Below are 468,976 nucleotides of genomic sequence, written 5' to 3' on the forward strand. Positions count from 1 at the left end.
TAAGGAAAGCCAAAGACAAAATAAATACATTTCTTCACAACAATGCATGTGTAAGGAAAAAGAAAATCAAAATATATGCATTTCTTGACGAAAATTTGTGTAACAACAAAGAAAAACAAAATATATATTTCTGCCTTTATTTTTAATTATGGCAGTTTTGGTCTTTCATAATTTACCCAGGTTTTATTTGTCTAAAATATATATGTTTTAATAATATGAAATTAAGAGTGAGAAAAGATATAAAAACACAAGAAATCTGTTAACGGTGCATTTTATTTTTCACAGAATTGTAATTGTTTGAGCATTTTTTCTCAACTTTTCACATTTTCTAAGCTCATGTTGCACATTGTGCAATCTTTGTTGAGACAAATTAACTTTGAAAACTCCTCTAATAAGCTGGAGGACTTTAGTTCGAGGCAATTTTAACAGGTTACAAGAAAGTTTGGCTCTGAAATAGCAGCATAAATTGGGTGCATTTTAAAACATTTCCACATTGCTCTATTATTAATGTTCAGCAGAACTGCAACTAATGAGATTTTGACCTCTTGTCTTAAAGTCAAATATAAAAATTAAGGAACCAATTTCCCTTCAAGCAAATTTTCAGCTTCTGATTTTCTGTAGAAGTCCTTTTAAACATGAATATGTATTTTTTTTCTCAAATGAAGAAGAAAATTACTTTTTTTTCGCAGCATCATTCTCAAAGTTTCTGTTGGTAAATTAATGTCTTTCAAGAGTTAAAATAAAGTGCATTTCCACTTTGCTGCTGCATTGAAAAATTAGAGAAATAAATCTATTTCAGCTCCGCGGACAGCACCAATTTGTAACGAACCGCAGAATCATTCAAGGAGAAACAAACCCGGTTGTCCCACTTTTAAGCTCAAAGTTAGAGCTTCAAGCGTGCATGTTCAGCTCACATAGACAAGTGTGGAAACCTTGATAGCCCACGAAAACACATTCCCTCTCTGAATCAATAATCCAATATGTTCAGTCAGAGATAACAGATGATCAGAAGATAGGTACCACGCAGTGCCAGGAGGCGCCTCCATCACGCCTGGCTCACACATTTCAAGCAAAGGGAGAAGGCGCGCCAAAAAAAGAAGGAAAAAAAGAAAAAAGGTTTCTCCAGGGACTGCCAATCTCCTCCAGTAATGGTAATACGGGAGACAAATGAAGGCAATAACTAGCAATGGGATTAGATCTCTTATAAAAATGTGAAAGGGGGGAGATTCGGGACATCTGTCTCCTCTACTACAGCGAAGATGAGGCAGAACAGAGAAGAGCAACGACAGAACACGTGAGACTAATTTTTATCGCTCAAGTCCAAAAAGGCAGGAGCAGGAAAATTTGTAGCTAGATATGTGGGTACATTATACTTTTATTATTTTTTATCAAAAACTCTTCACATCGTTAAAGTTAAACTTTTAGTAGTTTGCTCACCTGAAAGTGTTTGATTAACAAATGCAACTGTTGCTGCCATCAACCTGTTGCAGTAAACCTTATTTTTCTTTTCTTTTTATCATTTTCACTCTACATTTTTATAAATGTATACTTATGTCTAAGCAATAAGCAATTAATGAATTAAACTCATTATAAATTAAAATCAGCTCAATAATTCCATTTCGATTTTTAACATTTTTTGAAGAAAAAATTTGTTCATAATCATAATTCGTTTTATTTATGATTTTAGTTTTTGTCATTTTATTTGACGGAATTAGCTCAATATTTAGTTTGGAACTAGATATTTAGTTAGTAAAAATATTTAATTTGGAACTAAATATTTAGTTTGTGACCTAAATATATAGCTGAAGAACTACATATAGCTCAGACTTACACATTTAGTTTGAAACTAAATATTTAGTTGGCAAACTTAATATTTAGCTTCCAAGTAAAATATTCAAAATGAGAGCTAAATATTTAATAGCAAACTAAATAATTGGTTTGGATGCTAAATATTTAGTTTGCGAACTAGATATTATGAAAGCTAATATTTGATTTAGCTTTCAAATTTTTTATTTGAAATATTTAGTTTGCAAAGTTAGGAAGCTTCTAGTTTGGAAGCTAAATATTTAGTTGGTGAACTACATATTTAGTTGACAAAGTAAATATTTAGCTTACCAATTAAATATTTTGAAAGCTAATATTTGAATTAGCTTTCAAATGTTTAATTTGAAAGCTAAATATTTAGTCTGTAAGCTAAATATTTGGTTAGGAAGCTAAATATTTACTTTATAAAGTGAATATGTTGAAAGCTAATATTTGAATTAGCTTTCAAATGTTAAATTTGTAAACTAAATATTTAGTTCTAAACTAAATAGATAGCTTCCCAACCAGAAATTTAGTTTGCAAACTAAATATTTAGCTTTCAAATTAAATATTTAGTTGTTTGACATTTGAAAAATGAACTCCTCCATTTTGTTCTAAATAAACCTAAATATTGCCGTTCATTTTTAACTACACAAATGGCCGCCTATCGTAGGATCCTACTTTCTTTTCCTGTCTGTATCTTTTATGACTTGCATAATTTCTACTTCCATCTTTCTTTAGGATTTAAGTCAAAGTCTATATGAGCTTCAGAGATTTGTATATTTAAAGTCTGCTGAAACATCAGAATTTCTGAAACACTTGGGTTTTGGAAACTTTCTTCCCTGATACTCTTAATACCCATTTTCACCTTATGTAATTTGTCCTCCTTGTAAGAAGAAATCCGATCCTCCAGAACATCCGTGATAGTACTATGTGCTCACAGAGGTGTGTTATCACACCTTGAAATACAAATTTCCACCTCATTTAACTTCCTCAGACTTCACAATGTGGAAGTCAGTCATGTATTATTTATTGCTGTGTGGGTCATTATCCAGGATATTTAAAAAAAAAAAAAAAAACAGGAATATGATGTTTTGGAGCCGTTACAGATCCTATTTGTTGCATATATTACTCATCACACGCAGAGATAAGCTATTGTCCTTTCTGAAAAATCTGAATTTACATCACATAGCTGTAAATGTGCACTCTAACCTGCAATGAGAAGCCAAACGTAAAACACTTTCTGTGAGGACTGAATACTGATAAACACTTTCTGGTCTTTGTGAGTGGGCTCGCAGTCATCAGGGAAGAAAAGAAAACATTATTCCAGATAAATGTGTTTCATAAAAGAAGATATTAAGGCTTTGTCAAAAACAACTAGGGTCTTCAAGCGGGATCCAACTGCTCATCTATTAGGGCTAATCACAGTGAATAGAAGGACACCGGAGTCCCCAAAGAGCTGAGATTAACCCCAGCAGGAAACAGACACAAACAATTTGCAGCAATGGAGCTAATATCAAGGCACAAACAAATCAGAGGGACTAGCATTACTGTGTGGGCGGTGGTGTTTTTAAATTACGAATTCAGTCCTAATTCAGTCCTTTATGGACAACAAGTACGATTAACTCAGACTCAGGTGACAAAAAAACCTGGCAAGGCAGAAGAAATTAGGCTTTTTACGTGACTAAAAACGTGTATTGATTCGATTATTTAACATGCTAACTTACGGCTGCTACTAAAACATGAAGCTAGTGGTGGATGTTGTGGCTGAAAAGCGTTTCATATCAGTCGATATCAATATTATTCACGTTTTTTTTTCTTTTAAATATATGAAACACTGCCAAATACAGCCTGTATTTGGCATACTTATTTAGTTTCCACTCCATGCCGTGTGTTGTTTTTTCTAAGCAGTTAGGAAGCAAAGATTGAACAACTACTGAAACTGCGCAAGTTACTCAACGGGTGGTTGCGAGGTAACCAAAGAACGAATGAGTTGCTAGGTAACCAAAGAGCAGTTACTTTTTGCTACCCACCTTATTTATAGCTAGCTAGCCCTGAGAGGTGGTTAGCATAGACACTAATACTATATGATATCTATGGAGGTTAGCTTGTCCGTTAAACGGCCAAAGTCTTTCCTCTCATAGACATAATATAAGAGTAGACCCCGCATTGGCTGCTCCGGCGCAGAAAATACGGCGGCCATCTTGGAGCGGTACTCCCTCCTACTTTGTTCAATCAAAACAGCAGAAGATGCCTCAACACTGAGGGATATTGTTGTTCGGATCTATGGATTATTGATGTGAGGGCTCCACAGACAACATTTCACAAGTAAGATGGACATATTATTGTGTATATATTGTAATTAGAACATTACTTTACTGTATTTATGTCCATTGGCGAGGTACCAGCTAATATTAGCTACAGTGCTTGGTGTAATACTGGGTTCAGCCCCGCTATGAAGGCTTACTGAGATTCTGTAAATCTAAAAAAATGAATTATTCTCTAACATTGACTTAGATTATCTGACACAAGAGCCTATATTAGAAATGAAACAATGTAACACATATTATAAAACTTATATTATGTGTTATAACATTCACCAGCAAGGTTTACACAGGTGGTAAAGACTATTATTTATATGTAATTCTTTCACTAGTAAGATACATCCCAAATCTTCCGTTTTTGTTTTGAAAGTTTCCTAAAGACACGATGTGAGGAAGAAGGGAGAGATATATACAGTGGTGGGAAGTACAGTTTTCGTGTATCTGTACTTTACTTAAGTAGATTTAATAATGGGGACTTTCTACTTTTACTCCACTACATTTTACAGTAAGTATCTGTACTTTCTACTTCACTACATTTCTACAAAACTGTCGCGTTACTCGTTACATCCAAGTCGCGTTGCTCTTTTCTTCCATTAAAATGTGAAGTTCAGGGATTTAAGGTGGCGCCGTAAAATCCGAGCAATAACATGACTTAGTGTCTATTGTCACCCATCGCCTCCACCTTTACTCGCACTCGGAGCTCCAGACATGCGCAGTGGTTTCCTCTGAGCGGGAGGAGATGTTTGTCTATAATATAATAGCACTGCATAAATTGATATGGCGACATGTAAAATTAGCAGCGCTTCGCTTTCACAGATGGTGGGGACTTCGTCCAACTTTTAGCGTCACTTGGAAGGAAAGCTTAAAGAAAGGTAAGATCTGTGCTAGCAAAGCTAGCTGTACTGAGACACATGTTGCATCTGATGAAAAAAAAGTTGTCAGTCATGCGCTGAATTATTGTGTGGAGGTGTTGACTGAGGTGCCGCATTTATGGGACAACGCTGTGACCAAAGTCTGCAATATAGTGATATAACATTCAGGAACGATCCGATTCTTCTGGACGGATCTTTACTAAGTCCTAAGGACTGAAGCCTCACTTAGAGCCGTTCTTTGTTCTTGCGTACACTGCGGTAGCTATATATATATATATATATATATATATAGAGAGAGAGAGAGAGAGAGAGAGAGTGAGAGAGAGACATTCATTTAATCGCTGAATAAGTAAAAGTTGAACGTATGAACACAGAGCATGCTCATTGCTCATTGATTGATTTCGTCTCCTGTCATGGTGGCAAACATTGCAGTGGGAGGGAGGATGAAAACAGTCACGATGCTCCTTCTGCTTAGTTACTTGTTGCGCCGTTGGACAGTGTTCATAGTTGAACGATATTTACCGTTAATTGCGATGTTTCAGTTGTGGTTTCTGACATATGCAATATGGGCAACCGCCCAGGGCGTTATTTTTCTAGGGATAGCAGGAGACCTCTGCGGATTGTAGCACAGCGATGAAAGCAAAACAGAATGAAGGGAGTTTTAATTGATACTGGTTAAATATATTTCAGCTCTAAGTATTTAATATCTAGGTGTTTTTATGGGAATGTGGATCTTTCAGATCAATCTGAGAACCAATTTTGATAGGTAAACTTAATGTTATTGTGTCATTTAGCGCGGGGCGCTGGTCTTGGTCTTGGGTCCGGTGGTCTTGACTACAACTCTGCTACATGGCTCCTTGGTTGCATGTCCTCCACCCTGCCCACACCTTCTTTACATCCCCTTTCAGTTGGATTTCTTTCTAAACAAATGTGACTAATGAAGTTCATGCTATGTTAGGACAGGAGACAAAATGTTTCCATCCCTGAAATTAATTATGATTCATTGAATCACATATCTAAGTCTATAAACTGTTACAGAGAATAAACACAATAAGAACATGTTTAATCTGTGGTAGTGTTAATTAAAATGGCACATTTCTGATGTATTAAAATTAAATACGATCGGCACACTTAATGATATTAGCGATTAGGTAATGCATTCAGCGAGTACTTTTACTTTTAATACTTAAGTATTTTTAAAAGCCAGGACTTTTTTACTTTTACTTAAGTAAAATGATAATGTGGTACTTTGACTTTTACTTAAGTACATTTTTGACTGTGTATTTGTACTTTTACTTAAGTAAATTTTTTGAGTACTTTCTCCACCACTGGATATATATAATGAGACAGATTCACTGCAGCACGGATGAATCTCACATCGGATTTTGGACTCAATCTCAGTTGCTGAATCTCTCTGAAGCTAGAACTCGTCGGCTGAAAAACATAGATATATATCTATATATATGTATGAATATAGATATAAACATGTATCCAATATATATTATTTAGTATTAATCATTATTTATTTGTGCCATTATTAATCATTATTTGTTTGTATAGTTATATAAATATGTATTGATATTACTAAATAATTTATTAAATAAATTATGAACGGCTGTGTGCTTTGTAATCTGCTCATCATACATCAATATCAGAATATTCCATTCCTATTCTATTGTTATAGCCACTAAGCACATTTAAATATGCTGAACTATGTATTAAAAACATACTTAAATAATACAATTGTTTATAAATGTAGCTTTGATAGATGTTTGAATATGGTTTCCAGTAACAAAAAAGCGTGTTACGATCGATTAAATGCGCTGATACGTCATTGTGCTGCTAAACACATAACGCTGAGTGGAGTGGTGTACCGCTCCAAGATGGCCGCCCTAAATCTCGTCAGCGACAATAGGCGAGAGCGGTGCATGAGGCGTCTATCCTTATATTATGTCTATGGTAATACCTACTGATATTGATCATGTATCTACGTGATATTGATCACGTATTTACAGATTTATTGCACAGCTAAGACAAAGTATTAAGGCCATGCTAATTAAGAAAATAAATAAAATTACAAGAATAAAGTAAAAAAAATGAACAAGAACAGTCATAATATTATGACTTCACTCTTGTAATACTCCATTCTCATAATTTTATTTATTTATTATTTCTTCTTAGTATTGTCCTAATTATAAAGCTTAATGCTGCATCTTCTTTTTTAGCACATAGCTCTTACGTTTACTTGATAAGCAAGACAAACTTACTTTAGTTGATCTTCTGCGCATTGATCTTTACTGCCAGTTTTTTTTGTGTCAATCTATCTGCAGTTAAATAGTTGTTATCTATTGTGAGCCATAAAGCCAGGCCAGCTGTTATGACTGTGACTGAAATGTAGATCCATATGCTGCATGATGCCCTTTACTGCATGTCTGCACTTTAAAAGAAAGTTAAATCTCCCACAAATCAGATTAAATGGAACAGCAGGGGCATAATCATGTTATGGGATACACAAAAAAGCTCCTCAGTAGGCTAATGTGCTTGTCGTTGCTGTTCACTAGGCTTCAGCTGGGAGCCAGTAGGCCTAATTGGCTGCACAGTGCCTAATCAGACTTGTTGGATTGTCTTGTTCAACATTTTATCCCCATCCTTGTATCAATTTTCAGCTAAATTGCCTGGTTCACCAGAAACGCAGAAGTATTAGGGAGTCGGTGCTGCCATTATGGCGCTTTTTTTCACCCTTGCAGATTTTACAACCTCGGGTCTCATTTCTTTTAGACACAAGAAGAATAAAAAACACTTTGATTTGAGCATTATATATTTATTAGTTGTAAAATTTAGTACATAAATAAATGCAAATTCATAGTCCTTGGATAGTTTTAGATTTTCTCACACTGGAGCCACAAACCCAAAGACATTTTATTGGGATTTTATTAAACCCAACATTCAGGTGAGACTGAAATTACGTTTGTTGAACCTGAACATCACCTTGAATTCACTGTCCTAGCAATAAGGTAAGGTAGCGGCAGCATCATGCTCTGGAGACACTTTTCAGAAGACCAAATTAAACAAGGAGGCAAAGATTTCCGTCTCTATTTGTGTAATGCAAGTAGAGACACTCAAATCGACTCGGTGGTTTCTTTGAAATTCCATGCAAAAAGTTTGTATTTGCAGAAAATGAGAAATGGTTAAAGTAACAAAAAAGATGCAGTGCAACTTGAAAACAAGTTAATATTCATTTAGAAACAACAATGCTAATGTTTTAACTCAGGAAGAGTTCAGAAATCGATATTTGGTGTAAAAACCAGGTTTTCAGTGCAGTGGGCTCTTCATTTTTAAATATTAAAATGATATTGAATGATACAAACAAAACGTTGTTACACATGGAAAAACAATTCCTAATTTTTTTAGAGTTGGTACACAAATAAGTCATCAGTTGTAAGTTTAGATGAAATTTGTTAACCTGTTTACTTTAAATTTAGTAAATTCAGCTGATGTTACTTTCAAATTGTTAAAATAATGACATTTAAATTATGCTCTGCATTTCAAAATCCGGTTTTCTTTTTTTCTGTTTGCTACTCATGTAATGTTAAAATCAATAGCTGTAACAACACCAGCATGACGCTAAATATAGTTAGCATGGGGTGCCCCCAAATGAAAATCTGCTTAGGGCCCCAAAAAGGCTTGGACCGGCCCTGATAGTTAAATGTATTACAATGGAATGGATGTAATAATTAAATTAATCTACAGAAAAGATTAAGCAGCATATTTTTAATGAGAGGGAATAGAACATTTAATAAATGTAGATTAAATTAATTTTAAAAGCATTTTAGAAACAAACCAGATTTTATTGTCACTGCATTCATTTTTCTTCCATTTACAACCGCCTGCTTTGTTAACACCGTTTTTGATTTGGTACTGATCTGAGCAGCAGATCTCAGTGTAAAATCTTTCATCACATCTAAAGAGCAGAAAACGTTTAAAACGTCTTTTTTCCAGATTGAGCAGCTCCGTTAGATCACTTCTAGAGCTGAAGCGCAGAGAAACGTGAAGCTTTGAGTCGGCTGAGCCCGCCGGGATGACGAGGAGACGGGGAAGTTGCCTCGGCTGCAGCCAGATGCCGGTTGCAGCAGCAGCTGGTGGGGGGTGGACCCACCTGTCTCAGACTCCCCCAACCCCGCCCCGTCTCCCTCGCCTCTGCTGCGGCGAAAGCGACAGATGGAGTCCGAAGGCTTGGCTGCGGTCCTCCAGGTTTCCTCTTCAGGATGCAGGTTTCCTCTCCCAGCCGGGTCTGAAGGCGCCATGCCAGGGGAACACGCAGCCCAGGCCTGGTCTCGGCCCCTTCATCACTGCTGGGGTCAACTGCTTACAGACGGGGGTCACCTCATCGCCTCGACATCCAGCAAACACTCTGCTGCCTCCATGTGGCCGAAACACGAAACTGCATGCTTGGTTTCAATCTGAAGGCGTTTCTGGAAACCACGTGAATATTTTTTCACAGAGGAAAGCAGGAGGTATGGAGGACCAAACCTGACATAATTAGAAATAAAAGCAGAAATATAGATATCTTGTTTTTCCTTACACATGTTTTCATCAAGAAATTTCTATATTTTGTTTTTCATTTTGATTAAACATGCATTTTTCATCAAGGGATGTATATATTTTTCATTTTTTCTCTCTTTAAACATGTGGACAATGCAAAGAAAAATACATGTATAAGGAAAAGGAAAAGCAAAAAATATAAATTTTCTGATGAAAACCCATGTTTAAGAAAAAGGAAAGAAAAAATAGATATTTCTACTTTTATTTTTAGTTGTGTCAGTTTTGGACCTCCATAAAAAAGAAGCAATGCAAGAATACCAAGTTTTTTTTTTACAGCAAACACTATGGAAGTAAATACGTGTCGCCAGGATTTTAATAAAAAATGCCGCTAAAATTTTAATGTTGTATATTTATGCTTACTCTTTTGGTGTTCAAATATAAGCAGAATAAATTTTTAACCTAGAATAAATTTGTCAATTTTTTCACCTGGTTGAAATTTTAATTGTTATTTTCACTTCAAGCTAAAAAAAAAAAAATTATATCCCTATTTTGAAGTGATGACATTATCAATAGCTGTTTTTCAGTTTGTCGGTGATAAAAAAAATCTAGCTTGTACAAAATTCATCTTTTCAAAAATATCTTCAGTCTCTTCAGATTCAACTGGCTGAAATTCAGCGTCTAAAATTTCAGAGTAAAAATGGCAAGACTTTTGTACACTTAAAATGAGACACAATTATCTTACAGGTTAGCAGATAGAACAAAATGTGCAAATGTTTGCAAAAAAACTACAAAATGTTAAGATTGAGCTCAGAAAGTTGAACATTTCTGTTCTTAAAAAAGTGGAAAATTCTTGTTATTAAAGTGGAAAATTTGGGAGAAAGAAACTGAAATTTTTAGATCTATTTCAGGAATTTTCTAGAAAAAAAGCTTGGGGGAAAATGTCGATTTAGTGAAAAAAAAGCTCATAAAAATACCTCTTTTTATTAATATTAAAGCTGCAGAATGTAACTTCGAACCATTCAGACTAAAAACAACCAATCAGAGCCAAGAGGAGAGTCCTAGCGCTGTGAATCATCCTCATGTACTCGCTGCTAAATGTATTAAAGGCAGAGAAACAATTTACCTTTACAGGAAAACCGTTTATCCGCCATTATCTGTTGCTATGCCAACTAACCTTAGCATTCATGACATGCTCTGTTGTCAAACAGACAACAAAGAGCAAGAGGGTGATTGACAGCAATAAGACCCGCCTCCCGACTCTTGCTGGTTGTTCCCAGTTAGCACTGGGAGAAGAGATTATCTGTCTGATATTAAACTATCACAACAGTTTCAATAAATATGTACAAAATATTTTTTTATAGAAATTGTGTACTGTATGGAACTATTGACTCATACTTTGCTGAAAAGTTCCTTGCAAGTTAGTTTCACCTTATTTCAAGTGAACTAAGATATTTTTACTAGAAACTAAACCAAAAATATTCTGTAACATTTTGTGCCAAATCTATGTAGAACACGCTGACACAACGCTGCGCGTTCTCCAAGGAGCACGTGCGACAGAATGAGCAGGAGAGCATCGTAACACGAGGTGCAGGGGTCAAAAGGTCATGTCAAAACAACAGAGCACCGAACTCCATCATGCAGTCAGCTGGTGACCTTTTATGTCTCCAGTTTGGTGATAAATCAGCGGGTGAGGCTCCAGGCTCCAGCTCATTAGGGATTCTTTGAAGGAGCGAGTCGTCCAAACGACTTGTTCCACTCTGGACTTCTCATTAACCTCCTGCATCTTTGATTGTTACCCACACACACACACAAACACACACACGCACACACACACACACACACACACACACACATACACACGCACACACACACACACACACACACACACACACACAGTTTGAGTTCAGAGGAAATCATCCAGATGAAAAAGAAGATTCGACCCACATAGCTTTTTTGTTATTCAGATGAATACATTCTGCTCCCTTCTGACTTTAACCACAATGACTTTTGATGTTTTTTTGGGAGGTTTGTTAAGAGCAGAGCAAAATTAAAACTCATGCCTTCGAGTTATATTCTCTGAGTGTCTGATTTTAGTCCCAAAAACACATTTGGCGCACGTCAATAGATTCTGCGCTGTTGTAGTGATGGAAACGGATTTATTTAAGCTCTAAATTACAGAATTTCAATGCAAAAACACAAAATCTTAAAAAGTATTTCGGTCTACTCTCTAGTGCAAATATACTTCACTAATGTTCTTCTTTTGCTTGCTTTTGTTTTAAACTTCTTTTCTTTTCTATGTAACTTTGTTTACTCTCTCAAACACTTGAAATAAGACAAAATTGGCAGGAAGCCTTTTAACAAGAAACAGGCCAAGTATTAGCCTCACTGGCAAATAATTTCACTTATATCTAATACTTTTTAGGCAGTACTAAGGAATTATTCACTTAGAACAAGCTCCTATATCTTGCTGAAAAGTGACTTATAAGTTAGTTTTGTCTTATTTTATATAAACTGAGATATTTGCACTAGAAATTAGAACAAAAATACTTGGTAATATTTTGTTTTTGCAGTGGAAAAAATAACAAGTTCAACTATCAGATTATTTCACTTATGCCAAGACATTTTCCCAATGTAATAAAAGAAATAATCTCTTAAACTTGAACTTTTTCATTAATATTTAATCATTATTCACTTAGAACAAGCTCCTATATCTTGCTGAAAAGTTACTTGTAAGTCAGTTTTGTCTTATTTCAAATCTGCGGTAGAATCAAGACCAAAACATTTAGTAAACTTTATTTTTTTGCTGATTTTCCAACTCAAGCTTTATTTTACTCTAAAACACTTGCGGATGATCAAAACTGTTCTAAAATCTGCCGTGAGGCGAATAACTCAGGGGATAACAGGATTTCAGGTTTCCGTTAAGCTCTAATACTTTGATTTAATGGGTGATATCAGGAGATTTTCCACACCGTGTGAAAAGTGAAATTAGTTTTCCACTGGCCCACTGTGAAAATATAAAGACTGTGGGATGTGTGAAAGTTGTTTAAAAAAAAAAGGTTTGGTAATAGCAACGAAAGAAGCTTCTCAATTACTGCAGAACATGAAATGAATCCAAAGAGACCCATTTTCTTTTCTTTTCTTTTGCCAAATATGCGAGTCATTAACATTCATGACTCAAGCGCTATGGGAATTACCAGATCCCTGCTTGAAGGAGAGGAAAGGGACGGACACATAGGGATACAAACGGATAACAGCCGAGCTCAAACCGGAATGATTTCCTTTTGGGATTTCAGTTTCCCTGCATCGCTTCAGTTTGATAAAGATAACGACTCTCCGCCATAAACCTGAGCGGGAACGAGTGCAAATTAAATCCGATTTCATCAAAAACAAAAAGCAAACTGTTGCCAATAGTCTTGTGTAAATAAAATTAGATCCAAAATCAGAGATGTGCTGGTGAAAGCTTACTCATCAAGAGTATAAATGTCACAGTTAAGGGGTGATTTGAGCCTCCTTTTGGATAATTACCACATCGGTGAGCATCTTTCAGCAGGAAACAAATATTTAACCCCAACTGATACAGTCAGTATAGCTTCTTATTTCATAAAGGTGAATTTTTACGCTGTTTTAGGGCGTCTTGTCATTTTAAATCCAAATAAGCTGCTGCTGGCCACGCCCCCAAACTCAACATCTACACAGCTGTATTTGAATATTATACAAACATCTTCTCTGGATGGTAAGCTAACAACAAAACACTTAAATTTTCCATTTCCTGTTCTACTGTAAAGCGCATACGGCGGTAAAACCAGCTCACAAAAGCTGTGGAGTTCTACTTGGGTTGCTAGGTAACGGGGCTGGGCCCGCAGGTGTTGCTAGGTAACGGCGTAGGTCCCTTCAAATGCGACTCAACATTCGGGAGGTTTTTGAAAATGGCTCATATTCCAGTCCAGACACCAAAAAACATTAATTTATCGTCAAAAAACGACGAGTGGGTGTTTTTAAGTGCTTGTGCTGTTTTTAGAAGCAGTGAAGAACCAAATAGAAGTATAAAAACGTACAAAATGTGAATGTAGCATAACATGTTCCCTGTTGAGAGACGGATCCCGTGGTTCCGGAAAATATGTTTTTTATTTAAGACGGGTGAAATGGTTGGCCTCCATCGATGTGAATATTTCATACTGTACTAACTGTAAAGCACGGTGGTGGCAGAAGAAAAACTGTGGGTGTACGTCTGGTGAAGTTTTTGGTTAAAACATGTTTGTTTTTCATTCATTTGTCTTTATTTTTTATTTTCATCAGTTTATTCTACTATGTCATCATTTTTGTACAGCACTTTGGTGCAATTTTAACCCGTTTTTAAAAGTGTTATAAATGAATTTTGACTTTGACATTCAGTGGGTAGAGAATACAGAGTGTTTACTCAAGTCGGAGCAGCAATATTTCATATTAAAATTACTACAGTAAAAAGTAAATGCAAAGCGTCCTAAAAGTAAGTTTGTGTTTTTTCAATAAAGTTACTGTAATTGCGTAAATATAACTTGTTACTACCGAACTCTGATGTGCTTCTATCATGGCCGCCATGTTTTCCCGCCTCTGGCGGCAGTCCGGCCAGTTTGGGACGGCGCATCCCTGCAGAAGCTGGTGTTTGGGTTTAGTTGGTGGTGTGTAAATGCTGTGAGATTGTGGTTTCTAGTGTCAGCATGGCTCTAATCAGCTGTTGGAAGGCGGATGAGCCGGCGGTCTCTCCCCGTGGCGGCACCCTGGGTCGAAAGCCGGTTTGAAGTTTAATGATGCCAGCTGCCAGCTCCACCAGGCTTTGAGCGCTAATGAGCTGGCACTGGCGGCGGACGGGGGCCGCAGCGGCTGCACCTGGAAATGTAGCACACGTTTCAAAGGGGCGGGGCTCCGCCGGGGACGTCGAGGGCCTGCTGGAGACCCAGGACGGCACCGAGAGCCCCGCGTCTCTTTGAAGAGCGCCCCAATTTCCATATTTCATTACACACTGCTGACTGACAAGGCCCTGCCAGATGTTCTATTTTCAGCTATTTAAATTTTGACCTGCTTTCCTATCATGGATGCAGAAAGACAGAAATAAAGAAAGAAACACACAAAAAAAAAAACACACCAGTTTTCATCAAGATGCCAAGGATGATGCATATGGAGGACCAAAAGTGACATAATTAAAAATAAAAGCAGAAATATATATCTTGTTTCTTCTTTTCCTTACCCATGTGCTTTCATCAACAAATGCATATTTATTTTTCTTTTCATTACATGGGTTTTTGTCAAACAATTTATATATTTTGTTTTTCCCTTTTCCATAAGTTTTTGTCAAGGAATGTATATATTTAGTTTTTCCTTGTTCTTATACATGCATTTTTGTCAAGAAATTTATTTTATTCTGCATGTTTAAGGAAAAGGAAAAACAAAGTATATACATTTTTTGACGAAAATGCATGCTTAAGGAAAACGGAAAAAGAAAATATATGCATTTCTTAATGAAAACTTGTGTAAAGAAAAGGATAAACAAAATATATATATTTCTGCTTCTACTTTAAATTACGGCAGTTTTGGTCCTCCATAGGAGGGGCTAATGTGATTGTTCTACTCCGGTAGAACAATCACATTAATCACACTTTAACTTGCACATCTTGTCTTTCTATACAGACGTCTGCTGACAGTCTGTCCTTTGGGTTTCTCCGTCTTACTCAAGGACGAGACGCATTGTCTGTTTCAGGGATCAAACCCTGAAACCTTGTATTTATGAGACTATGAGTCTCCAACCACCATCCAGCAAGTCAGTCCAGAGCCGCGTTGGCCCCAAAGTGAGTGATGCATGATCCGGAACGCAACATAAACCACGTTCATGCCGCCTCTCCGTCCCTGAGACATCACAGATGATTCATTCTAGTGGTATTCCTGTTGAAATGGCTCTTAAATTGCAGCATCCATGCTCAATACCTCATGCAAAAATACATCGACAACCCTGACCTTTTTGTGCGTCTGTTGCCAATCCACTTTGTCATCCTCAGCTGAAAGATCAATAAGATCTGGTTGCTACAAAACGTCTGCATTATACTCCTCTTTGGATTTGGAAAACTCTTGATAGGGAAAGAAACAAGGAAGGATGAAATTAAAACACTTATACAACCAAAAAGGATGTAATTCTCTTACTTAGCAAAGCGTAGATGACGCACTTTTTAAAAGTTATTAGCAAAGGAAATTTAGATTCCTCTAAGCTAGGGTTAGCATTAGCAGCTTGCCCACTTACCCATTTCATCAAATTGCTTACGTTTAAAATGGGAAATATGACGTAGAATCAACTTTTCTGAGCTTTATATCATATTATAATGTTATTCCTTCATCATAAACTTTGTGCGTGGTGAATTTTACATCCCACCCCAGACTGTGTTTGGGCCGTTTCTCTTTCCCGTTCTTCGATACCTCCGCCATTTTAATTTTTTGTGTCAACTCCGTTTAAGGATGACCAGCGGCGCCCTCTGCTGGAAGGCGGCCAAACTACAACATTAAAAGACAGTCTAAGTTCGCTAGTTAAAAGCACCAAGAAATTATTATTAATAATAATTAGACAAATAAACAGGACATGTCACTTTCATTCAAAATGTTTGTTATATTTGACCAAGTATTAATAAATGAGATAAAAGCTGATTTAGGTAAAGTCGGCTTTTGTGCAAAAAGTCTCTAGATAAATATGGTTTTACTTATTATATTATTGTAAAGGGAATTACCCTGATTACAAATAAAAGTTTTTTCTAAGCAGACATTAATAGTTAATCGGGTTAGGGTAGGGTTAACCCTAACCCTAATTCTTAAAGGTCTTTCTGAATTTTTAAGATAAATAGACAGAAAAAGCTCCAAATACTGTGTGTCTATTTTTTGTGACATTTGGTAAATTATTTAGACAGCAGTGATTTTAAAAACAAACAAACTCACTAGCTTTTCCAAAATCAGATTTAATATCCAAGCAAGATTTGTGACAAACTGCAAGCAACAATGACATCACTTCATGGGATGTAGAAATGCATAATCAGGTTTTATCTCAGTCAAAGTCGGAGTGTCTATATATTTATGTCAGAAAATCATAAAACTTAAGTTTTGTAATGATTCCTGACAGAGTTCCAGGTTAGATAGTTGCTGAAAGTCCAGAATCTGAGCATTTTGTGTTTCTTCACTTTATTTTTTCCTCACGTTTCTTTTTGCAGAGTGGCTCCAAACGAGTCAGGGGTCAGCAGGACGGGGTTAAAGTTGCAGGCCAATTTGGCTCCACCGTTGCGATCAGGTAGATTCCTCTGAGGTTTTCCTGCGATGAAGCGGTTTGAACTCTCAACCCCTGAGCTGTCGGTCAAAAGCTGATGATTTGGGAAACTGCTCAGACAGTAAAAATGGGTCATGGTGCTAACAAAGCAATTATTATTTCAAATGGATTTAAAAAAAAGAAAAATCTGCACAAGCCAAATAGATTTAGGAGTTTAAAATAGTTTCTGGTAAACTGACACTGATTTTAATATACTGCTCAAAAAAATAAAGGGAACACTTCAGTGTTCACTTAAATGTTAAAGTGTTCCCTTTATTTTTTTGAGCAGTGTATTTATAGAATGTTTAGAATTATTTAAAATGAATAATAAAATTAATAAAGAATTTATTGCAGTAGCTTTTTCTCTTATAATTTATTAAAAACATAACTTATTATGGTTGCTAATTAACTTAATGAGATCAAATGCAAAGTTAAAAAACAATTATTTTCCGTTTTCAGGTTTATTATCACCAGGGCTGGTCCAAACCTTTTTGTGGCCTTAAGCAGTTTTTCATTTGGGGCCCCTCATACCAACATGTCAACACCACACGCTTCATAATTCCTAAGTTACTTTATGTGTCTAATGCACCTACTATCATTAGCATAGTTTATAATCAGCTTACATCATGCTGGTGTTATTATAGCTATTGATTTTAACCTTATAAACTAAGAATACATATATATTTGGATTTTGATATGCAGAGTGGTATTTAATGTGCCAAATTATTTTAATTATTTGAAAGTAACATCAGTTGATGAGCATTAAATTTACAGTAAACAAATTCGATATCTTGTCAAAAGCAAGAATAGATTATTTTTGTAACTATAAACAGATAAAGAATTCTTTTCCCACATGTAACAGCATTTAGTTTGCATGATTCAATGTTATTTTAAATATATATAAAACATATAACAAATCTATCAAAAAGTTAAATATGTAAACTTTGGTGCTCTTGGGAGCCCCCTGGTGGTTTGATTATCGGTCCTAATAATTCCAACAGGATCTATAACATTTATCATTATTAATTAATAACTTCTTGTTTCCCTGGGGTTTAAATACAATGCAACACATAAATAATCTGAGCTTAAAGTTTAAATGTTGTTCCACACATCTTGGAGAAGCAAACTCTCCATAAAAACCACTGGACCTCGTCCACATGCTGCGTTGTGTCAAGGTTAGAGAAAAATAAATTCACTTCAACCTTTTTCGAGGTTAAATTATTAAATATTGTCCAATCAGCAAAAATTAAATGTACAAATTTTAATTGCACAGGTGCCAATATTTGTGATTTTGTAAAAAATAAAAGAAATCCAATTAATTCCTTTAAAAAGTATGTTTAAAAAGCTGGTTAAGTTTTAATATAAGAAAAATATATAGTTATGCCCAAATTGTAGTATTTAAGGACTGAAATGATAATATTAATGCAAATCACAATTACAGATACTCTGTAGGTAGTGTATATTTGAACAGAGTAAAATGACAAACCGGTTCAGAATTTGCTGCTGTAACAGAAAAACATTGCATATGAAATACTCACATGCTTAAAGATGCATTTTCTTTTATTTTTTGCTGCAAATCACGTGAACTGTAAATACTTTACATATCCCCGTCAACCTGAGCAGTTGGTGGGTTAAAAATAAAAGTCACTGATGCATAAAAAGCAGGTGATTAAGAGACGCCACATGTTCACAAGAATTACCTACAAACATGACCAGAAATATTCAGTGTTATGAATTTATTAGCAAGTTAAAAAAAGGTTTAGGTACAAAAATGTAAACAGCTTTTTCCTCTTAAAACTCATCTCAATATTAAATTACTTGCAAGAATGAGTCACATTTACCTTCTTTGTTGTTTCCTTAAATAAATTAGGATATTTTAAGCATATTTCTTCCCTTCTCAAGAAACTGAGCTCATATCAGTTCCTGGAATGTAATTTCAATCAACAAAGTCTCAAAATAAACACATTTTGAGGCAGAAATGAATCCCTTACTTTTCCCAAAGTCAAAATGTTCGAGTGTGAAAGACTCCAGGCACAGAGAGGGTGGTTAGGATTCAGACGCAGGCCTCTATTCAAATATTAAGTTCTCCTTGACATTTTCTGCACAGCACTGGCTGCTCATCCCTGTCGCATCTCCACGCTGCAGATGGAACAGCACGACCCGGTGACATTTACAAACTCATCTGCCTCAAGGCGATAACGTTCTTTTATCAGAAACGTCTCCAAAAAGTCCTGAGATCTCCTGCAGCGTGCGTCAAATTCACTCAGGTTTGCAAAAGGAAGAACCGTTTCTGTTTTTACTTTAAAAAAATATACATCTGCTGAATTTTCTAACAGCAGAATAGAAAAAGTCTTCAAATGGACCGTTTTTGCCACCAGAGGGCGCCATCTGTTGAAACAAGGTCAGACATGCCTGGGGGTCCTGGGTGGCAGCCAAGGATGCTGTGAACAGCAGCGGGGTCAAAGGTGAATTGTAGTGAAAGCAGAGTGAATATAATAAAAGCAAATGTAAACAAACCATGTAGGGTGGTGTAGAAGTGATGCAGCAATGCAAACGCGTGAAACAATGTGCACAAAAAAAAAAAAAACAAAGAACAAGATGAAGTGCTCTGTATGAAGGAGGAAACGCTCCTTTACTTTATTGAAAATGAGAAATCAATTAGAAGCAGCCAGAAATGCAATGAAGAAACTGAAACGTGAGCTGTGCGGATTTAGCTTCTGCATTGTTCAGATTCCTGGATGTAGGAAGGTCAAGATGAGACCAAACTGTGCGGCTTCGCCGGTGGTTTTACTCCAGCAGACGGGAACTTTAGAAGTCTGGGCGATCCTTCTTCAGTTTGCTGTAGTCCATGTTCACTGTGAAGAACTGGGAAGAGAGACACATTTTAGCTCCAGCGCATTACTTTTGTTAATTTGAAATATTTCTACTTTTAGATCAAGCTTGAGGTCAAGTTCATCAGATTTGGTCAGCGTTAACTAGATTATGTGCTTTCATTAATTCATCTGAAAGACTTATCCACAGATCAACACACTAAGTCCTGATAAAACCATTAACACCGTTTTTCCAAAGTGTCAGCAGTGTCATGTGGTGGAAAAACCACTGGAGGAGTGTATTTTTATTTACATGACAGACACACACCTTGTACTGGTAGTTTGGACTCAGTTTGTTCCAAGGCTCTGGGTTGTTCTTGCGATCCCAGCTGAGGGGCAGAACAGGAATAGGTTTACAGAAAAGGCCACAGCAGGTCACAGACATGCATTTTTCATCAGCGGTGCTTACGAAACGTCGGGGTTTCTCAGGCCCAGACGGGCCAGGTACATCAAGGACATGGCCGCCCCGCCACCAATGAAGAAGAAAAGGGGAATCAGCTGCAAGAAAAACGGACTGAAAGTTAAACAGGAAGCATCATTTTCCTTAGATGCCATAACAGTAACCTGCACAAACAGGAAGGTCGTCAGTGTTTTGACAACACAGGCCAGAAACTCGGAGATTAAACTTTGTCTATTGCCAACAATGATCTGCATAAAGCAAAAATATTCTCAATCACAGTTCCCTACCAAACACAACGTTTCTTCTGGATACATTAAACAAATACAGCTTAAAAGAACCAACATCCTGCTTATCTCAGCTACATTTATTTAAATATTTTTGTGCTTTTTTTTACAATGACAATAAAGAAATTTAGATCCTATTAAGACATAAAACAGACAAAATATACAATAAATTAAAATCAATGGGTCATGAATGGGACTCTATTCTGGCAAACTGAGGTACTTAAATTATTTCTATTAGGTGTCTCTGTCAAACTGTAACTTTGGTAATTTACAGAAATTTCAAAGTCAACAAAATACAAAAATTTTTTATTTAAAGTTCAGAATTAACTGGCTTTAATTAAGCTAAAAAAATGGACATAAGAAAATACTGAAAAATGCCCAAGCCAACTGGAATATTTTCAAGCATCCTTCAATATTTTAATATTTTAAACCGATTTTAAAATAAAATAATAATAATAATAATAAAATATGGCCTCTGACAGGATGACCAAATAGGAAGGAATTCAAGCTAACAAAAGTAGCCGTCAGGAAAGTACATCGTCACATCTAGTTTTCGTTTTGGTTAACCATTAACTACCCTTCTTTGTGTCGTTTATCTTCTTTGTGTCTTAAAGTCTAAAAGCTTCATTTCTTACCAGTTTGTTTTAAACATTTACATCCCGAACTGCATACATTACGAGATACAAAACCAGTGTCGCCCGACATAAAGCCTGCTAAGCTAAGTTAGCTACAAAAATTCGGAAAAGATCCCGTTTTATCACAAATCCCCCCAAAATTATCCAATACTACAGATAAGCTCTCGGTACTTACAGCGGGGTGGTTTCTGAGTTGCTTGCGGATTGTAAGAAGCATTTTGACGTCTGAAAAGTCCGCCTTTTCTCGAAAAAACAACCGCTTATGTGAAGAAATGCTACAACTGTCCTCACTTTTATCGCTCGTCAGGCGGAAGAAGGTCGATGAGGAATCAGAAAGATGCACATTTCCTGACAAATCTTGACCTTAAAAATACGAATAAATACTCTGCGAATCGCTTCTAATTTTCATCCTACTTTCATAGAGTGAATCCTAAATTATTTCACATTATTACATTAACACGACCCAGAGCGTTTAAGCAGATTTTTAAACAGGCAAAAATTGTGGCCAACCGGCCGTTTTTAACCCAAAACGAAGAGACACAAGACCCCAGAATGCTATTCAGTGAGCAAAACATTGCAGTAACAAACTGATGTTTTGGAGGCTTTTTTCTGCTAATTACATCAACATCAACGAAAAACACGACATTTAACGTTAAAACATTACATCAGACTAATGAAAAGCATCTTTAATACAGAAATTTGAGCCTAATGGTTTATTTTCAAAAGGCAAACAAGCAGAATCATAACATGTATTTTAATTTACTGAATATGACTGTATAGAATACAGAACAGAATAGAAATAACCTTTATCTGACCTTATACCGGTTAATTTAATTCATTTTCTGCATCTTGTTCATAACAAATTTCATAAAAAATGACATAAAAATCCACATAATTCATTTGTTCTCAACCCAGAATGTTGACAACTCTGGGTCTAATGAATTGGATTAAACTGAAAAAACTTCCCCCGTCCTTGTAGATTTTTCATAATTTTCCACTTTTTCATCATTTGAGTAAAGCCAGATTACATAAAACAGCAGATTTGCGGCTGTGTTTCAGTAGCCAGGTCAAACCATCACACCTCCACTCCCACCGAAGGTTAGCATGAGTTATTTGTGCTGGTATGTTGTGTTTGGGTTTCTGTTTCTTACATTCACACACTTTGGTTTCATCGGCCCAACTGTCGTGATTCCAGGAAAAAATTAGTTTATGCATTTTTAGTTATATGTCTTAGAAAAACAGTGTCTTCAGTCAGAGGCTTCTTCATATATGCTGTAATACAGACTGCTACAGGAGGTTTTTCCTGCAATAACGCTGAAAAATTTTAATTAATACGAGTTAGAACATTTTAAAAAGTATTTTTGAATTTGACAAGTATTTTACACTTAAAATAAGACAAAACTGAGTTTCCAGTAGCACATTGTTTTAATTAAATAATTCCTTAACATTGATGGAATAAGTACTAATTATAAGTAAAATAATCTGCCACTGGAACAATACATTTTAATTTATAATAAGGGGGGGGGAAATGACACATTATTTCACTTATAACCAGTACTTTTTCTTCATCAATATTAATTAATTTACTTAAATTAACCTCTTGTATATTTCTGAAAAGTTACTTCTTAGTTAGTTTTGTCTTGTTGCATTTTTTTTTTCCACAAAAACTAGACTAAAAATCTCGGTAAGATTTTGTGTTTTTGCAGTGTTTAAATAGGCTGAAGAAAACCTGCACATTTCAGGGCATTCGTTAACATCCATTAAAACAAATGAGTTGATTGTTTTTCTTTTTTTACAGCAATAATTCGCTTTTCAACTGAATATTAAATACAGCTCAGCTTTATGAGACAGCAAAAAAAAAATAAAAATTAATGTTTATGTCATAGAAATTTCACAGATAGAAATAAAGACGGGATCAATGAAATTCAATTCCCTTTTTATGGCAAGTTATTTCATGTTGTATAAAATAAAATCACTTGAGTAGTAATACTGGACAACATCAAGCTACAGACGACCGTTTACATTTTTTTTTTTTTTTGCACACATATTCAAGCCTCAATCTGTAAAAACAAAAAAAGATTTAATGCTAGAGGCCTAGTTTAGTTCAGCGTTTTGGTTTTTACTTTAAAATTGTAGCTCGTAATTCAGTCCGGCTTCATACATGGTGAGATATGCGTCTTTAAGAGCTGTAAACTGTGATCCTGTTTTAAATCACAGGCACATGTAATGAGTTCTGTACAGTCATCTTCTGGTTACAGTCCGTTCCCATTGGTTCTGGTTCTTAGCGTTTCTTGGGGTTTTTTCCAAATTTAGCATCCAATCCAAGACCTAAAGCAAGAAAAGCAAAGATTAAAACCTTAAGTGGTGATTTTTTTTTCAACAAATAAAACTACAGCATTTAATTAAGTAGGACTTTTACCCAGGAAGACCAGGATGGTGCCGATCCACTGCATGTCGGTCATGACGTTTCCAAACAAAATGACGGAACCGAGGATGGTGAAGAACTTCCTGGTTGTGGTGACGATGGAGCAGGTCAGCGGCCCGAAGTAAACAACCGTCATGAAGATAAAAGTCTGCAGAAAACGACTATTATTACTTTTCATGCCATCGCCCCCAGATGGCAGGGGAACCTCTTCACAAACCCACAGGAAGAAACATTTGACATTTTCTCCTCTCTTTTATGAACTACTCAGTAATTATTGCATTCATTTAGCATAAACACGAACCTCATGCCTTCTGATTAAAAATGTTCTGCGGCAGAACATTTTTATCAGGGCATGTTGAAAATATGACCAGATAAAAATTGTTCCACCACAATCCCCTAGTTTGACAGGAGAATGTAATATTTCTACATTAAATGTAAAATATTTGCTTCCTTCTGTCTTGTGAAAAACTTTTACAGTTTTAGTTTGAGGAGCAATTTGATCAATTTGACTGAAAGATGAATGTAGAAAATAATTTTTTCCTGAATTCCCAGATTTGGGTAGTAATTATTACATTTACTTGAGTAACTTTTTTTTTTAAAATGTACTTTTAGGAGTATTTTTGCTACTTTGTACTTTTTGCTTTTACTTTCAGTAATTTTATTATAAATTATTTCTACTTTTACTTGAGTAAAATGTCTGGATTTTCTACCCACAGAATGAAAAACAAACAGGCTTTAACCAAAAAATTCACCAAACCTGCAGTTTTTATTAAAGTTTAATACGTTTTTTTATTGATAGAAACTGATTTGGAAAATTTCTCTTTTGCCTGATTTTGATTTTTTGGTTACTTATATGAATTATTGTCATTTCGGTTGTTAAAATAAAAAAATTCCACTTAACTTCATATTTTAGTCCATATGATTTCTTAAATGATTAGTAATTTGATCAGTTACTCAGTACTTTGGTTACTTTTTACCAAATACTTTTCAACTCTTCAGTAATTTCTTGGACTTTTTACTTTCACTTGAGTAAAAACAGTAGAACCACTTACACTTCAGTAATACTTTACCCTCCTATGCCTATTTTGATCTTCACCAAGTTAATTTAATATATTTACTGTTAATGGCAGAGAAACATAAAAAAATACTGAATAAAATTTACGATTTTAGATTTTTAAAACATCTTTTCCCTCCATCTTTCCTCCATGTTGAGGCTCAGAGTGTTAAAGCGACAGACCCACCTGGCCCAAAGCGCTCGTCAGTCCAAACAGAAGGATGTTGTAGAAAATGCTGGGATATTCCTCTACAAAACTCAGGAAGCGCCAAACCTCTCCGGTCCACAAAACGGCTGAGGGAAGAGACGGACATCAGGCAACAACCAGAATATTAATACACAGGATCAGATTTCACAGGTTGAATTGCATGTATTCAAAATAATACAAACAAATAAAAGCGACACAGAAAAAACAAATCAACGTTGCTAATCAAAGACAATTTTTATTTTTGATCAATTTTAGGAATTTTTCACATTTTCATCTAAAAACGCTCTCAGGTTAAACTGAGTGAACAGCGCCCCCTGGTGGCCTCACTCCACCACAACAAGGAGAAGTGAGATCAGTTTGGACAAGTGAATGAAATGTTGCATTTTTACAGCTGGACCAGAATAAATAAAAGCACATTTTATAATAAATAGTGTTTCCCACTCATTTCATGCCCTCATTTTTAATTTACAAGCACAATCCTTCATATAATCCAGTAGCTCAGCGGTATCCAAACTTTTAAGTTGAAAGCACCTGTAAATTTTTTAAAAACAAATTTTTGGTGCATTATTTTTTTTTACCTTTAGATGCTCAATAACAAATTAATCAGTGTAGAAAACATATGTGTATGTTACTGTAAATACAGAAAGGTCCTAAATCTTTGGGGTTGATCGCTTTCCTATGAGAAGTACGACTTGTTTCTCCGAAGTTTGTGGTTCAAGTTGCTCCAAAACTAAGATGAATGGAAAAACCTTGTTAATAAACGGAAATCTATTTTATTTTATCTGTAAAAAAGTTGAAAATGTCTTCATCTGCACCAAGCACCAACACTTGCAGGCCAGATCTAAACCCTTCAGACGGCCGCGCATGGCCCTCGGACCGCGCTTTGGACACCCCTCTGCTAGCGCTTTGGTAATCAGTTTGTTGTTCTGGTTGAACTGAATCATCTTCAAGATTTTTAATAACTGACTGTAAACAGACTGAACAGTTCTTAGCAGGCTGCTAGTAACAATGGAGGCAACATATTTTTCATTTTTTACATCTTTTCATACGTTTCTTTAATATTATGGCAGATTATTTCACTTATAACATGGGAAAATGTTTTATAAGTGAAATAATCTAACAATATTAAAGAATTATTGACTAAAAACAAGCTCTTACATCTTGCTGAAAGCTCACTTCTTACTTAGTTTTGTCTTATTTTAAGTGTATCAAGATATTTGCACTAAAAACTGAGCAGAACCAGGTGATTCTGCTCATTCATGCGTTTCTCCCCGACAGCAGGACGGATAATAAATCTGTGAAAAGCTCCAGGCTGAATATTCGTCTCGTTTGGCAGAGAGCGCCACCGACTCACCCAGGCCCAGAACGAGCGTGGACCACATGTTGATGTTCAGCATCATGTGGTTGGCGCCGGTCTGGAAGCGGGCCCTCATGTGATCCTGGGCCACGCCGGTGAGTCCATCCAACGTCAGGGACACCAGCTGGGACGGAAGCAGGCGTGATGAGCAGAACAGACAGGAGAAATCACACTCAGGCGACGGGATCGCTGAGTTTACGCACCAGCAGGATCTCTCCGAAGCCGAAGATGTGGTCGCCTGCCACGGCGGCGGCGGCGGCTTTGTTGGGTTTGTAGAGAAACAAAGCGACGCCGCCGACGATCAGCAGCACACACAGATACTTCGCCAGAGGATATTTCTTCCTCAGTATCGTTACGCCGAGGATCATGACTGCAACAAGCACAAAGGATTTCATTTTCACCAAAAACGTGTCATTCCTGAGAGCAAAACAAACGAACCAGCGTGATAAAAGATGAAGCTACAAAGACAGTTCTGCTAGAAATATACAAATGCTTTTTAATAATTTATCTAAAACGATCTTTCTGCACGTTGGAATAATTATACAACACTGGACTGAAATTACGTTTATACGGAACAAGATTAGGGCGACTGGAAAAATAAAAATAAGATGATTGGGAATTTTTCAGAGTCCTGAGATTAAAGCCAGATTTATGAATAAAAATCGGATTTATGAGGAAAAATAAAAGTCAAAATTTTAAGTAAAAAATATGCAGGAAAAAAACTCAAATTTCTGCTTTAAAACAAATTAAAAATTCTATATTTAAAAAAAAGTCAAATTTCTGAGGTAAAACACAAAAAGTCATTTTTTTTACTTTTTTCCCAGCGGCCTTAAACCTCTTCCATCCATCTGTACAGAAACGCCTCACAAGAAAAAAATATCTACCTTTAATCGTTCTGCCATGATTATAAAGGTCAATTTACAATTTTTTTCAAACAAATGTAAGACATTTTAAGGTCTTAATTTTAGGAGGGAAGTCCATCATGTGTGGATTCATTAAATATTTAAACATCTTAAAAATGTGCTACCAATCCTAATCAGGTTTATTTAAGTTTTAAAACATTTAGAGGTTTACATGCTGCTTAATAAACCTCAAAGTATTTCAAAACTTGAGTTTTACATAATCACTAAATGCCAGATGATGCACTTCCTCTGCAGTGACCAACAACATGCACACAGCAGCTCACTTCATAAGCACTGAAGTATTTGCAACCACAGTTTCTTTATTTATTTTCCGACCACAAGCTTTCAAGAATGTGTCACTGCAAACAGAAATCACTTCCCTAAATGCAACTAGGTGCTAAACGTAAAGCAGTAAGTTGAGAAGCACAAAATTATCTGTTATTTATTATGAATTTAATGCATTTCAAAATACCTGGTATGGGTTTGCAGGATTTCCCCAACACCTAAAACGATAGAAATCCCACTTTAAGATACAATAAAAACATGTTTTATACTCAAATCGGTTCCTGACTCCAGTCGGTTTTAATGGAGATTCACCTGTGTGGGATAGTTGACGTAGAGGAGGGCGGAGTTACTGGAAACCATCGCTCCCAGATAGGAGAGGGAACACAGGCCATAGAGCCAGCTCTTGGTGTGATCCACTTTGGAGCTCTCAAAACACTGGATCACTGTTTGAGAGGGAGAGAAAAAGAATGAGATTAAATGACTGATTTCTTGCGTTTCAGTGTGAAAAGTTGCAGTTCGTGCAGGTACTTACAGATCTTTGCAAAAACAGTGTTGATGACGCACTGGATAAAGACCAGCGTCCGTGCAAAAGTAAACTTCTCCCCGCCATAATTACCTCGAGTGCTGCAAGAGTCAAACAGACGGCAGATTACGCCTCCGTTTTTCATAAAAACACATTTTACCAGCTGCAGGTTTGAGGTTGTAATCATGGCAATTAAAAAAATAGTGATGTTAGCAATATCTAATTGCTAACACCAACATTTATTACAAAGATTGATTATTATGTGAACCCAGATATGATCTGATTAATCCTTGGATAAATACTTAAATGTTTAAACTCCCATTTACTTCTAGAAAGTAAAAATGACAACTGTGGTCTAAAATCTGTCTGAACCTACAATAATTTCTGCCTGTAATGTGATTTAATCAATACCAATTTTCCAACTCAAAGGTTGAATTTGGTCAGGACACATTTAACCTGCTAGAGCCAAACAAGGCATTCAGTTAAAAATATTTCATACCCAAGGAACACCTTCATACATTTCACATGAAATGGTTTAAAAATCGGGGAATTTAATAAAAATAAATATTCCTGAAGTTAATTAGTGGCACAAAATACATAAATGTCACAAATATTGCTACATTATGTTTAAATAGCATAAAATAAGCTTTCAGAAACACCTCAAATTACACAATCCAACAAATATGTGTGCTATTTAAGTAAAGCAGGCAAAGTTATGCAAAAATAAAATTCAATCAGTAAAAAAAAAATGTTTTTCTTGATTTAAAACTTTTTGAATTCAGTTTAAATCAGCTAATTAATAATTGTCCCAATCTTTAGCTAAATTTAAAACATTAGGTACAGTTTGTTGAACAATTACTTCAGATGAACTGTTAGTTACTTACATTGTCTCCTGCAGTATTCCGTAATAAAAATAACACACGAAGACTCCGAAGAAACAAACGATGAAGCGAATCCGCAAATTGTCCCACAGTGAGACGGGCTTCCCTGCGCCCTTTCCCGCAGCCATGCTGTCCTCCACTAGCCCGGGCAGGCTCACCGACACCGCTCCGCTCCCCACTCCCCTCACGCCGGCGTCCCGCTCCACTATACCCGCTGGGAAGAACCCCCCGGAACTGCCGGTGTTGAATTTCTGTTTTATCCCGAGGATAAAAGTTGTACTGGGATTTCTGCCGCACAGTGGCTGGTAATTACCAAAGCGTCAAACAGTCAGTTTTCACAGACTGTCAAGTGCAGCAGATCGGCTAAATATCACATTTTTTTTGTTTACACATTAATTAACCCGAATTATTTCCCTTTTACAATATTAAACCATCAATGCAGCAGCAGTTAGTGTTTTCATTGAGTAATAGCTTATATTTAGATGATTTTAAAAAAAAAATCCAAAAGGACCCCGCAGCGTTATAATTTTAGCCTGAGTTCTTAAATCTTCAAGAAATAAATATTTATTATAGTCAGAGCATGTAGATTTATTCAAGTATGACCCAATTGGCTACTTTAGCGTGAAAACAATTTCAAGTATTATTATTAATGATAACACTAAGCGGCGACTATGATTTCCATACAGGCAGCAAATGAGGACAGCTAAGATTGAAAAGGAGGGCTTCTTGAATTGGTAGCGTTCCTTTTTGTCGTGTCGTGATGTGGATTGATTTCATTGGTCCATGTAAGTATCAAAGCTCCACTCTGAGCCAATCACAACACAAACCTCAAATCCACGTGTCGAAAACAGCAGCAGAATAATAATGATAGTTGTCTGAATTTGAAGAAGATAAGTATTTGAATTGTTTATTTTGAAGGCATCTATCGTTTCTATATAGACTCTTTGAGTATCACAAATGTAGTTGATTTTTTGTGGTTTTATTTTATATTATTCATTATCTTCTTGTTTAATGTTACTTATTGTGTTGTATGCACAAACATTTTTTCTGCAATGTTCTTTGTTCGAAATAAAACTAGTTTTGAAAAAAATAATTATCATTCAATGGGTACCTTAGTGGTTAATTTAATATTTAACACATTCCACACACACATACTCTACTGATATTTACCAACTTTTTTAAAAAAAATCTAAAAATTAATACACATAGCACAGTACTGTTGCTTTTTATTCAACACTGCATTTAATAATCCAAACCAATTTACATAGTCTAGAATAAAATTTGATTTCAATTTTAATAGATGTGGAGAAAAACCCGTGTTTTCCACACTATTTACTGCTACACTTTGTAAAAGATGAAAAAAAAAAAAGCAATATTGACATAGTTTTAAAGGATGATCAGTAGTTAAGGTTTCCAGTTTTGGTTCTCCTACCACATCAATTGTTTTTGTTAATAAGGCTAAAGCCATCAAAACCTTATTTTTGAGTAACTGAGAATGTAAAAATCCTCCACAAATCAGCTGTATTATAATTATGTAAGTTTTAGGCAAGTAAATCAAAACTTCCAGTCCTACTTGTAAAATTGAAAACATAAATATAGCAGTAAATCCTTAAAAAAGTAAGAAAATAAATATAATCTATCCTAGCATCTGTAGAAAAGAAGGGGGTAGTATTAAAATATATTTTTAATCAACACATTTAGCATAGAAATTCACCACATACTTGTTTTCAAGTTATTGCCAATAACAGCTGTTTACATGTGGTGTAAGTGCCTAGCTTTCTGAAAGTAAATCCACTTACTTGACATGAAAAAGAACAAAATCCTGGGAAATTAAAAACACGAAACCAAAACCTGAAAATGACAATATAAAAACACGTTTTCCTAACTTAAATCATCTTTGTCAAGTTCAAAAATAGCAAACAAACAAAAAAGATCCTTCAGGTAGAAATATCCAACAAACAAACAGAACTTTAGGTCACATTATCCTGAAATATGGCAGCAACGAATGTACAGTCGCACAGAGTGAAATGGTAAAGATGCCCACAGCAATGAGACACGTAATCGTCAGTCTGCATCAAAACATTAGCAAGTGTTCCAGGTTCTGGCAGTGCATCGTTGTGTAGTCCTGAGAGACACCGTTAAGGTTTCCGCCTACTGCATGCCCAGGTGCCTGGTGGGGGAGGCCTGACCCGAGCAGCCAGTGACGGGCGACACGGACAGGCCGCGAAACAGGAGGTCCATGGAGGGCAGCAGGGGCTTCAGGAGGCTGACCGGGCAGAAAGCGGAGCCTCCATGGGGGGTAAAGTTGACTTTATTAGGGTCCGGGCAGGAGGGCTGGAGGAGCTGCTCATCTGGACAGGCAGACCTGGAAATAAAAAGATTCAAAGAGGATGCAGAATCAACGCTAAAATACATCAAGAATCATTTTAAACACTTTAAATTAAGTTATGAACATCTTCGGTTAAAGCTGCGGTGTCTCACTTAGATTAAAAAAAAAATGTTTTCGGCATATTTGTTGAAATTGTCACTATGTTGTGACAGTATGGTATGAGACAGATAATCTGTGAAAAACGCTTGCTAACTAGAAACAACCAATCAGAGCCAGAAGGCGGGTCTTAGCGTTGTCAATCACCTTCTTTGCTCTCTGGTATGCTTCTGCTAGCACAGCATGTTGTGAATGACAAATCTAGCTAACATGGCCACCGTTAATGGTGGATAAACATGAAGTTGTTCCTCTGCCATTACCACATTTAGTAGCAAGTACATGGGGTTGACTGACAGCGCTAAGACCCTCCTCCTGGCTCTGATTGTTTTTGGTCGGGAGCAGTGCATTTTTTCAGTCGGCCATAACTCAGAGAACAGGTGCAGGAGATTTATCTTTCCACAAATTATATATAGACAAGAATGTAAAGTTAAGTGTAAATTTTGCCATTTTGAAGACGAAAATGACAATAATTAATATAAGTAACAAAAAAACTAAATCAGTCAAAATAAAATTTTCCAAGTCAATTTCTTTCAACAAGAACTGCAGGTGTGTGTCTAGTAAATGTTTTGGTTAAAACATGTTTGTTTTTCACGCAGTGGATAGAAAATCAAGAAATTTTGATTAGAGTAGAAATACTTCATAATAAAATTATAAAATAATAAAAAGCACAGCATAAAAATACTCCTAAAAGTAAATATTTTTCAAAGAAGTTGAACTGAGTAAAAGTAACTAGTTACAACTCAACTCTGTTTACAACAGGCCTTTGTGGTCCTTCAATATATCAGTTACTAGACCAACTAAAACTCACATTGCTTCCTCACAAACTCGAACTCGCTCGCAGCCTTCTGGCGGGACGCGCTGGAAGGAGTAGGTTTTGTTCGGACGAGGCGAAGAGGAGCAGGGCTGCTGAAGAGGAGCTTCCAGTGCAAACGAAGGAAGCGACGCTGACGAAGAGGAGCACAACCCTTCGCACTCCGCAGGCCCTGCACAGACACACACACATCACTAAACACATGAACTGACAACTGATAATTCAGCGTTATGCTCTGAAAACAGTCCAGAGTCCAACCTGGGTCCAACATGGGGCTCGGCGGTGGGGAGGGGGACAATCGTGATGCGTTCAGGTGGCATGGGGAACCGGACGGGAGTGAGGAGTCGAGCGGACATGGAGACAAGGAGGGAGACGGGAGGGATGGAGACGGTTCGCTCTGAGAGCCGCTGCTGCATCTCTGAGCCGGGGCAGGAGCTCTGTGGCCGTCTGGGATATCCAAGATCTGGAATATTCAGCCGAATCAACTTAAACCGTTTCACATCATTATAAATAATACGCACAGGAATAAAGCTGTCACTGTAACAAATTTTACTGGACAATGAGCTGAAGTTACAATAATATTCTTGCTTTCAGACTAGGCCTGGACAATAAATCAGTAATTTATATCGCGATAGACATGTGATAAATATATGTCTGACAGAATATTCAATATACCGCACAGCATTCTGGGAGATTTAGGCAGAGGAAAGGCAATCAGCCGCTCAGTTTTCACTGCTGGCCAAGAAATTTTGGTGGAACTAACTAACTAAAAGGAAGAATCAGAGCCAGAGTTTTGCTAAATTTAATTGTAATATAAAAATTCTTCCTTAATACTAACTAACTAACTAACTAACTAACTAACTCACTCACTCACTCACTCACTCACTCACTCACTCACTCACTCACTCACTCACTCACTCACTCACTCACTCACTCACTCACTCACTCGCCCTTTGGTTACCTAGCAACGACCTGTTGAGTAACTTGCCCAGCAGCAGTTTACGATTTCTCTTTGTAACGGCTTAAATGTAAAAAAACCAAACAGCATTTTAGATATTTAAAACTCGAAGCGTAACTCGGTGGGCCGACCTCATGCTCATCGTCCGGTTTCTCAGACACAAACACTTCCTCCAGCTCCAAGCTGAGACCCTCAACGCTCCGTCTCAGCCGCGGTGCGAGCCTGTTCAGAGGCATCATGGGAACTGTCTGCAGAACAAAAGGTTAAATGTGACCTATTATATAATTTTTTTGGCCAGTTTTAGGGCGTCTTCTTACTTTTAATCTAAATAAACTGCTGCTGACCACGCCCCCAACTCAACGTTTACACTCACAGTGAAAATGGCTGCAAACACTTGTCTTTTCCAGCGGCCATTGCACAGCGCATACAGCGGTAAAACTAGCTCACCAAACATGCTGGAGTTCCGTTTGTGTTGCTAGGTAACAGGTGGAACTCCGCTGGGGTTGCTAGGTTACAGCGCAGTGCCCACAGAATGTGACTTAACAATCAGAAGGCTTTTGAAATGGTTCGTTTCCAGACACCAAAATAACGTTAACTTACTGCCACAAAATAGCTGGGTTTTTATTTTAAGCGTTTGGATTGTATTTAGAAGCAGTTGAGATCCAAATAGAAGCACAAAAACAGGAAAAATGTGAATTTTGCATAAACAATTGCAGCAAATAAATTTCAAAACTAACATAGATGACATTCATGCCAAAGCTAACTGACTGCAAACTTCTAACCAGAACTATATTTATCTACAGTTAAGCACAAAATTATTTGTACTCAAAGATCTAAGATCATTTTCATTCAGCCAAGAAGTTTGTTTCTGATAGATAATGACACCTGGATCTCTAACAATATAACAAAACATTGATAAATAATTTTTAAAATAAATGTTCATGTATAGTCAATGTTTTTTTGGCAATAAGTGTGTGGAAAATTACCAGTTTGAAAAACTTCTGAAGCCCAACCTGTTACCTAGCAACCCAAGTGGAGCTCCAGCATGTTTGGTCAGCTGGTTTTACCGCTGTATTTTGGTTATTGCTGACTTAACATCCAGAAACCACTTACTGCATTCCTGTTGGTTGTGCAGGAGGTGTCACTTCTACTTTTCAAAGATGTACTGTTCTATAAAAGGGCATCTGTTTGAAGTCATTTTCACATGCAAATGATAAATGTTGAGTTGGGGGCGTGGCCAGCTGCAGGTTACTTGGATTTAAAGGGACAGGAGGCTCTAAAACAGCTCATTCTGAATACATTTGTGCTTATACATAAACTAGCATGCATTTTGTAATAATAACGCACCTGAGTGACGCCTGCCGCCTGTCCTGCTGGCAGCGCGCCGTGGGGGGGCTCATATCCTGCAGAGGGAGGAGCGTTCCTGGAGCGTTTCTGCAGATGGTGCCTCAGTTTGGCCACCTGAGGGCAGAAAGGAGATAAAACTGATTTAGGATCCAGTGTGACTGACTCTGAAAGGGAAGGGCTACGACCTTCCCCTCGGGTGCTGTTAATATTTCAGGTTAAAAGCGTGAAAAAGGGCTGTTTTAAACTTTATTAGTTAAGTACTTGCCTCCTTCAAGTGCTCTGCACTTCCCCAAGACGCTGAGCGCTTGTGCCCACCCACACTCCTCCTTCCCCGGGTCTCCTCTGTCCAGGAACACGGAGTCTTTAAAAACACACACAGTCAGATGAACAAGGAGTCCAGTGTGCCGTCTCTCACACTCTTGAGGGGGGGATAACGCGGATCAAAGCAGGGGTCAGCAGGTTTGACCTCTGAGAGGAACTCTACGTTTTCTGCTGAGCCAGCAAACGGCCACCAGCTCTACGCCTTTGAGAGACGCTGAGGCCCACAGCTGCCTCACACACCTGTCACACAACAGCTGTACAGAGGAAGGTGACAAGAAACCACTGTGAGCTGCAAAAACAGCCCCGCTTTCACAAACACGCACTGCAAAAACACAAAACCTTACCCAGTGTTGTTGGGAAGACAAAACCAACTTACAAGTAACTTTTTAGGAAGCTGCAGGAGTTTGTTTTAAGTCAATAATTCCTTAATATTGAAGAAAAATATTTCGCTGGCCTTGTTACCTAGCAACCAGAGCCAAGCACAGGTCGTTACCTAGCAACCCAAGGGAAAATGTCTGCTATAAGTGAAATAATCTACCAATGGAACTACTACTGTTTAAAAACAATATGAAGGACTTACTGACTTAAAACGAGCGTCTTAATCTTCTTGAAAAGTTACTTTTAAAGTAGTTTTGTCTAAATTCAAGTTTACTCAGATATTTGCACTAGAAACTAAAAAAATGCTTGGTAAGATTTTGTGTTTATCCAATGAAATTGACAAAAAGCCATTGTGAGATGCAAAACCACAAAATCATGCCAAGCATTTTTTGTCCAGTTTCTGGTGTAATTATCTTATATAAAGTATATTTAAACAAAACAGACCTACAGGTAACTTTTAGCAAGATAAAGGAGACTTTCGATCGTAAATAATTCCTTAATATCCATGAAAAAGCACTACATCTAATGGAAGATTATTTCTCTCATTAAAATTTATTTGTTAGAAGTAAAGGTAGAACTTTTTAAAATCAATATTAAAGAATTGTTTACTTGGAAGAAAATCCTTTATCTTGCTAAAAAGTTACTTATAATTTAGTTTAAGTGTCCGATATATTTGCACTAGAAACTAGACCAAAAATACTTGGTCAGATTTAGCATCTTTGCACCTTCACTGCAAAAAACACAAAATTTTACCAAATATTTTTGGTCTAGTTTCTACTACAAATATTTTTGTACACTGGCAGATTATTTCACTTTTTAACATGGGAAAAATCTGCTGGAACTAGTAATTTTTTTAGTCAATATTATATAATTATTTACTTCAGACAAGTGCACTGAGACGTTCTGAGTAGAAACTAGACCAAAGATACTTGGTAAGACACAGATGAGAAACTCCAAACCTCACAATCAAACACAAACTCATCGCCTCGTTGCACTTAAACTCACATGCTAACCTTATTTTCCCCAAAAACAAGCAAACATTAAAGTTTCACTTCTTCTTTTTCAGTCACCCTCCATACCGATTTCTTCACATTCACTTTTGATCGTCTTCCAGCTGCAGCCTGGTCTATCCCTCTGAGCTGCTGGTTCTGGACGTCCATCCCCACCGGGTTCTGGGTTGGACCGGCTACGCTAAAGCTTTGGTTTCTCATCGATCCGCTTCTCAAACAACCCGCCCCACTCTGTGGGCTCCATTATACTCATCAGCTAACTTCCTTTCCCTCAGAAATACAACCTCATCTCAAAGTATCAGCTTCAAAACGCCACAGAAAAGTTTCCGCCTGCAGGAAAAAACGCACATCATGTCCAGCAGGCTAAATAGGTCAGAATACAGCAGGGGTGAGTCATTCAGTGACACTGGAATAAAGTTACAGCTTCCAAAACGCCCCCCGTCCTCCATGTAATCATCCAGATCCAACATCCCACCCTTCCCATAACATGAGCAGGGCATCATGGGACACCAACCTATAAAAAGACCGAAAACGTAGACGAGAATGTGACCTGCATGGCTAATGTTTCATCTAAACGGAGCAGAGCAGCGACTTACATCTGTAGCTCTGTGATCAAAAGGATTTTATTAGGTTCTCAAATGATTTAGATCTAAATAAAGAGGAGTTTATGACTACAAGGCCTTAAAATAGGCAACAAATAACCAGCTTTCCAACTTCAGGTTTGATAGAGCACTGCAAAAAAACAAAATGTTACCAAGTCTAATTTAGTGCAAATATATTGGTACACCTGAAATAAGACAAAACTAACTTATGAGTAACTTTTAAAACTTAAACTTTTAAAATATCAGAGCTTGTTTTAGGTCAATAATTCTAGTTCTATTGTCAGATTATTTCACTTATAACATGGGAAAATGTCTTGTTATAAGGTAAATAATTAGGGCTGCACCGATTTATTGGTGCCGATTTCCTTAATTTTGGGAGATCGGTGATCGGCCGATTTTTACATATGAAGCCGATCTTATCCACTGATCTTATCTAGCTTGGCAAATGTGTAATGTGTCCTCTTTTACTCTCCGGTGAGATACGTTTGACTGACAGACATCAAGTCATGTCTGCACATTTACAATAGTCACCCCACTGTTGCCAACTCCACAACTTTCTTGCTACATTTCAGACAAAATAAATTGGTATTGGCCAAAATCGGAATCGGTAGCTTAAGCTTTTTAAAATATTGGTAATCAGCGATCAGCCAGAAAACTGCAATCGGTGCAGCTCTATGAATAATCTTTACATTTTCAGCAATAGTAAGGAATTACTTACTTTCAACAAGCCTCTATAGCTTCTTAAAACATTATTCAGTTAGTTTTGTCTTATTTCAGGTGCACTAAAATATTTCTGCTAGAAGCTAAGCCAAAAATACTTAGTAAGATTTTGTGTTTTTACAGTGTTATGGATCAATTTGATGAAAAACTGCTGGACTTTTACATCAACATTAACAAAGTGTTGGCTTAAAACAAGATCCTATTTCTGGCTGGAGAGTTACATGTAAGTTAGTTTTGTCTTATTTCAAGTTTAATCAGATATTTGAACTAAATTAGACCATAATACTTTTTTTATGTTTTCGCAGTGAAACAATGCAAGTTGCAAAAACACAAAATCTTACCAAGTATTTTTTTCTTTTTCTCATTCAAACATCTTATTACACTTGAAATAAAACAAAACTAACTTATAAGGAACTTTTCAGCAAGATATACGAGCTTGTTTTAAGTCAGTATATCCTTAATCTAGATGAAAAAGTAAATGTTCCACTTGCAGATTATTTAACTTATAACAATTAATTTTTCCCATAATATAAGGGAAATAATCTGCCTATCCAGAACATTTTTATCAATACTAAGGAAGTATTTACTTAAAACACGGCTCTACTTCTTGCTGAAAAGTTAGTTCTAAGTTAGTTTTGTCTTACTTCAAGTCTACGAAGATATTTAAACAATTAGAATTAAATTAAACCAGAAAAAAAACTTTATATTTGCAATAACAAATGGGTGAAACGGACTTTTACTATAAACTCAAAGCAGCAAGATGCAATAATTAGCTAACATTATAACTTTGATGACAAACTTTTCGGTTGAAATTCCCTCCACATGTGGAAATCTGAACTCGTTTACGCTGCCTTCAGCGTGTATGTGTGTGCGTGTGCGTGTGTGTGTGTACGTGTGCGTGCGTGTGTGTGCGTGCGTGCGTGTGTGTGTGTGCGTGTGTGTGTGTGTGTGTGTGTGTGTGTGTGTGTGTGTGTGCGTGCGCGTGCGTGCGTGTGTGTGTGTGCGTGTGTGTGTGTGTGTGTGCGTGCGTGTGTGTGTGTGCGTGTGTGTGTGTGTGTGCGTGTGTGTGGGTGTGTGTGTGTGCGTGTGTGCGTGTGAATGAACAAATGGGAAACACATGTAAAGAGTTTTGCATTGTTCGTCTGAGGTTACAATGACCTAAATAGGCTGTTGGGCTTTCATCATCCATAAATAAAGTGTCTCTAAATAGGTAAAAAAAATGTGTTTATTTTGCACTTTTACAAAGATTTCGCTAATAATTAGCCAAATATTTTCAGAAATATTCAGAAGTTCCGACTCTTTTCTAGTGTTTGAACACGTACCAGTGTATGTTAGTGATATTTCTGGTTAGTTTAGTGTAATCACAGGGCTGTAAAGCCGTCTGACGTAAAGCAGAGGGCTGGTGGCGAGGCGGGGGGATGGGGCGAGGTCAGGAGGGGTCGTTCCCTCACAATGCAGGCAAAGCGGGTTCACGCGGGCCTTAAACTGTGTCAGCAGCCGGGGCGAAGATGATGCTACGTCTTTGTGCACCAGATACAGTGGAGGGGAAGCAGCAGTTTGAGGAAGAACAAAAACGACTATTTCCAGTTGGCTGCTTTCCAGCCGCGGCATCAAACTGGAGCCCAGACACCTGCAGATAGATCTCTGGGTTTCACCAACACAGCCTGGAGCCGAGGCGTTCTGGGCTGAACCCGCCTGCAGCAGCTTTCATCTGATCAGACACGGTCAGCTCCGGCCGGGAAACCAGCAAGATGGACAAAAACATTACATTTTTCATCACAGATCAGATTTTAATTGATTTATTTACTCTGATTTTGGTTGCTTTCTCATCTACCACATTAAGAAATTAGAAAATAAAATGATGGGAATAAAGTCAGAATGTTGTGAAAAAACAGCATGTTGAGACTTTATTCTTGCTATATTCTATTCTAGTAACATTATGACTTTATTCTAGTAATATTTTTACTTGATTTCAGTAATTTTTTGACTTTATTCTCATATTATTACAACTTTATTCTCTCTATATTACTGATTGTATTCTGGTAATATTCTGACAACTTTATTCTAGTAATATTTTGACATTATTCTTGTAGTTTTATGGCTTTATTCTCATCATTTTAATTTTTTTATTTATTATTTTTTCTAATACTGTGTCTTTCTATTCTAAAAAAATAAATGACAGAAAATATTTTCAAAAAGTGGCTTTTATTTCCATCATCCTTTCTGTAAGTCTGACTACAATGTTTTAGTCTTTAAGAAATGTTGTTTAATTATGATAATACATTCACAATATTAACAGAAATATTTGACCAAAAAAGTATTTAAATTCAGAGAAAAAACTTGATTTAATGAGAAAAAAGCTTTTGGAGTTATTAAGATCAGTTCATGTGATTCTTTCTTCAAAACAGATTAAAATCCAGCCACTGATAATAATTTGACACTAATTTGTCACAAGGAGTTCACATAAATTCACTACTTTATTCTAGTAATATTACGACTTTATTCCTCCAATATTATTACTTTAATTTATTTTTTTAAATCATAGCTTGGTCCTAATATTGCATTAAGGATTTGACCTGAAGCCCAAATAAAAAGAAACTGCAAAACAAGATGGCCGCCAACACTCTGAACTATGGAAACCCAAAGGAACATTAGTGAGAAAAATCCAGTTTTTCCACAGATTAAATCTTAAAATACCCCAAGTTTCAATTTGTCCTAAACCCTCAGGATTTCAGGAGGGTTTCAGGATAAAAAGGCGTTTACCTGAGTGGCTTTGTCATTGATGCAGGCGGCCGCGGTGGCGTCTGCCTCTCTGGGCCACTGGCCCTGCAGATACGGTCCGACGATCGTATCCAGAGAAAGAGTTCGGCGGATTGTGGGCCTCGGCGGGCGAGCGGCGGTTTTATCAACTGTGGAAGCAGAAAAAACATAAACAATAAATGAGTGATGAAGTTTAAGTTGATGACAGATGAACATAAAGTGGTGCATGACTGTGGAAAGAGGATTTTCATCTGATGCACGACTGTGGAAAGAGGATTTTCATTTCTATTCAGTCTGCTTTACTTTGATACAAAAAATAAAAATACTTGTTATTTGTTAGAATAACAATGTTTAATTTTCTTTTAAAGGCTTTTTTTAATAGGGTAGGATAAGTTTATGGTCTATGCAAAACATTCATTAAATTTTTTTTTATAAATCATTCTTAAATAATGAGATTCTAGTTTGTTCGGTTCTATTTTGAAAGTTGCCTGTTTTAGGGCATCTTGTCACTTTACATCCAAATTATCTGCTGCTGGCCACGCCCCCAAAATCAACATTTACATTCGCACATGAAAATGACTACAAACAGAAACGCAATTATACAACCATACATCTTTGACAAGTAAAAGTGGCGCCTCCTGCACAACCAACAAGAACATAGCAAATGGTTTCTGGGTGGTAAGGCAACAACAAAATACTTGTCTTTTCCAGCAGCCATTGTGCAGCACAATGGCTGCACAATGGCTGCTTTTTGGGTTTGGGATCCCCAAACCCAAAAAGTTGCTACCACTGGTTTTACTGTCAAATTGTCAACATAACGCGCTGAATCTTAAATGCATGAGTGATACATAAAAGAAAAAGGGATGGAGTGATTTGCTACTAATTATCAACTCTGCAACAACTAGATAACAAGGTCAAGAAAAGGTTTTAATTTATAAAAAACATGTAGATGTGCTGCAGAATTCGGTCCAATAAAAAAAAAAAGGCGACCCACACCAAATTAAATTAGACTGAATTTACCACTACTGTGTTCAGATGATTATCACAAAATAAATAAACATCAAGCATGAAAACATAAAACTGTAACGGACTGAATGTTCTGCTCTTCGTGTGGGAAATGTGTGAGGGATTTTTTAAGTGATAATATTACGAGAATAAATTCATAAAACTATAAGAATAAAACCATAACATTGCAAGGTAAAGGTTGTAATAGTATGGGAATAAAGTTGTGATATTACGAGAAATCCGATATGAAAAAGCAGTTTTACAGCTGCGATAAACAGAGGAACGTTGAGCTTTTTATGAAGTTATACTTTGGTATCAGTTTTACAAAAAAGGAAACACTTAATCTGCTAATATTAGTATCAGATTATTATCAGTAACACTCCTGCTACTGTTAATAATCTGATACTGCCGTGTTTACTACAACTTTATTCTGATATTTTAAGACTCTCACCACAAGCTGATCGGTTATTTCCCACCAACCTGTAAGCAAATCCACATTATGTTGTCTTTTACTGGGGGGACAGAAAGTATAAATAACATGCAGATGTGAGTTTCATGGACCTAGTTAAAGTAACAGGCACTCTGAGGGAAACAAAGAGGCCTTTAGAAGAGCTGCTACTGCTGCTGCTGCTGTGTTAGCGTTGAAAACTCCAGCAGGTCACAGTGCAAAGGGGCATTCGAGTGTCCAAATAACGTCATGAGAGGAAAGTTATGTTTCAGGGTTAGTAACATCCTTTTGTTGACATAGCTTTCTCAGAGAGTGTTGAAAATCTAATTTCAAGCCAACAAGCCAAGTGAAACTGAAGCTCCTCCTGTTAGGATTATGACAAGAATGGGACATTTTTCCCTTTCTGTCAATCAAAGCACTGCAAAAATACAAACTTTTACCAAGTAATTCTGGTCCATGTTTTAATGCAAATATCTTAGTACACTTGAAATAAGACAAAACTAACTTATAGGAAACTCTTCAGCAAAATATAGGAGCTTGGTTTGAGTCAATAATTTGTTAATATTGATTAAAAAAGTCTTAATTCGCCAATGGAGCTGGAACTTTTTCATCAATTTAAGATAAGCTGCTGTATCTTCCTGTAAAGTTACTCATAAGGTAGTTTTGTCTTATTTCAAGTGCACTAAGACATTTGCACTAAACTAAACCAAAATTTCTTGGTAAGATTTTGTGATTTTACAGTGTGGATAAAGCTTGCAAATAACAATTATTTCAGTGATTGATTATTTGATTGTTTACGCTGATCAATCATTTGGATTTAAAACAAAAACTAATTTGTAAACACTGATATCAAACCTATTTTGATGTGGAAAATTTGTTTTCTCTAATATGCATTTTCTTCTTGTTAATAATTCAGCATATATATATATCTGTGTGTGTGTGTGTGTGTGTGTGTGACGGGAAGTTTTCATTTTAATTTCGGCGTCTTTACTAAGTTATTATTAATTGATTATTTCAATAATCAATTAATCGGTTCAGCCCCACTTGTCTCATATAGAACATATCAGGGTCACCTTTCCTAATTGCTTTAATGTTTTTAAGTCATTGTTTATTTTATCTTCCTTCTATGCACACGTGCTTGATGACATCACCAATGATCGATGTTTCTTCGAGTACATCGATTCTTGCTTTTTGTCTAACTACTAACTCCTCAACTCTGCTTGTTGTCATTTATTGCTTTAGTTACATGAAAAGTAAACATATTTTCTAATCAAGCAAAAAAATATGAAGGTTTCGTTTTGCAACTGCGTAGCAGAAATGTCACATTTATAAAGAAACTGAAAACTAGCTGCAGTGTCTCTGCGGTGCGTGGAAGTGACCCCCGCCTGCTGCGCGTATTTACCCGCTGTGGGCTCTCTGCACAGGGGAGCGGAGCCTCTCTGGAGCTGGAACGGGACGGTGGCTCTGAGGGGCTGCAGGCTGGGGTTGCTGCATCCCCGGGGCGCTCCTCCACTCCGACACGACATGCCCACCCGGCCCTCCTCCCGCCCCGCACGCACCCACTGCGCTAATGAAAACACACTTTTACTGACTTCAAAGTTCCCGTCGTAGCGCCGTTTTTCAATCAGTCCCTCCGAGTCGCTGGACGCAGAAGCTGCAGGAGTTTCTGCTGTGTACTTAAAACAGAAATATAATCCGAGTGAAATCCGCAGTCTAATCCCGTGTGAATTATCTCATAAGTGATGCGATCGCCTCACATTTCGTGGTTCCCTTCTCTGCAGAGTGACAACCTGTGCGACTAACTCGTGTGGCGTTTTATTTCTAATTCAAGCGGATCTGGTTGGCTACTGCAGAATATTTCTGAACGCCTATTGGGCGTCACATCCATCCGTCTTCTTGAAGGAGAGCAAAACTCCTCCACCCCCCATCACCTCCAAAAAGAAAAAAAAAAAATCCCACCCACTTTGTTAAGATTTCTGTTCTGCTTTGCAGGGCATGGGGCCATCCATCCCCTCCTCCATTTAATCCCAGACCTTACAGGCGTTCACAGTGGCCTCACATCGTCCTTACTTATATTTTACATACCGTAATACTTTTAAGCAAAAAAATCTTGAGTTATTGCACATTTATACATCTATACATAACTTCTAGCAGACAGTCTGGACTTTCTCCCATTTACTTTGATTCCCTGCGGTAAAATTTCTTTTTCTTTTCTTTTAAGGTTTTGCCAGCTCCACTTGTATTTATTTAGCAGTTACCATACCAGAAAGTGGGTAGTGAGGAAGGGGGAAGAAAAGAAAGGTATGAAAGGTAATCGGGCCGGGACTCGAACCCGTAACTGCCAGTCGAGGACTTAAAGACCGCTTCCGGTAGAATTTCTACCCAGCCAATCAGCGAACAGATGTGGAAGTTGTGAACGATGACGTCAAATTCCTGCGCTGTTTTGGAATCGTAGTCAACGTGTCGGAGGACGTGGACGAAGCCTTTCAGTCCGTGTTAGCCACGCTTCCAAATATTTAATTAACATCAACAGCCATCGTGTTCGGCTCCGTACTTCTCTCTTTGCGATGAAGGAAGGTTGTTTACGTACGCTGCTTCCGGTAACCTTCATATCGTCGAAATGGCGCATTACACACGTCACGGACAAACGTTAGCCATTAGGTACAATGAAGTACCTAATGGACTCTTGAAGTTTTCTTCAAGAGTCCGCAAGAGTCAAAATAGTGAAAATATAACACACAATGTAAAGTGTAACGTAGTATTTAATTGGGGAAAAATAATTGGTGAATATAACTTGACTTTGGTAAAGGTTTGGCTAATATTCAATTAAACTCAAGTCCAGTGAATATTTGGATTTATATTGAATTACAATGTTGACTTTAATCAAATAATTTAAGTGGATTTATCTTATCTTTTAATGTAGTCATGCATATAATTTAAATAAGCTGAGGGGCTTTTGAGGTGAAAACATTTTATATTGATTATTTCACTCATAAAATTGGAAAAATGTCTTGTTATAAGTGTAATAATCTCCCAGTGGAAGAAACACTTTTTAAAACCAATAATAAGTAATTATTTACCTAAAACAAGTTTCTATATCTTGCTAAAAAAAATCACTTGTAAACTATTCAAGTGTACAAAGATATTCGTACTAGAAACTAAACAAATTTAGTGAGATTTTGTGTTTTTGCAGTGTGGTCGAAATGGTTTCAAACAACTTATACGTCTACCACTAGATGGAACCAGAGTAATGTTCAGCAGATGGTTTTGCTCAGACACAAATAATGGAAAAAGGCAGTTTATTGCAACAGAAACATTCAAACTGTAAACAAGTGGGAAGAAAACACTGCTGTACCAAAAACTAAATGGTCAAAATCAAAACAATTTAGGGTCAAAATCAAAATAAAACTTATGCAGCAGCTTATATCTGTATAAAACCGATGAATACTGGAGAGGTTTGTGGTGTTAAAGAATTAAAACCAGAATATAATGCACTGTCAGCAGATTTTCAGCCGGTTTCATTCAGTCATGCTATTTAAAAAATACTGCTGAGTGTATTCTGACATCCACGTGTCTTAATGTTACCCTTAAAATCACCTTCTTGTGCTGTTTTGGTTACACTTTTCACATGATAATTCAACAAAACAGGCAAACACAGACAAAGCCGTGGCAATAATACTGATATTTAAAAAAAAAAAAAGAGGTAAACAGATGTTTTGCATGGTTTTTGGATGCGTGGGTTGATCTGAAATAACAGAATATACGGGAAAAAACAGCTTCTTGCAGCGTAAAAATCCAGATGTGATGCCTTGACGCTCCTGTTTTAGTTTCATCAACGTGGGAATGTGGCAGGTTTTGGTCGATGCAGCATCGGTTAGGGGGCGGTTAAGTTGTTGCTCTGGGGGCTCCTAGCTGGGAGAGAGCGCAGGGCTGGGCTCGGTGCTGATGTTCACCAAACACTCGCTGGACTTCAGGCTCGCCAGAGACTTGGAGCTCGGTAAGGAGGCCAGCGAGCCGCACAGCCCCAGCATGGAGGGAGTGTCGTCTTTTTCTGCAGAAAACACCAGAAAATCCCAAGTTTGTGAATAGTTTACGCTGCCTACGCAAACCAGCGTAGTGGGATGAAGCCGGCCTTTGTGCAGATATAAGCATGGGTGGCTGCTACTATGAGGCTTTTATACAGCGATCCAAGGCGTGCAAAGGCAGCAGGGTTTTATTTTAACATTGTTACACATGTGGAGTTTGACAAAATTGGTTTATTTATTCTTCCAATTCATTTGTATCATCAAGTAGTTAGTTCATCACGATTTTTATTACTGTCCTATGTTTTGGTTTACAAAACAAATACACTAAATTAGTAAGTAGCTTTGGGCTAGTACACTTGAAATAAGACAAAAAGTAACTTACAAGTAACTTTTCAGCTAGAAATTGTAGTTGTTTTAGGTGAATAATTCCTTAATATTGATGAAAACGTTTTGGTTTGACAGTCAGAATTTTACACACATAACAAGGGAAAAAAAGTCAAGTTGTAAGTGAAATAATGTGCCAGTCCTTAATCAATATAAAGGAATTATTGACTTAAAACAAGCTGCTGTGTCTTGAGATTGAGCACTGCACCACTGACTGTAAAACATAATGTGTTGTAAATGTTCAGCATCAGCAGTTTTACCCGCTGAGGTCCAGTCAGCATCTCCGTTCTGCCTCCCATCCGTTTTCTGGGAGTCGGAGTTCAGACTGACCTGAGGAGAAAGTTGCTCCAGGCTATGGAAACTCCTCCTTGACGAAAAACACAAAAAATAAGCTATAATAACGCTGCAAAAACACAAACTCTTACCAAGTACTTTAGTCTGGTTTCTAGTAAAATACATTGGTGCATTTGAAATAAGACAAAACTAACTCACAAGTAACTTTTCTGCAAGATATAAGAGTTTTTTTGAGTCAATAATTTCTTAGAATATTGTTGAAACAAGCTCCTATATCTTGCTGAAAAGTTACTTATGAGCTAGTTTGGTCTTATTTCAAGTGCACTAAGATATTTTACTTGAAACTAGACTAAAGAGTTTGTGTTTTTTCTGTGAAGTCATAAATAATTTGAATGAATTCATCCAGAAACAGTATTTTACAGTGGAAAGAGGTTTTACCTGCGGAACAGCTTGACATCACCTTGGTTGTTTGTGATGGTGGACCACTGGTTGACGAGTGGGATGGCGAGATCTTTAGCCAGATGAGAGGAGTCACAAGGCATGAGGGCGGAGCTGCAGGGAGAAAAAGGTTTTACTGTGAGAAATAATATTTTTATCCCACAAGAACCTGAGTGATACAGAGTAATTATGAGCTGTATTTATGTTACGTATAACAGAAGCCAGTGAGAGAAATCACAGTTTGAAAATTATTATATAAATGAATGAAATTGTGAGTAAAATGGTTCACAAAATCAAACCACAGTTTTTAGTTGACTCCTTCAACTTTTCCCATAAACAATAAACCAGCAGATTATAATAAACCAGCTAATCTAAGGGAACCATGACGCATGACCTGCATACTTTTCAGAAATTATGAATTAGTTTTTAATGGGTAGTAAAGTGAAGTATCCAGCATGACAGCTCTAAGGACGGCATGCCAAAAGTGACAAAAATCTAAGAATACATTGACACAGCAGGAAAATGCAACCCAAATCCGCTTTTTTTTTTTTTTTTTTTTGACTCAAATGAAACTTTTTCAGTCTGAACAGCCCAATTCTGATATGTTCACCTCCAAAAACAAACCAGCTCTGTTCCACTTTTGTATGTGGTACTAAATCAGATACATGTTTGATTGTCGTGGTTAATCCATACTTAAATAATGGCTGAAAATAATAGTTATAAGATTATGAAAGAAGTCATGGTTCTGACTACACATGCAAACTGACTTCTCTATGGAAATTGCAGTCAGTACTGCGGGCTGAAAAACATACCACGATATAAGCTTTTCATAACAATCAATATCGATAATTATTGATTAGTTTTTATGTTTTAATTATCTGAACTTCAAACTGTCGGGAGGATCTTTCCTGTTTTATTCATAGTTTTCCATCCTTGTTGCTTTTTATTTTTTAGGCAGCTATGAAGCGGGACCTTAAACTGCTGCTGGGCCAGTTACTCAGCAGGTTGTTGCTAGGTAACCAAAGAGCGAGCGAGTTGCTAGGTAACCGAAGAGTGAGCGAGTCAGTTGATTCCACCAACCGTTAGCTAACCGGTGAGATTCTGAAGTATTTTAGCTTCCTCCATCTTGTTAAGATCTTGTAACGACACTGTCGGCTCTTGTTGCTGGAAAAATTTTAAAATCTATCCATGAACGGCGCAGAAGAAGAACGTTTGTGTGCTTCTTCTGCGAATTGCTTTGGGGAACATAAAAAGTTCATAGAAAAGTCTGACTGCAGTCAGGTTTAGTTAGTAGTATGAACGACCGTGCGGAAAAAAAAAAATCAGAATTGAGCATCAAGAGCTGTTGTGTGAACACAGCCTAACTGTAGAAGAAACACAGAAAGTAAACAAATGGCAGCCCAGCAGCACACTGCAAAAACAAAATATTACCAAGTATTTTTGGACTAGTTCATAGTGCAAATATCTCACACACACTTAAAATAAGACAAAAAATAACTTATCAGTAACTTCTGAAGAAGATATAGGAGCATGTTAAAAGTAAAAATTCCTAAAATATTGATAAAAAAGTACGACCGGTAGTTTTTTTTAGCACATTATTTCACTTATAACAACAGAAAAAAGTATTTTATAAGTTAAAACCAACTCCTATGTTTTGCTGGAAAGCTACTTGTAAATTGTTTCAAGTGTACTAGAAATTAGACCAAAATGACTTGGTAAGATTTTGCGTTTTTGCAGTTTAAGTCACACACTGTTATCTGATTGTGATCCCTCACAGTTGTGCCTGCAGCTCCAACACGATGGCCTCCAGCTCCTTCTTCTCCTGCTGACCCTGCAGTGTCAGCTCCTCCACCTTGGCTCGGAGACGCTTGTTCTCCGTCTCCACGTTCTTCAGCTGCGACTCCCGCAGGCGCACCAGCTCCTCCAGATACCCCTACGCAACGCAAACCCACAGCTACATGAGTGGAAACTGGAGGGAAGGAAGCTTAGCGAAGTCAGGGCTGCAGTTAATTATTATTTTAGTTATCAATTATTATGATGATTAACTGGATAAAAAACTGGTCTTTCATTTAACCAGGTATACAATACCAAAAATAGATAGTTTCTTTTTTAAGTAAGAAAAAAAACATTTTCTTGCCTAAAATGAAATAGCACAGCATTTTTTAGCGTACACTTATTTGTAGCAAAAGATACATCCAGAGCCAAAAACACTTGTAGCATCAACATGTGAAAAGATAAGCTCTGTTGATTGTTTTTCCAATAAGCGATTAATAATTGAATAGTAGACACTATTATAGACACTTTTTCTACAGAAAAAGTGTCTTTTTCTGTAGAAAAAGACACTTTTTTTCTTTTTCTACAGAATATCAGCCAGGTGAAGCTAAAATTATGCCACTAGTGCAGTTCCGTACAGAAGAAGATTAGTGCCACTGAAAAAAACAAAAGAATTTTGATTTTAATATCAAAAGAAAAGTTCTGAGTTTTCAGAAAAAAATTATTCGGAGGAAAAAAGTCACAATTTTAAAGAAAAAAATCAGAATTAAAATAAAAATAAAAAATTAGAATTTTGAGATAAAATTCTTTTATTTTTTTAAACAATTTCTAACAATGAATCTACTAAATTAGTTAACAGTTATTTCAATAATTGATTAATCACCATTAATGAGATTAATCGTACGAGCCCTGCTCACCTTCTGGGCGTAGACGATCTTAAACCTTTGCTCCATCTTGCGGCACTTGTTGCTCCAGCTTTCCTCGTCGGTCACCAGAGGGATGTACGGATGCTCGGGGACGCTCTCCTCGCTGTTGCTGCTGTCCACGCTGCGGCGGTCCTCCTCATCGCTCAGGTAGTCGTAGCTACATGGCAGGAAAGCAAACTGAAAACTAAAAACTAGAGGTGTGCCGATCGATCGGCCACCGATCATAATCAGCCGATTTCCATGTAAAAGTGCATGATCGGTGATCGGCGATCATTGTCTCTTGTTGCCAATACCGATCACCTGCATCTCATTTCGCAGCCTGCCTGTGCAGCTGGTCTCCTCTTTCCTTCACACTGCGCAAACGCGCAGCAACAAATCCTAAGCGATGTGTCATTATAACGCACTGAGTGAATGGGGACGTTTGCGTGTTGCGGCTGAAAATTGAAGCACGTAAAAATGCATCAACACAACAAAGCTAATACGACATAAAAACAATGCCATACTTGACGGAGTTTGGCTACATCGAGGCTCACTGCAGTAAAAAAGACATACGGAGGATCAGATAGCAGGTAAAGCAGCGCACAGCTACAAACACTCACCCGAATTAGCATGACGGTCAGAAAGCTAAACAAATAACCCGCAAAATTATTTAAGTCTTCGAGCTGCGATGTAAGACGCTGGTTCAGCTCTCGCTGTTTAACCGCTGCTACGCTACAGGTAGTAATATTTCACAGACGGAGCGCCGCTTCTGCTCCACCTGGTAGTGACTCTCACACCGAACCTCTGCTTAAAGCTGCAGCATCTAACCTAAAAAAATACATTTTATATACGTATTAAAACTTTCACTGTCCTAACATGAGACAATCTCTAAAATCTAAAAATCTAAAATCTCTTTTTTAATCTCTAAAAAAAAAAATCGATCTCCTCCCTGCTCTGCATAATTACTCCGCTCAGTCAGAAACAGCCACACAGAACTAGCAGTAATCAGCTAGCCGCCATGCTAACAGGAAGGTTTCATTCAGTAACTCAGGATTGTTTATTGTAATGGATCCTGTATTTGCCTTTGAATGTTAAGTTTTATACTTGAATTTTTTGGCAATGTTGAGAGGTTTTATTTTGACTCTTTGCATTATTTAGCCTCTTCAGAGCCTCCATATGTTTTCGGTCTGTTAAAGATAATATTACTATAGCAGTACAATTAGCAGAATGCCTGTTTAGTTTTCTTCTTGGAAAAAGTTATTAAAAACAAGTTTTTGTCTAAATTAAGGTGAATTTATGGTTCCTTTTTCCATGTAATGTAACCGGTAGTGCTTATGATTAATAAAAATAATTATGTGATCGGTATCGGCGATCGGCCCTCATGGGTGACCGGAATCGGAATCGTCAGGAAAAAACCTGATCGGCTCATCTCTACTAAAAACACATCCTATGTGAAGTGAATAGATCAGCTGGCTGAATCTCACCTCTGAGTGAACTTTAGGTACGGCGTGTAGTCAATCACAGCTGGGCATTTCCCATCCAGAGCTTCTCCTTTCAAGCAAAAACTGCACAAAAGTTGCTCTTTTACAACCAGATTGTTATAAATAAAAACCAGAGTTGGGTAGTTACATTTACTCAGTTACATTTACTTGAGTAACTTTTTGAAAAATGTACTATTAGGACTTTTATTCTTACAAAAACGTAATAGTTACTATTACGCGAGTAACTATTATGAAGTATTTGTACTTACCAAAAATCCACCAGACACACCTTCAGTTTTTGTTAAAGTTTCATAAGTTTAATATTCAAAGAAACTGATCTGCAAAAAAATATTTTGCCTGATTTTGTTATTTATAGAAATTATTTTAAGTTTGGTCTCTAAAATACCAAAATTTCTACTGTGTGAAGATGCAATTTTTAAATATTAAATGTTTGATGTTTTAATCAGTTACTCAGTACGTAGAGTAATATTTTTACCAAACACTTTTTCACTGTTACTCTTCCCACCTCTGCTAAAAACCTAATTTTCAGAGAAACCTCACCTGAAGTCGATGGCGCTCAGTCCAATCAGCATGCCAGTCAGGACGGTCGCTTCCTCCCTCAGCATAATGGCTCCATCATCATAGAACCTCCTGTTGACAAAATATTTTTTATTAATTTGGTTTTAACTTCAGTGCATACCAATACATACTCATACCTTTTCTTCTTTCAGATGCTCTCAAAAACAGACCAAGCAGCTGAAAAAAACACCCAGATGTTTTTTTTTTGTTTTTTTTAGAAGTAAATTTATGTTTTTTGGTGTCTGGAATATAGACCATTCCAAAAACTGCTGTTACCTAGCAACCCCAGCGAAGCCCAGTCCCGCTACCTAGCAACCTAATCTGAGTTCCAACAGTTTGATCAGATGGTTTTCAAGGATTTTTTTTTATTGTCATACCGGCTTTGCTTGTTTGTGGTACGAAATTCTGACTCAATTCCCAGATTAAGCAATCTAATAAATAAATAATTTATATATATTTCATGTGATTTTACCACTGTTGGGATTTTACCACTGTAATAGCTGCTAAAAAAAAGACAAGTGTTTTGGTGTCCAAAAACCACTTGCTTCATTCTTGTTGGTTGTGCAAAAGGCTCTACTTCTGCTTTTCAGAGCTCTATGGTTGTATAATTGGGCGTCTGTGTGCAGCCATTTTCAAACCGTGAGTGTAAACATTGAGTTTGGGGGCGTGGCCAGTGGATTTAAAGTGACAAGAGGCTAATTTTGATAGAACTCTGAACTGAACAGAATAACATCTTATTATCATCTTATTATCTAAGAATGATTTTGTGGGAAAATTGTTTTGTAAAGCCCATAGATCTATGCTGGCCAGTTCAAGGAAGCATAAAAGGTCGACTTTACTATGTTATCCAATTATCGCTGCAAAAACACAAAATCTTATCAAGTATTTTTGGTCTAGTTTCTAGTGCAAATATATTATTACACTTGAAATAAGACAAAACTAACTTACAGGAAGCGCTTGTTGTAATTGAATTATTCCTAAATATTGATCTAAAAGTTCCATTGGCAGATTGTTTCACTAATAACATGGGAAAATGTCTTGTTTTTCAGGGGAACTAGTACTTTTTTAAAATCAATATAGCTCCTACATATTGCTGAAAACTTGCTTGTAAGTTATTTTTCTATTTCAAGTGTACAAGAAACTAGACAAAAATACTTGGTAAGATTTTGTGTTTTTGCAGTGATGAGACGTGCGCTGTGTTTGATGTTTTTTTATATAAATAAAAATTAAAGTGGACCTGGTTGTTCTGGTGTCCCTCAGAGCAGTGGACACATATTCAGACAGACGCTTCTCCATCAGAGCCACTCTGATCCAGGCCCGGCCCTGTGGGACGACAGAAGAAGTCAGCGGGAACAGAAGGCCCTCTCTCTGACGGAAACCCTTCCCCCCCCGTGAACGCGTAAAGTCCTCGCCTTGGCTCGGGACGTGCTGATGTTCTCGATGTTCTCGATGCTGGCGATGCAGTTGTTCTGCACCTTGCTGCACGCCAGCCGGATGTACTCCCAGAAACTGCGCTGTCCATCGGAGCTGAACCAACTCCCTGAACCTGCGCGCAGATTGAAGCACAGCAGGGGATTATTTCTGCTCAGACTGCAGGATGTAGTCACGGCAACACTGTTTTTTTGCTTCATATGTTACCTGCTGTGTTACCTTTGAAGCGGTGGCTGAGGATGTGCTCTAAAATAGCAGCAAAGTTAATGAACTCCTCCGATGAATCATCTATAGGCTCTGCTGTGTACTTTTCTAGAAGAGTCTTCACAGAAAATCTGAAAAACAAAGAGACAAACAAAACTGAGTTGGAAAACTGAACAGCAACTTAAAGGGAAAACATTAACATTTTAAGCAATGAGTCGCGCATCAACATTTTTTATTAAATCTGTCTAAAATAAAGACCTTTAATGCCTTACATTTAAGTCTGACTTTAATCTCAGAATTTAGTTTTTTTTTCTCGGAATTTAAATTTTGATCTCAGAATTCTAACTTGTTTTTTGGAATTCAGACTTTATTTCCCTCAGAATTCAGATTTTAATCTCAGTCACTCTTTTTCTCAGATTTCAAATTTTAACGTTGTCAATCAGCCTATGTACTCGCTGCTACATGTGCTAATGGCGGAGAAACAACAAACTGTCACAGCATCAGCGGTGGCTATGCTAACTAGGCCTTAGCATTCCTAGCAGGCTAGGAAGCTGCAGCGTAGCAGAAAGGAAGGGGGAGGGAATAGCATGATTGGCAGCGCTAAAACCCGCCTCCTGGCTCTTACTGGTTGTCTCCCGTTAGTACAGGGAGATGGTAGAGGTTTAAAGAAACATGTAAAAAACGTTTTATAAACGTTACATTCCCCAATTTTAAGGGTTTTGTGCTGCACGCCCCCTGCAGCTGAGCGCCGTACTGTACTGAGGCAGACAAACGTAGTACTGTATCTAAACAGAGCAGGGAGGAGGGCTTTTCTCTTTCTTTCTTTTTTGGGAACCACGCCATCTTCTCATACTGAGGTCACCCCAATTGTCCTGTGTGCTTACACAAAGCGCCCCCTTCAATGCCCCGGCTTTGTTATCATGAAATCAACACAATTATCCCCCTGTCTGCTCGGTTCTGCCGCGCTTCCAGGTTCCTTTGGGTCTTGTCTCTCTGAGGGACCAGCCAGCATCAAAGCATGATCAAATAATTCCCTCCCCCTCATCTATACATGGTGCTGAGATCTATTTAGGGCAGCTGCAGCGGCTCCGGTGTGGCTTTTTGACTTGACATGCTTGCCCTTCTGCGCCGCAGAGGGTCTGCTATGCGGCGTGCGCGATAGCTGGCTGCCAGGCTGCCTCCGCTTCAATGGGCAACACGAGCATTACAGAGGGCAAGACTGCCCTGGCAGTGGGGAGTACCTCCATAGCCAGGGGAAAGACTACAGTGTCCTTAGGCAAGTCCTCCATCTTTAGGGGAGTGACCACCACCTCCATGGGAGATTCCACCATCCAAAGGCAAAAGACGACCGTGGCTCTGGGACGGGCCAGCTTCAGCCGGGGAACCACCACCACCTCCTTCCGCAAGGCGCTGACGTCCAAGCGCAGGAACACCTAGATGGAGAGAGACCCCGAGCCCAGGGCGAAGACACCCAAAGCGGCCAAGCAGTCCAAAAAAGACTCTAACAGCGAGTGGAAAACTACATTCTCGTCAAGCAAGACCTCCTTCACCAAAGGCAGGGTTTCGTTCCTGAGGACAAGGTTGTTCATCTCCTGGGGGAAATCCTCGTTTTCCTGGAGCAAAACCGTAGTAACTTTGGGCAGCAACAGCATAACGGTGGCTAAAACCTCGGTGACGCGGGGGGAGACCACCAGCTCTCTCATGACTCTGACCTTTACCTACGGGACCAAATCTGTGTCTGTTGTCAAGACGACCCTCATCAGGGGCAAGGAAAGGCACAGCAACATCTACTGGGATTTTCACACGTGAATCCAGCACACAAATAAAAGCTCGTGGATGTGTCTGTGTGGTCAGTGTTAGAAGGTCAGTAGTCACAACCAGCTGCTATGTTTGGGATTTTAACTCGTCTTTAATTCAGAAAAAAGGGGGGGAGTCCCGTGTTAGAAAGCGTGCAGAGGATGTTATGCAAATGCGACAGTGATGCGATGAGGCTTTATGGTGTGTTGAGCTCAGCAGGGAGGGGAAGCTTGAACAGATGTGATGTGATGTATATGTGGCGACACGAGAACAATTCATCCGTTCTGTGCAGCCGGGATCAGTAGGAGTCCAGTGGGTCTTTCATGCATTCCCATGGTTCGGCTGCAAGCTGTATCCACAACAAAACTGTAAAAGTGTATTAATGTCATAGTGCATATAAAGATAATACCTCTACACTCTGCTTCGCCTGGTTGTTCCTGATTGCTTTGTGTGTAGTTATTAAAAAATGGGATAGTGTTGGACTTTTCACTGTAGCTTATTTCATTGTGACTTTTTGTCTAATTCAGTTAGTTTTAAGAGTGGGCAATAGTTAAATATTGCTTAGTTTCAGTTTAGTTTCTACCAGTTGTAGTTGTAGTTTCTTTAAACTTTGATTCATTTTTAGGTGGTGAACTCAAAAAGCGATTATGTTTACATAGTTTAGGTAATTAATACGCAACAGAAAACACCATTTTCAAAACATTTATTCAATTATTGCTGGACAACCAACTGACACCGTAATTTGCTGACAGCTGACGTAAACTGCTTGTGTGGGGACAAAATAAATAAATTTCACGTCAGTTTGGAAGGCTAATAAATAGATTCAAAGAAAAGTGTTTTAACTCTTAATTTCAGTAGCTTTAGTTGCTGTTATATAGTTGCAGTTAGTTGTAGTTTCTCCCCTTTAACTACTGTTTTTATTTATTTCAGTTAATGAAAATGTTTTCTCAATTTCAGTTTTTGTTATTTTGTTTTAGTTAACTATTATAACCTTCAGAGACACGCAATCAAAACCTCAGCTCATACAATGGTGTGATAAATTTCTGCCAAAAAACTGAAAATTTTAGATTAACCTCAGAAAAAAATAAGGAATTTCTGAATTTGAAACTCAGAAATTTCCAAGTCTTTTTCTAGAAAACGTCAATTTTTCCCAGGTACATTTTTTACTTTTTATTTCCCATCCATATCGGCCTAATACATCGTTTTATTATTTAAAAATTTCCTGTTTGAAAAAATAAGAATCTGCCAGGAAAAAAAATCTGAGATTTTCTGGAAAATTTCCTTTTCAAACTGAACATTTGCAATTGTCAAAAATGTTTGACTTCTGAAACTCAGAAACTGCCACGTTTTGTTTTTTTTTTAAAGAAAATGTTCTAAATTGATCTTAAGATTTCTAAGTTGTTGTTTTGTTTTTTTGGCAAATTTTCTATTTTTCCAACTCAGAAATGTCCACATTGTTTACAGAAATTTTCTGAAATTTCTCTAGAAAATCTTCAGCTTTACACCTCAAATTTTCTTGTTTCATCTAGAAAATTCTGAGTTCAACTCAAAATTTCTGAAATTTTCTTTAGCAAATCTTCAAATTTATAAATTTACTTGTTTTTCTAGAAAATTCTGAGATTGATCTCAAACTTTGAGATTTTTCAAGTAAATTTTCAACTATTTGGACTAATAGTTTATTGTTTTTTGTACAAAATTTCTGAAATTTATCTCAAAATTCTTATATTTTTTCTAGCAAATTTACGACTTTTCAAACTAAGAAATTTCCTTGTCTTTTTCTAGAGAAAAGATTTGCTCCCTTTTTTCTATTTATTCCATTAATTACCGTTTTTATTTATTTCATTTAACTGAAATGATTTCTGAATTTCAGTGGAGGCCATTTTGCTCGCTTTAGTTGACCATAATAACAAGCGAGGCCATCAAAGCCTCAGATCCAGATCTATGGGGAAAGATAAACACATCCAGTCTTCATTCTGCAACAAAAGCAGCAGCTGATTTTACATACGGCGCTTTCAGCTGTGCACAGAGGGGACGTCTTACAATCAGAAGCTGTACGGGAACAATGGCGGAGAAGAAAGTGATGTCACCGCGGACTGTCCTGTTTTTCAACAATGTCTCCTTCAACCGTCCGGTGTCGTCGTGTCCGAGGGACAATCGCCCCACTGTCCGAGTTCCCCCCCGGATAGGCTGCGTCCACCTACGGCTGCCTCTGTCCATTCACGGGACGCCTGGGTGGTATGCGGCCTTCCAAAGCCCACGTAGGGCAGCTCAACGGAGGCTTTATGCCACACGGGGGTCGCGCCGTCCATGCTTAGCATTCTGGTCATGTTACGACCGACTCCGAGACGAGCTGCATGACTGTGCCATGCTCGGTGTGGAGTGAGTCCCGAACCCCAACGTCGAGTCCGGGTCAGGAAGACAATGGGGAACACCAGTTTCACGGAGGGGAAGACGGCCTTGACGCTGGGCAACACCACCATCAAGCGGGGGAAGACCAAGCTGGCCATGGGGAGCTCCTCCATCTCTCGGGGAAGGAGCACGACGTCTCTGGGTTCGTCCACCATCACCAGTGGGAAGACCAAGATCTCATTGGGCAGCGCCTCGTTCAGCAGGGGAACCACCACCACGTCTTTTCGGAAAGCCCTCTTCCCAAAACGCAAGACAAAGACGATCTAGAGGACGCGGAGCCCAGGGCGGGGAGGCGGGAAGCCGCGACCAAACAGCATCAAGGCAGGGAACGTTTGGATACCACAATGTCCATGAAAACTGGATTAAATTTGGTTTGGGGGTTTTGACTTGGAATGGTCAAGAAAACAGGTCAGTGGCGTTTACATCGTGTAAGGAGAGTCCGATGGCTCTGCGCATTTAAACTTTTTCATTTCCCATTTGTTATTTGCAGAGTTGGGTTACATTTACCTTAGTGACGTTTGTTGAAAATTTACTTTTTGGAGTATCTTTACTACACTGTACTTTGAGTAACTTTATTATAAAGTATTTCTGCTCTTACTTGAGTAAAATTTCTGGATTTCTACCCACTGAATGAAAAGCAAACATGTTTAAACCAGAAATTCACCAGACACAGACACACACCTGCAGTTTCTGCTAAAGTTTCATCAGTTTTATTTGGAAAAAAACTGATTTGGAAACACTTATTTTTGCCTGATTTAATTTTTGTTACTTAGATGAATTATTGCCATTTTGGTCCTTAAAATACCAAAATTTCCACTATTTTGGTCCGTCTGATGATGTAATTTATAAATATTAAATGATTGATAATTTGATCAGATACTCAGCACCTGAGTAAACTTTTTACCAAATACATTTTTACTCTTATTTGAGTAATTTATTGAATGGCTACTTTTTACTTTTATTTGAGTAAAATATGTTGAAGTAGTGCTACTTTTACTAGAATACAGTTTTTTTTACTCTACCACCTCTGGTTATTGGCATCTAGGTCTTTTCTGCTCGCTATATAGATAGGATTTGGGTTACTTTCTTTCAAAATGTTTGTTGATATTTAGCCAAGTTCAATAAACTTTTAAAAAGCTGATTTTGGTGCATCAACATTAGCAAAAATCCAACAGATGATTTAGGAAAAGGAAAATGACTTTTTTGTGAAAAAGATGATTATTTTGTGTCGTGTTTGATGTTTTTCATTGTTGAAAATCAAATCATGTTGCTAATAACTGCAAATAAAGTTTCCATGCAGTTTGGGGCCACAAAAAAACAGCAAATTGGCCACAAATGGCCCACGGGCCGCACTTTGGACACCCCTGTGTAGTAGAACGTCTCCTCAGTATTTCTGCAAAACTGATCCATTTTGGTCAGTCGTCACATTTGCACTTCTAAAAATAATCCTCTTCACTGCAAAAACTCTAAATCTTGCCAAATATTTTTGGTTTAGTTTATGGTACAAATATCTTGAAATAAGACAAAACTAACTTATAAGTAATTTCTGAGGAAGATACAGGAGTTTGATTTCAGTAAATAATTCCTTCATATCGATTTTTAAAAAGTGCTAGTTCCATTGAAAGAGGTTTTTTTTAATAATGAAATATCTTTCCATGTTAAGTGAATTAATTTAGAAACTAGACAAAAATATTTGGTAAGATTTTGTGTTTTTGCAGAGCATCAGACCAAAACAAGCAACCTGTCTGGTCAAAGAAAACTACAAAGCAGCTCTTCCGTACCTGATGATTTTGTGATTTTGCAGCAGATAGTTGTACGAACTCGCTTTGATCTGAAGGACGCCTTAAAAATGCAAATGTTTGAGCGGAGCAGCAACGTGCTCTTGGTACGATTTGACACTGAACAACAACCGCGCTGCTTTCTGACAGCCGTCTTTGTGCCCCCTCTCGCTCCGCCCTGGACCTCTTCCAGGCCCCACTCAGCGCCGACTGAAAGCCGCTCTTGTTCTCCCTTTCTCACCTTTCCACTGTACTTACAGGAATTAGTTTGAGCCACAAAGACGCCAAAAACTGCATTTATCCCGCAAAAACACTGAATATCGCTGAGTACTTTGCTCTAGTTTCCAGTGCAAACATTTTAGTACATTTGAAATAAGACAAAAATAACTTACAGGTACATTTACTTGAGTAACTTTTTTGAAAATGTACTTTTAGGAGTATCTTTACTACGCTGTACTTTGTATTTCTATTCTTACTTCAGTAAAATCTCTGGATTTTCTTCCCACTAAATGAAAAAACACGTTTTAACCAAAAATTAATCAGACAGAGACACACACCTGAAGTTTTTGTTAATTTTCTCAAGTTTTTTTATTGTAAGAAACTGATTTGGAAAAAATTATTGTGTCTGATTTTGTTATTTTGTTATACATGAATTAATGCCATTTTCATCCTTACAAACCAAAAATTCTCTTAACTTTAAATTTTAGTCCATCTCATTATGTAATTTTTAAATATTAAATGATAATGTGATCAGTTACTCTGTACTTAAGTAACTTTTTAGTGATATAAAATCTTGTTGCTTAATATCAATGGGAAATTACTGGCAGATTATTTAATTTATAATGAGATATTTTTCCATGTTTAAGTGAATCTGCCAGTGGAACTTGAACTTTTTCATGAATATTAAGGACTTATTGACTGAAATCAAGCTGATGTGACTTTATGTTGAAAGGGAAACAGTGAAAAAGAAAAATCAAACACTTTTTTGCAAATAAAACTCAGAAAATGTGGAGTGTGTTTGTGATTTACCCCTAAATCAAATCCAGGGTGACGGCAGTGAAAATTCACCTTAATTTTCTCTTAAAATAAAAGTTTCACCCAGAGCTTGTAATTTTTCATCAATATTAAATCAAGCTCCTGTGTCTTGGTGTTTTATTTTAAGTGCACTAAAATATTTGCAGGAGAAACAAGACAAAAATCCTTGGTAAGGTTTTGTGTTTTTGCAGTGTAACCCTCGGCTTTGCTTCGCCTCCTGCCTGTTTTCCTTCTCCTCACGTCTTTCTCCTTCTCTCCTCTCTTGTTTTCTTTCTCTCCCTTCAGTCCTGGCCTGAGCAGCAGGATCAGATGACACTGCAGTCGAACTCATCGCAAAGGAAACTCCCTTTTCCTGCGCTGCTGGACTGGCACAAAAAGTCAAGTTTTGCTCTCTTGTAGCCAAAACAAAACAAAACAAAAAAAAACCCAAAGCAGGTTCTGTTTCTCTTGATTTCCCTCTGAAGAGTCAAAGCAAAGTGTTTGGTGGTTGGCGGAGGTGCAGACGGATCGGGGCGTCAGACGGGCAGCGACGGCGTTTTGATTGGGAGATGATAATAAATCAGGGATATAAATGTGAGAGCAAGCTGATCGGTTCATGATTGATCCCCAAACCTACTGAACCTCTGCTGCAACCGCTAGCGAATCATGAAGAACGCAAAAGAGAGGTTGCAAAGAAAAATTCAAATACTTGTCGAAACATTTTGACGTCGAAATAACGCACAAAACGATGCAAAGCAAGCACGTCCGGCATGCAGAAACGTGGATCTTTTTTTTGTGTGTGTGTGTTTGCAGCAGCCGCGTCGTTCCCGTCAGCTTCCTTCCTTTCTTTCTTTCTTTCTTCCTTCCTTTCTTTCTTTCTCACTTATATCATTTATTCCTTCCCAGGTTCTCCGTGTCCACAGCAACAGCAGCACTCGTCCTGCAGTCCTCCCACCGACACGGACGTCTTAGCCAGACCAGAAAGCAACAAATCATTTCGTTTTCTCCGTTTATTACTGCCGCTTGAACAGCATTTGGTGAAATTCGGCTCAGATTTTCACTCTCCGCAGGAAGCCTCAGCCGAGTTAAAGTAGGAAACCTGTTGCTACTGGCAACTGGACACCATGTTTACCCTCCTGTTTCAAAAACTCTCCATTTTAAATAGAATCTCATCGTTATTCGTAGTTTCCATCTTGCTCATTTCACCCTCCTCGTACGGAAACTGTTCCCTGACATGATGCAAATGTTTGCTCAAGAAGTTCCCAGCGCCCCGTTCTCTGCACGCAGGTGTCCTCCTCTGTAAACGTGTCTCTAATTAAAGCAGACTCGGCTTTATGAAACACTGAGCTGAGATCAGTTCTGTGGGACAAGAAACACTAAAAAAAAAAGAACTTTTTCTTCCCAAAGCAGAACTGAAACCATGTTGTTGTTCCCCCTCCCAACAAAACATATTAAGAATGGAAAGGGTTAATCTGTGTCTTTGCTGACTGTATGTTAAAATAGACTTTTTACATTTATACACACGTATATGAGGATATAAGAAAAGCTTGGCACGCCGCACTAATGAGAAGCACTAACGTCATTTAGCTCATGCACTGCAAAAAAAAAAAAAATGTTACCAAGTATTTGTTGTCTAGTTTCTAGTGAAAATATCTTCCTACTAAAACTAACTTAGAAGTAACTTTTAGCAAGAAATAAGAGCTTTTTAAAGTAAATAATTAGTTATTCCACTTTTAACATGGTGAAATATTCTTTTATTTACTTAAAACAAGCTCTTATATCTTGCTGAAAAATTACTTGTAAGTTAGTTTGTTTTATTTCAAGACATTTGCGCTAGAAACTAAACCAAAATACTTGGTAGTATTTAGTGTTTTTGCAGCCAGGTATCTGTGTCTGGATAATTTATAAGAAGAACGTCACGCACGGCCAAGAGGCCGGCTGCACATTCAGCTTCCACATCCCATAACGACTCCGATCAGCTCAGAGTGGAACGAAAAGGAAAAGTGACGAAAGAGAAGATCGGACAGACGCACCTGGAGGAAAACATCTCCTTTAAAAGAAGTTAATCGCTAAAAGAAACGAGGAAAATGCAGAATTTGGAGTGAGCATTACTGACAGAAAGCATTTTGAGTTTTATTTCCGTCTCGTCTTGTTTGTCTTTAAATGCTTACATGATTAAAAGTGTCTGAGCACGGTCGGAGCAAACTGAAAACAAGCGTGTTCGTGGTTCCTCACTCATGTTCGTGTTAAAAGTCCGATGTGAAACCGTTTTGTTTCCTTTGCAGCCATGTCTGCTTTGTGTTGTGTGTTGTGGCTCCATGTATCTCACTTTAATGCAAAAAAGGACCATAAAGAGAATAAAAAATGCTTGAATGTGTGTCTACCTGGGAGTATTTTTTTCTTTCTTATGATGTAGAAGACGCAGTTAAAAATGTGCTGCTTTGCTTTCAGTTTGATTGAGATTGTAAAAAAAAAATCACATCAAAAAATAATTTAGTTGTGAAGTTATTACACTTAAAGATGTACAATTGTGAATTTCTAATGTTTTAAAAACATTTTAAGTTGCAAAAGCGTATTTTTATCTATTTTTCTGGTGCAAATATCTCAGTACACTTGAAATAAGACAAAACTAACTTATAAGTAACTTTTTATAAGAACTAAAAAAAATTTAAAATTCCTTAGTTTGGAAATTTGCTGGGAAAAAAATCTGAAATTTTGAGATTAATTTCAGAAATTTTTAGAAATGTTTTTTTTTATTTTGAGTTTGAAAAGATTTCTAGAGAACAGGAAATTTCTGATTCAAAAAGTCAAACATTTACTGGAAAGATATCAGAAACTGAGATTTCAGAAATTTCTAGAAAAAAATGTATTTTGTGAGTTTGAATAGTTTTAACAGTCATCAAATTATCTGCGTTTTTTCTTAAAAAAAAAAATATTTTTCTGGCAAATTTTGACTCAAGACTCAGAAATTTCCTGTTTTTTTCCAGAAAATGTCTAAGATTTACAAATTTAAAGTAAATTTTTGATAATTTTGGTGCTCAGAAGTTTGTTTCTTCTAGAACATTTCTGGGATCTCGAAATTTTCTCCCAAAATTTTCAACTTTTTAAACTCAGATTTTCACAATTTTTCTGGAAAATTTCTGAGATTTATCTCAAAATTTCTTGCATTTTTATTATTATTATTTTATTTTTTTTTACTTTTGGAGCTCAGAAATGTCCTTGTTTTTTGTACAAAAAAATCATCTGGCAATCTAAAAATTTCTGAGTTTTTTTTTTGTGTCAAAAATGTAGTCCTTTGTGGGTTGTGCAGTCAGATTTCTCCTGACTGAACCGTCTCTGGTCACTGTGGAGGTCAGCGGCCCCCAGGCGCCTTGCAGCCACTGCCTGCTCCCACCGGGTGGATGAACCCGGATGGAGGGCCTCTCATGTGGGGAGGAGTCCTTGCAAAGCTCCCGGTGCCCTTGTCCTGCTCAGCTGTCAGTGATGGGCTTTTAATGACATCACTGGCCATTTTAGACAGGTGGGCAACTAAAAATAGATCTCACTATGTCAACAACATGAAATATAAAAACATAAATCCATATAAGTGAACTCTTGACATATGAATGGTTACACTATTTTATATTCTCCTCATAATGGCAGTTTGTGAAGATGGAAACGCACCTACCTCCTCTTAAAAATAACTACTATTCTGAAGGTTATAATTATTTATAGTTTTTTACCAACTATGTTTAGTTGTTATTAAGTGACCGTCACTCAGAAGAAGTGCTAATAAATAAACACGGAGCCTCGACCAGGTCGTGATGTCTACCTGCAGACCGTGATGAGGTTCTTCCGCTCCACCGTGACGCTCCGAGCAGACGCCTTCTTCGATGTCAGACCCATAGCCATTGCTGTCTGAACGCAGCCGGACTCCATCCAGCGGCGGACCCGACCCGGGGCCTCTTCGGGATCCGCACCCAGGCCAGGACCTCTCCCTTCGCCGGGCCTGCGTCCTTCCAGTACCCGGTGTCCTCTGCGGGGGGAGCCGCGGATGCTGCTGCTGCTGATGCGGCTCTACGGAGAGGAACTAACGGAAAGCTAGAACGGGTGATGTAAACGACTTCCGGTTAGTTCATTCAAAATAAAACACTTCCGCATTGCGATACTATTGTACTGCGGGAACCAGACTGATTTATTATTAGTTCCGAGCAGCTAAGCGCTGCGAAGGCACTAAGTTTCTTCTTATTATGCCAAATGAATTGGCTTTTTGGGGGCTTTATCATATTCAAAAACGAACCAAACTTGGCGGACGCGTCAAGCCTGCGTGAAAATTACGAATTTTAAAGTCGTCGCAAAAATCGCACAAGAAACGGCTCTTGAGCGATACTCTGTCAGGAGTATTTTTACTGCACTGTATTTTATACTTGAGTAATTTTATTGTGAAGTACGTTGCTTGAATAAAAATTTCTGGTTTTCTACTAAATGGAAAACAAAAATGTTTTAACCCAAAATTCAGCAGACACAGAGTTTTATAAGTTTTATATTAAAATAAACTGATTTGAAAGTACTAACATTTCTTCTTAACCTTATGTTTTGGTCCATCTGACGATATAATTCTTAAATTTTAAATTATTGACAATTTGATCAGTTACTCAGTACTTGAGTTGACTTTTTGCCAAATACTTTTTTCCTCTTATTTGAGTAATGTTTTGTACAGCTACTTTTTTTTCTTTATTCTTTTACTTCAGCAAAAATATGTTAAAATAGTGCTGCTCTTACTTTAGTTAAATTTTGGGGTACTTCACCCTCCTCTCTTTAAGTCACACATGGAAACGGTTTTAAAAGCCTATTATAAATTTAATTATTACAGACAAACTTTAAACAATGGCCATCTTCACATATTTTGGGGAGATAATGTACAAAATGTATAATGGATATCAATAGTAGTAGCAATTTCCTGCAAGTTTGTACAAAACATAAAATAATTACTTTTTTATTAAATTAAAATATAAGCAAAAACTGTGCCCAATTACTGTGCTCAATAACATTTTATTTTCTCAGCACACAAACCTATAAAGTTGAGATCTTTCCGACTATACACGTTCAATCAAAAAGTCAAACAGTAATTTTAAAACAGCTTTTGGTTGGATTTTTTTTTTTTTTTTGAAACACCTAAAAATTTTTTGAACAAGAACATTTTTTTCATCTTTTTAATAAAAAGATTTGGCTAAACTGTGACGCTATGCAACCCTCCCTTTGGCCAGGAGACAAACCAGTCGTGTGCTCTCCAAACCAGTAGAGGGCGCTGTGACCACATAGGACAGTAACAGAGCTGGCAAGATGGCGGAGTCTGAGGAGGCCAAAGCGCCTTCTTGTAGGTTTCTGTTTAAAAAATCAACTAAGAAATTCTCCGGACGGAAAAGAAAAGCGAGTGGCAGTGATAAAGGTAATTAGTTCAAATCCGACAGCATTTAATTAGTTTTGAAATTGTGACTTTAGGGTATTTTGTTGCTTTTAACGCCGGTTTGAAAAATCTAAACAAAACAGACCTTGTGTATATTTATGTGCTTTCTGCAAATAGAAGTCATTACAATGTATAATATGAGCCTTTATATCTAATCCCTATATTTAAATGTTTTTGGTAAATTGTGTTTTAGCTAGGTGTTTGTGCTGCATTCCAGGTTGTTCGGAATTTTGACCTCTTGGTCACATTTTAGCTATTCAAGCTTCTCTTCGGTGATACACTTGCAAACCGGAAGCTTTTTTAATGACTATACTGCTTTTTGTTAGCTTTAAGTAAATATTTCGGCTCATATTTGTCTCTCTTTTAGACAGTAATAGTGATGAGGACCAGAGCGCCGTGGTCAGAAGAGAAAAGAAAGATGCTCGGGTCAACCCCATGATTCAGAAGGTACGGTAAAGATGCAAAAATGCATATTCTGTTGAGGATTTGAAGTAAATTGTGATTTTTATCTCATTTTTCCAGACGAAAAAGGTAGAGAGAGATGCTTTATCTTCCAGTGACAGCGACGAAGGCAAGGACGACAAGATCACAGTTTCTTACAAGTCTACACGGTCAGCGGTGAGATAAAACTTTGATACTACTAGTAAAAACATTTATCAAAGTGTTTTGAAGATGTAAAACCTCTTTCTATCTGCTATTTTTATGTTTAAATACAGAAACCGGAGGGACCAGAGGACATGGGTGCAACTGCTACATATGAGCTGGACACAGAGAGAGACAAAGATGCCCAGGCGATTTTTGAGAGGAGTCAGAAAATCCAAGAGGTAAAAAAAATAACTTGTTACATGCTTGAGAACTAATAATCAATATTTATAGGCATTTCTTATTCCAATTTAAACAGGAGCTTACAGGTAAAGAAGATGATAAAATATACCGTGGCATCAACAACTACCAGAAATTCATCAAGCCTAAAGACACCACCATGGGGAACGCCTCTTCTGGCATGGTCAGGTGAGGAGTCAAAACGTTTATTTGAATTATTTAATTTCCCTTTGGGTTAAAGTACTTTTTAAGGTTTAGAAATGTACGAGAATAACAGCTATTATTTTATTATTTAAGCACAGGAAATTAAATTGATCATAAACAGGATGAGGAAACTGAAGTTGTAATTAAATGTGATGTTTACAACAGGAAAGGGCCGATCCGCGCCCCTGAACACCTGAGAGCCACAGTCCGGTGGGACTACCAGCCAGATATCTGCAAGGACTACAAGGAGACTGGATTCTGTGGTTTTGGAGGTTTGTGTAACAATATAAACAATGTAAAACTTTGTAGTGTCATTTTAAGAATCCATTTGTTTTAATAATTTGCATGTTCTTTTAAAGACAGCTGCAAGTTCCTTCACGATAGATCAGACTACAAACATGGCTGGCAGATTGAGAGGGAGCTGGATGAGGGCACATACGGAGGAAATGGTGAGTAATTTATTTTCAGTCATTTCTGCACTTTTCAGCATCTTTTAACTCGTTTATTTCACTCTAGATGATGAGAATTATGAGGTGAGCAGCGACGATGAGGATTTGCCCTTTAAGTGCTTCATCTGCCGCGATTCTTTTAAGAGTCCCATCATCACAAAGTGAGTCGTACCTTCAAGCGTTTCCTGTGACTCAGTGATTTTGTGTTTTGCTAACCAATCAGCTGTGTTCCAGGTGTAAGCACTATTTCTGTGAAACCTGCGCCCTGCAGCACTACCGCAAATCCAAACGGTGCTACGTCTGCAACACTCAAACCAACGGAGTCTTTAACCCTGCAAAAGGTAAGAACGATCTGCCAGAAAGTCCAAGGAGGACAGGTTATTAATACATTTATGTACTTAAATATAATGTCTTTTTCCTCCAGAGCTTATTGCAAAGATGGAGAAGCGTGCTGCTGCTGCAGCAGATCAGCCTCCATCAGAAGAAGAAGATGATTAGTATATGATTTTTTTTAAACCTTTGCTTTGTGTTTCTCTGTGTAAATTTTCAATAAATATTTTTTAGAAGCTTTGCAGCCTCCATTTTGGTAAAATATGAAGCTCCACTGAATTTATTGTTCAGGTTTTAATTTTTGCCCTTACGTTCAAATATACATGCAAACAAAACAAGCATTTAAAAAAAAAAAAAAAACTTTCCCCATCAGTAACAGCCCAATCACTCAGTTTCAAATTGTGCAACAAAAAAACAGCTCGAAGCAAGTGAAAAAACCCATTTACATCCAGTTTGTTCAGTTAGTTAATCAAGAACATTTCCATCTGCTTTAAGGCAGTAACAGTCATCTGTGGGAAATGATAAAGTTACCATTTAAATGCAAAATAAGTGTTCCTGAAAAAATATCAAGCAGCTTCTGATCGACTCAGAAATGGCATTTTGTGTTTTAGTGAACCGTAATCAGGCCTTCAGTGCCGTGTGAGTTTGTGCACATCTAGAAAACAGAACATGAGCAAGACATCAAGATGCAGAGTATTGGGACCATTAGAAGAAAATAAATGGTCATGGTGGAGTAAATTTCCACCTAAAAACTAAAAGGTGAGATTAATATATTTACAAGAAAAAAAACCTGTTCTGATAAGATGTAAATTTGCAAGAAGGCATACATTTTATCTTCTTTTGACATTGTAAAGCCAAAAATTTGTAAAGAAGAAAACAAAAATAATTTCTCTGAGATCATAAAGTGGGACATTTGCAATAAAAATACTTAAGCAGTAAAATTTGGACCAGAGATGCTCTTGATTCAGAAGAAAAACTCAGGTACAACTCATTCTTAGAAGACTTCTTATATTTTTTTATCTGATTTTATCTGAGATATCACCTGGTAAGATTCAGATTTTTTTCCTACACATTTGACTTCATAATGTCACAATATTCAAGTTTTAACATAAATTATTGGCTGTCAGAGTGGAAAATGAAAATTTTTTTCCTAAATATTTACAACTTTCCACGTTTTTTTCTTGTAAATTGGTGAGTAATTAGGCAGATATTTACTCCTCCATGCCCACTTTTTCACAACAGCCCTGATACTGTTAGCTTTAAATTTGTCTGTGAATAAAAACTTCCTTTTAAATTACAGTGGAAACAATTTAAAAGGAGATCAATGACATAACAAATCCCATCCTCAGTGAAGAGTTTCTCCATCCAGTCCACTGCTTGTTGAGTACTTGGCTGTCAGAAGTCCCAGTCGTCCACCTCCAGGTGGCTCAGGCCAGACTCCAGACTCGCCAGTCCAGAAACGGAGTCCTGCGGCCCGGAGCTCTCGAAGCAAGTGATGGGCGACACCGGCTGCAGCAGCTCAGGCAGCGCCTCCGTCGGCCGACGTTTGATCTGAAAAGACAAACATGATGCCAGATAAAGGGGAAAGGAGAAGCTTTTTTTATTGTCATAAAAGAAATTAAGTCTCAAGTGCAGCTGGAAAGATGTTTTTCCAATACAAAAAGTAGGGTTGAAATGACTAATCGTGATTGATTACTGAAATAATCGTCAAATAATGTAGTAATTGATTAATCGTTAACTGGAGTTATCAGTTTTAAAAGGAAAAGTTAATTTGCTGAAAGAACATAGAGCAGAAATTAAGCCAAAACTGTACAAAACATTCATTTTGCATTTAATATAAAAAAAAAGGAAATATGTTGAACCCAGATCTCCCCAAGTAGCTTCGTTTGATTCACCAGGTTCAAATTCTATAAAATTCCTATTAAGCTCCTTATTATCCTTTAAATTAATCCAAAAAACACGACCAACAGGTTAGCCCTGACTGTATTCTTATCATTTGCTACACATAGTCAAGTTATTGCATTTTAGGTAAAATGTTCATTTTCTTACTTTAAAAAGAGGAATTGAATTATTTGTTTATTTGCTTTTAAAAAATGTTCTAAACTTGTGTAAAAATTGCTTAGGTGGTTAAATGAAAAATCTGCAGTATGTGCCAATTTATTTAACAGAAATTGTCCAGAATAATCAATTACTATAATAATCGTTAGTTGCAGCCCTTGTAAGAAAGTAAGAAAAAACTTATTTAAAAGAAAACATGCCTGATTTCATACATTTTAAGCTAAACTAAAAACCACACACCTGTTTGAAGAAAGGATGTCCAGTAAGAGTGGCAGCAGATGGTCTGCAACAAAAAGTAAAACTTTAGAAAAACGCCTTTCGTGTTTTTAGTAACATCATACGCAGCATGAATCAGATTTCACCAACCTGTTTTCCGGGTCTCGCTGCAGACACAGCTCTACAAAGTTATGAAACTGGGGGGAAAATGTGCGGTTGTACGGATGTCCTCCGGAGGATGAAGACGGCTCTCCGTTTGAGTGCCGGGGCCCTCCGGCTCTCGGGCCCTCGCAGATCCCCGAGTCGGCAGCGGAGCGGGACGGCTTGAGCGACAGCTCCTCCGGGGGAATCGTGGTGGTATCCAGCAAGCAAGGCACGGTTCCGTTCAGCTTCTCCAGAAGCATCTGCAAGAAAATAAGAAATGTAGGTCATTTTGTTAAAACCCAAAGTCAGTCCTTTCTGAAAGTATTTACACCCTTCGAATTTTTTACAACAACCACAAACCTCAATGGTAAATGGACTGAACTTTTTCCAGTCATTTTGACCTCTCAAAACGCTTTACACTGCGGGTCACGCCCCCAACTCAACTTTTATACTCTTAAGTGAAAATGGCTGTAAACGGATGTGCAGTTTTACAGCTGTACATCTTTGAAAAGCAGAAGTGGAGCCTCCCACACAACCTACAGGAATACAGAAAATGGTTTCTGGATGGTAAGTCAACAACCAAACACTTCTTTTCCAGCAGCCACTGTACAGTGACGGTGAAACCAGCTGACCAAATGTGCTGGAATTCTGCTTGGGTTGCTAGGTAACGGGGATGGGCTTGTTTGAGGTTGCTAGGTAATGGCACACTATTGGAAGTATAAAAATGTAAATTTTGTCCCATTTAATAGATAAATTCAGAACTACAGCCGAGTAACTGGGATTCTTTTCATGTTTCTTTACTTGAATTCAAGCATTTTTTATGTGTTTCTGAGGATTTGCTGCACCTCTAAGGCCCTTGAGTGGCTTTCTTTTGATTAACAGGATGTGACGCGTCAAAATGGCTGAAGTAGCTTTGAGTTTCTGCTCACCTGTGTAGCTGGCATGTCTTTGAACGGCACGTGTCCATTGGCTAATTCACAGGCCGTGATGCCAAGGCTATAGATGTCTGATCGAAAGTCGTATCCCTGCAGATTCTGGGGAAAACAATTAAAATATGTTTACTGATAGGACAGACACACAGGGTTACGGTACGGTTTGATGCTCCGTACCTGCTGTAGCACTTCAGGGCTCAGCCAAGGCAGCACCTTCACACTGTACTGAGGGAAGTCATGAACCATTTTGGCCCTTTGGCCGTTACGGATGAGGCTGAAAATACTCCGCAGACCAGACATGCAGACCTGTCCGTCTGCAGATATCAAAACATGGCTGGCCTTCACACTTCTATGGGCAAAACGATAAAAAAAACCCGCCATCAGTCAAATCCAAATGCATGGTTTAACTAATACCATCTTCTTCATCAGACTGTCTTGGGAAAACAGTGTCTTCAGTCAGAGGCTTCTTCTGATTCACTGTAATACAGACTGCTACAGGAGGTCTTAATCAGCCATCACTATCTACCAAAACTCTATGAAGAATCTGAAACAAAATGATAATTTACCTTTGGGATCCATGAAGTAATTTTGAATTTGAACTGAATTTAATTTCACTACTACAATCTGAATTATATTATGTGGTCAGATATCAAATAAAACTTTCCACATATGTAACTTGTCCAAAACGTTATAAAAACAAACAGGTAGGCCTGTCTTGATAATACATTTAGCTGGATGATAAATTATCACAATAATTATTGCAATAAAATGATCACATTGTTTTTGGACTAATTTACTGGGTCTGGCATAACAATGCAAGTGTGCCATCTCCAAGACCAATAAAACAATCCACACTGGAACTGGAAGATATTTAAATATTCAAAATAAAACACAACTAAAAATGATCAATAAAACAGAGAAATTTTTTTACCAAAATCATAAATAAAATGATTATAAAGTCTCTGTATACAAAATTGTCCTTTAAATAAAACAATCAGAGGGAAATTATTGAGCTCATTTTAATTCATCATGCAATAATTAACATATTATCACAACAGACTAACAAGACAAGCAGAGAGAAATATTGAGAATAAAATACAATCAAAACTAGCTAAGAATATTAATAACATAAAGAAAATAAAGTAAAAACAGTTTTTAGAACAGTTATGTAGGTTCACACAAAAAGTTCTTAAAGTGTTTAAAATAATATGTAAATAAATAAGGTTAACAATAACAACAATAACAAAATATAGTACAAGATGATAACAGAAAATGCAGTGCGGTTTCCAGAGATAGGCTCATCTTTTTCACATATATCAGTTAATCTTACCTGTGTACATATCCCATGTGATGGATGTATTCAAGAGCTTTTAGCATGCCGAGCAGAATGTACGCAATGGTGAGTTCACTCATCCCATCCGAAAAGTGAGTGCAGATGAGATCTCTAGCTGAACCTGCAACATAAAATAATAATAAAGATAAGAAAATCTCCTGTGTTAGATTTAACAGGGGAAGACGTTTCGAGTGTTTCTGTTTGGTACCATAAGCCATGAACGGTGTGATGACCCAAAGCTCGTTTTCTGCTATAAAGACGCTTCTGTACGGCAGAATGCTGGGGTGATGAAACAACTTTGACACATGTAGCTCACCCTTGTGTAAAGAGCAAAGAAAAGTCTTAGAAATGAGCAGGGAAAATTATATTAGACAGAAAAAAAAAAAAACTTCCCTGCAAAAATACCAAATCGTACCAAGTATTTTTTGTCTGGTTTCTAGTGCAAATATCTTATTATACTTGAGATAAAACAAAGCTAACATACAGAAAAGATAAAGGAGTTTGTTTTAAGTGTATCATTTCTTAATATTTATCAAAAAAGTTCTAGTTCCACTGGAAGATTATTTCACCTATAACATGGGAGAATTGTCTTGCTATATAAGTGAAATAATCTGCCAATGGAACTAGAACTGGGTTGCTAGGTAACGGCTTGGCCTTTGCTGGGGTTGCTAGGTAACGGCACCAGTGGAACTAGAACTTTTTCACCAATATTATCGAATTATTGCATTAAAACAAGCTCTAATGTCTTGTTTAAAATGCACTTAAAATAAGATATTTGTTCTAGAAACTGGACAAAAATGCTCAGTAAGATTTTTTAAGGGCTGACAAAACTGTAGAGCGCTGTGAAAGTCTAAATGCCACCTTTTGGGGTTTTTTCCCCCTCACACTTAAATGTTTTCAAATCATCCAACACATTTTTAAATCAGACAACTTGTAACATATGTAACATAGGTAGTTTTTAAATTGATAAACTGAAGTAATAACTGGAAAAAGTAGTCCAAACCAACATGATTCTGTGTGAAAATATAAATTAACCATTTCACTAGCTACCAAAATCCTGTAAAATTAAGATGTTATTTAAATTTAACTCGTCTAACAATATAAAGTAAGCTAAATAATTATGTTTTGGACAATTTTTTCAAATTAAACATAAAAATGTAATTAAAAAATATTTCTTTTGTGTTAAACTTTGATGATCTGCAACGTTTAAGTGAAGAAATCTGTAAGGAGGCATGCATTTTTTTATACCACAGTAGCTGAGATAATAATTCCCAATAAATCACAGCGTTAGAAATCATTCTTAAACAGAAGGAGACCTGCAGGTAGGTGACCATATCGTTGGTGCACGACTCCAAGTCGATTCGACGAATGGCCACATGCTCTCCAGTGGGTTTGTAACGAGCCAGATTCACAGTCATCAGGTCGTCCAAGCCTTTTCCTAACAACCAAAAATATGCTTCACTTTAAAAATAGGATACAAACTTATCTGAGTTCAACGTTTACCTACACAGCTCCATGTACAGGTATTAAAAACACAGAAAAAATCTACAGAACGGATAAAAACATTAACTTATACTCGTGAGGCACAAAGTAATTTGAAAATGTTTAAAACAAATGTTTTATCTGGTTATATCACAACTTTACTCTGGTAATCTTCTGACTTTATTCTTGTTGTGTTATAACTTTGTTCTTGTAATTAAAAACAAAAACAAAATCCTAGTTTGACCCTAATATTCTGTCGTACAGTTGACCTGAATTCAAAGTCCAAATAAACAGAAACTATGAAACATATTTGTCAAACAAAATGGCCGCCCTCAGTGTGCTGACATCAATTATTGCTATGGAAACAGAAGGAATTAATATATGGGGGGGGAATCAAAATTTCTCAAATAAATGTACAATAATGTTAATAATGACAAATAATTTTTTTTTGCCCAATATTATATATAAAACAGTTTGTTATTACAAATTAAACAAAACAAAAGCAGCAACAAGCTAGAATAGAATTAGAAAAGCAAACAAATGCATGACTCAATAGAAAATACTGCATGAATCAACAAAAAGTGATTTGGTTGTTTTTGTAGAGAAACTACCCATCAAAAATTTGTTGAAACTGTCCATGCTAAAACATAAAAAGTGCATAAATGTCAGCTTTTTTTGTTTTTTACCGATAACGGTGAGCAGCTCGTATGAGCCGCTGTCTGGCAGGAAGGAGCCCATCGTGTCTCGGCGTGGCAGCGAGCTCAAACTCTCCTCACTGTCCTCATGGGGCTGGAGCAGAAAAAACAAATCAACACGAAACTCTGATTTCAGCCTCATTCGTCTCAGATAAAACCCTTAAACCATCACAAAACAACAGAAAAGACCAATCTGTGGCACTACAGTGTTAGGCAGACAGACAGCACTAGTGGGTTTAAAACATTAGTAACAACATCCATCATATCCAGTGAGTACAAGCCTGACTTAAAGGTCAAATAATTAAAAATATAATAACAGTTCCACTTTAAGGTCTAGAGTGTTTCACTGTCAAAGCTTGGAAATAAACTCAGAAGCAGGATCTCCTTTTAACGAGATTTAAATGTCATTAAAACCAAAATATATTCTCTTTTAGATAAAAAAAAGGTTGTAAAAGTAAAACATATTCTGGGATATTTAGAAGAAAGAGGGTAAGAAGAAAGAGTCACGGCTAGTTACGTTAAGGATTTTTAACAAGCATATTTTTACTTCTTCATAAACGAGAAACCTTCTCGCTATAATGAGATGTAAAACTAATCTCAATTAAATGAGAACATTTCTCATTTTAGCAAATTCTAACCCTCATTTGAGTGAGATGAATTATCATTCTAACAAGAAATTTTATAATTTTAAAGAGAAATTTTTGTCTCGTTAAAACAATGAATCTCATTATAACGAGGTTTTCTCGTTTTCAACAAGAACTTCTCATTAAACTGAGAAAGCCTTCTCAGTTTGAATCAACCTAAACTTACCCATATTTTTATAAGTTTTCAATCTCGTTATAACTAAAATATTTTTTTGTTTCAACAAGAAACTCTCGTTAAATTGATAATTTTTTATTTTAAACGTTTTGCATCTCCTGTTAACGAGAAACGATCATTTTAATGAGAAACCTTCTCGTTATAACCTTCTCGTTATTTTAGAAAGCTAAAATGAGAAAACTCATTTTAGCTTTCTAATTAAAATGAGAATGGTTTTAATTCTTTAATGACAAACTTCATCGCATTGAACACGTTCTCGTTAGAACGAGGAGCAAAACTCATTAAAATGAAAAACTTTTGTTTTAAACAAGCCTTTCATCTCTTTTTAGTAACAAAACTCTCACTTTTTAACGTTGAACTTTCTCGTTAAAACAAAATGCGGCACCTGAATTTGTTTCCAAACTGTGGCAGTGAAATGCTTCCATAAGGATCTGTGGCCACAGTAAGTTAACGTATTTGTGAACCACCGCTAACAGAACAGCAGCATGTAAACATTTCCACATTCTTGGCAGTGAGGACTCCTGATTTCCATCAAGTTATCGCTTTTGAAAAATGATGGAAATTAACCGACTGCAGCAGTGAGCTGGTGAGGCGGATGAAGGCTAATGTATGACTTCATTTTAAAATAAAAATGCACATTTAGCCTCTGTAAATATCTACACAGATAAAACCAGAGACTGTTTCCATAAACAGAAAGTTAAATGGTAAAGCTTTACGCACCCAGGAAGCACAAATTAAAACCGTCTAAGCAGGAAAATCGAGCATGCTCTGGCAGCCATGGTTTAAAGAAACCTTTGTAAATATTTCATGTTCGGTTGAAACGATTAATCGGAGTAATCATGATTAATCGATTATTGAAATAAACTAATTTAGTAACTGATTAGTCAGTAATTAGAGTATGCAGACTCAAAAAAGGCCACTTCCTGACAAAACAACATGCTCAAAAATGCAACTAAGCCTAAGATGGACAAAAAAAATATTAAAGCTGAAACAAATAATCAGATTAATCATGATTAATTGATTATTAAAAGAATTGTCAACTAATTTAGTAATTGATTAATTGTTAACTGAAGAATTCAGACTCAAAATAAACTGCTGAAAGAACATCATACTCAAAACAGTAATTATGTCAAAAATGCACAAAAGAATTTAAGGGATGAAATGATTAATCATGATTAATCAGTTTTTGAAATAATTGTCATCTGATTTGGTAATAGATTAATCATTAACTAGAGAATACAAACTTAAAAAGGCCAACTGCCAGAAGAAAAATAAAGCCAGAACTTTATTTAAGCCAAAATTTCACAAAACATTAACATTTTGCATTTAAGGTAAAAGAAAAAAACAATCTATAAATCAGTTCTACTAAAAACTCCTCAAGTGTCCGTTTTAGCTTCACCTAGTTCAAATTCTGTAAAAAAATCTTTTAAACACTTTTTTCTATCCATTTATTAATCTGTTTTTCACATGTTGATGTTAGATGTGGTTTTTTTAGCTGCATCTTGTGCTGCAAATAATCAAGCGTTCGATGAAGGAATGCTATTATCACATTTTCTTATTTTAAATAGCAACTGAATTATTTGTTTATTTGCATATTTTAATGAATTTCTAATATTGTATTTAAAAACTGAAATATCTGCAGAATGTGGTAGTTTTTCCATCTGATTAATTGATTAATCGATTGAATAATCTATTACTAAAATAATCTTTGGTTGCAGCTTTAGTTTTCTGATCAAATGGAGAACCGAACAGTGATCAGACCCAAAGTGGACGGCAAAGAACTTCAACATCTGAACTCCATACAGACAGAGAAAACTTCACAGCACAGGTTCTTTACACAATGAGCTTGGACTTTCAGTCTGTAACACGTTAAAACACAAATTACTCAGGATTTTTCTATTTTAAAAGGCTTCACATGAAAAGTATTAAATCTGTGAGGAAAAACAATAAACTCTGCAACAAAAGCTCTCGTTTGTGAGGTGTAAAAAAAAACCATCTATAAAACAGGCATGTGCAGCATGAACTGGACACACGTGCATACAAACATGTCCAAAGCCTGGAGAGATCATGAATCCCTCGAAATGTAAATCTCTGTGCGCACATACGTACTGTATCAGTGCATGCACGCACATACACAAAGGCAGCATGGAGAATGAGGATGATGATGATGATGCAGTGACAGGAGTACCGCACTTACTTTCCTGTGTGAGAATCCCTGAGCTTGCTCTGGGGTAGAGAAACCATGTCAATGACACAAATACGTGAAACACAAAGAAAACAAGAGAAGGATCTCTGTTCACAGGAGGGTTTTGGTTTTTCAGCTGCCAAGCACAGCCGCTGCATGATGGAGATCTGACTGAAGGAGTTTCCTGCTTCACAAAATAAAAAAATCCACCCTAATTACAGATATTACAGTTTCAGTCAGAATTTTACATAAACTCATCATGAGCATAAATGTCATAGTAATTTGGGGATTTTATCCGTTTTTTTCCCCCCAGGACAGGATGATTTTACAACAACAGCAAAGAGTTGGGTGAACAAGATTTAATTTTTGGTGGATGTTCAAAAATAATCCCAACAGAGTCAAAATTAAACATATATTATGGCCGAACGATGAGGCTTAAAACTAAAATCAGATTTTTTCATAAAAGATGTTTTTAGCTTTCTTTTCTAAAAATGACAGAAAATATTTCAAAAAGTGGCTTTTATTTCAGTTATTATTTCTGTGAGTTGCATAATGGACCATTAGTTGTTTTCTTTAATTACAACAACATAGTCATAATATTTACAATAATTTTACCAGAAAAAACATTTTAAAAATACTCAGAAAAACTTGTTTTAATTAGTTCTTTCAAAATAAACAGTTATTTGCACAATTTCTAAGTCCTGCTGCTGATAACAATTTGATGCTGATGTGTTAAAAGTTAAATATTTCTATTAAGTATAATTTGTAAAATTTATACCAAAGTATAACTTCACAAGATGCTCAACATTCCTCATTTTACGTCTTTATTATTCTCAGAAATCTTTACTCTCGTAATTAGAAATAAAAAAATAAAAAAAATCAGTGTGTAAGGCTGACTGGAATTCAAGTCCAAAAATAAACAGAAGCTGTAAAACAAGATGGCCGCTTTGGAAATCCAAGGAGTAAAATAATGGAAAAAAATTATAGTTTTCTTATAAAAAATTAATACTTCAAAAACAGGAAACTTCAATTAAACGATGAATTTAATTTATTACCCATCTGTGTTTTTCTGGCCGATTATTTGATATTAACACAATCTCTTCTTTTAAGCTCAGTGCGTAATTTTTAAAAGGTTGGGCTTTTCTAGAGACGACCTGTTTTGAGACGTCAGACCTGCAGACAGCCGTCTGGCGTTTAACTTCCAACGTTAGTGCCTTTGCTGCATGTCTGCGTTTCTCCCCCACTTATCTCTTCACTTCTTTCCTGTCTGCACTGCTGTGAATTCAGGCCACAAGAGCCACAAAAATACTCAGAAAGTAAAAGTGCTGGTTTCACATCTTTTTTTAAACTCAACATCATTGAAAGTTTGTTTGAAAGTCTGATCTGCCGCAGGAAACGCAGCACTGAAAAATAACTTGACCGATTACACATAGAGTCGAGACATGTGGTTCAGGTGCAGCTTCCTGAGCAACATACAGCAAATCAATAACAAAATGTATGGATTTCAAAATGTATGGATTTCAAAATTCACTTTTACACGCTGCAAAATCATTTCATCCTGGGAGAAAAACAGCTCAAATGTATCAATAGAAGAATTAGGAAAACAATAATGTTGGTGAATGTTACACTAATTCAATATTTCCATTCCAACAACAAAGTTTATTTAAAAAACAGTTTTTTTCTGGCTTACATTTGCTATTTTAGCAGTGAAGTAACTTGTAGTTTCTACTTTTTAAATCTGCTTTTCGAACAACTTCTCAATTATCCAACATCTGAGCAAAATTAATGCTGCATACAATCAAACTGCGACGACGATTCATTTGAAATGCACTGTGTAGAGATAATCAGTAACAGCAGAAAATGACTGATATTCATGCTCATATCGATTAAATCTAAAATTCTGACAGGAACTTTATGTAAGGCAATGGGAATCGTGTGCAGCCAAAACAAATGACCAATTTGTACAAACATGCACAAATGCTGAAAGACGCAATCAAATGAAAATGAGGTAAAGTTGCAGTGAAATAAATCCAATCCAGCAATTTTGCATAACAAATATAGTTTTTTAAAAACTGAAAAAATATTCATATTTGCACAACGTTTGATCTACGTCGACCCTTTAAAAATTTACTGTCAATTTCCATCAAAACCACTAATGTCAGTGCCGTCAAGCAGAGCTTATATGTTTAAGGTACATGAAAACATTTTGAAAAAATAATGCAACTGTTTAGAGTATTTATACTTTTTAAAAATACAAAGATATTGGTTCTGATTTAGTGCTATTATTGAATAAAAATGTCTCTTCTTCCACTTTCATTGCGGTTTTCCTGTCCTGTCAGCTTTGTTTGAAAAGAAAATCAAATTCTTCTGAAAATTATTATTTTGTATATTTTATAGACTTGAATAGTGTCAATAAATAAATAAAAAAAAAACACAAAATGTTTTATTTTCTTCTATGATGACAGTTTCACTTAAACAAGTGAATACTGGCAGTTTCTATTTCTGAAACTTTTCTCGTTCTTAGATCAAATAAAAATGATTTAGATTTTTCAAACCAGTAAACCAATAAAAGCGTCCGCAGCACACATGAGAAGGTAATCAAAGGAATTTTTTTTGCATCATTTTCCTATAAAATGTTGACAAAAACTGAAAGAAATAAAAAAAGCTCAGACAAAACGATGAATAACAAATTCAGAATGATGTCTGGAAAGCAAAGCAAAGCAGGAACTGAGAGGAAACAACCTAAAGTAGTTTCTTAAAAAGTGTTTCTCTTGAACCTCACCTCCAAATAACTCCAGATCCCGCAGGCTCTCCACACTCAGTTTCTCAGTTACCCAGCGCTGACAGATAGAAAAGGTTAATTTCAAGCATGAAAAAAAAAGCAAAATGAAAGCAAGAAAAACGTCCACAGAAAGACAAAGAGAGAGTAATTAAGGCTGTTGACGGCAGTGGTTAATAATAAACAGCAAGCGTGCAAGAAAAATACAAATTTCCTGTAAAAACTCTACAAAAACTAAAGCAAAAAATACTCTAACAGACTTTATTTCACTTCAATTAGTTCAAAATGTCTATATGAGGTTTAATATTAACCTAGAAAAACAGGGTTGAAGACATGAATCAATCAATGGAAACACTTACAAGAAACGACATTGATCCTCCTGAGGTTGTTCTTACATGGGATGCTGAAATTAACTTCCTTTGTGAATATCTGTGAAAATAAAGGAACTGTAATGAAAATAATGTTTCCTCCATCCTGTCATTGCAGCTTACCACAAGAACTGATATTCTTTAAAATTTAACTGAAAAATTGAATGCATCCTAATGCATCCCACATTTTAGCCTTTTGATTTGTGTTCTTTGTCCAAAAGCTGACATAATTAATAATATTTTAACTACATGTCATTTATTACTTATAATGTTGTGAGAATCTCAAACAGGTAAGAAAAAAATATTCAGTAATCGTCTTTATGACAGAACGAGAGCACCAAAAAATAGCATGTAAACAAAGTTAAAAAATGTTTAACGTTATGGTTCAAGTACCAGACTGAACTGAATTTAAACACAAAATGCAACACAAAATAATCATCCTCTTAAAATGTTCTCGTACTTAGCTGTAAAAATTTTTTTATTGAAATAAAAATGAGTGCAAAGTCTTTTAAGGAAGACTTAAAGCATCAAGGACTATTGATTAGGTCCATTTTAAAAGACAAAAAGCAACCAGATAGGAAAATTGATTAAAAAATTTTTTTTGCACGTTGCAAAACCATCCAAATTCTCAATTTGCCCCGTCTGTTTTATTAAACCCTTCCAGCAAAACAAATTTAACTGGCAATACTGCTGAAATAACTATAAAATATAAGGGAAAATACGTACTCAGTGATAGCAAGCTAAGTGCAAATGCCACACTTAATGAAGAAAAACAGCTATTCTTTCAGAGAACAGCTTTGCTAATGTTGCTATTTAATGGTGAAGGGCGCATCAGCTAACAACAGTTAGCAAAAGCAGTTGTTTTAACTTACTGTAACCAATTTAAACGGCGTTATTTGACGCATAGCTACCTACCGCCGGCCAGTGAAGAGCAACACGACATCACTGTGGAAATAAAATATTTCTTAGTACCTTTATTTATCGGTCCATCCGCTCCTGCAGAATGTTTCCAGCAATCCCCCTCTCTACGCTTCTGGTCGACGTTACGCACCAACTACGACGAGACGCCGCTATTACGTATGACGTAACTAACGAAGACGCCCACTGCGTTCTAAAAGAAGCACAGAAACATTTACTAGCTTCCGAAATAGGTAAACAAATGCACAAATATCTGTTCTTAAAATTAGCACCGCTTTTATTGATGATTTATACGTTATAGCGCAACTAACTATCGAGGTTTTTCACCGTTTCGTTAAATGTAGAGCTTTTCTTCGCACACATTAGCCTTAGCCCTAATGCGGCCTTGAGCTAATGCTAGCATGTTGTGTTGTAAAACGAAAATCAAATCGTTGTTGCAAAGCGTCAATCTTTAAAGATGAAAATATTCGATAGTGTACAATTGTTCTTTTAGATGTACACATATTTACTCATTTGCATTTCGATTTGATTATTTTTTGTCTTCTTGCGAATGAAGCTCAATCATTGAATGATTCCTAAACTAATGGGGGGGTTATTTATTTTGATTATATATATATATATATATATATAAATTTAAGTTTACCAGCGATCAACAAGAGTATTTAACTGCAGCAGTTACATTCAGTAACTGTACTGCTAAACAGTACATAATATATGTATTTTTAAATAATCTTTTGAGACAAACAGCATTAATTCCTGATGCTAACTGTGGAAAAGTAGTTTAAGAAGTAATAATTACAGTTTGGGTATTACAATGAGAATATTTCATAATCACAATTTTTATTTCAGTTTTTAACGGACTAAAATCTTTAAGGTTCCCTGCAGTGATGATCAAATATGAATCTAACGGAGGGATTAAAGCAGTTCAAACATTTGTTTGTTTGTTTTTCACAGCGCAGCCATGAACTGGAACAAAGGCGGTCCAGGAGTGAAGCGTGGGTTTGGTTTTGGAGGTTTTTCCCTTGCAGGGAAGAAAGAGGAGCCTAATGTTCCCCCAAAATCTCACACAACAGTTGGCGCTTCTGGATCAAGTGGTGGTTATGGGAAAAGCCCACAGCTTCCGTCTTTCTACAAAATAGGGTCTAAAAGAGCTAATTTTGATGAAGAAAACGCGTAAGTGACAGCTGCCCTCATTGAATTTACTGTTTTACAACAATATTAGTCAAACTGCTAAGATCTGAATGGAATGTAAACATAATTGTGCAAATTAAAATCGTCTGTTTTTCCTTTGTTATAGGTATTTTGAAGACGATGAAGAAGAGTCCAGCAGCAACGCCGATCTGCCCTACATTCCTGCTGAGAACTCGCCCACGCGGCAGCAGATGAAGTCGGGCGGCGGCGGCGGCTCAGACAGCGAAGACGACCCGTTGGACGCCTTCATGGCAGAGGTCGAGGTGGGGAAAGTCATATAAAGTTATTGTTGAACTCTGAAGCATAAAAATCCACCACTCACAAAGACTGGAAGGGTGAAACTGAAGATTAGGCCTGTCAATAAGTTAAAATGAGCTCAATAATCTCCATTATGATCATTAATATTTTTTGAGGAGCAATTTTGTTTACAGTGACATTAAATGCATTTTAGTTGTAGTTTTGCTTGTAAATGGTTTTAATTTACGTTTTATTTACCGTTTTTGGTTGTTGTGTTTTATTCTGGGTATTTAAATATCTTCCAGTTCCAGTGTTTTTTTCAAAATAAAATATTTTTGGTCTTAAATATGGTGAACTTGCATTATTGTAGCATTATCAACATATTACTTGAAAATGGTCTCGAAACAACAATACTGTTGATCATTGCAATCATTCTTGATATAGTTGATCATCCAAAGCTCCACTGAAGATCTGGTGTTGTTTCATTTTGTTTCTCAGTAGTTCCCACAATGAACCTGAAGCTATCTTTAAACATTTACACAAATTAAAATGTTGTATTTTACTATTTTATCTCCTTTTTCTCAGAACCAAGCAGCTAAAGACATGAGGAAACTAGAAGAAAAGGAGAAAAAATCATCCAAGTAAGTATTTTCATTTAATCTATCCATTAAAGACAGAAATTCCTGAGAAAAAAACCGATAAAAGCTTAAACTTTACAGTAATTATTTTAGGTTTTTGTCTGATTTTTCCTATTTTCTCAAGTTTGGGTGATACTTTTGTGTCTTTAAGTTGCTCCATTAACTGTGGGTAAAAAAGTCACAAAACCAAAGTGATGCGTTTGGCAGAGTCATTGTGGGATGTGGGCTCCTTTTGGTGTATGAACGAGTTGCAGGGAAGTTTTTTTTTCTCCGCTTGTTTTTTTCAGGGGTATTCGTGATGACATTGAGGAAGAAGATGAACAGGTGAGTGAGCTTTCCAAAGTTTTTCAATCCAGAGACGTACTTCCTGTAACCTCTCTGATCTTTTATTCTGCATCACATTTCTCCGACTCCGCAGGTTGCAATTAGGATCATTGTTGTGGCCTGATTTTTGTGAATTTTCTTTTTTATTTAAATCCGACAAGTCATGTAATTTTATGTTTTTAGTTGCTCAACTATGAAGTGCTATGTTTGTTTTTAAAATAAAGTTCTGTATTCTCTACAGGAAGCGTATTTCCGCTACATGGCAGAGAATCCCACAGCGGGGCTGACCCAGGAGGAAGAGGAGGAAAACATCGACTATGACAGTGATGGAAACCCAATTCCTTCTACAACGAAGAAAATAATCCTGCCGCTGCCACCTATTGACCACTCAGAGGTACTCTCATTAGTAGAAATCACTTTAACTGTGTGATTTATTTAAAGAAAGATCAAGATAATAGTTTTTTCTTGTGAATCCTCTGTCTCGTAGATCGACTACCCCCCATTTGAGAAAAACTTTTACAATGAACACGAGGAGCTGAGCATTCTCAACGGCAGCCAAGTGCTGGAGTTGAGGCAGAAACTCAACTTGAGAGTAAGCCAGTTATTTATGTTTTTATTTCACATTCAAATGGCTATTTTATTCCAAATACTTCTACAAAGTTGCTTTAAATTAGCTGTTTTCAAGGTTTGGAAAGTGCTTGATGTCTGTATAAAGTCCTTAATTAGTGAATGATTTTCAAACTGCACGGTTTTGTAATAAAGTGCAACCTAATGTTATGTTGAAAGCCTAAATTTGGAAAACGTTATTTACAGTTAAAACCAGATATTTATGGAGGACCAAACCTGACATAATTAAAAATAAAAGCGCATATACAGTGGGGAAAATAAGTATTTAGTCAGTCACCAATTGTGCAAGTTCTCCCACTTAAAAAGATGAGAGAGGCCTGTAATTGACATCATAGGTAGACCTCAACTATGAGAGACAAAATGTGAAAAAAAATTTGAGAAAATCATTTTGTCTGAATTTTAAAGAATTTATTTGCAAATAATGGTGGAAAATAAGTATTTGGTCACCTACAAACAAGCAAGATTTCTGGCTGTCACAGACCTGTAACTTCTTATTTAAGAGGCTCCTCTTTCCCCCACTCATTACCTGTATTAATGGCACCAGTTTGAAGTCGTTAACAGTATAAAAGACACCTGCCCACAACCTCAAACAGTCACACTCCAAACTCCACTATGGTGAAGACGAAAGAGCTGTCGGAGGACACCAGAAACCGAATTGTAGACCTGCACCAGGCTGGGAAGACTGAATCTGCAATAGGCAAGCAGCTTGGTGTGAAGAAATCTACTGTGGGAGCAATAATCAGAAAATGGAAGACCTACAAGACCACTACTAATCTCCCTCGATCTGGGGCTCCACGCAAGATCTCAGCCCATGGGGTCAGAATGATCACAAGAACGGTGAGGAAAAATCCCAGAACCACAAGGGGGAATCTAGCGAATGACCTGCAGAAAGCTGGGACCAATGTTACAAAGGCTACCATCAGCAACACACTACGACGCCAGGGACTCAGATCTTGCAGTGCCAGACGTGTCCCCCTGCTTAAGCCAGTCCATATCCAGGCACGTCTGAAGTTTGCTAGAGAGCATTTGGATGTTCCAGAAGAGTATTGGGAGAATGTCATATGGTCAGATGAAACCAAAGTAGAACTATTTGGTAAAAACACAACTTGTCGTGTTTGGAGGAAAGTGAATGCGGAGTTGCATCCAAAGAACACCATGCCTACTGTGAAGCATGGGGGTGGAAACATCATGCTTTGGGGCTGTTTCTCTTCAAAGGGACCAGGACGACTGATCCGTGTACATGAAAGAATGAATGGGGCCATGTATTGTGAGATTTTGGGTGCAAACCTCCTTCCATCAGCAAGGGCAATGAAGATGAAACGTGGCTGGGTCTTTCAGCAGGACAATGATCCCAAGCACACTGCCAGGGCAACAAAGGAGTGGCTTCGTAAGAAACATTTCAAAGTCCTGGAGTGGCCTAGCCAGTCTCCCGATCTCAACCCCATCGAAAACCTTTGGAGGGAGTTGAAAGTCCGTGTTGCCCGCCGACAGCCCCAAAACATCACTGCTCTAGAGGAGATCTGCATGGAGGAATGGGCCAACATACCAGCAACAGTGTGTGCCAACCTTGTGAAGACTTACAGAAAACGTTTGATCTCTGTCATTGCCAACAAAGGATATACAACAAAGTATTGAGATAAACTTTTGTTATTGACCAAATACTTATTTTCCACCATTATTTGCAAATAAATTCTTTAAAATTCAGACAAAATGATTTTCTCAAAATTTTTTTTCACATTTTGTCTCTCATAGTTGAGGTCTACCTATGATGTCAATTACAGGCCTCTCTCATCTTTTTAAGTGGGAGAACTTGCACAATTGGTGACTGACTAAATACTTATTTTCCCCACTGTGTGTATATATATATATAATATATATATATATATATAAAAAATTTTTTTTTTTTTCTTGACAAAAATTAATGTTTAAGAAAAAGGAAAGACAAAATATATGTTTCTGGTTTTATTTCTAATTATGTCAGTTTTGATCCTCAATTCTTACACCGTATAAAAGACGGACATGTTTCCTTTTTTTTCTCACGGTCTAAAGTTAAATCAAACTCAACTTTTCTTGTTATTTTAGATCAGTTATAATTACAAAAACTATTTCTGTTTGCTAAAAGCCACAAAACTTGGCAAGAATTTTTTTAGAGACTTTTTAAGCATTAATTTGAGGAAGTTTGTTTACCTTAACATGATTTGGTTGAATTGTTTCAAATATAATATTTATTTTGTTTTATTTTTTTCTCTTTTCTTTGCTTCTCTTCTTATTTCTAATCTTTCTTTTTATTTCCTTTTCTCTCTTTTCACTTCTTTTGTATAATTTTTTTCTCTTTTCTATTCTTTTCTGTTTTTTCCTTTTCTTTTTTATCCTTTCTTTTTTCCTTTTTTTTCTCTTATTTAATTTATCCTTTCTTCTGTTTTTTCCATTCTCTTTCCTTTTGTTTTTCCTTTCTTTTCTTTCTTCCTTTTTCTTTTTTTATTTGTTTCTATTCTCTTTATTTTTTCTCTTTTTACCTTTTTACCTTTCTTTTCTTTACCTCTTTTTTCACTTTTTCTTTTCTATTCTTCTTTCCTTCTTGCTCTTCTCTTTTTTTCTCCTTTTCTTTCCTTTTTCTTATTTTTTCTCTGTTCTCTTTTCCTTTTACTCATTCTTTTCTTTTATTTTCTCTTCTTCTCAGGTTTCTGGTGCTGCTCCTCCTAAACTTTGCACCAGCTTTGCTCACTTTGGCTTCGATGAGCAGCTAATGCATCAGATTCGAAAGTCTGAGTACACTCAGCCCACGCCGATCCAGTGTCAGGTTCAGTAAAAATGTACTTCCATTTTTCAGGCTGCAGAGTTTAAGCCAGAATTTGGTCCAACAACATTATTTGTTCTTCCAGGGAGTCCCCATTGCTCTCTCTGGACGCGACATGATCGGCATTGCAAAAACAGGAAGTGGTAAAACGGCGGCGTTCATCTGGCCGATGCTGGTTCACATCATGGACCAGAAGGAGCTGGAGCCCGGAGAGGGACCCATCGCGGTCATCGTGTGTCCCACCAGGGAGCTCTGTCAGCAGGTAAACAACTGTAGTGTTGTAAATGTGATGTAAATAAGCTGAAGACGTTTATTTATTATACTTGCGTTGTGCAGATCCATGCAGAGTGTAAGCGTTTTGGGAAAGCGTACTCGCTGCGTTCTGTGGCTGTTTACGGAGGCGGCAGCATGTGGGAGCAGGCCAAGGCTCTGCAGGAGGGAGCAGAGATCGTCGTTTGCACGCCGGTGAGAAACTTCACCTGCTTTCTCTTGCTGCTGCTGACGTCGGAATGCATGAACGAGAACTTGAGCGAATTAAATGTGTTTACGCAGGGTCGCCTGATCGACCATGTTAAAAAAAAGGCCACATCCTTACAGAGAGTGACGTATCTGGTGTTTGATGAAGCTGATCGCATGTTTGATATGGGATTTGGTAAGCTGACATTATTATATTTTACATTGTTACATTTTTAAGTATGTAAATAAATAATTCTCCCTTCTTATTTAGAGTATCAGGTGAGATCAGTTGCAAGCCATGTTCGCCCAGACAGGCAGAGTAAGTCATGTTTGAGATTTGTAACTTTAATAAATAAGTTCTGGGATAATAAATTGTCCCATAAGTTATTGCAATAAACAATAATATTGTTGTTTTGGGACCATTTTCAAGTAATAAAATGGTGATGGCACAATAATAATGCAGGAACATTCTGAAAACTCAATAATCTTTAAATATAATTAATATTTACATTTTAAATAGCCATTTGTGCTCAGTTATGTCTTAATTATTGCTTTGACTCTGTTCTTTCATGTTAAAACCCTGGTTTAGAGTTGCTGTACTCCAGTTAACTATTTATCGGTGACTAAATTAGTTGACAATTATTTCAATAATCGATTTATCATGATTATTCAGCCCTAATTGCTACTATAATTTCTTTTGCAGCTCTTCTCTTCAGCGCCACTTTTCGTAAAAAGATCGAGAGGTTGGCGAGGGACATTTTAGTTGATCCTATTCGGGTTGTGCAAGGCGACATCGGAGAGGTAATTTAAGATGTTTTTCAGATTAAAACATTTACAAAATACATTTTAGGACAAGATTATGTGTCAAACATTTACCTGTGGGAGGATTCATCTGCAGATTTTGTTTCTTCCTTTCAATGGTTTCGGTTAAAAGGCCAACGAAGACGTGACTCAGGTGGTGGAGCTGCTGCTCAGCGGGTCAGACAAATGGAACTGGCTGACCCGAAGGCTGGTCGAGTTCACTTCCACCGGTTCTGTGCTCATTTTCGTCACCAAGAAGGCCAACTCTGAGGAGCTGGCTACTAACCTGACTCAGGAGGGCTACAGCCTCGGCCTCCTGCACGGAGACATGGACCAGAGCGAGAGGAACAAAGTCATCAGCGACTTCAAGAAGAAAAATTTACCCGTTCTGGTGGCCACTGACGTAGCCGGTGTTTACTTCCACTTCATCTTCAAATATTTTGATAAATATATTTGTTTACATGTTGTGAGCTGAGTAACTCTATTTAGATTCATTTTAAAATGTAAAAGATTGTAATGTTTGCCACCTCCCTGTCCTTCCCCCAGCCCGCGGTCTGGACATCCCGTCAATTCGCACCGTGGTGAACTACGATGTGGCGCGCGACATCGACACACACACTCACAGAATCGGCCGAACGGGTCGCGCCGGGGAGAAAGGTGTCGCTTACACCCTCCTGACCAGCAAAGACACTTCGTTTGCAGGCGACCTGGTGCGAAACCTGGAGGGAGCCAATCAGGCCGTTCCCAAAGAGCTCATGGATTTAGCCATGCAGGTGGGATTAACACGGAAACCACATCACATTTTAACTAGGGGGGCACGTTTGCTGTTTCATGGACGATTGTGCTAAATATAGCAACATTTCTAAAGCATTTTTGGTCAATTTTCTAGCACTTATACCTTAGTATACTTGAAATAATAAAAAACTAATTTACAAGTAACTTTTTAGCAACCTATGGAAACTTGTTTTAAGTAAAAATAAATTGTAAATATTGATAAAAAAGTTCTAGTTCCTCTGGCAGATTATTTCACTTATAGGAAGAGATTTTTCCCATGCTATAAATGAAATAATCGGCCAGAGAAACTGGCACTTTTTATCAATATTTAGGATTTTTTTCCAAAATTGCTTTTATTTATTTTTTTATTATTTATGACAAAAACATTTCAGAATCCATATTTGAATGTAATGTGATATACATTATAAACAAAAAGCCAACTTTAAAACGGTCTCTATAGATTTGAGCAGTTTAAAATCTGATCTTTTATCTCCATTTTTCTCACATACGAATTAAATGCCTCCAAACTGTTTTGAATTTGCCCAACTTACCCCTCCAAAATATAAATAATCATTTATAGTGAAAGAGTCGTTGTCATTCCAGTGTAATAATGTATTTATATTATTTAGCATTCAGTAGATCTATAACCAGGAGAATCCGTTTAAGGAATTATTTACTTAAAATAATCTCCTATTTCTTGCTAAAAAGTTACTTGTAAGTTAGTTTTGCCTTAACTCAAGTGAACTGAGATATTTGCCCTACATAAATACTTGGTAAGATTTTGTGTTTTTGTGTAATTTGTACTTTAATTGATCTCCCCCAGAATCCCTGGTTCAGGAAATCGCGGTTTAAGGGAGGAAAAGGAAAGAAGCTGAACATCGGTGGAGGCGGCCTTGGTTACAAAGAGAGACCGGGTCTGGGGGCCGAGAGCTCTGTAAGTTATTCAAATAATAGCACAAAAATACAACACCTCTGAATTAGGGCTGGGCAACATGACTTAAAATAAAATCTTTTTTTTTCACACCAGATTTTAATCATTTTTTAAAATTAATTACAAATGACAGAAAATATTTCCAAAAAGTCACTTTTTTTTCCAACCATCCCTTCTGTGAGTTGTATTTCAAATTATTAGGGCCAGGGTATGAACATTTTTGTTTAATTGTAAGAATATAGTCATAATATTAGTTTTAATGGGACAAAAGCTTGAATTTTTTTTGAGTTCTTTCTCCAAATATTACGACTTCATTCTGGTAATATTAAGACTTTTAAATGACTATGATTGTGTTCTTTTTAAAACATGACTTAATTTTTATTGAAAAACAAAATCTTAGCCTGGATCTTACATTTTATTGTAAAGTTAACCTGCGATTAAAGTCCAATTAATAATAGAAGCTATAAAAGAGAGAGAAAAAAAAACGCTTATCAAGCAAGATGACATCACTCGTAACTATGGAAACCCAAGGAGCGCATTGGTGAAAAAATAAATCCAGATTTTACAAGGAATTAAATCTTCAAACACCAAAGATTTGATACATTTGTTTTATCGCCCAGCCCTACTGTGAATTGTGATTTGAAGAAATAAATTTAACGTTTAAAATATTTGCAGGAACGAAGCAGCAGCTTGTCTTCCGCTAGTAGCTTTGAAGGCTACAGCAAACCGACAACTGGGGCGATGGGGGACCGCATGTCTGCTCTGAAACAAGCTTTCCAGGTGCTGTTTGTAATCATGTTTTCTCTTAATTAGTTTTGTTTTTTCACAATGAAAACTATTTATATTTATAAATGATGTGTAAAAATTGTGCGTGTTGCTGTAGCATACACTGAAAAATGTAGATTATTCAACCTTACATTTGAATGTTGATATTTGTTAAAGGAAGAAACCCACTTTAAAAAATAATTTAATAAAATTACATGTGTGACACTTACCATCTTCACCATTAGATGTAAAAAAGTACTTTAGGTGTTTGGTTTCTTTTTTACATTTTTGGATTGAATTAATTCTTTGCTGGAAAGTAAGTTCAACTAATTAAATATAATCATTTATTTTTGGCATTAAGTTAATGTTTTTGTTGTCTGGAAAGTGAGCCATTTAAAAAATCTTCCAAATGTAAAGTCACAAGTCAGCAGGTCCTGCCCATTACCTAGTAACCCCAGACTGTTACCTAGCAACCCCAGTGAAGCTAAGCCCCGTTACCTAGCAACCCAAGCTGAGCTCGGGCCCAGTTGATCTGCTGGTTTTACCGCTGTATGCACTGTACAATGTCTGCTGAAAAAGACATGTGTTTTGTTATTGACATGCCATCCACAAACCACCTGCCACATTTTTTGGTTGTGCAGGAGGCTCTACTTCTGCTTTTCAAAGATGTACAGTTGTACACAACTGTTTGCAGCCATTTTTACCTGAGAGTGTAAAGTTGAGTTTATTTGGATGTAAAGTAATGAGACCCTAAAACAGCTCATTCTGAAAGGAGATCCAAAATATTAAATCTCATTACCCAATAATTATATTGTGTTAAAAAAAAATCAGTGAGCGTGTTTTGTAAAGCCCATGGACTTATTCCAACCTGTTCAAGGAAGTATAATGGATCACCTTAAATCTTCTGTTGAAAATTACTAATAGTGGAAACAATTTTCTCAGCAGCCATTTTAATTAATTCATACAGCCAATCATTTATTTCAGTGTCTGGTTTTGTTTTAGGCTCAGTATAAGAGCCACTTTGTGGCGGCAACCAGCGGCCCTCCGAAGCTCAGCACCAAGTCCAGCAGCTCCTCCGGTTGGACCAGCGCCGGCAGCCTGAGCTCGGTGCCAACAGAGGCCGCCAACGGCTCTGAGCGACCCAACATGGCCGCCTTTTCAATGCCTGGTTTTACCAGCGCCGGCTCCCTGAGCTCCGTGCCCGCCTGTCCAACCGGCTCACAGCACAGCAGCCCTCCACCCGCACCCCCGACACACAGAGAGACCCCGCGGGAGCGACACGGGGAGTCCCAGGGTCGCCCCGGCGACGGCCATCACCGCCACAGCGACAGGAGCGAGCGGCATAGCGGCGAGGATCGCTACGGTGACCGGGACCGACACGGAGACCGAGATCGCGACCGCCATGGTGACAGGGATCGCCACAGCAGCCGCCACAGCGACACCCGAAATGGCGACGGAAGCAGAAGAGAGAGAGATGACCGGAGAGGGGACAGGGATGGCGGAGACAGGGGAAGCGGGGAGGGGAGAGATAGGGCAAGTGTGGAGGGGAGGGACAGGGGGAGCGTGGACGGGAGGGACAGGGGGAGCGTGGAGGGGAGGGACAGGGGGAGCGTGGAGGGGAGGGATAGGGGGAGCGGGGACGGGAGGGACAGGGGAGACGATAGCTTCGCTGTTCCCGACCCGCCGAAACGCAGGAAGAGCAGATGGGATAACTAAAGTTAGCACATCTTAGCTCCACATATTCAGCTCCATAACAAGAGTTGGTCCGTCTAGGCCGGTAGCAGATCAGAGCTTGAAAGAAGTAGCCTTTTTGGTTTAAGCGGTCAGAAAAGTTGGTTTGGACTCAAGGTTTGTTCAGCACAGACAATTCATAAACACCAACTGTACACATACCATCCAAGCTGATGTTACTGTTAGTCAAGTCGAGCATAAAAGCTGTGAATTCTAATGTCAGTAAAAAATAAAGAAATGCAGTTCAAGATGCATTCTCACACATCTTTATGCTTGCAAAGCTCATGCTTTGTGTATTTTCATTTTGTGTACTACAAAACTTCAGTTCACAGGTAAATGAACATGTCAAAGCAACTATGTGTGGCTCTTTGTGTATTGTATTCATGTTTTAGTGGAGTGCCTTTCCATGGCATACGTGTATATCGCAAATAAAAAAAACATGTTTGATTTAAAGCTTTGGTGTCCAGTTGCTTTGAGTAGTTTCTTCCTTAATATGGCCAACTGCTCTTCATCTCACGGCATGACTGTGCATCAATCAGTCATGTCTTAAATTAATTTTAAAATGCAAGTTGACTTTTAATATGTAAAATTTTGCTCGACTATTTAATGTCTCTTTTTTTTTCTTCTCCCTGGATTTTTCTATCAGGCATAATTGAGTCGCACTCTGAAGACGCATTAGGTAACCGCTAGCTTACTGCTAACATACCCTTGCTAGCTAGCTTTTACGTGTATTTATTTGAAAAAATTTAACTATTTGTTGTTAGCTATGTTATCTATATTAATCTTTTTTATTTTGGTTTATACAATACCAACATTTCTACGTAACTTTATATTTTGATCTGTCTGATAATGTAATTTGTATAACAATTTATGGTTTGATCAGTTTCGTGCTTGAGAAACCTTTTTACCAAATACTTTTGTATTCTTACTTGAGTAATTTTTTTTGGATGTATACTTTTTACTTTCATTTGAGTCGAAATGTGATGAAGTAGTCCTCTTATTTGAATACAATTTTTGGGTATTTTACCCACTTCTGCTCTTTGGACAAACCGCTTATTTAGGGCACCGTTATCAGAATTAGACATGACATGTTCAGGAGCGCCTTGCAAAGTCGGACATCATAACCATCAATAAAAGTACATTTGTTATGACTCAGATAAAAACACAATTTAATTTTAACAAAATGCCATCACGTTAAGCAAAAACTTAACTCTCATCGTAAATATGTCCTTTTAAAATTATTGAAATCTCGCGCGTGCCGACAAAGCGTCGTATTTCTCACGTAGTTTCATTTTGTCCGACAGAACGGGAACACGTCCGGAACAGATGCGAGCCAATAGCGTGCGACATCCTGTCGACGAAGAAAACGGTTGTATTGAAAACCGAGACGAGGAACAGAGCAGAGGGTTGAAACTCGCCGGCAAGCAGGCTAAGCTCCAACGGCAAAACCCTCCCAGACAACAAGAAGAAATTGGAGACAACATTTTGAATACAGTTTCTGAGCCAGTAGATTTTACTGTTAACCGGGACACCGCAGATAAGTAGCGCAGATGGTGAGTGTCCTGCTTTTTCTTCCTCTCTGTCCGTTGGTTTGCACCGTGTCTGCAGCCTCTTCTCTCTTTCTCTCTCCCTCTGAGGTGAGGTGATGATGCCTGTCCATTCTGAAATGATCTACCGTCCAGGATGCTGATTCTTATTAACATCTGTTTTTATTTAATTCTAATTTCAGCTAAGTGTTTATCCTTGTTTGGTTTAGATTTAAATACCCCCCACCGGGGGTCTTTAAAATGCTAACAGTGCAACGTCCAATTGTAACGTCTGGTTCGCTAGCTTAAAGGCTAATTAATACATTAAAACACTTTATTAAATAAGACATTTGTAACACTTTTTAAATGTGATTGCTGTTGTTTTTAATCTTATGAACAGTTAATCTAATCCCCTCCTTTCCATTTCCTGATTTGTGCACCGCTTTGTTGCCGAACATGATGTTATTGTTTTGTTCTGTCAAGCGTAGCAGCACAGGGTTGTAACAGTCTTACAAATTAGGTGTTAATAGCCGACATATTCACTCATATCAGCTGGATCTCTTATATATAATAAATACCTCAGAATATAGGCATATATGATGTTGGACAGCATGTCAGGGCCATTGTTTCTTGGATTATCTTTGGTATATTTTAATTTGGAAATAATTTCCATTCATACACGAGCAAGTATGAGTTTGAGTCAGGGTATCATAAAATACAGCGTTAAAAATGTCATTTATTTATTAAAAAGTGGCTAAAACTTACATTTGCAATATGATCCAATTGTAAGGAGCAGCACCTGTAAAATTGGGAAAACTCCAGTCACATTTTTTGACATCCCACTAAAAGCACTTGGATAGTTTTGTGTTTTGACACGTAACGTTTCAAACCATTGGTGTACCGTTAACAGTAAAGAGCCTCTGCATAAAGTACAATTATTAATGACATCTGATATCCCCTATTATTGCATGACTCCACTTTAATCCAGCTTCTTATTTCTGTATGAAGACAAAGTAAACATCCCACTAAGAGCCTCACTTCCTGTGTTATAAAGGAGTTTCCTTCAGATGTCTGATCTCTCAAAGACACTTTTCATCCATGCGAGGCGCTACAGCCTGATCGGTTGTTAATTATTTTGCCAGCATATGGCTCCTAGGCTTAACTACACCAACTTTCATTTCCTGCCACAGGAAGATACTGAAAATCAGACTGTCTGATTTTCAGTATCTCAGAGACACTGCTGCCGCTTGTTTTGCATAAATATCGGAATCTATGTCTCGGTTTTATTTGTTCACTCAAAAAGCAGATGACAGATGGAGCTGTAGGCAAATTATGTTGTACTAATTTTGGTTTGGTTTGACTTTATTTAATGTAGAGTAATAAAAGAATAGACAAAGTCATAGACAAACAATAAATTTAAAACAAAAGCAAACAAAATAAGAGTAGCACTACTTCAATATATTTTTACTTAAGTAAAAGTAAAAACTAACCACCCAAGAAAAAAAGTCGACTCAAGTACTGAGTAACTGATCAAATTATCAATCATTTAACATTTAAAAATTACATAATCAGATGGACCAAGATATAAAGTTAAGTGTAAATTTTGGTATTTTATAGATGAAAATGACAATAATTTACATTTGTAGTACAAGTTTTTGGTTAAAACATGTTTTTTTTTACTCAGTTGGTAAAGAATCGAGACATTTTACTCAAGTAAGAGTAGAAATACTTCATAACAGAATTACTCAAAAATAAAAGTACAGTGTAGTAAAATACTCCTGAAAGTACATTTTAAAAAAAAGTTACTCAAGTAAATGTAATTGAGTAAATGTCACTAGTTGTTGCCCAACTCTTGTCTTAATTGAAATTATTAAAAGCACTAAAACATTAAAAAAAAGACTTAGACAGAAGTTCAAACCAAACTTTGGATAGTTTGATTTAATGTTTGTATTTTCTTTAGAGTAAAACATATTTTAGTGAATTTCAGCTGTGAGTTTCCAGTTGACTCATGTCTGTCTGCACAGAAGAAGCCGTCGTTTCTATAAGGAGATGTTGTGGTTTGTTTCTTCCATCATGGCATCGGTAGGCCTGCATGAAAGTGTTATGCAGATAACCACATTCCTTCACTCTGATTTGTATCATTTGTTTCCATTTCCTGAGAAGGTTCACGTGTAAAACGAACCCTGGTGATAAATCTGAAGTTTTAAATCAAAGATAGATTTTTTTAGGCTTCATCTTCCATGTTATAATGTCATTTGAGCTCTTATTTTGTTGTTGCCTGAACCTGATACCGAGTCTCACATTTCTTTTGCTGTCAGGTACCGAACCCTTTGAACAGCTTGTTTAGAAACCTACACAGCATGTTTTACTTTCAATTATGACACGTTTTAAAATACAAATATTTACTGCAACATAGGGAATCACTTTAATAAATAAGTGAAAGATTGTTTCTTGGTTCATCGTCTTTGTACCTTGTGTGGTAGGAATGAAAATCTTGCTGCGATTGCAAAGCAGATATTTGCATGCTAGTTGTGTTTTAGTTTGTTTCCAGGGCTGGATGAGACATGCTCCACTGAAGAATTTGATTGTGAAATATTTAATTTTCTCCCCTCTGCGACAGCATCTGATCAGCTGTAGAAGTTTTGTTAGCCACCTTAAATAAAGTTGCAGAAGCAAAGCTGCAGGATGCTGCATGATTTTAAAGCATCCAGTCGGCCTTTGGTTATGCTTATTAAAATATCAAACAGAAAAAATATAAATCAGCATTTGTCTTTGATCTTTTTTCTTATTTCAAAGGCACCATATTTTGTGTTTCAGCCAAGAACAGATATTTATATTTATTTATTCATCAGAGCATCTTAAGTTGTTGGAAAGAAGCGTTTTTTTAAAAAAAAGGAAGTAAACTTTCTGCATTGTCAAATATCACAAGCTGCTTACTTTACTGCTGAAAAGCCAGCGTCACGTTCTCTGCAGGCGCGCATGCTATTTCTCAGAATTGCTACATGCAAATATTATGGAAATGAGAACTGTGCTTCATTTCGTTGTTTATTTTCTGCTTTTCCTCCATGGAGGTTTGGCCAAAATCATTTTTAAGAAGATTCTAATTAGCTTTTGTTGAGGAAAAATTGACATTTAAGACAAGCTTTTCTGAAAAAGTTTTAAAAAGTTAAGAGTTTAAGAAAAATGTAGGTATGGAAAAATATTACATCCAGTCTGGATTGTTTTTGAGGGCAAATATTGAACCTTTGCTCTTGTACTTTTAAAAACGAGTTAAAAAGTGTCGAGTGTGGAATTATGCGATGAAATTTAGATATTTTTTTTCCTTACTCAAAACCCAATGATTTGACTCCGATAAAACTTACTATTGTTACATTAAAGCTAACTCATGAAAGTAAAGAAGAAGGAAGATAAAATGGCTGCTTTATTCTTGAGCTCTGACCAAATAGTAACCAAATAGTCGATTTTTGTTGAATGGATGACCTACATCAACAATCCCTCCAGGATTTTACTATTGTTTTTGCTACTTTAGAAATATTTGTAAAGAATTTCATGATGTTTCTTTCTTTAAATCCCTTCCAGAAAGATGAGAAAAAAATAACAAGCAGACAGACTGGAGACGCAAACATTTTTATTAATTGAAGAACTGAAATTGCTCCCTTTGTGTTACTTGACATCAAATGAGGCTGAGGTAGCAGAAGTAAGAAATACTGCCACCTGCAGGTGGGAGTTAGCAGTCACTGAAAGGGGCAGTGTCATGTAAAATGTAATATTTTGAGCTTTACATCATGTTATAATGTTACTCCTTCATCAAAATCTGTATTCCTGTATTCCTATAATCTCCATGGCAACCATTCAGCTGTGCAAGACACCTGGGTGGACCTAGCTCTGCCTCCGAGGCGGAGCTCCTCCTCCAAGTGTCCCCCAATCAGCTCCTTCAGACTAGCCAGCAGCAATTAGCAAACATCAGCTGAGCTCGTTAGAGGAGCTTCTTCTCAGTGCAGCTCAGGTAGAAATGTTGTTAAAGGGTTAATAGAGGACTTCCTGATGATTTCCTGAAGGTGGAGTTTTTAAAGGGATAGAGGCCCAATTTCAAGGTGTTTAATGATGTATCATATTTTGTATATATAGCATTGTTATTACAAATAAAATGATGTATTTAATTATGCTATAAAATAGCTCAATGTGCCTGGAAAATACACAGTACTGCCCCTTTAAACCCAATGATTTTTGCCGATTTTTGAGCAGAATTTGCAATAAACTCACAATTATGAGAGTCCAAAAGAGAAACAGTCCAGAGTGTGGGTGGGATGAAAATTAACTTTATGTGGTTCTGTTTTGAAATGAAAACACTCGACAATTTCCTTAAGTTAAAATACATATGACTCAAGAAATTATTAGAATATATTAGTTTGCTTCTATTTTTAGATTCAACTGTCTTTTATTTTTTGAAAAGACAGTTGACCCTCTTAATACAAGAGAAATATTACATTTTATGAAAATGGATGCTTATCAATTAATCTTTGGTCGATCAATAATATCAATCAACTCTGGATTAACTCATTAATCGATAACTTTGGACATTTCCAGACAGTAAACAATCAGCATAACCTTTCTTTAGAAATTATTCTCGAGTTTTATCTGCGAGTTACTAAAAGCACAACGCTCTGTTATTTGGCAGCTTATTATCTCATAATTACGTGGCTCCTGAAGCGCTTCCTTGTCAGACAGGAAGTCAAAACGAGAGCTGTCCGCTGAGTCAGTGAGACATGCAGACATGGCGATGGATGCCACCCGGTGCAGAAAATGCCCCGTCACTTTCTGGTTCCACCAGGAAGTTCAGCTGGGGAAGTGAAATAGTGGCTGACCAGACGTTTCACCATGTTGCTAGATGCGATTGCTCTGCAGACTGGAGAGCTGAATCCTGAATTAAACCTCTATAAATGAGTCCAATTCATACAAGTTTAATCAGTTTTTGCAGCTGACTAATCAGCATCAAGTTTTACTTTCTGGAAACTTCATACCAGTTGGGAGTATTTTCCCAGGGTTCTTGTCTCGGTCTCCAAATGTTTAGTTATTGATTTATATTTGTCTTCTTTTCCAGAAAAGTGATTTAGGAGATCCAAAAAGAAAACACACAAAAGCAGAGATGAAATCTGCAGTAACTCTAGGCTCCATACAGGAAAATATTCTCCGCTGAGTTTAGGTTTAAGACAAACTTCTGGACAGCTGTTTCATTGAATTGAGCTGTTTGTGTTCAAGCTGCTGTCACAATGATTATACAATGATTGCGTTTCTAAAAATAAGGAACAGGAGAGTGAATGTTTGGATGGCTGACAGAGTACATTTTTAACATTCAAGCTTCCTTAAAAGGGTCCTGCAGCAGTGAGTCATCCTACGCTGTGCATTCGGAGATAATCTAACGTGAAATACCTGGTTTTTTTCCAGTCAGTCAGCAGTTTAAATGTAAAGATGGTTTGTCTTTGTAGTACTTGTATGACCTGGTTTGAAGGATTGTGTTTACACAAGAAGGACCTCTTGCTTTTCTCCATGCCATCTTTAGCTGTATCTTTAAATTCCTTCACTGGAAAAAAAAAGAAAAAAAAGTAGGATTTACGACTTTTCCAATCCAAACATGTCATTCAGTGGGAGCTGGAGGCTGCAGTCATCCATCATAGGCCCGTATTTAGAGCAGCTGCTGCTGCTTAGATGAGAAGATTTATACCTGTTAGCATTTATGCAGTTCATTTAACATTTAGGGTGCATTCACACCAGCTTTGTTTGGTGCATTTTAACTTGAATTAGTCCAAAAAAGCGAACTTTGGTCCACCTACAAACCTCAATCTCAGTTCAGTTGAAGTGAACTCTGGTGCGGTTTGAATGCATTTGTGAACGCCAAGCGGACTAAAGCGGGTTAAAACAACCAAGACAAACTACAGAGTCTAGGGCTAGAGTGAGAAATGGCTTGTGTTTGTTACCAAACAAGGAAGTTTCAGTCATGTCTTCTTCTGAAGGTTTTGTGTTGTTTCCTTCAGTGGTTCTTGGCCCAGCGCCCCCACAGGCGAGGAGGGGAACAGTTTTTTTTCTCTCCAGGGGTTTGGTTTGTTTGACTCAGTGCAGTGTGAAAGGGAACTGGAAATGTAACACATGTTGCAACTTCAGTCCTCAGCTTAACCGAGTCTGCTAAACTACCAAATGTAAAAATACCTTGGTTATTTTTCAGTAAAAAACACACAGGAGGCTATGTCGTACCTCGGCTTCACTGTAGCTTGGTTCCTCACATTTGTGATATTCCTGAAGTGCCTAATCTTTGTTTTGCAAACTTTGTACTGCTCATGTCAAGCCTGGACTCCCTGGGCATTCAATAAAAAACAAAATGAGTCCAAATGTTTTGCCTTCAACAAAGACGAGACGGTTGAATCGCTCTTTCTCTTTCCATTTCCATTTCCTTTTTGTTTTGGTGCCAGTACCGGCTGCTTGGCGACGTCAGGTCGTCCAGTGTCGTTACAAAATGGAGACCAAAAACCAGAAAATTTGTTTTATTTATTTAAACCGATTTTGGGACATTTTATATCGATTCTGAATCGCAACAAATTAGATTTGCGGTTCTTGGACAATGGATGTGTCCATTTTGAAGAGAAATGGCCTCTGTGTTCTGCCATATTTATTCCCCAGTGAAACATGGATATTAGTTAAATGTTAGTGGACTTGTTTAACTTAAGCTAAATAAATGCAGTAACATTAACTAAAGGTTGGTACCAAGCTACTGCAGAACAAGAACCACACACTGTATTTTACAGGTTTTTGCTCCTCCTTACTGAAGTTGCAATATATTCACTGCAAAAGTTAATAAAAAAGTGCCAATAGAACAAGCACTTTTTCATTAACTTTTTTATTTTATTTACTTAAAACGAGTCTCTATATCTTGCTGGAAAGTTACTTGTAAGTTACTTTGTCTTATTTCAAGTTCACCTAGATATTTGCACTAGAAATTAGACCAAAAATACTTGGCAAGATTTTGTGTTTTTGCAGTGTTTCACATCTACTTTCTTGAGCTGAAATGAAATACTTTTGCACATTTTCACAGTTTCTGGTTTCTTTACTTGATTATCAGTTGGGGAAACACTGTCAGTCATGTCTAGTTTGTTTAATGCACAGCAGTGACTAAGAAGTGAGGATAAGTGGCCTCCTAAATGTTGGACATAAATCTCAAAGCAGATACCCAGAAGCTCCGTTAAAGAGAACAGAGGAACCTGTTGTAATCAATCCCCTCGGCCCTGGGGTGTGTTTCGCACAAACACACGCAGGCTGGCATGTGGAGGTGAGATTACAGCCCAAGCGGAGGCTCAGAGAGAGGAATTGATGCAGTGAGCTAAGAGTTGAAGCTCTTTTGCAAGACGATTTGAGCTGAAAGTGCTCCTTGTTTGGTAAGATAACCAGACTCCAGCTGGCTGAAGTTTCTCACACACAGCTGAAACAGTGCTGGTTCAGAGAGGATTAGTTCCACTATAAAACCTCTTTCTGAACACTTTGTTTTTTGCTCACAGAGGTTTTTCATTTCCCCTTAAGTTATTGAGGCCACATTGATTGGTATCACGCGAACCATTAGTTTTCTTCAACCTTTCTTTGCGGTGAAACTTGGGAAGTAATTGTCAGCAGACAGTTACCAGAGAGAATAAGAATGCAACTGGGTTGCTTTTCTCGTTGTCTGCAGGACAGGAGAAACAGATGTGTCGTAACAACTTCCTGCCACATTTGAGCAGTTTGGGGAAACTGAGGCTTATGTACATATATGGCAAAGACAGACCAAGATGGCACATGCAAATCTAAATACTTGGTAGTTGTATGTGAAAAATATAAGTTTGATAACAGTCGATTTTTCTTTTATGGCTGCAATTACAAGATTTTACTGCAGCTCTCCTGTGAAGAAGCTATACTTCTCCTGCAAAAACTTTAAATTTAGGCTAAATTTTCAACAGTTTCTGGAGAAGATCAAAGTTTTTTTGGTTCAGCATGTGTACAACAACCACAGGAAGTGGTGCAGCATGCAGTGTGCTTGATAATCAGAACGCATGAGCTGTCTGAAAGCTAGCAGCAACATAATGACTGCTCTCAGGAGGAACCAAGGATGAGGAGGACATGCTTGACTGTTGGGATGTGATTGCATCTACAGGAAGATGCATGGCTTCACTGTTAATTAACTAATCGCTACAAAAACATGTCATCCGGTTGTCCTGAGTGCAGGCAACACCCTTTGTTTTCCTGCCTGTTTGTGAAGTGTTTCATCAATAAAGTTACGTCAAAATGTCATGCACATTGTTGAGTTAGGATAACAGCTGAGACTGGTGCAAAATATGATGCTAAAATGTTTCCGGTATAGATTCCTTTAACAAGAATGACTGATGTGTCTGGTTAGTTATACCCAAATGATTAATCGTGAATAATCAATTATTGAAATAATCATCAACTAATTTAGTAATCGATTAATTGTTTAAAGGATACAGAATTTAAAACGACCTTTAGCTAAAAAACAAAAACTATATATATAGTTAGAGCATTAAATAAGCTAAAACTCTACAAAAATAAACACATTTTGCATTTAAAATGAAAAACATTTTGTAGTAAATATGTTCAGATGGCATTTTTAGCTTTACCTGGTTCATTAAATCTATTAACAACCTTTTGCTATCCATTTATTAATGAAAAAATAACTACAAGATTAGTAGATGATATTTTTGTTGCTGTTGATGCGACCTTTGATACAGATAATCAAGCATTAAGGACAGTAATTAACTAGCACACTGGCTGCAAGTGACCTGCTGAACTCAGTATACTAAAGTATAAGCTAAAGTTAGCTGAAATGCTAAGGCTAGCTTAAATGCTGTCGGTAGAATGTGAGTTATCATTAGCATATTGACTTAAATTGACTTACTGCATTAAGTATGCTAAACCTAGCTAATAATTTAAAAATTAGATAAAATGCTCATTTTAGCAATTAGGCTATTGTTAGCATGGGTCTATTACCAGCATGTCGAGTGACTAGCATGTTGACACTACCATTTGGATGTGAAATATCACTAGCTCCATTACTGCATTAAGTAAGCTAATAAATTAAAAATTAGATAAAAATTAGACACTACCATTTAGATGGTGGCTATAACTAACATGTTGGCACTACCAGTTTGATACAGTTTACCACTAACATGTTGGCACTACCAGTTTGATACGGTTTACCACTAACATGTTGGCACTACCAGTTTGATACGGTTTACCACTAACATGTTGGCACTACCAGTTTGATACGGTTTACCACTAACATGTTGGCACTACCAGTTTGATACGGTTTACCACTAACATGTTGGCACTACCAGTTTGATACGGTTTACCACTAACATGTTGGTGAACATTGGCTCCATTTATTATGCAAATATTAATCTGTAAAATTATGCTGCAGGTCTTACCATATGCATCTGTTACTAGCCTCAAACTCCCATTTTTACACATTGATCTCCAGCCAAACTTACATAAGAAGCTTTTAGAAAGGTTTCCAGTGGACTTTCCCCTTCTTCCTCAACAGAAGCTGCCAGTTTTTGCTCCTACTGAGCTTTTTCTGCTGCAGCCGTTTAGTCCATTTCTGTTTATTTTCTGCTTTAGTTATGATCGTTGCTGCCATAACAGTCCTAAAGTTAAGTCTTTGTTATGTTTGTAAGTTAGCTTTTGGGTGTTGTGCTTCCTTTAGGATTGTTTATTCTTACATACCAAACTTCCCAAGACTTCTTTAAGGTTTTGCTGTTCAGCTAAAATTTCACCTGTTTGATGGAAACGTCATTAAAATACCAACTTACAGAAACAGTGTGGCAAATGCTTCTCTATATTAATCACTAACCTTTGAACTGTGGCTCAGTTTTATCAATAAATTAACTCTTTTGGTGTTTGAAGATTTAATTTTTGGAAAATCTCGATTGATTTTTTTTTTAGTTTCCATAGTTACGAGTGATGTCAGTCCACCCAAGTCCGCCATCTTGTATGACAAATGCGTTTGACAGCTTCCATTTATTTATTGGGACTCTTAGATAGTATCAGAGCTAGGCTACAATATAATTTTTGTTTTAAATAACAAGAATAAAGTCAGAAAATTACCAGAATAAAGCTGTAGGAGACTGAAGTAGTAATTTATCTGAATTTCAATGTGAAAAATAGTAAAAAAATTAAAATAAGGGAAGTTGAGCATCTTGTGAACTAATACACAAGAAGCTAATTGGTATAAGCTTTACAGATAAGGAAACACTTCAACATATCAGTATCAAATTACTATCAGTAGCACAACTATTTCCTCTTTTTTGTGTTTTTTTTCATTAAAACAACTCCCTTTTCTTAATTTTAATGTTTTTATGGTAAAAATGCATATTTTTTTGCTTATATTATCGCTATATTTTCATAGTTTTAACAATTCTTGTAGCCTGACGCTAATACTCCATCATATGATTCACAGAGGGGATTATTAAGACACTTTGAAAATATATTTTCTGTTATTTGTCATTTCCAGAGGTAGGGAGAGTAGCACTGCTTCAGCATATTTTTACTCAAGTAAAAGTAACAAGAAATTACTCAGGTAAGAGTAAAAGAAGTATCTGGTCAAAAGTAACGAGTAACTGATCAAATTATCAATAATTTAATATTTAAAAATTACATCACTAGATGGACCAAAATATAAAGTAAAGTGGAAACTTTGTTATTTTAAGGATCAAAATGATGATAATTCAAATTAGTAGCAAAAAAAATATCCCCCCCCCCAAAAAAATTGTTTTATTTATTTATTTTATATATATATTAAAAAAAACTGATTAAACTTGAACAAAAATTACAGGTCTGTGTCTGTGTCTGCTGAATGTTTGGTTAAAACATGTTTATTTTTCATTCAATGGGGAGAAAATCCAAAAATTTCACTCAAGTAAGAGTAGAAATACTTCAGTAAAAGTACAGCGTAGTAAAAATACTAATAAAAGTAAATTTTTCCAAAAAGTTCCTTAAGAAAATATGACTAGTTACTACCAAACTCTGGTCATTTCTTTAGAAACATAATTTAGAAAAGAAAGTGATTTTAAAAATTAAAAACATTGAATGTGGAATGAAAAAGATCAGACATTTAGTTTTCAGCTGTACATTAAGCTGATAAATTATGGAGAGCCATTTCAGCCAAAATTAAATAAATAAATAAATGGGTGAAATAAATAAAAAATGAGTAAAATAAATCAAAAAATGAAGAAAATGAGTGAAATAAATAAATAATTTGTTAAATAAATAATTTAGCTTTTTCATTAACCCATTTTTTCATTTATTTATTTTTCATATTATCAATTTCTCAATTTCCCTTTTTTCATTAATCTATTTTTCATTTACCCACTTTTCATTAATCTATTTTTCATTTAACCATTTTTAATTTAGCTTTTTCATTAACCCCATTTTTCATTTCTTTATTTTTCATATTATCAATTTCCCAATTTCTCTTTTTCATTAAACTATTTTTTATTTATCCCTTTATCCATTTACCCATTTTTCATTAATTTATTTTTCAATTAACCTCTTTTCAATTTCCCTTTTTTACTAACCCAATTTTTTCATTTATTTATTTTTCAGATTATCAATTTCTCTATTTCTTTTTTCATTAATCTATTTTTCGTTAATCTATTTTCATTTGTCCATTTTCATTTATCCCTTTATCTATTTACCCATTTTTCTTTAATCTATTTTTTAATTTAAAAATTTTTTGATTTCATTTTTCCTTTAACCCGATTTTCTATTTCCCAGTTTCATTAATCAATTTATCATATATCCCTTTTTTATTTACCCAATTTCTTTTATCTATTTTTCATTCAACATTTGTTTGAAAAATCTTTACTTTTCCCATTTTCCAATTCCCCTTATTTATTTAGTATTTCCTTATTTTCTTATTTGTCACATTCTATTTCCCCGCAAAACTTAGGGAAAAATAAATGCAAATGAGGAGAGGCACGTCATCAGGCTACAACTTCCCCAATTGGTTGGTTAGCGTCACACCCATACTTTGCTTCAAGAAAGATGGCGACCTACTAACGGGTTATCAATAAGCTGAAGCTCATTAACTTCATTAGAAAATAGTGTTATTACTCCTGACTTTAGTTCTCGTGTGGCCGCTCAGACAGAACGTGTTTCAGTTGGCGGCTCTCGTGGACTCAGAGCTTCACCGTTGGGAGTTTTTATAGTTTGAACGAAGCGGCCGCTGAAGTTGGCTTACGATTGAAGGTTCGGGACACCTTCGTAGCTACCAGCTATGATCCAACTATAAGGAGCAACTTTACTGTACATCGTAAGTGAACTGCAATATCCAGAGGCAGCTTTACGGAGCATCGGGCTGAAAGAATGAGAGTGGAGAGCCTTGGAGATCTGCATCGGAGGCCATCTTTCAGACATGCACCGCTGCTGTCCGTCCAGGATCCTCCGGTTGCCCAGACGTTACACGGTAAGCTACTAACGCTGATGTTTGTTTTCCAACTACAGTCATATTTAATCAATAGGGCTCAATTACGATCGTGGAAGGGTTTGAGTTGATCTCGGCAGTAGGTGACAAACTGAACGTCTCCAGGATGTTGAGACCAGCACGTCCTCTGATCCAATACATCTTATTAAGGATAAAATCAACAAAACGTGTTCAAATTAATGGCCCAACAGGTTGATTAAAGACAGTAAAAAGGTAGGAGTGGTTTCGAGTCGATCGCCTTGTTTTACCTTTGTAAACAGACAACCGGAATACAGTGACATTTAGTGAGGGTACAGAATGGAGAATGGATAAAAGCTGAACTCCTGCTACAATCTTTGCCTCTCTTGGTTACATCCCTGAGGTGTGCCAAGTGTGGCCCACATGCATATAAAGTAAATATGACTATTAATTTAAGTATTTCTTTGTATGTATAACTTGCCCACCTTAGTTTCCCTGTTTTTGGTCAACGTGTGCCTCAACATGTGGTTACTGTTCCTTAGAGGTGGACAGAGGACCCACAATTTATCCTCCAGGAATAACAGTAGCACTTCAACATGTTTTTACTCAAAGTAAATCATAGCTGAATAAGAAATTAAAAAAGAGTAAAGAAGCATTTGGTAAAAAGTTGATCAGTACTGAGTAACTGATCAAGTTATTATTTCATATCTTAAAAAAATTACACAATTAGAAGGCCCAAAATATTAAGTTCAGTGGAAATTTTGGTATTTTAAAGACAAAATGAAAAATTAGTTTAAATAATAGTGATGCCTCATAATAAAATGACTTGAGTAAAAGTAAAAAGTTCAGCATAGTAAGAGTATTCCTAAAAGTTCATTTGAGTTTCAAAAAGTTACTCAACTATATTTAAGTAAATGTAATTAGTCGCTCCTAAACTCTGCCGTTCTGAGGGAATAGGAGAAGGAACTGTTAAGGAAATAAATTAATCTTATTTTGATACTAAACATTGTTTCAATTAACAAATGAATCATAACACCCAGAACATATTCTGTTATGTTTATTCAAGGGTGAAGGAACAGAATGACTGGAGATCCTGGCTGAGAGGGACCAGGGCTGACAGTGAGGAGAACCGTCTGCACTGTGAGCAGCACCAGAACTCCTGATGGGTCTCCTTCAGGAAGAACCAGAGAGATGGCCGACCTCCACAGAGAAGAGTTCACCCAAACATCAGAGGAAAAATGAATGCTGGTGCTCAAACAGAGCAGCCTCTTTTCTTAAACCCAACACACACAGGGTGTTGTGGCCCTGATTAAAAACCTGCTAACTTCAATTTAACTGAAACACAGAACATCCAGAAATGTGATGAGCTTCAGCTATAGAGTGGAAATGACACAGTGAGATGAAAACATGTGTCTATATCACTCTGTTATACAGGACATTAACATTTTAAAGTGTTTGTTCCAGAGCCCCTGATACAAACGATAGCATTAACTCATCCATCAGACATTTACTGAGGCCTGAAACATGCAGGGCAGACGACCTGAGGACTGACTGGTTAAACTATTTCACTGACGCTTCAGATTGCAGATTTCCAATTGAAGGCGTCTGTAAATGAACAATCATTATTCAATAAATCAAGCTGTGTAAAATAACTGCTAGGGTTGCTATTAAGAACCCAATATGTCATGTTTGTTCATTTCTATGTTGTCGTACATATAAGGTACGACAATGTTTAGCTTCATGTTGAAGAATCTTCAGTGTAATGAAACCAAAAAATAAAACGGGTCCAAAACTTTCAATCTGTATTCTATTTTTGTAGCTTTGTTCTATTAAGATTGTTTCGTTTACTTTAAGCCACAAACAATCATTTTATTGTCTCTGGGACGTGAAAACATTAGATTTGATTAAATTAGAACTTGACAGATTAGAAGGAACACAGATTTCATAATAATCAAACAGTTTGTTTATTCAAAACGGTAAAATACAAATGGTTAATGCATATCAATGGTATAAGAACAGACACATTTTTTTAAATGAATGTGTCACCAGTGCATTTGGCCGAGTGTTCCTGCTCCAGAAAGGTGAAGGTCTCTGGTCATCCTGAAGCTGTGAGCCCACTGGGAGTCTGAAGGGAAACACTGAGACCAGAGGCCTGCAGGATGAACTGCATCTGAAAACATACATGATGGAAACATTAATGAATGTGCTGCGCCAAAAAGCTGCACTTTTGACCTGGTGGCGATGGAACCAGTTATGGTAGATCTGAACTTTGGTTTGATGACCTAAATATGAGAAGCTTCAGACTGACAGGAGTTAGGTTAAAGCCACATCTTGTGAATTTATTGATTAAATATGACTGTAGTTGGAAAACAAACATCAGCGTTAGTAGCTTACCGTGCAACGTCTGGGCAACCGGAGGATCCTGGACGGACAGCAGCGGTGCATGTCTGAAAGATGGCCTCCGATGCAGATCTCCAAGGCTCTCCACTCTCATTCTTTCAGCCCGATGCTCCGTAGAGCTGCCTCTGGATATTGCAGTTCACTTACGATGTACAGTAAAGTTGCTCCTTATAGTTGGATCATAGCTGGTAGCTACGAAGGTGTCCCGAACCTTCAATCGTAAGCCAACTTCAGCGGCCGCTTCGTTCAAACTATAAAAACTCCCAACGGTGAAGCTCTGAGTCCACGAGAGCCGCCAACTGAAACACGTTCTGTCTGAGCGGCCACACGAGAACTAAAGTCAGGAGTAATAACACTATTTTCTAATGAAGTTAATGAGCTTCAGCTTATTGATAACCCGTTAGTAGGTCGCCATCTTTCTTGAAGCAAAGTATGGGTGTGACGCTAACCAACCAATTGGGGAAGTTGTAGCCTGATGACGTGCCTCTCCTCATTTGCATTTATTTTTTCCCTAAGTTTTGCGGGGAAATAGAATGTGATAAATAAGAAAATAAGGAAATACTAAATAAATAAGGGGAATTGGAAAATGGGAAAAGTAAAGATTTTTCAAACAAATGTTGAATGAAAAATAGATAAAAGAAAATTGGGTAAATAAAAAAGGGATATATGATAAATTGATTAATGAAACTGGGAAATAGAAAATCGGGTTAAAGGAAAAAGGAAATCAAAAAATGTTTAAATTAAAAAATAGATTAATGAAAAATGGGTAAATAGATAAAGGGATAAATGAAAAATGGACAAATGAAAAATAGATTAATGAAAAATAGATTAATGAAAAAGAGAAATAGAGAAATTGATAATCTGAAAATAAATAAATGAAAAAATTGGGTTAGTAAAAAGGGAAATTGAAAAGAGGTTAATTGAAAAATAAATTAATGAAAAATGGGTAAATGGATAAAGATTAATGAAAAAGAGAAATTGGGAAATTGATAATATGAAAATAAAGAAATGAAAAATGGGGTTAATGAAAAAGCTAAATTAAAAATGGTTAAATGAAAAATAGATTAATGAAAAGTGGGTAAATGAAAAATAGATTAATGAAAAAAGGAAATTGAGAAATTGATAATATGAAAAATAAATAAATGAAAAAATGGGTTAATGAAAAAGCTAAATTATTTATTTAACAAATTATTTATTTATTTCACTCATTTTCTTCATTTTTTGATTTATTTTACTCATTTTTTATTTATTTCACCCATTTATTTATTTATTTAATTTTGGCTGAAATGGCTCTCCATAATAAATCTCCTAATGAGATGAGAAAAGCTGATTTTCAGGCCTCGGTCCAGACAGGAGGCACCTGATCTTCTCCATGGGGTGCAGAGAGACAGATGGAGCAAAAGCAAACTGGGGAGAGAGAAACAGATCAGACTCATGACACAAACACACTGGTAAAGGTAGAAAAACCGCTCATAGACCATTAATCCAACCATCTGTCAGTTATAATGAATAAGTAGATACATTGAAGCGTTGGGGTGTTTCAAAATATTAGCTGAAATAATAAATATGTTTTTTTGTTGTTTTTTTTTCAGGACACCAGAACCAACACTGAAGATAAATCTGTCCAGCGATCGAAGGTAATCAGCCGGTGATGCCTTCACTGCTCTCTGCTTCTTTTGTTTTTCTGGGTTGTGACATATTCCAAGCTCGTCACATGAACATGGAGATAAAACGCTAAACCCACAGAAACGGGCAAATCTGGCCAGAAAAGTCAACATAAGTTTATTTATATAGCACATTTAACAGTTTTAGTAAACAGTAATTCTGACGATTCATCGATTAACCGGATAAAAAAAATTGACACATTCTGCAGATTTTTCATTTACCCACTTAAGCTTATTTTATACAATTTTAGAAATAGAAATTTTAGAAATCAAAAAATGCAATTAAACAATTCAGTTCAGTTTTTAAATTGGAAAAAGGAAACATTTGCTTGCCTAAAATGAAATAAATGAGCATTTCTTTTTTTGTACAATTGATTATTTTTAGCAAAAGATGCATCTACAGCTAAAAAACACTAACAGCAACATATGAAATTATGATTATTTTTTGTATCAATAACTAAATAGAAAAAGATGCTAAACAGGATAATTTTTACCAGGTGAATTTTTACCAGGTGAAGCTGAAACTCTTGAGGAGTTCTGTTTAGAACATATTTACAGAAAAAGGGTTTTCTGTAAACCTTTTCTGAATCTGGATGCTCTAAATTTAGATTCGAGCATAACTAACCAGACATATGAGTCATTCCTCTTAAAGGGAGTTATTAATCGATTAATCCCGATTAATTTGATCAATTGTTTTAGCCCTAAGCTCATTTAAAACAACAGCTGTTGACCAAAGTGCTGCGCATTTAATCTCCCTATGTGTTGAAATACTGACCACACTGTGATGTCATTGTGCTTCCCAACATTTCTCCAAACAGACTCGATTTATCCCGTCTCTGCTGTCTCTGTATAAAAAAACCTATAAGAAACAAATAGACATTCCTCAGCCTGGTGGGGGCCCACGTAAAGCCTGGTGGCCCGCCAGGCTTCTGATACACTGAGGGAAACCCTGCAGTATTTATTCTTCCTCACTGCACTGCGTGTCGCTCCCAGTAAATTATATGTTGATGTGTTCAGTCTTTCAGCTTTAAGACCCAAAAGGAAGTGTGTGCAACATGTGAGAAGACAGTCTACCCAATGGAGAGATTGGTTGCCAACAACCTGGTTTTCCATTCAGCGTGCTTCTGCTGCAAGCACTGCAAAACCAAGCTGAGGTGAATAATGCGTTTGACTTTCTTTGTTTTCTCCGGTTATATGATTCCTTCCATCAGCTTCCTTTGTAACTCTGCGATCCCGTCCCTCCTCCTGCTCCGCAGCCTCGGCTCCTTCGCAGCTCTTCAGGGCGAGTTTTACTGCAAGCCCCACTTCCAGCAGCTTTTCAAAAGCAAAGGCAACTACGACGAGGGTTTCGGACGCAAGCAGCACAAAGAGCTCTGGGCTTCCAAGGAGTCGGACACCATCACAAAGTCGCCATGATCACACCTGCCTTTTTCTTTTATTTTTTTGTCCTGTTGAACACCTCCAGCATGTTTTGCGATGAACACATGCCTCATTATGCTGGGGCGCAGTTAATTCGACCACGCGCTTTTTTTTTTTTAAAAATGCCATCCGAACAGAAACATGCACAAACTGCTTAGAAAAGACCCATAGCATCAAAAGATCTGGAGATTTTAATCGACTATTATTTTACACCTTTATTTTCCTCTTTCCTCGGGAATTGATAGTTGATTGTGACCAAATTTGTTCCCTGCACTAAAAAAAAACCCCACACAAATTCTTACCAAGTATTTTTGGTCTAGTTTGTAATGCAAATATCTTAGTTCACATGAAGTAACGACAATTAACTTACAAGTAACATATCAGCAAGAAATGAGAGCCAATAATTCTTTAATATTGATGAAAATCTATTTCTATTGGCAGATTATTTCACTCTAAGTGTAATAATCTGCCAGTGGAACTCAAACTGGGTTGCTAGGTAACGGGACTGGGCTTGGCTAGGGTTGCTAGGTAACAGCACCAGTGGAACATGCACTCTTTAATCAATATTAAGGAATTATTGGCTTAAACCAAGCTCTTATTTCTTGCTGAAAAGTTGTTGGTAAGTTAGTTTTGTCTTATTTCAAGTTTTCTAAGATATTTGCACTACAACCTGAACCAACATCACTTGGTCAGGTTTGGGGTTTTTGCAGTCTAAAATGGGGGAGCGCATCAAAAACATTTCTTTTTCTACTCATAATAAAAAGAAATTATAATAATTTGCACCATTTTTTTGAGTGTTCTACCACATCCTCAGGCATTTCAGAAGAGTTTCAGAGCAACAATGTTTCGGACAGAGCATGCACTCAGGTCAGTTTTTACCCAATGAGATCGATGCATAGTTTCAATAATCCCTCGCTGTGGTACGCTGTTACAGGTTTATTCAGGAACAAACAGGGTACAGAGTACTGTATAACAACCGCGCACATCGGCAACAGCTCACCTCATGTTTTACTTTTTATTATTAATATTCAACTCACCCGCTTCTTGTTTTTGAATTCCCTCTCTCAGTCTTATCCTTGCATGTTAGCACGACTGGGTCTTAATAGCCTTACCTTTAAACTGTAATTACGTCTTGTGTTGTGAACGGTTTCGTTTCATCAGCGCACTGCACTGCAAAAACACAAAATCTCACAGAGTAATTTTGGTCGAGTTACTAGTGCTTGAAATAAGACAAAACTAACTTGCAAGTAACTTTTAAGGAACTCATAAGAGCTTGTTTTAAGTTAATAATTCCTTAACATTGATGAAAAAGTGCCAGTTTTCACCAGCAACTAGCTAATTGACAGATTATTTGTCTTATAATATGAGGAAAATGTTTTATTGTAGTTTAAATAATTTGTCAGTAGAACTAGTGCTTTTAAAATTAATATTAAGGAATTACTGACTTAAAATTAGCTCCCATATCTTGCTGAGAAGCTACCTGTAAGTTAGTTTTGTCTTATTTCCATTTTACCAAGATATTTGCGCTTAGAAACTCGCCCAAAATGACTTGGTAAGCTTTTGCGTTTTTGCAGTGTAGCAGCCCGTTTCTGTACTTTTATTATCGGAATATGAAATAATTTCTGAAACCTGTGTTTTGTATGCTATCTGTACATAGAGCCGTGGTTTGTGATTGTTGAGCGTTTCCCTCCTCCTCCATCTTGCTGTACTCTCACTTTGCACAAGCAAACACGATTACCAAACATGATGTTGAAAATCACGACGGAAACTGAGGCCTTGTCTGCTTATATGTGACAACAGACAAGAAAATGTTGCTCCTCTGTTGTTTGAGGCATGTTAGTCATTGATAAGTCTTGTGAAGATTGTGATTGTTAATCCGAAATTCTTAAAGAATTAGTCTACTCGATGTTTTTGATTCATAAAGATGTGGATGTAACCTTTTTGGGTAAGAGATGAAGCATCTTTGAGAAATTGTGTGGCATTCATACCACTAGATAGTCATCATTTCCATCCCAAAAAAAGGTGGATAATATTCACTTTTGTATTATTGCCTTTCTCTTCATACTTTCTGTTGCATACCAAGCAGTTACGCAAGTGGACCTAGTCTCAAAAGGCTCGTTTTGCAGTTTTCATGCTTGCAAACCCCATTGCAGAGCTCCCTCTGCTGGAGAAAGCTTGTCAGTGAAAGAGGGCCCTGTGAGTAATTTGCCTAAGAACCTAACAGCCTTTTTCAATACGTTGCCTCGGTTTGCAGTGCTTTTTATTCAAAACTCCCAAGAGAATCTAGTTAATCGACGTCGCTATGTTTATATTCCGCCAATTAAACATCTAATTTCCTAAAATGTGTGAATATTGCTGACACTTGAATGACACAAAGTTCGTTTTGTGACTGAAAGTTTACTGTGAAACTGAGCATGCTGTGTGGAAAAGAGAAAGAGAGTCAAGCCTTAGGAATAAGTAGTTGACCTGATAGTGTTTTAACCATTTCCCATAAGAAGTTCGTGTTTTTTTTATGTTTTTTTTTTGTTTAGAGCACGTGTCAAACTCGAGGCCCGGGGGCCAAATCCGACAAGAGAACAGTGTGCTTAAACATTATTTTACCAATTAAATCAAATCTGGTTTTATCTATTTTCTGCCAGATTATTGTGGAAATTCACTCAAAATTAGCAAATCGCTAAACTTTTTCACGCTAACACATAGTTATTGATGATTTTTCACAGAAACATTTGGGTTTCAGTGGCGCTTTCTTTCTTTCTTGTACTAAACAGCTGCCTCAGCCTTAATTGATGTCAGATTATAGAAATAAAAAAAATCACATTTATTGTCATAAATATCACAAATTAGTACCAATTAACTCTTTGATTGGAAAAAACAAATGTGAAATCCTGGAGGGACTGAAAAGATGTTCAATATTGTTTAATTTTAAGAATTAATTAATATTTCAGCTGGTTTTATCAATACCTTCTGGGACAGCCGGCCTTTAAGAGCACTGGGGATCTTGATTTGACCCAAAACGAAGATGAGTTTGACACCGCTGCTTTAATAAGATCCCTGCACCCAACCCGCAGCCGCCATTTTTATCCACATTTTCCACAACCAAACGTTTTTCCTCTTACGGTTTCTACGTTTTCAACGCTTTAAAATCAAGTGACTTGTTTTTAGAAATGCTGTTTCTGTCATCCTCTGCAGTTTGCCAAGGTACAACAGCAGAATCCCTGAACTGCACACCTTTAAGTTGAGTAAAGCAGAAACTGGTTTACGCTGGTGTAAACTGGTTTAAACCGGTTTACACTGGAGCCCAGAGGCTCAGGTGAATGATGAAGTTAAATCTGTGAATCTGCTCCTTTTTGTGCTGGACATACATGTTGTTATATTGCTGTTGTCACCGAGACGATAATAATGTATGCATCTCTGAAGGTGTATCGTTTTCCAGACTTGACCTGAGGGTTGAGACGGCCTTACAGCAAAAAATTAAAATAAAAAAAAGAAGAGGTTTGGACTGTTTACAGTCTTTCCCCCCGTTTTCCTTTAATACTTGTGTTTCAAATGTAAGCATCTCTTTTCTCTCCACCATTATACACAATCAAGTTTTTCTTTTTTTACATGCTTTTGGAAAAAAATAAATAAATGCTGGTGTTGATTTAATTCATGTTGGCTTGAGTCTAATTTGTATTTAAAAGCTTCGAGGTATTCGTGTTTAGAAAAAAGGAAAAAACAAAAACATTTATGCTGCATGTAGTGTTGATATATATTTTTTTTAATTCACACTTTATTCTCTACTCTGGTTTTTGACCCTATGTTTCTAAACACTTGCAACCTTCAAAAATAAATGTTTTATGGGATGCAACACTTATTTTAATTAATAATAACCTAAACAGCCCCATCAGTTTTTTGCATAAAAACAATTAGTTATCTTTTTCATAGGTCATTGATTATATGCGGCACTCAACCAGTTTTATTTGGCTGGACTGAGGACAAAAATACTGAAGAGAATTAGGGCGACTAAAAACAATTCCGATTTTTTTAATGACTTTTTTCTGAATACTGATTTTTTTTTTTTTTTCAGAATTTTGACATTTTTCTCAGAATTCTGACTTTTCTGAGGTGAAAAGTCAGAAATATGTGATTAAATTCAGAATTCTGAGAATAAAAGTCGATTTTTTTAATAACCCTGATACTCTTCTGTAATAAATTACTTCTTTATTGTAAAGGTTGCGGACTCTTGGTCTCAAACTTTTGAATAATGACCAAACTTTTACATGTCCACAGTTAATTTTTTTTTTTAATTTCTTTTGAATGGTGTCAAAATAAAAGAAAGTGAGGTTTGGCTCTGAAATACGTACGCAATTGTGTCTTTTTTTATTTTCAGTGTCTAAATGTCTGGCTTCATCTGAATATTCACAAAATGTAACTTCAACTTTCAATAAATCTCAATTTTCCGTTACTCTTGAACGCCTCACGCACGTCACAGAACGTCTCCGCCCCACCAATAACATGCGCGTCCCCGCGAAAAGCTATCTACCGAGTAACAGCGCGTCCCCGCATCTTGACGGCGCTAATTTGGATAGTTTGTCAATCAGGAATTCCTCCGGGAGCAACTCTGAAACATTTTTAAACGTGTGATCGACCGAGAGTCAGGCATTTTGGTTAACAATGGACACCACCTCGGCTAAACGGCTTCCGTGACTTGTTGGAGGAGTAGTAGCGGGTTCCGGTGGCGATATTTTGTGCTGTCAGGAAGTTTGACGTTTTCGGTTGAAGAGCGTTTCTTTGGTTTGTTTTGGTTGTGGAAAAGCTGCGGTTTAGCTAACTCTACCGCCATAAACCCCGGAAAATTCGTACTATCCCACCACCTGATTTAACTACGACTTGTTAAACATTCTTACTTTTAAAGTTGGTGAAGTTTTTTTGGTGATTAAAGCCACTTTGGATTCGCTAACATACAGTTGGGTCGCGTTACAGAGTAACGGTTGTTGTTTCTTATATTGTTCTTAAAGTGTTTAAGTTATTACTATATGACGTTACTTGATGAATTTAGTTCATTTGTGCATTTCTTATAGGCCCCCGAAAAGAATGCAGCCAGTCATATATTGAACAAAAAAAAGGAAAATCTACAGATTTAGCAGGAAGGCAGGCTATTTTAATCACGGAAACTGTCCGGGTTTTCCCTTTGGATAGCTCGCAAATGGATTTAATGGATGCTACACAGCAACTGCTACATCTAGTCTGCTGGTTTTTGTTATAGAAAAAAAAAGCCTGAAAAATTAGAAGTGACTCTCTCGATCATGTTTTGGAAATTTAAGTTTTCCAAAGATCCGAGGCTGCAGCGGCCTCAGCCGGAGCACTTAGATGTAGGGTTTTCCATATAGGATTATTGTCTTTTGAGCTCAAATTGTTGTTAAAATACCTCTAAAAAAGACAATATTAGTGTGTTTTTGTTGTTGATCTTCGGTGAAAGAAGGCGTACCCCCTTCATTTGGGGGGGTATCCAGCCCCTCCATGCCGCCTTCACTCTCACGCCTTCTCCCGGGTGTTTTGGTCTGATGGACGTCCACACCTCCGGGACAAATTACTCCAAATCCGCCCAGAGACGCCGGTGACCGGGTCGGTTCCGAGCGGGAGGGGTTACCTGAGACTCTAGGTGAGGTAAGGTTGTGACGCGTTCACGATCTAGTTGACAAAAGAAGTATATGGTGCATTTAGGTTCCCACCTTTTTTGGGTAAACTAAACATGTTAATAAAAGAAAATATAAAATAATATATATTTTTGCAGTTTATTTTAAATTCAAAATGGTAAAATAGTCTTAAAAGTTAGACATAGTCTTAGAAGCACCAGGAGCATGCATCTTTTATAACATATTTATTTGTACATGTTTTTTTGAAACTCATGATATTGTGACAGTAGGTTATGAGAAACGACCAATCAGAGCCAGGAGGTGGGTCTTAGTGCTGTCGGATAAAGCTTTCCTGTAACAGTAAGTTGTTTCTTCTCCATCAGCACATTTAGCAGCGAGTACACAAGTTGATTGGCAGCACTAAGACCCTCCTCCTGGCTCTGAAAGGTTGTTTTCTTCAGGAAGAAGGCAGAGGAAATCAATCTTTTCACAGATTTTCTATCTCATAGCATATTGTCATGACTTGCAACACCTGTCCCTGAATGCCAAGACCTTGCATCTTTTTGATGCATCCTTGCACCGCTAAGACCCGCCTCCTGGCTCTGATTGGTTATTGTAGCACTGAGAGAATGCAGAGGAGCTTGATTTCTTTTTTCACAGATTATCCTTCTCATACCAAACTTTAACGACATGGGGACAGTTGTAAAACAAAAAAAGATTAAAGCTACATCCTGTAGCTTGAAAGGCTTAGTGTATCTAAAATTAATGCCTTAAAATGATGTCAATTCTTTTTTCATGGGTCTTACATTTTGTCTTATCAGGACCATTAATCTCATATATTTTATGTTTTATTTTGGCTTTTTTGTGGATTTTTTGTTTTGTGTCGTTACTCAAAAAAGGCTGATGCTGCCTCTACCACTAACATAGTCTTGCTAGCTAGCCTGCTAGCTTTTTTTGCATCCATCATTTATAAGTTTAAATTTATCTCTACTTGTCTGGACAAAAGTTGTGCATTTCTGTGGTGATACAGGTCTTAAATTCCTTTGATTGTTGATCTTAAAAGGTCTTAAATTTGAGTTGGTGTTATGTCTTTCTGACATAATGCTCCTTTAAATATCACAACTTTATCCATGACATTTCTGATGTGTTCCTTGGACTTCCATCACAGAAAGTTACCGACTGGTGCCCTTCATAAATCAACATCGTTTTGGTTTTCAATTAGCCATTGAGCAATGGGAGCCAATGATGTTGCCAAAGCCAACACTTGGTGCAGGTTGACCTGGGAATATTTAAAAACGTTTCGTCTTCTAAACCAAAGCACCTGAAATATGATAGAGACCTGAGGAGACCAAGGGGTTTCGCTGAGAAACCATGAGGCCAGACGCATCTCTGGTCTGAGAAGGGGAGGGAAAAACAGCCTCAGACTAAACATTTCTCAAAAGCAGACAGAGGAGAGAGGGCAGAGGAAAATCCATGTAAATCCTCCTAGTCCTGGAAATGCGATACAAGGAAAATAAAGCAGACACAGCTGACTCAAGCAGCCTTGTTCTCAATTGAATTCCCGGCATTCCACATTGGGGGGTCATTAAAATCGGTTCAAACTGGGGTGACAAGAGGGGCAGCTCTTGACAAAGAGCCTAGGCTTTGTGTGACTACAACAAAGGAGTTTTCTTTAAAGATGAAGTAGTCTCACTGATGTCTGCAGCCAAGGAAAGAGACAATGGCTCTATGTTACCTCAAGTTACCCGACACGGATAAAACGGTGAGAATCTCACACTTCGTAAAGTTCACGACCTTTCATGGTGTATAAAATACCAAATTGGAAGAGTTGAAAAGATTTCGCCGCCCGCTCCTTTGGCAGATATGAGAGCAGCGGAAACTTTAAAGCAGCGCGGTCACGCTCTGCCAGCCGCAGTCGGACATACCCAGCATTCCTGTGGGTGATTATTACCCTGAAACCCGCGGCTTCACCAAGGTGCCTCAGGTGCTGGTGCCACTCACTTTGGGTACAGAGCATTTGTTGCTTTGTCGCTAGGGTGGTTGCAAGTTATTGATTAAAGAGTTAATCTGAAGTTGATTAATCTTACTGATTGATTTAGGATTAAATCATAAATGGCCATTTTCTGAAAAAATCTGAATTTTCTCTTGTATCAAAAGGTCAGTGTGTCTAATACTGCCAGAATATGAAATGTATATATTTCTCACTTTATTAAGCTTTCACAAAGATTGCTGAATAGAAAAATACAATATGAAAATAATAAAATAAATGAACTACAACGGTGCACTGGAGATATTAAAGATAAGGGGAAAGAGTAAATTTCTGCCTGAAAACTCATAAATTTCCAAGGGAAAACAAGGAAAGTAAAAAAATTTTAGAAATGAACATAAATTTTGAAATTCATTGAAATTATTTTGTAGAATAAACTTGGACATTTTCTGAGTTTATAGAGTAAAAAAATTGACTTTTTGAGCCTGGAAAGTTTCACTTTCTGTGAAGTGTTGACGTATATTTCAAAACAAAACGGTATAAAGTGCATTTTACATCCCAGAATGGATTCTGATTGGACTTTTTCCTCTTTTCTTTTTCTGGCATGTCTCCACCATCTTTATTTCTGTATCAACAGCTCCAGTTAAGAATGACCAGTGTTGCCCTCTTCTGGATGGAGGCCAACAATGTTCTTACTTTATAAATTGGAACAAATTTTAATCTAATAAACAATTAATTGACAATTAATTGTAAGCTGATTAACTGTTTGCATTCCTAGTCATCACTATTTTTAGTTAAACTACATTTTACAGTTTTGGGTGTTTGTTTCTGCATTACAAACCCCAAAAATGGCTCAAGGTTATTTTCACTTTATGTACTTTAGTTTTGTGGTTTGATGGTTTTAGTCGTTTTGATGATCCGGTTTTGTCGGACAGATGTTCTCACGTTTAGCTTCAGAGTACTTTGGTTTACGGAGGAGTCCGTGATCCGTTCAGTGATTGCACAGTGCCCAGCTCCTGTGGCTACAAAACGAGCCCAAACAGTCGTCCTTCCACCAATGCGGTTGCCAGGTGTTTGTGATGATTTGCTATGTTTGATTTTATCCAAACATGGCACTGTGTAGCACAGCCAAGCATCTCTACTTTTGGCTGATGTATCCAAAATGTTTTGGCCCATGTAGATGTAACTTTGCAAGCCCGAATTGTTCTCCCACATTCTTTTTAGAGAGAAGAGGCTTTCTCCTGGCAACTATTTCAAAACAAGCCATCTACTTCATTTTTCTAGCAGTCGTATTATGAACTTTAACATTTAACATGCTGAGATTGAGCTCCTGGGTTTTGGGAATTTCTCTGAATTTGTAGAGATTTCCCTTCCTTGGAAGAGCTCCAGATCTCCTCACTGGAACCATGAGAGAGAGACTGTTTAGAAATATCTTTCTTTGGGACACAAACAATCGACTTGCAGTTAATTGTCTATTAATAGTTTATTAGATTAAAATTTGTTCCAATCGATTAACTAATAACATCCGCTTAGACATTTTTTCGGTGTTGTAGTTTGGCCGCCGTCCAGCAGAGGGCGCCGCTAGTCATCCTTATTAGAGGAGCCGTTGAGACCAAAACAAAGATGGCGGAGATATTTGTAAACGGTAAAGAGGAACGGTCCAACGGAGTCCCGTGTGGGATGCAAAAGCACTTTATGCGGCTCTGTTTCGACATGTAAACACTCGACCAGCTTCAGTTATCGCCTTAATGGCGCTGATTCAGCTTTTCCATTCAAAAATGTCTGATTTGCTAGTACGAAGGTGAGGATAAAATGATGTCACAAAAACCGAGCATAATGTAGAAAAATTGTAACATGATAGAAAAAGACGTGACGCCAATTAGCAATTTGAGGGCTGTCTAAGTTTAATAATATGAGAAAATCATAGTTTTCTGTTTATTTAGTCAGTATTTAATACAGCTGACAAAAATTTTCAAATACTAGATTTAAAAAAAATCTATATATTATAAAAAATGTAGCCGTTCATGTCAATCATCTTGATGCAAGCAAAATTCAGGTTTATAAGAAAATGGCCGGGTAACGTTCACACATTAAAAGGCAGGATGACTTTCTTCTCTTATTATTATATAAGCACATATGTATATGTTAGATCATACATTCTGGTATTATAGAAATGGTCACCTGCTTATGATCAGCAGTTTGAAATCTGTATGCTTTTACACATCTGAGGTTAAACAAATTTAAACCCCAATATGCACCAGAAATATCAATTTTAATGATTTTAAAGAGGGTGTGTGTTTTATTTCAGTACATGATGCTGTTGGTGCCGTCAACAGGGCTGGATATATTGCCCTGTTAAGTTGAGCAGTAGATTTATGACACGGCTTTGGGCTGGTTTTGCTGCTCGTGCAACCAGAGCTGCTCAAACCTGGTTTAGATTTTTAAAAATGGCAGAAAACTGCTCATAAAGAATTCTTCTCATAGGAACAGAGCCAGAGCGATTGCTGCCAGTGCAGCTTGAATGTCAGCCGTTTCCAATTGCCGTTCTTTCTCATGGGCATATTTTAGCATGCGCTGGACACATTTTCATTCACTCTGACTTTCATTCAGTCAAAAATGTTTTGCTTTGGTTTCTGGAGTCTTGGGTTTCTCCCCTGCAAAATCCAAAGCCTTTTTGTCATTATAAAGGCCTCATTATCTCTTTGGTTGTCGTAAATAAAGCAGTGGTTTAGGAATTATTTGCACACTTTTAACTTTTTAACTTCTTTTTCTCATGCTGTTATGTCCTGCCTGACTCATCTGGAGATATTAACCTAACTAACTGCAGCATTTCCCCCTGCAGGCTGTGGGTGGTCTGGTACATCAGAGGCATCAATCTGAACCCTGGTTTGTGGACCCCGCCTGCACAACGCTGCCGCAATGAGTGAGTCTGATGTTAAACAGGCATTTCAGTGCACAGTTTTGACACAGCACAAGATAAAAACAGTTTCAGCAGAAAGCATCGGTCCGGTTTGAGCAATCAGCAGCTCCAGACTCTCAGGTGAAGGATTGGGTTCTGGGTCCGGTTCCCTCAGCTGCCCTGGGGCTGTATGATGTCTTTCCAAGCTACACAAGAGGAATATTTTCTCTTCGTGAGTTCGCACAGCCAAGGCAGAGTTTCTTCAGAGATCAAACATGGGAAAAAATGCATATCAGAAACGGCACAGTCCTTCCCTGTCTCTCAGAAAACCCAGTCAAGGACGGTTTAGATTATGGGTTAAGAAAGCTGACAAGATGTCCATTTCACCTTTTAGGGCTGAGTGACTTGAGAAAATGCACATCCATCTTTAATAGTGTTTCTTGAAATCCTTGAAAGTGCTTGAGTTTCAATGAGATGTTTTAAAGGTTTGGAAAATGTTTCATTTTTTTTTAATGAAGTGCAATTTAACGTTTCATTAAAAGCCTAAATTTGGAAAACTTTTACATTTGAAATCAGATATTTTGAAATGCCTAATAAAAATAAAAAAAATTTCCTTAATCAGACTAAACTTTTCATGTTTTAGGTCAGTTAGAATTACCTAAATTATTTTGCAAATTCCAGAAAGCCTGTCGAGTTTTCTCAGATTATTTTTAAGCATTTAATTTGAGCAGAAAGATTAACCTTAACATAACAAGTTTGGATTGTTTCAATGTTGTGAATGTTTGTTATTCCTATGTGATCTGTGTAATTAAATATTTTTTACACAAAAAAAATATTGGGGTATTAATTGTTAAATTAGTTTTTTGTTCTTGCTCCAGTCAGGTATATTGATGATGAGAAAAAACATTTCTAAACATAAAATGTTGTCATATTTTAGTTTACCTTCTCCCTGCTGTAGGATGCTGTCACAAGACATTAATAACATTAATAAATTGTGTATTGTAGTGAATTGAAACGGTTTTTAGTTCGGTTGTATTGCTTTAAACTCTAAAGTGCAGTGCTGCGCTGCTTTTCCTTGAAAAGTGCTTGAATTTTACTGTGGGTAAAGTGCATGACCCCTGTGTTATGCATGTTCTCTGATTTCTGTTTGTGTTTCGTTGGGCTGTCGTCAGATGAGAGGCAGGCTCTCCACTCTATAATGAAGGACCTGGTTGCCCTCCAGATGACGCGACGACAGCCGGTGTTTTCCTACGACAGCGGCAAGCCGAAGACATCAACACAGGCCAACAGACAGGTGCGGCACCACCATTCAGATGATGATTAAAATCATTCCCAACTTATGAGAAGGATTCAAACACTCATTTAACTCATCCTCAAAATCAAAGGCTTTAAAGTGACCTATTATGCTTCCTTGAACAGATTAGGATGAATCTATGGTCTATACAAAACACAAAATCAGTCTTCAGTCATGAGATTTTGGTCTCATCAGTTCAGTTCCTGTCACTTTGAATCTGCATTAGCTGCTGCAGGCCACGCCCCCAACTCAACGTTTACATTCGCTCATGAAAATGGCTGCAAACAAATGCTCAAATATACAAACATACAGCTTTGAAAAGCAGAAGTGGAGCCTCCTTTACATCCAACATGAATTCAGCAAGTGGTTTCTGGATGATAAGTCAACAACGAAACGCTTGACTTTTCCAGCAGCCATTGTACAGCTCATACAGCAGTAAACTGCACCAAGTGTGTTGGGGTTGCTAGGTAACATGCTGGGGTTGCTAGGTAACGGTGCAGTGACTTAACAATTGGCAGGTTTTTGAAACTGCTCATTTCCCAGACGCCAAAAAACATTAATTGCCAAAAACTTTTCTTTTAAGTTCTTGTGTTTTTTCTTGGAAACAATAGAGACACAAAGTAAAGTATAAAATAGTTCAAAATGTGAATATTGCATAATAGTTCCCCTTTAACAACAGAATGTTTGTGACAAAGTACTTTCTCCTTCAGCCCAACAAGTTTGGATTTCTGTCAAATGTAGAAAATTCAGCTTTCAAGTGATGATTTCATTTATTCAGTGAAATAATCAGTTCAATCCAACCCCATGTGAAAAAATTGTTAACTTAACAATACATATTTTGTTTTGGAAAGCTGAGTTCGGTTGCACATTTATGCAGATGTTATTGATCATTGAGATCATGGAAACTTGACTGAGACACGTCAAAGCGGCTGGTCGTTGTTAAGAAGCTGTTTAACTTTTAAAGCACAGTATTTTTATTAAGCGTTTAAGATTGCAGATATCTCACTGAAAAGGTGCTTTGATGCGTATTTATTTACACAGGTGTGAGTTTCTAGCTTGAAACTCTGTGGAAGAAATATTTACAAAGTTTATTTTCATGTGCATTCACAAGCAAAACACAATTTGTACTAAAAAAAGAAATGCCAATGCTAAAAACATTTAAAATAATGTGCAACTTTGCATTTTAATGTCTGTAATGAATGAGTTCAGCTTCGTAGAGGCTGTCGGTTGTAGTTTGTTACCGTTGGATCCGTCTGCTTCCAGTCCAAGTTAACCTAAGCAGACACAGACTCCTGCTTTCTATTTAGATTAACCAATAACCTCTCCAAGCTCCTGCTTCAGAAAGGCTAATTAATATATCCCAGAAATGTAAACACAGCATTTGTGTTTTCCATGGTAAGATAAATGTCTGTCATCCCAAATAACCTTAGTAATTAGTGGAAAGACTGGAAGTGGGTTCTTGTAAATGCTGGAGGAAAGAAAAGAACTCCTTGACCTTACTGTTCGTTTTTTTTTTCTTTTAGGATGATGTCAGGATAAAGTTTGAATACTCAGGAGAGAAAAGGTGAGTTTACGTTGCTTTCTGTTTGCAGCTATGCATTAGCCGCTCTGCACATGTCGAGAAAGTGGAATATATTTCTATACGTTGGCGAGAGGGAGAGCCTGAACGTAAACGCGTTCCTGTCAGCATGCTGCTCTTGTCACATGTTCCAGTTCATGAGACGGAGCGCTCCAGCACTTTAATCTGAAAGGTATGTGAGCTGGAGAGTGGAAGGGAAAGTACTGTGGTTAGCATGTGGCTGCCAACACAAGCCACAAATATTTAAGGTGTACTTAGAAGAATCTGCACACACCGAAAAAAAAGGTATTTTCTTTGCACGTGTGCGTGTAAGTCAAGCGCTGTTTTCCTACCAGCTGGCATAAATCTGTTCCAGTCTTCCTGTCTGTGTGATTTCTTGCTTTTTCTGTGCAGGATCTTGGTGTTTGGGAGGCCAGTGCAGTTTGAGGAGATTCAGGAAAAGGTGAAGAGCGTCTTCGGCCAGCAGCTGGAGCTCCATTATATGAACAATGAGGCAAGTTTAGCATTTTTCACAGAGCAATAACACAAACATTTAGACTTTTTTAAAGGTTGCACTGATAACCCAACACAAAACTCAAGTGATTTCAGAACATGCAGTTTATTTTTAGTATTGTGCAACAAATGAATGTTCTCTGGGATCATGTTAATTATATTCCAGTCACACACATACATTTTTGTGTTAAAATATGATCAATATTAAGGATTACAGCTTGCATAATATTAGTAAAAAACAATAAAATTTGGATCAAACACAGATGAATATCTTCAAGTTAAGTTTATTTGTTTGGGACGTTTCGGAAACGAGGAAGTTTGAAATGCGTCGCATCATTAAAACGTCACACAGTTAATGATACATCCAATATGTTGATCAATTGGCAGCTCAAACCTGGTGGGTTTTAGCCTTGATTTAAAGGAACTCTGAGTTTCAGCTGTTTTTCAGTTTTCTGGAAGTTTGTTCAAAATGCTTCCGTTTTAGTGTTGGGTAAGAAAAGACTTTTAAAAAAGGAAGTCCTCCGTACTTTATTAAGCTAATTTATTTATTTATTTATTTATTTATTTATTTATTATTTTATTTATTTATTTATTTATTTATTTATTTATTTATTTATTTAAGCTAATTTTGTCAAACCCCCATTCTCTGAGCTTGTCCTCCACAACCACAACAAACAGACAACTCTTAGCGGTGGATCACTCGGCTCGTGCGTCGATGAAAACGCAGCTAGCTGCGAGAACTAATGTGATTTGCAGGACAAAAATTAAACCAGTTTTTTTTTCTGCAGAGTTTTAAATTACTTATTTATTACACATCACAGTAGAAGATGCTAATAAAGAAGAAAATAAGTGATGTTTACGGAAAAGGATTAGGGCCACTGGAAAAGATGCAGGTCAATTTAGACGTGCAATAGATAAATTGAGGTAAAACATATTTTAGATTATAGGCAAAAATGACAGAATGAGGAATGAAGGACAGGAAGAAAAAGAAAGAAGACTAATAAAATAAAAAGAGAGGAGCGAAAAAGAAACAATGGTCATAGTACATAGAACAATTACTTACAGCATAAGTTAGCTTCCTATGGAATTAAACATGTTCAATACTGTTTAAAATTTGAACTTTTTATTTTATTTTAAGATTCCAGTGTCTTGGAACACTGAGCTCAGATATATTTATCTCTGTCTATTTTTACATGAATCATGTATTTTTAGTCTGACTTAATTGGTTAACTTCACATTGAAGCATTTTAAAACCGCTGCTCCTGCTTTGTCTGCTTGTTTTCTTGATGGTCTCCAAGCAGATGTCCATTCCTCTGCGAGGTCAGGGTGACCTGGACAAGGCGATCGACCTGCTTGACCGAAGCTCCAGCATGAAGAGCATCAGGATAATGCTTCTTTCTCAAGAGCGCAGCAACGTAAGACCCGTTGCACAATGTACTTCTGTTAATCCCACGTTGTGAAAAACAGCTTCCTGATTATTTCTACGCAACACCGAGATGCTTTGAACCAAAAGTTCCATGGCGTTTTAAGAACGTTGGTTAAAACATTTCGTCTCTCCTCCCCGTAACTGCAGGCCTCCTCCAACTCTCATCATGGACAGTGTAAGCAGGTGAGGATCAAGGCCTCCCACTCCACTGGAGACGTCAGTACGGCGTACCAGCCCTCTGAGCCCAGAGGGCGCCACCTGTCGACAGGTAAACGGGTCACAAATCAGCCTTGTACTGTAGATCCCTTGCAGCGCCCCCCATCTGCCTACTGGAGAACAAAATGCTGCCCGCTAACGAGGACTAGCATTAGTTTTAGCTGTTAAGTTATCAATTTATCGCACAAAATCTTCAACGTACATGTAATATCTAAAAGAAAGAGGGATGCAGTGCTTTGCTACTGGTTATCAACACGACTACAACTAGATAAAAGATCAGGAAAAAGTTTTAATTAAGAAAAAACATTTCAAGGTCAGTTATGCTAGCTTGACTATGACAAACCGTAACATGTAGATGTGCTGCAGAATTCAGTGTGTTTCGGTTCAGTTCCAAAATACAGAAAAGGCGACCCACACACCAACTCTGACAGATCATCAGTAGAGCAAGTATTTCAATTAGCTAATCTACCACTGCAGTCTTAGATTAGCCAATAGCAGCGGTTGCTAATCTACCACACCGATCACTTATTAATAATCGCAAAATAAACATCAAGCCTGAAAACATAAAATGGTAACGGACTGAATGTTCTGTGTGCCTGAAATGTTTCCGTGTTTTTTGGTGTTTAAACCTGATACATAGTGGCGTCATTATCAGTTGCTATGGCAACTAGTCTGCGTGCAGATTAGCCGACGGAGAGAACGAGAAAAAAGTGGGTTTGAGTTGTTCTTCATCTGTTTTTCTGCGGTGCTTTGCTTTAAAATCATACCTACATCTCCAGGTTTCAGAACGTCAGCAGAGCAGGCGATTCTTTTACATGCTCAGTAACAGAATCGGGTTTTTGCCCTCCAGCACTGCATGAAACTTCCAGATGTAAACAATAACATGCCAGGGGCCTATGTATGCAGACAGGCAGCTGGGTGCTTTCGTTTCTTCTGTACAGTCTTCTTTTTTTTTTTTTCTGCTTCCCTTTCTCGCGTTGCATCCTCTTCCTTTTCCTTTTCACCATCACTTGACGCTGCCTGCTGGATTGCAGCCAATCAGATTGGAGAGTGCTATTACTTCGTTGGCAAGCGGTCTGGTTTTGGCGGTTTCTCTTTATCCTGAGGAGCAGAAAGGCTTTACAGCTTGACTTTATTGCAGCAGCAGCTATGAAAGCTTGAAGTTTTGTGTATGCAGGCTCATCTGCTGCATGTTTGCTTTGGGCTTTGAACTTCAGAGGAGAAAACTTAATTTGTAGCGTTTTAAAAGAATCATGTGTTTACATGGATTAAACTGCCTCTGTTTGTAGTTTTTCTTCTCAGAAATCAGACCTGCTTGTAAACTTTTGAACTGGCCTTCATTAGTTGTTCTCCAGGCTTTTTAAAAGTTAATCTTTAGTTGTTTTATTTTTTTTTACTCATTTTCACAAATTTTCTTGTACCTGTTGGATATTGTGAGGTCAAGAAACAAGAAATCATAAGAACAAGCGTTAGGTCTGATTAACACTATGCTGCAAAGGAACAGGGTCTAAAAGAAGCATTGATTAGTTTAATAAGTGATTATTTTGACAATTGAATAAAATAATTTACACTTTCTACAGATTTGTCTTTTAACCACTTAAACTTTTTTTTTATAAAACATTTGAAAAATATTGAAAGATTTAAAAGTTACCGTTTTAGGACTTAAGTAATCCAGATGCGTAACCTGAGTGCATTTTGAAAGATTTGCTCCATCTTTATGTTGATCTCGTTCAGTACGTCTAATTTTCGCCTGACGTCTCGTTGTTCAGGTAATGGGTATGAATGTTGTCTTCATACGGCTGGAAAATGGTCACATGCTTTTAAGAAATATTTGCAAATAAATTAAATAAGTTGGGTAATAATGGATGAGCTCACACCGTTTTTATATTTATACTCCTTACTGGTAAACAGTGACTTCCTGTTGCTCTGGGCTATAAATACGAAGCGAAACAGAGATGACATTCCAGTTTGTGTTTAACATATTACTAAATGTTGCATGTTGATTTTTTTTTTGTGTGTGTGTGTATTTAAAGGTTCTCAGAACACGGGTCGAAGTTCGCCGCCTCCTGGATACGTGCCCGAGCGGCAGCAGCGGATCGCCCGCCAGGGTTCCTACACCAGCATCAACAGCGAGGGCGAGTTCATCCCAGAAACCAGCGACCAATGCGTGAGTCATCTCCTCCGTGTCGAAGGAAGAAACGCACGCAGAGACGGGATCCACATGCTCTGCTCCGCTAACATAAACAGCCTTAAATGGGTTTTCTCATTAGAGCAGGACGTGGTAATGTGAGGAAAATAACTTTTTGTTTCTAAATTGCATTACTTCGCAAGAATAAACTTGCCTAAGAGGAAACGGGAGGGGCGTTCTGCCTTTCTGTTGCATCAGCAGTGTGCAATTCGAAGCCTGTCCGTGCAGAATGTAGTAATAATTGTATTTATTTAAACTTTCTAGGGCTGAAACAGTTAATTTATCAACTGTTAACTGGACTATGCACTTAAAAAAGCAGTTTGCTGCAAAAATAACTTATTTAGAGCAGTTATCAGTAGGCCTGTCACAATAACAAATTCTGCTGGATGATGAATTGTTCCAGAAGTTATTGTGATAAATGATAATTTTAAAGTAAAATAATGCATAGTAATAACTCAAGAACACGTTTTTAAGTATCAATAAACTTAAAATTCTAATGAACATTTAACACTGGAACTGGAAAACACTTTAAATATCCAAAATAAATAATAAAATAAAAAAAATAACAGAAATGACTAAATTAATTCTGAAGTTTCTGTAAACAAAATTATCCTTTAAAAACAAATTTAGACCAAAACACCAGACTGGAAACCTTTATTATCCAGTTTTTGGAAAAAAGAGAAAAGAAAAAAAAAACAATAAATTGTGCAAATAAAAATTATTGAGCTTGTTTTAATAGCTTATTGATTACAGACCTCAGTAATCAAACCAAAACTGAACAGTACATATTTACATATTGCTTTAAAGATAAAAACACGTTTATTTGTAAATATGTTTTGGCCAAAACTCCTCAGATGGTTCAGATTTAGTTTCAAACTGACTAAAGAAATGCTAAATAAAATGTTTAGTTTCTTGTTTAAAAAAGAAATTAAATTATTTGTTTGCATCATTTAATGCATTTCTAATATTGTATAAAAACAACTTGAGTAGTTAAATGAAAAATCTATACAGAGAGCCAATTTATTTCTGATTACTCGATTAATCGTCGGCTCTAAAACTGTGATAGTGAAGTTACAAAGTGAGACGGCACCAGATATATTTTGCAGAACTGTAAAAACTCTCAGTCTGTGTTCAGACGGGTTTTGGTTTTGGTCTGAACAGGTGCTGGATCCTTGGAGCAGCGCAGAAAATTCAGTTTCTGGCAGCTGTCAGTCCCTGGACAGCAACTCAGAAAGGTAACAAACAAACCGCCTGTTGAATCAAATTTTACCTCAACCATGCTCCATCTAATTTTATTCCTTCTTCTGCTACATTTCCGGAGTTATTGGCTGATTTTATTATGATTATAGTCTTAACAACGTTTATTTTACAAAACCTTTCATTCTTCTGCAGCCCTTCGCTGAGGAAGTCACGGATGCACAGAGCCAAGAGTTACCCAGATAACCGGCAAGAAGTGTCAGGTGAGAGAAAACATGGAGGTTTTCTGCAAGAGTGCACAAAAAATTACACTCGAGTAAAAGTAGCACTACTTCAGCATATTTTTACTCGAGTCAAAGCAAAATTACATCATCAGATGGACCAAAATATGAAGTTATGAGGAAATGTTGGTGCTTTTAAAGATCAAAATGAAAATGATTCCTATAAGTCACAATTTATTACAACAAATGGCAAAATAAGGCACAAAAACAAAACTGTTTATTAATACTGTTGTTGTTGTTGTGGAATAAAGTGTTTGTTCAATAAAAAGTAAATTGAACTGTACAGCAGAGTAAAAATTACCTTAAAAGTGAATTTTTCTCCAAAACGTTACTCAAGTAAATGTATCTAGTTACTGCCCAGTGTCTGTTACTACCCAATAGTAAGTCCCGCCCACTCCTCACAACTCTTTGGACTCACTACGGCCCAGTTCTCTGTCTAACAGGTCCGGAAAATCCCCAGAAACTCGGGTCTTACCCTAGCGATAGTTTGTGGAGAATAATCTGTTTAAACTGGGGTCGGAAAGGACTCGTCTAGCTCTGACTACCTTCGATCCAAAAGTTATGACCTTTTACAGTTGAGGAGCAATCCGCTGAGTAGCACTCACAGCGACATAACCCCTACAACCACTCCTGTTAACGGTAGCTCCCTTCCTAAAATAACGGCACTTGTTAACGGCTAGATTAAATTTAGTGACTTAGATTTAAGTCCCAAGGTCATTATTTTAGTTTTGGCTAAAAGCAACCTATAAAACATTCCTACTTTTTCCTCCCAGAATCAAACTTCATAGCTATTTCACAACCATCAAAGAACTTTAAGGTGACTCATTAATTGAATGTCCACAACATCTTTTAGATTTTCTTAAATGCTAATTATTTTATTAGTAAGGCAATTTTGCAAGGGTCAGTACAGCTTAATTCAGTAGCAGAAATAATCAAATAAGTAAAATCAATAATCTAGCCTATCTTTCCCTAATGCTGACACTGAGAACTAAAAAAGGGAAACTTTGAGAGAGACGGACAGAGTTTGGCATTTTGAACCCCAGAACTGGCCTGATGATGAAGAAGGTGTTGCAGCAGCAGGAGGTTCCCAGTACAGGAAGAGTACTGACTTAGAGCGGCAGGTCTCAGGCCTCAGGGTGACTTCCTCATGCGCGTAGCGGTCCTCAGCTTCTTGTCTTGCAGCTCTGTAGCTCCTTTCTACCCGTCTCACGATCTTTCTGGTCCCACGGAAGGAACACACCAGTTCTTCCTCTTTGCCTTTGTTCTTTGCCTTTGTCTTTATCTTCATCTTTGCCTTGGTCTTTTTCTTTGGGGGTCTGAACCCAGCTGTTGAGAGAAGTGCGATTTGAAGCCACATGTTGCGGGGCTAACGGGTTGGTCCCCATGTGCAGAACAGTCTTCGGTTCTGTGGCCCCGACTCTTCTTCAGCTGCAGAGTTCTTTGTCCATCTCCGTCTTGGCTCGAAGCTGCCTGAAGGATCCAACCAAAGATTCCTCTGTTGCACCCACCTTATAAAGGGTTTATCCACCTTTTGGTGCGTTTGCATTGGCTAGCTTTGTTGCTGTGCCTGTCTCATTGGCTGACTGCTTGGACAGATGATCTCATCTCCATCACCCTGGAGACCTTATGACCGGATCTCTGTTCTAATGTCCCCAAGTTGCTCAACAGTTCCTCCTACCTCTGTTTCCTGCCCAACCTTTTCTTAGGCAAGTTGAAGTTTAGCAATAAGGCGTTGTCTTCTCCGTTCTCCTATCAGTTCCTATTTTCCCCTGTCCTTCCACCTACCATCTACCTCCTACACAACATCAGTGACCTTTAATTACAGTTACAACATTTTACACCTTTTCAAGTTCAATGTCAAATCACATTTATAACCTTTTAGTTTATCTGATTCAACATTCATTTATAATGTTATAATAACCATAACTTATTAGTTACTCTTATTATAATCATAATGTGAGTTATTACAGACACTTCTGACAAGAAACCAATAATAATCCATTATTCTAATTATCTGATATCATGTTACAGTTACTTGTTTCACCTTTAAGTACTTCCACAAGTGTAAGAGTAAGTGTAAATATTCTTATAATCAAATCAACATCAACCACTGGTTAAACCAATATTAATTATTGCCATAATTATAAGTCATTATTTTAAGTATTTTACTGTGGGTTTTATCCAATTTCTCAAAATGTTTAGATTTTATTCTTTAAAAACCTTTAATGCTTTAAAATAAGGAATGGTCTGAATTATTTTTAGACTGATGCAAGAAATAAACTTCCGCTTTTCTTCAGGAAACCAGCTTCCTGTTTCATGACTCTCTTTCTGCCTGACTTTGATTTTTTATGATTAAATATTAAAAAGTAGAATTAAAGCAAAGTTTGCAGGACACAATAACAACACACACAACCAGATTCATTTTATTACCGTCTGACTCTACTGTTGGGTCTTGATGTCACCTATGTCATTAATTTTAAGGTAATTTTATTTATTATTACTATTAAACTAAAATCTCCAGCATGGGGAAGTGGGATGAGCTCGACTTTTCTCGACACCAGCTATAGTTATATTTGCATCTCTATAATTTATAACATTTGTGTGTTAAATTCAAGTTTTATAACTCAATGAAGTTGTAAGTTGTTTTATTATTTCGGCTTGGAAAATTAACAATTCAAATCCATCATTAAACACTAAATTTAACATTACTTCACAATAAAATTACTCGGGTAAAATTTGACAAACGGTGTAGTAAAAATACCCCTAAAAGTACTTTTCTCCAACATGTTGCTGCTCAGATAATTGTAGGTAGTTGCAACCCAGCTCAGATTTTAACCTGCTGCAGCAGAGATCAGAAGGAGCACTGCAGAAACACAAAATCTTAGCGAGTATTTTTGTCTTGGTTCAGGTGCAAATATCTTGGTGCACTTGAAAAAAATAAAAAATAAAATAACTTGCATGTAACTGTTCAGCAAGAAATAAGTGCTTGTTTTAAATCAGTACTTCCTTGATATCGATTAAAAAGTGCTAGTTCCACTGGCGCTGTTACCTAGCAACCCCAGCCAAGCCCAGCCCGTTACCTAGCAACCCCAGCCAAGCCAAGCCCGTTACCTAGCAACCCAGTTCTAGTTCCATTGGCAGGTTACTTCACTTATAACATTTTCCCATTTTTGTAGTTAGTTTTGTCTTATTTTAAGTGAACTAAGATATTTATGCTAGAAACTGGGCCAAAAATACTTGGAAAGATTTTGTGTTTTTGCAGTGAGGCCAATGCTGACATAAGCAGAGATTTTATCCTTTTACTTTTGAAAGCGTGACTGCACAGTGGCGCAGTAGGTAGAGCTGTTGCCTTGCAGTAAGAAGGTTCTGGGTTCGATTCCCGGCCCCGGTCTTTCTGTATGGAGTTTGCATGTTCTCCCTGTGCATGGTGGGTTTTCTCCGGGTACTCCGGTTTCCTCCCACAGTCCAAAAACATGACTGTCAGGTTAATAACCTTAAAATCTCTCTCCAAATTCTCCCTAGGTGTGAGTGTGTGTGTGCATGGTTGTGTGTCTCTGTGTTGCCCTGCGACAGACTGGCGACCTGTCCAGGTGACCCCGCCACTCGCCCGAAACGTTAGCTGGAGAGAAGCACCAGCAACCCTCCTGACCCCACTAAGGGTGTACAGAAAATGGATGGATTTTTGAAAGTGGTTAGATGATCTGTGAATTTTTGTCTGTTTTCAGACCGGGAGAATCACGTGTATGACAGGGTAGCAGGGAAGGGAGGCACCTATCCTCGCAGGTATCACGTCTCCCTGCATTGCAAAGACCACAGTGAAGGTATGACAAATATCGCCAGTCACCTTTATCAGCGACTGGATACGACGTTTCTCTCTTCATTTTATCGACTGTCTTCTGTCGCTTCCTCCAGGTCGTCGAACGTTTCCGCGCATCCGTCGTCCCCAGGGAAACCTGTTCACTTTGGTTCCCTCGAGGCGATCGCTGAACGGCAGCGAGGAGAGTCTGGGCAGCTGGCAGCAGATCGACACGCAAGGCCGACTGCGACCGCACGATCGCTCTGTGTCCCACAAGTGTAAGTACCGATGAAATGTCCTCCGGTTTGGATTTTAATCTTTCTTTCACCGACAGAATGATGATGATGTAATCAACCTCATTTGATTGTGACGATTAATCGATTAATCGGATAAAAAAAATTCTATAGATTTTTATTTAACTGTTTGTTTTTTTAATACAATATTAGAAATCCACCAAAATATGAAGATAAACAAACTTTAAATAAGAACATAAACATATAATAATACGACTTTCCTTTTGTACATTTGGTTACAACATAAATGGTGTTTTCATCTTAAATGCATCATATACATGTATGTTTTTATACATATAGTGGTTTCTGCTTAGTTGCTGCCCTGAATATGTTGTTTTCTCAGCAAAGACCCTTTTCTGAGTTTGTATAGTCCAGTTATTGATTAATCAATTGCTAGATTAGTTGGTGATTATTTGAATAATCAATTAATCACAATTAATCCGATTAATCGTTTAAAAAATAATGTATTGTGAACCAAATCTCATTCTGAAAGGAGGTCAAGATGGGCAGAGCTGACCGACTAAAACCTCATTATCTACAATCAGTTTTGAGCAGAAAAGTCTAATGAACACGTTTTGATCATCCCATAGATCAGTGGTCCCCAACCTTTTTATTACCGTGGACCGGTCAAGACTTAGAATATTTAGCTGCGGCCCGGAGAGGGGGTGGGGGGGCGAACGGTCAGATAAGGCTTCTGCATGTTGATGTTCCCGCTAAATCCTGAATATACCCAATTTGGGTTGTCTTGGCCCTTTTATCGCAGCCTGTGGGGACCACTGCCATAGACCATCGGTGTCCAAACTTCAGGCCAAGAAAATAACAAAACTCGAATAAACCATTTAAAGTTGCCCAATTTTAAATATATATATACATATATATTTTATTTATTTTTTATTTTTTGTAGGAAAGGGATAATATTCCTCACACTCATCAAATGTAACGTTTGTTACTGGTTTTCTCAGTTGTTAGTTGTATGATGAGTTTGTATTTAAAGTATTTGAAATGCCTTGCTGCTGAAATGAGCTATAAAGATAAACTTGATTGATCATAGATGCAAAACTACAAATTTTGCACATTTGTGGTCACTTTCTTTCAAAACACTTAATATATTTAGTCAAATGTAATAAATTAAGTAGAAAAAGTGTGGCGAATAATACTTCCTCATGCTGGATGGGCTAAGTTTTGTATCATTTTTAACTGCTTTTTTGGGGGCTGCAAAAACTCTGCCCAAGTGCCACAAATGGCCCCTGCGCCACACTTTGAACACCCCTCACAGACACCCATCCAACCTGTTCAACAAAGCGCAGTAGGCCACCTTGAAGGGGGGAGAAATGCGTCGTAAGTGAAGAATCTGTTGACGGCAGATTGAATGTGTGTGTTTGTTTCCTCTCAGCGCCCAGCGCCCCGGTGACGTGGCGCCGCGGGAAGCTTTTGGGCCAGGGTGCGTTTGGTCAGGTCTACCTCTGCTACGATGTGGACACTGGGAGAGAACTGGCCGCCAAGCAAGTCCAGTTTGATCCCGACAGTCCTGAAACCAGCAAGGTGAGATAACCGCTGGACTGTCAGGCGACTGAAATGTCAGTTTAAGCTCAAGGCCGTGACTTTATTTTATCTCCTAATTAAGAATAGCCCAGCAGAAAGTGAACGAGCGGAATCCGTGGTGGAGGTTTTCTCCCCCCTCTTCCTTATTTTAATGTCTTTTCCTGTTTGCCGAAGAGAAAACATGCACTGTCACTTCCTGTATCCTCGAGGTGCTGAGTATCGCAGCAGCCGAGGGTCAGGACCGCCTTGACCTCCAGTGACCCTTTCACACCCCCACCCCCTCCGCTCGGCCCTCTGCAGATCCGAATCAGTCGTTACTCCAAACTGGGCTGTGTGCTGGGAGTTTGGGATTAGTCTGTGTCTCTGACTTCCCTTTCTGTCCTCTGTCTCTGCTGCGGCCTCATTCTCAGAGGTAAACACAGGAAAACTGCTGTCGAAGCGTTTGGTTGGGATCAAAAATACTTTAGCTTCCTTCTTCCAGTCCAGGTCGTTGGGTCTGTCCAATAAGCTTTTATTCTTAAATTGAAAGTGTCTTTCTAATCTGTAATGTGGGATTTCTGTCTGTCTGTCTGTCTGTGTGTTTCCTGCAGGAGGTTAGCGCGTTGGAGTGTGAAATCCAGCTTCTGAAAAATCTGCATCACGAGCGCATCGTCCAGTACTACGGCTGCCTGAGGGACCACAACGAGAAAACTCTCACCATCTTCATGGAGTACATGCCCGGGGTGAGTCCTGGGGGCAAACGCACCTCTTTACATTGGGGTCAGATCAGCCACTCATTTTGCAGCTGAAAATTAAACTGTCCAGTCACATCGTAATAAAAATCTGCAAACCAAAGTACAACAACGATGCAGAATTCACAACATGTACTTTGAATGAAAGCAATGTTAGGTTTGCAGTTTAACATCAACGTCTGATGCTTATTTACGTGTTTAGAGGTTTAGCATTAGCTTCTGCAGTATTAAACATCTTAGCGGTTTAATGTTAGCTTTTATAATTAACATCTGTATCAACCTACTGTTAGCTTTTGCTCATTTTTTCATGCTTTTATAAATTTCACATTAGCTTGTGCTAATTTCTTTATGTTTAGCAGTTTAGCTCTCGCAAAGCTAAGATTCTTGTTTAGCGGATTAGTGTTTAATGAATGTAGCTTTTTGGTTAGTTGTGGCTAATTGCTGCTTATTAATATTAAAGAGGAAACCGGTTTTCAAAAGTTTGTAATAATCCCAGTAAATGTGGTTGAAATGTGACAAAATGCCAAAAACCTCCAAGAGGTAAAGACATGCGGACATTTCTTCTGCACTGCTATTAGGAATTATTGTACCTGGTCAGTGATTTTGTGTCCATGTCCAGTGAATTAATGGACGTTGTCGTCTTTAAACGACGTTTTCTTCTCCTTTAGGGTTCAGTCAAAGATCAGCTGAAAGCTTATGGGGCCCTGACAGAAAACGTTACCCGCAAATACACAAGACAGATTCTGGAGGGCATGTCCTACCTGCACAGTAACATGATCGTGCACAGAGACATCAAAGGTAGTTTTAAAACACAGATTTCAGTCTCACATCAGTCAGAAATGGGTCTGATTTGATGAACTGTCGCTGCCAGGAGCCAACATCCTGCGGGATTCAGCGGGAAACGTGAAGCTGGGAGACTTCGGCGCCAGCAAGAGGCTGCAGACGATCTGCATGTCTGGAACCGGCATCCGCTCTGTGACCGGCACCCCCTACTGGATGAGTCCCGAGGTGATCAGCGGCGAGGGATACGGCAGGAAAGCCGACGTCTGGTGAGACGCTCAGTTTGGTTTCTCTCCGCAGCAGAGTGACATCATCGCACTGTAAAAACACACAGAGACCCAGTTAAGTTTCTGAAATGGTGGAACGAACACAGCTACGCAGCTGTTCAGTATGAACAGTTAGAGCCGCTGATTTCCAGTCAACAGGTCATTACAGATTCGGTGTTCTCCCCAGAGGCCCATCAGCATTCCATCATAACGTCGTTATGTTTCTGTGGTATTTAGATGAAACATGCGATCCTTGTTGCAGCTTGTTGAGCCGTAAAAATGTTTCCCCTGCAGGAGCCTCGGCTGCACTGTGGTCGAGATGCTCACAGAAAAGCCGCCGTGGGCCGAGTTTGAAGCCATGGCGGCGATATTTAAGATCGCCACGCAGCCGACCAACCCGCTGCTCCCGCCGCGCGCCTCGGACCAGGCCCGGGACTTCATCCGCTGCATCTTCGTGGAGGCCAAACACCGGCCGAGCGCCGAGGAGCTGCTGAGGCATCCCTTCTCCCAGATCCAGTGCTGAGTAAGACCGACTGAGCGTCGCACCACCATGTGCCTCAAAAGGAGACCCAGTCTTCACACGGAGGAACTCCTGAAAATCTGTGCTCCGGGTTCCAGCGCTGCTGTTCCAGGAGCTTCCACAAGGGGGCGCCAAATATTTACCCACCAGGCTGCTTAACTCGACACAAAACTCTCTTCAGAGGAAACATCAAGTCACGGTTCATGTTTACATACGAGTTAAAAAATGCATGGACTTTAACTGTGCCAAAGAGGTTTTCTACAAAAAACAGAAACATTCAGACGATTCTTTAAGCTACTTTCCTGTTTTCAGCCTCTTCAGATCAAAACACCAAGGTATTAAATCCAGGAAGCTCTTTTTGTTGACGTCCTGAATAAGGTGTCATGCACCAAAGCTAGTGGGACCAGTTATTAATTCTATGAATTATTATTATTATTACATTTCTGTAGACCTAAACCCTTTATAAACCCTCAAATTGTTGATAGCATCACTTAAAGCTGCACTTTTCTAAAAGTAGCAACATCAATTTCAATCAAATATTTATTTTTAAAAGTATTCTTCACTTTTTGACCTAATAAAAGTAATTCCAGAAAACAACGGCTTAAAATTGAGGCTTACAAATAATAATAATAATAAAAAGGTATTTATTTTAGAAAAGCACTTAAATACACAGTGGAGCTCACTACATCTGTTTAATGCTGTGGTTTTTATTATACAAATGTTTCTACCTTTAATGTAACGCATGTCCTGGATAATTCAACTAAAAAACTGATTTTAACACAAATTTGTTGGAAAATTTAATAAAAGTGAAAAAAAAATGTTTGCACACTTTTAAAAATGTTTAATCTCTTCCTGATTTAGTTTTACTATTCAGCCCTCATAAGTTCAAAGGCAGATAAAGAAAAAAAAAAACAGGAGTGATGAATAAAAATCAAAAAATTGCTAGAAAATATTCTGAAATGTTTAGATCAATTTCAGAAATTTTCTAGAAAAATCTTACATTTTAGGGGGTTTTTCTAGAAAATTTCTGCGATTAATCTCAGTTTGAGTTTTTTATAGCAAATTTTCAAGTTTTTTAACTCAGAAAATTTCTGAAATTTTTGGCGTGAATTAAATTTATTTATTTATTTTTTCTATTTACTGTCACAGTTCACACCAACCATCAGTTTGATCTTATTAACTCCAAATACTTTTTTTTAACTTTACCACATTTGTGTTTTTTTAGTTTGGTCCAGCTTTAAATTTGATATTTTGCAATGCATCAGATTTTTTGTTCCCATAGTTACGGGTGATGTCATCACGCCGCCATCTTAGTATTCACTATAAAATAAGACTCTGTTTAAAAAAACCATTTCAAAACTTTTAAAATTCTCTTTATCCGACTGCATCAGACTTTTAATATTTTAAAAATAGATTAAATATGTTCAGTCTTACAGCATATTTCACAAAAAGCCATTTTTATTAATAATCTCTCCAGTATTTACCATTTGACCAAGTGCCAAAATAAAGTATAAAAAACAAAAATATACTTCTAGTTTTTTAGAAACTAAAAAGTCTTAAATAAAAAGTTTATTTTTGTCTAAATTGTGTGTCTGGCCCAGACGTTGTTGACTGATTATCCTTAATTTAGGATCATTTTCAATCGGATGCACTTTTATTTTTTTGATAACTGGATTTTGTGGGGCTGATTTCAATTTTTTTTTTTTTATGTTTTTATTTCAAATGTGAATTTTTTTTATTTATAGCCCCATGACATCCAAGTCTGATTATCGTAAGGAAATACACATATCTATAAATATCTATTTTTATATTTCGACTGTATCAAATCTGTTGATACTTTTAGTTTTGTTGAACGAAAGCAGCTGGTTTTGCAGACATTTCAGAATCACATGTTGTAATTTAGAAACGGGGGAGAACGAAGTCTGGCTGTTTGGCTCAAACTCCAGTTCAACAAATTAAACCACAGCCAGTGTTAAACGTCAGGAAGCATTTTTACCAAATCTAGTGGCTCAACATCAGGACTAAGATCTGATCTGCGGGTTTTTTGTGCACCTGTGATTTTCTAAACTCTGATTTTCCTGAGTTTAGCCAAATCGGATCAAGTTTTATCTGCCTGTTTGTGGGTTTTTCTGTGGAATGTTGCTCTAAATTATTATTGGAAAATCAGGTTTTCTAAAAGAAAGCTGGAATATCTTGGTGCGATGCCACTTGACTTGCTGTTTGCTGGCGCTTGAGAAGCAGCCAATCCAGGAGCAGCTTTCGTTTTCCTTGATGCTGATTGGCTGTACTTGAAAACTGTAGATGCTAACTCCTCTTAGTTCTTAAACGGTTTCCACTGTGCGTATTGACACACACTAAGTTATATTTGGCGTTTGCAGTATTAAAATTAGATGTTAGCTTTTCGCTGCTGTCTCGAATACCAGGACTCCTCTGTATTTTGTTAGAAGAAGAAATGATGTCATACTTTGTGTTTAAGAGCAGTTATTTCTTTTAAAACAGACACTATAATATTTCCATTTAAATCACATTTACCATCTTATGTTTGGGGTTAGCACAGTTAGCAAAGCTAACTCTTAGCATTCTCTTGTCACTAGAGAATTTATTGCCTTATCTTAACTCTAAGATTCCTGAGGGATAAAAAGGAACGGATGAAACACAAACTTGGTTAAATTACATTCCGGCTTGCTAAACCAGACTTAACCAAACTTAGCATAACTTAGCAAGATCCAAACTTAGCATAGCAATTTAGCTAAGCAAATTTCAGCCAAACTTAATGTGATTTAGCTAGGTTTAGCATAATTAGCTAAATTATGTTAAGTTTTTAGCCAAACAGTGCAATGTATCTAAGCGCAGTTCATTCAAAAATTGTTTTGATGTAGCTAAACGTAATTTAGCCAAACTTGGCTGAATCGTGTTCAGGATTCCTTCGTCTTGCTCTCTCTCACCGTCTCACAGCCTGAATGAACGTCAGACATTTCTCAACATGTTGTCTGTTATTAACCAGCTTTATACATGTCTACATCCTCTGGTTCCTGTAAACAGCCAACATTGATTTGCACATAGAAAAGTGTTAGCTTGACTCGGACCAGTCAGTCAGATGCAGTGAAAACTCATCAGGCGTCATTGAAGATGTGTGTTAATGAGCCAAAGACGGCCTGGAGCAGAGCCGACGCTGGATGCCAGATTTCGCTCTCCATCCCCCGTGACGACTTTGTTTTCCCCAGGGTTCAGATGACATGTCCAGCTTTAAATTATGGGCAAATAACAACAAACATATGCGTATAAATGGGGCTGCTACGCCTTAAAGGCAGCTAAATAATGTTTAAAACGAGTGTTTTATTTAAGGAGGAACCCTGGGACGGGCAAAGGAAAACGAGCTAGTTGTTAGAAATGTTTCTACATATCCAAATGTAAAATATGTGATGTTTCATGACAAGACTTGCAGTGCAAAGTCGAATGTATCAAACCTATTTTACTGCTACGACGTTTCGTTTTCTGAATGTATATGTAGATGTCAACTATATTAAAAAAAAAACGTTTTTCTCTTTAATGAATCTCAACATTTAGACTGAATTAAAGAAAACGGGAGACGAAGGGACTGATGGATGCACCGTTTCTTTTCTTCCCTTCCCCTCCTTTTATCTCCTCTCTCTTTCGCCCGTTAAATGAGGAGAAACAGGAGGCAGTCACAGGAAGAAGGGATTTTTATGGCCGTGTCTGCCTGCGTGTGGAGAAAACAGACAGACGCTTTGTCTCAACTGTAAGGGAAATCTAATCCGTCAGTTCATTTTTAAACAACTGCAGGGATTAACAGATTATTAATAACCAGAAGAAATAACTAAGAAAAGAGCAAGACTCAGTTTACTTGGGTAAAAATTATGTGAAGTTTATAGCATCTGCTACAACCTGGGTTCCCTTTAGTGATGCAAGTTTCAGTTCAAAGTCAATATCACATTTATGGAGCTAAAAATAGAAAATATGTAAATTTCCGTGTATAAGTTCCCATGTGTGAAATGGTTTAATGAGGCACAGCTGGTGAAAAAGTTAATTACTAAAAAATTTATTTTGTTTTGCTGTGGCTATCAAAATGGTCGTATTCAATAAATGAGAATATAGATGAAAAATTAATCAGTTTCAGCAACACATTGATTACTTACCAAAAATTACACCAACAGTTCAAAAATGTGACTTAATGAAACACATGGGTTTAAGTTTTTTTTTTTACTATTTAATCTGGCATATAATCCTAATCAGAACCTGCTCAAATTTATCGATTATCATTGATTATTTCTCAGTAAAAATCAAATTAATGCATCAGAAACTTGAAGCGTTTCATCCAAACCCACAGAGTCGTGTGATAATCATTTTGTTCCCATTTTCTCCAGAGTTAAAACATCAGTTTTGTTGTTTCTAAATTAATATGAACCTGTTTTCTTTGCAGTATTTGAAGTCTGAAAGCTCTGCATCTATTTTTTTATTTTGAGCAAATAAATACTACATTTCTGCTGGTCATGTCAGCGACATGTTGTCAGTAGTTGGAGGACATTGTTCATTTTACTAAAACATAAACCTGTTGGTATTGTGGTTCTGGTGTGATGCTGTGGTCCGGTATGCAGGTCTGTCTGAGCAGCACATTCCTGCTGACAGGCAGACTGGAGCTTTGGGCTGAACCGGGCTCTCTCTCTCTCTCTCTCTCTCTCTCTCTCTGTGTCTCTGTTTGGACCTGCTGGTGCTGAGTCATACGGTCCGATCCGGTTAAACCCGCCTGCTCTTTACATCAGGCCTTCGATGTCACAGCTCTGATACGGTTCTGATTTGTTTGTTTCGAAGACTCGTTCATGTTTTCTTTGTTTTCATTTAATGTCTGATTTATGCAGCTTTGTACTTTTCTGCTTTTTGACACTTGTCGTGCGTAACCGTGGCAACAGGGTATTGTTTTTACAGTTGGGAGCATCTGATTAGCGTCTTTAAAGCTTAATTTGTTAATATTTCCTTTGGTTGAGGCTTTTAATGTTTCGGATGGTGTGAATGCAACTGGAGAGATTTTTTTTTTACTTTTCTACTTTTTGAGAGTTATGATGCGTAACCATGGCAACAAGCTATCGTTTTGTTTTTTTTTACTCGGAGCAGCTGATTAGCATCTTTAAAGCTCAAATAATACTTGAACTATGACCCCAAACTTTAGAGAAAACCCATTAAACCAATTTTAATATGTTTTGCTACTGCTGCATCCTAAATGCACAAAGAAGCGTCGTCGCAGATCCTTCCTCCCAGCAGCTTTTTAGACTCTAACCAAAAAAATAAGATCACTGATTTTGTTGCTCTGCTTTTTGTTTAAACTCATTTTAAAATTTTATTGCACTTCTGTTTTTCTGCACTGGTATACTGCATTGTAAATAGTCTGTACATTTAGTGTACATGTAAAATGTACATATTAAAATATTAAAAGTAAAATTTATTAAATGTACTTTTTTTTCATAATTTTTTACATATTAAGGTGTCAAATGTAATATTTTTAACATTATAAATTAAACCCAAAATTCAAAACAACCGTTTCAATGTTACGAAAAGAAATAAATGATAATAAAATTACCATGCAAACAATTTCAGTAATATTGAAACTAAATTATAAACAAATATAAATAAAAACAAACGATGAAGAACTTCGATTATAAATGTGTCCATTCTACCAGTTCAGCATTGATTCATTCTCTGTTATAGGGAACGATAAAGGCTTTTTCTATTTTATTGTCCAACTAAAGAGATGATTTCCTCTAAATAAGTCGTCCGTTTTTGTAGAACTAGCTAAAGTAGATTTTTTAATTCGTTGGATCTGAGTCGGTTCTGTTGGCCAGGATTCGGTTTGGTACGAGGTCACGTACGTTCAGACAACAATGCAGCTGAAGTTTAGCTTTCAGGGAGTCCATGCGGGTATTTTATTTTAAAATGCCAAAACAGTCCAAGTTGAAAGGCGGTGATGTCGTCCAGGCTGGAGATCAGCGCTGCTATTCCGCCTCGTTCTCTCTTTTTGCAGTTCATCCTGAGGCGATCTCCCTAAAACGAAAACATCAGTCAGCTGTTTGTCCCTCCGTCTTCCAGGAGGCAGGGGAAGCTCCAGACTGTACGAACACTCTGTTTGGATGCTTAATTATCAGGAGAAATTACCTCAGTGACCAAATCTAAGGCAACAGCGGCGATTGTCTGAAAAATCCACCGAGCCGAAACAATTAGTGTCAGCGAGATGATGCAACCGCGCCGTTAATCCTTGGAGATGGAGCCTTTTAAGTCAACAAATCTCTGCCAGACTTACTGTGCCATCTTGTTTAACCTCTGTTAACAGAAACCAATTGGGATTCAAGACACTGATGCTGTTTTTCTTCTACAGCATCAACGCTGCGGGCCAGATAGTAAAATGAAAGGAGGCTTTATTCACTGGCTCCCAGAAACAATGGCAGTGGCTTTATGACCCAAAGAAATCCTTGTTGTTGCCCTGCTGCTTGTAGCGAAACGGCCGTTACTGCAAATATAACCATTCAGGATTTATTGTTTTTTTTATTATTATTGTAATTGAGCAGGAAATTCCTCAGACGCATCAAGAGTTACCATTTTAATTTAATTTATATGAAATTTGGAAACTTTTTTTGTGTATTTAGTCCCAATGCAAAAAGAATTTAGCTACTTTTCCTAATGGCATTTATTGAGAGAGAGAAAAATTACCAATATTAATTTTAATCTAGATGATCTTTGGAATCTTATTTTGCATATTTAAACAAAATGTCATAAAAATTTTGCAACTTTTCCTAATGACATTTATTTAAAGGGAATGAAATTACCAATGGTTATTTAATTTGAAGTTGGATGATCTTTGGAAATTTATTTTGCGTATTTGGACCCAAAACAATGAAATGGCATTTATTGAAAGAGAGAGAAATTATCCACAGTTATCATTTAATTTTATCTCCAACATAATCTTTGGAATCTTTTGCATATTTGGACCCAATGTAATTAAATTTTATCCACTTTCCTAATGGCATTTATTGAAGGAGTGAAAGAAAAGACCAACTTGAGTGAATAACATGCTAGTTCTAATAACCATCTGATAAATTGCAGCTCTCTCTGTTTTCGCCAACATTTCTTGTGTTTAAATTTCTGTTTCTGTGTTGAGGAACATTAAGTGATTTGATCTCATCTCTAAATTGTCGTCTGGAAGAAAAAGCCAGAAGGAGAAGATTTGCAGAAGAGCTGAGCCGTCTGGTTGTCAAGGCAGTGGGAGAGCAGCGGATCGTAACGCAGCCTCAGTTCGTCAATCTGAAGCTCAGATTGAGTTTGCACTCCGCGAACCTTTTCCTCCTAACGCTGCACTTCGCCATCCATCAGGACGTCCAATAACCTGAACTTCACACACAAAGACCCGACACTGAAAAACCTGCTGCTTTCTCTCTCTGCCTGAAGCAAAAATATGTTCCACCAAGACGGTTGGATAGTTTGGAAACTCCAGTAAAAATCTTAGTCTTTGTTTTTGTGCACATCAACTCAAGCTGGATTGGAGTCAATAGAATCTGAACAGCGATATCTAAGGTTTGCAACAGATTTTAAGTTTGGATTTAGGTCTGGACTTTGCTCAGTGTGTCGTTCAACGCACCAACCATAAAACCTGCTAGGTTTATTTACCTCTAATTGCCTGATAAAAATCGATCCCTTGCACTACGCTTTGCTTCGTTTACAGAACTCAGAGGTTTTTAACTTTACCCGACAGAAAATCATCAACTTTCACAACTTCTGCTTCTGTTCATTGATTGGCCCGGTTCAAATTTGACCAGATTAATCCACTTCAATGGGAGAAAGCCCAGACTGAGCAGTGAAGAGGTTAGAATCAAGCGGATCTATTTTTATTTTGTTAATATTTTGTTAATATCTTTCAGTTTTTTACTGATATCAAATCACAGGTTTTCATTTACGAGGATTTGAGTAAACGGTTGGATGTTATGCAGTTATCAAGTGACGTCACACTTCCGGGAACTTTGTAACGGACAGTCATCCTCAGGCAGTTGCTATGGAGTTGCTATGACAACAATAAAATCACGAGCTTAGAACTAGCTCTCGCTTCACTTCTGTCTAACTTATAAACAATATAAGTACGTTACAGCTATGACTTTAGCAATTTCTGAGTACTCTACCCACCTCTGTGTAATACTATCAGTGATATTTACTGTAGTACTAACAGAATTAGCTTAGCTAATGTAGCTTTTAGCTGATGGCTAAGACGGATATGTAGCTTACATTACTGCGCCAGTCACCAGAAACTTATTCACACGAAGAGTTCGTACGATATTTACAATCAAACATTGCAGATAACGTGATGCATTTATAGATTCCAGGTGAAGCTCCTCCATGTTATACGCTCTCTTTGTGTTTATTAAGTAGTTAACTATATCGTAGATCGGAGGCAGCTTGTCCACATCGCCTGATATATTTTCATTCTCCGTTTCCTCCAGGTCGATCCCCACAGCAGCCGTTTTGTTTATATCTCTTTCTCTCGCACATTGATCAAGAGTGTCTATATATTTTCCTTTTGTTGGTCTTGAATCCTTGGGTTCTACTTCCGGTTCAGACTTGTGGGAACTATTTATTACATGCCATTCAGATTTTCACATCTATTTCACATTGAAACACCACTTTGTCCAAGTTTATCCCATGAAATCCAAATAAAATGGACTGAAGTTTGTCTGTCATATGACAATGCTTCTAAAAGGCACATTCCCATTGATTTGTTGTCTTTATCTTATTTGTAAATCATTGTTTCTGTATTTTTAGCTAGCTATGATGTCTCTCCAACACCCCCTCCCCTTGTTTAATCAAAGTCCCTTTCTGTGTCTCTGTGTTTTGAAGAGCTCATGTGTGGTCAGGTTGGATTTGTGGCCAGAGCCTGTCACACAAATTCCTTTTCATTCGCTTGGAGCAGAAAAAAAGCGAGTTGGACAAAAAGGGGTTGAACGTAGGACTGAAAGAGCGAGTGAGTCAGAGGGAGGAAAAGGGGGAGAGGACGAAGTAAAAAAAATAAAAAAATCCAGGAGACATTTGTAGTTGAGTGGACGAGCACGGACAATCCCTGGCGCACAGCTTTCTGAGTGTCATGTAAACCAGCCCTTCGCTCTCCCCTTTTTGTCCCATTCACTGCCCGCCCCACCCTGTGGCCCAAAGGGGGGTTGCTCCCTCTATAAAACCCCTGCTTGTGCACCGGGTGAGCTTATTCCCCCAGCATGGAGAGCCAGAGGGTCCAGTCCTCATACAGGAAACGTTTTGGGCCTCAGGGCGGCTCGGGCGCCAGAATCGGTAGCCTGTCTTCCAACCGCCTCTCCTGGCATGGCACCCCGCGGTCCATCACCCTCTCCAGCCCCGTTTCCAGGCTCTCCCTGGGCTCCGCCAGCACGGCCCTGCTGCTGGGGAGCCCCGGTGACCGGCTGGACTTCTCCGCCGACTCCCTCATGAAGGCCCACTACAAAGAAATACGCACCAACGAGAAGATGGAGATGATGGGCCTGAACGACCGCTTTGCCAGCTACATAGAGAAGGTGCGCTTGCTGGAGCAGCAGAACAAGATGCTGGTGGCGGAGCTGAACCAGCTGAAGGTGAAGGAGCCCAGCCGCCTGGGAGACATCTACCAGGATGAGCTCAGGGAGCTGCGGCGGCAGGTGGACGGGCTCACCAACGGGAAGGCCCGGCTGGAGGTCGAGAGGGACAACCTGGCAGCCGATCTGGCCATGCTGAAGCAAAGGTAAGGCAGTGGGGGGTGGGACTCCAGTGGGAGGCGCGTATCCACACAGGATTACTAAGTTTAATGATTTATATGCATTTAAAGACCGGCGGTACTCACGTTGACTGCCTAGGAGAAAGTTTGTGGCAGTCGAGAAACACCGACTAGGCTATAGAGCAGTGTTTACTAAACTTTTTCAGGCTGAGAACCACGTAACTCGATGTATACATACAACCTGAAATGAAAATATGAGGCTCTTAACTCACTTTGTTCATCCTAAAGGGAAATGCTGTTTGGTAAATGTGAATGGCCATCAACACATCGACTCATTTTGAGTTATTTCCAGATTCAGACAGTGTGGATTCTAAGCTCCAACGATGTCAAACACATGGAAATAAAAGAAGTTGGGTGTTGTGAGCATTAATAACATTTAGGGCTATTTGTAATTTAGAAGCTCAACAAATGGAAAAACAGACTTGAATTGCTTTGCCAGAAACAAAAATCCTCTTCTATCCAAATCTATTTCTATCAATTTCATTTATCTATTGTTTTTAATTAATTTAATTGAATCATTTTAATTAAATAATAATTGTTGACATGTGAGAAGAGTATTATAAGCAAGCAAAGTCGTAAAAAACAAAGAACAGTTCTCACCAACTGAGACTAGTTCACGGCTTGGAGCCGTTCAAAAGAATCAGATTGTTTGTGAATGACTCATCAAAACTCAGCAGGTTTTACTCAACTTCCTCCGATAATTCAGAAATCCTGCAGTTGTTTCCTTTCAATCAATATTTTCAGCTTTTCTTTTGAGTGACCAGGGTTTAAACCATCATTATTTTTAAACCCAGTCCTTTGCTAAGCTAGCTGTAGCGTCGCACTTTGCGATAACGTCACAATAAATAGTCATTTACATGCAGTACCTTTCCGACCACCGGGGGGCGCCCACGGACCACAGTTAGAGAAATCTGCTATAGAGAGATTATTTGTTTTTTTAAAAATGGTGGACTGCCTTTAAGCTGTCACTGGTTGCCATGGTTACCCGGAATTACCTCTGGAGTTGACGCACAGATGGATTCTTCATAAAATCAAGAAAATTACAGACGACCCCGACCGACCTCTTTATGAGGCCGTCATGGGAAAACGGTGTCAGAGGCTTCTTCAGATTCGCTGTAGCACAGACTGCTACAGGAGATTTCTTCTGCCAACAGCCATCGCTAAATACAATAACTCTGAATTTAGTGAGTTACGACAACATTCAACTTCCCTTTCCGATCAATAAAGTATTTGAGTTTGAATTAGCCAGCATGTTGTTGGCCTACAACTGTTTATCACAGTTAAGCTGCCAAAGTCACATTGACAGTTTCTACCAACTGACTGTTTACATTTTGTTGCACGATGAAAATAAAGTAATGAGATACAAACATTAACGTGCAGGAGACAAATGATGAGGAAAAGATGGACCAAACCTCAGGTGCTGGACATTTATTATTAGAACATTAAAGCCTTTTTATTCAGTTATTTTAGTTCATATAAATAAGACAAACGTATCTGATAGGGATTTCCTAAAAATTTAAATTTTCTTAAAAACTGCATTCATATTTAGCCTGCAGTCATTTTCATGCAGGCTAAATATTATAGCCAATTTTTTTTCATTTTCACTGTTTAACATTTTCAAATTTCAACAAATTTCAGCATTTCCTCTAAGCTACTTAAAAAACTTACAGGTTTTACTTTGCAAAACAAATAGCTTTAATTAATTTTGGCACAAATAGAGTTGAGCTGTGTTTACCCGTTCATTTAAATGGAGATGCGGTTTTCCTGGAATGCACACCAACATGCGCGGCGGGAGCTTTACTCCCTTTTTCTAAACTTGATCCTGACTGAACCCCTCGCCGCTTTTGGGAGGCTGTGGAGGAATGAGCGGCTGCACAATGGAGGCTCCGCACAAAGGGAGGCAGCTGTTCGCTTTTCCTCTCGTTTTTCATAAACAAATTAATTGATGAACATCGCCTCACCGGGCGGATTTCACTTCTCCAAACCAGAGGAGGGTGGAGAACCCAAAAACTTGACTCAAGTAAAAGTAGCAGCACCTCAACATGCATTTATTAAAAGTAAAAGTAAAAAGTAGCCATCAAAGAAATGACTCAACTTAGGGTAAAAAAATGTTACTCAAGTTTATCAATCACTTAATATTTAAAAATTACTTAATCAGATGGACCAAAATATAAATTTACTGCAAATTTTGATATCAGTTTATTTCAATAAAAAACAACTTATTAAACTTTATCAGAAACTGCAGGTGTGTTTTTGTCTCTGGTGGATTTTTGGTTAAAACATGTTTAATTTTCATTCAGTGGGTAGAAAATCCAGACATTTTACTCAAGTAAGAGTAGAGATACTTTTAATAAAGTTACTCAAGTAAAAGTAAAGCATAAAAATACTCCTCAGACTACATTAAAAAAAATTACTCCGGTAAATGTAACTAGTCACCACCCTCTGGTAATAATTACATTCGCGGCTGGACTCAACAATTTAAGCTCCGATTGAAAGTCTGAGGGTGGGAAGATCTGCTCCCTGCCCTCTGACCGCGCAGCTGCTCGTCCTGTGAAAGATTGGTGCTCTGAGGGTCAAAGGTCACCTTCCAGGTTCCCACTGACTTCTGTGCAGCTCTGCATGAAGCTGTACAGACGTTATGCAAAGCCTCAGCGAGTCCAGTTCTGTCTGCGTGCGACAGATGGATGGTGGGGCGTCGTCCGTCCCAGTTCAGGTCGGTCCTGGTGTGTGTGTGTGTGTGTGTGTGTGTGTGTGTGTGTGTGTGTGTGTGTGTGTGTGTGTGTGTGTGTGTGTGTGTGTGGTCCATCCCGTGGGAAAGGCCTCTGGGTGTTAGATCAGAGTGAAAGTGCAATGATGCATGAGCTGCCCATTCAGCTGAGTCCTGTTATCCCTCTGCAGCACAAAAAAATGCCAATTGAAAGTCTAATCAAAATATTTTAAAATCCTCCACATGCAGGACAAAAGTCCAGTTTCTCTGACTACAACATGCCGGGTTGATTATTTAGACCAGCGGTGTCAAACTCATTTTCGTTTTGGGCCAAATCAGGATGCTGAATGCTCTTAAAGGGCCGGTTCTCCCAGAATGTGTTGATAAAACCTGATCACAAACTGTTAAAATATCAATGAATTCTTAAAATTAAATAATATTATTGAACGTCTTTTCAGTCTCTCAAGGATTTCGTGACACTTTTGTGATTTTCTTGCAACAAAATTCAAAGTGTTTGTGTTTCTAATTTGGAAATATTTGCACTCATGACAGTAAATGAAACTTTTTATTCTTCGCTGTACAGATGATGGACTGACATCAGTTAAGGCTGAGGCAGCTGTTCAGCACAAGTCAGAAAGATTTTGACAATTTTTGAGAAAAATCTGCTATAAACTCCGATTAGCACAAAAAGTTTGGATTTTTCGTAAATTTCCATGATAATTCTCAAGAAACTGGAGGGATTGATGGATGTAATTTGCTAGTAAATGGATAAAACCTGCATTGATTTGATTAATAAAATAATATTTAAGCACACTATTTAGTCTAGAACGGGGAGTCCAAAGTGTGGCGCAGGGGCCATTTGTGGCCCTTGAGGTGATTTTGTGTGGCCTCCAACTTCACTTCAAACATGATACAAATTTGGCCCTGAGATGCAGATGGAGAGTTTTAATTTGTAATCAAGGTAAAATTATGACAAACATAATTTTCTTACAAAGTTTTATAACCATGCTTTAAGAAAACATTTATCCAGAAACTTTTCCTGAAAAACCAAATGTCCTGCATTTAAAATGTGCTTTTATTTTTTATTAAACTTAAATATAACGAACGTATTGAAAGAAGGTTATTATCACTGAAAATAAAGTTATTCTACTGAGCCTGAAAGAAACGTAAACTAGATGTTTTTCTGAACAGCAAACATGAAAAAATCTGCAAAGGCGTTAAAAAAAAAGAGTAAATTTCTGGTAAAAATGTTACAAAAAAAACCCTCAAATTTTTAGAATAATTTCAAAGATTTTATACAGAAAAACTTTAAAATTTCTGAGTTTCAAATGTCAAAAATGTTCAGCATTTGAACATTTTTGACATTTTTTACATTTTTTTTTAATAGAAATTTCTGAAATTAATCACTAAATTTCTAAAGTTTTGGGTGGAAAAGAAACTACGCAGATTTTTACAGACGTGTCATGAGTTTCAGTTTGGTCTGTTTTTTGTTGACAGACTTCAGGATGAGATGACTCTGCGCCAGGAAGCAGAAAACAGTCTGAACACTTTCAGACAGGTACGGCCGCGTCTCTCAGGTAATCCACATGTTTGGTAATCTGTAATCTGAGGCCGTCTGTCCATCTTTGTGAAGGATGTGGACGAAGCGGCTCTCAGTCGAGTCCAGCTGGAGAGGAAGATCGAAGCTCTGCAGGACGAGATCAACTTCCTGAAGAAAATTCACGAGGAGGCGAGAATCGAGATCAAGAGACCAGGATGATGACGGTTGATGGTTCTAACTTCTTCCTTCATTCCCTCCCTCCCTCCTCTCCTCTTCCTTCCCTCCTTCCCTCTTTTTCTTCCCTCCCTCTCTCCTCCCTCCCTCCTGTTCTCCCTCCTTCCCTCCTCCCTTCCCTCTCTTCTTCCCTTCCCTCCCCTCGTTCCCTCCTTCCCTCCCTCCCTCTATCCTTCCCTCCCTCTTCTCCTCTTCCCTCCTTTCTTCCCTCCTTCCTTCCTCCCTTCCTCCCTTCTCCCCTCCTCTCCTCCTCTCCCCTCCTTTCCTCCTCCCCTCCTTCCCTCCCTCCTCTCCTCTTCCCTCCTTCCTTCCTCCCTTCCTTCTTCCTCCCCTCCTCCCCTCCTTCCCTCCCTCCTCTCCTCTTCCCTCCTCTCCTCTTCCTTCCTTCTTTCCTTTCTTCCTCCCCTCCTCCCTCCTCCCCTCCTTCCTCCCCTCCTCCCTTCCTCCCTCCTCTTCTCCTCACCTCCTCCTCTCCTCCCCTCCTCCCCTCCCCTCCTCCCTCCTCCTCCCTTCTCTCCTCTCCTCCAGGAGCTGCGTGAGCTGCACGACCAGCTCGTGGCCCAGCAGGTCCATGTCGATCTGGACGTGTCCAAACCGGACTTGACTGCGGCTCTGAGGGACATCAGAGTCCAGTATGAGAACATGGCCACGTCCAACATGCATGAAACCGAGGAGTGGTACCGATCCAAGGTCAGGAAGCTCACCTCTGCACTGACAAACACCATTCTGCGCTGAAGTAGATTTAACTCAACTGAATCTGTGAAATCAACACTAAAAATTCAAGTTGGTGTCTTTAAACAAATATATTTAGTATTGTTCAAGATACAAGATGTTGTAATTACTTACTGGCTAGTTGTTAGCATTTAATTTTTTTAAAGTCAACAGGGCAGATTATTTTTACCAGTGTTTAGTTCAGTAAATATTTTATGTGAAAATCAGAAGCCTAGCTGTGAAAACATGCAGCGGAGTTGGACTGTTTGGGTTTTTTTCTTCCAGTTTGCTGACCTGACAGACGCAGCCAATCGAAACGCGGAGGCCCTGCGGCAAGCGAAGCAGGACGCCAACGAATATCGGCGTCAGGTTCAGGCTCTGACCTGCGACCTGGACGCTCTCAGAGGCACCGTAAGTTTTCCGGATCTCAGGAAAAACTGCGTGAAAAGTGTCCAGCGTCTAAATTAAAGAACAACCAGCTCCGTCTCCCGTCCTCCGTCTGTTCAGACTCTAACTGAAATGATAAGACAAAACAAACTTACAGGTAACTGTTCAACACAATATACAAGCTTGTTTTATGTCAATAATTCCAAAATGTACATGTTCTATTGGCGCCGTTGCCTAGCAACCCCAGCCAAGCCCAGCCCGTAACCTAGCAACCAAGTTCTAATTCCACTGGCAGATTATTTATGAGTTATTTATGAGTTGGACTCGTATTTTTCATCAATAAGAAGAAATCAATGACTTAAAACAAGCTGCTATTTATTGTCAAAAAGCCACCTGTATGACGAAACACTTGAAATAGGACAAAACTAAGATATTTGCACTAGAAACCAGACAATAGAGGCATTTTATGGACAATATTTCAACATAGTATTTGACTGGGAATCCTTTTCATTCTTTTAATCTGTAATCCATCAATTTAAAAGTAACTAAACTAACTAGTTACTGGCAGATTATACATTATTAACTAAATTGCTTTAGCTAGTTGAAAGTTACTTTTAAGTTCTTTAAAAGTAACTTAAAAACTGAACTTGTTACATTTAAGTTAGTTAAAATGAACTTTTCATTCATTTAAAAGTATCTTCACTTTCAAGTTAGTGAAAAGCAACTTAAAAATAACTTGGGTTACTTTTAAATTACTTAAGGTATTTAATAGTTAAAAGTGAGTTGACTTTTAAAAGAAAGTTAGTTAAAAGAAACTTTACAGTAACTTAAGTCACTGTTAAGTAATTTCAAAGTTACTTTTAACTTTGACGTTACTTAAAAGTTAGTTCGGTTAAAAGTAACTTAAGCTTTAAATAACTTAAGTTCGTTGAAAGTTACTTTTAAGTTGTTGAAAAGTTTCAGTAGTTTCAAAGTAACTTAAATGTCTTGAGGCAGATGAGACATCTGTCTGATTCCAGATGTACTGAGTTAATCCGCAGTAGAAACCAGAATTCGTGGCGTTTTTCGCGGTGCAGCTGCTGAATCGGAGCCGGATCTCCTCGTCCTCTAGAACGAGTCTCTGGAGCGCCAGCTGCGGGAGCTGGAGGACCGCAGCGCCATGGAGGCTGCCGGGTACCAGGACACGGTCAGCCGCCTGGAGGAGGAGATCCAGGCCCTGAAGGAGGAGATGGCCCGCCACCTGCAGGAGTACCAGGACCTCCTCAATGTCAAACTGGCTCTGGACATCGAGATCGCCACCTACAGGAAGCTGCTGGAAGGAGAGGAGAGCAGGTGAAAACCGGAGACTTTTGACGTTTTGCATCAAAAACAGAGAAATAAAAACTTGTTTTTCTTCTTTCTGCCGTCAGGATCACCATCCCAGTTCAGAGCTTTTCCAACCTGCAGTTTAGAGGTCAGAATCAGACGCAGCAATAATATTCTCTTATAATAAAATGCTTTTGGTTGTAAGAGGGGACATTTTATTTAATTGTGAGAGTGGAAAGTAGAAGCTTTTAGTAAAACTTGTTAATTATTTCTGTTTTAATGAGTCAGAAGCAGGAGTCGAGGCTAAATGTCTTGCATAGGATTATTGTTATTGCTATTTAAAGTAATTAAAACAAAATAACTTACATTTAAAATGTAATGTCTTGCAAATAAACTGAAATAAAAATAAATGTTAGCTTCTTTGTTGATTGTAGGAATGTAAAGAGAGATTTATGATTATTTTTCTTGCCAGTTAAGATAATTAAAAACAAAAACTTATTGGCTAGTTTGGTGATGAAAATGTGCACTGATAAATTTAGGACATCTATTTTTTTATTTAAAATCACAAAATTGTGAAATAAACTGAAATGATAATATATTTTAGATATGTTAGTTTTAATATAAATGTACAGTGACACATTTAAGATTCTTCATTTACCATTTAAAGTCATGAAATAAAATGTAATGAAATAAATGTCAGCTACTTTGGCGATTATAGCAAAGCAAACAAGGATAACTCACCAGTTAAGTTAGTTAAAAACAGAGTAAAAATATATTTGTATTAGCTAGTGTGATGAAAATATTATTATTTTTGACATTTAAAGCCATAAAACAGTCAAATAAACAAAAATTATAACAATAAACGTGTGAAGTGACACATTTAAAATCATTACACAAATCCCTTAATTTACTCTGAAAAACGGCTTTCTATATTTTTTTGTTTGGCTTTTCAGTCAGTCGTTTAATAAATGTTAGAACATTTCCATAAATTAAAACATAATATGGACAGTTTAAATGTCTCATTCTAATTCATTAATACAAATATTTAGATGCTCAATCCAATCAGTCTTAAATATTTAGTGTTTATTACAAAGCTTAGTAGGAAGGGAAATGTTTTTCAGATTTTCTTGCGTTCTCCAGAGATCCTAAATGTTTTTTGGTTTTGTTTTTTTGTCTGTTTTCGGGTTAGAAACTAATTTGGACACTAAAACTCCGGAGGCTCATGTGAAGCGAAGCATCCTGGTCCGAACTGTGGAGACCAGAGACGGGGAGGTAGGAGCTGCGCCGCGCTGCACCGCTCATGTTTCCCCGCCAGGTGGCAGTGTTGGACCAAGAGTTACTTTTTGCTGTTTTTAAGCATTAAATCTGTTTTTTTTTCCTTTTCAGATCATTAAGGAGTCGACCACTGAACACAAAGACCTTCCTTGAATTTCAAGGAATTTCTCCATTATGTCCTGGAACACATTCTGATGTTTCTGAATGAAATATTCCTTTATTTTCAGTTTAAACCTCAAAGCTGCCTCCATTATGAAGCGCTTTCTAATCAGTTTAGCACCCTTGCAATTACTTTCAGACTAAAATGTCCACTTTTAAGTCGTGTAACCGATTCTACTAAGATGTAAAACATTATTGTAGCTGAAAAATGAGATTTTATTTGCCTTGACCCCAGTAATCTGTCATAGAAGAGGCCTTGAAATGTAGATTGTTTTGATCTCATTTGTAGTGTTGTGCAGGTTGATGTGTGGTTACGTGTATGTGAAACGTGGGGGGCAGGAGGGAGCGCTCGGTTCGTAAACGCTGAAACTGGATTTTAGGTGAGAAACGGGAGGTGAGTTTATGTCGCAGCAGCTTTTGACAGAACGACAGCTGAATCCCAGCGGTTTGCTTCTACATTCGCCTGGTGCTATTTTTTTATTTCCTTCAGGATTTTCATCCACGTCTCTTTTTAAAGTCCTGAATATCTGCATGTTGTTCTGTTAGACATCTAACAAGCTGAGGTTTCAGCAGATTAATTTGAGTTTTTCCTCTCTAATAATTTGTAGCGCAGGCAAAGTTTTGCGTCTTGTATTGATAATTGAGTTTCTTCACTTTTTTCTAAATCAGTCTGCATTGTCTCAAGCAGAGTGACTCCTAACAGTATTTCTGTGTGAATAAAATGATCAGTGCCTTTTAATCAGGCACAAGAGTTAGAAATAGTAAATCAAGCATCCGTGTACGGAAGAAGATTAGTGCCACTGGGAAAAAAACAAAAACAATCCAGACTTTTTCCCCCCCTCAGAATCAGATTTGTTTAAATTGTTTTTGCACCATCAGGAAAATCTAGTCTTTAAATTTCTTATAAATCTATCAAATAATTTTGGTACAGGTTTTCAGTGTGCAGGTTTACAAATTCTATTACAAGGAAGAAACAGATATGTGATTATTTTCATACGCTAACATCATAATTAACGTACAACTAAGAATGTTTGGGTTTTTTATTTGGATTTTAACATAGATGGACAGAATTAGAATTCTAACAAAAAAGAAAATTCTGAGCTTAAAGTCAGAATTCTGTCTGAGGAAAGAAATATCCAAATTCTGATATTAGTGCCAGAATTCTGAAATTAAAAAGTGGGAATTTTGAGATAAAAGTTGTAATCCTGAAATTGAAGCAAAAATTTTAAGGGAAAAAAAGTGAGAACAAGTCAGAATTCTGAAAAGTTTGAATTCCGAGGAGAAAAGTCAGAATTCTGAGAAAAAGTCAAAATTGGGAGAAAAAAATTCAGAAGAAAAAAATCTCAGAATTGTGATTTTAAAAAAGTGGGAATTTTGAGGTAAAAAGTTGGAATTCTGAAATTAAAGTCAGAAATTTGAGAGGGGATAAATAAGAATTTGAATTCTGAGGAACAAAAAATTATGAGGAATAAAATTTTGGAAATCTTAGATTAACATCAAAGTTCTGAGATAAGTCAGAATCTTGAGAGGGAAAAAAAAAATTTGAAAAAAAAAATATTTTGAAAGTCAAAATTGCGAAAGAAATCTGAATTCTGAGGTGAAAAAATCTGAGAAAAAAGTCGGAACTGTGAGTTTAAAGTCAGAACTCTGGGGGGAAAAAAATCTGAATTTTAATGTGTTTAAATTTTTTTGGGTGGCTCTAATCCGTGTCCTGATTTAAAAGCTGCAGTTTTTTGAGGACGAAGCGTCCGGACCAGGCTCTCATCTTGCAGACGAGATGAAGACGGGCAGGTCTCTGTTGAAGGCGTGGAAGCTAACGTGACCTTTGCCCTTCATACCGGGGTTCCTGCTCAGAAGCGGCAGCCAGTTTCTGTGGCGTTGGGCCAGATAGCGGATGATTAGAGCAGCAGAACTCGCTCTCTGATTTATTAGGTGTTTTAGTTCTGGAGGATGTTGGCGTTGGGAAGATGGAGGCACGTCAGACCTGGTTTTGGTTGGAGAGCGCCGACTGAAACACGCCGACAGGCGCTACCGAGATCGGAGCGCCGCCTCTGTCCCTCACCAAGGTCACTGACTGGGTGATTCAGGCCTCCTACTTTGTCTCCTTTCCTTTCTAACACACTTTGATGTATTTTCTGCCCTTGTTTAGTTTTTGTTTAATGTTTCTATTATTTTTTTTGCTTAGGAAATGTTTGCAGATTTAGCTCTGACCAATGCTAACAATAAAATACTCTCTTTCCTGGAGGTGTTTTATCTGTGTTTGTATTTCAATGCGTCGCTCTGACAGATGGCTCCTGGAGATTTTTCTGTCTACACATCATGCAACATATCAGAATAATTTAAGTGAAGATGAGTATAATATGCGCAGGGATTTATTTGCCCTTCAAGCGGGTTTCAGTGTCAAGAAGATGCACAGAAACATCTCAAATAAAGTGAATTAACATTATATGTGAACAAAATTCCAATTCCTGCACTGCAAAAAAACAAAATCTTCTCCAGTAGTTTTGATCTAGTTTCTACTGCAAATTTCTTATTACACTTGGATTAAGACAAAACTAGTTTACAAGTAACTTTTCTGCAAGATAATCGAACATGATTTATGTAAATAATCCCTTAATATTTATTTTAAAAAGTGTTTTCTGTGTCTTCGTCTCAAGCTCTTGATATTCCATTTTTATTTCAGGCGTAAACACAATACTCTGACCTTTTTTAATTCTGCTCCTAAAAATCAACCAAAAAAACTAAGACTACTGCTATAACTAATAAAAACTAAACTAAAAATAAGAAATATTCAATAAAAAAACAAAAAAACTTGCAAAGTAATTTAGAAAAATGAAAAGTCCCCTTTGAAAAAAAAATAACTATAATGGAAAACCCCAGATTATTATAACCCTGCAGGATGAACTGACTTGGTAACAAGGTGTAAAGTCCAGCATGTTTCTCTTATCAGGGGGACAGAAAGGGGTCTCAGGTTGGTGCTGAAGGAATTCCAGGCAGATAAAACTTTCCAGAAAAGTCTTCTTGCACACCGACGGGAAGGGTCGGGGTTAACTCCATGCATTTTGTTTTCGTTCCTGTTATCTTTGCAGTAGGTGTGAAGTGGATACAGCTGGCATGTACGCACAGAGCATAAGAAGTCAGCCAATCCAAGTAACATTAACTTATAAATGTGATATTTCTTTCATGTCAGAGTGACCTTAAAAAGCATTCAATTCATGTGTGTAAAATTAAGGCCTTAAAATGTATTAAATCCATTTTAAAAAAGTTAGTTGGCCTTAAATAGGTCAAGAAGAAACAATTAAGTAGTTTTAGATTTACAGATCCGTCCTTGGAAGGTGCAGCCCTTGGATCCGAACACGGCCAGAGGAACTGGACCGGATTGGGACGTCTCCTACGGGAGGCCCATCAAGGTTTCAGATGAACAAAAGATTATGGTGATTAAAATAAAAAATCTGAGTCCTAAAATTCTCAACTTTTTCTGCTAAACATTCAAAGAACATCCAGCAATTCTGTGGTGACATTTTTTGTTAAAACCAGATTTTACAACGCAGTAAATTCAGATGATTTTGTGGTTTATTCTGGAAATCTGAACAAAAATTTCACACCATAAGTTGAATGCAAATGAATTTAATTAAAACAGTTTTTTTTCTGTTTATGTTGGTGAAACATCAAGACGATACAGGAGATGGTGATGGATCTGGTTCTGCCGTTTCTCCATCGTGGATTCTCAGGTGGTTTGTCAAAGTTACTGACCGACTGAAGCATCGTCCACATCGGTCACAGCTGTACGGTTTCTCTCCTGTGTGGATTCGCCGATGAACTTTCGAGATGGCTGAAACTTTCGCTGCAGTAGCTGCAGACACGAGGCTTCTCTCCTGTGTGAATCAGTTGATGTTGCTTAAGAGATGATAGTTGGCTAAAAGTCTTTCCACACACGTCACAGAGGAAGGGTTTCTCTCCAGCGTGAACACGCAGATGTTTCAGAAATGAGGTGGTAGAAAAACTCTCGTCACAGTGACCACAGCGGTGAGGTTTCTCCTTCCAGTCTGTCCAGACTCCTCCAGCTTTTGCTCTGAAACAAAAACAGGCATTTAATCCAGAGAGCATAAATGAGCCTGTAGAAAACTGCAACATGCTGAGGTGACTTACATCTTCCAGTGACGACATGTTGTTGTCTCGGTTTCTTTTCTTCATATAGGAGTTAACACCACAGATTAAACAGAGACCATTTTCACAATGTAGAAATGAAAGACTAACCTCTAATCATTTTTATTTCCTTCAACTCTTTGTGTATTCTTTAAAACAAAATGTAAACATCTAGGAATTAAAACCATTACAGGTGAATTAAGAGCTTTAGGGTTTGACTCTTAGATCCAGGAGTTGGTTCGCTTCAGGCTGCGGTGTGAACACAGCCTTAGTTGCAGCAGGTGCAGCGGGTCAGGCGGTGTTCCAGTCCTGTTCGTTGCCCTCTTGTTCCCGCATCACTCGCCGCTCACACCACGACTCATGGAAAGGCACGCGAGATCTTTGGCTAATTTTAACCGTCATTTCATCAAGTTCTGGAGAGACGAAACCCAGATCAACCGAACCGCCTCCTCCTCTCCGGCCGACAGCGAAGCCACAGTTCCTGTAATCTCTGAACTCTTCATCCAACGCTTCCACTGCTGAAGTGGGAAGATGGCTTTTTACAAGTTTACCTTCACTCTCCATGGCAGTGTAACCGGATCCTTTTCTGCGTTGTGCTGGTTTTAGAGTGAATGGACCGTGACACAGTTTCTTTCAAGCGGATGATTCTCGGTTTATTTCTGACGAAAATACAGACAAAACAACCGTGTTATAGGCTGCCCGCTCCAAGTCCTCTCCCGCAGGACAACATGTCAAAAGGGCCCGCGAACACCTCTCACAACTTACAAAAAAACTAAATAAACATTTTTGTACAACGTACCTGACGAAAATACAGACAAAACAACCGTGTTATAGGCTGCCCGCTCCAAGTCCTACACCAAACAAAAGTATAAAACAAAAATTAACTTAATAGATCTATAAATAAACTGAATGTATTTAGATGGAAAAATGAAAAGCACACACCTCTCCCGCAGGACAACATGTCAAAAGGGGAGGGGCTAAGGGGCGCAAACAATTTAAAGACAATACCACAGAAGAAGAAATAAAAGGGAGGGGCTTCCGATCTTAAAATAACACAGTTAAAACAATGACAGAGGTGTTTCAGTAAGATAAGGAACAAGACAAATAACCAAAAGAAGACATTTTGTGTAATTATAATAAAAGAGAATTACAACCAGGTTACATTCACCCCCCTAGAATTACACAAAATGAAAAACAGTTAAAAGACACTCAGTACCAGTACAAAATAGTTTTCTTTCCTGCAACAGTGTAACACATCAGCATAAAAGCTACCCTAAAATAAGGTCAGGAGACTAGAGATCGCTCAACAACTAGCGAAATCTCACGGTATCCTATGGACAACAAGAGGTGCCTTTTACACCCCCCCTATACAGAATAAACATATAAATGGTACTGAAGCTTAGGCAAACAAAGAAAAAGACAATCCTAGACAATGGCAGGAATTATACAACAAGAACTTGGAGACTCACACATCAATAACAGGCTGAACATTATCTTTATCATAAAATGCCTCAATGACAGCCATGGACTCTATCAGGCGACAAACTGGTTTAATAACCCTCCCAAAGCGTGAAGTTAGGCGGCGAACAACATCCCCTCCCACACTGTCTGGAGGATGAACAGAGCCAACATCATCAGGAAGATGAGGTAAGGAACCAGCAGTCGCCAACACTCCAGTGTCCATAGAGGAGTTTTCAGAGTCATGAGGCAGGTCACTATTTCCAACTGATGGAGCTGAGGACACATCCTGAACCCATGAAGCAGTGCGGTCCTCCCCATCACTGCAGGACAGGGAGTCAGGTAGGGTAGGCTCAGCAGGAACAGCACTAGGAGCCTCGCTAAAACATTCTGTTCCATGTAGATCAGAAACCGAAGGGACTCTACCCACACTGTCAGCATGGCGGTTCACATCGCCATCCATGGTCATTCCCGCAGGTAAAAAGTTCACATCAAGCAGGAGATTGCGATGCACCACACGCTCATTGCCATGACGGTCTCTGATTCGATAAATGTGGAGAGCAGATTTGGATGCAACCACCGTGTACATCACAGGCTCCCATTTATCAGAAAGCTTCCGCTTTCCTCTGGCTCCCTTGTTCGCCACCAGGACCTGATCTCCAACTGACAGAGGGTGACCCTTGGCTCTCTTGTTGTACTGGTCACATTGGTGTTTCTGCTCTGTACTGGTGCTCTTCTCAGCCATTAGCATAGCAGCACGCAGATCTTCAATCAGTGATTTGACGTAAGAGTGGTAGTCGCAAATGGCATCGTCATGAAGAACGTTCCGAAAAACAAGGTCAACAGGCAGCCTGGGAATCCTCCCGAACATCAGATAGAACGGTGCAAAGCCAGTGGTCTCATGAACTGTGCAATTGTAAACAAAGGTCAGAGACTGGATCATCTGAGGCCATTTGTGCTTTGAACGTGGAGGAAGAGATCTCAACATGTTGCCCAGGGTGCGATTGAATCTCTCTGCAGTCCCGTTACCCATCGGGTGGTAGGGCGAGGTGTGTGATTTACTGACACCACTCAGCTCCAAAAGCTCAGCCAGCAGCTCACTCTCAAAATTTGCGCCCTGATCCGAGTGAATGCGCTGAGGAAAGCCATAAACACAGAAAAACCCATCCCATAGCTTCTTTGCAACTCTTTTAGCAGTTTGATCCTGACAAGGGAAAGCGTGTGCTAACTTTGTGAAGTGATCAGTGATCACCAAAACATCCACAGACTTGTTGTTGCTGTCCTCAGCCGACCAGAAATCAATGCACACCAGCTCCATTGGAGCACTGGTCTTGATGTTCTCCAGAGGGGCTCTCACCGCAGGCTCTGGGGTTTTACTGAGGACACACCTGGGACATTTTCTCACATGATCTCGCACATCTCTCTCCATGTCATGCCAAAAGAAGCGATGACGAGCCAAGGAGAGTGTTCGTGGCTGGCCCTGATGACCCGCATTATCATGGACACCAGTCAAAACCACAGACTTCAAAGCATCAGGGACCACAAACTGGAATCGTTTACCTTTTGTCAGAGGGTCTTTTATGACACGGTAAAGAACACCATTCAGCAATGTTAGTTTGTCCCACTGCTTCAGAATTTTTAAAACCAGTTGGTTTTCACCAAAGCGTTCCCGCCTCGATGGACGGCGTCCCCGCTCAACATAGAGGACAACTCTGGAAACAACAGGGTCGTTTTTCTGGTGAGAGACAAGGTCAGTTAGACAAAGAACTGTTGATGGACCTGTGGTGTGTGGGATTATCATGTCCAGATGGTCAGCTAAAGATAATGCATGCTGAGCCTGACCAGTATCTCCACTGCAGACAGATGTCAAAAGAGAGGAGACCTCGTCGCAGGTCATGGAGGCGTCAGCTGCAATTGAGGAAGAGCTGTCCACTGATTGGGGCTGACAGGTCAAACGGAAAACGTCCTGCACAGCGTGATCAGGAACCTCACAGACATGCTCCAAAAGTTCCTGACAAGGCTCTGACAGAAGGCGATCAGCCAAGGGCTTCACAAAAGGGGCTCTGCTCAGGGCATCTGCCACCACATTCTGTCTCCCTGGAACATACCTGATCTCAAAGGTGTATGGAGCAAGCTTAGAGACCCAGCGCTGTTCACAGGCATCCAATTTGGGCTTGGTCAGGATATATGTGAGAGGATTATTATCCGTCCACACAGTAAACCTATGACCCTTCAGCCAGTGGCTGAACTTATCACACACAGCCCACTTTAAGGCTAGGAACTCGAGCCTGTGCGCAGGATAGTTGGACTGACTGCGGCTGAGAGACTTGCTGGCAAAAGCAACAGGTCTAGCAATCTCTCCATCAGCTGGGACCTGGGACAAAACAGCACCGAGCCCATCCAATGAAGCATCGGTTGAGAGAATAAATGGCCTCTCAAAATCAGGATGTGCCAGCACCACACAGTTGAGGAGTGCAGCTTTAAGGTCTCCAAACGCTTTCTCACAAGCTGGAGTCCAGTCCTGGGGAGTTAGAACACGAAATGTTCCAGCTTTCCCATGCCCTTTGCCCTTCACTTTACGTTTCTGACCTGCGGTGAGGGCGTAAAGTGGCTTTGCGATGCGGGAACAAGCTGGAATAAAGTGCTGATAGAATAGCACCATGCCCAGGAATGACCTCACCTTCTTCTGACACGGAGTGCAGCCATCCTCCTTCATGAGGTCCTTTTTGTCAAACCCAGAGATGACCCTGACCTTCTCCTGATCGACAGAAACACCACCAGCCTCCACAACATGGCCCAAGAACCTCACAGACCTCCTGAGAAAGTGACATTTTTCTGGGCCAGCTTCAAGTTGTTAGCTCTCAGGCGACAGAAAACAATCTCCAGCCTCTTTAACGAGTCATCCTCAGAAGGTGCAAACACCAACAGGTCGTCTAGATAACAGAGGAGGCTGGAAAAGTTCAAGTCACCAAAAACGTTGAGCATCATCCTCATGAAGGAAGCTGGGCTGTTGCATAACCCTTGTGGGAGACGGTTGTACTCATAGAGTCCAAGCGGCGTGGTAAAAGCGGTATAATGTTTATCAGACTCATGGAGAGGGATGTTGTAGAAACCAGAGGTCAAGTCCATGGTGCTGAAAAGAGCATTCCCACCAAGAGCAGCGAGGCAGTCAGACTGATGGGGCAATGGATGAGCATCCTTAACGGTCTTAGCATTAAGCCAGCGAAAGTCAGTGCATATCCTCATGTCCCCAGACTTTTTCCACACCATAACAAGCGGGGAGGCATATTCACTAATAGACTTCCTTATGATACCCTTCATCTCCATCTCAGACAAGACCTCCCTCAACTGCTGATAATGTGCTGGTGGGATGCGTCGATAAGGCAAGCGAAATGGCTGGTCATCAGTCAAGTGAATGCGATGGACAAAATCCCTAGCCTCACCACAGTCCAGTTTCCCCCTGGAGAACACATCCTGGTAAGAAACCACGAGTTCAGCCAGCCGTCTTTTAGACTCACCTGACACCTCACAGCTCTCTATGTCGATGTCATGTAGACCACAGTCTCTCAGCATCTGCACTGGATCAGAACTGTGATGTGATGAGCTTGCTGAAACTGCAGAATGGTTGCAGTACACTTCAGATCTCCCCTGACTAAACGCAAAGTCCTCCACAGCAACACATGGGAAGACATCAGCAATTTTAGCATTGCGGCGCAGTACCAGAGGTTTGTCTGTTGGGTTGAGAACCTTCATAGGGACCCAACGATCCCCCCACATGGGTGTTACTACACGACCCACCAAAATGTTTTTTGGAGTGGAACGAGCAGATGACGGCTCGACGACCACAGTGCCCCCTAATGACAGTGGAGCAGTGGACGGAAGCTTCCCCCAAACCACATACTCCTGACGGGGAAGGAGGGTGACAGCCTGTCTGAGCCTGACCGTTCCAATCTTGTCAGGTAAAGTAGAGTTTGACCACCGAGAAACACAACTCAGCAGCTGCAAAAACTCCTCACACTCTGGGTTTACAGTGCCTGATGTAATGAGTTTCCAGTATCTCGAATCAGTTTTCATTCTTTGAATAAGGGGCCGGAGCACATTGCTACCAATGATGAATTCATCATGTTGGCCAGGTATCAAAAATGTTGGTACCGTAAATTTGAAGCCATAGATCTCAATGTTCAACTCATAGATGCATCGAGGCCGCGTGAGAAGGCCACCACACCCGATGAGCACCACATTCTCTGGGACTGCAAGAGGGATCAAATCAACACCCGCGGCTCTTAGTTTGCTCTCTGCCTCCACGCTCAATGTGCATGACATACTCCCAGAGTCCAACATACCCCTCAGTGTAGATCGGTCACTCACTGAAACTGAGGCATAAAACAAATCACTAGCCCTCTGAACTCTCTGTGACCCCAAGAAAACCACTTCACTGTTCTCAGGTGAAGCGTTACAACACTCAGTATAAATAGTGTGTGCATCTAGTGCATTAGTGAGGGTATTATCCACACTGCCCATGCTGCCCCTCTCATCACACAGGCTCTCTAGTTTAAACTAGGGTAGTGGGAGGATGGCTGCGGTGTTTGATGAGCAGGCTGAGGACAATCCCTTTTAATGTGTCCTGAGCCGAAGCAGTTGAGACACAGTCTGAACAGTCTGCAGTGTGAATGTGTTGTATGCTCCTCTGAGCAACAAACCCTGCATGGAGCATGCTGAGGATGTTTAGAACTACGTGTGTAACTCCCCATAGGTTGACCACGTTGTTTTGTAGCAAGAGAAGCTGCACACAGAGACAGAACTTTATCAAACATCTCTGTCATCAGATGAGGTGGTTCGACTCCTGAACTGGAGGAAAAGGTTGGCTTGGGTGAATCGGCATTCTGAAAGGGAGTCGGTCGTGGAGCAACATGCTGCTGTGGCTGCTGATACAAGGGCCCTGAAGCTGAAGAACGATCAGATGCTAAAGCAGCTTGGGGAAAACGGACAGCAAAAGGTGCCGCATCGGCTGGCAACGCAGCACTGGGTGACTGAGCACCAAGCTGAGGAAGACAGGAGAGAACAGGGCCTGTAGATGTACAGGGCCTGTTCATAGTAACCATTGGCCTCCTAAGACTCACAACATGGTTATCAAGGCGGCTCTGGACCTCAGCAGTAGTCCACTCCTCAACAGGTTTCAGCTGGAAGGAAAGAGCTAGACCAGGATCAGGACAGTGGTTGATGAACATCGTAACAACTTCAGCTCCTGGATCCTCCACCTGCTTCCCTCTTCTACGCAAACACTCATCAGCCGCTTCAATAGACTTGTTCAGTCTAATCCAGTAGTCCATGGCTGTCTCCCTATCAGCAGGCAGGATGTTATAGAAGTCTCTCATTGGTAAACTGGAGAAGATCAGCTCACCAAAGTTGCGTTTCAGAATATCAAAAACGGTAGAAACCAACTTGTCACTAGATGACTGAGGCTGGCAGCGAAGCGACACCTGAACCACATCTCTAGCTTTCCCAATAAGTCTGGATGTGATGATCTCACACATTTCTACAGGGTTCACACATCTTATTCTTGACAGATAAGATCTCATCAAACCCTCCCATTCCTGGATCGAGAAAGTGTCAGTGTGGTCACCTTTGAAATATGGTGGTGCCCTGATATCAGACTGAACCACAAACCTCATTTGTGACTGATCGGTCGGGTCACTGGGTTGGCTGTCAGCAACCTGAGACTGTGATTGACTTTGTTTGTTTGGCCCACTCAGGTTTGTTGTAATGGCATCCCCAATCTGCCTAGCCAGATCAGCAATCACCCCACTGAGAGCCTCAGTAGAAACAAGTTGGCTAAGGTCAGACCTTGCATTGCCAACGGGTGTAGAAGCAGCTACAGGGACAGGTGGGGGGTTCAGCTCAGACTTATCAACAGAACATTCATATGCACTAGAAGGCATAGGCCTACCCCTTCCAAATGACATGTAGTGTTGGCCCCTCCCCAGACTAAAAGTGACCCTCCCGTTCATTTCATCACCCTTAGAAGGTACCTCAGTGTCAGACATTTTATCGAACAGTAACAGATAAACACCATGAAAAAGAACAATGCATCAGTCAGCAAAAAAAAAAAAAACACAACTTATCTACAGGCAAAGGGTAATAAACAGACTCGTTTCTCGTCTTCAAAAAAAAGTTTTTTGTATGATTATGTATTGTTTTAAAATTAGCTTTATTTTCCCAAAACAATAAAAAAATTCACAAAATTAAAAATATGTTGGTTTTCACGTATTTCCCTTTTATGAAACAGGGTACACAAAACAAAGCAACAGAAACTTGACTTTGTTGCCAGGATACAGCAAACCAACGCCTGCCAGTCAAAGCGCAGGGCAAAGGCGCGCGGTGCAGCGAAGGCGGAGCCAAGACCTCAAAGGCGGGAAAGGCGCAGCGGAGCAGCAGCTTCAGCAGCGGAGATTCGACGTTACAGCGGGTCAAACGGCACCAAGTGTAACCGGATCCTTTTCTGCGTTGTGCTGGTTTTAGAGTGAATGGACCGTGACACAGTTTCTTTCAAGCGGATGATTCTCGGTTTATTTCTGACGAAAATACAGACAAAACAACCGTGTTATAGGCTGCCCGCTCCAAGTCCTCTCCCGCAGGACAACATGTCAAAAGGGCCCGCGAACACCTCTCACAACTTACAAAAAAACTAAATAAACATTTTTGTACAACGTACCTGACGAAAATACAGACAAAACAACCGTGTTATAGGCTGCCCGCTCCAAGTCCTACACCAAACAAAAGTATAAAACAAAAATTAACTTAATAGATCTATAAATAAACTGAATGTATTTAGATGGAAAAATGAAAAGCACACACCTCTCCCGCAGGACAACATGTCAAAAGGGGAGGGGCTAAGGGGCGCAAACAATTTAAAGACAATACCACAGAAGAAGAAATAAAAGGGAGGGGCTTCCGATCTTAAAATAACACAGTTAAAACAATGACAGAGGTGTTTCAGTAAGATAAGGAACAAGACAAATAACCAAAAGAAGACATTTTGTGTAATTATAATAAAAGAGAATTACAACCAGGTTACATCAGCAAAGTTCACAAATTTAGAGCGGTTAGTGACTCATTTGGATTAATTTTCCAAATTAAAATAATGTTACAACTTCGCAAAATCTTCAACTTAATGCACATTTTTCTTATTCACAAATTGTGAAAATAATAGCTACAGATGCAAATATAATTAGAGTTGTGTAGTAACTAGTTTCATTTACTCAATTACATGTTTAAAATATATATTTTTAGGAGTACTTTTACTACGCTTGATTTTTTTTTTTACTTTTCCCTGAGTAATCTTATTAAGGTTAAAACTGCTGGTTGGTATTTTTCAAAACAAAAGAGTTTGAGGAAAGATTTTCTTTTATTCTGAAATGTTAAGAATTATTGTTTATACACTGCAAAAACACAAAACCTTACCAAGTCAACACATTGTCTATAAAACTATCCACAAGTGGGGAGAATTGTCCTGTAGTTCACTGCAAAAACACAAAATCTTCAAGTATTTTTGGTCCAGTCTCCATGAAAACATCTTAGTACACTTTTCAGCAAGTTATGAGTTTGTTTTAAGTATAATTTCTTAATAACCAAGACAAAAAATTACTGCTAGATAATTTTACGGATGTGGTGATATGAAAATTGAAGTTGATATCGATATCTGATACTAATATTGCTGTTATGGCCCATGACGATATTTAATATTACCTTTCACTACTGTTTCAACACCTTTGAGGAAAAAACACATCAAACAGATGAAAATAAATATCAGTAGTTCATATCAGCCCAGTGTCGACTAATAACAAGCTCATATTTCTTGCTGAAAAGTTGTACACTGCAAAAACCACCAAATCTTACCAAGTAAACGCTTCATTTATCATCATCTGATGCTGTCACTTTTTTAAATAGAATGCTTTTTTAGATTTTAATCTTATTATTCTGAAATTTGAGAATAATTGTCAAGGTCTATACACTGCAAAACACAAAATCTTAATACATTTTTTTCTGTTTTTCCACCTTTAAGGAAAAAAACCCACCAAAAACAGATCAAAACAAATATCGGTTGTTCATATTGGTCCAGTTTTATTTAAAGGGTTGATACCGATAAATAACGATGTTGGTGCTGATATATCGTGTATCTCTAGATAATTTCATTTATATTAAGACATTTTTTCCCATCTGCTCTCACTTTGTTAAATCAATACCAATGAACTGACTAAAACAAGCTCCTGAAAAGTTACTTTTAATTCATTTTTGTCGTTTTTCAAGTGTACTATTTCCACCAGAAACTAGATAAAAATGGTAAGATTATGAGTTTCTGTTGCATATTTTATTCTGTATTGATAAATCCCAAATTCAAACAGTAAAAAAATGATTCAATGTTGAAATACCTCTGAGCTGTGAACGTTTTTCTGTTTGGTTGGTCACTGAAACTCCTTCGTGGCAGATTGTCCCAAACAAATCGAGTAACGTTCGCCGGATTTGTCAAGAAGCCACTTCCCTGGTTGATCTTCAGCTGAGCCTAAATGTCTGTTTCGTGTCTGATTGACCTTCAGCTGAGCCTAAATGTCTGTTTCGTGTCTGAACGCTCTCCAACTGCCAGGTATGTGTCTGTCTGCTGCTTAAGCTTAGGCAGAACTTCGAGGCGGTTATTTATAAAACTGAGCTCTACGTTAAAAATCAAGCTGTCAAAGCCGGATCACAATTCTTTTTAATCTAGACAAGGATGAGTTAAACACAGTTTGTGTGAATTTACTTATTGCTTGGTTTTTGTTTCTGCTTCAGTTTTGTTTTCGACGGGTTTATTTCAGCGTCGGTAGCGGCGGGATTCAACGGCAGATTTTTAAAAAAATAAAATAAGACAAAGCATTTTATGATAACTGTGGCTGGCGCGGTATGTGAGAGGTGTGACTAAACCCGGAGGATGTTTCTATTTTGAGCACTTTGTGATGTGGAGTGAAGGAGAGCTGACTGATCAGGGTCTGCTCTCCGTCAGTGTCACACTGCGGAAAGTTAACCGCCGGAAAGGTTAACGCAACTGCCGGTCGGGGTTTTTCAAAATAAAAGCGTTTGAGGAAAGATTTCCAAAGAAAACATTAATATACACATATCGTGTTATTACTTTCTATGAGGTGTTTAAAGAAATTAATATGAAGTCAGAGTTGGAAGGTAACTAGTTACATTTAGTCAATTACTTTTGCTTGAGTAACTTTTTATTTTTTATTTTTACTTTTAGGAGTAGCCTATTTGTACTTTTTATTTTTACTTGAGTAGTTTTATTATGAAGCATTTTTACTCTTGCGTGAGTAAAATTTCTGGATTTTCTACCCACTGAAGAATAAACATGTTTTAACCAAAAAATCACCAGACGCAGAAACACACCTGCAGTTTCTGTTGAGGCTTTAAATGTTTGTTATTGAAAGAAACTGATTTGGAACATTTTCTTATGCCTGATTTTGTTATTTTTGATTATTGTGACTGGTCCTATTCACTGGTTTTGACAGAAACAAGTCAATGAAACTCGAATAATAATGATTTTGGTCGATCTGATGATGTAATTTTTAAATATTACATGATTGATAGTCTGATCAGATGCAAATAAAATTGGAGTTGGGTTACATTTACTCCATTATATTTACTTGAATAACTTATTTTGGAAAATTTTACTTTTAGGAGTATTTTGTATGTTTTAGTTTTACTTCAGTAATTTTATTATGAAGTATTTTTATTCTTAATTGAGTAAAATTACTTTTTAGTGCTAAAATCTCAGTACACTAGAAATAAGAAAAAAAACTCACAAGTAACTTTTCTGCTATATATAGGAGCTTGTTTCAAGTGAATAATTCCTTAAAATTGATGAAAAAGTTCTAGCTCCACTGGCAAATTATATCATTAAAAACAAGACAGTCTTGCCATGTTAAATACAAAATAAAACCTACAAATGGAGATAAAACTTTTAAAAATAATATTAAGGAATTATTGATTCAAAAGAAGCTCCTATATTTTGATAAAAAATGTACTTGTGAGTTGTTTTTTGTCTTACTTCAAACTAGACATAAATTCTTCGTAAGATTTTGTTTTTGCAGTGTAATTTTCCTTCCAGTTTTCAATTTCTGCTCGTGTTAGTCTCGTCATATAAAAATAAATAGTAATTAGCAGCACATAAATAAATAGGGCTGTTTTTAAACCTTAACAGTTAAAATATTTCATAATGATTAAATAACGCAACAGAAAAATTACTCTATTTAATTTTTGCAACATTTTGGCCAGAAAGTGGTAGAGAGTTTTATTTTGAAGGCTAAATGAGAGCTTCCGCTGTGGCTCAGAGTCAGTTCTGTGCAGCTTGGGGTGACAGGGAAGAGGAGCGGATCAGTAAATCTGGAAAACGGGACCTTCATCCTCCTCCTCTGCATCCTTATCGCGCAGCGTCCAAACCTGAGTGGGATTAAAACCCAAACTGGCGGCTTTTTTTACGCGCTGCACAACTTTCTCCCTCAACAGGTTTCCTCGTTTCTTCAGGTGTTTATTCCCCGACTGTGTCCAACCTGACTGCTGCAGTGTTAAAGTGAACTTTTTCAGGGTTTTTTTTCCCCGTCCTGCATCTGCCATCGCCGGGGTAACCAGCCCTCCTCTCCATCCTCTGGCATCGCATCAGAACCTGCTTGTTTATTCATTCCGAACTGAACCCAGTATTTTTCTGTTTAATTTTTTAAAGCCTCGCTGTTTGTTTTGATTTTTAATGTGCGTGGTTATTATAAACCGGTGAAGTTCATGCGTCAACATGCCTGTAAGACGCGGTCATGTTGCGCTCCAAAACACGTATTTGGACACAATCATCAAGAAATTCGACGAACGAAGTAAGTGCGAATACAATTTATTAATCTGCTGAAGAGCATTTTACTTAGATGAAGCACACGTAATAATATTCTGCAAGCTTGTTGTTCTTTCCTAAAAAAAAAAAAAAAAAAACCCTGTAAAAATAAAGTGAATTCTTCACAAACTTGTTTAGCATGAAGTTCTCCACATTTTTGTTTTAATTCGGCTGATTTTTTTATTTTATTGCCTGGTAGGTGAGCGATTGTTCCCTTTTTAAACGTATGTTTTATGCTGCAGTTAAGTTATACCTGCGTGTAGTAGCGCAAAAAAAAAAAAAAGGTGAGTATGCACTATAGGGGCGCCGCTACACGGGGCGCCGCAAAACCATGACGGAATAATTAATTTCTCATAATGCCCCATTTTCCATTCTTTCACATGGAGAGACAACCGAAAATCTTCCCCTCCATCCAGGATTTTGGAAAAGGACAGATGTTGCATGTAAAGTAAACCTAAACCTCACATTTAGTCTGTTCTTATATTTTTAAACTCCGTCAGTTTTCCCCTCTGACTCTCTGCCTTTGGTCATGTCTGATTCTTGGAGGCTCCTTTTGAGGGAAAAGTCTATTATGTAACGCCTGAACTGTGTCCCTAAAAGTGCGTGCGCATGTGCACGGCCAGGTGAGCGCACGTGCAACAGTGGTGCTGCTTAGCAACGCCGTGACGATCGGCGTGAGCCCCAGATAATGACACTGGACAGGATGTGCTTTCCACCAGAGACGTTTACTTTAAAGAGAAAACTCCTCCTGCTCCGCTCTCATCTGTGTGGGCAGCGAACAGCTGGATCCACCAAAGCTGTGATGAAAGAGGCAGTTTGAAGCCGCTGAGTTTATTTATGTATCTTCCACGAGTTCATTTAACTTCTTTATTAGCTGCCCACTTAGAATTTGTCCCAATTTATCTTCATGCTGCATTTTATTGCTGCTTTGTGAGCGAGATGGGTGACGGCAACTAATGAGAGTTGGATATTGTTCATGTTTGGACAACTAGAGCTGCAACTAACAATTATTTTTTTGATGATTAATCGATTAATCGGATAACAAATTAACACATTCTGAGTATGTTCCACTTTAGCCGTATTATAAGTACATTAAACATGTAAATTCAATTCCTTTTTAAATCAGAAAATAAACTTTTTAATGCCTAAAATGCAATAACATAGCATTCCTTTAGTGTGCGCTTGATTACCGATTATTTCAGATATTTTTTTTATTTTTTATTTATTTATTCATTCATTTCATTTAGTACAAAAAAAACAATCTAACACATGTTTTGATATACTAAAAAAATACTAAATGAAATGAAAGGCAGCAGAAAGAAGAAAAAAATCTGCCCCTTTTTTCTCAACTCTGAATCAAAACAAGGGGAAAAAAATGGTTATCTTCTGCAACAACAACAAAAAAAAAACAAAGTCAGTCGTCTTTCTCAATATAACAACGTTAATATGAGCTCACTTTATGCTATGTCATACTTCTTCAAAAATCCAGTCTTTAACAATCTCTTAAACATGTACAATAATTTGGCATTTTTAACATCATTTTGTAAGTCGTTCCACAATTTGACTCCTTGAATAGAGGTACATCGTTCTTTCAAACTGGTTCTGAATTTGGGTTTCTTAAAAATCTGTATCCCCTTAAGATTATAACAGCTCTCTCTCTTTGCAAAGAGTTTTTGAATGTTTGAGGGTAATATCAACTAATCGATTAGTTTTGATGATTAATCGAACAGTTGGACAAACATCTGGCACATTTAGCATATTTTACACCTAAGCCTTTTTCATAAAATATTAAAAATACATTGAAAATGTAAATTCAATTCCTTTTTTTAAATAAAAAATAAAGAATTCATTGTCTAAAATGCAATGACATAGCTTTACTTTAGTGTGTGCTTGATAATTTGTAAAAGAACTGCCTGCAACCGATTATTTCAGATATTGATTAATCGACTATTGATTATTTTTGACGATTAGTCGAACAATCACATACAAATTTGGCACATTCTGCATATTTTTCATTGGAAGTTTTTCTAATAATTAATCATTTAGAAATAAGAAAATAAAATTGTTATAGCCTAAAATGCAGCAGCATATTCCTTTAGTGAACTCTTGATTATTTGTAGCAAATTATGCATCTTCAGCTATGAAAAATATTTCTGATTTAAAAACGTGAAGCTCAGTGTCTTTCTGCTTGACTTAACATTGATTTTTTTATTTTCTGGATTAACCAACTTGCAAAAGGTGATTAATAGATTTTCACTGAGTTGTAACTGAGTGAAGCTAAAATTAAACCACTTGAGTTTTGGTTAGAAATTGTTTATAAAGTTATTTTTTTTAATCTTAAACACAAAATATGTATAATTTGTACAGTTTTGACTTAATTACTGCTCTGACTGTGTTGCTTTTCTTAACAAATTGCCTTTTTTTGAGTCTGTGTACTTCAGCTAACAATTAATTGATTGGTAGTCGACAATTACTTCAATAATTGATTAATTACGATTAATCTAATTCATAATTTCAGCCCTAGCTTTAAGAGTTTGACAGGTTTTGCAGCAGCTGAAACAGTTTTTCCCTGAGGGACGGAGATAATCGATGGTGTTGTGTGACCTCTCCAGGAAGGGGTCATTTACTGCCGAAGAGACACAGCAAGGGGTTTGTGCATACAGAGATGTGTGGAGGAAGAAAACGTAAAGAAAAATGCTTGTAGTGTAGCTGCAGTGAGGTCGATTACTTCTCTATGCAGACAAATTTGTTAAATTTTTGTGTCTGCAACTGACAAGGCAAACCACGTTTATTTGATTATTCGACAGACTTTAGTAACTGATCATCCAGTTATAATCCTAAACGTTAATCTATTAATTAGATTTAAAAAATTGGCACATTAGATATTTTTAATACAATATTAGAAATACATTAAAAGATTCAAACAAACAATTCCATTTCCTTTTGTAGATAAAATATTTTATTACCTAAAATTCAGTAACATAGCATTCCTTTAATTAATACTTTGCAGAAAACGATACTTAAAAAAATACTTCTAATAACGTGAAAAGATCAAACCGTTCTGCTTGATTTAACTTAAATAATGGACTGATCTGTTGATTATTAACCAATTATTAATCAGTCAGCAAAAGTGTTTAATATTACACTTTTTAACTGAATTTGAACCAGATGCATAGCATAGCTTAGCCAAAACTATGCTACTTGATGCGTTTTGGGTAAAGACAAAACCATGCTAATGGAAATTATTGAGTTTGTTTTCATTTATCATGCAAATAACAATTATATGATTTATTGCAACATGCATAGTTATGAATAAACAAAATAAAAACATCTAGCACACTAAACGACAAAATTATAACTGTGTTTTACTGTAAACTGAGACAATAAAGATTTTAAATAAAGATGAAATTGGTTCAACTTGTTGACATAACAAGACTCAAATAAGATGGACAAATAAGAAAGCAACTTAATGTAATCAAAAAATGTCGGCAAAAAGGTTAAAAAGGTTTTAAACACATTACCTGAGAAAAAATGTTATGCAATAGTGTTTCAATTAAAGTGCCCACCTGCTTCTTGTTAAATCCCCTGGGAGGAACCGGGACGCTAATAGCGTTAGCGGCATGGAAAACCGGACGGCGTCAGCTCCACTTTAGCTTATTGTCAGCTGAAGATGAGGAGAACCAGCTCATTGAAAAGCCATACTAGAAAATTAATCCACCCTGACCGCTAGGCTGATTCAATCACACCCTATCTATAGATGCTTCTGTTGCAACTGTGCTACTTCCAGGAATAACCGTGACCTTGTTTGAACCCTTTCTCGCATTTCCAGATCGCAAGTTTCTGATCGCCAATGCCCAGATGAAGAACTGTGGGATCATTTACTGCAATGAAGGTTTCTGCCAGATGTTCGGCTTCACCCGGGCCGAGATCATGCAGCAGCCCTGCACCTGCCAGTTCTTGGTTGGTCCTGGCACCATGAAGAGCGCCCTGGCCCAGTTAGCGCAGGCCCTGCTTGGGTCCGAGGAGCGCAAGGTGGAGATCCTCTACTACTCCAAGGAAGGTGAAGAATGGGAGACAAAAACAGGCCTGGGGGGATGAAATGAGTCAGAAGACGACCTCTCGTATCAAAACGTAAACAATCTTAACATTAACATGTTTAAAGGCCCAAAGTTACAGAGATGTCTCTGTCTGCATCGCTAAAATGAACAGATTCAGTAAAACCCTGCAGGTTAAACATAACTTCCCGCATGACTTCTTTGCAAGACAAATTTTTATCTTACTAACATTTTTTTTTACTGTTTGCTTGAAAATACAGAAGTGAGCCCCACATCCAGTGGCGCCCCCAAAAGGGGGACCAACGGGGTCCATAGCCCCCTCTTAAAACTTGTTGATCATTCCACCGGCCTCTCAGATAATCATGTTCAGGACATAGAAAGGCAAGGAAAGATAACTTTACTTATATAGCACCTTTCAGTTAGGAACAACTCAAATTACTTGTACAAAGAAGTTAAAAACAACATATAATTAAAAAACATGTCAAACAGATTACAGTTAAACAGGTAAAAAAATAATTTAAAAGTAGGATAGAATAGAAAAGAATACTAAGCAATCTTCTTCAATCAAGACATAAATGTAAATCTCAATGCACAAATTAAAATTTTACATATAAGTAGGTTCCATAGGAAATTAATGGAGAGGAATGTTTCTAAATCAGCATTTAAAACAAAATGGCTTCCTTTAAACCCTCCTGAAAAACCTGGAAACCTGATCATCTTCAAGGAATAAAACCTTTTTTTTGAAAACGTGCATGTAGTGATGTTTGTTTTTATATTGGCTCTGTGGGCAGTTGCCCAGGGCATCATCAGAAAGGGATGGAGCGCCCAAGAACTAAAACATAAAATATATCTTATGTGTCAGTTGTTCCCTGAACAGGTTTGCTACTACTGTATGCATGTGTGGCAGAGAAAGTTTCCCTTCGTTGTTTTTCAGTATTGAGAGACGACATTACCTGCTGTCTGCTGTAAAAATTATTAATTGCTTGAATTTTAATTGGTTGGAATGCAATATATGAACATGTTTATATTTCAAGCTTACAAAGTTAGGCATAGTGATCAATCGTGATTAATGTGATTACTCACTATTAGTGTGGTTAATCTCGATCAGTCATGATTAATTGTGATTAATTGTGATTAATTACAGCATGATTGATCTTTAATAATTATAATTAATTGCAATGAAGTAGTGTGATTAATCACAATTACTTACAGCCTGTTTAATCATAATTAATTATAATTAATCATTATTAAATACAGCATGACTAATCATGATTACGATCTATTACAGCATGATTAACCTATTCAACTTTTTAATCGATTGACCGCACTAATATAAATGTATATTTATTTTAGCAGATCCCCACAGTTTTTCACAGTAAGGCATATTTTCCACAAAAATGGTGAAAAACCTGGGTTTAAATAATTTTATCAATATATTCTGGTACAACCGGCTCTTTAAGAACATTCATAATCTTTTTTTTAAGGTTTTATTGGCTGTAGTGGCCTTTATTTGACAGGAAGGTAGGTAATGAGAGAAAGGGAAGACATGCGGTGAAGGACTCCAGGCTGGGAATCGAACCTGCGATGAGGGCCAAGGCCTCCATATGAGGGTTGTGCTGAACTCCTGCACCACCACAGAACATTCATAGTCTTGATATGGCCCAAATGAAAATGAGTTTCATGTCCCTGGTCTATACTATCAGATCCTGGTCAAATACTTTGAAGCTGCTGCATGACTGAATAGTTTTAAAAAGGTTTGCTGTCCATTAAACTGAGTCCAGTATTGTTTTTATGAAACCAGCTGCAGAATCTGGAATAAACTGCCTCCTTGTGACTTAGGGATGACTCAAAACTTTTGCCCAGTGTTCTCCTTTCGGCATCTCGTCGTGAGGCACGCGGTCTGCTGTGTTGTTGTCATGGAAATGAGTTCATTGTGCCAGCTCAAATCCACTGAGCATCTATTTGTTTTGTCTCCTGCTTCCCGCTGCGCTCCCAGCCTGATCGAGAGGGAAATGAGGGAACAAGCGAATGCAACATGATTCAGAAATGAAACCGACTCTCCGTTTTTAATCTCCAGGCTGAACCCTGGCCTGTCGAACAGACGCTGACAATCTGTTTGTCTGCCTGGTCCAGTGTCGGATCTGTGGGATTTTTGTATTTCTATTTTTGGATCTGACTGATTTTAACCTGCCCTTTATCTCCCGTCTCGATTTTTTCCCACAAACTTCAGTGGTAATCTGTGTGTAGGGGGTATAGCTCAGTGGTAGAGCATTTGACTGCAGATCAAGAGGTCCCCGGTTCAAATCCGGGTGCCCCCTTCTCATTATGAATATATTTTTAAAGCTCTTCTTTGCTTGCAGGGATTTGCCGACCCTGCCGAGTGGATATCGTACCTGTCAAAAACGAGGAAGGCCATGTGATAATGTTCATCCTCGACTTCCAGGAGCTCATCGACCCTTCGCTCAAGAAGTCAGGCTTAAGGCAGAGAGTCACCCAAGGATGGCTTTACTGTAAATACACTTTCAGATTTAAAAACCGCACCATTTTATAATAAATTAAAATTTGTCTTTAATTATTAATCATGACTATATGGAGTGACACCTGTAGTTTTAAGACCTACAGGTGTCTACAGTTAATCAACTTATGATTAATTGTCAATTAATGGTTTATTAGATTAAAATGAGCTACAATGGATGATCTTATAAGGTCTGCTTAGAACAGGAGTTTCCAGTTGTGACCTTTTTGATTCATTTTTGTGTGACCCCTCACCTCAATTCAAGAATGATGCAAATTTGGCCCTCAGAGACTTCTTGTAATTAAATTTATTTATGGCAAGTTTATATATTCTTAAATGGAAAATGTTAAGTACAGCACCAATTTTTCTTTTTTTAGTTAGCCTTTTTATTCCATAAATTGTGCCTCAAGCATCCTACGCATTTGGGCAAACCCCATCTATTAGAGCTAGTCAAATACAGTAAAGATTGTTGAAGAAAATATTAAAAACATTTTATGGACTTAACAAAATGGAAAATGATAAGCCCAAAAAATTAAATAATTGTAAACATTGAGGCAAAGGTAACGTATTACGTTTTATTTATTGTTATTCAGACAAATAGGGGGGAAAATCTTATTATTTATTTATTTATTTTTATTGGATGGAAAAAAAAGAAAATATTTGGCTTTTGAATACTTTCAACTTCGGGATTTTGACCCTGGGGTCAAAACGTTTTGACATCCCTGGCGTAGACCGTGTTTTAGTGTTGTAGTTTGGCTGCCATCCAGCAGAGGGCGCTGGTGGTCACCCTTAAGCTGTTGATACCGAATTCAAGATGGCGGCGCATCCCAGAGTAGAAAAGAGAGACGGTCCAGACAGAGTCCGGTGTGGGATGTTGAATGCCCTTTATGCGGTTCTGTTTTGGAATATAAACACTCGCTAAAGTTCTTAAGTTTCACTTTCAGCCGAGTTTCAACTTGTCAACCTGAAATTACTGATCAGCTGCGGAGGTGAGAATATGATGACAGAAAAGCAGAGAAAAATTGTAACATAATAGATAGCAAACAGCAAGTTTAATGATGTGAAAAAAACACAGTTTAATCAGTCAGTATTTGACACAGCTAACACAAAATAATGTTAAAATGTAATGTTTTTTAAATAAAGCATTTTATGAAAACGTTAGCTCCTTATGTTGTGAAAAGACCATCGGCCCTGTTAATGTAAGAGAAAACACTTGTTTTTTAAGAAGATGGCCGCTTATCAGATCCCTACACGGTAGAAGAGCAAACATTTATCTTAAGAGAACCCTTTTTCAAGCAAAAATAATAAAGTAATGCTAGTATTCAGTCATTTGTATCTGAATCTGAAGTTGTAAGTTTTTCCCCTTGCAGGTCAGAACCGCCGGCTGAAGATGAGACTACCAGAACTTCGCTCCCTGCGAAGGCCGTCGCTGGCCAAAGATCAGTGCGAAGGGGTGGTGGTGGATTACCTGCAGGTGAGATATTTATGGAACACAATGCAGAACTACCAAAAGTAGCTTATAATTGAAAAAATATCTAATATCCTTCTTTCAATGCCTAGATTGACTTGCACAGAAAAAAAAAATACAAACAAAACATTTCCTTTCAGCTTGGTTTCTACAATGAGGAGTTTACATTTATTGATTTCTTTTTTGTGTATACACAGCTGCTGTTGCTCCCACAGCATTGATAATAAAACAGGCTTGGAGAGTAAGAGGAAAGTGTCCAAGCTCCCATTAGTGTTTTCTCAATGTCATTATCATTGCTAATTTAAAACAATTCCTCCAGAGTAATGCGAGTCATTTCCTGTTTGTGTGAATACCTGATGACTGACTTTGTGAGAAAACAGCAAACGAAAAAGAAGTTATTAGCGGAGAAATACTTTTTCATATCAGTTTGCAACCTTTGTCGTGCCTCGGTTTGTATTTCTCTTCTGAAAAACATTCCTTCACTTGTGTTTAGTCTTTCTTTGTCCTCTGAGGATGTAAACGTGTTGGAAGAGACTTCCTGAAAGTATCTCTTCATGACACTGGCCCTGAAGCGGGCCAAGAAAGCATAGCTGATATGAACGTGACTCTATTTCACCCATCTGAATAATAATCATGCACACACCTTTTTGACAGCTATCTTACTCCATATAAACACAGTAAATTTTGAGTTGCAACAAATATGTTGGTTTGTTTAGAATCCAAGCTGCTCTTTCTAGTTAAATGTGCCAAAAAGATGGACTAAAAATAATTGTTTTATTCAATATATGTAATATTTTGTAAAGTTAATCGTTAACTGGAGCATAAAGACTCAAAAGAGGTAATTTGGTGAAGGAACAACATATTCAAAGCAGAGATTAAGTCAAAACTGTTCAAAAATATATACATGGAGAAAACAAGATTTTCTGTTGACTAACCAAGAAAGTGTATTTTATATTTGTCAACCAGTTAGCCTGATAAACTCAAATAATAAGCACTCTGCATGTATTTTATTGGCATATTTTGGGATACCATATGTTATTTTGTTTGTGTGGCTTATGTTATTGTAATGGCGTAATAATGCAAAATCAAATCCACAAAGAGGAAACTTTAAATTCTAATGAACATTTAACACCGGAACTGAAAGACCTTTTAACGATCCAAAATCAATTAATCACAAAAACAAAGTCATAGAAACACAGTCAACAATAGAGAAAACAATTAAATATTACATTTTGCCAAGTGCCATCGTTACACATCAAACTTTTGGTATTATGGTTCAAAAACAACTCTAACAAATAAAACAACAGAAACTAGGGATTCACGATATATCGGCACCAACATCGGTATCGTCCCGGTTTTATTTATCGGGCCGATTTTAGCAGCCAATGTTTTTGTTTAGCTTTGTTGATCATTGATTTATAGCTAACATGAAATGAGCTGCTCATGCTGCCTTTGTTTATAGGATTAAATGACTGTAAAATGCATCTTCTCCTTTGTAATGTTATATATTACAACTCATCTACAGCCGCGCAGCGAGGACGTCCCTCTGAAGGAGTTTCGGATCCCTTCGAAGGAGAGCTGCATGCAGTCTGAGACCGAGGCTTTAATCGAACAGGACCTGGACCCCCCCTCGCCTGCTGCTCAGTCCTTCACCAAACGGCGCTCGTTGCTGACGGAGCGGCTGGACCCCAGCGTCTCCTTCACCAGGGGGGCGCTGCCTCGAAGCTGCTCCAATGAGAGCGTCCGCAGCCTGAGGCGGGCTTCGTCTCTGGATGACATTGACGGCATGAAAGCGGAGTGGAACAGTCGACCCGGGGAAACCCGAACTCACAGCAGTGAGTACCAGAGAGGGAGACGACCTTATTACGCAGAATTCACATTTTTATACTTCCATTCGGGTCTCTACTGCTTCTAAATTCAAAAGCACTTTATTGATCTCAAAGGGAAATTAAATGTTGTTGTAACTTATATTAATTCAAAAAAAGCCATCGAGCCAATTTTTGGCAATAAATTCATGTTTATTAAAGCAACATTACAAATCTGCGGGCACTGCCCCTCACCTAGAAACCCAGAAAAGCCCAGCTTGTTACCTAGCAACCCCAGCAGAATTCCGCCCGTCACCTAGCAACCAAAGCTGAGTTCCAGCACATTTAGTCAGCTGGTTTTACCGCTGTATGCTCAGTACAATGGCTGCAGGAAAAGACAAAAGCCCAAAAATTTTACCAAGTATTTTTAGTTTAATTTCTAGTGCAAATATCTTAGAAAACATGAAATAAGATAAAAGTAACTTATCAGCAAGATATAGGAGATTTCTTCAAGTCAGTAATTCCTTAATGTTTATGAAAAAGAGTTAGTTCCATCAGCAGATTATTCCTCATATTACAAGTGAAATCATGTGCCAGAGGAACTTGTACTTTTTTCAATATTAAGGAATTCCTGACTTAAAACAAGCTCCTACGTCTTGCTGAAAAAGTTTGTTTTGTCTTATTTCAAATATACTAAGATATTTGCACTAAACTCGACCACAAATACTTTTGTGTTTTTGCATTAAAATGTTTTGTTGTTTACTTACTATTGAGAAACCTCCTACTGGATTCTATAAAACACCTGTTGCATTTTTGTTGATTGTGCAGGAGGCTCCACTTCTGCTTTTTAAAGATGTACAGTTGCATAACTGTAACAGCTCAATCTGAAACTGAGCAGACTAAAATCTCATTATCTCAGAATGATTTTGTGCAAAAAATGTAATGAACGTTTCGTGTGGCCCATGAACGTTTCCTAACCTGTTAAGGAAGCATAAGAGGTCAAAGTGTTATTGATAAAAATAAATGACATTAGTTTTATTTCTGTGTCGTCTTTGCTGATGTTTGCTTTTCGCTGCAGACTTGAAGCCCAGCGCTTTGAACTCCACCTCCGACTCGGATCTTATCAGACACAGAACCATCGGACGCATCCCGCAGGTCACCCTCACCTTCGGCTCAGACCGACTCAGACCGCCTTCGCCTACTGAGATTGAAATCATTGCGCCCAGCAAGGTCAAAGACCGAACCCAGAACGTCACTGAAAAGGTCACTCAGGTCACGCAGGTGAGATCTGTCTTCTTCTTTTTGTTTGGAAACGCCGCAGAAAAGGAGAACTGATATGTTTTTGTTTCTTGTTGATTGTTGAAATAAACGTCAACTAATTTAGTAATCGATTAATTGTTTACTGGAGGATTTGTTGAAAGAACACAGTAGTAATTAAATAAAAGAAATATGAAAAATGAATATGTTTGTCTGTAAATATGTCCCATCTTGAACTCTTCATGAAAGAGCTGAGCTGAGCATTACATATGTTAATGTCAAAAGTATTTTTGTAGCAGTTTTTTCTGAGTTCACTAAAGAAATGCTGTTATTACATTTTAAGCAATTAAATGTTTGCTTTCTTATTTAAAAAATTTATTTAATTATTTGCATATTTTGATGAAATTTTAATGTATAAAAAGACTTAAATGGTTAAATGAAAAATCTGCAGAATGTGTCTGTCTTAAAATCTGATTAATCGATTAATCATCAGAATAATAGTAATAATTGTTTACTAAAATAATTGTTAGTTGCAGCTCTGGTTGCTTTGGGTTCCATGCATTGATCTGTTTTTGTCCAAAGATTTTTAGCTGTTCAGAAACTGATTATCGTTTCAAATTTGGTTCTTTTCAGTTTTTCCAAAGAGCATTTTCTGTTGACAGTCATAATATTCAGTTTCACTTTGGTTTGTTAAATAATAATCATCTCTGCTGATGATTAGTTGGGACTTTTCATCTATAAATGGCATATTCCTCTGGTTTCCTGAACACACCCAAAGACATCAGCAGTCACAGGGTGAACGTGTGAAATAAAGCAGTCACAGGGTGAACGTGTGAAATAATCATCTCACCTGAGGTGTAACGTTCTCTACAGAACAAATTCAGCTTCTTGTTATCACTCCAAGCTGTACTGATGCTCACCTTTCCTGACAACACAGGAAGTGCAACACTGAGAAAAAAAAGTTATGAGTAAAGAAAACTGTTAAATCTGATTTAAAGTGGAACTATTAGATGAACTTGCAGAACTTTCACTTTTTTCCTGCTGTAGCCACAGACAAACTGAGGTTCTGTTTAGGATCACTGGGTCTCAGCTGCAGCTAAAGGCAACCGAAGTGTTTAAGAATAAAACACTCAGACCTTTTTTTGGCAGTAGATTAATTTTTTTGGAGTCTGGAAAACAAGCAGTTTAAAAAAAACCCTCCTGAATGTAACTTCACAAATCAGCAGGCACTGACCCTCACCTAGTAACCCCAGAGAAGCCCTGCCCGTTACCTAGCAACCCCAGCGGAATTCCTCCCGTTGCCTAGCAACCCAAGTTGTACTGCTTTATGTGCTGTACAATGGCTGCTGGAACAGACAAGTGTTTTGTTGTTGACTTGACCATCCAGAACCCCCTTTCTGTATTTATGTTGGATGTACAGGAGGCTCCACTTCTGCTTTTCAAACAGGAACAGTTATATAATTGCGCATCTGTTTGCAGCCATATTCATGGGCGAGAGTAAATGTTGAGTTGGGGAGGGCGTGGCCAGCCGAACCAGATTAAAATCTCATTAACTAAGAGTTGTTTTGTGTAAAAAATGTGACCAACATCTTTTGTGTAGCTCATAAACTGTCCAAGGAAGCATAACAGGCGACATTTATAGTTTCATGAAGGTAAATTGCTGGAAAATTCCAACAGTAACCGCTAAGGTCTTTAACATCTGTTAGTGCCAAAAAAAAAACCAGCATTATGTTGCCCTATCTAAAATTTTTAATTCAACCCAAATTATGTATATCTGGCTGGTTGTTCAGGAGGCCCTACTTCTGCTTTTCAAACATGCCTCGTTGTGTAATTATGCACCTGTTTGCAGCCATTTTCACGTGAGTGTAAACATTGAGTAGGGGGGCGTGGCCAGCAGCAGCTAATTTGGATTTAAAGTGACAGGAGGCCCTAAAACATCTCATTCTGAACTGAGCAGAATAAAATCCTACAATATAAGATTTTATCTAAATAAAAATGTAATGAACATGTTTTGTATCGCCCATAAACCTGTCCTGACTTGATCGAGGTCACCTTTACAAATCTTTCATTCTGATTTCTTTACTTTTAGAACTACTGGATAATTGATTTCACCAAGCATTTCAGCTCCAGAGCTATTTTTTCCTCCTCTTGTAATCTCAAACAATCCACCTGCTGATCATAAACTGCTCATAAATTTGCATCCCATTTGCACTTTGATGTCACCATATGCGCCGGAGTTGCGGGTGAGCGCTGCTGCCGCTGCTGCGACGGCAGTGAGATCTCACTTCCTCACCCAGAGTGTGATATTGACAGCCGGCTCTGACTCACTGCAGCGAGGATGCAATGTGGCTGTGGAAAAAGTGACAGCACCAACAGAAGGTCTCCTGAAATGCTTGGCAGAGAGTTCGACTCGTTATCTCCACTCCGCTAACGTCTTGATTAAGAAGTGTTTCTCTGCTGTTAGCTCGGCTCAGCGGTGCCTGTTTGTCTGTTGTTTTTTTTAATGTGGGCTGTTGAATTGTTTATCACATCAAAATGTCGCTTGCCGACAGACCAAACACCGACTTCCTGAAGCTTCACTCTCCTTAGGAAGAAATATGTTCTATCAGGCTGGCAGTTTTTAGAAAACACTTGAAAAAACTAAAGTTTTATCAAATATTTTTGCCTAGGTCCAAGTGAAAATATATTAGTACCCTTGAAGTAAGACTTTGTTTAAGTAAATAATTCCTTTAATATTGATTTTTTTTAAAAGTTTAAGTTCACTGGCAGATTATTTCACTTATAACGAGACATGTACTAGTACTTTTTCATAAATATTAAGGAATTATTTGCTTAAAATAAGCTGCTGTTTGGCTGAAAAGTCACTTGTAAGTTATTTTTGTGTTATTTCAAGTGTACTAAGATGTTTATACTAGAAGATTTTGTGTTTTTGCTTTGAACTACTGGACAATTTTCACTACTTATGAATAGTTTTATAGGTTATGTGTTTATTTGGTAAGATTTTATGTTTTTGCAGTGTATATTTGAAGAACCCCTTAAAATCAGTACATCATTTAAAACTCTTTAGATTTATATCAGAACTTTTATTTTATGGAAATGAAGATTACACTAGTTTATAGTATGAATAAAAACAAATATTGTTTTTTTTCTTGCCAGCAATTAAACTCTTCTCAGGAATAATAACCAGGTTTTCACTGCAAAAACACAAAACTCCACAGTATTTGCTCTAGTTTCTTGTGCAAATATCTTTAAATTTGATCAAACTAACAAACGAGTAACTTTTTATGAAGATGTAGGAGCTTGTTTTGAGTCAATGATTCCTTAATACTGATGGAAAAATTACTAGTTTCACCGACAGATTATTTCACTTTTAACATGGAAAAAAAGCTAAATAATCTGTAAGTAATGTTGTTTTTTCATCAATATTGATATTTTCTGAAAAGTTACTTGTGAATCAGGTCTGTATTATTTCATGTACTAAATTATTTACACTATAAATTAGGTAAAAAATACTTGGTAAGATTTTGTGTTTTTGCAGTGTACCACCACTGAACAGTTCTCATAGTTTTTATAGATTATTTGTTTAACTAGATACCAGTTATGTTGCGTCACAATTAAATATCTGAATCTGAATTTGCATTTTTAACAAATACAACAGATTTTCTGTTTTCCTTAAAAGTGTCTTTACATTCCTGTCGTTTTCTTCAGTTGCTCGTCGGCTGCCTACAGATTTTATCAACGCCGGAGAAAAAAAAGTTTCCTTAGCCATGATGTGGCAGTTTCTTACCTCTTGCATCAGGTGTGTTTTAGTGGCAGGAAGGCGCTGAGGATGGTGCTGAGTCTGTGAGGCTGCATGTGGAGAGTGGGAGGGTGAGCCGGGCTCACAGACTGTCTGTGGGAGTAAAACGGGGTCCTGGTGAGATGCAGTTATGAAAGCGAGGGAGAAAAAAGAGAAACGGGCCGCCGCTGTGCGGCTATCGAGCGGCATTCAGAGGCTTGACGCTGCCGTTGACCTTGGCCTCTGTAGCTAATGGAAATGGAGGTCAGCGGGTGTTCGTGCAAAGCTGCACCCCAGAAGCAGCCTGCAGGTTTTTTACAATGTTGTTTTTATGAATTTCCAGAGAAAGGTTGATTCTGAGTTGGTTGATTCTGAGTTAAAAATAAAAATAGAAACGGTTTTTGATTAGATTTCAAAGGTGAAATGATTGGATTATTATTTTTTTTCTACTTTTAGGGATTTTTTTTATCACCTTTCTGCTCTTACTTGTGTTTTTGTTTCATAATTAAATTTTTCTGATTGGATTTTGACTTGACACCTTCCCAAAAAAAGAAAGAGAAATGAAAGTGATCATTGATCTTTGTCCGTATTGATTAGTCTGTGCAGATAACACAGTGTGACTGATTGAGCTTCAGCTCGTTAAAGACGAGTTAAGAGAAAACCAGGCGCAGGCGTGTGTGTGTGTGTGTGTGTGTGTGTGTGTGTGTGTGTGTGTGTGTGTGTGTGTGTGTGTGTGTGTGTGTGTGTGTGTGTGTGTGTGTGTGTGTGTGTGTGTGTGCGCGCGTGTGAAAATCCGTGTTTTTATGGCGCCCTCTGGCTTTAAACAGGGTTGCAACAGTGCAAGAGTGCAATTAGGGGAAATCAGTATTATAAATTGATTTGGATTTTTATATTACCAGTTCTGTCTGTGATGTTCTTTGTTGTTTTACTTCTAAAACTCTCTTAATGGTGAAATTATGTTATAAAAAGCCTGACTGTTGCTATATAATAGATCTCACTTTTTTCAGATGGATGCTTTCTTATTGTTCAGTTTAAAGTCATATTTGATTTTAATCGTTTTATTCTGAAATTTTAAGAATAATTGTCCAGGTTTCTAAACTGCAAAATCACAAAATCTTCATGTATTTTTAGTCCAGTTTCTAGAGAAAATGTCTTAACACACTTGAAATAAGACTAAACTAATTTATGAGTAACTTTGTTGTTTTTTTGTAAATATTTCCTTAATTGATTTAAAAAGTACTAGTTCCACTTATAAAGACATTTTACTTTTTCTAGTCAATCTTAAGAGATCATTTAATAAAAGTTCCTATTTCTTGCTGAAAAGTTACTTACAAGTTAATTTTGTCTTATTTTAAATGTAATAAGATATTTGCACTATAATCTAGACAAACATTCACTGAGGTTTTGTGTTTTTGCAGTGTACTTTGTTCAGTTTTAAAATATTACAGATTCAAATGTTAACTGCATCTTATGGTATTTTATGGTATTTTTCTGTTCTACTTTCTAATAAGGGAAAATTGTTTTGTTGTAAGTGAAATAATTCACTTTTTTATCAATATTAAGGCATTATTTACTTAAAACAAGCTCCCAGAATTCATTTTAACTTAGTTTTGTCTTATTTTAAGTGTACTACAATGTTTTCAGTAGAAACTAGACAAAAATACTTGGTTATATTTTGTGTTTTTGAAGTGCGGATGGCATTTAAAAACGGCCAGAAGGCATGTCACTGTTAAACATAACCTTGTTTCTGGGTTATTTAACTGTAACAGCCAGCTATTGATGTTTTATTGATCGCAGCACAACACATAAAAAAAAAAATCCCTCATGTAAATATTTATATAGTTATTTCCCAGGCAGATCGTAAAACAGAAAGGTTCACTCGTTGACTTGTTGGTTTTTAGTTCTCGGTTTTTAAACGCCAGCGGGATCCAGGGAGTCGGTGGATGATTTTTTTATGCAGAACGCGGATCTCTGGTCGAGGGCAGGGCTCCGAACGGGGAGGAAGAGCGAGGCAACAGAGGGGAGTCAGACACAAACACGCCAACACAGAACTTCCTACCTCTCTCTTTTTAAAAACATCTTTTTAGTTTTCTCCTTTCTTTCCTTTCTGGTGTGCGCCATCATGAGCTTTAAGCAGAAACTTCAACCTGTAAGTACTTTTTTAGGGTTTTGTCTTCGCTAGCTCCAAACTCCTGTTTGAACATTGCCATTTCTTCTGTGTGCTGTATTTGTTTGCCTTCTCGGTGACCTTCTCTAACGCAGTCAGTGTCGAATTTTACAGCTCGATTCTGTTCAAATAGGTTTTTGTAAACACTGTTGACAGAATCTGCAGCTTATTTACTTTACATTCACTTAAAAAAGATGAACTGATCAAATAAGTTGATCGTAATTTCACTCAGAATCTGAGTTTTATCCTAAATTACTTCTGTATATCTTCTAAAAACGACACATGTTGGATATTCCACTCAGTAGATTCATAAACTTTGCTTAAGCTAACATGCTGCGTTGCATGCAAACCTGTTCCCTGCTCTCCATTATGAAACAGAGTGGTGCACAAAGTCAATAGCATAAAATTTTTTGGATGAGTGAACCTTTCCTCGCGTGTTTATATTGTCATCAGAGTGAGCGCTCATGTTGCATGTGAGGATCTCTGCCTTTTCCCACTGGATTTGTGTAAAGATTTATGGAGCTGGAGCAAAAGAAAGCAACTCTCTCTTTAATAATAGACTCCTGATTATTCCCTGCCAGGGTTTTACTTCTCCTTGATTTTTTTCTTTCTGCCTAATATGGCCAAGTACATATTTAGAGACCTTTCTGCATGTTCTGGGCCTTGAGAAGCTATTTGCTGTACTATTTCTGGTTGTTTCCATTTCAACTGGCAGAGAAAGATTTATTAATTTTTTTAACATGTACTGAAAAGTGTGGTGTGCATATGTATTATTCACCCCCATTTAAGTTGAAACCTCTAAATAAAATCCAGTGTAGAACAGTAAACAGTCTATGCAATTTAATCCAGGTGTAAAATGCCCAGAAGAACAAATAAAAAATGTTCATACTTTATTTTATTTTTTTTAAGTTAGACATTACAAAAAGTGTTTTTAGTTGTATGATGAAGTATTAGGTCCAAACTGTGAGAATTTTTTGTTCAATTATGAGAATATAATATAAATAATTTTTGCAAGCCATGGCAAAGTGCAGTTAGATGATACTTGTCCCAGAACATTTGGTGAAACTGGGTTAAAGAGTCTCTGCAGCTGTGCTCGTTGCACAAATCCAGCTGTTCCTGCTGCTAATTATCCTCGCCTGAACGAAGACGAGAGAAACGGTGCATCAACAAGAAGCTTTTCTCATCTGCACTGATAATCGCCAAACAAACCCAACTCCACTGTTTTCATAGAGCAACTAATCTCAGCTCTCCATATGGGAACCCAGTCGATACCAGCACTTACCCGGGTCCACGATTGACCAGAACGCTGGCTGGAGCTGTCACATGTCCGGCACCGGAACGGGGAGGGAGGGTTAAAACGTTGCACTCAGGCAGGTGAGGGAACAGTTTGGGGGCTGATTTCTGCTGGAAGGCGATGCTGGTTCGTTCCTGTTGTCAGCGGCAGCATGAGAACCGGGCCGCCAAGGATCTCGTTGTCGTACCGGTCAGTTGGATCTCACTCACTCCTGACTGACTGTGTTATCAAAGGGGACCTATTATGCAAAAGCCACATTTTGCATAACAGGTCAGCCTCCGCGGAGCTCCAGCCCGTTGCCTAGCAACCCCAGCGGAGCTCCAGAACTTCTGGTACAGCTGGTTTTACCGCTGTACAACGGCTGCTGGAAAAGACAAACGTTTTGTTGTTGACTTACCGTTTAAAAAAACGCTTGCTGCATTTTTATCGGTCGTGCAAGAGGCTCCGCTTCTGCTTTTCAAAGATGTTCGGTTGTATAGTTGTGCATCTGTTTGCAGCCATTTTCACGTGCGTGTAAACGTTGAGTTGGGGGCCGTGGCTAGCAGCAACTTATTTGGACTTAAAGTGACAAGAGGCCCTAAAACAGCTCATCCTGAAAGTAGCTCAAAACAGGCAGAACTGAGCAGATTTAGATATTTTAAGAATGTCAAAGAAGGATTTTATGCAAAGAATAGTTGTATAGTCCATAGAAGAGGAAGCCTAGTAAATTACCCTTAAAGACATGTCATGTGATACAACCGGTGCTGTTTGCTTGTATCTTTTCTTCTTAATTCTTATTAACTAGAAACCCTTTAAATGATCTGCCTCAATCAAAAACTTTGAACTGTGACGGAACAGTCAATAAACGGATAAAAACGTCTTTTTTAGGTGTTGTCCCTCGGCGCCGACGTGCTGCCTGAGTACAAGCTCCAGGCCCCACGCATCCACAAGTGGACGATCCTCCACTACAGCCCCTTCAAGGCCGTCTGGGACTGGGTCATCCTGCTGCTGGTCATCTACACGGCCATCTTCACCCCCTACTCTGCCGCCTTCCTTCTCAACGAGGCGGAAGATGACCCAGGCTCCTGCGGCTACACCTGCAACCCGCTGAACGTGGTGGACCTCGTGGTGGACGTCATGTTCATCGTGGACATCCTCATCAACTTCAGGACCACCTACGTCAACAGCAACGACGAGGTGGTCAGCCACCCGGGCCGCATCGCGCAGCACTACTTCAAGGGCTGGTTCCTGATCGATATAGTCGCCGCCATCCCGTTCGATCTGCTCATATCGCGTTCTGGGTCACAAGAGGTGAGAGGAAACTACTTTACTTGGCTGCCATTTTTGTTGGCTGTGTAGTTTCTAGCACTCCACCCACTCCGCTAAGACGGACGTCAAAACAACCGATTCGCTTGTAAAACTTGCTGGTATCGTAATATCGCTTTTATTTAGTTGGTTTCATTTTAAATATGATCAAGGAAACAAACAAAGGGTGCAAAACAAAATTGTCATTTTAATGTTTAACTTTTAATGAGGAAAGACCGTCAATCGTAACTCAGTGTATTCGCAGATTTGCAGCGAACATTTTATATAAGATGAGAAAATTAATGTTCATATAGTTTATAAGTCTGATTAGTAAGATGCAATCAAATGTCGCATTATGGGGAAGGTGTGTCAAACCATTAGTAACCATGGAGACAGTGCCGTCATGTAGCCTAGCATGTATGGAAAAACTGGTTAGCATCTCGTCTTCTGTACGTTTTTGATGCTGCTCCGGTTTAAGGGGAAACTCTGTTCATGACATATTAATATAAATCATGTGGTGTGAATTCAGGCAAAGTCGGTAATTTGATCAACACGTAGTGAGGGAGGAGGTACGGGTCGGTTTCTAAGCTAGCTGTGTCCAGTTTTTATAAATACCGCCGTCTGTGAGGCCCAACCAGATGTGTAACATTCACAGACAAATGAGGTCGACTCAAACAGGAGCCAGGAATAAACTGGAAAAAACTACTTCAGCTGCTCTGTTCAATACTCCGTCCCTCACTTCCGACATCCATCATGGCGCCTCGAATGATTAAGTGACGTAGTTGCACCGTTTGTGCAGTAAAGATTTTGCTGCTTTTGCTTTAAAAATATTGATAATGATGTCTGGAAACGTTTTTTCTTATTAGCATCTTTGAGATGATAGTGACACAAATAAAAATCTTTGTAGCACAAAAATTTGACACCAATTTTATTAGATTTGAAAAAGATTCATTTGTGGCCTTTTTTTTTATTTGAGCACCTTCCTCTTCAAAATGTAACGTTCATGATACAAATAGGTGTCTGTTAGCAAAGCAGATTGCTTTAACGCTGACATGACCTCTCACCCCTGCAGACGGAGCCGCAGACCCAAACTACTCTGATTGGACTTCTGAAGACGGCCAGACTGCTGAGGCTGGTGCGAGTTGCCAGGAAGTTAGATCGCTACTCCGAGTACGGAGCGGCGGTTCTGTTCCTCCTCATGTGTACGTTCGCGCTCATCGCCCACTGGCTGGCCTGCATCTGGTACGCCATCGGCAACGTGGAGCGCACCGGCTCTGAACGCATCGGCGGCATGAAGATCGGCTGGCTGGACAACCTGGCCGACCAGATAGGGAAACACTACAACAGCAGCGACAGGAGCTCCGGCCCGTCCATTCAAGACAAGTACGTCACGGCGTTATATTTCACCTTCAGCAGCCTGACCAGCGTGGGCTTCGGCAACGTCTCGCCCAACACCAACCCGGAGAAGATCTTCTCCATCTGCGTCATGCTCATCGGCTGTGAGTAAAGTGGAAACATTTAGAAAAACAAACACTTGAGAGAACTAACTAGTTAAGTTTACTCAATTACATTTACTTGAGTAACTTTGTTGAAAAAATTTACTTTTAGGAGTATTTTTACTTGAGTAATTTTATTTTGAAGTATTTCTACTCTTAGTTGAGTAAAACTTCTGTATTTTTTACCTACTGAATGAAAAACAAACATGTTTTAACCAAAGATTCACCAGAAACAGACACTGACCTGCAGTTTTTGTTAAAGTTTCATAAGTTTTTTTTATTGAAAGAAGCTGATTTGGAAACATTTTCTCTTCCCTGGTTTTATTGTATTTTGTTAGTTATATGAATTATTGTCATTTTAGGTCTTAAAATACCAAAATTTCTTCAAACTTTATATTTTGGTTCATCTGATGATGTAATTTATAAATATTTAAATGATTGATAATTCGATCAGTTACTCAATACCTGAGTAGAATTTTTTCCAAATACTTTTTCATTCTTACTTGAGTAATTTCTTGGATTGATACTTTTAACGTTTACTTGAGTAAAAATGTCACTACTTGTGCTGCTCTTACTTGAGTACAATGTTCAGATACCCAACCGTCCTCTGATTGTAGCTACATTTTAGACATCTCCACCAAAAAATCCCAGAAATTTCTAGAAATAAACAGTTTGTGAAGTTCAAAATTTGCTAGAAAAAACTCAGAAATTTTGAGATTAATCTCAGAAATGTTCTTTGAGTTTCAAAATTCCAAAATGTTCAACTTTTGATACTCTGAAAATTTCTAAAAGTGGAAAATCTTTGACTTTAGAATTTCCAAGTTTTGTGTTTTGGAAAATTTCTGAGGTTGATCTAAAAATGTCCCTTTTTTTTTCTTGCCAATTTTTGACTTTTAAAACTACGAAATGTTAAATTTTTTTCTATAAAAAATTCTAAGATTAATCTGAAAATGTAATTTTTTTTCTTGCCAATTTTTGACTTTTAAAACTACAAAATGTTAAATTTTTTTCTATAAAAAATTCTAAGATTAATCTGAAAATTTCTGAGGTTTTTCTCGCAAACTTTCAACTTTTCAAACTCAGTAATTTCTAAGTTTTTTGGCGGAAATTTACTACGTCAAAAAACAAATGTTTTGTTTTTGACTTACCATCCAGAAACCACTTGCTCCATTCTTGCTGGTTGTGCAGGAGACTCCACTTCTGCTTTTCACAGATGTACTGCTGTAAAGCTGCACATGTGTTTGCAACCATTTCCAAGTGTGAGTGTAAACGTTGAGTTGCGTGGCGTAACCAGCCTGAGCAGAATAAAATCTCATGACCTAAGAATGATTTTGTGTAAAAAACATGATGAACGTGATTTGTGTAGACCATATTTCTATCCTAACCTGTTCAGGAAAGCATCATGCATCACATTTATAGTTCTATTAAGGTAATTTGCTGGAAATTTCCCAAAAGTAACTGCTAAAATCCTGACTGTGTTATCTGACAATTTTAAACCAACCCAAATTTCATGTTTTCCTTTTAATACTTAAAGGTTTTCTAGATTAGCGGTGCTTCTGACCTTCTGAAAAACATCCTCAGACATTTTAGCAGATTTTTAACAGGACTGACACCAGATGGCATTTATTTTAATCATCTACAAACAAAGGATTTCGCCTTTCAGCTCTGATGTACGCCAGCATCTTTGGGAACGTGTCGGCCATCATTCAGCGGCTGTACTCTGGCACGGCCCGGTACCACACTCAGATGCTGCGGGTCAAAGAGTTCATCCGCTTCCACCAGATCCCAGGAGGCCTCAGACAGAGACTGGAGGAGTATTTCCAGCACGCCTGGTCCTACACCAACGGCATCGACATGAACGCTGTGAGTGATTTTAAAGCCCCAAAAACCAGCAACAGCCTCATGTCAGAGCAGAGCTCAGGGTTTAGCAGGAAGTTCATGAAATGTTATTAATATATGTGAAGTATGTGATCCGTTTTTGTAAAAATATTCACCAATAAGTTATCATTTTGGTTTTCAAACAGTTTATCTAGTGTGATAAAGTTCAATTTTACGAACTACTTTGTTTGTTGGTGTTTGTTGAATTGGAGAACCTTTTATTTTTTACACTGCTTCACCTGAATGGGATGTTTTATTGTTTTTTGTTTTTTTTTACTTTTCAATATACAAGACAAAAAGAAGAAAAATGTCAAATAAAAACACGCCACTCGTGAAAAAAACAAGACAGAAATTTAAATTTCAATTGAAGGCAAAAACACAAAGTTTTCCTTGGAAGCTGTAGCTCATATAAGGACATGTTTTGGTAAAAATTATGCATCACATTACCATCTGTTGCAGTTCCTGCTTTCCTTGGAGTGATTTTTTACTGTTCATGTGCTGCATTGACTTTGACACAGGGTGTTTGCAAAGTTCTGTGTTGACCCAGTTCTCCAGTGTTTGTCCTCTGCACCAGGAATGTTCCTTATAACTTTACCAATTTGCTTTCTGTAAAGCAGCGGTGATGCACTGCACATCAGGAGGTTAATTGTGTGGCTTCTTTATTGAAGTTGTTGACCCACTTTCTAGTGATGATGCGCTTCAGAGGATGACGTAACAAGCTAATTTAAAGTGAGGAATTGACAAAATGTTCCTGCTGTTTGGTTGTTTTGCAGGTTTTGAAGGGTTTTCCTGAATGCCTGCAAGCCGACATCTGCCTCCATCTGCACCGCAGCTTGCTGCAGAACTGCAAAGCTTTTCGGGGCGCCAACAAAGGCTGCCTGCGAGCTCTGGCCATGCGATTCAGGACGACCCACGCGCCGCCGGGTGACACCCTGGTGCACAGCGGGGACATTCTCACTGCCCTCTACTTCATTTCCAGGGGTTCAATCGAGATTTTGAGGGACGACGTGGTGGTGGCCATACTGGGTGAGCTGGAAATAAAGCAATGGACATTGTAAAGCTAACTGGGTAAAGTTACCTGTACCTACAGGAACTACAGCTCAGATAATGTGCTTTTATTTTGGTATCTTTCACGTGAGCATTGCTATGGTAACGGAATTCAGCTCCACATGAAAAGGTTAGCAGTGGTGGCTCCAGGGGGTGGATTACAGGGGGCTATGGCCCCCCCAAGAAAATGTCACGATTATTTTATTTTTCATCGTAGTTAATATTCTTTAATATGTAGTTGTTGTTATTTTCCTAATTTAGAAAAAACAACCAATAATATACTGACTAAAAAAATCCCAGGGAATGAACTTGTTCCTATTTTCACTTTTGGTAAACAATGGAAAGAAGCACAACATGTGAAAACAGATTGTTTTCTACGACCCAAATTTCCCAGGACAGAATCATCAGCTGAAGAGAAAACTGTGGATAAAACAGGAACGTTTACATTTACTGTTTGGCGTTATTACATTTTTTTATTTAAAACTAAAAATGATCAATATCAACTGGTTTAAAAAATGTATCATGATACGTCCAGTGCTATATAGGCTTTAATTAAATCGCAAAATACCCCATATTCACTATCTACTTTATTGGTGATTGTTGTAGATGATTTGAAATGTTCATGGAAAAATCTGATAGCTTGTATTAATGAAACAATTTGTGCTAATCTAATGTAAGGCGTGAAAACAACTGTAGTTACTGTTTGTTCCTGTCTCGTTTTTACTAGACAGCTACTAGACGGTTCTGGTCTTATCAATATTGATGGGATGCTACAGACATTTTGTTATTTTTTGTGCTTTAATGCTGCTGTGTGTAACTTTTACTAAAGCAAATATGGTTTTTACATATTTGAAATGCACCACGGTGGGACTTAGCGCCGTTCACACCTGCCACCAATGCTAATGCTAGTTAGCATACCCACAGATTTTCCTGTAACAGTAAGTTGTTTTTCCACCATTAGCACATTGAGCAACGTATATGAGAGTGATTGACTGCGCCAAGACCCTCCTCCTGGCTCTGACTGGCTTTTGAACAGTAGTTGTTCATTTTTGCAATAGTAGCTCTGGTAGAAAGTGGATTCTGTCTCATACTCTATAAACAACATATAAAACATATTTTTGTAGTTGCACGTAGCTACATCCTGCAGCTGCAACTCCTGTAGCCAAAGCGCCATCTGATGCTATCCTTGACATCTTGACAGCATGCGTTTGTTTTTGTGTGTTGTGCCGCCCGAGGTGTTTGGGCACAGCTCCACTTTCATTTTACAATCGCATTGATCATCAATATCACATCCAGCCTGCATAGGTCACTTCTTTTATAGCTGCGTTTGTGAGGACAGTTAATTTGTTCTGTTGCAGACCAGGAATCCCTTTAATTTTTATTTCTATTCAGAGTTATATACCCAGTTACTGAAGTATGTTGCTGGGATGTGTTTGCAGGAAAGAACGACATCTTTGGTGAACCCAACCACGTCTATGGCAGGCCCGGGAAATCCAGCGCTGACGTTCGGGCTTTGACCTACTGCGACCTTCATAAGATCCTGAGGGACGACCTGCTGGAGGTGCTGGAGATGTATCCAGACTTTGCTGACTCCTTCTGGAACAATTTGGAGATCACCTTTAACCTCAGAGATGTGAGTACCACTAGAGGGCGATGTTACAACATCCGTGTGGAATTTGCTGAATTAATTGAATTATTCTGAATAAAAAAGGTAAATGAAGGTAAAAAGTGAATCTAAAGGCAAATATTCTGAATCGTTTATTTATGTTTTGCCTCCAGTAGACCTCTTATTTCTTGAGATTTCTTAAATGGGGCGTATTATGCAAGTTTTACTTTTTTCACGTTTTTATATTTTCATTTGGATCTGAACTGTGTAAAAAAAACAAACAGCTGTTTTTTTTGGCAGTAATTGAATGTTTTGAGTGTCTAGAAAATGACACGTTTTAAAAAACCTTCTGATTGTAAAATCACATTCAAAGGGAACTGCAACCTGCACAGAGCAACCCCGTTACTTAGCAACCCGCGCAGAGCTCCAGCACATTTGGTCAGCTGGTTTTACCGCTTTATCCACTGTACAATGGCTTCTGGAAAAGACAAGTGTTTTGTTGTTGAAGAACCAGCATCCTTGCTGCTTCTGCAGAAGGCTCCACTTACGCTTTTCAAAGATGGACTGTTGTATAACTGCATCTGTTTGCAGCCATTTTCAAATGCGAGGGTAAACGTCGAGTTGTTATGCGTGGCCGGCAGCAGTTTAATTTCACCTGGTTGAGATTTACTAAAGGAATGCTATTTTATTGATTTTTTTTTCTAATTTATAAATGCATCATTAAAAGGGCTTCAATAGTATTAGTGAAAAATTTTAATATTGTGCATTTTTAATTCGATCATCAGAATAATGGTTCGTTGCAGCCCTTCTTACGTTTCTGAGCTGTTTTAACTTTTTTTGTTCTTGTTTAAGTTCCTCATTTTGTTGCGATTGGGTGTGGATACAAAAAAGAACTTGGTTTAAGACTTTTGTGCATCACGGCATGTCTTCCAGGCCCAAGCAAAATGTTCACAGCCAAATCATTAAAACACCACTTAGGATACTGTTACCAAATGTTTTAGAAACAATGTCTAATTGCTAGAAAATGTACTGTTTGGGTTTTAAATGACTGAAACTAATATGACTCAGGCAGACAGAATAAACCAGCAAACCCCGAGCAGGAGCTCCGAGTGCGGCTGCCGACTGACGAGGCATCGCAGAAGCTCCCTGCGGCGCCGGAACCGGCCGGGTGAGAATTATTTTTATTTTTCTGCCGGGCAAAATTTTTTTTTGTATAGAAAAAATTAGTCAAAAATTTTCTGAAAAAAAAAATACATTTTTTGATTAATCTTATAAATTTTTTGAGAAGAAGTCTTGGAAATTGGAAAGTTGGAAGATTTCCATTGATAAAAAGTTTAACATTTTCACATTTTGAAACTCAGAAATTTCCTTGCTTTTTTCCTAAAAAATGTCTAAGGTTAACCTGAATTTCAGATTTTTTTCTAGCATATTTTTTGACTGTTGAAACTCATTAATTGCCTTGTTCTTTTTTTTTAAGCAAAGGTTCCACTTTTGAAACTCCTCTTTAATTTTTTTAAAGAAAATATAAATTTAATTTTGAGTTTTTATAGAACATATTTGACTTTTCAAACTCAGAAATTTTCTTGTTTTTTTCCCAGAATTTTCCTGAAATTACTCTGAAAATTTTAGTTTTTTTCTAGCAACTTCTTGACTCTTCAAACTCAGAAAATTTCAGAGATTTTTTGGTAAAACTGTATTCCTTCTCTTTTTTCCCAATGACCATCCACCGTCATAAATTCTACCTACAGTTTTTTTTGCCTCCATCTTGTCTTGAGCTGCGTTTTTCTGCATGCAGATGGGATGGACCACGAGGACTCGTACCCAGATCAGTCGTGTCTGACGGTGAACCACCGGCGCAGAATGGTGGCCGGGTCTCACTGGGAGGATCTCTGTAGCAGCGCCAGCGTTTGTTCTCAGTCCAGTGATGAGGAAATTAAGCCTGTTCAACACAAGGGGGAGCTGTTCGTCCACGGCTCTGACACCAGAGACTACCAACCTTCCAGGGTCACCATCCGACCCCACTGCGGACCTTCTGCTCTAATGGGGCAGGCTGTGGATCTTGGAGGCTCTCCGTACTCAGGTACAAACAATGCATTGAACTTTCACAAAAAGTTTGATGTTAAAACCATAAAATTTAATATTTTGCCAGGATTTGATGTAAAAGACACAAAAAAACTTCATAATTTTGAAGTGGACAGTTGTCTATCACCGTTTTTGGTTTATTTGAAAGTAATGGAGGCTGAATACTAATTAAAACCCTTCATAATTCCTCCTTTGTGCTTGTTTTTGTTGGCCTCAGTTAAATATACTGAGGTCTTTTGGTTTTAAGGTGACATATTTTAAAAAGTTCAAATGGTTTGAATGATTTAGCAAAGAAACTGTAGCTCTTCAGTTCTCTATTTACTCATGTAATTATTTTAAAATAATGGGGAATATTTTATTTAAAATCTACAAAATGGAACAATTTAAACTACTAAATAAATATTAAACCAAATACAATGTTTATGAATATCATATATGTGCAAAGGCTACAAGAAAAAATATGTGGATTCAGTTTTCTTTAACTGATTTGTCTAATCATTGTAAAACAAGAACTACAAAATCAAAGAATTAAAAATAATCTAGTATTTAACCAAATCAAATGCTTGGGAATGCGATATGTGCAAAGACTACAGAAGAAGAAAATGCAGTTTTTAAATGAAAACTTGAAAGAAAATGCCAAGTGTCAGTATATTTTTCTTAAATTGTGCAGCAGCGCCCCCTATCAGTGTGTCAGGCTTGTACGGCTACTGGTCAGACCGCAGATCCAGCCAGTCTGAGAACCAGAGGAGGCAGTCGGCAGTGAGGTCTGGGTTTCGGCCTTCGTTCTGCGCTGAGGATCGGCCTCGGGAGCTGGAATCCAGACTGGAGCTCCTGCAGTCACAGCTCAACAGGTACCATGAATCCAGTTCAGGGTCCAGAATAATGAAAACAGTAGGGGGCACTCGGATTTGAACCGGGGACCTCTTGATCTGCAGTCAAATGCTCTACCACTGAGCTATACCCCCTGTTCTTCTGCTGTGTTTTACATCATGAAAAAATGGGTGTAATAGTGCTTCTGTAGTTAAAACACTGCTGAAAAATTCAAAATGGCACCTATTTTTCAAAATGGTCACCACAGTTGTTATGGAAATTAATTTTAACTATAAAATCACCAGTTAGATGATTGTGTTTGGTGTCAAATCATAGCCTACATGTTTTCAACCATAGAAATTATATATTTCCTTTTTCTGGTGGACATTTTTCAAAATGGCCACCTCATGGAAAATAAATGTTTGCACTAAAACTGGTAATTATTGCCAGGGGTTAGCATAGCTCACCAGAATCTTTGCCAAACAAATAGCTACGCTAACAATAAACACGTTAAATCAAATCAAATCAAATTTTATTTGCATTGCACATTTCAGCAGCAAGGCATTTCAAAGTGCTTTACATAATTAAAATAAAAATAAAAACAGAGAATGAGAGAGATTTAGAAAAAGATTTTAAAAAGATAAAAACATTATTAAAAGTAAAGATAAAAACATTAAAAACATCGATCCACGTGAGGACTTGCCCTTATGGGGTTTCCTCGAACAGAGTTTTAGCAGAGCGACATCATACAAGGATTCTCAAACCTAAGACTTTAAAACCCTAATTTAGCCATAAGCAACTCTAAACAGGTGGATTTTAAGTTGAAATTTAAAGGCACTCAGTGTTTCAGCTGTTTTACAGTTTTCTGGGAGTTTGTTCCAAATTTGTGGTGCATAGAAGCTGAGTCCTACTTCTCCTCGTTTGGTTCTGGGGATGCAGAACCAGAAGATCTGAGGGTCTAGACGGTTGGTACAGTAATAACAGATCTTTAATGTGGTGCTAAACCGTTCAGTGATTTATAAACTAACATCAGTATTTTAAAGTCTATTCTCTGAGCTTCAGGGAGCCAGTGTAGGGACTTTAAAACTGGTGTTATGTGCTCTATCTTCCTGGTTTTAGTGAGAACCCGAGCAGCAGCTTCTGGATCAGCTGCAGCTGTTTGATTGATTTATTAGTCAGACCTGTGAAGACGCTGTTGCAGTAATCAATGCTGCTAAAGATAAACGCATGGATGAGTTTCTCTAGATCGCGCTGAGACATAAGTCCTCTAATCCTGGAGATGTTCTTCAGGTGGTAGAAGGCCGACTTTGTGACTGTCTTAATGTGGCTCTGAAGGTTCAGGTCAGAGTCCATCACTACTCCCAGGTTTCGGGCTGATCGCTGGTTTTTAGTTGTAATAACTGAAGCTGTGCATTGATTCGGGTTCGCTCATCTTTAGGTCCAAATATAATAACTTCAGTTTTGTTTCTGTTTAGCTGGAGAAAGTTTTGGCACATCCACACATTGATCTGTTCTAAGCATCTATTCAGTGATTGGATGGGGTCAAAGGTCACCTGGTGACATCGTGATGTAAAGCTGTGTATCATCCGCATAATTGTGGTAGCTGATCCTATGTCCTGTTATAACCTGAGCCAGTGGGAGAATATAAATATTGAAAAGAAGGGGTCCTAGGATTGAACCTTGGGGTACCCCACATGTGACCTTTGACCTCTCTGATGAGAAGTTTCCAATTTAAACAAATAAATCCGTTCTTTATGTAAGATTCAAACCAGTGAAGCACTGGACCGGAGAGTCCGACCCAACTCTCCAGTCGATTCAGTAAAATGTCGTGGTCAACAGTGTCGAAAGCTGCACTGAGGTCCAACAGAACCAGCACTGTGGTTCTCCCACAGTCTGTGTTTATATGGATATCATTGAACACTTTGACTAGGCCGTCTCCATGCTGTGGTGAGCACGAAAACCAGACTGGAAGGAGTCAAAGCAGTTTGTTATTGTTAGGAAGTTATTTAATTGTTTAAAAACAGCTTTTTCAATAATTTGCTGATGAATGGGAGGTTGGAGATCGGCCTGTAATTCTGCAGTAGTGATTTGTCTAGATTGTTCTTTTTTATCAGTGGTTTGATAACTGCTGTTTTCAAAGCCTGGGGGAAAACACCTGATGAGAGCGATGAGTTCACTATTTGGATCAGATCATTAGCAACAACAGGCAGGACTTTCTTAAAGAAATGTGTGGGTAGGACATCCAGACAGCAGGAACCAGAGCTTAATTGACTTATAATTTATTGTAGGGTTTTATAATTAAGTAGTTGAAATTGGGTCATTTTTCCTGCATTTGTTTTGTTTGGGCACAGCATTGGTACTGGCTTTGGAGTGGATGTACAGATTAGTCCTCTGATCTTTTGAATTTTCTCTGAAAAGAAACTGGAGAACTTGTTGCAGGCGGCATTAGATTGAAGTTCAGGTGGCAACGTCATCGGAGGATTTGTGAGCCTGTCAAGAGTAGCAAATAAAGCTCAAGCGTTGTTAGTGTTTTTGTTTATGACATCTGCAAAGAAAGCCTCTCTTGCATGTTTTAGTGTTGTGTGATAGTTACGAAGTCTTTCCTTGTAGATGTCATAATAAACGTGCAGTTGAGCTTTACACCATTTACGTTCGGCCCTGCAGCAGAGTTGTCTTGCAGATTGAACTGTTTGTGCATTTCTCCATGGAGATTTCTTCCTACCAGTCACAACCTTCACTTTAATGGGGGCAATGTAATAAATGATATCTGAAAGTTTGCACTGAAAATCATCTACCAACTTATTTACGTCATTATAGCTTAAGGACAAGGAAGAAGATTAGATTTGATTAAATGTTTCTGCTGTGTTTTCTGTGAAAGTACGTTTTGTGATAGTAGCTGTTTGTCCAAGTGGGTTAACGGATAAAGAACTGTCAAAGACCTCTCCTTGGGCTGCCACCTTATCGTGGTGGAGGGGTTTGAGTGTCCCAATGATCCTAGGAGCTATGCTGTCTGGGGCTTTATGCCCCAGACAGCATAGCTTACACAGCTATAGCTGTTGGCTTACACAGCATAGCTTGTGTAAGCCAACACAAGGTTGTGTTGGCTTACACGACTCTGCAACATCGCATGGACATCGGGGGCAGTTCCCCTGGATTGGCAGACTGGGGTGGTGGTCCCCCTGTTTAAAAAGGGGGAATGGAGGGTGTGCTCCAATTACAGGGGGGTCACACTCTTAAGCCTCCCTGGTAAGGTCTATTCAGGGGTCCTGGAGAGGAGGGTCTGTCGGATAGTCGAACCTCGGATTCAGGAAGAGCAGTGTGGTTTTCGTCCTGGTCGTGGAACACTGGACCAGCTCTACACCCTTAGCAGGGTCCTGGAGGGTGCATGGGAGTTCGCCCAACCAGTCTACATGTGTTTTGTGGACTTGGAGAAGGCGTTCGACCGTGTCCCTCGGGAGGCCCTGTGGGGGGTACTCCGGGAGTATGGGGTACCGGGCCCTTTGATACGGGCTGTCAGGTCCCTGTATGACCGGTGTCAGAGTCTGGTCCGCATTGCCGGCAGTAAGTCGGGCTCGTTTCCCGTGAGAGTGGGACTCCGCCAAGGCTGCCCTTTGTCACCGATTCTGTTCATTACTTTTATGGACAGAATTTCTAGGCGCAGCCGAGGTGTTGAGGGGATCCGTTTTGGTGGCCTTAGGATCGCATCTCTGCTTTTTGCGGATGATGTGGTCCTGTTGGCTTCATCGGAACGTGATCTGCAGCTCTCACTGGAGCGGTTCGCAGCCGAGTGTGAAGCGGCCGGGATGAGGCTCAGTGCCTCCAAATCCGAGGCCATGGTCTTGAGCCGGAAAAGGGTAGAGTGCCTTCTCCGGGTCAGGGGGGTCGTCCTGCCTCAAGTGGAGGAGTTTAAGTATCTGAGGATCTTGTTCACAAATGAGGGAAGAAGGGAGCGGGAGATCGACAGGCGGATTGGGGCAGCGTCTACTGTGAAGCGGGCGCTGTACCGGTCCGTTGTGGTGAAGAGAGAGCTGAGCCAAAAAGCGAAGCTCTCGATTTACCGGTCGATCTACGTTCCCACCCTCAAATATGGCCATGATCCCGGGTACAAGCGGCCGAAATGGGCTTCCTCCGCAGGGTGGCTGGGCTCTCCCTTAGAGATAGGGTGAGAAGCTCGGTCATCCGGGAGGGACTCAGAGTAGAGCCAAATTATTTTTGCTTGTGTGCAAATATTTTACCGTCATATTTAAATCATATTTTATTTGCCTGTGACCTTTTCCTTTTAACTCTTCCCAGGCTGGAGACCCGTATGACTGCAGATATCAATGTGATCCTGCAGCTCCTCCAGAGGCAGATGACCCCGGTTCCTCCCGCCTACAGCGACGTGTCGCCCGGCTCCCACCTGCCTCACCCCACCACCCTGTACGGCTCGGGAACCCCCGCCATCCACACGGGCCCCCCAATCCAGCCGGGACAGACAGGCGGCACCGCCTCCCTGCTGCAGGTATCAGAACTGCATTTTATTCCTCCATATTTTGTTTTTTAGTATAAAGTATATTTAATAATGTAAATAGGTCACCTTTAAGACAGGTGACCTATTTACATTATTAAGATTGGACAGAGGACAGCATGATGCTGCCACCACTGAATCTTATGGCGCGGTGCAGAGTTTGGTTCAGGCTGACGTCCAATGAAAGTTTTCTACCGTTGTTGTATTTTGAAGTTTTTGTTTCATCTACCAAGAGTTTCCACATGTTTGCTTTTTCACCCAAATCTGACTAAGTATGGCTGGGATTTCCTGTTGTTTTCTTTTTGCTACATTTTAAATTTTTATTTGTGAAACACTGAAATTCACCAAATCTTATCAAGTATTTTTGTTCTCGTTTCTAGTGGAAATATCTTTGCACATTTTAAATGACAAAACTAACTTACATTAGCTTTTCTGCCAGATATAGTGGCTTTCTTGAGCCAATAATTCCTTAATATTGATTTTTAAAAAGTACTAATTCAACTTGCAGATCATTCCACCCATAAAACATTTTTCCCAAGTTATAAATGAAACAATCTGCCAGTGGAACTAGTAGTTTTTTAATCAATATTAAGGAATTATTGACTTAAAACAAACTATTTCTTGCTGAAAAGTTAATTTTAAGTTAGTTTTGTCTTGTATTCAATTTTACTAAGATATTGGCACTAGAAACTAGAACAAAAATACTTAAAATTTTGCAGTGAAGATTTTCTCTCCAATTTACAACTATCATAAAATGTGCAGAAAAAAAAGGAAATGCAAAAAAAAATGCAATTTAAATGTATTAATGCTGCAGCATTTAAACATTTTATCTACATCTGAGTGTTTTTGTGTTTCCAGAGTCCAGATTCTGACTTTAAGCAGAAATCTAGAGACTCCCTCTCCAGCGGCGTCCATCTCACCGTGGCGTCAGACGACACCATGTCACCAGAGGCCGACCCGCCACGACTGCCCTCTGTTGACCTCACCTGTCCTCACTTCCTGTCCCCCAACGTCCACGAAGCCCCCGGGCTCCTCGGCGGCAGCCAGCGCTTCCCCTCGCTCCCCGAACACCTGGAGACCTCCACAGAGATGCAGGAGATCCAGAGACACGTCTCTGACCCGGTCCTGCAAGGCACCTAGAGCGACCTACTGCAAATGTAAAGCCATATTTTGTCCAGATGGATCCCCATCTCACCAAATATTACCAAAAAATGATCCTCCTCTCCTGGTCGGAGGCTGCAGGAAAGCAAGGAATGTCTGAAAAACACACAAACTGCATCCCAGACTCAGGTTTCCATAATGGAAGGAGAGAAAAAAAAAACATGTTTGAGAAATATCTGCATTCACTTTGTATAAGAATTGCACATTTAGGCTCAATAAAGAAACAAATGTATTTTTATACTGTTCTAGCTGCTGTTTGCATAAAGAACTCTGTATCTAGTTAATACAAAGGCTGTTGGAGTCAGTGTTACTGTTGTCTGTGTTAAATAAATTAACTGTCTGACATTGTAAATGATGAAGATTTTAACTTAAATCTCACATTTGTTCATGGCACGAATCAGAAAAGTAACTTATGAGAAAACATGGCTGTGAATATAGACAGATGTTTTCTGTAGAGATTTTTTCTGGTCACATCTGCCAGAGTTTTAACCCAGTTAGTTTTAACCTTACTCTAACAAAATTAATAAGCTCGATATACGAGTATTATGATTATATTTTGGATTATTTTGAAGATAGAAAAATGGAGCACACCAAAGAACTGATCAATGTTCTTATTTCTTCTAGAAATTTTGAGAGTAAAAAGTCAAAAATTTGCTAAAAAGTAAAAACTACCTAACGTTAGTTTGACAAAAAAAATAAATAAAAAAATAGACTTTTGAAACTCAGAAATTTACACGTTTTTTTATCAAAAATTTCTGAGATTAATCTTTTTTTTTCTTCCTTTTTTGCGACTTTTCAAAGCCAGAGTTCCACGTTTTTTCTAGAAAAGATCGTTTTTGGCGGAAAATTAAGACCTTTCTCACTACATAAACGTACAAAGGAAGATCGCAGTTGTGTGTGGCCACTGCCGGTGAGTTTGACCGTTAAAAAAAGCCAGCAACGTGACCGTTTGCACGTGACGTCACGCTTTTCAGAATTCTCCGCCATGATGGATGTCAAAGCAGCCCGTGCACTCATGTAAAGTCAGTCAACAACCAGGCATCTGTGGTTCAATATCGCTTTTATTTAGTTGATTTCACTTAAGAAATTGTCATAGGGCGATGCGCTGTTGGCTGGACGAACAGAAAAGGATAGAAACCAAACCTGACATTTTATTGTATAACTTTTAATGAGGAAATATACGATAGCGATGGATAGCAGCCATCAATCATACAGCAGGGCCAAGCTCAAATAGTGGCAGTGTCCCTACCGGTGACAGCCCTGGGTGTAACCTCGAATTTACGGCGAACACTTGTCAAGGTAAGAAGATTAACGTTCTTATACCTTATAAGTATGATTGGAAATATATCAAATATTGCATTGAGAACGTACCTGCCATTAGTAACCATGGAGAAATTGCCCCATTATCGCCTAACATGTATGGGGAAAAACTGGTTAGCCTCTCGTCTTTTGTACGTTTTTAGTGCTGCTCCGGTGTAAAGGGAAACGCTGTTTATGAGATAGTGATATAAATTATGAGGTGTGAATTCTGGCAAAGTTGGCAATTTGATCAACACATCAGGAGTGAGAAAGTACGAGTCGGTTTCTATGCTAGCTGTTTCACACTTTTGTAAATACCACCGACTTTGAGCCCCAACTGGGTGTGTTACGTTCACAGACAAATTAGATTGACTAGAAAAAAATAGACGCCATGGATAAACTGGCAAAAAACAACTTTGGAAACCAATTTCTGTCACTCTGTTGAACTCCCGTCCCTTACTTCCAACGTCCGTCACTAGCTAGTTCAAACTAGCAGTTGTCTCCAGTCACAGAACGCAGTGATGTTGTTTGGTCGCAACGTATGCTGCGTTCCCGTCCTACTGAAATTCCAACTTCCCAGTCGGAAAAAATCAACTGGAACGCCCTCCAATGTTGGATTACCCAAGTCTTCAGTACTCGCCGGCCGAGAAAAAAAAAATATATATATATATATATAATTGAAAGCCATCAACTTGTTTTTTGCAGGAAATATATTATTTATCGTAGATCCGAAACTTGAAAAGGAGACATGTAGTTTTCAAATTTTTGGGTTCTGTTGAACTAATTTATCCCCAGTTATAAGAACAGGATTTGGATCAGTATGGACCTTACCTAGCTCTGCCCAGAAACGCCCCTCGAAAGTCCCACGTGTCTTCATGTCTCACATTAACCTCCTCCAGAGCTTAGCTTCTATGGGATTTTTCGTTTCGACTGACTGCAGAGTATTTCTGAGTCGATTAGTTTAGCATTTCTACCGGATTTTCATAAAATATCAGCCACGACAGTGGACAGGGGAACCAACAAGTTCATGTCATCTTTTTTGGACGACATCAAGATGTTTTAGCCACGCAATTCCTCTAACATTGTGCGATTTGCAGCTAAATGCTACCAGTCGATGAGGAAAACAGCAGATCCTCACACCCTCAGCATAAATATAGCTGTGGACAGGGGAGGATCGAGAAAAATATTTATGGGGTGGCAAGAGGGTGGCAGGGATATTTTCAGGGGTGACAGATATGCCAGTATGTGTGTGTGTATATATATATATATATATATATATATATATATATATATATATATACAGGGGTGAAAGTAGTTTTAAATTCTTGGGGGTACTATGACAAAGAAATATATATGCATACATATTACTTCTATGTGCTTTGGAGTTTCTGTGCTGATTATTTTTTTGCGAAGCAATAAATGCTGGTAGCTCTTGCCTACTGGCTGCAATGTTGACACCTTGAGATGCCATGAGACCTAAATCCTGAACATCATGGCATGGAGTGATCCTAGTTTTCCATGTCTGGCATATAACCATTCATTTATCTTTTAAACTAGTTCTATTGATCCTGTGTCCATACAGAGGGATAATCAGTAGCCCAGCATCATGACCTGTTTGTTCTGAAGATCCTGCAGCTTCCACTTCTCTTCCTAACATGGCGCCTCCTCACCCTGACTCCCATACTGACAGGAGGAACCACAGAGCTCTGTTAGGCTAAAGCTCATCTTCTGAAGTTGGGATATTTTTCCTCCGACAGGTTCCAGAGGAATCACCTCAAACCAGATGTTGGACTGGATTTTATTTCAATGTCATTTGTGAATGTTAGAGCCTCATTGTCAACAGTGGAGCTTTAAAGGTTGAAAAAGGTTATTATTTTGGAGAAAATCTCATCAACATCAATATTTCCACTAAATAAGAAGCAAAAAACTAAATTGTTTGATAAAGGACAAGCCTCTCAGGCTCTGAGCTCGACCGCACCAAACTATTTTTTATATTAGACAATTAATTTAATTTCACATAATTATCGTGGAAGAAGCCATTTGTTTGTTAAATACTTAATGAAAAATATATACCGTGTTTGATGTTTGTTAGTCACAAAGAACGAGGTAATTAGTCCAAGTTTGTCGTTTATTGAATGTTCAGAAACTACAGCGGCTGTGATGAGTCACAGCAAAGGTAAAACCTGAACAGGTGATCAACTCTAAACCACTCGCACCTTTTTACTGTCTGTCTCTCTGTCATTTAAGCACACCCGTTGCCATGGCAACCTCCTGCGCTCTACAAGCCGACCAGAGATTACGTTAAAAATACAACATTCAGTCCGTTATGATATTAGGTTTGCAGGCTTGATATTTATTTTGCAATCATTAATAAACCTCTCATGAACAAAGAGGTGGTTGATTAGTTAATTTTAAACTCCTGCTCTACTATTTATTTTGATAATGGAACCGAAACGCACAGTAATATAATTACTGAGATTGTTCGTTGGGTCATTAATTTGAACATGTTTTGTTGATTTTTTTTGTTGTTCTTTAATAAAGTTACGAACGTTTTAAGCGAGCCAGAGGAGGACGTGCTGGTCTCAGCATCCTGGCTGCATTCAGTTTGTCACCTAATGCCGAGATCAACTCAAACAACTCAAACTCAAAAACTCCATCGATCCATTTTCTTACACCATTGTCACCATTGTCAGGAGATGTGCTGGTGCCTATCTCTAGCAGAAGGCGAGGTACACCCTGGACAGGTCGCCAGCAACACAGAGGCAGGACAAAACAACCATGCACGCACACATCCATACCTAAGGATGGGTACAGAAATCAATTAACCCAACAGTCATGCTTTTGGACTTTGGGAGGAAGCCGGAGTACCCGGAGAGAACCTACTCATGCATTGGGAGAACATGTGAACTCCATGCTGGGAATTGAAGCCAGGACCTTCTTGCTGCAAGGCAACAGTGCTATCAAGTGCACCACTGTGCAGGACCTGAGCTGATGAGCAGGTGTGAGTGGAGGGAGTGGAAGCAGACTGTGAAGGGATAGAGAAAGTGGCAAAGGAAAGGGGGGAAGATTACACAAGGGGAAACAACCAAAATACAAACACAAAGGAGTAAGGAGACTAAAGGAACCTAATTAAACTAGAACAAAGGAAAATAACTAGAAACAAGAAATAAACATAATTAGAATCACCAATGAAGAACAGATGTGGAAAACAAGGCAGAATTAAATGGAAACAACTAAGGAACACCAAAAGTATCTGAGGAGGACCCCGGCAAACAGCAGCCTTGGAGGACGCTGGCAGCAGAGCATGTACCTTGGTGGGTGTTGGCGACAGAGTGGGAACCTTGGGGATGCTGGGGATGTGTCAAGTTCTGACTAACCTCCTGAGCATTATCGCAGGTTCTGTCGACTTCCCAGCCAATCTCCTGAGCCTGGCTTGGAGGTCAATGGTACCTACGACACTAGCAGTGGAGCAAGTACCTGCCGGCGGCAGAACAGGAACCGGGAGGCCAATGGGACCCACGACGAGGCTCCAGGACTCATTACGAACGCCAGGAGACCAACGGGCCTCGCTACGAAGCCCTGAAGGTCAGCCTGGAGACCAGCGGGACTTGCTATGAAGCCCTGGAGATCGGCCGAGAGACCAGAGGGACTCGGCACAAAGCCCTGGAGGTCAGCCGGGAAACCAAAGAGACTCGCTACAAAGCTCTCCTGCCAACATCTTTCAAGCGATTAGCTCTTCCGCCAACAGCCCCCAAGTGTCAAGCTCCCCTGACACTGCAGTCCTGTTGTCCTCAAGGTTTTCTACTATTGTCAATCAAGCATGAAGCTTGGAGCTCTCATGACACTTCTCTATTTATTGTACTGAGAATCCAGGTTGTACTGGATTCTCAATACAACCTGAGGTACTGAGAATCCAGTACCTCAGGTTGTTTTGCACATTTTCAGAAGTGTATTGGTGAAGCCTCTGACCACACGTCTGAATACTCCTGCTCCTGCTGACTGGTCTGAAACTGACTGGCTGTCTTCGTCGGTTTCCTCTTCAGATAGCTGCTCCTCTAAGACCCTTAGTCTTTTGTTCAGCTGTTCCACTTCAAGCTGCAACATTTTGTTTTCCTGAATGTAGGCGGTGCTTGTCAGCTCCAGGACAATGCGATTCAGCTTCAGGTCTTTGTTTTGCTTCTCCAAGATGGTGTTTATCTGGCTGTGGATGTCGTTTTCTTCCTGCAGGGAGGTGTAACCCTCCTCCAGTTCAGTTTTTGTCTGTTTTTTCTGATCCAGGACAGTGCATTTCTCCCCCAGGGTGGTGATCTCAGCTCCTGGACACTGCTTATCAACTTGAAGGAGATTGTTTCCTTCTCCAGGACAGTGCTTTTCTGCTCTAGAGTGTTTTTTTCCTTCTCTAGCGCTGTTTTTCTGCTCCAAGGCAATGTTTTTCTTCTTCAGGGTGATGTTATCGTCCTTTAAAGTTTGGTTTCCTTTGGACAGATTTTCAAAATCCTCATCTTTTTTTCTAATCAACTTGTTTTTTTCAAGTACAGCTTTTTCTAAATTCATACCTTGAATCTTCAGCTCCTCATTTGCTTTCATTAGAGTCTGTCTCTCAGTAGTCATCATGTTGACTTCCTTCAAGACATCTTGGAGCTTCCGTGTCTCTCTAGCTAAAGACCGTTGTGTTTCCTCATATTGCGAATCAGAAGTCGACGCCTTGACTGCTCTGATTCATTGTTAATCCTCTTTCTTTTGATAAATCCAAAAATTCCTCAAAAACTCCTTTGTATCTTGTACAATTTTCGCACTAACTCTCTTGTTAGGAGACAATCCTTCTACTTGCTCTTGCATTTCTGCAATGGCTATGACCCTTTTGTCATCAATTCTCTTTGTGGCATCAATTTGCATGATGTCACAAATTGATTTCACTACCTCAGCAGAACAACTAGAAAACTACTGAAGTTTGTATTAAAACAAACTTTACGGCTGAATGTAGCTCAGCTTAGCTGATGGCCTTTGGAGACAGTTCGACTGGTAATATCATCAAGGCTGAAATCCGCAATTGGGAGACAGTGGCTCTTGTGGACAATGTACTGGACAGCAGGGTGCGAGGACCAACTGTCAAAAGGAAATGGGTGGGCGTGTTGACCCAGCTGGTGCCTAGGAAGCCACCAATTCCGACTCTCTTTCTGGACAATGTCCGCTCACTGGGTAAGAAAGTGGATTTGTCAGATCTGAGGCTAAGAGTTTCTGCAGAGATGAAGAACTGTGCCGTTCTTTGCCTAACGAAAACCTGGCTTAACAGCAAAATGCCATACTTAGCCTTCCAAGCAGATCAACGGTCAGGAAAAGCACTGGGAGGAGGACAATGTATGTAAGTGAATGAAGGTTGGTGTACCAACTGTGGACTGGTTAAAACCTGTCAGCCACACAATCTGCCTCCGGAGTTTACTGCGGTGTTCGTCACCATTGTTTACATTCCGCTTGGTGCTAACGGCAACGAAACATCAAAGGAGCTGTATGACACCGTTAGCTCACTGCAGATGAAGCACCCTGAGGCATTTTACATGGTTGCAGGGGACTTTAACCATGTGAAACTGACGGACACTCTACCCAGTTTTTACCGGCATGTCATCCTTCTTACCCTGTGGATTGTGTGTACACCAACATTCATGGTGCGTACAGAGCTCTTCCTCACGCCCATCTTGGCCTCTCCGACCACATGTCCATCCAGCTGGCGCCAGCATATCGTCCGCTGATGACACGGATTAGGCCAAGGAAGAAGACAGTCGCTGTGTGGCCCAGGGATGCAGCCTGTGCGCTCCAGGACTGTTTTCAGTCCCCAGATTAGCAGGTCTTCAGAGAGGTGGCTCCTTATGAGCAGGGGTGAAAGTAGTTTTAAATTCTTGGGGGTACTATGACAAAAAAAGAATATATATATATATATATATATATATATATTTGTTTTTTTTTTTTTGTGTGTGTGTGTGTGTGCTTCTTTGTGTGCTTTGGAGTTTCTGTGCTGATGAATTTTGAGATGCCATGAGACCTAAATTCTGAACATCATGGCAAGGAGTGATCCTAGTTTTCCATGTCTGGCATGTAACCATTTATTTTAGCTAAACTAAAATAACTAAAATCTCCAGCATGGGGAAGTAGAATGAGCTTGACTTTTCTCGACACTTTTAAACCGGTTCTATTGATCCTATGTCCAGACAGAGGCATAATCAGTAGCCCAGCATCATGACCTGTTTGTTCTGAAGATCCTGCAGCTTCCACTTCTCTTCCTAACATGGCGCCTCCTCACCCTGACTCTCATGCTGCAAGGAGGAACCACAGAGCTCTGTTAGGCTAAAGCTCATCTTCTGAAGTTGGAATATTTTTCCTCCAACAGGTTCCAAAGGAATCACCTCAAACCAGATGTTGGACTGAATTTTATTTCAATGTCATTTGTGAATGTTGGCTTCTCATTTTCAACAGTGGAGCTATAAAGGTTGAAAAAGGTTATTATTTTGGAGAAAGTCTCATCAACATCAATATTTCCACTAAAGAGGAAAAAAATAAAACAATAGTTTGATAAAGGAAAAGCCTCTCACACTCTGAGCCCGACAGCACCAAACTATTTTTTTATATTAGATAATTAATTTAATTTCACATAATTATCGCGGAAGAAGCCATTTGTTTGTTAAATACTTAATGAAACATATTTACCGTGTTTGATGTTTGTTGTAAATGACTTGTACTCACAAAGAACGAGGTAATTAGTGCAAGTTTGTCGTTTATTGAACATTCAGAAACTACAGCAGCTGTAAAGGTAAAAGATAAACAAAGGTAAAACAACCCGAACAGGTAATCAACTCTGAACCACTCGCACCTTTTTACTCTCCGTCTCTCTCTGTCATTTAAGCACACCCGTTGCCATGGCAACCTCCTGCGCTCCACAAGCCGACCAGAGATTACGGGTGCGTTCACACTGCAGCCTGAAGTGACCCAATTCCGATTTTTTGGCAATTCCGATTTTTTTGCTGTGGCCGTTTACACTGCCAGTAAATGCGACCTGTATGCGTTCTGCAGTCTTAACGGGCAAACGACCCTAAAGTGTCCTGCATGCACACTAGAGGGCGCAATAACGTCAGCGTTCTCAGTGTTCTGCCAACTGCCATAAAAAGAAGTGCTCAGTGTTTGTTTTAACAGTGGATCTTACCTTGCATATTTAAAGTTGTCCAAACGGAGCAGCATATTAACAACTTAATACTTATATAGTCCTTCATGGTTGTTGTTTTTCATCCCGCTTGCTCGTATCAGGATGCAGAATAGTGAGATTTGTTGAGTATCAGTGACGTTCAGTTCAGATGAATGCGGCCAGGACGGTAGGTCGCATTTGTTGGTGTAGGGGGCAGTGTTGGTGTTCCCGCTAAATCCTGAATATACCCAATTTGGGTTGTCTTGGAGTTTTTATCGCAGTCTGTGGGGTTTTTCACTGACTGGGAACAAGAATACGACCTGCTGAATGTGACAGGTAGCCAATCAGAAAGCGCGGTGACGTAAGAACAGAGGGGAATCCCAAACAGCTGACACATCAGTCAACTGGGTCCGGTGGATATCAGAGATATGTGGAAATGTTTATTATTAAATCTAAAGGTCATTATTATGTTTATTCAGTTCAAAATGTTAACTATGAAAAAACATATTCACCTCCAAATCATAGTGCAGCAAATAGAGCGGCTGCTTCCGTCGTCTTTTATCCACCGCCTTTTCTTTTTGTTACATCTTTTATCTCTTAAAATGACTCCACAAACTATCACTATTGCTTCTACATCGTCATCCGTGTTTGGTTATTCTAAATTCCCGCTATGTTAGTTGTTTTACTGGATTATCCTCTGGAATCGGGATGTTCGTGACTGGAATCGGTTCGTGTTGCTCCTGCCTTGGACACACGAACCGATCGAACCTGTTGGACTTTTATCAGCTCTGTGGTCACAGAGGTTTGGAGAATCGGCTGACAATTCTTAAATCTTTCCGTCTAAACCAGACTTAAGACACAAACTCTACTCCTCTCCTCTCGATCGCAGCCCAAACGCTCTGACTCTGGTCGCTATGGTAACGTTTATTTATCCCTTCAAAATAAGATACAGATGTGCCACAAAAACGGAACATTTTACTTTCGTGAAAATTTTAACTCACGATACTGACTAACGGAGCCCTGAGCTTGTTTCTCTGCAATGAGACGGTCCCATCTGGGAGTAATGAGAGACAATAACACCTGAAGTGTTGCTTATATCCACAGCCTGCTTGGTCTCTACGTGGCGAAGCAGCTTGAAGCTTCATTGCCTCATTAGCAGCCGGTCGCCGCATGTTACGCAGAGCGGCTTGTAATGTGGGACTCACCTACCGGTCCGGGATAAATCCATTCTCCTGTCTCTTCTCTGGGCCTTTTCCCCTTTGCAAAGAAACTTTCCAAAGACATCTGATCTGTTTCTTACTCATTTTGCTGCTTGTGGCCTCAGTGTTGGCGCGCAAGTAACCGAGAGAATCCGGTTAAAGGATTTTCAAAATAAAAGGTCCTCCAGTCTCAAATAATACATAAAACGGAAATATTTCACTATTTCTTGCGCGGCCCAGTACCAATTGGTCCACGGACCGGGGGCTGGGGACCACTGCGTTACAGTATTAGGTTCGCAGGCTTGATACTTCTTTTGCGATCATTAATAAACCTCTCATGAACACAGAGGTGGTTGATTAGTTAATTTTAAACTCCTGCTCTGCTATTTATTTTGGTAATGGAACCAAAACGCACAGAATTGCGCAACTCCTTGTTGAAACAATAATTACTGAGATTATTTTTGTTGTGTCATTAATTTGAACACGTTTTGTTGACTTTGTTGTTGTTCTTTAATAAAGTTACAAACGTTTTAAGCGAGTCAGAGGAGGACGTGCTGGTCATGTAGCACTGTGGATTAAATATAATTTCTTAATATAGTATAGCTAATTATTTTTATGTCTTTCATACTCCTGCTTATTGATATGCATTACTGGATTGGACAGTGCCTATTAGTCACTATGTGATTCATTGAGTTATGTCCAGAAAACCATTTTAACCAATGCAGGACGAGCAGAAATCTGTCACAAAAATATTTGTAGCGCCATCATTTGTATTTTGTTTCTGTTAGTTCTGTCAAGATGCAAGAAGGATCTTATATTATCTTATATTGGTCAGTTGTTTTATTTTAAATATGCCGTAGGAGCCGTAGTTTGATGATTAGTTCAGTTTTTTGTCGCTTGTTTAACTTTTAGGAATTGCAGCGGTTGCAGACAGTGCGCCACAATAAAGGTACAATAAGGCTGATAAACAGGTGAAGAACCAAACACCACTTCTATTCTGGTTTTTCTCACTGTGTGTGTCGGCGGACCCGTTGCCATGGCAACCGGCAGACAACAGCTCACCGAGCAGATAGAGCAGAGATTACCGATCAGGGGAATCAACACCAAAAAACAAAAAATTTCCCACACAAAAAAGAAGCAAAAACACCAAAACATAACATTCAGTCTGTTACATTATTCCGTCAGGTTTGATGTCTATATTGTCATTATTAATAAGTTTTCACCCGACTACCGCGGTGGTTGATTAGCTGATTTAAACAGCCGCTCTACTGATGTGACCTGATTTAGTGCTAAGGTAACCAAAACACACCGAACTGCGCAGCACATGTTAAGGTTATCAAAGTCAATAGAAGGTTAGCAACAGTTAGGCTAGCATAAATGACCCATTGCTCACTTGTTCAATGTTGTCTTTAAGTTAAAACCTTTTACTCACCTGTTAAATCTGAAGCCCTTGTTATCCAATTCATAGGGTTGAATTAACCGCTAAATATTGCGTCCATTTTTCAGATTCTTTGCGTGACTGTGGTATTTTCCTGACCACCCATAATGTTGACTCAATGGCCAGCAATGGCGCAGGTGTGGCGCACGATAAGTCAGGTAATGTCCAGTCCAGTAATATATTCACCAATGCTGCTGCCTCGCGCTCTGTCCTTCTCTCGCACTTCCCGCTACTCAGCAGTAGGTGTCAGGTTACATTGTGTTGTCCGATTTCCCATAACTATTTGGGGTGGCAACAGGGGCGGCAAGGCTCTCATTTGGGGTGGCAACTGCCACCCCATGCCACCCCAGTAGATCCGCCCCTGGCTGTGGACAAGATCACTGATGCCTATTGTTCTTGTAAGGCTGGGTAAGTCGGACATTCATGGCTTTGAGGGTTCGAATGTGCCTAGGACTTGTACACGGTACTCGGTACTAGCGTGGCTAACACGATTACAGTTTAGTAAAAGTTAGCGTGGGTGGTCTAGAGAAACAGGTGTTTGAGGTTATGGACAGCAGCAGATGTAAGGGGTGTCGTTGGTTTCTTTCTAAATAAATGCCGACTGCGGGCTGCAACCTATGTTATCCTCTCCAAATATCAGAAAGTTTCAAAGATGTGTAGAATAAATTACGTTATTGGTGATCTGCTCACCGCTTCAAATCACGAATCGTTAGCGCACTGTGTTAGTCGAGATTTGCGAATGGGGAAGGGTATCGCTGTATTATTCAAAAATAATTTTGGCCGCACGTCAGAATTAAAAGAGCAGAGTGAGTTATTGGGTTTTATTTAAATGTATTTTTTCAATAGCTAGACCATATCCTGATTTTTTTATTTTAACAGAAAAGCTAGTGGGACCGTGTGCGGTCCTTATACAGGGTCAACGTTTCATATACTATCTGGTAAATAAGCAGCGGCCAACTATACCGCACAGGTACAAAATTGACTCATTGTTTTTTTTTTTTCATTTTTGGTAATTCTATCAGATTACCAAGGAAAAAGCAAGCCAGAAACCGTCATATAACGATCTCAGACAGAGTCTGGAAGACATGAAATCTCACTGCGTTGAAAATAATGTGAAAAGAATAGCAATGCCACGGTTTGTAGAAAAACTTCTACGGATAAATACCCTTAATTTTTCTCTATTTGAATAATTGAACGCATTGTTTTATTTCCTTCAGAATTGGATCGTCTGGAATGGACAAAAGTCTCACAGATTCTGCAAGAGGTGTTTAAACAGACGGATATTACTGACTGTTTTCTTCAAATTAGTTCCAGACACTTTAGCTTCTTCGCCAACAGGTGTTTGTACCATCACTCTGTTTTCGGACAAAAGAGTCTATTCATTCCCAAGGTTCTAACGATAACCAGTTCTAGACATTCCGGCACCTTTTCACTACATTAGATCATTTTCCTGTCAGGAATAGGGGCGGGATCCTGAAGCATTTTTGCGCAAAGCTGGACAATACTGGTCATTTTAGAGATCTGTTCCGATCCGCAAACTTGCAACGTTTTTTATTTCACAATGGCTGTACTCACCGACTCCCAGTACAACGAAATTTTAGGAGGTAAGTTACAGCGATCTCTCTCTCTCTCTCTCTCTCTCTCTCTCTCTCTCTCTCTCTCTCTCTCTCTCTCTCTCTCTCTCTCTCTCTCTCTCTCTCTCTCTCTCTCTCTCTCTCTCTCTCTCTCTCTCTCTTCTCTTCTCTTCTCTTCTCTTCTCTTCTCACCCCGCGCTCTTTTTTTTTTCCTCCAGACCCGGCTTCACAAGACATGGAGAGGTGCGTGACGCCACGATCGGTCTACGGTGAGTATTTTAACGCCTTTTTAACCATCATTACATGACAGAAAATTAATTACAGCGTTTTTTTTTTTGTTTTTTTTTTTACAGGTGCACAGGGGGATCGACTTTTTACTCAGAAGAATAGGCTTTCTCTGACTAAATCCCGACTTCTCTCGAGCAAACCTACAAACGAGCCGCTGCGCAATAAGCCGGGCGCCGGTAAGTTAAAAATAAATAGTTTCACATAAGGAGGAATAAAACAAAAAATGTTCTAACCGTTATTTTTCCATTATTGTGAAGGCGTTTTTGAACCGGAACCGGAACCAGTAGTCAGCCTTCTTGACACGGACACGGTGAGAGAGCAGGATGACAAAGTGATAACCGGGGGTACAAGGAAGCGCCAGGCAGCAGACCCTGTTCAAGCGATTATACGGGACCGAATTAAAGGTCAGTTTGTTTCTTTTTTTTTCATGTTTTATTTAGATCCGGGACCTATTTTAAGACAAAGTCTAATTTTTTTAACAGTGCGAAACGGAGCGACCGTCGCGATTGAATTGATTTCAGGTATTTGTATTATTTATATATATTTAAAGAAAATCTATTAGAAATTGTATCTTAAAACATTTTTTTGTCTCTAGCCGCCCTGAAGCTTATGAACGAAGATGAAGTCCACGGGCACGGGCTGACCAAGAAGGAGAAAATCCTAGAAAGACAACGCTTGGAGCGGGTGAACAAGACATATGCTTCTGTCTTACTTGAAGCGAGTCAAATCATGTTACTTACACGTTAAACGATGTTAAACGATTTATCAGGAGTGTTTTTTCTTACTGTTTTTCTCAGGAGTGTTTTTCTTACTGTTGAATGACTTCTCAGGGGTGTCTAATAACTGTTTATCGAATAGCTTCTCAGTGTGTTATTCTTTGTTAAATGAATTCTCAGGACGTTTTTTTACTCTCTTTTTCTGTATAAACTTTTGCAACATTCACCCGGTGCTGCAGACCCTCCTGCTGGCGCAGACCCCCCTCCTCCTCCCCCTCATGCAACTGCTGCGAAATCTTCTCTCCCTACCGGTGATGCAGACCCCCCTCTTCCCCCTCCTTCCCCCTGTGCTGCTTCTGTCAAATCCCCTCACGCCACCGCTTCTTTTCAGCAGGGTGGAAATATCGGAAGCGAACTCGCATCTAACCACCTCCATAACGAGTTAGACGGTTCAGACCCCCGTCACCGCTGCTTGAACGCGAACGTTTCAATAACCTTGAACTTAGACGACCCTTCAGAATTCCTTCCGCCTGCGACGGTTCTGGCGTGATAAAAGAGGGTTCACCTTAAAAAATGCTGCATTCTTGAAAAGGTTACGAGTCATTTATGACAAACGCAGACATTTTCCTGACGGGACAACCTTACCGTTTGGATACTAAATTGTTCATCCTAAATTTACAGAGGGGAGTAAAATAATTTTAAGCTTTTTTCTATTTTCTCTTGTTATTTGATATTTTCTACTATTACGGGTATAAAAATGATGCATTCAGGTCATGTACAAGAAACGTTATTTGATCATCGATTTAAAATGCCTTTTTCATGTCTCATCGTCGGACAGAGCGGCTGTGGAAAAACTTATTTTGTGCAGAAAATGTTGACGAATTGTAGTCATGTGATGACCCATGTGCCTGATATGATGTATGGATATATGACTCTTTCCAACCTATGTACACCGGATTGCAAAAAATGAATAAAGACATCAAGTTCATCAAAGGTTTACCTGACTCTTTTGAAGATGAAGACTTGTTTCCATCAAATAAAAGAATTTTAATAATCCTTGACGATGTCATTTTTCAAGCCTCGGAGCATCCTGAAGTGGTCAAATTATTCACAGAATACAGGCATCACAGAAATTGGAGCGTCCTACTGTTGACGCAGAACCTGTTTCATCAGGGAAAGTACAGCCGTACTATCAGTCTGAACAGTAATTATATGGTATTGTTTAAGAACCCGAGAGACAGATTGCAAATAAATATTCTAGCCCGTCAAATCTTCCCATCAGCAAAGGCTCGTTTTTTAGACAGTTTTGAAGACGCTACAAAAGAGCCGCACGGGTATTTAATTCTCGACCTTACTCCTACCTGTCCAGAACATTTTCGGATCAGGTCGGGCATCCTCCCCAAAGAGTGGCCAGTCATTTACGTGCCTAAAACAAAGTAAATCATGTCTGCGAGAATAAAAAGGAACGCTCCCCTGCTCAGGGCTTTGTATAATTCTACGCCTCAGAAGAGAAAAGACATCCTCAGTCATTGCTCGCCTGATTTTCTAAAAACTTTGTGCGAGTTATGCCTCAATATTTTAAAAGGGAACTTAAAACTTTCACCTTCTCAACACCGGAAACTGGAAAAACAGAAGAAGATCATCAGGCTGCTGGCTGACAAACGAACGGGTTTAAAACGTAAACAGGCCGCTCTTAAGAACCAGCGAGGAGGTTTCATTCTGCCTATTTTAGCTGTGCTGGCTCCCTTAATCGGAAACTTAGTGGAAGGGATTATCACGAAATAAAATGGCTCAAAAGATGTATCTCATCTCGCCGCAGCAGTTCAAACGTCTGAATCAGCCGGAGCCTTCTATCAGACAAACGGCTGAAGATGATTTGGATTCTAAAATGAGAGCGGTTTTGGATGAAACGGGGTTAACTTCATACGAAAAAATTAAAAAATATGATGCCTTGCTACAGAGATATCTGACTCTAACCAGGCAGGGTGAATTAGAAGAACCTAAGTTATCTCTGAATCTGCAGAACGGCGCCGAGACTGAACGCAGCTCTCCCAAAGATGATTCTAATTTTGAAGATGAAAACGAATTGGATGAAACGGCTAAGGATGCGGTGAACGTGTTTTCTGGCAGAGATCGAAAAAACGCTGAATACATATTAAAAAAACTGTCCAAGAGTAATAACGGGTGGACGCGCAGAGGGGAATTTGTTCACGAGGGGCGAGTGACCGAAGGGTCTCATTTGGTCGATTTATTAAAGTCCCTTTTATCGCCTTTTAAAAGACAAAAAAGAGGGTCCATGCCTGCGGGCTGGGATTCTTTCCTTCATGCTGTGCACGAGTTGAATATCCCGGTTTCTTCAGTTAATAACCCGCATGCGCGTGAAGAATACCTGCGTTTCAAGACAGGAGGTGAAGAAGAGAAAAAAAAGAAGAAGAATATTATACTTTCTCCGTCATTTAAAGGATATACCCCTTCTTCCAAAAAAGAAAAAAAGAAAATCATCCTTTCACCGTCATTTGACGGTTACAGCGAAATCGCTAGCGGAAAAAGGGAGCGTAAAAGACCTTCAAAATGGGTTGATTTTTCCCCATAAGACTATATTTTTGTTGTTTGTTTTTTCACAGAAAAAGACAGATTTTTTAAATAAAAAGCGGTTTATTGAATTCATTTTCTCGCGTACATTTGTTTCGTCTTTGCAAAATTACAATGAAAAAATTACACAAATAATGACATTCGTCAGAATTACACTGCAAAAAAAATTTCACAAATAATAACATTCGGCAAAATTACAATTTGTAACAATCTTTAAACATCTGCATGGAGCACGTGCCCTGGTTAAAAGAACAATACTTGCGGTTTTTTACGCAACGCTGATATTTTTTTACGAAATTTGAAACCATGGCATCGTTTTTTATCACATCGTCGCTGTACAAATGAAGTACTTGTTGTAGCGATAAACCGCGAGCTCTTTTGCACAAGTAAAATACACAGTGCTGCCCGCACATCACGGACATGACATCTTGTAGTTGTTTGTCATGATACGTTATTTCTGACGATCTCTCTTTTAAAAACGTTAAAATACTCGAGGGATAAATTTCAGATTGTGGAGGGATGCCGTAGGAGTCGAAAAAAGAGGCGACGTTTCCTTCCAAGGTGATAGCTAGCCAGTGCTCTCCAGGCATATCTGAGGGGTGTGTGTTTACAATCAAATAGGCCGGTCCTGCGTAATTACGCTCGAGAAAAGGCAGCTGATCGGACGCCCAGACTCCCTGAAACCGTTCTCCTAAATAATGATGCAACAGGCTCTCGAGCTGGTGATTATTCATAATTTAGTAATAATCTACTAAAACCTGTCGTCTCGAATTGATCTCCAAAATCGAATCATAGCATGCATACACTATCAGGGTCGTCGTGTGCGGTAATGGCTCTCTGAACCGGATTTCCAGCCTTAAGTTACCGTTAGAAACGGGTGACAGAGCATCTGTGTCTTCCGTAGGGGTCAAGCCGAATAAAAACAAGGCATAGCCGCGGTTGAATTCTGACCAATCAATCGGTAGAGAAAGATCTTTTAAATGACGACCCGTTGCCGTATATATGCTATAAAATTCTCTGACAGAAATGTCGCGGTTGAATTGGGGCTGGAAAGCTTTGGCAGGGATCTGTCTGCCCTCCTGGCATAGCGCCAAGTATTCTGCGTCCATGTGTTTAAAGTTGAACGGCGAGAGATCTCTCCGTCCCGTGAAGGCCTCATGGTGGACCATCCCCAGAACGACATATTTAGGCATACACCCCAAAAAGAGGTTCTCTTGATATATCCTCGAGTTTTGAGGCATCGAATATGTTTTGACGTTAACTCTGGAAAGCGGGTACAGGGCGTTGCCGCGCATTAAAGCGGAAGCGTGTCCTAGACGCACCGTACTTATAGTCTCTATGGCTAACAAGATTACAGTTTAGTAAAAAGCCTTTTCAGGTTAAATAAAATCTTTAATGTATGTCAGATACGGTACACGTTGCATATTGATCTGTTCAGCTACCGTAAGGCTGTAACAGACAGGCTTCAGGATGTAGAAGTTGTATCGGTACTGCCATTATGCTGTACTTGGCTAAAAGGTTTTCATAATGGATGTGTTTATTAGTGACTTTATTTTTTTCATTCACTAAACACAAAGAAAGCAAAGCAATAATACTTACGCCAGCAGACACTCCTTTGTTCTTATTGATCCCACAGACGGTTGAGCTGCAAATGCGGCCGTGCACAAGCTTTGATCCAAGCAAGGCTTTCCTTTTCAGATTTTGGAAATCTGTGAATTTTAGTTCCACAGACACGATCAGGATACCTGACATCGCCTGTACAGATACCCCACTGACGGAGAACCTTCTCCCCCCCCCCCAAGTCCTGACGCAAAAACTTTCTGTCGGTCTGGCAGTCCACACTGTACATTAGCATGAGTTTGTGAAATGGTAACGCACGTGATAGCTGCGCTGTGATGTAAAATGGCATTAGCCAATGAAAGGCGGACCCTGTGGTAAGGTCCATTGGCAAATCAACCCTAAGTGATATAAACTTGTTATATTTCACCAAGTTTAATAAATTACATACAAGCTAATTTGGATAAAGCAAAGTCATCTTTTCAGAAAAATATCTGGATCAATGTGGTTCTACTCATAAAAGTTTGGTTGTAAAAATATATTTTTACTTAATATTTTTAATCCTACTGATGAAAAATACACATTTTAATAAATTGGCGGTTGGGGCCACACAAAAAACAAAACAATTTAAGAGCCACAAATGGCCCTCAGGCCACACTTTGATCACCCCTGGATAAAATATGAGGTTAAATAGTCCTTCCACAACAAAATTTAATGTTTTTGAATTAAACTTATTAGGTACATAAAAAGGTAAACACAATAGGTAAATAAAACGGCTAAAAGTTGGTTTTTAAGTCATGGGGGAGATTACAATTTATTAGAGCAAATTCAATATTAAACTTTATGAAAAAACACTACAACATGAACACTTGGCTTACCAACATCTTAAGTTTGATATATTTATATTTATGTACATTTTGTCTTGCAATGGCATGCTACAAGGACAGGACTGAAGACGACAAAATAAGAGAAGCAGAAAGCTGCGTCAACTCATTTCAAACTTCACTCAAACTGAGGGAAAAATGCAACGTTTCAAACAATGAACCCTCAACAAATAAGAAGAAAGAGGATATTTAGGGAGCCACCGTTGCTCTGGTAGACTTTAAATGTCAGCTGCAGCACAGAGGAACACCTTCAACTCCCACATTAGGTAAACGAGACTAGTATATATCGTACAGATGCTTTATTGACCAATTACATGGTATGCATCCACAAGAAGGCTACGAGTTAATCCTACATATTTTCACTGCAAAAACAAAATATTACCAAGGATTTTTGTTGTTTTTTGTGGAAATATCTTAATTAAAAATAACTTTAATACAAGATAGGAATTTATTTTAAGTCAATAATTTAATATTTTTAAAAAGTACTAGTTTAATTGTTCATTTTTCCCATGTTAAAAATGAAAATCTCTCACTTGAACTAGTAATTTTTTATTCATATTAAGGAATTGTTAACTTAAAACAAACTTATCTTTCTCAAAAGTTAGTTTTGCCTTTTTTTTTTTAAAGTGTACTAAGATATTTGCACAAAAAAATAGATAAAAAATACTTGGTAATTTTATATTTTTGCAGTGTTCTGCCACCTACAGCAGGTTGTATCAACCTCCAACTAAAAAAAAAACTGATGAAATGCATGAGATCTAAATGCTCTGAATCGTCTCACAGCTGGCTGAGAAGTATTTTTTTAAAAAACCTCAAGGAAACATCGACACTTCCTACAGCTGCTGAGCAAAAATAAATAAGAGCTTACACATGTTTATTAGAAGAGCAGATAAATGTAAACCAACTTCAGAGAAAGTTCACTCTTCGTCCTGAAAGCTGGAGGACAAGAGCTACTGAAAAGTCCAAAAGTGGAACGCGGGGCGCTCGTTTTCTACGGCTTTAGACGCGCAGGATCTCCAGGCAGTTGTTGTAGCAGATGGCGATCCAGTCCGGCTGCGTGGACGCCCACTGAACGTTGTTGATCTCGCCTTCGGCGGTGTAGGCCAGGATGGGGTCTTCAATGGCGCGCGGCATCTGCTGGATGTCCCAGATCAGAGCCTGATGGTCGTCGGCTGAGAAAGGAAGGAAAAACATCAGGATATTTAATGTGATCCGTCATGCTTCCTTTGAAAGGTTAGGATTGGTTTATGGGCGATGCAAAACATTTTTTGCACAAAATCATTCTTAGATGATGAGATTTCTGTTTGCACAGTTCACGATGAGCTGATTTATGGTGTCTTGTCTCTTTAAATCCAAATGAGCTGCTGCTGGCCACGCCCCCCAAATTCAGCGTTTACACTCGCATGGGAAAATGGCTGCAAAATGCACAATTATACAACCGTACATCTTGAAAAAGCAGAAGTGGAGCCTCCTGCACAAAAAACCGAAATTCAGCCAGTGGTTTCTGTATGGTAAGTCAAAAACAAAATATTTGTCTTTTCCAGCAGCCATTACGAAGCACATAAAGCAATAACGGGTGGGACTTCACTCGGGCTGCCAAATGGAAGCATCAAAATGTGCAAAACCTGAACTTTGCACAACAGATCCACTTTAACAATAGAATATATTCAGACTTTGTGCTGTAAAAAAGTACTTCCCCCTTTAACTTCCTCCATTTTTCAGGTTAAATGCTTCAAATAACCAAAAAAAATTAATATTTCTCAAACATAATCTAATTAAAAAGAAAATACAGTTTACCATTGTAAACTGTTTTACAGCTGATTAAACATGCTGGAGCTCAGCTTAGGTTACGTTACATTCCAGAGGTTTTTTGGAAATTATGTCAATTTCTTCTCTGGTTAACTAACAAAGGTATTCTTCTTTCTTTTTCTTTTGCCAAAAAACAACAGGTTTTTTCTTTTTAAAGTGCTTTGGTTGTATTTAGAAGAAGTATAGGCCCAAATGAGATTTCAAAAACCATGCAAAATGTGAATTTTGTGTAGTTGGTCACCTTTGATATTTACCCAACAGCATTTAACTTCCAAACTCACCTGCAGTGCAGATGTGACACGAGGAGTGAGGCGCCCAGGCGATGCCGTTGACGCAGGCGCGATGGTTGTTGAGCCGAGCCACGGGGGTACACGGCACGCGAACGTCCAGGATCACAACCTGGAGAACAGGAATATGAATTAAAAACTTTTTATTTACGGCAGCTTTTCATAAATACTGAACAATATACTCACATAGGCAAACTTCTAGCAAGAAGCAACAGAAATGTAAATGAATGTGCAGTTTCTTGTATGACTATATAGGCTGAAGCGATTACTAAATATTGGTCAACTAATTTAGTAATGGATTAGCTGGAGTAAACTGGCCCTAAAAACATTATTCCCAGAGTTATTATTATGGTAAAACTGTCTAAAATATATACACATTTTATATTTAGGATTAAAAAAAACCCTTTGTAAATATGTTCTACCCAAAACTCCACAAGTAGAATGGTTTTAACTTCAAATTATGGAAAATACTTAAGTACCGTTGGCTATCCAGTTAGCAATGTGTTAATCCAGAAATTAATCGATAGATTAGACCTGCACTGTATTGATGTTGAGTCGAGCAGGAAGGGCTGAACTTTTCATATGTTGATTGAAAAATAAATTATTGTTATGCAACTAGAACTTTTTCATCAATATTAAGGAATTATTTACTTAAAACAAGCTGCTATTTATCGCTGAAAAGTTAGTTGCAAGTTAGTTTTGTCCTTTTTAAAGTGTATTAAAATATTTGCTCTAGAAACTAAAAGGGTTGGGCTTTTATTGTGATGAATAAGAATTTTCATTTATCGTTGTCACAATAAATCGCAATTAATGATGTTTAAACGCCCCCAAAACCGTCCTTAATGTCAGGATTGATAGTTTTACTAACTTCACCACTATTTGTTCAATACATTTGAAAATAAAAGTTAAAATATGCAGTTTAGCAATACAAATCGCACTTTTATGTTTTTTCAAAAAGCATTAATTGTGTTTGTGGGGCTATAATTGCTGTGACACACAGTGGCAGCAATACAGTTACCTAAAAACAAGTAATAGTTCTGTGGGTAAAATACTGTAATAGAACTTTAAGTCCATAGAAAAGCTATTTGCATGAGGAGACATTAATAATGCAACCCAACCTCCATGCCATCCATGGCCATGGTGGCCAGGTAGTTGGGGTCCTGCTTGTTCCAGCAGAGGCGGAGCAGCGGGTGGTGCTGGGGGTCTTCGTAGATGATGGTGCTGTGCTCTAGATGTCGGAGGTCAAACATGCGGACGGATCCGTCGGCGCCCACCGAGGCGAACATGTCTCTGCCTCCGCCCGCGCGGCTGAACGCGATGTCGTAAACCTGAAAACACGCCACAACGTCCCTCAACACTTAGATTTAAATTTATGCTCTGAATTTAAATCATGATTCTAATAAGTTTTAAGTTGATAACTTTTTGTTAAATGTTCGCTGTAATTTAGCCTGCCTTTAATATATTAAATTTTGGAACAGAAAATGGCGGGTTTTTTTTAAATACAATAAATCAATTACTGAATTAGTTGATTATTTCAATAATCGATTAATCACGAATAATCCAATTAGTCATTTCAGCCCTACATGAAAAAATGGCCTCCTTATCTATATTATTTTGTTGAAACACAAACTAGACTTTGAAGCTCGACGTCATTGGAAAGAGTCCAGATAAATCCCTGTTGCCTTGGAAAATAGAATTAAAATGAACCAGAAGCCTGTTGATAAAAACAACTTTAAAGATCAACAACAAAAAACTAAATTCGGGTCAAATGGAGAAGAAATGAAATAAAATAAACTCCAGACCTCTTTGTCGTGAGCGATCAGCTGAGTCTTCACATGTCCGGAAACCAGGTTGACTCGTCCCAAAACCTGACCGGTCTCCAAGCCCCAGATGGTGCAGGTGGTGTCGATGCTGGATGTTCCTGAAACACACAAAAGAAATCATTTAAAGCCAATAAAAGATGAGATGAAAACTAAAGGAGTTTTCTTCATTTTATTTCCTACCGAGCAGATTGGGATCAACTTCGTTCCAGTCAAAGGAGGTGAGCGGAGCGCAGAAGTCCGAGTTCTTGTTGTTGTTCAGCAGACATTCGAGGCGTGTTTCTGTGTCACTGACCTGCAACACGATCCAGAACGATTTAAATCCGGGGTGGCCAGACTTTGGCCACAACTGACTGGGATCAGACAGAAAGTTCTCAAAAATTTCTGATATTAATCTAAAAATTTCTCAGTTTTTCTTTATTTTTCAAACTCTGAAATTTCAACGTTTTTTTTGTTGAAAATTTCAGAAATTAACCTAGAAATTTGTAATTTTTCTCTATCATACTTTTTGACTTTTCAAACTCAGAAATGTTCAAGTTTTTTTTCTAAAATGTATGAGATAAATCTCCATGTTTAAAAATTTTTTGTAGCAATTTTCTTTTGACTTTTCAAACTCAGAAATTTCCAAGACACTTTTTAGAAGATTTCTGAGGTTAATCTAAAAGTTTCTCATGTTTTTTTCCAGCAAATTTGACTTTTGAATGTCAGACATTGCCATGTTTTTTTGTCTAGAAAATTTCTGAACTTGACCTCAAATTTTTAAATTTTTCTCTAGCACATTTTTTGACTTTTCAAACTGATTAGGGTCTGTGTTTTTTCTCAAAAATATGAGATAAACCTCAATATTTGGATTTACTTTCTAGAAAATTTCTGAGATTAACCTCAAAATTTCTGATGTTTTCCATATGTGTTTTTTACGTATAATTTCCTTTTGTGAAATTAAAGTATATTGTAATTTGACTATAAAATGGCACTAATACTCCGCTGTAATAGAAAAATGCAGGTAGTAAAGTCTGTAAAGACAAACATTTCTCCAAATGTATATATTGCTGGAAAATATCCGCACTCCTCTGATTTGTATGGACTTTATAAAGGTTCATCTTACCCTCCATATGCGCAGGTAGTCCCCGCTGGTGGCCAGCAGGTCTGGGTAAACCCCTTTGGTGTCTGGGATCCACATGATCTTGGTGGTGGGGTAAGGATGATCAAAGGTGTTCCTGCAGACAAACTCTGAGCTCTCTTCCTCCAAACCAACCAGCTGGACCTAAAAGAAACACAGATAAGCTGGTAAAGACGGCAGAAACCCAAAAGAACACGACAACTGGACAAAACGTCACCTATAAATGTGTTATTGAAGACAATAGCGCAGTCATATAAGTGATGTTTTGAGCCTCAGTGCGCAGGGAGGTTAGCATAACCTGAAGCTAGCTGCTAATGAAAACACGCTGCGCACCTTGTTGTTGTATTCCTCCACAAAGCTCCCCAGAGCCAGCCGAAAGCGTTTGTCCGGGCGGACGCTCCAGTTCATGGCATACACCGTCCATGGCGCCTCGTATTTGTAGATTTCTTTTCTTTTCCCGTGAAGAGACATCCTCTCCCGAGCTGCGGCTCTTGTCTGGGCAGCTAACCTGCTAACTAACTGTCGGAGAAGTTAACCTTTGAATAAAATACAACTAATTAGTTTCACTTAGGAGAATAAATACAAGGATGTCGGCTGAAAACGACTGATCGATGTAGATAACCTCAATGAAGGCGTGATTTTTCACCACTTCTGCTAACAAAGGGTAGCATTTTTCGTTGGGGCCATCAAATCGTCAGGTTTTGAGGAACGCGATCAACTTCCGGTGGTTATTTCCGAAATAAAATCACCAACAATGCGTTTAAAACTCTACATTCCCGAAGTTTCCTCCATTTTACGGAAGAAAACCCCCGAATTTAGTATTAATATACCCCCAAATTATATAAATATGTCTTATTTGTTTTAAGTTGTCTTAGAACATTTTATCGTGTTGATAAAAAAAAAACGTAATTATCATGGCAGTTACGTTACTGTCTTATTTTTTTTAAGTATTTACTTTTTTTATTTATTCATTTTTTTTATTTATGTATTTTTTATGAGTCTTGAAGGTTTGTACCGGAAGTATACGTTGTTTATTCCTACTTCACAAACAATTGAAGTTTCTTACTGCGACCACAAGAGGGCGACTGTTTACTGTTCCTGGCAACATTACCTTATTTAGGAGTTTTATTTATAACCATATGCGGTTGTGGACAATGAGTGGATGGATGGTTTGTTTAAAATATTCTATAACTCTGTAAAATATTGTTAATTACATCACAAATTATAGTTTGTACTGTAATCAAATCCGTTTTAAAATATGCATTGGAAATCTCTGGTTGCCACAGAGGAGCTTTAAATGTTACTTTTTTTAAATGCATTGATTTAGAAAATGGTTTACATTGAAAGAAAATGTCTGTTTCTTTGTAATTGGCAATAATAATAAACATGGAGTAAATAATATAAACATTGTAATTTAATGTCTGAATTTATTCTTTTTTACTAAAAAACAGACCGTGATTCAGTTATAAAATTAGAGATTATTACCTTATATTGCGCGTACCATTCTTAATGTATTCATTTTTTAATTGATGCTGCTATTCCCCAAACAACACTTTGAAATTGAGTCAAAATATGTTGCTTTTTCATCAATGCTGTTTTGTTTAAAATACAACCAAACATAATAATAACGATTGGTTTTCAAGTGTTACAAATACAGCTAAATAGTGAAAGATCCATTTTCTGTGCTGTCCTAAAAGTGTTTTGTTTCACAAAATAAATATTATGATAACTATATATTTATTATTACATATAAAATATATTGTAACGTAAATCCTTCAAGTCAAAGGTGAAAACGTGCACAAAAATGTAAAATTTTTACAACTCTAAGTTTTAGAGTGTTACTGATAAATACTAACATTTCCATTTCTTTGATACTTAACATCATTAAAAAAATTCAAACTCAAAACTGGAAATAACATTTGTAGTTTTGGACCCCTGGATGTTAGCATCACTAGTCCATAACGGGTTAAAAAAATGTTTTATTTTGAAAGGGTTTTTCCTGCGTGGACAGGAAGTACCCCCGCTTTAGGTTTAACATCACGTCAAGGACAGTTCCGATTTCTTATTCATAACCAGCTTTACCTTTATTGACACTGTTAGAAACCAGGTAAGATACTTGTTCACACATTTAGTCTTAACGGGGTTGTTTTTCCCCGCCGCGTTAAGGAGAAAATGGACAGATTTCCTCTCAGGTCTTCGGTTGTTTGACAGTTAGTTAGCCCCTGTTAGCATGCTAATGGTAAACGTGCTAACAGTGAGTGAGAATTAGTGAGTGTGAGTTGGGGGATGGGTTTGGTTAACTGCGTCTTTGGGGTTTTAATCAACATGTCATTAGTCATTTTTAACTAGAACTCCTCTACAATTTCAAAAAGTTTGACAGCTAATCGCTTTAGCTTGTAATGAAGCTTGTAAACACACTAAATGCAGCAGTACTTGTTCAGGTTTAGCCACAAACTGTTACACCAACTGGAAGTTTGTGCGAATAAGTCAGCTCTTAAACGGTTAAATATCTACTTTTTTTATTCGCGTTAATTTAAAAGTTTAATTTATGAAAAAATTAGTGTGGTGACAAAACATGGTAACAGTTTTCCTTCGTTATCGTCCACTGAGCTTCAGTTGTCAGGGATGTTTCCCACTTGGGGATTTGTTATGTAGACGTTCGTCGATTAATCTAGAAAGTATTTATTCGGCTTATTTCAGAAACAAAGCAATTCTCTACATTATGCTAACATAAAATAACAGAATAGCATTACATTAGATCGGTTTGATAAAGAAAAACAATAAAAGACATAAATATAAATTAAATTAATGATGCTTTAGTTGTTGTTCATCAAAGGCAAATATAAGCAAATGAGGGTTTAGCCTTAATTTTAAAGAAATAAGTGTTTCAGCATTTTTGCCATTTCTTTAAGTTTGTTTCAGATTAGTGGGTCATAAGATTGAATCCTGCTTCTCTGTGTTTGGTTTTGATTCTTCAGAGAACGAGATCAGCCACTACAATCTGCTTTCATAGTTATACACATTCATAAAAATAAAACTTATTTTAGTTTAACTGTAGCATTCATTATTATTTGATTGGAGTTTCTTCAATCTTTCATATTGTGAGAAAATCTTTATTTTCTACGGCTTTATTCAGATTTTCTTATCCCTAAATGCTTGTTTCTGTCATACATTTCTACCTTTTTCACTTGGGTTTAATTTGAACTCACTGTGACTTAATATTTTGAAATAAAACGGTTGCATATGAGGAAAATAAACCCTAGAACATGATGTTGTAATGATTGGTACATTTCACCAGCAGCAGCACAGTGTTGTAACTTCTTTCACTTCAAATTAAATTAATACAGGATTTCTCACACTGATTCGGATGATTCTTTTGTAAATTATACACCTTTTGTTTTCAAAGCTAAAATAGAAGTTTTTCCTATTCTCTGATGGGTAAAAGCTTTTGTTTTGGGATGAGTTTGTAATTTTCTGCAACATTTTGTGAACATTTATTTTGTGTTTTTACCCATATTTAATTCAGACTGCAGCATGCGAAGTGCGTTTTTCCTCCTGGTTACCACCCTGCTGCTCCTCCTGGCCCTTCCTGCCTCCAGAGGACGTTACAACGACGACTTTGAGGACGGCGAGGATCTGGCAGACTTTGACGACAATGACTTCGCAGAGTTTGAGGACATGAATGATGATTTAACAGCCGAGGCGGAGACGGCCCCGCCGCCACGCGTCTCATCACCTTCCTCACAGACTGAAGACGACGACGACGAAGATGAAGCCACCGTGGAGCTGGAGGATGGTCAGGATGGTTTTGAGGACTCCGACACGCAAGTACGTTACCTTAACATTTATTTAAAGGGTATTTTTATGATTGATACCATAATTTATATAATTGTAATTTCTTCCAAGGATCAAGATATGTACAGCAAATACGACCAGGAGGAGTTTGAGGGGATTGGAGACATGGAGAAGACGGGCCACTCCATGAAGGACCCGCTCATAATCCACACGGTAAAACGGGCTTAAAGCTTCTGGGAGTTAATTCAGCTGTATTTTATGATGCCAAGACCTTACATTTTGGTTGAATTAATCCTGGGATGTGATTTAGATGCATTTCTGACGGTCAGAAGTTGATTTGCAGTGTGATTTATCCATCTGCATGTTATGTGTCTGCAGGTTCCTGCACACCTGCAGAACAGCTGGGAGAGTTACTACATGGAGATCCTGATGGTGACGGGTTTGCTGTGCTACATCATGAACTACATCATAGGCAAGAACAAGAACAGCCGACTCGCTCAGGCCTGGTTCAACTCCCACAGGGAACTTCTGGAGAGTAACTTTGCACTTGTGGGTGAGTCCGTCCATTAAACTCCCTGCAGGATCTGTTGGTGCACAACGCCTTGCCAGAGCATTCATGCTGTTTCAATGGTTCCATATTTTGTCATGTTTTAATTTTATGTAATGGAAAGGAATGCATAGATATGATGTGCAAGGAAAATTATACATGAGTTTTCCAAACTTACAAGGACTGCAACTGACAATTATTTTAGTTATCAATTAATCTATTGATTATTTTGACAATTAATTGAATGAAACATTGGCACATTCTTCAGATTTAAAAAAAAAAAAAGATATATAAATAAATATTGCTTTTTAAAAACTAAAAAATATTCCATGAAATAAAATAAATAAATATTTACAAAATACATTACCTTCTTTATTTTTTATTTATTCCAAGATTTGTTTTAATTTTTAATTATTTATTCATTTCATAATGGTGTTTTGTTTTGTAAAGCTACCTTACATATTTTATGGGCTTAATTATTTTAGCTCTTTTTTTTAAATGCAAAATGTATGCATATTTTAAACGGATTTTATTTAATTACTGCTCCAGATGTATTGTTCTTTTAGCAAATTGTCTTTTTTTTAGGCTGCATATTCAAGGTAACAATTAAATAATTACTAAATTAGTTTATTTCAATAATTGATTAATCAGATTTAATCTGATTAATCGTTTCAGCCCTAAAATTGATTGATGCTCATTTTTAAAATACTTATTTAACTTCATTTGTAAGAAATCTTCAGTTGACAATAGTTTGCATTGCCATGTTTTATGCAAACCTTTTCTTTATTGAAGAGTGGCGAGAAATCCTTTTTAAAAGAAAGTTAAAATAAATCTGTTTTGCTATAATTCATACTGGAAAGTAGGTTCACTTTCCTCCTAAACAACAAATTAACCACCTCACTTCAGTGTGATCATTTAGACCAAATCATATCCATGTGGTAGAATGGCCCAGTCCAAGTCTAGGTCAAGTTGAATCCAATAGAATCTGTTGTAAAATTGGAAAATGTAATTTTCCTTCCACTTCACAGTTATGTGCTGTTTTTTCTGTTGGTCAGTCACATAAAATGTGTTTCTCATTTGATAGATTTAGTGATTTCTTGGCATTGATCTGTACTCCAGGCGATGACGGCACCAGTAAAGAACCTGTGAGCACTGGGAAGCTGAATCAGGAAAACGAACACATCTATAATCTGTGGTGCTCCGGCCGTGTGTGCTGTGAAGGAATGCTGATTCAACTCAAGGTATTTGCTTACAGCCATTTAAATCCTCCCCTGTCGGTGTTTTCTGAACCTGCTGCTGGTTGTTTTAGTTCCTGAAGAGGCAGGACCTCCTGAACACTGTGACCAGGATGATGAGGCCCGCGTCTGACCAAGTGGTAAGAGTTTCTGCTGCAGCAAATCTAGAAACATTTTCTTCCTCTGCGCAGAGCTTTAGCCGTGCTGTCTGGGTTTTTCTCTGCAGCAAGTCAAAGTGACGCTTAACGACGAAGACATGGACACTTTCGTCTTTGCTGTGGGCTCCAAGAGAGCCATGGCTCGGCTGCAGAAGGAGATGCAGGACTTGGTGAATCATTTTGTGATTGTTTTTCTGTTGACTCCGTTTTTATATTTAAATTAACAATAGTGTTTTTTTTGTTTTTAATAGAGCGAGTTCTGCAGCGACAAGCCAAAGTCGGGGGCGAAATATGGGCTTCCAGACTCCATGGCAATTCTCAGTGAGATGGGAGAAGTAACGGATGGTGTGATGGATAATAAGGTGATTCCTCTAATTACTATGAAGGATGCAAACAATCAATTTAGGATTAATTGTAGATTAATAGGTTAAAATTAGTTCCACTCGATTAACTAATAACGTCCGCTTAGAGCTTCTTTTAGTTTTGTTGTTTAGCCTCCGTCCAGCAGGGGGCGCCTCTGCTGGTCATCTTTAAGAAGAGTCAAGTTGATACAGAAATAAATATGGCTGAGGCATGCCAGAACAGGAAAGAGGAACGGTCCCAACTACAGCAGCGTATTAGGAATGTTGTTTCAACTTTTGGAGCTCAGAGAATTTCCTAGTTTTTCTACTAAAACATTTGACATTAATCCCAAAATGTTTGAGTTTTGTTTCTTTTTTTAAATTATTCTATCTACAGGAAAATTAAAAAATTGTAAATGATGGGGAAAAAAAATCATGATGCCATTAAAAAAAGGTTGATTTTGATGTCTGGCATTAATGCACTTCCTGAAGCAAATATGTCACATTCCAACAAGAGAAAGCACAGACAGTGCTAAAATATGAACATCTCTGTTCATGGAGAATTATTTACTTCATCTTTTATTTTTCTATTCAGCTACCTAGGAGGCTCCTGTTTTGTTATATTTTATAAAAGCGTCTAATTATGTCAGAAAACCTGTTTATTTTCTGTTAAGTCAGAGCTGACATAAAATAACCTTAAAACTTTTTTATAATTCAACATATTGTGAATATTTTGCCCTTTATGTTATGTAAATGTGTTTGACCATCTGGATACAAGAGAAAATGCCTTTGGGTTTCCATATTGACCAAGTTCTGAAAGCTGTGGATAAGTGGATATTTTTAAGAAAATATCTGCTTATCAATGAATCATTAGTCAGTTTATTGGATCAACCAACTTTAGATTGACTCATTAATCGATAACTTGCTTCTCGTTTCAGATGGTTCACTACATCACCAACCATGCTGACAAGATCGAGTCGATCCATTTCTCGGATCAGTTTTCTGGTCCAAAAATTATGCAAGAGTGAGTATTTTATGGTTTTGGTTTGTTTCTGGAACAGAACCTGGTTTTGCTGTTGTGACGCTGAATGTTTTGTTTTTCAGGGAGGGTCAGCCGTTAAAGCTGCCTGAGACCAAGAAGACTCTACTGTTTACATTTAATGGTGAGGAGATTTTCTGCTGTCGTCACTTAAACTCATAAGTTTAATGTTTCATACCAGGTCCGATTTCCAATTTTTACCAATTTTTTTCTTGCTTTCTCTTCTTAAAAAGAGAAATGACAGAAAATATTTTCAGAAAGTGGCTTTTATTTTAATCATCCCATTTGTGAGTTTTACAACAGAGTAACATTTTAGCTTAATTATAAAGATATAGTCACAATATTAGCAGAATAAAGATGCAATTTTACCAGAACGTCTCAAATTTATGGAAGAAATGTTTTGTTTTTTTTTAATAAGAAAAATGTTTGAAAATACTTTTTTGTTGTTTTCTTGTTGGAGTCTATCAAATTACTACTTAATTATTCTAATTTTACAACTTTATTCTGGTAATATTATGACTTTAGCATTTTGTGACTTTATTCTTGTGAAAAAACTATAAAAATCTTGGCCTGACGGTTACATTTTATCTGACCTCAAATTAAAAATTAAAAGAAGCTGTAAAACAAAACAAGCTTGTAAAACAAGATGGCCGACTTGGGCTTGCTGACATCACTCGTAACTATGGAAACCCAGTGAGAGCATTAGTGAGGGGGGAAAAAATCCAGATTTTCCAAATTCCAAAAATTCAGTGAATCGCTGAAATCGATCTGCGCGGCCAGCCGTCCTACACGCTTAAAGTTATGCTGAGTTTTTCTGGATGTTTCGCTCTGCAGTGCCTGGCTTCGGCAGCACGTCTCCCAAAGACATGGACTCTCTGCTTCCGCTCATGAACATGGTGATCTACAGCATCGATAAGGTCAAGAAGCTCCGCCTGAACAGAGAGGTGAGTGAAACGCTTCAGTGACTTAGTCAACAACAAATGAAACCACTTGTGCAGGAGCCTCCACTTCTGCTTTTCAAAGTTGTACGGTTGTATAATTGCGAATCTTTTTGCAGCCATTTTTATGTGTGCGTGTAAACATTGAGTTGGGGGGCGTGGCCAGCAGCTTATTTGGATTTAAAGTGACAGGAGGCCCTAAAAGAAGCTCATTCTCAACTGACCAGAATAAATTCTCATCATCTAAGAATGATTTTGTGCAAGAAATGTCGTCAACTTGCTTGTACAGATCATAGGCCTTTCTTAATCTGTTCCAGGAAACATAATAACTCGCCTTTAAAAACACAAAACCTTCTAATTATATATTTTAGGAGGTACATTGTCTTAAAATCCTCCTCGTGTGTTTAGGGAAAGCAGAAAGCGGACAGAAACCGGGCTCGCGTTGAGGAGAACTTCCTGAAACAGACGCACGCTCAGCGCCAGGAAGCAGCCCAGACCCGCAGAGAGGAGAAGAAAAGGGCCGAGAAGGAGAGGATCATGAACGAAGAGGATCCTGAGAGACAACGCCGTCTGGAGGTCTGAAACCCGCCCCAACTTCTGCTTTAATTACGGAGCTTAAAAAAACCACACGAATGTTCTGGTTCGGTTTTGGACTTCAGCTATTCTTTGGTCTCCTCCCGTTTCTTCATGCAGGAAGCAGCGCAGCGGCGTGAGCAGAAGAAGATTGAGAAGAAGCAGATGAAGATGAAGCAGATCAAAGTGAAAGCCATGTGAAGGAGAAAAAGCATTAAAGCACATGGAGAATCAGTGCTTTGCTCAGCTTCTCTTCCTGCTACTGCCATTCAATTTCCACAACTTCAGCCAGAAATCTTCCATCAAACTCTCTGATTGTGTCCGGCTTTGCTGTTGGTTTCACCTGCTGCTCCTTTTGACGGGATTAAAACCTAAAAAATGGAGAAAAATCCGTCATATGAGTCTCTGGTTGGCATCAAGTTTGTTTGTTTTTTAAACATTTCTCAAATGTTGGTCTGAAAAAACCCTAATGATTGTTTTTAAACAGTTGCTGGTGAGCAGGACACTACTAGGCGATATTGAGCCGCATTTTTAAAGGACTGAAAGCATTGCTGTTATTTCATTGGTAATATATTAGCATTATTGTAATCTTTAAACAATAATGTCGAGGAAATGTTTAATATATATTTGAAATAAGTTTCTGTCAGGCTGTTTCTAATTGTTATCTGAGCAAACAATAAATGCACTGAAGTCTTTAAAAATAAAAGTTTTCCTTTTGTCATATTGCAATTATTGTTTTTTTAAAAATATCAAAATGAGTGAAATATCAGTTTTTATTATTTTACATCAAATCCATCTGGATTCTTTTGCTACAAAAAAGCTCAAGTTCATGCTAAACAAGCAATTGGCATGTAGATTTTTATTTTTCTTACATTTCTGAATATGGGTGTTAAGTAAATTTCCTTGTTTAAGATACTATAAACTGATCCACAACATTCATTGTAACAATGCATTATAAAAATGGCTCAGTTGTATTTATTTTACATGAACTGTTGGTTGAAGCAAATTTTAACATTTTTTTTTTATCTGTATCTGAATAAATGTACGCAAAGTAAAGGTTTAATATTTCTAAATGAATTTACGCTGCTGCAGTAAATGATTATGTATACTTTAGAAGGGAGCCATAAAATTTGTCATTAATTACAAGATAATTACCAAAATTCTCTTTTTTTTAATTTTTTAGCTCTGTTGTGAATAAATGAATTACTTTTAATATAAAGTTGTAGTGGAGAATCTGATACTATCAAAAATTTTAATACAAATTATTTTAAACATTTAAAACTGGGGCAATAAATCAGCTAATGTGGGGTTATTTCTAATTTGTGATTATGTATTTTATCTTGGGTGTCACTGATTATTTGTTCCTCCAGTAAAATGTATCTATATCAATACTTAATTACTATTAAATACTTAGTTTTTAATAAATGAACTATATTATTTCTCTTACGTTGTAAATTTTGTCCTTACTGACTAGTCTTACTTTTGTTACACCTTAATTTCCCCACTATGGGACAATGCAGGTTAATTCTATTAAAACACTAAGTAGTCTTGTAAAATTAGCTGTTTATGTAACATAATTAATACTGCAATAAAACAACTCTTATGTTTTATAACAATCTATTATTTGTTTTAAAAGTCAAGAAAAAAAACCATTTAGATTTATTTTACTTCACTCATTCTTATTGAGTTGTTTCACCACTTGGCCGGTAGGGGGCGAATTTGTCACCGTTCAAACTGGAAATGATACAAGCAGATTCAAGCATAATTTTACACTACAAATATTCAACTGATTATACAGTAAGTTATCTTTCAAAATCTTTGTTATTTTATCTAATTCAAAGTTATGTTTTAAGTTTCAATAATCTGTTTATTTGTTGTTTGTTTTGTGTCTGTGTAGAGGAAAGTGCGGGTGAGCAACTGAAGACTGCATTAACATGCATTGATGGGGAGCAGGCGAGGCGTTCAGGTTGGTTACGCGATGGCCGCTCTCTCAACAATATCTGGATTTTGAAATAGAAAACAATGGCTTCGGCGCTCGTAGATGGTCGTTGGTCTATCGACTAATTTCCGGAATGGTAGCGGTATTGTTTTAGTTCGTTAGATGTGCTTTAACCCCGGGTCGTAGGTGTCATATATCTGTTTGTGACCCAGTGTTTTTCTTCTTGGTCTCGCGGGCCTGGCTGCAGCTGCCTACACTGTAGCGGCGGCGAATTGCTACTTTCGGATGAGCGGGTCTCCAAGAGGTGGGGGGGCTGAACTTTGGTTAAATCGTGGGCAAGGCAGTCCTAAGAAGTTTCGATAAGATATGCATGTCACGATTGCAACTTATAAAATCTAATACGTGTATGTGGAGGTCTTCAAGTTCAAAGTTTAAACTGTTAACTTGATGTTGCTAAGTTAGCATTAGCCATCAGTAGCATCAGTTTGCCCTAGCTAAAGCGAGAAGACAATTAATTTTTACTTTGCTTTACGTTGTCGGACTATCGGCAACGTGCAGGTTCGGTTTTTAAGGAACGCTTCTGAAACGCGGACAGATGCGCTGAACATTAATTCTGCTTTGACGCTTGCTGAAACAATTATTTGCATTTTGTGGATCCACTTTAGCCTCTGCTAACAGCAAGCTGCTAGCTAAAGTATCTGATCAGTGACGTAGCGCTGATCATTGTTTTGACAGCAGCTTAACCGAAGCCGACAGCAAGCTGACGATAATGCTAAACATTTTACATACTTTAAATGTGATCTCGGAGTAAATTAATGCGACCCAGAAGTCAGTGAAGTTGATCTCTGGCTAAATGCTGTGACGCAGCTTATCGTTCCTTTGCAGGCGATAGTTATTTATCTGTAATCACTGCATCTTTTCACATCTGTCTTAGTTCAATTCGCATCTAATTTGTTAAGGTTGTTCTGGTGCGTTTAGGTTTCTTGGACCGACCTGAAAAATTTTAAACCACAAATTGATTTTCGTATTTTCCAGGACGGCATTCCTTACCCTAATTTCTAAAAAAAACAAAAAACATTAACAGTCTAAATTAATATGTAACTAATCTGTTGCAGCTTTGCCTGGCGTTTAAACATACAATGTTTTCTTTTTTTGCTCTAAATAGGGACAATTAACCCCATGCTGCCCTCATGCTGCTTAAAGCCTGTGAGAAAAAAGCCTCAAACTACAGAATTTGATTTTAATTGGTTCAAAGTCTGGATAAATGTAGGAAAAATAGAAAATGGAGACGTATTTGTATTTCCAGGCTGTATTTTCTGTCGAATTTAACAGTTTGTAATATTTAGGAGTAAATTATCTCAGTCCATATATGGTTTTTCTTCGCACCTTTTATTTACAAGGTGAACACAGTTTAAATGATTTCATATTTTTCTAAACTACTATATTAAGACTTTAGTTTAATATATCTGTAATATGTTCTTACCAGTTTTATGAGTAGATATTTCATAAAAAGATGTAACTGGTGATAGATCCAGGATTCTGAACAATAAACACATCAGGAAATAGAGGGAAGTCTTATGTACTGTTTAGGTTTTATAACTTGGTAATTTTTTAAGCTTAACCATTTTAGAAGCATCCTTTGTAACTTTTTATTAAAACTTATTTAGTGCTTGATTAATAAAACAAAACTGGCTGAAAACTAACAGATAAGTTAGAAAACTTGAGTCAGAAAAAATATAAATATACATTTTTGAGTTTGGAGCATATTTACGAAAAACATTGACCTCCGTAAGTTTTATACAAATGTGTTTATTAAAGTGGAGAGGAAATGAAAAAGTCTTGAAACTATGACTTAAAAAATCATTTGCTTGCTAAATTCCTAGATCCGAGTCACTTAGCTGTTTTTTGTTTGTTTGTTTGTTAGTTTTCCAGCAGATCCTCTTGAATGTTTTTCTTCTTGTCCTCAGTTATAGGATGGATCCAGACAGTGGGACCGAAACACAGAAAGCAGTCAGCTTGCAGTGGAAAAGCTACAAACTCGTCCAGGACCCGGCCATTCGGCGGGTTACGCAGAAGGTCTACAGATATGACGGAGTGCATTTCAGTGTTCCAGTGAGTCCAACTGGAGTTTATTCACTTTAAAATGCCGATCAGTTCCAAGGTTTACTTCTTATTTGCTGTGTTATTTTTGTTTAGGACTCTGGGTTTCCCCCTGTGGGCGAACTCCGGGACCCTAGACCCCGGAGATTATGGTCCAGGTATACAGAAATATCCCTACCAGTGCCAAAGTTCAAGGTGGGCTCCACTTCTCTGACTTTGTTTTATCGATCCGTTAGACATTCATTTAAAAAACCAAAATATAACTACTGTAGTTTTGACCTGGAGCAGTTAATTCAAATTAGATTTTACTCTGATATATGATATTTTGTTTTAGAAGGTGAGGAAGAATTAAGAAAATCAATTAATAGGGAAGTAAATGCAAAGATGATGATGTTGCTTAGCAACAGCAGTGAAAGGATGTTGGCCAATTGTATAAAAGCGAGAGTGTAACTTCTCTTTTCTCCCAGAGACGTTTCCAAATTCAAGACAAGTTGAACGGTTGTGTTATGAGCATAATTACTGCAGCATCGGAAACTTCTTAAGCCTTTCAGAAATGATAGGATGTCTGTCACAATGAGCAACAAATTATTTTATAGCTCGGTAAATTAAAAGCAGTGCAATCATTTTTATTCGGAAAAGAGATGCTCTTCTTTAATTTAGTTGAAACGCTGCAAACATTTGACACCCAGTAGTTTGTACAACCTGCACAGTGGCGCAGTTGGTAGAGCTGTTGCCTTGCAGCAAGAAGGTTCTGGGTTCGATTCCCGGCCCCTGTTTTTCTGCATGGAGTTTGCATGTTCTCCCTGTGCATGGTGGGCTTTCTCCAGGTACTCCGGTTTCCTCCCACAGTCCAAAAACATGACTGTCAGGTTAATTGGTCTCTCCAAATTGCCCATAGGTGGGAGTGTGAGTGTGAGTGTGTGTGTGTGTGTGTGCGTGTGCGTGTGCGCACGCGCGCGCATGGTTGTGTGTCCTGTGTGTCTCTGTGTTGCCCTGCGACAGACTGGCGACCTGTCCAGGGTGACCCCGCCTCTCGCCCGAAACGTTAGCTGGAGAGGAACCAGCAATGAAAAGAAAATGGATGGATGGATGGATGGATGGATGGATGGATGGATGGATGGATGGATGGATGGATGGATAGTTTGTACAACCTGCCACTTTTGCCTGTTTTCCTGGTCTAAACTCGATAATTATCCTTTTTTTTTTTAAAAATACGATTTGGTTTCAGATTTGGTTACTGAAACTCTAAAATCCATTTTAATTGGTGGGTTTTTTTTCTTTTTCCAAATATTTTAGATGTTAAATGTTCTTTAGAAATCAAAGTTTTTATATTTTGAGTGATCATTTAATAAGGCAAATTATCTTAAAATATCAATACTAACATTTGTTGCGATCATTATTGGCTTATTGGTACCTAACTTCATTTTAAGAACGTTTTTCATTATTTTGCTGTCAGTGCTGCTGTATGAATGTCATGTTGCAGTTATTTGCTGATTGGTCTTGAACTCAGGATGACTTTATTATCCTGGATGTGACCGACCACTTATAAACGCAGCGGTTGTGTGAAATCTGTCACGCTCGAAGGTCATTTGGCCTAAAATGTTTTCACTCATTATTTGCACATTATCTTTCCAAACCAGATGTTTTCCTGCACTTCAGCTGTTCCGCGTTTATGATTTCCACAGATCAGTCACTGCGCTTTCCTGGAATAGCAGAGCCTGTTCCTAACCTTTTTTTTTTTTTTGCCGCAGCTCGATGAGTTCTACGTGGGTCCCATACCCCTCAAAGAGGTGACCTTCGCCAGGCTCAATGACAACATCAAGGAACCTTTCCTGGCAGAAATGTGCTCCAAGTTTGGCGAAGTGGAGGAGATGGAGATCCTGTTTCATCCCAAGACCAGGAAGCACTTGGGTCTGGCCAGGGTGTTGTTCACCAACACGAGGGGAGCGAAGGACACAGTCAAGCATTTGCACAACACCTCTGTCATGGGAAACATCATTCATGCTCAGCTCGATATAAAAGGTAAAGTTTATTGTGGCTGCTGTTGTAGAGATGTAGACCCATTACATCCTGCCTCCATTTCTCTGCTTGAGGGCAAAAAGTTGCTCGCTAACAATGACTAGCATTGATTTTAGCTGTTAAAATGTCAATATAACGCATGAAATCTATAACGTAGGCCTGATATATAAAAGTAAAAGGGACGCAGTGCTTTACTACCAATTGTCAACACGATGGCAACTATATTATAAGGTCAGGAAAAAGTTTTAATAAAGAAACGGCGAGGGAGAGGGAAGTAGGTCAGCTGTGCTAGCTTGAGTATGAAAACCATAACATGTAGATGGGCTGTGGAATTTGGTGTGTTTCTGTTCAGTTAAAAAATAAAAAAGGCGACCTAAACACCAACTGTCTGACAGATCATCAGTAGAGCAGGTGTTTAAATTAGCTAATGAGCCACCGCAGAGTTAGCTTAGCTAATAGCAGCGGTAGCTAACCTACCACATCGATCGCTTATTAATAACAATCAAGCCTGAAAACATGAAACTGGGATGAACTGAATCTTCTGTTCTTTGTGTGGAAAATGTTTGAATGTTTTGTGGTGTTAAACCCTGAAGTGGCGTGGTTGTCGGTTGCTATGGCAACGAGTCTGCGCGTAGCTGACACAGAGTGAGGAAGAAAAAAGTGGTTTTGACTTGTTCAACGGTTTCTCTGCGTTATTTTTCCCTCTTCTGTGGCTCACTGCACTAAATTAATCATACGTACATCTCCAGGTTTGATTTAGTTAAATCTTTGCACCGTGGCTTTGGACAGCTTGTCTTCATTTTTGGTAAACGCTTGTTGACTGTTTCTTTTTTTGTAAGATGTGCTGATCATGAAGACTGATCTGTTTCTCCTGAAGAGCAGGAAAAAAAATATGAAAAAAAGAAATGTAAGCTTTAATAATGCCGTTTCTACAGCGCTGTTGACAGTTGCCCATCAAGATGGCGGCGCATTTCCGGGTGACTTACTTCTGGTCTGGTTTTGTGGGAACTATCCACTTAGACAAGTTACTGTAAATAATCAAACATGGACCGTATTTTTAGCAAGGCGTTTGTTTTTCTGCAGGTCAGCAGCGGCAGAAGTACTACGACCTCATCGTGAACGGGTCCTACACGCCTCAGACGGTGCCGCTCGGAGGGAAAGCTTTGACGGACAGCGTTCAGTCTCAGACGCCGGCGCAGCCACAGCCGGATACGGTACGACGCCTCAGTCAGTAGATGATCAGTTCGCGAGTCAGGAGTTCAATATTTACACTGATGTTGAATCAAAGCAGTTACAGAGTTACTGCAGACAGAAATGACTATCATTAGGTTATAAAAATAGTGATTTAAAGCAGCTTGTTGATGGTAAATTAGCATGAAAAGGAGGAGACATTCAGTGTCTTTGAATTATTATTTTGTTCTTGTAACTTTGGTGACTTTTACCATCCGGTGGAAAATATTCTTTTGGCTAAATGTAGCGTATTTACAGAAATGTTATTAGTACAAATTATCCCTGCAATAAATATTTTATAAATAAAATTAGAGTTGGTTCAAACCTGTCCAGGGTGACCCCGCCTCTCGCCCGAAACGTTAGTTGGATGGATGGATTAGAATTGGTTCAGGTTCATAAATTGTCCAGTTTTAGCGTCGATGTGAATCAGTCCATCCATCCATCCATCCATCCATTTTCTTTACATCCTTGTCCCTCAGTGGGGTCGGGAGGGTTGCTGGTGCCCATCTCCAGCTAACGTTCCGGGCGAGAGGCGGGGTCACCCTGGACAGGTCGCCAGTCTGTCGCAGGGCAACACAGAGACACACAGGACACACAACCATGCACACACACTCACACCTAGGGGCAATTTAGAGAGGCCAATTAACCTGACAGTCATGTTTCTGGACTGTGGGAGGAAACCGGAGTACCTGGAGAAAACCCACGCATGCACAGGGAAAACATGCAAACTCCATGCAGAAAGACCGGGGCCGGGAATCGAACCCAGAACCTTCTTGCTGCAAGTCAACAGCTCTACCAACTGCGCCACTGTGCAGCCGTCAATAATGAGTCCAAAAGCACATTTTCAGGCTTGAATTGAATACAGTTAAATATTATTTTTGGAATAATAAATCTAAAATATCACAAAAAATTGTTTCATTCAGTGGCAATAAGTTGATTTTAACCATAATTAGTCCAAAACATTTAATATTTTGATGCAACAGGATTTTTTTATTTAAAAATGTCAGCAAAATAGCTTATAAACGGTTGAAACAATGTTTGAACTTTAGAACTGATGCTTAACGAAGGCCACGTTTTCCGCACTATGTTTAGCCAACAATAATTATTTCAATCAGTTTTGTTGCGTCTCAGCTGAAAATTTCCAGCCTGAATGTGAAATAATCATTTTAAAGGAATGTTATATTACATCCAAGCGTCGTTTCAGATTGATATTAAGGTGGTGATTGAAGTTTTATATATTTTGCAGCTCTAGAAAAATTTTATCTCACCATCCACAACAAAAACTATTTGTCACAAATTGTATGAGACTACATTATTAATTTAATCTGATAGTTAGTATTGTGCTTTCCATTTAAATAAATTTCTATTTAATTTGATTTCTGTATAAAACCATCACAAAATCGGTGCTAAAAAATGTTACGCTGAAATTATATTGCAACAGCCGATGTTATTTTGTACGTCTGTCTGAGTTTCCAGGATACTAATAGTGATCAGAATTATTGGCAAAGTTTTTTCCCCGTATAAATGAAGAACCAACTTTACAGCTTTTTCCTGAAATTATGTGGCAACAATTTACTTCCGTAAGATGTAAAATTTGAAATATAGTCAGAGATGGGCAGAGTACCGTGAAATTGGACTCAAGTAAACGTGCTGCAAAATATTTTTTATCAAGTAAAAATAAAAAGTCCAAGAAATCACTGAAGAGTAGAAACGTATCAATCAATCATTTAATATTTATAAATTACATCATCAGATGGACTAAAATAGAAAATTAACTGGACATTTTTGTATTTTAAGGACCAAAATTGCAATAATTCATATAAGTAATAAAAAAATAACAATCGGGAAAAATATTTTTTTTTCAAATCAGTTTTTTTCAATAAACAAAAATTATAAAACTTTAACATAAACTGCAGGTCTGTCTGGTGAAGTTTGGTTAAAACTTGTCTGTTTTTCATTCAGTGGGTAGAAAATACAGAGATTTACTCAAGTAACAGTAGAAATGCTCCTGGAAGTTAGTTTTTTTTAAAATGTAGTTGAGTAAATGCAACTAGCTGCTGCTTAACTCTGAACATTGTTGCTTTTCTTCGTTGCAGTCTGAAATCCGGCGCAGGTTTTCCAGCGAGCTCGCGGTTTTGGCCGCAGGAGTCCAAGCCCTGACGTCGGGAAGCATGACGCCGTGTTCTGCCGATACCGGGTTTGGCGATCAGCGTGTCGACACGCCGCCTTCGTCTTTACCCGGTCCGTACACGCCGAGCTCGTCTGCTTCGTCTCAGGGGGGCGGAGGAGGAACGCCTTACAGCTCCAGATCTGGGACTCCTTTCTCACAGGACTCGGGCTACTCCGGCAGCAGGTAGAGTTCATCCAGGCGATTCGCTTCGTAGTCAGGTCCTCCGTACGTTATGCTGACGATCAATCTGAGTTTAAAGAAGTGTTTCATTATGCAATGGTGCAAATACATTAACAAATGAACAAATTTAATTTATTTTTAAATAAGAAAATAGACGTTGTATTGCCTAAAATCCAAAAATATAGATCAGCTGATCATTTGTAGCAAAGGATCGATCTTATAGTGACAGAGAAATAAGTTTTTTTATTATTATATTAAATGCAAAATGTATGCATATTTTTGGCCTAATTAGATCTGAGTGTTTTACTTTTTCAGCAAATTAATCAATTACTAAACTAGTTGATTATTTCAATAATTGATTCATTACAATTAGTCCAAATAATCGTTTCAGCCTGAATGTTTTTTTTTTTTTTCTTAATTTTTGGTTTGATTATGTTGTTCATTCAGGAAATAAAATGTTTGAGTCATTGTGCTAATGATTAATGATTAATCAAATACTAAATTAGTTAATTATTTCATTAGTTGATCATCACGATTAAATTGATTAATCGTTTCAGCTCTAATATATATGTTTTGTATAGTTTTGGCGTAATTACTACTGAGTTTGTTGTTCTTTCAGTAAATTGCCTCTTTTGTATCTATTCTCTACTTATCGATTAATTGATTGCTAAATCAGTTGACGATTATTTCAGTAACTGATTAATCTCAATTAACTTGATTAATCGTTTCAGCCTTCTTTCTTCTTTTTTTTGTTTTTTACATTTTTGGTTTAGTTACTGTTCTGGATGTGTTTGTTTTTTTTTTTTTTACTCCAGTTAATGATTAATCAGTTACTAAATTGACGATTATTTCATTAATCGATTAATCGTTTCAGCCTAGTTGTTCAGATGTAGTGAGAAACGGCTCTTCTGATTGTTAACTGTAATTAATCCAGTAAAATCTCTTCCAGGCATCCGAACTACAACGCCGGCTCTTTGAGCAGCGGCTACCCTCCCCAGGACATGTTGCCATCTTCGTCTTCATCATCTGCAGTCTCATCTTCTGTTGGAGGTTTCAAAGTGTCTCGTTACCCCGACGAACAGGATCCGTCGCTGTACCACCGCGGGCGCCCTTCGTACCCCCCGACCGCATCGTTCCGTCCCAACGAGCCGCCAGGCTACCCGCCCTACCCCAACCTCGGAGGTCCCGGCTCACACATGGCGCATCACTCCTCGATGCCTCCGCCGCCGATTTGCAACCAGTACGACCAGCCTCCGCCGCCGGACAGAGAACGGGAGCGCGAATCAGCGGGGAGGTATGCGCCCGCGGGGGTCGGTTCCAGAAGGTCGTCCTACCATCACCAGCAAGACTCAAACTCCTCCTCGAAGTACCATTCCCACCACTCCCACCACCATTCGGACCGCCGGGACGACCGGGGTTACCGGCGGGACAGCGTGGGCTCCCGCTCCGGCGACCACGGCCACCAGCGGCACCGCAACCACCACCACTCTCACAACCACCACGGCAGTCGCAGAAGAAGCAGCCACGACCGGGACCGAGACCGCGACCGAGACGCCGACTACGCCAACAGCTCCGACCCTAGATACAACTCCAACTCCTATCGATCGTCTTCCAACAGCCTGTCGCCGCCGCCGTCGTCTTACTCGGCGTACGCCTCCTCCAAAGATCCCGCCCCGACCCCACCGCAGGATGGCTCCTCCCGCTCGGCGGCTTCAGCCCTGGCAGAGAAAGCTGGTTCTGATAAGGACCATCACGGCGCTTTGCCTCCACCGCCGCCTCCTCCGCCGCCGCCGCTCCCACCGGCCTCCGTTATTGCAGCAGCCGTCGCAGAGACGCTGGGAACGCTGGACTTTAACCAGGACAGTCCGGCCCGCGAAGACCAGTGGACCAAACCCAAACGCCGTCCCACCACGCCACCCGCCCCGCCCAAAACGCCACCACCTTCCTCCCCGTCCCAACCAACCACCGCCAAATCTTCCTCCAACTCTCCCTCCTCGGCCTCCCTGCCTCACCACCTGTCCTCCTCCTCCAGCTCCCCTCCGCCTCCCCATCGCGACTCCTCTCCAGAGCCGGACTCCACAAACGAAAGTTTGCCGTTTGTCTACCACAGCAGCAGCCTGGACTCTCGAATCGAGATGCTCCTGAAGGAACAAAAGGCCAAGTTTTCCTTTCTCGCTTCTGACGAGGAAGATGAGGAGGACAGGAAAGAGGAGAAGCAGAGGAGCAGAGGTAGAGAGGGAGCGGAGCGAAGAGGCGACGCTGCCAAGGAGCAGGAGCACAGGGGGGACAATGGGGAGAAGGACCACAGGAAGAAGGGGGACAGAGAAGGACACAGAGGGAGGAAACGGGGAAAAAGAGAAGGGAGGAAGAGTCCGACTGTCCTCGCCGCGGGGACGCAACCCTCCGAAAATTATTCCCCCCACATCGTACCTCCAGAGGAACCTCCGCCCCCCGTTAGCATCGATGCTACTGAAGCTCTGCAGCAAGACGATCCTCAGGCTGGTTCTGCTGATCCGGGCGTCCGGACCGGAGCGCACACGCCGCCGCCGTTCAACGGGCAGAGCCAGGTACGTCACGGCGCCAAACATCATCATCATCACTTACACCGAGGGCCACAAGAGAGGTTTTTAAAAAACTGTAGAAAGAAAAGTTAAGTTATATTTATATCTGCACATCTAATACAACATAATAGTTTAATAAAGTAAACAAGTGTGATTTCCACAGAAAAACAAGATGTAGGTGATAAAAATGTTTACCTTATTTAATAAAACAAACAGTATCTTAAATGTTGGTGGTTTTTCTATTATTTTTTTGTGTATTTTCTTCGCAACCAGAACAGGATCACAGATTCTTCAAAAACTTTTCTAAAAGCTCCAACGAAGTCTGCTCTTGCGTAAAAGTTGCTGAATGTTTCAAATTCAGTTTAAAAATACTTCACTAATCCTGAAGGAAAAATAAAAAGTTAAATAATTTGCGGTCCTGCTTAGTGACATTTAATTAAATTAGTACTTTGTGTTGTAATTTGTATATTTAGAAGACTTCCTCTGGACATTTCTCTCTAAGATTTGATTAACTGCATCAGAATCCAACTTTGAGCTGCCATTTTTGTCCTGCATAAAATCACATGGAGTGCCACAAATGGCCCTCGGGCCACACTTTGGACACCCCTGACTAGGCCTGTCGCGATAAACGATAAATCAATTAATTGCACGATAAATTAAACCTATCGACCTCATTTTAATTATCGGCTTGTCGTCTCTTCCTGCCTTTTTTCTTTCTGTTGATGACACTGAATGAAAAAAGGCTGAAAAAAACTCTCCACTGACCCTCCCTTCCTATTTCCTTAGTCTAATGTCCAGCGCACACTACACGAGTTGTTGGCGGCCTGTTGGCCCATTTTCAAAACCTGACAGAAATCCCAGGTATAACGGTTCGATCGGGTTCGTCGTGCCGTGTGGTGTCCAGCCACATGGTCACAAAATAATGGCTACAAGTCCAGTTAACTAATTTTAAAGCCAGGCATTAATCAATGCTTTACTAGAATCTACCTGTGATGCATGTGGCTAGAGTCAGCGTAAAGTCCTGACTGAATGAAAATAATTATAACCCATTTATGCCACGTTAACGAAGAACAGCTGAAAACCTACCAGGTTTATCAACTGCGGGAGCAATTTGGCTCCAACTCCTCTCCTTGTCATTTCTATATTCTTTGCAGGAAATGTTAAATAAACATGAATGTCGTTTCCACAAATCATCTCCGATGTCCGCTGGACTTCGTGTTGCGCCGTGTCAGCTGTTTGGGATTCTCCTTCGTAATTTCCCCTCAGAAAGCAGGAGGAGAATCCGCGCTTTCTGATTGGCTACCTGTCACATTCAGTGTTAAAGCTCCCAGTCGGGGAAAACCCCTGATTTAGATCGGAGCGACCACGACGACCTTAATCACACCGCAGGATGATCGGTTACGAAATCACCAGCGACAATCTTAGATCGGCCAACGATCTAAGATTATCGTAAGGGGAAAATGGGGACAAAAAATCGTGTAGTGTGAACTACTGCATTAGGTAGTCGGATGTGCTCATCTTTATTTAAATCTAGTGATTACTGAAGGATAATACAGACTTCATAATCTGCGCTCTTTTATTTGAATGCAGTATTTATTTCCACTTTGGCTTTATGTTGTTTAGTTTTTATTCAAGTATGTTTTTTGTTAATGGAGACTGAGAATCCTTTTTATTTTTGTTTTTGGTCGTTTTGTTTGTTTAGTTTATCAGTTCCAGTGTTAAGTGTTATTTTGAAAATAAGGTGTATCTATATATGGCAGGAAATCGGATGCATTCATTTCCATTAAATCAGTGTCAAAAGGTCTTGAAACAATATTATCGTTTATCACAATAATTGTTTAGACAGTTAGTCGCTCAGCAAAATTTGTTATTGTGACAACCTGACTTACACTGAGCAAACTAAGAGGTCGTTCCACCATTAGGGCTGAGCCTCTCTCTCTGTGGAGGGGTTGAGATCACTGGTTGATTTTTAGACATTTGCTGAGGTGGATAAGAAGTATCGACCGATCACCAATCTCCCAAAGTTCACGACTGGTTTATCGGTGCACCTTTCCTTTTTTCTTCCTTTTAATTTGTTTCCTGTTTAAGAGTTGGTGGTTCCTCGAACCGTAACCTCTGTGTTTTGTCAGGCGGCGTCTCATTCTTCTGGCGAAGACATGGAGATCTCAGACGACGACGCCGAGGAAACGACCACCATAACGACCGTCACGACTCACCAGCCGACAGTCTCCTCAGGATCAACGCCGTCGTCATCACAAGCCGCCGCCGCCGCCGGACTCTCGCAGCCGGCAGACCCCTCATCCTCTCCGCCACCCATCTCTGATTCCTCACAGCACTTTGGGACCTCCATGCACCCGCCGATTCCTTCCTACCCGCCCCATTTACCGCCCCCTCCTCCGCCCGGCTACTCCCTTCAGCCGCCGCCTCCTCCTGGGATTCCACCTCTTCCTCACATGGAGCTACACCCCGAGTATCCTCCCCCGATGCCCCACCACATGTACGACTACGCCACCTCCATGGAGCTGATGAGCCAGTACAGCGGCGGAGCCCCCATGTCCTTCCAAATGCAAACCCACATGCTAAGCCGCCTGCATCAGATGCGTTTGTCATCGTCCAACGGCACGCCAGGGCCGAGCGAGGCTGCGACCGGAGACTACGCGTCGTATCATCTCCACTCTATGCCGCTGCCTCACACGCACCACCCCTACATGGACCAAGAGGGCAATGGGGCGGGGGCGCACTACGACCAGGACCACAGATACCTGCCGCCCCACATGTCATACCCCTACCACGAAACCCACAGCACTCAGATACCGCCGCCTCCGCACCACAGCATCCCGCCTCCGCACTCCGGGTGGCCGCCGCACGTCTTGCCGCCTCACTTCCAGTCCTACATGCCGCCGCCCGGCTACGGCACCTTGCTGACCGGGGAGGGGGACGAGTACAGCGCCTCTGGGGAGGCGATGCCCATGATGGCGGAGAATCCGCACGAAGCGACCGTTCAGATGGTTCTGGCCTCGTTGATCCAGGAGATGAAGAACATCGTGCAGCGGGACCTGAACCGCAAAATGGTGGAGAATGTCGCCTTCGCCACTTTTGATGAGTGGTGGGACAGGAAGGAGACCAAGGCCAAGGTGATCAATCATTTAATCAATCAACTTTATTTCTGTATTACATTTCAGCAACAAGGCAGTTCAAAGTGCTTTACGTCATGAAAACATCATAAACGCATCATTTTGACACTTTGTATGTCATGTTTGGAAATTTCCCACGTGCTCAGAATACTGAGGGCAAAAAGCCGATGCTTTTCCACGCCGTCCAAAGCTGCTGTGGAATAATTAGCTCAATGACACCTGGAAATGTAGGTAGTATTAATTTGGTGCAGCGCAAAGAGAAAGCAAAGAGAAAATTAACACAGAAAAACCATCGACCGATTTCTTCTCGCTCCGTGTCGGCTGCGCTACGCTAGTTGCCATAGCAACTGACAACAGTGTCACTTTATGTTTCATAACTCAACACCAAAAAGCACTCAAACATTTCCCACACACAGAACAGGGCATTTGGTCCGTTACAGTTGTATGTTTTCAGGCTTGATGGTTATTTTGTGATTATTGATAAGTGATCGCTGTGGTAGGTTAGCTACCGCTGCTATCAGCTAAGCTAACACTGTGGTGGTAGATTAGCTAATTTAATCCCCTGCTTCACTGATGAGCTGTCAGAGTTGGTGTTTAGGTCTCCTTTTTATGTATTTTGTAACTGAACTAAAACAGAGTTCTGCAGCACATCTACATGCTACGGCTGCCATAGTCAAGCTAGCATCAAGCTAGCATCACTGACCTACAACGTCTTCCTCGTTTTTATTAAAACTTTTTCCTGACCGTATGTAGTTGGCGTAGTGTTGACAATTAGCAGCAAAGCACCGCGTCCCTTTTTGTTTTAGATATCAGGCGTACATTTAGGATTTAGCACTTTATTGATAACTTAACAGCTAAAACCAAAGGCAGTAATTGTCAGCGAGCAGCTTTGGACAGTGGGGCCCACGGTCATCAATTGTGAAACCAGTAGCAGACATTACAATTTGTCAAGCGTCATCATCAAAATCATCAAACGTATTGGTCAATGTTCTATTAATTATGGGTCAAAATCCCCTTTGAACAGGTGAGATTTTAGTCTAGATTTAAAGAAACTCAGTGTTTCCGCTGTTTTGCAGTTTTCTGGATGTTTGTTCTAGATTTATGATGCATAGAAGCTGAATGTAAATACTTCTAACACAAAATTCAAGTTCTTTAAAGTTTAGGGCTGCAACTAACAATTATTTTTGTAATTGATTATTCTGACAATTAATCGATTAATCAGATAAAAATGTAAACATTCTGCAAATTTATCAATAAACCAGTTTGTTTACACAATATTAGAAATACATAAAAATATGCAAGTAAACAAATCAATACATTTTTTAAATAAGAAAATTCCCAAGTAGGTAAATGAAATTAAGGCTGCAACTAACAGTTATTTGATTAATCGGTTATTTTACAGATGTTCTGACGATTAATCGGATAAAAAAGGGTCTCTTTCTACATTTTTTTTCTCTTAAACTTTTTATGCAATGTTAGAAAAGCATTAAATCTACAAATAAATACTTTCCTCCTTTTAAAAATAAGAAAATAAACATTTTATTGCCTAAGATGCAACAACATAGCGTTCATTTAGGGAGCAACATTTTTAGTTGTAGCAAAAATACGCATCTGCAACTGAAAATCCTTCTAACATGTGAAAAGCTCAACCCTCTGCTTGATTGACAGTAGTTGTGCCTAATTGAAGCCATTTGGGATTTTAAATTGAGAATGTTTTGCTTTTCAGCCTTTCCAGACGATGGTTAGGGGAGTGTCTGCCTTACGGGACGATGAGAAGAAAGAGGAAAAGGTCAACCGTCCTCGAGAGCCTCTGATGTCGCTTGTGGATTGGGCGAAAAGTGGGGGCTTGGAGGGGTTTTCTCTCCGTGGAGCGCTGCGATTACCTTCATTTAAGGTAAAAATATCATAATTCTTTACATCTGAAACGATCCACATCTGTTGCTTGAAGATTTTTTTTGCCAGTTTTGAGTTTTATTTCTAAGAAAAGACCAAGCTGTTCCCGAATTTTAAATACTCTCATTTAATGTTTAGTGTTCCCAGATTGTGTGCTGCTAAATACAACTGTAAAGTTTAGCTGGAACTATAACATTCATTAACTTTTGTTTTTACGATTAACAAAACACGTCGATGTTCAACGGTGCAGGTGAAAAGGAAAGAACCTCAGGAGTTCAAGGAGGGAGACTTGAAGAGGCCTCGGCCTTCAACTCCACCGGATGAAGATGATGAAGGTTTGTTGATGTTGACACTTTAAAAAGAGGGTTTAAATTAATCGACAGGAAGGAAATGACTCTTAAATTGATGTCTGGTTCTCAGCTGGGAGAATGCCGGCGGCAGACAGGCATGCAGCTGATCGGGACAACAAGAGGAGGAAAAAGAAGCCGAGAACTCGTAAACCCTGGGAGCTCGACAGCGAAGGAGAGGAAACATCCGACGGCTCGTCGAGCGAGAAGGCATGAGACACTTTTATTACTTCTGAAACACATATTTCAAATTAAACTGGTGTATTTTGAGCTGAAGAAAATAACTGAATGTAAATATTCAGATAGGACTGAAACGATTAATCGATTTTTCAAATAATTGTCAACTAATTCAATAAACGATTATTTACTAAATGGAGTAAACGACCTCAAAAGAGGCCATTTTCTGAGACGATAACATACTCATAAATAAGATAAAACTGTATAAAAATATATTTGGGCTGAAACGATTAATCGGATTAATTGCGATAAACTGATTATTAAAATAATTGTCACCTAATTTAATAATTGATTAAACGTTAACTGGAGTATAAAGACTCAGAAAAGGCTATTTGCTGAAGGAAGAACATAATCAGAGCAGAAGCTAAGCCAAAAACGTACAAAAATATTATGACTGAAACGATTAATCTGATTAATTGTGATTAATCAATTATTAAAATAATTGTGAACTAATGTAGTTATTAACTGGAGTATATAAACTAAACAAAAAAACTATTTGCTGAGAACATATTCAGAGTAGTAATTAAGAAAAAAAACTTACAACATCTTTTCGGGCTCAAATAATTAATTGCAATTTAATCAATTATCAAAATAATCACCAACTAATTTGGTATTAGATTAATCGTTTACTGAAAACAAGTTGTTTAAAGAACGACACAGGCTGAACGGTAAACGTACTAAAAGTATCAGGGCTGAAACGATTAATCGGATTAATTGCGATTAATCAATTATTGAAATAATTGTCAACTAATTTAGTTATTGATTAATCGTTAACTGGAATATACAGACTCAAAAAAGGCCAATTGCTAAAAGAACAACACATTCAGTGTTAAGCTAAAAATGTCCAAAAAATAAATACAATCCGCATTTAAGATTAAAATAAATTCTGCCCAGAATTTTATCTTCACCAGGTTCAAATTGTCCTTTCAAACCTTTTATCTCTACAATTATTAACCAGTTAATTAAAGGAAATATTCGGCAGATCGGCTCTACTCGGCAGAAACGGTGAAGCTTTTAACATTTTGATAGTAAAATTATTTGTTTTTGCTGCAGATACAAGAATTCACTGAAGGATTGTTTTGTTTCTGCGTTTTAGATAATAAAATGTTTATTTTCTTATCTAAAAAAGAACAAATTTTTCTTTGCATCCCTTTAATATTGTGTAAAAGAGGAAATATGCATGAATGTGCCAAATTTTCTATCCGATTAATCGCCAGAACAATTGATTTCTAAAATAATCATTCGTTGCAGCCCAACTGAATCGTTTTAGGAGTGATTCCTGTTTTTCGCTAGATGGCAGCATTTCACTCGGAATGTTTTCCTTTTCTCCGCAGGAGGACGAAGAAGTGGAAAGTGAAAAGGAATCAGATGGTAAAAGCAATGACTCTAAATGTTTATTTTTCTCCTTTCAGTGAAGACACCAGCTAACTAACTTTGTTTTCTCTTACAGATGACGGACTCAGCAGTGACAGCGACGATGAGAGCCTGTCTTCCTCCTCTGAAGGTTCCTCCTCTTCGGCCTCCTCCTCCTCATCCTCTTCTGAGGATGAGGAGGAGGAAGGGGAGCTAGTGGAAAGTGCCGGTCCGGACTCCATGGATGAGTCGACAATGGACAGCACAACTGAGAAAGAGGACGACAGGCATGTTGTGTTTTTTAAAATAAGACATTTTATTTCTCCCTGTCTGAAGTTAAAATCAGACCAAATTTCTCCTGTTTCAGGTTAATTAGGATCAACAAAATTATTCCTATTCGCTAAATTCCAAAATAAATATTAAAGTAAAACGGCTTAGGAGGTAAATTTAGTTTGGTCCAAAATGTTCACATCGATATTTTCCAGCAGGGGGCGTTATCTGACATCAGTAAGCAACAAATCAATTAATCGCCTGATAAATTGAAACTAGCTTCATAATTTTTCTGTTTCAACCATAAACTGGATGATAAAAATCTTCAGTCATTTTATTTGTTGTTTCTGTTATTTTATTCATTTGTTTTGTATATTTATCTTTCAGTTCCAGTGTTAAATGTTCATCAGAAATCAAAGTTTATTGATCTTAGAGAATGTGTTCCTGCGTTATTGTGCCATTATTACCACTATATTACTTGAAAATAGTCTTAAAACAACAATATTATCGTTTATTGCTTCTCTGACGATATATCGTCTAGTAAAATTTTATATTGTGAGTTTTATTTTATATATTTAAATTATCTTCCATTAAAATGTTCACTAGAAATCAAAGTTTATTCATCTTTAAGAGGGTGAACTTATTATGCTTTTTGAAAATGGTCTCAAAACGACAATATTATCGCTTATCACAATAACGCCTGGAGCAATTTATCATCCTGCAAAATTTGTTTTTGTGACAGGAATAATCTGACTCTGTGTCAGATAAATTGTCCTGCATATAAATAATTTTAGATGCAGTGGGATATGAAATGGAGATCTGTTGGATTAAATAGTTTTGATAACTATTCAGTCTTTATTTCCTGCCCAAATAATTTTTCTTCTGTTTTTCTCAGGGAAATTGTTGCAGCTGCTGTTCCAAAGGTCGACATCAAAAAAGGTCGGTCAGCATTTTTTATCTTATTTTTATTAACCCTCCATAGCCAGAATTTTAAATAAAAGTCAGAAATACCTTTGATTTCTTCAAGTCTGAGGTTTCTTTGGATTATTTTCTCGAATGTCTGCCTCCCTTTAGTGGTGCAGTTGTGATTAAAGTCTGAATTTTGATTAAATTCTCTGTCTAAATTCTGAATTTTGATTTAAAAAAAATAAAAGTCAGAATAAACGTTCACTGTAAATCTGGTTCCCTCATTCAGTCTCTGAGTTATATTTGCATAATCTGCTCTAATCTGTCTCTCCTTCAGGTGTTCCTAGGGAAATCAAGGCCGATATCCCGGCGGCTCCTTCTTCTCCGCTCGGCCCTCGCCCTTCATCTCCAAACGCTTTCGTTCCTCCTCTGAAGAAACGCAGGAAGACCGTTTCCTTCTCCACAGACGAGAACGACGGCAAACCGCCGCTCCCGGCGCCAACGCAGCCGGGAAGCGAGGCTCCGCCCACCCCCGACAAGCCTCTGGATTCCCCCATCGCTCTCACGCCGCCGCCTGCCTGCCGCCCCGCTCACGGCATCCAGCTGCTTCCCTTCGCCTCGAAACCCGGTGAAGGCAACGCGCTCATCGTCCCGCCGCCGAGCCGGAACCAGGACCCCGAGGAGTCCAAGAAGACGCCCCTGGCTCCCTCCCCGAAATCCCCCGGCAAGCGGGTCGCGGGAAAAGACCTGCCCAAGCCCGCTGCCGCTCCGGTCATGGTGTGCCGCACCGTTCAGAACCTGCCGCTGGACCACGCCTCGATGTGCCGCATGGCGTTCGAGGAAGCGCCTGCGGCGGCGCCAGGCAGCAAGCGGTCCAGAGGACGGACCCGGACGCCCAGCGTGTGCCACGCCGTCAGGGAGGATGAGGAGGACGAGGAGGGCGGCGAGCAGCGGCTGAGGATCAGGGAGCAGGTCGGCGCGTCCAGCCTGCTGCAGCTGGCCGGCGCCGACCTGTCGGTGCTGGCGGACGTGGCGCTGAAAATGGACCCGGACGCCGGGGACTCGGAGGAGACGGAGACGTCGGACGAGGCTGAGGAGCAGAAGATGGAGGGCGACCCGTTCTCCCCGGAGTCGCTGGCTCTGCTGATGAGCCCCGGCGGCGTCGTCGTACTTCTGGAGCACAACTACTGCAAACCTCCGGCGCTCTCCGCCGCCACGGTGGCGTCTGGCGCCAGGAAACCCGCCGCCAGGCAAGACGCGTCCGTGTTGGTGTCGGCGGACCTCAACTCCATCTCTGGAGTCCTGGAGGCGCCGGAGGAGGTGATCGGGGAGGCGGCGCCGCCCAGAGGAGACAAAGGCGAATACTTCTCCCCGGTGGGAGATCTGGGTGACTCTGATGATAACAGACAGATGGCGCCGGTGTCTCCGTCACCAAAGAGGAAGAATTACAAAGGCCTGGAGGTCGAGCAGGACAAGAGCGAGAAGAGGAAGAGGAAAGACAAGGAGAACCTGGAGCCGCATCGCACGAAAAAGCAGAAGGAGCCGCTCAGCAAGAAGCAGAGGAAGAGGAAGCTGGAGGTTAGTGGCTTCGACACATTCTGGGATTAAAGTCAGAACTCTGGGATTAAAATCTGAATTCTGGGATTTGAGTCAGAGTTATCAAATTAAAGTCAAAATTAGGATATTAAAGTTTGGAATTCTGATTTTTAAAAGTCAAATTAAGATCAAAATTCTCAGAAATTTTAGAATAAAGTCAAAATTTTGGAATTAAAGCCAGAATTCTCAGATTAAAGTGTGAGTCCAGAACTAAAGTCAGAAAAAGTTTCTCACCGGAAAGCAGAAGGAGCGGTTTGTTGCGACGCAGAGGAGGCGGAAGCTGGAGGTGTGTGGTTTCCCCACAGGTGAAATAACTGTGACGTTGTTTGTTTTAAAACCCGTCGTCAGCCTCACGTCGTGGAAACACTTTTGCTTTGTCATTTCTCGTTACGCCATGCAGGTTTTTCCACTGTAGAAGAGCAGACGCACGGTTTTGTCACCGTGTGCTGTGGTCCTGCCGTGAGATAACTTGGGTTTGGTAATAATAGCGACTCGAGCTCCAATGCTGCTCTTGAAAAATATTTGTAATACTCTTCTTTAGGAAACCAGCCACAGAAAAGAGCAGGACTTAAATCCCTAAACTGATTGGAATCAGCTAACTCGCTCACTCCATGGTTACCTAGCAACTCGCTCACTCTTTGGTTGCCTAGCAACTCGCTCACTCTTTGGTTGCCTAGCAACAGTCTGTTGAGTAACTTGCCCAGCAGCAGTTTAAGGGTTTGCCACTGTGCCTCTTAGCTGCTTAAAAATAACAACAGCATAGTGAAAAAATGGATAAAACAGGAAAGGTCACGACACCAGATTGGGAGTAAAAAAAAATTCATAATTTTTGTCTTAGATCTTCCAAATAAATTTAGTTAAAATTTATTTGGGAGATCTAGATTTTTAAATCTAGATATAAAAACAGATGTGGGTTTTTAACAGTTTTTTCAGTTCATTTTTGCAATATTTGCATTAAATTTCCACGAAGATATTTTATGTCCAACGGGTTTAATTTGGCTGGCCTGAGACAAAACGGCTGTTTTAAGGTGTAATAATGGATCTAACACTTTTTCACCAATGTTAAGGAATTATTTTCTTAAAATAAGCTCTTATATCTTGCTTAAAAGTTACTTGTAAGTTAATTTTGTCTTATTTTAAGATATTTGCACTAGAAGCTAGACCAGAATTACGTGGTAAGATGTTGTATTTTTGCAGTGTAGCCTGAGTGTTTGTTACTGTATGTTCTCACTCTGCCAGTCACCGGAACCTTGTTGTTCACACAGAGTTTGTACTTCCTTTACAAAGTGACGTACGAAGCGATTTTGTTGTTTTTTTCTCTTCCACATTGGTCAATATGTTTATTTTTGTTGGTCTCTAAGCCATGGTGCATCTATGCTTTGTTCTGCGCTTGCCTACCAAGATGGCGCGGATCCCTTCTGGTTCCCACTTTGTTTTTATTTATTCATCTTAAATGTTAACAGTGTGGTATGATGTTACCAACAACGAGCCTTTTTCCCTGCAGGAATCAGATTTGGAGGAAGATGTTGACGTGGAGGAGCTGGAGTCTGGAGAACTTTCCAGCTCGGACACGGAGAACGAAGTGGCTGAAGGGATGAGGAAGAGCGAGCGTCTCTTCCTGCAGGAGGCCGGGGTGACGTCACAGCGCTGGCCCAAACCAACGCCGGCGCCTGAGCCGCTTCTTTTAAAGTTTGAAAACCGCAGCGAGTTTGAGCAGATGACCATCCTGTACGACATCTGGAACTCGGGTCTGGACGGGGAAGACTTGAGCTTCCTGAAGAAGACGTACGAGAAGCTGCTGCAGGACGACCACAGCTCCGACTGGCTCAACGACACCCACTGGGTCAACCACACTGATATCCTTTCCAACTGGCCTCTCTGTGGCTGATCAGTGGGAACATTCCCACAGAAACATGAAGGTGTCCAAACTGCGGCGCGGGGGCCATTTCTAGCTCTCTTAGTTATTTTGTTCGGCTCTCAGCCACAATTCAAAAATAGAAGAATCTTGTTTTTCCAGCTCAGGATTTGAGGCTGATCCAGTTAAAAAATAAAATCTTAGTGAAGTTTTTACTGCTTTTCTATGGAAGCCAAGAAGAGTCTTAATTCCTTTTGATTTTTCTTTTTAACGAGAGATTTATGTTATCACAAAACTACGATGTCCGTTTTCTCAAGATAAGGAGTTTATTTCTCGCTTTACGCATTTATTTTCTCCCGGTTATTTTCGTCGGTTAACGAGTTAATTTCCCATTTTCTGGATTTCCCTTTTTCCTGCTGGTTTTCTCATTCTAGCGAGTTAATTTCTCGGTTTTCACGTATATTTTTTGCTGAAGGTTTTCTCGAGGTGTTTTTTCTTTTCTATGGATTTTGATTTATTTACAAACTTGGCTAAAAATGAAAAAAAATCAGTAAATCTTTTGTGTCCTTCAGTTACTTTCAGCTTTGACCCTTTTGGCCAGGAGGTACAAGCGATTAGATTGATTGTCGCAGTAGATCTGTTTCTTGTTGCCCTTGACCTCTGACCTGCACTAACCAATTTGCCGAACCCCCGGCGTAAAAAGAAGAGTGCGGACGGCCAGCTGCGGGAGCATGTGACGGGATGCGCCAGGAGCGAAGGATACTACGCCATCAGCCGCAAGGAGAAGGACGTCTACCTGGACCTGGACCTGCCTGAGCAGGTCATACGGGAAGTCGAAAACGTCGACACCTCGGTGAGTTTTTATCTACCAGCAATAAACCTCTTAACGTTTTATGCATTTTTTAAAATCTTTTTGAAGAGCTTTCTTAAATTTCCACGTAAGAACCAATTTTATACGCATTGAAAAGTTTTGGTTTTTATTCTCAGGATGTTTTTGAGCATTTTTCAGCTCAGGTTTTAGTTTTCCGGCTGGTTCTTTTAAAATAAGTGTCAGAAAGCGCTTCACAATAAGACAAATTCTCCAAAAGCAAACAATGAATCTGATTATTATCCAGAAATTAATTCAAAATCAAGAGAAACGCATAATTTTGAGCTGAGACTCTTCCTGTTCTGTCAGGTTCTTTAACATAATACCAATATTTTTTAAATTAAAGCCCTCTAATACAAAACCACAACATAAAAACATACCCCGAAATTTAAATTAATGAGAAGAGTTGCAGAAGAATTTTTGTTTTGACAAGCTTGACAATGAATTAACACCAGAACGAAATAAAAGTTTCAGTATCTCCAGATCAGGATTGGATCCAAAAGGCTGTTATTATTTAGCAATAGTCATAAAACAGGAGCTGGCATGAAGATCCAAAGTGAAAATTACAGCCAGAGCAGATCTGGCAAGAGGAATTAGAAGATTGATGGCCGTCTGAATGCGGAGGTGCAGATTTAATCGACTCAGCTGTAAACATTCAAGATGCTTCAAAGTTAATTTAGTCCTAATTTGCTTTGTTTGATGCAAGTTGAGTAAGTTTGATTGCTATAAATAATAAAACATGGCTGCTAAAGGCAAACATTTGATCACGGTTTAAAGAAACAAGCCTAAAGTACATTTCTCTGTGGTTTTCATGGAACTGATTACATTTCTGCTGCAGAAACGCTGGGTTACATTTAGAAGAAAAATTTAATTATGGTGTTATTTTACAGGAAATATTCCACTCTGAATATTTCTCAAAGCGATTTGAATGTTCTGTTGGTTTCATAATCACAGTATAAAAACAGTTTTCAGAGGCAGGAATATGTGCAGCTTGACCCAAAATATTTATAGCAAAAACCATAAATGGCGACTACCAGAAGCGGTGGAAAGAAAATGACCCAAGTCTGTTAAATCACTTATCGTTTCCTGAATTTACAAGAGGAGAAGAAATGGACGTTTCTCTCATAAATGACGAATCTGCAGAGGTTCAGCTGCAGAGGTTTTCATCAGTAATGTTTAAACCAGGTGAAGCTGAACCTATGGCTTGAGTTTTGGGTAGAACTTATTTAAAGTTTTTATTTCTGTTTCATCTTAGATGCAAAATGTAAATGTATTCTGTACAGTTTTGGCTGAATTACAGCCCTGAATGTGTTTTTTTTTTTTTTAGCAAATAACCTTCTTTTTGAGTCTGTTTGCTCCAGTAAATGATTAATCATTTACTCAATTAGTTTACAATTATTTACACAATTGATAATCGCAATTAATCATGATTAATTTGATCAGATTAATCACAATAATCACGATTAATCACAATTCATTGTTTCAGTTCCACTTAAAACCTGTTGAAAAAACGCTTTCACAATTCATCCTGTGTCATTTCTGACTTTGTTTCCGCCTTCAAACTTGCGATTTCTTCCCCTTTAGGTCACATTGAAACAAAACAAAATATTTAAAGCTTTTACTTCCTCTTCAACACTAACAGAGGATTAATTATGAAGCTAAAAATAAATCCAGTCGTGTAATAAATGGCTATAATTTCTCCCTTGTGCAGTGATTCTTGTTTTAAAGAGATTTCCAATCAACATGTTAATATTTCTGGTTATTCTAGTAAACAAGATTCAGTTGTTTGAATTTTTTTGCATATTGGCCACATCCTTAATCCAAACATGAACATTTCCCTGTGAGACCCACAGAAGATCTTCTTTCATTAAATTGAAGCGCTTTGCTTGTAAACCATAACAGGAAACATGACTTGTTTCTACATTGTTGCTTTAGTGCATCCTGGTCTGAAACAAGAAATTAACAATTATTGAGCTAAAAAACAAAACAATAATTAAGTTAACGATTAAAACGAGCCTCATTTTGAATTGACTATCTCAGCATGCTAACCTGCTTATTCAGGTTGGATGTGGATAAAAATGTGTTTTTTGGTTACCTCTGAGTTTTGAAAGTTGTTCCAGATAATGTGATGAAATGTTTTCTTAACCCTTTCTGCTGAAGTTGCACTTTTCTTTTGCAAAAAGAACATCTGAATGTAGATATTTGATGTTTTTATTGGAAGGAAAGCTCATGTTTTTGTTTCTTTTGTAACGATAAAACACTGGATTTCCCAACATAAGACCATTTATAGATGGTTTTTATAATTTTTTTCTTCAATAAACGTCTTTTCAGGCTTTTTCCAATCATCTTTTTTACATCCATGTTGTCATTTTTCCTACATATCAAGCCAAACATGAACCACTTTTTCCTCTTCCATTTGAAGCTCAATCATTGATTCAAGGCGGGATTTTTTCTGCTTTTTGTTACAAACACAAAACTGAGGAAAAGATCCATCATGTTTGGATCGGCTCTGTTGTTCGTCATGTTTGTGTGGAAATCCTCTCTAATTTCCACAATGACTCACTGACCAGAGGAGAAACATTTCGTTTTGTTAGGAAAAACTAATTAGGAGGCTGTACAGTGAAGTTATGCAACGCTACAGTCTCTCTTGTGTGCATTTAAATTGGTTTTATAGTTTTTCTTGCGACCACAATTACTCGGCAGTCTGCATGGCATTGTTGTGTCAAACCTTGAGGTTGTGTTTCCCTTTTTTGAAATTCCTGCTTTTTGATGGTAATAGATGCACGCGTATTTACCGGCAGTCCCTCCTCTCTCTTTCCGTTCAGGTTACTGAAATGTAAACCTGCAACAGTCTTGATGAACTGGAGGGAAAATACCTCCATAAAGGGGTTTTTCCCCTCATATGCATGTCTGGGTTTATAGAGTCTGGTTGATGTTTTGTGTTTGTTTTTGTTTATTTATTTATTTTTAAATGCTCCTAGATTTTAAGTACAATGTGTCACCATGAAATTTTCTCAGATTTTTTTTTTTTTAATTTTACAATTTAAAAGGTTAAATTTGTCGTTTTCAATACAGAATTACTTTACAGCGCAAACATAAATGTGCAAAAACTCAAGTTAAGTTCGCACAGCAGGCAAATGCAGCCCAAATCTGCTTTTTTTTTCTTCTTTCTTTTTTTGCCAATATATCCAGTCTGTTTTGATAAACGATTAATCGATTAGTCTGGCGATTAATTGATTAGTCTGGCGATTAATCGGTTAAATAAATTGTCACATTCTGCAGATTCTGATTTTACCACTTAAGCTTTTATATGCAATATTATAAATACATAAAAAGAAGCAAATACCCAACCTATATCTGGGTTTTTCACCCTGATATAAACGACCCAATTCCATATTTTTCACCCGCAAAAAATCCAATATGTTCTGTTTCCATATGTGCTGCTAAACCAGAGAATCGTTTTCAAGGAGTCTACGCAGTCGTGTCACATTTTTATCTGGTTTTATGTAATTTATGTCAGACGTGTCATAATTGTGCACCAGAGATCGGTTTTACTGCACCAGAAATTGATTAGTGTCATGTTTTTATATTAAAATCAATTGATTTACTGCTGTTTTCAACTGTTTGTGTGTAAAAAGAGGGATAGTAGTCTGCCAAATGTATTTTCGGCGCTTTTCATCAGCGTCGTCGTATAAAAACTAAACCAGGCATCTCAACCTTTAGCTTAGTTTACGCTGTGGAAATGAAAAGGAACCTTTCCTCCATTGCACATGTTATTTCCTGTCTTCGCTCAGTCTGTATGTGATTCCCCCACACTCAAAGGAATATCCAGGGTTCAATAACACCTTCGTTAATTTCAATATGGTGCTTTCAAGGTTTGAAAAGTGCTTGATTTCTGTATAAAGTGCTTGATATTCTATATGCACAGTTTTGTAATAAAGTTGTTACAAACCTTTAGGAGAAACGAACTCCTTCAGAAAGTCAGGTGATTATGAGTTTAGTTCGAGTCAGAAGGTTGTTTATCTCAACACAGACAGATTTATTCACGGCAATGAATATTATCCATTGAAATGAAGGTGATCTTATATTTTATTATGTCTGGAACTCAAGATTATTTTAGTAATCCATTATTCTGCCGATTAATCAGTTATTCTGCCGATTAATCAGTTATGCTGACGATTAATCAGTTATTCTGCCGATTAATCAGTTATGCTGATGATTAATTGGGTTTGAACAAATTGTCACTGCAGATTTCTCATTTAACCACTTAAACTATTTTATAAAGTATTACAAATGCATTAAATGATGTGAATTAATACATAATTCAGTTCATTTTTTAAATAAGAAATAAAATGTTTTTCAGCGCTGCCTGTTTAAGTGAGCCTTGATCAATTGTAACAGAGGAAGCATCTAAAAATATAAATGTGAAAAAGCCTTTTCCGCTTGAGATTTAAACTGTGTAGGAATAATCTGTTGGTTATTTTTTGGATCTAACCATCAGTAACTGGACTGCAAAATGTGTTTTTACAGAAGTTCAACCCGGTGAAGCAGAGGAGTTCTGAGTAGAACAAATTAACGAACAGAAGATTGAGATTTTTCTTCTTGTCTGAAATGTAAACTGTAAAACGCAGTTTTGACTTAATTGCTGTTGTTTTCCACAAATAGCTTTATTTTTGAGGCTGTATGCTCCTGTATGCACGATGAATCAATTATTAAAATAGTTGAGTATTATTTCCACAATCAATTAATCACAATTAATCGTTTCACGCTTATATTTTATATATTAAAAGTATTGAAATTGGGGGACTTTTTTGGTTAGATTTTAGTTCTCAGACCAATCAAGTATAAAAGGTGTCTAAATTTGCAAAACCTCTAATTTTGACAAATTATTAATGGTAATAAATTATGTCATAAAGCAATGAACTGAAACTGTCGTTTTCAGTTCATTAGTATCGTTTTGTCTCCAAAGTTTGAAAACTAGCCTTGGAAATGTTTGAGTTTTACTGTAGGTATTGTAGACAAACCCTGAATATTGCAAAAGCAGGTCAAGGTGCAGCTCTGGATCCGATCTCAAAATGATGATGATGTTACTGAGGCATTTTCTCAGTCTGAAGGTTTTCTGTGTCTTGTTGCTCTCAGTCTGAAGGTTTTCTGTGTCTTGTTTCCCTGCAGGGAGCTAATCGAGTGCTATCAGAGAGGCGCTCAGAGCAGCGGCGCCTCCTCACCGTCATCGGAACCACAGCTGTCATGGACTCTGACCTACTTAAGCTGAACCAGCTTAAGGTACAGCCGGCCTCTTGTTGGGTTACAGCCGGCCTCTTGTTGGGTTACAGCTGGCCTCTTGTTCCATGCACGACACATTTTCAACGTGTAGCTTGTTATTCCATGTCGAGAGGAAAATGCTTTCTTCCTCTAGCAAAGCCGTGTCTGGTTTCTGGTGGTTTTAAATTAAAGTCATGCACAGCTACTTTGAAACTATGTTGAAAATGTTTGGGTGGAGTTCTGCACTGCAAAAACACAAAATCTTACCAAGTATTTCTGGTTTAGTTTGGAACAAAACACTTTTCCTATATTATAATTTATAATAAATCAAAAATGTATTTGTCCACTGGCAGATTATTTCATTAAGTAGTAATTTTTCATCAATATTAAGGAATTGTTTACTTTAAAAAGGTCATACATATATATATATATATATATATATATATATATATATATATATATATATATATATATATTGCTGAAATATACTTGTTTTGTCTTCTTTCAAGTTTACTAAGAAATTTGCACTAGAAACTGAACCAAAAACTTTTTTAAGATTTTGTATTTTTGCAGCAATTGAATGATCACAACGTTTAGAGAAACTAAAAGCTCATATTTTTATTCATTTACATTTAATTTTCCTCCTTACAGTTCAGAAAGAAGAAGCTGCGATTCGGGCGCAGCAGGATCCATGAATGGGGTCTGTTTGCCATGGAGCCCATCGCCGCCGACGAGATGGTCATCGAGTACGTCGGTCAGAACATCAGACAGGTACGACTTTATTTATTTTTTGTGAGTTAAGTGTAAAACAGAATTCAAACTCCAAAGTTTCAACAGACCAAGGATTCATTTTCCAGATTATTTCACAGCTTGTTAGAACAGGGACCTGTTATGCAATAATCACTATTTACCTGTTTTTTTCCCCATTTTTTGCTTGTTTTTTTATTTCTACTTGGATCTAAAAACTGACCAAACATTTAAAAAAACACCCAGGCATTTTTTGGCACTAAGTTGAGGTTGTTTTGGTGTCTGGAAAATGAACCTTTTCAAAAACCTTCAGATTGTTAAGTCACATTCCACATGCTCTGTGCGGTTACCTAGCAACCCCAGTGGAATTCTGCTCGTTGCCTAGCAACCCAAGCTGAGTTCCAACACGTTTGGTCAGCTGGTTTTACCGCTCTGTGCTGGGAAAAAAAACCGAGTCATTTGTTGTTGACCTACAGTCCAGAAACCACTTGGTGCATTCTTTCTGTTTGCACAAGGCTCTACTAATGCTTTTCAAAGAAGTTCGGTTGTGTAATTGCGCTGTTGCAGTTGCAGGAAGGTGAAAGCAACACCAGTCATTACTTCACTGGAGATTTCTGTGACACACAGAAGAAACAGAAACAAACAACAGTCCTGATTTTATGGACATATTCACACGTCTCATTTTTGACTTTCTGGTTAAAAACAAGATTCTTAGTTTTGCGAGTTTGAGTTCTTTGAATAAAAATGAAAGGGAAACAGTTTTAACATCTTGTACAACAAATGTTGTGTTTAACCACAGCGGTTTGTTTCTTATGTGAAACAGAATAACAGGAAATGTTGGCCTCTAGCTTTAATTTATTTTTTCTTCCGTTCACACCATAATTACATGCGTTACGGTTTAATTAATGTGGCTAAAATGGAATCCAGAATAATATAAATGGGGAAAAAATGCATCAAGCTCATTCTGAAATGTAACGAAGATGTTTTGTATCACCCATAGTCCTATTCTCACCTGTTCACCTTTAGAGAAATTATACTTTTTGTGTTTTGTCACCAATTAAATCGCCTTTTCCCGACTCGTTGATGCAGATGGTGGCCGACAACCGGGAGAAGCGGTACGCTCAGCAGGGCATCGGGAGCAGCTACCTGTTCAGGGTGGACCACGACACAATAATAGACGCCACCAAGTGTGGCAACCTGGCGCGTTTCATCAACCACTGCTGCACTGTGAGTCTCCACCAAACCTATCGACTTTATCGGTGTAGCGCGTTTCAGGCAGGCCAAAGAGCTTGACCTCATGAAAACATTAAAACGTCATAAACGCATCAACAACCTGTTTGGAGTTGCTTTTGAAACGCAATAAATTCAACATTGGTCAACATATTTGATGTTTGTTGATGATTTTGATTGCGGAAGTTGACATTTTTACTATGCTGTACTTTTTACTTTGACTTGTGTAACTTCATTATTAAGTATTTTTACTATTACTTGAGTAAATTTCTTTATTTTCTACCCACTGCATGAAAAACTAAAATATTTAACCAAAAATTCACCCGTCACGGACACATCCCGGCAGTTTTTGTTACATTTGTTAGTTTTTTTTATTGGAAAAAACGGATTTGGAAAAATGTTCTTCTGCCTGATTTTGTTGTCTTTTGTTACTTAAATGAATTATTGTCATTTTGATCCTTAAAACACCGAAATTTCCACTTAAATTTATATTTTGGTATAAATTTTAAATATTAAATGATTGAAAATCTGATGAGTTACCAAATACTGTTTACTTCTACTTGAGTATAATTTTTGTTCACTGTTGGTGACTGTGTGATTTTTTTTTATGACGATGTGCTACAAACTTGATTGATTGGTTGATGAAATATAATTTCATATATGCGACATCAGTCCTTTCATCCTGAAGTGTTCCTCAGGCGATAAAAGTCTGACTTTGTAACTACCTTTATGTGACTCCGAAGGTCTAAACGTTTTGAAATCTTCCTTCCTCAGCCAAACTGCTACGCTAAGGTCATCACCATAGAGTCTCAGAAGAAGATCGTGATCTACTCCAAGCAGCCGATCGCCGTCAACGAGGAGATCACCTACGACTACAAATTCCCCCTGGAGGAGAACAAAATCCCCTGCCTGTGTGGGACAGAGAACTGCCGCGGAACGCTCAACTAGTGAAAAAAGCACTTCTTGTTTTTTCTTCTTCTCGCCAGCAGCCGACCTTTACCTTTTTGTTTTTCTTTTTTCTTTTCTGTCAGAGTTCAGAGCCCCGGAAAGTAGGAAACGGTGTCGCACACATTTGCACTTTTCACCTCAATTGACGTTGACGCTCCTTCTGTTTCCCAACATCGGAGGAGTGGCAGTATTCTGCAAGTCACGAAAACCTTTTTTTTTCTATTCCCACGCCAGCGTCCGTTTGATAAACAGCAGCACACAGGTCGTTTCTGTCTGTCAGATCAGATTTTTTATACATATCATGGGATTTTTCTTTTTTTTATATATAGATTTTTTTCCCCCTGCATCCATATTCATCCCCACACAAACGCACAGGAATGCCAGAAAAATTCAGGGTTTTTAAAAATCGCTTGTCATGGGCGCACTTTTAAAATAATAATAATAAAAAAATCTTCTTTCCAATAGGTTTTCAGTCATGCAGGATTTCTGAGTGCGATATTTGTTTTGTGGTTTTGTTTCCATCTCTTTAGAAAACCTTTGCTGTAATTAATAGTATTTTGTTGCGTTTGCATAAAGTTTCTTATGATGAAATGACTTTTTTCCCCTCAGTGTTCAGCTGTTGTCTCCGTGTCCCTCTTGGTTTTGATTTGCAACAACCTCTGCCGCCTAAAAGTGTTAATATTTCTTCTTCTTAAGCTGCTGCTGACAGTCAGCACAACAGAACAGTTTTCTCCCTTCACGCTGATTTACCTGCTTTTAACTGCTCATTGTTTGCTGCATTTCTTCTGCATGAAAGGTTTGCAGATTCTCACAAAGTTTGCCAAAATGTTTGCTTGAATAAAGTAATTGGAAATGTTATTTAGAGCTTGGACGTTCCCTGCAGGCTCTCCAAGAACAAACGAACAAAAACAAGCAAACAGCCGTTTCTTTCAGGGTTCCTACACAGAATTTGCTTTGACGACTTTCCAGAAAAAGTCCATTTAACATGGAAAATATTTGATTTTTCCAGACATTTTATGCTGCATTTAAATGATTTTGCCTTCATTTTAAATTTTTCGTACATCAGTGTTTAGATTTTTGAATGTTTAAAATAACTAAAAATGGCCATTTCAGTAGATCTTAGACATTAGACACATTTATTGATTTTTTTTCTTCATGTTTGCATTTATTGTGAGACTCCAACCCATATTTGGCAAATTACAGATTTTTGAAATGTAGCATTTACACTGCAAATTATGACAACTGTGTAGGAACCCTGCGCACTACGTATTTTCTTCTTCTTGCCTTTAAAAGCGCATATATCAGTTTCTCTTGTGTTCCTGTTTTATTTCAACAACAAACAAAAAAACATCTGTTGAAAGAAAAACGACTGAAGGATTTCAGCATGTTTCCGTTGATAACTCGGATGTTTAGTTGCTTTATAAGGTTATCTTTAAAAGAAAATCCCCCAGAATTCACTTGTATTTATTTTATCTGCGTGTTCATCGCGTATCGAGCATCCCTCACTAACATGTTCTCTCCTGGCGCGGCGGACGGCGTGTCGTGTTGTTTTTTTAAAGTGCACGTCGCCTTTTTTCTGCTGGATGAGTTTGTGTTGCACTGCAGACAGTCGGGCTCTCCCATGTTTACCCTGAGTTTTTATTTTTTTTATTTATTTTTTTTCCTCCAGACCGTCCAAAGTTTAACTTTAATGTTGAAACTTTTAACCAGACTCCCAGTTTTTTTCTTTTTTTTTTTTTTTTTTTTGTGTGTGTTCCCTCGCAACCTGAAATTGTGTACTATAATGCTTGTTGCAATGAAAGCCTTTCCATACAAAACAAGACTTATTTACGACAGGATAAAACAGAAAAAAAAATAAAAAGAAGTACATGTAAATATTGTAGAGATGTTTGTTTCTCGTAGAAACAAACGGATTCCAAGCTGTAAATATGTTGTTCCTTTTCCTCTCCGTGAGGAAACGTGTACATACCTTTCATTCATTTATTTTTTATTGTTTTTTTCCTCTTAATTTGATGATTTTAATATTATTTGCAATATTTCTCTTGTATTAATGCGTTGAACCCTTTATTAATGGTGCATTAAAAATATTTTTTAAATAAAACAAGAAAATCTGTTGTTTTTTTTTTTCTTTTTAATGACTCTTCTCTCCTCCTGCAAGCTGTAACTCATCTGCAGATATTTTTTTTATTATTTTTAGCGGAAAGAGGAAGGGGAAAGATGGCCCGGTCCTCTCAGCAGATGTTGACCTCAGCTGGAAAATCCCTGCATCTGTTTCAAACGTGTTTCTGCCGCTGCCTGACTTTGTGAACCTCACGTATTGTTTTCTTTTCACCATACGGGAACAGAATCCTGACATGGAAAGGATATTAACCGTCGTGTCTCACAGCTGCCAGGAATTATTCCTTTATTAAAAAAATTCTGATTTTCACCAAAAAAAACTCTAAAAATTACAGGGAATGTCTTTGCAACGTTGCTTTGTTGACATTCAAAGGGATCTATTATGCAAAATGATTTATTTTTTTCCTTAGGAACTACCAAGCTAGCTGTTTTTCTGATTGTTGAGGGGTTTTTTTTGTTGAAAACCTCAACAATCAGGAGGTTTTCAACAAAACCTCCTGATTGTTGAGTTCCACTGTCGTTACCTAGCAACCCCAGCCGACTCCAACATGTCACCTAGCAACCCAAACGGAACTAAAGCACTTATGCGCAGACTAAAATCTCACTATGAAAGAATGATTTTATGCAAAAATATGTAATGAACATGTTCTGTGTAGACTATATGATCTTAACCTGTTCAGGGAAGCACAACCTTTAATGTTCACTTTTAAACATTAGCTACAGTAATGTAGGTTTTTGAGGTTGTAACCCGTCTTCTGACTCAGTAATTAGTTGGTAAACTGTTTTGGAAACGTTTCATTCCCTTTCAAGTTCATATCCAATTACTTTGAACCTTTCTCCTCCTCTTCTCAGTTGACACAGTAAAGCCACAAACCTTTGAACTCTCCTTTCTGACTCCAAATTATCTGTTGATAGTCTGTGAAGGCCTTGAGTTCAGCGCAAGTTCAAGGACTCCATGTTAGCAAAGTAAGGAAGGGGATTAGGGCCGACAAATAAATCAAATCATATTCTGACTTTATTTTCATAATTCTGACTTTTTTTCTCAGAACTATGGCTTTAATATGATTCTTTTTTTTATTCTGTTTTTCTCAAAATTCCAACTTTTTTCTCAGCTTTTTTGTACATTTCTGGCCCAAATTTGTTTGGTGGATTTGAGTTTTCAGATTAAACATTTTAAAATTTCTGATTCTAATTTAAAAAAAAAAAAAGTCAGAATTCTGAGATTAGTCAGGTTGTTTTTTTTAGTGGCACTAATCTTCTTCCATAGTCTTTCCCCTAGTAAAATAAAGCTGAGCTGTATCCTCAGTAAAAGGGAACCAGGTGCACTGGGTATTACTTCAGCTGCAGTTTTCAGATGCCGACTCACGTTGAGCTTAAAAAAGAAACCTAAATCTGTGTCTGCCGTCACCCTGAAAAAAGCAGCTCATTGACTGGAATAGCTGCTCCACCCAGCTAGCTACGCACTTAAAAACAGCATCACCCTTATTTTGTAGGTCATGATGAGATTAACTTAATCATACTATCTACTGGGAAGTTATGCAATTCATATCCTCTTTAATAACTTGGTTATTTAAGGTACTCCTCAAAGCAGGGCCGTGCAGAGACCACTAAAGGGGCAGGTGCTCAAAAAAAAAAAAAAAAGGTCTCATCTAACTGCATTCTAGGACAGAATATTAACAGCCACTCAGCTTTCAGAGTTTAATAAACAATGATAAATTACAAGATTGTGAGATTTACAATCAAAGCTAAGGAAAATCTCCAAAGAGCATAACTCTATGCATATGTAAGATGTTTTATTAGTAATTTCTTTCTCCAGGTCTATTTTGTTATAGGAAAGTTTTGCAATATTCAAACCTGTAATTTAACAAGATATGTAAATCAGACCTGGACCACCAGACATATTTTGTCTTTACAGAATTTTAAAATAATAAACAAGGGCACAATGCCACCTTTTAGTGACTATAAAATAGAGCTGCCTGTTTGCTACAGTGGAGATGAAGACGGTCCATTCAGGAAAGCAGAGCTGCATCAAACTTTAATGTGGAACTGCAGAAAAAACACAAAAGCAAAAATTGAATTGTTAATGCATGTCACCATGAAAAAAATCTGCTGAGTTTTGCTTAAAAAACTTTTTAAAATTTAAATCATATTTGTGTCTCATGAAGTGAAAAATTATTTGCAAGACAAACTTATTTGCGCTTGTCATAAATCTTTTCTTGCTATTTTAAGTTTTTATTTGTGACTCAAAGTTTTCCTTGTGATTCTCACATGACGTCGTGGGCAGAAGATTTCTGATGTGTGAAAATAAAAGTTTATGTTTGGCAAATAACTTTTTAAGTTCAAAATTAAATTATTTAATTAAAAAAGTTTTTTTAAACAAAACGATTTGTTTTTAAAAAAGAAATCATTACAATTCCAAAAGTTTTGATTACAATTGTATTTTACTTAACTGAGGTTAGTTTTTTTTTTTCATTGAATAATTTTGAAACAAATTTAACTCCATACTCTGCGAACCAGACCCTAAACTTTCTTAAAGTCTGGGTTGAGTTTTTTTCCCCTTCATTAATGTCACTTTTATTACATACATTATATCTATCACTGTAATTCAGGGTGAGTTATTGGACTTTTATTTAAGTGTTATTCTCCTTCAAGATACATTTTCCCAACGCTAGAATAAATGAAATGTACATTATGGAGCAAAGGAAATTAGAAGATCGGACATATATCCATTATGGAGATGATCGGTTTTCGATGGGCGATGTGCCTCGTACACAGGAAAGAAGCTTTTCAGTTATCGAGCTTTGCTAGTAAAGTCGTTAGCTAGCAGCTAGCTAATAGCACAACAACAACAGCCTAATGTCTGTATGATAAAAATACTCTATCGATAGATACAGTATTTACTACTCCACTTTATTCACCAAAAACTGTTCTGTAATCTGGAACGTTCGCTACGTTGAGCTTCAGTTAGCCGCTTTATCGCACTGCGAGAGAGGCAACTGCGTCATGCATCACGGGCAAAAGGTCAAAGGTAACAAGGTGACCGGAGGGCTTATTATGTTGTACAAAAAACCAACAACAAAAAACTAAATAATTTTAGTACATGTTATTATATGTCAGAAGAGGGCTTAGAAAATAATAATAATACAAAAAATAAAAATAAAAAATTGACCAAAAGGGGACTTGGGGGCAAGGAGCAAAAGGGGCAGGTGCTCAAACACCCCCAGGCCCCCTCTCTGCACGTACCTGCCTCAAAGTGCGCGTCTGTTTGTCTTTGGTCTTAAGGCTTAATAACAGTGGTTACCGTTGCTACTGAGTCATACCTGCATAATCGTCTGTTGTACTATTCCTAGCAACAAGGAATTTGCTCGTCTCCTTGAGGCATGTTGCGGTTCTCAACAGAAAGTTCATGACATATTAAAACCTGGGAATGAGGCATTACCAGGTGTTCTAATATTAGAAAGACTAAAAATAAATAAAAAAAAAATAGAAACAAGGAAGTGTCTGATTTTCTAATAAAAACTTCCAAAACAGAGGAATTTAAAACTTTCTTGTCAATTGTTTTACAGATAAAATATCAGAATAGGAATTCATTTTAATGTCACTGTGCACAAATAAAGCATAACAAAACTGATAATGATATACATAATCATTCCAGTTCTTAAAAATATAATAATTTATGCTTGAAGCAGATATCTTGAGCACAGCACCCACAAAATTTACTGAAGAGAAGAAGAGTAGAACTTCAACATATTTCAAGTAAAAGTAAAAAGTAGCCATCCAAGAAATTACTCAAAAAGAGTAGAAAGTATTTGGTGAACAGTCTACTCAAAAACTGAGTTACTGATCAAATGATCAGTCATCTAATATTTAAAAAGTATAAGCAGAGAGACCAAAATCTAAATTTAAGTGGAAATTTTGGTATTTCAAGAACTAAAATGACAATAATTCATATAAATAACAGAATATAAAAAGAAAAAAAAAATCAAAATCAGTTTCTTTCAAAAAAAAAAAAAAACTTAAGAAACTATAACAAAAACTGCAGGTGTGTGTCTGTGTCTGGTGAAGTTTTGGTTAAAACATGTTTGTTTTTCATTCACTTGGTAAAGGATCCAGAAATTTTACTCACGTCAGAGCAGCGTTACGTCATAATATTACTCAAGTAAAAGTAAAGAGTACAGAGTAGTAAAAATACCACTAAAAGTATTTTATTTTTTTCTAAAGAGTTACTCAGGTAAATATAAATGTTACCACCAAACTCTAAAAAGACAAATTTATGACAAAAACAGCGCTTTCTACACGTCATAGATCAGGTGGTCACCGCTGGTCCCTCCCAAAAAGGGGCGGAGCTTGTCCTGCAGATAAGGCGCCTCCGCCGGCTGTCAGCTGTTCTTCGTGCAGACGCAGTGAACGCTCAGAAAGCTCAGTCTCTGCTCCACCATGGAAGAAAACAAGCGGACGCTCGTCTATTTGATCACGGGAGGCTGCGGTTTCCTCGGCAAGCACCTGCTCGATGTTTTGCTAGAGAAAGAGGAGAAGCTGGCGGAGGTGCGGGTGTTTGACCAGCACATATATGCTGGGTTTCACCACCGGAGGAAGACAGGTGAGAGCAGCGACCTTTCTTTTCTTTTCTTTTCTTTTTTTTTATTTTCTTTTCTTTTATTTTCTTTTGTTTCTGTCGCAGTAATCTTGTTTGAAACCTGAGGAGTGCTTCGTTTTTAAGTCTGCTGGCTTTTACAGTGATGTATAATAACTGGACTGCGCTTTTATGATTTAAGCAGATTTGAAAATAAACATGTTTCTGTACATTCAAATATCGAAATGTTCAGTTGTTTGGTTTACAGTTAAATATCCTCATTTTATTCAAAAAAATACACTCATTGGTTTTTCTTGCGTGTTGAAATTAAAGATGGCATAAATATCCCGCTGTTTTAAAAGGTGCACAGTGGATTTTTTTTTTCTTCTGCAGCTTCAACTTCCTTCCTATATCATATGAGCAAAGATGAGCTATAATTAATCTCTTATCTATGTTTGGTTTTCTGTCTGCTCGCATCATTTGCTTCATGATCACACGAATAACCTCTGAGTAGCTGAATAAACGAGCCATTCCGTCCTTGTTCGGGTTTATTCAGTCATTATGAAATGTGACTGCAGCGTGTTGTGCTTCCTGATGACTGATCAGCAGTTTTACCAGCTCTGTGCTGATGAGATGAGAAAGGAAAAATTAAATGCTGGCTTGTGTGTTCAGCGTTTTAAAACTGGTCTGAACTGGTAAAACATTTGCAACCGATTCTCTGAGCTGAGGTTCAAGAGTCCAGTTCCTTTCTGGCTGGTTTTTTTTGCTTGCGTTGGATTAAATAACAGCAAGTCAAGGACGAGGCATGAGAGCAGAGATAAACCAGGAGTTCAAGGCCTTGCTTCAAATGATAACACACTTCTTCACTCCCAGGCGAAGTCTACAAGATGGACCAAAACACAATAAAATAAACTCCAAGGTTGCTTTTGTTTATTTGAACATTATTTTTACTAACTTTTTACACAATATTTTACATGGGAAACTAAATTTGGAGGCAGTGCACCATCAATAATCCTCCCATGTGAAATGAACGGAACATGTAAAGCATTTCCAGTCAAAACCACAATATAAAAACAAAAACAATATAACAGTTTTTTGTTTGTATTGCTTGAAAATGTTTGTTTATGTGAACATTGTCTTAACTTTTAAAATTATTTCACATGGGGAAATTGAGTTTGGAGGCTATTTGCGCCATTAATAATAATCAATACAAGAAGAATTTTGAATTACAACATTTAATTTCCCTTTGGGATCAATTAAATATCTTATAATTTGAATATTGAATGAATAATCCTCGCATGTGAAAAGCATTTCCAGTCAAAAGAAAGAATAAGGTTTGCTGAAAATTACATAATAGTTTTTGTATTTATTGCCTCTTTTGTCTGAAATTTTCTCCGATTACGAATTATTTACATTATTTGCACGTTTTTATAACTTATACGTAAATAAATCTAGTTTATTTAATGATTTTACATAATTACAAGGTAAAGTGAATCATATTTAAGTTCCATTTATAATCAACATTTGTGAAGTTGGAGGCTAGAGATCTTTTTGTGTAAAATATGTGAATTACGCAGTGAAAGCTTCTGTAATCGTAACATGAGGCTAATACGTTTTTACCTTTTGAATAACGGCTTTTTGTATCCTAGCAACACGAAACAGAAGACAAAACCGGATACGACGAAGCACTCTTCAAAATAAAACACTCCCTCTTTCCAAAAATACATTATTTTCGTCATGCGTAGAAATCTAGATTATCATCAGCTTTTATGTGAATGAAATTTAGCGTTAGCGTACATTTCTGTGACGTGTTTGACTGGACATGTTGCGGATTTCGGGTTTATAAGTGTCGAAATTAATCCGTTTAGCGGTTAGCTTTAGCCACCGGAACCAGATTATGCTACATAGAAGAGACCGAGAAATTTACCTGTTGCGTAAAACAGCTACGTTACATCTGAAATGTTTACATCATTTCAGATTTTACCTCATTTATTTCAACACAACTAAAAGCAGTATTGCGCAATAATGAACCTGTACATGTCAGGGTGAGTTCATCTGATGGCCGTCATATCTCGTTCACATTTCAAAAGAAAGGAGCGGATAATGTGATGGAAGACTATTTCCTCTTGAGCTGATAAGGAAACAATTACTGGCAAATGTGCAGTTGCAAGCAAGCAAGAATGGAAATTTTGTAACAAGGAAGTGAACACGTTTGTTGACAAACATCCCTAATTATCCTTAGTAAACCATCTATGTCTTTTTCCATTATGTCCTGAAATTCTTTGGAAAACATTTTGTTTCCTTGCATGCAATAATGGGTGTATTTGCTTCCTGTTTCTTATGCAGATGAGGTGGAAGTGACTTTAATCCAAGGAGACATCACAGATTACAACAGCGTGTTGGAGGCCACCAAAGGGGTCGACGTTGTAATCCACTCTGCCAGCCTCGTGGATGTCTGGCACAAAGTCCCAGCATCCCTCATCTACTCCGTCAACGTCACAGGTACGTCCCGGAGGTGGCGTGACCTGAATGATAACAGGAAGAAAGGAAATGATTTCTGAGGAAATCCACACCTTTGGGTAGTGACAAAGGATGGCGTGTCCGTGACGGGATCAAAACGGAAACTATCAGGAAGTTGGATCATATTTTTCCCAGTTAGTTCCCTAAAAACTGGAACATATCACTGGTTTAATGTTGGGATTTGTTTCTATACTGTAACCAGATTCCAGGAAATGATTTTTTTTTTTGTTCTTCATAAAGTATTTGTCCTCAGGAGAAAATAAATGCCATGTTTCAGAGGTAGATGGAGTACAAAAAATTGCACTGTAGTGAAAGTAAAAAGTAACCATATGGGAAATTACCTTTGGTTAATTATCCATGTTGAAAATTGACCAAAGGTGATTTGGTTAATTCAGGTAAATTTACTCGAACAACTTTTTTCCCCAAAAAGTTCAAGTAAATGTACGAGTAATAACTAGTTACTACCTGCCTCTGCAGATGCTTTTGTTTTTCCTACGCACTGTTTCTGAGGAAAGACTCTTGCAGGTTCAGTTATAGTGACGTCCAATTTTAGCGTAACATCAAAGGAAGTTGTGTTAAAGAGAAAACATTCACAACATGCAGTCACGCTCCATGACGATCAGGATTTCGAAACACTCCTGCGGTTCAACGATGTTTCCACAACTGAAGCTTTAACTGCTCGCTAGTAGCTTGGTGGTTTTTAATCTGGCAAATTACTTCATGGGAAACCACAAAATTCTCTCTGCCCAAGCGCTTAAAAAAAAAAAATAAATAAATAAAATCCTTCCAGATGTTTTTTGGCAATAAGTTAATATTTATTGGAGTCTGGATAATTCAAAAATCTTTCAAAAGTAACGTCACAAATGAGCAGGCACTGCCCCTCATCTTGTAACCCTAGCAAAGCTCAGCCCGTCACCTAGCAACCCCAGGAGAGTTCCGCCCGTTACCTAGCAACCCCAGCAGAGCTCCAGCACTGTTGGTCAGTTGGTTTTATTGCTGTATGTGCTGTACAACGGCTGCTGGAAAAGACAAGTGTTTTGTTGTTTACTTGGCATTAAAAAAAAAAGAAACACTTACTGCGTTTTGGTTGCTTGTGCTTCAGGCTCCAATTCTGCATGTTTTGTAGCCATTTTCATGTGTGAGTGTAAACGTTGAGCTGGGTGGGCGTGGCCAGCAGCAGCTTGTTTGGATTTAAAGTGATGAGCGAGCTCATTGTGAACTGAGCAGACTAAAATCTCACTATCTGAAAATGATTTTGTGCAAAAGAAGTAATGAACATGTTTTGTAAAGCCTGTAAACCCACCCTACCCTGTTCAAGGAAGCGTAATGGGTCACGTTTAGTGTTCAAAAGTTTCCAGCAAAATAGTTTTAGCAGCTTGGCTTCCTGAGCAGGGAGGGAACATTTCCACTCACAGAGCCACCATTGACAGGAACCACGTCAACAGATTTACTCAGGTTTCAACGCATTGGGGGGAAAAAAAAGAAAGTATCTGACATCGTGCTTCATGCTCCAAACTCCAACAAAACTAGAACTTTGCACGAATCCCAGACCAGAAAGTCGAATAAGAGGTTGAGAACTGCTGAATCGACTCAAACAATGCAAAAGACCATGTCTTAGATGGAGAAGATGAGATTTCAGCCCCATTAGGTTGATTCCCAAAGCGCCATGAGCATAAATCATTGCACACAGTGGAGTTACTGTTGATTTTATTATCTAATTTATGGGAAACTGTGAAGCTGATGCTTCTAGAAACACACAGAAGTTGTTTGTAGGAGAGTAATTGAAACTAGAAACGAAAGTTTTCTCTAAAATTTTGCCGTCTGTAGTTTCTGCTTTGGTTTTATTTTCAATAAATCCCACAGAGTGACTCATCTGTCTGTTTGTGTCCAACAATGCAGCACAAACACAGTATTTTGTATTATTGTCAGCCTTATCTTTGAAAACACATTTCTGGGAATATCTTTGTGTCTGTTGCACATAAATGGCTCACAAAAGCAGGATGGCTAAAATCAAACATGACGCCTCATTAATAAAGAAAGAAACTCAATTCTATTGTTTGGTTTTTAGATTTGTGCTTCTCAGCTGGACTCGGGCGACCGGGTTGGATCAGATAGGAGTGATTCAACAAAACGGACAAAAGATGCTTTTGTTGTCTGTTGGCTGACTGGGCTTTATGAATATCCCTTTGCACAGCAGCAGCAGCAGCAGCAGCAACACAACAGATTCATCCTGAGTTGACTAATTAGAAGACTGATTCCCGCGTTCATGAGAATCCAACGGTGAGGTTTGATTCCGACTTAGTTTTGCTTTATTTAATAAAGCAAAGTGGCTCAACCTGGTTTCTCATTCAGTTATGATTTTAAGGAATGACAGACATTCAGAGAATCCTCCCTGGTTCCCCAGAGCTCCTGCTTCTCGTTAACCATTTCCTTCCAACCTGAGATAAAAAGCCCCTCTGGGTTTCAGATTCAAAAGTCCTGCGTCGCAGTTCAAATCTTTGTCGTCTGGAGCTCTAAAAACCACGTTGGCACCTTTTATTTTAGTGAGAAGGAAAATAAATATTTGATTTCAACGTAATAAATAAATAATAATATATATATATATATATATATATAATACATTGGTTAAAATATCCAATAATTTCTGTTGGAATCAACTCACTCACTCACTCTTTGGTTACCTAGCAACCCAGTCACTCTTTGGTTGCGTAGCAACGACCTGGTGAGTTGGCAGCAGCGGACCATGTTTTTAAGTGGATCTGGTTGTGGAGCATAAAATAAACTTCTTTTTTTAAAAATTAACTCTGCTATACTTTAATCTAGTCATCTACTGCCAAAGAAAATTTAAAATGTAACAGAGGAATCAGAGTCCAATGTTGCAAAATATCAGATGAGTAATAATAAATCTGCCGTTTTCAATGCCACAATAAGACGTTTCCTGTTTCCTGTCGTCGTTTTGCGTGTTTCTTTCCAACGGCTGTCCGGCTTCGATAATGGAGTCCAGATTTAGTTTGAGCGCAAACGGGGGGTGGGGGGGGAAAGGCCTCCAGTCCGCATGTGGATCCCAGACCGCGATTTAATCTGCTTTTAACTTCTCATCCGGGAAGAACAGAGACGCTCATTTGTTTCAGTAAGGCTTTATTTAATGTTGAGTGAAATTTAAATGTTCTTTGTTGATTTTGCCGTCAGGAACGGAGAACGTGATCCGAGCGTGCGTGGAATGTGGCGTCGAGCGCCTCGTCTACACCAGCAGCATGGAAGTGATTGGACCCAACGTGAAGGGCGATCATTTCAAGAGGTAAACGTCATTCCTCATCATTAGCAACTGGAAAAGTCCTCTTTGATGTTCCCTCTGTCTCTCTTCTTTCTGCCATGTGTTTTCCACATGGCGTTAATCCAGATGTTGTCCGACCGACTTCCTGTTTTTCTGGGAAAACAAAACAATAATAATGTAAAACATGAGGGAAGGACAGGATATGATTAAGACTGGGTGGCTTCAAAACCATCATAACTCAAAGTATGAAAAATGTTCATCAGGAAGGCTGTGAACTTCATTTAGGGGTGTCCAAAGTGCGGCAGGGGGGCCATTTGTGGTCCTCAGAATGCATTAGTGGGGCCGCTGACTACAATTCAAGACTGGTGTAAATTTTACCAGGCATTTCACAAGTTGTAGATTAATATTTCTTGTTTATGAGAAAACCAGAGAACGTGTGTCAAAACTCGAGGCCCGAGGGCCAAATCCGGCCCGCCTGCGCCTGTCACAATAACCAATAAATCAATTTATTACACGATTAATTAAAATGACCTCATTTTCTATTTGCATGATTTATAGTTTTTCTATTTCTACCAAAAACAAGACAAGTGTTTTTTTTGTGTGTTTTTTTTTGAAGGACAGTTTTGTTTACACTTTGTCTTATTCTTATTTGTTGTTATGTTCATTTATTTTGGATATTTAAAATATCTTCCCTTTAAGAACATTCATAATCTTGATGAAACCCAAAATAACCTTGGAGAGTTGACCCAAAAGTTTTATTCAAATTGAAAAATTATTTATTAATCCCAAAGAGAAATTAAATATAAGAAATTCTAAGCCTTTTTTTAATTTTAATAAGACAAAAATGAAGATATTTTGGACCTTTCATGAATTTCAGATCAATTTTCTGCAGAAGTCACACCAACTAATTTCTGCAGCTAAAATATTCCATGTGTACTTTATTGTTTTAGTTTGAAAATCAAGTATTTTTCACCCACAAGAACTTTCTACTTTACAATTTTGGTGCCAAAAATATTTTTTTAGGGGAGACATGAAAGCAGCAGCCTGCAGTCTGTGATGTTGTGTATGATTGGTATTTAGCGTTACCGTACAGACGCCGTCTGCGGCTTGTATTGGAAACATTCCTCGCCCGTCATCAAATCGTCATGCAACAACAGTCGCGCCTCTGTGTTATTATTATTATAAACATTCCCCTCAATCACCAGCTTCGGTTTATTTCCAGCTACACTTGGCGCCTTTGACTCTTGTTTTGACTTCACATTTGGAGGGTGGATGTTTAGTTCTGGGTCGGTGTGACTAAACGACATGCCGTCTGCACACGTCGGCGTCGTTTTCGGAAGAGACGTCCTGCCCTGTGATTAGCCGACCACAACCAACATGCATGAGAACAGGTCTGAGTTTCTGCGACGTCAAACCTTGTGATTAGTTTCCATCCTGCTGATTCTGGAGAGAGAAAAACGTGACGCGTTGCAGATGAGGTTGACTTGGAAAAAGGGGGAACTTCAGGTCCGTGTCATGTAAATATAGCTGCAAAATCTGACTCATGTTTTTATTTTTAGTGCATTTTCAAAATGTGTTCTCCTAAAAAAAAAACAAAAAAAAAAAAAAACAAACAATCTCACGAGTGTTTGGCTGTACTTCCTGTAAAGTCGCTATTCTTAAATGTTTAAAAACTGCTAGCGCTAGCAAGTTGAAACTACTGACAGGCCACAAAATGTATTAAAATAAAAATTTTAAAATTTGTTTGATTCTTTTTTTTTTTTTTTTTTAGTTTTTACTGCTCAACAATAAACGAAAATGTTAACAAAATCTGCACACCGGTAAAGATGCATAAGATGAAACTCGATTTAGAAAGTTTTTAGCTTCATCAGTCGTTTTCTGTTTTGTTTTGCACATTTTTTACTATTGTTGACGTCTGGTTAGGGGCCGAACAAAATCATTTCAAGGGCCACAAATGGCCCTCGGGCCACACGTTGGACACCGCTGGCTTGAAATCATGAACCAAATTTGTATATCTATCAAACACGACCTTAGTAAATACAAACCAATCAAAAATAATAAGAATTTTTGACCCCTGAACTTGACAGTGTATCTGAGAAAACTGGAAATGAGTCCAAACTTTGACTAGGCCGCTTTCAAAACCTTAGTTTAGTTCCTTGTTTTTATTTGAGTCTTTCAATTGAATCCAAATAAAATCCTTTCATGGCTCGAAACAGCATTTTATCTTCCAGCAGTCAATTTAAAACTTGATCTTTCTGTGTTTAGCCTTTAGCCTGAAACATTTCCAGCAACAAAAGTCAACAGAGATCATTAAGATCTAAAGAAAACAAGAGTCCTGGAGACGCAGAAGTTTGTTTTTTCTAAGTTCATCCTTATTCATCAATTATTTTCCCCGTTGCGGTCTTTGAGGTGAGTTAACTTCTGGATCAGACAGGCTGCTTGTTTTTCCTCCGTGGTATGTTGATATTTAAGAAAGCTTGGCTGCGTTTGCCTGCAGCAGGTGAGGTCATGACGTTAATGGTGATGGATCGCAGTTGCAAGATAAAACTCAGTCAGAATATTTATAAAATGAGGTGGGTTACTTCATTCGAAACGTGCTGCGGCAAACCTCTCCGCCTCGCATCCCGGCAGCGTCTCATCAGAGTTATTCAGCTTTTCCCCTGATGGTTACAGCATGAAGTTATGGTGAAACAATGAAGCTTTGTTCGCCCTGAAAGAGACGTGCGCTGATTCAGGAACGCAAACTCAGAGCGGGCCAAAGGGCTGCGCAGGATGAATGTTCTGAAAATGTTCATCGATCTTTGCAAACGTTTGTTTTGACTGAAGGAATTTGCTTGAAATGCATTTTTCTCATTCAGGCCAAGAGTCAAAGGAACTTTATCTGCTCATCCGACATGTTTCCATGATTATACGTGCAGAGAAACTCCCAGCAGCCCTCGCCTGATATTTACATTAAAATGAGATGATTTTCAGAGTTTTAAATGTGTTTTTTTTTCTTTGCAGAGGAAATGAAGACACAAAATATGAAGTGAAGCACACCATGGCGTATCCCAAGAGTAAAGCAAAGGCGGAGAATATTGTCCTGAGAGCGAACGGCAGTCAGGTAAGACTTTGTTTTCAGAGCTGGACGGTGGCTGGTTACATTTACCCGAGTAGCTTTTCAGTATCAAATCTACTTTCAGGGGTATTTTTACTATTACTTGACTAAGATTTGTGGATTATTTACCCATTGTGAGAAACTTCATTAAGTGAAGAGTAAACATGTTTTAGAAAAAAATTTCACCAAAGATATCTGCAGTTTTTGAAAAAGTTTCATTAGTTTTATATTTACAAAATCGAATCTTTTGCCTGATGAAATGATTTTCATTTTGGTTCCTAAAATGCTGGGTGGGTGTGACGATGTCATTTTTACATATTAAACCATCTGTGTTTTGATTAGTTACTCAGTATTTGAGTAAAGTTTTTGCCAAATTATTTTTCACTCTTGAGTATGGATATTTTTCACTTTTATTTGAGTACAAATGTACTGAAATATACTGAATCGCTGCTCTATCGCTACTCTTACATGAGTAAAATTCCTTCTGAATGGAGAAAAAGCTCGTTTTAACCAAAAATTCACCGGATAAACACACTTTTGTTAAAGCTTTGTAAGTTTTAAGTCGAAAAGTTCTTTTGCCTGATTTTGTAATCATGTTATTTATCTGAAATATTTTCATTTTTGATATTTTAAAATGCAAAAATTTCCACGTAACTTTTATATTTTGACGAGTTACTCTGAGCTTGAGTGACGGCTACTTTTTAGTTTAGAGTAAAAATACGTGGAAGTAATTCTGCTCTTACTTGGGTGTAGCTTCTAAGTGCTCTGCTTGTTATTTGAAGAGCTTCTTTCTGCCCTCCCTGCAGGGCGAGTGCATGAAACGTCACATTTGAGCTGTTGACGTCGTGTTTATTCACTGTAATGTAATTATTCGAGATCATTTCTCCAAATCCCTGCAAAACTGTTGAAGTAAAGTTAGCTTGAAACTAAAAAACATGAACAACTGTGGTTTGCTTAATCACTGTGGAAGGCCTGGTGGGCTTCACAGGGGGGTTTTCCTTGAGCAACGTCGGCCACAGAATGCGCCTCCACCTCCCTTGTTGCCTCACTGGGATGTTATTCTGCTTTATGCAATCCAAACCCAACTGACCCATTTAGGAATGTTTTTTTTCTTTTCTTTTTTTGAGGTTAAAGGGTTTTCTAACAGGGGTTTGAACAACCAAGAATCAGCGCACAGCTTCAGTTGTCACAGCTAGAAACTCGATCAGGCGTGAAATCTGGGTGTAGTGATGAGCTCAGACCTGAACCTTCACATAAAGACGGTTACAAAGTCGGCCTCCTATCACCTTCAGATTAAAGGAGTCGGCAAGATCTAGAGAAACGCATAAAATGCACATACACATATTTGACGTGTATTGATGATTTTAACGCTGGCAATTAAAATGTAATGTCTGTTACTTGTTTTTAATTCTTGTCTATGTGATGTTTTCACGATGTAAAGCACTTTGTTGACATGTGCAGTATGAATGAACTTGTTTGTTTGCGTTCTGCGCAGGTAAAGGGTGGGAAGTGTTTGTACACCTGTTCGCTGAGACCGACGGGGATCTACGGCGAAGGCCACCTGCTGATGAGAGACTTCTACAACCTGGCTGTGGAGAGGGGAGGCCTGGTCATCGGCGGCGTCCCAGATCACATCGAGCACGGCCGAGTCTACGCAGGTAGAAACCTCCATGTCCAAAGACTACAATCTACTTTTCCTCCAGAAGAGCGGCTTGCTTTTGGTTTTCTTTTTCTTTTAAGCCGGTTTAGTGCATTTCAAGGTACAGCAACTTGCATTCGGGGCAAAACCGGAAGCGGAAGTAAATGTAACAGCAGCACTTCCTCTGCGTTTCTCAGAAGGTTGTTAAGATGTTTGCACTTGATAATATTCATATCAAGATCAAAGCTCTTGAGCAGCTGCTAGAAACGGATGTGTAAGGAAATAATTAGGCATTTGTGAAGAGGAACAACTGTAGAAATATTTCACATCGTTCTGTGTTTTATACATTATTGATCGACGAATGATTAAATGCTACATGGCCGTTTTTTTAAATCTGTAGTTTTTTTTTCCTGTATCAGGAGAATTAACATTATTTCCATAACATAGATACTCTGGGTTTAAAAAAAGATTAAACTACAACAACCTAAACACTAATACGTTGTCTTAGACAATCGATTGGAACAAATTTTAATCTAATAAATTATTAATTGACAATTTATTGTTTGCATCCATAGTTTGTTTTGCGACACATTGGGACCATTGTACGTAGATTAATAAAACCAAAAAGGAGGAGTAAGTTTCTGCCAAAATAGTCAGAAATTTTTTAATTGTTAGAACTTTTCTAGAAAAAATTTGGAAATTTCAGAGTTTGAAAAATCTAAAATTAGCTACAGAAAAACTGAGAAATTTTTATGTTAATGTCAGAAATTTTCAAAAGCTGAAAATTCTTGACTTTTGAAATTCAGTTTTTTCTAGAAAAATTTGTTTCTAAAGTGTGGTGATTCAGCTGTTTGCACACAACGCCGTAATTAACCGTTCAAAGAGAGCATCAAATCCAGGGTGGAGATTTTTCATGCTTCTGCCATTACTCAGTTTCAGAGTTAGTCAGGATGACCTCCCACACACGCCTACTTCTTGCATCTGAAATGTTTTCTTTTGATGTTTCGATCCTATCAACCTTGTAGTTTTTGGCGAAATGTCTACATTTCTCATGTGACTGACTGCTGGAGAGACTTGAGAGAGCAAGTTGGTATTTACCCCTCTGTTTGTGTTGCTAGGTAACGTCGCCTGGATGCATGTACTCGCAGCTCGAGCCCTGAAGATGAATCCGGAGAAAGTTGGCGGCGAAGCTTTCTTCTGCTACGACGAGTCGCCCTACAAAAGCTACGAGGACTTCAACATGGAGTTGCTGTCCGAGTTCAACTTCCGTAAGGTCTGCATGCCGGGAATCGTCCTCTGTTTCCTGGCCATCCTGAACGACTTTCTGCGCTTCATACTGAGCCCGTTCTACAACTACACGCCGCTGCTGAACCGATACACGCTGGCGGTGGCCAGCACCACCTTCACGGTGGAAACGGACAAGGCGCAGAGGTATTTCCAGTACTATCCCCTTTACGACTGGAGTCAGTGTCTAGCGCGAACGCAGTCGTGGATTAGAACATTCCCAATAGACAAGCAAAAGGACAGCTAGCTTCACCTGGGCCACTACAAAGTCTTTTCACACGCTGCTATGTAAATGAGCGGGATCCAGATCCAGAAGGACTTGTGTTTCTTGAAACACCCTGACCTGCGAAAACCTGCAGGTGCATGCAGACGCTGATGAAGACTGAAAATAAAATGTTAAATCACATCTTAATCACAAGAATACACCATTTCTGGCTTCTTCAGTAGTGTGGTGGTCTATAAATGATATTTTATATGAAAGATTTCCTAACGGACTGCAAAAGATTAAGTAATTTTGGTCTGTAAGTTATAAGAGTTTATTTTAATGATATGCCAATAATTTGGGCAAAAGAATCAGCACCTCTTTCTTTCCAAAGGATGTTTTGGGCAAGAAAAACCCCCTATTTTGGGCAAAGAATGACTTTAGGAAGGTGGAAACAAAGATACGGGAAAACATTTTGCTCAACTGTCAAATTATTTCACTCAGAGCTAGTACTTTTTTCATCCACACTAAGCTTTTTTTTTTTCAGTCAATAATTCCTTAATATTGATGGAAAAGTTCTAGTTCAATTGTGCCGTTACCTAGCAACGCCAGCCAAGCCCAGCCCGTTGCCTAGCAACCCAGTTTTAGTTCCACAGCAGATTAATTCACTTATAACATGGGGAAAATGTCTCGTTAATAAGTGAAATAATTTCCCAGTTGAACTTTATTAAAATGAATATTAAGGAATTATTGACCTAAAACAAGCTCCTATTTTTTTTGCTGAATAGCTACTTGTAAGTTAGTTTTGTATTATTTCAAGTATAGTAAGATGTTTGCACTAGAAAATAGACAAGAAATCCTTGGTAAGGTTTTGTGTTTTTGCAGTGAACAAACCACTGAAGGAAAATTTAGCACCTCTGACTGAAATATTGAGCTCTTGTGTCAATATCTGTGTTCCAGACCTGCCTGTCATTCAGTAACGGTGTCATTGCCTTACCTTCCAGAATGTATGTTTGAGCTTTTCCCTTTAAAAATGCAAATGTATTACCGCAATGATGCAGTTTAGTGATGTAATTACTCGTTTTGAAGGCGCTAAAAACGCTCATTGGTGTCGTTAAAAAGAAAGGCGGGTGCTGTCTGAAAGTCGGACTGGATGGTGTAAACTTGTTGACTGCTGCATTTCAAAAGCAAATGCAATACAGTTTATGGTAAGCTATAAAATCACGTATCATTCAAAATGACTTTTCTTTTCGGTCGCCTTCATTCTGAGTTTATATGTTATGACCAAAAGGACAAACAAGCATTGTTTATTTTGTAAATGTGTATTAAATATGTTTTATTTAACATCATATTCAAATTTGTTTTTGTTTTTAGTAATCTTTTTATAATTATAAATAAAGAGTAATTTATTCTTCATGTGCACCACTGTTCTTTTTTTCTTTTTTTTTTTACTTTATGGACATCATTCATGGGTGGCTTTTGGTTTCGTTGCCACTTGGAAACTGTGTTTTATTTGTTCATTTCTTTGTTTTTCATTTGTTTCTATATTCCACTTGTTTCCTTTCCACCCAGTAACAATGTTGTCTTCATTTTCTTGCTTCCCTGGAAACAAGGCAGCGTGTTTACATAATTTTCTTATGCAATGGGCCAACTCCCATTTAGTCTTGTAGAAACTTGCCACAAGATCCAGCTGGGTTACATTTGACCAGTTTGACTAAGCCAAAGTGAAAGGGAGTTCCTGGGCAGAGAAATGATCATAATGTTTGCAGGGAGTCCCCCTGTTCCCGAGGATTTCCATAGCAACTGTAACTACAACAGAAAAGTGAGACAACGGATTGATGGAAATAAATATTCACGTTCTGTCTGGAGACTAGCAGGGCTGAAGGGATTTAAAATATGATTTCAGGGACGTGTTTTCCTTTTAAGAATACATAAAAACATAATTTCTTCATTTAATCCATAAATTAAGGTCAGGATCCAAAGTGACGTGTGAAACCCTTTCTGGACCGCTGCAAAAATTCAGTTTAAAACACATGTGTCAAACTCAAGGCCCGGGGGCCAAATCTGTCCCGCCGTAGCTTTTTATGTGGCCCTCCAGACTCCAGATTACATCAATAAGTCCCTCCAGTTTTTCACAAATACGCAAAATTCACACAAAATCAACAGATCCCCACATTGTTTCTGATTTTACTGACATTTTTTCTCAAAAATGGCCAAAAACATTAATTTAACCTCACTTGATGTCAAGTTATATATGTGACTGATACAGCAATTAATAAAAAGTCACATTTAACATCATATATTAGCGCAAATATCGTAAAAAATCCTGACAAATATTCCTATATTATCACTACAAAATCTACGATTTTGATTGCAAAAAAACACAAAAACAATCACCAAGTACTGGTTGGACTAATTAGTGTGAATTATCAATATAATTTCACTTTAAGAAACACTTATTGGATGAAACATCTATTTATTAATATTTTAACAATTTAATGGTTTTTATCAATATATTCTTGAACAACCGGCCCTTTGAGAACATTCAGATTTTCGATAAGGCCCAAAATGAAAATGAGTTCGACACCACTGGTTTAAAAGGATTTTAATTGATTCCTCCAAAGAGATGTGACTAAACGGCTTGGAAAATAGACAATAAGTGGCAAAATGTTCCCCTATTAAGATGGCTTACTAGCGATGTTTACATTTCTGGATGTGAAGCTAAAGAAATCCACGTTCGAAACTTTGAATGTAAACCATCCAATAATGTTTAAGTGACTCTATGAAGGTGAGAATATGACAAATACTAACTTAGTTTTGGTAAATTAGTGAGAGAGTCTGGAGATAATGAGTTCAGTGTATTTAAATTGTACCAAATGTCTAAAACAAATACAGAAAAAGTATTTTTCCAACACCATGAATACATGATCCAGTCATGTTGACTTTCAATGAAACACAGTCCCACCAGATCCTTGATTTTTAAGAGTTTGAGTGAGTTTATATTGCCCTTTAGTCAAAGTTAGGAATCTAAGTCAGCTTAATGAGTCACTGATTGATGAGGATGTGGTGGCAGTGGAGAGAAACCTCAAGCACATCCAGACTTAGTGTGAGGGAATAACTGAATAACTGCAACGACCACCGACGAGGAGTTTGAGAAAACAATATGGACATAGAACTGAAAAGCTTCTGCACTTAATAGAGTAAAAAATAAAAAAGCAGGTCTTGAATCTATAAAAATAACACATATTGGTTGTTGATGTTGATTGAGTTGCCATTGCAACAGCTTTTTACTGACTCGGCAGAAACGCTTTTGTGCTCCACCAAGGTTCGGCCTTCACTGGCCTCTTAAAGTTTTACTGGTCAGAGGCTGGAAAGTTTGGTAACCAGGCATTTTAATTGATTGAGCAGCAGCAGCTGAGTTTTGGTACTGTTTGGGAAATAAAAAAGATTAAACAGGAAATTTCTGGGCCAGTAGTGATGAAAGGCAGACAAAAGGTAGCAATTACTTATAAAGTGGCTGTGATACAGACAGAATTACTGGGATAATTGTATACTCTCCTAAAACTAACACAAATAAAAGAAAATTGTTCAGGTTTTCTTGTATGGACTTGTGTTTTGGTTAATCACAACAGCGTTTCCATGGATTTGGGCTTATTGATAATATGAGGATAGCGCCATCTAGTGGTCAAAATTCATATAACATTATTTGAGAGAAGCGCAACCGTTGTTTTATTTAGTTATCTGAATTTTTGGATTAAACTATCTCTCATATTGTTAGTGAATCATTTTTAGCAATTATATCGGGGAAAACTTGTATATTTGACGTTCTTTCAGTAGAACAGTTGCGGTCAAAGTGGTTGTGTACGGAAGGGAGGCTACCTCACGTGTGCGCGCCCGTCTACATTCACGAGAACCCGCACGCAGCTGTCAGTAGGAAATGCTGTTCGTGTTGGATGGATGCACCCTGCGGCTGTACCAGGATAAATTTATGACACATAGCGTGTTCTTTAATTCAGAATGTAAACGTTTTACCTTAACGGTCGCCTTTATTTAAAGGGGGTAAATGCAGTAATCCGCAAATCCTTCTGAGACATTTAGCTAGCCAGGCTAAGTAAAACGGGACACTAACAGCCGTAATGCTAATAGCTACATTAGGCTAATATAAGCTAAGTTAGCCGGACGGTTGCTCCTCTCACTGCTCAGCCCGTGTAGCGGTTCCGATCCGGGGACTAGCCTGTTCATATTCTCTGCAAACGCAATAGTTTTTGCTGAAACCGGAGCTGTGGCGGGGAAAGGTGACCGCAGCAACCCCCTGGCTATCCAGGCGGACGGACCGCAGTGACACGCCGGTTGTTGGTGAGTTGAATGGCGGAGGTGAAGTTGCGTCTGACCGGGGCGCTGGGCAGGGCGAGGCCGTGGACGCTGCTCGCCTCTCGCTCAGGGCCTCGTCAGGCAATGAGGGTGTTAACTGTCAGCTATTAGTAAACCATTAGCCTCAAATCGGGAAGTTGAGTCGCTTTGGCCTTCAGAGAGGATATGACAACAAAGACGGCGATGCTATTTACTGCTGCTGCTGCTGCTGAGGCACCTTACCGCTAGCTGCGTGGGACAACCACAACATTTATGAAGCTGCTTTCTCAGCAAAGTACTGGATCACCATGGTGGTCCGGACGCTTTGTTGAGGTTGCATGCTGTCGTACTAGTTCATCTATAAATTATAGCCGCAGCTTTATTTATTGCATTTTCTATAAAGCATCTGAGTATGAATAACCTAACTTACTAGATTAGTAGCTCTATAAGAGGCGGTAAGATTGTTTTTAACTAGAGTTGGGTAGTAACTAGTTACATTTATAGCTAGCTACATTTACTCAATTACATTTACATTTAATTATTACCCACTGAATGAAAAACAAACATGTTTACCCAAAAATTCACCAGACCAGACACTCACCTGCTGATTTTTTTTTTTAGAGCTTCACAAGTTTTTTTATTGCAAGAAACTGATTTTGAAAAAATGTTTTATTTTTGTTTGTTGTATGAATTATTGTCAGTTTGGTCTTTAAAATGCCAAAATTCCCAGTTAACTTTATATTTTTGTCTGTCTAAAGTCATTTTCAATATTAGATGATGATTTGGTCAGTTACTCAATACTTGAGTTGACTTTTTACCAAATACCTTTTTACTCTTGAGTAAAATTTTTGGATACTCTGTCCGCCTGTTTTTAACTGCTTTGCATGTCTGTGTCTTTAACAATAAGCATGAATGTTTACCATAAACCTTTTTTATTATTTTATAAATATGAAATTATATAGTAACTCTAATTAAGCGGTTTGTCTTTTCACAGTGTAATTAGACAGTTTAAAATTTTCCCATTAGAGTTTGAAAATGGCTTTAAAATATCATAAACCCACAAAAAAAGTCTTTTTGCGATTGTGTTGTATTTGCTTTGCGCAAACCGAAATAATCTTGATTTAAGATTTTTTCTTTTTAAATCTACTGAAAATGGTTCATATTGAGAGTGAAAACGTGTTTGCAGATAGTTTTACAAATAAAAATACATTTAAATTAGAGATGTGCCGATCAGGTTTTTTCCTGCCCATACCGATTCTGATCACCCATGAGGGCCGATCACCGATACTGATCACATAATTATTATTATTTTTAATCATAAGCACTACCGGTTACATTATATGGAAAAAGGAACCATAAATTCACCTTAATTTAGACAAAAACTTGTTTTTAATAACTTTTTCCATGAAGAAAACTAAAAAAAACTGGCATTGTGCAAATTGTATTGCTATCAGTAATACTATCTTTAACAGACTGATAACATATGGAGGCTCTAAAGAGGCTAAATAATGCAAAGAGTCAAAATAAAACCTCTCAACATTGCCAAAAAATTCAAGTATAAAACTTAACATTCAAAGGCAAATACAGGATCCATTACAATAAACAATCCTGAGTTACTGAATGAAAACTTCCTGATAGCATGGCGGCTAGCTGATTACTGCTAGTTCTGAGTGGCTGTTTCTGACTGAGCGAAGTAATTATGCAGAGCAGGGAGGAGATCGATTATTTTTTTTAGAGATTATCTGTCTCATGTTAGGACAGCTTTTAGGAAAGTTTTAATACGCATGTAAAATGTATTTTTTTAGGTTAGATGCTGCAGCTTTAAGCAGAGGTTCGGTGTGAGAGTCACTACTAGGTGGAGCAGAAGCGGCGCTCCGTCTGTAAAATATTACTACCTGTAGCGTAGCAGCGGTTCAACAGCGAGAGCAGAACCAGCGTCTTACATCACAGCTCGAAGACTTAAATAATTTTGCGGGTTATTTGTTTAGCTTTCTGACCGTCATGCTAATCCGGGTGAGTGTTTGTAGCTGTGCGCTGCTTTACCTGCTATCTGATCCTCCGTATGTCTTTTTTACTGCAGTGAGCCTCGATGTAGCCAAACTCCGTCAAGTATGGCATTGTTTTTATGCCATATTAGATTCGTCGTGTAGATGCATTTTGACCTGCTTCACCCCATATGCTTCAATTTTCCGCCGCAACACGCAAACTTCCCCATTCACTCAGTGCGTTATAGTTACACATCGCTTAGGATTTGTTGCTGCGCGTTTGCGCAGAGTGAAGGAAAGAAGAGACCAGCTGCACAGGCAGGCTGCGAAATGAGATGCAGGTGATCGGTTTGTGTGATCGGCAACAAGAGACCGTGATCGGCATCACCGATCATACACTTTTTCACGAAAATCGGCCGATTTATGATCGGTGGCCGATCGATCGGCACACCTCTATTTTAAATATCCAATTTTTTCACTTCCGATAAACAGCTCAATTCACTTAAATGATTATTTTTTTTAAACAGACATAAATGTACTAAATTACAAATTTATTTGATAACTATGCACCAGTACTACACATTTAAATACACCATAAGTTTTGGTTAAACATGTAAAAACAACTTTACCATCTTCATTTATCTTTGTCAACCTTCCTGTTTGATTAACAACAAAATAAATGACCATAATTAACCAAACATTGTTACTCAAGATTTTTGGTTGTTTTTCTTTCTTAGAGCTCTTATAAATTAGAATTTCCTTTTGTTTTTGAGATTATTTAGGCTGTAATTCTGCTTCTATGAGAAGTTCCTTTAAACATGTAAATTCAGCTGGTTTAGCAGAAGAGGAAATGCAGCGTGAAGCCTCTATTGTTTGTAAATTAGTGTAGGTAGCTTTTGTTAGATGTATAAAATGCCTTCAAATAAACTAAAAGTTGTATTAAAGTTGCATAATATCACTCTAAAATATAAACAAAATCCACAAACCTTTAATTTATATAAATTTATTCTGTGAAGAAATTACAAAGAAAAATATTTCTTATAAAAATGTGAACTTGCGCAAGTATTCGTACTTCTGCTGTTAATGTTTTTCACAAACCTCTTCTATAAGTCAGCACTTAATATCTCCTGTAATAGCATAAATGCATTAACCGCATCAATCAATAAAATTTTATTTGTATAGCACATTTCAGCAGAAAGGCATTTCAAAGTGCTTTACATAATTAAAATAAAAACAACATGTGACATTAAATAAACAGTGAGAAAGAGAGATTTAAAACAAAACCGCATGATAAATTAATTTAAAATGAGCACACTAATGTCCATTTGGAAAACATTTGTTGGAGTTATTTCCCTCTAATATTGCTGAAAAGCCGCCATTTTGATTTTGCACTACCTGCCCCTTTTGCCTGTTTTCCCTGTCTAAACTGAATTATATTTTTTAATGCAATTTTTGTTACAGAGACTTTATACTCCATTTTAATTTTTTAAAAATCTTTTATCCATTATTGTTATTATGATATTAGGTCAAAATTGCCTCAAAATGACAATATTGTTTTTTGCAATAATTTTTGGGACAATTTGTCCCTAAATTTGTTATTGTGACATGTCTACCCAGGTTGCCAGCAGAGTTTGAATTCGACAAAAACTTCATAATTTCTACTACACAGAGTTTCAATTTCTGCTTCAAGCTGGTCACTTCCTGTTACACAACTCTTTTTATTGGAAAAAACTCCAGATTTAGTCATGGCCTGGGTCAGAAATCAACGCATGCTGTTCAAGAGGCTCATCCAGCTTGTTGCTGTTGTTTTGAGAAAAACAGGAAGTCCAGCCTTCTCGCTTATTGTAATTTTAGTGCGAATCTGAGCCAGAAATGAGTCACTTATTGGATGAAGTCAGATGGAAAAACAACTCAATTATTCATTTCTAATTGCTTATTACCATCATGTACTTTAGTTTGAAGTCGTTCTTGCTGAAAAGCAACACTTTTTAAATGCAGTTCACCTTTTAAAATGTTACATCAAGATGAAAAAGTCTAGATTTGTTTATTTATTTGGTGTTTCTGTACTTATTTAAACTACTGTAACTAAATACAATCTAATTATTTTTTATTCCGAATCTGATTTCAATCTTTTTTCTTCTAAGAAAGAAATTACAAATGTTGATATTTTCAGGAAGTCTTATTTCAATCAGTCTTTTGTAAGTTGAATGAAGGAATATTACAAGAATTTTTGTTTAATTACGAGAATATTATCACAATAAAGACGCAATTTTACCACATTTACATCTTAAAATTATGAGAAATTAGTTTTAATGAGAAAAAAGCTTCAGTAAAAAAAAAATTGTTTAATTTTTGTGCTGAGATTCTAATATTACCACTTTATTCTGGTAATATTAAGACTTCTTACTGATTTTATTTCAACTTTATTGTCATATGACTTTATTCTCTTATTGCTGTGAATGTATTCTTGTAAATTATGACTTTGCATAAAAAAAACTTAGCTTGACCCAATATTTTTTATAGAGTTGATTTGAATTCAAAGCGGTGATAAATTTAATCTAAAAACAAGATGGCCGCCTTGGAAAGGCAATAATTTCCAATGATTTCGATGATTTCCAGGAAATATGGAAATCATCTAAGTTTAATGGTGAAAAATAATCCAGATTCTCCAAAGATTAAATCTTCAAACACCAGAAATTTGATTGATTGATTAGATCAACTTGTTGCCAAACCATTTTGTGTTTTTTGTAATTAATTTTCTTAATTTGTCCCAGAGACCTGAGATTGGAGCCATGGCTGAGCTGTCCACCTTGCCTCCTTCTCCACCTCCGCTGGGCGACCCGTGTGCCGCTCCAACTTCCAGCTGCCCCGACTCTGTGAATGAGCTGCCTCTGCCGAAGTCTTCCCTCTACAACGACAAAGCTTTGACTGGAAACACTTGTTCAGCACTTTCAAGAGGTCCGACCTCGACTGCTCAACCTGAGACGGAGGAGCCAGCAGGGAAGAATCAGGAAACGGCGACCGGCAACCCATCTGTTGCAGAGTCCGGTTCTGACCAACCTGGGGCCCAGATAAAAACCACGCAGGAGCCGTTGTCTCCAGATTTAAACCCCGGTCCCAATCTGTATCCGAGCGTCCATGTTTCCTCTAACCCGGACCCCGACGTCGCTCAGCCGCAAACCAGTGCAGATTTCAACCCTGCAACATCATCGACTGACGATGAGGAGAAACCTCAGCCGCCACCGCAAGCACAAAAACCTCAAAACGAGCCGCCGCCGCCGTCCCCAAACCTGGACCCGGTCGCTGAAGAGCTGCCGACTACGTCCACCAGAGCGGCGCCGTCGAGCCCAACTTTGCCTGTGATCCAAGAGCCAGTCGGCCCGCTGTCGTACCCCAAGCCAAAACCTGCGCCGGACACGCTAAGCTACCTAGACTCGGCCAGCCTGATGTCGGGAACGCTGGAGTCGCTGTCCGGGTTGGGAGAGGACGGGAGCTCTGTGGGCTCAGACTCTGAGATCAACGGGCTCACCTTGAGACGCACCGATAAGTACGGGTTCCTGGGTGGCAATCAGTACAGCGACACTGGGTAAGTCACTGCTAACACTCCCTGTCTTTATGTTTCATCATCTGCTTCTCACATGGTCACATATTTCATCCATTCAGATCCCAGTTTGGAGAATAAGACTCTCAGAAAGGGCTGAAATTTTCACATGTTGATACTGGAAGTATTTTATAGATGCAGCTAGAAAGGAATAAGTACGGGTGCCTGGGTGGCAATCACTGCTATGTTACTGCATTTCAGGCAGTAAAACGTTCATTTTCTTGTTTATAAAAGGAATTTAGTTGTTTAATGTATTTCTAATATTGTATAAAAAAGCAACAGCAGTTAAATAAATCGTCAGATTAATCATGACTCAAATAATCGTCAGTTTCAATCCTTAAATGTTGCAGTTTTCCTCCCCAAATCGAACCAAGTCCACCAATTTATCAGGTGTGAAAACACTTTTTGAAAGCTGGGAATCAGGACAGCTAGAAAACTCTAAAATAGACGCTTCCTGACAACAGGAAGTAGACTAAAAGATCAGCACAGCTTGCCCTGATCTGAGGAAAATCGAGAAATCTCTCCAGAACGACGCCTAAAGCAGTGATGGTGCAGAATCAGGGTTCAGGATTCAGGATTAGGAGAAAATAACTGGAGAAAAAAGATTCTGCATGAGTTAAACCTTTAGATATTCAGTGGCATGAACACAAACCGGTCAATGTGACTCGATCAATGAAATGTAAAAGACTCATGACGAGTTAGGTTTATGGGAAAATTATGACATAATTGAGCTTTTTGCTTAATAAATAAAATCTGTACATTTTTAATTGATTTTACTTTCTGATCGTCCTTGAGTTTCTCATTTTCCTTTCTGCAGCACTAAACGCATCTCTGTCCTTTATCTCTCCTCTGGTCTGACTCAAATAGTGCTGAGAGCGTTTTTCTGACTCAGTCTGTTCTGACTGTGTGTGTTTCTGTGGTAACACACACACACACGCACACACACACACACACACACACACACACACACACACACACACACACACACACACACACACCCATCGGCTCTCTTCCTATTTTCTGCTCAGAATGGCTTCTGTTTCTGTCAGACTAATTGCGCTTCCACTGATAAATAATTTAGGTTATTAGATGTAATTTTCTGCTCTGTTTGTTCTGCTGTGTGACTGAACACTTCCACTATTCCAGGTAAATCTCAGTAAATTTAAAAATGGAGAAAAAGTTCAAGATTTTTAAGTAAAACCCATATAATAAATTAATTTATCACACATGGAGTTAAATTCTGGTTGTTGCAGACATAAAAGGTAGAGCTGATTTCTGCCAAAAACTCAAATTTTGAGATCAATTTCAGAAAATTTTTAGAAAAAAATGTTTGGTTCAGAAGTCAGAAATTTTTGACTTTTCAACCTCAGAAATTTCTGGGGGGTTTTCTAGAAAATTTCTGAAATTAATCTAAAAATCTCAGAAATTTTTTTCTAGCAAATTTCCAACTTTTCAAACGGAGAAATGTCCAAGTTTTTCCTAAAAATAATTTATGAAATTAATCTGAAAAATAGTTATTTTCTAGCAAATATCTAACTTTTCAAACTTAGAAATTTCCTACATTTTTCTAGAAAGTTTCTTGGCTTAATCTATCTTAATTTAAGATTTTTTTCTCACAAATTTCTCTCAAACTTTTGAGCTTAGAAATGTCTGTGTTTTCCCTAGAAAATTTCTGAGATTAACCTGAAAACTGAGTTTTCAGTCTCGATAAGCGACGATTATCAATACTGCACAAAATAAAGGTGTGGAATATAATAAGAAAATGTAACGTTTTGTCATATTATGTAAAATATTTTTATTTTTGTCATTTAGTGAAAAGGAAGTTCGAGTTGAAGTTGCGAGGCAAAGGGAGATGAAGTGGCTGGACATGTTCTGCCACTGGGACAAGTGGGTCAAACATCGCTTCCAAAAGGTACGAAGTTCCTCTGAAGGATTTACGTTTTGTTTTAAATTTGACCCTTTTATGCATTTAAGTTGTGAACTTCCTGTGAACTTCAGGTGAAGCTGCGCTGCAGGAAGGGAATCCCGTCGTCCCTCAGATCCAAAGCCTGGCAGCTGCTGTCCGACAGCCAAGAGCTGCTGGAGGCAAACCCGGGAAAATTTGATGTAAACTTCATCACTTCATTTTTTTATTCCTAAAATCTAAACTTTTTATGTAAGATATTTATTATCTTAACTTTTAAATCCTTGTAAGATTAATTATCAAACCCTTTTTTTAGTGCTGAAACGATTAATCGATGACTGAAGTGACTGTCAACAGTTGGTTAATCATTTAATTGCAGTTTGCAGACTCAAAAAACGCATTTAGATCAGTAATGAAGCCAAAAATGTACAAAAAATATTATAGATAAAATAAAAACCTTAAATATTCAACCAAAAACTCCCCAAGTGACAATGTTAGCTTCAATTGATTCAAATTCTGTGGATAAAAAAAACAAAAAATCTCCTATTAAGAATCTTTTGCCATCCAAGTGCCGTATTTTCTGCATTATAAGGCGCAGAGAATAAACGCTTCAGTTTGGGTTGCCCCCCGTCCCGTATTGAACCGATACGGGACGCGATTTGTTCCGTTCTCTACAAATGTGGATGTGTAATAATAAAGAATTGGTCCCCGAGTGCTTTATACAGTAGGCTGCCCCAGTCATTGTTTCACTCACGATGTTGGTGTTGCAATATTGTGCCCAACTGCATTCTGGGTAACACAGACCAACTGACACGCCGCCGCCGCAGCGTGTCGGTTCCCCCCGGCTTTAAATGTATAGGGTCTGGTCCCTTGGCAACCCTAGTCGAAGCACCCGGATGAATATCTTAAAGCCACTTTGTTGACATAAAGAATGTCAACAAAACAGTCCGACTCCGGTCGGCGAGGAGAACCTTCCTGGGCCGGGACGTGGCCGGATGATGGTCACCCTTCTCTGTTCGCGCACAGCATGTTGGTGGAGAACCTGGTGCTAAATGACCTGCAGACGACCCGATTGTCAGGTCGGTAGGTAGATAGGTCAGTCAAACTTTATTAACAAACTAGCGTTCTAACAACTATCCCAGCATGCACCGCGCGCTTCTTCTTCTACGGGCGAAAATGAAGTCGGCGGCTGCTTACCGTAGTTGCTAGACCTGTTGTGGCTCAATATTGGTCCACATATAAGGCGCACCGGATTATAAGGCGCACTGTTGGCTTTTGAGGAAGTTGAAGGTGTTTAGGTGCCTTATAGTGTGGAAAATACGGTACTAATCAATTAATCCAAAAATAAGCATTGATTGACATGTATAAACCGTTGTGATGTCAAGCAGAAAGAGATGCACTTTTTACATGTTGATGTCTCAAATATCTTCTTTTAAGCTGCATTAAGGCAACGCTATGTTGTTGCATTTTAGGCAATAACATTTTTATTTTCTTATATAAAAAGGAATTTAGTTATTTGCAAATTTTAATGCGTTTCTAATACATTAAATTTAAATGAAAAAGTTGACAGAATGTGCCCAAAAATCTTTTATCCGATTAATTGATTGTCAGATGCATAGATTGATCTTTAGTTGTAGCCCTGCTTTTTATTTCTAGCTGTCAATATAGATGCTACACAGTCTGTTCAATGTCTGACTAAAAGTTGGACTGAGCTTTAAATCCAGAGGCACCAAATGGCTGCAGACACAATGAGGTATAATCTTCTTAACAGGTAATCCTCTCTGTCGGCTCTGGTTTTGTCCCAGTCTGAAGGTTTACTCCTGATTTTGTTCCTAGAAAGCATTCATTTTAAAAAAACAACAAAAAAAAACAATTTTCTTTCGAACTTCTTCACCTAAAAACTCAAGATGCATTTTCCAGGATTTACATGGAGTCAAAAGATAAAGAATGAATTAGGGATGAAATGATTAATTCGATTAATCAATTTAAAAAAAAAAATTGTCAACTAATTTAGTAATCGATTAATTGTTAACTAGAGTATACAAACTCATAGTAATTAAATTCCTCAGGTTTAAATAGTTTTAGCTTCACCTGGTTCCAAAAAGGACCTGAAGCACCGTTTGCTGTTCGGTTATTAATTGTTTAATCCCAAAAATAATCAACAGAGAAGGTTGAGCTTTTCACATGTTGATGTTAGAGGTTGGTTTTGTTGCATTTTTGGCAATAAAATGTTTATTTTCTCATTAAACATTTTCTTATTAAAAGAAGGAATTGAATTGTGTTAATTATATTTTTGTGATTTTCTGATATTATATATAATAAAAAAATGGAGAATCTGCACTATGTGCCAATTTTTTTTAAATCCGATTAATCGTCAGAATTACTAAAATAATCTTGAGTGGTATAATAAAATGACACATTTCTTGTTTTGTTTTCGCTGCAGGAGCTGGAGAGAGAGCCGGGTGAGGCTAAATGGCTGGACATCATCGAGAAAGATCTCCACCGGCAGTTTCCTTTTCACGAGATGTTTGCTGCGCGCGGCGGACACGGGTAAATATGCAGCCTAGCATTTCCCACAAAGGCAACGCTTCAGAAATGGCCCATAAACATTAAGAAAAGTGCTTTTTTTCCAGGAGTAGACAGAAAATTTCACCATAAAGCCTCAGAAGTGGCTCAGAAAGTTTCATTCTCGATGTGTCTGGTCTTGCAGACAGCAGGATTTGTACCGCATCCTGAAGGCCTACACCGTGTACCGGCCTGATGAGGGCTACTGCCAGGCCCAGGCTCCCGTGGCGGCGGTGCTGCTCATGCACATGCCTGCAGAGGTTAGAGCTTCATCTCATTTAGGAAACAAATATGATAATTCTGCAATAACCTGTACAGAATTACTGATATTTTTTTATGAATGTCAGAATATTCAGATTTATTAGCTTTAGCCTAACAAAAAGTGACATCTCATAACCACAAACTTCATTCTTTTGTACTTTATTGCACAACTAGCACAAGTAAAAAAGCTCAAACTTAAATTTGTCATTAAATTTTAGCTCCAGCTGTCTGTTGTTAGGTTTTAAGTTGCTTTTTTGTGCTGCGGTGGCAGCATCATGGAGTAGCTCATTCTGATTTTCTTCTTTGTTCTGAATTTTTTGGTTGAGGCATTTCTGGAAAGATTTTAGCTCTTATTCTTTTTACTTTCGGACAATTAATTGCACATCTCTTTGATAGCTTTCAAACTATACGGCCAGACAGAGATTTATAGAGGAGTGGCAAAAGCAAACGAGGAGGATTAGCAGCTGAAGTTGTCCTCCAGCTCATGTTTCTATGGAACATCCTCTGTGCTGTTTGAATGTTGAGCTAACAGTCATACAGTGATGGTTTCTTCAGTCAGAGGCCTCTTGACAAACGTTGGAAGACTGACTGCTACTGGAGTCCTGACATTCAATTTCCCTTTGAGATAAATTAAGTGTTTTTAAATTGAAATTACACACAAGTGGACGATGAGTTGAGTCTGTTGGACTTTATTTAGAGTAAACAGTGATGGGAACAGATTTTCCTCAGTAAAAATAAATCTAAACATTTTTACCTACGTTTTGCAATTACAGCCTTTTTTTGCTGCATTGTTACATAAACAGCGTTTTAATTCCAGCTTGACGCAAGACCACATTACAGGAAGATTAGTTAATGTCAATGTGTCACACACTTACAGCTTGTTTTTCTTGCACACAGTCCTCATTTAGTAGGAAATTAGAAATCATTTTTCGAGTTTGCTTGTGCCCACTCGGCGTACAAACCACAGAGGAGCGTGGGCATAGTGGAAAAAACAAAACACGGACACAGCAGAAGGAGCTTACCGCAGCTGCAGACATCAACACGACACAAGAACAAGAAGGAAGTGTTTTTAGGTTTTAGGACGACTCATTTAGAAGTTAAAATATTATGTTTTGCCTCCATGTTGAAGGATCCATATTAACTGAGACTCTTTTTTTTGTAGCATAATGTCTAAATGCAGGAAGTGGCAGAAATAGAGAGGGAGTTCAGCAAAAGTCCAGAACTTATGGAAAACATATTATTTTGGCGTGAAAAAGACTCATCTGCTTATAAATGCTAAAACAAGAGAGAACATGCAGTCATATAAAAAGTATTTATCCTCTTGGGTGTTTTACTCTTTTTAGTTCAAGGTTTGTACAGGTGCTTGAATTTCAAGGTTTGGAAAGTGCTGGATTTCTGTATTAAGTCCTTGACAGTGGTTGATATTCAAACTGCACAGTTTTATAATAAATTGCAATCTAATGTTTGATTAAAATCCTAAATTTGGAACCAGATATTTACATACACCGAATAAAAAGAGAAGAATTTTTTTTTTTTTTCCACTGCCTAAAGTAAAGTCAGGCTAAACTTTTCTTGGTTAGAATTAGAAAAATTATTTCTATTTGCTAAATGCCAGAAACCTTAGCTATAACTTTCTTTAGAGATTTATCTTGGGACTTCTTTGCATGTTAGTTTTACTATGTTAGTTTTTCTTTAATTGACATTATTTTGTAGATGTTTTTCACTTTGACCTAAAAGTGTATTTTTATTTTTGTCAAAAATGGCAGATTTTTGTTGATTTGGTTTATTTGTAAAGCAATAACAGGGTTAAGCATCCAAAGGGTTGAATACTTTTTATAGCAGCTGAAAATATATAAATATTTAATTGCGAATGCTGCATGGCAGTAACTTTAAAGGTTTTCTGTATCTTTCTGTACACTTGAATAATGTTTAATTTTGTGTTTCGCAGCAAGCTTTCTGGTGCCTGGTCCAGATTTGTGAGAAGTATCTGCCTGGCTACTACAGCGCCGGCCTGGTGAGCGAACGAAGCGACCCGTTTTCATTTTCTCCGTTTCTCAGGATTGTTAACTTTCCCTTTCTTTTTGTTAGGAAGCGATTCAGCTGGACGGCGAGATCTTTTTCTCTCTCCTGCGGCGCACGTGTCCCATGGCGTACCGCCACCTCAAGAAATTCAAGATTGACCCGATCCTCTACATGACGGAGTGGTTCATGTGCATATTCTCACGCACCTTACCGTGGTCCTCTGTGCTGCGTGTCTGGGACATGTTTTTCTGTGAAGGTACAACTCGTTTTTACCTCTTTTGTCACAATTAAATTTAGGACAGGAGCGATTAAGTGTGATTGAAATAATAATCAATTAATTTAGTAATTGATTAATCGTTAACTGGAGTATACAGATTCAAAAATATTGGATATTTGCTGGGAAAAAAACATTCAGAGTGATAGCTAATTAAAACTACAAAAAAATACAGTTTTGCTAAATTCATCTTAATTTTGCAAAAGATAAAAAAAAAAAACATGTAGGACTGAAACGATTAATCAAATGAATCTAGATTAATCAATTATTGAAATAATCGTCAACTAATTTAGTAATTGATTAATCGTTAACTGGAGTATACAGATTCAAAAATATCGTATATTTGCTGGGAAAAAAGCATATTCAGAGTGGTAGCTAATTAAAACTGTACAAAAAATACAGTTTTGCTAAGTTCATCTTAATTTTGCAATAAGATAAAAAAAAACATTTAGAACTGAAACGATTAATCAAATTAATCTAGATTAATCAATTATTGAAATAATCGTCAACTAATTTAGTAATCGATTAATCGTTAACTGGAATACACATACTTGGAAAAAATAGGCTATTTGTTTAAAAAAAAAAAACGAACATATTCAGAGTGGTAATTACGCAAAACTGTACAAAAATATATGCATTTTGCAACTAAGATGAAAGAAAAAAAAAGTTTGCTTGTAATTATTTTCTACCCAGAATTCCTCAGGTAGCATAATTTTAACTTCACCTGGTTTCTGTAAATCTCGCACATGTAAAGGCAGCTCACAAACCAGGTCGGACTGAAACGATTAATCAAATTAATCTAGATTAATCAATTATTGAAATAATCGTCAACTAATTTAGTAACCAATTAATTGCAAAAAAAGGCCATTTGCTAAAAAAACGACGCACACAGAGCAGTAAATGAGCCACAAATGGCTCTCGCAGCTTTGCTCTTGATTTAACTTTTCTTTCTCATCTCTTGAGAGAAATGTTTTTTAAATCTGTGCTTGTAGGAGTGAAGATAATATTTCGCGTGGGCTTGGTGCTGCTGAAGCAGATGCTGGGCTCGGTGGATAAACTCCGGGAACTGCAGGGAATGTACGAAACCATGGAGCGGCTCAGGAACATCTCACCCGACACCATCCGGGAGGACGTGCTGGTGCAGGAGGTGAGCAGAAACTAAATATCACCAAGTATTTACAGTGCAGTTTCTGGTGCAAAAATCAGGCACAGGGCTGAAAATATTAATCAGTTATTGAAATGATCGTCAACTAATTTAGTAATTTGTTATCTAAAACATACAAACTCTAAAAGAACAACATAGTCGGAGGAGAAATTAATCCAAAACTGAACAAAATCTTATTTTTTTATTAAAGTTAAAAATAAACCCTTTAACTGGAAATATGTGCTCCCTAAAACTCAAGTGGTAGTTTTAGCTTCACAAGATTAAAATTCAGTAAAAAATATTTTCTATCGAGCAGAGCACCTTTTGCAATTATTGTTTGGTTAATTCATAAAAAACAAAAATAATATTAATGTATTCTATGTTGTTGCATTTTGAGCTATTCTATTTTTTCCTCATTCAAAAAGGAATTTGTTTGCATATTTTAATTAATTTCTAATATTGTATAAATAATCTTAGCTTTTTATTCATTTAAAAAAATAAATATTTTTTTCTTTTTTTAAGCTGTTTGGTTTTCCTTATTGTATTTGTTGCTGCCTCTTGGTCAGGACTCCTTCACTGGGTTTTTTTATTCTTGTAAAATAAATATTAAATAAATACATTTTAAAAAATCTGAATAACCAATAAAATAATATCTAACTAAAATAATCATTAGTTTCAGTCCTAATCTTATAAACAACCCTTGAAATAAGACAAAACTAACTTAAAAGTAACTTTTCAGTTAGATATATGAGCTTGTTTTCACTAAATAATTCTTTATATTGATGTAAAAGTACTAGTTCCTTTGGCAGATTATTTCCCGTATGGCACTTTCAACTGGCACTGCGCCGTTGCCTAGCAACCCCCCCACCCCCAGCCCAGGCCGTCACCTAGCAACCAAATTCTAGTTCCACCGGCAGATTACTTCATTTAGAACAAGAAGTTCATTTCATTTTCATTTTACTTATTTATTTTAAACAAGTTTTCAAAAACAAGAAAACAAGCAGTCGGTAGGACAAGAGAAAATATGTGCATACATAACCAAGAACTAAATAATTAGTTTCTTCTACATTTCTGTTTAAAAAGGAGCAGGAAGAAGTAAACACTTCTTGTAAATCCTATACGCTTTACCCCAGTTTAATAAAATAATTACTTATCAACTCAATAATTATCAGAAATGTGTAACTAAAACTTTATGATATTCATATGCATGTTAAATATGCAGTGAAAAAGAGCCAGAAAATAAATTATTTTACATAAACAGAATTATTACAAACTAATTCTCATAGCTTGACAAAAAGTATATGAACTCATTATAATAATAATTGTAAATAACAACCACGGAGAATAATGATCAACTCCTTGCCAATGTACAACTTTAAATTCTGTCATATACCAACAAATAGAATTAAAAGCAACCAGAAATGACAATAATAATCTACTAATAATGGTAATAATAACGCAGAAGAAAGCAAGGAAAAGTAATTCATTATATTTGTGTTAATTCCCTTCTTTGCTGTACAATGTCAGTAATATTTGTATTTATTTTTAAACTAAAGGAAAATAAGTGGAACTAGAACTTTCTACTCATTTTAATCTAATAACCGTTTAATCGCTTCCTTAATTCCAGTCATAATGGTCATAAATAAGATATTTGCTCTAGAAACTCGTCCACTCGGTCGGATCTTTGGTTCTGTTTTTTGTTAGACACACAGACCTGCGTAATGACTCATTTTCCAGGCGGCACCTCATCTCACTTCCTCTGTCTGTGCTCAGATCATAATGCTGCCGGTGACCGAGGCGCTCATCGAGAAGGAGTGCAGCGTCCAGGTGAGGAAGTGGAAGGAGTCCAGAGGTGAGCTGACCCACAAACCGGGCCGCCGGCTCCACGGCACCAGAGCCATCTTGGAGTACAAGCGCCGGGCGTCGGCCATCAGCTCAGGCGGCAGCTTTTCCTTCCTGGGCAGCTCTGCGCCGCCGCCGGGGCCGCTGCGCGCTTCGTCCAGCCTGCTCTCCCTGCCCGGTTTCCGGAAATCCAGGGCTCCCTTCTTCTCCCAGCCTAAAAAAATCTCCTTCTCCGGTCCTTCTGGGGCGGAGAGTCAGTCGCCTGTCGCCTCATCGTCGGGCCAGAAGCCGCCGATCCCTCCGGGCGCGGCTCCAAAGGCGACAACGCCGCACGTCCAGAGCCCGTTAGCCGCGGAGAGCAGCTCAGCACAAATCCAGCCGGCTCCGCCAAACACTCTGTCGCCGAAGATCGTTTCAGAGCAGATCACTCCCACAATCCCATCGCCGACGGCCAACAACGCGCCGCTGCAACCGCTGCCGCAACCGCAGCCGCAACCGCAACCGCAACCACCAAAAGAATCAACCCCATCTGTGTCCGGAGAGGACGAAGGGAAGAAGAGGAAGAAAAGCAAAGAAGACAAGAAGAAGGAAAAGGAAGATGAGAAGAAAAAGCTGAAGGAGAAGAAAGACAAGGAGAAAGTTGAAAAGGAGAAAGCGAAGAAGGAAAAGGAGAAGAAGAAAGCGGGGAAGAAAAAGGACAAAGGGACGGAGGAGAACGGAGCGACGGCCGCGGCGAAAGATTCAACCTAGTTTTTCCCACAATAGTTGGAAAAAAAGGGGAAAGACGGACAGAAAAACCTGATTAATTTAAGATGGGGTGACTTCCTGTGTCATTTCTGAGACTTTATATATTTGAAAGACTGATGGAGATGAAGATGATGAAGACTGGATTATGGTTTTAAAAGCACCTGGAGTTGCGGATTACCTCTCAATGCTTTTTTCCCCCCAGCAACACAACTGGAGCACAGGCTGCACTGCAAAAACACAAAGTATTACCAGGGATTTTTAGTCTAAACTTTAGTGCAAACAGCTTGGTACATTTGAGGTACAACAAAACTAACTTAAGTTACTTTTCAGCAAGAAGTAGGAGAAAAAATGTTGTATTATTTCACTTATAACAATGGAATATTAGGCAGACACTAAGAAAACATTACAAAAAATGAGCAAAAAGTCCTAAAATGATGAGAATAGTCGTAATGATACGAGGATAAAGTCACAATATTACCGCTTTATTCTCGTATTATTACAGCTTTATTATGTTCTTCTGACTTTATGCCCGTAAAATTAGGAATTTATTCTCGTAATCCTACGACTTTATTTTCATGCGACTTTATTCTTGTGTTATTACGACTTTATTCTTGTGTTATGACTTTATTCTCGTGTTATGACTTTATTCTTGTAAAATTAAGACTTTATTCTAATCTTTTTGTCTTGGTAAAACACTCCAAAGGTCCTTTTTCTTGCTGAAAAGTCACTTTTAACTAAGTTTTGTCTTATTTCAAGTGTACTGAGGTATTTGGTCTAGAAACAAGACAAAAAATACTTGGTAAGATTTTGTGTTTTTGCAGTGTGTGGATCTGATTATTATTTTTTGTTTTTGGTCGAGAAACATTTTATTTGATCATTTTTTTGTTTGTCAGTTCTCACAGAAACACGAGGGAGTCTTTAGAAGTGGTGCCATAGTGTGTTAAATTAATTTAAATTAAAATCTAGCTGCAGCTGACAGGATTAACACTCCGTACTTTGTGTTTAACTGGATTACGGGGGATAAAACATCTCAAACGTAGGCACTGAAGACAAAATAGCTTTTTATGATGTCGAGGATGTATTTATTGTCTTTGTAAATGTGTGTGAGTGTGTGTGTGCCTTAGTAGATTAGTGAAATGTGTTGTGGACTCCAACAGCTCGCTTTTTTCTTTTCTTTTTTTTTTTTTTAAATGTCATTTCAAACTAAAGTTGAACTCTCGCTGTGGTTCTTCCAAAACCCGTTACTTTATCTATGTCGTCTGATGGCGAACGGCGAGCCGCTCTGAAATGTTCGTTTGCTTGTTTTTGAGGGGGAATAATGGAAACGGGTTTGAAAAATTAACTTTAGGTGCACAAATTTGAGAACTTGATTAAAATGAACTCATGGGAAACACCTCTAATATTAAATACTTTTTCTTCTAAATTTGCACAGAAGATATGATTTTTTTTATGCCTTTTGGCAAAATTACGCCTGAATATTTTCATATCAGATCCAAATTTAATAAAAAAAAATTTCTTTTTTTGCTCAATTTCTGTTCTGAAAAAGAAATTACAAATGACAAAGTATTACACTAAAAGTGACTTTTATTTCAGTCATCCCTTCTGTGAGTTGAACGATGACGTATTAAGGCCAGGCTACCAGAACTTTTGTTTATTTACGAGAATAAAGTCATAACATTCACAGAAAAAGACACATTTAAAATTAAGAGAAAAAAGTTGTTTTAATGAGGAAAAATCTCCAGTTATCAGGATATAACACTTACATTTTTTGTTACTTGTCATTTCATAAAATTATGATTGTATTCTCCTAATTACATCTTTATTGTGGTAATACTCTAACTTCATTCTTATATTACTTCGACTGATTTTATACTTGTAACTTAAAAAAAAGAATCTGGCTTCAACTTCCCATCATAAAGTTGACCTGAATTCAAAGTCCAAATACATAAAAGCTGTAAAATATGCTTGTGAAACAAGATGGCCGCCTTGGGCGTGGTGACATCACTTGTTACTATGGAAACACAAGAAGTGGGTTGGTGGGGAGGAAAAAAAATCCAGATTTTCCTAAACTTTCCAAAATCTTTAAAAAACTAAAATTGATTTATTGAACCGACTCTAATTTTAAAAATAGTTTTAATTTTAAATCACTTTAAAAACTTGATGCTGAACTGATTTAATCACTGATTTAATCCCTTGAAAACCAGTTTTTGTTGTTTGTTCCAAGGTGAAATGAATAAATTTCAAATTAGCTATTAGTTTTTTAATAGTCTGTCCATCAGTACCTTTGGTGGCCCACAGCATAATGCTGCCACCACTGTGCTTGACAGATAAAGAAGTGTAATATTGACTCCTGATATCATAATGGTTATTATGACATAATGGCTCAGTCTTTACTGAGTGACGCTGATGATCCAGCATGTCCAGTGTTGCTATTCGCATCGTGATCCATTTAAATTGGAAACTCTGGGTGAAACTTTGGTGTTGATGATCCAAAAATACGCATTTTTGAGAGGATAAAGTCGGTTAAATTGACGTAAAACCAATTAGTTTAGTTGAGTTCAGCCATTCATGCCAAGAAGAAATGTTAAATATTTCTCTGCAGCTCTTCTGGAAGAAGTTCACATTTGTGCACCTAAATCTTGTTTTTAAATTAAAAGAAAAAAATTGTAATGGGCCAAACTTCTGAGCAGCACTGCAAAACACAGGAGGCTGAAGGAAAGAGGAGACATTGTTATGGTGTTTCCTGTCCGTGAGAAAATAATTGAAGGTTTCTATTCATATTAAAAGAGGAAAGTGTTTTTTTTTTGCACTTGTAGGGCAAAGAAAGATACAGAAGTTTAAATTCATTTAAATCCAAATGAACAGATTGTACATCTTATCCAATTCAATTTCAACATTTCACAACTTGAGCTCATTAAGCAGTGAGACTGATTTTAAGGTCTTAAGCAATGAAGGATGTTTTTTTTTTTTTTTGGTTTTTTTTGCACTTGCACCATTGAAGTTATTCACTCATCTGTTTGAAATCACTGCCTTGAGGACCTACTGCGAGGTGCCAGGGTGTGCCAATGTAGCATTAACGTCTCATCCGGGTGTATTTATGTACAAAGGAGGTTAATTTAATCAAATATAGTATATTATGAATTATTATTTTCATCTGAATATTTTTCTAAGAGGAAGAAACACCTGTTGGACTGGAACGATGGACTTTTTGCACGTCAAACTTGATGCATTTCTGTTGCTTTTGAGTTTCCTCATTGTTGGTTTGGTTGAATTATTTTCAGTGACGTACAGTATTAAAAGAACAGTTTAAAAGAAAGAGGCGAGGACAAACTGAACAAACAGTCGATGGATTCAGGCAGAAACACGAGGGAAGCTCTTTGTACTGTGTGAAACGCCTAGAGGTGGTTTAACGAGGACGAGGTGTTTGAAATCTAACGCTCTAATCTATTTACACTCAGTGTTTTGTACTGTAACCATTATGCATACATTAAACGGCACTGAACCTGTTGAGCATAAAACCACGGCGAATCAGGGCCACCGTAGGTAGGAAAAAGAGTAGATGTCCCGAAAAAATCCAGAAATTTCTAGATTAAACTGTCATTTTTGATCTCCACATGTCAAATATTTGTGAGAAAATATTCATACATTTTGAGATCAATTTCAAAAATTCGCAAGAAACGTTCTGAGTTTGAAAATTCAAACATTTGCAAGAAAAACTTAAAATTTTCAGATTAATCTAAAAAAAAACTTGGAAATTTCTGTTTCAAACTTGGGAAATTTTCAAAAGTTGAAAGTTTTTTTGTTTTTTTTTACTTTTTAAACTTTTTTTTTTATCTACTTTCTGATTTTTTTCTTGCAAACTTTTGTCTTTTCAAACTCAAATTGCTGTTTTTCTTTGAGTAAATTTCTGAAATTAATCTCAATATTTGAGTTTTTCTTATTGCAACTTTTTGATTTTTTAAAATCTTTCATTAATTTTAAAATAATTTAAAAAAAAAATTCTCACAAATTTTCGAACTCAGAATTTTCCAAGATTTTTTTGCGATTAATCTATTAATTTTTAGAATTTTGGTGGAAATTTTCTCTCTTCCTTTTTATCTACATGACCATATATGGCGTTGTAAAATAGTGCCGAATAGTTTGTGTAAAACATTTTGTTGGCTGAGAACAAACACAGAGTTTCTAACTGTCTAGCCGTTATTTAGTCGTCGTTCTGAACGTCTCCTCCAGATTCATTGTTTGTGTCCTGACTTTGATGTCATTTACCTTCATATCTCTCATCTTTCATCATAGATCTGTGTAACGTAACAAACCACATCTATGCAAACCTTCTTCCATCACGACTGTTGATGTGAGCAGCAGCAGCAGCTGCTCACCGCTAAATCAGCTAAAACAGATTTTTGTGCTTCAGTCTGTGTTTTTTCTGCACTGTCAGGCGTTTCGTGAGCAATTCCTCCTCACTAGACGTCGATTTGCTGAGAGAGCGATGTGATAAAAGTGAATCTGACACTATTTCTAGGTTCAGCACTTGGCTCTGCAATACTGAGGATAAATTAAAACAAAGTCGATCCTCGTCTGTCGTTTCTGCGTTAATGGTGAAGCTGTTTCGTTGGGAATAACTCCACTGATGCAAGTACTTAAAGTTTCTCTCAATGCCGTTATGTCTCTTTGTGTCTTTTAAGTTTACATCTCTCTCTCTCTCTCACTGTGGCGAAAGTGAAATGAAATCATAGCTAAATAAATTCATTCCTTCAGACAACTGATGTATTTATAATGACGATAATGACAGTTGTGATGAGTAATAAACCGTAATATATTAAATCATCGGTGTGTGAGATTTTGTTTCATCCTTAATTTAGAAAATGATCTGTTGATGAGGAACCACAGTCCCTTCCTACAAAAAGAAAAATATATTGGACTTCTTTAGCTTTATTCTTGAAGAATAAACATTTGCTGACATAAAAGGTTTAGCTAAAGGCTAAAAAGTTCACAATTATTTTGTGTTTATAAAATATATTCTGTTTTAGAGTGAAACTAAAAACTGATAAAGTGAAATTAACTGAATTGTCTGCAGTCTTTACATTTACAGTTTTTTCCCCTCAGTTAATTGCCGTATTTTCCGGACTATAAGTCACCGTTATTTTCATAGTTTAGCTTCTCCTGCAACTTATGTTTTTATTTTTATTTTCTTTATTTTTTTTGTCTTCATGATACATTTTTTGACAGTAGCATTAAATGTTAATTCATACCTACGGACATGAACCAAGAATTAAACGTTACTTCCCTCACGTTTTAAAGTTTGAAAATAAATGTGACCTGTAGTCCAGAATATGCGGTAAATTGTTTATGTATTCACAGCAGGGTGGGTATTTGTTGTCCTTTTTTTAAAGAATAACAACTTTATTTCTACTTTTAGGTTTTAAAATAAAAACATAAAACTTTTGCTGAAAGAAAGGATGGATACATTTTCTTGTTGGTTTGTATTTGTAAAAAATGATGTAAAACTAAAACATGACTATAAAAATGTTGGTGATATTCTGTTAATGTACATCTTTTGTAAAAAAAAAAAAAACTTTAAAAAAAAAAGCTGCTAAAACCTGTTATATTTAAAACCATTTATTATAATTTTGCCAAAGTTATTATGAAAGATATTTTTAGAAATAATTATTTTCCTCTCATGTATAAAAAATACTTTTAAAGCGGCTATAATTTGGATTAATAAGGAGAAATGTTGTTATTTTTAGCCTGGTTTTAGTTGTTTTTTAAAATAAATATCTCGATCCTTTCCAGGAAAATATGATTTATAGATTTCCAGTGACACAGAGAGAGTGTAGCTCCTGTTTTAGAGAAAAACACTGAATTATTTTAATAACTGTAAGCTTTTGGATTATTATAGAAAACTATCATATTGTCCCCTACAGAGCCACTGAACAAGCACACACTGTAAAAAAGCAAAGTGGTTTTTATTCACATTTTGTCCCTTTATTCATTACAGAGGAAAGGCATTGAAGGTCACTGGATCTTAGACAGCTTATGGAAAAGAAGAAGATGATTTCATGAAAGCGCGAAGGAGTGGAGGGAAAGAGATCGAAGACGTTAATGTTTTCTTTCGTCCCGTTCTCCCCATTCCTTCAGCTGATTGGTTTTTTTTTTTGTTCTCTTTTCGCGGCAGGAAAACCGGCATCGCTTTAAGGATGCTTTTCCAGTTTAGTCAGAACGTACTCTCACTTCCTCTCTGCTGCTTGCAGCCAAAATGGACGTTCTCACGCGTTGGAGCGAGAACCAATGAACCCGTTTTCCTCTCGGATACCGAGGGAAAGGCAGACAAGAAACGAAATGAAGAGAGGTGGTTCGAGTAAATCTTGATGTTGGAAATGTCACAGGATAATTTTATTGGAAAAGAAAATCATCCCTATTCCCCATAAGCAAACATAGACTTCCCACAGGCGTCAACCGAGTCTCTGGGTGTGATTGGTTGAGCTTGTGGGTTTACACAGAGAGGTGAGCAGGGAGGAAGAGGAGGAAAGAGGAAGGCAGAAAGCAGAGGGATGACTGTCTTTCTCGTCTTCGTCCCTCTCTTTACTCCTCCTTCTCCTCTCCGTGTGTGATGACGTAGCAGATGTTCTTGTAGTCTACGTTGCCGGCCACATCTGGGGGGAAGGCGGCCCACATGTTCTTAACCTGCAGGGGGGGATCAATCGAGTCGTTAATAAAAATCCTGTGAAATTAGGATTAATTATGCTTTTCAGACACTTGGGTCAGCAAAAGAGCCAGGAAAGTTAATCAATCTGACAGCTTTGTTTTGTTTTAAGCAAAGTTTTTAAATCTTCAATAGGATTTTGATCTAATGTGCTTCCTGGAAGAAATTGGGATCACGCTATAGGCGAAACAAAACATTCGTAGATAATGTACGACGGCGTGTTAGGGCCATTGCAGATAGAAAACAAAAAAAAAGTTAATTTCCCTCAAAAAACTTAAAAATTTGAGAGAAAAAACTCAGAAATTTTGAGATTAAGCTCAGAAACCTAAAAAAAAAAAACTCAAAAATTTCTGAAGTCCAACATGGTAAATTTGTCAAAAATTCATCTCACAAATTGGAGGAAAAAAACAACAACTTTGAAATGTGTGAGCTACACACATTTAACATTTGCAAGAAAAAGAAATTGATTGATCTGAAATTTTCAAGAAAAATCTCAGAAGTCACTGAATTTGAAAAGTTAAAAGATTTGCCAGAAAAAAAAAAACTTGGAAATTTATAATAGTTGAGAATTTGAAAGAAAAGCCTGAGATTTTTGGAGTAATCTCAGAAACGTTTAAACTGATACATTTGTCTTTTGAACAACCAAAGCAGCTGAACAGGCTGAGCTCTTACATCTTCTGGGGAGAACCTGTCGCACTGAGTGGTCAGGAGCTCCTGGAGGCTGGAGGAAGGAGATCCAAAGGGTTAAAAGGAAATCTAGTCACGATCCATCAGGTGGATCAAAACCAAGGAAGTCCGAGTTCTTACAATTCCTTCTTGATGGTTCCGGTACCCTCAGGGTCCAGGACTTTGAAGGCAGCGAGAATGACATCCTCGGGATCAGCACCTGGTACGAAGAGGCGGTTCAGTTAGTTCTGCTAATGCTAGCTGATGCTAACTGCAGCGCATTGTGTGTCCAGCGGTGCCCACCCTTCAGCTTCTCGCCGAACATGGTGAGGAAGACGGTGAAGTTGATGGGGCCGCTGGCCTCCTTGACCATGGCCTCCAGCTCCTCGTTCTTCACGTTCAGTTGACCTTAACGGAGCAGAACCGGAAATCAGCACAAGAGGTCGGGAAAAGGAAGCGAGGCGGCGGACAGAACGGGTCGCAGGCAGAGCTCACCCATTGAGGCCAGGACGTCCCTCAGGTCATCTTTGCTGATGATGCCGTCTCTGTTCTGGTCAATGATTGTGAAGGCCTGAGAAACGGAGAGCGGTTTGTTACCGGGGAACTTTCTTCACATTCTGACATGTCGAAGTAACAAATATATGAGAAAATGCACAAAAACAGTCGACAGCTTTCCTCCTGTATCTCCAGAGTTAGAAAACTGAGTCCACAATGCAAAAACACAAAATCTTACCAACTATTTTGGTCTAATTTCTAGTGCAAATGTCGTAGTTTGCTTTAAATAAGACAAAAGTAAATTACAAACAACTTTTCAGTGAGAAATAGCAGCTTGTTTTAAGTCGACAGTTATTTAACATTGAGGAGAAAGTTCTAGTTCCACTGGCGGATTATTTCACTCAGTGGAACTAGAACTGGGTTGCTAGGTTACGACTGGGCCGGTTGCTAGGTAACGATAATGACATGAGTGAAATAATCTGGCAATGGAACTAGAACTTTTTCTTCAATATGAAGGAATTATTTACTTAAAACAAGCTGATATATCTTGCTGAAAAGTTACTTGTAAGTTAGTTTTGTCTTATTTTAGGTTTTACTGAGATACTTGAACTACAAACTAGACAAAAATAGTTGGTAAGAAATGACTTTCTGACATTGACAGGCCAAGAATATTCTAAACTTTATAGAAAAAAAACAAGAAAATGTCTTGGCTCCAAAACCTAAACAAACAAAAAAAAAGCTAATAAATTTTAGTATTAAAATTAATGTTAATTGTAATTAATATTTATGTTTTCTAGGAAGATTTTTTTTTTTAGAATCTTTCTAGAAATAAAACAGGAATTTATTTGATCTCAAAAAATGTAAAATTTACCCCCCAGAAATGTTTAATGTTAATATTAGAAACTGTCTAAAAAAAAACAAGGAAATTTCTGATCTCCAAAAATCAAAAACTCACGAGAAAAAAACTGAATTTTTTTCATCAACCTCAGCAACTTTCTAGAAAAAACTCCGAGATATCTGAGTTACTTTGTCTTATTAAAAGTGCATTTGCACTAGAAATGTGACTTTTTTATTTAGAGTTTTTGCAGAGTTAAGGTTTCAGCTGTGAAGTGGCTTTTCCAAAATGTCAGATTTGGCCTTTGGGGTTTCGGGAACGGGGGGTGGCTGATCCGCCCTCTGGCCTCCCTGGTCTTTTTTGGGAACGTATCATCCGGGCCCAGCTGTCCGCTCCGCTCCACGATGTGCCAGTGTAACTTAAGACTCAGTCGCCAACCTTTTCCTCAACCCTCCAGACTCGCTTTGCTATTTCTTCCCCTTCCCGTTTTACCCGCAGGCCGTTTATGTGCTGATACCTGCAGATGCTTTCCATCTGCGGAACGCATTAAGATCGCTGCAATCATCGTGCCGTTCCTCCACTAAGTGCCACTCAAGAAGCCGGTGTCGTTTGTCGCAGACGGCATGTTTTCTATTCGGGAAATCGTCATCCAATCTGCTCAGCCAGTCCACCTAAAATTCAATCTCTGACTTTTAACACCTGCGTTCGTTTTTCTAAACTCGCTTAATTTCATGCTATAGTTCTCCCTTTTTTTTTTTTGCTTCTGTGTTGGAGTGTTTGCTGTAACAAAGAGCTACGAAATGTTTGAATAACAGCTGAGCAGGAGGTCAAAGGTTGAGCAAAATATGGAGCGCCTGAAATGCCGTCAAAGTCTCTAATCGCATTCAGCTGCTTACTAAACTCTCAGGGGAGCGGAGGAGGCAGCTGCTGCCATCCAAAAGCAGCTACAGCTAATTTTAATTAGGAATCACTTCATTTATCACTCTGTAATTGAGTTTTTTTGGAGTAATCAGATTGTGATGGATTTGAGTCTCACCTCTTTGTACTCCTGAATCTGGCTCTGCTCGAACATGGAGAACACGTTGGAGGAGCCTCCGTCTCCTGCTGCTGCCCTCCTCTTAGCCTTCTTTGGTGCCTGGATGGGAAACGCACAGCGGGTTCTTTAACATGCTAACATCTGCAGAAAGTTCCTCTGAAGGTTTTTAAAATGAAAACAGCACATGCATGAGTTATTTTTTAACTTAACAGCCACTAATGAGGTGCAGCACACAATGATTGCTGCACTTGAAATCACAAAATCTAAAAAAAAAGTATTTTTTGTGTAGTTTTTAGAGCAAATATTGTAACACATTTGAAATAAGACAAAACTAACATAAGTAATTTTTTAGCAAAACATAAGATCTTGCTTTACGTAGATAATTTCTTAACATTGATAAAAAAGTACTAGTTATGAAAATATCTCATATTTATAACTAGTCATTTTTCATCAATATTATTTACTTAAGACAAGTTAGTCCTGAAAAGTTTGTTTCGTCTTATTTCAAGTAGAAACGAGACAAAAATACTTTGTAACTTTTTGTGTTTTTGTAGTGAAGATTTAAATTTTTCTCCAAATCCGAATTCTTTAGAGAAATGAATAAACATTAGGTGGATTTTTGTCATTTAGTATCTAGCTCTGCACCAGTATGCAATAAACCACTAAAATTATTCTCTACAAAGGTAAAAATAAGTGATTTCATCGTGACATAAGAACGTCAACAAACTGATTAAAAAAAATTAATAAATTCTTCAAATAAAGAAAAAAAATCGGAGTAAAATCCAAAGTTTTGGTTGAATTTTCATCCAGATATTTCCTTCAGAAAAGACCAGAGGAGCAGGAACGCTGCTACTCACCATCTTGAGGTGGAGGTTTGGAAGATCAAGTAAGAACAGAAAGTGTGAAGCCGCGTTGCACGGATATTCCCGGGAGCTTTTATACGATTCCTCATCGTCTATCTTTAGCCTCCGCTTCAAGTTTGGATGGAGATATAAAGAAGAGAGAGAGAGAGAGAGAGTGGAGGGGAGCTAAGGAGACGGAATGGCGGGACAGCTATCACCTTACAGGAGATCAGAAATAGACGCAGTAGTCTTGGAATTAAGCAAACCTGATAGCTGCGGGACTTTGCACTCCCACGTGGACTAATAAGGATATGCAGAACATAGATGCTCAGCTGGATCGCTGTCCCTCCTCCCGGCTCCGTCTGCTTACAGGAAGATGCCGCGTCTACTCTATGGTTTTATTTTTGGTTTGCGATGCGCGTAGCGATTCTACTTTTTATACACGGATGCAATTTTTGGCTCGGCCAGCTTTGTGAAGCTGAGATTTTCCCACAGAAGTGACGACAGTGAGGTCTTCTCATGTTTGGCTCTAATTAAAATAACAGAGCCTGAGAGTGGAAGGACAATTTTAATATGCACTATCAAACATTTCTCACGTTGTTTTAAGTGTAAACTCAGTTTTTCTACGTTTATACGACTTTCAGGAAATCTAAAACTGCGAAATTAGCTGTTAAAATTAAAGTAGATGCATTCACCTTTTTGAATATAGAAATTGGTGTTTATTGTTTTTTTTATTTGCAATAAACTTTAAAAACTCAAAATTTTGCCAACTATTTTTCTGTAGTTTCTAATGCCGCATTACATAATTACATAATATCATTTTAAAAAGTAAATTTCATTTAGAAAATGGCAAAAATATATTTTTATAAATTAATACTTTTTCATCAATCTTAAGGAATTATTCACTTAAAAAAAGCTCTTATATCTTGCAGAAAAGTTACGCTTATTTCAAGTGTACTTAAGAGATTTGCACTAAAAATAGACAAAAAAAAATGTTATTATTTTTGCAGTGAAAAGTTTAATTTAAATCCAAAATCCTTTGAGGAATTAATAAACATTAAGTGCATTTTCATCAATTAGCATTTAGCTTTGCATAACTACGTCTTGGACATGCAATATACCAATAAAATGATTCTTTGATAAAAATAAGTGATTTTTCATCAGATAAGAAATAGTCACTGCTCATTATATAAAAATGATAAATTTAAATAAATCTTAATGTTTTGTTGCCAATAAATCAAAACAAGAAGATGACTAAATCGTGATTAAATACAAAATTTGAATAATAACTAAAACAATTTTGCAATTACAAAAAGGTTTGTAAATGTTTGCTTTTTATTTGTGCTCTTTTGCTCCTCCTCGGCTTAAATCAGGGGATTACTGGCCGGACGCTCCGTCCATGAAGGAACAGCTGAGAGCAACCAAAATAGCAAAATAAACCTGATTGAAAGTCAAACGTTATTTTTGCTTTGTGCTTGTGATTATGTGCGATTCCACTGATCTCATCTGTCTTTGATCTTTACTGGTTTCCACTCCTGCTGCTGTAATCTGGATTAACCAGTTTCATGTTGGAAATCCAGAGACTGCCGGTCTTCCTCTGGTTTACATTGTTACGCAAACCAGAGCAAAAAAATACATCTTAGTTCATTTAGGTCGAGTTTTTAGTGGAAATATTTATGACAGTGTCTTATTACAGATTTAAAAAAGGAGGAAGAGTACATTTCCAACAAGAAGCGCAGAAGTTTTTACATTAATTTTAGAAATTTTCTGGAAAAAACTTTAAGAAGTGGAAAATTTACTGGAAACAAATTAATTTTGAGATTTTAAAAAATGTAACATTTTCGACTTTAGAAAATCTAAGTTTTTTTCCTAAGAATAATCAAAAAAAATTCTGGGTTTCTCTTTTTGAAAATATTTTCTGAAATTTCATTTTCAGAAAAGAAAGCAAGCAAAAAAAGGAAAAATGTAAAAATAAATTAATTGGATTTACTTTACCGGAGTTGTCAAACATAAGGCCTGGGGGCCAAATCTGGCCCGCCACAGCTATTTCCGTGGCCCTTTTAATTCTAGGGATTCACAAATTCAAGATTACAGTTGTGTGCTTAAATATAATTTTATCAATCAAATTAAAGCAGTTTTATCTGTAAACTGCTGAATTACATCAATGTGAAAACATGGTTGACATTACTTAACCTTGAAAAGTGTTCATTGAATGTTCAGAGACAGATATTTCTAAACTTTTTACAGTTTTTATTTTTTAGGTTTTATCACTGTATTCTGCATTCATGATCTTAATTTGGCCCAAAATTAAAATTATTTTTGACACTCTCACTGAGAGTTTTTCAAAATAAATCCAGTATGTTTATTATTTTAGCTAAAAAAAAAAGTTTCTCTGGTGTGTTTTTGACGTCTTCTTCACCTGGGACAGGAATGAAAAACCCTCCGTAGAAATAGTGAGAGGCGGCTGAGACACACCGGACTGTTGGGTGTTTTTACATATTTACATGCGACTTTAACATCTGTTTCCATACAGATGTTTGTTCTCTGCAGAATCTGCTCCTCCGCAGTCTTCAGTCACCATCAATCACTTTCTAGACCATCGGTATGCCGGACTGTAGGATCTGGAATGTGAAGAAGCTCTTGGGTTGACCTGTGGAAGACCGACTGAAGGAAAAGAAGAAACTGTTTTCTATAAATAATATATAATGTGACCTGTTACCCTTTGGTCTGAATGTGTGTGTGGATGGCTGTTGGACCCGTGTTCATCTCTGTGTTGTCCAGGGTGTACCCCAACTTTCACCCAGTGACTGCTGGAGATAGACCAGCTATGCTTCCATGAACAGGTTGGGATAGATTTATACGAGACCGGTCAATTACGTTTTTTGCACAAAATCATTGTTGGATATCAAAATGTTTGTTTGGTCAGTTCAGAATGAGTTGTTTCAGGGCGTCCTGTCACTTTGAGTCCAAATAATCTGCTGCTGGCCACGCCCACAAACTCAACGTTTACACGCTACGTGAAAATGGCTGCAAACAGATGCGCAATTATTCAACTAATTATAAAACTTCGAGTAAGTCAAGAACAGCAGCCATAGCGCATACAGCGATAATGTGTTTTTTACAGACTCCAAGTTTTCGTTTCTAAAGAGGAAACGCTGATTATCCAGTTCCAACAGCAAAAGTTTTTTTTTTTTTAATTTACAGAAATCAATCATCTGTGGTGACCGCTTTAAAAATCTTTCTCTCGTTACTTTATATATATATATATATATATATATATATATATATATAATGTTTTTTATATATATCAGAAAAAACATCTCAGAAAAATATCTACCGTTAGTGTGAGCTACGTTGATGTTCTTATTTGAAGCGCAACCGGATGTTCTCTATTAAGGATACGTCATGGAGAACATAGACATGAATACGTACGTGAAGTGAATACGTCCATATTGGCATGAATACGTATTAATGTCTATAATGGAGACGCTGCTAATGGCGGACCGGCTAACACAATCTAGCTGACCTTACTGAATACATTTTATGATACTCTGGGTTACAACAAGCTGGTGAAACTAAAATAATAATAATAATTTTAAGTCCGATGCCAGCAATAAAAGCTAGCGGTATTTGAAAAAAGAAAAAGTCAAATCACAGACGTTAACATACTCACTGGTTTACAGCGGTAAAACGAAGTCACGTAGATCTCCGCGGGGGTTGCTAGGTGATGGGCTGGGGTTGCTAGGTAACGGCTTAGTGCCCGTCGAATCCGGAGGTTTTAACTTATTGCCTTGTTTTTTTAAGCACTTGGATTGTTTTTATAAGCAGTTGAGAGCCAAATTGAAGTAGAACAATGTGAAAGGGAGGAAAGTTTTGACTGAACTATAAGTGTGAAGTTTTCTTTTTTATTTATTTATTTTTATTGTCATCCACTATTGACTTTGTGGAACTCGGCACAAAATCGTCTTGCCATTTTAATTTTGTTATAATGTAGCATTTCCCATTACACATCTGAACAGAAGGCCAGACCAGATTGAGCTTCAATGAAGGGAAGAAACAGAAAGAACAAAAAGTAAAATATCTGGGAAAATTGTAGAGAAGTAGCACAGTGAGACAAACACTAACAAGTCATATTAAAGTTAAGCAAACTCCAAGTTTACATTTGTTATATTGGACTGAAAGGCATCTGCAAATGTCACTTTCTGCTGCAGTTCTCTGACTGAGATTTGAAGATATTTTTTAACCTCTTGTTAAAAAATATCTTCTGTGGGCGTCCAGACTTGTGACAACGGCTATAAGGGACTCTGTGTCATACTTATAATTCTGGAAACAGGAAGTCTTTTGTTGCTATCTTAACTGTAAAAAAAAAAAGTATAATAAAAAATGCTTTATATTTAACGATTTAAAACTGTAATATGTTGGGATTACTTTTTCTTCCTTGTGAGATTACTGATTAAAATATTAATTTATTTTAATTTTCTGCACATCTGTACCGCTCACGTTTAATTTTGTTTCCTCCTCAAATTAGTGGGATTTTATGTACTCCATATTTTAGTACAGAAACAGGAAGTCAGGTTTACTACTCCAAAGATAAAAATAATCTAGATTTAAGAATCATGCTTCAGTTGGATTTATTATGTAGAATGTATTTATTATTATTATTATTATTATTATTATTATTATTATTATTTTTTTATTATTTATTATTATTATTAATAAATCTGGAACCTTTTTGCTTTATTGTGAACATAGTCAAACTTTTTTGCATTTTTTTAGGGTTATTTCTGCAATAAAGCATTTTATATTGTTTTAAGGCTTCTTGTATTGAGAAAATGTAAAAAGACTACAAACAGTCTAAATAAGTAGTAAAAAGGCATGGTTTGAAACTATTGCACGGTGCTATGTAAAGACCCTTTTGTCATTTTAATTATTTTCTCCAGCAGCTCAGTTCTTTATCTTTTCAAATGTCCTGCTTGATTTTTTCGTTTTTAACTTTCATTTCGATTCAGTCTGTTTTCATTTCTTGATTCCCTCACATTCCAGATGTTCAATTGTGTTTTTCCTCATATGAAACTAAAGGTATTATTATGAATTTTAGAGTCGGTGGTTCACCTGGTTTCAGTTCTCTTCTGCAGCTCCCCTGCTGGTCGCATCTTACTGCAAGTTTTACTTTCTTCCAAATGCCACGTTTTTAGTATTTTACTCATAATTTCATAATAAAGTTTCAGCTACATACTGAGCTAAGTATGTGTACAGTTAAAATTCTTTTTTGTTGTTGTTGATACATTGCATATTTGGATAGTTATTCCCTCTGGCTTCAGATGCCATGTAGCTGGAAGGATTTTTCCATCTTGCAGTCATCATTATGCGTAACCATGGCAACAAGACTTTTTTTGTCCTTTTTTCATAACTTGGAGAAGCTGATTAGCATTTTAAAAGCTCAAATAACACCTGAACTATGACCAAATCCCCAAAGAACTGCAAAAGATGCTTTTTGGAATATTTGGCCTGACAGTGATTTATAGAGCAGCTGTAAAAGCGAATGAGGTGGATTAGCAATGCTCGTTCGTCATCCAGAACATGGTACTGAGAAATATTGTCTCTCCTCCAAACAAAGTGAGCTGTTGGCATGTTGTAACAGTCATGAGCCATATAGCATGAGTCTTCAGTCAGAGACCTTCTACTATTGGCTGGAAGACTGACTGCTACGAGAACCTTGCTTCCAGGGCTTCACCTCCCACCACGAGTCTTTGCAGATAAAACATGTTAAATAAAGGGAAGAAACAGAAAGAACAAAAAGTAAAATATCTGGAAATTATGAAAAATTGGAGAGTAGTAGGAGAAAGTAGCACAGTGAGACAAACACTAAACCAAGTCATATTAAAGTTAAGCAAACTCCAAGTTTACATTTGTTATGATTGGACTGAAAAGGCATCTGCAAGATGTCACTTTCTGCTGCAGTTCTCTGACTGAGATTTGAAGATATTTTTTAACCTCTCTGTTAAAAAATATCTCTTCTGTGGGCGTCCAGACTTGTGACAAACGGCTATAAAGGGACTCTGTGTCATACTTATAATTCTGGAAAACAGGAAGTCTTTTGTTGCTAATCTTAACTGTAAAAAAAAAAAAAAAGTATAAATAAAAAAATGCTTTATTTACTTTAAGACGATTAAAAAGATTTAGCCAAAAACTGTAATTTCTTAATGTTGGGATTACATTTTTCTTCCATTGTGAGATTACTGAATTAAAATATTAATTTATTTTAATTATTTTTAGGAAATGAATCTGTCCACATCTGTACCGCCTCCACACTGTGCATCGTTATCAATATAAACTTGTTTCCTCCTCAAACTTAGTGGGATTTTATGATACCTCCATATTTTTAGTACAGAAAAACAGGAAGTCAAGGTTTACTACTCCAAAGATAAAAAATAAATCTAGATTTAAGAAATCATGCTTCAGTTGGATTTATTATGTAGAATTGTATTTATTATTATTATTATTATTATTATTATTATTATTATTATTATTATTATTATTATTATTATTATTATTATTAATAAATCTGGAACCTTTTTGCTTTATTGTGAGAACATAGTCAAACTTTTTTGCATTTTTTTAGGGTTATTCTGCTGCAATAAAGCATTTTATATTGTTTTAAGGCTTCTTGTATTGAAGAAAATGTAAAAAGACTACAAAACAGTCTAAAATAAGTAGTAAAAAAGGCATGGTTTGAAACTATTGCACGGTGCTATGTAAAGACCCTTTTGTCATTTTAATTATTTTCTCCAGCAGCTCAGTTCTTATCTTTTCAAAATGTCCTGCTTGATTTATTTCGTTTTTAACTTTCATTTCGATTCAGTCTGTTTTCATTTCTTGATTCCCTCACATTCCAGATGTTCAATTGTGTTTTTCCTCATATGAAACTAAAAGGTATTGTATAATTATGTGAATAAAGAAAGAAATGCTTTAGAGTCGGTGGTTCCACCTGGTTTTCAGTTCTCTTTCCTGCAGCTCCCCCTGCTGGTCGCAATCATCTTACTGCAAGTTTTACTTTCTTCCAAAATGCCACGTTTTTAGTATTTTACTCATAATTTCATAATAAAGTTTCAGCTACATACTGAGCTAAGTATGTGTACAGCTAAATTAAACTTTGATTCATTCTTTTTTGTTGTTGTTGATACATTGCATATTTGGATAGTTATTCCCTCTGGCTTCAGATGCCATGTAGCTGGAAGGATTTTTCCATCTTGCAGTCATCATTATGCGTAACCATGGCAACAAGACTTTTTTTTGTCCTTTTTTCATAACTTGGAGAAGCTGATTAGCATTTTAAAAGCTCAAATAACACCTGAACTATGACACCAAATCCCCCAAAGAACTGCAAAAGATGCTTTTTGGAATATTTGGCCTGACAGTGATTTATAGAGCAGCTGTAAAAGCGAATGAGGTGGATTAGCAATGCTCGCTAACATTTGAGCTCGTCATCCAGAACATGGTACTGAGAAATATTGTCTCTCCTCCAAACAAAGTGAGCTGTTGGCATGTTGTAACAGTCATGAGAGAGCCATATAGCATGAGTCTTCAGTCAGAGACCTTCTACTATTGGCTGGAAGACTGACTGCTACAGGAGAACCTTGCTTCCCAGGGCTTCACCTCCCACCACGAGTCTTTGCAGATAAAAACATGTTAAATAAAGCATTTTTTCAATTCAATTGTCTTGTCTTCCCCCCTCAGAAGTAAATTTTCTCAAAACAGTAAGTTAGAGTCACCATTTACATTCATTTAATTTCCAAAACAAACCACTGAAGGATTGATTTTCAGTGAACTGATGATGAAAGCCTGGATTAAACAAACTAATTTACTTTAATGTTATTTTTAAACACCTAAACATATTTAATACCTGTTGGTAAATACTGAAGAAAAAAAAAAAAACTTCCAGCAAACAAAACATGTTTAAACTTTCTGCTCTCTGATTAGATTTTTAACCTTTATATCAACTGAAATTGGTGAATGTTTGTGCAGCAAAATTAATTTGTTCTGCTATCATTTTAAAGGTATTAATAAATGTTTCCAAAGCTCATCAAAGGTTGACAAGTCGGTCCAAATCAACATAATCAAACCAATTTGTTGTCTAACTGTGCTGGTCAAATCTGGCACAACTCATTTATACAAGTTTAGTTTGATTTTGTTAATGTGAGAAGGAGGAGCAAGTTGATGTCTGGTGACCTAAAACAGCAAAAAAAATAAATACAAGGACAAAAAAATTCTAACTTTATTGATTTGAGTTTTTGTGAAATTACTGCGACTGAAATGTTTATATTAATATTATTAATTTCTTGGTGTTTTACTGGTATTTTCTTGTATATTTTTAGTTTTTAAAATCTATTTTATTGATCATTTATCTATCTATGATGTAATTATCATGAAGTGCTTTACTCAGATGAGGGTGCTTTAAATGTGTTTTATAAATAAACTTTGATTTGGCCTCTGAAAATTATAACGGCACAGACAAAAATGTAGCACAGTTGACTGATATTTTTTTTTTTGGTTCATTTTGTGAATGTGGACCATCTGGTTGACCTTCGACGACCTTGGGAAAGATTTTTTTTCCCAAGGTCTGAAAAGTGCAGGGGTTCAAATTCACTCGGATGGGGATCAGAACTATTTTTTTTATATACATTTCTGTTTTTTCTTTAAGTCAGATCAGGAAAATATCACTTTGTCATAAACAAATAAAACATTTCAAACGAGTATCTGAGCCTCAAACTCTGTGAAAGTCAGAGCAGAATGACTCACAATGTTCCAGTTCCTGACTGAATAACTTCATCTCAGTTCCCTTTCAGCGCCTTTCCTTCAGCCCAGATCGATTAGAGCTTTCTCACGTTGCTCCCTTTCTGTTTGGCGACTCCTCAGCCACTCCTCTCTTGCTTTTTGAACCTCCTGCCCATAAAAATCATGAAGTTTACTGAACTCCACGAGTGGGTCGGACCCCACCAGAGGCCATTCGCCGTACAGCGGCGCCGGTCCGTTGAGCGGCGTCACGTGAGCGTTTCTCCTCGGCCACTTTTTGGGCGACTTTTTGGCAGCCATTTTAGTAGGCATTGATGGTGGCGGTAGAGCATCGCTGGCGCTGAAGCTCCTCCCCTCCCTGACGAGTGAAAGTGGGAGCAGTGCTGGAACCAGGAGGCTGTTGGTGGGCGAACTGAGGGATTTGAAGGAGGAGCAGGAGTTGGTAGAGTCCTGTTGCTGTTTAGCTTCTGCAGGAACAAGAAGAAACAGGTTAAAAGTTGTTGCTTTATGTGCTTTAAAGATGCGTAGCAAGAGTTTTATTCGTGTCCATTATTAGTCGTGTTTGGAAATAGCAGCACAACTTCTCAGATCAGTTTCAGATCAAGAAACTAATTTTAAAGGTGACCTACTATGCTTCCTTGAACAGGTTAGGGTAGCTCTATGACCTCTACAAAACATAATTATTACCTTTTCTTGTGTAAAATCATTCTTAAGAATGTTCAGTTATGCCTATCTTGAACTGTTTTAGGGCGTCTTGTCACTTTAAATCCAAATAAGTTGCTGCTGGCCACGCCTCCAAATCAATGTTTAAACTCGCACACGAAAATGGCTGCAAACAAATGCGCAATAATGCCACTGTACATCTTTGAAAAGCAGAAGTGGAGCCTCTGGCACAACCAACAAGAATGTAGGAAGTGGTTTCTGGGTGGTATAACAACAAAACACTTATCTTTTCCAGCAGCCATTGTACAGTGCATACAGGGGTAAAACCAGCTGACCAAATGTGCTGGAGCTCCGCTTGAGTTGCTAGGTAATGGTCAAGTGTGACTTCACTTTTTGGAGGTTTTTAAATAACTAATTTTCCAGAAACCAAAAAACATTAATTTATTTCCTAAAGCTGAACAGTTTTTAGAAGCAGCTGAGACCAAAACGAAAGTACAAACTGTGCAAAATGTGAATTTTGCTTCCTTCAAGATCAGACAACATGCAACAAAGCGAGTGACAGCTTTTGATCTTCAGTTGAATAAAAACAAAACTGAAGTTTTTATATTTGGATCTAAAGAGGAACCATCTAGACTCAGCAGACACCTTCAGTTTTTAGAGACCAGGCAGTCAATCTGGGTGTAGTGATGGATTCAGACCGAACCTTCAGAGTCACATAAAGACGGTTACAAAGTCGGCCTTCTATCACCTGAAGATCGTTTCCTGACAAGATCTAGAATAACTCCAGGCCTCTCAGGTCTTCTGGTTTTAGTCTCCTTTGCAGAATCAGAACCAAACATGGAGAAGCAGAATTTAGTTTTTATGCTCCACTAATTTGAAAAGAAAACTGCAAAACAGCCGAAACACTGAGTTCCTTCAAACCAAGGCTAAAAACCACCTATTTAGAGTTGGTAATGACTAATAATAACTGGAACATCATTAAGTTTTGTCTATATTCCAACTTTTTTTCTTTTATTATGCCACAGCAATTAATTATTTAATTTTCTTATTTCCTTGTGTCCCAAAGCTTTAGAAATGGCTTAATAATCATTTTTCTACTTATATAAATGATTTCTTGTATGTTAATTATTTTTTCTCATCAGAGCATGGTGTGTTGCTTTTTGAGACATTTTAGCTAACCTGTTCTGATCATTTTATTTTCGTTATTATTATTATTCTGCAGGTCAGACAGTAATTAACATAATGTGAACTGGAACTGAATCCTAACATTTTAAATGGAGAACTTGCAGATATTGACTTGCAGCTTACTGAAGGAGGGAAATACATTGCTAACACAAAACACTGAATGCTAAAAAAAACACAGGAATTAAAATATTTTCTGTCTATGGGATTTTACATCTACACTGCAAAAACACAAAATCCTACAAAGTATTTTTGTTTAGTTTCTAGTACAAATATCTTACTACACATGAAATAAAACAAAAGTAGCTTACAAATAACTTTTCAGCAAAATATAGGAACTGAAAAAATCTGTTGTGATAGACCTGTTACGTAAAATGTACACGTTGCTTTTTTCGTACTTTTATTTGGGTTTTTACTGCTTCTATAAACAGACCAAGTATTTACAAAAGCAACCAGATGGTTTTTTGGCAATAAGTTGATGTTTTTTGGTGTCTGGAAAATTGTCTGATTCAAAAACCTTCAGAATGTAACATCACAAATCAGCAGGCACTGCCTGTTACCTAGCAACCCCAGCAGAGTTACATCTGTTACCTAGCAACCCAAGTGGAGCTCCAGCACAAAACAACATCCTGTATTGCTGAAGTTACTTGTAAGTTAGTTTTGTCTCATTTCAAGTGTGCTAAGATATTCACACTAGAAACTAGACCAAAATGTTTTGTAAGATTTTGTGTTTTTTCAGAGTACAATCTAAAAAAACACAATATATCTACAGACACACCTTCATACTGCCTCCCCAGGTCTCTCACCAGATTGGAGAGGTAACAGTGGCTGGCCAGGAAGAGCGCTTTAACCCAGCGCCCCTGAGTCTGAGCGTCTCCGGCGGCAAACCTGTAGGTTTTGAGTCCGGACCCGAACTGCAGGGCGAAGGGGAAAAACCCGTCAGAGTCCAACATCTGGACCGTGCAGCCCTCCAACACGATGACGCCCAGAAGGTGACGGTCAGCCGGACGCTCCTGGTAGAACAGCAGGTTGGCTTTCAGCACAAACCACCGCCTGTGGTAAGTGGCATTTCTCTCCTTCTGTTAAATCAGTAAAACAAATATAGAAGTTATAAATCTCTTTTTCAGATAATCAAAATGTGATCGGAGGTTTGTGTTTGATTGCTTTCCTGAACCTTTTTGTAGAGATATCCCTCCTTATCCACTGGAGATGTGCATGACAGGAAATGGGTCAGAATCTTTTCATGGAGCTTCATTCTGACTCTTAAAACACAAAATACATTTAGAAATCACCGAACTGCTAAAAAATCAAACGTTCACAGTTTCAAGAGCAGATTTTTAAATTCCTGCAAATACAACGCCGTTAAGCCTCGATCAAAGCAACAAGTTAATCTGATTTATCTACTTCCACAGTTGAGTAATAACTAGTTACATTTACTCAATTACATTTACTCAAGCAACTTTTTTGAAAAAAATTATTCTTTGGAGTATTTTTACTATACTGTACTTTCTACTTTTACTTACTTTTATTATGAAGTATCTCTACTCTTATGAGTTAAATTTCTGGATTTGTTTTAACTAAACATTTCCCAGACACAGACCTGCAGTTTTTATTAAAGCTGCATAAGTTTTTTATTGAAAAAAACTGATTAGATTTTTTTTCTTTTCCCTATTTTTTTTTAATAGGAATTACTGCAATTTTGGTCCTTAAAAGACCAAAATTTCCACTTACCTTTATGTTTTGATATAATTTTTGAATATTAAATGATTGATAATTTGATCAGTCACTCAGTACTTGAGTACTTTTTACCAAATACGTTTTTACTCTTACTTGAGTAATTTCTTAGACGGCTTCTTTTTACTTTTACTTGAGTAAAAATATGTTGAAGGATTACTACTCTTACTTGAGTACAATTTTTGGTTACTCTACATTCTTCTGATTACTGCTTTCACAACTGGTGACTGATTAACTGATAACTAAAATAACACTAGTTAAAAAAATCAGAAAGATAGAAATAATCTTAACGTAATCCATTTCCTTCTTTTGGTGACTGAAGATTTTAAGGTTAAAATTATTTAACTGCACAAATGACAATCAATGCAAAAATGGACGCAATTATCATAAGGAAAAAGTAATTAAAAATAAATTAATCCTTAATTTAGATAACAATAACAATAAACTTGATTTAGATTTTAAAAATGGATGTTGTATAATTAGAGTAAAATTATATTAATGACAGGAAAAAGTTTTTAACTGCAGATGCATCCTTTGCTGCAAATGATCAAGCGTTCGCGAAAAGAATGCTACAGGCAATAAAATGTACATTTTCTTATTTTAAAAACAATTGTATTATTTTTTTTGTATTTCTAATTAAGTAAAAATCTGCGCCAATTTTTTTATCCGATTAATTATCGTCAAAAAAAATGCGCCAATTTTTTTATCCAATTAATTATCGTCAAAAAAAAATCTGCGCCAATTTTTTACCCGATTAGTTATCGTCAAGACTGATAATAGAAAAATTAACTGATAGCTAAAATAATCCTCGTAGTTGCGCCTTAGTTTCCACAAAAGTTTAAAAGAGAGAAGAAGAATAGAAATAATCTTAGCTAATCCAGTTTTCCTTCGTTTGGTGACTGCAGAGAGAAAATGATAAACAGTGACTCAGACTTACCTCAGTCGGGGTTGAATCTCCCGCAGGGTCAACTCGCTCTCTCAGCCTCTCTACAACCAATTAATTAATATCCTTCTCTCGCTCTTTTCCATCCTGTCGCTTATAAAGTCGAAACCAGTTGTTTCCCAGCTGGCTGACTCAAGACGACCCAGACAACGCTTGAATATTTAGTTTCAGGTTACTAACACTGGTTCTCTCACGAGGACGAGGGGACGGCGTTGAAATATAAATAACCCGACCCACTTCCTGGTAACAATACCCCGACACATTATCGTCTGCTTTGAGCTGATGGGATTGGACGCGGCTGAACCAAGAAACTAAAAAAATTCTTTAAAAATGCAACTTATGACGAGAAGCGTCACCTGGAAGTGAGACGCTAACCGCTGTTAGTTTTCTCTCTCACTTCCTCCTTTAAGTTTATTTGTGATTCATGTAGGTGGTTGATTCTTTAGGGAGTTGCACAGAGATGCGTTAATATGTATTTATGCTGAAAGCAAGCAGAGAGACATTCACTGACCTCTGGGAAACGTGGGCTATTTTTGTTATGGATAATGTGTTAAGACTTCAGGGCTGAGTCACCGTAACTGGCTTTTAAAATAAAAATATTCCAGTGCATGTTGCTTTCTACCACTTATCTACATATTTTTTACATATTTATGACAGGTTCTCAATAAGTGGGTTAAAACTTTTCTTAATCACTCATCTGAAAAAATAGATTTTTCATAAGGAAAATTAGCTCACATCATAAAATGGGTTTTGTTTTTTAAAAAGCTGAATAATTAAGAAAATGTCAGTGATGATATGTAGGGGGAAAAAACAACAACAAAAAAACTTGGGCATTAAATTATGGATGTTTAATTATCAAAGAAGTTATTAAAATAGATGTCAGTAAATATTACATAGGAATTTTTTATTTAGGGAAGAAAGAAAAAATTGAAAAAAAGAACAAAAGTCTTTTGGCATCAAGAAGTTACACGGATTTGGTAGATAAATATAGAAATAATAATAATTAGAATAACAATAACAGTTAATAATACTTATTAATAATATTAATAAATATTAGTAACCACAATATTAGAAATAATTAATAGTAATTCAATAAATTACATAATTTTAATTTATTTTAATTTTTACTTTCTGTGTAGAATAACCCAGTACGGTACCAGAAGTGATAGCCTAACTAACTAACTAACTAACTAACTAACTAACTAACTAACTAACTAACTAACTAACTAACTAACTAACTAACTAACTAACTAACTAACTAACTAACTAACCCATTTTGTAGTTACAATTTGAATAAATTGGCAAAGTAAATAAACAAATAAATACTACCCATTTCTTGTCTTCAGTTAGAATAAAATAAATAAAATAAAAACTTTGTTTAAAAAAGACTGCATTAAGTACATAATAATTCAGTCCAGTCTTCACCGGAACTGATGAATATTGATCAAACCCAAACACGGTACCAAAATTACTACAGACATGGTGTTTTTTTTTTCTAAATAAGTAAAAGTTTTCACAAATGTCACACTAGGGTTTACAAAAATCAACTTTCAAGATGCAATTATCCAGTCCATATATTTTCAAATGTTTGTCTTTGACTTTTTGAATTTAAGATTTAAAAGTTTACAGGTTTCTTTAAAAAATGTTGATCTGCATTTTATTTGCTGGGAGCTTTAAAATTGTGTTTTAAGTATCATGTTATATTAAGTTAGCAGTCATTTGCACTCCTTTCCATAAGGGGGCGATAGAGCGTCAGGGCTGTTTTGTTCAGCAATGTCAAAGTGCAACGACGAGGAAACGAAAACGAACTATTTTCACCAGGTTCTTACCATTCTTTACATATTTATTAATTCATCAGGCGCAATTCCTAAACATACGTTTTAAACTCTGTGTGTATCTAATATTTAAGCTCTCGGCGGCTTTTAATCTCTAAAAAGTGTTTGATTTACGCTTCACATGCTCTCCATGCGCTGTGATGTTTTTATTTTGAGCTAACGTTGCTAACGTTGTAGCATCAAGCTGCATGTTTAATTTATAAATCCGCTGATGATTTAACTCACCTTTAAGCTGCCCTGCGGTAGTAAAGGAGTCTCCTTATATCCTTCTGTAGCGCCATGTCGAAAAGAAAAGTCACATTTGAGGACGGAAACGGGGAGCTCGACCTGGAAGATGACGGCCTGAGTAAAAAGGTGCTTCTTTTATGCTACTTAGAGATTAAAGCGTTATTCTGGCGGTATCCAGTGAACTGTTTGCCAACACACTGCTTAATAAAGCAGGATAAGTTGTTTTTATTTGAAGCAGACTACGAGCTACATTAATGATGAAAAAAAAAAAACTTGGGCAGATTGGTTAAATAATTCTAAGCATGTTAAAAATAAATTTATCAAATCTTTGCACATGTTTCACTAAAAGTGCGTCATTTACAATGACAATTACTATGGTGATGTCAGATAATGTGAAAAACGATTGTATTTGGTAATATGAAAGTAAAATGAAATTCCGGCTAACCATTTGGGGAAGCATTTATTCTTTAAAATATTTTAGTCAGGCTTCAAAAGGTCAATAATGATCATTTCTGTAGCCTCAGAAAATGGTTGTGTGTCTGTTCTGATCAGATTCCACTTTATTCATATTAATAAATCTTCCTCACGCACCTGACTGACTTATACAGAGTACCTCAAGGTTCAGTGATTGGATCAATTTTCTTTAATATATGTACAAATATATAGCAAGGGATATATTTCCACCATGCTCTTAATGTCGGGTAGAAGAACTGAACAGAAAATAATTTAAAAGGAAAACTGTCAAAAACTGTCTAGAGAGCTGTTGCCTCCGTAAAATAAAAGTAAAAAAATAAATTTGAGAGCTTTAAAACTTTTGCACAATACCATACAGCACAGTGAATTTATATCAGATTTCTCTGTAGCTGTAAATCTCATGTGTGGCTGCGTCTATTTACGGGCATGTCTAAACTTAGCTTTCAGTTAGCAGAACTTGAATGTCTGTCTGACTGGAAGCCAAACCGCTTACAGCCTAATGAAGCTGTTCGTGTTACATTTTACACGATGGAAAGGAATTTTAAATTGTTTCGCTTGACTGAGCATAAGAAATATGATACTCCTGCTTGGTTACTGCAGTGGAAAAGACGAGTTAAAGACCGCTCTGTTCTGATCATCTGAAAAATGAAGAACTCTTATTTTAGCTTCACGATTCTTTGGCAGGTTTTTAATGTGCTTCATAAATAAGCTGACCTGGATGATTTTCTTCCATAAAACAGTTGTTTTTGTGCTTTTCACCCTGTGGTGAAGCAGAACTTTGAGGCTGTCAGTGGACCAGGCTCCAGATTTAAAGGTAAACACTCCCTGGACAGTGATGAAGAGGACGAAGGCGACGGCGCAGAGAGCAGCAAATACAATATTCTCGACACTGATGATGTGGAGGGTAGGTGCTGTTGAATATTTTAAAATAAACTTGCAAAATTATTTTCAACCACTTGAATTTGCACAATTTTTTTTACTAATGTAAGTGTGTTATATTGGGATTGTATGTGACGGAGCATCATGTCAGAGTGGAAATAAAACCAAATTTCTTATGAATAAAACTGTTTTATGTGTTACAAAGCGTTTATATTCATCCCCCTTGACTTTGTTACCCCTAAATAAAATCTAGTGCAAGTAATTGCTTTTAAAAATCATTATTAAATGGAGTCCAACACTGCAAAAACACAAAATCTTACAAAGTATTTTTGGTCTAGTTTCTAGTTCTTGGCACACTAGAAATAAGACAAAACTAACTTAGAAGTAACTTTTCAGCAAGACATAGGAGCTCGTTTTAAGCAAATGATTTCTTAATATTGGTGAAAAAGTTCTAGTTCCACTGTCGCCGTAACCTAGCAACCTCAGCCAAGCCTAGCCGTTACCTAGCAACTCAGTTCTAGTTCCACTGGCAGATTATTTCTCTTGTAGCAAGGAAAAATGTCTTGTTATAAGTGAAATAATCTCCCAGGGGAGCCCATACTTTTTTATGAATAAAATATATCACAAAATATTGCAAAAAAAGTTTAAGTCCACATCACCCATTGCTAACTAAAAAGTTGGTTGCGTTAACCAAAGCATTAATCATAAACATTACTTCTGCTAATGCTAAGGCACTAAACCATCATTGGATTTATTAGAGCTAATGCTAAAGCGTGGAAGCGGACAGCAACAAAACGCTGACCATGGCACATAGGGAGATAACAGCGTCCCTTCAGCTAACTGCTATTGACCTGTTGTGTTCACTAGTAACCTCTTGTCTTAAACTTGATTCATTTATATTTTATTTTGTACAACAAAACAGACAAGTAAATTAGTGCCTTACAATTTACCCAGAAACATTAATTTGGGGGAAGCTAAGTACGCTAAACGTTTTCATTAACTAAGCCAAAAATTAGCTGCTGTTGTTAGCATATTAGCGGAAAATATGCTAAATGAAAACCAGGTATCATTTTCATCCCTTTCACTATTATCTACTGCTTTGTCTTGATCATTTAAAATCACATAGTGTAGTTTTTGCAACTTTGCAAAACACTGTATGCTTTATTCTTCTATTTTAAATGATTATTATTTCACTTTCTACTGATTTGTAGATGTACTGTTTATAAAACTCATCCAGAGACGCTACATAGACGCAGAGATGCTATGAATTAGCTTCTGCTATAAGCACTATGATGCAGACATTTGTGTCTGTCCCTATCAAATAAACTTAAATTAATTAAATTCTTTTAGTTTATTAATAGCAAGGTTATGCTTTAACTTATAAAATAAATAGTTGGAATTAGTTTGATTTGTCAATGGAAATTTTGTTTTTTAGGCCAAGAAGGAGCAACAATTGACTACGATGAAGGAGTTTCCATTACTCCTTTTAATCTGGAGGAAGAGATGCAAGAAGGACACTTTGACTCCGAGGGAAACTATTTCATCAAAAAGGAAACACAAATTAGAGACAACTGGCTTGACAACATAGACTGGGTATTTAGATATAAAAGAACATTATGTTTGCTTTATTTGCGCTTTACAGCACAAAATCTAACCAAGTATTGTTTAGTTTCTAGTGAAAATATCTTAGTACAGTGGAAATAAGAAAAAAACTAACTTAGAAGTCAATTTTCAGCAGGATATAGGAGCTTGTTTAAGTAAATGATTCATGAATATTGATGAAAAAGTTGTAGTTTCACTGGCAGAGTATTTTACCTAAAACATTGGAAAACGTCTTGTTATTTAATTTCCTTTTGGAACTGATTGAAGTATTTTTGAATTGAATAAGTGAAGTAATCTCCCAGTGGAACTAGAATTTGGTTGCTAGGTGACGGCCTGGGCTTGGCTGGTGTTACTAGGTAACAGTGTAGCGTATGTTGATAGTGACATAAGTGAAATAATCTGCCAAAGGAACTAGTACTTTTACATTGTACATTAAGGAATTATTGACTTAATACAAGCTCCTATGTGTTGCTGAAAAGTTACTTCTAAGTTAGTTTTGTCTTATTTCCAGTGTACTATAAGATATTTGCAGTAGAAACTAGACAAAAAATACTTGGTAAAATTTGGTGTTTTTCCAGTGAAGCAATTTGTAAGAAGTACTAAAAGGCTTTTCTTGCAGGTGAGAATAAAAGAGCAGCCTTTCAAGAAAAAGAAGAAAGGCCTTGCAGCCAAACGGAAACGCAGAGCTGGCGACGAGGACGAGGCTGAAGAAGAAAAACAGAGAGAAGAGCAGCAGGCCGACCAGGAAGAAGAGGAGGAAGAGGAGGCCGAGCCGGCAGAGGATCCGCTGGCGTCCTTAACGCAGCTGCAGCTCACCGAAGCCGTGGTTGAGTTGTTGCAACCCGGAGAAACGGTCGCTACCGCCCTCCGGAGGCTGGGAGGCCTCAGCGGACGAAAGAAGGCGAAGCTGAGGGAAGACAAAGATCCCCCGGACGAGCCCAACCGGGACACGGAGAAGCTCGACAGGCTCACAGCGTTGGCAGACAGACTGGTCGGATCCGGGATGTTTGAAATTTACCAGCAGACGTATGAAAAACTGGCGCACATGATGAAGAGCATGACCAGCAAGCGGCCGGCGGTGGAACAGAAACGAAGCGGCGGCGGCGAGGAGGAAGGGGACGAGCTCGACATGTTTGGGGACAAGTTTGACGAGAAGGTTGGAGAGAAGTCCGAAAACAAAGACGAGGAAGACAAAAGAGGTTATTACGTCAGATTTTTTTAAAATGTTTTTTATTTTTAACTGATAAATGCTTGGTTTGATTCATTTATTTCTATTGTTTTAGTGAGTGATGAAGTCCTGTGGGAATACAAATGGGAGAACGAAGAGAAGTCTGAAATCTACGGGCCGTTCACCAGCGAACAGATGCAGGTAATGCAGAGGGATTGTTTTAATCTTTGATTATTCTGATGATTAATCGATTAATCAGATAAAAAATTTGAACCATTCTGTGGATTTTCATTCAAGCCTTTTTTATTCAATATTTGAAATGCATTAAAAGATGCAAATAAACAATTTAATTCTATTTTTAAATAAGAAAATAAACATGTAATTGCTTAAAATGTAATAACAGCACTCCTTTAGTTTACACTTGATCTTTTGTAGCAAATGATTCATCTGCAACTAAAAAAAATGAAACTACAAATTGATAGCAAAAGATGGTTAATAGAAGAAAACAAATGCATATATATATATATATATATATAATACAGTTTTGGCTTAATTAATATTCTGACTGTGTTTTACTTTCAGCAAATGGGTTTTTGTTGAGTCTATAAACTCCAATTAACGATTAATCGATAAGTAAATTAGTTGACAATTGTTCCAGTAATCGATTAATCACGATTATTATGATCAATTGTTGTAGTCATATATTGATGCAATTAAATTTAAACCCTAGAAGTAAAATATTGTGATTAATTCAAATGTAAATGGTAGAAATTGCTGTAATCTAACCAGATTGCATTTTTAAGTGTAAACAATCTTCATCTCTGTGATCATAAACAGAAGTTTAGCGTTACTAAGGATTTAAAAGGTGTTTTTGTTTCTCTACTTTTTGCAGAGTTATCACTAAATCCCATTAGGTTTACTAGATTATAAAGTTGCTAACTCGTCCTCCATTTAACCCCAGTCTGACCTGGTGGGCTTTAATCTCCTTACTGTCTGTTTCTGCAGGGTTGGGTGGATGAAGGCTATTTCAGCAGCGGCGTCTACTGCAGGAGGGTGGATCAGGGGGGATCTCAGTTCTACAACTCGAAAAGGATTGATTTTGACCTCTACACATGAATCATGTGCATCAAATGAATCACAACCAATGTTCTGTGTCAGCGTTTCCTGTTTTACAGGCTTGTGTTCTGAGTTTTTGGTGTAAAAATGGAATATTTTAACTCTGCCTTTTGCTTTCTGCAAGTTGTTTTTAAATAAAGTTTTGTCCTGGTCTGGATAGAGGTCATATTATGGGTGGTAAATATGTACATTTTCAAAATAAACAATCCCAATGGCAGAATATCTTTAACAGCAATTAAAACCAAATTATTCTCATGATTGTATTGAAGAAAAATGTTTTTCAGGATAGTTTAGAGCAGTGGTCCCCAAACTACGGCCCGCGGGCCAGATCCGGCCCGCCTCCACATTTGGTCCGACCCCCTGAACGACACCAGAGAGCATTTAGATTTTTTTCAAATACCGTATTTTCTGGACTATAAGCCGCTACTTTTTTCCTAACTTTGAACCATGTGGCTTACAGTCTGGTTTCGGCTTATATGAAGATTTTTCTTCAACCACCAGGGGGCTCTTTAGCAGGAAATGAATCATTGGAAGTCAAAATTGGAAATAAAAGGAAGCGCCCATTAAAACGGAATTAGGTTTCCTAGGGAATTGAAATTTGAGAATGTTGTTGATCAGTTAAAAAGCATTGAGGGGGAAAAAGAAGATTTTAAGTTTTTTAAATAATACTGGGATCATTATGAGAATTTGAGGTATATTAGGATCCAATAGATGGCAGTAGTGCAACAATAATGGATGCAAGCTGCTGTTGAAATCTAAAGAAGAAGAAAGCGCCCATTGTCATTTAGCACATGCTAGTAGCAGACATTAAGGATCAGTTACCGTTCGGAAACTACTGTAATCAGTTCATTTAAATCTAAACTTGGCAACTTTTTCTTTTTCAACCGTAATAAATGTGATATTCAATTGACCTGTTATGACTCAAATTTTGGGTGTCCGCCCCCCTCTGGAAAACTTAGAGCAGCTGAAATATCTACGGTTTATTCCCCTGTGCAGCTTATACGTTGTTTGTTTGTTTGTTTTACTTTGGGGGTGCGGCTTATAGTCCAGAAAATACGGTATTTATTTCATAAATGGTGTTATTTCCTGGATTTTTTTCTGTGAAGAACCCAGAGAGGGTTATTTGATTGTGCTTTCTGGAAAACAATACATTTTTACATTTAGGCACTGCTGCAATTGTTACACTTTTTCTGTTACAAACTGACTCCGGCCCCCAACAGAGAAGGGAAAAGTTATGTGGCCCTCACAGGAAAAAGTTTGGGGACCCCTGGTTTAGAGTAACGTCATCCTAAAAAGCGAAATCTAGTTAATGGACTCTAAGATACAGCTCACTTTAGATTTAGTCGGCTATAAAAATTGCCTTAGTCAGTTTTCCTACTTTGATCTTCTAAAACAAGTCAAGATCAAATCTACCCGTCCACAAACAAGTTCTTAATGTTTCTTGTAGCATCACACATGATAACTGATCATAGTTCACTGGAAAACAAATAGTCCACTCCCATCATTTCACTTTTTAAATCAAAATCTGAATTTTGTTGAAACTTCCTTGGTTTACTAAACTGTTTTGCCTTTTGTGATGTCATTGACCCAAACACACTAAAAGAATAATTATCTTCCTACCCCCCATTTATTGTGCTTTAAAACCAATTGTAAAGTCCTGCAGTTTAAATTTAATTACTAAAACATTATTTCTTATTGTGGGTATGTATTTTTTGTATGTTATGACAGTCATGAGGCAGCCAGTCAGAGGCCTCTTCAAATTGGTTGCGAGATTGACTGCTACCGCAGATTCTTCCTCCCTACAGCATCACCAACAAATCTGTAGATATGGACGATACAAGTTACTACAGCTTTTAATTTAAATAAAGTATTTTTTGAATTGAACTGAATGAAAATTGTCGATTGAACTTATTTTGAAATTATATATTTATTTTAAATTAATCTTGTGGTTAAATGTATTAGTTTTCTGATAAAATGTTTGCAGTATAATTTTAAAATATTAGTTCACTCGAGGGCATGAAGAAAAGAGCAACTTTCATGTTTTTCCAGTCGTGCTCCTCATTGGTTGCCCTGAACCAACGACCCTGAAATTCACGCTGTGATTGGTCAGATTTCAATAAGGCGTTTCGGGCGGAATCGAACTCACGTTCTGATTGGTCGGTTGGTCTTGTCTGGTAGTTAGATTTGTAAAGAAACGGATACATTAGCGACTCGCTGCAGGGCGCCGCCGCCGTCCGTCCGTCCGTCCGGCATGTCTTGTTTACGGCGGGTTACGAATACAGACCCACGGTCAAGTTGAAGGCTTTAGGTGAGTTCAGCTAACGGTATTTGTTTTTATTTAGTGTAACCGAGTGAATCATAATGTGGTAATATTTCCGCTCATTTTAAAGACGTCATAGAAAGCTTTGAAAAATGACAGTTCCCGGCTACGACTATTACCTGGTACTGCAACTGATACACATATGGAGTAGCAAAACTGTGGAGTATATATGGAGATGCGATAACGCTCTGCCTTCATCAAGTTAAAATCATTTAGACGTTGCAATTTTACTGTATCTAAGGTGTTCGTAGGAGTATCGAGTTATTTTGGCTTGCTAATAAAAGTTTGAAATGAAGAACATTCCTTCCAGCAATTAAACGACGCTCCATTTTGATCAGACCACTGGTTCGGTTTTACTTAAAACTCTCACTGAAATGTTCCGGTACCAAGCTGTTTGTGCTATTCACGCAGTTTTATTTAAGTATAATTGAGGTGTGTAGAACCGCCATGCGGTTGCTGGATGCTGATAACTTTTTCCCTCTAACCCGGTGTAGCGTAGGTCACTTAAAAACAATAAAACACAAAGAGTGGGAATAAGCTTTAATTTTAAACACCAGAAATAAAGATATGCTTAAGAAAAGTTTGTGAAAGCCTTTTGAAAAAGTCTTTAAATGTAATTTTAGTATCATTTGAGCAATTAAGATATGTTTAAAAAATTAGGGCGCTCGTTGGCTAATTTTAAATTCCTACTATGTTTAATTTGGTCGGTTTTATTTCATATTTAATGTGTACTTGCGTTTTACTGAACTCATAGGAAAGTTAGATGTTGTAACAACATTTAAAGGCTTATTGTAGATGTTGATGGCTGTGGGCAGGTAACGTCTCCTGCAGCAGTCTGTATCACATCAAGTTTGAAGAGTCCTCTGACTGAAGACGCTGTTTTTATTTTTTGAAGGGTTGCTTTCAACGAGGCAGAAGAGTGACACTTTTATAGTAGATTTTCAGATTTTCAAAGTTTTTGTTGGTGTTGAACACGCTCAGAAATCTGCAGTTCAAAACAAAACATGTCTGCCGTTGCAGGTATAAATTATTAGTACTTATGATGGTTTGTGTCTCTTTAAATCTCAGATGTTGTTCAAATCACTGTTCGGTTTTTGTGAACATATTAAAGGCACGAAACTGAGAGAAATCCATTGTTGTAGTTTTTTATTGCTAATTGCAGTTGCGTCACTACGGTTAGCCTGACTTTCAGAGTCGTAGTTCAGGAGTTATTTAAAGCTTTTGAGATTCTAATCATCCTAATTATCTAAGGACTTTACATAAAATCAGGAAAATTATGGACAACCCTTAGAAAAACGGTGTGTCTTCAGTTGGAGGCTTCTTCAAATTCGCTGCTATACAGACCTCTACAGGAGAGCATTCATACTTTTGTCCATCACTAGCTACAATAACTTTACAATAATAGGATTTTAAATTATGAGTTACAACAACATTTCATTTCTCTTCAGGACCATTAAAGTGTTTTTGAATTTGAAAACAATACCCTGTTGCCACGGTTACGCATCATAACTTTTTGACCTAAACAGAAAATATTTGAAGTTGTAAAGCATAAAAATAATTGACAATGTATTAAACCAGACTCTTTTTAAAATTATTTTCTTAATTTCCTTTTTTTTAAAGCCGTACATGAAATTTTACAGTTTATATAAAGTATACTATTCTGTTTTGATTTCAGAATAAACTTGCCATCCCTGCCTTAAGAAAAGTAAGCATCAACTCTGGAGTCTTGGACTTTTTTTATTTATTTTTTTGTTCAAATGTGACGCCCTGCATGTTTTTTTCCGTTTGCTTTGTTTCCGTCCCACGTGATTTGCAGAGACCTGCAGGAAAAGGAGAAAGACGCTGAGTGAAAGAGAGCAAATGGGATGTTGACTTTCCCCTCTGACTCGCTCTCCCAAGTAGTTTGTCCAATGGATGAAGATGCTATTCCCCCAATTCCCGTGTGTAGTGCGCCCCCCCTCAGTGACCCTCCGTCACCTCTCCTCCCCCTTTCCTCCGTCACCCCCAGGTATGGTTGCTGCTTCACCTGCTGCTTTCTTCTTAGCGGTTTTTTATTTTTTTAATTTTTAAAAAGTTTTTTAACTTATTTTTTCTTCTTTGCGATAAAGAAAGCCATGTTCTTAATTGTGCTTTTAGCTGTGCTCATGACGGGCCGTCCGGACACCGGAGGAGCGGCCGCATCCAGGACATCAGAGCCAAAACCCCAAAAAAGCTGGACTGCGCAGACATCCAGGCTGCCGAGATACAATCCGGACCGAATCCGTGCTCCACAAAGAGGCAAAAAGAAGCACCAAACATGGTACGTCGATTACCTTACTTAAAAAATAAAATAAACTGCTTCTACTTGAGCACTTCTGCTCTTATGCTGTGTAGGTACAAGCATCACAGTCAAAGCTGCAGAGAGGAGGAAGAACACATCTGCATGAGGAGCCAAACAAGGTTTGCTTTCTTTCCTTGACTTCATATAGTTTTAACAGAATCAGCTGATTTGGAACCAAACTGGTCAAGTTAAAGTGTTTAATGTTCTTAATTTGTCTTTTATAAAAGCTGTGTTGTTATGGTGTGCGGATTATGAGGTGTGAGGGTTAATGAAGTGATTTAATCCTCCTTCACGGTCTGCTGCATCCGACATAAACAACCAATCTAGTGTCTTATCTGACCTACTAACAGACTCATGATATTACGCAGTCATTCATTGACCTCATTTCCTCGTTTAGGAAATTTCCCGGTGGGTTTTGAAGCAAAGAGTTTGGTGCAGGACTTTTAATTTGTTGTAGATGTTCTCTAAGTAAGGCAACATTTGTTTATATAGTATAACCCGAAAGTCCCAAACTTTAAACCTCGAAAAGACCAACAACCAAAAAAACACGTGTAATCAAAATTTGATTTTAATTTTCTGCCACAAAGCATGAAGTTAAAATATTTGTTTTAAAAATGTAGTAAGCAATGTTTGCTGGAAATTTATTTGAATGCTAAATGTTTAGTTTTAGCCTTGTCACAGTAAATCAATTAATAGCATGATAAAATAAAACAAACTCAATCATTTCCATTTGCATAACTTATTGTTTTCTCTGTTTTTCTCTAAAACTGGATGACAAAAGTTTTCAGTTAATCTCAACCAGCCCTTTTTATGGACAATTTTGCTTACATAGACATAATAATAATTCATTTTATTTGTTGATTTTTGTTTATTTGTCTTCTAGTTCATTAGAATTTAAAGTTTACCTTTGAGAATGTGTTCTTGCATTATTTAGCCATTTTTACCATTATATTACTTGAAAATGGTTTCAAAACAACCATATTGATTGCAGAGTAAAGAATAAAGTTGTTGGTGCAACCCTTAATTTAAACATGGCTTTTCTGACTCTGAGTTTTGCGTTCTTTTTCTTTATAGTAAGCTGATTTCATAACGCTTTGTTTTTAATCTAAACCAAAACGAAGGTTTCTTGCATGTATTGGAGAAACTATGCGTGTTGTAGACGCACATCCTTAAAAAGTCTGAAATTCATGTATCTAAAAACGAGGCCTTAAAATGTTTTAAATTCATTAGCAAATAAGTAATTTGGACTTAAATACGTTAATCACAGATCAACTTTTGTTGTGTCAAGTTTTGCGCCGTCTGATCCAAGCAATCTCCCTCAATCCTGGGATCAACTGGAAACTGCTGATCTAGGAGAGAAACGTTAGCCCGCTTTATCCACTTAAACTGGGTTTTAACTTGTGTTTGTGTAAGGGAGCATTCATTAAAATATCGCTGTGTCTTTACGTTTGAGCCTCAACAAGTTTAAGCTTCTGCACAAATATTCACTTTAAATGTGTTTTTGTTGCAACTAAATCAACAAACTGTTTGTGTATTTATTTGCAGGTTGGGTTTTCTATCAGATTTACAGCAGAGCACCAAAATGAGTAAGTGTGAATTACTCAGCCTACATGTCTGTGCTTTTCCTCTTAATAAATGTTTGTTTTTTCCAAAGCCGGGGAAAATATTTACTAAATGAAAATGTGTTGTTTTCAAAGCAAGAGTCGTCTTTTTTTCTAGAGCTGCAGCTGACAATTATTTTAATCTGATAATTAACCAAGTAATTGGATGAAAACCACACATTCTGCAGATTCTCCATTTAACTACTGGAACTTTTTGTACAGCTTTGGCTTAGTTACTGAATCAAGTTTTTCTGGCATACTTTAGTTGGTATACTCCAATTAACGATATTTGATTACTGAATTAGTTGGTGATTATTTCAATAATATTTTTTTTTCAGCCATGCTTTTTTTCTACGTAATTTTCTAGGTGGAAAAACTCGAAAAGCACAGAGAGCGAGAACAATGTCTCTCCTTTGGAACCATTTGTAGAGCAGACGATGCGAAACCCTGACGATACCAAACCTGAAATGGACGCATGCCAGGAGTTACCTGAAATGGACGCATGCCAGGAGTTACCTGAAATGGACGCATGCCAGGAGTTACCTGGAATTGGCGCATGCCAGGAGTTACCTGGAATGGACGCATGTGAGGATTTTGCTGGCGGCGACCTTGGTGAAGACGCCTCGGTCTCGAAGGGATGGGTGATTGGCCCTTTCTTTCAGTCCCTAAAATCAAAGATGGCTAGCTTCACTGAGATTGTCATGACTCCTGTTAAGCTCTTCAGAGCCACCAGTCCTCTGACCGCAGACGACGTGTTCGAGGCAGATGACGCGACTGACGTCGACGCATCGGAGAAAGGCGACAAGTATCAGACAGAAGCACAAAGTCTCGTTGACTCTGCGGAAACAAAAAGTGAGATAAGCACCGCACCCACAAAATCTAAAAAACTGCAGTTTAATGAATCAGTTTGCAGGACTACAGGCGGTTTTGAATGTGCAATAAGTGGGGGAGATGAAAACTTGCCTGACGTTGTGCCTTTGGTTTGTGTTGCTTCCGAAGAAGCCGGCGAACCGTCTGGCTCCTCTTTCCTGTTACGTAAAAGTGCCTCGCATGAATCAGACCTAAACGTTTACACCGCTGTGGAGGGCCACAAAGGCAAGCTGTCCAGCGTAAAGCCACTCTCAAGACGAGACACGGGAAACGGATACGAGTCGGTTGAAATTAAAGACAGAAATCAACTTCAGCTCGACGGCCTCGCCACAAACAAAAGTCCACTGAAGCCTTCTTTTGATGCAGAACAGATGGAGTGCCAACAAATCCCCGAGATGTGTTTGGTGTCAAAGTTTGCAAGAGCAAAGAGGGGGCTGAAGCCGAACTGTGTTTCCCAAGACGATGTGAAGAGGAAGATGAGCATGGCTTCAGGAGGAGACGTGTTAAAGGGTCCAAGAACGCAGAGAAAGAGAGGCGCAGATGAGACGATGAAACCGGTTAATAAAAGGCAGGTGGCGTCGACAAGAGCGACCGCAAAAGCAAAAAGTGAACAGGACAGGAAGGATTGTCTGGAGAAAAGCAGCAGTGAGTCGCAGAACAATTCAAAATGCAAAAGAGCCAAGCCCAGTAGTTCCTGCAAACGGCTCCCGATGATATCCAGCGATGATAATCTTATGGATGTGGAAACTACCGTGCCTAACCCGACTGCAGAACAACCGGTGAAGAAGCGGTTGTCTGTAGTTCTTGTCCGTTCCGACGAAAAGGAAATCCCACAGGCAACCAAGTGTGGGAACTCAAATAAGAAGCAATTAAAACGCAAATCGACAAATCACACGAGTTTAGAAGTGGAGAGCAGTTTAGTGTATGCCTCGTCGCATGATGGGTTGGAACCGATGAGCACGGGTTTTAAAAGCGAAGACGCATCAACCGGAGGAGAGAACCAGCCGTCCAAGAGACTCAGGAACAGCCTGAGGAGCACTGTTAAGTTCTCAGTGTTAGCCGAAGAGCAAGAGAAAACCAAAGAGAGCCAGTCAAAAAATGGCAGAGGTAAAATCTCCATGGACAAAGTTATTTTTGGAAGTGATCCCCAACTTCCTCTGGTCCATTCTGGGCTCTTGAACGAGGAAGATAAAACTGTTATGGAAAATGAACAGAGGAGTTCTGCTGCTAGGACAGGCGAGACTTTTCTCAAAGCCTCTGAAATCAGTAACTGTAGTCCAAGGCCAAGCATCAGGCTTGCTGACGTGAGGCGAAGGAGGAAAGATCCCCAAAGGAGGAGATGCCGGGTTCTACATAGCAGGATGAGTAAAACCGAGGAGGGATCCCGGTCCGTCACGGTGGAGGACGCAGACCTATCCGCAACGCGCATGCGCTCTTCAGAAACCAACATCTCCAGGCGACTGTCGCGCAGCTACTCATGTCCAGACGTTCTCATCCTCCATCATGACGACTCGCCCTGGGTTTCCCCTCCGCATTCGCCGCACCACCGGACGCACGCTACGCACCATCACCATGGTAACTTAACCTCCCACGCTCAAAGGTCGTTGCGGCGGGCGCGCCGACACACGGTGTGCAGCGTGGAGGTGGAGAGGGAGATCGCTCCTCTCTGTCTTCGGAAGGAGGTGTATCCGTCCAGAAGATCTGCTTTCTATGACCCCATGACCCACAACCTTTCACCTGCTCATGTACATTCCCCCTGCAGCTCCCTCACTGCTCTCGCCTCCTGTTTCCTTTCAAGCCCTCTCGCTTTCCTTTCCAAGAAATCTGACTGCAGGGCAACTTCTGCCAACGCCGGCACTTCCAGTCGAGTTCCCTCGCCGCCCCCTTCCTCTTCCTGCTCCACCGCTTGGCACTCCCTAGGTTTCACTTTAGGATCTAGTTCTGCTGCTTCCTTGGATCCCAGGTGAGTGATGTTTTCTAGTCTCCGCACTGCAAAAATACCAAATCTTACCAAATATTTTCACTCTGGATTCTAGTCAAATATCTTAGTACACTTGAAATGACACAAAAGTACATTTTCAGCAAGATGTATGAGTCATTAATTCCCAAATATTGATGAAAAAATGCTAGTTTCTCTTGTAGCAAGACATTTTTCCCATGTTATAGGCGAAGCTAATATTTTTCCATTTTCAATATTTTCAATTACAACCTCTTGTTACTTTAAATTGAAATAATATCTGTAAGTCCAGGCAGAATTCCGCTTGGGTTGCTAGGTAACGGGCAGAATTCCGCTTGGGTTGCTAGGTAACGGGCGGAATTCTGCTGGGGTTGCTAGGTAACGGGGCAGTGACTGCTGATTTGTGACTTTTCATCCAGACGTTTTTAAAACGGCTCATTTTCCAGACACGTTAGAAAAAAACACGAGCTTATTGCCCAAAAACAGATGGGTGGATTTTTTAAAGCATTTTAAGGGTAGAAACCCAAGTGAAAGTACAAAAACACTCAAAATAGGCAGTTTCCAAACAAGCTTCTAAATCTTGCTGAAAAGTTGCATATAAGGTTAGCTTTGTCTTATTTCAAGTGTAATAAGGTGTTTGCACTAGAAACTAGACAAAAATACTTGGAATAAGAAGTTGTTTTTGAAGTGTAGGACCCGTTTTGTTCTGATATCGACTCTGGACTCTTTAAAGTGAGAATCCGGCGCCGTACGAGGCGGCGAGAAGGCAGCAGAGCGAAGAGGAGGATGACGGCGAAGACACCAGCTCCTCCGGTCAGGAGTTTGAAGACGCCGGGCTGAGAGAGGAAAAAGCTCTGTCTGACTCTGAAATTAGAGTATGTATGTTTTTTGTTTTTTTTTACTTGAATACTGACAAGTAAGGCTGAAACTCTCAATTATTTTAGTTATTGACTAATCTATTGATTATTAAATTGGATTAAAAAAAACTTGGCACATTCTGCAGACTGTTTTGGATTATATTAAAAATATTTAAATACATTTAATTCCTTTATTAAATGAGAAAATATTGTATTGCATAAAATGCAACAACGTAGCATTTGTTTAGTGTATTCTTGATAATTCGCAGCTAAAACTAATATTTTAAATGTGAAATCTCTGCACTTTCTGCTGACTAACATCAATACAGTTTAGAAGTGATCTATTGATTACTTAGTAGGAGAAAACAGTTGTTTTTTTATCTTTAATGGAAGATGTATTTATTGTACAGTTTTGGCTTAATTACTGTCATAAATATGTTGTTTTTTCAGCAAATGGCTTTTTTAAGTCTGTGTGCTTCAGTTAACAATTAATCTAACACTAAATTAGTTGACGATTATTTCAATAGTTGATTAATCATGATTAATCATGATTCATCTGATTAATCGTTTCAGCCTTAATAACAGGCTCTGAAAAGTTTTCACACGTTGCTAAAATGTCTGGATTTTGTGACATAAACAAATGAGAATTTAAAAAATGGAAAACAATTTATTTTAAAATATGACATAATAATCGAATAACCGATTAAATTCCTCAACATCATTTTTCTCTCCTTATTTTCAACTTTCTAGCTGTTGGCTGAAGGTTTTAGGTGAAAAGTGACTTTAATTTAAATCTATTCATAATGTTTCCCCTAAAGTCTAAGAGTAAGCTCAGAACATGCTGCTGTCACTACCATATTTTAATGTGCATATAGTGATTTTGTTATATTTAAATATTATCTTTTAAGCATTTTATTATGGAATTGTGGCCAAAAGTTAAAAATTTGTCTTAATATGTCAAGAAAAAGATACAAGGAAAACATTTTGCAACTTGTCTGTAAACGATGACTTCATCTAAAGGACATAAATGTTTCTAAGATCCTATTTAGACAGTTGGATTTTATTTCAGGGCCATAAAATCCTCTAAAGTAGAAGTAAGGTGTGAAACATGTGTTTAAGAGTGTTTGGTTGGGTCACAGCTCCCTTCTGCAGGTCGTATAAATGGGATGTTTTTGTTAAAGGTTGACAAAAAACATGAAGAACAAAAAAAGGTTTCGTCCATCCGGATTCGGAAAACGTTGCCAAAACCTCAGACCAACCTGACGCCCATGGGTCTGCCCAAACCAGTCCGGTACGTAGAAACGCTGAACGACCCGCGTTTTACAGAAATGAGTCGATTCACACACATTACTATACTTTTGTTCTGTACAATTTTTCTAAAATGATCTTTAAATTTTTTTGAATCAATTCCAACAAAGTTTTCATTCATTTTTAACCATTTAATTCTCTTTGAGCAACAGTTTTTATTGCTGTACATGTGGGTCAGGCATCTGATTAGATATCTGCTCCTATCAGCCATTTTGTAGTTTGCCAACAGATCATTTATTGGTGCCATTTTGTTTTTAGTTCAGAGCCAGACTGCCACTTTATGCTGTTGATTTGACTTCAGCATTTACGTCCAAAAGAATCTTTCAATTCTTTCACTTTCTGACAGTTTAGCAGAATAAAGTACCTTAATGCCACAGTATGCAAACAAAGTTGAACAGTGGCTCCCTGAGAAGCTTTGGGTTTAAAAGAAATCATGATTTATATTGATTGTTCTCTTTCTGTGTCCCTTCAGGGTGAAGAAGAAAGACTTTAGTTTGGAAGAAATTTACACCAATAAGAATTTCAGCAAACCCCCGGAAAGGTAAGAACAAATCATGTTTGTTTTGTGTTTTTACATAGAAACCATTAATCCAGTGATGACACTTAAAGGGGATATTTTGAAAAATTCACATCTTGCATGTTGTTTTATTTCCATTTGACTCTTAACTGCTTCTAAAAACAACCAAAGGCTTTTAATAAACACACAGATGATTTTTTTGGCAATAAGCTCATGTTTTTTGGTGTCTGGAAAATGAGCCATTTGAAAAACTTCCAGATTATTAAGTCACATTTGACGTTGCATAGCAACACTACCGTGCCTAGCGCCGTTACCTAGCAACCCAAGGGGAGCTCCAGCATGTTTGGTTAGCTGGTTTTACCGGTTTATGCGCGGTATTCTTGTTGGTTATGCAGGAGGCTCCACTTCTGCTTTTCAGAGATGTACAGTTGTATAATTGCGCATCTGTTTGCAGCCATTTTTACTTGCGAGTGTAAACGTTGATTTTAGGGGCCAGCAGCAGATTTAAATAAAATGTTACAACAGCTGATTGTGAACTGAGCAGACTCAATTTTAATGATCTAAGAATGATTTAGTGCAAAAATGAAATGAAAATGTTTTGCGTAGACCTATCCTAACCTGTTCAAGGAAGAATAATTGGTCACCTGTTGATGTGCATCTTCAAAGAGCCGTCCATGTCTTCTTTGGAGCGGAAAAACCGCAGTATTTATAGCTCTCTGTGGCGTGTTTGTGCAGCGACGGGCCAGAACCGCACCAGTCATCTGTTTAAATAACTCCTGATCTGCTCTTTGAGCATGTTGCCTTTCTGAGCAGACTGCTGGCAGCTTGTCGCCATGGGTGGGAGTGTGTGTGTGTGTTTTTATGTATTCTCTAATAAATAAAAGAAAGTAACTAAGAAGCAGAAGTGCTGCTGAAGGCAACTCCCCCTGATGATGGCAGCTTAAGGAAGAGCAGCTGATAAGTGCCAGTCTAATCTGTCTCAAATGTTCACCACAGACATAATGGCACATAAGCTTGTATAATTACTCGCATAATAACCTATTTTTAACACGAGGAGCAGCTGTAGTGACTGATTCTTTCATGGTGATGTAATTCATCTCCAGTTATCTCAGTCATGAAGGCAGTTTTTGCTGCCAGGAGTGACTCATGCAGTTGTTGGATTTACAGGATAATTGCTTTTCCACAAGGTTCTGGATTGGTTTTGATTGCCTTTTTCCTGAATTAGTGTTGCATGTTTGACACTTGAAACCATTTTTATTTTCTCTGAAGTTGAATCGGATCAAACATCTCCTGTTTTTACGTCAGTTATAATTGTCAAATTTATTTCTATTTCCCAAATGCCACTAAAATGAGCAAGTAACTATTATTTAGTAATTGATTAATCAATTGATTCTGATGATTAATTGGATAAAAATTATTAATTTTTAGAATATTTAGCCTTAAAACCTCAAATGTATGCATTGGTCTCTTTAAAATCAACTCTGAGAAGCATGATGGTTGGACTTTCCCGTCACGTTTAGTTGTTTGAACAGATAAATCTGGTTGCTTTTTGTTTACTGACGTCTAAAACTTTTAAAAGTGACTGAAATCTGCTTCTGTTTTTGTTTGATCAAAGACATTTAAGCTGATAGAAATAAGCCACAAAGCTGAAGGTACAAAGTACCGATATCGATAAGGTACAATGACCGTATTGATATGCTGACTGGTGCAGGATATAGATATTATTAAAGGCTTTATTTTGCAGTAAATGAATAAAAACTGCCTCATAGTGGTGCATTGCACTTAGTAGTGTTTCAGTGCTGGACTATGACCACAAGCTCTTATCAAACTGGTCTTTGATGAGGATTAACTTCACAACAATATTTATATTTATTCATAAAAATAGTTTTATGTATCAGGACATAATTAAAATAATCAGTTCTTTACAAAAACATACTACTTGCTCCAGACTCGTTATCTATTCAACAGGAAATGAAAAGTTCAGGACTTGCTGAACTGATTTTTGCCAGTAAAATGTCTAACCAGAAGGTGGCACCAGAGTAATCAGCTGCATTTGTCTACATCCCATTCATGGCTGAAACGATTAATCGTGAAAAACTGAAATAAATCGTCAGCTAATTTAGTAATCGATTAATCATTAACTGGAGAATACAGACGCTTTAAAAAGGACATTTACTGTTAGAACAACGTACTGAGAGCAGTAATTAAGTCAAAACTATGAAAAATCAATTCATTTTGCATTTGGGATAGAAAATAAATCTTTTTGTGTCTGTAAATATATTTTACAAAGAAGTGCTCAAATGGCAGGTTTAGCTTCACCCGGTTCTAATTCTGCTTTTAAAAAAACCTATTGGACAGCTCTAGATATTATAATCAGTTAATCAAAAGCCAACAGATTAGCACTGCACTGTAATGAGAAGTTGCGAGTTTCCTTTGCTAAAATTATCAAGCGTTCCCTCAAGGAATGCTGTGTTAAATTTTAGGCAATTAAATGTTTTTATTTTTAAAAGGAATCTATTTATTCATTTGCTTCTTTGAATATATTTTTAATGTTGCATAAAATAATCATAAGTGAGGAAAATCTGCAAAATGTGCCAATTTTTTCATCCAATTAACCATCAGATTAATCGTTAGAATAATCGTCAGTCAATTAATCGTCAGTCTAATCGATTAATCGTTAGAATAATCGTCACAGTCAATTAATCGTCAGTCTAATCGATTAATCGTTAGAATAATCGTCACAGTCAATTAATCGTCAGTCTAATCGATTAATCGTTAGAATAATCGTCACAGTCAATTAATCGTCAGACTAATTGATTAATCGTCAGAATAATGGCTAGAATAATCAATTACTAAAGTAATAGTTAGTTTCAGCCCTAATCCCATCAACTGATTTGTCTATCAGCCGCCTGGAAACCATTTTTGAGGTGCCGCTCAACCGCAAGAATGGGTCCGAGTCCTGGTTCGGCCCGCGGCGTGTCAAACGGTTTTTGGAGTTCCTGGAAGTGGGCGAGGCCAGAAAGCCAAAGAAACCTCTGGTCGGCGTTGGGAAGACGGGTCCGTCCTCGTCCAGGCCGAGACGAGGCGGCTTCCCCAAAGACGAGCCGTCCCTCAGCGTCCAGGATGTGGACTCCCTGCTGTGCTCCAAGCTGGACGAGTTGAATCTGTGGCTGATCCACGACCAGAGCGACGAAAGAGAAACGGACAATGCTGTTCCTGTAAGTGCGATCATGACGTAATGTCGCGCCGGTCCGTGTTGAAATGTTGTGGAAAAACTCCAGTTAAATAAATCTGTAGCATTTGTTGCCTGCAGGCTGAAGAAATGTACATTATAGCACAAAAATGTCGACTTGGAGAAGTTATTTATACACATTTGTACAGATTGTTTTATTTATTCTACAGTCAGACTGCTCGTATTGGTCTTAAAGTAAATAAAACAAATTCTCCTTGATATTCTGTACAGTATTATCACTCGTCTTGATGGTTCTGTTCTCTGGCTTGTATTATTGTTCTGAACTGAAGTATTCATCCCCTTGCAGCATCTTTGAGTTATAATGGCAGCTATTTGTTTCTCTATTAAAGGCTATATATCTATAACTTTTAAAGATGCTAGCGAGAGATTTGTATTTACAATAAACTGTGTTTGTAAATATGTTTTTTTTTATTTTTAATGTACAATCAAATCAGTTTCCAGCAGCTTGGACTTCGCTTTACTCAGCTCAGGGCGGAAACCGATTAATTATTTGGGTTTGAACTTTCCCACCTGTGGCCTTTTCTTGTTTTTCCCACTGAAGTGCATGGAAAAGTGGGCGTGTCAACGACCAAGTTTATCCTTTTTTTTGTACATAAGTACATTAAACTGTAGCCGTTTGTTGCTGTAAATGAGGTTGCCTTAACTGTAAAACCTTTGTGAGAATGAATCAGCCAACTTGATGCTTAAAAATATGTTTTATTATAAAATACATCGTTTGTATAAAAGTGCAGTACATGTATACATTTAATAAAAAAATACAGGTGAAGTAACAATGCAATAATGCCAAGATAATGTCATTTTGAAGCACTGCCATAATCACCACTATGCCATTTGTTTTTATTTCTCAAAGCCCAAACAAAATGTTTTATCTACTCTTGTATTTGTGATTTTAGTATATACAGTAAGAATTCACACATTTCTTTTAATAATAAACTATATTCAGGAATGAGTTGTTGCAGAGCTGAATATAAAGGTGCTTTTGAAAGTTTATCTTGTCTCTTTAGGATTTCCACTAATATACATCCAAGTATTCAGTTTTTCTGAATGTGTGGAAATCTTGAAGAGAGGTTAAACTTTTCAAATTGTCAAATTTAAAGGCAATGCTGGATTTTATAGTTTCATTTTTTTAAAATGAATTCGTCCGTATGTTGAATAAATATCACAGGATATAAAAACATGAAAGCCGTCTGTTTTGTTTCCGTTAAATACTGGAGAGATAAAAGTAGAGGTTGTAACTTCTAATGATAATAAATCATCACAGCTTTGTTTTTGTTACTTTGCTCCATAAAATACAAAGTTGTTCACAGAATCGTTTTGTTTTTCTGCCGAAGTCGTTTAGTCTTTCAATGTCAGAAGATATGAGACGAAAACTATCACCACAGGAATGAGGAGAAGGATCCCGTAAAACGTGACAATGGAGATTATGCTGTACTTTTTCGCCTCTTTTGAATACTTTAGCTTTTGTGTTTTGTTCTCCTCTTGGTCAACCTGAGGAAAAAAGAAAAAAAAAACAAGATTAGTAACCAAAAGCTGTTAAAGACGCCCAGCAGGGCCGGTCCAAGCCTTTTTGGGGCCCAGGTAGATTTGAATTTGGGACAATTTCAAATTGCAGTGACGTGAAAGTGGCGTTTTAAATATTTGTAGTTCTTAATTGATCCAAATTTTTTGAAAAATTGCTGTAACTTTTCTATTATCAATATTTTAGTGTCAATTTCATCAACATGTTTTTATCAAATATAATTTTGTTTTTTATTTTATCATATATTTATCTACGCTGCTGGAGATATTGTGAAGCAGTCAGCTGGGGTTGTTGTGAATGTGCTTCATAAGTAAACTTGGACTTGACTTTGATTTTCACAACGGTCACGACAAGTTTTGCTGGATGATAAAATTTTATTACAATAAGTGACGATGTTGTTTTGAGACTATTTTCAAGTAATAAAGTGGTAATAACAGTATAATAACCCAAATACATTCTCCAAAAGATCAATAAACTTTCAATTCTAATATTTAACACTGGAACTGAATAAATATTAAAAATAAATAAAATGAGAAAAAGGATTATTTTTTACATTTCATGTAAAATGTGAACCCCAATCTACAAAAATGAACTAAATGACTTTTATCCATCCATTTTCTTGCACCCTTTTTCCCTCAGTGGGGTCGGGAGGGTTGCTGGTGCCCATCTCCAGCCAACGTTTCGGGCGAGAGGCGGGGTCACCCTGGACAGGTCGCCAGTCTGTCGCAGGGCAACACAGAGACACACAGGACACACAACCATGCACACACACACTCACACCTAGGGGCAATTTAGAGAGGCCAATTAACCTAACAGTCATGTTTTTGGACTGTGGGAGGAAACTGGAGTACCCGGAGAAAACCCACCATGCACAGGGAGAACATGCAAACTCCATGCAGAAAGACCAGGGCCGGGAATCGAACCCAGAACCTTCTTACTGCAAGGCAACAGCTCTACCAACTGCACCACTGTGCAGCCCTAAATGACTTTTATCTTCTTACATAATTATAAACAGTTGTAATAAACAATACTGCTGTTGTGGGGCTTTGAGTAGAAAATGGTACATTGAAACCTTCAGTTCTTTTCCCTCAATTTCACAGTAAATTCTACAAACTTTGATGGAAAAGACAAAACCTGGAGTGGGAATGGCTTTTAGTTAGAGTTTACAGATCTAATTCACTGAGCTTGAACTATTTTGTGAAAGGAATAATCACAAATTTCAGTCTTAAAATGGCGAGGAGCTTGATTTATTTTCATAGATTGTCTCTCCGATACTAAACTGTGACGGACCAGAGACTGTTTCAACAAATATGTAAAAAGAAATATCTCTTATAAAAGTTGCATTATAATGCAGTTGAAAATGGTCTGAAAATAACAATATTATAGTTTATTGCAATAACTTCTGCGAACATCCTGCATAGAGGAACCGAAACCAACACAAACTGGATTTAAAGTGTAGAAATGAACCCAAATGACATCAGGAGTACCTGGAATGAATTTTCCAGTGCTTTGTATCCCACGCAGGAGCAACCGCAGATAATGCTGCAAATGGCCAGTTTCCTGTGGTTTTTTATTTTTTCCTTGTCCTTCCTTTGTTTCCTGTGGTGCTTTGTATTATGTTCATCCTCCTTCTGCTCTTCAGCTGAGCCAGGTACGGAAGTCAGTGGCATTGCTTTTTCTATATCGTCCTGCGACATGCCTGCAAAACAAGACACGTTTTTCAAGTTACACTGGCAGGTAGTAATTCTCCTAAACAGTCCATTTTTTTTATGTCACTCCCTCTGATCAATATGCTTAAGTTGCATTTCATTGTCTTCTGCCACAAATAAAATGAGCTGTGATCATTTTGAGCATGTTGCTCAATGATCACGGGAGTTTTTGAAGTCAGAGAGGTTTCGGTTTGTCACATAAAAGTACCGGGGCTTTGCAACAAGATCAAAAAACAAAAAAAAAAAGTGGACAGACTTGAAACAAACAGCAGCCTGCTGGGCTGGTATGTTGTCATGGCAAAATTGAAAACATGAAATTCAAGTTGGTGTTTAATCTGAGCTTCAATCGGACACCGACTCAAAGGGACGCCAGTGTTTTGTTTTTTGTTTTAGGAAAATGTTTCTGAACTTGTGTAATATTTAACAGTCATGTGAATCAGTTGTCATGAGAGTCGGTAACGTGGTTTCCTTAAATGTAGCAATGTTTTTATTACCACATTACAGTGGCGCATGCCGTAGGGGCGCCATGACAAAGGGGGCGTCATGACAGAGGGGGCGCCACGTTATGGGGGAGCCAAAGCAACAGAGGAGGAATTAGTTATTATTTCAGTATTTAACATCTAAAATGTGTCAGAAAGTACATTGTTGCGCCCCTGATTAAGCATTCCTCTAATCAGGCTCTTTTTAAAATTATTATCTGATTTTCTATTTAAAGTTCCAGTTAAAACACAAACCTGGTGATTTTTGACAGGAATCTCCTTCTGAAGTTCAATCAACAGATCGATAAAGCAGGATCGGCGATTCTCTCTGCTGATGAAAACAAATGTATGTCTTAAATACAGCAGTGATTTATTACTCCATCACGGTGGCACAAAAAGCAGGTATAGGGGCGTCGCAATACAGGGGCGCCGCATTAAGGGAGAAAATTGTTTCTTTCCTTTAAAGTGTCAGAAAACATATACTGTAACGAGACCTTTTTAAAAAAATATCTGATTCTCCTTTTAAACATTCAATTAAAACACAAACCTGGTGAGTTTTGATCCACTTCTAAAGTCCAATAATCAGTTCAATAAAGCAGGATCGGTGATTGAGCGATTCCTTCTGCCGGTGAAAACCGATGTCCGTCTTCTAATGGGTAAAAATCTCCACCTGTGAAACCAATCGACTCCTCTGACGGTATGACCGGAACCGGTACTGAAACTGTGTTAAACCTCCACGCCCTCTTGGCTAGACTTTTCTCTCCACGTCCACTTGTCACACTTTTTTCCCTCCCTTGAGTTTTCCTTTACTTCCTGTATTTGTTGTCAGTCGCTGTGATAATAAAAAAAAAAAAAAGGCGAACTAATAGCCCAGCTCTACCCGGTTCACATTCCTGAGGCAGCCGCCCAGGTGTGTCGGTACTTGCAGCGGCTTAAGGTGAGATAAAGTTCCCCGGATTGCCTCAGTGAGGTTTAAAATTAAACATTTGCCTCTCTGATGCGCTTCACACCGAGTTTTTCCACTCTGAAACTGGTAGATTGTCCTGGTTTCTTTTCTTCCGTCTGCTCTCTAACCTATAGAGATAAGACACATTCACACCCCGTTGACTCAGTGATGGCAGAAAGGACATTTTACGCAGCCGTTCATCGGGTAAACAGCAGGTAGAGTCGCCCTGCTGCTCATTAATGATTGCAGCGGAAGGACCAGATTCCTCAAAGTCCAGCGAGGAGTCAGGTTAGGGTCACTGGAAAAACTAAATCCTGACTTTTTTCCCCCCCACAACTCGGTTGGTCTCAAAATACAGCCTTTAAAAATACAAATTAAAAAAAATTCTGCTTTTCATCTCAGAATTCTGACATTGTTCACCTCAGAATTCAGATTTTATTTGTATGAAATCTGACTTTAATTTTTGGATTTTGACTTTTCTTCTCAGAATTCAGATTTTTTTTCTTTCAAAATTCAGACGTTATTTTGAGAATTTTCACATTACTTTCAAAATTCTGACTTTTTCGGAGTTTTGCTGTTAATCTCAAAATTATGACTGTTTTTCTCAGAATTTTTACTTTTTTTCTCTCTCGAATTGTCCGAATCTCACAATTCGGACTTTTTTCCTCCTTACAATTCTTTTTTTTTTTTTTTTTTTTTCAGAATTTTGACTTTAGTCTCAAAATTCTGATCTTAATCTTATAATCCACAATAATGCAAAATGTATGCAAAACCAAAATGGTGTCATAAAACACAGACATAAAGTATCACCTCCCTTCTAAACAGCTTGTCAATGTTACACAAAGACGTTTAAATAACTTGTTTCCCCCCTTAAAGAATGAGGATTTCATAACTGTATAGTCGGGTTGTCCTTGTCTGGTTTTATTTTATATTTGTGTGAGAAAAATAGAAAAAAACAGAACAAAATTCTGTGTTCGGGGAAATACTATTTCCACAGCACTGTGAAGCAAGTATTTTTGAGGAAGTACAAACTGGTTTTATAGTTAGACGGATGATTTTTTTTTTTACACCTCGATGCAATGCCACCGTTTTAACTCAGAAAATAATTACAAGTAAATAAACAATGAAAAAAACAAAGGGTAAAATTCCTAAATACATTTGGAGTTTGTTTTTGAAATACCTATTGTGTACTATATTCATTTGTTTTTACTTTTACAATTAACGAGAAAAATTAATTTAAAAAAATCCATAAATATGACTAGTAAAATAACAGTACAAGTTTTTACATTTTTCATTTAAACATCACAAATCACAGATTTGTTAAAACTCTAAATTTCCAAAGAACAAAAAGAAAAAATACTCAGCCGGGCGGACAACATAATATTTAGGGCAATAAAGTAAAATACAAACGTTTTTAAAAAGGAGGTCAACTTAAACGCATTTTTAATCTACACAACGGACTTTCTAGTGTAAATTTGTTTAAGCGACATTTGAGTGTGTTATATATGGCTAATAAAACAATATTATTACACCACAATAAATATAGATGTTGATAAAAGCATCAAATGTATCATCTTGGATGCTTATAGTGGTAAAATGGATCCTTTAGCCTAAATAAGCAACAGAAAACTTGAGTTTGTGCTTTTTAAGCCCCGCCTTTCCGTCCGGATCCACCAATGAGAAGTTGAGTAACAACGAGCCCGGATGTAAACACGGAAATACCGTGAAAGAATTGAAAGACACGTCGACGGTGAACCAAAACACTCTCCTTTCATCTAAATCATATTAAATGTTACATATTCCTGTTATTAACAGATTTTAATATCCTTATAATTCACACTGGTGTCTCCAATACACCAACAATGGATAAAAACGGAGGTTTGGTGTTAGCTACTGAGAGATACGGCAGCGGACAGACTTGGAAATATTCAGTAAGTGATGGAGTGATGAAGAGGACGAGGGACGGGAGTGAAGCTGGGTCAAGAGGCCACTCAGTTGTTGAACTCTTTAAAGTAAGCGTCTTTTGTATTTTGTAGTTCGCTTAGTTTATAAAAACTGAGATTTTGACGCTTTAACTGTTGGTTTCAGAGCGTCTTTCTGCCTCAAGGATACCCAGAAAGTGTCAGCAGTGATTATCTTCAGTACCAGTTCTGGGATACTCTTCAGGTACAGCAAATATTTAAACCAATACAGAGGATCCTTTGACTACTTTCGGGTCGTTATAGATACAATAAAGTTTACATTTCTGCCAAAATACTCAGAAAATTTGGAAATAACATCAGGAAATTTCTACCTTCAAAACTCAAAAATTCTTAATTAAAATTTTTTGAGACTCAGAAATGTCCAAGTTTTCTCAAGAATTTCTGAAAATTAGAAATTAAAATGTTTCTTATGTTTTCTGAGATTAATCTCAAAATGTCTGAGTTTTTTTTTCCAAGCAAATTTTTTACTTTTCAAACTCAGAAATTTTCTAAATTTTTTGTGAAAATTTCCAAGATTAATCTAAACATTTTCAAAGTTTTTTGGTGGAAATGTAGTCCTCTTTTTTCCTATCTACAATGCCGTTGTAGGTATCCTGAGCTACCAGATTGAATATTATTTTAAATTTCCAGGCGTTCTCCAGTTCTCTGTCTGGGACTCTGGCCACTCAGGCTTCCCTCAGAGGTGTTGGTGTTGGAAACCAGGAGGCGACTGTAGCTGCAGCCACAGTTACCTGGTTATTACGAGGTGCAACTTTAACATGAGCAACTGTAAAGATAACTTAATAACCATGTTATCAATCTGTCTTATTATTTAAAAGTGTGTGTTATCTGCAGATGGAACTGGCATGTTGGGCAGAATCCTCTTTGCCTGGAGGAAAGGGTAAGTTATGATTTGTGTTTTTGCAGCTTCAATAAATGTTTTTAATGCTTTAAATAATTTTTTCAACACTTCAGGAGTAAGCTGGACTCAGAGGCTAAAAAGTGGAGGTATAAATGAAATTTAATATACTTCTGCTCTCCTATGATTATAGCTGTCACTGTCATAATGATTTAATATTGTAATTCCTTTCCAGGCTTTTTGCTGATGTTCTCAACGACATTGCAATGTTCATGGAAATCTTGGCTCCCCACTTTCCGGCCTGCTTCACTTTGATAGTTTGCACTGCAGGAATATTCAAGGTAAAAATAAAGTATTTACACCACAGAAGCATCTGCTTAGTTTGAGGTTCTGTGAGATCAATATTTCCTCAGGATGTTTTATTATTGTTGCAGTTCTTAAATCTCCAGATAGATATTTCTGATTATTTGGGCTTTCAGAACAAAATAACGTTTTGTCTGAATCCTGGAATTTCTGACACGAATGGGACACAAGAAAAAAACTTGTTTTCATTATAGATAAACCTGCAGAATTTACCGACTAAAACATAAAATCTGTTTTGTGTTTTACCTGTTTTTGTTTCCTTCAGTCTATTGTTGGCGTCGCCGGAGGAGCGACCAGAGCTGCGCTCACTGTTCATCAGGCGCGCAGGGACAACATGGGGGATGTCTCTGCCAAAGATGGCAGTCAGGTAATCTCCCCTTTGGCAACATGTGAATTAAAATGTAAATCATGTTCTGATAGGATGAAATCAAACATGCAGTAAACCAGCTCTCACTGCTGGAAAGTCTTATTTACTTTGGGTGAGTTAAAAAAAAAAAAAACCTCATTGTTGAAAAGGCAGCAATTTTTTGGATCAATTTATTTCCATGCCTCCTTTTTTTTAATAATACTTTTCATATGCAATAAAAAAAAATTAAATAATGTTTTTTGTCACTGTGGGCTTAAAAGTGTCTTTAGTACCAGCAGTATTTTCAATAAGGCTACATTTTTAAATTTTTTAATTAAATTAAGTTCTTTATTAGATTTTTTTAAAATGTAGTTATACATTTTGCTAAGCACAAGTGTTTTGTATTTTATTTAATTCATTTTTTGTCACTATGGGCTTAATGACAAAATATTTGTAAGATATGCAGTGCATATGGTTAAATATATATGGTTTTCTGTCATACTTTGTGTTAAGCACTTATTTGTTTATTTACTGTCATTATGGACTTTTTGTTAAATCTTATTGGTCTGATGTAATATTCTAAACTTAAATGTTGTATTTTTAGTGATAGAGTTACTAAAATAAATGAAGTTTTCAACAATAACTACATAAATAGAGTAATATAATAAATAAAGTTTGTTTTCTGTCATGTCTTCTGCAGGAGACTTTGGTCAATCTTGCTGGTTTGCTGGTCAGCCTGTTGCTGATTCCTCTTGTCACTGATAATCCAGTGTAAGTTTTGACGTTATTTCCAACTTTTATACACGTTTTATCTTTTTAAAAGTTTAATAATTCTTTATTCTTTGTGTGTTTCAGCCTGACCCTCTCCCTCTTCTTCCTCTTTACTGTCCTTCACCTCTTTGCCAACTACAAAGCTGTGCGTTCGGTTGTCATGGAAACCTTCAATGAGGCGCGGCTTTCCATCGTGATGCTGCAGTATCTGAAGGACAGACGAATCCTGAGTCCATCTGAGGCGAATCAGAGAGAACCCGTACTCCTACGTATGTTAAAACTTTAGATTTTTGTTTTGTTTTTTAGGTGGTTCTTGTTGTGTTATTAATATTTCTTTCATATTTCTCAGAGTTTGGAAAAGCCATACCAGTTAAGCTTGGCGTCAGGTTACAGGATGTTGCTCAGAGGTAACTCCAGAAATAATTTTTACTAACACAGATTAAAACTTTAACTCTGTTTTGACTCATTTTGTGTTTTTTTTTGTAGCCCAGAGGAACTGAATTTGGCTTTAAAGGAAAATAACACGCCCTTCCTGTTGGGAATCAGAAATGGTATTCTACCCTTTTCCACTGAATGACTCTTGGATTTACTAAATTTTAAATATTTTTCAACCTTGTCCTGCTTTTTGCAGGCTGCATTTGTGTCTGTTTGGGGACAGACGCATCAGTTCGTGATGAAATCAGAGCGATGTGCCAGGCTGCATGTGTCAGCAACATGCTGAGTTGCCCAACCGCTTTGAAACCAACGCAGCAAAGTGAGTGAGCTTTTCTGCTCTGCATTTGCACAAGAATTGTTTCAGTGCTTCATTAGATACACATTGCATTTTTATTCTTAATCTAAGATTTGTGGGAAATTGTGCGCGAGAGTCAGAAGCAGATGGACGCACATTTCTCTCCATTCCTCAAAGGTGAGCTTACACAAGTTTGCGTTTGTAGTTTGTGTCTCTGTGAGCGTGATTTGTTAATAAATCTGTGATATTTAGGTGTTAAAGCTGCAGGATGGGACACAGAAAGGACTCTGCTGGACTGGGATGAGTGGCGAGTGGAGTGGAAAACAAAACACAGCTGAGCTGCTTTTTTTCTAAATGTTTTATAATTAATGTACAATGAAAATGTAACAGCTCTGAGACATTGTGGAAGAATTTAAATATTTTTGTATAATTTCTTAATAAAAAGAATGATTAAACTGAGTTTCTTTCTCCACACATATATTTATTTTATTCGAATAATTTTACAACTCATGTTTACAAATGAATTGGATGCACAAGTTTGAAATCATGTTGGGTTTCCTGGTATCCTAACAGACTCAGACATTTGCACACTTTCAGCTAAATTTATTTAGTTTTCTGAAAGTAATTCGATCAGTTGTAAGAATAATTGATTTTAGCTTGTATTTTAAAATTACAAGCTAAGCTTATTAATTTATGCCCAGAAACCAATCAATTCAAAGCTCACAGAAAATATGCTAAAAGTTTGTTGATTGTTATACCTTGTGTTATCAAAGTGCAACTGTTTTTTGTTGTTGTTGTTACAGTTGCAAATTTCACTTTAAACATATAAATTCTCTAAATAAATTTTCAAAAGAGTTTACATTTGTATTCAATTAATTCACACGGGTGTTTATAATTACACTAGCTGTGCAATCAAAAAACAAAAAGAAAAAACATTTTAGCCACTAGATGGCAGTGTTACAAAAAATACAAGAAAAAACCCCAATAACATCCGGTTGTAAAGTTTTAGGTTTACCTATCAACATCCGTTAGCCTAAAAATAAAAAAAAAGTAACCAGTTGGATTTAAGGAACTTTTTAAAGTTGGCGTATTACTTAATATAAAATATAAATACCTCTTGGAATTAGTATTAGAATTTTCCGAAAAACATTTCAATATTTCACTATTTATTTTGCCGATGACGGTTAATATAGAGCTATTATTTTGAAAATACGAACCGGATGTTGCGTATTCTTTAATGCTAACGTTGATCCTTTTCTGTAAATATCAGAATTCTAAAAATATTAAGTTTTGTTCGAACATTATCTTTATGGTGTAAAAAATGGGAAGGTATAAATGTGCTTACAACTGCGAGACCTCGACAGACCCGGATGTTAAGTTCTTTAAGTGAGTTTTTTTACGAGTACGTAAATAAATAGCAGGTAGCTAGCTTAGAGATGTAATGCTAGTTAATAATAATAATAATAATACGTAGCATTAAATAATTTGTTCTAGAAGTTGTTTTCCAAAGTTATATTAATGTGCAGAATCGAGACAACACCGAGTTGATCCCAAAAGAAAAGTAAAAAAGATATTAAGGTTTTAAGTGGAGTGTTGTTGAGTTTTGATAAAAATAAAGCGGCTAATGTCTTCAGAAAATCCTTTTCAGTCGGAGTCCAGACCAGCAGGCATGAAATGTGAAAAAATTAAACTTTCAGCACTGAAACTGCCCCTTTCTGAACTTTCACATATCAAACAAAGGTTTTACAAATCTCAAATGTGGTTTTAAGTATTTTGTTATTCGTTTGGAGTAATCTGTCATGGGTTAGAAGAGTCTAACTAATTCTAATGTGATTCAGATGCAAAAAGTATATTTTTTATAAAAACAAGTGACAGTCATACGGATCTTTAGTTAACAAATAAAATAAAGGTTTCATAAATCACAAACTAGATTTGAATAATTCTGCTCAAATCTCAGTTTGTCACTGCCGGTTCTGGTTCTGCTGGGGATTTCTTCCTGTTAACGGAGAGTTGCTTTCCTATTACCCCCACATACATGCTCATTATGTGGAATTGCTGCATTCTGCTTGGCATCTTTAGATAGGAAACATTTTAAATAAGTCTGAATAATGAACTGAACTTGATAAATTGTCTGATAACTAAGGTAAATTGGAATTTATGTTGACAGAATTAAAATTACTTGTTTATTTTTCTGAATTGGTGGTGTTTATGTGAACTATATTCAGTTGACTTTATCGATTCTGCTGTTAGTTTAGGATAATCTAGTCCAAGTTTGAATAATTTAAGATGCTATTTTCTTTTTTATAAAATGCAAATCATTATTATTAAACATTATTTAAAATAAGTTATTGAAATGTTATTTGCCACGATAATCTTTCTGATTGGCTGCTTTGATCCTCAAGTTAACTTAGCTAGCACAAAAAAAAGCTTCTGTCCAGAAAAAGACCAAAGGAACAGGCCTGCTGTGGAAAAGGCTGCTTATTACACTTATTTTTAAATCCAGAGACGGGATTGTGGTGGGAAATTTTATTTTCAGATTTATAAAGTCATATTACTTGATGATAAAAATTTTCAACAACTAAATTCTAAAAGTTATTTTTTATATATTTTGTAGTATGTTCCCGATGTCAAAACATTTGGAAACAGTTGGACTAGAGATCCATTTCAAAGCTTATTAATACTCAAATTTCCTTTAACTATGAGTTATTTTCTGATCTAATGGTCGACATGTTACTGCAGATTTCCGCTGTACAATCCCAGAAAGCTTAAGAAATGGCTCTCCAACATGAAGCTGAAGGACTGGGCTCCAACTCGCTTCTCCGCGCTTTGCATCAATCATTTTGAGGAGCGGCACATCGACAGAACGGGGAAGTGTGTGACTCTTCGAGACGACGCGGTTCCCACCATATTTTCACCTCATGACAAAACTCAGAAAAACAAGGTTTGTGTTCAGATCTAATAATTTGAAGGGACTCAATTAAATATGTCTTATACTCTGGCTTTTTGAAAAAATCTTATTATATCACCTTTTATGCAGGTTTCTCCAGGCAGAGGACGTAGGAAACATAAGGTAAAATCCTAATAAGTTCATTAAATGTTCTTATCCAAAATATGATTCTTCTCTAAATATTTAAAACGCCAGGTGCTCATTTGCTTCTTTTCTCTATGAATTCAGCCTAATATAAGTGCTCAGTCTTCAGAGAAAGAGTCAGCTTCATCTGCAGCATCTCCTTCTGTCAGCAGCGTTAAAAACAAAGAACTCAACCAGAGAGACGAACAGCAAGCAGGGTGTGTAACTCTGTGAAGAACTCATAATAATGCATCAGCTCAGTTTGTGAAGACTGATGTGATTTTTGATTTTTTTATAATTCTGATTTAAAAAACAACAACGTTCAGTTCAGTTTTCATATATATTTCCAAATTAAAACAAGTTTACAAAGCCTATAAATTCAGGTTATGTACAAAAATGTTGTCAGTTGACTGAAGTCGTAGAGGTAAATTCAAGGTAATTTACATTACGGCTGAAACGATTAATCTGTGATTCAAATAATAATTTGGTAATTGATTAATCGTTAACTGGAGTTATAGATTCTGAAAAAGGCCTTCTGTTGAAAGGTCGACATGTTCAGAGCAATACTTAAGACAAAATTGTAAAAAATATATTTACATTTTGCAATTCGGATAAAAAAAAGGTTAATCTGTAAATATGCTCTACATAAAACTCTTCAAGTGGCATTTATAGCTTCCCATGGTTTGAATTCCATAAAACTAAATCTTCTTTTGCCAGCCAGTTATTAAACTGTTATCCAATTAGTAACTATTAATTAATCAATACAGTGTAGGACTAGTAGTCAAAGATTAGTCCTACACTGTATCGACGTTAAGTCGAGCAGAAAGATGAACTTTTCACGTTAGAAGTACTTTTTTAGCTGCAGATGCATCCATGTTTCTTTCTTTGCAACATATTTGGATGTTTATCTGTTTAATGTGTGAAACTTTTCTGTATTTATGATCAGAGACAAAGATCAGAAAAACACTGAAAAATGGAGAATCATAGTTGATGAGCGGCTGAGGAAGATCGACTCATTTCCACATTTCTTTCATGGAGATTACTGCGTGCCACAGGTAGGTGGGTTAGCAGTTTTACATCCTGGTTATCGAACAGGTGTATTTTCACCTTCTTTAAAGGGGAACTATGATGCAAAATTCATATTTTACACGTTTTATATTTCCATTTGGGGCGCGACTGCTTCTAAAAGCAGCCTAAACCTTTTAATAAAGCACCCAGCATTTTTTTTTTGGCAATAAGTTTATATTTTTGGTGTCTCAAAAATTAGTCCTTTCAAAAACCTTCTGAATGTTGAGTCACATTCAACAGGCATTCTGGCGTTACTTAGCAACCGCAGTGGAATTCCTCACCTAGCAACCCAAGCTGAGCTCCAGTACATTTGGTCAGCTGGTTTTACCGCAGCATGTGCTGCTGTACAATGGCTACTGGAAAAGACAAGTGCTTTGTGAATGACCTATCATGCAGAAACCACTTGCTGCATTCTTGTTGGATGCATAGAAGGTTTAATTTCTACTTTTCAAAGCTGCTTCTGTAAACAATGAGTTTACACTAACCTGCTCAAGAAAGAATCAGGTCACCTTTGATAATGTTGTGATATGATGGTAGGTTTAAATCCTGTATGATCATCTAATACATTTTTTCTTGTCCAATTTTATTCTTTCACATGAATCAACAGAATATCCAGTGGGCTCCAGATGATGATTTCAGTGTAAGTAGCAGCAAATATTTAAAAATAAGATTTTGTGTTATACAAATAGCGTATAATTGTAATTATTCTAATTATTCTATTGAAATCTTTCTACAGGGAGAGGATCAAGACTCTGACAATGTTATAGAGGTATTCTCAGTTTCATAATTACTTAAAAGGTGGTCAGAAGTTCAAAGTTGTTATTTCCGACACGACTGCATGTTACGTTATGGTTCCAGGTGAAAGGGGCGTGGCAGTGGCTGGGACTGGACGTCAGGGGGTCGCTGCCACAGACGCTGAATGGACACAGGTACATTTTAACGTTGACAGACTTCTACTCCAGGTGGGTGGAGGCCGTCCCCATGCAGTCCTGCCTCCCGTCCGACGTGGCGAAGAGCCTTGCCGACATCATCGCACACTTCGGGTATCCACTGAGAATCCTCTCCAGGCTGCCTCATGACGTAGTCCACAGAGTGAGTGTGTGTCATTAAAATGATGTCACTGCAGCATGGAGTAGAAGGCTGATAAAAGTCAATTAAGAACAGTTTGTAAAAGTGCAGCTCAGTAAAATAAAATAAAGTCTTTACTTACAGAGTATAGTTTATTAATTTTGAATTGATTTTAATGCATAAATGTAGCCTTACTGAAACACTGAAAATATACCTTACACTCAGATGTGGACAGAGTGCCCAAAAACCAAACCAGTAAAAATTTTAGAGGGGGACAGCTAAGAAAAAAGTATTCTATTTGTAATTTTATAAATTGATGTACTTACTTATTGGGTTATATTTTTATGTCTTGATTGAACAAGATAACTGTACACATTTCTCTGACCTGAATATGATTGTTTGGAGTAGGGTGGCCAATATTTCTCAAGTGGGACCGTGGCACCCCTCTGCCACCTCTTAGGGTCGCCACTGGATGGAATAATTTAATTATGATGCTGGTTTTCCTTACAGTCTAATACAATATTGGCTTATCTAACTGTTTTCTCACATTGTGTCTTTTTTTTAAACTTTACTAGATTAATTGTGAGCTGAAAGATCACCTAAAGGACTCGACTGCTCTTGTGGTTTATCATCAGCAGACAGGCAGCGTGGATTTAATCACACCGCAGCTGATTGACAGGTGCAACATGCTTTGAAACTTACATAGATTACTGTTATTAAAATCAAGTTAATCAATTTCTGACATTTCTGCTCCTGTAACAGGATGGTCAGTGATCTAACAGAGGAGCATGCAGCTGATTGGGATGTTTACTTACCTGCCAAAGTTTTCGGTCTGTGCTTCAAACAGCATTCAGTAACTAAGGAGAGACCTTTTACTTTGTTGTGCTGCAACGGACTTGAGCCAATTAAATCCCCCAGAGGACTGGATGTAAGATAGAAACATTTCAGCTTAATTACATTTGTCTTATTTGATTACATGTTTGATAATATCAAATTTCCTTTTTGATTCTTTGTTGTTTTCTTAGTACGTTAACGCCAAGATCCAAGACAGCACCTTTGTGGTTACATAGAAGTTAATTTGGTAAGTTTTTGTCTTTCGGTTTCGGTTTCCTCATTGAATGCACATCTTCATTTATGCAAAATAAAGTAATTTCAATCCAAATCGTAAAGATTCATTGAGTGATTTTAAAGCTGTTTTTATCCTTCCATTTGGGTTTCTACTGCTTCTAAAATCAGCCCCAGCGCTTAAAAAAGAAAACACCCAGCCAAATTTTGGCAATATGTTAATGCGTTTTGTTTGAAAAATGAGCCATTTCAGAAACTTCTGGAATGTAACTGCCCGTTACCTAGCAACCCCAGCTAAGCTAGCCCGTTACCTAGCAACCGAAGCAGAATTCCAGCTCAAAGGAAAACAGCTCACTCTGAACTGAACTAAAATCTTATTATTTAAGAATTGTTTTGTGCAATAAATGTAATGAACATGTTTTGTGTAGCCTATAAACCCATCCTAGCCTGTATATCACCTTTAGGGACATCTAACTGTAACCTTTAAGTTTTTCTAACTTTTGTTTTCAGGTCATTTGAATCATGGTCTCATTCCCAAACCAGCGAGCAGGAATGAGGATTTCTGAGGGAAAATGTCACATTCCTGATGGACTGATCAAGATTAGTCTTTATTTGCTGGACAGAAACTGCAGTTGAGGATCTACCAGGGATTTTCTTCGTGTTTTGATATTTAATCCTATTTTTTTTATTTTTGACAATAGAAATAAACATTTTCATTTCTTGAATTTTGTATTTCTGGAGATTTCCATTTCAGTTTCAACTTTGTCACTGTGTGTGTCCGAAATGCTGAATTTAGATTAGTGGAAAATAACTGTCATCTGTCAAAAAGGTTTAGGGCCAATGAAAAAAAATAATAATTCTGACTTTTTTTCTCAAAAATCTGACCTTTTTTGTCTTTTTTTTTTTTTTTTTTTTTAGAAAAAAGACAAAATTAAAAGAATTTTTTTTCTCCAGATTTTATTTCTGAAAACATTTTTTATAAACAAATTTCCTCAAAACATCACTGAAAGTCAAAACCGTATTTTGTCACTCGCTAATCCTAAATTGATCAGAAGCAATGACGTCAGCAGGCAGTGTACACTTTTACTGTCTTACAACACCGCCATCTTCTGGTAGACGTCCGGTATTGCACCTCACCGTGACATCACGGCTGTCGTTGTGCAGAGTGGAGTTTTTTTTTTTTAGTGTGCAGCCAACCGCAAGAAATGGTGAGTGTGGAAAACAGACTCAGTTCACACTATGTAACGCCCTATATATTCGCTAAACCGTACTTGTTTTAGTCAGCAAACCCTTCTCTGAGCGGTTAACGGTTTGTTTATCTGCGGTTAAGACACGTTTAACATCGTGCCTCCATCTAAAAGCCGATGTCTTTGTTCAGCTAACCCGTGCTAACAGCGGCTAGCTTCCGCTAAATAACGTCAACACACCAGCTGTACGGAGCTGATTATAGTTGTCTGGTTTAAAGTAAACTCAGCGACAGTTTATTCTGACAAAGAACAGATATCCTAACTATGAGGTACTTATAATGTCTAGTTAAACAAGAAACGTATTTTTAATCTATTTGCCAAATTAGGACGAGGAAGCTAAGTAGCTCGGCTAACGTTAACGGCTATTTATGTTGAAGTGGTGCTGAGAATCTTGTTTGAAGAGATAATTTAAGGCTAGAAGAGCTCAAACATCATGTGTGTTTATAACCTGGTAGTTTAGGATAATAGGGACGTGAAGTAAAACGTAATATTTGGTTAAATGACTAGCATAGGGTAACACTATCGCAGCTAAACAGTTTGATCGTGATAAACCCAACAGAAGCATTGTTGGGTTTAGATTCCACTGCTCTAATGATCGATAGACAATCGTTGATCAACTCCAGTTCAAATTTTACGTCACTTAAATTGGTCAAACCTGAACTGAATCATTTCACATTGAGCAAGTATCCCTAAAAGTACAGTTTAACTTTTGTTAGAATAAGACATAGATATAGGCATGATGACAATAAATCGAGATGATTTGAAAATAGTTTAGGTTTTTAAATGGACGTAACATAACTAACGCAATTGAAAAAAAGTGTTAATTTTAATACTTTTGTGGCAGTTAAGCACACATCAAAAACTGTAACATTTAATGTCACTCAAGGATTAATAAAGTATTTTTAAATGAATTGAATTTGGACAAGCCTAACCTGGACTGAAATATTCAGAATTCATTATAGAGTCTCTGAAACAAAGTTTGCAACATGTTAAAAAAAATACCCACAAAAAAAAAAAGATTTCAATGCATATTTTTAATAGAACATGTACAACTGGACCTGCAACCTGTTCCAGGTGTGACTTGGCTGGTAACCTAAACTGCTCTAAAGTCACTAAAGAGCTTTGAAAAATATTTTTAAACATATTTTGTAGAGTACAGGGTGACTTTTAACTTTATATTTATTACAAATTCTTTATCTGGTTCAAGTTTTATCTGCTGTTCAGCCACTATTAAGAGTTCAAAACTCCCTTTTCTCTAACTTCTGCTTTACTTTGCTCCGTTTTTAGGATGTGTTTTTAATGATCCGACGCAACAAGACAACCATCTTCACAGATGCCAAAGAGTCGACCACAGTCTATGAACTGAAGCGCATTGTTCAAGGCATTTTAAAGAGGCCTCCTGAAGATCAAATGCTTTTCAAGGTGAAATATTATCCCTAAAAACGCTCATATTACATCTATTGATGTGAATATTAAGCAATGTTTTTTAGTTTTAGCAGCAGTTATAAAACAAAATGGGCTGCTGTCCAATGGTGTTTAAAAAAATCTGCACATGCCAAATGTTTATTTTTGCTATGATTTAAAATCTAGCATTTCTTCTTTCTGGATTCCCTTTTTTATTATTATTTCTTGAAATATGTCTTTCTCATTTTGAAAGGTGAAAATATTTAGTTTTTTTGTTGGTGAAGATGAAGAGAAGAGCAATCAGATTCTAACAAGTTATATATATTTTGCGTTGTTGTTGACAGTCAGTGAATTCTTTTACATCTTATGTCAGTTGGACAGCTTTACGACGTTATTACTGAAGTGTTTGAGGAAAATGTGCTGAAATGACCAAATCTATGGCGCCAATTACAAGAGCAGATGTCAGTGAACAAGTCTGAACGAGTCATAAACTGGAGGGAGCGAAAAAGACAAGAAACGGGAAGCAAATACTGTAAAAATACAAACGGAACAATGTGGGATGTTCTTACCAGAAGTATTCAGCCTCAAGAAAAACAACCAGCTTCCTTCACCTGCTGGATAGTGTTTCATTTAAAATGTTGTAAAGGATTTTAGGCCGTTTTTATTAACTCTGGATTGTAAAGTTAAAGGTTGTTTTTGCTCTTGTCCTTCAGGATGATGTTGTGCTTAGCGACAATCAGAGTCTTGGAAATTGTGGCTTCACAAATCAAACGGCCCGACCTCAGGCTCCCGCCACAGTGGGGTTAGCGTTTCGTCTCAGCGGTGAGTCGCTCTGTCTGCTCGGAAACATTCGTTCATTTTTCACTCTGAGCCACAGCTGGAATTTTTGCTTTTTGAGGATATTAATTTTTGGGAAATTGAGATTTGTTTTTTTCACCAAACTACAGGCTAAGGCAGTGGTTCTTAACCTTTTTTGAGGCACCGAACCCCCCAGTTGCATATGCGCATTCACTGAACCCTTCTTATTCCAACCCCCCCCACCCCCCCACCCCGACACACAAAATACTTTGCAGTATTCTGATTTAGTAATGTCATTATATTAGCTGTGTTACCACCCCCATGCCACTAGAGGCAGTACCAACCCCGAAAAGATGCGACTAAGGAGCAGATTTAGACTATAGAATGTGGTAAAAACTGAGCTTTGCTGAAGTAATTAAAAGACAAAAGTTCAAAACCATGCTGAGTGGAGCTCCTTCAATCAGGGCTCCTCCGCAGCTCTGACTGGCTCAGCAATGTAACGTGATCCTCTGCAGTAAGTGATGGCAAAGCGGGGCGTCATCACGACTTTACACAGGTGTGTCTTTATCTCCGCGGCAGAGGCTCCGCCGAACCCCTGAGACCGGCTCACCGAACCCCTGGGTTTTGATCGAACCCAGGTTAAGAACCACTGGGCTAAGGGCTTCCTCAGTTCAGATTGGCTGCCATCTTGTTTGATAAGTGTGTTTCACAGTTTAGATTTATTTGAGCTTTTAATTTAGGTTAACTCTACGACAAAATATTAGGACCAGGCTATGATTTTCTTTTAATTACAAGAATAAGGTGAAATTTTATTAGACTCTGACACAAAATATTAAAACGATCAATGCTGTGAAGATATACTTTGGTACAAGTTTTCTGATAAATACTTTCTCTTTTAAAACATAAGCGTCAAATTATTACCAGTAGCAGAAATTGGAAACGATTGAGCAAACAAGTACATTTCAAAGAAAACCACATGGATTGATCTTTACAACTTTGTTTCTCATTAAAACATCATCTTCTCTTAATTTTAACATGTTTTTCTGGTAAAATATGTTTTTATTCTGCTAACATTGTAATTATTTTTCTCATAATTACAGGACAATTCTTGTAGCCTGGCTCTGAAATAGACAACTTAACCCTTTGAGTTGTCAAACTCAAAGAAGCACTGCAAAAACACTTTAGCTCACTGGAAATAAGACAAAACTGACTTGCAGGTAACTTTTCAACAAGATCAAAGAGCTTGTTTTAAGTGAAGAATTATTGAATATAGATTAGAAAGTACTGGTTCCACTGGCAGATTATTTAACTTCTAACAGGGGTAAAATGTCTTGTGAGTGAAATAACCTACCAGTAGCTGCGTTTCCATTACAAATGCTCGCGAAGCTTTGTCAATATTGCGCTAATGTCGGAAAAAAACCCATAATGTTGCAATTGCTGTGTTTCCGTTTAATTAAAAATGCAATTGAAATCACACACAAATAAGTTTGTTTACTTCAACAATAAAATCCTCCTCCTCCTACTTCCTGTCATCTTCTTTGTCATCTCTGTCAGTAGTAACAAATACACAAATTTTGATGCAGTTGAAAATTCACCTCATCCTACTGCTAAAACTTTTTATTTAAAAAAAAGTTGCGTGTTTCCAGGAAGCAAATTTATTTTCGTAATTCTAATTTGCACAATAATGAAATAAAAAAAAAATGGCTACAGACTTATTGGGACACTCAAACATTTCCATTTGATTTCAGCTGAAATATCTGGTACTTTTACATCAATATTAAGGAATTATTCACTTGAAATAAGATGAAAAGTTACTTGTAAGTTTGCTTTGTCTTCTTCCAACTGCACTAAGATATTTGAACTAGAAACTAGAAAAATGAAAATTGCCTAGTAACATTTTGTCACTTTTTCACATTTTCTGTCATTTATATTTGTAGAAAAGAAAGTGAGAAAAATGGATTAAAATCTGATCTGTTATGAAAGAAATCTGATTTTATGTTTAAGCCTTTCAGGTTCGTCTGCAGGTGATTTTTTTTCTTTTTCTCACATCTCTCTTCCCGTCTCCGTTTCTTCTCCCAGATGATTCGTTTGAGCCGCTGAGCATCGAGTCGTTCTCCACTCCGCCGGAGCTTCCTGACGTCATGAAGCCTCAGGACTCTGGAAGCACAGCCAACGAGCAGGCGGTGCAGTGAAGGACGGAGCCATAAAACAACAACCGGTCCACAGAGCGGGCCGGAGGGAGGGCATCGGGGCGGAGGGTGGGGTCCAATTCTGGGAAGCGATGCCTCACCGAATGACATTTTCCTGACAACAATTCTCAAACGAGGCATAAATAATTAGAGATTTCCCTTAAATTTAAGGGGAGATTAAAGTGGTTTATTTGTGTTGAAATTAACGAGGGCATGTTAGAAAAACAGTTTCACAAGATACCCTGCAGAGAAACCTGACGGACCTGTCACAACACTGTCGGCCATCTTGGGATTAGTGACGGCTGATGCCAAGAATCGTACCTCTTATTTAATGAATTCTAGTCTATTTGGAGGAAGGTGAAAGCTGCCTTGCTCACTGTCTTTGTTTTGCTGGCTAAAGAGTTTTAATTGATTAAGTGTGGCTTTTTTTTAGTGTTTTGTGTTTGCGTGTTTCTTTATTAAACCGAAAGTAGGTTTTTTGTTTTGTTTTTTGTCTTTTGCCTGGATGTGTTGCAACCATAAAAGGGAGTGTATGAATTTCTAAGTTACCGTTTGTATTTCAAAAACTTCTGAACACTCTAAAATAAAAAGAGATCCACTGGTTTTTATTACTCTGTACCAATCAGTAGTTAATGTTTTCATCAGAAGATACTGAAACTGTTGATGGACCTTTGTTTTACTGTCAAACTTTTGAAGATTTTAAACACTTTAGAGATATAAAACATCTTGAATGGCCGTCATATCACTCCACTAAAGTTTACTAATCGCTGCAGGTTCCCCTAAATTTAGCTAATATATTTGCAGATTCAAACCTCAAATTATATCGATGGTCCTTTTTATCTCAAAGAAAGGAAATCTGACCCTTGAGTAGTGGAATGAAACCGTTTTAGCACATTTTGTTGGCATGTTTGCAAATTCAGGCTGTTAAAACAGGTGGACATGACCAGAGTTGCACTTGTAACTGATTTAACATTAAAACAATTGTTTTTCATCTCTGTGCATTGTGGTATTTTGTTTTACATTAATGGATAAGCTGTGATCTTAAAAATAATCTGGGTAATGGATGACAGAGAGCATGCAAACTTTATGCAGAAAGACATCAAACTGGGATTTGAACCAAGAACCTTCCTCCTGTAGTGTAACAATAACTGCGTTTCCATTACAAATGTGTGCAAATATTTATTTATATTGCGCTAATGTAGAAAATATACAATTTTGCAATTGCGGTGCTATCATGTAATAAATGTAATTTTAATCACGTGAATAAGCTTGTTCAGAGATAAGTCGTTAAAAATCATGGCAATCCACGGATGTAGTTTAGCCATTTTACTCCATATCAGGCGTGACATCGGCATCTTATTCAGGCTGCACAGTGTGGGGAAAAAAACGTAAAAACGTCATCCTACTACTTCCTGATGCGGTTTCCTTCGTCGTTTCCGCCAGTAGTAACATCCGAAAAAAGGTTTTCCATTGCAGTTTTGCGAAATACTTTGATATTATGATACGGCTGAAAACCCACGTCATCCTGGCGCTAAAAGATTTGATCTTAAAACTAGATTTTTTTGATTTTTTTAAATGGTTGTACATTTATTTTCGTAATTTCAATTTGAGCAATTTTATGGTTAATGGAAACGCAGCTAGTGCTGTGCTACCACTTTATAAAGGAAACAATGCAGAAATAATTCAACATAGTACATGTGCTGACCTAGCCAAAATCATGTATAGATTGTAAACGCCTACTTTCTGATACAGCCAAAGATTTAAAGAGCAAAAACAAATGTGTTATTCATATATTTCTAAATATCATAATTCCAAATTAAATATTTCATTCACAAGCTTAATTTAGATTACAAATTAAATGTTTATTTAAGAAGCTAAATATTTAGTTCCCAAATAAATGTTTGTGTAAGCTAAATATTTAATTCCAAATGTTTATTTTTCAAACTAAATATTTATGTCCGACACAAAATATTTAGCTTAGCTTTATTATTGAGTTTTTATTGTGTGTTAATGTATGAAATACCTAGTAATAGCCGAATAGTTAAATAAACTTTCCTAATATTTTTCCGATGTCTGTTTTTCAGCGTTCCTTTTGAAATTTCCGACAGTCCGTGAAGGCATCAAACATTAGCTTAGTAGTTAGCATACTTCCGCTAGATAAAAGCGTTGTTTCTGCGCTGTTCGGATAACCGAACCGGGTTATGTTTCTCCAGGAGCTCAGATGGATTTCAGGCAGCATGTTTTATCTGCGGGCCGAGCGGTTCTGGACATGATGGAGCGGGAATGGCAGCCCCTGTCAGCCGGGGAGCTGGAGCTCCGGCTGGACCAGGCGGTGGAGGAGATCCTGGAGTCCGAGCTGGTGGGGAGACTCGAAGCGCCGCCGCCTTCTCCCGCCGTTTACCTGCGGTTACTGCGGGGCAACCCGAGCCCTGGACCCCGGGGTTCACCCACAGCGGCCGGGTTGACTGGTCCGACCGACAAGAGAGCGATAGCATCCGAGAACCAGCAGGAAACAGCGGACAGTGAAGCAGTCACGGTGATTATAATATTCACCAAACATGCAATTTTTGTTCAAGTTTTATAAGATTTTTACTGAAATAAACAGATTTGGAAAAATGTCCGTTTGCCAGATTTAGTTATTTTTTGTTACTTTAATGAATTAGTGTCATTTTCGTCCTTAAAATACCAAAATTCCAACTTAACTCTATATTTTGGTCCGTCTGAATATGTTGTTTTTAAGTGATTGTTAATCTGAAATACTTTTTTACTCTTTCTTGAGTAGTTTCTTGGATGACTACTTTTTACATTTACTTGAGAAAAAATATGTTGCAGTAGTGGTATTCTTGCTTGAGTACAATTTTTGGCTACTCTACCCAATTCTGATTTTACTTGATAAATACACTGCAAAAACACTAAATGATACCATGTAATTTTAGTCGACTTTCTAGTTCAAATATCTTGAAATAAGAAAAAACTAATGTCTATATATTTAAACTTATATTTGGTGTTTAACTTTGAATTAACCTCAGATTTGCAGCAAATTGGATGAAATACACATTTTATCTAGAATATAGTGGATAAATTCCATCTGACTCTTTATAAAGTCCGCAGAATATCAAACACAGTTACATTTATTTTGCTTCCAGTACATTTCAGAGCTGCTTCAAAGCTCCACATCCGGGTCTCGACTGGCTGGACGCGCTCGCTTGTCTCTGTCCCACTCTGTCCTCCTGTCTCTGTCCCTGCTGTCTGAACGGGTCAGCTACCGCTCCATGTCCCGCCGCTTCCAGCTGGAGAAAGGAAACATCCACAGGACCTTCTTCTCTTTCTGCGAGCGGATCAGCGCGCTAGCGGACGAGCAAATCAGATGGCCGCTCGGTACGTTCCTAGGGCTGACTGAGTATTGAGAGAGCCGTCAATTAATCGATCAATCGTTAACTGGAGTACACAAGGTCAACAAAATGACCGTTTGCCAGACTTTCAACAGATATCAGACATCATGTATTTAATAAAGCAGATAACAAAAGACGCCTTCATTTTTAATCATTTCTACCCAGAACTCCTCATGTTGCAGTTTTAGCTTCTCCAAATTCAAATTCTGTAACATAAATTCTCTTTTTAAGCACCTTTTGCTGTCCAGTTATTAAACGATTCATCAACAGATCAACCTGAGTTTTTCATGTTGATGTTAGAAGTACTTTTTTTTGTTTAGCTTCCCTTGCTATAAGGAATAATGCATTATTGCATCTTATGCAATAAAATGTTTATTTTCTTATTTTAAAAAAAGAATAGAAGTACTTATTTTTATTTTTTATGTATTTGTAATATTGTGCTTAAATGAAAAATCTGCAAAAGAATTTGCCAAATTTTATATATACACCCACACACAGTTTTGAAACGATTGTGATGAATTGATTATTGAAATACAGATCAGCGAACTTAGTAATCGATTAATCATCAACTGGATGAAAATATATCTGACACAACTTCTACATTAGCACAACTTACATACATAACTTTACATATGTAAGAAAACTGAGATAAAAATAAATGTTTATGTACATTTTCGGATGATGTTGGAGCATCAATGTTTTAATAAGTGTGTGTTTTCCAGGAGAAGAGGCTGCAGAGGCACTTTTCCCATTTTCCGGTCTGAAGGTGGATAATCAGCAGGATGAAGGCCGTAGTCTTCCTCAGGTCCTGGGAGTTTTGGGACACACACAGATTCCCATCCGCCTGCCTGCGGGAAAACATGACCTGGAGAGGCTGGGACCTGCGGAGAAGAGGATCAAGATGGCGGCCCATCCGGACCGCTGGTTCCACCTGGAGCTGGTCTGCAGCCGTCGAGGCCAGTTCCTGCACTGCAGAGTCAGTAACGGCTCCGATTCGGACCGCGGCCGGATACTGGCAGACCGACTCAAACAGAACCCTCAGCTGATGCCACCCGGTTCCTGCCTTGTAGCCAGAACCGGATACCCTCTATCGGCACTGATTCTCACCCCTTACACCGGAAGCTGCGGACCAAAACAGGAAGTCTTCAACCGAACCTTGGCGGACCATTGTCGGATCCTGGTTTTGGCCGTTGGCAGTTTGAAGGCCAGATTTAAACGGCTCAGCTATCTGGACATCGGAAACTACGACCGGGCCAGAACCGTCGTTCTGACCGCCTGCGTGTTGCACAACGTGTTCCTGCGGACGGGACAAGAACTGGACTCTGAAATGGAGAATATCCGAACCGCAGAGGAGGAAGAGGAGCAGGACGGGGAGGAAGATGAGGAGGGAGTTCAGAGACGGGATGCTGTCGCCGATTTATTGTCGCGGAGTAATTAACTCTGGAGTCACGTGACAGGACGGTAACAAATATGGCTTAAAAATAAAATGTCCGATTTTTTCATAACATCCGTTTTTTCTCGCTTCTTTTCTTAAAAAGAAATTACAAATGACATTAGATATTCTCAAAAAGTGGCTTTTATTTCAATCATGTCTTCTGTGAGTTGTACAACAGAATATTACGGCAAAAAATAATTACCAACACAGTTTTTGTTCAAGTTTTATTAGTTTTGTGCTGAAAGAACTCGATTTGGAAAATTCATTCTTTTGCATGGATTCATTATCTTATATTAATTATTTTTATTTTGATCGTTAAAATACCAATATTTCCACATAACGTTATATTCTGGTCCACCTGATTATGTAATTTTAAAATACTACATTGTGTATTTGAGTCGCCATTTTACCAAACTCTTTCTTTTATTTGAGTAATTTCTTGGACAACTACTTTTTTTTTTACCTGAGTAAAAATATGTTAAAGTAGTGCTACTCATACTTGCATATTTTTGGGAGTCTACCCACCTCTGATGATAATGCAGACACCTTTATAATAGTATTTATTTCTGTAGATAGTAGCAGCTCTACAAACATAAAATGTTAACATGACGGGTGTTACAGGAATAATTCTGATTACGTATAAAAATCATGTTCACCTTTTCTTTGGTGGATCTTTTGTGTTCTTTCATATTCAGACACCAAATGTAACTCATATTCAAGTAGAAAAATAAATAACTTTGAGACACGTAGAAAAGAAAACAGACGGCTTACAGCCGAGTTATCAGGCAGTTGCAGGAGCATCCTCCAGTGACGTTAATCTAGACTAAAAACTTACCTCTCAGTTGCTTTTGAACCGTAAAAAACGAAACACTAACATATTTGATGTGCATTGATGATTTTGATTATCAAAATGTAATGTTTGTTTCCATTTTTGTCAATTTGTTGACTGTATTGAGTCTTTTGTTACTTTATATTTTAGTTTTTTTATGATGTAAAGCACTTTGAACTGCCTCGCTGCTCAAATCCGCTTTACAAATAAACTTAACTGAAACTTTGCAGACAGTCGGTTTTGCACCATAAACAAAAGCTTTGAGTTTTATATTGTCAGTTTGCTACAGTAACACAACAAAAGTGAGGTTTTCCTCTGATGAGTTTTGAACTAATGTCCGTCCTTTGACGTCTGTGGGTTGTTGGTCTGAGCCAGACTGGAGATAGCCTGGGCCAGGTTGTTAATGGCCTCGATCTTCCTCTCCTCCAGCACTTTCTGCTGAGCCCACATGTTCAGCTTCCTCTCCTGCAGCTCCATGTAGAGCTGCAGGACGTCCTGCGGGGGCCGGTTGGTGATGGCAGCGGCTGCTGCGGGCGGCGTGGGGAGGATCGGCGTGAACCTCTTGCTGGCGATGGCCTTTCCCACTCTGGTTCCGCTGAGCTTGGCCTGGCGCTGGGCTTCAATCTCCTCCCGGCTCTTACCCAGAACCTCATGCATGGCTTTGAAGAACTCCCAGTGGACACTGGCCACGCCCAATCGCCGGGCCCGGTCTGTGTTCTTCCTGTAGGTGGCCAGCATGTTTCTCCACTTGAGGTCGCATTCGTAGGCCTTAACAGTGATGTCCGTGACCCCTGACTCCCTCAGGTTGGTGTTTACCTTGTCTGCTACCACTTCCCACAGCTTCTTCTTCTTGCACACTGGCTGGTCAAACGCTTGATCCATTTCCAGCCGGGTGTTGACCAGGTGCCATGTGGCTTGCAGTGTCCAGATGAATTCTGCAATACAAAAAATATGCAACATAATTTTAGTGACAGTTGATATCTCCACTGTAAGACGGCGCATCAGGGCCGTTTTAAGAAAAAACTAGGAGGAGTGCATTTCTGCAAAAAAATCTCAGAAGTGTCTGAGATTAAAAAAAAAAAAGATTTTCTAGAAAATAACTGACATTTCTGAGTTTGAAAAGTAAAACACTTGCAAGAAAAATCTCAGAATTTTTTAGGTTAATCTCTGAAATTTTGTAGGAAAAACAAGTAAAAAAAAAAGTAAAAATGTGTTAGGAAAAATATATTTTTTCCAAAAAATAGGAAATTTCTTAACTAGAAAAGTCAAAAAAAAATTCTAGAGAAAAACTCCAAAATTTTGAGATTATTTCAGAAACAATCTAGAATTTTTTTTGTATTTTTTTTGTATTTTTTTTTTTTTAGAAAAAACAATTTCTAGAACATTTCTGAGATTATTCTCAAAATTTTGGAGTTTTTCCTTGTTAATTTTCAACTTTTCAAAACCAGGAATTTCCTATTTTTTTTCTTTCAAAATCATGGATGAGTTTTTTTCTAGCAAATTTTCTACTTCTCAAAATCTGATTTTTTTCCCTTTTTAAAATTTACAATATTGTCCAGTGCAGATATCAGTTATCACTAAAAGTATATTAATAAAACTTTGTAGAAAAAATTTGAACATTTCTGAGATTAATCTCAGAATATTTAAGTTTTTGTAGCAAAGTGTCAACTTTTCAAACTCAGAAATTTCCAAGATTCTTCTAGAAAATTTCTTAGATCAACCTTAAAATTTCTGATTTTTTTAATGTAAATATACCCTTTTTTAAATATACAGTGGCCCAAATTGGGCCATCCTATTGGCCGTTGTAGTACTGGATGTGTTCCCAGTGGTGTATGTGTAACAGGACGCAAGGCAGGCAAATAAGTGGCCTGTATTTGTTATTAATTATATTATTTACGTGCGCAAACAGCTAAACACAGAAAATGCTAACTTAAAATAACTTTCTGCTATAGCTTTGGCGCCCCCTCTAGCGCAGCGCCCATATGCCTTGCATAGCGAGAAAACCCACATTTTGCACCGCTGTGTTCCCGCAACCCTATAATGTCAACAAAGAAGCATAAAGAAGCTTATTTTTCCTAAGGATAGATTTCATACTCAATAAATAATGATTTCCAACAAAAATAATAAAACGAATAGACCGGACCAAGCTGTTTTATATGTGACGAAATATACCTAAAAAAGTGAATTTGTTGAATTAAAAAGTCTCTTATTTAAATACAGTCTGATGATAACATGCATGGTTCACATAATATTTGAAGTGGGAGTGTGTTGCGCACTCATCAGTGCCTCCTCGCATCATGCGATGACTGATTCAAACATGTCTAACTCCAAACTCTGTTACTAACCTGCTTTTATCCTATCGCTGCCCACGCTGCTGGACGCAGCCGACTCCTTTCCGTCCGCATTAGCATTTTGTATCACTATCGCCTCAATTACTTCCATATTTTTTTTAATCTAAATTCCCACATAAAATTTAAAGTTTTCATTCACCAACAGTGTCTCTATCGCGGAATTTAACAACCTTTACTGATGCATCGATGATTTTTTTTCCCCGTCAATAAACTATTGCTCTTACGACGATCTTTTGTAATATGGGATTTGTAGTCCTTCATATGTATTTTAAACCTTAAAGAATGCCATAACAAACTACAATCCCTAAATGCGTTTGGTTGTTTCACGGGAGTTGCTGCATAGTATTGCCATGGGCAATGTAGTTTTTATAAAAGGAGGGTATCCGTTAGAAGAGTGGAATTAAATCAGAACTGAAACTACAAATCCCAGATTTCGGTCACAGACCCGCCTCTTCGGCCCCTGTTCCACTCCGGAGACCGCCCCCGTTTTGTTGTTTGGCTAAAGATGGCGTTAGCGGCTAGCGAAGGCGATTGCACTTTTTTTTCCACAAAATATATTCGATCTCTGGTAACATAACATTGCTAAAATAGAACATTTTCTTTACAATTTGAATTTTAAAAAATAACGTATTGCAGATACACACCAATTACGTCGAATAGCGGTTTCTAGGCCTTCTCAAGCGGCAGGCCTTTTTTAAATGGAGCGGACCTTTGGGTGGGGACTCAGTTTCCCATCAGGGAGTGCGGCGTCAGGTGATGCAACTTTCCATTGTCTTATCGGTATTTGTAGTTTGTGCATAGCCCCTTAAGCTTTTTGAAGAGCTTTGCTAGTTAATTAGCAACTCTGCAATTGTTAAAAGTGAAGAAAGATGTTATTTTGCGCCTTATTGCTTCACTGGTGGTGTCCTGTGATGCCTAACGGTGTTCTGGCTGAACAAACACTGGCAAAGTTTGGATAAGTTATCGCGTGACCTGCCAGTTTTATCAGTCATGGCTTTATCACCTGTGAAAAGTGACGGGATGCTGCAGAGAATAAACCCCAAAGAAGGCCAAACATTGACACCAGAGTCCTCATTGACCTGGTGTCTGGCCCACCTCTGTGAACCTGGTTCACCAGGACGGGCTGAGCATCACACAGTCCCATCCAAAGACACAGACAAGCGGTCAAAGATGCATCAGTGGCGAGCCCTCGTTGCCATCAGGACGCAGCATATCAAGGGCGACAAGGCAGGCATCGCCAGATTCAGGGGGAAAGGTGGAGTCAAAGTCCTGCTGGACCTGCTCAAACATCCCGAGTGCTCCAGGAAAGTTTTGGACCTGGCGCTCAGCATCCTGGCCAACTGCTGCACTGAGCTGGAGACACGCTTAGAGGTGAGATCACACTCAGAAAGCCTTTATTCCTATTCATTTTTTTGACTCTTATTAAAATATTTTATGTTTTCCATTCTAGGTGCGCAAGCTTGAAGGGATAAACATTGTAGGTGAGTGTAGAGCATTTGTGTTCAAACTTTTTGCTTTGGGCTAAAACTGGAAAATCTAAACTACCGGCGGGCCACAAAATTCCTTAAATCAAAAATGCACAAGTTAGTTTAGTATGATTTTTATTGTTTTATTTTTTTGTAGTTTTACCTGCTCACCAATAAACTAAATTTTCATGAAGTCTGTATACCTGGTTTTCATCTGACATCACACTTCCAGGAACTTTGTAGCTGACAGCCATCTTGGCGGGCAGTTGTTATGGAGTTGCTATGACAACTACAAACAAGCCACAAGCTTAGAACCAGCTGTCCCCTCGTTCCTATCCAACTTATAAAAAATATAAGTTCCTTACAACTATTAGTCAATCACAATTTTTGAGTAGTTTATCCACCTCTGTGTAATACTAAGATAAATATCAGTGATATTTACTGCCGAACTAAAGAAATTAGCTTAGCGAATGTAGCTTTTATCTGATGGACATGTAGCCTACGTGTTTGTTAATACATGTGCTGACTTTGCCAGTCACCAGAACAAATTGTTATTCACATGGAGGGTTCATACGTTTTTTACAACCCCTGTTCTACATTATATGTTGCTTAGTTGTTTTTTTGTGTGTGTGTGTGTGTTGCAATTTCCACCCCAGTCATTGATTTGTAATAAATCTACAAATCTTTTTGTTAATTTTTAATAGTGGACATAATGAAGAGAAATGTGGCTCTGGAGACGGTCCAGAACCGGGCGGCCAGGGCTTTAGGGAACCTGGCTATGGATCCAGAGAGCTCTGCACTCATCCACTCTGCTGGTAATTATAAAGCGTTTCTATTTTTCTGAAGCTTTAAAACGGTTAATAATTCCATATATAACCCCACAGTGTAAATGTTTGTATTATTTGGGTTTGTGTGATAAAACAACAAAAGTAATTCTCATATATATTTTTGATTTGTATCAGAGCTGCACAATATACCAACTTGTATTGTTTGGAATGATAATATTGCAAAAGAATGACTGGAATTCAATCAAAAAGTGTTTATTATTAAATTCTAAGTGTCACAAATTCATGTTGCTCTTACAGCAATATGCAAACTATAAGCTGAACTTTTCACAGCAGTAATACTGTGCAGACCTGTTCAAAGATAGTCAAAATTTAACATAGCAATCTGAAAAGTGTGGTGTGCATTTGTATTGGACAGTCTGTTGACGGATGTCCCTGAGCTACTATTTCCATTTGAAGAAATGAACTGGTCCCAGTCAAACCAGGAGGGTCTTAGCACTGTCAATCAAACTCTAGCAGTTGCTGCTGAATGTGCTAATGGCACTTATAAAGTAACTTATCAGAAAAATATAGGTAAATAATTACTTAATATTGATTAAAAAATTGTAGTTTTATTGGGAGATTATTTCACTTATAACATGTTGAAATTCTCTTAAAATAAATTTATCTGCCAATGGAACTAGAACTTTTTCATCAATATTAAGGAATTACTTGCCTAAAAGAATCGACTGTCTTGCTGAAAAGAAACTTGAAAGTTAGTTCTGTCGTATTTTAAATGTAATAATGTATTTCTACTAGAAAAAGAGTAAAATTACTTGGTAAGATTTTGTGTTTTTGCAGTGAATTTTTTTATTCAAATAGTTACTAGTTGCAGCCCGTCACTGATCCACCCCAGGATGCCTGAATGAAACATGTCTAATAGTTTATTGTCACCTCTAGGTGGCGTCCCGCTCCTCCTCCTCTGCGTGTCGTCCGCTCCGTCGTCTCCCACCGTCGCTCCGCCCTCTGACTCCTCTCCCAAACTGGAATGCGCCCAGTCCGCCGCTCGAGCGCTGCTCTACCTCTCAGACTCGCCCTCCAACCGCCTCTCGCTGCTCACCCAGGGGACGCTATCTGCCCTCGCCCCTCTTATTGCCCCAGAATACCCCCCCGGCCTGCGGCGCGCCGCCCTGCGGACCCTCCATGAGCTGACCAAGGGCTGCGGCGTCGAATGCGCCAGGGAGGTTTCCCGCTCCGGCGTCTTGTCGCAGCTTGGTGTAATGGCGACGGGGGAGTCTGGCGAACATTTCGAAGAGCTAGCGCTGAAAACGCTGGCTAACGTTTGCTCTCAGGGCTGCCTGCGGCCGCTGGTGGGGTCGCTGGGGGTCATTCAGAGGTTCACAGAGGAGGTGAAGAAGGACCCGCTCAGATCTGGAGTCTTCCTCAAGGCTTTATGCTTGTGCTGCAAAGAGGCGGTGAACCGCGCCAAGGTGAAAGAAAACGGCGGTTTGGAGGTTCTGATGACGTTCCTGTCGTCCCACCAGAATCACCCGCTGTCCAGGTTCGCCATCCTGGCCTGTGTGGACTTTGTTTTTGATGAGTCTGCGATGGAGCAGCTGCAGGAGCTGGGCCTGGTTCCGGTTCTGGTGGCGCGGCTGGCGAAGCTCGCCAGGGGAGAGGAGCACGCAGCGGAGAGGGCGGACGTGAACGCAGCGTCCAACATGGCGCACAACGAGCTGCTGCCCTCTTCCTGTTTGGAGTCATTTGACTTCCCCCCGCCTGAGGGATTCAGGAGGGAGGAGGCCGGGAGGGAACAAGGCTCCTCCAGCTTCTTAAGCCTCAGGTACGGAAAACATCAGCAGTCAGACCAGCAACTGATTAACAAGTTAATGTTGATTTATAAGCAGCTGTTTTATTAGAAACCTGAGTTTTCTCTTGTATCGAGAGCCGGCTGTCTTTCATAACATAATGGGCAAATCTTTCATAATACGGTGAACAAAAAGTCATTAAACTTTACATTATTTTGTGTGTCAGATGCATTAAATAGTGACTGAATAAGCAGAAAATTATGATTTTTCTCACATTAGTAGATTTGGACATATTTATAAAATATAATGAACAGGAACCTCTTAGTCTGATGGAGAATTGGGGTCATACTAAGAAAAAATACAATTATGAGAAAGAAGTCGTAAAAATACGACAATAAATTTCCAATATTAAGAGAATGAAGTCTTTGTGTTTAGAGAATAAAGTTAAAATATTTGGACATTAAAGTCGTAGTAATGCTAATAAAATGCTGCCCCTGAATCGTCCCGCAGGTCCTGGTTGCTTTCTGAGGGGCTGATCTCGTCTGAAGGAGAACTGCTGGATTCCTCCTGTGCTGATGCTGAATGGGGGGGGCTTCACCCCTCATCTTCCTCCTTTCAAACCTCTTCCCCAAACCCAGACTGCAGCCCTTCGCCTAAAACCCCGTCTTCATCAAGCTCTGCTTCCAAAAAATCAGCTCCACCTCTGCCACCTGTCTCCTCTTCATCCTCCTCCTCCTCGTCTTCCTCCGATCTCCAAACTCTGGCTGCTTCCTCCCCCGTCTCCCCATCAAAGTTCTCTTCACAGAAACGGCGGCGCTCTCATTCAGCAGCTTTCTTGGCTAAAGTCGCTTTGGAAAGCCCTCCTTCTGTACCCCGATGCGGCGCGTACCATCACCCCTACCACCCCGAGCCCTGGACGCCGGAGTCGCCCATCCTGCTGCTGCTGTCCCGCTTCTCGCACGCCAGCGACCCCAGTGCGGCGCTGGTCAGCTCGGCCGTCATGTCCGACCTGCTCTGCTACCTCACCCAGCACCAGGACCCCAGCAGCAGGTGCTTCCGCATGCTCTGCCGCTTGAGCTGCAACCCGAGCTGCTTGCAGGCTCTGGTCCGGACCGGTTCCGTGGCGCTGATTCGCCACCGTCTCTGCTCAAATGAAGATGGGTTGGAGGGACGACAAAGGCAGACGGACCGAGTGAGAACCAAAGTGAAACAGCTGGGTAAGAGGAGGAGGGCCGCAACAAATGATCGTTTTAGCTATTGATTGATCAGATATTCTAGCTATTAATTAATTATTTTTGATGATTAATCAGTTATTGTCATGATTAATCAGTTATTCTGGCGATTAATCGTTATTCTGGCAATTAATTGATTATTTTTGATGATTAATCACTTATTCTCATGATTAATCAGTTATTCTGGCGATTAATCGTTATTCTGGCAATTAATTGATTATTTTTGATGATTAATCAGTTATTCTCATGATTAATCAGTTATTCTGGCGATTAATCGTTATTCTGGCAATTAATTGATTATTTTTGATGATTAATCAGTTATTCTCATGATTAATCATTATTCTGGCAATTAATTGATTATTTTTGATTAATCCATAAAATTGGCACCTTCTGCACATTTTTTTAAACTACTTAAGCCTTTTATACAGTATTAGAAATTGATTAAAAGATGAAAATAACAAATGAACTATTTTTTTTAAATGGGAAAATAAATATTTTATTGTAACTGAATTGTCAATTAATTTAATTTTGTAATCGATTAATTAACTGGAGCATACAGACTCAAAAAAGGCCATTTTGTAAAAGGAAAACACTCTCAGATCAGTAATAAAGACAAAATATAAACATTTTGTCTTTGTATGTAAATATCTTCTACCCATAAATCCACTGTTGACATACTTTAAGCTTCACCTGGTTCTGTAAAATTCTCCTATTAAGAACCTTTTGCTATCCAGTCATTAATTGGTTAATTGAAACAAAGTCAGCGGATTAGCCTGAAGCAGAAAAGGCTTATTTAAGTATTTATTTAGTATTATGTTTAGCTGCATATTCATTCTTGGCTACAAATGAGCAGGAGTGAACCAAAGGATTTTGTAGCGGTTTCTTATTTAGGAAAATAATTGAATTATTTGCATTTTTAACATATTTTTAATATTATATAAAGTTTTAAGTGGCTAAATGAGAAATCAGCAGAATAATAGATTGCTAAAATAATTGTTTTCTTCAGCTCCACATTAAATAAATGATGAAAATAGAGATTATCAGTGGATCTCCATGAACTGAGCCTTATTTATTCTGCCTGCTGCCTCTGTAGGCGACGCGCTGCTGAATAATTTGCGTGTCCAGTGTGAGTCCGGGTTCGGTTCTGGCGTTCTGACCCATGTGATGCTGTCCGGTTCCGAGTCAGACAGGATGAACTGCGCTCTGTCTCTGCCATTCATCACCAGGCGAGTACCTCGTTTTTTAAAACATGGGAAGCTGAAATAACTTTTTTCATTTAAACCGTCTCTGATTTGTGTAAATTTCCTGTCACATAGTTTCTTCTATTTTGGCTGATTTTGCATTTATTTTTCCTTGAAAGTGATATTTAAACTGCTGAGGTTTATAATAAAGTGCAATAAAACCCAAATCTGGAAACTTTTACAGTGGAAACCAGATATTTTCATACATTTAATAAATAACAGACACATTTTTATCTCAGTTTCTGAAGTTAAACTAAACTTGTTTTTTGTTAGAATTATGAAAATTTTTTATATTTCCTAAATGCAGCAAAACTTATAGAGAACATATTATATTTTTGAATATTTATCAATTGTAATTTCTCAATTGTATTGATCTGTGCAAGTTAAATAAAAGTTGGCTTATATACTAGACATTACACATTTCAAATGGGGGATTTTTTTTAGGATGTGAGAAAGAAGCATTTTAAAACATAAAATTAGCGATTATTTTAGTAATCAATTAATCGATTATTCTGATTAATCGGATAAGAATGACACTCTACAGCTCATTCTCATTGCTGCTTATTCCTAGTAGAAAACGAGCAGCAATACATTTAAAACTAATGATTCATATAATTATTAGTTATAATTATAATAAAACACTTTATGCAGCAATCAGCCGATTATCCCTCGATCGGCTCAGATCAAGGGATAATTGGCTCATTCTTAAAATTCTAAAAAATAATCACCATTTTCTGTGATAGTACGATGTTTCTCTGTCATTAGCACATTTAGCAGCAAGTACATGAGTTTGATTGACAGCGCTAAGACCCTCCTCCTGGCCCTGATTGGTTGTTTTTGATCTTTTCACATATTACCTCAACATGGCGACAGTTTCAACAAATGTTTTAAAAAGTTACTGCACCTTTAAGGAGACGTTTAACTTTATTTTTGTCCAACAGCAACAAATCGTTATTGAAGAAGCTTCTCCTGGATTGTGGCGGCCTCCTTGCGGCGCTGAAACCTCTGAATTGCGCATTTGATGATGATGAGGAAGAGGAAGAGTCGGACTCAGACGTGACGTCTCAGCCTCAGTATTTCCCTCTCCTGTTCGGATGCCTTTCTGCTCTGACTGGTTCCGTTAAACCCAAACCGGTAGAAAAGAACCCAAACCCGACTGCTACCGGAGCTTCCCCGCCGCTGTTGAAGAAGCCTCGCCTCGAAGACTCGTCCTGTCCGTACGGGAGTTCGGACTTTGACCTGGTTTTGGAGCTCGATGATGCGACCCGGTTCCCAGCCAACCGGGAGGCCGTGGCCGAAACCGGTTCTGAGTACTTCCGGGCTCTGCTGAGAGGCGGGTTCGGAGAAGAAGCCCAGTGCGACGCGAACGAAGCCATTCTTATCAAAGATGTGAGTGCAGGCATGCTGCTGCCGCCGCTGCATTACCTTCACGGCTGTCGCTTCGGTTCGGACCCGGAAACCGGAGGCGAATGTCAGACTTTAAACTCGCTGGTTCTGGACGGACTGGAACGGGCCGAGTCGCTTTCAGCTGGAGGTTTCCAGAAAACCCGGTTAGGCGAGGCGATGGTCGGCGCATCCAGGTTTCTGGTTCTCGACCTCCAGAGGGAGTTGGAGGAAGTTTTTCTGTCATTTCTCGAATCTTGGTCCGATCGACCCAATCAGTCAAACAAAACCCACATCGTAAAATCCGAACCCAACCAGAAGAGTTCTGATCCAACGTCGGAGCTCGAGCTGACGGCACCGACCAAAAAACTAAACGGTTTGCCTGAAAAAGTGGAAGAAAGAGTTGAGTTCACTGGACTCAGTGGAAGTTCGGCCCAGAACACGAACCTTCCTGGGTCCAAATCAGAAGAGGACCAACCCGCCTCGTTAACTGGTTTGGCGGTGTCGCTTCCCCAGTTGTACTGGTTCTCCCAGCGCTACAGCTACCCAGCTCTGGGCCGGGCCTGCCTCGCTGTGCTGCTGGGCTTCCAGAACCGACCCGGTCCGTTTGCGGATTGCCTTCGCAGACTGACCAGGGAGGCCGACTGTACGGAGACTCTGAAGCGGGACCTGCTGAGCCTCGTTTCAGCGGCTTTAGTCTGAAATCCGGTTCACTTTGACCACAGAAAATAAAATAAAATAAACGAGCGGTGCTTCATTTCCATCTTTTTCAAAGCATTCGTTAATTTTTTATTTCAATGTAATCAAAGAAGAATGTCCGTTTGACGAAAATCTGTTAAAATGCTTTTTTTTTTTTCTGAAATTCATTTCTTTGGTGTTTATTTTGTATATAAAGATATTAAATGGAAAAAATATGTAAGCATCTGAACTGTGCCATGTAAATATATTGTCACATCACTTTGCTGTCGTTGATTTTTTTCCTCATAAAATGTTCAGTGCTATGGCATCAAATTCCTGCCAAAAAGTCTCCAGGTGTCTAGAAAAAAACTAAACAAAATTGAATTTGAAAAGTTTAAAATTTGCTTTTAAAAACCGTCAAATGTTGAGATTTATCTCAGAACTATTTCTGGAGAAAAAAAAACGTGAAAATTTCTGTTGAAATCTTCCAAGTTTTTTTTTTTTTCTAGAAAATTTCTGAAATTGATCTCAAAATGTTTTTTTCTTGCAAATGTTTGACTTTTCAAACAGAAATTTTCACATTTTTGGCGGAAACATTCTTGCTTGATGTTCAAACTGCACAACGTTGATTTAAAGCCTAAATTTGAGAAGCGTCGTTTGCAGTTGAATCCAGATATTAAAAAAAGACATAAGACTTTTTTTTTTTTTGCTGTTTCAAGTTCAGTCAGACCAAATTTCTCTTATTTTAGGTCAGAATTACCAAAATTGTTTCTATTTGCTAAATGCCAGAAAAACTAAATTAATTGAATCTGATTATTTACGATTAATAGATTAACTGTTTCAGAAATATGTATTTCTGGCTGACATTTGGTTCCAAAATGCGACAAATCATTTTCAATATGAAGTATAATGGATATCTGATGCTTGATGCACGTTTTATTACAGAAGCAGCTTAATCCAGGATGAAGTTGTTTTATTGTTGGCCGTGCAGGTTGGCTCAGATAATCAATAACAACGATCAGTGATCTGAGCCCTCGTAACCCTCAGGAAGAGCGTTTGCGTGAGAGTTGTGGAACAGCGTGTGGTTTCCATCGCCCCACGGAAATCTCTGGAAATGGACAATAAGTATAAAACGGTTATTGTTGTTTTAAGTGGAAATCTAAACGTGAAAACTGTTTGCAGACTCGCCTTGGTGCGGATGCGCAGGTGTGAATACGGAACAAATTCCGGGTGGTCATGGGAGTGTTCCTGCGTCTTCATGAAGGCGTTGGCCATGCAGACGCCGACGCCGGGGAAAGCCACAACGATGGTCAGGATCTTCCAGGTTTTTGCTGCGGAAACAAACAAATTGATCGAATGCGAAAAAAGTGGGTTTGCGTATGCGACACAGAGGTAAAACGGATAAGAGTAGATGGAGAACAAAATGAGCAAATCTCAGAACTTTGAGAGATATAAAATATTTGGACATTTTCAGAGTTTCTAAAGTAAAAAAAAAATGCTTGAAAAAAACAAACATTTTGAGTTCAATCTAAGACATTTTCTAGAAAAACTGACATTTCTGAGTTTCAAAATTTTGACATGTTACACTTCCAGAGTTTCATCTTGAGATTTTTTTTCTAGAAAATTTCTCAGATTAATCTAAAAAATTTCAGTTTTTTTTTTTTAGAAAATGTTATATAATATACATTTCTAATTTTATAGAAAATTTCTTAGATTCATTTGAAAGTATCAGTCTTTTTTGTCTTAGAAATTTTTTGACTTTTTTTAAACTCAAATTTTCAAGTTTTTTCTAGAAAATTTTGATGTTAATTTCTAATTGTCAGGTTTTTATTTTCATCTTTTTCTTTTGCTAATTTTAAACTTTTGGAACTCAGAAATTTATTTGAATTTTTTTTGACTTTTCAAGATCAAAATTTCCAATTTCTCTGCTAAAAATTGTCTGAGATTAATCTAAAAACTTCTGAGTGTTTTGGAAGAAATTTACTCCTACTTTTTTGTCTACAAAAAAGTTTTGGCACCAATGTTTTGGCGCCCGCTCTGGCACAAAATGCCAAAACAATGGCAGGAAAAGTGTTCCTGCTGGAGAATGAGCCAGGGCGCCATTTTTTCCCTGATTGAGTCATGCTGTCAAAGAAAGCTCTGAGGCAGAAAACAAAAAAACATAACATGGACAAAGATAAAAAGTGAATTTAAACTGGCATTTTCAGTTAAGTTGTGGTTTTAGACCTTAAAATCCTTGAAAAGTGTTTCAATTTTATTGTGGGAAAAGTGTAGGAAGTCTGTTAATGTTCAGCCAATCGTTTCTGTGCTTTTACAAACAGTTTATCCAGGACAGTTTTGAAACATGACAGCGGTTGTGTTTGGTTTGAAAGGTCAGTGAAGACTCGCTCACCTCCCTCGTGACTCGAGTGTGACGCAGCAGCGAGCGCTCGCCGCGCTGCCATGGCAACCGGAGACAGCGACATCTGCAGGTGTGGAAGGAATCAGGTACTTTCTGCTGTAGGAGTAAAACTTTGACACACAGCTGAGTAATCTACTGTAACCAGCAGTTAATTCAAACATAACAAACACTTTAACTGATTTAAACATTTCAGCTTTGGTACACAACCAAAAACACAAAATCTCATGAAGTGCTCTTTCTAGTTGTGGAAATATTTTGGTGTGCTTGAAATAAGACAAAACTAACTTACAAGTAATTTTTCAGTAAGATATAGCAGGTTTTTATCAGCAAATAATTACTTAATATTAAAAAGTGCTGGTTCCACCAGCATATTTTTCACTTATAACATGGGAAAAATGTGCTGTTATAAGTAAAATTATCTACTAATTGGACCAGGACTTTCACTGCAAAAACACAACATCTTAGCAGGTATTTGTGTACAGTTTCTAGTGCAAATATCTTATTACACTTAAAATAAAACAAAACTGACTTTCAGGTAACTTTTAAACAAGATATAGGAGCTTAGTTTAAGTCAGTGATTCTTGAATATTGATTAAATATTATCATTACTTCACTGAAAACATGGGGAATTTTTGTACTGTAAAATAATCTGCCAGTGAATCTAGCACATTTCTAGATTAATATTAAGGAATTATTTACTTAAAGCTCCTTTATCCTGCTGAAAAGTTACTTGCAAGTTAGTTTTGTCTTGTTCCAAGTGTGATAAGATATTTGCACCAGAAACTGGAAGAAAGTACTCGGTACAGTGTGTCTGGTCCCTTTGCAAGTAATCTAGACAACAGTTGAGCCAATAAGATCGAACAGATACAATCCTGAGTAAACTCACCGTTTCAGGTGGTTTGTTCTCTCGAGGTTTCACTACAAACGCTCCTGTCTGCTCGTTTGTCCTTCAGTCTGTCCTGAGCTGAACCGACCGGGCCGGACTCCTCCCCTTGTCAGCCTGTCGCTCGGCCAAGAAACTCGGTTTATATTTGGCAAAGTGGCAGCTGATAGGCGAAAGTGAAGAAAGGAAGGAGCTGCAGTTTCTGCTTCAGAGACAAACAGGACGGCGTCTAAGAGTTTACATTAACCAACTTTCAATTTTGGTTTGATCTGAGCAGCTGCAGTGGACAGTGGTCACTGCACAGCTGTTGTTTACAGAAGGGAAGATTGTAGGTCAAAGGTTGAAATAACGTGGGAGGTGGGATTCCTCTTCCTATTGGTTAATGTTTAATTCTTAATTTTCTTCCAAAATAATTCAGAATGAGCGTTAAAGCTGCAGTACGTAACTTTTATACACATTATTTACACTTTTGTTGAATCTGTTGACAGTTTCAACTTGTGCACTGCAAAAACACAAAATCTTACAAAGTATTTTTGGTCTAGTTTCAACTGCAAACATTTTATCCAACTTGAGATAAGACAACATTAACTTAGAAGTAACGTTTGAGGGCGATATAGGAGCCACAGGCAGATTGCCACAAGAATTTTTTCCCATAAGTGGAATAATCTGAAAGTAGAACAAAAGCTTTTTCATTCATATCAAGCAATTGATGATTTAAAGCAAATTTTATAGCTTTCTGAAAAGTTACTTGTAAATTAGTTTTGTCTTATTTGAAATATATTAAGACATTTGCAGTACAAACTAGATCAAAAATACTTTGTAAGTTTTTGTGGAAAAAAATCTGGTGAAAAAAAATCAAGCTCCTCTGCCTTCTCCAAGAAACAACCAATCAGAGCTAGGAGGCGGGTCTTAGCGCTGTCAATCACCTCCATGTGGCGCTGTTCATCCCCCCTTTATCTCTGCTACGATGACTTTCCATCCACAAACAACTTGCTGCATCCTTGTTGGTTGTGCAGGAGGCTCCACTTCTGCTTTGTACGAAGCCTGTCCAGAATGCTAATGCTATTTAGCATAGCCACCAACGACTGTGGATAAACTGTTTTCTTGTAACGGTAAGTTGTTTCTCACTCATTTCAGGCTGGATCAAGATCACGAATGTCCTCAAAGGTCCGGTTCTGAATCTGTGAACATATCTACCCATTTATCTGTTAAAATGTTAGACTTTCCCCTGTGTTCTAATATTACTTCTCAAAATATAATAATATTTTACATCTTTTCACACTGGTGTAATTATGTCCTACACAAATGAAAATTGAATTCATTTGACCAACACAATAATATTTTCACATTGCTGTTATTGTAAGGTTCAATGTATGTGGTCACAAAAATGTTAAGCAGGTTAGAATAGGTCTATGGTCTATACAAAACATGCTCATTACATTTTTAGCATAAAATTGTTCTTATATAATGAAATTTTATTCTGCCCATTTCGGAATTACATGTTTTTGGGCCGGCACCAGCAACCCTCCCGACCCTACTGAGGGACAAGGGTGAAAGAAAATGGATGGATGGATGGATGTTTTAGGGCCTCTTGTCATTTTAAATCCGATTAACCTGCTACAGGTCACGACCCCAACTCTATGTTTACACTCACACATGAAAATAGCTGCAAACAGATGCACAATTATACAACTGCATGGCTTTGAAAAGCAGAAGTGGAGCCTCTTGCACAAGCAACAAGGATGCAGCAAGTGAGTTCTGGATGATAAGTCAACAACAAAACACTTGTTCTTTCCAGCAGCCATTGTACAGTGGATACAGCAGTGAAACCAGCTGACCAAACGTGCTGGAGCTCCATTTGGGTTGCTAGGTAACAGGTGGAGCTCTGCTGGGGTTGCTAGGTAACCGTGCAGTACCCATGGAATGTGACTTAAAAATTGGGAGATTTTTGAAACGGCTCGTTTTCCAGACTCTAAAAACCATGAACTGCATCTGGGTGTTTTTTTTAAAGCTCTCCAGCTTTTTTTAGAAGCAGTTTAGATCCAAATGGAAGTAAAAAAATACAAAAGTTAATTTTGCGTAACAGGTCCCCTTTAAATAATCAGCAGAATTACTTACTGTATTCTTTATCGTAAAACATCTTGACCCCAGGTTACTGTGTATTTCTATTAACCATAGGTTTGGTGTCTGCTGTTGGATCTACATGCTTCAAAAATCAAACTCACCGGCTTTAAAATGATCCACAGAAACTCTGAGTATCTTTGAAATGCTGAAGTCAGTTTATACGCTAACATTTTAAAAGTTTATTTCACATCTTTCTAGAGTTAAAAAGACAATCTTTTGCTTTCTCATTTTAAGAATTTTAAATGCTTTTCTTGTATTTTTTGGTGTTGGATATACGTCTCCCTCTCTCGGCTGTACATTTTCAGTTTTTTGTCAGTTCAGTGTGGACAGCTCCTGGCAGCGGGTCAAACTGAAACAGGAGCCAGCGGTGAAGTCAGACAGTCGTACAGCCGGCTGTCTAAACGTTTTTTTTTTGTTCCAAACAGAAGTGAATTGCCGTCTCAGTCTGAAGACCAGCTACTGTAGACACACAGGTTAGCATGTCCTGCTTTTGGTAAAAAGGTCTAAACTTCAGCTTTGATTCAGGAAATGAAATAAATTTAAACTCTGTTGATTATTTTAGGGAAAAAAACTGTCTGATTTTGCTGTAACCAATGTGACGAAAGATAAACACAGTTTCTCTAGATCTTGCTGACTGACACATTTAATCCTAGAAATGTGTCAGCTCATAAATGTTTGACTTTTTTAGAAAAAAATTATGAGATTAATCTCTCCAGGTGATAGAAGACTGTCTTTATAACTATTTTTATGTGTCTCTAGGTGCGTTTTCCATTAGCCATATAATTTTACAAACTGGAATTACGAAAATAATGGAAACATACCAATTTCGAAAAAACATGATTTATTGGATTCTTTATTTTTTTCTTCATCTTCCCTCCAACTTCCTGAGGCGCCCCCTGGCGGCTGCAGGGAGCCTCGCAGACTCAACACAGCGACCTGTGAGCGATCACATCCATCTTTCTTTAAGGACAACCTGCTCTGCCAATAAAACCTGCCTGGAGTTGGTTTTGCTCTTGAGTTTTTGCTCATTTCACACCAAGAGAAAGAAAACTGTTGGTTGTACGTGAGGCAGTAAGTGTGTGTGATGTTGGACGGAGGTGAAGAGTTTCTCTGTCAGCTCAGTTCTGGCCCGACTCTCCCTCATAAAGCCGAGACTCTTTTGATATCCGAGTGCTTTAGAGCCGGATTGTTTATTGAGTTTATGAGCTCCATGGCAACAGTTTCTCTGATGTTTGTTATGCAGACGGTCTGAAGATGTTTCAGGCAGACGATGAATGTATAATGGTAATAAAAAGAACATTCTCTTCAAATAATTTCTTTGGGGTTTTGTTTAATTAAGAAAGTGAATGTCACTTTAAGGTGTTTTCCTATTGTACACACGCACAACACATATAAAGCAGAGCTCGTCGTAAATCCAAATAATATTGCAGTAATGTAGTTTTGAAGTAATTTTGTAATTAAACATTTCGAAAATTAATTCGCTAATTGAAAAAAAAAATCTACTTTTACAATAAGACGTTTTGACGCTAGAGTTAGTTTATTTATTTATTATAGAAATGTATTTTTTACGCAACCCTGCAATGGAAACGCGTCTTTTGCATCACACGAATCACGTGATCAACAACCGGATGTTGCCTCTTGCGAAAACCACAAAGAACACAGCAGGAAGTAGTTGGAGGATCGTGTCGACTCAGAAGATTAAACTCATGAATTTTGAGGTCGATTTGAGAATTGTTTTTTGCAAAAGACTCACAAATTTGAGTTTGAAAAGTCAAAAATTTAATTTGAGATTAATCTCAGAAATGATTTAGAAAAACTTTGAAATTTTTTGGTTTGAAAAGTCAAACATTTCTTAAAAACACATTTTGAGATAAACCATTATCTCAGTTATGTTTTAGGAAAGAATTTTGAACTTTCTGAGTTTCAAGTCAAAAGTTTTGACTTTTGAAAGTTAAAAACTTTCAAAAGGTTTTTGAAGAAAATTTATAACACGAATCAGGAGTTTTTCTCACAAATTTTGGACTTTCGGAGCTCATAAATGTTTGAGTTTTTAGAAAAAAATTATGAGATTAATCTCAAAATTTATATACATATTTTTTGCCGTTAAATTACTCCGTATTTTCTATGTATGGTGATACGCAGAGTTTGTTTGTTGTGAAGTCAACCAGCTGGGCCTGCGCCAATCAAAGACTGATTACACGAAGAGTATAAAACATTTGTTTTTAATGCTAATTTGTGCCTCTACATTAGAGGGCGCTGTGGATGCGACTTCTTAAAATAGTTCCCAGATTAAATAAACAACCTAGAAAACCAGAACTGAGTGAATCTGCTGAGGCGGTAATATCAGTCTGCGCCTCTCAGCCGCTGTGACATGAGGAGCTCCTGAGGTGATTCCTGCATGCAGACTCTTGAACAAACCAAGATGATTTCACTGTGAAAAACATCCTGACTCCATGAAGCTGCATGCGATGCTGAGGCGCACAGTGTTCCCGCGCAGTGGAAACTTCCACACGCCGCCCGTCACAGCAGCGGGTCCCGTGCAGACGGAGCGAGCCGAGCGCCGATCAGCTTCTCAATGTTTACCTGCAGTCTGACATGCACACCTCACAAATTATACAGTGTGTGACTTGTTCGAGGTACGTTTTCATTTCCAGCCCGATCTGGTGGAAATCTTCAGCGCACAGCTAACTGCTGTTCACTGAGTGGAGGTGCGCTCAGTGTAGGGAACATAACGCGATATAATTTAGCATAATTATTATGCTGAATTCACCTTTTGTACGTTTTTATGCTTCCATGTGTGTCTCAGCTGCTTTTAAAACCAACCCAAATGTTTTTTTGGACAGAAGTTAGTGTTTTTTGGTGTCTGGAAAATGAATCATTTCAAAAACATCCCCATTGTTAAGTCACAATTGGGCTAGCAACCGAAGGAACTCCAGCACTTTTGGTCAGCTGGGTTTGTATGTGCTGTACAATGGCTACTAGAAAATACAGGTGTTTTGTTATCTTCCCATCCAAAAACCACTTGCTGCATTTTTGTTGGTTGTGCAGGAGTCTCCACTTCTGCTTTTCAAAGATGTACAGTTGTATAATTGTACAGTTATACAACCATATAACTGTATGCAAGTGTAAACATGGAGTCAGGGGGGCGTGAATATAAACAACTTATTTGGATTTAAAGTAACAAGACAAGAGGCCTTTGAATCTCATTATCTGAGAATTATTTTGTGCTGTCAATCACCCTCTGTGAGGTGCTCTCCTTCCCCTTTACTCTCTACTAAGCTGCAGCTAGCATAGCCCGTTATGATCGCTAATGCTAGTTAGCATAGCTACCAATGACGGCAAATAAATGGTTTTCCTGTAACGGTTTTGCAGCATTTCCAAAACCTTCACTTTAACCCCGAAGGTGTGCAGGTTATGCTCAAACATTAAGTCTGTGCCATTACAAGCCACTTGACATCAACGCGCCTGCAGAATTTGAACATAATCTCATTATTTTCCCTCTTCAATCCTTTTTAATGTCCATCTTGAAGCTTTGACATCTTCCAGAAAGCTGACCCACCTCCCGCAGACGCAGACAGACGAATGTTTAGAGGTGAATCATGGATGAAGGAGTGGTGAGTCAGACGGGGGTTGTGTTATTGTCTTGTTCTCGGTACCACCAGGGAAGACGATGCGGTGGTCCGCACATGTGACGAACGTTTTCCAGCTGTCTTCCCTCAGCGCTCAATCATAATATGCGGTTCTGTAGTTTGCATTCAGTGCTGCTGTGCACAAATTTAAGACATAAACTTTACGTTAAGAAATGGCTGACAGGACCCACCGCAGCATAACATAAAGAGGATCATAAAGGCCGTTTATGCTGCACTGCAAAAACACAAAGTCCTAACAAGTATTTTTGTTGAGTTTCTAGTGCAAATGTCCTAATAAACTTAAAATAAGCCAACTAACTTCTCAGCTACGTAAATAGCTTGGTTTAAGTCAATATTTGCTTAATATTGATTAAAAATTAGTACTTCCATTGGCTGATTATTTCACTTATAAAATGGGAAAAATATCTGGTGACAAGTTTTTCATCAATATTAAAGAATTATTGACTCAAACAAGCTAATTATCTTCATGAAAAGTTACTTTTGAGTTAGTTTTGTCTTATTTCAAGTGTATTTGCTCTTAAAATAAACCAAAAATATTTGGTAAGTTTTTGTGATTTTGAACTGGGATCTTTGTCTGATGCACCTTTTTATGGTAGAGAACATTTCTTTAGAAGGAAACTGTGTAAAATTGCTTTTTAATGAGACCCGTTTCCTTCCTACAAACATTCATTACGTCATGTTTTTCTGTCTAATGGCTCCCTAACGTTGGCACACAAGTATAATATATGAAGTCACTTTCTTTCCACTTAATTTCTTACCTAAATATTTAAACGACTTAAAGAGAGTCCTGCTTGTTTATGTTTTTCTAACAGGTGTGATGATGAAGTAGAACCAGAAAAACAGGTAAAAGTTTTAAAACGGGACAAGAAGAAGCAGCTAAAATAAAATAAAAATGTTTTTCATTTGTGTCAAAATGTGTTTGAAAAAATAAAAACCCATAAAATATCTCAGATGAATCTTGTATCTTAGTGGTGTATATCTGACCTTTCACCTTTTACAATATTATTAAGTATTAATAATAACAAATGCAGATTTTGGCAGTTTTTCCGCTTATTCTTGAAAAAAATCATTTAATTTTCACAACAGAGAGACAAAATGTACCAGTATTCATCTTTTTTTTGTCATTTGTTTGGAAAATAATCTTATCACATTGAAGAAAATGTATTTGTCCTCTATTCTCAAAAGTTTTATGTTTTTCTTCTATTTTTAAGGCTTAAAAATATAAATAAATTGGTTGATCTTGAAAAATTAAATTTTTCCTTTAATAATCTGTTTTGTGGATCTGAATTAGTTTTTATTGGTGGACTGGAGACAAAAATGGCTCTTTGGATCATAAGTGAAGTAACTTTATAGGATCTTATTTTAAGTAAATAATTCCTAAATATTGATGAAAAAGTTTTGGTTCCACTTTCAGATTATTGTCTTGTTATAAGTGAAATAATCCTACTAGTACTTTTTAATAAATATTTAGGAATTATTTACTCAGAAAAGCTCCTACATGTTGCTGAAAACTTACTTTAAGTTGTTTTTTTTGCCTTATTTCAGATGTATGTAGTAGAAACTAAACAAAAATCTGCAGTGAAAGTACTAGTTTGTAAAACTAACAAGTACATTTCCAGCTAGAAACAGGAGCTTAATTTAAGTTAATAATTCCTTAATATTAACGAAATAGTATTACTGTAGTTCTACTGGCAGATTATTTAAGTTATAACTTGGGGAAAATGTCTTGAAATAATCTGCCGGTGCAACTAGTATGTTTTTATCAATATTAAGCAAATATTGTATTGAAATCTACGGAACCCCTAAGGGGACATGGAGAAAAAAAAAGGAAAGAAATCCCGACTTATTATCTTGAGATCCCGACTTTCGAGATAATAAGTCGGGATCTCGACTTAGTTTCTCGGGATCTTGAGAAAAAAAATTCGGGATTTCTTTCCTTTTTTTTTTTTCTCCATGTCCCCTTCGGGGCTCCGTAGAAATCAGCTCCTATATGTTGCTGAAAACTTACTTATAAGTTAGTTTATTTTATTTCAGGTGCTCTAAGATATTTGCAGTATAAACCAGACAAAAATACTTTAGTGTTTTTGCAGTGTGTGCATATGGATCCTCAGCTTATGGAAACATCGGCCCGGTTGGAGGCGTCAGGCAGCAGAGGGAGTGTCGTTAGAGAGAGCCGGTGTATAAATGAGGACGTCTCTGCAGCAGCTTTCTGTCTGTTTTCTGCCTCCCTCCGGCTCCATCATGCTGCTCCGCGCTCTGCTGCAGACTTCACTGGTTCTCTGGCTGGCTCAGCAAACTCTGCAAGGAGGTGAGAAATACAAACTTACAGCAAACAGTTTGAAATCCAGAGAAACGGAAACTTTTTATTACATTTCAACATGAATTACTGCCAGAGCTGGGAACTAATTAGTTACATTTACTTGAGTAACTAAATGCACTTTTAGGAGTATTTCTACTACTCTGTACGTTTTACTTGAGTGAAATTCCTGGATTACTTAGTTACTCATCACTCGGTGTGAATGGGTAACTTCACTCATTCACACTGAGTGAACAAAAAGCCTGTTTTAATCATTTTCATGAGTTTTATAACAAATTAATTTGGAAAAAATAATTTCGCCTGATTTTGTTATTTTATAATTATGTTATTTATATGAATTATTTTAATTTTGATCTTTAAAATACCAACATTTCTACTTTACTTTTTATCTTGGTTTTTCTGATGATTTAATTTTTAAGTATTAAATCAGATGTTTTGATTAGTTACACTCAAAAACGTACAAAGTATTTTTGAGTAGTGTCTAGTGCAAATATCTCAGTACACTTGAAATGAAACAAAACTAACTTACAAGTTACTTTTTAGCACAATGTAGCAGCTTGTTGTAAGTCACTGATTTCTTTATATTGATTTTTAAAAAGTAACTAGTTTGATTATTATTTTTCCTATGTGAAAAGTGAAATAATCTGTCAGTGGAACTAGTAATTATTTATCAATATGAAGGAACTATTGGCTAAAAAAACTCCTACATCTTGCAGAAAAATTAGTTTTATCTTTTTTCCAGCATACAAAGATATTCACACTATAAACTGGATAAAGAAACCTGGGTAAAACTTTGTGTTTTTTCAGTGTATTCAGTACCTGAGTAACTTCTTTACCAAATATTCTCTTACTCCTACTTGAGTAACTTTCTGAAGGTCTACTTTTTACTTTTATTTGAGTAAAAAGATGTTAAAGCAGTGTTACTCTTACTTGAGTACCATCCTACTCACCTCTGATTAATATGATATTAAATAGTCTACAAGAAATTTGCTGAATTTGCAAAAACCTGCAGAAGAAACGAGAGATGAACAAGCGGCGTAATTTCAGTTAAAGCTTGATTAATGATCTTCAGTGACTTTCTCTCGCCTACCTGTTAAATATCATGTCTGTGAGACTGAGGAGGAGAAGACAAAGCGGTGAATATGTGGCTCCCTGACTGCCGGCCAGTTGCTGTGGTTCATATTCTGTTTTCTGCAAATCAAAGGCGGGAAAAATCTGACAGCAGATCGTGAGAAAATCGTCAAGGCTCCACGGAGTCGCAGCATTAAATCCTCCTTCTTCTTTTAATCTCATTTTCATAACACCTGCAGGTTTCTGTACACTGGGTGTTAATCTTTCCACAGTAACATGCATATTGCTTGTTTTATTGTTTGTTTGTTGTGATTTAATAGGAAGTTTGCAAAGTTTTTCTGTTATTGTGTATTAATGCATTCGCAATATTCCAGGAGTTAATCCTCAAAATGTTGCCTTTGGGAGAGCGCTGCCAGTTCGAGGTATTCCTGAAGTGTTTTATTTATTCCTTTTAATAAGAAAAAAAGAAACATGCATAGAAAATCAAAATGGGCTTGTAATTTAGACAAACGTCTCATTTCTGTTTCAGGTGTTGGTATTGGAGTAAAACCTGGAGGTCAGCCGTTACGTCTTCATCTGTTCACAACTAAATCTCTTACATTTAAAGCATAAAAGCTGCATTTATTAAATTTATTCGAGTATGTTCATCTATTTTTCTGTGTATAAAAACAAACAGAAACATCAAAACTCTAAACATTTGGACAAACATTTACAAATTACATTTTCTGCTCAGTTTTAACCTCCTTCTTCCACCCAAATAAATACTTTCCAATATAATTTACAGTTCTTTATTTTTATTTATTTATTGGAGAATATGCATTCATTATGGAAAAAAAGTTCTTTAAAATTTTATGCTACAATATCGACAATATCGCCGCCTACTGGTCAATAATGAGTATTGTAGCCTTTTTTTAAAAATACCAATGGAGGCAGATTTGTTTTGCAAACATAAATGCCAAAAACCTGTTTACAAAAAAACGCAAATAAAATGCCAGCCTTCTTTTCTATCCAGTTACTGGAGCCCTGGGAGCAGTAGGAAACCGATATGGCACAAAAGCAATGAAGACTGGGAGTATGTCATTTATTTCCAGATTAAAGCCACTCTATGTGAACTAATAGCTTTAAAAAGAGACATTTTTGTAATTAATCTTTGTATTTATTTGTATATGTTTTCATCTCAGTTGGACGTTATCCTGCGGCTCATCTCGGTGCTGGTAAGTTAAGATCAAATTCTTATTAATAATTGTAGCGTTAGTAGATAGACGTCTAAGCAAAGACAAAATAATTCATTGTAAAGGTTTGCTGATTAGTCTATGAGTGAAACAAAACACCCTCATTACATTTGTTTTTGCACAAAATCAACCTTAGATACTGATATTTTAGTCTGGTCAGTTCTGTCTTTCATAAGCTTCTTTTATTTTATGTGGTACTGCCACTTTAAATCCAAATTAGCTGCTGCTGACCGCCATTTTACATTTTACAGCTGCATTTAGCAGTTAAATCAGCTGATTTAACTGCTCAAATTCCATTTGGGTTGCTAGGTAACGGGACTGGACTAGGCTGTGGTTGCTAGGTAACGGTGGAGTGCCCTGGAATGGGAACATTCTGGTAGTTTTTGAAACGGCTCATTTTTCAGACCCCGAAAAACATCAACTTATTACCAAAAGATGACTGGGTGGTTTTTTTAAGCATGTAGGCTGTTTTTAGAAGCAGCTGAGAGCCAAATAAAAGTTCAAAAACATACAAAATGGGAATTTTACATAAAGTTAAACTGATGTCCAAGCAAAATAAAAAGTCATATTATGACTTTTCTCTGTTTGAGTTAAATTATTGAACCAAATGGCGGCGAACTAGCACAAACTTTAGTCTCCACTGGCCTCCAGGAGGATACAGATCTCTCGGACTGGGAGGAAGAGGAGGCCTGAAGCCCGGTGGATATGGAACCCCGGCGGGATACGGTAGGTGATCCTCCATCTTTTTCACAAATTGCCCCTTTTGCCTCCATTTATGCCTCACTCCTGTGATTTCAGGTGCCAGTCTGGGAACAGGAATGGGACTGGGCACTGGGCTTACCAACGGACTGGGACTGGGACTGGGACTGGGCCAGGCAGGAAAACGTGGTAAGATCAGCAGGAACCAAGTTCTACACCAGGAGTGATTAACTTATTTTGATTTTGGGCCAAATAAAGATCATAAAAACCATTAACTTTTAAATTATTAATAGCTGTCTCTGCATTCAATAAGTTCGTAAAATGTAATAATATTTAATATCTTTTCAGATTGATCAGTCCCTCCAGGATTTCATGTTTTTTTTTGTTGTTGTTTTTTTGCAGTCACTGATTTTCTGGTGCTAATTTAGAAATATTTGCAAAATGTAACATTTTGTTATTAGTCACATTGATCACAGACTATAAATTGAAAACGTGAAAAAACTTGAAAAGCTGAAAACGAAGGCATCAGTGTAGTAGAAGTTAGACATACTGCCACCTGCAGGTGGGAGTTAGCGTCACTTTAACCTGACGTTTTTTGAAAAATGAAAAATAGTTGTGCTTCCATTACAAACATGCGCATAACTTTGTCAATATTCCGCTAATGTCGAAACAATACAATTTCGCAATCGTGGTGTTTTTGTTCAATTAAACATGTGATTAAATCACACATAAATAAGTTTGTTCACGCAATAACTCATTAATTCAGCGCCATCATCCTCAAAACTACTTCCTGTCATCGTCTTCTTCATGGTTTCTGCCAGTAGTAACATCCAGTTGTTGATCATGTGATTCGTGTGATGTGAAATAAGTGATTCCATTGCAGTTTTGTGAAATAAACTAATTACTTCCTTGAAAACATCTCCTCGTCCTAACATCCACATTTTTTTTATTGAAAAACAAGGAATTTTTTTTTAATTGGCGTGTTTCCATTAACAAAATTTTTTTTCAAAAAATCAAATTGTGCAGTTATATGGTCAATGGAAATGCAGGGATCTGTTGGTTTTACATGAATTTCTGTGAAAAACGGAAGCATACTGATAAAAACTGCTTTGATTTGATTAATAATATTATAATTGATCATATGATTGTTATCTTGAAGGTTCTGTTTTGGCTCACATAATAAGCTGCAGCAGGCTGGATTTGCTTCCCATACCTTAAGTTTGACGCATTTGATTCAAACTTTCACTCACATAAGGGTTAAATTTTGATATTCTTTGATTGTTGTTGTTTTGACGGGAAACTGTTTTATGAAAGATGTAAAACCACTGAAACCTGTACTTCTGCTCTTATGTCTCTGTTTAATCTCTGTTGCATTTTACCAAAACTACAAAAACACATTTAGTCTTTGTGTCTAACGTCACAGAGTTCAATCAGGAAATATTTTATCCGTCTTTTAAATCAGATTTCTACATTTTTACATTTTCTTTCTTCTGACTTTCCAGTTTATGGTGCTGGCCTCGGCCAATTTCCAGGTAAATAAACACTTTGCTACTTTCACAATTATTTATCAAAACAGCTTGCCTTATTTAAATATCGGTTTGTCTTCTTTGCCAGGATATGGAGCTTTCCCTGGGATGGGGTACCAAGGAATGCGGCCAGGTTAGTACTGAGCCCTCATCCTCTGCACCTGCTTTGTAATTTATGGCCTTTTTTATACAAACATAATTTCCAATATCTTCTACTTTTACCCAAATTTCCTGAAATTGGAGCATTTTTCCTTGTGGTTACTGGTGCAATGGTTTTCTGCAGCTAAAGTTTTCTGTTACCAATGCATATAGTCAGTATAACTAATGTAGGTGTAAAAACAGACATCTGTCACATCTGCTTTGATTTAAAGTTTTACTGAGGTATTCTGTCAATTAGGGGATACGAGAATCTAAAAAAGTTTATGTTCATGTCTCAATATTTCTTTGTTTTATCTTTATGCATCACTTGCACATAAATTTATCATTCTGTTATTTCCTCAAACTGAATTACTGCTTTTATTTGAAAAGAAAATCACATCTGTTTGCTATAAACCTGACTGCTGATTGTTGCTGTTTGAACATGTTTGAATGTCTTCTGCATGTTTGCATTGGCATCGGTGAATGTGTGGATGCTGCAGCTTAAAACAGACATGTGGGGTTAGAAAATGTGTGTTTTTTGGTAATTTTGTGTAAAATACACTTGTATTTGCCATCTCAGGTAATTATACAATTCTTATAATTGTATTTTATATGAAATCTGAGAAATGTTGTTTTAATGTTTTAGGTTTCTTTTGTGATCCTCTCTAATTACGTCTGGATTTATTACGGTTAGAAAAGGTCGAACCATAATAACTTGCTAAGGTTTTGTCATATTGTGTTCAGTTTGTTGGTTTATTCTTGTGTTCATTTCCTTGTGCATTTGGATTTAATTCTCTTAAGATGGCCTAGTATTTTGTGTGTGTGTAATTCAGATTCCTTTTGTGTATCTTCCCTCTTGAACAGCTGTTCCTGACCAATATGGCAAAACTTTAATGGTAATAATAACAAACCCATATGGCAAAACTTTAGTGACAATAACAACAAGCTTACACGGCAAAACCTTACTGGTAATAACGAAATATGTTAAGACCTTTTCCAACAATAATAAACCCAGAAGTAATTAAAGAGGAACATAAAAAAAAAACACTGACAGCTGTGGATCATAACAATGAATTTCCTTTGATCAGCTTTAATTATCTGTGGCCTCATTACAATTGCAAAACTTAAATACATTAAAGTTTAAATACATTAAACTTCACTTTACACTTTCGTCTAATAAAAAGTAGAGGTGTGCTGATCGATCGGCCACCGATCATAATCGGCCGATTTCCGTCCGATCACGGTCTCTTGTTGCCGATCACACAAACCGTTCACCTGCATCTCTCACTGAGGTAAAAAAGACATATGGAGGATCAGATAGCAGGTAAAGCAGCGCACAGCTACAAACACTCACCCGGATTAGCATGACGGTCAGAAAGCTAAACAAATAACCTGCAAAATTATTTAAGTCTTCGAGCTGCGATGTAAGACGCTGGTTCTGCTCTAGCTGTTGAACCGCTGCTACGCTACAGGTAGTAATATTTGACAGACGGAGCGCCGCTTCTGCTCCACCTGGTAGTGACTCTCACACCAAACCTCTGCTGAAAGCTGCAGCATCTAACCTAAAAAAAATACATTTTACATGCGTATTAAAACTTTCGCTGTCCTAACATGAGACAGATAATCTCTAAAAAAAATAATCGATCTCCTCCCTGCTCTGCATAATTACTCTGCTCAGTCTGAAACAGCCAATCAGAGCTAGCAGTAATCAGCTAGCCGCCATGCTATCAGGAAGTTTTCATTCAGTAACTCTGGATTGTTTATAGTAATGGAACCTGTATTTGCCTTTGAATGCTAAGTTTTATACTTGAATTTTTTTGGCAATGTTGAGAGGTTTTATTTTGGCTCTTAACATATGGAGGCTCTGAAGAGGCTAAATAATGTAATCCATCTCTTAAATATAGTATTATTGATAGCAATACAATTTGCACAATGCTTGTTTTGTTTAGTTTTCTTCTTGGAAAAAGTTATTAAAAACAAGCTTTTGTCTAAATTAAGGTGAATTCATGGTTTCTTTTTCCACATAATGTAACCGGTAGTGCTTATGATTAAAAAAATAAATAAAAATTATGTGATCGGTATCGGTGATCGGTATCGGCCCTCATGGGTGATCGGTATCGGTATGGGCAGGAAAAAACCTGATCGGCACATCTCTAATAAAAATCCCTTTAAACAACAATCTTGGTTTTCTCAGAAGTATTGTTGAAATCCATCCATTCGTTCATCTCTTCATGTATTTTTTCAACAGTGAAGAGAAATTGTGCCTAAGGAGTTTATTCATTATAACAAAATATATAAACGAATAAAATGCCTTGTCATCATGCAGTAGGTGTTTGTTGGGCTTTGTGAATTATTGGTCTGTCAGAGTCACAAGTCGTCTTTTTCTCGGCTCAGGTTGGGTTATAATGCTGTACTCTTACAGTTTTCTTCCTCTCTTTGTTCACAATTTTCTAAAAATCAGAAGAAAACTGGATTTTCCAACTAAACTAACTTTATACCACAAATAGTTTGCATCTAAAGCACTGATTGTTGTCTGAAGGAGGAGTTTAGCTTCACCTAATAGCATAAAAAAAATCAGTTCTTGTTCAAATACCAGGACGGCCGGTGCGTCTTCCTCTGCAGGAAACGCGCCGACTGTCCAAACAGGAAGTTGTGAGTGCATGATGATATTTCTCTGCCAGGTGTGTCTGCGGCAGATTTGGGTGGACCTGAAGGGGCGAGTCTGGCACAAGCAGCTCAGGATCTTAAAAGAGAAAAGAGCAGAGCTGTAGATGAAATGCTTGGAGAGCGAGAACAATCGCTGAGGAGAAGCAACGTATTCGGTCTGACTGTTCCCAGAATTCATGCAAGAATCGAAGTCCAACGACTCAATCCAAACGTACCACCGTCAAATCCCAGACCCTCATTTCCTCTTGATAAACAGAATAAAATTCTTAGTGGAAAATATGAACCTGGAGGTCATGAGGCCATGCTAGCAGGCGCTGGCAGAAACAGACAACTTCCTGTTGATCAAGACGTCAAAAGTCTGGATTCCTACAATTCTGGACTTCAAAATCCCAGAGAAACGGCAAATCAAGATGCTAAAAACTGCGGAGCTCCTGCTCGTTTGCCAGAAATGTTGGGCTTTAGTCCCTCAGAGGGTAAAGCTGGGAAACGCTTCGGGTGTAAAAATCTTCCTGCTCCAGGTCAAGATGGCAGAAGCGATGTTTTCTCCACCGTGCAACGTCAAGCAGCCATCAATCCTTTAACTGCACCAGAAAACAGTCAGGACCTCCAGAGACGTCTGGCTCAAGACAAAATCAGGGCCAGAGACGGATCCCAGCGCTACGATCCGATCAGGGCCCAGAGTTTGGGCGTCACCTCAACCAGAGAGGAGCAGGAAGTTGGCGGTTTTACTCAAGAAGATGCCAGACTCCTTTCTGAAGCTGAACATGTAAACAGAAAGTCGCAGGCGGCAAGTAAGAGAAAAGCTTCGTCTTTTTCCACCATTTTCATGTTTTCGTAGATCATATTCATCCTCAGATAACAATCCTATCATCTTATTTTTAATATGCATCAATACTCCTATGCATTTAATATTCTTTTCCCTTCAGCAGCAGAATATGGCGTCCCTCAGGGTTCTGTTCTGTTCTCTTCTTCTTTTTTGTTTGTCTTCTTTTTTTCTTTGTAATGTTTTGTAAATAACTTTAAAATTACGTTCCTTTGATGATGAAAAAACAGTCTTCCTCATGGATGGAGATAAAGGAGAATAAAACTGATGTTTGTTTTTTTACCTTTGGTAAAGCTTCTTGTCAGCATTGCCCTAAAACTGTTGTATTTGGGAGAAAAAAAAAAAAAAAAAATTTCTTACCATTATAAAAGTAAAAGTGGAATTTGCTAAATGCTACAGGGAATTTAACTGAAAACTTGATTTCATCAGATGAGACTAAGGTTGACATTTTCATCAACAAACACTCCCAAGTGAATCTGTGGCTAAAAGAAACAACAACAAAAAATTATGTTATGCCTTCTGCTAAGTATGGTGTAGGATCTGTGGTGCTGTGGGCCTGTTTGGTCCGTTTATCTTCCAGATGATTGTTTTATGTATTTCTCACATTTCAGTTTCTGGATTCTCTGGATTTATTCCAGGAAAGTTTCCACCTGGCGCAGAAACTACAAATAAAACATTTTTCCTCCAAACAAACTTGCAGACAGTTTATGTTTTCTGTCGCATTTCTGTCTCTGTTTAGAGGAACTCCAGACTGAATCCAGTCCTCCAGGTCAACTAACAGCACAAACTGAGGTTTTTCTTTCTTTTCTTGGTTTGTCTGCAGGTTACATCGGAGGAGCAGGAAACTATCTGGGCGCTGCAGGTTACGGAGCAGGTAACGTCTGGCCTTCCTCACAGGAAGTCTCTCCTCTTCATCTGATTTAGTAACTGATGATAAATATTTCTCGTGTTTTTCTCACAGGTTTAGGACAGGGCGCCTATCTGGGAGGGGCTGCTGGAAAACTTAGCGGTTAGTCTTTAGATTTATTCAATTCTGATTCAGAAATTAGTTTTAATCTTGGTTGTTCTGCACTTTTCTCTTTTTCTGAACTCCAGCTGCTGCGGCGCTCGGACAGGGCGCGTATCCACAAGGCATTGCAGGGAAATCAAACGGTGAGCGCGTGGCAATCATTCCTACATCTTTTAAATTATTACGTTTTTTCTGCAGTCAGCATTTTCCTTCAAAGCTTGATGTGAACTTTTTATGCTGCATGACCAGATCCAAAAAATTGTGTGAGAATGTAGAACGTAATGTAAAAATATAAAAATTATTTTGAAAAATTCTCTGTATAAGATGCTGTAATTCCTCCAGATATTTTCCATCTCTAGGCTTCATTTTGATATTTCTAAGTCTTCCTTTTACCTTCTTCACTATATTTATATTATTTAATTAAGCATTTTAAAACCAATGCAGCTGTTAAAATCTCTTATTTAGATATCAATTAGTGTAAAATATTATTATTTCTGAGTCAAATGGTTTTTGAAACACCTTTTTTCTTCATTTTTATTTTTAATTCAACCAGCAACAAACATTACAGACTAACAAAAAGCAAGAAGGGGCGTTGATCTCCAAAATATATAACCAGATAATAGAATGAATAATAGTAACAAAAATAAAATAACAAACCAGACAAACAGATATACATTAAAATGGGCACAGTAAAAAAAGACACAACAATTGGTGTCACAACAAAAAAAATGAAGTTGTTTAACATATTTGGATCTTTTTTTTTACCTTGGCAGTTATTTTCTAATTTGCATTATTATTTTTCTGTTGTCTAATATTCCCTGATCAACCCAGCGTCACAGATATTCTGGGTAGAGTGGAAAAGAGAAAGGAAGTAGATAAATAAATACAAGTATGTGCAGTTTGAACCTGATGTCAGGTGAGGCAGCAGAAAATAAATCCCATGCTGCTCCTGATTTGCCTTCAATCAATCAATCAATCAATCAATCAATCAATCAATCAATCAATCAATCAATCAATCAATCAATCAATCAATCAATCAATCAATCAATCAATCAATCAATCAATCAATCAATCAAATTTTATTTCAGCAGCAAGGCATTTCAAAGTGCTTTACATAATTAAAATAAAAACAGCATGTGACATTGAATTAAGAGTTAGAAAGAGAGATTTAAAAAAAAAAAGAAAAATTAACAAGATTAGACATCAAAACCCGCACTCTAATCCTAATTTAGCCATAAGCAACTCTAAACAGGTGGGTTTTAAGTTGACATTTAAAGGCACCCAGTGTTTCAGCTGTTTTACAGTTTTTTGGAAGTTTGTTCCAAATTTGTGGTGCATAGAAGCTGAATGCTGCTTCTCCTCGTCTGGTTCTGGTTCTGGGGATGCAGAGCAGAACCAGAACCAGAAGATCTGAGGGGTCTAGACGGTTGGTCCAGCAACAGCAGATCTTTAATGTATTGTGGTGCTAAACCGTTCAGTAATTTATAAGCTAACATCAGTATCTGTAAACTCGTTATTTGGCTGCAAACCAAAGAGTTTTGTCTCTTCAGCGTCTTGTGATTTTCTTTGTGGTGAACTTTAATGCTTCTGAAAGTGAAAACTTATCATCCTTTCATGTGGATTTGAAGCCAGTCTGGTTTACAAACCAAAATAAACTTTCATTATGGGGTTCTGTTAGTGCCAAAAATGTTGGTGTGTCTATGTAAGCCACATATATAGTGTACTTGCATACTGTAGTGCAAAAAACAGATTATTACAGTAATTTATTGTTATTACAGTAATTTTGGTCTAGATTTTAATGCAAATACCTCAGTACACTTAAAATAAGACAAAATTTAGGAACTTGTTTTAAGTCACTAAGTTCTTACTTGGTAAGATTTCGTGTTTTTGCAGTGTGTAAATGAAAATTCATGTTCTACACTTTTCTATGTCAAGACTTATGATGAAGTCTCTTTATTTGAAGACAACTGAAAACATGTAGTTTGCTTCTTTGTGTGATTAAAAAAAAATCTGTTCAGTTCAAAATACCAAATACCACTGTCACAAATCTAGAAGAAACATACTAAGCACACAATTTACACTGGATTTAAATGAAAACGGAGAAAGAAATGATTTTTCTTTCTAAAAAAATCACTTGAAAAAGAAACAAAATTTCAAAATTTGGGTCAAATTTTACAGAACTATTAAAAACATCTACAAAATGAAATGTAAGCGTATCTAAATATAGTATTTAGTTTTGTTTCTGTAGTTTGTTTCTTTTTTTATATGACATATGTAGAAAATAACCACCTTATATAGACATAAAAGCATATTTTTGTCACTGGTGGGACTCCGTACCCATGTTGCATCCTGTACATTATGTTTTTAATCTGCTGTGACAGGATACGGTGATGGAGTGACGGGATATCTTGGTGCCATGGCGGGTAACGGCTTCGGTAAGCGCCGACACAGCAGTACAGATGCAGAACAGTTTGCATTAAAATTCTCTCTTTCCAAACTGACTTAAAACACACCTACATTTTGCTTTGAAAGTTTTTGTTTTGATTGTGAACAGAGATGCTGATAAGAGTTTTGGCATAAAACCTTCTTTCCTCTTCGTCTCCCAGCAGGTTATGGAAACGGATACGGTGATGGTTACGGAGCAGGTGAGTAAATCCACATATGGGTGAGAAAAAAGGGTAAAACTTGGTTCAGTTGACGAATAATTAGCTAATTAGTGCTAATTGGAGCTATGGTTACCCTGCAGACTTAGCTGATGGTGCTGAGAGCAAATCAGGAAAGATTGAAGGTAACAATAACCTGTTGAAAACCTCCAACAGGTGATGATGACACTAACAGCTGGACGCTTAACCTGCAGCTTTAAAAATAACGATAGGTTGTCTGCTTATGGCTACATATCCACTGGGTGTAGCTATTGTGAAGCTGGCCAGTTTATTCTGGTACACTGTAAAAACACACAATCTTACCCAGTTAAGTTTGGTCGTGAAAAAAGACAAAACTAACTGAAAAATAACTTTTCAGCAAGAAATAGGAGCTTCTTTGGAATCAATAATTCATAAATATTGATGAAAACGTACTAGTTCCATTGTCAGATTATTTTACTGATAATGTCTTGTTGTGAGTGAAATTATCTGCCAATGGAACTAGTATGTTTTTACCAATATTAAAGGATTATTTACTTAAAACAAGCTTCTCTATATGTTGCTGAAAAGTTATTTTCAGTTAGTTTTGTCTTATTTCGAGATTTTGTGTTTTTCCCAACTTGGTTTCTGGTTTCTTGCTGGCAGGTTTATTAAAAGGTTTGCTTTTAATAATTACTTTTTGACTGACGTTCTTTCTTTTCCGGATGTTTCAGCTCTCGGTACAGGAGGCTACGCCGGACCGGTCCAGGGTGGCTATGGTAAGAACCGACCCATTACGAAATTGATGGTACATAATTATTATTATTAACTTCTTTTAAGCCAATACAAATTTTATATTTTAGTTCCAAGTGGGGTTGTGCTGAGTAGGTATTTGCAGTCACTATCTTCAAAAAGCAGTTTTTTTTGTACTTGAAATGCGTCTCTTTAAACGTTACATTTAGATTTAAAATGCAACATTTGAAGTTCTTAGACTACACAACATTTTTTTAACTCTGAGTCTAAGCAGTACTTTGTGATATGAATATTGAATGCACCAAAATTATGATGAAGATATATTTGCAATGTATTGTGACCTCAGATAAATCAATCCATTCAGCTAGAAGTTTCTGTCCAACCCTGATGTAAATATCTAATATGGCCACCATACATGTAAAATTTTGTTCCATCCTTTGGAATGGGTCTGAAGCATAGAATAAATTATTAGCCTGATTACTAACCCAAAAACACATTACACTGCCTTCCAAGACAAATAAAACACAATATAAGTTTGAAGAGTCCATGAATCATCAGAGAGTGAAGCTAACATGTAGCTTACCGTGAACAGCTAGCAGCTCTGATAAGATAACCAGTGAGCATAAAAGCTCATTCAAGAGTTGGTTCCAAAAACTAAAACAAACAAGCGGATCATAAAACCAGCTACGGTTGATATTTGGGATTAAAACAGAAGCTAATCAGACTGAATATGTTCACTAAGGAAAGTGGTTCATTGCTGGTAGGTGAACTGGAAACAACAAGATTCAAGCCACCAAAGGCTTGAAGGTGACCTATTATGTTTCATTTAACAGGTTAGGATTGGTCAATGGTCTGTACAAAACATGTTCATTATTTTTAAATAAGTAATAAATAATGAGATTTTAGTCTGCTGAGTTCTGCTAACTGTGTGAAGTGAAGCTACTCTATCTCATGACCCACATTCACCATGGTTTGATCTGAAAAACAACAATGACAGATAGTAAAAATGAGATTCACCACAAATTTAAAACATTGCAAGAAAAAAACAAGTCTGCAGAGAGACCTGTTTGTTCTTCAGGGTTGATCTTCTCTCCATCCAGGTCCAGGGCTCTGAAAGGGCAGCTAATATCTCTGCAGACCGCACACATCCTGGACACAAACTCTTTAGATATTTACCTTCAGGTTAGCGCTGTTTGCTAACACAGACAGCTTGGACCCATTTTCTGTCTGTCTGATGTTTGACATCATGGATATTTGAACTAAATCTTGTTTATTTCACAGCGACAAGCACTAATACTCACATTTACCACCGTCTTATCTTAAAAACACAACCTCAACTAATGGTAAAACTGAAAAACATCACTGTGAAGATGGTGGCTTCTTTTCTGGTTATGATCAAATTAAATGTGCATGTGTCAAATTAAGTTCAACGTTAAACGGAACAGGACCAGACAACACTGAACAGTTAGGTTTGTAGAGGATCATCAGGCTTGATCTTCGCACACGAAAATGGCTGCAAACAGACGTACAATTATACAACAGTATGCCTTTGAAAAGCATAAGTGGAGCCTCCTGCACAACCAACAAGAATGCAACAAGTGGTTTCTGGATGGTAAGTCAACAGCAAAGCACTTGTCTTTTCCAGAAGCCATTGTTCAGCTGACCAAACATGCTGGAGTTCCACTGGGGTTGTTGGTAACACTCTGGGTTTGGCACCGTTGCTAGGTAACGGCGCAATGCCCATTGATTGTGACTTGTCAGTAAAACAGCTGTCATTTTTAAGCCCCTGGCTGCTTTTAGTGGCAGTTGAGACGCAAACGGAAGCACAAAAACGTGCAAAATGTGAATTTTGCAACTTCGGTCCCCTTTAACAGTCTGAGTGGGCAGAGTGACCCCATGCATATTTGCACTAGTTCAACCTTCTCTTCCTCTTTTGTAAAACACTCCATGTATGTTTACAAAATAACTTGTTTCCCCTTTTTAAATATTTAAATTGAAAATGTCTTTACTGAGAGCGTAGACTTGGTAAAGAAGGAAGTATGACAGTAGTTTGTAGATGAATACTTCAGATTGTCAGTTTTTAAAAGCGCTTCTCCAAATAGCCTGAAAAGTTACTAAATGGCTCAGCAGTAAGACGCTAACTGCTCATAAATACTGCAAACAACCCCATTTAAATGAGGCAGGAGTGTTTTTAGTAAACGTTAACTTCTGCTACAAACATTAAAAGCAGAATAAAGTTACTCCTCCGCTCCCCGAGTTTACATTTTTATGTATCAGAACATAGCTAAAAACACTAAACCGTGGTTAATCTGTCTGCAGGAGGACTTGGTGCAGGGCTGGAATCAGTTGGTGGTAAATATGGTGAGAGCTGCAGAAACGACCTCGTCCTCCTGTCACATGATGAGTAAACGCTGCTCTGCAAGCGTGACTCAGAAGTCAAGCATGTCTCACACCGGGATCTGAAGCAACATGTAGGCTGCAGGATAAGAAATGTTATGAGTCACCTGAGTCAGGTGCTGTTTTTCCTTTCAGGAGGAGCCGCTCAGGTTCCGTATGGTAACGCTCCGGTGATCCCTGCTGGACTGGAAAGTAGGAGCTTCCTGTGCAACTCATCACAGCAAAAGCACTAAATACTACCAAGGATTTTTGCTCTAGTTTCTAGTGCCAATGCTCTGCTACACTAGAAATCAGACAAAACTAAAGTACAAATAAGTTTTCACTAAGATACGGTAGCTGGATTTAAGTCAATAATTCCTTAAAATTGATAAAGTAGAAGATATAAGTGATATAACATGACTTTTCCCCCATATTATAAGTTAAAGGGGCAGTATTATGTAAAGTAAACTTTTGTTTAGCGTTTTCATCATGTTATAATGTTATTCATTCATCAAAAACATACCTGGAGTGTTGCTTTGAGTCTTTCATGCTTGAGAAGTCATTTCATCTTCATCCATTCAGCTAAACAAAACACCTGGGTGGACCTAGCTCCGCCTTCAGGACGCCGCTCCTCCTCCAAGTTGCAGCTTCACAGAGCAGCGCTTCCCCCACTCAGCTCCTTCAGACTAGCCAGCAGCAATTAGCAAACACCCAGTGGGGCTCATTATATCAGATACTTCCCAATAAAATGCTGGTAAAAACTTTGCTAAAGGATTAATGGAGGAGTCATGTTGTGACTATTTCCTGAAGGCGGAGTTTCAGAAAAAGCAGGAGTTTCTTAAAGGGACAGAGGCCCAATTTCAAGGTGTTAAATTACAAAGTTAGATTTCTTTTAAGTCATATTTTTTTAACAACTGAAGGTAACATAGTTACTTGATTTTGCTATAAAATCCTGAAATCACATAATACTACCATTTAAAATGTTCCACTTGCTGATTATTTAACTTAAAACTAATACTTTTTCATAAATATTAAGGAATTATTGACTTAAATCAACGTCTATATTGTGCTGAAAGTTACTTACAGGTTAGTTTTATCTGATTTAGATATTTACACTAGAAACCAGACAAAAACACTTGGCAAGATTTATTATTTTTGAAATGCAGATGTAGAAAATGAATAATTATTTGTCTTAAACTTTCACTTTCTTCTTTTTTAACAGAGAGAATGTCACTATCTTAAGTTGAATGTCACACTTTTTGTTTTTGTGAGACAAAACCTCTTTTTTTTCCATGACATCCTCTGTTCTTCACACTCACAGCTCTCAGTATTGCCTAATGTCGCTTTATTTCCTCCAGGCGACGGCGGATACCCTTATGCAGCTGAGCAGCTCGGCCTTGCAGCTGAGAGCGCCAAAACCGCCAGCAAATACGGTGAGAGCGTGTGAAAAACTGCGCACGACGGAAAAAAGGCAGTTTCTCTGGGGTGTTAGGTTTTCTGAAACCAGATGTACTACCACTGAGGTTATAACACGAACATTTAAAAACACGTAGCAAAAAGAGGAAAAAACTATGATAACTTCTTCATTTATATGATGATATTTAGCTGATTTTAATTATTTTCTTTCTGGTTTAGGTGCTGCTGCAGGGTTTGGGACCCAACAAACAGGTGAGTTTCAGCAAAACCTTAATTTTGATCCTTAATCTCGATTCACGTTTGAAGTGTGACGTTTGGTTGTGTTTCCTTGTTCAGGTTTCGGCGCCGCGCTCGGCGCCTCTCAGGATGCTCTGTGTAAGTCAGTAAAAACCAGATACTTCCTCTAAGCTGATCAACTTCCACTCATTGTGATTTCAGCAGCTGTGCTCTTGCATTAAGCAGAGTGTGAAAATTTGTGTCTCGTTTCTCCCTATGAGGTGGTTTTTAGTGTTTGTTGACTCAAACATTCAGAACGCTGTTGATAGCAAAACAACGAGCCTTAAAATAACATTTTATCTGAAAATGAAACTCTTTATGGATGCATTATAACCTTTCAGCTTATAGAGTTTAATATTCTCTCTCAGAGTTGGATAGTTACAGTTACTTCAGTAACTTTTTTGGAAAAAAAATTACTTTTAGGAGTATTTTTACTACTCTGTACTTACATGATTAACTTTATTATGAAGTATCGCTACTTTTACTTTAGTAAAATTTCTGGATTATCTTCTAACTGTGAGAAACTTCACTGAATGAAGAACAAACAGGTTTTAACCACACATTAATCAGACACAGATACAAACCTTTATCAAAGTTTAATACATTTTGTATTTAAAGAAATTGATTTAGAAAAATATTTATTTTTACCTGATTTTGTATTTTTTTTATTTATATGAATTAATTCCTCTAAAATACCAACATCTCCTCATAACTTTACATTTTGGTCCATTTGATGACGTAATCTTTAAACAAATGATTTCTTTTAGCAGTTACTCAATACTTGAGTTGATTTTATACCAAATACTTTTTTACTCGAATAAATTTTTTGGATGGTGACTTTTTGTTCCTACTGCAGTAAAAACATGTTGATGTAGTGCTACTCTCACTCTAGTACAAGTTTTGGTTAGTTTATCCACCTCTGGTCACATTCGACCAGGACTGTGCGGTTACCTAGCAACCCCAGCAGAGCCCAGACCCGTTACCTAGCAACCCAAGCTGAGCCCAGCCTTGTTACCTAGCAACCCAAGCAAAGTTCCAAGACATTTGGTCATTTCATCATAGTAGAGCCATTATACAGCCAAAATTTCCACATGCGTTTACATTTCTGTCCTTCTGATTATGTAAGTTTGAAATATTACATAACTGATGTTTTGATCAGTTACTCGCTACTTGAGTATACTTTTTTTTTAACCAAATACTTTTTTACTTGAGTAAAAATATGTTGAAGTTGTGCTGCTCTTACGTGAGCACAAATTTTGGTTACTCTACCCATCTCTGGTCTTTCTCTCATTATTCTGGTATTTAGCGAGTAGAAATTATTTTTGTAACTCCAACTTACCTAAAGCAAGAGAACTTTGGTCATATTTAACTCCAGACAATGAGGAAATTTTTTTTGGTGTTTTTTATTTGGTGTTCTGGATTAAACTGTTTTCAGATTTCAATTTTACTTTGAAAGACTTTAAACTGGGGTGTTTTATTTTCACAGTGGAGCAGACTGGTAAATATGATGGACTGAATGCTGGCCTTGGTAACGGTTACAAAGGTTAGTATGACAAAACCTTGCAACTGACTTTCTGGGATCCTACTAGTAGCATTATATATACAGATTATTTGTTTACAAGGTATTGCTAGCATGAACTAACTAGCAAGGGATGTAACATAGACAACAACATTAGCACTCTTGTTAAGTAGCTTAACATGATATATTAGCATCACCTAGCTAACATAATTAGCATGCAACAGAATCATTCAACTTACACGGTTTGTTTTAAAAAAAAAAACATTGTTAGTTCTTGCTGGTTTGCTAAGCCTGGTTCTCACACACAATGTTAGCACGCATATGCTTATGGTGCGTTTAAATACGGCTTGGAAATGTGTGCTACCGCATTTTAGCAATGTATTAAACAGTGTAAATGTCCGTTATGCACATCCATATAAAAATCATGTATAATTTTCCTCTTTTTTAAATTTTTACACTACCTTGGGTTGGTATATCACATAAAATGTGTTTTTTTTTTTTTTTCATTTTTCTTGACTCAATTCTGTATCTGTCTTGAACCAGGTTAAGAAAATGCGGCCCTCTGTGGGTGGATCATCTCTATAATATTTCCAATGTAATGCATTAATGCAGAGTTTTATTCCTTCTGTTTGACTTTTGTTGTATGTTTCCACATTTCTCCATTTATTTGTCTTGACCTTGCAAAGCCTGCTGTACCTTGTGTTTTATTTCGTCAAAGTTCGAGTCAGATGATGACCATAATTAGATGCAAAGAGCAAGAAACGTGTTTATGTTTTGTAAATCAAGATTAGCCTGATGATCTTATTGTTTCAGTTGAATAAGTCATCATGTAACGTGATGTTAAATAAAAAAAGAAACTTTCTGAGTCAATATATGATCTGACTTCATGTTTCAACACATTCTCTTAAATAGACAAAATGAAACCTCATCCGCACACAGGAAGCGTCACCACTTCCGTGTTTATGCTGGGGAACACTGTGAACTTTAAAACGAACACTATTTCTTTAAATAGATCAAAGCTCAAACACCACAAGCAATTCAGAGAACATGCTTTTATTCTGCATAAATATAACAATAAGCTTTCAGAGTAATATTTCATAATCTAGATATAAAGCAGAGCGTTTTGTGTAATTTCTAAATCCTAAAAGTACACAATGGTAGGTTGTTACATTACTGCAGGGCTGGGCGATATGGCTCAAAAATAAAATTAGATTTTTTCCATACCCGATCTGATTCCCAATTTCAATTGACTTTTTTAAAAAATTGCTTACTTTTTTGAAAAAGAAACTACAACTGATAGAAAATCTTTTCACAAAGTGGCTTGTATTTCAATCATCTCTTCTGTGAGTTATACGACAGAGTATTAGGGCAATTTTTTTTTTTATTACGACAACAGTCATAATATTAGATTAAAGATGTAATTTTACCAGAGGTATGTCTTAAAATTACACGGGAAAAGTAGTAAAGTAAAACATAATGAAAATAAAGTTATAGTATTTCTAGTAAAGTACGAGTAAAAAGTTGTTGAAATAAGGAGAATAAAGTCATAATTCTATAACTTTATTTTTGTTATTTTATTTTTTATTATTTTCTTGGCATGGCCCTAACACTCCGTCGTACCAAAGAGTGAATAGATGAACCCCCACTCCCTCAATTTTCCAATAATTAAATCTTTAAAAACCAAAGATCGATTAATCGATCAAGTCGATTTATCGCCCAGTCCGACATTATTGCTGTGCAGTTTAATCATTAACATGCTAACAGAAGTAAATATTAGAAGTAATGCCAACTTGCTGGACTAAATGTGAATAAAAGCCTCTCACACCGAGGTTTTGCCAGCCAGGCTCTGGTTCCAGTGGGAGCTCCCTTCATCCACAAACACTCCCATCTCCACCAGGACGGATTTCGGGATCGGGTGGGCGTGACGGGACACGTATAGGCTCCTCAAGCTTTCCCTCATGCGCGACTTGTTATACTCTGTGCACAAACTTCCGGTCAGACTCGGAATGCACTTCACTTCCCATTTGAAGTAGAAGCGGCCATGTTGGAGAGGGCACACGTCTTCTACGACTCCGGCAGACAGGCGTCGCTCACATTCTCCCAGCAGGTCGTCGTCCCATTTGTTGTCTTCATCCCAAATTTCAAACCGCAAGACGCTTCCGGAAGAGATGTCCCTGGTTTCTAGGTCAACGATGGCGCCCCACTTCGGGTTGTTGTCGTTTACAATGACGGAAGAACGGTAAACCTCCTCTTTGTTGAGAAACACCTTGACGTAGCCGTCCGTGCCGCCGCTGTGGTCCCCCCACAGACTCTCAGCCTTTACCACCGTTATGAAGATGCGGGCCATTCCCTTCCGGGTCGGGCAGCAGTCAGAGTTCACCGCGGGCTCGTTGTGGCACTGGCAGACGCAGGAGTCCTTGGAGTCGGTCCGTATTCCGGCCTGACATCGCTCGCTGCAATTCCTCCACAGGCCTTTCTCCAAAATGTAATGGCTGATGGCTTTGCGCAGGTTTTTCCTGACCGGAGTGTTTTCAGGGAGCAACTCGTGGAGCGACGAGAGGGAATACGAAACGAGGTCTGGATACTGTGGGACCGAAGTGAGCCATTCCTTATAGGCGTCTGGGTTTTTGTTGGAGGAAAAAAGAAGGTCCGAGTCTGTGGTGAGCCCACCTTTTATTTCTGTGAACCTGGAGACAGAAAATCAGAGGATTGGGGCCAACTAGTAATAATAAAGAATTCTGACTTTTTACTCAAAATTGAGAGATTTTTCTTAGAATTCTGACTTTTTTTCTCAGAATTCTCACATTAATCTCAGATTTTTTTTTCTCAGAATTCTCATAATCAAAATAAAAGTCCAAATAAAAGGAATCTGTAAAATAAAATGGCGGCTTTGGAGGTGCTGACATCGATCTAAACTATGGAAAACCCGAGTGCATCGGTGGAAAAAAATCTTATATTCCAAAAAATAAACCTTCAAAACCAAAGATTTGCTTAATCAGTTTTGTGGAGTGATCGCCGAGCCCAGGCAGTAGCATAATAAATGTTCTGTACCTGTCGCTGAAGGTGTCGGAGAAGGATTTCTTGCTGTCCAGTTTTTCTGCAGACGTCTGGCAGTGCTTTGTCTCTGCTTTCACATTAACTTTGACGCTTGCAGACGCTTCGGCCTCCAGACACATTTGGATTTCCTCTGTTCTCAGACCCTGCAGACTCGCTTCGCAATTCGCGATGCTGGTCACAGACTTGATCTGTCCTCCCAGCTTCACCTGAAACAGCATCATGAACCCATTCAGTTCATTTAACTCTTTGTTCTCCTCAGTAATGCTTGTTGTTACTCACCTTGGTGATGTAATGGGTGCCAAAAACATCAATCAGTGTGTAAAATCTGGACTTGTATTCTGGGCTGTAGACTTTAGGAAGCTTTTTCACTGCTTTGTTGAAATCTCTGTTCAACTTGGGAGTGCTGGACACTCTGTAGCTGCAGGAGGAGCAAGGCACAAAAACAATGAAGCAAATCCAGTTTGACTTCATTTAGTCTTGGTGTATTCTGTCAGATGAGCTGATGCCAGGTGGAGGTACGAAATCTTCACCGAAAGTTTTATTTTTCCATCTATTGAAGGGATTTAACCAAAACTTTACAAAATTAATTTAAATACGTATGCCTTTCTTCATTTACATTTCCAAAGTAAATAAAAATAAACGGCCAAATAAACTATACTAAACTCAGTTTAATGCTGCAAGCAAGTTATGAACTATTAGCACAAAGAAAACTTCATCTCAAAATGCATCTAGACAGAAAAATTCAGTCTAAATCTGGCAGATTTTATGTAATGTTTACATTCCTGCATGTGCATAAATGTTCACTTTTAAACAAGTAAATGTGTAAAAATAAAGGTGAAGCTTTTGTGGTTTGACGAATACAAATGGGAAATTTCCATAAATAGGAAATAAAAGGAGTAAATTTCTGACAAAAAACGAGAAAAGTCAAAACTTTGACTTTTCCATCTTTTCTAGAAAATTTCTGAAATTAATCTCAAAATTTCAGTTTTTTTCCTCTTTGTTTTTTGGAAGCTACTGTGTTCCTAATATGTTGACGTAGATGAATCCATATTTCAGGTATGAAAAAATATGTTTGGAATTAGATATAGTTTAGATAAGTTGACAGTACCATAATTTCATTTCTCCATTTAAAAATGCACAATAATTTTATCGTGGGTTCTTTTCTTTTGATTTCCTGATCAACAATAAATAAAACACGGAACATTAATGAAACAAAGAAGAAAGAAACTAAATCTTATTGGTTCAAATGGACCTCAGATGTTTGCCTGAATGAAACGTTTTGCAGTTTCCTCAGCTTTTGGATAAATTCTTTTGTCAAGAATACAATTTTAGTCTATTTACAGCAGCAAAAATGACAACCTTCTTCAAACAACTTTTGTTTTTTTAGGTTTTATACAAGCCGAATAAACGTGCGTGTCCAATAATGTTTTTGAGTAAAAGGTGTGGATGTTTGTTCCCCCCACTTCCCGCCTCGTTGCGTGTCGTTGTCATGACCACAGGCTTTTTTAAAAGAAGGTGTCAAACCTCAGGCGACAACATTTCTACAAGAAAAAACAGAAACTAAACGTAAAAACATAAAACCTTGTTGGTCTACTTGGCCTAAGCAGCGTGCAACAGTGAGACAAAGCAACGGTTTGTGCTTCAGTTGTGGACCAGCTAGGAATTTCAAAGTTTCAATGATTTAAAATGTTATTTAAAATTAGCAGAGCACAACATAAAATGTAGAAAAATTAACAAGAGGAGATCATCAGCTGAAATCTTACATCAAGCAACATAATTTAATGAATTTTTGCAGAATTGAAACAGTGAAACTCTTTCAGCCATTGGTAATTCATAATAATGTTCTGGAAAATGTTTTTCCCATTAAGATTTCTTCTCTTTTTGCCCTTTGGTGCCTCATTTAATGTTTAAGATTGACTCAAACTACTATAGTTTTTGTTTTATGTTGTTAATTAAGTTAAAGGCAATGATACAAAGTATAACAGTAAGACCACCTTTGAACGATGAGAAAAAAATGTTTTCCAGTGACCTAAACAAAGTTCAAGCGAAAAACCAATTTATATGCTGCACCATGACTATGTTTGAGGTCGATGGTGATTAACCTCCAATGTGGCTGAAATTCTACAGAGAAAAGTGGGTTACAACTCATCCACAGAGTGGAAAAACACTCACCACCATATGTTGCACAAACATGATGATAACCATTGCTGCAAACACTGAGAAACCCAAATATTACAATTACTATGGTGATTAATTTCATTTCAAGGTCGGTTTGGGAAGAAAATGATCCGGGAGTTTCCCAAAGGTTTGGTCTTTAAACATTCATTTGATTCAAGTTTGTTCAAGCAGGAGTACATGGAAATGTAGCCGTGTCAGAAACCTCCGGAATGTAACGCAACAAATCAGCAGGCGCTGCCCCGTTACCTAGCAACCCCAGCAGAGTTCCATCCGTAACCTAGCAACCTAAGTGGCACTCCAGTACATCTGGTCAGCTGGTTTTACCGCTGTGTTCGCTGTACAATGGTTGCTGGAAAAGACGAGTGTTTGTGCACATCTGTTTGCAGCCAGTCTCGTTGGAGATGGGCACCAGCATCCCCCCCACCCCCCTCCAACTCCAATAGGAACGAGGGAGTAAGAAAATGGATGGATGGATGGATGGATGATGGAGGATGAATGTTTGCAGCCATTTTTATGTGTAAGTGTAAACGTTGAGTTGGGGGGGGGGGGAAGGCTGTGGCCAGCAGTATATTTTGATTTAAAGTGGCAAGAGCCCATAAAGCAGCTCCCTCTCAACTGATCAGATTAAAATCTCTATTGATTTTATGCAAACAATGTATTGCTATCTATCGCCCATAGACCTATACTAACCTGTGCAAGGGAGCATAATACGTCAACTTTAAACTTAGGTTTTTCAGTTGGGTGGAACTCTGCTGGGGTTGCTAGGTAACCGGTGGAACTTTGCTGGGGTTGCTAGGTAACAGCCCAGTTATTTTTCAGACATTATAAAATATTAACGTATTACCAAAAAATGGCTGTTTTTTTAAAAACTCTTGGGCTGTTTAAGAAGCAGTTGAGAGCCAAATTGAAGAATAAAGACGTCCAAAATGTAAATTGTTGCATAACGGGTCCCTTTTCAGAAGCATTTTAGATGCTTCTGCAACTTGGGTTTCACCTGAAAACATGAATCGTTTTGCAGAACGTTTTTCTTACCTGTAGTACTCGCAGTACATGCTGGTACTCGCAAAGCTGAACTTGTCATTCTTTGTTTTCTCCATGGAATATTCAGCCACCTTCGAGTTGGTCCCAGCCAGCATCAGGCTGCCGGATTTACCTTTCATTTCGACTTCTAATTCAGTCTTCCAGTTGTTCTCAACGGAGGAGGTGCTGGAGCTGACCAGAGACTCGCTGGATTTGTGGAGCTTGGAGGAAACCTTAGCGCTGCAGGTCTGCTTGGCCCTCCAGTCCAGCACGGACAGGGGCAGCTTCATCTTTTTGCCCTCCAGAAACGGGTTGGCGCACAGGGTGCAGGTCTTGTCTTTGCGTTTCCACTGATTCATGTCGAGCACAAACGCAGATTTTCGCTCCATCTTGGTGATGTCGAAGCCTTCCCCAGCTAAGTTGGATCCGGGAGCGAATTCGGCCTCCTGACACTCTCTGGGCTTCCCATCAGTGCAGGCTGCGTTCGAATACCGAGGGAGGCAGAGCAGGAAGCCGGCAAAGATGGAAAAACTCTGCAGGAACATGCTGCTGTCCGAGGAAGCAAACTGAAAGAGAAAAACTGTTTCTCAGCAAAATCTAGAACAAAATAACAAAAACTGAAATTAAATGAAGATTAATGGGTAAAAACTATAACTAACTGGAACTATATTGTGTGTTTATAAAACTAACACATTTATTTAATCTATTTATTAGCCTTTGGAATTGACGTGTAAACGGGTTACATCAACTGTCAGCAGTTACGGCACTCCATAACCCTCCTGGCAGTGCTTGTTACGATTCTATGCACTGCAAATCTGGAACAAACTTCCAGAAAACTGCAAAACAGCTGTAACACTGAGTTCTTTAAATCTAGACTGTTTATAGTTGCTTTTGAACCATAATAAATTAAACATTGACTAACATTTTGATGGCACTTGACAAAATGTAAAATATTTACTAGTTTTCTCAATTGTTGACTGTATTTTTGTGTTTTCATGATGTAAAACACTCCGTACTGCCTTGTTGCTGAAATGTGCTGTAAAAATAAACTTGATTTATTGATAGTCTGCAAAAAGACATCCTCAAAAGCTGGGATAAAACACAATAATTTTAATAAAGTTTTTGAAAATAGTATCTTTTTTGGGTTTTCATGACCCAATGGATGTACACAGATTCACAATACCTACAAACCAATTAAAGTATGAAAAAACTAAAACTACAACTGTAACAAATTAAAACTAAACATTTAACTAAAATTAATTAGTAAAAACTAGAAAACACTAAAACAAAAACTTATATTTTATTGTTTATTTCATACAAAATGATCACTGTGCGTTGACCTTTTGCGCGTGACGTCACTCTGCAAAACTCCGCCCACTCCGCCATGACAACCGTCAAAAACAACCAATGCGCTCATAGTAAAGCCTGTCAAAAAACGCACGTGGTAGCCTAATATCGCTTTTATTTAGTTGATTTCGCAGAAAAAATGGTCATAAGATGCTGCGCGGCCGGCTGCACAAACAGACAAGGATGAAAACCAAACTTGTCATTTTATTTTATCTTTTAATGAGGGAAGATGGTGATAGCGGCCAATGACTGGCAGCTGTTAATCATAATGACTGGTAGCCCTCGGTGTAATGGCAGATTTACAGTGAAAACACTTTTACAAGGTAAGAAGACGTAACGTTTATAAACTTCATATGTAAGTATGATTGGGAAGATATCAAATATTGCATTATGGAGAAGATACGCGTCTAACCGTCCGTAGCCATGGAAACAATGCTCCACCGTCATGTAGAGCAGTGGCCCCCAACCTTTTTATTACGGCGGACCGGTCAAGACTTGGAAAATTTTGCTGCGGCCCGAGGGGGGTGATGCATGAGGCGGTGTTGATGTTCCCGCTAAATCCTGAATATACCCAATTTGGGTTGTCTTGGAGTTTTTATCGCAGCCTGTGGGGTTTTTCCCTGACTGAGAACGAGAATACGACCTGCTGAATGTGACAGGGAGCCAATCAGAAAGCGCGGTGACGTAAGAGCAGGGGAATCCCAAACAGCTGACATATCGCGCAACTGAGTCCGGTGTATATCTGAGATGATATGTGGAAATGTTTATTATTAAATCTAAAGGTCATTATTATGTTTATTCATTTCAAAAATGTTAACTATGAAAAAACATTCACCTCTAAATCATAGAGCGGCTGCTCCCGCTGCCTTTTTTCCACCGCCTTTTCTTTTTGTTTCGTTTTTTTATCTTTTAAAATGACTCCACAAACTATCACTATTGCTTCTACATCCGTCATCCGTGTTTGGTTATTCTAAATTCCCGCTATTTTGGGGTTTTTACTGGATTATCCTCTGGAATCGGGATGTTCGTGACTGGAATCGGTTCGTGTTGCTCCTGCCTTGGACACACGAACCGATCGAACCTGTTGGACTTTTATCAGCTCTGTGGTCACAGAGGTTTGGAGAATCGGCTGACAATTCTTAAATCTTTCCGTCTAAACCAGACTTAAGACACAAACTCTACTCATCTCCTCTCGACCGCAGCCCAAACGCTCTGACTCTGGTCGCTATGGTAACGTTTATATATCCCTTCAAAATAAGATACAGATGTGCCACAAAAACGAACATTTTACTTTCGTGAAAATTTTAACTCACGATAATGACTAAAAGGAGCCCTGAGCTTGTTTCTCTGCAACGAGACGGTCCCATCTGGGAGTGATGAGAGACGATGAGACCCGAAGTGTTGCTTATATCCACAGCCTGCTTGGTCTCTACGTGACGAAGCAGCTTGAAGCTTCACTCCCTCATTAGCAGCCGGTCGCCGCATGTTACGCAAAGCGGCTTGTAACGTGGGACTCACCTACCGGTCCGGGATAAATCCATTCTCCTGTCTCTTCTCTGGGCCTTTTCCCCTTTGCAAAGAAACTTTCCAAAGACATCTGATCTGTTTCTTACTCATTTCGCTGCTTGTGGCCTCAGTGTTGGCGCGCAAGTAACCGAGAGAATCCGGTTAAAGGATTTTCAAAATAAAAGATCCTCCAGACTCAAATAATACATAAAACGGAAATATTTCACTATTTCTTGCGCGGCCCGGTACCAATTGGTCCACGGACCGGTACCGGTCCATGGACCGGGGGTTGAGGACCACTGATGTAGAGTAGCATGTACGAAAAAAACTGGTTAGCATCTCTTCTGTCTTCTGTCCGTTTTTGAGGCTTCTTCAGTTGAAGGGGAAACGCTGTTTATGACATAGTGATATAAATCGTGTTGTTAATTCAGGCAAAGTCGGTAATTTGATCAACACGTCGCAATGTACTTTAATGAATCAAAACGATTAAAATATTACAAAATTAGTAGTTATGATTAATCTTCAGCTCATTCTTAATGAGTCAGTGATGTCATTTCTAGTCTTAAACTCAGCAGGCTGTCTGTCCAACGGTTGTACTGTGACATGTTTCAACTGAGTTTTTTTATTTGCCAAACAAAAAGTCACATCAAAATAAAACTAAACTGTATTGAAAAAAACCTTGTTCTCAGCAAGGCTTTGAATTAAAATCCTGGCCTGATTGACCTGAAATGTGTCCAGACGTTGCATGAATCATTATTTTAAGCAACATTTTTCATGCAGCTCATGACAAAGAAGATTAAATCTCTGGTCAAAGCCTTGTGGGTATTGTTATATCTGTTATCTCTTTGAGATATGACTTTAACCTTAATCTCGTGTATCTTTTTTTTTTACTGCTGTGGTCTACCACCAAGATGCAAATTGTCAAAGAGAAACAATTACTTTCTTTACATAACCTTAAGTTTTAAGCAACGTTCTGTTAAGATGTGCACCAGAATTTAAAATAAAGGAGTTTCCGTGAAACATTTTGGTTTATTGCATCTGAAGCTCTTTGTGACTTAAAAAAACTTGGGTATGTAACTAAAAAGCTGCACATAATCACCTGAGAAATGCAAAGTTGCATATTATTAGCAAGTTTCTCATTTCTGCAACCACTAAGAACATCAGCTGCTACAAAAGAAGTGTAGGCCTGTTACAATAAGCAATAAATCAATTAATCATATGACACATTAAGACGGCTCAATAGTTTCCATTTGCATTATTTATTCTTTTTCTCTTTTCTGTCTTTCTACCAAAAACTGGATGACTAAAGTCTTCAGGTTGGTGCTTTGGTCTCAATTAGCTGCTTTTTCGAAGGACAATTCTGTTTACAGAGACTTTATAATTAATTTTATTTATTGTTTCTGTTGTTTTATTTATTTATTTAGGATATTTAACCTGTTTTTTAGTTTCAGTGTTAAATGTTGACTAGAATTTAAAGTTTATTGATCTTTCAGAATGTGTTCTTGCATTATGATGTCATTATTACTTGAAAATGGTGTCAAAACAACATTATTATTATTATAATAATTTAACATAATAGCTATTTATCTCCTTATGAAGGCAAATCTTTTCATGACCCACTGTAAAGAACATTTTCAAAGCATATTATGGCTCTCAAAGTATGTTCACCCCTATTAAAATGCCATCTAGTTAATATTTTTTCCATATATTCACAGTTATTCTGTGTAGCTCAACAGCAAAGAAATGATACAGCTTGAGGGTTGCAGAAATGTGCACCTAATTTCAACATTCAGTCTTGATTTTGTGTAATTTCCCGTCTCCACTACACCAAAGTTACCCAGATCCTTGGATAGAGGGAATCTATAAGTGGAATCCATTGGGTTTATGGAAACAGGGAATCTTTCTTCTTCTTCTTTGGTTTTCCAGATGACACTATAACATTTCAGGTCAAAACGAATAAAAAAAAAAAATCCCTATAAAGCTATAGGGATTCCCTATAAAGCTAACCCCTATAAATTCCTATAAAGCTAACCCCTCAGCATGATTCTGCCACCACCATGTCTAACTGTGATCTTCCTTTCTTAGTGCCAAACATTTTCCTTTTCAACATTTTGAAATATTTTAGCAACATCTGGATATTTTCTTTAAAATAAATTCTCTCTACCAACCCTTAATTTTAGTTTTTGTTCAAATTATTGACTTTCTCCCCTTCAACATGATAATTTCTGCACTTATACTCAGTATATTAGTTAATATTAAGGAATTATTGACGACTAAAAACAAGCTCCTATATCTTGATGAAAACATACTTGTCTTATTTCAAGTGTACAAAAATATTTGCAGTAGAAACTAGACCAAAAATACTCGGTAAGCTTTTGCAGAAGGCTGGTGACCTTTCTTTCTTCTCAGCTGTATTTAATAATGACACAGACGCCTCAAAGGAGTTTAGTGAAAACTGTGTTAAATATAATCGCAGCTATAACACAGGTAGTTTTTTTACCCATCCGAATGATATAACAAAACTTGCATCCACTTGTTGAAGTTAAAACACATCGATTTCGTAGCAAATCAGGGACGACTCACCGATCCGCTGCCTGTTCTTTGTGCAGGAGTGAAACTGAGTGAACATATGTCGATATGTGGCGTTTAACGTTCAGAGAAACAGGGGAGGAGACGGTGAGGGGGTTGAGGTGACAGTGGTCTTATACGAGTGCAGAAAGAACATAAAAAAAGTGTGGTTGAAAGGTTTCGAATGCTTTTCCTCAGAGCAGCAAGTGGTCGATGTAAACTCATACATATAACGTATGAGAGGAAACTCAGGCCAGTTTATCAGTCAGAGAGAAACCAGAGACCAAAAAATATGTCATTTCCCTGAAATAGTGGATGGATGTAGTCATATTTTATGAGAATAGGAGAAAAACTAAGTCAGACTGTTGGAGAACAAGTTAGTCTCTATGAAATCAGCTAAAAGGAAAAAGAGATAAATACACAAAACAGAAAAGCACCAGTAGAATATAAATCATACACAGTGACAGTTGTACCACCATTGAAGAACTTAAGGTGACCTTTAGTCTTCCTTGAACAGATTAGAATAGGTCTATGGTCTATACAAAACATGTTCATTACATTTTTTTGTTGCAAAAATCATTCTTGGTCTGCTCAGTTCAGAATGAGCTGTTTTAGGGCCTCTGTCACTTTAAATCCGTATAAAATGCTGCTGGCCACGCCCCCAACTCAATGGCTGCAAATAGAAGAATTATAATCGTCTTTGAACATTATACACACCAGGCAGTGGTGGAGAAAGTACTCAAAAAATTTACTTAAGTAAAAGTACAAATACACAGTCAAAAATGTACTTAAGTAAAAGTCAAAGTACCACATTAACATTTTACTTAAGTAAAAGTAAAAAAGTCCTGGTTTTTAAAAATACTTAAGTATTAAAAGTAAAAGTACTCGCTGAATGCATTACCTAATCGCTAATATCATTAAGTGTGCCGATCGTATTTAATTTTAATACATCAGAAATGTGCCATTTTAATGAACACTACCACAGATTAAACATGTTCTTATTGTGTTTATTCTCTGTAACAGTTTAGACTTAGATATGTGATTCTATTAATCATAATTTCAGGGATGGAAACATTTTGTCTCCTGTCCTAACATAGCATGAACTTCATTAGTCACATTTATTTAGAAAGAAATCTAACTAAAAGGGGATGTAAAGAAGGTGCGGGCAGGGTGGAGGACATGCAACCAAGGAGCCATGTAGCAGAGTTGTAGTCAAGACCACCGAACCCGAGACCAAGACCAGCGCCCCGCGCTAAATGACACAATAACATTAAGTTTACCTATCAAAATTGGTTTTCAGATTGATCTGAAAGATCCACATTCCCATAAAAACACCTAGATATTAAATACTTAGAGCTGAAATATATTTAACCAGTATCAATTAAAACTCCCTTCATTCTGTTTTGCTTTCATCGCTGTGCTACAATCCGCAGAGGTCTCCTGCTATCCCTAGAAAAATAACGCCCTGGGCGGTTGCCCATATTGCATATGTCAGAAACCACAACTGAAACATCGCAATTAACGGTAAATAACGTTCAACTATGAACACTGTCCAACGGCGCAACAAGTAACTAAGCAGAATGAGCACCGTGACTGTTTTCATCCTCCCTCCCACTGCGATGTTTGCCACCATGACAGGAGACGAAATCAATCAATGAGCAATGAGCATGCTCTGTGTTCATACGTTCAACTTTTACTTATTCAGCGATTAAATGAATGTCTATATATATATATATATATATATATATATATATATATATATATATATATATATATATATATATATAGCTACCTCAGTGTACACAAGAACAAAGAACGGCTCTCAGTGAGGCTTCAGTCCTTAGGACTTAGTAAAGATCCGTCCAGAAGAATCGGATCGTTCCTGAATGTCATATCACTATATTGCAGACTTTGGTCACAGCGTTGTCCCATATATGCGACACCTCAGTCAACACCTCCACACAATAATTCAGCGCATGACTGACAACTTTTTTTCATCAGATGCAACATGTGTCTCAGTACAGCTAGCTTTGCTAGCACAGATCTTACCTTTCTTTAAGCTTTCCTTCCAAGTGACGCTAAAAGTTGGACGAAGTCCCACCGTCTGTGAAAGCGAAGCGCTGCTAATTTTACATGTCGCCATATCAATTTATGCAGCGCTATTATATTATAGACAAACATCTCCTCCCGCTCAGAGGAAACCACTGCGCATGTCTGGAGCTCCGAGTGCGAGTAAAGGTGGAGCCGATGGGTGACAACAGACACTAAGTCACGTTATTGCTCGGATTTTACGGCGCCACCTTAAATCCCTGAACTTCACATTTTAACGGAAGAAAAGAGCAACGCGACTTGGATGTAACGAGTAACGCGACACTTTTGTAGAAATGTAGTGAAGTAGAAAGTACAGATACTTACTGTAAAATGTAGTGGAGTAAAAGTAGAAAGTATCCATTATTAAATCTACTTAAGTAAAGTACAGATACACGAAAACTGTACTTAAGTACAGTAACGAAGTACTTGTACTTCGTTACTTCCCACCACTGACACCAGGGGCGCTTGCAGGATATTATGGAGGATACTCGGAATACTATCACTGCACCTGACCCACAAGAGCACAACCACATCTCCAACACAAAACCATGAAAGTAAAGCCTACCGATGTGGTGTCTGAGACGTCGAGAGGGGGAGAAGGTGAATTAACAATGTTTGCTTAATTTCAACTATTTTTGCTTGTTTTGACTAGATTTAACTGTTCAACCAACAGTCTTAGCGCAACGCTCAGAAAGAGTGCAGCAGATGTCACTGTCGGCCAACCGAGTGACCCGTTACCTCTTCAGTTCGCAAAACCACAAAAAAAGATCATAAACGGCGACCTTGCCAGAACCAAGCACATGGTAGAAATCTCGGGCAGGATCCAAACGACCGATCTTAGAACTAAAGAAGGTTTCAAACTCTGCTCATTCAAAAAAAACAAAAAAAAAAATCACCAATCCACCAAACAAATAAAATTAAACTGACCAATAACATTTAGGCTTTGGCATACAATATGTTTTGACACAAAATCTCTTTTTTCTCCACAATTTAGTTAACAGTAAAGAGGGTTAGATAATAAAAAAATCGCAAAACTCTTCTTTTCTTTTTTTACTTAAAGTAATATTTCAAAGTACAGCTGCAGGCGCTACTGATACAAGCATCTTTTCTGAATCCCTAAGTCAACAGAACAGCTGACTTTCCCATACAGCGGGAAAATGAGTTGACCAAACATGCTGGAGCTCCACTTGGGTCGCTAGGTAACGGGACCAGGCTGAGCTGGGGTTGCTAGGTAACCGGGCCAGGCTCAGCTGGGGTTGCTAGATAACGGTGCAGGTCCAAGAAACATTAAACTGTTGCTAAAAATCGTCTGAGTGTTTTTTCAGACGTTCTTAGAAGCAGTAGACTCAAATGAAAGTACCAAAACATGCAGGTGCACAACTTCTCTAGAATTTTATAAACTTTTTTTTTATTAGTTATGCTTTGCAAGGGGTCAGTACAGCTTAATTCAGCAGCGTAGATTATTCAAATAACAAAAATAAGTTTAGCCTAACCTGTCCTTCAATAATGGTGAAACTGAAGAGAACAGCAATCACATTTTTCTAATTATTTGTAATAATCACAGTTACCATTTCTGCAAGAGAAAACAATGTATTAATACAGACAATGTATTAATAGGCATATAGTTGACTATATGCCTTTGGTATATAGTCAACTATGCAAAAATGCTCATACTTTATTCTTTAATTATATGATACATGGAAATAAGGAACGGCCTCAGCTGTTTACGAAAGGGGATGTTAGGCAATGCATGATGAAGACTACTTTTAGTAATGAACAGAAATTAAAAATAAACAGAAATGAATGAACAAAATATCTGAACAAATACATGAGAAAATCACAAAAAAAAAAAAAGAATCCATAAATGGACCAAAATGACAAAAATCAGAGTTTAACAGATGGTGAAAAGGGAAGGAAAGTGTTCTTATCTTCTGTCTGATTGACTCTACATCTGGGGGCTTGTAATTATTTATTTTTATTTATTTTTTTGTCATTTTTTGAAAGAAATGGTTCTTAGCTTTTTTTTTTTCTAAAAAGATTGACATTTAAAGCAAGGGTGCAGATAATAAAACAATCTCAGCAATAGAGAGCCAGCAACTTTAATTAAGCTCACTGCAAAAACACAAAATTTTACCAAGTATTTTTGTCTAGTTTCCAGTAAACTTGAAATAAGACTAAACTAACTTACAAGAAACTTTTCAGTTATGTACAGGAGCTTGTTTAAGTCAATAATTCCTTAAAATTGATGAAAAAGTACTATTTATATATATCACTGGCAGATCATTTCACATAACATGGAAAAAATGTCTTGTTATAATAAGTGAAATAATCTGCCAGTGGAACTAGTACTTTTTCCATCAATATTAAACGGGACGTACCATGTGAAAATTTGCTCAATGTACTTTTTTGAACTTTCATTTGGGTCTTTGTTGCTTCTAAAAACCTCAGGCCACTCGGCCAGTTTTGTACAATGAGTTAATGATTTTTGTGTCTTGAAATTGAGGCTTTTCAAACATCTCTGGAAAATAATGTCATAAATCAGAAGCCCAGGTCCGTTACCTAGCAACCCCAGCAGAATTCCACCTGTTACCTAGCAACCTGAGTGGAGCTCCACCACGGTTAGGCAGCTGATTTTACTACTGTATGTGCTGTACAATGGCTGTTGGAAAAGGTAAGTGTTTTGATGTTGACTTAACGTGCAGAAACAACTTTCCTGTTGGTTGTGCAGGAGGCCTCACTTCTGCTTTTCAAAAATATATGATTGCACATCTGTTTGCAGCCATTTTCATGTGTGAGTGTAAATACTGAGTTTGGAGGAGGGGCCAACAGCAGCTTATTTGGACTTAAAGTGACAAGAGGCCATGAAACAGCTCATTCTGAACTGAACAAACTAAAATCTAAGAATGATTTTGTGCAAAAAAATCTAATGAACATATTTTGTGTAGTCCATAGCCTATCCTAATCTGTTCAAGGAAAAATAATAGGTCACATTTCAGGAATTACTGACTTAAAACCAGCTCCAATATCTTGCAGAAAAGTTACTAAGTTAGATTTGTTATTTCAAATGTACGAAGATATTTGCACTAGAAACTCTTCCAGAAGTAGTTGTTATAATTTTGTGTTTTTGCAGTGGTGAACATTTGCCTTATTTAAGATAATATGTTTGCCTTTTAGCAGTAATATTCTGGTTTTTCCTGAAGGTTAACTTTGCAGACACAGACTCGTTCAGAAACACTCCCATCTCCAGCAGCATGGCTTTGGGAATAGGCTGGGCGTGACGCGACACGTAAAGCTTCTTCAGGCTCTGATTCATCGGTGTAGGTTGGTACTCTGAGCATGAAGCACCGGTCAGACTTGGAGCACATTTCACCTCCAGTTTGAAGTACAGCCGGCCATGGTTCATGTTGCAGACGTCCTGCTTGATGCCGTTTTGCAGACGCGGCTCGCAAGATCCCAAGCTGTCATCATCCCAACCGTTATCCTGGTCCCAGACTTCAAATCTCACTGTGTTTGCTACAGACAGATCTTGCGAACCCAGATCAACCACCATATTCCAGTTTGGGTTATTGTTATTGTTGATGACTTGTGAGCGGTATTCTTTTTTATTGTAAATGACTTTCACAAAGCCGTCTGTGGATGTGTAGTAGTCTCCATACAGACCCGTAGCCCTCTGTGCGGTTACAATCAGGTGGACCATGCCCTTCCTCGTCGGGCAGCAGTCCTGGTTCACCGCCGGATCGTTTTGGCACTGGCAGACGCACTGATCCCTCGAATCCTTTCTACAACGCTCGGTGCAGTTGACCACCAGACCTTTCTCCAGGATGTAATGGGAGATGGCTGAGCGCAGGTTGGACCATGTTGGTGACTTAGGAGGCAGGAGTTCATGCAGAGCGCCCAGAGAATACGAGATTATATCAGGGCTCTGTGGAATCGACTTGAGCCATTCCTTGTAGGCCGATGGGTCTTTATCAGCGGAGAAGAGGAGGTCTGGCTCTGTAGTATGGCCTCCTTTGATTTCTGTAAACCTGTCGAGAAGTCAAAGATTATTCAATATAATCTTTTTTGTAGCAATGAAACATTGCACAACCTAACCTTTGTGTAAGCAACATCCCACTTAAAAAACGACTACAATTAACTTGCATAACGCTTATCCTTTGATAAAAAGTTAGCTAAAATAAACAGTTTTGTCTTTTTTGAAGTTTGCAAAGATATTTGAACAAGAAACTGGTTAGATTTTGTGTTTTTGCAGTGAAAAAACAACACATCATTCTCCATTTGGAAGAAATGTAGGAACCTCTATTAGTTTAGAAAGGATCACATAGAGAAAAGTGACTGAAATCTCTGTACCTGTCACTGAAGAGGCTTGAAAACGCCGTCTTGCTCTCTGATTTCTCTACGTCCTTCTTGCAGTGTTTTGATTCAGTTTTTACTGTGACCCTGAAGCTTGCAGACGCCTCCACCTCCAGGCACATCTGCACCTCCTCTGCACTAAAGCCCTGCAGGCTGGCCTGACATTGACGAATGCTGGTGATAGACTGAACATCTCCACCCAACTTCACCTGGAAAGACGCATTTTTTAACAATTCAGCCTACAAACAGTGCGGTGGTGTTAAAGTCTGTTGCGTTGGTTTGTGGCACCTTGCTGATGTAATGGGTGCCGAAGTTGTCGATGAGTTTGTAAAACTGCGCCTTGCTTTCGGAGCTGTACACCGGAGGAAGCTGATTCACCGCTTTGCTGAATTCCCTGTGCAGCCGGGCCGAGTTCGACACTCGGTAGCTGATTTCAGTGAGGCAGGAACAAAAATAAACAATGAAACTAATGTTTTGCAAACAAAATATTTAGGCTGCAACTAATGATTATTTTAGTGATTGACTAATTTATCAATTATTCTGATGATTATGTGATTAAATGCATTTTAAAAAATACACCTTGTGCTATTTTTTCATTTAAATCTTTCATACAATGCCAGAAGTTCATCTGTTGACTGTTTTTGGATTGACCAATTAGTAATTGAATAGCAAAAGGTACCTAAAAAGAGACTTTTTGTTTTTTTACATAATTTGAACCAGGTGAGGCTAAAACTAAACAGTTTTGGGTAGAACATATTTATAGACAAAGGCAGAGTTTTTTTTATTTTTCATTTTTTTATCTTAAATGCAAAGTTTATATATGTTTTGTACACTTTTGGCTAAATTACTGCTTCAGTATGTGGCCTTTTTTTAAGTCTGTAAACTTCAGTTAACGATTAATTGATTACTAAATTAGTTGACGACCATTACTCCTGTTGAAGCTGCAGTATGTGACTTTAATAATTTTTTTTTTTTACATATTTGTTGAAACTGTCATCATGTCATGACAGCACAGTATGAGGCAGATAATCCTCATACTGTGCTGTACATCGAGCTCCTCTGCCTTCTCCCAGTGCTAAATGGAAACAACCAATCAGAGCCAGGAGGCGGGTCTTAGCACTGTCAGTCATTCTTGTGCACATGCCGCCCATCTGACTACTCTCCCTGTTTGCTCTTTGCTGCTACAGCTGGTTCACCACAACACAACAGTCTGCCACGAATGCTAATGCTAGTTAGCATAGCCACAGATGATGGTGGATAACTGTTTTTCCTGTATCATTGACTTGTTCTCCACCATTAGCACATTTAAAACACGTACACGAGTTTGATTGACAGCACTAAGACCCTCTTCCTGGTTCTGATTGGTTGTTTTTGGTCAGGAGTTGTGTGTTTATTCAGATGGTAGAGGATACTGATCTTTTCATAGATTATCTGTCTCATGACAACATGGTGACGGTTTTAACAAACGCTACATGCTGCAGCTTTAACGATTAATCAAACACTAAATCAGTTGACGATTATTTTAAGAAGTGATTAATCAAGATTAATCGTTTCAGCTCCATTAAAAAAAAGTTTGGGTTCTGGTTTTCCTACCTGTAGTACTCGCAGGACATGCCGAGGCTGGAGAAGCTGAACTTGTCGTTCTTTGTTTTCTCCATGGAGTAATCGGCTACTTTGGAGGTGGTTCCAGCCAACATCAACGACGCGCCCGTTTTTAATGTCTGAAACTCTAAGCCTACTTTCCAGTTGTTCTCAACGGAAGTAGAAGTGGAGCTGACCAGAGACTCGCTGGATTTGTGCAGCTTGGACGACACCTTGGCGTTGCAGGACTGCTTGGCCCTCCAGTCCAGCACGGACAGAGGCAGCTTCTGCTTCTTGTTCTCCATGAAGGGGTTGACGCACAGGGTGCATTTTTTATTCTTGCGCCGCCATGCATCCATGTTTAACACGAAGGCTCCTTTGCGCTCCATGGCGGTTATATCAAAGCCTTCGCCTGCCAGATTGGTGCCCGGGGCGATATCTGCTTCCTGACACTGTTTGGGTGTCCCTTCGGTGCAAACACCCGTGGTACACCGAGGGAGGCACAGCAGAACACCGGCACTGATGCACACATGCAACAGCAACATGTTTCTGTTAAAATAAAAGACATTTTTATTTAGCTTACAAAGCCATCAAAAGCAATAGAAAACTGGATTGTTATCAACTGTTTGGTTTTTGGTGTCTGTCTTTTAAAAAAATCTCTCTGTCATGATCCCTTTGCTATGGTGGAGCATTACAGCCATACTAAGAAAACTTTTTTACTATTGTGAAGTCTTAATATTACAAGACTAAAGTTATGCGAGAATAAAGTCAAATGTTAGAATAAAGTCATTACCACTTTATTCTTGTAGAGCTACAGTTTTACTTTAGTATTTTAACTTTATTCTTGTAATATTTTGACTTTATAATTTTATTTTGCTCATTTTATTAGTGTGGCCTTTACCCTCTCGTACTTTGAAACCAAACCTGAACATGTTTTTTTTTTCATGCAGACAACTTTTCCTAGAATGTGTTTACTGCAGTTTAAATAACACATTATCTGTGTGTGTTGTGTTAGATAAAAACTTTAAATGTGTAATCATTCCTGCTTAATCTCATTTCACTGCAGGTCATCCCTGAAGTGTTTCACAGACACAGTAAAAACATGCATTATCTGCAGTGTTATTCCTTAAAATAACACAATATTTATGTACTAATATTTAGAAATATACATACAGTAGACATACTTTAGAACCATTTTATTGGAGAAACCATACAGAAAGTACTTTTACTTTCAATACTTTAAGTATTTTTAAATGCAAATGCTTTTACTCAAGTAAAAATATTGACTTTTGCTTTGACTGAAGTGCATTTTTGCTTTTGTTTGTATTTTTACTGAAGTACAGTGTTTGAATACTTTCTCCACCACTGATTCTGACGTTGTTAAAGTAAGTTAATTTATAACAGACCTTCTATTGATGCTTAAATACAGATCTGAGCTGAAAATGACACCAACGTTTTCACCTGTACTGTGATCTTTACCCTGATTGAGTCTAGTTGAGTGCTGGTCTCAGTAATTCTGCATTAAGCAAAATGTCAAACCGTTGGACTTTGTTAGACTTGGTGAGCAGACTAAATATGTAGCTTTGATTTTTGAGCCAACAAAGATGTTTTTTAAATCGTGTCTAATCTCTGAATCCTGCACTGGCAGATGGCATAAAACCACAAAGAGAGCTCATCTTTCATGTAAGTTGCTGTTTCACTTTCAGTCACTGTATAGTAGTTAGAGCGTAAAAACATTTTAATCTAGAGGCAATAGAAATGGAGTGTTTATAGTAAACAAAACTATATACACTCGCTTCTATTTAAACTCATTATTTGATTGTATCATATTAATACTTATCAACTCCCACCACTCTCTCTCTCTCTCTCTCCAGTGTTTTGTTTACAACTGATAAGTTCTCGAAAAATGCCAATATATTTTATTTTAAATATTTAAACAAACATAAGTTAGAATTTATCTTTTAATTATTGTGTTGATTCATAATGAAATGTTTTTAAATGTAAAAGGTTCATAGAGGAAGCGCGGACTTACCTTTGCGCTGCATACATTACCTCAGCACTGAGCGTCAGAAGCAGCGCTGCGTTGTTAAATTGTTGCATGGATGCAGCGGATGCACTACAGCAACTTTCGAAAAGTCGTTTCTCACCTGGTTTTGGTCTGTGACCTTCGGTGACAAAAGGGAAACACTGAAACATTTATTTGCATTGTGTTAAACCACATGGAAAACAGGGGCGCTAACAAGTACACCACCCAGTCACATGATGGTAAACTCCAAGAATCTTGTTAATCGCTCAAAAATTCTTAATATTCACTGGAAAATGATGATGCAAACAGTTCTGCAGTGTCAAATGAAGTACACAGTGTGGGCTTTTTTAACTGTTTGACTAATTTGCACAAAATAAAGTATTTATTTGAGACACACAAACTCTGGCTAAAGGGGCTTAACAACAAAATGACAGCAGAGACACAATCCAGAGCAGGCAGAGATGCATGCGGGGTTCCTTCACCCAGATCAATTCTCATGTTGTTTTTTTAAAGAGCCACACATCCGGACCACTGGAGGCCATCGGGTTAAATGATTACCAATAATTTATAACCAATTCATAAATATTTAGATTTACAGTAAATTTACTCTGACCAGATGCTTTTAATGTTGGATTTTATATGAAAGATTCACATCCATCCATCCATCCATCCATCCATCCATCCATCCATCCATCCATCCATCCATCCATCCATCCATCCATCCATCCATCCATCCATCCATCCATCCATCCATCCATCCATCCATCCATCATTCTGCAGCGCTGCAGTAGTTCTAATGTGTGACCCAGATCCAGAGGCCTCAGTCTTGGACTCGGCCATCTTGGGTTCGATCTCGCTCTGCAGACCTTTTGCTGAACATCTTCTCTCTCTCTCTCTCTCTCTCTCTCTCTCTCTCTCTCTCTCTCTCTCTCTCTCTCTCTCTCTCTCTCTCTCTCTCTCTCTCTCTCTCTCTCTCCCATCACCACTTTCCTGTCTGACCAGTCTCAAATAAAGACCAACAGAGCCAAAAAAAAAGAGGTTCATCTTCCTCTTGGTCCTTTTATCTGTTCATGCATGTGAATTCAAATCATTATTTTTCTCACCTGCTTTTTGTTGTGTGGGTTTTGGTGGCAAAAGAGAGATACTGAAAGACATTTATCTGCATTGTGTTAAACCACATGGAGAACTGGGGCATAGCAGGTACACCACCACTGGTCCTACGGTGTGAAAAACTGAAAAACTTGTTAATTGCTCAGTAATTAATATTCACCAGCGAATGTTTATGCAAACAGATATGCAATAATATCAAATGATTGTTTATTTTTGCAGTTGCAAGATATTTGATAATGCTAAAGACTCCTGTTGCTACATAAATGTCATACTTTTTTTTACATTTCCACTGTTTTTTTTCTAATTTATTGTTGGTGGGTTGGATGACCTTTTTTCCATCCTCCTAAACTTTCACATATTCTCACTCTGACTCAAGTTTCTAAATGACGACACTCCAGTCAGAAGAAACGTGGAGGTAAAATGAAAATAATACTTTAAATCTATTCATCGTTTTCTCTATTTGAAATTAATCCGTTTCTACAGAAACCCAAGTCAGAGTAAAAGCAGAACCACATCTGATTAATGTGCCACGTTTGCTTTGTCCAGTGGGAGATCTGTTATTTTCTGTTTCACAGAATCACCAGTCATCTGGTTCAGAAAACAGACGGAGGGGAGAGTGGGGGTGGGGTCTGATTCACCCAAATCTTCAACAACGTCTTTTCAGAGAATTACAGGCCATAACCTGCTGCTTCTAGACTTTACTCACAAACTGAAGTTCAGTACATTATTATTAAAATCTTTCTATTAAAAAATACCCCACATCTTGGGAATGATTTTTCACTTTTAAACAAAATGTTTGTGTTTTAGAAAGTGTTCAAAATGAGTTCATGAATTATTATTATAATATACTTGGCATTATATGGTTACATGGTAATTGCACAGAAAAGCAACAAAACGATTCAAAGTGCTTTACATGATGAAAACATTAAAAAGTAGATTGTAGTGGTAAAATAAAGCAAAGAAATGTTGGATTATAGACAACAATTAAAGCTGTTACAGTTATTATTAATCAAAGGCAGCTCTAAACAGATGAGTTTTAACTCAGTGTTTCAGCATTTTTGCAGTTTTCTGGACATTTGTTCCAGATTTGTGGTGCACAAAAGCTGAATGTTTGGTTCTGGTTCTGGGGATGCAGAGTTGACCAGAACCAGAAGACCTGAGTGATCTGGAAGATTGATAGAACAGCAGCAGATGTGATTTAAAAACTAACAGCAAAAACGACCTGTGAGGTCACTGCCGCAGTAATAAATGAGACAAACTCATGAGTTTCTCAAGATTCTCAAAGTATTCTTCAGGTGATAGAAGGCCAACTTTGTAACTGTCTTAATGTGTCTCTGGAGGTCCAATCTGAGTCTATACAGAGATTTTGGGCTTGATCAGTAACTTGTAAAGTAATTTCCAGCTGTAATGGCTTTGGTTTAAAAATATCTTCATATCATTAATAAATTCACACAGTTTTTGGACTTGGTAGCCGACAATCCTCAAGCTAATTTTATTGGAAAAGCTAACCTTTTTAAATTGACTTTTAAATCATGTTATTACAATAAAAAAAACATAATTTATTTTCTTGATTTAAAGAAAATATTCCCTTTATTTTGTCTTTACAGAATGTGTTTTTTCTGAGACAACAGATAGTCGATCCTGACTTCTATCTATTTATAGAACAGTACTTAGAAATTTTTGGGATGGTAATATAAATGTTTTTTGTTCAATTAGTCCATTAAACAACCTAATGGACTGCACCTTATTACTGTAGTACTGGGTTATCTGATAAGTGTATGTGTGTGAAATTACTTTTTAAAATGGAAATTGTTGTTAACCATCCAGTTACTCAAGTAAGAGTGGCCTTATTAAGTACTGAGTAACTGATCAAATTACCAATAATTTATACATTTATAAATACCATCATCAGACAGACCAAAATAAAATATCTGAAATTTAGGTATAGACCTAAATTTAAGTAAACTATTTAATTACAAAATACCAGAATCAGGCAAAAGAAGCATTTTTCCAAATCAATTTATTTCAAAATAAAATTGCGTGTGTATCCAGTAAATTTTTGGTTAAAAACGTATCGTTCTTCATTCAGTGAAGTTACTCAGAGTTGGGAGAGTACACAGAAATTTTACACAAGTAAAAGTAGCGATACTTCATAATAAAATTACTCAAGTAAAAGTAAAGAGTAAAGCGTAGTGAAAAAAACTCGTAAAAGTAATTTTTTCCAAAAGGTTACTCAAGTAAATGTAACTTTATGTAACTAGTTACTACCCAACTCTGCACTTCATGTAAGATCGTTATTTTCCTGCTTTCTGGGTTCCTGCTGCAGACATAGAGACTGAAGGTGCCGTGAAAGAATTAAGCTGCACGAAATGTTCCTTTCTGGCATGTTCTACAGCGAGTGCTTTATTTTGAAAAGAAACAGCCGGAAGTGTTGCTCACGGTGAGCTAGCTTGACTGTTGGAGGCGATGCAGCGGATCTAAGGCCGACAGAGAGGGAGCCGCTTTTTAAGGAATGCCGTCCGCCGGAATCAATGCTAGGAGACAACTGGATCAGAAATAATATGGGGAAAATTAAAATGATTCACCGAGCCTTGAGAATGCGGAAAAGGCCGGCTCAGACACCAGCTTCCTCACCCCCTGTCACCGGACGTTGGTAGCCGCCTGCCCGGCTTGCTAGCCCGTAGTCCTTCAAAATCTCCGCTGGAAAATCACGGAGCTTCTCTGTTTTTTAAAAGCTCAGCGAAAGACAGCCGACCGAGTTAATTCCCCTCGTTTGACCTAGCGCTCTAACGTGAGTAAATCTGACCGCTGGAGTCAAGCTAGTAGCATCCTCTGGAGTCGGATGGACCTGCGGCTCTCGCAGCATCACCGCCCGAGAATCCTTCCAGCCCGCCCTGCCGCACCGGAGCGTTGAGTAAATCCCCGAGAAGCGGCTTTAAGATGACAGGAAACGTCCCGTCCTATGCGCTTCTAGGCGCCGCGCACACATTTCATCAATGCCGAATAATGTAATGACCGTCCGGAGCGTACACCATCATGCGTATGACTGGCCGTGTCCGCCTCCATCCCTGCGGATGACACTCGCACGGACAGCGGGGGTTCAGAACAAACAGCGCCGAGACGGACGCGCCGTTGCCGGGTAGCGCTTAGAGACTTGACGTGAGCTCTCACACACACACACAAAACAAAAACAAAAAAATAGACACCAATGATATCTCATAAGGTTTTGGTCGCAATAATCCTGCTGAACGTGTACATAGGGGTGCAGTCTGTGTTTTATCTGTTCGGCGGCGTCCTTTTGACGGTTCTGTTCGCTATGGCTTTTTTAAACGGACCGAGGCTGCTGGACTGGGCCAGCTCCCCGCCACATCTCCAGTTCAATAAATACGTCCTGACTGGATACCGGCCCATCTCCTCCGTGCAGGACTGCATCAGGAGCCTGTTTTACCTCCACAATGAACTTGGGAACATTTACACACACGGTGAGTACAAAAAAGATGAATAAAAATACAAAATGAATCCGCATGATGTGCGTTAGTACAGGTGAGGTTGAGGATAAACCCTCTGGTTGAAAAATGGACCTGCAGGGCCACAGAGAGCTCCAGGAAAAAGTCTCAGGGGAGCATTTAACTCACAATAATTACATACAATTGTGGAAGAAGCCTGCTATAGAGATGATTTCATGGAAGAGGGTTGAAGAAATGGAAAGGAAAAATAATTTAGACTTATTTTCTCTGAACACAAGTCTGAATTCTAAGAATAAAGTCAAAATTCTGACATTAACGTCTGAATTCTGAGAAAATTAGCCAGAATTATGACCAAAACATTCCCAATTCTGAGGTTAAAGTTCAAATCTTAACCTTGATGTCAGAATTCTGGGGGGGGGGGAGTTTTAATTCTGAGATTGAGGTGATTTTCTGACATTAATATCTGAATTTTGAGGGGAAAAAACACTGAAATCTGAAAACAATTGGTCTTAATTCTGAAATTGAAGTCAGAATTCTGGGATTAAAGTCCAAATTCTGACCCAAATCTTGAGAAAACAAAGACCAACCTTTGAGATTAAGTTCTGAATTCAGAGAATAAAGTCAAAATTTTTGGACCAAAGTCCGATTTCTGACATCATGCCTCGAATTCTAAGAAATGGGTCTTAATTCTGAAATTAAAGCCAGAGTTCTGAAATTAAAGTCCAAATTCTGACCTAAATCCTGAGGGGTGGGGAAAAAAAGTCTGAATTCTGAGAACAAAAAAAGTTTGACTTGTGAGAAAAATTGTCAGAATTCTGAGATGAAAGTCCAAATTCTGGGAAAAATTTGTACAAATTATAAGAATAAAGTCTTATGTTAGGATTCTGAAAAAAAGGTATGAATTCTGGGATCAAATTCTGACACAAACGTCGGAATTCTGATGGAAAAAAAGCTAAATTTTGATATGAAAGTCCAAATTCTGAGAAATAAAAATTCTGAGAAGAAATGTCAGAATTCAGAGATTACAGTCTCTGAATTTAATCTGAGGCTTTAATCTCCCATCTTTAATTCCCATATGTTCTTTTCTTTAAAAAAGATGGTAATTCTTTTTTTATTTGTGGCCCTAATTGTCTTCCGTATGATTTTGCTCCGTCTGCTGGTGTTGTGTTTTTGTTTGTACTACGGCAGCAGAGCAAATATGCAAATGTAGTCAACGTACAGTGACATGTTGCAAAAATTCCCCACCTTGTTCGATGGCGGCGCCATGAATATTTAATGTCGTTATGAAGACGCCGCCATGCATGCAACCATTTTACTGTCTTAGATTTGCTTTGAAGCGACAAACTGAAGCTATTTCATGCAGTGAATTGACGACATTTTAGTACCTTTTTTACTGCAGGGATTTTACTTTTACACATATTATTTTACATGTAGACTATATAAAGTTGATAGGATTAAGGATTATTTGATAATTAGATTGTTGCAGACTTAGCCTAACAAAGACTAAAACCATTGAACTTAAGAGTAAATATAAAAACCAATGGCTCAACACATGTTTAGTTATAGAAAACTTAAGCCTTTTCAGTAACTCATACTAACAGATAACAAAATAAGAATTACAATAAATACAGCTACATAAACATTTAAGTGCAACAAAAGGATAAATAATAACTAAATTAAAGGATCAAATTTATTTCTTGATAAAGTTTAATGTATATTTCAAAATGTGTTTCTAAATTAGTCCTGCAAACGCACAACACGGTTCTCCTGTAATATTATTTATCATATTATTTAGTTGCAGTTAAATGCATCTTGTTGCAGTATAATATTATTGAGTGAACATACAGATTTATTTCTTGGCTTTTATAATAAGAGGAAAGTACTTTTTTTTTTATCTGTTTGTTATAAAAAAAAAGTTTAACTTGCTGTTGAAACGAAGCAGTTTGTGAAAATTACCTGGAGTGGATTTTTACATAAGGTCAAACACTGCAAAAACAAAATCTTACCAAGTGTATTTTGTCTGCTTTCTAGTGCAAAAATCTTAGTTTTGTCTTGTTTCAGTTGTACTAACTTAAAAGTAACTTTTCAGCAAGAAATAAGAGCTTGTTTTAAGTATTTATTAATTTCTTAATATTGATGAAAAAGCTCTTGTTCCATTGGTAGATTAATTCATTTATAACAAGACATTTTCCCATGTTTTTAGTAAAATAATCTGCCAATGCAACATGTACTTTTTACTCAATATTAAGGAATTATTGACTTAAAACAAACCACTATATCTTGCTGAGAAATTACTTGTAAGGTAGTTTTATCTTATTTCAAGCGTATTAAGATATTTGCACTAGAAACTGAACCCAAAATACTTGGTAATATGTTGCTTTTGCAGTATAAATGTCACAGTTACACAATATGCTTTTCTTTTTTTAGTTTAATTTCAGTAATGTGCTAATCTCTGCAGCCGTGTCTCATCTTTTTGTCCATCTGTTTATAGTTCTCAGTGTCGCGCCATAAGGAGCCAATAACGCGGCTCTTAAGCAGCGTCTCTTGTCGTTTTTTTCGTCAGCTCATCATCTCCGCGCTCGCCGGCTTAAACTGAACCAGCTTCCTGACTCTGAAGGTCATCAGCTCGTGGCGCTCCGGCGTCACAGATTAAACGGCGGCTGGATCACAAAGAGACGCCTCATCCGCAGTAATCACAGAACATTCACGGCCTGGAGGTTTCTAACTAGCTGCTTTGCATGCGAACTGGAAACCTCCTGCCCTCGGCTCGGGTCGCAGACACGTTTCATGCTGCAGGCGTTCAGAGGAGTTCCTCCCCGCGCCGTCCACGCCTGAGTTCGGTTGCTCCGGCGAAGTGGAGGGGGAGGGGAGGAGATAACGCACCTAAAATAGATGTTACAGTGGCCGGCGTTCACTGTATCACCTGCTCAGGACGAATGCCTCGACTTTGAAAAGGGCAGAGTGAGCACAAACAGAGAGAAGCAGGTGGGACTCTGCCTTGCAAAGCTATTCAAACCACTTTATTTACATTTAGTCACATGACAGCCACAGGCTTCGGTGGATTTCTCAGAGATTTTGGGCCTGTCACAATAAGCAATGAAAAACTGGACGACAAAAGTCTTTAATATGGTTCTTTTGTCTCAACTAGCAATTTTCTGAAGGACAATTTTAGTTACAACGACTTCATAGTTCATTTTATTTGTTTCTGTTGTTTGTGTTCATTTGTTTTGGATGTTTAAAATGTCTTCCAGTTCCACTGTTAAATGTTCATTAGAATTTAATAGAGTCCATCTGTGTCTAATTTAATGTCAGCAGTGGTGGTAACTCTAAAGCACTAATTATAAACATTAGTTCTGCTAAGGCTAAAGTGCTGTACCAGCATAGAAAGTTAGTGGGAGCTAACGCTAAAGTGCTAATTTCAACCATGTTCACACCCACCAAGTGTCAGTGGCATACAGTACGTTCTATATTTTCCTATATATCTACACCTCATTTGTTAATTCCTTCTATTCTTGCCACTTGTTCAGTAAAGTTTTGTAAAAAAAGCAAACTTCTGTACAGGAAATGGAATTGCTGCGTAAACAGGCTTCAAAATAAGAGCATGAATATAGACATCTGGGTACTTGAAGAATTCTCATCAGTCGACAACCAAAACGTCAACACAGATGTCAAACTTTATTTTACTGAAAGTTTACAAAGTAATTTAGTGCTATGGAAGCTAAGTGTGCTAAATGGTTTCAAAGCGAAAATGCTGAAAAATTAACTCTGCTGTGAATTCATTAGTGGATTAACAGAAGTGGTTACACCACTAAACGTCGGTAAGTCTGTGGAATGGTGAAAGATGGTAGTGGCAGCATCATGCTGTGAGAAACTGGTAGAAAACCTGTTAGAGACTGAGAAATACTTCGTTCTGGACCTTAAGCATGAAGCCAAAGCTACAATTGGAGGGGTTAATTAGAGGAGAATGGCCTAGTCAAAGTCTAGACATAATTCCATCCAATTTTTTTGCTTTTGAGACATTACGTAGAAGAACCAACAACACTTTTTGTTGACTTATCACAAAAAATCTCAATAAAATAAATAGCAGATTCTGATTGTTATACGTATCAGTACTTCTCTGTAGGTTGTACATTTGTTTTCTCACAAAGTTTTCATTTCAAATTCACCCAAAATATGTCAGAAATTGCTTAAATGTCCTCTGAGAATCCGGTTGCAGTTGTGATATATATTTGTATTGTAGTCCATGTTTCAGGGGGGTTTTTTTTCTGCCAACCTGTGTAAGTAGCCGAATCGCCTTTGGCTGCGTTGGAATGAGCTCTCATTGTTTCTCCCTCAGGACGGAGCACCAATAAGTACGTTTCTCTCTCCGGCTCTTCTTGCTGCTGTGTGCATTCGCTCAGCAGATCCTGAATCGTTCCTGTTTGCTTCCAGAAACAGCAACCCAAAGTCCTGAGCCAGATAATCCATCACAGCAAACATGACACCTTAATTTGGTTTTGTCAGAGCTGCTGTGTTATTTTTTATTTTATTGTTTTTGAGTGGATTCTTCTGGTGCCAGTCCTCCACTGCTTTTCACCTCATTTGTAAAACACACAGCTTGAGAACTGTACTTTTTTAAGTACGGTTGAAACAATTAATTGGATTAATCGTTCATTGAAACAATAGGCAACTAATTTAGTAACAGATTAATCGTTAACTGAAGTATTCAGTCTAAAAAAAACATATTTAAAGCAGTAATTAAGCAAAAAAAATTTATAAAAAAAACCTCTTACATTTAAGATTAAAACATCTTCGTCTGTAAATATGATTAGCCTAAATTTACAGTTTTAGCTTCACCCATTTCAGAGTTACTATAGGAATGTTATGAAATGTTTATTTTCTTAATTAAAAGAGAAACTTAATTATTTGTTTACTTTTGTCTGTTAATGTATATCTAATATTGTTTAAAAGGCTTAAGTGGTTAAATGAATGGCAATTTTTAAAACACTGATTAACCAATAAATCCTCAGTATAATCTGCAGATTAATCGATTACTAAATAATAGTTGTAGCACTACTTCCTGATAAGTTTGTTGATGTTTCAACTAAACAAATAATTCATGCAATTTCTTATTTTAAATAATAAACATTTAATTGCCAAAGCATTCATGGTTATTCGTACACTAATTGATACATTTTTGCATAAACGCATCGCTGAAGGTGTTTAATAAGAGATTTCCTTTTTACAAAAGGTGGGTTTTTTTCATCTTATTTTGTATACATTTTTGGGTGTGTTGTTCTTCCAACAAATAGTATTTTAAACATCTATATCAGGGGTCCCCAAACGTTTTCCTGTGAGGGCCACATAACTTTTCCCTTCTCTGGTGGAGGACCGGAGTCAGTTTGTAACAGAAAAAGTGTGACACGTTTATCACCTGCGCTGCCGGAAATTGTTGACGGGGGGGGAGGGGGAGTTCTCGATTGATTTTTACCCAGAAAGCACATGGGCAAAAACCGTTAGTGAAACGGTCACTGGGACCGACTAGTATATATTTCATTGAGGGAAACCTGGAATGCGGCGTTCATAACAAACACGTGTGTTCATCTGCTCTACCGCTAGCAAACAACCATACTGATTAAATAACATAAAAGTCAAGCAGTTCCCTAAAAGTCCAACAGATGGCAGCAATGCGCCATGCAAAACAGAACACCCACAGTTTACAGGACACACCTCCTGCTACAGAGCCCCCTGGTGGTTGAAGAAAAATCCACATATAAACTGGAAAATACAATATATGAAAAAAATCTGAATGCTCTCTGGTATTGTTCGGGGGGCTGGACCAAATGTGGCGGCGGGCCGGATCTGGCCCGCGTGCCGTAGCCTGGGCATCACTGATCTATATACTTCAGTTAGCGATTAATCAAGTGCTAAATTAGTTGACTGTTATTTAAAAAAAAATCGATGAATCTGATTAATCGTTTTCAGCCCTTGCTACAAACGTATTAATCTGAGCTGTTTTTTAACCTTTATGTTCCAGGCATCCCTTTGGTTTGCTTCCTGGTGCTGCTCCCGCTCAACATCCCCTGGTCTCAGATCAGCGTCACCTGGCTGGGCGTGGTGCACTTCCTGGCCTGCCTGTCGCCCCAGCTGGGCTCCGTGGTCTACCACCTGTTCATGAACCACGAGGGCGGGGAGCCCGTCTACCACACCCTGCTGAAGCTGGACGTCTGTGGAATCTGCATGATCAACACGCTGGGTAAGCCGCCTCCACCCAGTCGTTTCATCAGCGGCCGTTCTTTTATTGCTGCTGTTTGCTCTCAGGGTTTAATGTTGCTGTATTGACTCCTGGTGACTTACCATGCTGCTGTTTGCCTGGAGGTGTAGCTGTATTGATTTCACTGCATTCAGCGGTGCTTGTAGAAGCAAGTAGCCAACGTCTTCGATGATTAGTGACCTCTGTATTATCATGTTGTGATAAAACTGAGTGGAGCTTTATTATTAATGTATTTTTTTATGCATTTGTACACGCCGGACAATGGGAATCGATTCCTCTGCTTTACATGTACCGATTCCAATGCATTAATAATTTACATCCGACAGCTTTATTGTTTAAAATTGCTGAGCACAGATATAAAACGTGGACCACGTTTGAACTCAATGACAGTAAAACAAAAGTACTTAACTGCATTTTTTCTAATTAAATTGTAAGACTGGATAAATAGATCTTAGTTTTTAAGTGGTAAATGGACAGAGCTTACAGTTACACTGACTTAGAGTTTTGTCACAATATTTTGTGGTACTGTTGGGATGATAAAAGTGAAGAATTATTACTTCTTTTTTAGGTAACCGTATGGCTGGGACTGTGTGTCACAGCGATTATAGCCCCACAAACACAAATGCTGCTCTTGAGAAACATTCCCATTCGTATTTAAATCTATTGATGCTTTTATTGAACAAACAGTGGAGAAAATGGCAAAAAAACAAACAAAAAAACAAAACAAAGTATTCACACCCTCCAAATGAACCTGACTTTCCAGACCAATGAGTTATAGTTTGTCTAGAGTGCTTGTGTGAAAGTGTCTTTAAAAAAATACAACTGTTCTTACTGTTTCTCCATGTTTACACTGAACTTAAATCAATTACAAGATGCTTTATTTCCCGCTGCTTCACACTCGAGGATCTATAGTTTGTAAAATATTTATTGAATCCAGTGACCTTTACTTTGCTGGATATCACTGCTGACTTCACTGGTAGATGGCTGAGATTCTAAAATACGTGGAGGGTACCGTGAACCCGGGTTTTCTCAGGAACACAGCCGTCCGTGAATAGCTAAAATCCAAATACTACAGACACCCTCTAAAAACACTTATTTTTTTAGAGCCTATTTTAATGGTTTAAAAACCAAATATACCTAAAAAGGGATTTTTTTAATGCAAAATTCACACTTGCCATATTTTTCTTCTTCTATTGGGTTCTCAAGTGTTGTTTTTGACAATAACTTCTTGGTTTTTGGTGTCTGGAAAATGAGCCGTTTCAATAACCTCCCGTTTGTTGAGTCACATTCATTCAATGAGTACTGTGTCATTACCTAGCAACCCAAGCTGGTTTTACTGCTCTATGCGCTGCACAATGGCTGCTGGAAAAGACAAGTGTTTTGTTGTTGATTTACCATCCAGAAACCACTTTCCACGTTCTTGTTGGTTGTACAGGAGGCTCCACTTCTGCTTTTCAGAGCTGTGTAATTGCAGCTATTTTCATGTGCAAGTGTAAACGTTGAGTTAGGGGCGTCGAGGCCAGCAGCGTCTTATTTGGATTTAAAGTGACATGACGCCATAAATCAGCTCATTCTGATTTATGGCGTCAGAATGAGCCATAAATCATTATACTAATGATAACTAATCTTAGTATCATTATACTAAGATTAGTTAGTATAACTAAAGGCTTAATTTCAAGATTTAGGTTTGAAATTAAGCCTAAATCAAATTATCAGAGAACGGTTTTGTGCAAAGAAATGTAATGAACATGATTTGATTAGACCATAATCTGATCTTAAACTGTTCAATACAACAAGCTTATTCATCATTCAGTGAAGTTACTATCAGTAGGCAGAGTGTCCAGAAATTTTACTCACGTTTGAGTCGCAATAAAGTACAAGTAAAAAGTACAGTGAAGTAAAAATACTCCAAAAAGTTACTCATGTAAATGTAACTAGTTCCTTTGACACCTTTCTGACCCTGTTGGTCTTCCCTCCTCAGGGGCGCTCCCTATCGTCTACATCACGCTGTGGTGCTACCCCTTCATCCGCACCGTGTCGCTGCTCGTCTACATCCTGCTGTCCACACACGCCATCTATTGCGCAGTCACGGCCCGCAGCAGCGTGCGCCGGCTGCGCTCCTTCGCCTGGCAGGCCGTGTTCCGCTTCTCCTTCTTCTTGCTGCGCGGCGTGGGCGTGGGTGGCGGCAGCCCCACCTCGCTACGCCACTTCCTCATGATGGACGCGTTGGCCGTGCTGGGCGGGGTCATCAACATCACACGCATCCCGGAGCGCTTCCGGCCGGGCCTCTTCGACTACTGGTGCAACAGCCACCAGATCATGCACGTACTGGTGGTGGGCTCCATCCTTTACCTGCACTGGGGCGTCCTGGACGACCTGCTGTGGATCAACAGCTACATCTGTCCCTCCGACTGACCCCAGCCCCCCGTCCTCTGGGACAGGAAGTGAAAGGACCTCTGAGGGGGGCTGAGCGTCTCTGCATGTGTTAAACTCAGAATGTTTATATCTTCATCCATCCTAGACATTTCTGCGGAGGCAGAGAGAAGTAAGACGCACAGAAATGTGGACAAAACCACACAAACACTTAAGACACAGAGAAGTGGAAACATTTAAACAGTAAAATGAACATCAACACTACTGTGCACAAGTCTTGTTGTCCCTCATTTATCTGTATTTTGATTCCAAGCAGACAGATGAGTCTTTTTTCTCCAGATTTTTGCTGCTTTTTCTCATTACTGTTGATCTTTAAAGCACGTGCGTCAAACCCAAGGGCCGGGGGCCAAATCCGGCCCGTCATATCTTTCCATGTGGCCTAAATATTATTTTTATCAATTAAATCACGGCGGTTTTTATCTGTATGCTACCAAATTATAAATATGTCAAAAGATATCAAGATTATTTAACTTTACAAAGTTTATATTGAATGCAGAGAGTTATTTAGTAATATTTTAGTAGTTTGTTGATGGTTTTTTGGCCTAGCTGGTCCTTTGAAGACATTCGTGATTCGTTGAAATGAGTTTGACATTTGTGCTTCAAAAGATGAAAAGGAAAATCTGACTATTTGGAGTCACATTTAAAGAAATGAGGGATGGTTTAAAACTTTTGCACAGTCAAAAAGTAGGTGAATCTGAGTGAAGTTGCCCGCCGCCTGACTTCTTCAATCTAAACGAAGTTGGTTTCAAACATTTGTGCAGCAAAACATTTTGTTTGTGCCGCTATTGTTTTAAACTTTAAAGATATTAATAAATGTTTCTGGAGGCCATGAAAGGTCAACCAACCTGTCCAAATTTGGTGTCAGTTAATTGTGCTATGTTTGTGCAGCAACATTTTCTGTTTGTGCCGGTACGATTTCTAAGATTTAAAAAAAGTTGCTTGTGCAGCTAAAATTTGTTTGATTTTGTAAATATGGACCTTTGATGTCCTCTGGAAACATCAATATGTATAAAATAATAGCGGCACAAACAAAACTTTTTGCAGCACAAACGTAGCACAGTTGATTGACGCCATATTTTGTTTGATTATTTTGGTGTCAATACAATTTTATATATTTGTGCAGCAAGTTTTTTTTGTGCTTCTATAATTTCTAAGATTTAAACAAAAGTTGTGCTGCTAAAATATTTGTAGTGCCGCTGATTGACTCAGAATATGTTTGATTTAGTAAATATGGATTTACTGGTTGACCTTTGACCTCTGGAAACATTTACTAACATTTACTAATAACTTTAAAATGGTAGCGGCACAAAAATCCCCTTTTTTATTATTTTGGTGTCAATCATCTGTTCTACACTTGTGCAGCATTTCTTTTATTTGTGCTGCTATAGTTTTTAAGATATTGACTTGTCATCAAAGGTCAACCAGTCAGTCCAAATTAACAACAAAATTCAACAAAATGCGGTTTTAATCAACTTGCTGTTTGTGCAGCAAAAATCTTTGTTTGTGCTGCTATAATTTCTAAAATCAAGAAGAAAAAAGTTGTTTAATACCAAATTTGCTTGATTTTGTAGATATGGTCTGGTTGGTTGACTTTTAATGACCTCTGGAAACATTACTAAATTTAAAATGATAGCGCCACAAACAAAGATTTTGCGGCACAAACGTTTGATACCAATTTTGTTTAATTTGAAGAAGATGTGGGAGCCAGCTGAACTCAGGGAGTCAGAGATGATATCTTAAATATCCGTCGGTTGCTCTCAGATGTCACTGTTGCTACCTATGCAGCACATCCATATCTCGACCCATCAGCATCGCAGCACACAGTCGGACTCCCTCACGGTTTTTTTTTTTTTGTGCTAAGCGCTCATGATGGGGTCGCCGCAGGATTCCCTCTCTAAATATGGAGTTTCTCAGTTTATTCCCTGGTTTTCTGCTCGTTTCCGTCCAAACGAAACGCGGGTGAGGAGTTCATTCCTGATTCACGCAGCTGCAATATCTGATTTTTTTGTGCCGTATCTCGGTGCCATTTAAATTCAGGAATTATTTATGAGTTTACAAATTTGTTTCACATTTGCTCACATCCCGACCTCAGATTTCAATGTGTTTTAGTGGGATTTTATATCATTAACCAGAAAAAATGAGTCATTTTCAAAATGATTCAGGATAAAAACCTGTGGCATGTGTTTGTATTAACCCCATTTTGCTCTCTCCCTCCTGAAGAAAAGCATCATGCTGCCTCCGCCGTGTTTTATAATGGTGAAGGTGTGTTTTGAGGCCAAAAAGACTTTATGATCTATGAACACAACAGATTGATTCTCTGTAGTTCCTCCATTCCCGTCCTGACTGCTTCTAGACGAATAATGCCCAATCTTTATTTTAGGTATTTATAAAATGTATTCACTAATTTTCTATGAAGTTTCCTCAGATTAGTTTACAAACAGGAGGACTGTGTTTTACTAATGGGAGATGAAAACAAACGTTTGGGGTATCTGAGTAAAGAGGGTTGAATATAAATGCACGCCGCACCTTTCAGATTTCTATAAAATTGGTATCTCAAATAAAACCCAAATAAAACACTTTGAAGTTTGTGGTTGTACAGGGGTGTTTGCACTTTTTTTTGTTTTTATTTTTGCACAGTTGCGTAACAACCTCAGGTTTTTGGTCTGAAATGACTTTATATTCTCTGTTTACTTTTTAAATTTGGACGTTTATGTGGCAACAGAAACGGCTTAAATGAAATAGATGGCAGTTAATAATTTGCCAAAAGTGCTGAATTTCTTTTATTTATAACTGTTTTTATTTGGATTTTATTTATGTGAAAGTAAATTTATTGATTTTCTGTCGCTAATTTTATAAAAATTGTTTATATCCTGCTGCTGGTCCATGTTTACATTCAGTTTTAATGTAATTTCTTCCACTACAAAGGCACATAATTACCACTTTATATTTTAATGTAAATGCACTCCAGCCATATGTTTTATGATGACTTGCGCTTTCTTTCAAAACTAAAAACTGTAATTTTATTCTGTTTTAATGTGTTTATAATTTGCCTATTCTTCCAGCCTAACTGCTGTAAACAGGAATGAACCTCCTCACCCTCGGCTCTTTTAAAACCTGCAGCAGCGCTGGTTTTATACGGGGTGCTGTTAGTGCCAGGCTAAGAGAAAAGAAATAAAATTACAAGACAATTTTTTTTTTTTTACAAGAATGAAGTCATACTGCTATGAGAATACGATTGAAATAAAAATTGCTATTCTCATAATACGACTTTATTCTGGAATTATTTTGATTTTATTCTTGCAATATTATAAATTTATTCTCGTACGACTTTTTTCTCGTACAATTTTGTTCTCATAATATTTCAACTTGAATCTTGTACGAGTTTCTACTCGTACGACTTTATCCTCATATTGTTACAACTTTCTTCTTGTAATTTTATTCCTTTGTTTTCTCAGCGTATCCCTTATACTCTGTCAGAATCTAACCTGAGTTTTTGGTTTAATCATTTAGCCGTTTAATCCCAAATGTCCGTGCTGCTGCGTTTTGCCCCTGAAGTCTGTCTGCAGGCGGCAGACGTCGCCTCGGTCCCTCCGGGTCGGGTGCAGCACGCCGCCTGCTTCCCCTGTCGGCTCTGACTCAGAGGTGAGAGAAGGATTTCCCCGTCATTCGTCACGCTCGCTAGCCTCAGAGCGTGACGCCACCCGCTCCTTTTACGCCCTGAAAAATTCAGCCAGACTTTACTACTGCAAGCCTGATAGTGGTTATTACCTGCTGTAAGTAGAGTTTGCGATGTAAACGCAGAAACTAATGTATTTTGGCCATTGAATGAAACTAAAACTTTGCATGAACGTAGCTCTGAAACAGAAACTGATGTCTCATAGTGTTAGCCAATCATCCAGTCATCGTAATTCAGTCTCTCCTGGATGTTACTGCACTGATCGCTAATCTCCAAAGGGCTCTGGATTGGAAGGAAACACATTTTAAGATCATAAAAGATGATGTAAATACATGTAGATTAATCGAGCAAACAGTGCAGGAAGGAAGCGGGTTAATCCAGAAGCAGACGAGGCTTCACTGCTGTGCTTCAGATATCAAAAACGTTTCGCTTAGCTGTGTCCATATATATGTAAAGAACAGAAAAGAAGATCCTTAAATTTGTTTCAATGCTAAATGTAGAGCCGCTTTCAAAGTGTAACCACATTTTTAGACTCAAGAAAGACATTAATGACCTCTCTGGTGGGCTAGTGGACACCTCCTGACTTCCACCGGTCAAACTATGCATTATCAGCCGAAGGACGCGCCGATCAGGGTGCCGCCACCCGAAACGGGGCTCCGCCCGCCAGCGTTAGTCCAGTCTGCTCGCTCTGTGAACCTTGTAACAAGAAGAAGGAAAACCTTTGGTGGGAAGGCTTGTGTTTGTTTATTTTGTCTGAATGTTAAATGGAGAAAAAAAGTAAAACATGACTAACAAAATACGTTTTTTTTAACAACACAGGTGCCGGATAGCCTGTTTAACAACATGTTTATAATGAATTCTCTGTATTGTTAAAAGCTGATTATTATTATATCTGTAATTCTGTGGATCCTAACTTTGACACTGGTCTGCAGAGCTGTGCAAAAGTTATTTCATGAGATGTTGCTGCAAAGTGACGACTTTAGCTGCTTTTTTACTCAACTTTAGGAGGGAGATGTTTTTGTGAATCCACTTTAAATTCAACAAAAAAAGTGCAAATAAGCAGCAAAAATCTGCTAAAAAATCTTTGAGGATCTAAATGAATCATGAACAGTGGCGCCCCCAAGTGGAGGTATGAGGGGGCTCATGGCCCCCTCCTGAAAAATAACAATCATGTTCGAATCATAGAAAACATCAGTTCAATAAAGACATATATAAAACATAATTAATAATACATTCATAAAATTAACAATATGCATATAAATTTGTTTATCATCTGGTTTTCCATTTGTACATATAATTTTTGTTTTATTTATATAATGATTATGGTGGGCTATTGATGCCATGCTAAGAAAATAAAAATGATAAAATTACAAGAATAAAGTCACAGTACAATATTTTGATTATTCTCAAAATATTCATTAAAAAAAAATTAATATGACTTTTATCCTCATAATTGTTATTTTGCTATATTTCTTTTATTTTTTTTACAGGCCACTCTTATGAACATTTCATGGGAGCGCCACTGTTCCCCCAAAATTGATTTTAGAATCACTTTGAAAATTTTTTGCAAGCATCATCAAATAAATGAAAGGCGGTCTAAAACTTTTGCACAGTCCTGTGCGCGTGCAGCGAGGGAAGCCCTTTGTTTTAGGACGAAGGGGGCTTCCGGGAGGGTCTGTCTGTTATAACTGTCACATCTGCAGCGTCTCCGCATTTTCCCACCTCTCTGGCTCCCCCTAGCGGAGCCTCCTGTGCACTGACACTGGCGCGCCTGAAGCCATACCTCAGCCAAATGAAATGAATTCACTTGTGTCATACCGGCAGCGGTGCAGCGGGGGGTTTTATTTAGCTCTCCATACCTTTCATGATCATGTATGAACTGTCCAGCTGAACCCGTGCAAGCATGAAACCTGCATAAATACCCGGATGTGGCGCTGACGGGATGAACCCCGCGGCGCCTCGTTAGGTCTGTGTGCTTTAGACACTGCTGTCCTCATGTCTGTCCAGCGTTAGCGTCCTGTGTAACAGACAGGCTCTCAAACTCCTCAGTCTCCAGCAACGATTGTGCAATAAACTTAAATCTATATTTTTAAACTTGTCTGAGTTAAAAATTTCTTTCATCTCGTTGGGATTTTTAGATTTGTTTCAGATAAATTAATCAAGTTCATTCATACAGCAGATTTTCAGACTGGTGTGGAGTTATTATATCATTGTGCTCTAATAACACCACACCACTATGTGCATATTTCTATATTATGTAATGTCTTATTATTTAAATTATTGTACTTTTTTTTCTTTCTTTACTATATCAACAAAAACACTCTGTGCTACAAATACCTTAAGAAATACACTGGAGTCTTTTTTAAATCACATTTTATTTTATTTCTTAATTTTAACACTTGTATTAGTTTATATATATAAAGATTTTAAGAAAGGAAGAAAAAAAATAAGATGCCACGCCACCAGGGGGCCCCCAAGAGCAAATAAATAACAGTAAAAATATATATGTTTTAATAATATTGAGTAACATAAACTAAATACAATTAAACATGGAAAAAATTACATTTGTATTATTCTTTTTACACAAATATTTAAAATTATTCCTACCACTTTTGGGGAAATATAATATTACACTTCTTAACTTGTTTACTGTAGATTTACTGTTTATTAGCTGATGTCACTTTCAGATCTTTACTCTAGTCAGAGTAGCGATACTTTATCATTTATCAAGTACAGAGTAGTAAAAATACCAAACTCTGCTAAGAAACCAAAAAAGTGTTTCTTCTTAAGAAAACCTCCAGTCCTGGATAAAATCTTCTGACATTTTATGTTGTAATGAAAGCAAAGCTGAATTATAGATCAAAATTTGGCAACAAAAAACAGGAAGTTTTTTTTCCCCGCACACTAACAACAAAGCACATTGTCTAGAGAAAACCGAAGCTGTTGTGAAATACGGTGGTGCAGTTATTTGTCTTGCTGCTGGCCACGCCCCCAAGTTCAGCATTTACACTCACACGTGAAAATGTTGGCAACTGGATGAGCAATTATGCAACCGTCCATCTTTGAAAAGCAGAAGTGGAGCCTCCTGCACAAACAACAAGAATACAGAAAGTGGTTTCCGGCTGGTAAGTAAACAACAAAACACTTGTCTTTTCTAGCAGCCATTGTACAGCATTAAAACCAGCTGAACAAAGATGCTGGAACTTAAGTTGGGTTGCTAGGTAACGAGCTGGGCTTGACTTTGGTTGCTAGGTGATGCTGCAGTTCACAGCAATCCGGAGGTTTTTGAAATGGCTCATTTTCCAGACACCAAAAAAAAAAAAACAAACTCAGACTTGATAGGTTTTTTTAAGTGCTTGCTCTGTTTTTAGAACCCAAACGGAAGTTTAAAAACGTGCAAAATGTGATCTGTTCTGTGTAATTACTGACTTAAAGATGATGAAACTCCAAATTGTCTGTCTGAAGATTTGAATATTACATAAAATCAATAAAAAAAGATATTGTAATCAGTAATGTCAGATTTCTGGAAAGTGTGTAGCATTCAGAACTTGGTTATAACTCCTTTTGTATGAATTACTGCATCCATGCGGCGTGTCATGGATGCGATCAGCCTGTCGTTCTGCTGGGGTGTAACTTCACTCAGAGCCTCATAGATGAAAGCTGCTTCTTGCTCTGCACTTTATCACTTGGCTAAACCAACATGTTTCAGCTTTTTCTATACATTAGAAATAAGCAAATAAATTCCTTTTTAAATAAAATTTACATTTTACTGCACACCCCTTAATGAATTTGAACTAAGTCAATATCAAAAAATGCCTCCTGAGGAGTTTAGGGTGAAACATAAAAAAAAGTTTTAAATGCAAAATGTTCTTGCATTTTGCATAAAACTGTATTTTGTGCAGT

At 37.9% G+C, this 468,976-nt stretch overlaps 34 protein-coding genes, 6 long non-coding RNA genes, 2 other non-coding genes and 1 pseudogene across 72 annotated transcripts; 26 read left to right on the forward strand and 17 right to left on the reverse strand.

The window, feature by feature from the left end:
* Positions 1-2,470: 2,470 nt before the first annotated feature.
* On the forward strand, positions 2,471-9,561 carry LOC145552613 (uncharacterized). The gene is made up of 2 exons (XR_014088730.1): positions 2,471-4,131; positions 8,999-9,561. It is a non-coding gene; the product is annotated as an uncharacterized LOC145552613 (long non-coding RNA).
* Positions 9,406-15,983, reverse strand: LOC103468909 (uncharacterized). Its single transcript, XR_014088729.1, has 3 exons — positions 15,810-15,983; positions 15,530-15,639; positions 9,406-9,529 (listed from the first exon to the last, which is right to left on the reverse strand). It is a non-coding gene; the product is annotated as an uncharacterized LOC103468909 (long non-coding RNA).
* A 3,474-nt stretch (positions 15,984-19,457) lies between these two features.
* On the reverse strand, positions 19,458-21,498 carry LOC103468910 (NDUFA4 mitochondrial complex associated). Its single transcript, XM_008416293.3, has 4 exons — positions 21,218-21,498; positions 20,133-20,221; positions 19,992-20,052; positions 19,458-19,718 (listed from the first exon to the last, which is right to left on the reverse strand). Exons 1-4 carry the CDS (start codon positions 21,257-21,259, stop codon positions 19,662-19,664), a joined length of 249 nt encoding a protein of 82 aa, XP_008414515.1. The 5' UTR covers positions 21,260-21,498; the 3' UTR covers positions 19,458-19,661.
* A 1,463-nt stretch (positions 21,499-22,961) lies between these two features.
* On the reverse strand, positions 22,962-29,175 carry slc35b1 (solute carrier family 35 member B1). Its single transcript, XM_008416294.3, has 9 exons — positions 28,681-29,175; positions 27,806-27,897; positions 27,586-27,716; positions 27,461-27,491; positions 26,290-26,456; positions 26,084-26,210; positions 24,709-24,815; positions 23,462-23,615; positions 22,962-23,370 (listed from the first exon to the last, which is right to left on the reverse strand). Exons 1-9 carry the CDS (start codon positions 28,803-28,805, stop codon positions 23,324-23,326), a joined length of 981 nt encoding a protein of 326 aa, XP_008414516.1. The 5' UTR covers positions 28,806-29,175; the 3' UTR covers positions 22,962-23,323.
* A 711-nt stretch (positions 29,176-29,886) lies between these two features.
* On the reverse strand, positions 29,887-43,435 carry fam117aa (family with sequence similarity 117 member Aa). Of its 4 annotated transcripts, XM_081610253.1 has the most exons (9): positions 43,280-43,423; positions 42,925-43,198; positions 40,073-40,218; positions 34,544-34,639; positions 34,279-34,392; positions 33,063-33,179; positions 32,232-32,436; positions 31,971-32,145; positions 29,887-31,042 (listed from the first exon to the last, which is right to left on the reverse strand). In XM_081610253.1, exons 2-9 carry the CDS (start codon positions 43,046-43,048, stop codon positions 30,829-30,831), a joined length of 1,191 nt encoding a protein of 396 aa, XP_081466379.1. In that variant the 5' UTR covers positions 43,049-43,198; positions 43,280-43,423; the 3' UTR covers positions 29,887-30,828. The 4 variants fall into 4 exon arrangements, with proteins under 4 accessions (XP_081466379.1, XP_008414517.1, XP_081466380.1 ...); XM_008416295.3 differs by having other exon boundaries at positions 42,925-43,423; XM_081610254.1 differs by lacking the exon at positions 33,063-33,179 and having other exon boundaries at positions 42,925-43,435.
* Positions 43,436-44,804: 1,369 nt separating this feature from the next.
* On the reverse strand, positions 44,805-64,125 carry rundc3aa (RUN domain containing 3Aa). Of its 3 annotated transcripts, none has more exons than XM_008416298.3 (11): positions 63,846-64,125; positions 53,040-53,167; positions 52,814-52,947; positions 52,639-52,724; positions 51,384-51,473; positions 50,826-50,906; positions 49,354-49,519; positions 48,439-48,596; positions 46,664-46,777; positions 46,192-46,295; positions 44,805-45,573 (listed from the first exon to the last, which is right to left on the reverse strand). In XM_008416298.3, exons 1-11 carry the CDS (start codon positions 63,950-63,952, stop codon positions 45,431-45,433), a joined length of 1,311 nt encoding a protein of 436 aa, XP_008414520.1. In that variant the 5' UTR covers positions 63,953-64,125; the 3' UTR covers positions 44,805-45,430. The 3 variants fall into 3 exon arrangements, with proteins under 3 accessions (XP_008414520.1, XP_008414521.1, XP_008414519.1); XM_008416299.3 differs by having other exon boundaries at positions 46,192-46,298; positions 53,052-53,167; positions 63,846-64,124; XM_008416297.3 differs by having other exon boundaries at positions 46,192-46,298; positions 63,846-64,124.
* On the forward strand, positions 54,016-62,417 carry LOC103468913 (uncharacterized). Its single transcript, XM_081610256.1, has 2 exons — positions 54,016-54,899; positions 60,341-62,417. The coding sequence occupies exon 1, from the start codon at positions 54,225-54,227 to the stop codon at positions 54,471-54,473; it is 249 nt and encodes an 82-aa protein (XP_081466382.1). The 5' UTR covers positions 54,016-54,224; the 3' UTR covers positions 54,474-54,899; positions 60,341-62,417.
* LOC145547536 (uncharacterized) lies at positions 56,618-62,417 on the forward strand. 2 transcript variants are annotated; one of them, XR_014088731.1, is made up of 2 exons: positions 56,618-57,650; positions 60,941-62,417. It is a non-coding gene; the product is annotated as an uncharacterized LOC145547536 (long non-coding RNA). The 2 variants fall into 2 exon arrangements; XR_534269.3 differs by having other exon boundaries at positions 56,619-57,650; positions 60,341-62,417.
* A 1,178-nt stretch (positions 64,126-65,303) lies between the features above and the next one.
* rnf113a (ring finger protein 113A) lies at positions 65,304-67,525 on the forward strand. Its single transcript, XM_008416300.3, has 10 exons — positions 65,304-65,462; positions 65,848-65,927; positions 66,003-66,098; positions 66,197-66,304; positions 66,382-66,491; positions 66,672-66,778; positions 66,866-66,955; positions 67,023-67,116; positions 67,190-67,296; positions 67,380-67,525. The coding sequence occupies exons 1-10, from the start codon at positions 65,357-65,359 to the stop codon at positions 67,451-67,453; spliced, it is 972 nt and encodes a 323-aa protein (XP_008414522.2). The 5' UTR covers positions 65,304-65,356; the 3' UTR covers positions 67,454-67,525.
* Positions 67,526-67,564: 39 nt separating this feature from the next.
* On the reverse strand, positions 67,565-81,389 carry strada (STE20 related adaptor alpha). Of its 3 annotated transcripts, XM_008416303.3 has the most exons (13): positions 81,269-81,389; positions 80,288-80,357; positions 79,932-79,989; positions 77,162-77,190; positions 74,137-74,239; positions 73,285-73,406; positions 72,177-72,285; positions 71,966-72,089; positions 70,813-70,984; positions 70,633-70,737; positions 69,710-69,963; positions 69,584-69,626; positions 67,565-68,836 (listed from the first exon to the last, which is right to left on the reverse strand). In XM_008416303.3, exons 2-13 carry the CDS (start codon positions 80,297-80,299, stop codon positions 68,681-68,683), a joined length of 1,287 nt encoding a protein of 428 aa, XP_008414525.1. In that variant the 5' UTR covers positions 80,300-80,357; positions 81,269-81,389; the 3' UTR covers positions 67,565-68,680. The 3 variants fall into 3 exon arrangements, with proteins under 3 accessions (XP_008414525.1, XP_081466378.1, XP_017161734.1); XM_081610252.1 differs by lacking the exons at positions 77,162-77,190; positions 79,932-79,989; XM_017306245.2 differs by lacking the exons at positions 77,162-77,190; positions 81,269-81,389.
* Positions 81,315-92,939, forward strand: ddx42 (DEAD (Asp-Glu-Ala-Asp) box helicase 42). The gene is made up of 18 exons (XM_017306244.2): positions 81,315-81,447; positions 82,169-82,387; positions 82,512-82,668; positions 83,228-83,283; positions 83,568-83,604; positions 83,846-83,998; positions 84,092-84,196; positions 86,912-87,031; positions 87,114-87,290; positions 87,365-87,493; positions 87,581-87,680; positions 87,756-87,803; positions 88,188-88,285; positions 88,419-88,695; positions 88,832-89,058; positions 89,883-89,993; positions 90,666-90,770; positions 91,758-92,939. The coding sequence occupies exons 2-18, from the start codon at positions 82,176-82,178 to the stop codon at positions 92,469-92,471; spliced, it is 2,826 nt and encodes a 941-aa protein (XP_017161733.2). The 5' UTR covers positions 81,315-81,447; positions 82,169-82,175; the 3' UTR covers positions 92,472-92,939.
* Positions 92,940-93,822: 883 nt separating this feature from the next.
* On the forward strand, positions 93,823-115,612 carry limd2 (LIM domain containing 2). 2 transcript variants are annotated; one of them, XM_081610261.1, is made up of 5 exons: positions 93,823-94,039; positions 110,234-110,341; positions 110,477-110,521; positions 111,566-111,702; positions 111,805-115,612. In XM_081610261.1, exons 2-5 carry the CDS (start codon positions 110,276-110,278, stop codon positions 111,962-111,964), a joined length of 408 nt encoding a protein of 135 aa, XP_081466387.1. In that variant the 5' UTR covers positions 93,823-94,039; positions 110,234-110,275; the 3' UTR covers positions 111,965-115,612. The 2 variants fall into 2 exon arrangements, with proteins under 2 accessions (XP_081466387.1, XP_008414529.1); XM_008416307.3 differs by lacking the exon at positions 110,234-110,341 and having other exon boundaries at positions 93,830-94,039.
* Positions 105,806-107,741, forward strand: LOC145552614 (uncharacterized). The gene is made up of 2 exons (XR_014088732.1): positions 105,806-106,508; positions 107,551-107,741. It is a non-coding gene; the product is annotated as an uncharacterized LOC145552614 (long non-coding RNA).
* A 741-nt stretch (positions 115,613-116,353) lies between the features above and the next one.
* map3k3 (mitogen-activated protein kinase kinase kinase 3) lies at positions 116,354-142,663 on the forward strand. 3 transcript variants are annotated; one of them, XM_008416309.2, is made up of 17 exons: positions 116,354-117,613; positions 122,412-122,492; positions 123,641-123,762; positions 125,286-125,326; positions 125,735-125,834; positions 127,135-127,248; positions 127,407-127,527; positions 129,509-129,642; positions 130,825-130,898; positions 131,056-131,123; positions 134,867-134,962; positions 135,054-135,215; positions 136,624-136,772; positions 137,363-137,494; positions 138,172-138,301; positions 138,375-138,552; positions 138,844-142,663. In XM_008416309.2, exons 2-17 carry the CDS (start codon positions 122,489-122,491, stop codon positions 139,070-139,072), a joined length of 1,854 nt encoding a protein of 617 aa, XP_008414531.1. In that variant the 5' UTR covers positions 116,354-117,613; positions 122,412-122,488; the 3' UTR covers positions 139,073-142,663. The 3 variants fall into 3 exon arrangements, with proteins under 3 accessions (XP_008414531.1, XP_008414530.1, XP_008414532.1); XM_008416308.2 differs by having other exon boundaries at positions 116,354-117,608; XM_008416310.3 differs by lacking the exon at positions 116,354-117,613 and adding an exon at positions 121,176-121,370.
* LOC145552695 (5.8S ribosomal RNA) lies at positions 126,514-126,665 on the forward strand (annotated as a pseudogene).
* Positions 142,664-148,176: 5,513 nt separating the features above from the next.
* On the forward strand, positions 148,177-159,439 carry gfap (glial fibrillary acidic protein). The gene is made up of 9 exons (XM_008416311.3): positions 148,177-148,844; positions 153,082-153,142; positions 153,218-153,313; positions 153,887-154,048; positions 154,355-154,480; positions 155,568-155,788; positions 155,866-155,909; positions 156,951-157,033; positions 157,148-159,439. Exons 1-9 carry the CDS (start codon positions 148,330-148,332, stop codon positions 157,187-157,189), a joined length of 1,350 nt encoding a protein of 449 aa, XP_008414533.1. The 5' UTR covers positions 148,177-148,329; the 3' UTR covers positions 157,190-159,439.
* Positions 159,440-160,806: 1,367 nt separating this feature from the next.
* LOC103468925 (uncharacterized) lies at positions 160,807-171,301 on the reverse strand. Its single transcript, XR_014088734.1, has 2 exons — positions 171,229-171,301; positions 160,807-161,383 (listed from the first exon to the last, which is right to left on the reverse strand). It is a non-coding gene; the product is annotated as an uncharacterized LOC103468925 (long non-coding RNA).
* Positions 171,302-171,352: 51 nt separating this feature from the next.
* kcnh6a (potassium voltage-gated channel, subfamily H (eag-related), member 6a) lies at positions 171,353-208,277 on the forward strand. 4 transcript variants are annotated; one of them, XM_081610258.1, is made up of 16 exons: positions 171,353-171,440; positions 177,538-177,768; positions 180,124-180,273; positions 181,649-181,752; positions 183,272-183,581; positions 184,630-184,832; positions 192,915-193,337; positions 194,404-194,830; positions 196,491-196,690; positions 197,479-197,731; positions 199,192-199,385; positions 200,427-200,526; positions 201,154-201,438; positions 202,111-202,291; positions 206,544-206,751; positions 207,616-208,277. In XM_081610258.1, the coding sequence occupies exons 1-16, from the start codon at positions 171,404-171,406 to the stop codon at positions 207,895-207,897; spliced, it is 3,588 nt and encodes a 1,195-aa protein (XP_081466384.1). In that variant the 5' UTR covers positions 171,353-171,403; the 3' UTR covers positions 207,898-208,277. The 4 variants fall into 4 exon arrangements, with proteins under 4 accessions (XP_081466384.1, XP_008414536.1, XP_008414535.1 ...); XM_008416314.3 differs by lacking the exon at positions 171,353-171,440 and adding an exon at positions 173,104-173,694 and having other exon boundaries at positions 202,114-202,291; XM_008416313.3 differs by lacking the exon at positions 171,353-171,440 and adding an exon at positions 173,106-173,694.
* Positions 180,010-180,081, forward strand: trnac-gca (transfer RNA cysteine (anticodon GCA)). Its single transcript has one exon. It is a non-coding gene; the product is annotated as a tRNA-Cys (tRNA).
* On the reverse strand, positions 202,334-202,405 carry trnac-gca (transfer RNA cysteine (anticodon GCA)). Its single transcript has one exon. It is a non-coding gene; the product is annotated as a tRNA-Cys (tRNA).
* Positions 208,278-208,914: 637 nt separating the features above from the next.
* On the forward strand, positions 208,915-222,659 carry LOC103468927 (uncharacterized). Its single transcript, XM_081610257.1, has 7 exons — positions 208,915-209,217; positions 220,818-220,868; positions 220,953-221,063; positions 221,145-221,291; positions 221,370-221,408; positions 221,483-221,571; positions 221,843-222,659. The coding sequence occupies exons 2-7, from the start codon at positions 220,835-220,837 to the stop codon at positions 222,047-222,049; spliced, it is 627 nt and encodes a 208-aa protein (XP_081466383.1). The 5' UTR covers positions 208,915-209,217; positions 220,818-220,834; the 3' UTR covers positions 222,050-222,659.
* A 3,876-nt stretch (positions 222,660-226,535) lies between these two features.
* On the reverse strand, positions 226,536-232,393 carry dcaf7 (ddb1 and cul4 associated factor 7). The gene is made up of 7 exons (XM_008416320.3): positions 232,006-232,393; positions 231,658-231,816; positions 230,736-230,847; positions 230,535-230,653; positions 229,851-230,060; positions 228,727-228,844; positions 226,536-227,808 (listed from the first exon to the last, which is right to left on the reverse strand). The coding sequence occupies exons 1-7, from the start codon at positions 232,141-232,143 to the stop codon at positions 227,636-227,638; spliced, it is 1,029 nt and encodes a 342-aa protein (XP_008414542.1). The 5' UTR covers positions 232,144-232,393; the 3' UTR covers positions 226,536-227,635.
* A 1,252-nt stretch (positions 232,394-233,645) lies between these two features.
* Positions 233,646-241,019, forward strand: ccdc47 (coiled-coil domain containing 47). The gene is made up of 13 exons (XM_008416322.3): positions 233,646-233,779; positions 235,199-235,500; positions 235,579-235,680; positions 235,846-236,020; positions 237,134-237,255; positions 237,324-237,389; positions 237,476-237,577; positions 237,659-237,769; positions 238,687-238,772; positions 238,853-238,911; positions 239,622-239,731; positions 240,134-240,301; positions 240,419-241,019. Exons 2-13 carry the CDS (start codon positions 235,207-235,209, stop codon positions 240,497-240,499), a joined length of 1,476 nt encoding a protein of 491 aa, XP_008414544.1. The 5' UTR covers positions 233,646-233,779; positions 235,199-235,206; the 3' UTR covers positions 240,500-241,019.
* A 1,168-nt stretch (positions 241,020-242,187) lies between these two features.
* On the forward strand, positions 242,188-275,255 carry setd1a (SET domain containing 1A, histone lysine methyltransferase). Of its 3 annotated transcripts, none has more exons than XM_008416326.3 (21): positions 242,188-242,264; positions 244,205-244,349; positions 244,434-244,532; positions 246,089-246,359; positions 247,440-247,570; positions 249,683-249,939; positions 250,886-252,503; positions 254,627-255,631; positions 257,358-257,525; positions 257,775-257,859; positions 257,945-258,081; positions 259,443-259,479; positions 259,559-259,748; positions 260,627-260,670; positions 260,975-262,215; positions 263,738-264,089; positions 264,760-264,941; positions 270,129-270,239; positions 270,870-270,989; positions 272,055-272,192; positions 272,970-275,255. In XM_008416326.3, exons 2-21 carry the CDS (start codon positions 244,212-244,214, stop codon positions 273,141-273,143), a joined length of 6,498 nt encoding a protein of 2,165 aa, XP_008414548.2. In that variant the 5' UTR covers positions 242,188-242,264; positions 244,205-244,211; the 3' UTR covers positions 273,144-275,255. The 3 variants fall into 3 exon arrangements, with proteins under 3 accessions (XP_008414548.2, XP_008414545.2, XP_008414546.2); XM_008416323.3 differs by lacking the exon at positions 242,188-242,264 and adding an exon at positions 242,271-242,541; XM_008416324.3 differs by lacking the exon at positions 242,188-242,264 and adding an exon at positions 242,271-242,373.
* Positions 275,256-279,597: 4,342 nt separating this feature from the next.
* hsd3b7 (hydroxy-delta-5-steroid dehydrogenase, 3 beta- and steroid delta-isomerase) lies at positions 279,598-292,060 on the forward strand. Its single transcript, XM_008416327.3, has 6 exons — positions 279,598-279,861; positions 282,181-282,336; positions 285,544-285,652; positions 288,632-288,731; positions 290,221-290,383; positions 291,483-292,060. The coding sequence occupies exons 1-6, from the start codon at positions 279,699-279,701 to the stop codon at positions 291,893-291,895; spliced, it is 1,104 nt and encodes a 367-aa protein (XP_008414549.2). The 5' UTR covers positions 279,598-279,698; the 3' UTR covers positions 291,896-292,060.
* Positions 292,061-295,763: 3,703 nt separating this feature from the next.
* Positions 295,764-317,365, forward strand: tbc1d10b (TBC1 domain family, member 10b). Its single transcript, XM_008416328.3, has 10 exons — positions 295,764-296,206; positions 300,960-301,771; positions 303,599-303,698; positions 303,785-303,892; positions 306,133-306,239; positions 306,400-306,514; positions 308,464-308,529; positions 308,604-308,793; positions 309,804-309,958; positions 311,729-317,365. The coding sequence occupies exons 2-10, from the start codon at positions 300,978-300,980 to the stop codon at positions 312,545-312,547; spliced, it is 2,454 nt and encodes an 817-aa protein (XP_008414550.1). The 5' UTR covers positions 295,764-296,206; positions 300,960-300,977; the 3' UTR covers positions 312,548-317,365.
* Positions 317,366-318,488: 1,123 nt separating this feature from the next.
* Positions 318,489-325,652, reverse strand: mylpfa (myosin light chain, phosphorylatable, fast skeletal muscle a). Of its 2 annotated transcripts, XM_008416329.2 has the most exons (9): positions 325,623-325,652; positions 323,385-323,480; positions 323,134-323,247; positions 322,277-322,375; positions 320,406-320,481; positions 320,214-320,318; positions 320,052-320,130; positions 319,917-319,965; positions 318,489-319,225 (listed from the first exon to the last, which is right to left on the reverse strand). In XM_008416329.2, exons 1-9 carry the CDS (start codon positions 325,635-325,637, stop codon positions 319,124-319,126), a joined length of 735 nt encoding a protein of 244 aa, XP_008414551.1. In that variant the 5' UTR covers positions 325,638-325,652; the 3' UTR covers positions 318,489-319,123. The 2 variants fall into 2 exon arrangements, with proteins under 2 accessions (XP_008414551.1, XP_008414552.1); XM_008416330.2 differs by lacking the exon at positions 323,385-323,480.
* A 6,118-nt stretch (positions 325,653-331,770) lies between these two features.
* Positions 331,771-338,623, reverse strand: pheta2 (PH domain containing endocytic trafficking adaptor 2). Of its 2 annotated transcripts, none has more exons than XM_008416338.2 (4): positions 338,494-338,623; positions 334,931-335,018; positions 334,535-334,835; positions 331,771-332,378 (listed from the first exon to the last, which is right to left on the reverse strand). In XM_008416338.2, exons 2-4 carry the CDS (start codon positions 335,009-335,011, stop codon positions 331,975-331,977), a joined length of 786 nt encoding a protein of 261 aa, XP_008414560.1. In that variant the 5' UTR covers positions 335,012-335,018; positions 338,494-338,623; the 3' UTR covers positions 331,771-331,974. The 2 variants fall into 2 exon arrangements, with proteins under 2 accessions (XP_008414560.1, XP_008414559.1); XM_008416337.2 differs by lacking the exon at positions 338,494-338,623 and adding an exon at positions 336,428-337,089.
* cd2bp2 (CD2 (cytoplasmic tail) binding protein 2) lies at positions 338,118-343,892 on the forward strand. Of its 2 annotated transcripts, none has more exons than XM_008416331.3 (7): positions 338,118-338,254; positions 338,544-338,622; positions 339,742-339,874; positions 341,285-341,442; positions 342,071-342,650; positions 342,735-342,820; positions 343,625-343,892. In XM_008416331.3, exons 2-7 carry the CDS (start codon positions 338,548-338,550, stop codon positions 343,733-343,735), a joined length of 1,143 nt encoding a protein of 380 aa, XP_008414553.2. In that variant the 5' UTR covers positions 338,118-338,254; positions 338,544-338,547; the 3' UTR covers positions 343,736-343,892. The 2 variants fall into 2 exon arrangements, with proteins under 2 accessions (XP_008414553.2, XP_008414555.2); XM_008416333.3 differs by having other exon boundaries at positions 338,119-338,254; positions 339,745-339,874.
* Positions 343,893-345,888: 1,996 nt separating this feature from the next.
* Positions 345,889-358,936, forward strand: prr14 (proline rich 14). Its single transcript, XM_008416339.3, has 11 exons — positions 345,889-346,043; positions 347,731-347,760; positions 347,872-348,063; positions 348,192-348,354; positions 348,429-348,494; positions 349,921-349,961; positions 350,344-352,809; positions 353,537-353,678; positions 354,842-354,951; positions 355,441-355,509; positions 358,391-358,936. Exons 3-11 carry the CDS (start codon positions 347,921-347,923, stop codon positions 358,722-358,724), a joined length of 3,534 nt encoding a protein of 1,177 aa, XP_008414561.2. The 5' UTR covers positions 345,889-346,043; positions 347,731-347,760; positions 347,872-347,920; the 3' UTR covers positions 358,725-358,936.
* A 478-nt stretch (positions 358,937-359,414) lies between these two features.
* Positions 359,415-363,542, reverse strand: LOC103468937 (uncharacterized). Its single transcript, XM_081610264.1, has 4 exons — positions 362,993-363,542; positions 362,701-362,776; positions 361,745-361,956; positions 359,415-360,226 (listed from the first exon to the last, which is right to left on the reverse strand). The coding sequence occupies exons 3-4, from the start codon at positions 361,952-361,954 to the stop codon at positions 360,074-360,076; spliced, it is 363 nt and encodes a 120-aa protein (XP_081466390.1). The 5' UTR covers positions 361,955-361,956; positions 362,701-362,776; positions 362,993-363,542; the 3' UTR covers positions 359,415-360,073.
* Positions 363,543-364,780: 1,238 nt separating this feature from the next.
* On the forward strand, positions 364,781-368,880 carry rusf1 (RUS family member 1). The gene is made up of 14 exons (XM_008416340.3): positions 364,781-365,403; positions 365,480-365,557; positions 366,004-366,118; positions 366,208-366,253; positions 366,328-366,360; positions 366,447-366,552; positions 366,840-366,941; positions 367,621-367,691; positions 367,776-367,960; positions 368,041-368,098; positions 368,178-368,242; positions 368,323-368,445; positions 368,533-368,598; positions 368,674-368,880. Exons 1-14 carry the CDS (start codon positions 365,254-365,256, stop codon positions 368,757-368,759), a joined length of 1,284 nt encoding a protein of 427 aa, XP_008414562.2. The 5' UTR covers positions 364,781-365,253; the 3' UTR covers positions 368,760-368,880.
* A 740-nt stretch (positions 368,881-369,620) lies between these two features.
* On the forward strand, positions 369,621-375,417 carry LOC103468940 (uncharacterized). Its single transcript, XM_008416341.3, has 12 exons — positions 369,621-369,807; positions 371,161-371,362; positions 371,459-371,491; positions 371,597-371,709; positions 372,438-372,546; positions 373,167-373,199; positions 373,296-373,328; positions 373,418-373,651; positions 374,203-374,306; positions 374,390-374,555; positions 374,653-374,708; positions 375,203-375,417. The coding sequence occupies exons 1-11, from the start codon at positions 369,743-369,745 to the stop codon at positions 374,695-374,697; spliced, it is 1,137 nt and encodes a 378-aa protein (XP_008414563.1). The 5' UTR covers positions 369,621-369,742; the 3' UTR covers positions 374,698-374,708; positions 375,203-375,417.
* A 338-nt stretch (positions 375,418-375,755) lies between these two features.
* Positions 375,756-381,321, forward strand: elob (elongin B). Of its 2 annotated transcripts, none has more exons than XM_008416342.3 (4): positions 375,756-375,900; positions 377,227-377,361; positions 378,057-378,165; positions 380,221-381,321. In XM_008416342.3, the coding sequence occupies exons 1-4, from the start codon at positions 375,898-375,900 to the stop codon at positions 380,331-380,333; spliced, it is 360 nt and encodes a 119-aa protein (XP_008414564.1). In that variant the 5' UTR covers positions 375,756-375,897; the 3' UTR covers positions 380,334-381,321. The 2 variants fall into 2 exon arrangements, with proteins under 2 accessions (XP_008414564.1, XP_008414565.1); XM_008416343.3 differs by lacking the exon at positions 375,756-375,900 and adding an exon at positions 375,955-376,208.
* A 1,097-nt stretch (positions 381,322-382,418) lies between these two features.
* On the forward strand, positions 382,419-386,212 carry LOC103468943 (uncharacterized). The gene is made up of 3 exons (XM_008416344.3): positions 382,419-382,866; positions 383,477-383,708; positions 384,445-386,212. Exons 1-3 carry the CDS (start codon positions 382,552-382,554, stop codon positions 385,158-385,160), a joined length of 1,263 nt encoding a protein of 420 aa, XP_008414566.2. The 5' UTR covers positions 382,419-382,551; the 3' UTR covers positions 385,161-386,212.
* On the reverse strand, positions 383,446-384,483 carry LOC145552616 (uncharacterized). The gene is made up of 2 exons (XR_014088733.1): positions 384,393-384,483; positions 383,446-383,726 (listed from the first exon to the last, which is right to left on the reverse strand). It is a non-coding gene; the product is annotated as an uncharacterized LOC145552616 (long non-coding RNA).
* LOC103468945 (uncharacterized) lies at positions 385,701-389,095 on the reverse strand. Of its 2 annotated transcripts, none has more exons than XM_008416348.3 (2): positions 388,982-389,095; positions 385,701-386,921 (listed from the first exon to the last, which is right to left on the reverse strand). In XM_008416348.3, the coding sequence occupies exon 2, from the start codon at positions 386,866-386,868 to the stop codon at positions 386,317-386,319; it is 552 nt and encodes a 183-aa protein (XP_008414570.2). In that variant the 5' UTR covers positions 386,869-386,921; positions 388,982-389,095; the 3' UTR covers positions 385,701-386,316. The 2 variants fall into 2 exon arrangements, with proteins under 2 accessions (XP_008414570.2, XP_008414569.2); XM_008416347.3 differs by lacking the exon at positions 388,982-389,095 and adding an exon at positions 388,332-388,717.
* Positions 389,096-389,112: 17 nt separating this feature from the next.
* Positions 389,113-397,188, forward strand: armc5 (armadillo repeat containing 5). The gene is made up of 7 exons (XM_008416345.3): positions 389,113-389,708; positions 389,788-389,818; positions 390,508-390,618; positions 391,528-392,410; positions 392,886-393,592; positions 394,701-394,833; positions 395,790-397,188. Exons 1-7 carry the CDS (start codon positions 389,328-389,330, stop codon positions 396,931-396,933), a joined length of 3,390 nt encoding a protein of 1,129 aa, XP_008414567.2. The 5' UTR covers positions 389,113-389,327; the 3' UTR covers positions 396,934-397,188.
* A 639-nt stretch (positions 397,189-397,827) lies between these two features.
* Positions 397,828-400,509, reverse strand: cox6a2 (cytochrome c oxidase subunit 6A2). 4 transcript variants are annotated; one of them, XM_081610263.1, is made up of 4 exons: positions 400,197-400,509; positions 399,302-399,403; positions 398,098-398,240; positions 397,828-398,017 (listed from the first exon to the last, which is right to left on the reverse strand). In XM_081610263.1, the coding sequence occupies exons 2-4, from the start codon at positions 399,372-399,374 to the stop codon at positions 397,928-397,930; spliced, it is 306 nt and encodes a 101-aa protein (XP_081466389.1). In that variant the 5' UTR covers positions 399,375-399,403; positions 400,197-400,509; the 3' UTR covers positions 397,828-397,927. The 4 variants fall into 4 exon arrangements, with proteins under 4 accessions (XP_081466389.1, XP_008414574.1, XP_008414572.1 ...); XM_008416352.3 differs by having other exon boundaries at positions 399,302-399,406; XM_008416350.3 differs by having other exon boundaries at positions 399,302-399,420; positions 400,197-400,508.
* A 7,529-nt stretch (positions 400,510-408,038) lies between these two features.
* LOC103468947 (uncharacterized) lies at positions 408,039-427,280 on the forward strand. Of its 5 annotated transcripts, none has more exons than XM_008416355.3 (24): positions 408,040-408,275; positions 409,730-409,777; positions 409,885-409,911; positions 410,368-410,427; positions 410,537-410,569; positions 411,239-411,313; positions 411,386-411,475; positions 412,789-412,818; positions 412,901-412,945; positions 415,632-416,408; positions 417,264-417,314; positions 417,402-417,449; positions 417,536-417,592; positions 419,831-419,884; positions 420,059-420,094; positions 420,196-420,237; positions 420,805-420,849; positions 423,143-423,184; positions 423,356-423,412; positions 424,558-424,632; positions 424,835-424,867; positions 424,952-424,990; positions 426,378-426,434; positions 426,954-427,280. In XM_008416355.3, exons 1-24 carry the CDS (start codon positions 408,152-408,154, stop codon positions 426,956-426,958), a joined length of 1,950 nt encoding a protein of 649 aa, XP_008414577.2. In that variant the 5' UTR covers positions 408,040-408,151; the 3' UTR covers positions 426,959-427,280. The 5 variants fall into 5 exon arrangements, with proteins under 5 accessions (XP_008414580.2, XP_008414577.2, XP_008414579.2 ...); XM_008416353.3 differs by having other exon boundaries at positions 408,041-408,275; positions 420,056-420,094; XM_008416358.3 differs by lacking the exon at positions 420,196-420,237 and having other exon boundaries at positions 408,039-408,275.
* A 165-nt stretch (positions 427,281-427,445) lies between these two features.
* prf1.1 (perforin 1.1) lies at positions 427,446-438,801 on the reverse strand. The gene is made up of 5 exons (XM_008416362.3): positions 438,102-438,801; positions 432,678-433,231; positions 429,747-429,885; positions 429,462-429,673; positions 427,446-429,097 (listed from the first exon to the last, which is right to left on the reverse strand). The coding sequence occupies exons 2-5, from the start codon at positions 433,208-433,210 to the stop codon at positions 428,230-428,232; spliced, it is 1,752 nt and encodes a 583-aa protein (XP_008414584.1). The 5' UTR covers positions 433,211-433,231; positions 438,102-438,801; the 3' UTR covers positions 427,446-428,229.
* Positions 438,802-441,568: 2,767 nt separating this feature from the next.
* Positions 441,569-451,429, reverse strand: LOC103468949 (perforin-1-like). 2 transcript variants are annotated; one of them, XM_081610266.1, is made up of 5 exons: positions 448,141-451,429; positions 446,121-446,657; positions 444,816-444,954; positions 444,525-444,736; positions 441,569-444,202 (listed from the first exon to the last, which is right to left on the reverse strand). In XM_081610266.1, exons 1-5 carry the CDS (start codon positions 448,302-448,304, stop codon positions 443,323-443,325), a joined length of 1,932 nt encoding a protein of 643 aa, XP_081466392.1. In that variant the 5' UTR covers positions 448,305-451,429; the 3' UTR covers positions 441,569-443,322. The 2 variants fall into 2 exon arrangements, with proteins under 2 accessions (XP_081466392.1, XP_081466393.1); XM_081610267.1 differs by having other exon boundaries at positions 446,121-451,429.
* A 275-nt stretch (positions 451,430-451,704) lies between these two features.
* Positions 451,705-467,167, forward strand: paqr4a (progestin and adipoQ receptor family member IVa). Of its 2 annotated transcripts, XM_008416365.3 has the most exons (4): positions 451,705-452,403; positions 452,505-452,726; positions 458,728-458,946; positions 460,946-467,167. In XM_008416365.3, exons 2-4 carry the CDS (start codon positions 452,561-452,563, stop codon positions 461,377-461,379), a joined length of 819 nt encoding a protein of 272 aa, XP_008414587.1. In that variant the 5' UTR covers positions 451,705-452,403; positions 452,505-452,560; the 3' UTR covers positions 461,380-467,167. The 2 variants fall into 2 exon arrangements, with proteins under 2 accessions (XP_008414587.1, XP_008414586.1); XM_008416364.3 differs by having other exon boundaries at positions 451,705-452,726.
* The last annotated feature ends 1,809 nt before the right edge of the window (positions 467,168-468,976 follow it).

This window comes from Poecilia reticulata, chromosome 8 (genome assembly GCF_904066995.2).
Source record: "Poecilia reticulata chromosome 8, P_reticulata-male-v2, whole genome shotgun sequence".
Classification (NCBI taxonomy): Eukaryota; Metazoa; Chordata; class Actinopteri; order Cyprinodontiformes; family Poeciliidae; genus Poecilia; species Poecilia reticulata.

Excerpts from the sequence above, each read along its gene's own strand:
- LOC103468910 (XM_008416293.3), bottom strand. The coding sequence starts at position 21,259 with ATGCTTCTTACAATCCGCAAGCAACTCAGAAACCACCCCGCT. Across the intron at positions 20,053-20,132 it reads CTGAGAAACCCCGACGTTTC|CTGGGATCGCAAGAACAACC; the intron begins GTAAGCACCGCT and ends TCTGCCCCTCAG. Across the intron at positions 19,719-19,991 it reads GTCCAAACTACCAGTACAAG|TTCTTCACAGTGAACATGGA; the intron begins GTGTGTGTCTGT and ends CTCTCTTCCCAG.
- slc35b1 (XM_008416294.3), bottom strand. The coding sequence starts at position 28,805 with ATGGCTGCGGGAAAGGGCGCAGGGAAGCCCGTCTCACTGTGGGACAAT. Across the intron at positions 27,492-27,585 it reads ACGTCAACTATCCCACACAG|GTGTTGGGGAAATCCTGCAA; the intron begins GTGAATCTCCAT and ends CTATCGTTTTAG. Across the intron at positions 24,816-26,083 it reads CACGCTCGTTCTGGGCCTGG|CCGTTTTGTGGACCGGAGAG; the intron begins GTGAGTCGGTGG and ends CTCTTCCCTCAG.
- fam117aa (XM_081610253.1), bottom strand. The coding sequence starts at position 43,048 with ATGTCGTGTCGGAGTGGAGGAGCGCCCCGGGGATGCAGCAACCCCAGC. Across the intron at positions 33,180-34,278 it reads AGGCGGCAGGCGTCACTCAG|ACAGTTCCCATGATGCCTCT; the intron begins GTGCGTTATTAT and ends TTTGTTCTGCAG. Across the intron at positions 31,043-31,970 it reads CGAGTTTGTGAGGAAGCAAT|GTCTGCCTGTCCAGATGAGC; the intron begins GTGAGTTTTAGT and ends TTTTATTTCCAG.
- LOC103468913 (XM_081610256.1), top strand. The coding sequence starts at position 54,225 with ATGGGCAACACGAGCATTACAGAGGGCAAGACTGCCCTGGCAGTGGGG.
- rundc3aa (XM_008416297.3), bottom strand. The coding sequence starts at position 63,952 with ATGGAGTCCGGCTGCGTTCAGACAGCAATGGCTATGGGTCTGACATCG. Across the intron at positions 53,168-63,845 it reads AACCTCATCACGGTCTGCAG|ATTTTCTGTGAAGACTCTTC; the intron begins GTAGACATCACG and ends TTTGTTTTTCAG. Across the intron at positions 46,778-48,438 it reads TTGGAGCTGCAGGCACAACT|CTCCGCCCTCATGCCTTGTG; the intron begins GTGAGGGATCAC and ends TTCTCCCTGCAG.
- rnf113a (XM_008416300.3), top strand. The coding sequence starts at position 65,357 with ATGGCGGAGTCTGAGGAGGCCAAAGCGCCTTCTTGTAGGTTTCTGTTT. Across the intron at positions 66,099-66,196 it reads ACAAGTCTACACGGTCAGCG|AAACCGGAGGGACCAGAGGA; the intron begins GTGAGATAAAAC and ends GTTTAAATACAG. Across the intron at positions 66,779-66,865 it reads TGGATTCTGTGGTTTTGGAG|ACAGCTGCAAGTTCCTTCAC; the intron begins GTTTGTGTAACA and ends GTTCTTTTAAAG.
- strada (XM_008416303.3), bottom strand. Across the intron at positions 73,407-74,136 it reads CGAGCTGCTCACCGTTATCG|GAAAAGGCTTGGACGACCTG; the intron begins GTAAAAAACAAA and ends TTTGGTTGTTAG. Across the intron at positions 69,627-69,709 it reads CAGCGAGACCCGGAAAACAG|ACCATCTGCTGCCACTCTTA; the intron begins GTTGGTGAAATC and ends TTTTTGTTGCAG.
- ddx42 (XM_017306244.2), top strand. The coding sequence starts at position 82,176 with ATGAACTGGAACAAAGGCGGTCCAGGAGTGAAGCGTGGGTTTGGTTTT. Across the intron at positions 83,605-83,845 it reads TTGAGGAAGAAGATGAACAG|GAAGCGTATTTCCGCTACAT; the intron begins GTGAGTGAGCTT and ends TATTCTCTACAG. Across the intron at positions 90,771-91,757 it reads CTCTGAAACAAGCTTTCCAG|GCTCAGTATAAGAGCCACTT; the intron begins GTGCTGTTTGTA and ends GTTTTGTTTTAG.
- limd2 (XM_081610261.1), top strand. The coding sequence starts at position 110,276 with ATGGAGCAAAAGCAAACTGGGGAGAGAGAAACAGATCAGACTCATGAC. Across the intron at positions 110,342-110,476 it reads ACACAAACACACTGGTAAAG|GACACCAGAACCAACACTGA; the intron begins GTAGAAAAACCG and ends TTTTTTTTTCAG. Across the intron at positions 110,522-111,565 it reads AATCTGTCCAGCGATCGAAG|TCTTTCAGCTTTAAGACCCA; the intron begins GTAATCAGCCGG and ends TGATGTGTTCAG.
- map3k3 (XM_008416309.2), top strand. Across the intron at positions 123,763-125,285 it reads CAACACAGGCCAACAGACAG|GATGATGTCAGGATAAAGTT; the intron begins GTGCGGCACCAC and ends TTTTTCTTTTAG. Across the intron at positions 125,327-125,734 it reads GAATACTCAGGAGAGAAAAG|GATCTTGGTGTTTGGGAGGC; the intron begins GTGAGTTTACGT and ends TTTTCTGTGCAG.
- gfap (XM_008416311.3), top strand. The coding sequence starts at position 148,330 with ATGGAGAGCCAGAGGGTCCAGTCCTCATACAGGAAACGTTTTGGGCCT. Across the intron at positions 154,481-155,567 it reads TGGACGCTCTCAGAGGCACC|AACGAGTCTCTGGAGCGCCA; the intron begins GTAAGTTTTCCG and ends CTCGTCCTCTAG. Across the intron at positions 155,789-155,865 it reads CTGGAAGGAGAGGAGAGCAG|GATCACCATCCCAGTTCAGA; the intron begins GTGAAAACCGGA and ends TTCTGCCGTCAG.
- kcnh6a (XM_008416313.3), top strand. The coding sequence starts at position 173,619 with ATGCCTGTAAGACGCGGTCATGTTGCGCTCCAAAACACGTATTTGGAC. Across the intron at positions 183,582-184,629 it reads GGAAACCCGAACTCACAGCA|ACTTGAAGCCCAGCGCTTTG; the intron begins GTGAGTACCAGA and ends TTTTCGCTGCAG. Across the intron at positions 206,752-207,615 it reads GCACCGCCTCCCTGCTGCAG|AGTCCAGATTCTGACTTTAA; the intron begins GTATCAGAACTG and ends TTGTGTTTCCAG.
- LOC103468927 (XM_081610257.1), top strand. The coding sequence starts at position 220,835 with ATGGAGAGGTGCGTGACGCCACGATCGGTCTACG. Across the intron at positions 221,292-221,369 it reads TATACGGGACCGAATTAAAG|TGCGAAACGGAGCGACCGTC; the intron begins GTCAGTTTGTTT and ends TTTTTTTAACAG. Across the intron at positions 221,572-221,842 it reads AAAGACAACGCTTGGAGCGG|ACCCTCCTGCTGGCGCAGAC; the intron begins GTGAACAAGACA and ends CCGGTGCTGCAG.
- dcaf7 (XM_008416320.3), bottom strand. The coding sequence starts at position 232,143 with ATGTCTCTTCACGGGAAAAGAAAAGAAATCTACAAATACGAGGCGCCA. Across the intron at positions 230,654-230,735 it reads AGTTGATCCCAATCTGCTCG|GAACATCCAGCATCGACACC; the intron begins GTAGGAAATAAA and ends TGTGTGTTTCAG. Across the intron at positions 227,809-228,726 it reads GTGTCACATCTGCACTGCAG|CCGACGACCATCAGGCTCTG; the intron begins GTGAGTTTGGAA and ends TTCCTTTCTCAG.
- ccdc47 (XM_008416322.3), top strand. The coding sequence starts at position 235,207 with ATGCGAAGTGCGTTTTTCCTCCTGGTTACCACCCTGCTGCTCCTCCTG. Across the intron at positions 236,021-237,133 it reads GAGTAACTTTGCACTTGTGG|GCGATGACGGCACCAGTAAA; the intron begins GTGAGTCCGTCC and ends TCTGTACTCCAG. Across the intron at positions 237,578-237,658 it reads AGAAGGAGATGCAGGACTTG|AGCGAGTTCTGCAGCGACAA; the intron begins GTGAATCATTTT and ends TGTTTTTAATAG.
- setd1a (XM_008416326.3), top strand. The coding sequence starts at position 244,212 with ATGGATCCAGACAGTGGGACCGAAACACAGAAAGCAGTCAGCTTGCAG. Across the intron at positions 244,350-244,433 it reads GAGTGCATTTCAGTGTTCCA|GACTCTGGGTTTCCCCCTGT; the intron begins GTGAGTCCAACT and ends ATTTTTGTTTAG. Across the intron at positions 249,940-250,885 it reads TCGGGCTACTCCGGCAGCAG|GCATCCGAACTACAACGCCG; the intron begins GTAGAGTTCATC and ends AATCTCTTCCAG.
- hsd3b7 (XM_008416327.3), top strand. The coding sequence starts at position 279,699 with ATGGAAGAAAACAAGCGGACGCTCGTCTATTTGATCACGGGAGGCTGC. Across the intron at positions 288,732-290,220 it reads TGAGAGCGAACGGCAGTCAG|GTAAAGGGTGGGAAGTGTTT; the intron begins GTAAGACTTTGT and ends CGTTCTGCGCAG. Across the intron at positions 290,384-291,482 it reads GCACGGCCGAGTCTACGCAG|GTAACGTCGCCTGGATGCAT; the intron begins GTAGAAACCTCC and ends TTGTGTTGCTAG.
- tbc1d10b (XM_008416328.3), top strand. The coding sequence starts at position 300,978 with ATGGCTGAGCTGTCCACCTTGCCTCCTTCTCCACCTCCGCTGGGCGAC. Across the intron at positions 303,699-303,784 it reads TCAAACATCGCTTCCAAAAG|GTGAAGCTGCGCTGCAGGAA; the intron begins GTACGAAGTTCC and ends TGTGAACTTCAG. Across the intron at positions 309,959-311,728 it reads AGGACGTGCTGGTGCAGGAG|ATCATAATGCTGCCGGTGAC; the intron begins GTGAGCAGAAAC and ends GTCTGTGCTCAG.
- mylpfa (XM_008416329.2), bottom strand. Across the intron at positions 320,482-322,276 it reads AGATTCAGGAGTACAAAGAG|GCCTTCACAATCATTGACCA; the intron begins GTGAGACTCAAA and ends TCCGTTTCTCAG. Across the intron at positions 319,226-319,916 it reads ACAGGTTCTCCCCAGAAGAT|GTTAAGAACATGTGGGCCGC; the intron begins GTAAGAGCTCAG and ends CCCCCCCTGCAG.
- pheta2 (XM_008416338.2), bottom strand. The coding sequence starts at position 335,011 with ATGAAGCTCCATGAAAAGATTCTGACCCATTTCCTGTCATGCACATCT. Across the intron at positions 334,836-334,930 it reads AGGGATATCTCTACAAAAAG|AAGGAGAGAAATGCCACTTA; the intron begins GTTCAGGAAAGC and ends CTGATTTAACAG. Across the intron at positions 332,379-334,534 it reads CCTGGGGAGGCAGTATGAAG|AAGCTAAACAGCAACAGGAC; the intron begins GTGTGTCTGTAG and ends TTGTTCCTGCAG.
- cd2bp2 (XM_008416331.3), top strand. The coding sequence starts at position 338,548 with ATGTCGAAAAGAAAAGTCACATTTGAGGACGGAAACGGGGAGCTCGAC. Across the intron at positions 341,443-342,070 it reads GGCTTGACAACATAGACTGG|GTGAGAATAAAAGAGCAGCC; the intron begins GTATTTAGATAT and ends CTTTTCTTGCAG. Across the intron at positions 342,651-342,734 it reads AGACGAGGAAGACAAAAGAG|TGAGTGATGAAGTCCTGTGG; the intron begins GTTATTACGTCA and ends CTATTGTTTTAG.
- prr14 (XM_008416339.3), top strand. The coding sequence starts at position 347,921 with ATGTTGACTTTCCCCTCTGACTCGCTCTCCCAAGTAGTTTGTCCAATG. Across the intron at positions 348,495-349,920 it reads TGCATGAGGAGCCAAACAAG|GTTGGGTTTTCTATCAGATT; the intron begins GTTTGCTTTCTT and ends ATTTATTTGCAG. Across the intron at positions 352,810-353,536 it reads GCTGCTTCCTTGGATCCCAG|TGAGAATCCGGCGCCGTACG; the intron begins GTGAGTGATGTT and ends GACTCTTTAAAG.
- LOC103468937 (XM_081610264.1), bottom strand. The coding sequence starts at position 361,954 with ATGTCGCAGGACGATATAGAAAAAGCAATGCCACTGACTTCCGTACCT. Across the intron at positions 360,227-361,744 it reads CACTGGAAAATTCATTCCAG|GTTGACCAAGAGGAGAACAA; the intron begins GTACTCCTGATG and ends TTTTTTCCTCAG.
- rusf1 (XM_008416340.3), top strand. The coding sequence starts at position 365,254 with ATGGATAAAAACGGAGGTTTGGTGTTAGCTACTGAGAGATACGGCAGC. Across the intron at positions 366,254-366,327 it reads CTCTTTGCCTGGAGGAAAGG|GAGTAAGCTGGACTCAGAGG; the intron begins GTAAGTTATGAT and ends TCAACACTTCAG. Across the intron at positions 366,553-366,839 it reads GCACTGCAGGAATATTCAAG|TCTATTGTTGGCGTCGCCGG; the intron begins GTAAAAATAAAG and ends TGTTTCCTTCAG.
- LOC103468940 (XM_008416341.3), top strand. The coding sequence starts at position 369,743 with ATGGGAAGGTATAAATGTGCTTACAACTGCGAGACCTCGACAGACCCG. Across the intron at positions 369,808-371,160 it reads CCGGATGTTAAGTTCTTTAA|ATTTCCGCTGTACAATCCCA; the intron begins GTGAGTTTTTTT and ends ATGTTACTGCAG. Across the intron at positions 371,363-371,458 it reads ACAAAACTCAGAAAAACAAG|GTTTCTCCAGGCAGAGGACG; the intron begins GTTTGTGTTCAG and ends CCTTTTATGCAG.
- elob (XM_008416342.3), top strand. Across the intron at positions 377,362-378,056 it reads AAGATCAAATGCTTTTCAAG|GATGATGTTGTGCTTAGCGA; the intron begins GTGAAATATTAT and ends CTTGTCCTTCAG. Across the intron at positions 378,166-380,220 it reads GTTAGCGTTTCGTCTCAGCG|ATGATTCGTTTGAGCCGCTG; the intron begins GTGAGTCGCTCT and ends TTCTTCTCCCAG.
- LOC103468943 (XM_008416344.3), top strand. The coding sequence starts at position 382,552 with ATGGATTTCAGGCAGCATGTTTTATCTGCGGGCCGAGCGGTTCTGGAC. Across the intron at positions 382,867-383,476 it reads CGGACAGTGAAGCAGTCACG|TACATTTCAGAGCTGCTTCA; the intron begins GTGATTATAATA and ends TTTTGCTTCCAG. Across the intron at positions 383,709-384,444 it reads GCAAATCAGATGGCCGCTCG|GAGAAGAGGCTGCAGAGGCA; the intron begins GTACGTTCCTAG and ends TGTGTTTTCCAG.
- LOC103468945 (XM_008416347.3), bottom strand. The coding sequence starts at position 388,428 with ATGGAAGTAATTGAGGCGATAGTGATACAAAATGCTAATGCGGACGGA. Across the intron at positions 386,922-388,331 it reads CAGCGATAGGATAAAAGCAG|AATTCATCTGGACACTGCAA; the intron begins GTTAGTAACAGA and ends TTTGTATTGCAG.
- armc5 (XM_008416345.3), top strand. The coding sequence starts at position 389,328 with ATGGCTTTATCACCTGTGAAAAGTGACGGGATGCTGCAGAGAATAAAC. Across the intron at positions 389,819-390,507 it reads TGAAGGGATAAACATTGTAG|TGGACATAATGAAGAGAAAT; the intron begins GTGAGTGTAGAG and ends AATTTTTAATAG. Across the intron at positions 390,619-391,527 it reads TGCACTCATCCACTCTGCTG|GTGGCGTCCCGCTCCTCCTC; the intron begins GTAATTATAAAG and ends TGTCACCTCTAG.
- cox6a2 (XM_081610263.1), bottom strand. The coding sequence starts at position 399,374 with ATGTCGCTGTCTCCGGTTGCCATGGCAGCGCGGCGAGCGCTCGCTGCT. Across the intron at positions 398,241-399,301 it reads ACACTCGAGTCACGAGGGAG|CAAAAACCTGGAAGATCCTG; the intron begins GTGAGCGAGTCT and ends TTGTTTCCGCAG. Across the intron at positions 398,018-398,097 it reads ACCTGCGCATCCGCACCAAG|AGATTTCCGTGGGGCGATGG; the intron begins GCGAGTCTGCAA and ends GTCCATTTCCAG.
- LOC103468947 (XM_008416353.3), top strand. The coding sequence starts at position 408,152 with ATGAGGACGTCTCTGCAGCAGCTTTCTGTCTGTTTTCTGCCTCCCTCC. Across the intron at positions 420,095-420,195 it reads CGGTGATGGTTACGGAGCAG|ACTTAGCTGATGGTGCTGAG; the intron begins GTGAGTAAATCC and ends GTTACCCTGCAG. Across the intron at positions 424,991-426,377 it reads CGCCTCTCAGGATGCTCTGT|TGGAGCAGACTGGTAAATAT; the intron begins GTAAGTCAGTAA and ends TTATTTTCACAG.
- prf1.1 (XM_008416362.3), bottom strand. The coding sequence starts at position 433,210 with ATGTTCCTGCAGAGTTTTTCCATCTTTGCCGGCTTCCTGCTCTGCCTC. Across the intron at positions 429,886-432,677 it reads ATGTACTGCGAGTACTACAG|CTACAGAGTGTCCAGCACTC; the intron begins GTAAGAAAAACG and ends CTCCTCCTGCAG. Across the intron at positions 429,098-429,461 it reads TCCGACACCTTCAGCGACAG|GTTCACAGAAATAAAAGGTG; the intron begins GTACAGAACATT and ends TTCTGTCTCCAG.
- LOC103468949 (XM_081610266.1), bottom strand. The coding sequence starts at position 448,304 with ATGTTTCAGTGTTTCCCTTTTGTCACCGAAGGTCACAGACCAAAACCA. Across the intron at positions 444,955-446,120 it reads ATGTCCTGCGAGTACTACAG|CTACCGAGTGTCGAACTCGG; the intron begins GTAGGAAAACCA and ends CACTGAAATCAG. Across the intron at positions 444,203-444,524 it reads TCAAGCCTCTTCAGTGACAG|GTTTACAGAAATCAAAGGAG; the intron begins GTACAGAGATTT and ends ACTTCTCGACAG.
- paqr4a (XM_008416364.3), top strand. The coding sequence starts at position 452,453 with ATGATATCTCATAAGGTTTTGGTCGCAATAATCCTGCTGAACGTGTAC. Across the intron at positions 452,727-458,727 it reads TGGGAACATTTACACACACG|GCATCCCTTTGGTTTGCTTC; the intron begins GTGAGTACAAAA and ends TTTATGTTCCAG. Across the intron at positions 458,947-460,945 it reads CTGCATGATCAACACGCTGG|GGGCGCTCCCTATCGTCTAC; the intron begins GTAAGCCGCCTC and ends TTCCCTCCTCAG.